Here is a 570,708-nt window from a genome sequence, read left to right as displayed (position 1 = left end):
TTGCAATGTCAGGCATGATTGTAAATGTTGTTGTATTCATTACATATTAATGTATTTACAAAATGTACACAAAAGACTATGAATTTGCAACACCACAGAACTAAAGTGGGTGTGGTCAGGGGAGTACCAGTAGCCACATCTAACAATGATGTCACAGTGTACTGGCATCACTGCTAGATGATAAGTTAAAGGTCCCACATTTTACATTTTTCTGGTGTTTTATTTGAAGTGTTGATCCATAAGAAGATATATTTGTGGGTTTAAGAACAAAAAATCATCTCAATGTAGTTTAACATCTCCTCTCTCAGGCTTCTCTCTGGAGCTCTAGTAACAATAGGTCGATGAGCCAATCAGAAGAGAGGCTCTGAGTCTGACTGACCGGATAAAAACATTGCAGATTTCAGGTAAACCAAATCCTGCAATGTTGGACAGTTGGTCCAGGTGGGCTGGGCCTGGGGCATGGCTGAGAGCAGTGACTGCTCTGCTGTGACATCACAAAGTTACAGAGGTCTTGAAGACTCATTTTAAGGCTCAGTTTCTGTATACAGGCTGTGTCCATGTCTCTGTGGAGTGCTTAGATACTTTCACAGTATTAATATACAGAACCTAGCCCTGCTTTATAATCAAAAAAGACATAGAAAACTCACTTTATACAATATGTGACCTTTAAACCACTGGATGTAAGCAACTATTGTTAAGTTGCTCTTTTAATTTTTATTTTCCTATAACAAGTTAAGAAATCTACAAGTGCACTAAGGTTATTTTAAGCTGTTTCCAATAAATCCAATATCATCTTTTACAACAATTATTTTACAAAATCAAAAGATTTTCTCGATTCTAATGCAGCAAACATACTAAATTCCTTCTCTGCATTTTTGTGGGGATTTTTTGCAGGATTTTATGACTCAATCAAGACAAACTTCTAAGACTATTTTACTGTTTAGCCTTTAATGTTATTATTGAAACCTATGGAGGACATATGAAAGCCTAATATTAATTATGACATGATATTGCTGATTACAGCACTAATTTTGACAATGTTAATTTGTTGTTTACATAATGTTGAAAATGGAGGGAAAAGCAAAATATAATCCAGGAAGCAAAGATGAAAACAGGAACAAGCTGTACAAATCAAGGAAAGGATACAATAAGACATCCACATCAGTGAGGATACTCACTGTACGAGTTGGCTATTGATCTTCATTTAGACATCCATGAACGTAGCCTGGTTTGCGCCATTTCAGTATTTCTACATACACATTTTCTATTTTTCATTTTCTATCTCATTTGCACAAGGAAAATGTGTGTTGCATGTACTCCCATGGCAGCCTTTGTCTGCATGTATGAGATTCATTATAGATATACTATATACATGATATCCTTTCATGCATTCCACTTATTGAGCATGTGTCTGTGCCAGATACAAATGCTGTTTCTTCACTTTTGTATATGCTTGAAGGAAAAAGCTGATTTCAGCTGAAAATCCTTCACAGGAATACTATTCCTCCACTCATCAAATATTCATTGATCAGTTTCACAATCTGTTGGATGTGTTGTTATGTCCATTTTCCCTTGTTGTATTCCCTTCACAGCCAAGGTGGCCTTTACTATTCAGATCAATGCATGGAGACCTATGCTGCTTTTAATATTTCCAACCACATCATTCAAACTGCCAAACGCTAATGAAATACACATACTGTAATATTCAACACCTGTGCTTCGACTCCCTTGGTGGGTCTCCTTTCATATTCCAGTTTCGGGGAAATGGTGATATTCACCTCTGAAGATTACCGGAGGTCATTTTAAGCAGAGGCAAAATAAAACGGAATAGAAATAAGGAGAGGTGCCTCTTAAAAATTCATACTGTGTTTATCCCTGACGTGATTTTTCCCATCACAATGGAAGACAAGACAATGCACAGGCGATAAGATCTATTGGGTTTATTTTCATTGTCTCTGAACTCCCAGTCTCCTCTGAGGCAATGCCCTCTCTCAGCCATGACCTTCTCCTCACTTAAATCACAAGTTTTCACTCCAGCAGATTTCTTTCCATTTCTTTTATTTTAATTATATAGGTGCATAATTCAAAAATGCCCTTGTTGCCTGTCCATATGGGGAGAATACTGGTTGGACTAAAGGTACGAATTAAGAGAGCCTGTACCAGTGTAAGAGAAATAAGCATTGAAGTGCAGCATCTGCTTAAATACTAAAATTGTTGATGCAGGTCATGTAAATTGGGCTTTATTTAAGTTTTTGTTGTCCAGTTGCAAAACAGTAAAAGCAGGGAATGAGGAAAGCTCCAATTGTGTGCTCCTTTGAAATACACATTATGGTTAAGATGTGAGCTGGTTTGAAACTTGTCAGGGGACTCTGAAATCCCTTTAGTTTCAGAAAACCGCCATCCATAACATTCTTATTAATTTTTCTATGCAAAAGCCTTCACTTAGAAGCAAACCGACATGATAAACCAAGCATTTCACTACTGATATTCTAGCAAATAATTGCTGTCAAGCCAAGTAAAACCTCACTCCACCATTAGAGCTAGGGAATAATTAACTCTCAAAAGTGTCACAGCAGCTTCTTCTGCCTTGTGTCGGTTGAATTTGCAAGCAAACAGCTTTGATTTGGTGTTTGACCCAGCATACATACAGCAACAGTGCTCTCTCTCTCTCCCGAGTGTTAAAATCTGCTTGACCTCTCTCCCTGTGGGGCAGCAGCATGGCTGCCTGACAATCTGGCTCTGGTTATATGACTAAGTGGTGAAATAAGAGCATTGCCAAAATGAGAGATGTAGAGATGAGACTTGACTTAGACCTGACTTGAGGATTGACTCCCTAATGTGCTTGACTTGAATAAATACTCAAACCAAGAGAATTCAAGTCTAAGGTTTTGACAAATCAATTTGGCAAAAAAAAAACAAACAAAAAAAAAAAAAAACGATGAGACTGCGCATCTTGAATATTTCATTATTAGGCCGAGACAATGAAACGAATGAGTCTCTGCAATGTACCATAAGTCTACAGACGTGCTAGTGGCTCACTGGTGCTTAGAGCAAAATATAGCTTACAATGATAACATACGTATACTTAGCAGTCATGTTTACCATGTTCACTATCTTACAGTGTGTCTACAAAGAAAGCATTTCAGTTGTATTTTTGAGTCTCACGTGCATCTGACCAGCATACACTCAGTTTGCAGTTTATTAGGAACATCTAGCTAAAACCAGTGCAGTCTGTCTAATGCAATACAACATCAAACATGGTTTCTTGCGGGGAGTGGGTGGTGAGCTTCGGGCATCGTTGCAGTTACAAGACAAGAGGTTATAATATGTCCTCTGAGCAGTACTTCAAGGCAGATTGGATAGCAAGTTGCTATCTGAAAGTGACGAAACAGGCTAGCTTGTTAGTGTGCTAACTTCCGTAGAAGAAAAGATGCGATAGTGACAAGAATTAACATTGCTGTTGCTTTCCAAGAGACAGCTCTTGGCGAGTAAAGGAATAATGTTTGATGCTGAACTGTTAATGCTAACACTGATTATTTAGCAATAGAAAAACGTACAAATTGCTCATTGAACACAGATTTGATATATATTATGTGAGCATATGTCAACTGTATTCATTGCTTGTGTGCGTATGTATCTGAGTAATGAACATGCAGTATGTAAAACAGATTGTTTCCCTCCAAATAAAGGCAAGCTAGCTTGAAAAGAAAACTGTTAAAATGCTGCATAATTTTCAGCATTCAGTGACCTGAAAGATATACAGTTCACTTGCAATTGTCTTATGGAAGCTTGGGGCATAATGTAAGGACTTACTCTCAAAGACTGAGAAACAAGTCTGGCCATAAAAAAGACTAAAAAAGACTCACTGAATTACAGGCAGTAATTACCTGATTTGCCCTGCACTTCTGAAGATCCTAAGAAAAACAGTCTCTTTCCCTGTGTCCTCCTACCATCGTCCCCGAATCTACAACCTTTCAGTCTTCTCCTTTATACAAAATAATGGTCATTATCACAATATGAGTTAGGTTTTTTTGTATTATGTTGTGTAGTAAGAGTACACTGTGGAAAACAGACTTTTAATTAACTGTTGTTCTAAGGTTCCATGTTTCAGTTCCCACTTTCCACTAAGGGCAGAAGTACTGACCATTCACTGGAGCGAAGATATTTTTTAGGACAGTGAGAAAGTAGTTCACAGTCAGGGGAAGGCTTGTGATTAAGAGAGATCCACATCCATTTTAAGCATATACTTGAGACCAATCTGTACCCTCCCAAATAAGATATTAAGTGGCTTTTTTCTTATCACCAAAAAATGGTCATCTTCTTTGAGGGAATTTTCCCTAATAATTCCTCTCCTATTGTTATCTTCACATAATTAATCCTCATTAGTAGAGAGAAAAGACCATGGGAAGACCAAAACCAGATGAATTTAAGATCTTTTGTCTTTAAGGCAGAAAGTGGGAGGTCAGCGGGTGAACCTGGTATTCAGTCTCTTCTAATCTCTCAGTCAAACCATTTCGATGATAGCTAAAAGTAACAGACAGTTCAAATCAGGGCCACAAGAAGATGCTTTAAATTGGGGTTGCTGTAGTGGGAGGAGCATTTTACCCCAATCCATACAAATCCAACCCATAAAAATACAACACAGGCCTACAACAATACTACAACACAGACCAAAAAAGCAGCAGCAGTAACAACAACAACAGCCAGGTCTATAAAAACAGACTCAGTAATGCAAATGCTATTGCACAATAATGCCATAACATTGAAATACACGTCCAAAAGCCCATTGCGCACACAAGAACATATCCAACTATGCACATTATTTCAACAAAAGGTATATCAGTATGATGTAAATGACAATTGAATATTAAACTGCTCGGCGGCAGCTTACAACACTACACCATTAAAAAGTATGCCTCTGTTGTAACCAACAGGTCCAAAAGCTGATTGCGCACAGCACACAAGAACATATCCAAATACGCACATTTTTTCAAAGGTATATTAGTGTGATATTAAAAGTCATTGACAACTGAATGTTAAACTGCTCGGCGGCAGCTTATGATAAACCAAGTAACTTACCTTGAGCTGCAGGTCACGTGCTCCAGTAGTTGTAATAACCAAATGTGGCCTTCCACTATGGTGTTGTGGATATGAAGTCTCTCATACAGGCATGGATGTCCAATGAGTTCAAAATGTCAGTGTGGACATGCATCAAGGAGAGGTGAGTTTGTCTCTTCTGGGTCATGGTATTGTGCAGCCATGTTTTCTCGAGATGCAAGGTGGAGGTCTGCTTGGATGAGGCCACAGAGATGAGCAGGCACAGACATGACTATGAGTTTTTCAGCTGATGTAAACAGAGGTCTTGTTTGTGGATGGAGCTTAGGTGGACATGTTGCTTCATCTTGAACTGTGACACGAGACTCTCTGGTGACATCGCCGAGCATTTTGAGCTGGATCAGGATCAGGATGGCCTGGGCCCAGGTCCTCGGGAAGGTGAAGGGGCACCAAATCAACCGGTTTCCCTCTGCTGCCTCTTCGCAAAGCACACAACCTAACCACACTCGCCACGTGATGAAGCTACTTCCATTTAGCAAACCAAGTTGGTGTAAATACACGGCTGAAAGTTTCTTTCTCAAAACTTATGGCCGGAAAGTTCAAGTTGGGTGGCTGGAGAGGCTCCTAAAATGACGCCAGTCACTCCTTGCCTGACACCTGCCAGCAGCAAGCTAGCTCCTCAGTGGTGGTGGTGCTAGCGCTCCGAGGAAAAATTACAACCAAACGGAAACGATGTAGTACTGGTGGAGCTGCTCTCCTGTGAAGGCTGGACTTCATCTGTGCTCTCTTTAGCTAGCGGTTTGCAAAAATAATGTGCAATTCGTTCTTCTTCCACTGGGATTTTATCCTAGCCATCAATGCTACAGCAGCCGGGTCTAAACTTGGGAACCCTACCATAGAGTTGACATGACCCGCCCTACACTGCCTCTGATTGGCTAATGATCGCTGCATGATCGCGCCTACTTCCCGCAGTCATGGTTCAAATAGATAGCTAAAAGTAATAAATAAATGGTTCAAAGGAAAAGCTAGGCTAAAGGTGATGGATAAACTGTTAAAAGTTTAAAAAAAAAAAAAAAAAAAAAAGGTAACTAAAAGTAATGGATACAGGTGAAATAGTAACTTAAAAAATAATTAGTGAATTGTGAAATAGCTAGTATTGGGTAAACAGTTTATATAGCGTAAAGATAAAATAATGTATAAAAATGTTTGAATAGTGAGCCAAAAGAAATCATGAATGGTTGAAATAGAAGGTGCTGTTGATGAAGTGGGTCTTGTTGACGTGACAGGGCTGTGGGAACCACTGCTTTAGACCAGTGGTTCCCTACCTGTGGGCTGTGGCCACCTGGTGGGCCACGCAGGTATTGCAAGTAGGCCTACAAATCACTTGCAAAACAGTACTTTTGTGAAAAAATATAATTATATTAAAAACATAAGCCACTGTGGAGACTGTGGAGCTTCCTACATGTTTCCACTGCTTTCAGTTCAATCCTGAATGTTTGAACGATCATTAAGATATAAGATGCTCTGAGAACGCCTCCATATTGTTGTGGGGTCAGATTTGGGCCGCCAGCATTTTTGAGATTTTCAAGTGGGCCATGAGTTTGAAAGGGTTGGGAAAGGTTGCTTTAGACAATAAATATGATTTTTTGTTTTTTACTTTGGACTCAAGCAAATGCATAAAGCAGCAAAATTTTATGAATAAATAAATAAATTTAAAAAATCCTACATGGTGCAATTTCCACCCCCGTTTACTTCAGACATTGTTTTCCATGCCTTCAGTCTGACATTTCGGTTGACGTGCATGTGCAATGATTCACCTCAGCTGTAGACAAGCGTGATGCCAGGTGTTTACTCCAGCCTGCAATCAGCTGTCTAGTTTGACACTGAGTCTTCATGATCGTGTCAACAGGCGCACATATTGTACGCTACATCAAACACACACACACACATGCACAAACTCAGACATATGCACACACGCACAAAAAAAAAATCACACAGAGATAGAGCCTACATGGGTTGTTAAGCTTGCAGCTTGCATCAGTGGGATAGATCTGTTCGGCATTGAGCCTTGTCATTGCTGTCATCTTAATTTTGGGCTTGGCACATCCCCAAATCGACTCCCCTCACCCTCCACTGCCACCACACACCACCACCACCACCACCAATAGCTTCCTCTGTACCATCTTCATCAGAGTGGAAAATGGATGGGACACCAACCACAGACTGTTCCACTTTGAGTTGGGTGTGCCTCTCTCTCCCAATCAACACAGAGCAAACTTCTTATGACTCCCTGGTAAAATGTCCTGGGGAAAAAAAAAAAAGGATAGTTTTATCTCACTTTTGCAAATGTGCGCCCCTCATTTCATCAAGCTCTCCCCTGTGAAATATATCCCTCCTACTCAAGCCAAAGCCCGCGGGGGCCAAAAGCCGGTGAAGTCTCTTATTGAAATTGCCATCTTATCAGACGAAATATCGCCAAGACATCGCTTCACAAATAGAGTGGTAATAAGTCTCGGTCAAGTGAGGTGCCTTATATCAGCCTCCTTAGCGTAAAATGAAGCAGTTTTGCTATGACTCAGATGTTTGGAAGATAAAATGGCATCACAGCGGTGGCCGGCTCTCAGGGCTGCTGCAGGGAACAGCTGTCAGAAACAGTGTGCTGGATTGGAGAGAGAGAGAGAGAGAGAGAGAGAGATCACACACACACAACACACACACACACACACTGCTACACTCTATCATAAATTATGTTATTATACAGTATATTGGATTGTTTTTTATTCTTTTCAATCAAATAGGGTGGAGCACATACAATAACAGAGCAGGAAATTAGTCTGGATGGAAAATTAGTGTGCACAAAGAGTGGAAAACATGTCATACTCCTGTCAAGAAATTCATCCAATTTCACAGAAAGCAGAAGGAGCGAGGCGTGATGTTGAACTTTTTAGCATCATCTTTATTGAATTCCAGTCGGTTCTTGAAAACATCTCTGCTTCAACCGCTTGACAATGATGCAGATCAATACCTTAACAGGTCCATCCACATTTTGGCCTGTGTACTTTGAAACAGCTGTATTAAGATTTTTTTTCACCTTTCTCGTATCTGTCATTCTGTCTCTTACCAACATTCTCACAGTTCAACCCCTTTCAATGCGCCCTGATTCGGGATATGCTCTAATCTCAAACCACTATCTTCAAAAGGCCATATGCCATGCCTCTCTTTTGGGGCTGCCTAAGATTGCCTCCCGGTAAGCACTTTCTGGGGAGCTCTATGGGGATTGCTGTGTTTGATCTATGCTACCTGGACTACAATAGAGCTGCAGAGGAGGATCCCCTTTCTCTGATCTCTTCCACACACCGGCAGCACACTCCGTCTCCCAGTGGGCCGGGCTAATGCCTTCTGAAAAATACAACCTATTTCATAGCTGCTCTATTCCAGCTATTTCAATTCCAATATTCAATGCCTCTAATCCAATTGGAGCTTTGAGATATCTGTGGCCACAGCTAAAGCCAAGCAGTGGTTCTCCAGGGTCAGTTCGCTGTTGATAAGAAAACCACCCTCATGATGAAATACTGGTCTCATGCTTACTTTTTTCTTTCAGCAAATTTAGAAGCTTTATTTTAATGAGATCAGTGGTGGAAAGCACATAGGACTTGTTGCACTTGTGGTCATTTTGTGGCCAGGTTTGCTTGCTATAACTAATCACAGCTGAAAATTAAATGATATTAGAGGCTTGATACTGCAAGAGGAAGAAGAGAGCTATGTAGAGAGCTTTACCTTTCCTTTAAAAAAAAACATCAGTGGAGCTTTGACAGCTGTCACAGAAAGGGCAGTCTGGAGTGGAGTCTGTAATAAAGGTAAATTCCAACAGGAAACTGAAGCATATATATATATATATATATATATATATATATATATAGAGCAACTTAAATTTGCTTGGAAGGAAATGACAAGTTTGATTTCTCTGTTCTCTGTTCTTTCTCTCTCCCTGCTGCTGAAAGAACTGTTGCACAACTGAGGAAATTGTTCACTGATATTAGAATAAAACTGAATCTTGAACTTTTTTTTAAGGTTTTAGGTTCTGCCTTGTATTTCAACTGTGTTCTCCAAACCAAAGCGTTGCAGATAGAAGCCATTAAAAAGTCAATAACCAGGAAAAACACTGAGTGAGTGCAATCGCGGGACAGACAGCAAGCCTAATGCTGATTTTCTATCACGTTTAGGCTTTTTTAAAAACATCAGTATCATTAGATAAAAGGAAGGGCCCAACGTGCAGTAGGAAGTCAACAGAATAAAACAGAGAAGGGACTCCCTCTCCATAGCCATGGTGTATCCCTCGGGACAGGACGGGCGCCCCACAGGATGCACCTCAAGCTGCAGGTGTGTGTCTCTCTCTCGCTCTTTCTGCTCTGTATTGTCGAACCAGCCCACTGCTTGAATCAGAACACAGGAGGAGCAGGTGGAGGATGGGCTATGGGATGCAGCACAATCATTTCTGGAGCTCTTTTTTTGAAAATAAATAAATAAATAAATAGATAAATAAATACTGGAAACGTTAGAGGACTGTGCAGCTATGCAACCTGAATGGTAATAGGAAATAGGAAAAGGGGTAATAAAACATGATATTAGAGGCTTCAGCCTGCACATAGCCTATTGTCCACATAATCTGCAGTACACATTCATACAAATTCATGATAAGGCAGTAAAGCGTACATGTCAAAAACTTTGAATCAGAATATCATCTGTATATCAAATCTGTATATTTTGATTGCTTGCACCGCCATAACAACAATTAAAGAGGGGTTACAACCAAGCAAGATAGCTCCTTCATGCTCATAAGGCCCCGAGCAATGTTGACTGACAGTGTGACACACAAATCTGTTCATGGGCAAATCCACCTTAAACGGTGTGGGAGAAGCCAACAATGTGCTAGGATTGATAGGGTTAATACGTTAGGTTCAGGTTAGCGGGACAAAAGTGACGCCACTTGTTCTGGCGAATTCACATTTTTGAAAAGTACAGAAGCATTACGAAAAGCTCATAAAACCATGCAAATGTATTAGAAAAGTACAAGAAATTAACCTAATAGAGCAACAAGGGAGGATCAGATTGAAAACTGATGCAGGCTGATGTAGTGTGTGTATGAAAAACATACAGATATTGAGTTAAACAGGGCATGGAGCAAAACAAACTGCTTGAAAATACAAAAATAATCAGATTGGATAAGCAGTGCCAGATGCACTGAAGAGACTGCACAGCTCAGATACACTGATAAATTAGGTTGATAAAGTAATTGACTATAGAAAAAAAATGCAAAGCCATATGCTCCAACAGCTAAGCCTCTTATCAACCTCAAGTCAATTTATACCTTGAAGCTGACCAATAAGTAAGTACCAACTTCTCTAAATGAAGCCGTTAGGATCAATGAGTGAACAAACTCCCTAACTCTATAATTCCTTCCTTCTTCATTATACTTATTCCTACATTTGAACACAATACCAATCATTTTCTGCACTGCATAGCCCAAACGTCTAAAATCTAATCACAACAAACTAATGGCATGTGTGTATCAGCTCTCGGTGCCACAGACCCCTATAATTCCTATTACCAAGCAATACATATGTTCAGCAGGTCTCCTTCAGCAGGGGTCTGTTGCCACAAAATAATCTTGGTGTTTGATCTACTTTGTGGATTTTTTTCCCCCTTACAGGACAAAATAGTAAAAGAGCTCTGTCATTTCAAGGGCAAGGATGCTGAGTCAGGCCTGTGTTATTATTAAAGGTTGTATTAGTGTGCATGCAAGGGCACGTGTGTTGTATTTTCTGTGACTACGCTGGGATGTGATGTCTTCGTCTGTGCAATAACTATAGTTTCAGACAGGTTATGAGGACATACAGGTGGTTAACTAGTGTAACAATTAGACTGTGCCCAATGCTGTTGTGTCTCTTTTTTTTTCTACACATACCCACTCAATTGTAAATGCCCTTTCTGCATAACAATTAAAATTCAATTACCTGCAGATATGGAGAAATGACTTCCCTTCTGGAACATACGTTTTGCACATCTATTTCCCCTTTGTCGTTCCTAATGCAATTACAGAAAAGCGTTAATGGGAGTGAAGATTGGAAATGGAGGTGTAGCAGGGGGAGTGGAAGGATGGGAAGACATGGGTCAGAAGACTGATAATTGATATTGATGTCTGCAGTTATATGATAAAGCCACATGCTCCTCTTGGTGCCTGAGGAGGAGACTGGTCGGTGATGTGACACTGTCATGGAATTTAAACTATCAGAGGTTTTGGAAATGGGCAACATCTCTTTCCTCCAGTTTGTTTTGGTGAAAACACGTATATTAGTTTTGACAATTTTACAAGTTAAGTGCTTGTTTTAGAATTTTATACCAAGTTTCCAAGGGGCCCTTCAATAAATCACTGACAACACAGAGGAGCAATCACTGAGATTGAAATAATGGAAACGAGAAAAGGGGTGTTCTCTTGAATATATCATTCTGCAATAAATCTGTAATCTCAAGTAAACAAAGGGAAGACAAATTGCACTGTTATCAGATACATTCTTCTGTTTTGTGTTCTTTCATACCACTACACACATATGTTGCACACAGGAAGTGAATCCCTCAGCTTGAGAAACCAAATAATGTAGTTTAAAAAAAAATTTTTACTTGTCTTTCTGCATGCGATGACGATACAGAACAATGACTCGTCACAATGCAAAGCTTATCAAGGGGCTTTTTATGTTTTGCTATTGCTATATACGTAGCCGATGTTAGCATTAACAGCTGTTTACTTGTTTTAACAAGAGCTTCAGCCATTGTTGCATTTACAAGAAAAGAGGTTATAATATGTCATATCTGAGCAGCGCTACATCTGCAGGTAAGACTGGATGCTACAGTGACTCAGATCGGAAAATGACAATATGGGCCTGGCCGAAGCTAGCTGGTTACCAAGCTAGCTTATTGGTTGCAAATTGTAATAAACTGTATTTTTTCTTGAGGTCAAACAAACCTATTTTACTTTACATGTAAACACGTAGCAAACAGTCACATATTTTCACATTCAGTAGACACAGAGAAAAATTCAGCATTTATGTTGCTGTCCCCCCGATGAGGTCCAGTATTCATTCTTGTTTAGCTCTGTTTTGGCCTCTGACAACTCTAGACGGAAATACCTGACCCTTTAGCTGCTAAATACTTTTATATGTTCACCAGCTAGTCGCTATCTTTGTCCGTCTGCTGTTTGGTGCTGGGCATCTATTGTGCAGTCAGAGTATCAGAATTATTTAAATGAAAACAGCTGTGTGCTGAACTACATGTGTAAAGCTCTCGCTGCAGGCCATAAAACCAAAACAATGAGCTGAAATATGCTAAAACGCTGGGTAGAGCCAAAAGGAACTGCGGAGTCAGTTTTAATTCCATGCACCTTTCTTCTTGCACCTTTCTATTTTTTATGTCTTATATTGGCTAATGCTAAGTGGATTGACTTTTCCAATTTGTTAGATTGTTCGAAGTAATTAACCACAATCCTTCACTAGCAGCACTTCTGATGCATCTTGAGAAAACACAAGTACCATTGAAGGCAAATTTGAGTAGTATGAATGGGGAGGGGTGCATGGACATCCTCTGAAAGAGATTGGCTTTTAGAGCAACATCTGATATACAGCACAAGAGCAAATACATGTCTTGTACATGATGTTTAAATGTGTATATATTGACTTATTGGAGTGGTCCTGGATCCCAGGGCAGTGAAGCATGAAGCTTTATGTTAGGAGATTACACCAAGAACTGGGCCTCCATATCTCTGCTCGAGCCTAGAGGGGCTCAGTGGTTATCTGGCCTTTTCTCATTAACTGGGAGATGAAAGTGGGAGCTTGTCTTCGGTCATGCGTCCCTTAGAGAAAACCTGGACTGGGACATTAATAAAGGCCTAAAGTCTGAAGGGAATCACTCTGGTCCTATCTCTCATGGCTAAAAACGAGTCATTTCTCACTGTGATATTTACATAAGCTCCACAGCTTCCACTTCTGTCTTTTCTATTTCCACAAAACCACATCTCACACCGACCCCTGACTCAGACAAGAGCACTGTCCCCTCGAACCAGAGAGGGGTTAAATCTCCCAAAACCCTTGAGATTGGTATTATGTGATACAGTTTTACAATGAGGCCATTATGGTTGGCTGACTATAGTGTTTAACATTACAATGTGTAGTCTTATCCTAATGCACTAAAGAGACTTCTAATGATGAGAAAACTCTGACCAGGCTGAAAAGAAACAATATGTGACCGGATGTGTCATTATAACCAAAATGAATAACTACAAACCAAGGTTATGGGCAAATGGGAAAAACATTTTTTGATTTATTCTTTTTTCAAATTTTCCTTAGAAGACAATGATGTAAATAACCCCTCACTTGTTTTCGACTACCTCTTTCACAGGCACACAATAACTTGACAACCTAACACACTTCGAAACCTGTAGTTAGCTACAATAGCTAATCCAGCAGCAGGCTAATTACTGACTCTGACTCAGGAAAAAGCATTTGAAATTATTAATGTCAAACTGGAGCTTATTAAGCTTCAGGACACTTGCACTGATTGCTAGATAAACATCGTTTTGCCAGAGTCTGCATATATTGAATCTCTACAACATGAGGTAGAGAGTACAGTGTAAGCATGACCTACAGTAATGAACATAATTACAAGAGTAGGACCCAGATGTTCACAACAAGCATGTTCATCTTTACATTCCTGGTAAATTGAGCATTGAAAGAGTTTATTTAAAGCACACTGACCCACAGGTGGCTCAGTCATTACAAACTCAAGCTGTCCAAGCTTTGTTCAACACCCACAGAACTCTCTTTTAAATTCTAGCGGAGAGCCCAAAGATTTCCCAAAGGTACCAAATATGTCATGCTGACTTTTGGGGAAATATTGCCTAAAATAGATATCCTGAATATTTCTATTTGATCAAATGGTGCAGACATAAAAACGAGCAGGCTTTGGGTTGAATATTTCACTGCGCTTCAATCACAAACTGCAACAAGATACACCAAACATGACTTCTTTATTCAAACCCTCAAGGCCACAGGGAAAAAAAGAAACTGGATGAAATAGGGGTTAAATATTAAGAATGCTCAACATTTATCCTTCTTATTTCTTCTTTTGTGGTGGATGTGGGTGTTTTTTGGATGAGACACCGTCTCACAACCTACAGGTCCAATTAAAACTCTACCTGTCTGACAAACATATGAGGAAGACTTAGCAGTCTTGAGATAAAAACCCAACACATATTCCACCTCTGTGCCCAGGTTCATATGTCATCCATGCCTGAAGTGCATACCTGGCTATGATACAGGGAGAAGTCTAACTTAAAAAGATGGCACCTGACTTAAGGCTCGGCAGAGTGAAACTTCAAGCCCCGGAAAGCTACTGAGATGGATGTCTGGAAATGCTTAAAAAGAGAGAATTTTAACAGCTCTCCCTCTGCAGTTCACCTGGGTTTAGGACAAAATAGAGAAACACAATGTTCTGCCTTGGAGGTTTGACAGAGATATCAAAATAGACTTTGCCAATTTGCTCTTTAAATTCAGCCAATTAGGCCAGGACAGCCAGATGAAACATCCTGTCAGCATTACTGATTTGAAATGTTACTTTAGATTAGGCCTATAGTTTAGACTTCTTGGCTGTCAATGTGTACACTTTAATTTGTCTCAACAATTAGCCACATCCTGGATGATAATCATATTTATATTCCCATCCATCACAAGTGAAGTAACAAATCTACATTTGAAGTAAAGCAGGATCAGACAAAAGGAACAGGGTTTGACAATGAAGACAGAAATGGGAAAATTGAGATTTTCCGATCCAAGGCACAGGGGAAACACCAAAGGGAAATGTTGATCCAGGTAGAGATGGAAAACACAGGTACAATATTGCATTTCTTCTGCGCCAACTTCCTGTCTCCTCTGTATGATTTGGTGTGCAGATCTGCTGGTGAACTCGTATCATCAAATACCGAGAAGCAATCTTCAAAAATAATGGAGCTTGGAATGAAAGATGGAAGCCAATAAGCCATGAATAGAAATAGATTTACATCATGATTATAATTTGAAATAGAAGCGGAGTTTGTGGTCAATGTAGAGTACAAATATACATTAGAAAAGCATACTCTGTGTACAACTCAATAAGCACCCCTGAATGACACCAAAATAATGGCTTCCCAGAGTTCAGTAATAGTTTTTTTGTTTTTTTTAACTTCTTTTTCTTCAAAAAGATAATACATAAAGTTTGAGAACAGCTATCTACTCTCTTGGAAATATCCCAACTTCCTTATTTGCTTTGTTATATCTGTTTAATGTTATCATCTTGCAGACAGCACATGACTTAATTAAATGTAGTCATTTTTATGCAGTCTGAATTCAGATTCCCTGGCAAATAACTTTAGGCCTTTCTCAGGATTCTCCTTTTTGATGAGAATATGCCAGCAGAAATGAAAGCCCATCTTTCCAAATGACAGCGATTTAGCTCATAGACAGGAGATTGTGGGGGAGCTTTCTCACTCGGGCAATTTGATATAATATCTTCATCTAATAACAGTCATTTCTTCAGTCGGAGGCCTTCCTGATTTCTAACTGGGTTTTGAATGACTACCTTGTGAATTACCTGCGAGAGTCGTTCCACTAATGGCTTTTGAATCACCTTGAAAATCACTATATCCACCGCAAAAACCCGCTCTCTTTTACTTGTAGAGAAACTTCTCCCTACGCTTTAATGATCCTTCCGAGCACAGAGTGTTATTGTTTTCCTGTTGGTGCGTGTTTTCTGTTTGGGGTGAGGATGGCTCCGTCTTAATGGCGTCTTCCTTCGCCAGTCTTCAATTTATTCAGCGGCTCTCTTACATCATCTCTGACAAAGCAATGAGAAGCTACTGGGGAAAAAAAAGAAAAAGGAATAGACAGAAACAGAGGGAGACACTATGTGATCCCTTTGCTGAATGTAAGGGGAGGTAATCTAAATTGAGTCAAATCCATAAAAAGATGGTATTAGACTTTCATGGGGTGTAGCATCACTGCAGAGAGTAACTAATAAGGGAATTAATCCTACTGCTACGGCTCAGAGGCTTCTCCTGCCTCGTCCTGCTTTCCTAATCTATCATTTCCTCCTCTTACAAACAAATACTATGCTCATTCACTCATGTCATTGTGGATATAATGGAGTACGCATGAAAATGCCACCAGTTTAGGTGTCAGCTCTGGTTAGTGTAAAACTTGTATATCTGAAAACGCAGCTTGCAGAGACTTTGGGTCGTGTGTGAGGGGGCAACTGAAAGTGAGTCACATTTTGCTCTGAGTATTTGCCAACCATTAAAGTGATAGTGTAATGATTCGACAAAAGGCCAGAAGTGCTGTATGAGCAAGCTGAAAACATTTAACCGGTTCAATGGTATCCTTTATTACATTTTCAGAAAATAAAAGGGACTGCTTAGGCGCCAGTTAAATGCAGTAGCAAGGGATTGTGAAGTCCTCACACGAATACAGTTGCGGTGCAATAGAGCTGGAACTGATGACTGTCAATCCAATTTAAAGAAGCTCCGAGGGACTAATGCGATCATTATGAAAATACATCAAATAGTGGAGACAATGAGACAAAATTAAGTCAGATGAGACTTCCTTCAGCTATTAAAATCGAACATAATTTCCTAATTTCAACCTTCAAAAGACTATGTGTTGATGTGCTTTTTGAGCATGCACATCACTTGGACCTTAACTTTGGAACAGGAAGGACAAATCTTTGTCAGTATGTTTGTAAGGAGTGAGGGATGTCACACATAGTGGGGCCACAGGGCCTAACGGCTTTTTGGCCCAGTGTTTCCCCCTTGGGATGATCCATAATTCATGCGGGAGTCGTGCACTTGTCACTGTGGCTCTGTGTATAGTGGGTTCCACAAAGAGGAGTTTTGTGGGTAATTGGCAAAAACACAATTATAATGCATCTTCCAGCATCATCCTCCAGCAGGAACCATGCACAGTTCAGTTCCTTCACTGCATAGCAATGTAGGACTGACGGTGTGAGCGATGGCCACCGTATTGTGGGCGTCCATATTTAACATATGTCGATGATCAGTCAATACACACATGTTTACTGTACATACATGCACAGACTGAAACATGTGCAGAGAGTTTTTTGGTTGTGCAAAAACAAGTGGACACAATGTCATAAAATTACCACAAGGTTCACTCAACACCTTTCTGGCGCGCGCTCAACAGAAAATGTGCATTGTGAGGCTCACAAAGGTAGTCTTTACTTCAGACCTTCTTCATGACTTCAGTCTGTGCAGATGCTGTATATTCTCATGCTACGTTAAGATACTTGTGAAGGAAAAAGAGGTGCCAGCACTAAAGATGTGCATCATGACTGGATGTAAGCGCATTGGCATTGTGGAGATTTTTTGTTCATCCTTTGGAGCATTGTGCATAGCCAACCTGTGCTGCCAGCTCACCACACACCACTGAATAAACAGAGAAGAAGTATGTTGGAGTTTTATCGCGCTCTACAAAATGAAAAAAAATTCAAAGACTAGTGGATTGAAGCTGCTTAAGCTCCCAGTATACTCTGTCAGAGTATGTCGAATGGTTGAATAGATCTGGAACCACTCCTCCAACGTTGGGTCGGGGTGGTGGTGGCGGTGGTGGTGGATGTGGTGCCCGACCATTGTAACTTTCCAAAACGACGATCCGACATTTCGCTCTACCTCTCTTTTTTCATTCTTGGTTCAACTATTTCTGTCTCTTTTTATATGAACAACCTTGTGCAACACTATGAATATCTTCCAGGAGAGACTCTCCAATAATGTGCTCAGTTACCTTAACATTTAAGTGATATTGTGTCTTCCTTCCTTTCTATGATGGCCGGTTTTTTTCACGAGGCTTTCCAGGGTAGGCTGCTCAGAACACATTTGTTTTGCGATTAGGTTTGACAACACGCCGTTCGAGCTAGTTCTGATTCCTTATTCCTCGAATGACTCGCTCGTATGGTCTAATATTCCAGTCGTGTCCTCCAAATTCAGGCAAAGGAAGACTGCTGCATGAAAAGACATTTAGCAGAAACATAACTGGGTTAATCATCCTGACGTGATTAATCATCTAGATTAACCGTGTCATTATTCCATTATGTCTGAATTCACTGAATGGAGTATCGAGTTAAAGGCAACACACTCGTGGAGTATAGTGCATGACATAAACATGCAAGCCCACACACTGGCGGTGTTTTGACACGCGTTACCGTGGGCTGACACCAGTCACCTCATAATGATACACCACTGTCACGTTAACCAACCTCAACTATCCAGGAAAACAGCTATTTTTATCGGATTCGCTACTGCACCGTGACTGCCATCTAGATGACTGGCACCATCTACTTCATTCATGCTCATTCACCAACTGTTTGGCCATCAGCTGACTAGTAACGTCCAATCATATTAATGCACTGCGTAACCGTAGCTCCCACACTCGTGCTAATGCTATTTGCTGTACACGACCTTAATATCCTCCTCTATATGTGCTAAGCTTTTGGTGTCTAACTCTGGCAATGGTTGGTTCCTTGACTAAAATCTGGAGCAACAGATAACGCTCTTTCAGCTTAGAGTGACTCTTTACATCCACTAAAACTATTTACATAATTGTACTGTAATTTGATTGTTTGGCAATATTTAATGGTATTTAATTTTATTGCTTATTTTTAAATAGTGAGCATTTATTGAACCGCCTTTCTCCCTCCTGAATCGCATTAAATATGTTGGTAGAATGACCTAATTTCCCCACAGAGACCCATAATATTTCTTTTTAATATTATTCTCTCTGATCTCTCCTGCTGGAGTTGCTATTCTCGTAACAATGCCACTCCTCCCCATGATAAATTTTAGCTATTGCTGTTGTGTGTCCCACTGTATTTTAAAATATATACAGCATATTGTAAAAGGCTTCATACTACATACCCATGATCCGTGACTGTACAATTCATATTTGGGAGTTCTTTTACAAAACTAAAAGCAAGAGAACTAAGACAGCTGTGATGCCCTGCTATTGAGCAAAAAATAAATAAATAAAATAAAAAGGGATAAACCACGAATGGGATTATGATCGTGGCCTTAAGGAATAAGAAACCAAAGAATATACTACTAGACTAGATTTCAAAGGATATTTTATTGGTTACACTGACAATAAACTACAATTCAACAAATATGTTTTCATTTTCATTGAAAGAAATTATTGGCCTTTTTGGGCCACCATTCAGGTTTTTGCTTTAAAAACACTTTTACAGTCTTAACCTTGTATTACGGAAAGATTGGAACTGCATGTGCATTTTTAATATACAGTATATGTGTGTTCTTTTTTTTACAAGTTAAATGCTCTCTATCATACCCACTTGGCACTATTAACACATGTGGGTGTACAGGAGTGTCTGCAGGTCGATCCTCATCTGTGTTGCCATGGAGAAAATAGTTCAGTGGATGGAGGTCAAGACTGGGTCAGTAATGGAAAAAAGACGAGGTAGTTATAGAGACATCGCCTTGGCCTGTCAAGGTGAGACACTGTCTCTAAATGCTTACTTAATATCTGGTACTAAGGCATCTGTGATCAGAAAAGCTGAAAATCTGAAAAGAAGGAGCGGACAATGAGTTGTATGTCATTTGCAGTTAAGAAAAACATTTCCGAATTTTTTTTTTTTTTTTTTTTATATTTTGTATATGTCAGATTTTTTTATGAATTGTATCTCTCAGGATACATTGCCCTGGAAGAACACTTTTGTTTTCCCTGGTCATTTTACATCACGCATACTAGTTTTTAAATTGATTGTATCATTTCTATCGAAGTGTAGGCCTACCATAACCTTCAGTTATACCAGTCGAGTTCTACCAAATGAAAAGCAACCACAAAAAAAAGCAATATAAAAACAGAAGTACATTGCAATTCTGTTTCTTATTCTTTTTTGGAGGCAGTTGGGATAAGTTCATCTGCGACCTCCGTGCCTGAATGTCTTTTAGCATCTCGGCGACACAGCACAGCTGTCCATTATTGATGACTGTGTCAGCCGTTCGCCAAAAGAGGCACATGGAGATTTTTCCAGACGTGCAGTACACGGCTACCATCATGTCAGTGAGGTCAACTCCTCCCACGTGGACTGTGACATGTTTGGACAAGGAACACCAACTTCTCCTCTCTCCTCTCTGGAGAAACGCCTGAATTCTTTGAGAGGGCTTTCAACGGCACGGAGCGGCAAGCTTTGTTATCGACCCATTTCACAACAGCCAGTGTTGCGTCAGGACCCAACCTGTTGTCATAGCTGGCCCATGATTTTCAGGTAGTACACGCACAAAGTTATGAAATGAGTTAACTTTTTACTTTGTCAATATTTGTAAGTACCCCAGAGACTAATCTGTCTCTTTTGTTAAACTACACACATGGATTATATTTGTTCTTATTTTATATATATTATATATTTATATTATATATCCTAAATCCAAAATACAACATGTGTATAATTGGAATATGTTGTGTGTATATGACAGAAGAAGCAATCCACAGTTTTAGGTTGCTGTCATACTCCACACCAATAGGGGGCAGCATATTGGTTTACCATACAAAGACATGCATGTTTTTTTTTTAGTTTTTTAAAGTGACTCACTTTGCTTCTTGTGGTACTAAGGGGTATTACAAACAAGCATGGACTGAAATTAGCTGGTTCAGTAAATAGCATGACCATACAGTAGGTTTGTGTTTTTCACATTACATCAGTATGTTATATTGATAGTTGATGTTTGGATGTTTTACACTAAAATTATGGTTGGTTGCACTTTTAAGAGGTTTCTTCAAGATTGCACATCCCTTGATAAAAGCACAATCCAAGTCCCTTGGATTTTTTTGGACTTATGATACTTGTTCTCCTCCTCTTCCTCCTCCTTGGTAGAACTATACTCACTCACTGACGGACTCTATCTGTCCGTGCTGCCTGAAAATGATTTCCTCATCATTATCACTGGCGTCTGAGTCTGAGGAGCTCGGTCCTCTATCACACTCATCCTCCCTCTCATTCCTGTACTCCATTCTTCTGCAATAACATGAGCTAACTGCGACGACCTGCAAAAAAAAAACAAGGTTATACTGTCATAATGTTCGTACCTGTCCATGATAATATCTGTTTTTGCAGTGAATATTAATACATCTTCCAGTTTGGAACAAAATTTGAATACGTTGACCAATTTTCTGGTGCTAATCTGGCAATGACGCGTTGATTTCAAAATCTCTGTCTCTGAATAACACCACCAGTTTTTATTCATCAGCATATTACGACACTAGTTTTATAATTTTTTTATTATCGTGTATTGAACATATTTTTTTATTAATATATACTTAACTATTACCTGGTCCACATGTCCTGCACCACTGACGACCATGTTGATTTCTGATCAGGCTGACTACACGATGACAGATAACCTGAACCAAGTCATGTGACCCCGACACTAATACCAGACAAAACTTTTGATGAATGATAACTTCATTAGGTGAAGACTTTCAATCAAGCCCCTGACAGACTGTTAAAGAGTTTGTGTCTCCCGGTGCTTGTTGCCTGTTTTCATTAACTATAAAATTTCAAAGGGTGTCAGAGTGACTGAAGAGGGGCGTTTCTCATTTTTAATCTGTTCGAGTAGTTTCTCTGTGACTTTCACCAAGAAAGAAAAGTGTTTACATGCCTCCATTGGCAGCCACTGAATGCATGAGTTACAGAATAGAAAAATAGGTCCATTTTGTTTTGGAGATCGTAAATATCTCATCTAACTATAACGGTATGGTGGCGGAGAGATTGGATAAATATTCAATGACGCGAGGGGGAGTAGGGTGGAAAGTGAGGGATTTCAATATACCTCCATAAAGCAATAGACTGCAGCAGGCAATATTCTCTATGCTCAAAATGGCAAGTGCTGGTGAACTGTTTTTGGCATTTGAAAATAGATCCTTAGCCCCATCTTCCCAAAGTGCCCCGTGGCCATTTTATAGCTTAATCAGGGAATGCGAAGAAGGACTTATCTCATTCTATGATACCACCCATTGCCCTTAGAATTCATCTTAATATCTTTTGGTACAGATCATCACCTAATTACCACTGACAAAGAGCAGCTGGAAGGTACATGGTATTAGAGGAAGTAATGATCCAATGGTAATGAGAGCAGTTAGTGAGATATAGACATTATGTAGATATGGAATGTACTTATTAACCTAATGGAATCAATGTTATGGCCATGACAGTTTCAAGTACTGAAAAAAAGGGCATAAAGGCAATGTAAAGGGAGGAGTGGGGTGTTTTGTTTGAATTGTGACATCAGTAGTTGGCTATATGCGGCAAAGAGTCATTTGTACTGTATGTGTAGTCATAGCAACCATCTGAGAAGGACGACGTCTATTTTTAACACAAGTGCACTTGTTTTGGACACACCTGTTATTAGAATAATCAATGCCAGCTGTTCAATGCTTGTACTTGTTTACGTTGATAGTATGAAAACAGCACAACAGGTTCTGTATCAGTGATAATAAAGAAGATTTTATTCAAGGGGCACTCCATCGATTTTACACGAACTCTTTATTCGTCACAAGGAGCACTGATCAGAGCAGCTGTATAATGTCTTCTGTTGCTCTGCTTTTGAAAGTCTAAGGAAATTATCCTCATGATGTCACCCGGGTTACCTCAGATTGGGCATGAAACGTCAAGTTTTTGACACAAACTGGAGACGTGGAGTCCCCAAAATTAATGGGAGTGCCATACTTAATCAGTTGAATATTTAATATGAGAGATGCAAGTCAGCATGGCTTGAAAGTAATCTTAATAAAAGAAAATGCTAAGTTTTAGTAAAGGGGAATATGTACATATGGAGATGCTTGATTTATTTTTAAAGATTGGATTTCACCTGCTGATAGCACCACTGCAACACTACGATAATGTACTGTGCATGACCAGATCATATTATGCTTTAATTAAATAGCCCAGAGGAATTATGTTTACATTCTTTCATTTGCTTCGTGCCCTTGTGATTGCACTGAGTATGAGATTTTCATGGAAATGTCTTTGTTAGATGTGTGTTAGTAAGAAGCACTACATTACTGTTTTGTTTTCTTTTTAACTTTCTTTACATTGTGTTCTCTATCAGCAGTCTCCATTGCCATTAGTTAGAGAAATCACAAGCAGCCAATCACAGTTGTTGCAGTTGTGGTATCCCCCACAGCTGACCTAGCACAGACACAAAGTCACATTTTTGAGAAGCTATGGAGCCTGTATACGTAACTGCAATAGTCATATAACTATGCATCAAGCTTAACTCTACACATGTGTAACCGAGCAGAATGTTTGACAAAAGCCCCGGTTCACAAACCGATGAAATTTGTCATCTTAACGACTGCATTTGTAAGCTGCCCCGATGTTAAGAGGTGAGTATCAGCACAGCATGTAGCCGACAGCTCTGTCCGTGCTGAGCAAACAGAGGCCAGGAAATATTAGCTGGCTAATGCAAGTCTGCTGTCAGCCAAGACTGACACTGTGGGTTCAGAATGGTGCATGCAAGGGCAATCTCACTGAGGGCATGTGGGACAATAGACATCCTGGCACAGCAGGCTGGCAGGTGAGTGTATGTGTGTGTGTGCCGGCTGGAAGGAAGCGAGTGGAAATTGATGGTTGTACAGATACTGAATGGCAGCTGGGCAGGTCTCAGACATGGTCCAGAGGACAGTCAGAGAGAACTACTGGGTCATGATATACTAGACTCTGCTGTACAGTCAGACCTGGGTCAGAACAAAACTGTCCGTACAAAGTATTACCATGAGCAAGAGACACACTGAAATGTTGCTATTGTGTTGCCAGGGAACTGCAGTACAAACCTTGTACAACCCTCACACTAATTTGCAAAACTACAAGAAATACCACAAGATCTCAATCAAAGGAGGGAAGATTAGCTCAGTGGTTAAAAGTTCATATCTTATAATCTTTCCCGCTACTTTTGCACCTGCTCCAGGCTGGCCAGACCCGAGGGTACAATGAGTGGTCACTCTAATGATTCTTTAAATGCAATAGTTGTTGTATATGCTGGACGGCTGTTTAATCTTTGAGTACACCTTTACTCTTAAGGGATTTCTTTCATCTACCTGTATTAATGTTCATCTACCTGTATAAATATCACTTAAATGCATTTTTAACAATCGAAAGTATTAAAAAAGATTGAAGCAATGTTAAAATTATCAATCAATCAAGTTTCAAGTTTGAAAAGATCGAAAAATGCTTGAAAATGTATTATGTGGAGGGATAAAAGTCTAGTTTCAGTTCTTGTCCTTAATTCTCTGTGTAAAACTATTCTTTCATTCTATTGTCTCTCCTCTCTCTTCTTCATAAAATAGAAAAGACTTTCTTCTCTTCAATTCTTTGCCAAGAGAGAAAAGGCCACCAGCTGTGATTCATCTTGTTTACCCCTAACTCTGAAATACTGTGTATTTTTTTTTATAACTTTTTGTGTCCAAACCATCTACACCAGAGCCAGAGCCAGTCTGGGGTTTGTTCCCATGCTGGGCCTGAGCACATTTTGCCTGTGAGTCTCAAGCCATGGAGTTTTGAGTAGTTAGTGATGGCATCAGTGTTGTGCCAGTTCACACTTAAAAAGAACTAGCTCAAAGTTCAGTTCATACAGATGAAAATGAACTAGTTCATGTTCAACCCCAAATCATTGCCACTCCCAAAATAAATGAATTATTGTATACCACTGAAAAATCACAGACATTGGTTACATTTAAAATCCGTATATAAAGATAATCAGTCTGGTTCTTCATTTGTTGGTTCATAAAACTGTTTCAAATGCTCAAACAAACTGGCTTCAGCAGCAGTAGACACGTCTGTGGTAGCTGGTGACTGCCAACTTTGCATGTACTTCTGTTCCTACATGTGTTGTCTCCATCAAACCTAAAGCTAAACGTACAAATAGCTCCTTTAAAATATCCTAAAGGAGTTTTTTTAAATTGAAAACAACTGGACTAGGTTATTTGTCTGTGAAGACGTTTCACCTCTTATCCAAGAGGCTTCATCAGTTCGTGTACGCATCTGACCAGGCTAGGACTGGTCCTGGTCAGATGCGTACACGAACTGATGAAGCCTCTTGGATGAGAGGTGAAACGTCTTCACAGACAAATAACCTAGTCCAGTTGTTTTCGATTTAAAAAAACTCCTTTAGGATACTATGACCTGGACAAATGAGAATATACACAGGGCCTCCTTTAAAATAATTCTGATCAAATGCATTTATATTTTTCCACTGACAAAAACATGTTATTAGAATACCTAAAAAACACAAAAACACAAAACAACCCCTCTACACATAGTAAAGGGTAATAAAATGCCACTAAATTGATAGCTTTTCTGTCTCTGCCCTTTTGACCTTGCATCCACTCAAAAAAATCCCTCATTTATGCACTTGTATCCACCTTTAATGTAACATTTATCCACAACCATGAAGTCTCTTAGCATAATTTATGGGCACGGTGGTCCAGTTTGTCAACCCTGAGGCCCTGCACGGTGGAGAAGAGTGGAAAAAACCTGAGGGCTAACGAGTGGGATTGATGACTGCATGGACTGGATGGAGGTGGATAGGTGACATATCTATGAATTCTTATGTAACAGGTTTCTGTCACTTTTGACCAAGATTAATTTCCAACCTGCAAAACATCCACTGCAACCCTTAAGCTCAGAATCATCCTCATGACCGGCTGTGACCCCTGTGACCTCGTCTGCATACGCTCTCAATGCTGCATTCAAATCCGCAAAATACAACTGTATAATATGTATTATACTGTATATACAACTGTAACAATACAACGCTCTTCTTCTTCCTCCTCCTCCTCTCTATTCTCCACTTGTGTTCTGTTTTTCTAACTGAACAGGCCTAAACAACCGCATGTGGTGACAAAAGCCACACTGATTTCTCACACAGCAATTTGTGATGACACATTGGTCTTCGGACATGATAAGTGAGAATTTCCCAGAACTTTATCAACAGTTGCGGCCACTCTGACATTTCTAAGCACATTCGCATTGAGATTCTGTCAGGGTAAACCCGCAGACACTCTAATAATCTTTCTTCATCTGCAGATGTACTTTAAGTTTGCCTCTGATAAGGCTGTCGCAAAAGGGATCAATACTTGACAAATCAATCTGATCAATAATCATGGAGATTAGTGAAGCAGTGCGGTAGAGGGGATTTTGAAGCACTCTCCTCTTGCATTTCTAATGACAGGCACACTTGAACATATCTTCAATGACACAGGCATTCATTTTAATTTCATATTAACTTTTAAGCCTTTGTATTTCATCCCACATTATCACTGGAGGTGGTTTCCTGCGGTGAATAACAACTTTTTGGATACAGTTAATCCTTTAAATAAAAAAATAAATACACCCTACCACCTCTGATCTATTTTACAGTGCATTCATCCCAGATGTGCATTTAAAAGCTTCTACCAACTTCATGACTAAAGTAAATCCAATAATGACGGTTCAGTAAACTATTTCAGGTAATCTTTTGTTGCCTCTCATCCATAGATCAAATTGTGATTAATAACAGAACCTGCCACCGTATTACTCATTAGCTCCCCGGTAGAACTGCTTCTGCTGGCGCCCATGCAGGCCTGCAGGCAGAAATGATGTGTATCATTACCTACAATGTCTGTGGTAGAGCTCCTGAAATTCCATCATCCACGCTTTGTGTGTCTGTTACAGTTAGAAAAGCATCTCTGAGCTACAATCTTTTTTCTTTCTTTTTTTTTTCTGTAACCCCACTTTCCCTTTTTTAATAAACCAGCACATAGTTACAAAGCATGATCATCCCTCAGCCTGAGGGTGCACATTTTTATTCCAATTACAACCTTTACACAAAAAAAGGGATTATAGTTTTGGAGAACTATTTTAATACAAGGTGTGTCCAAAAACAAAAAGGACTTTGAATGAGTTCTCAGTGCAGAATGAATTTACAAACGAATACTGCTGTGTAAATAAATTAGCAGTAGCCCTAGGTGAACTCATTGAATCCATCTTTTTATGAAGTGGAGATCATTTGTAAATACAAATGATAAAAAAGGCAGAGAGTAAGTCCATATCTCTGAAGATTCATGGGCTCTGTAGAGATATGGATGTGTATCGTGCATGGTAGAAGTTTATCTTGATGTAGAAACAAAGCGTGGATGTATTGATAAGTCGAGTCCTTGGATGTTTATAGCAAAAAAAAAAAAAAAATCTATGTTATACTGGATTTGGGTGCATAAGCCTGGTGATTCCAGGTGTACTGGTTAATTCTACTCATGTGACATCTTATAGGATCAAACATGTTTGTTTTAATATTTAAAAAAAGGAGTAAACAGAAAATAACATTCAGTCCTGCAATCACCACCTTCCCAAAGTACAGAGAAACAGTGGAGTCCATTCCTTGATACACAGCGTCTCCCATTGTCATCAATGAGGATGAGACCGTGCTCGGCTCCATATTAACAATTACTCACTGCCCTCTACTGTGCAAAATCCAGAACTGCAATTGTAAAAATATATATATATATATATATATATATATATATATATATATTTAGAATCAGACTAGGTTATTACAAGCAGCTTGGCACAGAGGATCATGTTTGTTGCTATGCAAGCAAATGGAATAAAGATCATCCCGGTACAAAAAGAGCTTTAGCTAAACCAAGCATGGTCATTTGTTATAATCTATGAGGCTGAGCTGATCCTCCCTTTGCACCCTCACTGTAATGCAGTGGACATTCAGTTAGGACAGCAAATAAAAATAGATGATGTAATAAAAGTAGGGGGAGAAAAAAAAAACATGCATTCTTACACACTCTCTCATATGAATTAATAACTCACATTAAATTTATACAGCAAAATGTACTTAAAACACACATAAGAATACATGTTCTGTTTGGGTGCTCAGCTCAAAAACACTTAGCATTGTTTTTATCAGCTTAATACTTCATGACTTATCCTTATTTTATGAGAGTTGCTTATAAATTTTGAACTGATGTCATGTGACAGAAGGCTGCTACTGTACAGAAACTGACACAATACTTTTTGGGGAGGTCTCAGAGAGCTGTAAAAGATAGTTAAATTATAGTAATTATAACAATACTTTTCACAGCACACATACCCTCCAATTAACAAAAGAGCCTATCTGGATATATGTTATTGGATTTTAACATCTTGCTCACTGTGAGATCTATGTAGGATAATATACTGTCCATTTATTCATCAGCATCAGTTATTCGTGGCATGGATTCCACAAGATGCTGGAAAGATTCCTTTGAGATTCAGGTCACATCCTTTCTGCAGATTTGTCAGTTGCACATTCATGCTGCCAATCTCCTGTTCTACCACATCCCAAAGGTGTTCAGTTGGATTCGGATCTGGTGACTGGGAAGCCCACTGAAGTGCACGGAGCTCGTTATACTCAACTTGATGAAACCAGTGTGAGACAACTTTTGCTTTGCAACATGGTGCATTATCATGCTGGAAGTAGCCATTGGAAGATGGTTAATTGGCTTAGCTTGTATAAAATATAGGAGAAGCACTTCGCTATCCATCTCTATACCAGATTCCATACTGGCCATTCAGTTCTACAACAATGAAACTCAGCAGTTGCATGCTATGACACTCTGTGAACAGTAATCAAGGACATCTTTTATGATCTTTAAAGATGGAGTGAGGTACCAGCAGCCATTTACGGAAGCTATGAATTCCCCCTTACATTTCTTCACATGCAGGGAAGGAGGTATTGTACATCAGCAAAAGCCAAGCTGTGCGCAGGAGCATTGTGACTGAGTGTCAGTTGGAAAAATAGAGCATAATCTTCTTGGCAGCAAGGAGTACAAAGCCACGCTGAGATAAACTGTTCATTAGTCCTTGTGAGGAAAATGATTTGAGACTGTAAACAAGCACACAAAACAACAAGGAATGATGGTATTAAAACATATGTACATTCTGCGGTGTGGACTTCTAGCCTGTGCTTGTGTTGCAAATGATTGCAGAGTCGATGAGGTGCTCCTGAACCATTATTGAAACGAACCTTCACTGTCTGTCTTTTACCTTGATTGACATGAGCCTGCTGAAAATTTAAACTCTTGAGAGAGAGACGTGTCCAGTAGCACAAGTGCTGATTGAGTATTGGGGGAGATGGCCTGTGGACATGGAAGTATGGGCAGACAGGCAGATTAATTAAAAAAGACTGGCCTGTTTTCCTGTCATTATGAATTAATGTCATGTCAAAGTTGATCTCCATGGAAACGCAATACCTTAAGCTAAAGAAAATTAAAAGAAACTGACACCAACTGAGCAGAAATGTTTTCCACTTTTTTGAGTATAGCTGGATTGGCTCATTAATTGTATTCTGCTGCTGTTGAAATATATGTTTTTTTTTTTGTCAGGTTGTGAGGATAACAGATGTCAATTTCTTCAGTGTGAACCACTTACTGTATATACTTAAAAGCTTATTATTCTGGTACCCTTTTTGATTTATCTGTTTTGACTGTAAAAGATAATTGAACTCATAAGTCAGCAGGTATGGCTGTAATGTGTGTAGTCTCCGAGGTGTCTCAAGCAATTCTCTTTTTTTTTTTTGTTGTTGCATTTTTTTAAAATGAGCAACCATAATTTACAGTTACTGAAGAAATACCAGACAGAATTTATACAACAAAAGCACAACACAGCAGTTTTGCAGGAAACAAACTGTAGCATGCATGCAATATGTTACATTTTCTTCAATCTCCAAAGCAACAATCATGCAAAATATAAAGCAATTTGACTTCTCCCTCAGTTCAATGCTTGGCGCTGAATTGGATGAGATGTCTGCTGTCTGCTTGCTCAAAATTTTTACCTCTGGGCTCACAGCCTCTCTGTATCCACCATCACTTCATGTTAAGAGGGAGAAAAAGAAAATAAAAGTAAAATAAAATGAGACAAATAGAAATGGATAGAGGGAGCACATTCATAACTTCATTTGAACCAACACATAAGCTATTTCAACAGATCAGAAGACGCTTAAAATTGGATTAAATACAGACTGATTCTGGCTGCTTATCTTCTTCCCGTACAGACAGGAATGTTACCTCACCCAGAGGCAGTCTTGACCTTTGGCTGGTAGATAAACCTGGAGCACTAACACAACCCGCTGTGTGAACAGAATCCATTTTGGAAAAAATTAAAACCCATTTAATTAGAAGATGGGGTTTATTTTCAACCTTGCCTTTCATCTCTACAAAATCACTTATTTGTCTGGCAAGATGAAGTTGTTGGAGGTGTTGCTTGTGAAGAAGTTTCATTGACCCTACAAGACGAGCTATAATTAACCTTTGAAACAGATCTGTAGTAAAGCTTTTTATTGCAGGTCTATTTATCATCTTCTTAAAGGTTCCGAGGATGGATATGGGCACTTGATTCTGCACTTGAATTCACTTTGGTACAGGGCAGTATGTATCATCAATCAGAGAAGTGTTCCAGGTCACCACCACAAGTGAAGCCCACTAGGAAGGCCTATCTTGCCAGCAGCTGTCACCACTAGTGCTCATGCATCATGGAGGGCACCCTATTGCCACCCACTGTATGCTTTGTTTGTCCATCAACATACAGTATGTGTTGTACCAGAAAAAAAAGCATGGTTATATGATCACTATTCGCTGAGGGAGAGAAGCAGAAACAGCATATGGCCTACTGCTATTTCACTGGAAGAGTTGCATGAGGAACAGTGTAATGAGAAGAGGATGACAAAAGAACCATTCAGATGGTGAGGAATGGCCGTCATACATAATAGTCATGCTTTACAGGCATGACTGTAGGTCAGAGCATTATGTCCTGTACGATGCATGCTGTGTTCAGGAAAATGGCTTGTGACAGTAATTTCGGTCCAGTTAAGCACCAAAACGTATAAATTCCAAAGACAACTGATTATTGGAAAGCGGCAGGCCGAGACAGCAAAATGAAACTCCAACTGTAATCCTCTGGTATTGACTGACAGCTGGAACTGGGCGTATATTGGGCAAGTAGAAAACGAGAATGTGCCCCAAGAATGGCGTCGGATTTGTTTTGCTATTTGTGCAGTACAACCATGGATAAGATTATAATTAAAAATAAATAAATTAATAAAATAAATACAAAACAATATATTCATATACACACATTACACTGTCCCTTTATAGGCTAATTTATCGCTATTGTTATTGAATATTAAGCAAAACAGGTTGATTAGTTTAACGTTGAAATATTGACATTGACACGGTGCAGTCAGGTTCCCTCTGCCTTTTTTATGTGCTGCGTTTTGTCCGTGTGAAAGCCTAACTTTAAACTACCAAATTTCACCACATACTCAATTGCACTTCGATAGTTCTGTTACAATATATCACAGCGGAAGATTCGCTTTTCATACTTAAAATTGGTCCTCCGTGTGTGCCATAGTTCAGTATAAAAGCTCTTTGAACCGGAAGTCCCGCCCCTTTTCATCCCCTCTCTGGCAGACTGAGTGAGTTTCACGTTCTCACCCAAATAAATTCACAATTTCAATCATCATCCATCCTCTTTAATGCTATTACTTATATCAAATTGTATATTTACGTATAATTACTCGCTCCAGCATCTGGATGACAAGATAACAATTTACTTTCCAACACTTTTCTACCCGATGTTATAACCGATAAACTGACACCATCTTTCTCTGCTCCCTTCCGCAGCGCTCAGTCCGCTGAAACGGCAGCATGGTAAGTTTCTTCTCATTTATATAATTAAGTTGTTAAGTCCAGGTAACCGATAATGTTTAATCTTCTTTACGGGGGTGTGCCGTAATGTGCATTTCGTAGTGATATAGCAAGCGGCAGATGGGTTGAAAAGTGACTAGCATTGGCGAATTAGCATTAGCATAGCAACTCATTGGCACGCATGAGCCGCCCGGCCTTAGTCTGTTACTGAGGACATGTCCACCAACCCATAGTAATATTCATTTTGTCAAATTATAAAGCGCTGGAGTTAACAACTCCAAAAGAAATAGTCAAGACCGCATCAGCTGTATCTGTTGTGAATTGATTCAGGTACCTGAAGTTAGCCTCTACTGGTTACATTCAGTAAAGCTGTTTTTGCCGTCAGCAAGAAGTCCAAACATCTCAGGCTGATGTGCCCGTGATGCATTCACAATCTTGCAAGAATAAGGATGGACCAAGTGCTGAGTTTCGATTTCTAACAGAAACGCCAGTTCCACCGGTCCACTAACATCACGTCAGTGTACAGTCTCAGTCTGTATTTAGTATTGATGCTATGTCTGATGGTCTGCTTTGCTGTTCTTTACTTACAGCCTCGCAAGATAGAAGAAATCAAAGATTTCCTTCTGACAGCAAGGAGGAAGGATGCCAAGTGTAAGTTAAACTCTTTATCTTACCTTCCTGTACTGCTGGATGTAAATACAATGATGCAAGTCAAATATAAGTATGTTTAAAAGGGAAAGGTATATGCAGATGACATCTATGATTTTTGCCACTGCAAAAATTCAAAAAGGTACATGTGAGCAAATTATGGGTGTTAATTTCTGCAATGGTCTTGTAAAAACCATCTATTTGGTACAGAAACTCGAGTAACAATTATATTCATTACAATCAATCTGACCGCTAATTCCTTGATTAATTGTTGACTTTAGTTTACCAGATATTGTAAACTGAGAATATGCCATTCTCAATATATCGTAGACCACAGTGATGTCTTGAGTTTGTCTGACTGGCCTTCTAAAACCCAAAGAGATTTGATTAACTGTCATATGAGAAAGAAGAGCAGCAAATTCTTGTAATATTGTTGCATGAGATATTACCAAATTTGTTAAGTTGTAATGTAGATCGAATAATGTAGGTCTTATAAAAGTAGAGAGTGTTTATTCTAGTGCAATGTAAGGTCTTTAAGTCACACACAGCTGGTCAGCTCAACATGCTAAAATATGAAATGCGTCTACAGGAAAGCTGATGATTCTAGATATATGAAGTTTCCATGAAATATTGAATATTCATACATCCATCAGTGTCACTGTTGCGTTGCTGTTGTTGTGATTTTAATGTTTAAATTTTAATTTGATGTTTGAGTTGAATCTAAACACAGCCTTGTCTGTTTCAAAGGTCTAATGACAGAGCGTGTTGTATGTGGCATAGATTGTAAAGTGTGATTTTATAAATAAAATTTGTCTTCACTTTATTTTCCTCCAGCCGTAAAGATCAAGAAGAACAAGGACAATGTTAAGTTCAAGGTCCGCTGCAGCAGGTACCTGTACACCCTGGTCATCACAGACAAAGAGAAGGCTGAGAAGCTCAAGCAGTCCCTGCCCCCAGGTCAGTATTAAATTTAAGGTTAGGTTTTGAAACTTACGTGATGACTTGACGTGATGACACAGCATTGTTTCTGCATTTAAATGAATTTGTACACTTGACCTTGAACATAAAGTCTTAAAGTGATCCAGTTTGATGAAGTTTGCATCTTTCCTGAGTCTAATTAAAGGCAACCTGAGGAGGAGTTTTGGTCCCTTAGGGGCTTAGAGTATGTTTCTATGAGATGGTCCCATTTATCTTGTACCAGAATGTGTTAAAGGATGCACTTGCATGCCACAAGCACAGGGCTGACATTTCTGGTGACTTTAGAGGATGGTTTTAGTTGTAGTAATGCTCTATGCCAATTGAACAACTTCAGGCTTCAGAGCATACATAAGTCATTGCAAATGTCTTATGTCGGAAATTGATTCAGCATGTGTATTGGGCCTCAGGAATATATACTAATGCATAAACTAGTTGTTTACAACAAAAAACTTTTTTTCAAATAGGAAGGACTAGATGATTATGTGGGTGATCCTTGTGGAAAAATGATTTTCCTTGTGCAACTTAAAGCACTGATGCACACTATCAAGCCAGTTTACAACAATATAAACCACTGAAACTGCAACAGCCAGAATACTGCAAACATGACTTAAAATGTAAGGAGATATTCAAACATATGCCATATTACAGAGGAGTTACATAATGTCCAGAATTGGAGATATTTTTTATTAAAGGTTATCTATGAACCCTGGTGTATGTGTGGGTTGGTTGCTGAATTGCTCTGTAGCAGTTGTCATTCTGTTAATTTGAATGGGCTTAATGTTTGCTTAACCAAAGATGTCTCTGGTTTTAACTATTAGCTGTTTAGTGGCTGTTTACATTACATCTAACAAAGTTAGAAAAAGGAACTGTTGAAAAGGTGCAAGCCGTAAACCTTTTTTTTGATTTTAAAAATGTATTATTATGCGGCTGATAACGAAGTAGTTCTTGTCCAGGGAGAAAAACACATTCATGTGTAAATAAAACATTGTCTTCCTTGGAAACCCTCCAAGCTGATGCAAATGTAATTAGTCTTCATTGACTGCAATGATTAGGTTGTATTATGGGCTGGATTGTGCACATTCAGTTCAGTAATTTATTTGTAATTCATTTGAAGAAAAGAAAAACACGCTGTGCACTGAGTCACTTTACAATACGCCTTAAGCGTCAAGTACAAACCTACTTATTGAAAAACGTGAATAAATGAGTAGTACTGGCACCTGTCTTTAAAGGTAACTGAATTAATGAGGCCAGTCTATTGGATTTGTCAGATGTTCAATGGTGGTAAATGTATAATAGTATTTGTAGTAATGATCTCCTTTTAACATGGGCTTGTCAATTATATTTGTCACTGTTGAAAACATTTCTTCAGTACCAGTTGTCTAACCAGTTGTCTTTCTTTCTACAGGTCTGGCGGTGAAGGAGCTGAAGTAAATCCGTGATGTACAGATAATTGTAATAAAAATTGGAAAACCAAGTTATTTGTCTGTGTTTTTGTGTCCACTGTATTGTCATGCCTTGATATAAATGTGACGGGTTACAACAGATGAATTGCATGGTGTTATCTGTTCTGTGTGTGTAGCCAGCTTGTTGGAATAGGACAGGATGTACATTGTGCTCTGACATCTTTCCACAACATGTCACATTTTCAGTCACACTGAAAAATATCCTATTGACACTTTCCTCCCTTCCAGTGACGGGTTAAAATAAAACCACAATATAACTCTTAATTCTCTGTAGGTGTTGGAAAGCCCAACATACTGACACTTCTTACCTTGTAGGTGGTGCAACTTGCTGCTACTGCTGCTTCTAATCTGCATTTACATAAATGTCAGTCCAATTATGTAGTAGTTAATTCCAGTGATGTTTGAGGGTTCAAACAGCAAATGTTAAATAAAAGGAAACAAAATTAATGTCTGAAAAAGTTCAAAAGTCAAGTAGATTTCTTGAAAGTAAATTTACATTTATTTATTTTGTCCATCAGATTAAATTGAGCTATTGCTTATTAAACTGAATGGCATGCCTCTTAAACACAGCATGTCAGAAATATTCTACACAAAGGTGTTGAAGCCAGAATGAATAATGAACAGCAGGTGAACCCCTCTTACATTGCGTGGCAGGCAAAACATGCATTGGAATGTTTTTCTGCCCAAACGCAGCTTCACAGACATACTATTAAACATTAATAGGTTTAATATGAGAATATAGAATGCTTAAAATACAAGCAATGGAGACATGGCTTAAAGAATGAGCGGATTTATCTTAAAAAAAATAATTCCATCACCTACACTGGTTTAATCATGCCAGTATGGTTACTGAGAACTACATACTAATGTAAAGATCGGTCAATAGACAAACTGACCCATCTGAACTATTCGTGGAGTTCAGAGTTTGTTAGAAACCTACTGTAGGTTTAAGGCTGATTGTAATTATCTCAGATGAACACTAGGTGGCAGCGCAGTAGTTAATTCCACAAATAGACTGATAACACGACTCTTGAACAATGAAACACGACGTCCAGATGAAAATGATATTAATCCTCAGTGAGCTCGTGTGCTTATTTAACAGTTTTGCTTCCGACATCTGGCGGAATGATACTTTCAAACTCCTCAGCGGGCCGTCTTTGCGCGCTCCAGCGCCTCCTCATGTCCTGAGCCCTTCAATCAATGCGCGTTCCCGCTGGTGACTGTGCTGTGCGCTCGGAGCAGCTGTCTGTCGGATAGTAGCAGCGAGTCCACACAGAGACATGGGCGCGCTGTGATTAATTCTTCTTTCCTGAGAAACCCTTTTGTCGGATTTCACTTTGAAAACAACGCTACTGTCTCTGCAAGACTTCAGCCACGTTTTGTCTCATGTGTGGCTGAGAGTGTGTTTCCATAAACGAGCATGCTTTTATCACTGCCTTTGTTTGATATGAGACTGGATTAGGATCTCCGGCAGCGGACTAAACTGCCCGCTTTAGTAAAGAGAGGCTAATTTAGGCTCTAGCCTAACTTTTTCTCGGGGCAGGGATGTCTTCGGCTCGGGTGGATTACATTGCGCCCTGGTGGACTTACTGGCTTCACAATTTTCCTCACATCAACCTGAGGTTTCAGCCCATTGACAACAGCTTCCAGCCTGAAGAGGAGAACTACCAGCAGGTCAGTAGAGGAAGATGGGACATGAGGCTTTATCAGGAGCCGAGTCACCAAAGAGGACATAGGCAGAGTAAACCTAAGTCACAATATGTATGGGCTTGGCCAATGTGTGTTGCTCTATATTGAATTAAACATTTTAGGAAACGGTATGATTTTTTTCCCTTTTAACTAATAATTAATTATCACTTATATGCACTCCTATGGTGCCACCAAAATCAGTTGTTTATTGTCATTATACTTTGTTTTTCCTTCAGATTCAGATTACATTTTGCATTATTGATGACAAAAGTGGCTCATAATGTCTCATTGAATGTCCTTTGAAGACCTTTCTAAAAGCATTTATTACTCCTCTTTGGAAAATGGCAACACAGCATTGAGGCATGTTTAAGGAATATTACAGCAATCTTGTTTTTGCTTTGCTTTGCTGTTTGCTAGTGGATGCAGAACAAGCTCATCTTGTAAACACTGCCTTCAACTGGGCTTGGAGACATTTTTCATTTATTTTTAAGTGGGACAAATAAGTTGTCTTTGGAGAGGCAGACTGTGGCTCAGGAAACATACTTGGTGGTTCATTTTGGCATAGATGTGTTTCACCCATGGGAGTCAAAGTGGTTCCCGAATAACTCCACAGGCGGTGGTGACAGGACTGTTTCACACAGCTTCAAAGTAGGCTGGGATCAACTGTTGGATGACTAATGACCTGCTTGTGAACACATGTCAAATACTATGAATGATTTATTATTTCACTGTTTAATTTTTCAACGTTACAGCTTAGCTTCTGTCAGTGCGTGTAGTTACATCATGGCGAGAATAGATGACATTTAAGTTCATCGCTGCAGGATCTTAGCACAGGGGTCTCCAGCGTGAGGTCAGGGGGCCCTCAGGTGTCCAAGTGAGTGAGAGAAGGGCCTCATAATGATGTGGAAGTGTTTGATTTGTGAAATAACAGAAAGTCTATGTAATGTATGTGTATGTCTCTTTTAATGTAAAAGTAATATGAACAAGCATAAGTAGAAACTTACAGATCAATAATGCCTGGAAAGGAAAGGAAGGATACTGCCATGAACCGTAGTATCATGAAAGATGTTTGCGTGATATATTATCTGATAGTACTTTGTGATCATGCTTTCAGATTTTTTCCTTCAACGACTCTACAAAAGTATGGGCAATAGGGTGGAGCTGAGGTTGGGCAATAATACAGCAACTGCTTTGATAAAATGAAAGACTTCAATCAGTGAAAGCTGAAAGCGAAACTCTGAAACTTCTGCTAAATAGAGGCCACAAGTGAATATTACAGGACAATTGTAAATGGTAAAACATGTTGGTATGGTGTATACCAAATTTAGTAATGTCAGTTACACAGCAAAATCTAGCCAGTGTTCGCTAATGTTGGCTAACATTAGCCACAATAAACTAGTGGTCATACCAGACCACTAGTTTCTCCTTAGCTGAGAGGGTTACTGAAGGTTGTTGCACAGATCCTCTTGAAAGGTTTTTTTTTAGTTCAGGTATTTGCAGCAGTGAAAGAGATTTTACAACGGTAAAATTCTACTGCATAACAAAGTAGAATACTCTTCTTAATATGTGTTCATTTTCTACATAACTCTGCCATGTTGCAGGTAAGATTGAACCAGATGTAGCCTACCTTTACTTCTTTTCCTTACTGTAGTTGCTTGTCAGTTTAACTGACTTTAATTGACAGCTTTTGTATAAGACGATGATAAGGAGAAAACCTCAAATACTTAAGTGCACAGTTTAAGGAAACCTTAAGGTTGAAACTTAAGGGTGTATTGTGCAACAGTTTTTCTTTTAAGGAAACCTTAACTTTAAGACTTTAAGGAAAATCTTAAATTAAGGTGTTTCGTGCAACTGTCCCCAGGCTCTTAAGCTACTAAATGCTCCATAAGCTAGTTGCTAACTTTGTCTGTCCGCTGTTTGGTGCAAAGCAGTTAGTGTATATTAGCTCAAGTGAGAGTAGGCTGTTTTAGGAAAGAATTCATTTTTCTACAGAGAATTTGAGGTGTTTTTCAATCACAATTTTTTTGGTGCCATAATCTATGGCACAGTAGCATCATATGAAGGCTTCAGCGTTAGCCCTGATGCTAACCTTAACTTTTAGCTGCCATCTCTCCACCGGCAGAAGTCTTGATACATCTCTGCTCTACGAGACATCAGACGGCGGCATTTGTGTTGCGCTGGTATCAGGAAGAGACAGAGAGAGGCAAAGTAAGGGAGACTTTTTTTATTCTCATGCTGCCAGTTTCCATTCTCAGCAGCACTGTGGAAGCAGGCTCAGTGCCACGGGGTGTGTGGAGGGAGGGGAGGAGGGTGGTGAGTCTCAGCAGGAGAGCAGCACTTCCTCCTGAGAAGACTTGTCATGCAGAGGCAGTCAGTCAGAGGTGGGAAACCCCCCTCATCCCCCCGTCACTGCACCCATCAACCCCTCCTTGTTCTCTCTGACTTTTGTTTCACTGCCTCTCTCTCCTGCTCTCTTTTGTCTGTCTTTCCCAGATATACATCAGGCCCCCTTCATGCTCTCACTGTGTAGAACAATTCCCTTTAAAGCACCAAGGCTAATGACACAATTTCAAGCTGATGCAAGGCTATTGAGGCCATTACACTTCCTGTCCTTTGTGGGCTGTCAAGCTTAATTCTGATCACCACCTCTTGTTTTGACTGCATTAGTCGCAGTGATAATGTGCTGTGTACGCAATCAAGGGATGAAGAACTGAGAAAAGAGGTGATATATTTCCCTTGGACGTACTTGCATAGTTGTTCAGTTGTGAATTATACTTGAATTATTGAGGACTGGTGTTAACGCTGCTAGTGACTCATATCAACATAATCAGTTTAATATGGTCAGCAGCCTATTGTAGGTGTCAGTGATGGTACTTTAAAGCATTAAAAGCATGTAAACAGTATGTGCTTAAGGAAAGTTGCTTGTAATGCATCACACTGGTATTAATGAAAAGTTTATTTCCCCTCTGGGATGATTAACTGCATTGCAATAGATATTTTCGCAGTGTTTAATAGTAGAGAATTCGGGTAAACAGTAGAGAAATATATAGCCTAATAATCGAAGTGTGTGATGTCGAGTCTTTTGTAAAGGAATTACTGAATCGATGTTTAGTTGGCCGCTGCAGCGGAGAGTATTGAGCAGCTGAGCCGTGCCTTTAACCCAGGCCACATGCCTTGTCAGTGGAACTGTAATTGGCTAGTTGTAGTGTGGGCAATCCTGGTGAATTCCTCTGTTGGCTCTGGGCCACTGAATGTGATGGAATGTAAGGGGTCAGGATCTTTCACTGTGCTTTGTCTGCGTGTGTGTGCGGTAGTAGGTTTCTCACCCTCTGTTGGACACTGTTGTTGTCAGTGAGGAAATGCCCATCCGCTGAATCACCTGACCAGAGTTCTTCTCTAATTTCTGTCTTCTGACAATAAACAAGCTATTTTATTCTTCATCTTACTGTTGCATATTTTTGAAATTCTCTTGTTGAAAAATTAAGAAGATTGTTGGACACAGACATACGCGCCCTTGTTACAGCGGTTTGAGGAGCTGACACTCGAGCATTGTAGATGTCCCCCCATGTTGATGATTGCTTAGGCGACGCACACGCTCCTGAGTTAATCTGCTGATCTCCTCAGCGATCACGCACTCCTCCAGTTGTGTGTGATTGTGAAACTGTATTTTGCTGCTTCGTATTTTCCTGTCCCGAGGCCTTGAGGATGGAAAGAGGGCAAAAACTGTAAAAGCTCTCCCAAAAGTAGGACGGGGGCCTAGTTTTTCTGATATTTGTGTGTGCTACTTTATATTTGTGTGTGTATTTGTGTCTGTGTTTGTGGGTTGAATTAAACATCATGTGTAGGTCAGCAGGTCCTGGTCCATATGACTTCCCTTCCCATTTCCTGTTTGTGCCAGACACTGTGTCTATCACCACATGGGCCGCTGGTCCTGATACCTATTCAGCCATGAGACTCTGATACTATCCAGGCTGCAGGGTTACAACAGTTTATCTGTGAATTCGTGGTAATTAAAGGAGCTATTATTAAGTCTCTGATTAACGAAAGGTTGGAACTCCAGTATAATTAAAAAAATAGTGTGTGGGAGAAAAAAAATAAGCACTTGTGCTTGTGATTGCTTTAACTGTGGTATGTTTATGTGTGTCTTTCAGTCTTTTGGTCTCAGAGCCAGCAAGGAGCGTTAGGCCTAATGCTATTGTCAGGGCCAGTGTCATCAAAAGAAAACTAGAAAACTAGGCTCTTGTTTTCTGCAGTATTGACCTGAGGGGCTACTCAACATGCTGTAGTGTTGGTGTCTAAGGAATGGGTCAACATTTTTTTTAGGAAATATACTTTATAAGCTTTCTTGATGAGAGTTAGATGAGAAGATAGACACCACTCTTATGTCTATACACCAAGTATGAAGTTAGCCGGCTGTTAGCTTAGCTTTGCATAAAGACTGGAAAGTCTTTCTTCACAGACTGCAGGAAGTGCACAATCTGCCATGTTCTGTACTCTTGAAGTAACAGGGCAAAAGCATTCACATTTTAAGTTGTAGATTTATCACGTTTTGTGTTCGCTCATGTTCCAACTTCCAACCTCAGCTAACTCCACTTTATGGAACAGCAGGAGATACTTAGTAAAAGAACATTCTAATATGAAATAAACCACTTTCATTACCTTAATTAACGGGAACATCTCAGTAGATTACACACTTCCTGTACATAATTACAGATGATAAAAGAACATTTGTCTATCCCGCAGCACAGGAGAACAAAGAGTTTTTACATAACAGCAACACCATTTGTCCTTGACAACACAACATCCTCTTCCTCCATCTCACCGCTGATCACTTTAATGTCCAGCTCAGACAAGTTTCTATTGAAAGCTTTTATCTTGCTATTACCGTGGCCTAGAATTGATAGTGGATAAATTAACAAGCCACAGCCATACTATTCAATTACAGGAGCAAACACACACACTCTTAACACACTCAATCTTTCTGCCTCGGTGGCTTTTCTTACAGAGATTCTCTGGGAACAATGTTCCACCCGAGTGCATCCGAACAATCTCCTCCTCCAGACCTTTCTGTTTTTTTTCCTGTTGTCTGTTTTCCCTGTGTTTCTGTTTTTTTCTGTTCATCAGCATTTCCTTCACCTTCCCTTCTTTGTTCATTGATGTTAGACCTCCCTATTCCAATTTAAATGGACATGTCATTGTGTCACAGCCACTCGTGTGGAAGACCCGCAAGAATTTAAGTGAAGTTGGGAGGATGAAACATGTATTTTCCCATAATGCCCTTGAAGTGATGCTTTTACTTTGATTGACTGCAATTATTGCTTTCTAAACTGCAGTAATTGTTTGCTCATTACACTCTTTCATGTCTTAATATTTCTAATGTTATGGTTTGAAGTATTTGATTGCATTTTTTGCATCAGCCCATCTTCACATAAAGCAGTTTCAAGCAAATTTCACTGATTGCTGCTGATTTTACAGCTAAACGCAGATACAGTGCTGTTGTGTTCGCTGTGTTTGGTTTGTGTGATGGAAAATGGAGAATTATGCATGCCAATGGCTGAAAATCCATTATCTGTTGAGATATCACAGCCACTCTGATTGCATTGGTAATTTACCAACTCCTATTGCCTCCTCCTCAAGGAAAATCAATCTTAAATGTGTCGTTCCTGATTTCCACCCTGTTTGTCCCTCCTCAGCCTCTCACTGTTTGTACTGAACGATTGTGTAATCCCATTTTTGTAAAACAGTGATTCACCTCAGCCTCTGTAGCAGTCTTGACATCTTTTTTTCTTTTTCATGCAGCCACCTACTTATTCTCTGTTTGTGTCACGCGTAAACACAAAGATGCACTCACAGTGTCCCCTCTGGTTCTACAGAAGGTCATTAACCCCAATCTGTCTCCATAGTGCTTGAAGCTAGTGATTAGCATCACCTGATTGGCTGGATGGTATGACTGTGGTCTGTACTAAGAAGGGAGTATGTCCGTACCTCATGTTGATCTAACAATAATTAAACAGGATACGACAGCGGCGACCAATTAGCCTTGGTGCTGGAGGGGTTGTTATTGGTGTTCTTCTGCTTTTTCTTGGTTTCATCATTGTATTTGGTGATCAACAGCGCAATAAGACTCTTCAGCAGGTCAGATCAAATGCATGTACCCACTTGCTAGCGCTGGATGAAGTGGGACAAGTGGATTCATGCAACCACATTCCCCTCCAGCGGATACAACAATGAAAGTCTGCTCCTCTGTGGAAGCTGGGAGGGAAGGGTGGGGGGTGGGTTTGCTTTGTTGTGGGGGTACAGCATCAAAATCATGACCCCTGACTCCCCTGAGGGAAGGGTTTAGGCTTTCGGGTTCAGAGAGGGTGTCAAGGAAACGGGGAGATAACACGCCTCGCCGCACTCCAAAGATGTCCTGTAAGCAATGGCCTGCACAGAGAAGCAGATGCTTGAAAGAGATTCACGAGGGCTTTACAGAACCACTGGAATAAACATTTCTCCTTGCCAAAAAGCTAAAGAGATAATCATATGTGCAGGGACTATACCTCACAAAGCCCAGAGAGCTTCTGTTTGTCATGGCAAAATGTTGAGGGCAACAAGGCAGTGCAGCACAGCAGATTTAAAGGACCCTTTAGCAATGAAATCCCTTCTTCCTGTCTTTTTTCTTTCTCCTCCTCTCATCCTTATCCCATGGGTCACTTTGCTGGGACTTAATGGCGTCCCAGCTGTGAACATGGCCAGGCCTAGCCGAGTGCACTCTGCTGAAAAGACCCCTGGTCCCTGGGGCATTCACCTGAGTGTCAGTGGAACGGGCACCAGCAGCATGGAGGAAGACAGTGAGTCGGACTGCTTCAATGATCCTTGGTGGGGGTGGGGGTTGGGGGTGGGTGGGGGGGAATTGTCTCATGGTGATGCAATTTTAGCCTGGGTTTCTCAGGGCACTTGGCATCCCATGTTCAACCCCTTAAAGGTGCATGTCTGCTTTTGATCATCTGCTGGCAATTTAGAATTCTGCTTCAAGACCACTCATTAGGTCAAATAGAACATCTCATATTACCCTTACACTTACCTCCCTTCACTGGTTCCTTGACATAGTATAGGACCCAGTTTAAAATTCTCAAAGAGTGCTGCATGGTTAAGCCCCTGCATATGAGCCTCACCTGCTTCACCCTCACTCATCAGCCCGCTCTCTTCAGTCTAATAAGCTACATTTTCCGTCTATTCCCCGACGCTGCTTAAAGACCTGTGGCGATTGAGCTTTTGAGGCTGTAGCACCTAAACTGTGGAACTGTGCTCTGTATTTTATACATTTATTGCGTGTGTTTACTTTCTTGCTTAGGTGCTGTTCATCATATGAAGAGATGTGTTTAGTTTGTTAAATGTTATTTGGGAAAATGTCAAAGGAATAATTAGTGGATTTCAAAAAGGAATTTGTGTTATACCTGTTTCTCCTCATTAAAGGTGCAGGAAGGATCAGTTAACTTCTCATGAGTAGAACAGAAAGTAGTTTCATAATGTCCTCTGTTGTTCTGGGGGAGCTTTGCGTAGATCCTGATGATGTCATCAAACTGGAGGTGAGGGATTTGAGCGTTTTATGAAAATCTACTATTGTGTTGCATTATGGGAATTGTAGGATCAAGTGTTTTTGTTTGTTTTTCTTCTTAATTTATCTTTGGGTATTTCATGCTTTTATTTGACAGGACAGTGTAAAGAGACAGGAAATTGAGGGATGGAGAGAAGGGGAATGACATGCAGCAAAGAGTCGGAAGTCGAACCTTTGACTTGCTGCTGAGAGCATCTGCACTCACGTGGTATGTGCCATAACCACTCGGCTGTCGGGTCGCCCTGATTTAACCATTATTTAAAAAAAAAAAACTTTACGGCTGTGCAATATATATTATAATATTTAAAAGATAAGTAAAAGATTAAAACCATCTACTGATTCCCAACAGTGAGAAGAGGCTCCTGCTGCTCACTAAGCTTTGACTTTTAAGGTGGAATATCCTTCTTTGTCCATGTCTTCTTCTTTTCTCTAACTGACCTGACACCCGTTTAACCCTTATCATGTTAAAGGAATGTCACTGTCCGGTCAGGCCGCACACACACACACACACACACACACACACACACACACACACACACACACACACACACACACACACACACACATACATTCTGTACATTGGTGCACACTGCGCCTGGAGACCTTCTCCACCTACACACAGCTGTCCGCCACCTGCTGTGGAGCAGCGGAAGACACTTCACATCGCTTAGCGTGCATTTAGCAGCGCTCCAGGCCTGTGGAATTCCACCGCTACATGACTTAGTCCTGCTTAGCAGATGCACTGAAACAGATGGAGGTGCTTTCCATCTCTATATATTAATTATGGTCAGTACTTGTGTATTAAAAATTGATTTTTAATGGGCGCTCAGCATAAGGCACGAAACACCACTTTACGACTGCTGTGAATTTGCATCTGTCTTGACGTACAGCACATCCTCCATCCCCTCTGTTTCCTGTGCCTTTTCATTCTGCTCCAGTAAAGCCTTTTTTAACAGTGGATTGCCCATCATATATATTGAGGTCAGTAAAACCTGTCATTCCTTTTACATAAACACTCAACATTTGGATTTTATACACGAAATCCCAGTTTGTGAGTTCTTCTGATGACATGAAGTTGAAGCTGCTGAACTGTGAAGCCTTAAATATGGATTTTTACATCCCACAATACCTGTCTTGCACTGAGAAAGAAGCACCCACAAAGTTGCTCTCGGAGTCACACAGATTCTTCTTTTTTGTATTGATTTTTGCATCCTTGTAGTCTTGAGAGCATTCAGAGGTTTATTTTTCAGTGCTTTTTAATATCATTTCGCATTATGAATCGATACAGCTTTTTTCTATTGTGGCCAGTTATCCAAAATCTAATCTTGAAACATGTCTGTGTGTTTGTTATATTTTCCAGAAGGATTTGTAACAGGCCATTAGAGCATCATTGTCCGTTTATCCAACTGCCCCATCTGTGTAGACATCCCCCCTTTGGCTTTCATCATACCACTGATGGGACTTGGGGGAGTGTAAATGACTCACCCAATCCCCACTGGGTCAGTTCTGCTCCAGGCTATTACTGCCTCATTATGCTTCTCCCTTTGTCCCTATAGGTGTATGGGGTGTGAGTGTGTCTCTTTGTGTGCAGGTCTCTTCTTCTCTTTATTTCATCCTCAATTTAAAAACACACAAGTGTTCTCCCGACTACAAGTTACACAAAAGCTATCTAATACAGCGGCCCTGCTCTACATAATCTTTTTATGCATTAAGTTGAGACACAGTGTCACAGAGGTGTTGATTCAACTTTTTAGACATTTTGAAGACTGGAATTGCAATGCACTCTTTTTTAAAAGTGGTTTCCAATATTTTGTCCAACCGTGCAAGGGCATATGCTTGGTCTTAACGTTAGCAGGGACACAACTACCCCACCACCCCTCCAAAAACAAAGAGGACTTTTCTTTTTTTTTTAACTGCTGTTAACCGAATGGTTTGTTAACATATAAGATCTGAATTTACATTTAAATAAAAACTATACACAGTTACAGATCAAAGAATAAAAGAAAGTAAACTTCAGGAAATGACTTGTTAATGGAGGCCAGACAAAAAAAAAACATTTTTATATTCAGTAGGCCTACCAGTGTTGCAGTTCCACTTAAATTCCACCTTAAATCCAGCTAATCCAGCAATGCATCAGTAAAATAATGGTAGGAACTTGTCCCTACCGTCCATATGCAAACCTGCACCCATGGATGAACATAAACTGGACCAAAGCAGAACCTAAGCAACACAGAAGAAAGATTTATTGCAGAGCTTTTGTATTGCATTAAGTGATAAAATGATTATTAGATTAATTGATGAACATAAGGTTGATTAAACTGATTGTTTAGGTTAAAATATTCAATTTCGCACAAGTTCTAGCTTCTCAAATGAAGAAATCACCTTGAATGCTAGGACTTTTGAATGGGTGCATTCATTTGTTTTCATATTTTACAGACTAAATGAAAAACCAGTTTGCAGGTAAAATGATACATTAGTCAATAATGATAATAATCATTAGTTGCAGCCATAATTGGCTTGCACTGGACGTACTTCATAAACTGGCAGATTTCCATTTAAGTTTGTCCAGGGGCCGCCTGAAAGTATCTGTGAGTAACAGATGGCTCAAAAGTTCCTTTGAAAAATATTCCTCTTGTGTTAACTTTGCGGAGTTCACTTGTGTGTCATCCCTCACATTAGTCCGTTAGTCATTCTGTGAGGCCGAGTTCATGGCTGATTTCTCTTGTCACACACTTGTGTTCATTTTTTTGTACATTAAAGAATGAGGTTCTTAGGTTTGCTCACTATTTTTGGGATGAAATCTTAGCATTATGCAACGTTCCCGCCGCGGGGAGAAGTCATCTACAGTGGGAAACTGGGCCGCGCACTGAGTAATGAGGAGTGTGTCTGAGGTAGCCATGTGGATGAGGTGGCTCTGCCTTTGTCTGGCCATTAAAGGGATGTACGAACACACGCTTTTGTCTTTCAGCCATTTGGTCCCACCGCCACCTCTCTTTTTTTTTTTTTTTTTTTATCTCTACTGTTTGTTTACTGCGTCTCACCCACACCCTGCTCTCTTGATGTTTTTATTACCTACAATATTCCCTCCATCATTCTGTCAGCCTCTCTTTCTATTCCTCTTGCCCCCCCACCCCCCAGATCTCGGGGATTGCCCCTCCGCTCAGCTAGATCTTCCTTCCTTTCTTTCCTGTGTCACTGCCTCCAGCCTCATGCTCACCCCACCCCCCTCCTGTCTGTAGGGACAATTGAGAGGAAACAAAACAGAGAAGACAGCGCAATTGGCCAGTTGAGTTAGGAATGAGTAAGTAAGGAGAAGGGTGTTAACATATTAAGTTTGCTTTTATGGGAGACTACTCAGCCCTGATTTAGGTAGCAGTTAAGTGGTCAGAGCTGCCAATTTGATTTCACCAAAGAGCGAATGTGTGCACACTCTGGTTGGTAAAAGATAAATGGTGTTTTTAAACTTAATGGAAGGTTGGAGCACTTGGGAAGTGATGGTTCCAGGATGGGCTTGTGGTATGTGGTGTGTCTTTTGTGTGAATACAGTCTCTGTGTGCGTCCTTTTACTCTGAACGGATGCTACATAATTCAGCAGCCATTATTTTTGCGCCTTACTACTGAGAAGAAAAGGACAGTGGAGAGTAAGAGTGAAAGACAGGAAGAGAGTGGAGAGTGTTGTCCTGGTTGTAACTGTTTTAAAAGCGGCTGTGGAGTAAATTTCTGCAAAAGAAAGTATGCATTTTGGAGCTCTGTATTAAGCCCCATGCATTTTTTAAATTATATAATGGGTTTTAAGGGAGTTTAGAGTCCCAAACAGTTTGAAACTTAATACTAAAAGATAACGTAAACCAAAGTTTGTTCCTCTCATGGTCCATGTGAGCCCCTGCCAGGTTCCTCAGACGTCTACCATTTTCCTCACCGGTCTCTCTCTCGCCCCCCTACCCTTCTTCTGCCACATTCCCTCCTTTCTCTGCATCGCCTGGCTGCAGAGGAATCACAAGACAGAGGCATGGCAATTCAAGCAGGCCTGTCACATGCTGCTTAATTCGAATAGGCTGTGATAATTCGCCCTTTCACTCGTCCTCCCTTCCCCGTCGCAAGGGCACCAACTAACCTGCATGTTACCATGACGATAGGAGCGGCTGGGTGGCGGGGAGGTCCCCCCCACCCCCCACCCCCTTTAGAACAATCTGAGTCTTCTCTCCCACCCCCCACTCGCACTCATATTATCCACCTGCGCCCCACATCTCCATCTCATTTACTGTGTTCACTTCAATTACACCCAGTTTGTGCCAACTCTCATCACTGAAAAACCCCACCGCCGCCTTTGGATCAGACGAGGAGATTCTCTATCTCTCTCTCTGTCTCTTGGCTTCACCTTGGCGCACGCTGCCATTCAGCTGTCTGAGAACACCCATTAACGCATTTACAGTCCAGTCTCTTAAACTGCGGCGCTAAATTTCCATTAATTTCCACACCTGTTTTATGGGGCACTGGAGAATATCAGAGAGTGGAGAGGTCAACGACCGGAGCTTCTAACTCTCAACCCTTGACACTGCTGCATTTTTTTTTTTTTTTTTTTTTTTTTAGCAGATGTGTGGCCTTCTACATGAGAGGCATGTAGCCGTGAAATGGGACAAGATGGGGCACTGCACCCCAACAGATGGAGCTTGGGTGAGGAGCGAAAGAAGATTGTTTTAGGGGGGGAATTGGAGCAAATAATAAAATAAAAAATAAAAAGATTCAATGCAAAATAATTGAACACACATAAAGATCATATCTATAAATATTTTTACAGTTTTATTTTTGTATTTTATTAGCAAATTTGACAGGATATGGACGGTGTCAAATTTTGTAAACGGCTGTTCTGGAGGATTTTTCAATTTGCAGCTTACCTGGCTCAGTTATAGCCATCGTTGACATAATCCTGCAGATTCTTCCATTTTTGGGTTTTAATCCCACCGCTTGACTTGCGGGACACATGACATCACAGCATGAGAACAGATGGCTCAGCACCAAAAAGATTTCAGACAAACTAAAAAGGAACAGCAAAGGGGGAGAAAAAAAAAAGAGGGACGGAGCTTGAATAAACCCATCTGCTCACAAATGGCTGCAGAATTCATTTCAGGCTGTTAGGACAGTCTTGTTGCTATTTTTGTCACGACACTCCATCTCTCGCAGAAGGTGGGATGGGTGGGTGGGGGGGTGGGTGGGTGGGTGGGGGAGTAAAAGGAGGAACAAGAAGGAGAGGAGCAGATGCAGAGATGTACGAGGAGGTGTCTGCTCTCCCGCTGGAGACAGGGGGACGCTGAAAAGGAGGATAACTGGCTCCCAGAATGCAGCTGGCCTTGTTTCTGGGGCTGGTGCAGACATATTCATCAGTTTTCATGTCTTATTACCACAGTAATCACGTGGACTGTTGTTGTTAGTTTGAAATTGTTTGCTTGGAGCCACAGAACATCGTCCTTGTATTATGAGGCTCTAAACAGGCAGCCATTTTATAGAGAAGAAAAGGATGTTTTATGTGATTTGTGTCTCTCATCTCACTTTGAGATTCGGTACAGAGAGACTAGCTAAATGCGAATGAATAAAAATAAAGAAAGAATTTTTTAAACTGCCATAATGGTCAAATTACCTGTTCAGTCATTACAACACAACATGTTAGCTAACTTGCCTATTTACACATAAGACACAGCAGCATTAGCATTAGCATTCATTTTGACTTCAGTTTCTATCCACCTGATTGATGTAAGTCCAACATTCACACTCCTTTTAGCTCTGTTTTGGTTGCCACCATCTCCTACAAAAGTGTCTGACTCTTTAGCTGCTAAATGTTTGACATTGTTCACCTGCTAATCGCTAACTTAGCTCGCTGTTTGTAGCTGAGCGGGTGGTAGACAGTCAGTGGATGAAAACAGCTCTAGAGCTTTAAAAAACATCTCAATACTAAAAAACTATTACTACTCACTACTGAAAGTGAAGCTAATGCATGCAAACAAAGTTTCACTTAATTTTCTTAACATTTAGATTCTTTAATTGTAGCATTTTCTTGTATTTTATTCTTCTCCACATACAATACTGTGTACAGTACCATTACTGAAATGCTGTTTAAAGTACAGTTTTGAGGTACTAGTAGTACTAATAGTAGTACTATGCTTAAGTAGTTAATTTCTATTCTCAAAGGTTCTATTTCTACTTCACTACATTTCAGAATTCACACTTCTCTTTGACCAGCTTCAACATTACAATTGTTCTCACACACTAATGAATCACTTGTAATAATCCAGTAAAGTAACTAGACACCATCTTGTGATGGGATCAGCCAAGTTGACGTTCCCACCCATGAGTCATTGCTACATTATTGCATGAGTACTCAGCACACAGGGGTTGGAGCGCGCCCATCTTCAAATACCTTGACTGTATCTTGAACAGTTGTGACTCTATCATGCTGACAAAATGGTTGTCAATGGACAGACAGACATATAAACACCTGCCAAATTACTCAAAACTGTCTCTGTGGTAGTTCCCGCCACAGTAGGTGTCTCCAGGACCACATTTTGCCATGATGACATACACACATGCACAGACTCACAAGGTGAAAATAATGCCAGCTACACGCTGTGGCGGCTGGTAACAACATAACACACTCAATCGGGCCATTCTGCATAATGAGAACTTTTACTTTTATGCATTGTGCTTAAAGGGCCTTTTGCGTGCAAGACATTTTGACATTTTCTACTGTTCTGTTCAGCTTCTGAACGCTTCTTCCACTGTTGAATGTAAAGCACTTTGAAAGCACATTACTTTAATGAAATGTGCCATATAAACAAAACCGCTTTGCTTTAACAGCTACATGAACCAACAGGCCAATCTGCCACAAATAAAAGTTATGTATTATTTTTGTTTTTGTCCTATCTTGATGTTTATTTCTGGGAAGCATTAGTCACAGGTGACCCTACGCTCCGGGTGAAAATGGTTGTTCATGGTATGATGCATGAGATCTGATTCTAGTTTTTGTTTCTGACTCAGCTGTGTCATGGCGCTCTCTCCCCCCTCTCTCTCCCCCTCCAGTCTCTCATTTTCCTGGGCTGTGTGGCGGCTGCAGGGCTCGGCCTCAACCTTCTCTGTCTGGCCATTTACCTGAGCTGTTTGTGCTGCTGCCGCAAAGATGAGGAGGAGGAGAGCAAGAAGCCGAACTCCTGCTGCGTCACCTGGTCCGCTGTTGCTGCAGGCCTCATCACATGGTGAGGGAATCAAGCTGTTATGACTAACTGCTGATTATAGTGCGCACACACACACACACACACTCTCTCTCTCTCTCTCTCTCTCTCTCTCTGTTGATGTCTGCCATTCTGTGTGTTTTCCCATTTCCCTTTCATTCAGTATTCCTGATGGAGAGCTGTAAGTGGCAGGATGCTTTCAGTGCCCAGACTCTGTCTGTCTTTGCACATTCTGTATTCCCACATGAGATCCATGACTTATTACTTCATAGTGTGTAGACTCTTTGTATATTTGTCCACACTGTATGTCTGTATGTCTGTATGTCTTTGTTTGCCCATTTGTATTCTCCAGGAGTTCAGGGTCGCTCTCTCTGGTCTACATGCCTGTCAGTCCACCCCTCTTTTAAGATACCCTAAAGCTTCTACTGCAATTCTGCAAATACATGTGATCTGGGTTCACAGTGGCACAGCCAATGTTTTCTATTTCCCTCTTTTTATGAGATCAGTTGTTGATCTGTCTCTTTTACCTCTGTAAGACACTGATGCTGTTGATGTGGATGACATCTCTCTGGTAACTCTCACCCCCTTTTTTTTTTTTTTTTTTTTTGTGTGGTTGCCTGTGGTTTCAGGCTGTATTGACACAATCAACTCAAAATTATATAGCTGTGAGTTTACACTGGAGTTAACAAAACATCCTCTTGGTGGTTTTGAGTGCCAAGCGCTGTACCATCATTGTGGGTGAAGCTTTTCCCGGTTGTCGGTGTAATGTGAATAGTCTACTGACAATATGCAAAGTGTAATTGTGCGTCTCTGCCATTACTGGAGAGAAATCTCTTCACCTTGAACCTCTTGTAGAGGATGCAAAATAAAATGCATATACATATGAAACACATGCAATAATCTTTAAGACATTGTGAGTTATTTATACATATATATATATATATATGAGTATCTTTGTATACATATATACACATTTATATGTGTGTATCATGGGGATTATATACATTTGATGAAAATAAAGCATATGAAAGCCACCATACCCTACCATTTACCTTCTGAGTCTTGATAGCAATATGACAGGAACATTATAATACAGGTCCTGACACTAAGTACAGCTTAGAAATAATAATGGGTTTTTCATGCTTGTAAATAACATTTCCCCCAGCTTAATGCTCGCCTGAACCAGCAGTCTATAAAGTTTATCAAGCGTAGCCTATTTATTTTGCTTCTATGAAAAAATAAAGAAAAAACCCTGTTTATATCGCTGAATGGATAATGCAACCTAATGCAATAATGGAAAGCAGGTTACAGGTTACTAATGGTGAGTAAAATTAATTTTTACATTAGACCCATTAGCACAGATCTTGTGTTACAAGACAGAAAAAAAAATACTAATGTATAATGAATTTCAAGCTCAATTATCATGTCTTATGCAGGAGGAAATGGAATTTGTTTTATAAACCACTTAAATTATTGAAATGAGACTATTTTAGAGGAGGAGAAGAAATTGTTCCCTTATTTTTTTAAGATGATATCTGACCCAGTGTTTCCCCTCAGATTTAACTGGAGGAGCAGTTTCGATGTGATTTATTTTGGCTGTAGGCTGCTGGATCTCATCATCTCACTCTGTGCCGAACTGAAAACTTCCCTGATGTGAAGTGACATTATGTTTAGCTGCAATAAAGATTAATGATATCAGTATTATAGCCTGTAGCTTGTACACAGACAGCCCCGATTTAAAAAAACAAAAAATATATTTTTATACTTAGATCCAACTTTTCATTTTCTGTCTCCAACTTGCAAATCAAGCTGCTACGCTGCTGCTGACAAACTGCAACATTAACCATTATAAACCTCAAATTATAGGGGCAAAGATTCACTTACAGTCAGTAATTTTCCTAAAAGACTAAAAAGTAAAAGTTCCTAAAACACACGGACGGATGCAACACAGTCAGCACTTTCATCACTATTAAATCAGTCAGTGAAATATGTGCTATCCATAGAGTAGCTAATTGAATTTGTTACCAGAAGAGTGGTTACTTCTCTCAGCCATGTGACAGTCATATTTATTAACCAGTGAGTTATATTAGATTAAGCTTCAAGCATTATCTTTTTTCCAGAGATTCATTGTTAAATGGAAACACATTGTAGTAATGTGGCAGTGTATGAAATAAAAAAATAAATAAAAGCTCAGCACTGCAGGGAAAACCATGCGTTCTGTGCCACTGTAGCTTTAATCATACCAATGATTTATTCTTCTTTGTCATATGTTTGTGTCACTGCTGTCACTCTGTGTATCTGCTGAATGCAATTGGGAAACAAAAAGAAATGCTTTTCGGAGAAAAGCCTCATCCCACAGACTTCTAAAAAGGAAACATTTAAAATGATGACGAACGTTGTGTATGTCAAATTACCTTTGAATCACTGCTTGGAAAAAAACAGCACTGAAGCACTAATCATAAAACACTTCGCTTGGTTCGTCCACATTTATTCAGCGGTTTCTCTCTGTCAGGGGTTGCAAATGGTGTCTGTTCAACCAGTCTTCATTATGTGATATTTCATTATTTATGTGCAGCTTCTTAAATTGTAGAGAAGTGTCAGCACTACTCATGTTGAAGGTGTGTGTTATGTGAAATCACAGTCAGAAGGGGAAAAAAAAAACCTCATGTTGCAAGCAGCAGCTGGTAGAGGACGAGGACAATGGGAGGTGTCAGTCCTGTTGTGTAATTGCGGTACAGTATATTCACCAAGTGTTGTTGCATTTTGTCGTGACACATTGGCTAAAGTCGCTGGCTGCTGCAGGAAGCCCTCAGGAATTGATTGTCTGGGTAGTGGATTAGACTTTAAACCTATTTGAAAAATGTCTTACAGCCTTATGGCTTTATGGTTTGTTTGTACTTGAAACCACAGATCTATAAAAACAAAAAATGAAAAAAAAAATCCACAGTCTTACACACAAAATCCATTTGCAAACGTGTCGGTCAAATAAATACATGCAACAAACATAAATGCCATATTTCTCTCATGTTTCCTACATTGTTTTCATTCGCTTGAGGTTTGACTGGCACTCTTTTAATTGCACCAGCTCATTGTATCCTGTTCCTCTGCATTGGTTTAATGGTGCCCAACTGGTTCCCCAGCTGTTACTTCCAATGCACACAATCCCTAACGTAACAGCAGTGGATGGAAACACACGTTCATTTGCATTTTCTTTTGCCAAATTGCTGGAAATTAGGTTGAAACATGCTCTAAATACGGACGCAAACGCATATTGAATTGCCTGAATGTACAGTAGCTTTCCTCCATCTCTTTCATTTTGTGAAGTATTTAAGAACATACTTTATTTTCCATTTCTTAAAGTGGAAATTGTACCTTAAAAAGTAATAGTATCACTGTGATGAGATGACGATAAAGGTCCTTGTATCCTTGTAACTCCTGTGTGTGCCTTTACCCTCCTGAGAAAGTCTAGAAGTCTTGCCTTAGCTTCTTGGTCTTCAGGCAGCCCCCACACTTTACAAACAAAATCATATCCATGTGTCTGGTCTTGAGTAGAAACCTCTATCATGTCAGATACTGTAAAAAAAAAAATATGCCATGTGCGTTCATCACAAAAACTTTTTCTTTTTTGGCATTGATAATGCTCAATAGTAATCCCATTAAAGTGACCTGTTTCCTTCTGAAGGAGATTCAAAGAGTTTACGTGGCCATACTAGATCAATTTTAAGACTTGTGACATGAATGAGATGGGATTTCCTGTGGGAAATCAACTCTCCTTCATCTGATTCCCAACTTTAATTATGTCAATCTTCTGGATATACCAGAGGGTGGATGTGATTGCCCAGTGGATCTTGCATTGGACATGGACTGAAGAGGAAAACATTTTAATCCCATCACTCCAGATCCTTTCCCCCTCTTTTCCCCCTCTCTTTACATCTATTCCCTGTTTCCCCCTTTTCATTTCACTTCCTCTCCCTGCATACCCCGGCCCCCCCACCCCTTCCTTATGTTTCTGCTTATAGTCCCGCCGTCCTCCACTCTAATTATGTTTGACAGTGGCTGGAGCTGATACGCCGTGATGTCCATCCTAATTAACAGTTATGAAGCCAGAGCAGATGTCACTCACTGTGGTTTTGCAGCGCGGCCTACGGTGTAGCACATTAACTGTGTAATTATACTGTACCGTAACAGATTAGGCTGCTCATGTGGAAGACATCTGGACAGTGACAACGCAGCAACTTGTAATATAACTATGATAATTTACAGTTTCAATTTCAGACAGTTTGACTGTTTAGAAAAATACAGCTGCTCTTTTTCTAGAAGGTCTTTAATATGCAGTAAAAAGTTAATCTAATGTCCATCTTCTAAACATTAACAGTTGTTGGTCGTTTATTCAATTAATGTCAGTTAAATTTATTCATCCCACAAGGGCAATTAGAGGCAAGTATTTCTGCAAACACAAAAACCCACAAACAATTTGATGACTGTGAAGCTTCTCAGTCGTGCAGCTCATGGTTATCCAAGAGGAGCTGAATTGAGGACAACTGGACTTAAAGTATCTATAACAAAGTCCTGTTGCCCTGGATTCAGCTCTTCTTGGACACAAACAAATCCATTCACATACTTGAGATCAATCTAAAACTAGAATTACCACCTCGCAGTTTTAGGCTTCCACCAACAAGCCAAGTTGCAGGAAATATGTTCACAATCTGCCATTCTGTCCCATAAATACAGAATAGGTGTTTTTTGCAGAACATTATGATTTCACGGTGAAGTTGACTTTTGACCGTTTGGATATAAAATGTCATCACTTCATTTTATCCTTACGGACATGTACATGGACATGTAGGTAAATTGAATTATGATTATAATTATAATATATGATTTTGTGAGTTGTGGCCAAAAATGTGTTTTGTGAGGTCACAGTGACTTTGACCTTTGACCTTTGTCCATCAAATTCTAATCAGTTATAGATGAACTGATTAGAATTTGAAAACCTAAAAACAGGATGCCTCTGGCCTCGGCCGTCGCTGGCACAGAGGCATACGTGAGAAAGCAAAACGTTGAACTCATCAAGGGTTAATGATAGTGGCCAAACTTTGACTGTCTCATGGTATCCAAAACCACAAAGGCACATTATGTAAAAAAAAATGCAGAAAGGGAAAGTTACTCTACTTTCCAAGACACTTAAAATATTTATTTGTATTTAATGTTTATTTATTGGTATCTGATGCCAGTCAGAAAGTAAAAATGAGAACGGAGTGCACAAGAAAAGGAATAGAGATAAGCTGCCCTTTTTACATTATATCAGTGTATTCACTACATCAGATTCAATACAGAAATGCTTTGGCACAGAAGCAGCAATAAAAATGAACCAGCAGTAGTCTTTTAAAGCCCTCCTTCACCGTTTTTTGGGGTCATCTATTTTTAGTAACTGACAATTTATAACCTTGTTTTTAGTGCTTCTCAGGCCTTAAATGGTTATTTTGGAAATTGTCTAGCTCTGAAAACAAGAGATGCGTACATGAAAAATTCAGAAAGGAGCTATTTGTGTTTTATATTATAGGCCCGCTGCATATTAAGAGGATTTTTTTAGGTGGCCCTCACTGGGACTTGAGGAGGACAGGGAAAAAAATATAAATTCTCTTGTCTATATTTGTCATCTCAGGCGAGTCATCGCTGCCATTTTGGGGGAAAACCTCAAATATTCAAATGTGTCTGAGTCTATTTAAAGTAGCCCAAGGCCTTTTTCTGCTGCAGGCTGAAGGTTCCTTTTTTTCTAAATTCCCTTCACTGTCTTTTATCTACTTTGTCATTTATCAACATGACAGTTTGGACTTTTGCTCAGTGCATGCCAACTCAAATCTATGACATTCTCTCTCTTTGAATTAGACCATGGATATTTCAAGGAGTAGCACAAAGGGAACTGGGTGGACTGATGGAGTGAAGGAGGGATAGAAAAAGACAGATATTCTCTCTCTTTACACATGCCTCTCTGTCCTCCCAGTTTCTTTCTTTAAAAAAAAAAAAAATTGATTTTGCTCTTAAAATATTTGCACGAGTTCAAAGAAGTCGATGTTTCTCCGGGCTACTTTTACTTAATACATTTTTCTGCTTCTGTGGCGTTAGAAGATCAGTGATGAGAGATAAAAGAGGAGCGACTCTGTGGTGTTTTCTTTCCTAGGTGATGCTTTTTGGTGGGGAACAAAAAAAACAGAACAATCCAGACAAAAAAAGTATATGCGTCATCATCAGTGGGTTACTATTTAATGTGGGCACATGAAGCAAGGCATATCCTCTTTTTGTTTTCTTTTACCTTGCCGTGTTTGTCCTGTTCCCTGCTCTCTGCTTATGTGTTGCATTAATTCTTATAAGCCATCCGTCTCCCTGTCTGTCCATATAAAATATGGCTACAGTATACAGCTTGGTTCACTGTCAGGCTGTCTCTTTTGGTCTGTCTGTAACTGTCACTTCCTGCCTCTCTCCAAACTGATGATTTTATTCATGCATTCTCTGCCTTTGCTGTATCTCCTCCTACCTTTTCTTCATGTCTCTCCCTGAGGGTTGTGTTAAAACCCGCCAAGTGGGAGGTTTACTTGCAGGGGTTCGGTTAATGAGACTCTATTCTTGTTGTACTAATCAGGAAAATAGCCCCTGCTGCTCTGCCCCACCTGCACTCAACATCCACTGCCACACTAACTCTGCCAGAATTTAGCGATTCCAGGCGAGTGTTGCCGGGAGCATCGTTGACCGTAGATTTATAGTCTCTCTTTTCTGCTTAATGCTTATCCGGAGCATCATGGAGGATTCAAGGGGGAAGCCACGAGGTTAAGGACACTGCTCTAAGTCTCAATTATCCTGACTCCTGCTTACGTTCCCTTTAGTACTGGCCTGACCTGCCCCTGGCCTTTATCTGGGGCACATTTTACCATGGCGTAGTCGTGGTTTCCTGTGATTCTCAACCAGGTCTTTTAGGCGCAGGGGGTACTTTTGCAGTTGCTCAGGGAAACACTGAAAGATTGTTGAGTAGTTGAACTAATCTGGAAAAATACAAATCACAATTTGATTGTGAAAAACATAATTTCATGTTTAGTCAGCTGTTACACCTGAACACCGTACGAGCCTGTGAAAACACAAAGAAAGCTGTGAAAGTTAGCTTAACATGATAGATAGGCAAGAGTTAGCTAAAAGTAACAGTAATGATAAATGGTGAAATAGCTAAAAAATAATTAAGGCATGGTTTAAATAGATGGCTAAAAGTAAGGGATAAGTGTTAAAGCCAATGGTAAAGTTTGGCGCTAGCTGAAAGTAACAGTAATGATAAATGATGAAAGTAATGGATAAATTGTTTAAATACTTAGCTTAAAGTAATGGATTTATCCAATAGTAACTCTAGTAGTTTCTTAAAATGATAAACGGATCATCAAGATCAACAAGTCCTCAAAATTAACCAACATTACAGATCACTTGTCCTTACTGTTGGGTACCACCCATAAGAGCATAGCAGCAGGTGTACTAGACTTTCATTTAGACACAAAATTTACTTGGTTAGGTTTAGAAATAATCATGGTTTAGGTTTAAATAAATACTTTCTTAAGATCAGAGGACCTTCATCATCAAGATTAAAAAACAAGGATGACTCATGGTCGGTTTACCACAGGAAACGAGCAGCAGTTTCCTGTGTGATAGTCTTGTGTTTTGCCGACCCCTCCGTCTACCCCAAACCTCAACCTGTCACCTAACTTCCCCCTTTGCTCCTCTCGTAATTACTACAGCCACTAGAGGTCGCCTAACAATGACAAGGTAACTATGTCTCGTAATAAGCTGCTTGAACTGATGATCTATGGACTCATTCTTTACAGAAGGACAAGCTCCAGAAAGCTGTACTGATGTTTTATGGTTTATTAGATAAATGAAGAGGCATACATACTCATGAAACCTTGTAGACTTAATGAGGTCATAAAATATTGATTCATAATAAATAATTGCGTCAAATAGCCCTATACTGTATGCGCTCAACTCTAGGGTTTGTATTGGGTTCCAGTTAAGCACTATTCCTCCCAGTTTTATATAAACAAACATTGATTATCAGATAAAGAGATAGTAGATAATGCTTGAGGAAGCTACAGCCAAAGTAATCCTATACAACAGCTCTGCATTAATGAAGCTCATATTTAGTTTTTGTGAGTCCAAGGTATTGGATCTTTGGGGTCATTTCGCAGGCGACAGATTGTGCTGCTTGTACTGTATTGTGTCATACTGAAACACTGCGGACAAAATTATAGAAACACCATTTCATACGATTCCACGGCTCCACAAACTACAGCTCCACCTTTGGACATTACATACTACTACTACAGGGCTGTTGTATTTGATCGCACTATCTCAGCTACGTGCACTAATGAACTGATGACTATGGGTATAAAAGAGTTTCCTCCAGCAGACATGTCAGTTTTGCTAATGTACCATGGGCATCATCTTCTTTGGAGAAGGTTCTTGTACCTTCAGAGTAATGTTGCTACATCAAACTTATTTGTGCTATTTATGTAGAGAAAGATTGAGTGTAGCTGCTTTCAAATCCATTCATATGGCAGCACAATATGACAGCACTTTGGGGAGAACCAAAGCTCAGAGAGACGACTTAAAGACTTTGTGTTTATGTCTGTGGTTATTTTGTTGGTGCTGATGCTCCAGCTGAACAAATGAAATCCTTGCATGACTGAATCTATGAAAAACTATTCCAAATTACACAAATCCCAAAACCCGGTATTATATAATTTCTGGTTCAAAGAGTGTTGTTTACATAAGTCAACACAGAAATTCAGTTTCTGACAGCATTACTATATTGCTCTATGGATACAGTATGTTTGTTTTCCCTGCAGTAGTAAACCATTCTGTTTTGAGGTTTTGATAAACATGTCCATCAAAAAGTAGGGCTTGCTGCATGCAGAAGACAGTGTACTTATCTTTATGCACTTCTTTGAACAATATTCTATCAGTGTTTTAAGTAAAAGAAGAAAGTTCGACTTTGAGTTAGTCATAGTGCAAACTAAATGAATCTGATATGACCTCTCTCACAACCTTCAAGTCTCCAAGATGCTCCCCCCAAGACACACACAACAACTCCGCCTTTCCAATACACAGTCAATCATGCTGTTTAACATATGTACTCACAGTTCTACCTTCTGTCAGGGATTGTCCCAGATTGTTCCTGCCTCATTACCTTCCTGTTTTCCCAAAAGTCCTGGTTGATGGGTAAATCGATGATTCTGTTTTAACCTCCTAGGACCTGGCGTCCACATATGTGGACCTCACATTTTGGGTTCTCTAGACCACAATACTAACTTTTTCTCAACAAGGGCCTGGTGACCATATATGAAGATATTATACTGCCACTCAGTAATCGAAATTTAAAACTAATGTCCTCATATGTGGACATCATTTTTCTCAGGTCCCAATCAGCCTAAATAGCAAAGAGAAATTAAAAATGCACGCCATGCAAGAGTTCGGGTCTTAGGAGGTTAAGATAATGCCAGGCTGAAAATGAATTCATGAAATATTCATTAAATGTTGTGTAGGTGTTGTTTCCTGTTGAGCCGCACTCCTTGTAGGTGGTATATAACCACAGCAGTGTTTTAGTACAGAAATAAAATCAGTGCTTCCAGGTTGTTTAATGTTTTTAATTCAGCAAAGGTTCTAATAATGGCTTTGACTTCAGTGACAGAAAAGGACATCACCTTGGACATGTAGGATTTGCAAGCTACTGTTGTACTCTGTTCCTCTCATTAATTTATCAAAGGCTCACCTGTCCCTCCATGCCTCTTCTCTCCGCAGCGTCGCAGTGGGTGTGGGTTTCTATGGCAACAGTGAGACCAATGATGGTGTGTACCAGTTGACCTACTCCCTGTACAACGCCAATCACACGCTGGGCGGTGTGGACAGTCTGGTAGGTAACACACAGCGTCACATGATGAGCATCTTATCTGCATAAACACACACATATGCCTCATAATATCTCTGTATGAATTCAGTGACATTATGTTTTTTAGTTCGTAAAAACGAACTCAAAACATTCAGTTCAATTAAAGCTTTTTCATAACACATGAAGTTCATAGATGAGAGACCCATCCAGCGAGAAAGAAACAGCTCAGAGTGATGCTTCAGAAATGTTGTATACAGACCCACAGAGATACACACACACACGCACACACACACACACACACACACACACACACACACAAGAGAGGAGGAAAGCCCAGAGGACTCAGTTTAGTATGCCTTTAAATGTTTTTATGGTCTCTTTATGGCTTTTTACCACTACACACAAATTGACAGCCTCTCCACACAAAAACTCTTTCCTCCCAGACAGACAACCCAAACACCCACACACACACACACACTCTCTCTCTCTCTGTCTCTCTGTCACTGTGGCCTCAGCAGAAACAAAGGATCGTCCTGTGCGTTTCTTGTGCTCACTTTAGCTCAGTACGTGTGCATGATCCTCTTCTATTTTTATCTGTCTCACTTCCCATCTTAGAGACACAGATGCCCAAATGGAGCTCACTGTTGCACATTTCACACTAATGACAAGACATTTTTCTTAATTCAGACAAGAGTCAAATTCACACAGGTTAAAACTGTTGGATTTTTTCTCCCCCTGGATTTTTTCCCCCACCAGCGTTTTTTGAAAAAGTTGTTGAGGTAATATGAAAGTTAATTACCTGTCAACATTATTAGTGAAAGTACTTTGCAATTCAGCTTGGCAGTCTACAGTGCTGCGTAGACATCTGAGCTGTACACTTGAGATGTGAGACTTCGACTTGAGACAAACTTACATCACAAAAATGATAATTTGAGGCTCAGCTTGGACTCAGCCCTCAATGTTTTGAGATTTGCTTTGAGACTTTGTTCAAGATTCATGATAAATTACTAAAGACTTCTCGTGACTGAATTGAGACTGTGCAGATTTGAATCTTGCCTTGAGACTTGACCTGATATCAATTCAATGAGACTTTTATAGAATGACTAGGGACCTGCATTGATCCACTTGAGGCTTGATTTGAAACTTGTGTAGCTCCAAGTCAGACTTATGTAGATTGACTTGAGACTTGTTTAGACTGACCTGAGATTCCTATAGATTGATTTGTGACTTGGTTTGAGACTTGTCTAGATTGATGTGAAACTCATATAGATTTGACATATTGACTTGAGATGTGACTTGAGACCTCATTTGAAATTTTTGTAGTCTGACTAATACTTATGTAGAATGATACAAGACTTGACTTGAGACACGTGTAGACTGACGTAAGACTTGACTAGAGACTCATGGACATTGACTTGAGACTTGACTTGAGGCTCATGGAGATTGATTTGAGACTTGACTTAAGACTTGTGTAGACTGACTTGAGACTTCACTTGGACTTTTCATTTTAACACGAGGAAGGGTATTATTTATGACCAACAACATAAGAACTCTGTATAACGATGACATATGAATGTAACGCTCGTAAACATTAGCTGTGTGTTGTTGCATCGCCAGTGTGTGACCAGTAGTGACCCAGCGGTGTGCGACCCAGCAGTAGTGTCAGTGCAGGCGGAGACCCTGGGTGACTTGCTGTCGAAGAGTAGGGATTAAGTCTCCATCTGTGTTAATGGAGATTAATGTGGTGGTATGTGAGCCACTCAGCGCGGTGACTCAGTATGGCCTCAGTAATAAACACTTTGCTGAGAGCATATAGAGCCCGTGGCACAGTCAGCACAGCACTGTTTTGTGGTATTTTCGGACTTATGGTTGGATTTAATGGAGGGTAGATCTTAGCTGTCTGGCAACTGATTGTTGTGCTTCATAAATGATTTAAACTGGAAAGATGTAAGAACCCTATGACTACTGATGTCGGAAGATCAGTAGAGCTGTCAGTTGGGATTAGTTCTCACGTGATGCGCATTAACCAGCTAAGATTTGCTTATTTTGATTTACTCCACTTCGTCGGTGTGCCCACGTTAAACTTGTTTTCACCCTTTGTCATTTCTAGAATGTACGAATTGATGTTCGCTGATTGGCTCCTATTAATCTTGTAAAGCACAACTCGCTGTGTTCATTTCCCAAAGTCACACCAGCAAGAGGAGAGAAATCATCAACATGTAGCTGATGTGGAAGCTTGTCGGTGTGTTCCTGTGCGATGTGTGAACTCATGCAAACACATAATTGGACATGGTGGCCTTTATTCTAGCATCTTATGCGTGTGTGAGTGTGCTTGCGTGTGTGTGTGTGTGTGTGTGTGTGTGTGTGTGTGCATGTGCATGAGTGAGTTCACTGCAAGCAGCTAAAGACTGTTAAGGAGTCTAGTTCTTGAGTAGGACAAAGGGCCCAGTGTGCCACACACGGTTCCCAGTCTCCCCCCACCTAATCAACCATGAGCCCAGGAGACAAAGCCCTTTGATGGGGAAGAACAAGCAGCATTGCTAGTCTGTCTGATTGGCAGAGTTGGTATTGAAATTGGTATTGAAATCATTGACAATGAAGGCTTCACTGCCCTTTGGCCCACACAAATGCCTTTTAGCCCGGTTCCAAGAGAGTTTAGAAGTGAGTTCGCTTCCAAAGCCTCGGTGTGTAAGACAGGAAAGGAAGGAATTCAGACTCATTATCAGTAGAAGCTTTTTTCTCAGCTACTGTTGAGACCTTGATTAGTTACGGTCTGGAATATATGCTTATGATGTGTTTATGAACACACTCACACACATTAGTGAGAATGTGGAATTTCGAATTAGGCAAAGCACTTGCACACTGAGAGAGGTGCGTTTACGAGACATCACTTTCAAACAGTGATGAAAAAAAAAAAGAAAAGAGAAAGGGCTGTTAAATTTGGACACCGGCCAGCCGGGATGCTGTAATGGGACCGATGTGACATTTGAGGTGTTTAGCCGCACTAATAATAACTGTATTGTTTGGAGATGGGTGTTCTTTGGCAGCCTGCAGTCATCAAGTGGACTGGGTCGACGTCTGGGTCAGTCAGTGAGCATTTAGCTAAAGCTCAAATGCGTTTTGGATGTTGTCCCACTACATAATTACAAACATGAATATTTCTACACCAGTCTCATAATAAGCTTTATGTAATAATACAAAATAATAAGCTATTCATATGTGAGGGTATTGGGAATTAAAAAACTGTAGATTTCAAAAGATAAAGAGTGGAAATACACCTTTTCATTACTCTTTGTGCACACACCAGATATTCACACTGTTTGGTCAAACTCCACGCAGACAGTCCCAGTTGCTCAGGTGAAGTTGAAATGCCCTTGATGTGAGTCGAAATTTCCAAGCGCTGCGCCATGTGCGTGTTCACAGTCTGACCCTGTTCTTTGTCCTGTAAAAAAATATTTCTGAGAAGTGGCACTCCTCAAAGGAGTTCAAGTATCTTGGGTCCTTGGGGTATTGTTCACAAGAGAGGGCAAAGTAGAGCGTTGGAACAGTGTTTACATTTTTTTTTTTCATTTACTTGATGGTGTGTGATGTGAGCAGTGGCGGGACGGTCTGCCGTGTTTTATTACTGAATATCAGACTCTGCTGCTTTTGGTAGATGTGTTATCTTCACTATCAACAAACTCTACTGGCATGCAGGAGAAATCACAAGCAGCCCCCGATGACCACCTGAGTTCATGCGCTCCCCCACGTGGTGTCTCTGAAGCTGCTCATGTTTGAGGAGTCTATGCACGTAGGCACCAAGTGTAAACCCATATGTATGAATGCAGCTTAATGCAGTGTTGAAAAGGCGAGCCGAGTCTGAAGATGAAGCTTTTACTCGATTTAGGTTCCAGTCCTCACCTGTGGTTGATGAGCTTTGGATAGTGAACAAAAGAACGAGATTGCATATAGAAATGGCTGAAATTAGTTTCCTTCACGGGGTGTTGCAACTCCTTTGGGAGATATAGTACCTTGGGAACCTCCAGAAAGACCCGGAAGATGTTCTGTGCTGCCTCGCAAAGCCTCCCTCCCTGCCGCCATGAACCAGACCAGGATAAGTGATGGAAAATTGATAGATGTTTGGATGTGAAACTTGTCCTCCTCATCATTTCCTCCACTTCCTGCATTAGCTACACAACTGCAACAGCAGCTAGATATACAAAGAGAGCAGGCCAGGGCATCACCGTTTCTACCACCACAATTTGTGGTGGTTTAGGGATGGTGAGGCGAGAAATGTGTTACATCCAAGGAGAGGAGGCACAATCTTTTCCTCGGTTGTTTTGGAAGTAGAACGGACCATTGGCCCAGATATAGGATGACCCTATGGTCTCTGTAGGAGACAGTGGTGATGCTTTCAACAGACAACTGTCTTGTCCTTGAATACAAGACAAACCACTGAAAAAGTATCATATGAACTGACATCAAAGCAAATATTCCCCCATCAGCAAACCATCACAGCCGTTGTTGTTTCTTGCTCCACAATGAACTCCTTCTCTCCTGTTTCCTTAGAGGACATCACTAAATCAAGCCTTTATAGACCCCCCCCCACCACACACACACACACACACACACACACACATTCTTCCCTCATCCTTGTTTTTATTATCCATTCAGACAGGCTTTTGGTATGACTAGCTGCTCCATTTTATTCCTTGTTTGTATTGGCTCATTTCCCCGTCTGTGTTCAGAACGTCTGTGCTTGTTATTTGTCTCTGTCCTGATTTCTTTGTTGTTGTTGTCATTTGAACTTGTCAGCCCTGTGCTGTTTTGTTGTCATTGCTATTTTTAACATTGTATTTTTCATCAATGTAAAGAACTTGTATCTGTGAAATGTTGCTAATGTTCGGACCATTGCGGTACTCGCCCAACAGCTGCTTTCCCTGGGTGCAAATGAAAAAGTCTCATTGACAACCAGATGTGCTTTTTAATAGGCGTGCTGGCTCATGCAGTCCAGTTGAGATATGACTAATGGACACTTTTGCTGACTTCCCTAATCTCGCAAGGCTGGATGGGCAGCCTTGCAAAGTTGAAGGGAAAGTACTGAGGGCATCTCTGTAGCCAAACCACTTTCTGCTCAAATCCCCCTCCTCTTGTGAGCTCTCGCTCTCTGAATAAGTAAACTGCACGGTTGAGTTGTTTTCTAGCATCACAATCTCACTTTTGGACAACAGTCTTCACAGTGTGGGCCATCTAAAAATGCTTGATTTTATATCTGTTCGATGTTTCATGAACAAACCCATAAACGTCTCCAAGTCCCGCCGCAGGAAAACCTCCTAAGAGCTCCGTGGTCATCAAGTATCTGAAAGGAAAAAAAAGGAGGTAGGAAAGAATATATTTTTAAAGAGATGTTCTGCTGAGCTTCGTTACCCAGCGGTGAAGATGGTCTCTATCTTTGAGGTGACTGAGCTGCAGAGGCACTTCAAGACCCATGTTCCATTTCACGCTCCAGCTCCCACATTCAATTTTAATTGAAGAAAGTCTCTCCACTATCATGCAGAGACAGTGAGTTAGAGCAGGAAGAAAAGGATCTTAACCTTTGTTTAACTTTAACCAATACGCTCATTGGCCCTCATTTATCAAGTGATTATGGGAAAGGTACAGAATATAGTGGAAGTGATTCTTGGATGCTTGCTCAGCAGCTAAAATGAGCAGATTATTTAATAGAATGAGAAGTCAGTGGCTGCCGTGATGTGAGAGTTGTGTGGCAATGGTACAACGGATCCAAAGTTAGGCCCTTTCGGTGACCCGAAGCTTATCAAAAGGAAAACTTAAAACGCAGCGCACGTTCCAAAGGCAAAAATTCATGAAATCTGTCTTCATCAGTTTTAGTCTGGCACCAGTCTTTAGAGTGTGATTCACAGCTTTCAAAGAAAAAAAGAAAACAACATGAAAACAAGCAATTTTCTGTTTCAATCGGAGACGGACATTCTCTGGGAGGTTTGTGTCTTAAGTGAAAAATGTTCTTTTACGCTGCTTAATGCTCCGGGACTCATCTCTGAAGCATCACGTCCTCGGAGGCCGTGTACCAGCCCCAACAGAGCTTAAAGATAAAGATCCAGTTCTGGTGAAGGAAGTGGAATTTATATTCTGTAGAGTCTGAGAGACAGCATGGTAAAGCTGGGGGTGAGAACAACACACAGGGACTTAAACAAAGAGTCTTTATCCAGTCTTGATCCTGCGATATGAACTCTCGGATGAGAAAAATGGTTTGATATGAATCATTATTAAGCAATAATAGTAATACAGTTGTTTTCCATGCGAGTATAATGGGTCATAATGGGTCTATGTGAAAGATGCAAACGGAAATGCCAAGGTTTTCAGTGTAATTAGGGATCAGATTTTATCATTTGATAGTAGAGTCGGTCAGGCAAGGAAAAGGACGTGAGACTATGTGATCGTACCGCCCCTCCCTACTCTGCGTAGGGGCTTCAAAATAAATACACGCTCATGTAAACGAGAACCTTTACATAATGTGCATTGATCTACATTTTCTTCCCTTTCCTCAAGCTAGAATCAGCATTTGGTATTTGACAGCATTGTCACTTTTTCAGCCTAAGGCCACTTGTCATTTATCAGGTTTTTCTTTTATGTTTTTTTTTTTGTTTGTTTACCCTCCAGCACGCTGAAGTGAATATCCCACGGTAAAATAGCTTCACGCCAAGCACATTCCTTTGCACATTGTTTGTTTATAAAAGATGTGAGGCAGCGAATGCTTCTCTGTGCCCTCAAAACATCAGACTGAGATAAAGAATGAGAAGACTTGGGCTGGGAATCATATCTGCTTGATCGGTGTGGATCACTTAAACGGTGAGGATCAGACCGAAGACGAAGGAGAGATTAGCAGGATTGGCTGTCTCCCCAAGCGTTTCACACATGGAGGCGAGGATCAGATACGTGCCTTCATTTCCCATCTGCAATTTCATCTACTCAGTCAAAGGAGGACGTGGTATTGATGAGTGATTGGATAACAACCTGTACAGGCCTGTGACTCTCAATGGCTGACTAAGTATGGTTCTATTTTAGTCATTTAAAGGTCCCTTATGTTACACTTTTTCCAGTGTTTTAGTGTATATCCATAAGAAGATATATTTGTGGTTTTAAGAACCAAAAACCATCTCAGTGTAGTTTTATATCTCCTAGGCTTCTCTCTGGAGCTCTAGCAACAACAGGTCAGTGAGCCAATCAGAAGAGAGGTTCTTAGCCTCTTTCCTGATTGGCTGACTGTTTTATGAATGATCAAATAAAAATAAAGCAGATTTCAGGTAAACACTCAGAGAAACCAAATCCTGCAAGGTTGGATGGTGAGTCCAAGTGGGCGGGGCTTGAGGCATGGCTGAGAGCGGTAACTGCTTTGTTGTGACATCACAAAGTTATAGAATTCCTGACAGCTCATTTTAAGTCTGTTTCTGAATACAGGCTGTGTGCATTTCTTTTTTGTTTATTTCCGAACACATATACTGTACGTTTAATTATATTATTGCTGTTTTATACGTCAGTTTTGCATTCAAGCAATAGAACTGTTTGCACAGACAAGGAAATCAAGATCAGGAGCTACTAAATATGCCTGAAATGTCAGATTTTATGTTTTTGTCTAACTCTATTTTAATAGAAGAAAAAATTTCAATTTGACTTTGGTTCCTTTTGTGTATGGGGTTTCTGTCCGTATTGTCACAGCACACAATAAGGCAGATCATTCCACTAGAACAGCAAAAATAACACTCAATTCAATAAAAATGTGATTTGTAGGCGAAAATATCTCTGATGTCTTTCACTTTGTTGAAAGAAAAAAATGTCTTTTAAAATGTGAGTGCGAAAATAAATGATTTGTGAAAACATTCCTGTAGGTATAGCAGACAATACTCGGTCAGTCATGTAGGGCTTTTTCTGTGTCTTGTTTTTTTTTTGAGCTTCTCCGTCTGTCAGTTTTTCCATAGGCTGTCTAGTGTGGGCCGCACATTGAATGCAAAACCCAGCTAATTACTTCCACCCAATCCCTCCACGTCTTAGCTCGCAGCAAACCCCCTTTCCTGACAAACAGAGCAACAATATGAGTTGTCTCTCTTGTGAATGCCAAGTACCCAGAGCTGAATGAGAGCGTTTATTACCCTTTTTAATTATCAAACAGCAGGATGTCTGTCCCTGTAAACAATTTTCTGCCTTTAAGCAAAGTACAGAGAAATTAGTCCAAAGGAAATGGGTAGCACCTGTACAGAAGATGTTCCGACAAACGTAATATAATGTGGTCCTGTTTCTGAGGTAGAAATGTGAGGTATCACAATAAACGAGATTGTCTTTGTTTGTTTGTTCTTTGCTTTAGATTATTGCATTTCCCCATGAGGAATGGATTAGCTATATGATTTCACGGCTGTAATGGGTTAACAAATTATCAGTCTCGTTAGTGAGGTATCACTTTGGAAAATAGTCTGACAAACAACAGCAGCAGGCATGGAATACAAAACTCCACTCTGCAGCAGAAAACCTACTATTTCACCTCTGGGCTCTCTAGTTTTGGCTGTTTTCCAAGCTGAACTGTTTACTTAAAATGGACCTCTTCACCAACACCCACACTCACTATTCCTGCTCGCCCACACACACACTGTCCCCTCTCTGCTCTGCTGCTGATTGGCAGCACAGACCAACCTTATGTTTAGGCTAATCTCACCTTTGGTCACTTGTTTTTGGGAAACTTTTTCAGAGTAAATGTTGACCAAAGGCATCCGAGCATGAGCAGGATTCTGTACCGTGCTCCGCACAAAGAAAAGTCTCTCAATACATTTTTGTAGAAAGATGGAAGATATAAAAACATTATCATTTCCTCAAACTGGTATGTTACACTGCTGGCAGCGTTTCCACAATTTAACTTAATTGCCAATTATATTATTTGTTATTTGTCAGTGCATACATTATTATCTGGAATGAATGAGAGTCTACAGCTATGCTATCAGCTCTGCAGGCTTCAGAAAAGTGCGTTGAGCTGAATGCTAACTTCAGCATGCTAACATGCTCACAATGACAATGCTAACATGCTGATGTTTAGCAGGTATAATGTTTGCCTTGTTCTTCATCTTAGTGTAGCGTGTTAGCATGCAAACATTTGCTACTGTAATTAGCAATAAACATCAATAGCTATTACCATTGTTAATCAGGAAATAGTTTCTTCATAACTCCTTACAATGTACAACAATATAGACATTAGGAAGTTTGACTTTGATGCTGATTTTACCAGTGATTACTCGGCTTAAGAGCACATTGTAATACATGACGGCAGCTTGGAAAAGCAGCTTGGACACACACAAGCAGGCACATTCACACACATATTCACACACGCTAACGTGGCTTTTTCCCCAGGACTCCTCCAGTGTAACCACTGAACCGCTCCACAAGAGCAGCAGTTGACTGGTTGGTTGAGTGCCTTGCTTCAAGCAACAAAAAACCCTTCTATATTTAGACATCTTTCCTCAGTGTGATGAAACAATTCACAACTGTTCAGAACTGAGCATCACAACCAGGAAACAAGTAGGCCTATAATAAAATTCATTTATAGAAACTGAGTAGAGATATTAAAACTTGATGGCGGTTAGAGTTGATGGCTAGACCACAAACATAACATCTAGTAAGATGTTTCTTGTTCAGTCATGTAACCCTCCCCAAGGACTTTGATAGCTCCGCTCTATCTTTCATCTCACTCCCCTCCTCTCCTCTTGTGCAGGTTACTGGTACTATGGGCAGCATGAAGAGTGGTTTGCACCAGCACCTTGCAAGGCTGGATGAGATCTTCGCCACACGGGGTGACTACGTGCAGACCCTGCAGTTCATGCAGCAGATGGCTGACAATGTGATCAAACAGCTGCTGGGCCTGCCTGACTGGGAGGAGGCCAAAGTGGACCTGGCATCCATCGCTGATCAAACGGCAAACATAGAGTACTACAGGTGAGGAACTGAGCAATACATGTGTCTAGCTTGTACAGTGCAGGGTGGCCAGGGGCTCACTCACTGTGATGCCCCAGATGTAGAGGTTTTGAGTTTAACAGGAAGTGAAAACCGCCCAAAATGGCACCCACCCAACTGGATTTTCTCCAAAGCTTAAAATTGTATTTACTGTTACCATGAATATTTTCAGGGGTTTAGTGCACCTATAATGCTGTGGGAGGCAAAATTGTACACATGTATTTCTGAAATGCAAATTAGTAGAGAACATTTTTAGAAATATAGTTATTAATATCTTACATAGCTATCCACGATGGTGCTACTTTTTTTTGGAGAAGACATCTAAGCATAAGGGAAGCTGGGAGTATCACATATTTATGAACTTTAGAGTTATAATTACAAAATATAGATGATTTTTCACGATGCAAGATACACTTCAGCTTATAATATCATGTCTCTTTTTATAGCTACCATTACTGAGCAATTTGTTAGTTGAACACGCAGCTGATGGGATGAAATAATGTGGTTGCATGTGTGTATCACCCACTTGTGTGAATAAAACGTCCTTTGCGCACATGGCTGTGTGGGACAAAGCATCCTATTAAATCATTAGCAGTCATTGCATCAACGCTTACCATGCATAGAGGCTAATGATACGGTGCAGTGGTCTTAACAACTACAGGATGTCATGAACTACTATCCAAGGCCTTGTCACATAACCGTTAAATTCATAGTCTTATCAACTTAGAGCAGAGACAGACCTGTGGCCCTTTTTTTTTTTTCTCCTTTCCGTGGTTGTTTCTGTGGAGTCTGCAGGAACAGACAAGCCAGTGTGTTTGTATTGATCTGCAATGTGACTCCTCTGCTTTCCCAATAATTCAATACCCCTCATTGCGTCACACTAATAGAGTAGACAGACCGAAAGTAGACAGCCAGATATTGTAAGCTGTTAATGGACTAATTAGCACCGCCTCACCCGAGCAAATTGTTTGTGTGTGTGAGTTTTGGGAGTGTGTGTTCACATGTGTTTGATTGGACTTATCAAAGTCTAAGTGTTGTTTTCTCAGTGCTGGCTGTCTTCAGTGTATTCATCCAGAAATATTTTGTTTACTTTCCAAGCTTGCACACAGTGTTTGTCATGTTACTATACTGAGTCATAAAATACAAATTGCAGAGCACTGATACAGCCATCATCCATTCCAGGAATTGCTCCACATTCCTTTTAATAGTGTCCCAAAGCAAACAGACTCTTTATATTTTTATTATTTTTTTAGTCTGAATTTTCACTCAGTCTTTGATGTTGTTTTACATTTTGGCATGAACAGTTCCTAAGTCTAGATTTGCTACTAAGGGTACCCAACAAGAGAATGTAATTTGGTCAAACAGATCCTTTGTCTCAATTAAAGGTCACATAATTTATAAAGTAAGCTTTCCCTATCTTTTCTGATTATAAAGATATAGATATAAAGGTATAGGTTTCATATTAATACGGTGAAAGTATCAAAGTGCTCAGTCCACAGAGAAATGCACACAGTCTGTATTCAGAAACTGAGCCTTAAAACAAGCCGTCAGGACTGCTGTCACTTTGTGATGTCACAACAAAACAGTCACTGCGCTCAGCCATGTCCCAAGCCCCGCCCACCTGGACGCACCATGAGTGTTTACATGAAGTCTGGTATATTTTTATTCGATCACTCAGAAAACAGTCAGAGCCTCTTTTCTGATTGGCTCACCGACCTGTTGTCGCTAGAGCTCCAGAGAGAAGCCATAGAAAGAAGATGTAATACAACATTGAGAAATATATCCTCTGACGGATATCAGAACTTCAAATAAAAAAAAGTGTAAAAAATGGGACCTTAAATGGTTGCTGTGATCGTGTTATACCCCTACTTTGTGATTTGGGTGCAAACACAGGGGAATTTGAATGTAAAAAAAGTGTCATATCTTGCTGCTAAAGCTGCACTTTGAGTGGAGTGAAACCCAAGGTTCAATATCAAGTCTATGATAACTAAAAACCTGAAGTATATGGGAAAATTTAACTAGCCCTTACAGATATAGAGCTAATGTGTAGATGACAGTGACCTCTGAGCTCTCTGTGAGGGGAGGTTTTCGTCAGGTTGTTATTATCAATCTTTTAAATTGAAGCTGAAGGGCTCTCAGCTATCCAACACAATTTCTTGAAGAAAAGTGCTTTTCTATTATACATTCATGTAACCTCCCATCCCCACGTGTCTCTGTGCTCTACTCACTCTAATTAGATTAAGATAACACAGACAAACACAGTGGCAGTGTTACCCAAGAGCCTCCATGTGCATGTTGACATCCCAGCTTCTTGTACTGTACGAATTAGATGAAGATGAAATGAGGAAGAAATAGCGAGGAGGTGGTGGCGTGGGAGAGAAGGGCAAGGGAGAGAGAAAGGGCTGACAAGGAAAGACAGAGAGCATAGAAAGATTAAAGAGAGTAGATGAGAGGAGGAAGAATAAAGGGAAAGATAGAGGAGAGCATGAGAGATGGGGGGTCATGTGGGAAGGATTCTGTATATTGATGGAGACGGATTGATGGGAAGTAAAAAATAATAATTAAAAAGATAACAAGACTGCACAGTGATGTAGGAGGGATGAGTGCAAGAGGAATGATGGGAAAAGAGAGGAAGATGAACACTGATGGAATAGAAGAAGATAATTAGAGGAGAGGAAAGAAAAAAAATGAGGTGACTTTAATTAGATACATATATCACTAGTTCAGGGTGAAAAGGTGATATAACCTCCCCTCAAGTTAGTTTTTTCACAGCATAAAACATTCAGCCGTATGGATTTGAGCTCATTCGTTATCAACCATCTGGAGAGGCCCTCTGTGTCCAGTCACAAACTGACCACTGCTCACATAACAGATGGATACACTGAGGAGGGCAATGCCACACAGGAGTATAGCCTCAAGCATGAACACACACTATGCCTGTTGAGGTGAAAATAAGTGGGACACTCTTGCCTTTTGGTTTCTGGCTCCTGCATGTTTTCTCAAAAAGTCACAAGAGCTTTACAATTCTGTTTTTTTTTAAAACAGCACATTCTGACATCATTTTTAAAGCACATTCTGTCAGGGTGTAAAGTTAGTCTGTCGCAAGGCAGGTATACGTGGCGACATAACCAGGTTCTAAAAAGCTTAGCTGCAGGAATTGAAGAGTTACGAAGGCAGGCAAATTTAGGAGGACCTAAAACAAAGAAAGGTGCAATCAAGTTTGTTCAAGAGGGAGAGAAAGTTGGTAAGACAACAAGAAGGCAAGGCAGCTTAGAAGGTGCTTGTGATTGGGAAATGCAGGTAGATTTAGGAGGAAAGCTTCTTGTTCCCCAGGAAATAGCCATTACAAAGCTAAGGCCTGATATAGTCTTGTGGTCTAGGAGTAGAATGAAAGTCTATTTCATAGAGCTGACTGTTCCGTGGGAAGCCTTAGTTGAAGAAGCATATGAAAGGAAAAAGCTCAGGTATGCAGAGTTAGGGGCAGAAGCAGAGCAGCGAGGATGGAAAGTTAGGATTTGTCCAGTGGAAGTAGGATGTAGAGGATTTGTAGCAAGGTCTGTTGTCTCTTTGGTAAGGGAGTTAGGAGCAAGTGGACAGAGTGTGAGGAAAATTGTAAAGGACATGTCAGATGAGGCAGCAAGATCCAGTCAGTGGATTTGGATGAGAAGGAGTAATGGTAGCTGGGGGCCCAGCAGGGGGAGCACTTAGGATAGACAGACTCTTAGGAGAAGCAAGGAAGAAAACCAGGAAGAGGAAGTGTTTTTAAGTGGGGGTGTGGCCTGTGTGAGCCTCTTTGAGACCATGCGGTTAGTCCAGGTGAGGTGGCCTGTATTGTTTGCTTGTATTGAATTGGTTTGTAGTGTGTCTTTGGCTGTTTAGGTGAGTTTGATTGTTTGTTTGTTTGTTTGTTTGTTTGTTTGTTTGCTGTCTTGGAGAGTGGGGGAGTAGGGGGGGGGTAGAGCACAGCCTAACCCGGCGGGGGAGAGTTTAGCTCAAAAAGGCATCTCTCCTTGACTCTACCTCCCTCATTCAAAATGGCCGCCACTTTCTCCAACTGTTTAGGGGAGTTTGTTTGCTGAATCTGCTTAATCTGTTAGTGTGTTTTGTCAGAGTTGATGATGGTGTTGTTTGTGGTAGCATAGGCAAGATAAAGAAAATAGTCTTGGTGTGAGGAGCAGTGATGGCTGGCATTAGGGGAGTGACTCTGGGACGCCAGTGATCACTGTCTAGCCTCCTGGAGGTGTCGTGGGACCAACTAGACGAAACACTGGTGAAAGGAGGTTCCCACCTGATCACCCCAAAGACATGTTAGTTATCACTGCTCATTAGTTTGTATAGCTAAATTAATAGTTATCATAGGACATGTTAAGCTTAGGGAGCTATTCACTGAGTCTGGTCCATTTTCTGTAGCACAAGCTTCTTGTGTTTATCTTAAATTTTTACAAGATGAATCTTGAATCTAGTTTTGTTAGCCATTGTTTTGTGTCAGTTACCTCTCCTCTCCTCTGATTAAGTGTTGCTAAAGCTATAGCTGGTTTGGATGTTGTGGCTGAGCAGTGTAGTGTAGTTTACAATGGTCGAAAATCATTAAAAAAATTTTCAACAGTGGTTATGTGTTTTTACAACAAAACAAACAAGAATGGGCATTTTTAGATGACGACCACTGATTTTTTCAGCTGAAATGGCAACAGTTGCAGGCAGATTCTGTTAGCTGTAGCTAGCTAAGCTAATTAACACTAACTCCGTCAGTTTGCATAAAACTCTGTCTGCAGCTGACATTTTTATGCTGACATATTTTAAATTGAGATCCATGTGAAACGGTCACAAAAACTCACTTGATGGCTGTAACATTAATGCTGAAAGACTTGAGGCTAAAGCTACATGTGCCCAACCAGATAAAGGGCAGGTCAGAGCCATAAACTTTAGCCTAAACTCTGCTAAAGTATTCTGGTTCTCACACAGTGCATGTGACAGTCCTGAACGGGGCTTTTGGCCACACAACCTGGCTCTGAAAGTAATGTTACTATTCTTACGTTATCTAGACCCGGCTGAATAGTAAGATGATAAGCAAGACATGCTATGTGTAATGGGTTAGGGTATAGAGTATAATGTTTTTTAACTAAAAAGAATTATGGCAAAACCTACAAAAATAAGACTGTCCATGCTTTGCCAAAACAAACATTCATCAGTTGCAGTTTAATTTTCTGTCCCTGTCTGTATCTGCAGGTGGCTCACCTACCTGCTGCTCCTGATCCTGGACCTGATCATCTGCCTGCTGGCCTGTCTGGGCCTGGCCAAGCAGTCTCGCTGGCTGCTAACCACGTGAGTGCAATATGCCCTGTAACTGTTTTTTTTTTTTTTTTGTTGTTGTTGTTGTAATTTTCTTACAAAGACACAAGCTGCTTTTTTCCTTAGAATGAAAAAAACAATCTGTTCCATTTTTTATGTTTTTCTTCTCCACATCCTACACGCCAGGAAGGAAAGACAAAGATTGAAGAGGCAGGGGCAGGACTGAGACAGAAGGGGTGGGCAGTCAGATTAGCACTCTAAGTGAATCACAGCTAACTGGGAGCCATCATCATTCTTTTTGTTTCTGTGACATTAGTGCTGCGGCAGCTGTGACAGATTCCATTGTTTTTCCAGATGTTATAGCATCTAACTGAATATGCACATTGTAACACAATACTCACTTCTCCAAATTGGCCACTAGATTATTCATTGTACATTCTCTTGGCTAAACACAGACAAAATGTATTATCTGTTTTCTTCTAGTTACTCCAATGCATTTACTTAATGTATAAAACATTGAAAGGTTTTAAAAACTGCGCTTTCCACCACCGCTGTAAACTTGTTATCCTGAGGAGGATAATTTTTATTGTAGAGAATAAGATGAATTAGTGTACACAGAGGGAGCATGAAGAAAGAGTTACTTCTCCTCCCATCAGAGAGAACAAGGCAGCTAAGTATTGGACCATGTCCTTCTACAAACACTGCCCAACTAGCCCTATTACATTTCACCATTTGCCTTTCAGCATTGCCAGCGGTAGGTTGAACTTGCTCGAGTGTTACCGTCTCATTAGCTTTGCTCAGCAAATACGAGAGATGGGAGCGAGGCCATTTGATTATATCAATACAACTTCCTGAAAACTGTTATTCCATCTTAACAGTTGACCTGCTTTAAATTGCTTCAGACATGAATTACACTCTATATCAGCCAATGTACTGTATCTCCGGAGCCTAGTATGGTATATGATTAATTATTTAGGTTTGTATTTCTAGGGGCCTTTTTTTCAAATTATTATTTTATTGATTTTTTTAGTGACAAGGAAGCAAGATAAATAAGTAATAAATAACCACATGCAGTGTAAGTTAAAGCAACCAAACATGATATAAGAAAAATTGTTATTATAGTACAAAGAGTTTTTTGGCCATTTAAAAGTGCTGAAAGAAATTTCAATGATAACAGGATGTTGGTATGACAGAATTATGACATTAAAAAACCCATATTATAAGTGATGATACATTACACACAAATACTGAACTGTATGTGCACTACATATTCACAAGCAATACCTCCACTTTCATTTAATCTTCTTAAAGTATCTATAGCTCAAGTGCATCCATCTCTAATGGGATGTGATTTTTTTTTTTTCCTCCTCTCGCTGTAAAGGAGCTTCCATGGGGCTTGAAATCCACCCGAGCCTCCATTCATCCAGCCAAGCGTCACTCTGTCTTTCTCAATCAGTCAGTTCAGGGCGTGAGCCGTGCTGAACTTGCCCTACGAGCCACAAACCCAACCCCCCACTTCACCCTCCAACCCCGTTACGCGCACAAGATGAGTCAGTGTCAAGAGTGTCTGCCCTCCCAAGAGATGCTCTCTTCCAGTAGAATGGATGTAGTTGGAGGCATTCGGGAGCAGATTACACTCTGTGGTCCTATACCGACTCTTTCTGGTGCTTGTAGCTGGCTGACCCCCCCTGTTAGCACCACACTCAGTAACAGCTTAGACAAGGAGATATGTGAGAGAGAAAGAGATATCCACAGACCTTGCTGACAGTAGTTTTTATTTGGATTTCTTTACAGGCTATTTCTGTTTCTGGAGGGAAATATTGTTGTTTCTCCCTTGGCATTTTTCTTTATGCTTTGAACACATTTATCTCCATTGTAGCCGGGTTGTGGTAAAAATGACATCTCAAAGCCTGAGTACATAACAAAGCAACTCTTAGGTGAACTGAACCTTAAAATGTTGTGATGTAAACACAGCATAAGCCCATTTTAAGCTTCATTTTATGTATTGAAATACTTGTGTGCCCCTCATGGAGACAGAGAAAGGAAAATAATTCCCCTGGATGACAGAAATCATCAGAGCGCTCATGAGCAGGGACCTACAGCAAGAGGAATTGCTATAAAAATAAACAATGCAAATAAGTGAGATCCGCTTCAATTACAATGAAACTAAATCACAGCATTAACGAGGAAAGAAAGAAAAATATATATTTTACTACCTGGAGGAAGTGAGTTGTAATAGAAGCTGCGTGTGGAAAGTAATAAAAGTTTTACAGGGGAAAGCCAGAGCTCTTCAGGTAACCTTAAATGTCCATCTCTCTAGCATAAAAAGCCTGAGGAAATGGCAGCTGAGTTCAGCAACTAGTTTTCCACTTGTGCATTTGAGCATGCTGATCAAATATCTGCTGTCTGAATAAAAGTATTGTAATATATGCAAGAGAGTACTTTCAGTTTGAAACCAGATGAATGTCAAGACGACTGCTAGTCTAGACAGAATCCACCCGAGGCAGCAGTGACTCTTATGTATGACTGACTTGCAACATTCAGTATGTTTTGAGAGAAATGTGATGACAGCTGAATTATGTTTTTATCAATATAATGAGGAAATGCTTTTAATTGACATATCTGCCAAATGTTCACTGATGTTCTTAGTCAAAAATTCAACAGTGACTGGAAGCGTTTACTTTATTAAGTTTAAACCAGTCTTTCCCCAACCTTAAAGGTCCCACTTTGTATAAAGTGTCTTTTTTTATTACAAAGCAGGTCTAGGTTCTAACTTAATACTGTGAAAGAATCAAAGCACTCAGTCCACAAAGAAATGTGTTCAGAAACTGAGCCTTAAAATGAGCTAGTAGGACTTCTAGAACTTTGTGATGTCACAACAGAGCAGTCACCGCTCTCATCCATAACCCAAGCCCAGCTCAGCCAGACCCACCATCCAACCTTGCAGGACTTGGTGTCTCTGACTGTTCACCTGAAATCTGCTATATTTTTATTCGACCACTCAGAAAACAGTCAGCAATCAGAAAACAGTAGCCGGTTAGAAGAGAGGCTCTGAGCGTCTCTTCTGATTGGCTCACCTACCTGTTTTTGCTATAGAGCTCCAGAGATAAGCCTGAGAGAGGAGATGTAAAACTACATTGAGATGGTTTTTGGTTCTTAAAACCACAAATGTATCTTCTTATGGATATCAACACTTCAAATAAAACACAGAAAAGTGTAAAATATGGGACCTTTAACCAAAGCTATTGTTGCCAAAATCCTGTCACACAGGGGATGCAAAACCTTGTCTTTGGTGCCCTGTGCCTTGTATGCCCACCGTCCACCCCAAATAAACTCCCTATAGCTTATGTGCGGGACAAAAATTTACCATTTCTTAAATACAAAAAAGTTGCCAGTGAACATAATCCAGTTAACAGCTACACTGCCATAAACTGTATTTTGCCAATAAAAGAATATACAAATACTGAGTCAGCATTTCCTCTAATTGGCCAGTCCAACCTTGTCCCACATCGGTACCACAGGGAAGTGTACTTGGGCCTTTGTAGTTTTTCTTATACTGACTTTAGTATATTCCAACACCCTGAACGAAGTACATAATCTATATGTATGGAGATTACTTAGTTTTTTCATATTAATTGAGTTAGCAGGAATGGTACAACCAAAGTTCAGCTGCTTCACATCCAGGTCACTTCAGGTTGTTGATCTGAAAAAACTCAAGATGAGAGGCAGGTGGTTTGATGATTTATTAAAACTGCAGCTTCCCTTACCAAGAAATTCAAACTTTGATGTGAAAGCTCCAGAGTGATAGCAAAGGTGTAATAATACATTTACTTCTAGGACACATATAGTCAATATGGTCACTTCACAAGCCATTAAGTGTGATGTTGAGAAAAGGCAGCTTGTGAAAGGAAAACTCATTAAATCAGTAAAGGCTAAGTGTCTTATATTGATAGCTGAGAAATTCTTCACAGCAAAGTCACAATGTGTGAGAAAGTTTGTTATAATTTGCTTAAGACTCATAAACACAACATAATGAGGTGCCTTCTAAGTTACTCACAAATAGTATCTGAGATGATCACAAGGTCGAAGCCAAAATTAGAACCTGAGAGAAAAATGTGATTATAACAGCAATTTACAGCTAAAGATTCAAGTTTTTTTTCTTCTTCAGTAGAGAAGAAAAAACAACTTCCCACACTGATTTAATTCAGAGTGACTTGACCCCATCTTCAGTGAGTGCATTTGTTAGCATTCATCTGCCCTGCTCATTGGCCTCTGTGACTTTTTCACTTGATGTGCTTTGCGTCAGGCTTACACCCGATTTGCTGCTGTTCTGTGTAGCTCAGTGACTCCCCTTTGCCCACCAGAGCACAAAACTGAACACAGTCTTGCTCAGTTTGAATGTGACCTGCTGACCATTTGCCCAGGCACACTGTGTTCACGGTTGTTTAAAGAAGCTCACGCAGTCCCGTATTGCATGCCCTGCAACAACAAACTGTGAAATAGGAATGGCCTGGCAGAAACACAGGCCACTAGTTCTCAAACCTTTTTTTGTTGTGACCAGTTCAACCAAAGAAGATTTTTTTTTTTTTTCAGATGGTTTTATTTGAAGGATTTTTAAAAGCGTGTTGAGATGAAAGTATTCAATATTTCACAAGAAGAAGCATAAATTAGAGAGATCAAATATTATTATGTTAAACAGTCTTCCTGTCCCTTTGATCATCTTGTGATCCTTCGCGTTTATATTGGGACAGCTTTGGTAACCCTCAATCATAGATAATGTTGGAAACCACTGCCACAGATTCATGTATGTATGAAACATGTAAACAAACAAACAGCAGGCACATAAAATGGGTTAAAGCAAGGCACAGAAATAGCACTGGTCTATACTGTTCTCTTGAAGAATCGTGTTGAGAGTGCACTTAAAACAGAATAAATAGTCAGAAAACTAATTAATGAGAAAACAAACAAACAGCAGAACACAGTTAAAAACTGTTCAGAGTGCAGTAGATTGTGATCATGGTTTTAAATTGGCTGATAGGTACAATTGTGTTTAGTTTTGCACATCAGACTTCGCGTCAATTACTTGAATGGGTCAAATAAAGACTATGGGACCAGTTTAATAAGGAAGTAATGTATGATGGCATGTTGCCATTTAGGGCTAAAAGATAATAAATAGAAACCAATGTATATCATATCTTACTGTTAGAGATGCTAGGGGTCTAATCCAACCAGATTCTGAGATGTTTCTATTCTAAGACTCTCTCAATACTAAACCCTTTTAGAGTGGTAATCTGCAAACCATTGTACCCACTATGTCTGGCTCTAGAAAAGGTTTGTTGTATGATTTCAATGGCAGAGTGTATAGTATTAACAGAGCAATACAGAACTGTGTCATGCATAAAGATTGACATTACAGTTTGTTATAGAGGATGTAATATGGTTAATATAAATTGTGAACAACACAGGACCGAGTATTGAACCTTGTGGAACCCCATTTGACATTTCCCAAGATTTCGCATTGCTGTCTATGAGACAGATAGTTCTGAAACCATTTACAGGACTTAGAATCAAAACCAGTATCACATAGCCTTTGTAGGACCATAACATAGTCAGCACTGTCAAATGCTTTTGTTAAATCAACAAAGAGGGCAGCACAATATCAGCCTTTGTCAACAGCATATAGAATAGCATTTGTAACAACATTAGTAACAGTGACAGTACTATGTTTGGCTCTGAAATTAGATTGTTGTGGACTAAAAAATAATTTTTCAGAGGCATGATTTGAGCTGGATTCTGGGACTCTAGCAAGACAGGACAGTTTGGAAATTGGGCTGGTAGTTGTTGACGTAGATAAAGACATTCCTGTGGTGAATCACACTAAAACAATAAGACAGTAGAACAACTCTTCCATCTCTTCTGTTTTTCGATTTAAAATCGTGATAAGCACTCTGTGCAGCCTTTCTTCTCCTTCCTATTTTGTTACCCATTAAGTTTCAGGACTCAGTGAGGGCTCTGTATCAGATGGAAGGAGGGAGACAGACTACACGAGTGAAAAAACTGATAAAGAGGGAGGCAGAAGGCAAAGAAAAAGATATGGGGGCAAAGGCAAAGGGAATCGAGAAAGTGAGAAATGGAAAAATAAAAGATAGAGGAAGAAGGATGGAAGTGTTGGTGGTGAGTGTTAGGAGCTCGCCCCGTACCTTCTCAGCACATTGTGAATTGGGTTAACCATGGAGTCGAACAATGTTGTAAAGATGAATAGGCTGGTACAAAGCCTGGGCATACATACATAAATACTGAAACACTGGTGGCACACTGTAGGGGGAAAATCGAAAGTGCCACCGTGGTCAAATCAACAGGAGCTTAGTGGATTTTCTGGAGATTATTTTCCCTAATGAGTGCTGATCTATGATAGGACCAGTCTTCATCTTTTAATGGGTATTGATCTTCTATCATACTTAATACACTCAGGCAGGCACATCACTGCTCCCCTGCATGCAGAAACATACACCCAATTCTTCCAATCTCTGCCCCCACTTATTGTCACATGTCTCTGATGTCATTTTCTGATAGTATTAGATCATCTGGGAGGGAGCCCTCTGCAAAATAAAACCACATTTTTATAACCTGATGGGTGCGGGAGCAGTCGTCCACCCAGGGGGGCTATAATCGAATGTAGGAGCCAGCGGAGCGGACATGCTCGGCTGCTTGTTCCCGGGGTTCATAAAGCCACGCCGCTGCAGCTGCACTGTATGTTGATGCTGTAGAATCAACTCCCACAGAAATAAACATGACCTCTGACTTTTCTGCTGATGACAAGCCAGTGAGATCACCACTCCTACCCCTTGTGGGCTCACGCCGTTTCCTTTCAATAGCAGAGGCCGTTATGAAAATACTTCCATGTGCGTCACTGTATTCCCTCTGCAGGGTGCTGATAACTATATTAACTGCAAAATTCCTACTTTTTTTGCTTTCGTTTTGAGTGTCGTTTTGTGTTGCTGCTTCCTCATGTCTTATGAAAAGACCAACTTGAAGCACCTATAACTGCAATTTCTACAGAACTTTATTGTGTCTTTTAACACATTATTAAGATTTCCCTGTCCCCATGATTTCTGCTTTTTGTTCCCTCTCATCAGAGTCTTTTTTAAATAGCAGTAGGCAGCTTGTTTCAGCTCTCAACAGGCTCTTTAATAAAAACACTCTTTGCTACCTGTCCACCACCAAACACCAAGCAGACAAAGTTAGTGCCTAGCTGGTGAAAATAGTGGAGCATTTAGTGGCTAAAAGGGCCAGATATTTTTCTGTTGGAATAGAGCTAAAAAAGAGAGCACTTACATTCATTACATGGACACAAACACAGCCTCAATTGAATGCTAATGTCGCTCTGCATTTGTAAATTAGCAGCTGTTTACCAGCAAGTCTGACATATCAATTTAAAAGGTGATGATGTGTCTGTGTCGTGTTTACAGCTTGTTTCAGCTATGGCAGGCTTAAATGTCGAAAACCCTAGCTACTCTTCCGGTTTGCTAATGGTGTGATTTGAGGAATGAATAGTATCCCCTCGTAATCAATACAAATTATTGGAAATTACTTGCTGCAAAGTGGTACATGGGAGGTAAATCATTAATCATTGTGTTTCAGTTGGATAAATACCAAGCTTTACCAAGCCATCAAAGTCCTGGTTGCTGAGTCTTCAGTTGACCACATCCACTGACTATTGTACTGAGCTGCACTGTGACCTTTGCTGTTGCTTTGTGTCCCTACAGGATGATGGTGTTTGGAGTGCTGACTCTCGTCCTGAGCTGGACGTCTCTGGGAGCTGACCTGGCCACTGCTGTGGTGAGCTGCTTCACTTCCTCTCCCCCACTGACTAACAGCCTGACCCGATATAAACTAGCATAACCCGGTCTGCAATCAATTCTTATCATGCCTAACAGTGATGATGAATTGCTTTAACTACACGCACGCTGCACTTGAAAAATGTCTTTCCGTGTGTGGGGGAGGGGGATGATTATACACTGCGTGCATGCAGTGCCATATGTGCTTATGTGTATATACATGCTTGCATTAAAAAAAAAAAACATCTGCAGGGTGTCAGCACACAACCATCTGAGCATCACATTAGTTAAAGGTTTTCCCACATACTGTGCAATCTCACGTACAAATGTGCACCTTTTATTAATGAACACATTTACATAAGATGCATTTGAGTGTGGCTCTTTGCAGCAAACTACATTTCATTGGAGCCTTTTCATTCAAAATCATTGCATCGCTGCTCATTAAGTGTCTTTCTAGCCTCTCTAGCCTTAATAAAATTTTTCTAGAAAAGTCTAGTTGTAAAATGTGAGTGAGCTAGAAAGAGCCCTCACAGCCATGCAGTGTCATCTAAAAAGGAATTAGCACCTCCTCACTGCCCCGTCTTGAGTCTTTCTGATCTGAGTTTGTCTTTCTGACACCTCTTGCGCTTTAGATCTCTGCTGTCAAACAGTGTACCTCTAAAAAAAAAAAAAAAAAATAGGCCGACAAAAGAACAAAATTCCCAAGCCCACACCTTGTCAGCATCATGATTCAAGCCCGAAAAGGTTGATTCAAAGTGAAGGATTGCGACAACAAGAGTCCAATTGGAGCTTTTAAAGCTTATCATACTGAATAGGTGAATAATTTCAGCGGTCTGCTCTATTATGGCCTTTATGCAAAAAAAAAAGCCACACTAACATTTGAATGACCTAAAGAGGAAGAATCAATGTGATAAGTGAAAATAGAGAGAAGCATTTCAAAGAATACTAAATGGAAGAGCACTTGGTGTTTGACTCACCTGCCTCAGGCCTGCGTGCTATTTTTCCCAGGTTTGTTGTTGGATGTTGTGTTTTGACTCGGGGCTGCAGAGGATTGTTAACATGTGCGAATTTAAGTAGGAGATAATGAGCATCGGGTAAAAAGCGGCAGGAGGTGTGATGAGTTACAGCATATTAGTCTCTAGTGTCATCCTCCCCTCACATCTGCCACTTCAGTGGCTCCTTTATAAGTCTCTGGTCTCTGTGATCTACGATGGTTGAAAATCCTGGTGGAGTCCTTTGATGCCAAAGCCATGACACGCAGGAAAACCAGGACATGCAGTCCAAACTCCTACGAGCAAACGACATACAGATGATTCACAGTGCAGTCAGCCTGCTACCTTATGACATATAGTGTGTGCAGGTGGAAAAGTGACATCACCAAAAATCAAAAGGGCTTCCTTCTCTGGGGAACGTGAGTATCCTAAACAAATGTCATGGCAATCCAGCCATTACTTACCTACCATAAAATGTTGAGAGTTTGGCTGAAGGGCAGCCCTTTCAGGAATTTCTTCAAGTTGTATGTGTGGGAATTGCTGCCTGTAGGAAGCACTAGGGGAAAAGTCACCAAAAATACAACGATCCATCCTTTAGGGCACCATGAGTATCTAGAGACATCAATGCTAGGCCACGGCCCAAATGTGGAAATTCAAGGCATCATCAAAATCTGTTGAAATGATCATCTGGAGAAAAAAACCATCCGTACCAAATTTAACTCTCCCTTCGCTCTTCAGCTCTACGTGGTGAATGATATTGCTTAATAGAAACTACTTGACACAAATCCTTAAAAACCACACAGGTCGTTTTTTTTATTTATTTTTTTATTCAACCCTCTCATACGACCCATAGGAGTGTCTCCTGAAATAGCGGCCCCTGTGGCGGCAGGCGAACCGGACCTTGATTGTCATGGTTACAATAAATAAACACTCAGATTTGCTGCGCTTGACTGCACTGTATGGTTGACATCCACTGGGCCTTTTCTACTACAGCTCGTCATTTTTTGGGTGGCTTTCAGAGGCTACAGACCGTAGCAAACACCAGACAGGTCATCTGGTCATTGCAGGGCTAAAATAAATTGTCATTCACACCTGTGGGCAACTCTCCACACCAGCTGGCTCTAATAGTTTTGGACTGTTGAAGGGGAACTGGAGCAGCTGTAGGAGGCTTTACCACTTAGCCATCACCCAGCTCCAAACATACTGCTGCCACCTGAAAATGTCCAAAAAAAATAAAAAATCCCTGAAATGTTTTCCTCACTCTCGCCGACCTCCTCCACCCTGACTAAGGGTTGAGCTCATGAAAATGTATTTGCCACTGCAGCCAGACTGCTGCGTCCCACTTTAAATGAGAACGAGTGTGTTTGCTGTGCTCTAATGATGTCAGACAACCTCCACATCCAGGGGAACAACAAACCTGCACCACACTGTGGTGTATGTGTTTGCAGACAGTGTATTTGTTTGTCTTGCTGAGGATCTTGGTGTGTGGCTTTGGTCTGTGTTTACAGGTGTGTATGTCGGATGTTTTTTTGTTTTTTTTTGCTTAACTGACTGCAGATATTCGTGTGTGGTTCCTACATGGGAATCTTCAAATTGTGTGTGCGTGTGTATGTAGGCTACAGTTAAATTAGTGCCTTAGTACACAGTAAATTAATGCATAATGAATGCAGCCCTTCACAGAACTCTTTAATTACAGACAGCGGGAAGACAGAACTCTGCATTCTCAAAGAATCACTGTTTTGCCTTTAAGAATTCTAACAAACTTGCTACTGAATTGCAGAGCTCCTTGGCATCCCTTGTTTCTAACAAACTGGCTCGGGTTTGCTGAGGAACTCGGCTTACTTTATCTCATCTGTGTGTGGGGCTCATTAGCGTACCCCCCTGAGAAGGTTAAGCTACACGCAGTGTGTTTGTCCTGAGCCTTAGGGACGTTTAGCATTCAGACGGCACAGTTCGGAGGAGACGGCCTCTCCTCGCTTTTATTTTTTTATTTTTGTATTTTTTTTTTTTTTGCTACGGCAGGTTACTTGTTAGCGATGTGCAGTGGAGTGAAAGTGGTTGTGAGTGACAGAACTGAAAAGTATTCCCGTCTAGACATGTTTAAGTGGATTATAAGTGCAGCCCTCTTTATTTTTCTTTTTGCATCAAAAGTGATGAAGATGATAGTCATCATTATTATTCGGCTTCGTCAAAGGGACTTTTGAAGTGTTAATGAAATATTAATGTCAGGTAGAGTACTTGGTAGTTGACACTCTAATTCATTTCTTCTCTGAAGTTCTGTTTTCATCCTCCTTATTTCATGAACCTTTCACTCTGCTCAGCTGTGTCTTCGTTGTGTGTTCGCTGCTCTCACACGTCTCCTGTTTTATTTCAGGGTACAAGTGATTTCTGTGTGTCCCCTGACAAGTACCTCATGAGCCAGACGAAGACTATCATCGGTGCTGGTGAGCTTCAGTGTGAATAATATGACAAATGTTGCATTAATGATGTTGTAAAAGCTGCGGCCATGACACTAATTGTGTTTTAGTTGAGAGAAAAATGAATGAATGAAGATGAATTTCATCAGCAGCGTGTGTGTGTGTGTGTGTGCATGTGTGTGTGTCTGTGTGTGTGTGTGTACGTGTGTTCTCCACAGATATTGTTCATTACTACCTTTACTGCAACCAGACTCTCTCCAACCCCTTCCAGCAGGTAAGAAACGTATGTCAAACTTGAGGTTAAGCTTCTGAATGTTGACTGATACGACCTTGTAAACAATCATTCATTCATTGTGACTTACAGGTCATAAGACCTTAATGTGTCAAGGCTAAAACACGGCTAAGTGTGACTGAAATATTAGTATTTTGTAGACATTAGGCAAGAGGCGAATCTGTAACTGAGGACACTGATGTCATGCCATCTGCATTTTTTCCGGCAATTTGACTACACATTAGTAAGTCTACAGGCTCCCAGTATGTTTTTACTAAATACACCTGAATTTGACTTTTATCTTACTTTGGAACCAAGTTTTGATCTCTTTGATGTTTTTGTTTAAAAAAAAAAAAAGATTAAAATGCGTGTTTCATAAAGACTTTTGCCTGAATAAGACTGAATAAGGAAGGTTTCCTGATTTAAATTAGGAAATATCTGATTTATCTATCTACATAATCAAGCGTAGGAATCCGGCCGATCATTCAATCATTCATGAAATTTGATGCTCGACCACATGTTGGTCATTATTCAGGATGTATTAAGGTTTGATACCCAGTGGCTACAGTCTGTTTGTATATAGGTTACATAAAGCCATTGTTTCAACCTCATTTAAAGCCAATCTAGAGTTAAAGCAGGACCTAACTACATATTGAAATATTGTCATTTAAAGGCAGTTGAGATGGGGCTCACCTGCTAGAGCATGTACCATGAAAAAGGCTTAGTCATAACTGCAGGCGGCCTGGGTTCAAATCTGACCCCCTTCGCTGCATATCATGCCCTCCCTCTCTCTGTCTGACTTACCTGTCTCTCTCTCTCTCTCACTGTGACTATCAGAATAAAGGTGAAAGATGTCTTTAAAAACTGTTGAGAAAACAGTTGATGTTGCCAAAATGTCTAAAAACTTTCATCCATCAAATGTATTTTGTTCAGTTTGAAGCTGAATGTCCAGATGTCTTTTGACCTGCAACTCACAGCATCAGTGCTGGGTAGGGAGTTCATTTCCCTGCCCCTCGAGCCTCATCTTTGTCAAGCTCTTTCTCTCTGTCTGGTCCTGTCGGTCTGACTTGCATCCTACTCTCACCTCACACCTCGCTAGTAGAAGTTACAGAATTGCCATTTCTTCCTCTGTGCTTGTATTTCTTCATTCTTTGGCATGTATCAAGCAAACAAGCTAAAACATGCCGAGGTGACACAAAGCCGCCAAGGCGAAGTCTATAAAATTGCAGATTAGATGAAGCAATTTAACCTTCCTCTTCCCGCTCTTCTGAGGTTTCCGTTCAGAGAAACAGAGCAGGGGTTTTGGATCACATCACTGACTTCCCTGCTGACTGATGTCAGTGGTAAAGTCAATTTCTGCGAGCCCTGGCCCAGCAGAGCTCAGATCTTATTATCTGAATTTTGTGGACATGCCCTGAGGATAACAAGAGCACAGCAGCAGAGGGCAGACAACTATCACCCTGTCTGGTAAACAAAGTCAGCACTCCTTTTTTTTTCTGCCACACAGATACCCAACAGGTGCAAGGTTCACAAGCAAGCTCGCAGCTACAGGAGTTCACACTGACTTGCAAACATACAAGCTCTCTCTCCCTCTTTCAGTTTTTCTATTGTGTCACTCTCTCGCCCTCATGAATTCTTAGCCTGAACAGCAGTGGCGCCCTGCAGTTCTGCCCTCTGTGCTCTTGTATCTCACATCATTCCTGCTTCAACTGTTCTTCGTTCCACAGCTCTTTTTTCTATTCTTATTAACGTCATCTCTTCGCCTTTTCTTACTGTCCTCCTCCATCCACTTTCTCTGTCCTACTTTTACTTTATTTGACTCAGAACAAGCTTGCCAAAACTAAAGTAAAAGATAAAAGAAGAAGCTAAATCTGCTCATGCCATTAGATTGTGAGGCAGAGAACAGTTTGACTATGGACAGTCATCCTGATCCAAAAAAAAAAAAAACTCAGATCAGAGGAAAGCAATTACATTTATGGATAGTTGAGGTAATTGACCATATCCTGTTTCAATTTAACACTGTGCCACAGGCCAGGCTCCTTGTTAGGTCGTGTGACTGTGAAGACACAATTTTACTTGGAGTTGTGAACGATTAATATATTTACGGTTGTGCTTGGTTGTTAATTAAAGAAAAAAAGACACAGTGCAGAAGGTGCTGGCTGTCAGGTAGGATGTGATTATCTAGTTATATTGTGTTGAATGTGGAGGCTTATTTTGCCCCCTGTTGGTGGGCACACCAACCAGCATGACTACAATGGCCGACTCATGCTACAGAGTGTAGTGATAGGATATCTTATCAGCTCACTCCACTAAAAATCCCAAAATGCAGTAATATTTAGCCAAAACTGAGTTAACAAAATAACCTGTGTTTACAGTATAAAAAATATTATATATGTCGTGCAATTTTAAGTAAATAACATGTAAAGCAGTAACATTAATTAACTCCGGCTAGTGAATTAGCTTCAGCTTAGGCTAGCTGTGACTGCGCTCTAGCCAGCCTTAGCTGATGCTAATTAACCTTACCCTTTTACCTAACGTTTCCAACCTTTTTCCTGAAATTGAAAAATAAATTCTGACTCTTCAACATCCTTTCAATTGAGTTTGTTTTACTACATAATAAGGCAGCAGCTAAATCCAGCAGCTGTACAAAGTTACGGTTTTACTGCTTACAAAGCTGTTGTACACATTTGCTACACAGCCTTTAAACTGCAGAGCCCTTTTTTCTCAATGTCACACTTTTTGTAGTTACAGTGATGCATTAGCCTTTGCATTTTGTCTTGAACACATGTTCTTTCATACATCAAACTTCTTCTTATTAGCATTCAAGGCTAACTGCCAACTGTTATTTTTGCCATCAATTTATCTGGATCGTCTGTATAAAATAAAGTAACAAATGAATTTACAGTGTTAAGTAGGATACTATGCTTTCATCCATATGTTATCAGTTTGTGAAAGGACACAAAGTCTACATACTCTTTTAGAAAACATGAACATCATATCATTTGGCAGTAGCTCCAGACTTGTTAACCTTTATTTTCCATGCTATATGCTCACTCTTCCATTACGACTCTCCCTTTAGGACTCCATTAAGATCAATGCTGCTCCTTCATTTGCATGCTCTTCACTTTCTTTTTTGCAGCCTCTGACCATCTTCCAGAGATCCCTGACCACCATGCAGATTCAGATCCAGAGTCTGCTCCAGTTTGCTGTACCTCTGTTCCCTACAGCTGAGGTATCTCCCACATAAACACTACGCTATAACTCTTGTTCTGTAGTATTTGGCAGTCTGAATTATTTTAGGAGTAGGATTAGAAGGTGCTTAAGTATTTTTCAGTGATACGGTGACCTCTCCACAGAGAGACCTACTGGGTATCCAGCATTTGCTCAACTCGTCAGAGGCCAGTCTGCACCAGCTGACCGCCCTGCTGGACTGCAGGGGGCTCAATAAGGTTCGTACACTGCATCCTAATTGGCATCACAGCAGCACAACTAGGTCAACAGGAGAGTAAGTGGCCACGTAGGATTTCAGCATAAGACTGAAAGTGGAGCTGGGAACAGAGCAGAGAGAGGCACAACAGAAAGAATTGGAAATTTAACTAGATCAACTTCTTCTTCTCTGTTTTCGTGTGAGTTTCCTGCACCGTCTGACTCGTACAGTATTGCTTGTTACTGCAGTGCGGTTTACATGAATAATGTGCATGATATGAATGAAGTAAATGTCTTCCTGGAGACCACACACACCAGTGCTCTAAGTGCTTGTTCATTCATCTCCGCCTCATTTTGCCTGCCGTGAATTCAAACATGGCAGTTAAGAGTCGGCTGATAGGAGCGGACCGTGCGTTTGCTGTTTCGTTTGTGTTTATGTTCCGTTTGACCTCTTTAGGATTACCTGGACGCGATGGTGGGGGTGTGCTATGACGGGGTGGAGGGTGTGCTCTACCTCTGCCTCTTCTCCATCCTTGCAGCCTGTGCCTTCACTGTCATGCTGTGTGCCATTCCCAGGGCATGGAGACAAATTGCCTGCAGGTCAGTTCGTTCTCTGCTTGTCTGCCTGCCTGAGCGCCCTCATTTCCTCATCTTGCACCCATCTCTATGCAGCATCACATTCTGTGCTGTATGAGCCAAGCCGTACATGTGTGTGAATATTTTTTCACAATTGTACAAGAGCCCAGTTGTTTTGCCACAAATGCAAATTCTGTTGTGTGAGTGCAAGGTCTTGGACTGCAAAATACCTTCTCAGAGTAGCTGATAATTCACTGGCATTAATCTGTATTTACTGTGTGCTCCCTCCATGTAAACATACTTTCTTTTGAAACATTACTGTTCATCCATTTAAAGCACCATTCAGCTTATTTTGCATCTTGTAATCCATCCAGACTTACTATTACAAAAAGCACAGCATAATATTAGATCAATTTCCCCTTTTTCACATGGCATTAACTTTATTTCATTGTCATTTATATTATCATCATGTAGTCATGCAGGTGTGAGCAGAGGCTGTTTTGAAAGCACTCGGGATATAAATTACCTAAAGGCAATGGGTTTTTTTTAACATAAGAAACAACCAAATTATTAATAATAATAATTATCTTTTTAATCATGTCCATGTCTGTTTATTTGGTTTGATTTCCTGACAGCAGAGCGTGTGAATGCAAATCTCAGAGGTTCCTGGAGTGGTGCTCCACTCCACCACTTGAAAGAGTCCCTGCTCACAGCTGCATTATCGTACACTGATAACACAGATCTGTCAAAAAAAAGTGTTAGTGAAATGTTGACTGTGATCAAACGCATGTGCCAAGAAAGTGTTAATCCTCTTTAAGCTGATATTCATACTGTACTAAAGGAACCCGTGGCTTCTTGCAGTTTAAGTTCAGACAAAGCCCACAAAAAACAACATTGATAGTCCAACAAAAAATGGATAATGGATTTTGTCTCTCCTAATATTATTCTTTCTTTTACTTTTGGGGATCATCAGGCTCTAAATTTTGCAACTACAGTTCCCATAATGCTTTAGGCATTATAATTTTGGCATTCATTGACAACTTTAGCCCTGTTTTTTTTTTCATTTGAAGCCTTTATTTGTTTATACTTTGGCAAATTGGCACCATTAAATGTATGCCAAATTATTTAGTAGCAGTTCCTGTTTGCAGTTTACCTGTTGATGCACAGACAAGTATGACTGGATTAATTTGATAGTGAAGAAACTTAAAAAATGTGATGATTCTTAGGCAAATTGTGAAGTTACACAGTAAAGAGCATCTGTTTTTCTATGATTCGTGAGCAGGTTTATTGATATTTATTCATTATGGGCATCAGCGATAATGATATGTGTAGGCCACGCTGAATCTGTGTATTTTGTCTGTGGGTTGAGATTTTCTGAGTTGTGAAGAAGAGAGGAGATGTGACTTAGAGAGGAAGTAGCTTAATTGTCTCCATGTGTTGCATTGATAGTAGGCAAATCAGCCGGCTGAACTACAATAACTGACATGCATTTGTCCTTTTCACCTCACACACAGTATCTCCCCTTTAACCCTCCCGCCTCACAGTTTTTAAAGCCTCTGGACTAAGCCAATCGTTGGACTTCTCTGCTGATGTTTCTCTCCACTTGTAGGGAGCAAGATTACGACGACATCGAGGAGGAGGACCCGTTCAACCCACGGGCGAGGAGGATAGGCTCTCAGAACCCCAATCACACCAACATGCACAGCTTCTGCAGCTACAGCAGCAGCATGGGCAGCCAGAACAGCTTGCACCCGCCCGCCCCTGCTGTCTCCAACGCCCCCATGTCTGAGTACATGTGAGTGAACGGAAAAAAATGTGTGAAAATGCGATTTCTAGAATGCCTACAGCTTCTGAGTCACCTCTTTCGTTCTTTCTCAGGAACCAGACCGCTCTGTTTGGGGGGAACCCACGGTACGAGAACGTGCCTCTGATAGGACGAGGATCTCCACCCCCTTCGGTGCGTTGGGTCCCGGAGGCCAAGTCCTCCCTATGATGTCACTTCCCACTGAGCTAACAGAAAGATTTAAGCTTCAAAGCACAGGAAGTTGTCCTTACTTATAGGTCCTGGTTATATTTATTATTATATTTGAACTCAGTGACTCAGGCAACTTCCCTCCTTTAAAGTTCATCTTAACATCACTCAAATGTGAAGCCATATTTAACAGCCTTCCCTTGACTTTTTTTTTTTTTTTTTTTTTAACGATTTGTCAAAGGTTTTTAATGAGATACTCTTTCACTGCACACTGTGCCTTTTTCTGCCCTCCATAACGTACACTGGGCTGACTTACAGCACCAAAGCAAGGAGAGGAGAAGTAATGTAGTTAATATTTAATCATGAAGTGAACATCGTTTAGCCTCTCTCAGGTCAAATCCCCAAGAGAGAGCGACACGGGTCTTAACCCATACACTCGCTCACTGTTGACACTAAAGCTTTTTCTTCCTTATTGAATACGTTTGCCCCCCCACTGGGCAACTTGTCTCCTGTCATACATGAGTTACATGAGGGAGATAAAAATGGAATCATTTTGGATTAAATTTTCATCGGGCACAGCCTCACATACGTGTATAGCTTGCTGTATATGTGTGTAACGGAAAACAGCATTCTGCAGGTATTTAATCATAATATACTATTTTTTTATAAAAGGATATATTAGGTCTACCTGTTTGATTTCGCTGAAAGGAAATAAATACGAATCCATAGATAAAATCAATCTCACCACAGTATATCTTTTTGTAGACAAAAAAGAAAAAGAGTAAGATTGCTTTCGTGTCAGTCATCATCTTCATTAACCTTCAGCCTCTATTTCTAACTGGACCAGAAAAATGTGATGTACTTTGCCTTATGACTTCTTTCTTAATTAATACCAGCAAGTAATGTATAATTAAAGTCTCCCTCATGACTACAACTGTACAGCACCATGCAGTAGTCTTCCGCTAACAGCTTCTTTTATATATTTTTTGTTTGTCCGTTTGTCATGTGTATGTTTGTTTGTTTTTTATCTTTCATTTCTATATTTCCTCTTTCTTTTAATCAACTTTTGGAGATATACTCTCAGCAGTATAGAAACAGAGTAAGTCTTTTCAACTCTTCCTCAGGATTAACTCCACACACCCCCCACCCCCACCCCCACCCCCACCCCACAAACACACACTTTTCCTCTGTTGCATCTCCGTCTTTTTACCTCTCCTTCACCCTCACATCACTTTGTTTGGTTCCTGTGAAGTTTTCCTGTTCGGCATGGCTTTAAACTCCCAACCTGTTGTCCTCATCCCAGACAGTCTTTACTGAATTAGCGAGGGATGTCTGCCCCTGGTGTTCACAGGGTGGTACTGTAGTTATACTCACAGTTAGCCCCCGTGCATGCAGTCCTGCTCCAGTCATTCAGTCCTGTAGCTTGTAGTGCCATGAGGTGTTTAGCACCAGGCATTTTGTAGCACTTTAGAATCTATTTCATTAGAGTTTTGAGAGAACTAGAATGGTGCCAGTATTACTGTTAATGTCAAAGTGTGGGAAATAAGCAAATTGTGCATTTAGTAAGGGATTGATTTCTTTTAGCAAACTCCAAATCTATGCACTGAGCTAGTTTAGTTTAACTAGCTCACGGAAACTCCACTAAAAAATCTATAATTTTAGCTTCAAATACTCAACTGCTGTAGGCCCCTAAGAGTCTGTAGCTTACTGCTTTATGGAAGGCAGCAACTATAAAGCCCGGATTAACAGCAGTTACAATTAGAGCTGGGTATTGTTTGACATTTTAAGATACTAGCATTGAGTTTCACTACCGATAGCAACAGTTACCTGGGAAATATTCTATAAGTTTTTCTACTTTCTTTTATTTAACGAAAGAATGAAAAGTTCTCAAATGTTAAATATTGAATATAAGAATCTGATGCCAGATTTTGGTACTTGACAGTATTCTGTGCTGCTGCATAGTCCGCTCATTCTGTATGTTATATAGCAGAGAAGTGTTTTATGCTGCGGGAGTGGTTTGAGAAATCTCTGTGTATTTTATTAAATTTACATTCCTGGATCTCCATTATAATCCACTGTAACTGCTGTAAATCCAAACTGATGACATCAACTTTTCAGAATAACCTTTCAGGCCTTCAGAGAGTGAGAATTAAATGCTACAAAGACCGGTTTTCAGTGCACTATTCCTTTAAACCCATCATGACATTTTCTTCCTTTTTTTAGCTGATGATTAGTTCATATGTGTGAAATCTCACTATCAACCCACAGAATCCACCTGTAATCTTCTCCCTGTGCGTGTCTTTGTGTTTGTCTTTTGATCCACAGTACTCCCCCAGTATGAGGGCCACCTATCTGTCCATGACCGAGGAACAGAGTAGACACTTTGGGAACGACTTCCAAGCATAGACTTCTCTGTCTGCCCGAGGAGGGAAACAGCATCTCACACACAAACGCACACACCTTCAACAAGAGAGGAATGTGCGGCTATTCCAAGCATCACAAAGAACAGTGTGACATCTAGTTTGTCCAGGACTCCAGCCTGTGCGGTTTCAGGACAAATGAACCGTATCTGTACTGTTCTCCATGTGTGGTACGCTCATAAATGATTAATCTCACTTTTCTGCCCCAAATCCTTTTGTTGAAGAACTTAATCTTAATCCGCTGTGTTCCTCGGCTACCTGACACAAGTTTTGAAACATGAACTGTATAAACCAGCCTCACGCATCGAGGGGGAAAAGGTGTGACGACCGTTTGTGGGTACCTGAGTACTTCAGGTTAAACACCGGTGATAGAAGCAATTTTGAGGGTTAATTTCTCACTGCAGTAAAACTAAGCAACATGTTCCCAATAAGATAAGAAAAAAAAAAAGACAATTAAAATGAATTGTCTCTTGTTTTGCATCTACAGCCCTGCAAAGCTTTGAAAAGGAGATGTGCATCACTTCTGACAACTTACATTCAGGTCTCCAAAGAGAAAAAAAAAAATGTGAACATGACAGCTGATGTAAACATGCCATAATATTTTCTATGTGTTATGCTTCATGCTTGATATTTGTGAAGCACAACCCCTGCACTGGCAGCACACAGCAGGAGGTACTGCTGAGATATATAATTTATTTACATTCATACACAGACACACCTGTGAGTGAAGCTTTATGTTTCTGAATCTCTGGAGACGTGACCTTGAGACCACGACTTCTGTAAATAAGTTGTACAATAACAGACTGTTGTCTTATTCTGATTTGATTTTTGTTTAAACAATGTGCCATTTTTTTATATATTTTTTCTAGTTTTTTGTGGCAATGTCACATAGGATCACTCTTCTTTTGTATTTTCTAAAGGGCCATTAATTCATATTTTCTGCATATCTAATTCAACTAATACAATAAAGTTGTAATTTCTGCCGTAATTTGGGAAGCTGTGCTGCTCTAACTAGAATTAATGAGAATTTTCAGGTAACTATTTTCATCAAAACAACCTATCCAAACAGTTTGGACTAACTAACAGTGGTTTTCCGTAGGGATTTAATACATGCAGTGTCATTTATTAATACTGATTTTGTTAAGTGTCGTTTCTTTCAGCATGTTACACCACAGGCACTGAGAGTGGTGCTTAATTTTGTGTGTGACCTCAGACTGTGGGGTCTACTTGTGAGTTGAATAAACCAGTTTTGGGTACATCTTGTTGTGTCTTCATTTTGTTGTTGGATGTTAATGGGTGGGTGCACATGGGAGAGTGTAATCCACACCCATTGCTTCACACAGTATCTTTTCTCACAAGATAAAAAATGCAGTCTTTAAAGGGGATTTATCTGAGCTCATAAGTGGAAAAATTCACTTCCTACACACTTACTAGTTACAGCTTTCCTGACCTGACATTTGTGCGATCAAAAATCTAATATTAATTATTCAAAAATATATTCAGAGTTTTCTTAATTGTATGAATCAAGAATAAAAAATAAATGGTCAATGAATGAACCAATGACAATGATGGAATTTGAACCATCCAGTGCACACTCACTCAGAGTGGGCTGTCCAGTGAGAGAGGAAAACAGTTAAACTTATGAAATGACAATGATGAGAGAGAAAAGGTGTGGATGTGATTTTAAGAATTTTTTAACTACGTGATTGAATATTTTTGTAGAAAAACCATATCAGACAAGTACTTATACAAAGAAGAGTATTTTTTATGTTTTAAAACACGTCCGCGGTGGTCTGCAGTAGTATTTCATTCAGTTTATGAACACTGCATTTCATAGATCACTTCAATCAGTCATTGCTTTTTGAGCATCAAAATAAGATAACCAATGTATCTTCAACACTGACTTTTTTTTTTGCCATTGATAGATCATTACAGTATGCCAAGAAACTGAGTTTGGTGACTTTATTATCATCATATTCATGAAAGGAGACAAGTGAAAAACCGTCAGGAAAAAAAACCGCCAGGAACTGATCCCCCAAAATGACTTGTGCGTGTATCTGATCATTTCCAGGTGTTTTTAATTAAATATCTTTGATCTTCACCTGGTGGCCACAACAAACTGTAACTGTAGTCTCAGTAAGGTCATTTTTTATTTCTACCAGCAGATGTCAGCATAGTGTTACAGACAGTGCTGCTCAGTACAAGCTGTATTACTGTTAATGTGCTTGTTGTTCTGCATGAGAAGCTGTTGTGGTTGACTGCAGTACAGAATAATTTGGGTTGGAAAACTTCTAAAGGTAGAAGATTAAACATGAACAGCCAACAGTTACAACTAATTTTTGATTTGTTAATTTTTTATTTTTCATAAAAAAATAAATCCAGGTCATATAATTTGCTTTGTGTAGCATATATATTTTTTTAATGTATTTATTTAAGCAATGAAAAAGACAAGCCCACACGTTTTTATTTTAGAAACGGAAGTGCTATTGTTTACAGCCAGCTTAACACCAGTGCTCCGCGGATCTCCAGGGACAACACACACACACACACACACACACACACACACACACACACACACACACACACACACACACACACACACACACACACACACACACACACACACACAGCAGCAGGGCAGCGGAGAGGAGCGACAGACAGGGATAGGGAAGTGAACGCAGCAGGTGGGCTGTTGCTGCTGCCGGTGTTACCTGCCTCTCTCCGGCTCTCCTTCCTGTCTGCCTCCGCCAGGTAAATTCTCCGCTCGTGTTCGTGTTCTTAACCTGTTGAGCGGAAACACACGATGAGAAACGGCGGAGCGTCGACGCACTTTGAAGCACGAAGGGGGAATTGAGCTGGGACTCGACTGATAGTGAGACAACAGGTCGTGAAGTAAGAGAGACACGACGGGAAAGCTGTGAGCTCGTTGGTAGCTCCTGTTTTTACTCCGCAGAGACAGTCAGAGACCGTTACAGCAGCTACACAAAGCCCGCGAGGAGTTGAGTGTGTGTACGGAGAGCTGCAGGTGGTTTATTTCAGAGGGGGTGGCGGCAGGTAGCGAGCAGGATGGTCCAGTATCCCGTCTGCTGTTGACGCTCATTATCCTTCTCTCTGACCGAAAGTGACCATGAAGGACACGGGGGACTCAAAGGACCACCAACTTACTGTGAGTTTACACTAACGTTACTATCTGTCCTTTGTAATGTTGCTTTTTATTCCAAATATCCTCAGACACTCAGTGGCCACTTTATTAGGTACACCAACTTCACTTCTATTGTGCTATTGGTCAGTTTTTGTTGACTGTATGAAATGTGTACATTGAAGTATGTGTTTATTTATCCATAGTTAAAGATGGTGGTATATTATACTGAGAGATGTTTCTAATTTATTGTCCTTCCTATTTACATACATGTATGTGGCAGAATTTGATGTGAAACACTTCTGAATAAAATGCAGACCAGTACAACACCGCCACCCACTATGACCTCACAAACATATCATTTATTTAACACCTCTGAACATTATAGGTTTCATAAAAGTAGATTTATAGCAGAACATTTCTATTGTACTGTACAGGTGTACCTAATAAAGTGTCCAGTGAGTGTATTTTCTTTTCTTTTCTTTTCTTTTCTTTTTTTTTAAATAACTAAATGTTTCTTTCAGTAATTCCTAACAGACTGCCTTGTTGGTGCTAAGAACTGAAACAATTGGTCAATTAATTGTTTGGTTGATGGAAAGAAAATAAATCAGCAACTATTTTGATAATCAATTGATCATTTCAGTCATATTTCAAGCAAAAATGCCAAACATTTGATTGGTTCCAGCTTATTTTCTCACTCTTACATTATAAAAAAAGGAATATCTTTAGGTATTCAACCTGGTGCGGTTGGACATTATGATTGGAGTTTCTAACTGTTTTCTGATGTTTTACAGACAAATAACTAATGGACTAATGGAGAGATTAACTGATAACAGAAATAACCATTAGCTGCAGCCCTATTGATGTTATATGTTCGTTTTCCCAGCCCCTCACCACCTGCACTGTGTTCTGCAGCCTATATCTGAATTATTGAAGTGGCTGTTTCAATTGCCTGGCCTCTCTCTTGTCCAGCATGTAATGCACTTTCTACAGGGTGCTGACAGAGGGAAGACCTTATTATTCTACCACTGTTGCTCTTGTGGTACTAAGGTGGATTAGTATTATTATTATTACAAACACCCCAGAAAAACCCAGCCATGCTGCGGTGTGTACATCTGAGTTGTTCCTAATGGTTACATATGCGAGCCAGCCTCCACTGCTGTGATTGCTATTGTCTGGTTTCATCCCATTTTTCTCCCATTAAAAGCCTTTTTTACTACTCCATGGAAATAAATCCTGCAGGGAGAGAAAATCTAACATCAGGGTGACTCTGAATGAGTGTATTAATGTAATAATTCAATCGTTCAATTGTGTATCTGCCAAGTGCTATCCAGGAAAGGCTCATTTAGCCTTTAAAACCACAGGTGTCTGTTTCGCATTTGAGATGAGTGTTGTGATAATATGTTATCATTATAATTTGTGTCATACTTTTTGCAGGCGAATTGACAATAATTAGACTGTTAAGTGATTAAAATGGACAATGGAATAATATTAGTCCCTCCATTCATCCATCTGTTTTCCATCACCTTCACGGTACTGGTGGCATGTGACTTATCCCAGCATGCACAGGGCAGAGGGCAGGGTACACCCTAGACCAGGCACAAGTCTGCCACAGCGCTAACACACATTGGCAGTCAAACACATTTAAACTCATATTTATATATAAGGGCAAATTGAGTTTCCGGTCGACCTAACCTGCATGTGTTTGGACTGTGTAGCTGGAAAGTAGATAGAAAAAAAAAACATGTCAAAATGAGGATAATAAGCAAAATTCTTAAAGAAAAAACCACCAAACAGGGTTTGGTTTAAACCCAAGGGCCTCTAAATATGACTGTTCTTTATTTTTATAGTTGCATGGAAAAAAAATCTTGTGCTTGACATTTAAAAGATTACTCATGCAGTTGTTGTATTGCAGCTGCCCAAATTTATTGAGAAATTTCTTTTGAAAAAATGGTCAAAATCGATGATGCAGAGGCAAAGATATCCAGACTTTTAGTCCCTGTTAACGCTTCCATTCCTAAACCTCCCATAATGCAATTCTGTATTTTGTTTATACTGTCCCTACTTAATTATATGACCACATTTTCAAAAATCTACATCCCCTTTTCAAATCTCAAGGTAAAATGATCCTGTTGAGACCTTCAAGGGTTATTTTCCTGAGACTTGACAAAGCTCCTCAGAAAAAAATATTCACTTGGTTTCGCAACTTGTAAACTTATTTTGATGTTTAGAAAAGGTCGAGTTTCCCTTATTCCCACCTACACTGCAACTGACAAATAAACCAGACTTCTTTCCTGAACCACGCTTTCTTGCATCTGCAATTACAACTACATCAATACAGACTCCTTTGTAAAGAAGAGCTCATTTATTGTATAAGCCAGAGCGCTCTTATGTGCTGTCAGTGTCATTTCTCCCCATCATTTTCCAACCTGTAATTTCAGTAAATTGAATATCTCTGACGATTAAATTGAAGGACGACTGAACTCACTCTGTGTGCCCGCAGGTTGCCTTGAGGATTCGACCCCTCAGCGATGCTGAACAGGAGGAGGCGGCTACGATCGTGGCCCACAGAGTGGACGACCAGGTGAGATGGCCATCCTTTATTCTACTGCTCTGTGTGTGTGTGTGTGTGTGTCAATATCCTGTTCACCTCTGTGCATGTGAGTGAGCGATGGGGGTCAGTGTGTGTGTGTGTGTGTGCGTGTGGGAGAGGGCTGTTGTCTCTGTTTCAGAGCCCTCTTCCTGCCTGTCACAAGGCTGCACAGATAAGGTATCTGCAGGGACCTCGGTAAAGCCAGCAGCTCCTTTTTTTAAAAAAAAAAAAAAACAGCTCATTTGTGAAGCTCAAATGTCACGTTTAATTTGTAAACGAACGCTGGATGACTCAGATCCGACGCAAAGACGGTGACCTTTCTGACGACTCATAGAGAGCTACAAATTCTTTCATAAGCAAACGGCTGACGCTTCGCCCGGGGTTTAATTGGACATCAACAACTGCAGAGTTGTGTAACCGTTCTAACATAAAACATTTGTGCTGAAGGCAATTCAGTATCTCAGTGTGTCTGTCTGACTTGAATGATAACACACACTAACACAGAATTAGAGCAGCCAGTAATAATTATTTCTGTTATGGATTTATCTAAGAGTTATGTTGTCATTTTCAGCTAATTAGTTAGAAACCACTCCACATATTCAGCACTCCTATGAAATTGTCAGACTCACGATGGAGAGTTATTAAATCTCTTAATCTTTTATATTCCACACATTCTTCTCCCTCGTCAATATTTGCCACCCATTACCCACAATGCAACTTGACTGGTGACAGTTCAGCTAATGTAGCCTCAAGCCACTAGCCTCGGGCAGGGATGAGAGGTCTGGTAAGTTTACTTTCTTTAAAACTCCACGCCCCCGGATTTTTATTCATCTTCACACTTGTAGTCTTCAGGTTACATCAGGTCACAGACGGTTTAATCAGATTTCTTTGCTTCCTCTGGAGCCACAAAAGGCTTTAAACAACTTCTTTCACATATGCAGTATGGAGGAAATTGCCTGTAAAACACCCCAGCTCTTCTAAAATAACACACAAAAGACTGATGGACTGAAGAATATAGGAGACAGTATCTTACAGGAGTCAGAACTCAGGAAGATGTGCCTCTGAGAAGGGTAAAAGATTTGAGTATTTATGATGTTCCAGCAAAAAGAGAATTCACACACGACTAGCTCTTAGTTGATAACATGAGATCGTCATCCAAAAAAAACTGCAAGACCTTAGAGAGAGTCAAGGTCGATGTCGGCGTTACCTTATACGTTAGCTCCAAGTGACCACAAGCAACAAATCACTGAGAAAACACACTGCGGCTCCTTCAGGGACACACTGAGGATAACTTATTTTATTTCTTCTATCTAGAAGGATTTTTTGATATTTCTTAGATCCAAATCTTCAATCAGATCAGTCTTGAAAAGTAATTAATGCCACTCTTTGTGCCAATTAAAGACACATGTACCGAACATAAAACAAACAAATACCCGACTGCAATTTGATAATAGTTACTGCTGCTGACATCTGTTGCCGCTGTTGTTAATTTGCCAGCCAGCTAAAACACGTCAACCATCACACCAGCCTTCACTCATATGTTGTTTGATTTTAAAATATCGCTGCTGCTGCTGCTACCGGCTTGCTGTTGCTTACGTCTGTCGCTGCCACTAACTGCTGTGTACTACGGCCATCACTGCATTGCTTGCTGAAATTCCCATATGACACACCTTCAAGGACTATTAGTTCACCTTATGTGTCTGTTAGAGCTGAAACGACTAATCAATTAACAAATTGTATAAGAAAATGTTTAAGAAATGTTTTAAAACTCACAGGATGCAGCTTTTCAATTGGGAATATTTTCTGTAACCAGCGTTTGCCATTTGCCGACAAATGCTGACCAAACAATTAACCAATTCATTATGAAAGTAATGAGTAGATTCATCTGTAACAGAGATAATCATATCTATATTTCAGTCATCTAATATGTTGACATTTGAAAACAGATAATACCAACAGCATTATGCCAGACTGTGTTCACTCTATTTCTTCTTGTGTCTTTTTTCCTGACCGGTTTTGAATGGCTTTCTGATTTATTTGGCAACTAAGCTGCTTTGAATGGAGCCATTATGCTAATTTTATTTTCCATTAGAGTAAACCATGACAGGAATGTTTCTGAATGAACAGAATGTAGATTGTCTAAAAGCAAAGAACCATTGTTCTGTGTATATATATATATATATATATATATATATCATATATAAAAATTTTATAAAAATTAGACCACAGACATGGATTATTAATTGAAGCTGTATAAAAATATTTAAACTGACAGGGCCTAGATTGTTGTCATACAGCAGAGGTGTTTATTCCTGAGAAGATCTTGTCCTTAGAGCGCGACCCCTGCCCATATGTAATCAGGTTGCTACCATGTGATCTCCCATATGAGAGGGACATACAGTACGCACAAGCCCCATGAGGACCATATTTACTGCCAGTCCTTGCTTTTGAACTGGTCCCTCCTGGAGACCATTTAGCAGTACCACTGGTGAGTGTGTGATGATGATGAACACAGCGCGAATGATAATGAGCATCGTTTCTTGGAAACCTGCTGAGGTGCCTTCCTCACTCTGCGTAGGCTGATTGAGGTAATAGTGGGCAGCTTCTCTTAACAAACTAAGACGTAGCCAGAAAATGTAACAGCCACAGCAACAGCTGACACGGTGAGTCAGATTTGCCTCAGTGCGACAGTGACAAATGCTAGAGGGAAACATTATATTCACGCAAAGGATGTGATCAGTGGTGTCTCATGCTGCCGAAGGATTTTACTACAGAACGTTTCTCGAAACAGATAATCCGCGGCGCTGAGGTCTGACTTGTTTGTCTGTCCTCTCAGAAGTAATTTAATTACACCAAGTCTTAAGGACAACATCAGCACTTCTGTCTGCCATGACATCATTAAAACAGGCTTGGACTCATGGGATTAGAGCGTAGCAGCAAGCAGGCAGGCAGATATGCCACAACACCATGTAGCCACCACAATAAGGCTTTGTTATTGTCTCTGTTCACCTGCAGTTTGTTGATTTAAGGCCTGAATAGTACAGTTCAGACTGTATTATGTCTGTGGAGAGAATCAGAAACGGACAAATATGCTGTATTGTCTCTGTGGGGTTACATTAAGTTCACTCAGGCACATGCGTACTGAAGGATTAGTGGAGCTTACAATACACACTTGTTATTGAGACAGTGGGATTGTGGGAATCTACTGTTTACCTGGGGTTTACCTGGTCTGCCCTTACATGAATGGAGGGGATGTAGTGAGGTAGGTCACAGCAACACTGGGATGGGATTATAGTGCAAGGGATAGTTCAATCTGTTTACCTGTAGCTGTCACTCTCACCCCAAACCATCCCCTGTCACACAAATATGTACGGATAAATTCATACAGATAACACCTTCAAACTAGGACTGAACGATATGCAAAAGATGTGATTATTTTGGAAGATATTGCGATTGTGATACAAGTCAGGATTTCATTTGAAATGGTCATTTTTGCATTTTATTTTCACAGAAAAAATTATAAATGATGATGTGATTTTTGTCAGGTCTTGTACCAAGCATGTTTCTTTATATAATATTCTGGAGAATATTATTTGTAGGCCGGGGCGTCTCTGTAGCACCACAATGTTTCATTTATGACACATTTTACCTTTTATCAAAACAATTGTAGCCAATGATTTGAATATTGCACTTTGCCAAATTGAGATTTCGATATTTCGATTTATTGTGCAGCCCTACTTCAAACACACACACACACACACACACACACACACACACACACACACACACACACACACACACACACACACAACATTTCCACATGCTGTCCTTTTGCAAACACACACAACTATGTTGTGATTAGTTCTTTTGCGAGACAAGCAAGGCAAGCAGGCATTGGCCATATGGCCTACAGGTAGTGCTCAGACAGATTAGCAGGGTGCTGGTTGCTCACTTGGCTGACTGGGTGGGAGTACCCAGATCTGGCAGAAAGCAGACAACTCGAAGCTGCCTAAGCCTGCGGAGATGAGCTCATTGGATGGGTTTTAGCTCAGGTTAAGCCTTTTGCCACCTGCTCTCTTTCTCTCTCTGGCTTACTCGCCCCCCCACTGACGGCCTCGGGGGATCCAGCCGCTGGCTTTCATGGACCACCTGTTGCCTGTTGTGCTCTATGGGCTTTCCTTGTCCTTGAGTGAGTAGGTCAGAGGTATACTGTGGTGGATTTATGAATGAGATATTGATGGAACATCAATCATTGGAACTGATCCATCTTTCTGAGAAAGACGATCCCAATCTGCGTACTGTACAAGATAGAGGAAGGCTTTTTGAACAATTTGTCATGTAACAGTGTCATGTAATTACATCTTCATGGAGGCAAGAGGCGGAGTGTTCTGGCTTTTTAATGACACAGTTATGCGAAATTACTAAACTAGCCCAGCCAGTTTTGTCTGGGACACACTGAACAGTGAAAACTGCAGCCATCTCTATTTGTTATGGGACAAAAGAACAACCAGGAAGACCAGAGTATGTTTCATTCATGTTTCACTCATTTTAAGGTGTAAAGAATGATGAGAAACAAGTTCCAACAAGTTCTAAAGATCAGAAACAGGCAAACGTCATCGTTAAAAAATGGTTGTGATCATTTCTCGTATTGAAAAAGGTTGTTGGGTGTTGAATGCACCAATGCGTTGGTCCCTACTTGTTGCTCTATTATCACTCACATCATGATACTGTAGCTGTACTTGCTTTTTTTAATAATTGCCACTATGATATTAACCTGTTTCAAGCAAGTGTGAGGTTTAAAAATAATTTTACTCCAAAATCAAAACATCACAAAGCTCTGAAAATTAGTAAAGTATCACATCTTGTCCCTCAGTAAAAATAAAAATGAAAAACAAACATTGTTTTTATTTGCCTTTACGTTCTCAACTGATCACTACTGAGAATAGCCTTGTTTGGACATTATTCCACGCTGGAGTAAAAGACCCAGAGAGGTGATATCAACCCTCCTTAAGAGGCTAACAGGAAAGCTATGTTTAGCCCCTAAGGGATAAAGATGGTTTTCTCAGGTCTGAATGCAACACCTGAGAGGACTACTTTATCTCACTACTGCTTTCACTCCACTTACAAAAGCCTGTTGTGGCGTTGAAGGCAAAGAATACGTATGGTAGGAGTTTAGAACATGCGGTAGACAGGATAATTGAAACTGGCTGAAAGTAGGTTCACACCATTAAATCAGTACAGTAATCAACCATCTTCCTAAATGGATTCGTACGCATGCAGACGTAAATATCCTGTTGATGGAGCTCAGTGTTTACGCCCTGCAGGTTGTGTCTCAGTCCTTGAACTTGTTAAGCATGTCTTCAGCAGGGCTGGCCTGTCAGCAGCACACAGTGGGGAATGCTTTATAGTGAGGCTTGTCTCCATGGAAACACCTAGACAAGGTCAGGGCCATTGTTTGTTCTTGTTGTTTTTTTTTTTTGTCAGTGGTACAGTCCTCCATATAGGAGAATAAAGAACAACAACGAGTGAAGGGCCAAAAAACTATGGGATTTGTTGTTGTTGTTGTTGTTGTTGTTGTTTTGATGAATACGATAATTATGAATTAGCTAATGAATCCATTCTTTGATGCAACATTTGCTCAGCTCAGTTGTTTGCAGGCTTGTGAATGCAATCTGTAAGTGCAGTAGCAATAAATATCACACACAGTATTGATTTTTTCAGCGTGTATTTTGTTTTCTGCTGAGAATAGAAGACTCAAAAGCCCTTCTTCATAACATCAAGAGGAGTGGAGACTTTCCCACCATTATTCATTCACACGTTTACCTGAAAAAAGAAAAAAACCTTAGGGGCAGGTGGTTCATGCTGATCCCTGAGCGAGAGAATGTCATCCAGCAGGCAAACAAAAATGTACCATTTTGCCTCCCGGTTCTTTTGTGAAGATCAAGTCCTTTAAAAACAATAAGCAGCATTCAGCCTGTTCCAAGCACAAGTCTACTTGATTACAGTACATCCATGAATTGGCAAATTTTCCGCCTTTGTAGAGTACAAAGCGCCTCACCTCAAGTGCTCAGTGTAGAGTTTCCGCCAACCTCTACCCAGGCCTGTCAGTGAAAGGAGATTCAGATTGCCTTCGCCGTGGAGGCGGCGCTGTCGTTAGCCTGATTCAGCAAAAGCAGCCCCCCCTGGAAAACAAACTACTGCGAATGAGAGAGTCATTGTGAGTTAAGCAACATCCAATCTGGGATGTTTGCAAAGGTTGTCAAATGCAGAATTGCAAGCAAACATGAGTATGTTACAGAGGAAACTCAGTGGGAATACATTTTTTATCAGTCCCAGCCAGCATTGTCCTGGGTGGTAGTGGAAATGATGTGCTCCTGAATCCTCCTTGAACAGTTTGTTTTAATCAATATGCACCAATTTCCTTGTGCAAGCACAGCTAATTTAATTTAATTTGGAGAAAGCTTGCTACTGGCCTGAAAGCGAAGGAGAGCGAGTAACATGCATCAGAAATGCTCAAAATTTGCATAAAAATGGCCCAGCTCCCTTACTGTCCTAATGCTCCCTTACCCTCTGCTGATGGAAATGTTCTCTCCAAAACAGTCAATCGCCATAATAGCCTAGTTAAAACTCTGTGGAAAATGTGAAAAAGGGCACACTTTGTCCATGCACAGTCTCTTTTTTTACGAGACAGTGTTTGAATAGCTTCATGTTTGTGTAGGAGAGGGAAAGGAACTACAAATAGCCGTGTCCTTTTTAGCTGCGAAAGATTTAACCTCCTCACACAGAGACGGAGCCAGGAATGAGACCTGAACCTGAAACGGCAACAGTGGCGCAGCGGGCAGGCGCAGTAACGAACGAGAAGCACAAGAAGAGTTTATTTTGGGTCGCTCGCAGAAGGTAGACCTACTTTATTGCAAAGCTAGGTTAATATGTCAGCACAAATAGACAGTCTGACCCTGGAAAGCGGATAATCTTTGCTTTACTCATTTTCTCTCTCACTCCACTTCTCCTTCTCGGCCTCGCTCTGACTCGCCCTGATCCCTGCCCCTTCCTTGAGTCTCTGTTACAACAAGGGCCAAGGGTGGGTCTGTGCATGTTTGTCTGTGTGTGTGTGTGTGTGTGTGTGTGTGTGTGTGTGTGTGTAGGTGTAGTATGTGTAGTATGTGATCCCTCTCAGTTCCCTCCCTGCTCTTCCACTCCTGATCGTGATGAGAGGGCAGGGCGTGGCGGCTCACCATAAGCAGCGGCTGAAGGAGACTAGACTCTCCTGAGTAGCTCTTAGAACTCAAGTAAACACACTTATTGCCCCTGACCTACTCCCTAGGAATCAAAATGAGCTCATTATAAAATAGTATTATACAATCCAGCCGTTACATAATAAAGAGCATGATGTAGCAGGTGCGAATTGTTCACACCTTGCTTCGTCTTCTGAGTCACTCTTCAGTCCACGAGGGGTTGATGAACATGAAAGAAATTACCCAAAGGGCTTTTACTGTGGCCGCGTCAACTAATTATGTTATAGATTACACGAGCATAACATCTTTTCTATATTAGGGGAGAAGCACATCCTTCGGTGCCTCAGTTCTGTGTAACAGAATCAAGAGCACAATGTTCCCCTGCTTCCTCCGTTGCCACCTAATACCACTTACACAAGCAGGAAGTACAGGTCAGCCGCAGGTCCATTGATGTGCTGTCTTTATTGGGCTCCTGGCAAGAAAGAGAGGCAGGGATTTGTCCATTGTAACATAGGTAATGGGTCACAAGTTGTTTCTCCCAACAAAGTTCCCATCAACAGCCAACAATCCTCTCTCAAAATCTCTAGAAGACACGAACAAAGGGAACTGAATGAGGGAGGGGGAATGGAAAGACAATTCACTGAGAATTTGAAGTGTGAAAGTTGTTGAAGGGTCGGGGATGCGATGCACGGGAACAGCAACAGATGAGCAAAAAGAGGCAGAGGGAAATTCAGGACAGAGGAAAGAGGTGGCACTGAAGACAGACAGATTTGCAGCAAGTGATTGTTTACATCTCCCGTATGTCTCGGGAATTAAGGTACCAGAGGGAGTAAGTCTCTAAGGGGGTTTTCTGTGTAATACCCCAGTCAAAACACCATGTTGTTTGTCTGGTGAACCATGATACTGCCTTTCCAGAGAAATGACAGCACCGGTTAACGCTGGGAGCGGTGAGATTTTTTTTACATATGTTAGGAAGTACTGTGACCCAGCACCACCTTATTCAAAACGGTTGCAGATCAGAAGAAGCAGAAATGTTATGTATGAAAACCAAAAACATAATATTTTATGAAAGCGTTTCCTTGCAATGTGCAAATAAACATGCCAGTGAAGAAACTCTTACACCAGTTTCAAACCAAACAAGTGTAAGAAAACTGTGCTGACTGGGTCCATATACATATTAATAGTACATAATATGCAAAATAAATTTCTATACTGTCTTGCAGTTTCAAGAAATCCATGTACTTAACCGTTTCCTACAGTATTAAATGTCACATGGCATTAGCAGATGTCAATAGAACTGTGACCTTGGAACATGACTGACAATTGAACATCACAAAGAGAAATCAAAATACTTTTCTACTGGTTTGATAGTGTTTGTTTTGCCTCCTGTGCTCTTCCCTTCTCACCATCTTTGAAATGCATGCTGGTCTTTACAGGATATAATTGTTGCACTTTTCCAGTGTGAGCAAACTCAAAACCCTTTCAGTGAGTCTATTTTTCATCCATCCGACAATTTTGCTTTCTGCGTAATGAGCTCTTGAGGCCGCTAGCACTCGGGCCATTCTTCTGTCTATTTCTCTTTATTATTGTACAAGAGATCTATCTTTTATCCTCAAAAAAAAAAAAAACAGGCTCCAGTGTATTTTTGAAACCCTGTGGAAAGTTCATGGTGCGCTGGGGCCGCAGAAGAATTGAAGCTACTTGGAAAACGAAAATGGCTGCTTTTGTGCCTCACACAAATGACATCTCCCACTCTGTCATGTCGATGTGAGCGAAATGGACTCAAATGCCCTGAAAATAGCATGCGGTCGCTATTACTGACGTCATTACATGTGAACATGGGTGTGAAGTTAAGTTGACACTGTACTAATTGGATCCTTACACAGCTTGCTGCTGCTGCTGCCTTATGAAAAGATCATCCAAAGGGCATTACGTAGGTTCAACACGTTTTTCCTGCCTCCACCTCTATTAAACCTGACAGAGGAGAGACATAATAACATAATGTATAATCAATACAACGAAAGAGTGGGAAAAGAACATCAAAACAGGAGATACCTTATTGATACATTCTCTAAAGTAATGGTACTGGTTTGGTAAGTGAAAATTCACTGTCAATTTTTTGCTTTCAGTCGCCTAGCAACAGCATTCTCACGACTTAAACCACCCAGACTTCAAGCATAATGACTTCCCATGTCAAAATTACAACCTCGCATGTTGCCTTTGGAGGCGGCAGTTCTCTTGGTTCAGATGTTTCTGCTGCTCCGTCCTGCTCTGCTCAGCCTTCATTCACTTGTACGCAAACTCAAATTCCAGCACTGCCGGATGTTTATCACCCATTATTGTTTTCACGTCATTATCAATTGTTATGAACACAGTCGCATGATTATAGTGACTAAGGAGGTGAATCAAAATAGTGTGGGGCCTGAATTCACTATGTCTTACCTGATATTTTAAATCAGGACAAGAAGAAGACGCATATCCTGAGTAAAGTCAGGCTTCTCTTAAAGTTTCCTCTTGTCTTCTTGTTCCTCTGATTCTAAAATGGTCACTGTAGCGTGTGTGTATCTGTGCGTGTCAGTGTCTTGTCTGGATAAATGGTGATTGTCCCAGTTTTGTGTGCTATGGCCGACCTCCGGCCTCGAGGCTACCTCTGACCTTCAGCAGCCGGCATCCTGTGCCAGTCTCTGGCACAAAGCAACAGAGCTGTCCTGCCAGTTGGTTGGCTCTTGGATGTTGTTTGTTTGTTATGGCACCAAGTGGAGAAGTAATAGCTTTGCTGGTAATCAGCCTAATTACCTCCACCAAGGAGGATGTGTTCTTCGTCTGTTTTTTTTTTAGTTTGCAGGCTAAGACTAATAAAAATATGTTATAAATACCAATGAGATTTGTAGCACAAGAAACAAGACGAGGGTGATTAGATTATGCTTTGAAACCAAGATCTTTTTTGATTTGAAATACGAACATCTGGCACATTTGACGCTTAATATCTTTTATTATTTTATATTGTGGGTGCCCTCAGGGCACCCTGCACCCGCCACATCTTCACACTTAATTGAGATCCGGGCGGAGGGGGTTGTTGCCATCTGCGCCTGTGCCATCCAATAATACATCTGCGCTACATGGCCTCATAACAGAAATGACGTGGTTAAGGAGGACAGGAGGCAGAGAGACAGAAAGACAGAAAAGCACTTTCTTTTATCCAATTCATGATCTTTCATGATGTCTTGTTGTGTAAGGAGCTGGGAATCCTGTTGCAAGAGTGTGTGTGTACGTTTGTCAGAGTTAGAATGACAGCGACCCTCGTCTGACTGTACAGATCTGGCATTCGTTTGTTACAGACACAACCAGACATCTTATGTAACCTCAAATGAAGAGCAGCCCCTGCTATCAAGCTCCCTGTATCAGGTACACCGTGAGCCAACGCACACCTCCGATCATCGAGAGCCCCTGAAACGGGATATACGCTAGCATTGTTGGGGTGCAGGGAGGGCAGCTCTGAGATTTTCTATCAGATAACCAGCCGCAATTGTGCCCGCCGGACTTTCCAAAGCTTTGGTTGCATTTCTGAAAGAGCAGCTTGAAAGGTGGCCCTGTAAAGGTCACTGCTTAGACCTGATTGCTTTCTTTTTGTGATCTTGACCCTTTGTTCTTTGCGGTGCTCTTGACGCAGCACACAGATGTCACCGTTGAACGATTCCGCCGTTATGTCATTGTGCAACCTAAAGATAAGGGAAGGGGATATGGTGAAATGCATGCAGGGAGAGCCCAGCTGTACACACACACACACACACACACACACACACACACACACACACACACACACACACACACACAGTTGCTCAAGGACCAAATAATAATGCTTTTATGTGAATATAACTATTTTCTAAAGGACTTTGTGACACTGAGAGACAGGACATTTTTGATAATTTCAGGCCTATACATCCCACTCATCAACTCTACTCCATAGTAACCACGAAATGAGGATGGTGTCTCTGGGGAAAAACTAGATGCGGAGATGGACATGCACTTAAGATATGACACACTGATAAATGACACACAGACAAAAGCACTTCTTTTAGTCTCTCCAATACATGCATGGTCAACCCCTGTGAACGGGAATGAAAGAGGATCTAATCTCATGACCTTTGAAACCAGAGCAATAAAGACTGCACACAAATGTAAGCAATAAAACGTGACATCAGTGTGGACAGGTGATTTGACCCTATCACTCTGATTCAGACCCTGTCTGCATGTCTTTGTTTAAAATGTCCTTCTCCATCTGCTGCCTGCTGGTCTATTCTTTGAATTTCTCCTCTCTCCTAATGTTGGGTTTCTTTTATAAAAATGTTATCTTTCCTTTTTCATAGACACTAAATTGTTCATTACACTTTCACCTGCTGGCAATGAGAAGCCAGTTTGTGATCATCATTGAGAATATGAGGCAGGAATCAGGACACTGAATTTTCTGACTAAATAAACTGTGTGTTATCAAGTTTGAGCAGCAGCCAGCGCAATGTCGGCCAGTTACTGTATACGACTGCGTTTTCCAATTGCTCTTTTCATTCTCATTTTATTAGTGACCCGAGCCATCATTTAGGTGTAATGAAACCAGTGCCTATAAAAGGGCTTGATGTCTACACGAATGCTGACTTTTGTTGCCCGTCTTGGCAGCATTTGCCACTTGGCACACAGGCGGGCTGGCTCGTGAAACCGCACCACATCCAGGCTTTGAATTATGGATCCGCGGTGGGAGTTAGCGGTGCTATAATCAGCAAGATGGCCAACCAAGTCAACCCTGCTGCTTTAACGACCAGAACAGCAGGGCCTCGTGATTAGAAAACCCATCAGCCAGGAAAGGCGCTGGGCAAGGGTGCTCCATTGCACCCCACTGCTTTTTATGGCATTTAGATAACTCCATCACGCTAATTGGTTTCATGTCGCTGCATAAGCAAGCTGTTGTTTTGACTCTGGCTGATCCTTGTAAGCAAATGAATATTTTAGGAACCCCTTTTTTTCATAGCCACCGTGTGTAAATTCACGCTCTGGCCATTTGTTTTGTCAGCGACCGGGGTCAAGTTATATTGAGTCAAGCCCTGGATTCAAATGAAAAGTGGATCCAGCATGTGATGTCCATTGTGACGAGCGACAGCATGATTAAAACTGCTAAAAATGACACCACGTTTACAGAGGCTGTCGACCAGGAAATTGCTTTCCTTTTCACTTCATGTGGTTCATGGTGCCCTCAGGCTTCTGGCCCGCTTGTGTCAAAATTGACATCTTATTCAGTAGTGCCCATGAATTAGTCAGGAGTCAACAAAAAAGGAGGGGGGAGTGGTTCCCAGTAGAAAGAACAGCAGGAGCCAATTTGGATCCCAGTGAATAATCTGACCTAGACATTGCTCACCTCATAATATGTTATTGAACTTTTGAACAGTTGAGAGGTTTCTGTTTCTTCTTTCCTGATAGAAGTGCAGTGCCGTCGACTCTACCCCCTCTGTCTCTATTTTCTGTCTGATGTAGTTTCAGCTGTTAAATGGTTACAGGTCAAAATCATTGTCTGTCGAGCTTTAGATGTTGCATTTAAAGCAGTCTTGGAGAGTAGCGTATGTCTCCTTAAAATCCCACCACTACCCGGGCTGAAGGTGGACCGGGATGTGGTTTGTCCTGTTCATCGGGATGGCATCATCTGTTGTTAATAAAAGCAGCAAGCCTGCCACCTCTTTTCTTTCCAATCTCAGATTTATTCCTGTCAACCCAAACCTCCTGAAAGCCAACAATGGTGGTGATGGGATCCAGAGTATCTTCCTGTAGCCATGTGTCCACACTAGACTCATGGAAGTCCCTTCGATTCCTCACTAGGGCCGAATAGAGAGGAGATATGGCTTATATCTACCTCTTCTTCATCAGTCTCTGTTGTTTGGACCCAGCTCTCTTCCCTTATCGCTCCATTCCTCCAGTGCATCCTCTGTGTGTCCTCAGTAAGTTACGAGTAAAAACAAGTATGATGAAAGAAAGAACCTGAAAGTAAAAATAAGAAGTTCTTTCACGTTAGAGTCATAGTCAATGTCCCAGTAATTAATTATCATTCATACAGTAGTCACAGCTTGTGTGTTTGCTGTATTGTGTCAGTTGTGTTCAAACAGTTACCGTGCAGCTGTGTACTGACTGGTTACTGGTACAGCCTGGTTTTAAGCGCGTTGGCTTCATGATTCACGTCTACCAAACACCAGGATGAACTGACGAGCTCTTCTGGGACTGATTCCGTCTGCCCAATGACTGAGGGGGCTTGACCAGTTGATCTGTGTGTTTAACAGATCCTGCGTACGGCTGTGTGATCTGGTTGTTCTGTCGATGTGGAAATAAACCACCAGCCTAATCCTGTGATTGTGATCACCTTTTGTTGCTTGTAGCCTATGAAATAAGACTTTGCAATAGCATGATCTTGTACTAAACACCCAGAATGACACCTGCATCTGATTATTTTCTCAATACATCATTTCACCTTAAAAAAAAAAAAACAGCTGGAAAGAAAACCAGATAACATTCACATTTGAGGAACTGGAACCAGTGTATATTTGTTATTTTTGTTTGAAACATGGCTCAAATGGTTAATCGATTATCAACAGTTGCTGATTCATTTTATGAAGATTGATTAATCAACTAGTCGCTGCTAACTCCTAATGTGTTATAACCACTTACTGGATTTTTAAAATACAATTCCATTCAGCAGTTTAAAAATGTTCAACTTTAATTTGAGCTTTTGCTATCTTTATTGATTACACATAGATGAAGTGAGAAGCCATTGCTCAATATTTGTGGTGTAACAAGACTCCAGCGAACACCACCTCCTCTCATCTTATACACACAGACGCAGTGCGTGGGAGTGCGCTGGCGTCCGCTCTTGTGGTCAGTCATGCCACCCTGCTTGCACAGACTTGCAAGTTGCAGTGGACATGAAGTGCTTCTGTCTTAGTTGCTATGTGTGTCATATGAGTACATGTTTCCATGCAACTGTGTGAGAGCGAGAAAGAGAGAGAGAGAGAGATAGAGAGAGAGAGAGGGATGATGTGGGAGATTTACTGGTATCCATGAGACTGCCATGTTTCCAAATACTCCTCAACCTGTTCTGTGCACTGGACGTCAATGCGAGGACTAACCTGTACCTCACCCTAGACTCTTTGTCCCTCAGAAGCCGCTTAATTGAACACACAGGGCAGTTACTGGCATCAGAACCCTGAGGCGCATGCCCAGACATCTGGTCTTATGTTGCTACACACACCACTACTGTCATCAGAGCCAGCAACTTACAGTCTTATCAGAAGACTTAAGAAAATTAGTGGTATAGAGTCTGCCTGAGCAGCAGCTGTTGTTTGTGGATATTCATGGGTGGAGCTATGGCAGATACTGTAACACAAGAAACACAGATGACAGATGGGACTAGAGGTGTTATCAACACCCTCAGCCCTTAATGATTTTCCCAAGTGCATGCGCAGGAACAAAATTGTGCATGGGTGCACACACTATTTGATACCTACTATGTGTGCAATTATGTAAGAGCATTGTTGCATGCTCATTAGCTTTGTCATAAAACACCGCACCATGCGTACAGTAACAGCTCCACACTAAGGTTACTAAATTTGAAAAGGCTCTGTTATAGACTTTCGATCACATAAAACTGGTACTTTCTGCACCCCCGCAAAACAGTGCTCTCCACTGTCAAATGATGATATATTGTACATACTGTATACTGTGTGTAAGTAATACTCCAATGACAGGGTAGCCTTCCATCTGTATTCATCTTAGTGCTATCAGGCAACTTTATGAGCATAAAATAGGAGATAGACAAAAAAAGTAGTCCCCAGCTACTTTTTATAATAAATTAAATTTATTCACTCATTTCTCAATGAAAAATGACATTCACAAGTTCACACTCAGTTTGAAGATGTCTTTTTGTACATTAAACAATTGGTAGATTAGTTGAGATTATAATCAGTAGATTATTCAACAATGAAACTAATCTTTAGTTGAAGCCCTACAAAGTAGTGATTCGTCATCTGTCTCTGCACCTGACCAGGAGTGACTGCATCCCCTGGTCTTCCTCATGTCTGTTAGGAAGCCCTCATGAGCTGCGATCAGTACACTTTGTGTATCTGTGCATTTGTGTGACAACAAAAATGGAGAAATAAGATGGGAATGACTTGTTTATGTCTTCTGTTATATTGAAAGGCAATATAAGAGACTATCATGTGGAGTCAGGGGGGCGATGAAACAGATTTAGCGTAAACTGCTGCAGCCAGATGATGGCTGGGATTCTCATTTTTGTTGATGGCCAACCAAGCTCGTATCTATATATAGTCATATTGACTGTCAACATAATCAGCAGAGATGTGCCCTGTATGAGATATAAACAGACAATGATGATAAGACGATCTGACAAAGCAGACAACCGCTCAAGACACTGCCAGCCCTTATCCAAATGTGGGCTCTGACCTTGGATACTAGGAGAAGTACTCCTTTGTTCACAATATCTTTCCTGTGAAATGCGATCAGAACCCGTACGTCACTGTAGCAGGACAGAGTGCAAAGGAAAGTTAGAGGAGAAGCGGGAAGTTAAGAGGATGAGGAGGAAGAGGAGGGGGAGGAAGGATTGAAAAGAGTAGCATCAACTGCTGCACACGCTACTCTCTTACCCTCACATGCTCTTCTTCATCTTCTCCCACCATGAAAAGATCTTGAGCCGAGTGAAGGAGTAAACTCAAAGGACAAACAAGTACCGGTGTTGCTTCATGTTTCACACCTCTCCATCTTTCCTCTTCAGTACTTCATCCCCCCTCTCCTGTCCCCCTTTTCGCTGATTGCAGCTTGTGCAAGCTTGCCGTGCTCCCCGCCTTCACCCGTTGTTGTCAGTTTATTAAAAGTGAAATCTCTCCTCTTGAATTTCAATTGAGAGGCTTCAAAGTGAGCGGCTCAGTGGTTGAGGTGGTCATCAAACAAGCGGGGTGCTTCAGCGTTAGAGGCCTCAGAGGACTCTCCAGACCCACCGCTGAACGGAGCACATCAGCTGAAAAAAACATGGTAAACTCCCAGCTGATCCCTTGTTTTGTGTTTTGATGGATTATCCACTTTAGGCCTTCGCCGTTTAACTGGAATGAAGTCCATGTGAGACAACAGAGTGGCATCCTGTTTTACTTTATCCGATGTGGAATAAAGTGCTCGGTTTATCTTGTTTAAGTCCTCGGTAGACAGTCCAAACACCTGGCAAACTTTTTCTGAGTTGTGTTTACAAGCAATGAAGGGAACTTTTCCCTGAACGCTATAGCGCACTTCTTTCCTGGATCTTAACGTCAATAAGTTTCAGTTTTCCTTTTTTTTTTCCTTTTTTTTTTAACAACCTGAAGGAGATAACATCACAGCATCACAGACTCGTCATCTATCTTTAGTTAGGCCAAAATTCAGACAGCACATCTCCGCCTGTCACCGCCTTGTTGCACTGAACGAATGTTGTGTTCAAGAACAGTTCTGACATTTGACGTTTTCTGCTGTAAAACGTGAACTTGCAAAGCCTTGACAATGCGGGGCTGGGGAGGGTCAACATCAATGTTGGGCTATCAGCCAGCGACATGGCATGGTCCATCAGTACAACCCTAGTTAGCGGCATAATTTTCCTTAAGATGTGTACAACCTGTCAAACCAATTGTACACACTCTGATTCAGTGATTTGACAACAGCATTGTAATGTTTTTTTCTGTCGTGCTGTGCTGTTTCTGCTCAGCGTTTGTCCCTGAAATGTTCTTTTGGAGAGCTGCGATTTACTGATGATCATGGCTTAGGCTTAGGCTTTGTCACACAGCACAATTGGCACAATGACACATCTCAGTCTCCATGTATTCACATACAGTGTGATTCTGCTGCTCAGACTGTCACATGCACAAAAACATCATTTGACACAACCTGCCTCCGTGTTTCTTACAATTATTGGTAATGAAGTGTCATTTCTATTTTGATAATTCGAGTTTATTCATTTCTATTTGTGAAAATTGCAAATTGTCCTTCATTTGAAATGTGACTTTGCTTTTCTCCACTCTTGCTGCCAGTCATATTTCTTTCCATGTCTCCTCCAGTCTAATCTGAATACACAAAATGACATGTGACTTATTTGAAATTGCATTGAGTACATGGAAAGATTGTTGAGTAGCTAAACTTATCTGTAAAAAATGGAAAGTATGGTTTATTAAAATGATGATTTGACCCACGTAATTGAATTTTGGGGGAAAATAAACACACAAATAGGATTACAAATTGGTGTGACACTGATGCTGAGTGTCTTTATTGTCACAATAAACCAAGAAACGACCAGTTACAATAAGGTGGGTCAATTAAGGTGTTTCCTTGACAACACCTGCTGTGATTGTGTGAAAACTAGTTGAAAGAAGTTGAAATGGATCCCTTAAAGTAAACAGTCAATAAATGCTTGAAATGTCCAGCTTCAGCCTCTTCTGCTGGTAATTTGAATGCAAGCTTGACCAAACCTATGGAAAAAGAAAAAAAGGAGACCCAGCCAAAACATAAACAATTCCACGGTCACTCTGTCATGAATGAAAATAACAATATACCATACTTGTATGACTAATACTGTTAATAACAGACACATTGTAACATTATGGGTGATGTAATGCTCATATCTGACTGTGATGCCTTTCAGTTATCCATACCTACACCTGCAGACATGCAAAGTGTCTCAACAGAAACAGACATCTGCACCCATCTGCAACAGACAAGGGAGCCATCTGCATTTTATGCTAGCCAGCCCTAACAGCTGATGCTACAGCTGCACAGTGTAGAACCTTTTTTAATTCCTTTTGTAGCTATGCATTAACACACATTACAAATCTAAACAGGCAGTAAATTATAACAGACAAATTATAATTTTCTAATCCGTGATCCGTCCAATCACAGGAGAATTTAGTTGTGACAATATTATCTGACGTGCCAGCTGTCCTACTTTTGGCACATTTTCATATTGACATCCAGAGCATATTTGTTCATTAGCCAAACTTTCCAAAGTGACTGACAAGAGACATGTCATCAAGTTAATGAGCTGCTCACACAGATGTATTGGCTTGGAGGCTAACCACCGTTTTCCTGTCCCTCTCTCTCTGCCCCCCCCCCCCCCCCCCCCCCGCCTTCCTCCTCTTCATCATCAGATGGTGGTTCTGATGGACCCCATGGAGGACCCAGACGACATCCTGCGTGCCAACCGCTCCAGGGAGAAGACTTACATGTTCGACGTGGCGTTCGACTACTCAGCCAGTCAGGTCAGTCGAAAGCTAATGTTGAAATAAATCAAAAAATTAAATGAAATTTATACAAATATGGCGCTGCATTTGTTTTCACAGAATATGCATGTGCACTTGAATCTTTTATTTTCTTTTTCCCATGTAGGCAGAGGTGTACCGAGCTACAACCAAAGGCCTGATTGAGGGCCTCATATCAGGCTACAACGCCACTGTGTTTGCCTACGGACCCACAGGTGTGTGTGTGTGTGTGTGTGTCACACATGATTCAGGTTGATACCTTATGACTCTTTTTGATGGAGATGTATCATCCACCAATCACATGTGTCACCTTTCTGGCCCTTAATGTCTGGTCAGCTTCAGTCATCACACACAGGAAAAGGGTGACACGTCTCTCTCACATCTGTTTTGGTTTTTGATTTTAGTCCAGGTATGAGAAGAAAATGAGTCACGCTCTTCCTCCCACGTTTCCAGTGGGTAGGTTCCGACTCTCAGAGAATAGTTCAGTACTATTTCTCCATTCAAGTTTCCCATCTGTCTGTCTGACTTCTCCCTTCTGTCTGTCCATCTGTCAGAGATCCAAAGCTCTTTGTCTCCCTTTGTGGGGAAGAAAAAAACACAGAGGTTTTAGTGTTTGCGTGCAACAGGCCAGCCGAGGTTGAATAAATAAAGCACATCTTTAAAGTTCAGACATATGCACGAAGTAAACACCAAGCTTGTAGATTTAGCTCTAGCATTTATCTTTCATAAAACGAGATTTGGTCATAGTGGACACAAGATTGACACAGTTTTCATGTTATAAAGTTGCAGTTTCCACATTTTTGTGATAATACTGCTCTGAGACAAAGAGCAGCATCATCCCACGTTTGGAGTGGTGACTCTGGCTGCCAGTATTCACTCTTCTAACTGCAGTCTGGTCTACAAAAACTCCTGAGGAAAGTATCTGGTTCACTGGCTGCTAAATGCTCCGCTATATTCCCCAGCAAGTCACTAGCTTTGTTTGTCTGGTTTAGTGCTGGTCAGGTAACATGCAGTAAGGTTAGGCACATAAAACCTAAACAATGGGCTGAAAAACGCTAAAGCACTGAGGGTGATACGAGTGACCTCTCTCACATGATACGCAATCATTTCATTCATTGGTTCTGTAAAATATTCACTAGAGCAGCTTTAAAATCATTACATATGACACAAACCACCGACTTCTTTCCAAAGTCATTTCCGATCCCTAAAACAAATCAACTAACTCTAAACACTTCATGTGTAAAAAACACTATCATCCTAAAACTAAACTGTGAATTCTTGTATTCTTGCTTTTCAAGACAAACAATAATGTTTTTCTGTTTGTGTCTATTATGTTTCTGTTTTCAGGTTGTGGGAAGACATACACCATGTTGGGGACAGACAAGGAGCCAGGCATCTACGTTCGAACGTTAAATGACCTGTTCCGTGCCATTGAGGAGACCAGTGACGACATGCTGTACAGCGTCTCCATGTCCTATCTGGAGGTCAGAACTTAATTTGCCTACGACTAATTTGCCTACGACAGAATCAGCGATGACACATCTTGTAATTGGCCTGCAGCGGGGTTCGAAATGTTATAGCCATTAGCTTGATTGCTCACTCAGGTTTTAGAGATTTCTGCTGATTTTCTTCACAGCTCACATCTATGATTGTGAGCTTGTGCCAATTGCAGGCAGATACTGCTGGTGTCACTTTACTTTTCTGAGCTGAGCTGGCGTCCTGATCCACAGCCATATAGAGATGCCCACACACAACTGAGCAGACTTTGGAGACTACTTAAATCCCACAGTTATATATGTGTTTTTAATTGCCTTGTTCTTCTTTCATAGCTTGTCTTGATGCCGTTTTTATATCCCATGTAAAGCACTTTGAACTGTGTTGCACAAACACACTTACCTTGCCTCTCCTTCCTTACTGAATCTGTAAAGGCTTACTGCCGCTGCCTCAAAGAGAGAGTTGCTATCTGTCAAACCTTTTCATAACAGAAGCGAAATACGAGGTGATAGTCAGCCGCGGGGCACCAGTGGACCATTGTTGAACTTCTATAACTCGTCATCGCCTGTAGTTTTTGTGGCTCGTCTCTAACTGACCCTTTCGATGGCCGCTTTGTTGAGTGTATAGTTAGAGGAGGCGGTTACTGACAAGAGTGGTGTCTGAAAGGGCTGTGCATCAAAGTGAAGCAGCAATTTCTCCAATTCAGTGTGGTTTCTCCCATTTTTCACTATATCCTTCCTCATAGCAAAGCAAAGCCAAACTGCCAATTGAAGCTTTTTCAACTGAAATCCTCTTCCAAAAAGATATTGCAGCCTTTTTTTTGTTTAGTTTGTTTCTCCCTGACATTCACTGGAGTACAAATACACACTATTGATTAATTGTTTTCCCTCCTGCTGACACAGAATGTAATGCACGTCGTTAATTAGCTGGCTGTCGGCTGTGGTGTTTACAAAGTGCAACTTTTAACGGAAAACGTGAGGCAAAATGAGGAGAGAGGAGGAGAAGTGAGGCAACGTAAGGCGATACAAAACACTGGAGTGTCAGGCCCTAAGTCCGGTATCTAAAGGTTCAGTGTCTCGCCTATTTTTCACACGTGACATGCACATCTCCCAGCAAGGACCTGTTGATGTCATAATGACATTATACCAGCAATATTACATAAATTCAACACCTTTCGCTATAGTTTCTATGTTGAGGCTGAATCTGAATATGATGCAGACCATTTTGATGTGATCATTTTTGTTACATTTTGTGTCAAAAATAAATCAGAAATGAATTTATAATGAAAAGAAATTCAACATTCCAGTAGCCTGCAACTCTATGTCGCAGCAGGTCAACGACGGCAGCTGCCACGCACACACACTAAGGCAGTGTGTTTCCGGCGTTAGAGTTTTGTTTTTGAGCTTAGTGGCGTGAATAGAGACTTGCTGAGGACATCACGGGGAGGTGGTGTTATGTTGTTACCAGAACATCCCTCAGAAGATGGTTGTCACTCTTTTGTCTTGTTATCTGTTTCTTCAGCAGCACTATAGGTCGGACAATATTTACAAAGACCATAGTAAATAACAGATTACATACTGTAGGTATAGGTACTTTGCATACTGCACTGTATATGTGCTTTTGCCGCAGTTCATTTAGATGTGGAGTAATCTGTGGTCCTGCTAGCTGAGTTTTATCTCCGCCCTTTGTCAGAGGATGATGGATCACAGATAAGACAGCAGGCTGATGATGGCAGTTTCTCAGTGTGCCTGCCAGCTGTGGTTCCACACCTCATTACTGAGAAGCTCAGACTGTGTGTTTAATGACAAAGCCATTAATAGCACTGGCTACAATGGAGTCGGTTCATTTGACTCTGACAGCAGTAACTGAGCTTCACTTCTGTGACCTTCGTATTCACATGTAATGAGGTAATTTGTGTCTTTTCTTGACTGAAGCTGAAATGAGTGTAGTGGTACAATGAGTTCATAGTGTGCATGGGTTTCATCTACATAAATCTGTCTTTTCAAATAACCTTTAAATAAATGTATTTGTACTTTTCACCTTTCATGTAGCAGTGACTTGGTTTTTAAAACACAAATGAACTGCCTCATTCAGGACTTTTCTTCTGATTTGTAGCAAACAGTTTGTCGATCATTGTTTCGTTCCTGTAAGTCGTATTGGAAAAGATGCCAGCACGAATATAAAGAGGAATGACTCACATTTATTTTAGAAATGTTCAAGCTGTCAGTAAAAGAAATGAGAGCGAGAGAAGACGAGAAAGAGGAAATGGTTGGAGAGAAACTAAAGGAAGGGATGATGACAGAAAAAAATGAGACAGAGATGATTAGTACCTTTTATAAAAAGAGCAAATATGAAAAGAGCATTCAGCCTTCAACAGAAAATGGAAATGGTACAATATAAGTACTTGTTGGGTACAAATTTTGTCTGGTGGGAGGAGGGTTTGCATCAGACATCGAAATTACATTTTGTGTTTTCAGTGGCAAATACTGTGATTATGCGCAGTGATTGACAGTGTTATTGAAGCTTAGCTCTTTAGTAGCACTGTGGGGGGAGTAGGGGGCTGAAAGTGAAAATTTTCCCATTAAAATGCCAGTCATGGAGTGTGGCTGTTGTCTGACCTGCACTGAGCTCTTCAGGATGAATCGTGTGTGTGTGTGTGTGTGTGTGTGTGTGTGTGTGTGTGTGTGTGTGTGTGTGTGTGTGTGTGTGTGTGTGTGTGTGTGTGTGTGTGTGTGTGTGTGTGTGTGTGTGTGTGTGTGTGTGTGTGTGTGTGTGTGTGAGTGTGAGAGAGAGTGAGTGAGACGGGTGTGTGTGTGTGAGAGACGTGTGTGTTTGCTGTTTCCACGGAGCAATCTGTTGCCACTGTCACCACAAAGAGGTTAAATGCCATTTTACAGCCGCAGTGCACACATCTATTCCTTTTCTTGTTCATATCACGCTCTCTTTCACACGTGCAATCTCTAAAACACACACACAGACACACACACAGCGTATACTAATAAATATACATTGTAAAGATAAAAAACGCATCAGTTAGTCTTTACCACCTAAGTGTTTATTATGGTATTGTTGGCCGTCTTCTCACATGTAGCTTTGCCAGCAGCGTCACTCTAAGGATGACAGTCGGTCTGTTGGTCAGTCTATGCACCACTTAGGTCCAGGCTCGAAATATTCAACATAAGTTGAAGTGTATGCTTTATTTTGAATATGGCGTGTAGGTGCGCTTGTGTGTAGGAATACAGTAGTTTTATGGTTTAGAAAATGTAGTTCCAAAGGAAAGGGCTGTTTGACTACGCGATAAAGTAGTTAAAATATTCAAAATAAAGTGTACACTTAAACTTATTTTGGTGGGCAGTTTTTAAAGTGGCTAAAACTGTTGTTTTTGTGGATGACCCCGTGTGACCCAGCACATCACTCAGCTCCTGTGCTGGTGCTCCCGGCTGTTTCTCTAAAGTGGGAGCGCGCTGATCCAAATCTGTATCAGTGCCTCACACAACCCCTTACTACCACTTTAATGTTCCTCTTAGGATAAATTGTAACAAATCTGTTGATCCACTGACTTTTAATCTAGCACCAAAATCAGATCAAAATCTATATTTTGTTCCTTATTTTGGTTTATAGCTGCAAAGCTTACTGTGAGTGCAGCCTCACAGAGCAGCTACCATGGCTGTAGACTCTTAGTCATGTTCCAACCTCACCAGCAATGAAAGAGTGCAGATGGAAAAAATAACAGAACAAACACCCAACTGTCAGTGTCAGTAAAAGCATCCCTCTTTTTCACAGTTTGTGGCTGGAGTCTGCTTGACAAATAAAAACTGCTCAGTGGTTTTGTCATCAGCGGCCACTTTCCAGGATGTCACTTCCTACACCGGCTTTTATGTGGGTCGAGGGGCTTTCGCTGCACCTTCAATAACAGTGTGAAAGAAGAGCGCTGACACTGGCTTGATGACAGCATGCCACCCAGCAAGTGGTGGTTTCTAAATGACAAGCTGCTGAAAATATAGTACTTGCTGTTTTTGTACCTGGCATGCGTTTGTGTAGGAGGCTTGAAAGCCTGAATGGAGCCTTTTCTGTGGACATAAACGTCTTTCCAGTTGATTCACGTCTGTGACTTAACAAACACTACCTATGGAGGCTGAGCAAATACATAAACCTTTGGAATTTTTAAAAATCTTTATTGCAGACGCATTCAGCTGACGATTTCATATGTCTACCTGTGTTTCTTTAGATCTACAATGAGATGATCCGTGATCTGCTGAACCCGTCTTCGGGCTTCTTGGACCTGAGAGAAGACTCAAAGGGAGTGATTCAGGTTGCGGGCATCACGGAGGTGTCTACCATTAATGCCCAAGAGGTAAGATAAGCTACATAACCCTGCGCCACATGACTCATTTATTATGCAATCGAAACATTTGGATTTCATCCATGGCAACTGCGCGCACCACAAAGAACTCCTCATGTGTGTTGTCAGATCATGGAACTGCTGATGAAGGGGAACAAACAGCGCACCCAGGAGCCCACAGCCGCCAATCAGACGTCGTCTCGCTCCCACGCCGTGCTGCAGGTGGCCGTCAAGCAGCAGAGCCGCTCTCGAGACATTCTGCAGGAGGTCCGCTTCGCGCGACTCTTCATGATCGACCTTGCCGGCTCTGAACGAGCAGCTCAGGTGTGTGTACATATACACTCAGTCAGGAGGTGTTTAAAAGGCTGACAGTGTGTTTAATTGGGAGTCGTACAGGTGGAGAGTCACTTGGCGTGTGAGAGTACCCGTGCGGGTGCATTTGCTTTTGTCAACGACTTTTCTGCCAAATTCAAGTTCAAGTTCACAGACTTGGCTAAAGTGTCCATTACTAACACTGCTCCTTTTAAACCTGTATGGATACGTTACACGTGTGTAGCCTCAAAACTACAACGGTCCGCTTTGTGAGAGTGTCTGCACTCATGTAGCCTCTAACTGTAGTCTGCTGACTGGGACATGCTTGGCAGCGAGTCTTTACAACAGTCAGAGGAGTGAGGTTCCCATAAACCTCAGGAGACTGAGGAATAAAAGCCTCTTTATTTCTGCCATTATAGTCCAGTTTGCTGTTTATTAAAGTAACCTTTTGGCTAAAGGGATAACGTTATATTGCAACATGATGCTTTACACCTTCGTAAAAGCAAAGTTAAAGCTTTGATTGGCAGTTGGGAAAGCACTTGTGCTTTACTTGAGTATTTCCATTTCATGCCACTGAATACTTCTACTGAACTACATGTATGACAGATATAGTTACTTTACAAATAAAGATTTTAGCATGTGGAATATAATGCATTGTTATAGATTTACTGTAACTACCTAACAGTCTTTTGCTTCTGATACTTTAAACGTAAATTTTGCTGTAGTACTTTACAGACTTTTAATTACGTTTTTTATTTTTAAACATTTTCAATTCAGTACTTTTACTCGTATATTAAATAATTTTTACAGTGTAGTATTGCAAAATGTACTTAAGTAAAGGATGTGAATATATTCTTCCTATGACAAGGCATCAAAGAGTTTACGAAAACAATAACAGAACAATGTGGTAATCCCAGACAGAGCTTCCTCCAACCAAAGTGTTTATGAAAACAAAATGGTTATATACTCCTTTAACTAAGGTAATTGTGGTCATCATGTTGTCACTTTGCCTCCCTCTCTCTCTGTACGATCATTTGAATAAAGATTCTATCCCAAAAACATGGTCATAACTGGAATCGTTTAATATTTGGGATCAATATTTTATTGATTTTACCTTTTACAAGAGACAAAAATATAAAAATAAATAAAAACACACATGCAGAGTAAAATAATAAAAACATAACCTCTACAAAAAAGTCTCTGGTATCAAAACAATACAGTCAATACTTATGTGGAAAGGAGCAGGCCTGTATTATCAGACAGAGAGTAAAGATTATCTGTGAGCCGATTCAAGTTCTGGGGTTTATTATCGCTTTGACCTCTTTTCAGGAAGTCAAGTGAGAATGTCAAAAAGTGTTTGTTCACTTTGTCGTTAGCAGTTTTTCAAGTTGAGTCTTCTTTTGTCATTCAGAACAGCTTGTCATTGTCACCCGAACACACACACACACACACACACACACACACATCTTTGCACACCAGAATAGAATAACATGCAAAAAGGTCAGCGGGTGAGAGTGCTTGTTTGCCATGGAGACTATTGAAGAGTCGCACATATGGCCTCCATTAGGAAGTGAGCAGGACGGGAGGGTTGTTTGTCACTTGAGGGCACGGGGAACATTTCCTCTGCCTCTGCAGAAGAGGAGCTCATGCGGTTAGTGAGAGGTGAAGACGATTTAGTTGAGCTGAGTATTGACGGATGAAAGGTAGGAGGTAATGCCATCTCCTGGGCAAGAGCAGAAACATGACAGCTACTCTGAACGACACAGATAAGAGCCTACAGGTTCATGCTCTTGGCAGTCTACTCCTTAACAAAGGCAGGAAATTGCCAAAAAATAAATACTTCTAAAAGCTCACTCACGTCTATCTCTCTGTTTATCTATTAGACTCAGAACAGGGGTCAGCGGTTGAAAGAGGGGGCCCACATCAACCGCTCCCTCCTGGCTTTGGGCAACTGCATCAATGCCCTGAGCGACAAAAATGGCAACAAGTACGTCAACTATCGAGACAGCAAGTTGACGCGCCTGCTAAAGGTAGGACCATTTAAGAATTTATATATCGTACCTGTGTCTTATGATTCAGATAAAAGTTTTAGCTCTTGTATTCATGTTCTTTTTTTTCTGGCGTCTTTGATTGACAGGACTCGTTGGGCGGGAACAGCCGAACTGTCATGATAGCCCACATTAGCCCCGCCTCTGTGGCTTTTGAGGAGTCTCGTAACACACTGACCTATGCTGACCGTGCCAAAAGTATTCGAACACGGGTGAGCTCAGAACATATTTATTCATAATGATGCTTCTAGTCTGCTTTCACTGATTTAGTTTAATCTTAATTTTACAATAAAATATCTTAATATATTTCTTGAAAATGTACTTCCCCTTAGAATATCTTCCCTAGGCATATATAAGGAGTTAAGAGCAGATTTTACAGCTTATTACTGCTGATTGTAAGACATTTACTGCCAATAAAGCAGATCCAGGCACAGTCATCGTGTTCCAAAAGCCAAATTCAGACGCTTGCAGTAAGAAAATCCAATTTTCAGTGTGAAATTTGACACCCATGTAAATTTTTCTTTGTCTTTCTCATCACTGTGCGCTTCAGGTAAAGAAGAACCTGATAAATGTGTCATACCACATTGCTCAATACACCAACATCATCTCAGACCTGCGCTGCGAGATCCAGCGGCTCAAGAAAAAGATTGCAGATCAGGCGAGCCGCCAGGTCAACTCAGATCGGGCTGACATCCGCCATGTCCAGGGTAAAGTCTTGTCACATGAAGACATGAAGAACATCTGCTCAATGAAGCTGTTTTCTAATATTTTTATGCAGCAGTGCCTGTTTATGACTGTTTTCTTTTCGTCCCCTTCTGCCCTCCTCTTCTCCTCTCCCCCACTCGCAGCTGAAGTCCAGGCCCACTCCAGCCAGCAGAGTCGGGCGGAGATGGATCAGTTGAGGGAGCAGCTCTTGGATGCCTTCCGCCAGCAGATGGAGATCAGGAAGAGCCTGATGGAGCTAGAAAACAGCAACATGGAGATCCAGATCGACACCTCCAGACACCTGCTAACCATTGCAGAGTCAGTGATTAGCATTTATGTTATATCCCACCCATCTGATAGTACATATGTAGCATCCAGTTAGTTGACAAAAAGCTTGAAAAGTTGAAGATGATGACTTGGGCAGCTGCAGAAAACTGATCACTATGGCTTAGCTGTAAATTATAAACTTAAAAAAATTATCACCAGCAGTTAAAATGTAGATTTTTTTTTTCTCCTAGCTGGGAGCAGGAGCGGAGCAGGCGCAGGAGGAAATGGCGTGCAGAAAGGAGAAAGGAAAGTGTCAATAAGGATGAAAGCGAGAAGGACTCTGACTCCCCAGAGTCTCCCCCTGACAGCAGTGAGACACAGGAGGTGGCGATGGCCCGAGAAAATCTGGTCACACTCATGGCTGAACAGAAAAGGATTCACAAACAGAAGGTAGAAGTGTCAGTCTAGTTCTTGAAAAATGAATGAAAATCATAGTTACATGCGATCTAATCTCAGCTCCTGTTGTTTTTCCCCTAAGGCGTTGCTCGAGCGTAGGTTTCTGGAGCTCCGAGATCGCGCCCGTCGCTTGGAGGAGCTGCTGCCTCGGCGGGTGAGCTCAGAGGAGCAGCGCGAGGTGCTGGGCCTCCTCTGCAAGGTCCACGAACTGGAGATCGAAAACGCAGAGATGCAGTCTCACGCGCTGCTCAAGGACAACGTCATCCGGCAGAAAAACTTTGTGGTGCAGCGCTTCGAGCAGCACAGACAACTGTGTGACGAGATCATTCAGCAGCAGAGACGGTTCATTGATGGTGAGTCTATCAGCATTTAGTCCTTTAGAGCTGCAGCAATCTGATATATTGATTAGTCGATCAAATGAAAATGAATCTGCCACTGTTCTAACAAGCGTTTAAATCATTTTCAAGAAAAATGTTAAATATTTGATGGTTCTAGTTTCTCACGTGAGGATTTTCTGTATTTGTTGGTCCTAAATTATAGTAAATTGAATATTTCAGAGTTTTGCACTGCCATCAGACAGAACATCATTACGTTACATAACATCATTATGATGGTTTGTAAACCAAATGATTAACCAGTTCATTTAATAAATAATCTGCAGATTAATCAATACTTAAAATCTAGGTGCAATGCATTTATAGTTTACTGAATTATATATATATATATATATATATATATATATTATAAATTATATTACATGCTCCTGTGTTCCAGACCACAGTCTGCTAGTACCCTCCCACCTCCAGGAGCTGTATGATATCTACATGAGGGAACTGGATGAGAGGAAGCTGGACAGAGCCATGGCCCTGGATAAGGTGACCACCAGACACACCATCAAGGTAACCCCCAGAATAACAATAAATTAAGAAACTTAATAATAGTTAGAAAATAAGGTGAAGATGTTTGTATCATGTGATGTAAAAGAATTCATTAAATGCTGTGCTCTAATTTCCAGGAGGGATCTTTACCCAAGATCAGCCTGCCCAGTCAGGGTCGCGACAACCTGCAGGACATGGACTCGGACCAGGAGAGTGTCCGCAACATGTGCCCTGATAACAGACGAGGCCAAGCCAAAATTCGCAGACACACCTTGCCACCCATTCTGCCAGAGCCTGAGCTGTAAGAGGAGTCTTGTTTCCCGTTTAGAGTTCATATAACAAACCGCATTTACAGTAATATTAAGAAGTTCATTTGTTCACTGTTATGTTCTCATGTTTCTTTGTGCCAGGGACAATAACAGAGTGTTTAAGAGCAGCCCTCACGCCAGGCAAATGAAAAACTCGGTTGTAATGACGCCGCCTCCCATCCACATTAATGGGAAAGGCAACAGAGAGGTGAGGATGGTTCCAATAGGGAGTATTTACCCTTGTCCATTCCAGCTCAATAACTATCCCCGAGAGATGTTCCATGCTGTGAATTAATGCGGCCTAGTCAGCTGTTGTTTTTCACTTCTGGCAATATGGTTTCCTGTTTGAATTAAACTCACACAGATACTTCACTCAGCTAGAACCTTTTCATTTCCAGCCCACACACCTCCATAAAAGAATCTGCATCATAAGCTGACATAAGTATTCTCTCTTAGCTCTTACATTTCAAGGTTTTTGCTCAGCGTACCAGGTTGAAATTTCCAAACCAGCAGAATTGCACCTTTGTTCGAGGCTTGAAATAGTATTACCTCCGTCTGATTTTCTCTCTATACAAATGTTTCAGGAGAGTGACTCATAGATAAGATGAGGTAATGATGCTAGAATCCAAATTCCCCATTCAAAGTAAAAATATAATTTTGAAGAGACAGAGAATTGATTAAGATGGCACTCAACCTGACCTCGACTGAAAGCAAAGCACTGCAATGAATGTCTGATCATAATGTGGCACTCTGCATCTAATGTCTGCAGCTGCAGCCTCTGGCTCCTGAGAGCTCTCTGAGCTACAGTCACCTCAGCCACAGTGTCAGCAGCCACCTGGACTCGTCACCCGAGAGCAGCGAGGCCGGGGCCGACGTTCCCCTTTCACGAAATGGTAAGATGTTCAGACTAGTGTTTTAGCGAGTGGAAGGACATTAAACAATTTTAAACAATTTTTCTGAAATGTTTCAGGATACATAAAGTACACACTTATTCACAGCTGGAGACACGTCGTAGGCCATGGATGCTGCATCGCGACCTGCTTTTAATTCACTTTTTAACCTTAGCGTTCAGGATATTTTAACTTGAAACTTGTATTTGTGATACTTATTTGTTTCTTACTCAATTTCTTAGCACCATCGTCCCATGAGAAACGCCTTTACCTTTGCTATGTTTATGTTATATATGGCTATAATGACAAATAAATAAATTATTAGCGTCTGTACTTTAATGATTGGGCTGCATATATTGATAGTTTTCAATATCAATTAATCAGATTTTCTTTTCTTTCAGTTGTTTAATCTATCAAATGTCAGTTTTTTGTTTTTTTTTAATAAAAAATGCACATTTTTTCCCGTAGCCCATGATGATGTTTTCAGATTGCCTGTTTAACCCAGTTAATTTAATAATGGTATAAAACAGAAAAATTTAGCAAGTTTAGCAAGTATTTGGTATTTTTCCCTTATAAATGACTAAAACAATGCAACTAATAGTAATTTCAGCATTAATTAATGGTTAGCTGTGGCCAAAACATGATAAGTGATTCTCTTTCTTTCTGAAGTTTCCCTTTTGACATTCCCAACTCTCAACCTAGATACACGTCCCTCACTGAGAAGATAGAATAAAGAAAAGGTCGTAAATGAACTAATATAACAAACCTCTCCTTGTTTCCTCACAGAGCGGCAGCAGATCCTAAAGGGCGTCCAGAACATTGTAGTGAAAGCAGCCCGTCGACGCTCCAAAGCCCTGGAGCTGGACGCTTTGCGGTTACACCCTCCCCCCTCTCCCCTGGACCACAAGAAGCAGAAAAGCAGCCTGTCTTTGAGCGAGGCGCCCCCTAGAGGTTTACCGTTGCGGCGCGGCAGGCAGCCCAGCCCTGAGCTCAGACACGCCACCTCGGACGACAACCTGTCCAGCAGCACCGGGGAGGGACCCGGCCTGCAGGTGACCTGGACGCGCCCACGCAACCGTCAGGTCGCCGCCAAGAACCAAACGCCCAGAGAAGTGGACTTCGAAGCTCGCCGCAAGAAGAGGCGCTCACGCTCCTTCGAGGTCACTGGTCAAGCAGTGAGTATCAACTATCTGTTGTACGTTCAATATTACTATTGTAACATTTCAGAACACCTCTGCAGGAGATGCTGATGCATTTGTGTGTTTAAGGTAAGCAATCAGTCAATGAATGATTTTGTTTTTCCTCTCTCTTGCAGCTCCCTCAAACCAAGACAACCACAGCTCAGAGGTTCCGCCCTCTGGACAGCACATCAGACCCCCACCTCCACATTAACGGTCAGCCCCAGGCTCCTATGCTTCGTCCTCAGTACAGAGGGGTCCCTCCTCTTGCCAAAGTCAGGGGACCCCACAACAGCCAGCAAACAGGTAAACCGCCATCACTGTCAGTGGAGAGATAGAGACATACCTCTTTAATTACTTTTTTTGTTGACCTTTGTCTTTTTTGTTTCCTGCCTCTCCACAGGCTCGAATGCAGAGTCCTCCACGGCCCACATGAATAACCTGAAGCGAGGGCCCCAGCTGCGGCAGCCCCAGCCCCTCCTCTACATCACCACCACAGGCACTGGGGGCCAGCGCACTCGGAGACACTGAGCCATCGCCCACGTCCACCCTCCACACCAGCACTAACACCCAAACCAGCTGAGCCTGAAAGGGAGAGCACCCACACCCACCCTCAGCACAGATTAAAATGAACACTTAACCCCTCAGTGAGTGACATTAGGCATGATTTGCGAGGCAATATGATGGAGACTTAACCAGACAGGAGCTGGATACCTCCACACAGGTCTCCTCTGTGCTTTACTGAGCGATGGCGCTGACAGGCTCCAAGCCTACAGATGCCAAAGACTGCTAGACGTACAGTGCGTGTTCTGTTCAGTCACGTGTTTCCCCTTTAAAGCTTGCTGTCGTGCTGAATTACTTGTTATCGTCAAGTCGGGATGGTGTCAAGCTCATTATGAATGCAACACTGTACTAATGTTTGTACATTATGAGTATATATAGTCTGGTAACCTTCAGTGCTTGTAATGAAGGCCAGAAACGGAGACATTAAGCTAATGAGGGATGTTTATGGGGCTACACCTCACAGTAATGATGTAAATGAGTGTTGAGGGATAAAGGATGAAAAAACATTGAAAGGATATTACACTAATGGCAGTGTGAGAACTGTATAATGAGCAAAGGCCTACCATCAAAATGTTTCGGTGTCAGTATGTTTCTTGTAGTAAGGTTGTTTCAATTTAATGACACACATATATTTGAGTAAAAAAAAATATACTTGATCATCTTGATTGTTGTGCACTTCTGGATTTAAACCTTGTATTCTCACATGCCCCAGGTCTATGCCTTTTCTTACCCAAACTTGACTGTTAAATGTCATATGCTCTGTTTGTGTAGATAATACCACAGGTTAGTTGGCTGTATTTTTAATGAATTATTTAACTGTTGCCTTTTCTTTTATGTTGTTGTTGTCATATACATTGTTTTCATATTACTACTTTCTATGCTTTGTTTTGTACATTTTTTTTAATTTGTACCCAAATAAATTCAAATGAAATATGTTAAATGTTGCTTATTTTCCAGTAAAATGTGTGTTTGCTATTGTGAGAGAAAAGGAAAACTGATCAGGGCAGTTCAGATGGTCATTTTATGCAGAAATGTATTGATTAGAAGCAAGATCCAAATCAACATATGAAAGCGTGCATCAAATACTTACTCTGACATTATTTTTAACAGTTTTGGTCCCGTGCTTAAGACTAAAATATCCTATAATGTCATGGAAAGGAGAATTTTGTATGAGACACTACACAGGACTCTTTGCATTGGTCTCATGTGTAATGATCTAAAATGTCCACTAGATGTTGCACAGTGGCCACAGTTGGGATGAAGAGTATTGACACACCCAGCCTCCAGGCTTCAGGTCACCATCAATGGACCATCTCTCTACTGACATTGACAACACAAGTTTCACCAACTACAGACACTTGTAGTTAAATTAGCTTGATTTAACATTTATAAGATCAATTTTGTGATTTTACTCATTTTGTAAAAACTTTTATGGATTGTATTTAAGAGGTTGCATTTATGATTTTTCATATTAAATTATATGCAGCACATTGCTATTTTGTATTCTTTAGTTTGACTATGAATGCTTGGAAAGGATTATTATCCTGTGTGTGGGTCCATGTGCTGTCAAACACAAAAAGCAGTGTGTTTAATCTGTCTTTACAGCTGGTTGCTTGTACTAAAAATAATACTAAAACTATTTCAGTGATCTAAAAGGTCTCTGTAACATTGAAAGCCCCAATTCATGATTAAGTAGGCATTATAATAGTACTAAAATAAATGTAGTAGTTCTTGGAGACCTCCAGAAGAAAGTCTATAAGTCATAAAACGTTCACTTTTTCAACTTGAGTACTTTGCAGCCGACGACGCCTCTGAAAATGACACAAAAACACATGCGAACAAATGAATAAATACAAGATTTCATCCCATTGTATTGAGAGAAGAGGAGTCGGAAGTACCGCCTCCTCTTCGCTACTGGCACCGTCCTTGTCCAATCACAAATGACTCATTGCGTAATTGATGTGTTGCTCGACCAATGAGCGGCGGGATCACGGTTCTCCAGCGGTAGTGCACGTACAGCTGATTTGCAACCCGCCGAAGCTAAAGCAGAGAAGGAAGAAAAATGTCGCTGTCTCCGACGCGGACCGTTCTAGGATCAGTGTCCTTTTAGGAGAAATCACACGGCATTTCGGTGAGTGGGACAGCCGTCACTAGTTGCATCAAAGGTTAGCGCTTGAATTCGGTCTGTCCCGTCCAGAACCGCAGCCGGTTGTTGTAGTTTTGCCCTTTTTCTGGGACGTTTCAGGCCTGCTGTTGAAAAAAAAAACAGCCACGGCCGCTCATGGCAGCCATGATGAATGTTAGTTATGATGAAATGTTTTGTTGGTAAATTTTGTGTCGTTATTTGGTGGCTGAAAATTCAATGTTTTCTTGTTTACTCAAAGCTTCAAGTCAAATTTTTAGCATTGTGATAATTAAATGCTATAAAAGAACATGTTGAGACGATAATGCTCTGGTGTATTTGCTGTTATTTTTTATTTTATAATCCATTCGTTTGCACAGCTAGACGCTAAACACTTACTCACGCATACCGCACTTATTCCCTGGCAAAAGTTATTATTGGAGTTTAATTATTTTGTGGACAGTATTGGACAGACACTTTCTCTTCCTACGTCTTGTCCAATCACAGAGAAACAGACAGGCAGCAGAACACTGACTCGTTAACTGGCTGCATCACTTATTTGTCTTATCTTGTATATTAAAGCTGTCTGGATGTTTTTCAAATGTGTAGCACATGCTCTTCAGGCTTTATTTTGTTTTGCTTTGTTATGAAGCTGTAATAATTTGAAGCACTAAGCAAATCACATTCCTGTGTTGACATTCTTTGCATCACAGTGAGCGAATAAATGTAAAACTAAGACACAATGTAAAGTTGAGCAAGTCAAGGTTTGAGGTTCTGGACCTGGGACAGGTGTGGACTGAGCACCAGTGTTTCATGATAGGTCTGTAACACCCACAGTGTGTACCTCTACTGATAAACATACAGTACACAGTAGAGCCAATCATGTTTTCATTATAGGCTGTTTTGTTCAAAAATTAGTAAAGTAAAAGAAGATAAGAAATAAAAAAAAATACATCTCTTTGGAAAAACCACATCAGGGTTTCCTGAATCCAGTATGTATTTAAGTAAATGTATCATTCAGTGCTTTTTTTATTTGTTTAAACTGACATGTTTCACTTATTTGGTTTAATGTTAATGGCAGAATGCATTATCACATTCTTAGGTAATTAAACTAAAATGCTTTTAATTGTAAATATTTAAAATATAAAAATGTGGATGGATGTCAGATTTTCAGTAAAACTCTACGTTTGCTATGTAGGAATGTAGGATATTTGTGTAACAAAGGTCGTCTCTCTGGACAGACTAGCACCAGTGAAGTTTGGCCCATTTACAATCAAGTGGCTGTGTCCAGTTTTCAAAGTGAATTCCCATCATATAAACACTAATTTCGCTTTATCCAAAAACACAATGACAGGTGAATACCCCTTTATTCCCCTAAATATCCCAAACCAAAACCAGTCATTATATTTCATATCACAATTAAGCTTCTAATGACCTGAGTTTTACTTTTCCACCAACTAAATTATGGTAGAATTTAATTTGATAGACAAGTCATCAATAGATTACTACACATACTGTAATTAGTTCATAGTATCCTTGAATGCGATTAATGTGGTGAAATAAGAGTATTCATTTTCAAATTATATCAAATGTTTTGATGCTGAGTTACAATGCTTAAAAGCTTTGGCTCTAACTGTGATTTTCTTGGTTTTTCTTTTTCTTTCAGATTGAAACCTCTTCTGTGGTGCTGCCATGAGTGATCATAACCTTTATGAAACCGTACAAAGAAAGTAAAATGTTCTAACCGCTCAAATGTGGGAGGTTTTACCTGGACTATAACTTCCCATTTTGCCAGGTCAGCTTCAACCATAACCATTTAAAAAGAGAAGGGTATACTGTAACACTACATGGGCCTCTTAGGTGACCTGATCTGATAATTACAGCCTCTAGAGCCTCGTCCTTCAGCTAAAAGATAAAATTTCAGCAAAGACATGGACCCATCTGCCAGGATGGTGAGTCTGGACGCCCAGGGGAACATGGTTTTCACTGTGGTAAAGCCGGTCATGGGCATCTTTCAGGTTTCTTCAGAGCAAGCCGGCGGTGTAGCACAAGGGGGCATGGGTCTCCAGGGTTTATCTGAAAACACACTGGTCCTCCCTCAAGTGCAAGGCCAGGCTCCGCTAGATCAGAACCAGGTGGAAATGCACACCTTACAGCCTCATGTTCAGCCCCAGATGCAGGTTTCTGGCCCGGTCGTCCAGACTGAGGACGTGTCTCAGAATCAGGAGCCGCCACCAAACTCAAGCACACATTCAGAGTCCAGTACCCACATGCCATTTGCAGAGGTGTCGTCGCTCCTGGATCCCAACATGAAAGGATCTAAAGCTCGTAAGTGGCCAGTTGTTTGAAGATCACACCTTTTGAATGTTCATCACACTGTCGCTGGGGTTGGGTTACAATCGCTGGTTCTGTTTTGGATTTAGTTCCAAGTTGGTAAAGTACAGAGCTTGAATCTTGTGGTACTTACAACAATGTAACATTCAGGTCACTGAGCTCATTTACAAATTCTTATCAGGTTCTATAATCAGACCAGTTTTATAGTTTAGTTATTCTAAACCATTGCCATTCAGAACATTTCAAATCTAAGCCCTAATAAATAAATATGACAAGGGATTCATATTTGATGAGCAAATTCAATATGGCATCCAGATTTGATTAAACACTATTCCCATATCCCAACCCTACTGTGCCGATGCGTTCACCTCTTCCTGTGTCGCTCTAATTTCAGGGAAGTATCTGATCTCGTACGATGAAATTAAACGGCGCCTTCAGGCCCCGGAGAAGATGTCGCTGCGCTCCTTGGCGGCGTACACTCGGGTCAGCCGAGGACCAGCCAGCAAGAAAACGCTGCTAGAGTCGCTCAATGTACTCGGCCTCACGCCAAGCACAACTACCTCTGTTTCCTCCTCGTTCTCCAAACTCACGGAAGGTGACAGATGTGTTCCTGTGTGCGTGTGTGTGTACATGTGCGTGCGTGTGTGTGTACATGTGCGTGCGTGTGTGTGTGTGTGTGTATGTGCGAAGTCATTTAACTCTAAGAACTTGAGTGCAAGAGAATTGTTTTAATTTGTGTGTGTTCTTAGGCGACACCAGGGCTTTGTGTGACGATATGAAAGATTTCGCCCACGACTACATTGACTACGGAAACATGGCTAAACAACTCATCCCAGAGACAAATACAGTTCAACACTGGTCCAAAATTATTGAAACTAAGTATGTGCTTTGTATTCAAGCTTGTTTTTCCAAGGAATTGTGGAAAAAAGGAGTAACAGCACTTTCTTTTTCTCTCAGGAACCACCTCGAGGATATGAGAAAATGTTTCAACGACCCGGTCAACAGTGGCGCGTTCGACAGTGTCACTCATGGACTCGGTCTGGGAATGTTGGATGTTGCACTGGACATGATCATCATGGTGATTGAGCAGCAGATTCGCATCTTGTCCGGTGCAGCGGCGTCGGACCCCGCTGACTCCGGGCCGGCGTCGAGGCGTATCCGCAGGCGCCACCGCAAAGCCCGCTCAGCTGAAATGGAGAAGGCTCACAAGTTGTCGGAAGGGGTCAAAGAGCAAGGGAAGGTCATTTCAAAAGGCAAGGGGCGGGGCAAAGCCAGGAAGAAAATAAGACAGGAAACTGGAGGTGTTGTTCCCGTGGAAACTCAAGCAGAGCAGTGCAAGTCAGATGATGTGGAGAGTAACGTCCTCACCCTGGTTTCTGTAGGATATGAGACTGTTTCCAGTGGTCTGAATGCAGCCGGAACTGTTTGACACCGGGTCACATGACGGGTCTGAAGAACCAATCATAGTCCCATTCAAAGGGACGCTCAGCAACGGGACTCGAGCTCTGCACAAGCTGAGTTGGGTGGAGCTCCCGTGAAGGCGATCAAAGGTTGTGATGAGCTCAGCATCAGAGTATAATGTCACATTTTGGAGTCACACTTATGTTGCCGGAGCTAGCAGGCGGTTAGCTTAACTAAGCATGCGGACTGGAAACAGGGAAAGAGCTAGGCCTGGCTCTGTCTACATGTGACAAAATCCACCTACCAGCAACTCTAAAGCTTATTAATTCAGTTTTATATCAGGTTAGGTGCATGACTGTTTCTTGGCTGTAAAATGCTGAATTGTCATTTTTACACTTTATCATACATTTTTTTTGTTAGAAAGCTAAATGCTGGTAGGCAGATTTTTTTTTACCATTAGACAGAGCAAGGCTAGTTGTTTCCCCCTGTTTCCAATCTTTATGCTAAGCTAAGCTAACCAGGCGCCGCGACATCACTGTACAAATATGAAGAACTGTTGGCAAGAAGGTATTTAGGCACATTTCTCAAACTGTTGAATTATTTCTTTTACATGAATCCCCTGTTTCTTTAGTAGCAGTTTTTATATGTATCTAGATGTCTAAACTGAATCTTATCTAGAATATTTTTTCATCCTAGGTTTTTAGTGAACAGACAAACATCTGTACGTAAAATGTAAACACTGAATAAACCTGTCCAGGCACATGTACAGGAACAGATGATATCAGAGGTCTGGATTATATTTTTTTTCACTGGTTGTATAATGTCTCCGGTTCCTCTGTTTGTATTTATTGTCTAGACTTCCTGTTCTGTTGTATTGTACTAGAGTTATGAAATATGAAGTAATGTCTGTTTTTACTGGAACCTCAAGAGTTGAGTAAAATATAAAGATTTAATTTTCATAACCACTTTCAATGTGTTATTGTCTTATGATAAAAGACGTAAATGGAGCAAGTGGAGTCTGAATCTGTTGGAACGTAAATATACTTGAACTTGAACAATCCTGAGATGTTTTAAGAGATGGAAGTCAGGGTAAGAATAAAATTATACGGCTGACGAGAGACCTAAATTGCAATCCAACCCCATTTGACATTTTCCATTCTCGGAAAAATGCCATCTAATAATATACTTGTGTACAGAAACAGATGCCAGATGCCTACCTGTCTGTGTTGCTGTTTTGGCTCGGATTTTCTGGAAGCCGAAAGGCATTGTGGGAGATTTTTAGGGCCGTAGGAATATACTCAGCAGAGTCAGCCAAGTGCTAATACCCTAACTGTACACACATACAGGGAGGGGGGAGAGAGAACAGCTTTAGTGAGGATTTTCTCCGTATTAACCCAGCCAGCTGGAGTACAGGGAAGACAGACGCGTTCAGAAAACAAACAGTTTTATTTTGAAACAAAACCAGAGTGTAAGATGGGTAGGGGTTGGATCAGTGTGAGTATAGTGAGACGCAGAGTAGGCTGAAGTAGGTTTTCTCAAGCGAATGACTCAAAAGAAAGAAATCTGGAAAAGTGGCTATAAGAAAGTGCTGTGTGTTCTGCATGAAGATGTCAACCTGAGAAAGTTTCACCACCAGCTGTCCAAAGACCAGAGAGCGGAGCAGGATGGGACACCCTAATGTGCCACTCACATACAGCTACACCCGTTCCCACAGGGATAAACGCAGATCCAGTCGACTGCAACCGTACACACCAAACGGTGAGTTGACGGATGTTTTACAGTGTAGAAGGTGGTCTTCAGAATATGTAGGACCATGATATTATATAGTGTGGGTGTAATATCTTCATTCACAGAACTGACACACTCTGTTTCATTCTCCACACTTACACATGGGATCTCTCTGGTGTAGCCAGATTTTTATATACTGTCGGCCATTTAACAACATCATATGTACTTCACTGATTTCTGTTGAGAATTATAAAATACATGCTGTATTAATGTTTTAGATCCTTTAATCTTCCAGTGAGCCATTGTTTCATATTCATTTCTGTACAATATGAAAATCAAATAGTAGACTTTTGAAGCATGCACTTGAACATCAGTGCTGCATTATTTTTTTGCCAATTTACATGATCATTGTGCGGTAATGCAGTTTAGGTGCGGATTGATTAGGCTGTCGCACCAAATTACCTTTTCACATTTCAAGCAAGTTTCAAGAGTCTGGTATCTGATTTTCATACCATGTGGAAATGACTAGAAATCAATGAAACCAGCAGCACAGTTTGCAAAATGATTAAATGTGATGTAAAGTAAACATGATTTGTAGTGAATGGGCTAAAACATGGAAAACCACTGATGTGGTCCTTTAAGCCTCCTAATATGTCTCCGCATGCTCGCGCCTTCTGTTGATGGTCTGGTGTTTACTGAGGCGAAGGCTGGGAATACAGTGGCCACATTACTAATCACTATCAGTGACTGTCCTCTGCATAAGTTAACTGAAGAACCACTCAAAAGAGAATCTGCTTGGCAACTGGAGGGTTTCATTTCTGCTCAGACACAGCTGAGAAAATCTGACCAGGAAAATGATTTTTTACGGTTGAAGTGTCCTTGAGCAGAGAACTTACCGTGAAGCTGGTCAGGGCTGCAGTATGAAATGGACAGTAGCTCGGAGACGTCTCCATGAGGCTCTCCACCGGTGCAACTCGCTTTTCAAAATGTCTAATTTCCACCGGAGTTTCAGCATAGTTTAATAGAATGAATATAGAAGAGTTATATTTGGATCATTAGTGAACCAAATATCTATGAATGACACTATCCACTGTGGATATGAAGAGATGGTGATATTGATCTATTAGAGTGCTGGTTGTTCAGTCCGCCTTTTTGGTGCAGGCTAATATTTCCCAAGAACTTCTGAATTAATTGTAATGAAATTTTGTACAGACATTTGTGGCACCAACAAAATGAAGCATACTGACATTGATGACCACCTGACCTTTCCTCTAGCCCCACCATGAGGTTGACATTTGTGGTTTTGAGTGTATATCTCAACAACTATTGGATGGATTGCCATGAAGTTTAGTACAGACATTCACACCCCCCTTGGCATGAACTGTAACAACACTGGTGATCCCTTAACTTGTCTGTAGACCTATAGCACCAAAAACACCAACATACAGTCAGGAAAAGGTCTAAACCAGGAAGATCAGAGGGTGACAGCTGGATGTTTTGCAAGAAGGAATGACATGTATCTTTGCACACTTAGTTAAATTATTCTCAGAGATCTTTACTCCTCTTCAAAATGCATTTCAAATGGAGAATCCCAGTTGTACTGTGCTCTTTATACTTGCAGTATTTTCTCATTGGTGTGTTTTCGTGTGCTTTTTTATGAGCAACCCTCCTTCTCTCTCGCCTAACAGTAATGACTTTCATATTTCTTATGCTCCCATACAGCATCCATAGCCTTTTACTTGCGCCCCATTTTATGACCCTTAATATGTCCCCCCACAGACAACCTGAACAATGCATTAGGCGCCATTAGAGTCCTTGGTTTGGAGCTGATTGAGGATGAACTTAAACCACATCTGAACACAGTGCTGACCAACATTAAGGAGAGGAGTGAGTTCATTTATACTATCTTTTCACTGTTTTTTTCTCATTTCTAATTAGAATTTATTACAGGCTTTGAAATCCACGCTACCTGCTAGATGCATAAAAATATATCACAACCTGTCATAGGCTTCGTGGCATACTGAGGGGATTCAGGGTTATTTTTTGTGTCATGTAGTCTGTCATTTGATGTGATTTGAATTATAAAATGTAGACAGATTTGCTACCACATGCAATTTACATATTTATGTGTTTCCATACCGATATACCTTAAGATAGCATGCCTCCCACCTCTAGTGGCAATAACAGCCCCCCTCATTCTGAATGATAAAACCTGTAGCAAAACTACTGTGAGGAAATGAGGATCTGGGGGTTGAGAGGCTGTGAAGGGATCAATTGTATGACAGTTGTAAGTCCCTGGTAGACGTTAAGCTGTATTTGTGTCTCCTAGCAGGAGAGCAACAGGGGGATAGAGAGGCAGAAGAGGTAAAGACAGGTCATAGAGATCAAGCAGAGAGTTAAGATGGAGAACCCCGTAAAGACAAAACTCAGTACTAGTCTGCTCAAGGATTAAAGGGACAAATCGTTCAAAAACGACAGCTGCTTCAACTTGACACACACGTAGTTCATATAATTTCATCCCTCGAGCCAAATTCTTCTTTGGCTTTGGCCTCATTAAATGGTTCTGATATGTTATGTTTCTTATGAATTTGTATCAGTGTTGTGTTTACATGTGTAATTCCACTTGTGTCCAGAGAAAGGTGCTGCTGAGCAGGTAGTGATCAGTGGGATCCTGCCGATCCTGGCCCTGTCTCTGAGGAGCAGAGGGCCCCTCACTCCACTGACTGCAAGACTAGTGGCTGAACTCGCCAAGGAATGTAAGTTATCGATACAGATATATGTTTGCTATAATTTCTACTTAAGTTAATGAAGCGTACGAGATCAGTCACGTGCTTGAGCTATTTCTTGTTGCCTGCCCTGTATATATTTTTTTTTCAGCTGTGGTGCGTAAAGGTTTTGGTGACTCAGGCTTGGTTACAGCTCTGCTGTCGGTGCTGACCAGTACAGACCAAGAACTGCTCCTTAACGCTGCAATGGCCATCTCACGCATGTCTTATGACAGCTGTAAGTGAAGGGAACAATTTACAAATCCCTCCTGATGAGTTCTGGAAATAAACCTTTTTTTTTTTGTTTCATGCTCATATTTTAGCTTGTGTCATTAATTGTAATGCATATGTGCCATTACAAGAGACCGTTCCCAACAGGATTTAAACTCCTTAAACTTCCAGTTTGCATTTTAAATGGTTTGACTTAAGGTAAATTATTTTCGGTGCTGTAAAGAAATTCAAAATAACGCTTTACTGCACAGACAGTGACTGAGGGAAGTGGTTACTCGTTGGCAAACAAGAGTTAAGAAGGTAAAAATCTGAAGATGGTAAATCTTTCTCAAACGTCCTGGAACAAATGACTGGCAGACAGATGAAGAAGTAACTCCCATCATGTTCAACTTCTTGGTAAAACACACAATAACAGGTAGAGCACAAAGTTACAACAGAGCTTATGTGAAATACAGTTTGATTCAGGAAAAAAAAAACACTGTTGACTGTGAGACAGAAGCTACTAAGTCATGTTAGCCTTGGTTTCATTTGTTTTCTCCCTCTTACAGGAGGTTTATGAAGAGAAATGCTACTCACTCCAATGAATTTAACTGTGTGAATGTTTTCATATGCAATTCGAATTGATCACTTTCTCTGCCTCTCTGTGTTCCTGTGTCTCCCTCAGCAAAGCACCAGGAAATGTTACTACGTCGAGGTGCCGTGCCTCGTCTTGTTGCCATCCTGATTCGTTTCCCTGATAAGGAGGCCCTGGAGGAGGTGTGCCTGCAGGCCCTGTGCAACCTCAGTGGCATGGGAGTGGCAGAGGAGGCAGGGATGGTCTGGGAGAGGGGTGCGTCTGTGAGGCCGGGGGAGTCTGTGTTTCATGGTGTTTCTCCTCACACCTGTGGTTTCGCTTCCTCTGTGACTCTCGTGCGTGTGTCTCAGTGGGCACCGGGACAGTATGCGGTCAACATCGAGGTTTTCCAGCGTTGCTCCTCCTCCTTCTGGAACCTTCACGGGAACAAGCGGACTGCTCGTTGGTTCCCGATCTCCAGCTTGTGGAATTCTTCAAATCTGTACAAGCTGATGAAGTTCTCTACGAGGAACGTTCCTCGGACAAAGAGTCTGAGGACTCGCGTGTTCCACACTTTTCTCTGACAGTTGAAATACTGCAAACATGGTGGCCTAACCTAACTGCTAACAAAGTAAGAGTGTTGATGTGCAAAAGAACATCAGGGAATGTTTACATACAACAAACCCAGACATGCACACGTGGATCTCTTTATCTCTGTTCCTGTTGACCTTTATCTTATATTTTTGTTCTTTGTGTTGGCGTTCATTGGCCGAGTTTGTAAGTTTTATTACGAAAATAGACTTTTCAACCACCCACTTCATGTAAAACAAAGTAGGTGGCAGTTCCTTCTGGCTTATTCAGCTTTTATGGGACTATGCTACACAGTTCCCACGCAGGAAAATGATACAAATAAAATTTAAAAAAAAAAGCTGTATCTAAACATGAAAACCTTAATGAATGCTATGATGACGTCCTTGCTGACAGTTTGTTCACAAGTGCTTGAAATCATTGTGAATTTCTATTCCAGGCAGCAATATTGATATATTGATGTACTTTTCTATATTGCAATTATATTTTATTATGGCTCATTTAATTTTACCCCATGTTTTTGATTGTCTCTGACATCCACTTTAAATAATAAAATATCTCGACATATAATGTGCGTATGTGTCTGTGCAGCAGGCTAACAAGGTCATTACTCTCTGGTGTCAGGGGTAAGTTTTTACATAATTTGTATACTTATTTATAGGATTTTGTTAGTTAAAGAGAGCTTTGTTATTGTTGTTAATTACATACATTTTATGAAGTAACATGGTTTTTGTTCAGCTAATTCCTTCACATAACAGTTTGAGGTTACAAATTTCTTTTCTTTTTTAGAAATACTGACCAAAAACATACACAAGCAATAGATACATAACACATATTACTATTTCTTGTGCAATTCAACAGCCTTAATTGTCAATCTGTGTACATAAGTTTTAAAAAATCCCTTTAACCTGGCAAGCTTGGGGGGGGGGGGGGGGGGACGGGACACTTTGTAAAGGTACGTACCCTTTCACTATCATACAATCAGGATTTCAAACACCGTGGTTCACCTACTCTTAACCCAAACAACTGCTTCAAAATCCCACAGGCGCTGTGCTGACATTAGCCCCAAATGACGACAAGCTGAGAGCCCACAAACTATGCCTCCGGGACACCCCTGATCCGCTGAAAGCTTGGCTTCTTGTTTGCTGCACTTGGCTCAGTCATTTGATTCAAATGGGTTTTTCAACTGCAGGGAAAATGACTATGGAGGCTGCGAGAACACAGGCAGAAGGCTACCCAGGTAAGACACAGGCTAATGGGCTTATAGTCTCACAGTGACAAAATGTGACTTGCATCACCTTTCAGGATTGCATTGTAGTTTGAGTCCCACAACGTGAAGGTGAAAAGTTTTCATGAGTAACAGCCATGATGTGTCTCCTTGTCAGCTGACAAACATGCAAATATGTCCTTAATTAATCTCCATCTATTCTTCTCTCACATACTGTTTCAGACTTGTAGGGGTCAGTGAGTACCAGAGGTGACCACTAGATGGCATGCATGTGCTTTGTAGAAACCTCTGTAGTCTTTGCACAGTGTAAACTTTAAAGAAATGAAAAACCAATTTGTGACTTTGAACACGTGCCCACACACACGGACTGAATTTAATAACGACACGCTGCCTGACTGCACGTCTCACTGGATATTCTCAGATATTTACATAGATTTAATTGGTTTACTTTCCCCTGCTGATATGAAAGCATTTTGTGGTAGTGTCTAAGTTAAATTGATCGCTTGCCTTTTGACTGTAAAGCTGTTAAATACGAAAGCCAACACAAAGATAGACACAAGTGTATCCCTCTTTCAATCTTTCTCCCATTTCTCTTCCTCTAATTACCTCTCTTATTGGTTCCATCCAGCTCCAGGCGTCCAAACGCAGGGGCACGTCCTCTAATCAATCCCAACTTTATTACTCTGGGAGTCACTTAAATATTTGATGCGATAGAGATGAAGCTTTGGAATTATTTACAGGTAGACAAGAGGTGCGCACACCTACTGTCTTGATTGGCCTTTGGTGGAAATCTGGTTCACTGTGGCCTTTTTAAGCTGAAACAAACGCATATTTACACAGGAAAACAGCATTGTAAATGAGATCTCATCTGCTGTCACTATAGCACAGTGAGTCCTGTCAACATGCTTTTACAGGTAGCAATGTGCATGATTTAATTATACCAACACATCTGAACAGACAAAGCATTACAGTAAATATTAAAAGATGTTTGGCTTATTTTTCATTGTTTCTTTATAACACAATACTATACCTAACACTGTTGCAAAATTATACAGTATATGGCGTTAGCTACAGTTTGTGCCTCTTGTGTTAGTATTACACCACAGCTCTAAGCTTCTGAAAAATATATATTTCTAAAAATATACTGTATACCCAGCGGTATTAGAAAAACCCACAGGGTCATTTACCAACTGGCTGCTTTTCTGAAGGTATTGTTGAAAAAATATTCAGTCTGTTACGAAAAAAAAATGTAACCTGTTAACCCCAATTTGCACCTCTTTCTTCAAATCAAAACAAAGATGGTATCTAGAAATGACATATTTCCTTGCTCAATTTGTAGAACATGAACCAAAGTTTGACATTTTATTGATTGAAGTTACTTTCTATTATTTTCATATTGTGGATTAGTATTTTTGCTCATTTTTTCAAAAAGACCATGAGCATATGTCATTTCCCACTAGATAAGGAAATACATTCACAATTTGAGAAATGGGCAAAAAAAAGTCTTTATTGTGCAACAAATGATGGTTACAAGAGTCTTTAAAGGAGCTATTGGTAAGTTTTGCTATCGCTACATAGCCAGCGACCAGTCTACAAGAAAGTTCAGCATTCAAGCATCAAACTTAATTCTTTTACACACCAAGAACTGTCTCCAGCGGTGGAAAGCAACTCCAATCCAATGTTTACTCATCTCTATCACGTCTTTTCTTCTACTGAGGTTAGCATGCTAACCTAGCTAGCCCCGGCCCGTCTCGTCACTTTCCGATAGCGACTCACTGTAGCCTTCAATCTGCCCTGAAGACATAGCGTTGCTCAGAAGGTGTATCAGAAAGAGCTTCTTGCTCTACCCGACAGGAGCTAGCTGCTAACCCTAACCCTGTCTAACACTGCTAACATCCCAGATAACTACGGCCAGCTAGGTTGGTAGCTCAGTGAAAGGAAAAAATTAATTAATAAACTCCTCACAATAATGAAATTGACTTTTAATGATTTCTCGACTTACTTCACAGTTTATTGGTTCTTTTTTTTGCATAATAATAGCCTATATTTCATAATGTCTTTAATTTATTTCATATTGAACACATTGGAGTTCAAATGCACATGGGATAAACCAACTCTAACTTATTGCAACACCGCAATCAAGTTAATATATTGTTGTTTTTTGTCATTGTTGTCTTAATCTTTTGCATAAACACGTGATGCACCAGACACGTGAAGTGTTTAATCAGTAGCTCCCGTTCCACGCTGTAATAGGGAGAGTGCATATATTGCTTTTAATATAAGACTTATTAATAATGCATGATGAACTTTGCATTATATGCCCTCAAACCCAGATAACATGGCTGAAGACTGTTTTATTGCTTGTCTTTGCAAATGAGTCATTTAAACTTTAATCCTCTTGTTGTTTTCTGCAGAAACAACTCCATGTAATTGCATTAGGATTTCATGCTGCTGAGATTCTAATTACTGCTTTCGTCATTTCTTTATTGTGGCCTCAGTTATTCTTAGCCCGTAGCATCCTTCAGCAATAGACAACAATCATGCACCTTGTTGACGTACAACACACACTTTCTCATTTGACATGGGCACACAAACAAACCACAAAATATAAAGGCAAATATAGCGATATTGCCTGTAAGGACACACACAGGCAGAACAACACAACATCTTCAGCCACTCACTGCACAGTGTATGGACACAAACCCACAAACCACAAGCTTTCCACACAAACAGAGCATGAAGGAGTGGTTTTATTTCTCCAGATACATCCTTCCTCAGGGTTTGGTTCTTGTCTTTAAATATAACTGCTTTGATTGTGAAGCAGATAAGATAACAGGCCCCTGATTCTCTGCCTCTCTGACAACCTGCTGCCCTTTGCAGCCGACCAAATTCTTACTTATGGACCTCTGAGACAGGTCGATGACAACTGTCATCAGTAGACATCCTGGATTAGCATTAACCAATCGATTCTTCTGTCAAGTGCAAGTGAGTTTTTAGACAGATCTACTCAACTGTCTTGTGCAACATTCTTCCTGGGGACAGCGGTGGCGTCGACCTTAGAGGAGAGAGCGCTTGTGAGAAGAGTTCAAACGTGTGACATCAGTCTCATGGGTCCATTAGTCAAGGAACTTCAAGCTAAATACACAGTCTTACTGATACAAGTACCGTATATAGTTTGAGATAAACACTGCTCATTTCATATAGTTAGACTGTCTAAACAGCAGCGACAGGGGCCTTATCTGATCAACGGCCACACATTTATATAAACCTGATGAATTGATTAAAGAAAAACATTAAATATCAAAAATAAAAAGTGAGCAAATGTTTTTCTTCTTGTTTCACTGACTTCATTGTAAAATATAACAACATAAATGCAGGAAATATGTTATTCTGACATCCTCATATGATAGATATTATATTATACATGATGGCTTTAGAACATTTCTTTCTTTAATCAGCAAGAGATTGTAAGCAAAACCGTATGATAGAAAGGAACTACTTTAAGAAAGTTTTCCTTATATTCAGGTCTTTCAAATTAAATCTTTGTTACTTTGTGAAGAATTTAATCCAACTTCCACTAAACCTTACTCCGCTTATTGAGTTCCCACTGATACTACTTTTGGACATTCAACAAAGAATCATGAATCATGAATTATATGAATTGTGGAAACTTATTGCAATCAGCTGTGGTTTCTGTGTGAGTGGAGCAAACAACAGTGACAGGAAAATCATATTCTTTCAGCTGCATTGCATTGTGCTCATTTAGATAAAGCTTTGGAGGAAGTTCTTTCTTGTTCTGCCTTAACGCCTCCATGAGACGGTTTCTGCCGTTTCCTCTGTCACTTCTGCTTTCCCACGCTGTCAGACTTCCTACATTCACAATTACATAGTCAGCATTAGTGGCCCGATGATCTTTCTGCACATGTTCCTTGAGCCGAGTCGGTCCCTGGGCGGTGTTCTTTAAATTTCATTGCAATTATATAATTCAGAGCTACAGTTACACAACCCACCGATATCATTACCTTCATGATGTCTTGGGAAACTGAAAGTCTCCATCAACCACCTGCTGGCTTCACTCCACCGCCACCAGCGTCTAGACTCCAGGGGATCCTGTCTTATCACCTATCTTCATATGGGCCTGCGCTTAATGAAATTGCTACACATCGATGGAGCATAATAGCCAGAGTCATTCTCTCTCGCTAACCTCAATAAAGATTGTTATATGCTTCAAATTTCTCTCCTTATTGAACTGTCATTGGTGAAACTGGTGTTTGTGACTATTTAATGGATTGGCACAGTGCTATTTCATGACATAAAAACTATGTTGCTGTGTTTCTTTACATTCAAACACATGACCACAGCAGCTGGTGAATTCTGTATTTCCTGAGTAACAACAACACTGTCCTCAAGTCATGAAACACTTTGAAAAGCTTAAACACATTTTTTAAGTTAATTTTTGCCTTTATTGTGACAGCAACAGTGAGAGAGAGAGAGAGAGACAGGAAAGTCAGGAAAGTCAGGAAGAGAGAAAGAGTGAAAGGATGACATGCAGCAAAGCACCACAGATCGGATTCGAACTCAGGCCACTGCAAAGTTTTTATGGGCCACGTCTCACAACGTGAGCCCCTGAAAAGCTTCAACTTTTTTAATGTTACGTTTCACTCAAGGATGGAGTCTTTGACTGTCCCACTGGCTCTAAAGCTAAATGAAGAGTCACAGTATCATCATGTTGTTGCTCTTGACTCCTGCCCTAACGAACCTGTGGTGACGTAGCTCTCAAAAGCACACAAGGATCAGAGGCGGTGTAATCTCATTCAATGAGACTTTAACTCACATGTGAGGCTTGGATCACACTGCGTACGGAAAACGATTTTCCAATTTTTTAAAATTTTTTGCATGACAAACAACAAAATGACGTTTCATATAAGAAGCACAGGAATAAAGATTGCTATTTGATTCTGAGCGGTTTAAAGTTGAAGTTTTCCATTTATGTTTTCATATTTTTTCTGCTGTACATGCACTGGAAATATCCCAAATTGTGTATTACTAATCCAGTAACACATTGGAAACAGCCTAAATTGAACTTGACCTCTTGTAATATAACAGTTAAAAAAGCAAATTGAAATTTCATCCAGTCTCAGCTGAGCGCCAACACACTTGTGGTTGCCCCGTCATGGTATCAAGCTGTACCAGGTTATGACAAGCAGATGTTAAACTCAACACCAAACACCAAAGAGCCCACCGCGTCCCAGACAGCTTATTTTTACCCAGGGATGTCAGAGAGCTGAATGGTCGGTTCAAACGCTGGCTCCTTCGCTTCTATTTCTGTACCGACATCACAAGCACATGCGGCACAGATGTAGCTCTCTCCTGCTGCTCTGAGCGACAGAATAAGGCTGGTACTGGAACAGGCAACAACAGCCACGACCAAACGCTGAGGCTTTGCTTCAGGCATGTGTGTGTGTGTGTGTGTGTGTGTGTGTGTGTGTGTGTGTGTGTGTGTGTGTGTGTGTGTGTGTGTGTGTGTGTGTGTGCATGTAAATGTGAGTGTGTGTAGTGGTTGGTTGGTGGGAGGGCCATCTGTCCTGGCCTATTACGTCCATCACAGGAGGGCCTAACCATACACATGCACACACAGCTGCCCACATGACCTCATAGATGTTATGGCTCATAGATGGTGCCAGAAAGGACAGCGCGCAGCTAATTGTGGGCTTTTGTTTTCATGCACAGCGTTTTGTTTGATGGCTGTTTTGGGGGGAATATTGCATCTTGACAGAATCAGCGGGGGAAAAAGTGCGAACATGGCGAAGGGACGGAGGGAAGGGCAGAGCGACGGCACACAGAGATGACACGGCAGATGGTTGATTGGAGATTATCACCGTGGGAGGAAACACCAGGAAGCCAATTAGGGGAGGGGAGAGTGACGTGCAGACGGTTGCGGGACCAATCAAAATCCTTCATATTTGATCACGCACTTCAGACCTTTAGAGTGCAAATCTTATGAATGACTACTGGCCAAAATAATTACACACTCTCAAGGAAGAAACTGAATCCTGGAGCAGTGAAAAAGTTAGGATTTTTGTTCATTTTCCAGGAATATAGTGTGAAAGTAGTTAAGAAATGAGATCCAATTCTGCTCTCAGGCCCGTGTGAATGAGACAGTGTGTGTGCCCGTGTGTAAAGATGCATTTGTTTGCATCTGTTAGTCCAAACCTGTGGAGGTGCGCAGCGACTTCTGAGCGCTCGGAGCTGCAGACTTAATGAACTGTTTTAAGAGCTGATTATGGTTGAGACCTCTGGGACGTTCCATTAATCAATGATAACATGACAGGAAAGATCATCTGTCTATGTGTGTGTGTGTGTGTGTGTGTGTGTGTGGTAAAGATGGTGGGGGAGGTTGGTGAGCGAGCAATAAGAAAAGAGACAGTTAAAGACTGAAAGACAAAGATAGAGGCAGAATGTAAGATGAGTCACACACAAAGCAAATAGAAAAGAAGAAAAGATAACAGCGGCAGCAGCTCGACAGAAATGAAAATAGAGAGCTGACTTTGACAAAAACATCAAAATGGTCCTCGAACTTTCTTTCAAGCCTCCCCCTGTGTGTGTTTCATTTCATTTTTCTGCTTTCTGTGCCTGTTTCTGTAAAAGTCTCAGCTCCCTGTTTCTCTCAGCCTGCAGGTGTACAGTACAGTATGAGTGGCTGTCATCCTGCTGAATAATGATGACAGTGCTAGTAAGTATGGCTATCCCTTTGTTTCGAAATGACTTCAGCTCCTCTGACAGGCGGTACCTTGGACAACTCGCTCTGTTTGGGATTCGAGTGCAGACTTTGATCAAAAGTGCCATTAAAATATACATGGTATAGACGTGTGCACACACAAACAGTTCATGGTACAGCAAACACGTGCACGTACTACATCAGACATAACAAACTGCTGATGGCAAGATGCACACACCTGAGCTGAGGTGCGTCTCTTGGAGAAATCGACGCTCTAACATTTAGAGCTCAAGCCAGAGACTCGCACAAAACAAACTCTCCAGGTTTTATTTGAACTGAAGGTTCTGTCACGTAAATAGATGCCGAATACAAATGCTACTCAAACTCATGATTGGACAGCCTTGAGCCCAAACAATAAAGATAAACGTTGTAAAAGCTTGGTTCTGAAGAGGGCCAATTAGTTTGCCCTTCACACATTCACTTGTCAGAGAATGTGTGAAAGGCAGACGAGGAGAGTGAGAGAAGCAGTCAGATGGAAAGGTTTGTACTAATATGTGTTTCAGTGCCGCTCCTTGTCCTGGATATCTTAGGCCTGGAGGAGGAAAACTCATGTGTGACCCCTGGAGAAGAACATTCAGGAATTTGCAAGTTTATTTAACTTTACCGCAGATCAAGGTTCAACTCTAGTCTGGACTAAACTGGACAACAAGCTTCAGAGGAGAGGGAAAAAGAGGCACAGAACATAAATGGAGAAAAAAAGATTATGCAGTTATACACAGTTCTGACGTTAGGCATTTGCACATAGGTACATACTACTGTTCAGCCTGCTCCACATCAGAGCAGTTTTACATTAACATATAAGAGAATCAAATGCCATTAAAACAAGCATGCTAGCAGGCTAGCTTTAAGGCTGTACATAGTCACAGCTGAGCTCTCGGCTAAATGCTAAAGTAAGCTTGCTTTACCACCATCTTAGGTTTGTGTTTAAACAGGCTAACATTTGCTAATTAGCGCTAAACACAAAGTACAACCGATGGGAATGTCATTAGTTTGGTCATGACCAAAATTATGACATGCTAGATGCTAAATTAAGTTAATACTGGAGTTACTACAATTCCTCGTGAGGGGAATTGTAACTTATTTTATGGCACTCCATTCAACAGCTGTTAAGATATTTATTCAAAAGCACAAATGTCAACCATATGCATATGGGAGGGAATTAGGGTTCATCCTCAGCTATATGTCGCTAGCATTGCTGATAATGCTACTTATGAATAATTTCCTTGAAAAAGCCATGGCAGCAAATGATACATAAGTGGCAAAAAATATAACAGTATTCTGGAAGAACTCATCTGTGTTCAAGCCTATAATCAAAAGGTATTATCAATACATCTTTTCCCTCCCAGTAAAAATGTGACTGATTGAGGCCAGGCAGAGTGCTGCTCTTCAGCAACCCTCCCAAGCTTAATTAAGATACAGACTTGTCTGATTAGGCTGTTCATTATGTCTGCCCAGGGTTAAAGCTTTCACACCGACTGGAGACGATCTTTGATATCATTGAACCACACCGGATGGATACAAGCTTAATGGAGTTTAATGGAGCACATTTTCAGTCTTTGATCCCCCTTTGAAAACACCATCAACAAGTATAGGTGCCTGATCATCCACAAGCAACACAGCCACCACTTCAGCACTTCAGAATAAATTTTTCCTGCTGTCCCAACCTCCCATATCTCCCCCAGATTGAAAGACAAAGCTGCCAGGCTTCCCTCCTCCTCGTCCTCCACCTCCTCCTCTCCTTTTATTTCTTCTCGTCTCGCCTGATCTGTCAGCGAGTGTCTCCCAGCCATCACTCTGTCTGACAGACGGACTATCTCGGAGTCGTCAGTCACTCCACTGCCTCTCTGCAGCCGTCATCTCCAGCTGGAAGGGACACCCCCTGCGACACAGCCGTCACACAGCAAATGAAGAGAGGCCCCTTGTCTCCTGAAACAGGGGAGGCATGAGAAGAATATTCCTACTGATTAAGGAGCCTCCCTTTCCTATGTGGTCATTAGCATTGCTATCAGTGGTTGTAAAGTGAATTTTAATTGTCAGGATGAGGTTTGACCTTGAAGTAAACCCCTGCTTTAATAAGGTGTAACAAGCTCTGCCCTTTTAGCTGCAATAACTAGATTCCTATCCTCAGCATGACATTTGAAGTAAACAATGTTTTAATATAAAATACACCCTATCAGCCAAATGTGAAAAGTTGATGGCAACAACAAAATATTGTTAGAGCAAATTTTCTTTGCCTGATCTAAAAGATAAAAATTAACTTCCCACACAGGACATAAATTCATAAATACAACCAACACAAAGTGAATGAAAAAAAAAAAAAAAAAAAAAAAAAACTAAAAAGTGAAGAGTCTGACTGACACAGGGGGGTATTACGCAGACACACAGGCAAGAATTGCCTGCTGCTTTGTGAAAAATGAAATTTCCCTTCAGCACTGACTTTTTCTGACAGAATTTGAAATGAAAGGTTGGTACAAAAGTGACAGGAAAGGTCGTGCTTTGTGATAATAGTTTGGAATACCCAACGGTTTGCCATTAAGTTGTACAGGTAGGAAGTGATCCTTCACTTAAAGGTGCACTGTGGAGTTTTCCTGTAAACAAACAAAAGTTACATTCTCGTGTTTTTCATTTTTACATCCTCTCCAAAACAAATTGTGTGTATCCTTCATTTCCTTCCTCAAAAACAGTTACCAAGCTGACTTTTAAATATTTTAAATCATACACTATTTCCATTTCCTTGCTTGCAGTCTTCTTCTGTGCCTGTGTTCGTGTATTGTGATCCGTTTGTAAAGACACTGCTCCATATTACTACTAGTGGTCAAAAACTCCACAGGGTTACCTCTTCGTAAAACAGTGTATAAAGACCTATAAGAATGCATCTTACTTGTATTTATGATATATATATTTGTATTTATTATATATATATATTAGATTCCTTATCTCTACATAAATATAAATATATACATTTGATCTGGACTATATTAAGATATGAATCACATGATGCAGTAGGCCCCGGTTCGAGTCCCGGACGGCCTTTGCTGCATGTCATTCCCCCTCTCTCTGCCTCCCCATTTCCTGTCTCTCTACTGTACTATCAAATAAAGGCATAAAAAAGCCCCCAAAAATATACTTAAAAAAAAAAATGAAAAAAAGAAATGTCAAATGTAAATTGAGACATTGACTCTTCTGCTGGTTGTGTGACAAAACAGCATTCACTGCAATTAAAGCAAAGAATTAGGTTGGTTAGTTCAATTACTGTAAATTTCAGGGCACTTGCCTTATAATGAGTTGACAAAGATGCCTGATAAGCCAACACTGAGTTTACTGGATTATAATCAAAACGGTGCATGAAATAAAAATGATTAAACTTATGCAAACAGCTTTGAAAATTTCTGTAATTTGATCATGGGTAAAAATGTTATTATGCCTGCTTTCATAGGTAACTAACTAACAATGAGGAAAATCTCCAAATATAGAGCAGATGAAACATCTTATTCCTATTTATGATAAAGCAAGACCAGCTGTGCTTTCCCGAAATGTAAATTTGTATTAAACTGGTTTTCCTGCGACGTTTAGTCTGTAGGTTATGAAACACACATTTGTGCCTCAGGATTATAGGCTATAGGTGGAGTTTGCCAAATAACATCTTGGGTTATGCCAGCAGTGTGTCCCTTGGAGGCGACTTCCATTTAGTCTGCAGCAGTCAGATGGAGATGTGAAGTTAAAAATGTATTTTCCCTCAAAGCATGACAGATAGCTGCACGACACTTGAAAAACACAACAGTGAGAGGGAGGTGTGCATGTGTGGGCGTATTAGCATGTGCGAATGTGTTTGTGCGTGTAAATAAACACAGACACGTTCTCAATATAGATATACCCACCAGAGCTATCATGGTTAATAATGTGTCAGTGATGATTGATGGTCAGCTAAAGGGATGGGATAGGCTTGTTCATGTGTGTGTGAGTGTGTGTGTGTGTGTGTGTGTGTGTGTTCATGCTAGTTTGTGTGTTTCTATCTACTTACCATATGGCTGTGTTTACCCTCGTTTTCCATTTTGCCCTTTTCCTCATTTCTTCCTTCCCTAGTCTCCCATCATTCTTCCAGTCCACCCCACCCCTGCTTTATATATGTGCACAGTATATACTGTATGATGTCATGCTTCTGTCTACACAATTGGCAGGTGAGATGAAATGAAATCATAAAAGGGAAGCAGTGCACACAAAATGCTAATGACAACGTAGTGCAATCTTAAAGCATTGCTTGATGTGTTTTATCCCCAATGCAGTCGTATGTATGGCTGAACAGAGTTGTATTGAGTAATGTATCAAATAGCGCTTCTATACCTCATGGTACCGACTCAACTCCATGCGGCGTTGTTACTATAGTGATAATGCACAAATTCATCGTGATGTTGAACGTGCAACGGGCTAGTGTGAGCGATGTACAGTCGCTTAGATGTTTTAAGAAGCTATTTGTACGTTTTCTCTGCCACTGAATGCGGTTTTGTTCAGGGAGCAGGTGGTGGTGATTGTGGCATGACAAGAGTTTCAGCCATTGTTGTCTTTATAATACAACACCTGTCAATGACTCAGTTGCGATGATTCTCTCTGACCAATCAGTAGTCTGCTGTGTTTTCACATCACCTTTTCGATATCCCCTCAACTGGTACCAAAAGATAGTATTCAGTAGTATCCACAACCTTTGCCTGATGGAAAACCAAAAAAGTAGAGTCAAGTCGAGCAGCTACCGTGCAGTGGAAGAGGGGAATGATTCTGAATACATTTTGCTGACTGGACTCCTTATCCTGTTTACTCTATCTCCATTCGTTCTCTCATCATTTTGACCAAAGTGCCTCTCCTCCCCTCACTTCCCTTAAATCACGTCTCTCCTCTCTGTATCTTTCATCCAACACAGTTTTCAAGTATCTTCAAGTAAACAAAGACAATACACTGTTGGTCACTGCACCCCATTTGTCTGCAACCAATAAAAGCATCTCTTCTGACAACAAGTGCCTGAGTGAATAAAAATAACTACAAACCCACCAAATACACATGACAGTTATTTGCTTTGGTGCGTTGTTTGAAGTGGCATCAAGTGCAGTTTCCAGTCCAAACATTCAACACCGCTGCTCACATAGATGCCCAGTGACCTTGCTCTGTCTGTGTATCCAAAGATGACAATGTTTGTGTGTGTGTGTGTGTGTGTGAGTGTGTGTGTGTACTTTGTTGAGAGTGTGTATTTCCAGGCTGGTGAGAAAGATGTGCTACGGTGAAGCTCAAATGAAACTGGAAAGGTACAAATTCATTATACCCGACTTAGTAGCTTATCATAGCAAATATTACTGTTTATGATTGCGAATATAAGGTAACCATCTCATTAAGCCATGCATCGCATATGAAACAAATGAAATGAAAAAAAAGAAAAAAAAACATAAAAGCTGTTCAATACCCATAAGTCCATTCCAGCCTCGTGCTTTCTTATATCACAATGAGATGAGCTCATGCACCGCAGCTCACACCTCAGTGATTTGGCTTCATCTGTCAACATATTCTGACTGGTGTCTGTCTAATGTGAAGAAAATTGAATTGCTTCACACACATGTTCTTTTGATTGCGCCTAATTAAGCCGTACTCGCACCACTACTGACAAAACCTGTTTCGAGTTTCACCTGTAGACTTGACAGATGGCTCTGAAAACTTAAGCCCCTGACTGTTGAGTCCACCTCCTCCGTCGGGCAGCTGCACTGAGCCAAGTTTCAGTGTCGTGGTGAAAAAAAAAAATCTAAATATTGAAAGAAACTTTTAAAACATCTCCTACAGCTTAATGTAAATTTGATCCATATGTTACAGACACTTACATTTTTGGCCGTATAGTTTGTCAAACTTGCTGATATTACCACTACTTGCAAACGGATGTTACTTTTCAAGGGTTTTATTTCAGCACCTGCTGAATCGTTGGCACTGGGTTCAGTGTTTGCTTGCAATAATAAATTAGATTTGGTGTGGCTGGTGTTACCCATGATGTTCACACTGTCAAAACTAATAGCAGATATTATACCAATCAATGTAAGGGGTGCTCTCACTGCATTGAACTTATTTTTCGTTATTACTGTTTTGACCAAATAAGTACATAGCGAATATACTGTATATTGTTTTGTTTTTTATTTGAATTTCTTTTCGTGTGTGTCTGTATTCGTGTGTGTATGCGCAAACCAAAGTGTGTGTGCCCAGGTGAAGGCACATGTGCCTGTTATGCTGCTGTCTTTCTGTGTATTAGCGATTGTGAACAAACATAAAAACACACAAATACACGTATACTTGGGGGTGGGGCCCATAACGACAGCCATTAGTTCTCAGCATCTGTCTCCTTGCTGTATCCCCTCACAGATCCCAGACCAGCGGCCCTGTGCTGACATTGAGGCCAGTTGTTTCAATGCGGTCTCATGTGATTAAGACCAGAGGAGGGGGTTGGGGGTGGGGGGGTCGGGGGTGGGGATGTGTCCTGGCATTTCCTGGGTCAAGAAAATATGAGAGAAGAGAAGATGACTGTCTGTCCTCACAGGGGCAAACACAATACTTTAATCACCTCACACCTATCCTCTGTTTAATCCTCCCATCCCAGATGCCCGATACAGCCAGCCAAAATCTGAAGATCTTTTTTTTTTTTTAATCTTTCCGTTTTTCACTTTCCCTCCATTTTCTCTCGTCCTCCTCTGTCCTATTTCTTCGTCTCTTTCTTTCCTCTTATGTCCTTCACTCTCTCTCCATCTTCTTGTCCTCTCCATTTATTACTTATTGACCATCTCTGTGTCACTCTGTTTCTCTCCCTATCTCTCTCTCTGTGTCTCAACATGGTATCTATGAAGACAAATGTGACCCCAAGGATACATGATATCTATTTTCTGGCCAAAGTCAATCTGCCACCATGTAACGAGGACAGATCCTCTCTCAAATGGAGAGAGAGAGAAAAGGGAAGAGGAGAGAGAGAGAGAGAGAGAGAGAGAGAGAGAGAGAGAGAGAGAGAGAGAGAGAGAGAGAAAGGCTGTCTGTGTCTCAACAAAATAAAATATGAATATTTTCTGCAGCATCATTCACTACACAACAACAAACTGGAAACAAACAGCAATCTCCTCTGTCAAAGTTCTGTGTGTTGTGTATCCATCCATCCATCCATCCACCCAACATGGACTTATTACTTTGTTCCTGTCATAATTACTGCGGCCACTGTTGGCTGCCAAACAGTAAAACTATGGGTCGGAATCAGCTGCTTGCACAGACGATATAAGGGGTCGTTTTCTACGGGAGGAGAGTCTTTTCATTCGATTATCCTGTCTCTTTCAAGGATAAATCAGCTTATATTCTTAATTTTCTGATCATTTTTTATCAGTGTTATGACAACACTGTACTAACCAGAGTAACTGGTAAGATCTGGTAACACAGTGACATTATGTCAATGAATTAGGTATGAACAGATTATCTAAAACATTTTACTGGGAGGCAAAACTGGTAATACTGTGCAGCACTCAACCACAGCAAGTGGTGTTTATATAGGTGATTAATTACTATGTTTTCACTGTAATTAGGTGAGTACAGGGTTTTTATTAATGCTGATAGAGATGATGGACGAACTACAAAGATTAGACCCAGGTTGTATCAAAGCAGACCCATCTTTTAATGAGCTTAATCTCTCTGTTGTGTCATAAAATCACTTTTTAGTATCAATCGAATGAACATACAGCACTACAGAATACATGCATTGTGTTTGCTTTAATTAACATAATAAATGTTAATGTGTATGCATAAGAGAAATGGGTAGCACACAAAGTTTGACTGTGTGTGTGTGTGTGTGTGTGTGTGTGTGTGTGTGTGTGTGTGTGTGTGTGCGTGTGTGTGTGTGTATTCTGTGCATGGCAGGGTAATTCATCCTGTTGTGACAGTAATTCTGAGGGATTGTATTGATTGGTCCTGATGGAGGCTGAGATATCAAGCAGAAGGACACTTGTCTCTGTCTGTCTTTGGTTCTTTCACTGTCATACAGACACACACTCACACACATGCACATGCACACACAGATTCAAAAACGTGTCTATAGAGGCCACGTCGTAGGATAGAAATAGAAAGTAATCACATAGTGAAGTGATTAGACGACACTTTCAGCCTATGAACCATTCTTTGCCGTGCCCTTGTGAAGTCCACCGTGTTTTAACGACTGAAAGGGGAATTTTCAGCGGCAGCTCACTTCATCACTGCCCTGCAGGAAACAGTCCCTCTTCATACTGTCTGAACGGCTCGTTTGGAAAGCTGTCTTTAAACTATTATCTCTGAAAATCCCGCTCCTGGGTTTGTCATCTTCACCTGCCATACACTTACAGAATATAATACTGAACAATTATGATGTTATGGTTCAACTATATAACAAAGCATTATCCTCTGTCATGTCAGCGTGCACTGTCAGCACAACCTTCATGGCTGAGTGAGACACCTGACCATGTGGCCGTCCAATAAAACTACATTTCTCTCTGTTTGCACAGGTTGGTTCAGACCTAACAGGTACCACTCATCTCATTATTCTGTAATGGCCCTTTAATTGGTATTTTAATGGAGCTTTTTTTTTTCTTTTTTGAGCACCTAATTGATGTTTCACAGTGTAGCCAGCAGTCCCTTCCGCCTGCCAGAGAGAGCTGGGGTCCTTAGGGCGCTCTCAGGTGTCTGAGCTGATTGCCTGCCTACCTGTTTGCTCTCAATCTGTCAGTGCTGCGGCCATGCTGGCAAGAAAAGAAGTGAAATTGCAAAAGAGCAGTGTGTGTGTGTGTGTGTGTGTGTTTGTGTGTGTGTGTGTGTGTGTGTGTGTGTGTGTACTCCTAGTGAGGGCGTCGGCATGGCACGCCATCCTTCAGGCGGCACCACGACAGGACCCATCTGCCAGCCAAAACAGAGGGACTGGTCGGAGCAACTCTGGCACAGACTGGCACAAACACAGCTCACCTCAACTCTCCACCTCAGTTTAATAAGGCTTTTCTTTTCTCAGTCATCCTCCTCTGCATCCATCCAGTTATTACTCTCCTTTGCTACCGTTATCCCACCCTCTGCCGTTCATCTTCACACCTTCTCATTTCCATCCACCTTTTCTGTAAGCAGTGAGTTATCCGGGGCTCTCTCGTGAAGCCTCGCCTTGTCTCGCTGCAAACAGATGAGCCTCTCTGGTTAAAATGAAAAAGACGCTCTCAACTGAAATCTATTTTTGACTCATAAAATGATCCAAGTTGTATGTTATTTTTGCATTAAATCCCTTCTTATATCTATCAGTTACTGTCTTTATCCCTCCTGCTCCCTCTCTGAAACAGGTAGGTGGATTAATGCAATATTCCTATTGATTTATCTCAGTGAAAAGGCAGACTGCAGTGGGTGTTTTGCAAACCCATTAGTGTTATACCTGCAGGCGAATTCTGCCTTCACTGTATCCTCCACCGCTGCAGGGTATGGTTGTTTGACCCCTGGAGTGCAAATTAAGGAGAGTCATAGGGGTCAAAGGTTGAACAGGTGGGTGACCCCAGAGTTGGGAATAATCTTTCTAAAAAGTGAGTCCATAAAATGGTTATGTGTGTGTGTGTGTGTGTGTGTGTGTGTGTGTGTGTGTGTGTGTGTGTGTGTGTGTGTATTTGTTGGCATGTCCGGCCCCAGACTGGCTAATTGGGAGGTGATTATCAGGCCGTCACTGTTGGAGTGTGACTGACAGACTTTCTCATCAGGTAGCAATGAGTCATTCACACAACGCCACATAGAAACACTTAGTAACAGCAAACACATGCAGGTACCTGTCAATTAATGCTCCCATAGCTGATTCATAGCTCAAACAGTTAAAACATGAACACCAAGGGTGTAGGCTTGCTCTCAACATTGGCAGGGATGCAACAACCCCGCAACCCCTCCATTTATTAACATATAAGATCTGAATTTACATTCAGGAATGTTCATAAGCAAATGTAATATAAACATGTGTTGAATTTCCATATATGAAATATATGTACATGAAGTAAAATCATATATGTATTTAAAGTATAGCCTATATATCTAAAAATTACAAATGAAACCTGTTAGAAATTGGAACAAAATACAAAATCTACATATATGTCTAATATAAACATGTATTTTAGTATGTCCAATTATATTATAGATATACGTTATGTAAATATATATCCATCCCAAAGCCTGTCAGTATATGTTCATATTATATATGTAAATATAAAAGATAGACATGTATGTTTAAATTCAACAAGAAATTATTAAGAAAATGAACAAACAAACAATACAATAAGCAGGTTGTTTTAGTTGCATTTTACTATGAGTATTTAATATATGTTATAGACTTAGAACTTCATATATCCAGAGGATGTATATATGTGATAATAATATATCCTCTAATATGTGACACATATGGTAACATCACTCTTGATATAAGGACAAATATGTCATATATATATAAGGCTATATAGGATAGGTGTATGTATGTATATGTATATAACTTTTTTATTCCTTCCTATACTATGATTTTTTTCTGCCTTCCTATACTATGACTTTTTTCTGCCTTACTATACTATGACTTTTTTCTGCCTTACTATACTATGACTTTTTTCTGCCTTACTATACTATGATTTTTTCCTGCCTTCCTATACTATGACTTTTTTCTGCCTTACTATACTATGATTTTTTCTGCCTTACTATACTATGACTTTTTTCTGCCTTACTATACTATGACTTTTTATGCCTTACTATATGCATGTTGTTGTTTTTATTCTGTATTATGAATTTTGAAGTGGAAAGGTGATGTAGTAGTTAGAACAGTGGATTTCCAGTCAGAAGGTTCTGGTTTTGAATCCCGGACAGTCCAAACACATGACATTCAGTTAATTTGCAATTCTAACTGACATTTTTATGCTTTACTATACCATGCCATTTTCTGCCTTACTATACTTTGATGTTTTCATGTCTTATTATACAATTAATAATTTATAAGGTGGCATGGTGGTGTAGTGGTTAGAGCAGAGGGATCCTGATAAGAAGGTTCTAGGTCCAAACCAGGTTACCACTGTCATATTATAGCCTTCAGAGGGCCCCTGCCTTTTCAGTCAATCAAATGCTAATGTCTTGGAGATGTAGCCTCTTGGAAGGAATGTAGGAATGATTTAACATGACTTACTCCAAACATAGTGTGAATGAATGAAAACATGTCCCTACCATCCATATGTAAACCTACGCCCTTGATGAACACACAAAGAGATGTGCATGAAAATACAAGAACATACACAAAGTTGCATGGGTGTATACACACACACACACAGACACACACACACACACACACACACACAGAAACACATATTATTCTATTTAGTCTGACCTGCTCTGTCCATGTTCAGCCATGCAGACAGTAAATGTTTTTCCATGAGCTTAGCGTATTGAGGGAGAGCAGATTCAACCTTTACAGAACATGCTGACAGCAGCTGCCAACATACACATGACGGACAAACCATGTTGCTTTTAGGAGGACGGTCCATCCAGGCACATCAGGGAGTTTTCACTGACTTCACTTTCTTCATTTAGCTGCAGTGACGTTGCATGAGGGTGTGCCACCGAAACGCTGTCAAGTCTGGTTTGGGGGAGTGAGGCCCCTGTCCGGTAATTAGCAAGCTGCTAAAGGGGCAAGCTGTTGGGCTAGAGGCCGCCAATGTGACACAGCAAAATTCAGGGAGAAAGTAATTTTTCAAAGTGTGGTGTTGATGATTTTTTAAATAATATAGCATTAAAAGTTGTGAGGATTTTTTCCCCATATCTGATTTTAACATTTTAAACCACATCTGTAGCGAGACATTTGTAGAGCAGCAGTGGTGGAAAGAAACTAAGAGCATTTACTCAAAAGCACGTATCTGCATTTTCTGCTGCTTCATATGTCTACTCCACCAAATTGTACTTTTTACTCTCCTACATTTATTTCATAACTAATTACCATTTACTTTATAGATTCCGATACAAAATCTAATCAAGATATACATTATAATGTGTTATTATTACATGGGACTTTATTGTTCCCCAAGGGGAAATTCACAGGTCACACAGCAGTATATTGTATAAAGCAATTAAAACACCAGCTGCAACATTAAAGTGATCCACACATTAATGCATCAGCAATCATATTCCAGTAACATACATTACTCCGAAATGGGTCATTCTTCACAATGAGTACTTTTACTTTAAGTACTTTAAGTATACTTTGATGCTAATACTTTTACTGAAATAAAATATCAGAGTAGTTCTTCCACCACCATGGAGCAGGGGCATAAAATTATATTTTTTCCAATTTTTCCACCCAGTCATACCTGAATGTAAACAATGTAGCTGCAAAATTATTGTGTAAAGAAGGAAGATTTACTTTAATGTTACGTCATTCCAGGTTATGTTAACCTCAGGTCATCATTACAATAACATGATCGATAAATTAACGATCATATGTTTGGTACCGTATGTATGAGGGTAGAGTTTCCTTCTAATGAAGTTTGACATGAAACAAACGTCTGAATGTATCAAGCACGAAGACTACGAGTCCCAAAATGAACAGAAGAATTATCCAAAATGCAAGAGTTTATGGGAAATGGATGATGGCACCTTGTAGCTAACAGTTATTCATGTTGTTGTTAATTCATCTTCTATATTCTATTGTGTTTATTTCACCACTATGAACATCAGAAAAGGTAAATTACAACTCAGAGAGATCATAGCCATCCTATTATCTTACAGATTGAATTTATACACTAACGATGATATAGGGGGATTAAAGGACGTCTTGCTATGTCTAGGATTAAGGGCATGGCTAATTTGTTCAAGATTCAGGTATTAGCAATTCTGTAATTATCATTAGTGTCATTATGTCTCTTCCTTCCCTCTCTTCCTCCCAACACCCATCCTGCTCTTCCTCCCACTCCCACTGGCAAAGTGTAATCATCTGAGTTATCAATCACTGTGCTCTGCCTAAGGCACAGAACTGTAATACCTGCAATGACGGAAATGATTCATATCCACTGCTTGCTCATTATATCAACACAGACGCATTGCACTGGCTCAAACATCACCTCACTCAAAATTAGGATTTTGATTTAGTGCACAACCACAGTTTTTTTTTTTGAAATATCTAAGTCAAAGTGTATGGTGGGGAATAAAATATTATACTGATTACTGCAACAAGTCAGAGTGGTTTGATAATGCACATTAATACTCTGAATATTATCTTCTGTCTGAGGTGCATCATGTTCTTTGTGTCAAAAAATTTGTTTAAACTCATTTTTCAAATATTAATGCTGAAGTTTTTATGGAGTATATTAAAAAATCACATCCAGAATACCAAGTCTCAAAGCTTACAGATAATTTATTGTTTCCTGGTCTAATCTCCAGTATATATTTAGTTAGTTTTATGTCTGAAAAGACATAATATCTCTGTACAAAATCACTTTATTAACAAGCGATTAAAGAAAAGAAGAACTTTTATTAGGTTTTCGCTAGGGTAAATGTGCTGGATGATATAAATAATGACAAAATGATCAAAGAGTAGAACTGAAAAAGTTGTTTTTAACGATGCTAAACAAAACCACAGAGCACATGAGGCAGGTGCAAATCTCTAAAAACAGCTCATTATTAATGGTAAAGTTAGACCATATTCCTGTGTGCAGTATTAAGCATATGTTGGATGTATAATATTCATGTACGAACAGTGTTATGCAAGAGTATCAGGCCCTTAGGTGGTGTGGTCGCCATATGCAGAATACTGGTGGGTATGTACCGTCGACACAACGGCAGCTTGTGAACATCAACTGTTCGGCTGAGATCCAGTTTACAGCATCAGTTCTGATTCCGTTGTTTGATGTCTGATGTCTTGAAGTGCTCCAAGATAAAACTGGAGGGGAGTTTGAAAATTGTCCCACTACACTGCGAGGTAAACAACACTTTAAATATACAGTATTTAACATGTAGTGATTGAAGACATATATACATCCTTTGCTTAAATCAGTATGTAAAATCTTTATCTGCAAAATAAACAGTAAATATAACTGTCAAATAAAGTAAGTGTAATATATAAAATACAATATTTTACTTTGAAATTAAGTAGTGTAAATTAGCAGAAATTGTAGCACACAAGTGAAATATAAAATGTGCTTAGGCACAGTACTTGAGTAATTTACTTAATTACTTTGCACAACAGTGGCAAAGTAAATATAATAAGCTAAAAAGTGAGACATAACATTTGCATTAGTTTAAAAATGAGCAAAGTCTTCTGTGACAAACATGTCTGCTAAATAACAAACTTTTTATTTTTATAATCCAGCAAAATTGAACCACTTGTCACCTAAAAGGAGCTATCTGTACATTTTGCTGTTGCTACATAGCCAATGTTAGCATTTATTTAGCTTCAGCCATAATTGCACTTACAATACTTCAGCATCAAACTTCATTCCTTTACTTGCCAAGAGCTGTCTCCAGAGGGGGAACAAACCCCTATTGTTGTGCCTCTATTTCTATCACTTCTTTTCTTCTACTTAATCTAGCTTGTTGACCAGCTAGCCCCAGCCCAGCTAGACCGACTTATCACTTTCCGATACCGAGTCACTGTTTGCCCTGTAGAAGTAGTGCTGCTCAGAGGCCGTATGATAAACTCTTGTATTGTAAATGCAATGATGGCTAAAGCTTTTGGTAAGACTGGTAGGTAAACAGCTGCTGATGCTAATGTTGGCTATGTAGCAATAACAAAACTTACAAACAGCTCCTTTAATGGACAAAATGTAACTGTAATTGGACTAAAAGCTGTGTAGTGAATCTCCAGCTCCAGAGGTTTGTTTGTGGTAAGTCATGGTGTAAAAAACCCCTCTGATGGCTCCTTGCTCATGACCTACTACCCTATTACCTTAGTCTACTTAGCTCTGTCACTTTGATCAACACCTCATCTTACGCTGTCAAACTCTGACCTTCAGTGTGCGTCCAATGAGGCTGTTTGTTTGATGGATGTTTGGGAGACACCGGTATGGATGGAGGGCTGTGTAATGGAGGCAGCAGAGGTGTTGTAGTTAACGGGGCAGAGATGTATTTCCTCCTCACCTTTGTTATGAATGGACAGCCTGAGCTCGTCAGTATGAGTAAATGTGTGCATACACTATAAAAATTTCAGACGTGCTCTCTCACGGACTCAATATTTTCAGTCATATTGTCAGTTTTGAACCAAACGCCTGTTTTACAAGCTGAGAATTAAGAAAACAATACAATAAAGTAAAATTTGCCATATAAACTCACTTTACAAAAGTTTTTCCTTGACCTTCTTTACCATTATCTGCTGTTGTTGTCTACGATCATTCTTCTGGATGTGACAACAAGTCCCATGATGAAAAGCAGCGGAGGTAATGCCTTTCTCCCACTCAACCTTTCTCTCATCCAACATCCCCCTTTTTAATTATTTTCATCAAGGCCCCTTCCTTACACGTTCCTATGATCTCAATATTGCTGCTGCTGACCATTTTACAAAGCATGTGGTTTATGTTTTGAAAAACCTTGTACATTAAAGTTCGTGTGGGAATCTCTAAAACCACTCACCATAATTTTAAATGAAAAAAGTTAACAAATTCGAATGATTCTTTCAATGATGTCCATGTTTTTTACTCGCAGGTTTGATTTCCCCACAGCATACAGTAGCTTCTGAATCCAGTGGTTTTTAGCTTTAAAACCCAAATAAAACTTTCATCAACCATGTTTCCAGCAGCAGCAGCAGGCAGTGATTCTCTGCGTAAACCCACAGACAAAGTTAGTTTGAATGAAGTGGTGAACAAAGTGAAGCATTTAGCAACTAAAGAGCCAGATATTTTCCTCATTACTGTAGTTGGCAGAGATTAAGATAAAGCAAAGAGAAACATGAATCTTCGGCTCCAAATTAATGCTTATGCTACTCCGTGTCGGCTGGATGTCTAAATTGGAAACTGATTCTTAACACGTTCGACATAATAACTTTATCAACCTGTGATATGATGATGGCTAGTTTTTATATTTTTCTGGCTCCTAATGGCCAAAAATCTAATAATACAGCCTTAAATATTTAATGTCAGAGCCTCCATGAATACAACAACAAGGGGGGGGGGGGTCTCTGCAACTTGATCTTCATAGGGTTAGGGTTCATTTTTAATTGTTGAGCTAAAATATGTAAAGTGGGAGTCGTTTTAAACTCCCCCACCAGCATCCACATCTTCCTCCCCCCTCTCCCCCTCTTCTCAGAGGTCTCACGCAGTCAGACATCAGCCCTGTGGTGAGCTCCAGGTTGGAGGCCATGTACCAGGACAGGCAGGGGGAAGTACTGCGGGTGCTGTTTCTGGAAGACCTCCCCCCCTTTGGGCTCCCATCTGTCTGACAGTTTGTGTGTGCAGAATGCAGATCAGGGAGCAACAATGATTAAGATCACCCATGTTGGATGGTTATGGTTATTTGCACGTGTTAATATAAATACAGAGACTGTCACTCAGCAGGAAAGTGACAGCTTTGGCATTTTATTCAAATGCTCAAAATTGCTGTACAATCAGTGGTAAAGATGAAATTAATATGATGTTTTTCAATGACAGCAAAAAGGTTGAAAGTGTGTTCAGATTACACAAAGCAAATGACTCTCACAAGTTTCCAGGAACATCAGTTCTTTCTGTTGTTTTCCTCCAGACCCCCCTTGTTTCCTTCTTATCTCTGTGTCTTACAGCCTCAGGACAAGTGCATATTTTTCACTTCCCCCCTCTTACACTTCAATGGGAACTTGCTTAACTCCAAATGCTGGCAAGGACCACAATGTCACAGCCAAAAGTACAGGTTGCGAAGTCCCCTTCACACTCTGAGCTCCTCCCCAAGAGCTTTCCAGTTTCTACTCTGGGGGTCAGTTTTAAAAATGCCTCTGAGTTTAAGAGTTGGACCAGGGACTTCACATGGATGCTGATTCCCTGCATCACAGAACCCTGCTGGACTTGAATCCACAATCTCAAACTATTACTATATACACCCGACACTTTCTGAGACGCTTTAAGAGTGTTTCTGTCTTAGAGCTTTTTAGTTATTGCTCACACTGTTGGCTTGTAAAATGTGCAACCCTGTCTCTCCCAATTACGTTTATATGCAAATAATTTTCACTCGCAATAAACATCATAGCATGATTATGTTTGCTGGCAACAGTGCACAAAAAGGTCATGACTCTAGAGAACAGGGTTTTGTGCTCTGTCTAATGCTTCAACACCCTTATAATTCCCTTATAAATAGTTTTACCACACCTTAATCATAGAGGTGGAAGATCGGAAAACGCTCATATGAAATGTTTTGGAGAATTCATATGTCCTACATTGCCTTTTAGACATTGACTTGTTAACACATGGGAGTGTGTGCAGTTGAATACAGGTGTGTGTAGCAGTCTGTCAGCACTGAAAAACCAGGTCAATGAGGAAATATTTTATGGTTTTATTGATTTTTGTCCTCTGGGATGGGCAGCCTTGTTCTGAAATATCCTGAACCATTGTCCTGCCCCAGACATGAAATAATAATCTTGTGTGTGTGTGTGTGTGTTATCATGTGTCTATGTGTATGAGTGAGTGAGTGTTTTGCCCTGCCATTGGGGAATGTTGGATATGGCGTCTGATCTTGAAGTTGACATTTATCGCTTTATGGTGTCATGTATGAAAGGACAAAGAGGAGAGACTGAGAGATTTACTTTATCCCTGTCTATGTCTGTAAGTGCAGGCATTCCTCTGGTGGGACAGGAGGGTCGGGGTATGACAGACATACTGTGTCCGTTTTGACCTCATTGCTTTTGGGTCACACTCAGTAGCTGGTGCAAACACAGTCTGTATGGGAGTAGAGGACAGACCCAGAGGGAGGTACTGATGGTAAATAAGGAGAAAGAAGAAAACAAAGAACCACATTATTTTTTATTTTTCAAAGGACGGCAATGTTGGTCCATCTGTTGATCAGTCAGTCTTTTATCCAACAACTATGGATGGATTTATATTATATAGAGAAGGTCTAGACCTGCTCTATTTGGAAAGCGCCTTGAGATAACGTATGTTGTGAATTGGCGCTATACAAATATAAATTGACTTGACTTGAATATTCATGAAATTTTGCACAGACATTCATGGTCCCCAGGGGATGAATCCTACTCACTTTGATGAACACTTGACTTTTCCTCTAGTGCCACCAGCAGCTCAAACTTTTCAGTCACTTTATGAATATATATGCAAAGCTAACAGAATTGCTTCAACTTAAACAATTGTAATTACATGTGAGAGATGCTGGGGCTTGAAAAAAAATCCCACATATTTTATTGGAAAAGCTGCAGATCATGTTTTTTTTGTTTTTTGTATTGAACATGGAATTGCAATTCTCTGTAAATTTCAAGCAAAGTATAAACCCAAGTATAACCACCCTCTAGCCAATCAGATTATAATGGAGAGCAAACTCTACTGTGAGTTTCTTGATGAAACTTCAGACCAGCATTGTTTCCCTAATTACAGGAATTGCCTGATTGTTGAAATAAATATAATGACTGATACTGCATGCAGTCTGTTCAACGTGCCATTAGTGATTATTGGACTAAAACAGGCAAAATCTCCAGTATGTTTGTTTAAAACTCCCCCATCTGCCTCAATCAGTCACCGGCCCTGTGGTAGACTCCAGGCTGGAGGTCATGTATCAGGACAGGTGGGCGGATGCTGTTTGTGGAAGACCCCCCTTAGGGATTCCCATCTGTCTGACAATAGAATCAAATTAATACATCCCATAATATGCGATCTGTTGGCCAACATCCTGCAAAAAAGCTGACCCATGATCTGCACTTTCCTGTACACTTTTGGATGAATTTCACCACAGTCTGAAAACTGAGTCAGAGTACTCTGACTTTAAACTGCTAACATATCTGTTACTGCAACTGATATGCTATACATTTCAGTAAATTGACCTCTTTAAAATCTTGTCGGCAGTTCCCAGTTTGACCTTTTTCTATGACCCATTGGATTGTAGTGGAGGGAATGCTCTCAGTGCAGTGAATTAATTTAAGATTAAGTTATGATTAACTAGCATTATAATAATGTAGCAGGTTCAGAATTAACTGAAATTATCTTAAAACAGAAGGAGTTAGATATTATGAAATATTATTTATTATTATTATTTATTGGGTTCGTCACGACAAGCAAATTGCACATAATCATTTGTTAAATACTAATATAAAAATACTTATTAATGCAGCTTTAAGACTTTTTCTGATAAACTCTGAATCAGTTGCTAAATGGTGCTTAAGTAATAATCACTCACCACTTTCTTATTTTGTATATATTAGTAAAGCATCATAAGAAGTTGCTATCATTACTTCATTATTACTTTACCATTGTTTAACATTTTTATATTCCATATAGGGCATCATGCCATCAAACTGACAGCAGCTACTGAGGTTTAACTGAGAACAGATCATGAGTTCACAAATGTCACAAACGATGATCAGAATTTTCCAAAAATAAATTGAATCAGAGAGGATTTTGTGTGCCTTGTTGTTAAATTGTTGACTTTATCATGACAGTTGTTAAGCAGGTGAGGAGAGAGTGAGTCCAGGGAAAATTTGAAATGGAGGATAGGTGGTGTTTTATTCAGAAGGCAGGGGAGACAGTCCTCCTCATCTGTCGGCTGCTGCACCTGTTCTCTGTTCACAGCAACCAAACAGGGCTGACACTCCATCGCCCCGCATGAGGCCAGTGTGGGGAAGGACTGGTGTGTGTGTGTGTGTGTGTGTGTGTGTGTGTGTATCCTCCAGTTCTGCCTCAGGACTGTGGTGTGTTGGGTCACTTTGGGCTCAGTCAGTCTGTGTTTCAGAGAGGAGGAATAACACAGGATAATGTTAGGGCAGGAATTTATGGACTGTCCCCGTAAATCCAAGGTCACCTGGGTAAGAAGAAGTACTATTTAATAATCCTGATGTATGTTATTAAATGTTTGATTTCATGTCTTTGGGTAGGTCTTTTAAGCTAAATGGAAAAATTTAATTTTGTATGTTTATTTGTTGTCTGCAAAAACCCAAATGTTTTTCTTAAGAAATACAATGAACACAAAATATAACGAGAAATCCCTTGCTTCCCAGTGGATAAACTCTGTTTAAATTTTGGACACGAGTTTTCCTCTTGCACCACTTCAGGCCAAAGTGTCAAAATGCTTGCACATAAGATATATATCATTAAGTCAAATCCTTTAAATCCTCCCACTCTCGGCTTATTTTTGAGCCCCAGTACAGGTAGGAAGGCAACTCCAAGGGGCTGATTTTTTTTAGAGCAGGGAAAGATGACGTGCTCGCTGCTCGCCAGCTCTGCCTTTCATCACAGTGGTGTAAAGCCTCACCTTGGAGCTGCCCTGTACATCGACTGTTACCAAGCAGCCAGCAGGCATCTCAGAGTTGACTGTGACTGGAGACATCCCAGATGTGTGGGCATTACAGCTGATGATAAGCCCACTTCTCTCACCTCTAGGCAACAGTGACACTGTTGCACACATGTCCATGTGTTTGTGTGTGTGTGTGTGTGTGTGTGTGTGTGTGTGTGTGTGTGTGTGTGTGTGTGTGTGAGTGTGTGTGTGTGTGTGTGTGTGTGTGTAGGAACATAGCTTCTGTTGTGTGATTGGGCTCAGGGTTCTAATATTTGGCAACACTTGAAATGGTTTGGCTGTGTGCAACCAGAAGAAAGTAGACTTGCCAAAGACAAGAGCCAGGCAGCTGGTGTTACACTGTCACATCTCAGCTTCTCTGCTAGCCTGGGGGAGATGGTGTTATTTATACCCGTGTGTATATAGGCAAACATTATTGTATATATATATAATGAAGCAGCATTATAGTTAATTTGAAGTTGTGGCCAACTGGCAAATATATAGTCCAGTATTTCCTCTCCTTTTAGCTCCGTTTTGTTCTCTACCAACTCTTGAGGGAAACATCTGGCTCTGTTCAACGCTTCATTTAGTTTGGCAGATAGTTGCTGGTCATTACAGAGTGGGTCCTTTAGGGCTTTCTCACTCACAACAGCTGCCTGCTGCAACCAAAAACAAAATGAGAGTTTACCAGAAACTCACTATAAAGCTCCATAAAGCTGGAGATTCAGGTGACAATGCACTGTACAGTAACCTCAGTAATACATTGTTATTATAAAGATATCAATTATAGGCACTTTAAGGACACATCAGTTACTTTATACAGTTAATTGATCCACACTTTCTTATACTGTTGACTCCTCCATTGAACTATAGATGTGTTTGTGTTAGCAGTGCTTTCAAGGGAAGTTTCGAGATACTTTGTTGTTTACTTTCTCTGCTTATTCGGTAAGAGAGGCTGAAAGAGTCCTGGATTCTACTTGAACACATTCAGACTAAACTTTCATATTGCACTGATGGTTCAATTTCCTAGAGCACCTGGAAAGTGTTGCTTGCTGTTAACAAGTGGCAGCTCAAAGCAGCTTACAGGGGTGCATACGTGTGAGTGGGTGCATACGTGTGAGTGGGTGCATACGTGTGAGTGGGTGCATACGTGTGAGTGGGTGCATACGTGTGAGTGTGTCAGTGTTGAGCAGAAAAGCTGCCTCAATTGGGATTAAAATTCAAAAGCTAATTTTGGATATATTTCTGTGTATGTATTATTTTTAGAACGTAGTAATTGTAAAGTATTACTCCTCATCACTCTCAATTTCCAACCCCCCGCCCCTCAGCTACCTTTTTATCTCTTCCTCTGCTCCTCATCCACTCTCACATCTCCCTGCCAGCCTGTGATCGCCTTATGATCTCGCTTAACTCCTGTTCCTGCAAACATAGCCACTGTCCCTGTAGTGCTGCTCTGTGGCAGCTCATCCACACATTACAAATGTGTTTGACCCTCTGTGGAGCTTTAAGCAACAGCCTTTTTTTTGTAATCCTGCTGCTTTCTTAACACAAAAGCTTTAGCCTCAGTTTGGTCCTGGCTGGCCTTTTAAACCCTGTCTTTTATTTTATAAAGGTAGGCAACAAGGTTCCACATTTCATTTATTTAGTCTTGGCTCTTTTTAAATCAGTTAAAACTGACTGTATTTTGTTTCTGTGGTGGCCTTTTTAAATCCCACCTTACGAGCTGAATCATCAGGTATTTTATATTCAAATATCCATCTATAATCCTCATAAAAATTACATTTTGAATTATGATTTTATTTTTTGTTTTCCTCAAGTGTAAATGATTATTTTGATAATAATAGTTCAGCAGCCTGGCAGACAAGCTGCAGCACAGTCAATGTAGGCTGTTTTTTTGGGTTGTACGCTTAATTATAAATAGATTTTGAGTATTCAAATTGTAATGTGTTTTGGGAAACAAGGTTTTTTAAGTCAGTCTTGAAAGGCCAAAAGCTCAAAACCTGGTAAAAAAAAAGAAAAAAAAGAAAAGTTGAGTCAGTTGTTGGCATTAAATTGAAGGAAGGATCTCAACAAATTATCCTACTAAAAGTAGTCCCGCAAAGACTTCTACGACTGCAATAGTGATACCATCTTAACCACAACTACAACTGCTACTACTATCACAACAACCAACTAAAACAACACTACAGTTACGCAGGACTTCGTGGCAGCATCATCTCACAGCACTGACTGTATAAAGTTGTGAGTCCCACGTTAAGTTCACGAAAATGCTCCAGACCTTTTCCTCTCCCCCGACTCTCTCGCTGTAACAAAAACTGTAATTCAATAAAACAGCCAAGGTCGATTCTCCCCTCTCACCTTTCACAGTCTCCACACCATATATAATGACCATCCAGCATCAGTCGCAAGGTTAAACTGTCCTTCTACTGATCAGCACTATGTGGGTCACATTTACTCTCTTACTCTACTCATTCTACCATCCACCAAATGTCTGTAAATCTAAATTTAATGGCAATCCAACCACAAATGTGATCTTTAGAGATCCATCCATCTAATAGTTGTTGAAAAATTTCAGTGTTAACCAAAGTTCAACAGACTTTCCATCAGTGCACCTCAATCTCAAGCTCCCTAAATTCATATTAATCAGACATGTTTGTTAAATTTAAGTCTGTCACAGACTCCTATGAAGAAATGGCTTCTGGCAGCTCTGTCTCTCACGATCATTAGCAGAATTATTGCCAACGAAACAACACAGAGATGCAACTTTCACAAAGCAAAGCGTGACTGTGTTCACAATCAGGGTGGCAAAATCAACATCCTAACAGCCAAATGCCGGTAATCCTTGGCTGCGGCTAGTACTACATCTGTTACCACAGCACCGGGCATTTCAGCAGGTGCAATTCCCAGCCCAATAACCACTCTGGATAAATGACAGTAAAGTTACTTAAACATCATTTTCACCATATTAAATTAAAACTTTGGGGTGAGTTTGCTTGGAAACAGGGTATTTGAAGTCTTTAGATGCTGATTATGGTGTAAAACTGAGTGTTTTTTTCATACTTTTTACCACTTATTGTGTTTTGAATATTTTTTTTTGCAGACTTTCTGAAGAAAGACATTTCATATAACATCAATGGCATCTTGATTTTAATCTCTGTGTTTTTAAAATAACCTAGAAGCTTAGTTGACAAAATTTTCACACCACAGGAGTCAATTTTGCAAGTGTGCATGTGACCAGTGTGTGTTCACACTGGTTGATTCAACGTTTACAACCAGCCAGTTCCTCTTTCTCCTTGTTAACCTCTTCCTTTTCGGTCTCCTTCCAGACAACGTGAGAGAACAAAGTGAGAACAGAGGAGAAAAACAGAGAGATGGACGAGTCATATTCCTATTAATGCTCTGTTCATTTGAGCCCCGGAGGAAGAAAAAAAGAGAGAGAGAGAGAGAGAGCTGTAATAGACCGCTGTTCATTTCTGGACAGATGAGAGGAGTCTGAGTACTATTAGTCTGGGTCTGCCCAGAGGAAAGGAACATTAGCGAGCAGGAGGAACATTACAATTCATGTACAGTACATGTATTCAAGCATTCGCTTTATTTTATGAATCTGTTAGCACTGGTGTGATCTAAAATCTCCTGAAGGGGAAAAATTAATTGCCTTTTTTTCCCTCTCATCTCTGATTTTACATTCAGAGACAAGACATGACTGGAGGAGGGATGAAAGGCTACTTGAAGGATGACGATTCAAGAGATACTGTCAAACCCTCTGATTGCCTGCGCACGTGGCTCTTCAGGGGCCTCGTACACCTGAGTGTTGGCTGAGTGTGGATCGCTCTTCATGCAAAAGGATATGGAAGGTATTTTATGTCAATCAGTCAGCGGAGGAGACAGCGCTTTCAAAGCAGAGGGGTGTTGGGGTCAAACAGCTTCAGATGGTTGATTATTTTTAGAGGCAATTACGCAGATATGTTTATCTCCATTTATAGTAAGTGGATCTGTTGAGTTGTTCACTGTCATGGCCTTGTCAAAGCACAAGTTAAGAAACCACTCAGACTTAAAGGCGTGTTAAAAAGAGACCTCAGGGTAATCAGCAGTAATAGTTAAAACAAGTTATTTAGCTATCATGACATAAAATTAATGTGGATACAAAGTAGGATGTAGAAAATGTTATAATTATCTTTTAATAGAAATATGTAGGTTAGAGAAAACAATCAATAGTAATATTTACTAGTTAGCTAATAGTCATAACAACTTGACCTATCTTCAGTGTTGTGCATGAACGCAGTTTAGGAATGATGAACGTGGACGTGAGCAGCGTTCACTCCAGCGAGAGCCCGAGTTCTACGACAGTTTTACAGCATGACGTCTCCATAGACACGGCCCGGCTTGGCCGGTGCTAGCAGTACAGACGATACAGACGCATCTACCATATTATTGGCTATATTACATCTACCATTATATTTATATACGGATTCTAAATGTAACTATAATGTCTGTGATTCTTCAGTGGTGTACAATAATTCGTTTAGTTTGGGAGTGGAAATGATTTGGGGCTGGTGATGGACGGCTTTTATTCCATTTGTCTTCATAGTGATTATTCCCATTACTTATGATAATGTTTTATTCTACATGTTTATAGCAGAGTTGATCTGAATCATTTATCATCAGTTATGAGAGACTCAGATTCTTTATTTCACATTACAAGTTCATTCAAGTACAGAAGCCTGATCAGCATAATGCTAAACTCTTTCATACTCCTGCATTGTTTAGTGTATTTTTCTATTGTCACTGTTGTCATAACATCTGAATGTCACTAAGATGTTGCAGCAGGTCAGGATGATGCAAATTTGAAATACTTCATTTACCGTTGGGTAGTGTCATCTATTACGTTATATTAAATTTTCACTGTGCATTACTTGGTAACTCGTCACAGTAATGTGATTACTTTTTCAGTAACAGTAATGCAAGGTGCTATAACATTCAGTAACTACATTAATATCAGTAACAGCCTATTTCTGTCATTAAGGAACTGGCTTGTTCGTTGTTTTACCCGGAGGTGGTGGGTGGGTAACAGTTTGGTCTCTGCGCCCTCAGTGACCAACAGGCAGGATTCAAACCAGATGCTGCACCACTGGCGCCTTGCAGTTAAAGTATGAACTGACACACAAAACACATGCAAGTTCTCTCCTAGCTAAAATTAAAATAAATTCAAAATAACATTCTAGACAATTATAGTGCAATATACAGCAACTGTGGACCTCCACAATATCCCCTGAAGGTCCACTGCTGTTGAGTATGTAACGACCCACTGTTGGATAGGTATGCAAGCACACACACACACACACACACAAATATATATATATATATATATATATATATATATATATAAAACCACATTTTGACTTAAATTCCTTCCCTGGAGATTTAACCTTAACCCCAATTACTAACCTTTACCTTTACCAATAAGCCAGAACCCACTTTACATTATACTGAACGTAGCTGCGGTAAAAATCTAATGGGGACACCAATTTTTTTGTCCTCAATTAGACATGTCCCCAGTCAGCTGGTCAAAATTACCCCAGAAACCACTGAAACCACAGAGAACAACAGAAATGTGCAGGTATATCAACGGAAACCTCCCATGGGCAGGTTTAGTTTGACTTTCATTTTCTAGCTATTGCATAGACCCATTTTTCGTTCGTGAGGTTGCAGGGCACAAGAGATGGGGAAGGATGTAGAGCGTGAAGTCATTTAAGTAGGTTTGGGAGTCACACTGACAGTGTACAAACCTCACAGAGATATTCATTACTTCTCCTACTCCCATCTACACTCTCAAAGAAACACACTCTGTCCCTGCTTCAGGTACAGAGGCATGCTTTAGCAAATTCGGTCACAAGACATTTCTTTTGTGAGGATGATTGGACTTTAAACATCAGCAGAAAAGCACATTTGATGATCACTTGTTGCAACAGAAATCAACTAGAGCTGGCCACAGTCGCTAGGAGGAGAGGTTTTTGGTGACCTTTACTTTTACTTTCTCTTTTATCAATGAAGAATGATCATCCAGTAGATTTTTCTGAACTCTGTTTTGGCCTTTTACCTTTTTATTCATCGTGCTTGCAGCAAAATGCTTTAAAGGACCTATTTGCAACAACCTTCTTGTTTTGCTTCTATTTCTTTTCTTCTGCTGAACTTAGCATGCTAACCAGATAGCGCCTGTCCGGCTAGAACCTTCTTGTCACTTTTTCCAATACCGAGTCACTGTAGCATCCAGGCTAGAAATAGTGCTGCATCATAACCTCTTACCTTGTAAACTCAGTGATGGCTGAAGCTCTTGGCAAGAGTAGTACTCCTTTAACACCTGGATTATCAGATGGTGGATCTAATTATTGCAGGTTTATGTAGGCTATATGTTGCTAGGCCCGTTACCTATCATCTTACCTATGTTTGTTTGTACCTTATGTTTGTTTGTTTGTTTGTTTGGCCACCTTGTGAATATAGTGAATGTGAATGAGCTTAGAGAAACAATTCTTGCACAGAATTAAAGAAAGTTAAACAGGAAGACGCCTTCTAAGACAGACACAGACATACCAGCAGTTGATAATGTAATTATGGTGAATTTAAGAGTATTAAATGCTGCGCTGCAATTACTCCCTTACTGTGTGATTGTTCGATGAATACATCAGGCTTTATTTAAACGCAGCAAGGCAAATGGTTCTCTCATCAGAAATGAAATCAGCATGAATAAATAAGTAAACAAGAGCAGCCGGGCCCTGTGTTGACGAGCAGCGCCTGCTCACTGGATATTAATCGATAGCAGCGGTTTCTATCTTTGACTCTGTGCTGTTTAACAAGAGGAGAACAGCAGCGGACAATTAGCGCTTTCAGATGAATCCTGCTATAACTTGCTTTGTACATCTGTCGGGTAGTATTGTTCACTCACAATTGCTCCCCTGCTCCTTTCATTCACTGTCTGTCTCCTTTTCTGCTTTTTTCTCTCCTCTCCTATTTTCCCTCTTTGACTTGTTTGACCCAGCTGATGGCCTCCTCCGTCTGCTCTTTTATTTTCGCTCCCCGCTTCTATCTCCCGTTGTTGTTGTTGTTTTCCTGTCCCTCTTATCACTGTGTTGTTGTATCAGGTGAGCGGTCAATGGCGTGAGGTGGACAGCAGACAGGTAAAAATGAATGGGGTCCTGGCTCGGGCTCTGCGGGGGCCAGGCCGGCGTTTCGCACACGGATCACTGGCGGTGCTAATTCAGGCATAAACAGATTCAAACGCACACAAAGAAAGTAATGAAGCATAGCTGATTGGGCAGTGCAGAGAGAGTCCCTGCACATCTACACACACACATATATATACACACACACACACACACACACACACATTAGAGATATAAAAAGGCTGGCAAGTGTGCAGCTCTCCACTGGGTCGTGTGCATGTTCACCTGTCAGTGCTTTAGAGAGAACTGACCGAGTGTCTACATCCGTCTCATCCTCTTCCTTTCTTCTCTTCTCTCCTTTCCTTTCTGTTCTTGCCTTCTTCTTTTTTTCTCCTTTCCTCTTCTGTTTTTATTTCCTTCACTTTCATCTTGTTCTCTTCTTCCTCTCCGCTCCTTTTTTTTTTTTGTACTTTACATCTAAACCAGTGAGTCTGGTTTGATCTCTGCCTGATGGTGATCTCTCTCCCTGAGCGCTGACAGGTAGCCTACAATGGGCTTCAGATCCTCTGCTCGGCGCCTGATGACTTAGGGTGAGTGATCAGAAAGTGCGATGTTCTCTCCTCCACATAAATGAACAGGGCTCAGCTGCATGGAGACTGGAAACGAAACAAGCGAGAGTGCAGGTGTACATGGGTGTAAAAGGAAAGTGAATAAGAGCGCATGCCTTCATGCATGTGTGTGTTAGGGAGAGAGAGGGATTAAAGTCTAACCAGGAGAGACAAAGAGGCAAAATTAATTTGGTTGATGTCTCTTTCAGTGACTCAGAGATAATTGAAGTTTACTGCAAGTTGAGTTAGAGTCCTTTTCTATCACCATCCATCTGATTTTGTTACATACATTTTACATACATGCAATAAAACACCTGTTATCCTTTCACACTAATTGCACTGCAGGAAAATCCACAGCTCCCCCATTTGTTTCATATCGGTCCCCTGTGTTGGTGAAGCAGTGGCGCTGACTTAGAAAGTTCAAGCTAAACAGAATCAGGGTCATTTGACAAGAGAAAAAAAAACTCAACATTTGCTGCTAAGCCAATCAAACGTGTGCAACAACACACTCCAGACAGATTACTTTCTAATGTGAACTGCCTATTTCTACTGTTTACCTTGCGATCGATGCACAGAAATATAAAATAATTGTAATTGTGTTCAGCGTCTGATTATCCTTCGATCTATCACTCAATTTCATCGTACCACCAGTAGTGTGATTTTTTTTTTAAAGCAGTGCTGTTTTCAGTCTGTACGGGTGGTAGTATAAAGTGGGCTTTATACTTCGTCCAAACAGATTGTTGGGTGGTTGTGTAACTGAAGATACCCCGCCCCCGCCCCCGACCTCACACGCGATTGCGTGTGCGGCCGACCATTTCTCTAACTTTCTGAGACCGGCGATTCTGACATTCACACCCACTTCACATCGTGATTGTCCAGCTGTGCAGATGTGAGAAAGCCTCCAAGGACTGAACTTCTTTGTGGCTCTTTTCATGTGAAGAACCGAATGCAACACTATGAATGTCTTCCAAGAGATAGTGTCTGAAAATGTGCGCCATTATCCTTATTTCTAAACAATATCAAATCTCTCTTCTCTTTGTGATGGCTTCGAGTACGGCCAGTTGAATGAGGTATAAACAGTTGATATCCAGCATGGCTGAACAAAGTAGGTCTGAGGAACAGTAAAGCATCCAAGCCGGTACACTTTTCACCTGGAAATTCAGCTTTTTGAAAATACATACTAAGATCATCAAACCCACTCCTTTCAAATGGCTCTATAGCCAACAGCACAATGCACATGTGCTGTAGTCATTAAGTTTTTTGTTCTAAGATCAGTTACTTTCACTGTCACCTGGAGCTGGTTTCACATTCACGAGCACTGCAGATCACAAATGGTGTAAGTACAGATACACTTGCATGTCCTACAGGGGTTTTCAAGGGTCACATGGTGTTTGTTTTGATCAATGAAACGTGCCAAATTGATTAAGAGGAAAAGCATATCACAGCCTGTATTTTGCAAATTTGGTGAAATAGATTTCAACCATCTTCTTATTATTTATGAGTTTCAGTGTCGACAGCAGTGGTCTGAAAATACAAGTGTGGACTCGCATTGTTTTCCCATGAAGAGAGCTTTTTCAGATTTAACAGGATTAGTCTCAATCAAACTGACCTGGTTTAGCAGGTGGATGAGTGTGTTTGTGTGAAGTTAGACAGAGAGGGAGAGAGAGACGTTGTTCAGTGAGTCTGTATCACACGCCTGAAACTCACTCTGGAGAAATTGGTCTTGTCTCTAAAAGTGAGGATACGATCTTCCCAGTCTTACACAACACACACACACACACACACACACACACACACACACAAGCAAACACACATGGGTATTATCAGTGTTGTCAGAGGTGGTTTGTGCTGACTCAGATAAGGTACTCCCATCTTATCGTCTCCCTAAAGTGCCTCATTCACCTGCTCTGCTCTGATTTCTCTCTCTCTCTCACACACACACACACACACACATTCTTGTCTCTAAGACGTGACCTTCCACTGGCTTTACTTATCACCTCTTATGTACTGATAACTCTCCCCTCTGATACTATTTTACATCATCAGCTGGTAAGGGTTGACTTGGATGATCAATATATATGAACAAAATTATTATTATCCTGTTTGAGAAAAAGGAAATCTGTGAGAAAACGTCCTAAAATGAAAACTACGTTAATACCACAGACTGTAAATAAAGATGGACGTGGCCTCTGTGACGTCACCTCCATCTTGCCAGTACCTGACTCCACCTAACTCTTGGTTAATCCAAAAATGGGCAAAGAGGAGGGCCGTGTGTGGCAGGCACATGTTCACCCACCCTTCGCTCCACTCAAAGCAGCCATGCCCTCAATTATGCATAAATTTAAACATAATTAAAATTCAAACGAATGAGTTATGTAAAAATTCACCGCCTGTACAGTTGTCATGACTGACCCTCGATTGTGTAATTTCATGGGAAACCTTGCTTCCCAAACTCACATTCATGACAGCAACAAGAGGAGTTTCTATGTTATGTGCATAGAGACGGTTCTCCACATTCTCTTCGAAACAAGAACCTGTTTTGCTTTTCATGCGCAGTCTGCAACTAAAAATTTGGGCAGACATGGGGCTGTAACTAATTATCACTCAAACCCTCACGGTCACGCAGATGAATTCTGTCTTTCTGCTGTGAATATCAGCAGGTAAGAACGACAGAATGAAATGCCAGCCATGGTGTAATCAGTAAAACTAGAGTTACATAACGTAGCTACGGTTCTGTGAATTCTCGATAATCGTCACATGTGAAATGGGTTAAATGGGAGCTCCATCTTTTCATCTTCGTAGCTAACGCTTTCAGGGCTTATGTGACAAATCAACACATTAGAGAATCTGCAAGGAGAGAGTGGAAGTGGAAGGTCATGAGTAGTTTCTACAACAACAAAAATGTCCTTCCCCGCTGAGTTGCCCTCGCACCAGCGTTCGATCCCTGTGGTGAACCACGATGCATGAGGAAAGAATTTCTAAACTCCTGGTTGTGTAACATTGAAAGACTTTGACAACTCAGAGTAAGTTATGTAATGGTTAATCACAAGTTTTACGTAGGAGTATTTACTTGTATTTTTGAGGCAGATGAGACAAATATGCGTATGGAAGAAGAATCCGACTTTTATTTACTTCATCATAACATCCCAGCTCAGGTTTGATGATTTTCTAAATTAGAATCTCTTAAAAAAAAGTCTCAGGGAGCACTTTGCATTGCCCACAACATCCATAAGGAATTGCAGACTTAATTAGCAGACAACCACATAAAGAACAGTTGCAATAGTCTCATCTGTCACAAAGTGAGTGTAAACAGCTGGCCTGTGAATTGTTTGCACAGTTACATCTCAGCCAAATGAATGCTACAGGCCTATTTAAGAAACTGAAGGCCCTGGTGTCTTTGGAGAGACAAAGTGAACAGTCCCTTCAGTCACACTCTTAAGATAAGGTTACTTGAGAAGTGTGTGAACTTGTGTGATGTGACCTCAGTCAACCAGTTCATAAAATGTCATGGTCTGCCCTGAAGGGACTCTTTTCATCTTCTGATCTCCGTCTGCGTTTGGGTCCAGAAATCCTTCAAACTTAATATAAAACCTACTTCTCTGTTAACCAGTTGCTCGGGCAGAGGAGCTTGCTGACATTTTCAGATGCCTGAGCTGACCTCTTCTTCTGCACAATGTGACCTCCAAAGTAAAAAAAAAGAAGTCTCTCACTTTTGAGGCAGGTGTAGCAGCATTATGGGCACCTTTATGTGTCGACCACCACTGTAGAAGACATGCCTGTATGCCGATACTGTGCTCTGCCATACACCTTGTCTGGAGTTATGTTTGCAGACAGTGGCTCATCATCAGGGGGGGCCGTTTTCTTTGGTGGCTATGGATCCATTTCCTCTCCTTCCTCTAGTTGCTTACCGATGTCCAGTGCTCTCCAGTCAGTGCAATAAACGTGCATAACATAAATTCTTTGCGACAGTAGTTCTCCTCAAAGGTGTAACTCTGACCACAGCACGACTCAGACACAGGCAGTCTTCAGAGACAAATCCAAAGGGTAAATCTAAGGCAAGGATGCAAGCAAGAAATCAGTAAGGACATGGGATTAACACCACAATAAAACAGGAAATAATGAAAATGTGAAACAAGGAAAACATAACCTTAAGAAGAAAAAAGGTGGTTTGTATGATGGGTTGTCTGAGGTGATCTGGATAATGACTGGAGGCTCCTGCCAATGTTGATATTTTAGTCCAGCAGTAGCATTGGTTAGGTGTCGCTTTGTTGACGGACCTGCCCTGACTTGATGAACCTCAGGCAGTTCATCACCGCAGCATGTGCACAAAACTTTGGTTTTATTCTTCCACCTGGAAGCTTTTTAAAATGAAATTTGCCGTTGAGCTCACTACCTTTTTAGTATTTCAGCCAGGTGAACATCCACACTGGAATTATGGGAGGAAGTTGGCGTCAAACTCGGTAACATGATTAATATGTGTTAAGAAAATGAATGCTTTAAAGCTCTCCAGATAAATCACCGAACATATCAGGGCTGACAGTCCTGATATCCACCTGTCCTGAAGAAGCATGTCAGAAGTGAGTAATAGAAAACCAATGTAAAACCCGGAGGCGAGAAGTTGTCTTTCCAACATGTGTGTAGACATTAGGCCCGTGAAGCAGCATCGTGAGATGAAGACGCCTCAAGAAATGCAGCTGTTTTCATTTCATGTGCAAAACAATCACATGAATTTCCCCTGCCACTTATTGGTTAATGCCTAAAAAAAATCATTTCCATCAAGAATACAGATGAGTAAGGGATTTAGAGTCTCGGTGCTGACAGACGATGTTTGCGGTTGTGGTGAAGGTTGCTGTGTCCCTGTAGCCACTGGGTCGGAATCATTGTTCCAAATTTCTAATAGTTGCTGCTTCCTCACTGATTTCCTCGGGGGTCCAAACCGAAATGGATTTTCCTCAACTCAGGATTCATCATATGTCTTATTTTCCTTTCTTCTTCTTCTTCTTTTCTCTTTCTGGTCTGACGGTGGTCTTTTAGAGCCGCTTGCACCAAAGTCATATATATGTTCTGGTCTGCTAAATTGCAAACTTTAGAAAATTAATTGGTTACATGAACATATCATGGCTAAAGGGAATCAAGGTTTGTACAAGACAGCTTATCGCAAGTCACAGGCTTTTTAAACACTACTTTCATCTTTGCAACCTTGAGAGGAAAGTAATTATTGCTGTTCGGAGAGCGTAAACATGGGCCATTGTAAGAGACTGAAATGACCTGTGCTGTCATCCACAAAGCGATTTAAAGATCACTGAAACCTAGAAAGACCAGACACCCCACATATAATGACTATTTCCACCGAGACTGTGGCTCAGGAGATCCTGTCAAAGTGTCGTTGGGAAAGATACTGAGCTCCAAATTGACCATGATGTAACACCGATGTGTGAATGTGTGTGTGAATGGGTTAATATGGCTTGTTAAATTCTATTTACCATTTTCCACCAATGTATGCAGAGTTTTTAATTCCTTATTGGTCCCTGTTCCATTAAAGAAACAGAAATCAGTTTTACAATAGTAAATTAATGATGATTAACTAATTGATGCTGAAAATGCAAAAAAAAAAATTGTTTCCATTTCAATTTTGCAAAACATTGCTTTGTTGAATTGTCTGAAAAACCACCTCATATGAGTGTATCGATTTTTTGGCGATATTCGAGATTTTTTTCTTGAAATTAAATTGTTTCCATTACTTGTTTTTTAAGTTCACAATTCCATCCTGTGCATTAAGTAGTGCATTAATACGTTCAGAGTGGTGGTGTCTCCGAACAAAGAATGAGCAAGAAGACAGGAAGAGAGATAAAGTAAAAGTGTGAGACGGGTTTTTGAGGGAGTAGAAGAGACAGTCTACAAACTCTGATGTTACAACTGTCCCATCTCCAACTGAGAAAAAGGGGTCAACAACTTTGAAAACCACAAGTCTCCATTAATAACATCCTAACGAATATCTTTCTCCCTTCTCATCTCATTTGGCAGTGCTCCTCCAGGATAGCAGAGGGCTGAACCTCATTTCAGCAGAGCGGGAAAAGACTCGGAGAGGGGTAAAGATCTGGCTGATAATAAGCCTGCTCTTGGCTACTGGGTCAGAAGGGTGGGACTGGTTAATTAGAGGGCTATGGTTTTGGCTTCTGTAGCCTGCAGCGTGTGAGTGTGAGTGTGTGTACGTTTCTGTGTTGGCAGACTGGAAGATGTCTGTTCACACTCTGTGATGATATGCCATGTGAGCGAGTATGCGTGGCCTGGTTCCTTGTTGGTGCTGTCGGCAGCTCGTCGTGGGGCTTTGTTAATTTGCTGAAGTAATCGTTGCCAAAACACCCCAGGAGCTGTCACCTTGGAAGGACAAGAGGAGAGACGGTAATGTGCGCTTTATAGTGTTGTTCACAGGACGTCAGCAGCGTGACACCAGCTAATCACAGCTGCGGCTTTCATCTGATGCCCTACAGTTTCAAAATCAAGATCTTCCAAAGAGCTGATTTATTTTCCAGACGAGGTGGAGCTGAGCACAGAGGACTTGTTGTTCCTCCGTGTTTCTGGGTGCGGCTGCATTCTCAGACTGATGATATATAGGCTGTGAACACACAACCCAGACCTGGATGTGCCACACCGAAATTGCTCCCCCAAAAACTCATTGAGAAACTTGTGCGCCTCAGGATTGGAGCCTCAGGTCTAATAGAGATCGGTGACAGTTTGGAATGGATGAAAAATCAGGTTGATCAATAAGAAGCCAAGGAAAACACCACATGAGGTGCAGGAAGTAGAACCACATCATCATTCACCAACCCTGCCCCCTAGAAATTGCATTTGTATACTGCTAATTTGTCTCTCCAAAAAGACACATGGTGAGAAACATAATCACTGCCTGGGTTAATTTAACAAGGTTTTTTTTTTTTCTAAGGAAGTGCTACATTTTTGTACCAAACAGAAGTTGTGTAGAGGACATTGGGTTGGAGGTAGGATGTGCAAAGGGCAAGACACTGGAAACTGGAGTATGCAACCTGAGTCCTGAGTGTGGTTAGGTTTAGTTAACAAAAGCACTTTGGGAAAGGGAACTGTTTGACACTTCCTGAAATATGCTTACAGATTTAGATCAGAGGATAAGTACCACTCTCATGTTTGTTAGCTTAGCTTAATATGAAGACTGGAAACGAAGGGAAACAGCCCAGGTAACAAGGTAACAAAATCCGTCTGGGCTAAACTAAGTAAGCAGGCTGCTTTCAGTCGCCTCATTTTTAGCGTACAGGCATGAGAGTGGTTTCAAACTTTTCTCGGCAAGAAAACAAAAGGTCTTTCCTAAAGATTTTTAAATATTAATGTGACCAAGATGGCTATTTTGATGTGAAAATCATTTCAAAATTTCAAAGGGGTTACTTGTAGTAATGAACCTATGTAGAATTGTCCCCTGAAGATGCAGCTCCCTTCAGCTTTGTGGCGCTTTATAATGAGTTTCATCTCATTTTGGGTTCAGTCTCGCTGCTCTAAGAGACAGATTTTCAGCAGGAGCAGGCAGCTGTTTTCAGCAAAAAGCCTCTTAAAAACCCCACTGTACAACAGTTGGTGGAGACCAAAAACAGAGTGAGAAAGCAAGTTAATTTTGGATGAACATTCACCAGGTGGCCAGAAACATGACTTAGATTAAATGCTAATGCTGGTCCGTGTTCCATTTTTCAACAGTGATTTGTAAGTGATGATTTACAGCAAAACATTCATTATCCATTATTGTCTCAGCTGATTTTTGGACGTGGAAAGGGAAATTTCATTTCCAAGAACATGGGGAAAAACTCTTCCAATAGAAGGCATGCGCTGGACTCCATCTGTATTGTTCTGCTTATTTGATTTCCTCTTTCCTCCAAACAGATCTGAATCAGAGGCTCGGTTGGGATCCGGGCTTCCTGAATGGCCGAGCTCATTCCCTTCCCAGAGATGGGAGTGATTGTGGGAAGTGAGCCTGAAGATTGCTGAAGTAATTAACGTTCCTGCTGGCTGGCAGATCCAATCGTCTCGTCTCAAATACGAGGGGAGCTGCTGCACACACACACACACACACACACACACACACAGAGAGAGAGAGAAAGAGAGAGAGAGAGAGAGAGAAATACACACACACAACAGATTCTCAAATTCAAAGTTGAACTGTGTAACTGTAGCACAATAAAATGTGTCCTCATATGCACAGACAGCTGTCACACTTCGAATGCTGTGCTGCTTTGATGATTTAGTTAATGTGATAGTGGAAGTCAAAACAACCAGAGCAACTGTCATTTACGTCACGTTCCTGCATGTATGTCAGTGAAATAATAATGATGTTGTTTCTTGGTGCTCGTGTGTCTCCCTTTAATAAGGGCTATCATTGCAACATTACACTTTTCCAGCGTGGAAATTAAAGATGTGTAGGACCTGTTTTAAACACTCATGAGGACCCCCCCCCCAAATCCTTTCCTCGTTCCTCGTCCTGCAATTCAGATTATAATCCTTTCTCTGTCAGACAGAAATAAATCGGCCCGTCCCTCTCTCCTCTCTCCTGCTCACTTCCCACCTGTTCTCATATCAGCTGTCCTAATATGGCTCCTTTATGCTGTCCTCCTCCCCCTTTTACTTCCCTACCTCTCCTCTTTCCCTCCACCTCCCTTCCCTTATTCTCTCATCTCCTCCCCTTCTCCTCTCTTGTCTCCTCATTCCTTTGCTATCTTGTTTCTTCCTCCTCCTCCGCTTCTCGAATACCCTCAACCTTTGTCCCAAATATTTCTCTGCTTTTCTTGATTTCGTCCCACATTTTTTTTTTTTTTGTTGTCTTCTTATCTCCTCCACTCCCTCTCCTTTTCCTCCCTCTCACCTATCAGGGAGGGCAGGCCATGCAGCCTTTTGTCTCAAGGTGACTCAGAGCATCTGGAGCTGTTGCCGCGATACGTGAAGCAATTTATTCGTAGGCGGGAGGTGTGAGAAGACCCAACTCGGGCCTCTGGTGACTCCAGACGTTGTGGCCAACGACCCTGTCAAGGTTGCTGCTTGTTGTTTGTATATACATATAAACAGCACCTGTGGGCTTTTAAAATCGATTGGGACACCAGTTTGAGTTTTGCAGCCCTTGACATTAATCTTATTCAGAAAGAGTTCAAAAACAAGCAGATGGATAAAAGAGTTGAATGTCCCTGGTGGAAAATTATGAAGTGACGTGTGTCTGCGTGTGTGTGCATGAGTGAATAAATGAATAATGTTCAAGCTTGCAGGGTGGTCCTTATAGACTCCTGTGTCCTCCTGACATGAATATTAAATCCCCATGCTTGTGAAGGCGCCTAATTGTTCTTCATCTCTGCATTTGCTCCCCTCCTCCTCCAAAGATGTCTGAGTGTGAGATGCCATATTTCAAGTGTGTGTTTTTGCGAGCATAGATGTTTGTGATAGAAAGATTATTTGAATGTGTACATGTTTATTTGTATATATTAGTGTTAGTTCTGCTGGTAATGTGTCAGTCTCTGTGTGTGTGTGTGAAGTCTGCAGCCCGTCCCAGGTGCTCCATTGATGTTTTTGTATGCACGACTCACATCTTTCATCATTTGGCAAGACAGGCCCTTCATCAATCCTGATGCAACCACTACACACATGTATCCAAGACACACACACACACACACACACACACACACACACACACACACACACACACACACACACACACACACACACACACACACACACACACACACACACACACACACACACACACACACACAGTGATCTGTCCGAGCATTCAGGGCATTTGGTGATTGGAGTGACTGCAGTGAATTATCATCATTGTGTTTGTTAATACAGCACTTAAGAAGAAATGTGAAATTATATACGCTATGAAATCCAAATTACCAGCTGCATGTCTGCTGGTAATGTGCTGATGAAGGTGTTCTTTGTATATATTATGAAAAGTTACTGTTGCTTTTATGCGGGGTTTTAAGTATAAAAAAGTACAGCTGAGGCTGATGGGCAAGTGATTAGTTGTATGGATTTGATCATAAAGTAAAGTAGACAAATTAACTTTATGATGCTATATGGAAAGAAAGACCGTGATTAAATACTAAGAAATGTGCATGCATTAAAAACTGGAGGAAAAAAGTGTCAGTTGTACAGATGTAAAACAGCTAAATGTGACACTTGGACATCGAGCCCCAGCTGGCCTCAAGGTGTAGAGGTTGTTTACAGTCTGATGGCTGTTGAAATGAATGACTTCCTAACCTTTCCCTGCAGCGGCATGGAGAAGCTCCTCTGGATGATTAGTGTGTAATGGAGGGGTGAAATGCACAGTCCATGAATGCCAGTTTGAATATCATCCTCTTCCACGTGCCACCTGGATTATGTCTTTATCAATGTAATAATGAAAGAACTATACTCCACATGCAAAAAGCTCAGACTCCTCTGTCAAATGGAGCTTGCAGTTATACACATGTAGTCTAAGAGTGGATGTAATCTTGACAGTGGATGCATCAGTCAGTAATGTTTCCCCTTGTCTTGCAGGATTTCTCCTTGTAGAAGCTGTGGCACGTAAAAAAACCCCCAAAAAAACTCACTTCCTAAAGTCTGGAAAGTGCAAAAACAAGCTTCGGTGCTAAATATTTAATTAGTTCATTAAAGTGCTCAAAAGAGCCAACACATTCTCCAAAATTCAACAGGTGATTAAAGATAGTATTTTAGGATTTAGGATTTTATTTTGCGATGAAAGCCTTCAGCTATAATTCTTAATAGACTGTGAGAATATTCAATGAAATTGACATTTGAGTGGAGAAGTGTAGTTACTATGGAAAATAATTTTTCCTAAAACCACAAAGTTGAGTTTAAAGGAGCTATTTGTAAGTTTTGCTGTGCTACATAGCCAACGTTAGCATTAACAGCTGTTTACTTACCAGTCTTGCCAAGAGCTTCAGCCATTGTTGCGTTTACAAGAGGTTATAATACGTCCTCTGAGCAGCTATACTTCTTCAGGGCAGGCTGGATGCTACAGTGACTCGGTATCGGAAAATGACGAGACGGGCCAACCAGGCTTGGGCTAGCTGGTTAGCATGCTAACTTAAGTACAAGAAAAGGAGTGGTAGAAATAGGTCTTGCAACGTTTTTTATTGACTGGTAATAGCTGTTAGTGCCAACATTAGCTATGTAGCGATAACAACTTTTTTAAATAGCTCCTTTAATGTCATTTTCATTTACTGTCCTCACCTTGAGTTTGTCATATTTAGCTGTGCTTCTCTATAAATAGCATTCAGTAGTTTTTTTCACTTGAGCCCTGTTCAGTCGATCTCTTTGGCTCTAAAACCTGAAAGTGTCAATAATGATGACCCATTTAACTTGATAAAAAAAATTGCTTTGTAATGTAGATGGAGACAGCTTCTTGGTCCTACTGTACACTTTCCTCCCTTCCTTCCATACAATCAGATATTCGTACAGAAATAGATCAAATCCACCTGTAACTCTGTAAATCCAGGCTTTATGTTAGGCCAACAAGCACGTCTTAATTACATAATCATCATGTTGTGCTGAGCCCTTCTCTGAGCTTCAGGGATGAAAAGAAGTCCAATTACCTTGAACTCTAAAAATATGGGATCAGTAGCAGAGCAGGGGATTAAATCAATATTATGGTCCAATTTAAGGCAATGCCCCAGTAACAAAGCAGAGTAATGGAAAAATCAAAGCACTCGATGTTTGGACTCTGCAACATTACTCATCTGGCCTCCTGAATGAAGTCTTATCTCGTCATGACAACAGCATAGAGAGAGAGAGAGAGAATAATTGCCATGGCAACAGGTCACCTTGGGGTGGAGTAGCTTATCTTCACCCAAACTTGCTTCAGGTGAGCGTTGAATGAAAATTTTTAAGTGGCGTCATGACAACCACGTCAGAAAACTTGTCGGAGGTTCAAAAGTTTGACGGCGGATTTGAAGCAAAAGAAGAACATGGTTGCCGCTTGGCGCTGTCTGTTTTCTGCAGCGTATTTGTGTCAGTCACCAGCTGACATGTGACCCAAGCACCAGAAGGATATTCCTCCAGGATGCTGCAGCAGATGACTGACCTCCATATGACAAGATCAGAGAAGGAGGCTTTGATCAACGACCAGATCGTCATCTTCCTCTTATGTTCTGCCTTCTTCATTCCTTCCTATCCCTTCTCTTTCTCTCTCTGTGTTTCCACCGTAAAGTTAATCACTTTGGGGAAATATGCTTATTTGCTTTCTTGTCAAGAGTCACATGGACAGTTTAAACAGACAACATATAACACGTTAATCAATGAGCTTTAGAGGTGCTGGTGAGTGGATATTCTTACCTTTGGACTGAGCCAGGCTAGCCTTTTCTCCTTTTCCTGTCTTTATGCTAAGCTAAGCTAACTGGCTATAACTGTATATTTACTACACATTAGCATTTCCCCAATACCTGTTCCATGGATGCACAGAAAGGCTTTCCAAAGAATACACACACATGCATGTTCATCCAAAAAGGCTCTTTAATTGGTCTAAGTGATTAATTACAGGGTGAGGGAGCCGGGTAATATAGATACTAGAATAGCTTTCAATTACCTCATTTAAATTTGATCATTAAACAGTTAGAGGGGATGGGAAATAAAAGAGGGGTGATGAGGGAAATATAAAAGACTGGAAAAGAGAGTGATGAAAATCTTAATATAGGCCAACTGATAGAGTTAATACAGTAATAACAAATATTTCAGTAAATCAGCAACAGCTTTACAAAAAAGAAAGAAAAAAAACGCAGAATGTGCCAGAAGTGTAATTAGAAAATTTTAAGAGTGACTATAAACTTCTATCATATGTAGAATACATGAATATGACACTAACCAGCCTCAAATAACACATTTTCTCTATATCGATATAGTACTTAGAATACAGAATCTATTTATTGTGAGGCCCTGTGTGATGTTGTGCTGTAGCCTCGAGCTGAGACCCAGTGAGGTCAACAAGAGTCCAAGGTTTAAGACACCTAGTGCTGGTCAATGCTGTCCCGATACTTTCATCATTTTTGCAGATTGTGTTCATATGGACTGCTTTCACAAAGTCTCTGCTTCCTCTAACTCGTTGCTAAATGAAGACGTGAAGGGTTTAGCTCCAAAACATGAAAAATACTTCATGAAGTTACCTGAAATTCATTAACAGACGTCTCAAAACAATTATTTCATTCTAGAAAACTGCTGCTCTTCTGTGTCTGGAGTCAAAATGTTTTAATATTGAATGTTTTAGTTTGGAATTAAACTCCTCACAAGTACAGTGGGGTCCAGAAGTGGTCTCAGACCTTTTGGATCCCACTGTACGTGACAGCTGTCTTCACCAATCTTGCTACAGTGGCTGCTTTGTTTTTGGTGGCTGTATATTTAAAGAGACTATCCCTTATTCTTCCACTACTTCTCCCCCTGCTGTAAACAGTTCATCTACTCCACAACACCCAAGACTGAATCCCAACCACCCACGATAAAATATACACAACACACACACAGCATGAAAACTCTGGTTATAGTTTAACCATGCGCCAACACCGTGGGACTGTCGTAAATCTTAGTGCACATTAAAGCACAGAAAAATACACAAGCGTTGTCGTAAGAAAGCAGCGAGTAAAACCTGCCAACTCAATCTCCAGCTTTCGACAGCTTTCTTGAGGATAAATTGATAACAGTGCAGTTTTCTTATCTTACTTTAGCGTACATCAAATCGGTCCTAAACTTCTGTAGACCCAAACTTCTATTAATTACCACACAAAGTCACATAGAAAATTAACACTTACTTCAAGTCATAATTTTCCCCCCGTTTCATTAATCTAACCACTACACCCTCTCCACAGTGGTCTTGTTCTCGGGAACTCCCAAGTGTCCATGTTATGAGGTCCTTTTGGCTTCACCATCAGACCTCAGACTCCAGACTGGACACCCGTCGCCAGGGACGAAGAACGCAGGGGCTCCCTGCAGGCTGGCCCCCTGCTCCATGACATATCTGAGCCTCTGATCCAGTCTGGGACCCCTGATAGACCCCGTAAGCCCCATACACACTGTCCTGGTACAGCAGTGCCCGCTGGCCCCCACAGCGCCCGCCACCACAGGCCAGCAGCTGGCAAACTGGGCTGGGGCTCGGGTGGCTGCTGGAGGTCTGGCTGTGGTGCTGCAGGTCCAGGGGGCCGTGGTAGAGGGGTAGTCCTGGATATGAGTTTAGGTAGTGGGCGTACTGTCTGCTGAGCAAGCTGGTGGCTCTCCGCACCATCCCCCGCCCAAACCCAGTCCCATGTCGCACTGCTTCTCCGTATGTGGGGAGGTGGGTGGAGTGGGAGTAGCGCAGCCTCTGGCCCTTACGCCCATTGGGCCTCCTCTGGTCCTCCCTTATGTGGAGGTAGGCCTGGTTCCGTGGGAGGCACAGGTTGTTTCGAAGGTGGGCGGGGTTGTAGGCCTTGGCAGGTGTGGTCGGTGTGAGAATGCATGGGAACAGGTCTGGCAAGGTGGAAGGTGATTGGCTAGACAGGGATGACTGGGATTCGTCGAGCTGGCGTGTCTGCTCGATACCCCAGGTCGCTTTAAGGAAAGAGGGGCGGCGGTGCCGGCGTCTCCCTCTCAGCACAAGGTCCTCTGGCGGCCAGGAGCTGTAGTTCTCTACCAGAGGACCCATGCCCTCCCCTGAGTAGATGCTGTCAACACTGGGCGTGGAGATGTGGTTTTCTTGGAGGTGGTTGGCTTTCAGCTCACTCAGACAGACGGGACTTTTGTTGCTCTTCTCCTGGTCCCTGTGTTTCCTCCTCTCCACATCCCCTTCCTCACACTGGAAACTCTTGGACCTCCTTTTCCGTCGGGAGAAGCCGGCTTGGACGTGTGGGTTCTGAGGCGAGGACACCGGGTGAGAGGTGTAGATGTCAGGCAGTTGGAGATCAGCGTAGGGGATGAAGGGCGAGTGAGGATGGTTGTCTACGTAGAGTCTCCCTGTGGTCTGGTAATGGTGTGGGTGCTGATGAGGGAGTGGCTCACCCACAGCCAGGTGGGGGCTGCTGAGGCTGGACACGGGGAGCGGACGGTCATACAAACATGAAGACGAGCGAGTCGGGAGCGTGTAGCGGAGCGGCGTGGGCCTCGCCACACCCCTCTGCTGTTTCAGAGACGTAACAGCAGTCAGAGGTGGCGTCAGCGAGCGCTGGGGGAGGGAGGAGTGATTCTCCATAACATAAGCAAATCCTCCAGGCGCGGCCTCTGTGGCGACTTGTGGAACACGAATAGGCAAGCTGCCGCCATGACGACTCAACTGCTCTATGGTTTTAGTGGCGTTGTCAAGGGAGCTCTCAACATTGGCAGTGGAGACCAGGTCCTTGGCAGTGCGAAGCATCTTCAGCATGTTTGCTTGGGCGTAGTTGGAGGTGAGGTCAGGTTTGGCCAAACCAGATGAACGCCCAGGATCCTCCATTCCATTGAAACAACTGTAAATACCCTGAGAGATGGAGGAGATGCACAAAGAATGAAAATGAATGAATGAATCAGCTAATTATTTGTAATTAAATCAATAGTTAGTCACAAACTTTTAACCTTGAATCAACCTGGTCGTCCTAAGGGAATGAGATTTTCAACCAATTTGTGCATCTCAAAGTGACGATCCACCTCCTAACTAATAAAAAACGCCACTGGCAGTAAAATAAAAAATAAAAAAAAATCTGATTTCATTAATATCTCATTTTGTCACTGAGGCAAGACTTAGTCACAAATTCATTATGCATTCTCCCAGGACTCAAAGAAAAACAGTTTAAGCTGAGAGGATTGCCCCAATAAATGCACACGGACACACATGCCTAAAGTCCCCTGCAGAACAAACCGTCTCTAACTGCATGGACAAACACAGCCAAATCCCATGACTGCTTTCTGCTTACAGTTGGCTGAGAGATCCTGAAAAAGCCAAATTTAATTTGGCCCTTGGGGCCGCCCCATACGGATTAATGATCAGATTGCCGTTTAGCCGTTAATCTGATAAAGCCCAGATCCAGGCACAATGGTGTAATTACACAGTAGAGGAGCATAGAGGCTGGTGTCCACAGACATTCCCCTGGCTGTAACTTCCGCCAGGGCTTTTTGCCTCAATAGCCACATTCCCCAACAACACAGCATCGACAAACTGGGTACTGATTTAAGCTAACTGCTAATGAATGCTAAGCAATCAAAGTTAAATGCTGAGTAAACCAAAATTAGTGCTGCTTTTCTTTCTTCTTATCTCTCCTCTGCTAAGAACACAGTGTCATTTTAGCTAATTTTATAATAAGGATACCATGTAATTATATGCAAATACACATCCATTTAAACAAATTTTTCATCACATAAAAGCCTCCTCATGTAAAACAGCATATTACAGCCACTTCAACTCAAAACAATCAGCCAATCTTTCAGTCACTCAACCAAGTTGTCACTCAGCTAATCCAATTACAGCCAGCCAATAAGTCACCACACAAATAATCAATGTAAAAAAAATCAGTGAATCTAATTTTCAACACCACTTCCATGAACTTAGCAATCAGCAAACCAACAAAGGATTCATAAATAACAAGCAACCCCCCTCTCCGAACAAATAAAGACTCATCAATCAATGGACTAATTTGAAAATCTCACCCTACTAATGGCCAACAGGAAGTCAAGTTTGTGAGACTTGTGCAGGGAGTGTCGTAGCTTCCAGTAGAGTAGGTGTTCCCAGGCGAAAACCAGCAGGCTGAGGCCCATGGCCACCAGCAGCATATAGAAGACGCCTGCCATGTTGTCGATGTCCAGCTTGCTGCTCATCACTTCGTTCTTCTCGTTCTGACAGATGCCCGACAACCACACGGTCTCCAAGCGCTGGGTGTCTCCTGTAGATGGGGGAGTATGAGATTACTTGACAGGGCAAAAGAAGAAATGGAGGTGTGACAGTTTACAATATCCTGAAGACAGCCGCTCCTGCAAAACGATCTCTATTGTTTTGGATGTGTTGTAGAGTGCAATCACGAGCAGCAGTCTGTTGTTTCTTTTTCTGCACTCCACCACAATAGACTCGAAATCAAACTCTGACTGAAAGGTTAAAGTGCTGACTATGAAATTAAGTAAAATCCTGATATTTGATGCCAAAGTGTTTGCAGCAGCTGATGTCTATGATCCACAGGCATCAGCAGACACTTGGTATTTTCAGGGGTAATCCTCTGCCAGGCCTGGACTGCAGCCACCTTCACTTATTGCTTCTTTCAGGGACTTTCTCCATTTATACTGTGTTAATGTCATGCGGGAGTTGATTTCCGGTTTACAACTAGCACTGAATAATATGGGAGTGGCTGGAAAATCAAAATAAAGTGGATACTTCCATGATGTTTGGCGACTAAAAGCTAATGTACTGGATATAGTGCTATGTTGACTGTGCACAGAAGCTTCACTGGATATTTAGATCACATGCTTCATACATGATTTATTTATGTTTGTCACGTTTGAGTTATTTTCATTTTCAATTTGCATATAAAACATCCTCTTCATTTGGAAGTCAGAACTCACTGATTGATTCAAGTGATCCAAAAGTTTGCAAAGATACCCAATATATCATATTGACATTTAGTCTAAAAAATGATGCCAACATTTCCATGTGGTCGGATGCTGCAGCATCAAACAACATAGGGTCTTGGGTTGTCTTTATTATTCTATTTCAGCAGCAGGCAGCAGACATGCATACATCAATTCTGCCTTCTTTGTTCTTTGGTGGAGTAAATGCATTTCACCATGCTGACAAAGCACCTTTTAAATGAGAGGAATTTACAGTGCTTAAACACATCTCCATTAGCTATCATTACCACATAAGCCACTCCTCCAGGCCTCCGGAACAGGTGGCCACCTCTTGTGCTGCACTCTCCCCAGCGGCCTCAGAGGAGCACGGCCCATTTTATCACTCAGTTACCGTATGTCGACCATAAACTCGCTATTTATTATATCATCATGGAAAGCTCAGAGTGGGAGCGAGCGTGTGTGTGTGGGGTGGTCTTAAGCTCTCAGAGGAGGGAGGATATTAACTCCACACCGGTGGCCGTCATGGCGAGTGTGTTTGTGGGTATGTGTAGGTAGGATGTGTGTCTGTGTGTGCGTGTGTGTGTGTGTGTGTGTGTGATGGAGATAATCATATCCCTAACACTCCCTGCTGTTCTGCAGGATATTAACTCTTCCCTGTAAGCCCACTTCCCTGCTGATACAGCACACACTGAACTGGATTGATGCCAGTTCCGTGGTGCACAAACAGTGTGCCAGTGAGAAAGAAAGTAATACAAACAGATAAAACAGAGAAAAAGTGTCAGAGCGCATGCGCAGGTATCGGTTGTGTATTATAACATGTAAGGTTTGGATTGGTGCCCACCGTCTCCGAGGAACTGCAGCAGCGCCAGGTCAATAAGCCTTTTCCAGCGGGAGTCCTTCTGCAGAGCGATGCCGTATCCTGTGGTAGCGAACACTTTCCCGCTGCCAATGGTCACCAGCTTGCAGCCCTCATCTTTCCCAGCCATGTAGTTCAAAACAGCAGCGTCGTAGATGAAGGCATCCAGCTTCCTGCAAGCAAATAAGTCACCTATGTCTGAGAGAAGGTTTGGCTCCTCCAGAGTTTAATATGTTCCCACATACATACACTGTGTTTACATTTTAATGACTCCTATAGCATCAATGGGTTTGTAGCCCATTAGAACCAAATAGTAAAGACTTCACATTTCTGCTCATCCCTTTCAAAAGCATAATATACGGGCTTTTAGATTTTTCCTAACTTGCAGACTGCCGTTGCTTCAATCAATTTCAAAGACAATCTGTTTACAGAGACTTGACATTTACTTGAGATTGGTAATCCATCATCAGAAGATTTTGAAAAAGTTTGGTAATGTTTACCACGTTCACCTCCTTAGTTTAAAATTTTAACATGCTAACATTTGCTATTTAGTCCTAAACACAAAGTGCAGCTGAGGCTGTTGGGAATGTCATTAGTATTTGGATCTAATTTTGATCTGCTTGTCGCACTTTGTCCGTACCAAAGTTAGCCCCAGTTCATCTTGCAGATTTAGAAATATTTCATTGGCTAAGTGAAAAGTGAAAACTTTGACTTGTTGGTGTCGTTGGATGAAAATTTAGGGATAGCAAAGTCACTGTGATTCATCCTTTGATATCTGAACCAAATTTCATGGTAATCTGTCCAAGAAGTATTGAGACATTTCCCTGAAAAACAAAAATTTTCAACCCCATGGTGGCACTAGAGGGAACGTCAGGGCATCACCAAGGTCAGTAGTGTCATTTTCTGGTGACCATGAATGTCTTAAACAACTTTTATTTCTATCAATCCACCGACATTGCCATCCCAAGAGCCATGCGGCTAGCATGGCTAAAAATAAAGGAAGTTAACTGTCAATCCACACTGGAGGTAGGAAATCAGTCTAACAAATACAGGTTACAAACAGTTTGTAGGTATTGGGTTCAAATCGTGCAGAATCACTGGTGTAGTTCCTCAAGCGTTTTGAACTTGTACTCTGTGAAAATGGGATGTTTGACAGTACTTTTCTATACAAATTAAGCTGCACTACAAATGATTTCTTCATCTAAAAATACACCCATCACATCGGCCTAATTCTCAAACAACACAAAGCGCGTCAAATCTCTGCTGTATCACCCAAATTATAATCATTATTACTGTGGCGTCTTAGGGAGGATCAGTTACATATAACCTCCTGTTTAAGCATGTTATATAGTTCAAATATTTTAAAAAACTGTACCCGGTTTTGAGGCTTTCTAGGGCTTCCTCCACCCCCTTCTGGTTGTATTTCGTCATGTGTGTGTGCATGTCAGGATAGTTGCTGCGGATGTTCCTCTCTGTGCTCCCGTTCGGGACCGTCCCGAAGCGAAAAGGAGGGTAATGCTCGTGTGGTTTCTGGAACTGTGGGGAGATAAAGGAGGGTGAGAGGAAAGGGAAGGGGGGAGAAGATATGAGTGATGAGGGAGACAAGAGTGTAGAGGGAAGTAAGAGAACAGAAGATTTAGTAAGGAGAAGGGGAGAGAGAGAGAAAAGGGAGTAAGGAGAAAAAGGAAGAAGAGGAGAGAGACTGAAGGGAGTGAGAGCAGAATAGGGGAGAGGGGAGAGCAGGGGATGAAACAAAGAAAAAGGTGAGACAGAAGAAGTAGAAGAAATGGTGATGAGGTGATGAGGAGAGAGGGGGGAAAAGATGACAGATGAGAGGGATGAGGGAGAAGAAGAGAAAGAAAGGCAAAAGAAATAGGGAAGAGATGGTAGAGATTGAGATTGTAAAAAGTAGAGAAAAGAGCAAAGGAAAGAAAAAATATAAGTGGGTTGAAAAGGAGGAAGAGGAGAGTGTAGGGAGAATTGTGGAAAACAAAAATGGAGGAGGAATGAGAGGCAAGTAGAGAAAAGGAGGGCAGCAAGAAAGAGGAGACAAGAGAGGGAAGGAGGTAAGTGTAGAACAAAAGAAAGAGGACAGAAGACGAGAAAGGAAAGGAAATGGAAAGGAAACAAAAGAGGAGAGAAAAAATACAAAAGAGGAGAGAAAAGCAAAGGAAATGAAATAGGGAATAGGGGAAAGGAGAAAAGAGGAGATGAAAAAGAGGAAAGGAAACAGAAAGAATAAGGAGAGAGGAAATGAAAAGAGGAAAAGAAAAGAGGGGGAATGGAAAGAAAAGGAAAATAGATTGGAGAGGAAAGTAACAGGAACGTAAAATGACAAAGAGACAAAAAAAAACAGACCAGAAGTTGTGAAAAGAGGAGAAAATGGGGAAGAAGGGAGTAAAGCGGACGAGGTACTCCTCAGTTAAATGAAATCCATTTTAGACTCATTCCATTTTCTTTTTTTTCCAGAACTGATCTAATGAGCAGCCAAACTCAATACTGCATGAATGGACTGGATGCCACTCACTCACCTCAATCTGATTCAATCTGATATCAGTCAACACACATCTGTTTGAATGATTTCACTGCCCACAGATGATCCTAATCCGCTTCAATCTGCACTCGATCGAAGTTCACATTTCACAGGACGAAGCAGAAATACGTCCGTTAGAGCTCAATTAGACTGTAAACAGGAAAGACCTATTCATCTTGGTTACGGCATTGACCTTTTGAGCTGAGCGCAAATGAATGGGCCAATCAAAATGTGAGCGTGTGAGTGGGTGTGTGTGTGTATGCGTTAATATAATCACTCTTCAGCTGCAGCAGTGATGCTTTCACTTTTTTTGTTCGAACAAAAGCCCACGTCACAGAGACAGAGAGAAGGAGAGAGGGAGACAGAGAGAGAGAGGGAGAGAGATTATAAATTAAAGGATAAATTCACATTTTTCAAGTCTAGTTCTCACATGCACTGAAAGAATTATTAGTGGCTGTAAATGTTCCTCTTATACATTCTGTCCACATATAAATTCCCTCTGTAACTGATTTCAATCTAAGTCAAATGAATTGCGTGTCTTCCAAAGTTACAGTCTTTTATTGACCAATTCTGCTTTGTGTTACCGTCTCACTGCCACAGCTCAACAAGACAATACAGAATCATTTCATTTATCTTACCGAGACTGCTGAAGCCTCAAATTAGCTTCAAGTTGATACAGCTGTGGCTCCACTACTAGTTGTTTCCCCTGTGTTTTTTCCTCTTTCCCTGTGTTTCCTGTGTGCCTGTGTCTGTGCACCGGTGTGGGCACGGCTCCCCTCTCCTGGCTCCCTTCCCCTGCACACCTGAAGCCCCTCCACTAATCTGCTCATCAACTGCAGTATATCTACTCCGGCTGTCCAACCGTTTCTCGCCAGATCGTTACCGTGACTGCAGTGGTAGTGAACGTCTCAGGCCAACACTTGTTGTCCAATCTGCTTTTCTTTGTGTTCAGCATCACTACTCACCTGCCAGTTCCTCAGCCTGCTTCTTCGCCTGATTGCCTGCTGTTTCCAGTCCTCCAGTCGGTCACTACCAGCCAGGCTTCCCCCTTTTCCTTCCCTGCTCCCTCACTTCCTTTCTCCAGCTCCCACTGGATTCCCAGCCATTCCAAATCCCATAAAAAAAAAATTCCTAATCAATCCTCATCTTGTATGACTTCTGCATCAGGGTCCTGTTTGTGTACATATTACAACTGAACTTTAAAATCGACTGTTGTCCCCCATTACTTACTGTACACTTTAGAAAAGGGATCTCTTTGTGGCCAGTAATTGTCAGGAGGAACAATACAGCAAGCAATAACTCTTTCAATGCATATATGGGCGTGTCAGTGTTGTTTAAAGATAGACTTGAAAGAACTGCTGTCAGCAATTCCCATGAAAAGGCCAAAACCAACAATGTATTTCTCCTACTATTGTAAAGTCATACCTGTGTAACTTACTCCTCTGTGTCAATCTGAGTTGGTCCAAATGACATTCAGTCTAATCAGGTTTATCATGCTCCTGTTGTATTGCCATGGGTCTTCAGTCTGTGTGTCAGTCTATCTAATCATCAACTAGCAGCTCCGATTACGTGATGCATGATAATTAACGCGAGATGGAGAGTGTGAGCTGTGAGGTGATAACACTTTTACTTTACAGGTCTGTAAGTTCAGACTCATTTCATAGTAATTTCCAACAATTTTCCTGTGAATAATTTTCATTTTGTACTAATTATAGGAGAAATAGAGTTGTCAATTTGTACTTGTACCAATTAATTAATGCCTTTTAATTGCTGGAGTTTATTTATGTGGGGAATACACAATAATTACTGACATTTACAGAATCAATGTAAATGTGCCAACGTAAGTTGTACCTCCAAACTAAAAGCGAGAGTGAACTAGAGATTCAGTGTGGAGCAATTTAAAGGGACCATCTCTGTCAAGGATTTCATAAATTCCCTATAATAGTACCACATGACAACTTTTCTCTCAACGTTCCTTCCAGACTTCCTTGGGAATTAGTTGGAATTTACAGCGCGGTGTGACGGCCTCTAGGGTTGCCTTGTCCTTCGTTGCTGCTTCTGTGTTGTTTCCCTTAAGGTCCTGGTAGGGGGAGTTGGCATTCATGCAACTGAGTGCACCTGGCCAGTTCCTCCAGAATGCATTTAAGTTCCCATCCCCATTGTCTCTCTCTCACTCCTTCACTGGATCTCCCCCTTGCACCACATTGTTTATACCAACACTACTGACCTACTGACTCTGATCCTCGTCAATTGAATTGTGCAGGTGCAGTGACTGTGACAATCTTCAGAGTGTGTTTTAGATAATTTCATGTGTTTGCAAAAACTAGTTCAGAGTAAAGAGGACTTGAAGCAGAGGATCATTAGCAGAGCGAGTCAGGCAGGGTCCTGTGTTCTAGTCCAGCATAGATGTTAAATAGGGTGGTGAATGTCCAATAAGGGCTTTAGGGATGAAAAGGTACAGGCCTTTATTACGACTCTGCACCAGAGAGGACCAACCAAGTTTTTGCAGTGGCGAATGGGATATGGATCTCCGGTAATGAATCTGAGGGCAGACTGATAAACTAGTAGGGGTTTGAGAGTGAAAGCTTCAGCATGTATGTAGATAATGTCACCATGCTGCTGTCAGTGATGGTGTTCTCAGTGTATTTGGGTTGAACATATTTTGAATCAGGTCAAATTATCCTCAGGTCACTTACAATATTAATGCTCCACAGGTTCAGGTAGGTTTTCCCCTGATATTTTTATGATGAAGATTTCTGTTTTAGGACTGAATGCCACTGGGAGCAGTAGAAGAAGTATTGAGAGAAACACATGTTTGGTTATGGTCTTCTTCATGGCATTTATTGACGATAAGAAAAAGACAGAATACCACCAGCCTTATCCTTTAAACCTGCGAGATGTGAACCTGGTCAGCCTACGACCCTAAACCCTTCCTAATCCTCAGTCGTGTAGGATTGCAGAATTAAGGGGCAGCTGAGGTTGTGCTGTGTGGTAATTTATATCAGTCTTTTATGCTGTGGGACATAATGCATCTGCATAAAGTTAATATAGTCAGTTAATACAACCATAGATCACTGAGGTGGCTCTGCTGATCCCTGCCTGGGAGTTGTTTTCGCTATCTGTGAAGAATGAAATGCTTTCTTGTAAAGCTCCTCTGAGGCCCTGTTTCCAGGTTGAGTGTGTTGTGTGTGTGTGTGTGTGTTTGTGTGTTTGTGTGTGTGTGTGTGTGTGTATGTGTGTGTGTCTGTCTCTTTGTGTGCACACACATTTAAGTGTTAGAGGAATTTGTGGGCGTTGTTTTCCTCTGTGACTTGACTGTTTTTTTTTGTTTTTTTAAATCTTTTGACATTTTGCGGTCTTGTTTTAGCAGCGTGAGCGAGACAAGAGCTGGAGACGGCACAGGGGGAATATTGATGGACAGACCGAAACACTGACAGCACAAGTCAAGACTCAGACACCATCTGTATTGACAGAAGGCAGTAATTGATTAGTCATTCATGCCACTGAGCTCCCCACTGATAGGAAAAGGACAAAGACGTTCATAACAAAGTCCTTTTACTTGACTTCATCTTGAAGGCTTTTTGCAAGTCTTTTGTCTCTCTTCTGTTCATGGTTTGTGAGTCAATGCAGTTGAATTGAGAAAGGAGGAGATGATGTAGCATGAGCTGGATTCAAACACAAAGACGTGGTTTCCTCCATATCTCATGGCTCCACAAAAACAGCCTGCTCTCTGTGCGTCTGAGTGGACTTTAAATAGCCGTCCTGCCTCATAATCACTCTGAGGTTATTATTCCCAGTAAAACTCTTGTCTGTTCAGTCTCTTACCTTCTTGTCGGAGAGGCCCGACACTGTGTCGATATACTGCTCCTGGATCATGAAGGCAGCCAGGTTGGCAGTGTAGGAAGCCAGGAAGATGACAGCGAAGAAGGCCCAGACCAGAACCATGATCTTACTGGTTGTTCCTTTGGGGTTTTCAATGGGGACAGAGTTGTTGAAGACGATGCCCCACAAGAGCCACACTGACTTCCCAATGGTGAACGTTGGACCACCAGGAGCTGAGGAAACAGAGGGAGGAGAGAGTAAGACAGAGTGGCAATAAGTCAATATAGCAAGGTCCTGCAATCAACACGGAAACATCCCAAGCCTAGAGAGAGAAAAGAAAGAGCTCTGTTTAGCACTTTCTATAAAAGACGGGTTTGTGTCACGTCCAAAAAGATAGTAGTGTGGCGGGGTATGTCTTAAGATGCACTCAAGAAACAAAGGAACTGAGGTTTTAAAGTTTTCTCTGTGGTGGTATGTAGTCATACAGATAGTTTTGGTTGTATATGGGATCTCCCTCCAAGATTTCTACCTCTACCCCAAATAATGGAGGTGAGTGGGATTTAATATGTGGTGCTCACAGCTTTCAACAAAAGAAAATTAGAGCTTTGAGATAACTTATGTTGTGAATTGGCGCTATACAAATAAAAACTGACTTGACTTGACGTTTCAAATAATATATAATTTCAAGTTAGTGAGAAATCCAGTACAGCCATAACACACTTAAAGTGGCGCTACCAAGGTGAAAGCGCCTCCACAGGTATGACAGTGTACAGTACAGTAGACATAACTTTGGTTGAGGTTGTGGTACGGTCACTGTTATAGTTAAAACTTACATTGACTTTAAGTAGGAAATGGAAAGCAAACACCCAGTCCTCTTCCTTCTGCAGAATGCTTTGCAGCTCTATTACATCGTTACACTGTTTCCTCCTTTTCTCATAATTCCTGCAGCTGCTGTAGGGGCTTTGTCATTTGAACAAAAACACATGTCATTATTGGGCATTTGCTCAAGTGGGACTATTTTAGGGACTATTTTTTTTCAGTGGAAAGTATTATATTGTAGAAAGAAGCAGCAATCTCAGAGACAGACATTTTGACAAGAAAATATGAATTAAAACCAAAATTATCCGCATGGCCCCTTACCATCAGAGAGAGGTAAGTAAGAAACTACAGCAACACTTGTAATATAAAGAACAACTTTACTGTAAGAACAACACATTTCCGCTTGTGGTTTTGATCAGGCTCTGACAATTAAGTTGTCCTTTATACTTCAAGTGTTGCTTCTTCAGACTTTTTCCCTTCTCCATGCACCTCACAAGAAGGTGAAACTGTGTGAAACTGATTACATTGTTTTAAAGTCACATTTTTGTTTACACATTCTCTCATCAAACGAAATATGTCTACTGTTCACCGTATAAGTATTCATGAGCTATCTCATGCCCTTCTGCAAACTTCCAAACAACAGGAACAATTTCACAGCCTCGGCCCGTTTTCCATCGCTCTCTGCCACCGTTGCTCATGTGCAGCAACGAAGGGTGCCACCGCCATCAATCACACTTCGATTAGCGCAGCGACGAATGCTAATTAAAACAGGAAAATGACCTTTCGGACCCGCAGACAAGGCACGCTCTGTCAGCGCTGCATTCTGGGATTGATTAGCCCTCTCCCCAAAATCCTGTTGAGGAACTCTTAACGTCGCAGGATGTGCAGATGGGGCTGGATTTAGCGGCTTGCACACAGGCTTACTGTGAAAATGCTTTGTAAGATGCAAATTAAAAACATTTTATGGATCTTTTTTTTTTCTTATTTTACAGCTCTGGATATTTTTAGATGAAGTAAATACAAATAACTAAATATATTTTGGCATATTACGCTCAGAAAACAGCAGACATTGCAAAATATGTGAGATTAACAAAATATGATTTACATGGAAATCTGTGGGATAAATATGGACTTTACTGGACTTTTCTCCTATTTACTATTGTGATGATGCTGTAGGGATCATTCACTCCTATATCATCCACTGTACTTTCCACTACTAAAAGGTAAACAAAGAGGCGTGAAACTCACCTTTGGCGCTCACCAAACTGCGATTGTAGCCGACTGGACTGAAGTATTCGAACACAAAAACTGTCACCGCCACGACTGTCAGGCACATCACAAACATCATGACCCACACTGCTGGGCTGTAGGGCTCTGAAGGAGGAGGAGGAGGAGAAGTGAAGGCACAAACATAAAGGATTAAAAGAAGTCTCTTTTGTGCTTCTTGCCTCTGAACCTCAGCCTGTGATGGAGGTCACCATGTGTGGTGGGAGGATAGCAAGAGGGAGAACGAAGAACCGACTGATGTGAAAATGAGAAGGAGAGAAGTGCTCCGTTCATTTTGTGTTGAATTTTGTTGTTTGGGGTTTGGAAAAAGGGATTTAGGTGTGTGCGTGGCACGTAAGGGGATTTAGTTGTAGGCTCCAGTTATCATCAGGATAAAAGCTTAATGGGAAGTTTCCTGAAGCGTCTGCAGAGACAGAACTCGTTTAAGTAGGCCATCCTGGGAGAAGCTGGTGACAAAGAAGGTGGCAGCAACATGGCTCACATGTACTGTAAATGACACTCCGGGATAACGCATGTATTGAACTAACACGACCAAAACAAAGTGGATGTTGCATTTGTTTTTTTTCTTACCAAGGAAGGCAGATGGGGAAACTGTCCCGTTGCTGCGGGCTACCATGACGCTGATGCCTGTCTCAACAAACGGCACTGAGAAGTCAATGATCTCTGAACGCTCCTCGTTGATAGTGAGGGAGCCAATGGCCATGTCAGCTCGTCTATAAACAACCTAAGAGAAGAAAGACAGACATAAAATGGGTGAGGCATTGACAGTGGGCAGCAGTGTAAAAATGTCCTTTCCTGTATTTATTCTGCATTTGTACCAGAGTATTTTATTTGTTGGTAAAAGAGTTCTGAATGTGTATATTTTAACCCAACAAAATGTCCCAACAGACTACTCTTCTTCGTTGAAAAGAGAGCAAATTCTAAATTTCATGAAATACCTTTTGAACATTGAAGCCACAATGCAGTAAACACATTGTGCTGTACAGTAAAGTGTGACTTCAATAAGGGCTGCCTGCAGAGATTAATAGAAAAAATATTTCTCACATCATCTGAGCATCCAAGAGAAGAAGGCTGCAGCTCAGATGTGCTCGTATTCAAGGTATCTTTCCTGAGAAGCTGGAATTTTGCAGAAAAATCTTTTTCTTCATAAATGTAGCACACATGCACATGCACACACACACACACACACACACACACACACACACACACACACACACACACACACACACACACACACACACACACACACGAGTACGGACCCCGAGCAGAGCGCTTCAGGCAGAGAAACACAGGCAAGAATTCTCTCCAGAGGAACACCTGTTCAGGACGTTTCACTTTCAGATGCACCTGTGTTTGATGTGGCGTTGTGTGCGGGAGGAAAAGTCTGTGTTAGCTCCACGGCGTCACACCACTCACCTACATAAAACCCATCCAAGAATCAAAGAAACACACTGAGCCAAGCTTTTGTCACTTAAGACACCATGTATCATGACTATCATCCACCAACTGTACTATAGTGCGGAGGTCACTATATATATTTACTACAAGTCCTTCAGTACTTCTTTGAGGTACTTACATCACTAGATCTGTGTGGCAGCTGTACCAATTACTTAACATTTCATAATTAAAAGTAGTAAATAAAAACCTTTTCAAAATAAATGCTTTTCAGTCAGTCTTTTTTTAGCTTTGTGACACAATTGATTTAAGCCCTTATCTACAGAGTAGTATGTATTGTTCTCAGCTGGTGGAGGAGCATGTAATCTGCTCCTCTGGTCTGAATGCACAAAAATTCCCAAACTGATTTTCACACTTCCTCCTGCTCCGACTTGATGGGACATGTGCTTCAAAGCTAATTTAAGATTTGAAGGCAGGTGTAGTGAAATTAAACAGACAATAAAGGATTTGCTGGCAGCTGTTTTTGTTGTTGTTCAGTGAAGAGTTCAAGTTTTTTCATTCTTTATTTAAAGTCATTTTGATGTTAAAGCTGCAACAATTAATATTTTTTAAATTAACAATGGGTAAAATGACAATGTGTAGTTCAGCCAAAAAGCTCTGATAAACCAACCACATTCTTCCTGCCCAGCACTAAACAGCATACAAACAAAGTAAAGGACGAGCTTGTGAGACTCCTCACAAGATGATAATATATCAACTTGGAGTTTACAACTTGCTGGAATGGATAACGGATAGTTGAAGAATAGTTACTATTACTGTATGCAACGTTCCTGAAACTGTGGGTCAATATTCACTTCTGTTTTCAGTGGCATCTAACATCAGTGATGATCCTAGACTCTCAGGGGCCAAAGGCAAAGAAGCCCATCGAAGAACCACCCCCACATGGAGACTATCTGCAGACGCTAGATGTTCCATAAATGCCTCACCTGCAGGCAATTTGTAGACTCTAGGTACAGCACATATCATCAGGGGTCCCTGATGATGACAGATTGGTGGATGAACATTTTAACACCTTGCTCTAATAATTGTGTGTAGAAGGCCACTAAGCAACTCAAACACAGCTGCACTGGCTGCTCCATTCAGGGATTTTCTCCTCCTTTAAATAACTGCTCTCATTCTCACCTCCCCAATCATGCCGTTCCAAATCCCACGGACCAGCTTGCCGTGTTTTCCGTTGGTGACCAGGTAGAGGTCATAGGAGAACTTGATGGTGCGGGACAGCTTCTTCAGGATATCTATGCAGAAGCCCTTACAGCACAGTTTGGTGTAGGACTCTGCATGGCCAATGATGCTGTGTGAGAAGGAACGAGAAAAAGCACAGTCATACAGTTTTGTCTCAACATCTTGTGATCAAAAAGCCTCTCTGGCAGCTGGGACTGTTGCTATCTTTAGCTCCTGTGATTCTTCTTCTGTGTTTCACTTTGTTTCGGGGAGTGAGTGCTAAATAGTCGTGGGCTGTGACGCTGACACTGACCATCGTCTACGACAGCAAACTGAAGGGCAGGCGATGGCTGGTTCATTAGCTAAAATCAATGTCTGTTAACAAGGTGTCTTTCAGAGAGACTGAGGAGACGACTAAAAATTGACACACACACACACAGACACACAGACACACAGACACACAGACACACACACACACAGGCAGCATGACAGAGCCCACAGTGAATGGTTGAGCGACTGTGGCCTCTAATCAAAGGCCATTAAGGTGTGCAGCATTTTGAGGGACACACTCACTTCCTCTCTGTGGCCTCGTTATTTAATGGGGTGTAGAAGAATAGAACAGAAGGACAGGAAATGGTGAAAACTAATAGAATGAAAAAACAATGGAGAGCAGCTTCAAGCAACAGTGGACAATGAAAGTTATGAGCAGACAGACCAAAAATGAAGTCGACACACTTCCTGAGGAAAAAACCCTCTCCTTTTTTTTTTGTTTTCTGCTTCTTCATCTATCCAGCTGCCAAAGTGGAGGTTTAAAATCTATGAGGGCTGAGTCACAGTGTGTTTGTGTGTGTGTGTGTGTGTGTGATTGAGATAACCTCATGTCAATGAGTCAGCAAAAGAGCTGAAGACAATAAAGAGAGCATGAGAGTGAACAAATCAGGTTGAATGGAAAAAAAAAATCAAGCACATAATTAACATTGAGGTTGATTATTTTCATAAGTGTAAGTGTTCATTTTAGACAAATTCTAAGTGTTTTTGAAAGGCTCCCTTCTTTCACAGGAGTCAATAGCTCTGATAAACGCAGCGTTAATTAATTGCTGCAGGAGCTGGCCACCTGTCGTCATTATACACACTCCACTAACAATGCACACACACACACGAACGCAGTTAAACTGGGCCGAGTCTCTCCGTCTCGCACACAAACACATGCACACACGTACAGTGCAGGATCCTCTGAGGATTAGCAGCAGTTGTGTTGTGCTGTGTGTTCTCCACAAAATGCCCAGAAACTAGTGCAGCGTGGAGGGAAGCACCATGAGGGAGTTGGACCAGAGAGAGCGAGAGAGGATGATTCTCAGGTGAACGGCAGACAGGAAGCACAAGGCGAGCAACCAGATGAGGCCCTGACAGAGAGGCGACTTCAGTTTGGAGGGAAAAGAGGGCAAGAGCAAAGGAGGACAGACTGAGGAGGAGGAGAAAGAAGAGGAAGAGGAGGATATTTGAAATTACCACCACTGTGATCAAGCAGGAAAGATGAAGAAAGCACTGGGCTACCGTTACTGTCAACAAACTATTATTTCCAATAATCTGTGGATTGTCTTCTTGATTAATCTATAAAAGGGGAAGACACACTACCGTACATGACCAAAAGTATACAGACACCTGGACATTACACCAGTATGTGATTGTTAAACATCTTATTCAAAACCATGGTCCTTAATCTGTCGCTGTAAGAGCCTTCGCTCCTCTGGGAAGGTTTTCCACCAGATCTTGGAACATGGCCACAGGGATCTGCACCACTTCAGCCATAAGAACAACAAGTCCTCCAAATGAATTAATAAAATATCTCGTTTGTAACTGCCCTTTAGAACAACACATAGAAATATTCACTGATGTGACGCCACTATCGCCAAGTCAACATACACAAAAATAAATCCATTATGACGTCACAACTCTCTGGTTAACGTTTGCTTCGCATCTAGCACCAAATTGACTTGATTAAGTAAAAGGAAATATTGTCGTTCGGCTTAAAATTACTACTTTATTAAAGTTAGGGGACCTTTTCAGTGTGGCTGCAGTAATAACCCAGCGGTTTAAGGTCTCGGAACGATCGTTGTCACGCTTAAAAAAAGTGGGTCGACTGTTGATTTGACACAGGAAATGGACAGCACTGTTTGTGGTCAAATCAGTCAGATTCCTCCATAGAATTCCTTCCAAACTGGTGCCACAAAGTTCAGAACTCACTACTGTCTAATATATCATTGTATGATGTAGCATTAAGATTTCCTTTAATTAAAAATTAAGAAACTATGATTAAGTCACCCAGACCATCAGAGCACAAAACCTATGCGCACAAGCAGCCCAGTATCCCTCAGAATTCCTTTCATATTGGATGACTCTAGACATTTTAAATGCTATGTTAATGTTCAGTGCCAATGCAGGAAGTAGTAGCTATGCCCTTTCTGTAGCGAAGGGTGGCAGCCGTCCAAATGCAACCGTCAATTTTAGCTTTTTTAATTCCCTTGTATTTTTGCTGATGAAATTATTTAAACAATTAACAATTATCAAAATTTTTGCTGATTAATTTTCTACCAAATCACTTATTAACATTTCATTAATCCAGTTGTTCTGCACAAGTTTACATTACCATCTGCTCACTGCATGTTACTATATCATATAACCAAGATTTCCATAGTTGGATTTTAGTGTGGAATTCCTGCTCTTAATCAGCTCAGCTCTCTGGCAAAAGAAGCCCTTATCTGGCTATAGAAAGGGTTTTTAATGAGCAAGACAAAAAGTTTTAATCATGCTAAACATCTGCTCAGCAAGGAAGCTGCTCAGACACAACAGCAAGATTAACTGATTTATATAGCAGCAGTCTTGTCTCCCTCTCTCTTTCCTTCTCCCTTTTTGTTGGTCGCCGTCCAAATGGGACATGCCAGCCGGAGAGAAATGGTGAAAGAGAAACAGAAAGAGGGTAGGATGGGATAACATTGTCCCATGCTATGACAGATGTCCCCATGTTGGACAGATAAATCTTCTTTACTGGCAATCAATGTGCCATCGCACCCAACAACCACCGTTACATATTTCTCTCTATAATTAATGTGCCAGCCATGGTCAGCTCTGCAATCTGCATAAGCGATACATACCCTCACACACATACACACCTTTGTCTTACCATATTTGTGGGGACCTGTCATTCAAATAATGCATTCCCTGGCCCCTTAGCCTAACCATAACCATCACAACTGAATGGATAACCACTATCTCTTAACCCTCAAACAGTTATTTAAACATCTGGGGTCCACAATTTTGGTCCCCACAGACCCAACGGATATAGAAAAACAAGCCCACATGCACACACACGTGCGCACACAGGACTTTGTGTATTGTGTGGACATTTCTCCCCAAACCTGTTGTTTTACTGTTTTAGGGGAACACTCCTTTCCTTGCTGTACAAAGATACAACACAAATGTCACTTCAAATATTGAAGACAAAGAAGATGCAGTGCAGGGAGCATGTAGCCATTGTAGTATTGATGCCACAGTCTGTGTTCACCACAGACAGTTCCACTGGAGGCTGTGGAGGTCTCCTGTTTGATAGACAGACATCAGTATGTTCAGCACTGACAATTTCTGAAAGAAAATTACAAAAGCAGTTTTGCATTTAAATTAAAATGAAATAAAAATGAAATAATAATTTTGTATTTCGCTTTTGTTTTTTCAAGATGACTAGAAATAGTGGCCCAGTTGTTATTACTGCACACGCTGGTGCAGGGATGTCTGAGTGTTTTATAAACGCGCACACTGCCTCCAGAATGACAATGGGGTCACTGAATTTCACAAAGGAGGTCACATGTGAAACCTGATACCTTTTGAACTCATTTATATAAGCTTCCCCAAATCTTACTTATAGCTGTGTATGGTCCCTGCTAAATAAACTCTATGCAAGAAAAAGAATAAGGCATAATTCGCAAAATGATTAAATATTCCTTTGGGCTCAAGGACACTTTACTACCATAAAAGCACTCTGTTGAGCTGTTGATCATTCACCTTTTTTCATAAAAGTCCGTGTTAAATGAATGAACTTGAGTAACATGTCTGAAGGTTGCATGTGCTGCAGGATTTACTTGTTGTGTATTTTGTTTAATAATGTGAGGCAGCAGCTAAATGTTGTTTGACTTTTTCCTTTTATACATAATAATAAAAAGGGAGGCATTTTATCTGCTTTTGAATGTCAGAATGAAGAAAGATTGAAGCAGTGATTGCTTCAGATCTTCGAATATATCATTCAAAAAATATTTGCCTTGGTGTGTTAACTGCAACACAAACTTATCTGTAAAAGTTGGGTTGGCTGTACGTTCAGTATGGTGCTACCCCGCTGCAAATAAACAACACAGCAGCATGAATACATAGCAACATGATCAATAACAGGCAGAGAGAAAATCTTCCAGTGGGAATTAAGTTAGAAGTAACAAACCTCCAGAGTGAAATGAAAGTGTTACAGTGGGTGAAGGTTGGGGTGAGGAAGTCTCTTGCCAACAGCAATAGCAACAGCAAGAAAACATCAGCATACAGAAAAAAATGTGTTTGTGAAGACCTTTAAATAAATTACCAAACCACTGCAGTGACATGTGGCAGGTTAGACAGAACAACATTAAAGTTGTATCTGTTCTCATGGTGATTCCTGCATTTGTTGGTATTCAGAACATGATGTGTGTCCTCTGGTCAGAATTAAAGATGATTAATAGATTCTTGGTGTGCTGCACATTACACTACACATACACATGCACAACTCCAAACACTCCAGCAATGACTTGGGTGCACAGTCGTGCAGATGGTCCTCTTGTTTAATGTGGGGCAAAGAACGAATGCGTTTCAGTTATAAGCCATCATCAGTGTAAACAATAGTAGTGGATGTGACAGTTCATATAGATAGGTGAAGTTTAACTTCCAATCGACAAACAAAGAGAATACATGATTGCTTAATGAGAAACATCCTTGAAAGAATCGTCCAGAGGAGACACCCCTAGGTGTGGCCATGACAACAGCATCACGCGATGACAAACAGCTAAACTGAAAATTCAAGATCAATTATCCAAGCCAAGAATTGCTACTAAAGAGATACCTAATAGAAAGTAATATATCGTAATATGTCTGTGATCGGAAAGCTGTATGCATTTCTCAACATTATTGATTCATATTAGGTTTTATGCATCACAGACAGGCTTTGGTAAAAGTGTTTAGTCCTGATTTTAACCTCCTATTTTTCATCTCGTAAGCTAGTGAGGTGTAGCTGACATGTAAATTATAATGTGTGCTAAAAGTACTGATCAGCTAAGGAAAGAGACTGTCAAGTATTTTAAATAAGGATCATGTTTCCCAGCTGTGGTTGTAACATATATTATGTGGTTTCTCGGAGTGGAACCATAAAGCTAAGCTGACAGAGCGGTTGATACTTTGTCAGATCTGCCATTAGATTTACGACAGACTAGTGTTTCTATTGTCTGTGTTTGTTTGAACATAATGAAGACATTGTGTATTCCTGGTGAGCACCAGTTGTAGGCAGTCAGAGGTAATAGCTGTTTAATGACTGTTTTCTGCCATGCTGTGATCTGAGTTTGACACCAGAGGTGTGTTTTTAAAGTGCTTAGACACTCAGCACACACAATTACTCTGTGTTTAATGAAGTGAAGAGGTTTGCAGTGTCTACTCAGAACTAAACTAGGGCAGAGAAACTGAGAGGGAGGGTGCAGATGTCTGTGTGTAGCACTGGGTATTATTTAAATGTTTCCACACTGGTGCCGACACAATACCTGACTTTCTCTACTGATACCAAAATGACGCTTCACTTTGAAATATATAATGTTATTCTAAACATTTTTTTATTTAACAAAAGTCAACATGGATGAGAAGGTCTGGAAATGCTCAGAATAATGGAAAGTTTGCACAAAGAGTTGCAGTTTAAAGGGGCTATTTGTCAGTTTTCTCTGCTGCTGAACTAGGTTTCTTGCTGGATGCAGGTGGCGTGAAATATGAAATAGGATTTCTGGGCAGCACTATGTCTTCATGGCAGACTGGAGGCTACGGTGAGTCGCTATCAGAAGGGGACAGAAACAAAACGGGCCATGGCTAGCTGGTTAGCGTGCTAACTTCAGTAGAAAAAAAGACGTGATAGAGACAAGAGTTAACATGTTAACGTGTTTCTTTCCTCCACTGGAGACAGCTGTTGGTGAGTAAAAGAATGAAGTTTGATGCTGAACTTGCAGCATTTTGTCTACACTGGTAAGTAAATAACTGTTAATGCTAACACTGACTATGTAGAAAGAGCAAAACTTACAAAATAGCTCCTTTAAAGGCAGCAGAGCAAACTGAACCTGCAGAAGAGGACAGTGTGACAGATTGTGGGCTATCCAAGCAGAAAAACAAAAGACAATCGTGAGAGAGACATAGAAATAAGGTGTTGGTGCTCGAGACAGTAAAATGAGACTCGTCCACCGAATGCCAATTCCGGCTGCATCAAAATTAAGACAAAATAACGGTTGCTACAACCCACCTTTACAAACCAGACACTCAGAACTCAACATGACACACAATACACTGGCAAGTCAACATAATGCTACTGCTACAAACACTTTTACCTCAAATCAAACCTCCATGCTGCCCTCTTTTCCCTGGCCAAGACCAGCTTCACATTATCCCCCCTCCTCCTCCTCTTCCTCCTCCTCCTCCTCTTTAAGGTTTTTCAAAGTGTCAGCGCTGTGAAAAACAGGCCAGCTGTTTCCCAGTTTCAGGTCTTTATGCTAAGCTAAGCTAACCAACTGCTGAGCTTATATTTAATGGACAGACATGGGAGTAGCATGCCATTTCCAGCTTTTGGTACATGACAGTTTTCAATACCCAGTGCTACTGACACATTTCAGCTGGCACAAAAATGTTTTGGGTTCAATACATAGCCCTGCCTGTATCTGTGTCTCAACTGCATAATGTTTAAATCAGCATGTATGAGCAGATGTAAAAAGGTGTACATGTGTTTGTGTTGCTATCTGTACCTCTCCGTTTGATTGGACTGACGCCTGCAGGGCACCGTGTTGCGGACACATGTGCCGGTGCCAGGGTCCACGTGCTCCACCATGACGAAGGGATGTTCCTCCAGCGTTGCCACAGTCAGGTGACGATCATCAGACACGTGCTCCAGGAAGCTGCCATACCGAGGCCAAACAGGGTAGCGGACCTGGAGGATCCCCCGAGCGTACGTACCCACCTGGAGAGGTAAGGTGGGAGACGAGGAGCTCATCGGTATCACACACATGTATGAATCTCAGCCGTGACCTTCACTTCATGTCAAACCCTTCTCTTTCACCTGTTTTGTCTTTCCCTACTTCACAGGACGAATGATTTTTTTTAAGAAAAATTAGCATGTGCTGACCTGGAGGAAGGAGATTAGAAGATGAAAGGAGAGTTCATTAATGCATACTGAGGAGACTTTAGAGAGTTTGAGTTGAGACAAAAAAAAGAAAGAAAGAAAGAAACCAGAAACTAATACAAAGAGCAAACCGACTGCATCACATTAATAATATATCCCAGCATGTGTTGCCTTCAATCTGTGTTCATTTTGTTGACTGATTATTCAATTATTAATTTCCTTTTTTTCAACTGAAGAAACAAATTGAAATGTCATTGTTCATAAATGGGAACTGTTCAAGTGATAAGTGATATTTATGATGTGTTTTTTCTGTCTTTGTGTGTTGAAACTGCTTTAATAATAAAAAAATGTTTTTGTGCTAAAAAAAGGTTTTTAAGCTGAAATAACTTCACAAACAGGTAAAAGTATACACTTACAATAAGTATTGAAAAAGAAAAAGCAAAAGATAAGTTTTTTAATGTCAAAGGGAGCCACTTGGGACCAGAATTGTTGTATAATGTCACATCACACAATGAATAATCCCATCGAAGTCTGCACTAAGCTCAGTGAAGCCCTCTCTGTGAGAACCAGGACTGTTTGTCATATCAACCCAACCTAATGAGCCATACTGAGCTCAGCCTGCGCTGACTTACTGCATGCAAAACTCGCTCCCTCACAGGTTTAATGAGACCTCCTATTCATACCTCTTCTTCATACCAACTCTCGATTTGTTCTTCAGCTCACTCATGCTAACGCTCTGCCTTCGTCATACATGGATGAATTACAAATCCAAATCTGAAGGTAAACAGTATGAAGTGTAAGTTGCTGATTTGTTTCCCCGCGCCATCTGTGAATCACAGAGATGCCAGTTGTGAAGATCAATCATTTCAATCAGTCTTTTATGGGATTCTCATGTGTCTTATCATCTAGTTGAGCATCTTAAGCAGGAGCTGTTGTTCTCATGATGCACCGCACTGTTAGGAAGGTACCAGGGCTTTTTTAAATAAAGGATATTGGGTTAAAATACAGGAATTATTATTATTATTATTATTTAATGATTTTTTCATTTCAAATGTGGAATGTTAGTTTCAATAAAGCAGCCTATTCAAACTAGTGTCAGACTCTATCTGTAAGTATACAGCCTCTTTCTATTTGATGGCCATCATACAAATACTGGAAATCAGGGCTTGTCCAAGCTTTTTTTGTAGCTCTACAAGCTGAACTTGAAAATTCACTTAAAAAAAATTGTAATTACTCCTTATTCTTTGTGATATTGTTGTCTCATGAACCCTATACCGTCCCTCCCTACCCCACCCCCACATCCCTTGTTTTAGGGATGCACTGGGCCAATAAGCCAGATTGGCATTGATGCCAATATTCCGCTTATTAAGCAGATTTGCTTTTGACCATTAAACCCAGTTTCAGTGTGTCCACTATCAGTTCATTCATTCAGTCATGATGGGATCAGTGTGTCTCTATAGTTTCAGTTTTATTTGAGTTTTTAAAATATCTGTTGCTGAGGCTTTTGTCACCGGCCAAAAAATGGATGACATGATCACCCTAATTATAATTTATGGATTAAAAAAGGTTATTACTCACAGATTAAATTCTTTCCCCTCAACATCTTATGAAAAGTTTTTTTTAAATCCAAAAACCCAATATGCCAAAGTAATCCAGAGTTTTTCACAAAATCTAAATCACCTCAAATTCATTTTTCTTTAAACCACTGATTCTAGGTTTCATCAAGTTTTTCATATGGGAGTGTATCCAGTTATTTTTACTTAAAGGGGTACCCCAGTATTGTATTCAGTATTGCTCACTATACAGTTGAGGGACAGATTAATAAAAGCATGGCCAAAATGAAAGCAGCCGAGTTTGAGATATCCTGAGTTTTAGTCCTTAGAATGAGTTGAGCTCCGATAACAACAGATCCTATAATTTCATTAATGTGACTCAGTAGCATCTTTTCATTAAACCATCCCTGCCACTTTAATGCCCACTTCTTTCAAACCCCACACCTCCAGGTTGCATGTAAACATATTAGCAAACAGTTGCATATTTACAAAGCAACATTAGCATTCATTTGGTCATGTTTTTGTCCAGCAATCATGAATATTTACTCTCCTTCTAACTCCATTTTGGTCTACACCTCTGAGGGAAATATGAATGATGGAAATGTTGAAGCTGAATTCCCTCGCACATTCATCAGCTAGCTTTGTCGGCTGGAGCTTTTTTGCTGGAGTGGTGAGAGTAAACCAAAACAGTAAAGTTGTGGGCTGAGCTGAAAGATGCTAAAACACTCTGCAAAAATAAGGGGAACTGCAGAGTCGAGTGATAAGTGGGAAAAACCAGGAGAGGGGCCCAGCAGAGGAAGGGGGCTTTCCTGTCCTAAATGTCACACAGCAGCACTCCTCAGGAAGAAAATCATGTTAAATTGTCAAGGTGTCACAGTGGAGGAGAAACACTTGAAAAGAGCAAGTACACCACAACCTGTCATCATTATGGATGAGCTACATGACAAGAGGAGGATGGGAAGAAAAAGCAGTGACAGATCAGGTTGTAATGAGACAGAGAAGGAGAGAGGATTCAGAATTTAGACGCATGTACGGTATCTTGTTTTAAGCGGTGTCCTGTTGTCGATAGTGTGTGTGAACAAGGCTGTTGGCTGCACAAGTGCGACTTTAACGTCTCCACACTCATACAATCCGAACCCCACTTCAGCACAATTACATGTCCATGTTCATACACACACACATACATACACACCAGCCAGAAGGTGACATTGATAAAGTAGGTTGGTCTTTCCAGGGCAGAAATAAATGAGTTCAACTGTAGCTGTGAGATTACGTTCAGGTCTCTTTGTGTTGTCGCACTTTTTCAATACACCCTCGGGCTTTGATAAGTGTGTGTGTGTGTGTGTGTGTGTGTGTGTGTGTGTGTGTGTGTGTGTGTGTGTGTGTGTGTGTGTGTGTGTGTGTGTGTGTGTGTGTGTGTGTGTGTGTAAAAGGGAGTGAAAATACTCAACAAAATTGCAAGGCATGGTGATGATGAAGCAGGAGTAAGAGAAGGACACAGCTTCAGCAGGAAACACACAGACAAACAACATTATTGATTTGAAATTACGACTTCAGTTATACCTTCAAATATCACCAGGATTTATTTTGTGATCTCTTGTTCAAGTTTCGATTTTTAATATATCCACTTTCCCTTGACCAGCCTTGGTTCCTGCTTTTCCCAAAATCCATCTTGACATCACAATGCAAGTGGTATAAACTTGTTGCATCCAGCCAGATTATAGAGTCAGTGTAGGCTAACGGTTTTCAAACACAGAGGCAGGAGTTGGGGGGGGGGGCACAGAGGGAGATAGATGAGGCAAAGATACTGAATGAGGTTAAAGGGAAAGGTACATGCTGGTGTTCTAAAAACAACAGGCAGTTAGTTATAGTAGTTGGGATGCTACTTTAAAACCTTAAGCCAGGTTTAGCTCAGTCAAATCAAAACACACAGGTTCAATGTGACTTATAAAGGTGCTCAAGAAATTGCCTGAGAATCCTCACATTGCAAACAGTAAAAGCAAATTGTTTTAATGGTGCTAACTTGTTCATTCACATGGATGTGTTGGGGGGGCACAGGCAGATACACAGCGGGGGACTAGATCATGTCTTTAATTTGTTAAAGTGAATGTATTTTCAAACAGCGAAGTCTACCCAGCGTTTGTATGTCTGTACATACTGTATGTGTTTGGTCTCGAATCCTTTAATGATTAAATAAGCAATATTCAGAGTTGAGGTTTGGGGAAAAAACATCCTAGATTATTCATTAAGAGTTTAACATTTTCATTTCAATATTGCGAGTGTTGACTTTGAGGTCTCCCGTGCTATTAATGATAGTGTGTTTTTACGTATCAGTTTCTGCTGCCCAGTACCTTGTCCCAAAGTCTCTCCCGGTCCAAAGCAATGATGACCATGGATGGGTTGGAGAGGAAGCCTTGGTTGTTGAACGACAGATCTCTCCTTTCCCACGTAACGTTCAGCATGTGCCTGCAACTCGTAGAAACACAAACTCTTCAACACATACAGCGAAAGTATATAGTACGCAATCAAGGGACTCTGATTCTACATCACACTAGAATTTGCATATTCATGTCCACAGATAAACACACATAATGATCATGTCCTAATTAAACCTAAAGTTCCCCTGGGAGGCCTTAATGTAATGTGGGTGACTGGAAGTAGCTCATTACGGGATGATAGAGGCAGCTGATTGGTCGAGGGCAGGGTGTTTCTGCTGAGTGATTTCACTGATACGTCCATGACAGACTGGGATGTGAATAATGAATCCAGGTAAATTTGCATTTCAGACCACAGGCAAAAGTGGCTCAAAATACTTTTACTTAATGTTGTGTACTGGTGAGCTCATGTGAGAAGTTTGAAAGCTAAAGTTGTGCTCTCCTGTCTATGCATCAGAATTGTCTACAACAATTCATTCAACTTGTATTCAGGCTAACAAAAGTATGACTCACCTGAAAAGAGTATTGTTGTCTGACTGTTTAGCCGGCTTGTTGCAGTCGCCATGACCCTCAGGAATAAAACCGTACTGTTTCTTGAAGCTTTCGGCCCCTTTGGCTACGATGGCGACTCCCTCCCTCACCCTCTGCCGCAAGCTTTTCCTCCACTGGTCTGTAATTACACCAATCACGCCAACAGGGAAGCTGACAGGTGGAGGGCTGTCGGGGTTGCCCACGGCCAGGCTGGGGAGGATCCAGATGTAGCCTGGCCCCAGCAGGCCCACCTCAGCTGCCTGATGGAACAAGTACTGCGCCTCCTCGTAGGAGCAATATACCAGCAGGACCTGAGAGTCCACCTGCAGACAGAAAAACAGTCTCTCAGTGGTGATTCACAGAACAGAGAGAAAACACAGCCTGAACATGCAGCACTACTGTAGGTCACCAGAAGCCAGTGACTCCAGCTGTTCCTAAGTTTCAAACTTAGCATAGTTATTACAAAGCGAGGGTAGTGTTTACTAAGTGGAGCTTTAAAATTCGCCAAATTAAAAGATTGCTTCACACAAACAAGTTCTTACATAGAACTCAGTTTCTACTAAATATTTACACCCAATAACTGCTTTTGTAGGCTAAATGTTGCGTTGCTAAATGACGCCAATTAATGAAGCCACCGTTGGCTTGTAATCATGGACTGGTTTCAAAAACGTTTTGTTTTTTTAAATATGTAAAGTGGGAAAATTTTTAATTACATTTCACAAAATAATAAACTAATGATGTTGAACTAAATTACCAAAAAGTGTTGGTTTGGTTAGCATAATTGGATATTTCCCAGAGTCCCTGAACTGTATGAATACTATTAACCCTGAATCACACATTTATACAGACAAAACAAAGTCATACCAACATTTAACAAGTATTGATATTTAAGTTTAGTATTGTATTTGTCAATTAAACTATTATTTTTGGTAGTTATGTAACATCTAGTAATGCTACATTTTTGATGTTGTAGCTTGTTGCTTTTGATTGGACATTACTAAAGTTGCACCATTAAAACACAACTTTCTTCTTGTTTTATTGGTGTAACCAAATTTAGCCAGTAGTTAACTTAATTTAAGGACTTCACACACAAATTTAGTGTTGGATTTACAGATAGCTGGTGGAACCCAATCCGGGAGCCGTATATCTCATTGTACCTGCTGCAGCATGCGCTTGGTCCTTGCATCATTGGCCCCAACAGACATTTCCAGAGTCAAAATATCCTGTAGATTCCACAGGAAATAGGAGGTATCTGTGTAGGACTGAACTATGTCCACAAAGGTGTCATATCCCGGCAGCAAGCTGGTGATCACTGCAAACTCGCCCCAGTCATACTCCTCCATGAGCTAAAACAGGGAGATATTGTTAATAATCACTGCTCAAATAACAGTGTGAAGGACTGATGATGACAGCTTCAATACCACCCTCACCCTCAACAGTTCAGCAAGCAACCTCCCATATAATGGTAAATAGTTTTTGTATGGATTAAACAAACAAGATATAATCAACTTAAATGAAGGACCTTGGGTCTGAGGTTTGGGTTGACACGACAGTAATCATAGGAACTTTTAAAATCCTAACTGATTTAATAATCACAAATGTGCCTAATACAACTGACATTTCTGAGTTGTGGAAATGCTCCCACTACATGATGAGGTAAAGTTGGGGTATCACAGATTTAACAGAGATTATCCCGTTGACTCCCGGAACAATCCCTATAATCTCATGAGAGTTTTTACAATCCATCCTAAATACAGATCGTATTTGTTTGTGGAAACTGGTCCAGAACATCAGATCACGGCTTCCACCCACTGACTGTTAGGGTTTCCCTCCATAGTGTTAATCAGCCATTAGACTTGACCCTCTCGCCATTTGTTATGACAACACAGATTTCTGTCCAAATATTGATTGACAGTTAGCAATGAAATCCGTTTCTGGACCTTGAACATGCAGAGGATCTGCTGCTCCAGAGACGCTCCCATCTGCAGGAAGGAGGATCCCTCTGCCTGTAAAGACCAAGAGAGTCTCATTTAAGGATTCAGGTGGGGAAAATGTTTTTCATTAAATGACAAATGGGTGAAGGAATGGCATCATGCTTTTTTTTTTTTTTTTTTTAAAGACATTTCAACAGGGTGGATGTTTGCTGTAAAAGCAGTTTGAAATGGTGTCTTGTCAGTTTTTCTGTGTCTCAAAAATCTTATTTAATTTCAAGACGAGTCAAACATACACTTCTCAAAATACATCATGAACTCTGAACGGGCCTTCGGGTCAGGAAATACTCCTCACCTGTGAAGAGAAGAACTCTGCTGAGTGAAAATATCTTGAGTAAATCAGCAAACGAAGATCCAAGACCAGCGCTGACCTTTCTGTCACAACAGAAGCGAACTGTCGAAAGGTTTTCAAATTAGCTTGGCTGCTGCTCCTCATTTTGGCTGCACCTTTAACACTGTCGCTACTGCAGAATATTTAAATTTGAATGAAGTTTTACAACCACTAGGACTGTGCATTTTAATGGTTTGTCCTCTTGATCAATAAGCATCCTATCACTTGTAGAACCATCCCTGTTAAAAGTCACATAGGCAACTCAGTGGAACGGCCTTCCTAAAGCAATTAAGTTGATAAGAAGTGACAAACGGGGAAAAAGAAAGGACTAAATTGAACTATGCTTGGACAATGGCAGTTAATTTAAGTTTATCACGTTTTAAAATCTTCAGAAATATCGACGATTTCCTGAAAAGCACAGTTGTAAAGTTTATAATAAAAATATAATATCTACATATGACAGCAAGCATACAAATGTGTTGTATATGGAACGGTTTCCTTGAACATATGTATTACAGTTTGCACCTTCACAGACGCTTACATTTTACTATAGAGCTTTGAGTGTCCATGTTCAGCCTCAGTCTGGAACAAGCATCGCTGAACTGCAAACTGCTCTCTTTCTGTCAAGAAGGGGTGGTTCAATGTTGTATGTATCTGCATACATTTGCATACCTACTGAGTGTGTACTTGTGTGTATTGGTAGATAAGATGGAAAGTTATGAGAGCCCACTGAACCCATGTCCTTCAAATAGCATTCAGATAGAATATGCTATAGGGATAAGAAGAGGAGGGACTGGATGCAGAAGCAAAGAAGCTGGAATAGTCAACACGGGGAGAATAAAAAGACTTTTCTGAATGAACCGTACCCTTTAACCATATCTAGGAGGTCATAGGAGAAGTTGTTACACATATTTTCCTAAAGGATACAAACTTGAAACCCTTTGGTCACGGAAAAAAATAACGGCAAAACAAATCTGTACTCAAGTGCTGCATTAAGGTTAGTGTTAGAGCACGAGATGAAAGGTTAAGGGATCACCGAAGGGATTACAATTCATCCCAACAGTGACATGAATTTTACTATAATAATTAAGACATGTCAACCTCATGGTGGATCTAGAGGAAAAGTCAGGGAATCACCATAATCATTAGGATTCATCATCTGGGTCCCATGAACGTCTGTACAAAGTTTAATGCTCATCCACCCCATAGATATTGACATATCTCACTGGATTAATGTAAACTTTTACCTGCTGCTGAGGCTAGAGGAAAAGTCGGGATCACAAAATTTATTAGGCTTCATCCTCTGAGGACTATGTATGACCATGGCAATGTATCCATCAGTTGTTAGACATTTCACTCAAAACTGCAAATATCAATCTCACAGTGACCCTAGAAGAAAAGTAAGGAAATCACTTTATCCCGTGGGAACCATGTATGTCTGTACAATATTTCGTGGCAATTCATCCAAAAGTTGTTGAGATATTTCAGTTTGGACCAAAGTGGTGGACCGACTGACTGACTCTACCATCCATGGAGTGACCCAAGCACAATAAAAATGTTCAGCCAATTCAGTCCAGTTTAAAAATACACACATACTGTATATGTACACATTTGCATACACACAGAAAGCACAAACATATAGGCTGCATTCAGGTGTAATCTAACAGCAAAACTTGAAAACTGTTCCACAGTCTGGACGCCCTGTCCCTGCCTTTTTTTTTTTTTTTAGATGGGACTGTGTAATAACAGAGTATGGATGGGAGATCTAAGGGGCCTAATGGTGCTGTAAGGCATAAGTAGACCTGTGATGTAAGCAGGTGCAAGACTCTGCAGGGGTTTAACACAAGTAATAATATTGTGAATTTGATTCAATAACGGACAGGGAGCTGGTGCAAGAAGTTGAAGATCGGGGTAATATGGTCTCCTCCATAAACTGAACAGCAGCATCCTGCACTAACTGAAGGAAGGAAGTCTGGGAAAGTCTCAACATACAGCGACACACTTGTATGCAGATAGAGAGGTCATGCATGAGAGAGTGCAGCAGGAGAGAGAGAGCAGATAGTGTTAAACTGTCAAGTGCCATTTGGGACCAGGTCTCAGATCTTCTCAGTCTGTTCTCCTCTCTGAGGTGACTAACTGTCATCTCTTCTTCCTGTTGCTGTTCCCTCTCCCACAGCTCAGAGCCTCTGCAAAGCCCCAGAGAGCCGTGCAGCCTGAGGAATACCACAGGAATATCACAGTTAGACTCTCCTTCACTCAGTTTTAACCAGTTTTATCTCTGTCAGAGCTTGTTTGAGACTCACCTCCGGAGGCTAAAGCTCCACTAGACCACTGACTGGGCTGTGCACCAGAATAGCTATAAAAATAGCGGTACACAACCATGTCAGGCTGTCAGTGAATAAATAAAAAATGCCTCTGGATTGGAAGTCCTGGTTACCGATAGTGTCCCACTTCAGCTGATGTGAAGGAGGAGTGGTGAGGTGCAACATTGGAAGAAGTGTCATTAAAATCCAATTAGTTGTGTCTGAGCTATTAAACAAACAAATAATGTGGTGACCCCCACACCCCCAACCTTCCCCATCCCTCCCCCTGCCAATCACTGTTTCATCACTTTCCAATTAACATCATCTTAAATTGTGAAAAATCAAACAAAGTCAGAAGCGAATGTGTTGAAAGGCATCGACTTTCTCCTTCACAGTGAAATCAAGCAAGAATTTACAACAAAATTACCTTCTTTTCAACATCTAACTCTCAAACACTCACACACTCAACCCCCCCTTCCTCATCCTCCACTTCCTAGCCGTCTTGTTCTCGCCACCCTGGCACTGCGGCTGTCACACGCAGACGTAATTAACAGTCCTGCTGCAGGAGCGTATGGTAATGTGACAGGAAGACGGTGGACATGGTGGCTGCTCACACACTCCTCTCCTCCCACGGGGAAGAACTCTGTGCTGCACCTCCCCACGGTGAAGAGACTGGTGTCGGTCAAACAGGAAGCAGGTCACAGACACAGTTGCCCGCTCAGATATGGACTCAGGCATGTTATTCGTCAATCTCTTGAAAGCTTTGTATATATGCGAGCTCCCATCTCCAGTGGTGGAAAGTACATTCACTAACTCTCCTTTAGTACCATTTGGAGGTGCATATACTTCACTATTACCATTCCTGATATTAATACCTCTACTCAACTAAGGATCATTGGTAAATATTTTAATTTTATTCCACTGCATTTATCTGATGGATATTATTACTTTGCAAATTAAGGTTTTGCAAGCAAACAACTACCCAGCAGTACATAAAGTACTTAAACTAAGCTCTACCTTTACCAGCTACATTAAAATACTGCTTACACGTTATTGTAGCAGTAATAATAATCGGGATAATGACTTGATTACTTTTACTTTACTTAAGCACCATTAATAAAGTGAAAGTTTGAATGTTATCATGTGTTTTTGCACTATTGTATTGCTATCTTAATTTTTTTTGCTAGTGGCTCTGTAAGGCTAGATATCAAACCAGATGCAACACCAGCATGGTAACCTGTCTCAATGGCAAGAAGCTGATGTAAGCAGGTGTAATGCTCACCATCTTAGTTTAGTGTGTTGGCATGCTGTGTAGAAATTTGCTGATTTGCACTAAACACAAAGGCAGCTGAGGCTGACGAGATGATCACACTAGAGGAAAAGTCAGGGGATTACCTAATTTTTGAAATTCATGTGCACCAAATCCCATGTTAATCCATCCAATAGCAGATGAGAACTTTACTGAAGACCACAAAAGTGAGCCTCATGGTGGTACTAAAAGAAAAGTCAGTCACTGGGGTGCATCCTCTAGGAACCGCGAATGTCTTGGCATTCAATGCAATAGTTATACAGAGATATTTCAGCCTGGACCAATGTGCTGGATCTGACAGACAAACATTGCCACGCACAGAGCAACACTGCTACCAACAGAGATATCCTGACTCTGAGCGTAAAGTACGGATAATCTCAAGCCTCAGAAACACTGGATCCCACACATCCAATAACACAACGCGACAGTCCCTCCAAACTCCTTCCAAACTCCACAACAGGTGTAACACAGGCTCTGTGTTACCCCCAAGCACAGAAGGCACTATACAACTTTCTTTAAACAGGATGAATAATACTCCCTGTGATCGGTAAATCGCCTTCAACATGTCATATCAATGGAGCAAAGATCTTAATATATCTCAAGTTCCACCAGTGTCCATCTCACACCCATGATTATTCGCCCTGCATAGTTAATACAGAAAGATAGATAAACACCATTGCAGTGATGCACACATGCAGAGGCCAAAAAGCATGGTGAACCAGATGTTTGAGTTTTTAACGAGTTTTCAACACAAGTCCATATCAAGGGTCAATCTGTATTATGTTTTTGCAGACAGTGCTGTGGTTACAGTGAGCCTATGAGTGCGATATCTATATATCTATATATATGTCCATATATACAGTATAGACATATATAGAGATATATAGGCATTACATCTGAGAAACTCAACCGCAGCTTCTCTCTCCTGAAATAACCCCACAGGCCGAAGAGTATGAGCCCCCAAAGCTTTATCCTGACTGCAATGTACTGTTTGTAATCCTCTTGGAGAATGAAAAATCTCATTAATTGACTTAGTTTTTTGACATAAAATAATCTAATTTTAACATATTTCATGTCAAATTCAGTCCTAAAAACCCAGCGTATAACACTGTATGTTTGTCTGTAATTCGACAAATTCCCAGACATATTACTGAGGACATACCCTTGGTGTCTATCTCCATGGTTAGCTTCCTCAAATGAGAAGTGGAGAGATATGTTTGTGTGATCTTACCCCTTGAATAGAGACAATTGGGTGGAAAAACGCATTTGCCACATGTTAACACAGTTTGTTTCATTAGATAATTAAGCTCCATCATGGCAATCATGTCCTCATTATGTTAGCAGGGGCTCTAAACTGATGGATAAACCTTCCCATCTTACAAGCACCCCCTGGCTATATAATCAACCACTCCCACAAAAAAAAAAATGTTGTGTGTTAGTAGTTTGACTGACTGCCTTATTGAAATTACTGGGCCATGATGTGATGCTTAGAGGCTGCCTGGCCATTAACGTAGTTTCATTCCCAGCGATAAAAACTAGTTTCCAGTGGGAATTACTGCACGGCGGCTCTGGGCTTCTCGTGACCTGCTTATGGAGATTCTGGTTTTCTGGACCATGATGAGGCCAAGAGAGAGCCAGATGTAAGAGGAGGGTGGGAGGGTGGAGAGAAGAGACAGAAGTACAGAAGGACAAACAGAGAAAGCGGGTCAGTCTGAGCACAGAAACAAAACCCAAAAAAAGAAACTTGCACGGTGATCCAATGAGAGACGTGCGGCTCGTTGCATCACTCCAGTCCAACATGACAACCAGAGTGTGACCTTAGACTGAGGCTGTAACTCCTGAAATATAATCTTCTATTGACAGATTCAAATTGTAATAAATGATGTTATACACTCGAATACTCAGGATCAACAGTTTCTTCGCCTCAAGACGCCACCATGTTCACACTTTAAAGGCATTTTGGTTCCTTTTTACTAGCAAACACATTAAGCCATCAGCTTTGTTTATTCTGGACTTAACTATCGTCTGCAACCACAATCCCTCATTGCTTGATGTTTGCAACTGTAATGAACAAAATGTGGTTTGTGAGTGATTAAACATTCACTGTGTATTTCCTAAAAAAATTTAAAAATAAAAGACGACTGGGAGATTTAATAGTGCTTCACGATAATAGATAAGAGTTGTCATCTGTAGTTAATTCATCTGTTCTCTCCCAAAGTAGCCATAATAAAAATGTTTTACAGCGCCCTCATTATTTAACAAGTAAACAGTCAACACTAGTTTTTCAAAAGCAATTATACTCTTTTATATGTGAAATTTATTAATCTTCAAAATTTCTCAGAAATATTTGAAGCTGGGTGATGGTGAATCTTTAAGATAATCCAGTGTGTTCTGAAAGGCTTTTATTTAGTGTAGGAAGAAGGTGAATTTTCTTAGCACCATAAAGTCACTGGTGGCAGTTTGAATGAGCTTCACCGCTTGTGTCTCCACAGAAAGCTCAGGTTATTTTATAGGACTCTCTGCGGCCTTTACACTGTGAGTTCAATTTGCTTCCATCTGGGTGGAAGTTTTACCTCCATAAACTGGTTTATGAGCTCTTTAATCCCATCAGCCACTCTGCTTCTTAAACAAGACAGACCGTCCTTCCAGGTAATAAAGTCAAGACTGCTGCTCATTTCTTTCTTTTTTAACCATGACTACAATCATTCCCAAATCTTAACCAGGCATTCATTATTGCCACAATGACACCAAAGGTCCCCTAACCTTAACAAAGTAGTCATTTCAACACAAACCACAACTTTCACCATAACTGTAACATAACACCTACTTTAACCTTTAACTATGATCTTTCCCTGTCCATGAAATGTCTGTGTCTACTACATAACCAAACCTTAACCACAGCGTTGTCATGGTTTAAAACAGATATTTTTCAATAGTCATTTGTAACTGTTTTGGAAGGAACTGGTTAAGGATATTTTTCTCATTGCCAACAAATCCCATGAAAAGTCCAAAACCAACAATGTGTTGCACTTCCAGAGCTCGTTAGTTCCCATTCAAGACGTAAGTCTTTAAAAACAGGTCACAAATATATAATGTCACTGTTAAAGACAACTAAATAATTTCCTAAATCAACCGGGCACTGCATGTTTTAGCAAACATTACTAAAATGGAAGGAAATAATGCATTTGTTAAGGAGTATTTCAGCTGCAGATTAGCAGGTTGGTGCATATGGATCTCAGACTAGACTACAGTGCCCATGTTCATGGGAGTGATATGTCCTCCAGTGCAACGGTGTGATACAGTGATGTGTTTTTAATAGTTTTGCACAACAATAGAGAATTGTACATACATCATGCTTTGGATACACGGATAATACTAGTTAGAACTTTACTCTTTACACCATATTTGTACTGTAAGTTTGTAGATACACCTGTTCACATATTTTAGTGCACTTTGACACAGATTTTTGTGAATGTGCTTCCACCTTTATAACGACAGTTTGGAGAAGTTGTTTTTCCAGTGTCAACAAGTGAGGTCCATAACAAAAAGGTTTTTCCAGTTTGGTGTGCACAGAGCCCTGACCTCAACCCCACCCAATACCTTCAGGTTGAACTGGAACATCGACTTATCACCCAACTTCTTGTGGCTGAATGGGAGAAAAGTCCCTCCAGCTTGGTTATAAAATCTATGGAGGTCGATATAGCAACAATCTGATGACTATGGTTGTTTTACAATAACATATGCAAGTAATGTTTGGATATCCACATGTTAGTGTTAGGGTGTCTATATATTTTTTGCCATGTTGTGTTTCTGAACGCATAAAACTTACCACATTTGGAGATAAGTGGTTTTCACAGGACAGACACTGCTGCCAATTATTATCATAATCATTTCTATCACACTCATTTATCACACATCGGAAATATTGTGCCAAATAAATTAAACTTTTGTTACTGTCGTTAAAGTTTGTAGTTGCTCCCCTCCGCCCCCTCACCCCATCCCCAACCTCATTGATAGCATCCTCCCTCCTCCCCTTCTCCTCCTTGTGTTGTCTCCGGCTCTACTACTCCCATGACTCGACATCTGGATGCAGCACCCTCTAATGATCACCCAGCACACTGCAATGACTCTCTCTCTCACGCACGCACGCACGCACGCACGCACGCACGCACGCACACACACACACACACACACACGCACACACACACACACACACACACGCACACACACATACACACACACACACACACACACACAACCTCTGATTTCCAACTCCGCAGAGAGATACATTGCAATATTTTTTCTCTTTCCCTCACAGGCCCTATTGAACAGTCTTTATACCTTCTCTCAACCGTTCCTCACGCTGTCTCATTTCCTCCTCTTCGCCTTTGCTTGATGTATGTGTCGTCTAACAAAAAGACACACTTCCTCTCCTCCCTTCAATCTTTTCATCTTTGTCTCATTCCCTCCTTCCTTGTTGTTTGCCATAGAGAGATCACTGAAACAGGAACCATAAATAGGCGGCCTGGGCGGCTGCTGCTTCTTTTTAAACCCACCATCAAAGATATTCATCATCATCAGGCTATTGATAATCAAGCACTATTGAGCTCTTTTATCCCTTAAGAGAATCATGCTCTCTCACATATGTCTTTCTCCGTCCAATCCACCTGTCCCATTGTGTGGGACACCACTGACAAGCTTTTTTTTTTCCCCTCCTTGCTGACAACAAAGGAGTGTATAAGAGAGGAAAAGTGGAGTGGAGGGGGTGTGAGGAGGAGGGCTGAATGAGGCCTTCAACAGGCACACCTCAGAAGAGAGAGCTTTACTCTTTGTGCCATATAGAGAACTGTCACTCAACACTTTGGGCTTGTCAGAGAAAGGTTGCTCGGTACAATACATAACGTCCCATCGGTGCGTTTGTCTTTTGCTGCTGTGAAGCAGAGAGGTTAAATAATCCAGACTGAGCCAGCCGTGACCGGCTTTGCAAATTACAAAGTATAGAGATCGTTGATAACTGACAAACTTTGCCCCAAATATGTTGCAGGCTCATAGATACTTTGCACTGCCTGAGACGAGTACCAAAAGTTCATCTGGGGTAAACATGAACTCCTTCTTGCCAAGTTAAGGTGAAGCAGCAGCGATAGGGGGAAGAGGGAGGTTACACAAGGAAGGCAGCAAAACAGAAAAATGAAAGGGAAAGAAGAGTGAATGGTTTGGATTTGGAGGGTGAATGATAAGGGCTGTGGGGGGCTTCAGCCTCCTGAAGGGTCTAATTAACAGTTTAATATGGTCCTGGAGCTCCAAGAGAGCAGAGAGGAGCACAGCCCTGTTGCTTAATGGATTCAGCCAGTGCACAACAGAGCCAAAAAAAATGGATTTAAATGTGTCAAGGAGTAAAGGTGATGGAGGGAAAAAATAAAAACTGGAGGGTTTGAAGAGCTAAAAGGAAATATGGAAAAGGAAGGAGAAATGAGAGAAAGTGAGAAGCAAAGGAAAAGAAAGAAGCAGCGAAACAAGAATGACTATTTCACTTGTGAAAGACGGAAGGGAGACTTGTCTGTGAGACAGTAAAACACTGCCTTCAGGCAGCTGTCAGCCAAGCTTCATCGAAGCATCTTTCTCCTCTCTCTCTGCCTCTTATTCACTCACTCCCGCTCTGCCATCAAAATACAGCAAATCAATCACCCTCCTGCAGCTACAACTCCTTCTGTTTAATATCTATGACGTGACATCTGCAGATACCTTTTGATTAACAGGAAACTGATAAACACAACATGCTATGATTTACAAAATGTCCCCTGGGGGGGTTGAAATCCACCACTCACAGCCACATTGATACACTTTTGTCAGCTCAGTTTAAATGCTGGATAGGTCTAGGAATCCACCCATTTAGCTTTGTGAGGGTGAGGGTGTTCATTTGCATGTGTGTTTCTATGTGTGAGAGTTGCTTCTATAAATACAAGGTGTTGATGATAGCAGTTAAGCAGTTAAAGGAAGGAAGGGAAGACAAGCGGAGAAACATGGAGAGTGAGAGGAAGAGGGGATGGAGCCATTTTGCTTCTCAAAAGTAGAGAAAAAAAAGTAGATTAAGGATCCGTCTGGTGTCATTAATCTCTTCTTTACAATCTAACTACACAGCTCACTGCTCCCCGTCTGCATTCAACAATGAGATACATGCTAAATCATAGCAGGAGAAACCTGCTGCTCTTCAAATGCACAGGGATGATTGATTGAGGCACGGATCGCCCGTAGCATTTGTCTCCCCTCACAAACTTTCCCTTCCTACAACTCAGACTTTTCCCAGCCAGGGATTAGAGGATGGTCGATGGCTGCAGTCGTTGCTGATAATTCACCCATCTGTATTGCTCATATCCAAATATTTGCATGCAGGGAGTTGCTTGCCAAAGTAGGTTTCACCGCTCTGACCTACTTAAGTTGTTTTAAGCTGAATGACGCCAGTGTGAAAGAGTTCTGACTAAGACAGGAGGCTGTGAGGAGCGAGTGCTGCCGCTGACAGGGTTTACATTACAGCCTGTTGTTCATTTTATTCCTCAATTTTTTTTTTTCCTGGCGTCTTTGTGTCATCACTGTGGGGTAGCAAGAAGACAGCCCACTCTACACCCATTTCAGACTGTAAGTAGATGACGGGCCAGTGCTTAAATGGCTGGTTCTTTATTTTGACATTACCTTGTATGGGATGACGACTGCAGAGCCACCACTGATGCCCACGATTGGCAGCGCTGTCTGAGTGGAGAGGAAGTCCAGGATCTGTGCCACTTCTGCCACCTGAAGACCAAACAGACACATTTAGTTTTTGCATAAAGAATGATAAACGGTGATAAACCACCATAATTTCTAATATATGCAGACGTATGTATGTATGTATGTATGTATGTATGTGTATATATATATATATATATATATATATATATATACACATATGTATGCATACATACATACATACGTATATATACATACAGTATATATCATATAATGCAATGTCAACAATGCAATGTTGTTTTCCACCACTGGACACAGCTCTCAGTAAGTAAAGGAATTTAGTTTGATGCTGATTTCTTCTAAACTGGTAAGTAAACAGCTGTTAATGCTTACATTAGCTATGTAGCAATAGCAAAACTTACTTAGAGCTCCTTTAAATAAAAGAGTAACAGTGTTTCAACACTCCTTCCCCTCGTATGAAGGGGCTATTTACATTTTGTTTTTATGATCTAATATCGCTTCTTCTTCATTTATGATCAGGAACCATATCAACCAACACCATAATTTAATTTGAGCAAAGGTAGTACATGCTTGGCATCTCAATTAGTTCTTCTTTTTTGCGGCTCTGCTTTGTGATTTAAGCTGACAGGACAGGTGCTTTTTTACATAAAAATGTTTCCTTGTGCAGCTTTAGGAACCGCGGATGTGGGTGACTGAGCACCGTGACTCTGAAGAGGATGTTTTTTATCAAAAAAGCCCAAAAATGCACAAATAATTTTTTTACCTGAACACCGGCACCCGAGCCTACATCATCCTCAAACACCACGCCATGCAGCCTCTCCGTTGCCATGGTGTCGCAGAGACGTGTCAGCAGGTCACGGGGGTTGGTGTCGTTGACCAGCACGGTCACTGGGCTGACCACCACGGGCAGGTCCACAAAGTTTTCCCCACTGAGACGACCTCTGACCTCATTCTGGTAGCTGGAGCCGCTGAACACCACCGCCACGTTGATGGACGGGTTGAGAAGGAGTGGCCGGGCTTGCAGGGGCAGCGGGGAGGAGAGGAGGAGGAGCAGGAAGAGGAGGAGGAGGAAGAGTGGAGGCCAAGGTGAGGGAGGAGGTTGTCCCCTGGGAATGGCCATCTTGCCAGCCTACTGCCTGGAAAGGGGAGGTAGGAAGGGGGTGAGAGAGGGAAGGGGAATGAAAAGAAAGAGAGCAACAGTCATTCATACAAGCTGCTTTACTTTTATGATGTTTTTGACATAATGCCTCATAATCCATCAGAACATATCCATCCCTTATTTCTCTCTCCTGGTCCGTCTCTCTCTCTGACCCTTTTGTACAACAGTATTAGCCCTGCATTTAGACTCTTGTGTCATGAGGAAAACTGTGTGTGTGTGTGTGTGTGTGTGTGTGTGTGTGTGTGTGTGTGTGTGTGCAAGAATGCGTGCATGTAATCCTCCATAATCCAACCCCCAGTGTCATGACTGTAATCACCTCTCCATCTCTACACATCTCTGATTCAGCACACACACACACACACACACACAACACACACACACACACACACACACACACACACACACACACACACACACACACACACACACACACACACACACACACACACACTGCAAGCAGGATGCGAAAACTGTCAAACAGACCCCTCGACCCTCACCACTTGTATTACATCACATTACATTACTTCACCCGGCCTCTCTCCACGTGGTGTGACGTCATGTGCTCATGAGAAGTAACAGCTACAACACTAACTGCTGCTGAAATCTGTGCATGTACGTAACATCCTCATAAGCCAACATATGGCGGGTGCAAATGTCAAACTCCAGTTTTGGTGACTTTGTATGTAATGTGATTAAATGCTCACATCTCATCAAAGCCCAAGTGACAACTATTCTTAATTGCTGAAAACTAAAATTCAGTATTTACTTGATAGAATTTCAGCATTCATCATCGCTAGTCAATACCTTCCAAAATGGTTACAGATCACTTTCTAAATGGTTCAAAATAAAATAAATCAATTTAATGATCTCTTCGGTTACGGTTTGGATTAAAATTACTACTTCGTTAAGGTTAGGACCTTCGTCACCATGGTTGCAATAATAACCACTTGTTTAAGGTCAGGGAATGATTGCAGTTATTGACTGTTAACATTATTTTTATGTACATAACAAGAGAGATTGTGAAATTCAAACCTTGACTATGTCCCATAAATGTTTAAATGTCTAAGTAACACAAATTGAAGAAGGCAGTTCGAAAAAAAAAAGGAAAAGACACATGTATTGAAATTGAAAACTGCTGGAGCTTAGTGTTGTCATTCCCTCCACTATAAGGCATCTCTCAATAATCAACGCCTAATTCCTGGTGTGCATTCACCATATAACTCACAGCAATCATACCTTCAACATTTGCATCTGCTGTAGCCACATCAATCAAACGTTTGAAGATGTTTTCTTATTGAATCAATACTTTTGAACCTTTGATAAAGGCAGGTGAGCTTTCTTATAGCAAACACAGCTCTCCACACACATATTTAATTGCAGGTTTTATATAGAGTCGGTCTCATCAGTGGCCATCAGAGACGCGCTGATAATTAACAGCACCTCCCATCTTTGATTCAAAGCTCCTTTCAAAGCAACACTGGGTTTAATGTCTCCCACCCCCCCTCACTCCACCCCCCCTCACTGTTCATGCTCCTGGGATATCAATCATTCATCTCAATAAGGTTTTAAGCACCAGGGCTTTAGGGGCCCATAGCAATAAATATACAGTTTGAACCTTTGAAAGACAATCCAACCCTGTTATTATATACAGCCCTCAGTCAATATAGGGTCAAAGCTGGAATGATGGTAGGAGCCGCCTTTTTTAAGGATTATTTCAAAGATCTGTGTGTTTTGTTTATGATATATGGATGATTTTTGGCGCCACAATTCAAAAAAAATTTAAAGACATTTTCTTTAAGATATTTGGTTCTGCAAAGGGTCAATGATGTTGCACATTTAGGAAAACCGAATGATCTATTATAAATGTACTGAGCATTGTCGTCTACATAAAGAGACATTTTGAACGTTTTGGCTTTTTTAGCTCTATGATCAAGTCCATATAGAAAGGAGTTCATTGAAGGGGAAAACATAAAACTACAGTTCAAAGTCTGAAGTAGGATTTATACAGATCCCCCTGAGAGCTTATGCAGATTTTACAAACGGCAGCAGGGTGTTACACTTTCTTTTTTTCTCTTGTAAATCCAGGGTTTGCTTGTTTTGACTCACTGAGATCACTTTATTTGTCTCCAGTGAATCATTATATCTTGATGTGAGCACAAAGCAGCTGTTAACCAACCATCCACTTGTGCTAAAAACAAACTCTACGCAGCGAAACTCTAAAAAGAAATGAAATAAATGACAGAGACCTAAAACTAAAGCAGAAAAAAATGATTATATTTCTAACCCTAAACCCACTTTTTTATTTATCAACCATAGCCTTGCATATAGCTAAATTTACAACCTGGTATTCACAGTTGGATTAATATTGTAGACGGAGGGACGACTTGATATCATGAAGGTTGAGAGATGTTCTTGCTTGACATAATTAAAGTCTGTGGACTATGTTCATATTCTGAGGTATATTTACACCCAAGCTGTACATACATAGAGAAATTACACTGAATGTCTGAGTATTTAAAAGGTAATATTATGTGGAGATTCCTGGATACTGATGTTGCATCTGGGTTTCTTACAATTTTCTAGTATGTGTAAGTATGTGTAAAATTACACTCTTCACAGATTTTTACCCTGAATCCTTCATGAACTATAAGTCACAACATGCTTGCCACTCATGAAAAAAGAACAAGGAAACTTTAATGCCACATGTTATTGATGTAAAATATGATGTTTAAATTGATAAGAGAACATTTTTTTAATGCAGGGGTGTGACTTTAGAGTTTTTTGCTTTATAGAGGATACTTCAGACATACCGTCAAAACAAAGTTGATGTTAAAAGGACATGTTCAAGCAATGATCTCAAATTACACACATGTAACACCTTACTCCTAAAATTTAAACATACAGTAACATCAACTGACTGTTGTAAGATGTATCGAGCAATAGGAGTATTTTTATTTCTGTGATGTTTTAATTGTTTAAACTGTAACAGGAAGAGTGTCAAACTCTCTGCCATTCATTCATCTAACAGATGCTACTTTCAATTTTGCAGCTAGCCTGGTTGCCAGATGATCAGGTCATCTGGTCAGGTCTTTCACTCTCCATCAAAGTAGTATACTTTTTACAGAAAACACACAGATCTGGCAACTCTCCATAGACCTGACTTGGAACCATGAGGAGTTAAAAGATCGTTAGAGATCATTTAAGTACTGGTAATAACTCAAAAGCAGTGGCATCTGTACCCACATCAATAGAAAAGTAGAATATATACAGAGAGAGAGAGAGAGAGAGAGAGAGAGAGAGAACAGATAAATGCTGACTTGGTGAATCACATGACTGGAGAGCAGGTCAAGTGTTCATTTAACAGTGTAATCTCTGGAAAAAGGCACGATAATGAGACCTCAGATTAGCAGTTTGTGTGTGTGTGTGTGTGTGTGTGTGTGTGTGGTGGGGGGGGGGGTGGTAGTTAAGAAGTTGAAGGAGTGAGCGTGTCTGCTCCAGAATAGCAGCAATGTAAAATGGTGTGATTAAGCCATGGAAAAGGTTGTGAACACGAGGGACGAACCACAATGTGTTGTATCTGAACTTCAATCACACACAAACACAGCACACAACAACAATCAAATGACTATCCTCTTATCTCTTTTTTTTACTGAATCTAAAAAAACTAAACAAATTTAAAAATGCAAATGTCTCAGACAGCCAGCCAGAGATAAATAGGAAAACATCAGACGGCAGATTATGAAAAATTGCATAATCACACGATAAATCCTGTTATGTTTGTGCACTAAATTACCAAAATTGTATTCACATGTGCAGATTGAGAGAGTGAGCGTGGTGGTGCATGCACAGGTTTTCTATTATTATGGAGATTTCCAGATGGGGTGCAGCTCTGCCATGTGGGATAAACTCTCTCACTGGGACTCAGGTAGGGCTGTACCTGCGTCAGCGTTGACACGCACGCACGCACGCACGCACGCACGCACGCACGCACGCACGCACGCATCCAAACTTATCCTGTGCTATTAGCGAAAACTAAAAAAATGTATGAAAGTTTCGGAAGACAAGCGAGAACATGGGAGAAACGGGATTACTATGTGAGGCACAACAAAAAAAAAAAGGGAATACAGATTTCCTATTGACTACCCAAGGGTAGTCCTATACAAATTCATAATCTTTGTTTAGCATTTCTTAGGCAATACTGAATATTTTCATCCTCTTAGCCTCTGACAACTGATCAAATAAAACATCCTAAAAAACCTACAACAGGCTTTGATTGAGGTAAAAAATAAATCAGATCCACTGTTGAAAGTCGACATTGAAAGGCTTATAAACCCATACTCTTGTCTTTCTATTAACCAGCTTAATGTGTTACACTTTCAGTTGTCTGAAATGAGAAACCATAATAAAATATGTTTTATTTATACATACATTAGCAATTTCTTTGAAAAAAATTGTGAAAAAAATACCAACAATGATCCATAAATGACTTCTCATATTCACATTTTTCATGTCTATTATATATGCCCAGATAAACAAGATCATTAGGGATGTTGTGAGGACACCTGTTGGACCAAATGTTGGACCACATGTTCAGCTGATTCTTGTCCTGTTAAAATAGCATATACTGTACCCCCTGGGACATACAGTCATTTAACTACTTAGCAGGGATATGATAAGAGTCCCTCTACTGAGTCCCTGGGGGGTGGAGAGGAAATGAGCGGAGAGGATCTAGTTGATGGGATGAGCATCATCACGAGAGAATTATCAACACGCACAGCTTGAACCTTGATTTTTCACAGCACCTTTGAAAACTGATTTGATTGCATTAATTAGGGGGGCTTGAATTAGTGGGGTAGTATTAATGTAGTAGACGGTCTTCCTCTCGTCAACATACTGCAGGCAGAGTGCTCTGACAGCTGCGTGAAACATCAGGATTCTCTAGAGCCTCATTTATGCAGACTTGGAGCAGTCCAAGAAATCCCAGAGTGGAAATTTATTCTGCAGCAATGATTTCTTGGTAGTGGTATTCTAACTGATACTGGAAATTCTTTATCAATACTTCACTTCACTTCACTTCACCATGCTTGGCTCCGACGGCTGTAAGCTTGTGTACATTACATTACTATAGGAATAAGCATACACATTATTGTAATGTAGTTTCCGACCACCAGTAGCAGTACTGAGCATGATGTGAGGATGAAACTATCTGCCATCTTACATGGTTTGTATCACCTGCACTCTATCGTCTCTTTGTTACTTAAAGCTGGTATGATGAACATTTTTATATAAACAGTGGATCAAATGACTCATCAAATGAAAGGACAAATTAAAAGAATCACTTGTAGTGACAAACCCACTTGAAATTCACCAACTGTGCTGTTCCCCTCAGCTCTTCAGAGCAATTAATCATCTTTGACCTCATTCTTTTACTTCACTCTCAGCACTCTAATCAGCATCGTTTCCAGCCATAACACCGATAAACCCACTTGACTCTACCTGCTCAGCACCAAACGGCAAAGTTAGCTTCTCACTGGTGACGCATTTAGCAGCTAAAGAGACAGATATTTTTCTCAGGAGCTGGTGGAGACCAAAACAAAGCTAAAAAGAGAGTGAATATTGAAGGTTATAATATGTCAGTGTTGACTGCTTGTTTCAGCTGCACCCTATTGGCCCAAAAAAAAAAATCAAGGAAAGTGACTTTTTCTCTCCTGTCAGGTTGCTAAGGAGTTGATTTCCAGTCCTCTGAATTGCCAATTCAGGCTGATTATCAGGCTACACCTTCAGTGTATAACAAACTTTATGAGTAACAGATGTGTGAAATGAGCAGGTTCCCTCAGATGACACTCCAGGTATAGATCAGGGCTACTCTATTCTAGGCTTGTGGACACCACACACACATTTTATAAAATGTTAGGACTTCATGCCAGGTAAAAAAAAAAAGGTCCTGACTTTGATCATACTTTGGATTAATGAGACTCCAGTCAGTGAAGCACTTCCATCACCGTTTCCTGAAGTCATCCTTAAATCGGTTACATTAACAGTTATGTGTGTGACAGTAAACACACCACAGAGCCTGAACTACGAGCGGCCACTCTGTCAACGTCAAGCAGCTCAACTGCTCCACCCCTCCTGTCATCTTTTCATCCCTCCATCCCTCTGTCTCTCCTCCTTGTGGATGACATGTGGAAGACAAGCTGGTTTGTCAGCGTTGCACATGCAGCTCTCACAATCCCGTGCTCATGTATGCACATATGCATCAACCGAGCTAATAAACCATCCACATACAAATTAAGCTCACAATATGAATAAATGAGCGTGTCATGCTGAACCCCTGAGCTTATTATGAAACATATCACATAACATCTGCCATGTAAATTTATCATAATTAGGGTTTTAACTGGTAACGTTGAAAATCCATCTCTCTGTGGGTTCCTGCTCTCACACATAAAGATTTGACAGCTTTATAGGAAATCATTGCAGTCCGGACATATCGGCCCCGATGAGTGATGCTGACGTGGTGGGGGAATTTCCAGATTGGCTTGGCCCCCTGCCACTCAAATGTAAAGCAATCAAAATATCAGTGACACCCAATCTGCTGCTACACCTAATATTAAACAGACAGTGGCACATTTATAGAAACATACATAAAATGATGCCAGTATGCATTCATTCACACACACTTTCCTGAATGTGTTTGTCATTGGTTTGCAACTTTTTTGGCTAGTGACACTTAAATATAAATCATACCTTTATAATAGCTATAGAGCAGACACAAGTTATGAACAGCTTTTTTCAGCAGATTAATGGGGAAAAGGTTTCCAATATTTCACAAAAAAAGCAAAAATTAAGACAAAAGTCAGTTGAAAAATGGATTTTGTGTATGAGAAATATGTTTTTTCTTTTAATTTCCCAACGTCCTATCATCTCAATGCAACTGACGAAAACACACGAAAACAGACAAAACACAAGCAAATTAAGAAAACATCTTCTACTGGAATTTGACAACACATTTGTCGCAAATACACACAACACAACCAAATAGGCAAACATGCTGCCACCATACTATAAAGTGGAGCACAGGAGCCCACTATCGAATAGTTCACAAAAGGGGTCAAAATTAGACATGTTTTTTTTTTTTTTGCAAGCTACTTTTTTTTGTTGTCCCTCTAATCATCTAGTGACCCCTCAGGTTTGTCATGGGACCACTGGGAAGGCTGCGACCCTGAGGTTGGGAACCACTGGTCATGAACTGTGCATCTACAAGAAACTGTGGTACATTATGTTGCAACATGATCTATATAAACTGCAGAAGTTTAGAGTCTCAGAAAGAATTCTCAAAAGTAAATGTAGCCAGAAAATGTTTCTACTATTATGCTTTAATTATCTCAATACCCCTTAGAATTGTATTGGGACCCATTGGGGGACCATAAACCTCATATTGGGAACCACTGGTTTATGTGACTGTGAACTATGCAGCTTAAAGAAACTGTGGGGATGTTGCTACATAATATATATGTAAAATGCATCAGTTTGCAGCCGTAGAGGATTTTCAGAAGCTTGACGAAGTACAAAATATCAAGTACGTCTCAATCACTGCATACATATATGTTTTATACATTTGAAACCTGTTTTTTTACTTGCACTGTCCCATTGATTATGTTGTGTCCCATTGATTATGTTGTGACCCCTTGGCCCCGAACCCCAGGCTGGGAACCACATCGTCTATGTTCCTGTGCAGCTAAAAGAAATTGTGTACACGTGGGTTGCAACATGATATATACGTAAACTGGAGCAGAAAGCTTGTGTCACTAATGGAGAAAAATGAGAGCTGCTACATACAGCTTATGGGACAAATCAATGAGCATTACTAGATAACTGATAAGACAGTAAAACACTGCAACTCTAACATCTTTAATCAGTAAGTAAATGAGTCATATTGAGTAAGCATGCATGCAGGTATGGAGGGATCGCACACACTCACACACGCACACACACATTTGCACACACTACAAACAAGCAGCTAACCACCAAAGCTCAGAGTGAAAAATGCTAATATGTAGTCTTACATTAGTTCCTGTTATAGTAACAACTGGCTCTCGAGGACACTCTTCACTTATCAAAACTGAAAGTATGACTGCACTTACACTCTGTGTCTACACTTGTATTCCCCCTGAGCATCTTATCCCCACCATCTATCTATTCTGTCTTTATCTATTGCTCCATATCTGTCTTTCCTACTTATATAAAATCTATGAATTCCTGACAGAGGATCAGATTAAGTGACAGAATGAGAGTGTGAGGGAGTGTGTGTACGTGTGTGTGTGTGTGTGTGTGTGTGTGTGTGTGTGTGTGTAACAGACTTACCTGCACTTTCTGCTGTCATCCAACTTGAACTCCTGCTGCTCCATCATTCCCCTGGCTTCTTCCCTCCAAAGGTCTTCCCCTCTATTACTGTTTCTTTCCTTTTTCACCTGGTTTTCACCTGCCTCTCTCCCCTCTCAGCACCTGTAGGAGTACGCATTTAGACCAAGTCTTTGTGTGAGAGAAGTGTGTGTGAGAGTTATCCGCGACTCTCTGTGTGTTTGTGTGTCTGTGTTTGGCAGCTTCGGATGTCTGCACACTCCCGCTGGAGGACTTCACAACGTGACAGCAAGCCTATGTGATCTCCAAAAATCTCTCTTTCTAACTCCTCACTTTCTTCACCCTTCTCTTTTTCTCTGTTATTTTTTTTTTTTGGGGGTGTGTGTGTGTTTGTCACAGGGGAAGCATTTACAAGTGGTCATGAAGGTGAAGACAGGACATCAAAATGGGAGAAGAAAGGGAAAGTGAGGGAAAAGGAGGGTGGCAGAAGACGAGAGGTGCGGGAGCTCCTAGACGAGCAGCCAGCCTATGTTGATGTGTGTGTGTGTGTGTGTGTGTGTGTGTGCGTGTGTGTGCATATGTGCATAAACCCACTGTGTTTAGCTCTCTGTCTGTATCCTTCAGGCTCCCCGCTGGTCGGATGAGGAGAGGAGCGAAAGAGGAGGGGAGGAGAGGAAGAATGATAAAATACCTCTTCAGCAGAGGAGCACAAACGCCGGCAACACTTCAGCAGCAGCAGTGACGCTTCCCCACCGTTTCCTCCTTTCTCCCCCTCTCCGCCTCCTCTGTCTCCTTTTCCCTCTCCCTGCTCGGGGGTAAAAGACACAACAGATCCATGGGAAGTTAGAAAATCTCACACACAGATAAGGAAGGGTCCTGTGCAAGCCTCTGCATCTTTAGAGCAAAAGTTTTTCCCCCTCCTTGGGTCCAGTTATCAGCCCCTGTGGTGATGGTACTCCGCAGCAAGGGATCCCCTCCAGTGATGATGCGCCTCCTCAGGTCCCGTGATCAAAAAGGATGAGGGGAGGATAAGATTTTGGTTCTGTGGCCCCCCCTCGCCCTCTTTCCCATATGGATGCAAGGTGATCCAGATGTTGGTTGATGGTGGGAGCGTCGGGAACACGGAGAGAACAGCGGGACAGATGGCAGGTCTGCGGGGTCGGGCCGGTTGTGCACTAGCAGGTCCTCATCCTGTTGCACTGATTTGTTTTGTTTTTTTTCCCACCAGAGTTTCTCTCTCTCCCTCAACGTTGCGCTGCCGCTCATCTGCCGGTGCTGTCACACCAGTAATCCTGCTTTCCATTTCCTTTTTAACTCCATCTTTTCTTTATCTCTCTCTATCTGCTCTCACTCCATCACAGGAGGGGCTGCATGTGAGTCCTGATAATAATGGTGTGAGGATTTAGCCTGCCTCCCTTCCTCTCCTCCCTCTCGCTCACTTCAGCGCAACCCCTCCTCCTCTCCCAGCCCACTTTTGCTCCCGTTTTCTCCGTATTATTCACCTTCATCCTGTCACATATCCTGCCTTCTTTTCCCTAAATCACCTCACCATACTGCTCTGCCGTCTCATTCCCAATCGCTGCCTTTTTTTCCTCTTTCCCTTTACTATCAACAGGTCCAAAATGAATCCCATTTATAGTATTGTTTTTCCACTCAGGTCCCCTCAGCCTCTGACTGTTGGTTATCAATGTGAATACATTTTTACAAAGCAAATAAGCCACTGACAGAAATCACACAAGCCAGTAACCCATAAACGCTTCTTAGTACTAAAACAATGAGTCTAGTAAAGGGACCATACACCAATTTTAAATGACGTTCAGCTTTCTCATCATGGGTATTACTACACTGTGAAAACAGTATTATGTCCTCTTTGGCTCTGGAGGACGTTTTAAAAGTCTGAGAAAATAATCTTTTTGGCTTGAGGACCCCTTTTGTGTGGGTGTGGGTGTGTGTGTGTGTGTGTGTGTGTGTGTGTGCGTGTGTGTGTGTGTGTGTGTGTGTGTTGGGGGGGGGGTGTTTACCAGGTAAGAGGAAGTGTTCATACAGAATGAAAGGTAAATCTTCGTTGCAGACTGTTTGTGTAATCTGTTTCTTCAGCCCAAGTAGTTAGCTGCTAGCTAGCAACGTACGAACTGACCTTGCGTGTGAGATTGTTTGGCAGCTCAGCCTCTTTGCTATTCTTCCCTCCAGTTTCTCCTCTTCTTCCTCGTGTCTCTGTATGTTTCTTAACCAGATTTATAAACCCAGACATACTGAATGTGGTCATGTCTTCGGCAGTTAGCGCCGCCTAGCGAAGCACCCAGCACCAACGGCCACTTCTTGACGACATGCAGTCCAGTTGCATTATGGGAAATGCAGGATCTGTCACAAGTCCCCCAACTTTGAGAAAGTGCAGAACTAAATAGATTTAGCAACATTTAACACAACTAGTCAAAAGAATATTTAAGAATTTCAATATCCAAAAATACTGAAAGTTCCAGCAACTGAAATGTCTCTCAAATTTGAGAATTTTTTGCTTTTCTTTGTTTAATGTTTGTTGTTAATTTTCAACTAACTGATGAATTCCACCACATGTAAATTGTGGCCAACAATGTGTGTTTTAACAGTCTGATTGCATGATTCTGATTTTATTGCAAATTATAGCTGGACATCTGTCATCAGCCTTATTAATTACCAGGATGTTCATCAGTTTTTAGTGTTTCCTGAGAACTGTGTGCATTTGCCCATTTTTTCATTTGTTTTTTTTTAAGTACATTTTGTTTTAGTAACTTGCTTTGAGCCGAGCCCTATGCATTTCATTATTTTCTGACATTTCATCGATAATAAACAATAAAGAAAATAATCTGTGGTTGTAGCCGTAAAATCAACAAGCCTACAATCACCACATTTACCGTCAGGTATCGATAGTGTAAACACACTAGCCGGTAAAACCAAAAGAGACAAAACAAATATGACAATGGACTTGGAAGTGCTGCATCCATACAAATGTGTCTGTTAGTGTTGTATGTTGCCGGTCTCATTCATGGATGTTCATTCATAAGGCAATCATCTGTCTGTGAGGAACCTGAAAAGCAGGGGAGAAAAGGAGGAAAAAAAATCAATCCATCATAATCATCAGTCCTTTTCATTTTGCAGAAAGAAAACACATCGTTTTTAGGTAACGTTTACTGGAATCATGTTGACGTGCATAAGTGTGTGTCGGTGTGCTGAGAGGAGAAAAGTAGTGAGAAATGCTGAGTGTGAGAGAGAAAGAGAGAGAGAGAGAGGTGTCTGATTGCCTCTCACTTTTTTCCTCTTTTCATGGGTTACTTGTGACAGTAATTTCACAGAGGAGAGACAAACAGCTTCTGTTTGCTCTCCTCCCCTCTTTCACTCATTTTGTTGGACAGGCGTTTCATAGTTTTAAAGACTGCTGTCGTTTGCAGGTTACCATCAGTCCTAATAAAAGCAGTTTTCTTCTTTTTTTTTCCTCTCCAGGCAGCTTGGTCAGGTGACAGGCCTTTTAACACAGCACTATAAATACAGATGAGTGTTAAAATAGAGTGTTTGAGATGTGAGACATGTGACTGGGGTGTCTATATCTGTATGGGTTGTGTGTAGTAGGTACAGTGATACCTGTGATGAATGGAAACAGATAATAGCAGACAGATGTTTCAAAAGGATAGACTCTCTCTCTCGCTCTCTCTCTCTCTCTCTCTCTCTCTCTCTCTCTCTCTCTCTCTCGCTCAGCAGCTGGACAGGGTGTAAAGCAGCCAGTGAAGAACATATGTTCCCCGGTCAGCAGCCCGATCAGATCCACAGATTAACTCAGATTGATTCAGCAAGTAACAAAATTATGTTTACTGGGGAAAGCTTGCTGGCTGACAGGCAAATAATTAATTCTACAATTTTGTGTGTTGTCGAGAAGGATTTATGTTAGGCTATATGTGTCTTGTGAGATGTGGATTTGTTGAGAACCAATGCTGCGTGCTGATAGAGTATTTGTTCTCTGAAGCCGTCAACAAATCCAGCCCCTCCCAGGAACATCTGCGGCACTACACATATCATAGACATCGTATAGTATCTGCCGTGTGTAGTAATAAAACAATTGAACTATTGATTAATCGACTAAGGTGATTCAGCTACAGTTTTTTAGTAATCAAGCAAAAATGGAAAAACATTTTAAGGCCAAATATGAGGATTTGCTGTATTTCTTTGTTTTGTATCATTATAAATAGAATATATTTGGGTTTTGGACTGTTGGTTTGACAAAAGAGACAGTTTGAAGATGTCACCTTAGGATCATGGACATTGTGATTGGCATTTTTCACTAGCTTATGACTGTCCTCCCAAGACAAATAAGAGCATTATTTGGTCACATGGGACTTTGACTTTGACCTAACCAAACTTTAACCATAGCTGATATCTGATCTGTTTGGACGGCACTGACATATCAGGTCCTTCTGCTGATAGGGACGTCAGATCAGAAAACACTTAAATGTGTTGTCTGTAGGGCAACTACAATATACAATGTTGTAGGTTAAACAACAGGTTAATCAGAGGAATCAACAACAGATTATTACATAATTAAAATAATCTTTAGTTGCAGATCTGTTCATGTGTAAAAGACCTGGCAAAGGATTCAGCACCATGGACAGCGCTTCACAATGTAGACACCCAAAACACCTCAGGCAAGACGATGTTCCTCGAGGTCTTGACATGTCTGGTGAATCGTCCTCCTATCTGACAATTCTGTTATTGTGCCGGAGGTCAGGCTATTTTTAGGGTTAGTTGTGCAACTTGTTTTTGAATGGTGCTGTATAAAATAGCAGAATGGACATTTAGTTAATAGAGCCAAGCCTGTAAGCCAGTTCAGGCAGTCAACTCAAGCTGTGTGACTACATTCACAGGACATACTCCACTCTCTGCAACACGTATTCATTGCGCTCTTTCCCACTTGGGGGGATCAACAACAAGTCCTTCAAACAAAGCAACAAAATATTCTGTTTGTTGTTCCCTTCCAAAAGAATATGTGTCCCAATTCAGGGGCCTTCGGAGGCTGCATTTGAAGACCAATTGCATTACAGCAGCGTGACTAAGCTGTCTCATTTTCAAGGTTCCTTCAAATGCGGTCTTTTCCTGGCTTATGAAAACTCCAACAGGTGGATACTTCATGGCCCAACCAATCCCAACATTCATTGCACGCCAGTAATGAAAATAATATGGCAGCAAACAACGTGGACAGTGAGCCTAAAGTATTGGGTTCCAGCTCAGCTGAACAACTAACTAAATTTCTGGCTCCATCTTGAGGTTTAACTTTTCGGTCAATCGGTACAACCTCAACCCAAGCTGTCAAGGTTGCTGCGCAACAGGAGCTGTGCTTTGTGAAACAATGGTTAAAGGCGGGCACAACAGAAATCCTCCAATCACCAGACCGTATCATTTCGGGTCGGCCTTTGTGGTCTATGATGACTGCGTCCTCTAAAGGACGCAGCCCCTGAATTGTGACACAACTTATGAGCAACTTAAATTCTGTTCTGGTGCTTTTTTGATTCTGACCACACCTATCAGTGATGCTGGGTGTGGTCAGAGTTAAAACAGGCTTGAAACCTTGAACCAGAGGCAACCACCCACCGAGACCAAGTGTCACAGTTCTCACAGCCACTAGACATCTTTTTCAGATAACCGTAAACATACTGTAGGTGATTTTAAGAACTTGAGCAAAAAGCTCCCTCTCTCTGTGTAGGCTTGTAGTCTTCAGGGCTTCTCATATCAATTATCTTTTCTGGCTGAACAGTGAGTAAACAGACAGAAATAACCTTACTGATTTTTTCATAATAAAATCTATAACCCCAGTAGTGGAAAGTGTTTTACAATGACAAGTGAGTAATGACACAACATCACTCATATAAAGGACTGAAACAAAATACTAAAATAAAAACAGACAGTATGAAGTGTAGGAAGTTATGATTTAAGACAAAAACATAGGTAAACCTTTTCATTTTAGAGCTGTACTGAGGCTAAAAGAAGATTGAACAACCATCTAGACTTGACTTATAAAAGACAGCTCTGAACCCAGAGTCTTAACCATTGAGACTGCTTTGGATATTGTTACTGATTATGGTGTTAAAAGTGAGAAAACTAAAGCTCTGAGACAACCAACACATAATATCTGAGAAGCAATGGGGTGAAATAGGCTGCCACCATCACTGTGTTTCATTCAGATACAAAGGGGCATCATCTGCATAGCAATTAGAGCCAATTTCATGCTTATACATGATCATGCTTACAAATTATATGCCCTGAAGGAAGAATGCAAATGTAAAACAATGCATTCAAAAATCTAACCCTGGGGAACAGAGACGAATGAGGAGAGAGAGAGAGAGCCAGCGATGAGCCAGCGTTTCCAAAACTCAGACCCTCTATTACAGGAGCACTAGAAGTCACAGTCTGTGTGACCAGCCCATTTTTCCCAGACAGTTGATTAGGATTGTAAGGTCAGCTGTGTCAAAGGCAGAGCTACGGTCTAGTAGCATAAAAAAAATCCAATATTCAGCAGTATCAGCAGCAAGCAGGAGATCATTTGAAACCTTAATGAGAGCTGTTTTCAGTCGTGTGGAGAGCTGCCTGAGTCAGCTTTGATAAGTAGGTTATTTTTATTCATGAAAAGAAATGACATTCTCTAAAATTTTAGATATGGATAGCACTTTTGAAATTGGAATAAAATTGTTGCGAGTGATGCTTGTGTTTCTTGAACTACTACACATTAAAAGCAGAAGGGGAAGCAAGTTTTAAAGCTACATTCAGTCATTTTAAACCACCAGAGCAGCAAGTTTGTTGTAATATATCAGCTTGTTCTCATGGCTAATGTGTTATCAAACAATGGCCTACTTGCACATCCAGCAGAAACATCTAAATACCTGTCCAACTGCAGATTAAATTTGATTGAAATTCAATGCTTACCCTTTGCTTTGGCTCTGATTTGGTCTAGATACAGACTGTAGATGTTCGACTTTCTTCTCTAGGTACTAGTTTATCTAAGCTCTCTGCCTTTTCAGAGGCAGAGAGCTTAGATAAACTGAAGAGCTCCAGATTCTGATTTTGATTATCAGTGGGACCAGCCCTACTAACAATTCACATTACAGGAGGTTTAACCTCAAAATCAAATGGAATGGTAAATGGACTGTTTTTACACGGTGCTTGTATTCAAAGTGCGTTGCAATTTGCCTTTTATTTACCCATTCACAAACACACTCATACAGCCACTCACCCGTGGCTCTGTTGCATAGGAGAATGAATCTAGTGAAGTATATATTTTATTTTCAATAACGAGTCATCACAATCATGTTCACAATGGTTCTTTTTACAGTTTGGTGGTATGCAGGTAGGGTACAGTAGATTTATTTGAGTTTTTTTTTGTTCTGCAAACAACTTACTCTGATGAAAGCGGAAAGAGCAGACCAAAACAAGCTGAAAATGTTTAGCTACAAGATACTAAAAATCTCCATTGAGCAGAAGGGAACTGCAGAGCTAAGTAATAATTCTTTGTTGGTTTGTGACTATAAGCAACACCTTTTATATTACACACAGTCATTTGACCTGTTGTTGAAAATATAGACTGGTGCAGCTTTAAATCCTTTGTTTATTGTAGTCATGTGTCAAAACAAGATCATTGTAAGTAATTATTGTAATTGTATTGATAATGAATATTGTGTTGCAAATAAAACATTCCAACTTCCATTCGATTTGATTCAGTTTAAATTAAGATATGTGTAACACAAATAATTCAAACCTACAAATGAAATGAATGGAAGAATCCCAGTATTCCAGTACACTATTATGTGGTTAATTGTAGATTTGTGTAATCACTGCATTATCAGACTTTTCTGATTCATCCAGACCTTAAATCCAGGTAGACACTGACGTTACTGGCTGTCAGGAATACAATCAGACATGGAATTGCGTGTGTACGTGTTTGTGTGTTGTGTGTGTAGCTGTGTACACTGGTGAGGACAGATGTTTAAACAGGTAATCATCACTCAATGAGTAAACAGCTCCGGAGATTGGACTAATGTGTGAGTGAGTGTGGAGGTGAATACTAAGAGGGAAGGACAGAGAGTGAGAATGAAAAGACAATGGGAGTAGACAAGAGGAGGGGAGAGTAAATAAACTCTATCAACTCATATTAGAAAGCAGGCATCAGGGCTGAATGCAGATTTGTGATTAGCCCACATTTGTGATATTTATATCACCCAATGCAAACACTTTGATCCCAGCCACATGTCAGAGACCGAAGAATCATCCTAAGGGACATTTTTGCTGAAGTGTGGGTTAAAATACCAAATCCTCAGGGCTTCACTGGCTGATCTCTTGGGTCACTGGCCCACACACCTTTTACCGGCACTCAGTCAGTCTGTCCACATCTTCATCTCCATCCCTCCTCCTCCTCCTCCTCCTCTGTCTTCTAAAGACACACTTTGAAAGCAAAAAATAGCTCAAGAACAGAAAGACATGAGAAATGTTGGATCCATAAATAAATTGGTTCTTTGTGCACCTTGTTTGAGACTGGCTGACATTTTAAAGCCTGCCAGGTATTAATACCATTTCTCATGAGACAAAGATTGTATGCGTGGGCGTGAATAAATGTATGTGTGTGTGTGCGCGGGTGTGTGTGCACACGTGTGCATATGTGTAAAATGCATGTGCATGTCGGTGCATATTTTGGTGTGTGTGGTTGTGTGATGCAGAGAGAGACAGGGGCTGGCTGGTTTGTTATTCCTGTGAAACTTTACCCTAAGGCATAGCTGACAGAGATTTTATAGTTTTATTCTGCCTGAAATTCACCTGACATCCCGGCATGGTCATGACCAAATTGCTTTGTCTCAGTTTCTCTCTCGCTCTATGTGTCCATGTGAGACTGAAGAAAAAAACAGACACAACTGTTGTTTCGGCAAATGCCCAAAAACGACATGTTAATGTTGAAGTGGCGCAGCCCTCTAGAGGCCGTAGTAGTTATGTCTCTTGTCTGTTTGGAGCAAAGGAGGAAGTAGTGTGATGCTGAAATGTGAGGAGGCCAGGGTAGATGCAAGAAGAGATTTATGTTTGCTTGCTGTTTTCCACCAATAGACAATGTTGGTTTCTTTTGAACATGATCACATTTGTTACTTAATCTTTACCTAGCGGCAAAAAACCTTGATTTTATCCCAAATCAATGTTTCCCTCACCTGAGCCGAGTCATTATTGTGCTGAAACCTGACCAAACTTTAATCATCGCAATGACACATCATAAAACCGTTTTATTTTTGAAACAGCCATGTTAATGTTGACATCTTAAAAAGCGGCATATTTTGCTGTTTAAACAGTTAATTACCCTTAATTTATTTCATTCTGATGGATACTACTAATCCTTAATATCTTTTCAAAGTGTAATCTTTGAAATCATATACTGTAACTATATAACATAATAGTGCAATTAAAAGTTAGCCATTGCCAGTGTGAATGCACACTTACCTTACCAGACTCCTGACGTGTTCAGTGACGCTGTAAAACCCCTCAGGGCTTCTGACTCAGTGTCCACATGGAACAGTGAGGTGCACTTCAGTAAAACCTCTTTTGGCCATTTACCTGTCTCAATATGGTATGGAATGATCAAGGTACAGAGGAAGGGACAAGGGATTAAAGGAGGTGTGTGCAGGTTAAAGGCGATGAGACACAGGAAGGAAAAGGAGAAAGTGTGGAGAAAAGGGCACATTTGCTCATCCTATCAACATATGCACAATGCCTACATAACCATGCTCCTCAGGTGCTCAGTGACATGGTGAAACCTCTCAGGGTTTCTAGCTCAGTAACTCAGGTTGCATCTATGAGGAATTGTTCAGTGCCCTTTAGAAAACCTCCAGTTGATAGACGCCTTTGTGTGTTCAGGGTATCATTATTTGGAACTCCGTACCCACAGAAGTCAAAGTGGAACAGGAATGGGAACATTTTTAAAGTTCAAATATCTTTGCAGAGGCATCAGTCATGGATGATCACATTCCTTTTTTCAGGTTTTTAATGTCATTTTTTTGGATTACTTTTAGTTTTTTTTTTTTTGTTTTGTGTGTTCCAAACAACCCATATGAGCATTTTCTGATCCTCTAAGTCTTTAGTTACTACTTCAAGTTTTCTAATTATCCACCATGACTACAGGGATTCACAGGTCTACCCTGTTCCGAGGAACCAAGGCCCAGCTTCTTCAGAACCAAAGAACCGTCTTCAAGGACATCAAGAGCCTCAATCAAGTCCAGCTGCCTATAGCACTCAGAAATACCATGACCTGGATGACGAACTTATTAAACCTAATAATAAATAACATAAGGAATCAACTCAAGTTCTCACAGACGTTTTACCATTTAGTGAGCAATACTACTGTGTGTGTGTGTGTGTGCGTGTGTGTGCGTGTGTGTGTGTGCGTGCGTGCGTGCGTGCGTGCGTCACAAGCATGTGTAAACAGTCTTCACAGGGTCGGCCATGCTGACAGGATTATGGCTGCATTGAATGAGCATCTCTGTGAGTATCTCTCAGATAATAATCAAAGACCCCCAGGTATAGAGGAGGAATTGAAGGAGGTCATTAGGGCGTGTGGGGGTTTAAACACTAACAGCAAAGAGAAGGCCATAAAAGTTGACCTAAATATAGTTGAAGTTTCAAGGTCATTTATCCATTCCCTCTTCCTCACTACTCGCTTTCACTCCTTGGTTGATATTACAGGGGGTTAGCGGTAATTATCTTCTCTTGTCAAACCTAGGAGACTCAGCGAGACACCAGGTCACCTGTGTTTCTGATTGAGGTCCTGGGAGCTCACACATGCACACACAATCCCACCCCATGCACACACACACACACACATGAATACAGAGGGAAGCAGCAGCAGGCGAATGTGCAGCGTTTCATTACGCTTCTGATTTGGTCATTCATCATGTCACAGCGAGGTCACACACAGCGGCCGACACATGTTTATGTCTGCAGAGACTACCTGTGTGCTTGTACTTGTTTGTGCAAGTTGTCAGTGTGTGTTTGTGTGTGTGTTTGTGTGTTCATATGCATGTGTTTGTGATGCATTGTTTTGTTTTCCTGCTTATGCTTGTCTGGTTTACCATTCAAGTCAGACAAAGAGGAAGTGGCCCCGCACTTAATGCACTCAAATGAAACGGTGAAGCATTTAAAGATTAGTTAGACATTCAAGAAACACAGTGTCCTACCCTTATCTGCTTTGTAGCCAGGTTAGCAAATAAGTTGTCTTCAACTTAAAGGGCCAGACGTTGCTCTGTCTGCTGCGTGTGTAAAAAGAGGAACGCAAAGCAAATTTTCACCTTGCGTTATTTGTGTTGACTGTTGAATTTCAAACCTTTTTTACATTTATCTTTTTAATGTCTAAGCATAAGTTTAAGAGATAGAATCTGATACTTTTAAGTTTAAGCTTCAATTTCCTGCTTAAAATTATGATTTATTTTCTATTGTGTACAAGCAGCCTTGTAATTTGAGTCATAGGTACTTGGGAAATCAAAGAGCCGAAGGCAGATAATGGAAAAAAATGTACAAATGTCCTAAAACTAAAAAACAGAACGTATATGGCTTCTGAGAAACTCATTCAGGTGTAACACCAAACACCAAGCTTCATTAAAAGATACTTCCACACAAATATATTTTAATATATGCACAACTCGGATGAATGTTGAGTGCATTGCATAAATTCGGTCCGCCTTGGTAAGCTAATGTATGAATGGACTGTGTGTGGACGTCCCTGTGTGGGTATTGTGAGATAGCAATCGGCTGGTTCTGTTCAGAGACACCAAAAGCGCACAGACAGATCAAAGCTCTGCTCCAGCCTCAGTTCAGTAACCTCAGTGATAGTGTGTTTCTCCAGATCAGTCAGTGAGATGTGTGATGGCAGACATGGTGTTGACAACAAGCTCAAACACTCGCTTTTATGTACATAAAGTCTCAAGTAATATCTGTATCATATTAGATTGTATTGAGGTCCTGTTCGAAATTAGATATCAGGGGAGCTGAGCCAGTTCACCAAAGCTGTTTCAAATAGCCTCTGTTTCATAATTTCCCCCATGGTGAAGGTAATAATGAGGAACAATGTATAAAAAGGTTCTTACAAATGGTAAACGTAGGCAATTTCTTTAAATATTTAATGTTTAGGTGAACTAATGTACCTGGATCTATCAATCCCATCCACCAGCTTTTGTTACAATCAGTTTACACGAGCACCTTGATCCAGTTGCCTTTGCTATATCCCCACCTAGTGGCTGACCCCTGTCATCACCACTGGCTGAGGCTGAAGAATAATGCTGTCACACATCAAGGAAACTTTTTCAGTTACATAAGAAGTAATTTAAAGGGTCAGTCCACCCAAACTGCACAAGTTCGTCATTCATTAAGCAACGTCTGTTAGCAGTATAACAAAAAGTGTTAGAAGTGTTAAATGACAAATATAAAACAATTTTCTATAAGACAAAATAAATTGTGTATGGTGGTCAACCAGCCTTAGTAAAACCCCAGAAAACAAAAATAGGTATCAAATCTGAGAAAACCAACAAACATATTGTTTTTGTTGTATACATATTGTTTCTTGGCAGTTGCATGTCAAAGTTGCAGACCATGAAACTGACTTTTAATCTCACTGTTTAAACTGACTTAAAATATTCAACAGAAACTTTTCTTTCAAAGATATATTAAGTGCGCTTGTTGCGCTACATGATCAGTAGATCTTCCACCAAAGAAATAGTCTTTATTACCAAACCCTTGATAATGTGTTCTGTGGATTATCCACTATTACAGGGATATTCTTTCTGGAGACGGACATGGTTTTTAAATGATTGAATAGAATTTGTTTTAATGCTTTAAGCTATGCTTTATAATTTGGAGGAACAGGCCCTTTAAGTTATCATGTAGGATGTAGGATGTAGGATCATCATGTATCATCAAGGTGAACCTTTTTGTTAAGACAGTCATTTATTGAGGCACTTGACACAAGCCATGGAATGTACAAATCAAATACAACAAATTCAAGGTATTTTTCACATTCTTGCATCTGTAAACATGGTAAAGATAATACATTCTGACAATTGATTCACATTGTACTGCCCCTCCCACCCCCCCCCACCAATGGAGAGACACGTGAGAAAAATATTAACACCTCGCTCAGGGTAGTGTACAGTATACAACAGCTACACAGAGTGTACAAAACAGCAGTGGAGCCAAATACAAAACTATTACTCGACCCACCTTTTACAGTAGTTCTTCATTCATGAAGAGTGCACATCTGACAGGAGTGGTCCAGCAGATATAGCAACATGTGGACAAACTGCTCATGTGCTCCCATTGTACCTGAAATGCATCTATTCGGTCATTTCACATTGTGTGTGTAAGAGGTAAGTAAATTAGGGATGAGGCATCTAAGTCTATTTAGCAGCACAAGAACACTTCTCTACTTCAGAAAACTGATCATTATTCAGTAAATATACAAATACATTATCTATATTTTTTAGCAGGCATGTGCACAGGCAGTCTATATATGTCAGTTTGCTTTGGCTCTCTAGGATGTAAACATTGATCTATTATTAAATATATAATAACTTAGTGATTATCAGTTTTATTCTTTGCAATCACAAAATAATTTTATTCAGATTTTAGTTCATTAATAGTTTTTGTTATCATGTGGCGCTGGTTCTCAAACATGTCTGTGTGTATGCCTGCTTTGTAGAAACTTCCAAGGCCAAGAAATAAAAGAAAACACAGGTGTGTGAAGGTGGATAAGGCTGCTGTTGGGCTACTGTTCATTACAAGATATGAGGTTTGAATGTGAAAGCTACAGCTCAGGTTTTGAAGCTCTTGGATGTTCATACACCCTGTTGTCGTCTTGGGCCTGACAAAACTAAACAGCTGGCTCAGCTGGTGCCCACATCAGTGAAGGTTGGTGACAATAAGGCTCTAGTTTAAGGAATACTCCACCAAAAACATATGTTTTGAGTATCAAACACCCAACTGCCTGTTGGCTTGTAAAGCGTAGGTTTGTTCCAGTAGTCATACTTTTGCTAAAATGTGCCAAAATATAGCTCAATTCAACCTCTGTTTGAGCTTGTTGATCTCAGTACAGCCAGTTACCACTGAGGTCATGCTCTCGGTATTTTCCAGGGAGAAGACGATTATGCAGACAAGTCCTTTAAAGGTGCTTTTTGTGAGTTTTCTTGGCTGCAGAATGTGGTTTCTTGCCAGGAGTGGTTGGCAGTGATTGTCGTTTAACAAGAGCTTCGGCCATTGTTGTGTTTACAAGGCTAGAGATTATAATACGCTCTCTGAGCAGCACTACTTCTTCAGGGCAGATGGGACACTACAGTGACTCCCTATCGGAAAGTGAAGTGACAGACTTGCCTGGCTGGGGCTAGCTAGTTAGCATGCTAACTTAAGTACAAGAAAAGAAGTGATAGAAATAGAAGGAAATACTGTTGGTGAGTAAAGTAATGAAGTATGATGCTGAACTTGCAACATTTCTTCTAGACTGGTATAAGTAAAAAGCTGTTAATGCTGAGGTTGGCTATGTAGCGCTAGCAAAAACCTACATAAAGCCCCTTTAAAACCTATAGGCAGTGAGTGTTTGATACTCAAAACATAGGTTTCCTTTAAGGAGTCTGGACATAGTAAGTTGATGCTCAGTCTATTGTAGACCAACAGCCATCTCTACATCATCTCAGATTTTTGTCAGTCCTCTTGTTGTTTGGTATTTATGTTGTAGTTAGTGGCCTAGTGGTGAGAATATGACCACATTTACACAGGGACAATAAACACAGAGACTTTTCCCCGTCGTGCGCTGTATGAGATCTTTTATCTCTGTCAGAACAAGGGGAAAATCTGCTGCCAGCCTGTTTAAACAGACACGCTGCATCTGTACCACACAGATTTAAAAACCCGCATTTTTTATACCTGTGTTAATCCATCCTATTAGCCCGTCCCATTCTGTGGAGTGAGGCTCTCCCAGGGGCAGATGATCTCTTTGGCTCCCACCATTCCCCGAGAGGCAGCCCTGTTCTCTTCCTCCTCATCCTCAGACTCTATGGGGTAGATACGGCACTCTGGAGGAATATCCACTTTAATCTGGAAGAAACTGTTCAAGGTTGCAGAAAGGGCTTGATGTAAGACACATGTCTGATACCCATGTTAAAATACTGTTGCCTACAATTAGAAAGTATTAGGACAGCAATACATTTCTGTTATGCCGGTTCTACTCCAGAACATTGGGTTTGAAATGTAAAAATTAGTATTAGGTTAGTAAGTGTCATCTTTAGATAATTAGATTAAAGTTGAAACAATGACAACATATCACAGTAAAAACATATTACTTTCTGACTATATGATAAGTGTGGATATGGTGTTGTAGTTTACATGCAGAACTGTTTTTGTAAGTGTTTGTGCCACACACTCACTTGCCAATCCGTCTGGGTGGAGCGTGACTGGGTTGATCCGGGCTGATTGGCTGAATGCGGCTACTTGTCCCGGCAGCTGAGTGGCATTTAGGCGACAAGCTGGCGAACATGGTGGAGGGGGTGCAGCCCCGCTTCAGCAGACGGCGCAGCGAGAGAGCCATGCGAGACTTGGATACATTTCCACCTGCGGGGGCTCGGGCCTCCGGGTTCCCCTCTCCTTCTCCTTCGCTGGCCTCCACTCGCCGCTCAGAGGCCGAGGTGCTGTCTAAGGCCACGCTGATGGGGGATGGACAGGCCGGGGTGTGGGCCAGGAAAGGGAGAGAGGGCGAGGCGTTGGCAGAGGGGGACTCAGTGAACCCAGAGTAGACAGCAAGGTGGGGGACAGGAGTGGTGAAGCGGCACAGCTGTGAGGTCAAAGGGCAAGAGACACAAGTTAGAGGGCATCATGAGAGGGATTCGTTCCAAAAATGAGTGCATTGTGGAAAATGTTCAGCTGGTGGTTCCCTCTGTACATTACCCGTACATAAGTATTTCATGAGCTTCATGATGTTTAACTTACATAAACACCATGATGTTCAGGTCACTTCCATAACAAAAGGACAGAGTAATTATAAAAAATACCTGTCACCTAACAGTTCAAAATATCCCAAAATATTCACTAGCATTTTTGCTAGAAAACTGACTCAATTCATCAAAAAATGTTTGCGATTAATTTTCTCGATTTCGTCGATTATTAACAATCAACCAATTGTTCTGGCTGTAATAGAAAGAAAGAAAGAAAGAAAGAAAGAAAGAGTATACAGGAAAATGATACAGGAAGTACCACAGGAAGAAAGAAAGAGATAAGCTATCTCTACTCTCTAGTCTCATTGCAAGTAATCAGGACCATCATCATCATCATCATCAGAGTCGGAGTCAGATGAGGTTGACAGCTTGTGGGAACGTGACGCTCAGACTTCATGCAAACAGTGAGTGAATGACAACTCAAGACAAACACATGAACATGAGGTGGTTTGTGTATGTTTTATTAGCTTATGACTGATGACGGAGAAAACACACAGTAACAGTACAGAACACTGTATGAGTGGAGATGGACAGTACAACACATGTATTATGAGAAACAGCATGACACACACCAGTTACAGCTTGTTCGGACAGAAATGCAGCAGATGGTAACAGATGTCTCCACATTGTCATTTCAGCTCTCTGTGCACTGAACATGACTTGTGTGTGTAATTTAGTGTGTCTAAAGGCTCAGTTCACCCAAATCACAACACTTTACTTCTCATGGTGGTTTTGTTAGTCCAGGTTTTGCTGTATTTGGCACTGAGACGTTTGCCAGGTAAATACATTTAATTTGTGGAGCAGAAACACCCTCAGAAGTCTCAGGGGTAAATATTAAAAACCTGGGAAAATACATGTGAAACCAAAACTATGTGCAGCACTTCAAACCAAAAGAGAGAAGTGGGAAGGATTGCAACATTTTTCTGTGAGGTGTAACTGGCCCTCATTTTAGTTTACTATGTATATACCTCTACAACCTAATGTGCCTGTTTAACAGTGGTTTTAATACCGTGCAACTATATTGAGATTGAGTTTTCAGTATTGCATGTTCCCATTCCCACATCACTTTCCATTTAGCTTTTAAAAAAAAAAAAAAAAAAAAGCAAAGACTTCTGCAGTACTAAAAAAAACAAAAAAAAACACGTGGTGCGTGGTACATGGGGTCGTGACGTTTTTCAACTGAATGTCACACTGGAACTAGATCTTTGTGATTCTTGGACATGAGTATGGATGTGTACTATAAGCCTGTGCATGTTTGAATACCACTAAACCTGCAACAGCTTAGTTTTTGTCCACTTGTGGGCAGTAGAAACCAACTGTTTCAGGTTGATATGCTGAACTTATTTGCAAACTGTTGTCTGTTGGTGTTACGTTGTTCACCAGCAACTCATTAACTTTGGTTTTAGGAGCATTTTCGCTGAAACAATGAGCTGAAAAGACACTAAAAAGCTCCATAGAACTGGAGGGTGCTACATTTGAGTGATAACTCTCTGTGAGTTTGCAATTACAGTACGAGCAGCTCTTCTCACTTTACACTTAGCCGTTTGATCCATTGTTATAATAAAAATATTTATTCTAGCAGCTTTAAACTGAAGCTAAATGGCATCAAAATGTAGATATTATCATTATAAACAAATTAACTACAGCTTCTTTTTAGATAAATACATTTTAAAAATTCAATAAAATTTCAACGGATCCCAACCCTGACTGTTGGTATCTAAAGCTCCTACAACACTGATCACGTTTGTGCTCATTTCTTAGGAGGAGGACGAGGGGGAACCTCCTTGCCCTGCTTGCTGAGTTTGCTCATGACCTGTGTGATGTCAACGGGGGCACTGGCCGCCATCTTTGCCCTCTGCTCCTGCTCCTGCTGCCGGAGGATGATGGGGCTGAGACTGGGCCGTCTGTTCTTCGCATTCTGCTCCAACTGGGAATCACTGGGAGACCGCAAAGGATTGATCCAAGGAGAAAGATGAGAAAGAGAAGAGAAAGAGAGTAAGAGAAGAGGAGGGAGGGGGAGATAAGGTGAAAATTAAGTTTTGGAGAGTGATGGAAGGAAGCTACAGGGACACTAATATCAGCCAGAGAGATGAGAAACATAAACTGTGGTTTTTCAGACCTTCGTCACTCTTATGTCTTTGTGGTGAATAGTTAACGCTTCCTTTTCCGCATTTGTTGCCATTTCTGACTGTGCACCTGTTTCTTTATCAGGCTGGTTAAGATAACAGAGTTCAGGCTGACTTTTTCAACTTTTATTTCCAATTTAAGCAGCAGATAAATGTTCTAGATGCTTATTGAATGTAAAAAAATAAAAAAGGGAATGAATGAGTGAATTGAAAGTAGCCTCTTACGAGAACTTGTGCTCCTCAGGACAGATGGCCTTCTTCATTGTATCCTTAAAGACTGGAGACTTCATGTACCGCCCGTATGAGTCCTGCAAAATATACACAATCGCATCATGAATCAGTGGGTGTTTAGTGATGGTGAGTGCAAGCCTGTGGGAACTTAAACAACGTTATCTTGTGGTTAAACCCACCTACTGGTGCGTTTACTGACCTTCTTCATGAGCATGTAGATGTGAGTTTGGGCTGCGTCCAGGACGTATCTGTGTGGGTGTTTCAGGCCACTGACTGTGACTTCCATTGTCTTTCCGTCGATGTTGATCCACCGTGGTGCACCGCGGGCCAGGAAGGCCCTTGGATCAAGAGATTTGGAGAAACACATGGGAAACAGTTTAATACTCGCCTACACAACGTGATTCTGAGCCGTTGTTGCAGCAGGTTTTCGATTAATGGCAAAAACATCCCAACAGCTAAAAATGTTTTTTTTTATTATCAATTACTCATCAATCAATTTTCCAAGTTGGGATACAACTAGCAATCATTTTTATTATCAATTAATTTTCATTAGTTGATTAATCGCTCAGTTAATGAAATGCGAAGAAATGCTCAGGAGCAATCCTCACATCAGAGAAACTGCAGCCAGACAATGTTTGGTCTATTTTCCACGTTTTTTGCTTGAAAATGAACTGAAACAATTATCAAGCGATTATCAAAATAGCCGCTTATTAGTTTTCTGTCACTGACTAATAGACTAATCAGTTAATTGATTAACCATCATAGACTAGAAATTAAGACATTACTTATAGATCTGCTCTGCTTTCTCTCTCATCGTCGCAGCTGTGCCCCACTTCAGATCCTCACAACCTTCCCAGAATGCCAAGTTCTCACCTTAAACGGTTCAAGATAGAAGAGAAAATTGTTTTAAAAAACACAGTTAGTATGCTACTCTTAGCTTCATCTCATGGTTAAAAATAACACTGTAGGACCAAAAATGAATCTAGAGTGTAGAAAGTTTGCAACAATAATATTTCTGTAATCGACCATCATACCGCTGAATTCTTTCTTCAGGAACAGTCTGAAATCATCTCGTCCCCGAGGGTCTGAGAGCAGCTCTCCGAAGCTGAACGTCCATCTCTCCACACGCATTTTAGTTGGTATTTCCACACTGCCGCACACACAAATAACCACAGAGGAAGAAAATCATTAAATTGAAGAAATGCGCATTATTTAAAATTTAGCTGAATCTCAATGAATACAAAACAAATTATGCGTCATCCTCAGCTGACGCACTTGGGCATGTTCAAAGTCCAGTATGTGACGTCATCGGTGAGCCAGGGGTTGCTGGGAAGACACTTGGAGAGGAAAGGGTCGTGGCTGTTGTAGGTGGCGCAGTATTTCACCAGTCTGCAGGAACAGGGGAAAAGTTTACTGCTTATAATGTTTGAACTTTTTCATTATAGGCAACAATTCGGCCAAAGATGAAAAAACTGAACTAAATGTCATGTCATATTACATAACTGCACTTAGGAGTAAAAGGGAGTTATATCATATACATATCAATCACATCACTAAATATTACCCAAAGTGCTTCTTTATGCACAAGAGTCAACACACTGGCATCATGGGGTGTCCAGTCGAGCGAACAGGAGTAAATCAGTGACCAACTGTTGAAATGTTCCCCTCTTTTTTGTTTGTTATAGTTAACAGATTGTATTGAAATTTCGTGGAAAGTTCGGCCAACATAATAAGTGGCCTAAATTTGCATAATTTGATAATAAGTCACCGAAGAGCCAGTTCTGCCACTGAAAGGGAGTTTTTCCTTGCCAGTGTTGCCAAGTGCTTGTTCACTGGGGGATGCTATAAATAATATTGTAAAGAGTACAGTCTTGACCTGCCCTGCATAACTTCTGCTGTTATTTGGCGCTATGTAAACAAAACTGACATGAACCTACAGTAACTGTATCACATTTGCTCATCAAATCTCATCCGTGCATGACTTTCACCTGTCCTCCATTCCAGTTAAAGATATTGTGTTTTTTCTATTTTGAGACATACACTTCATGATACAAGCAGCATGAGCCACCTGTTTTGTCGCAGATATTGGAACTGGAAATAACAATCTTACGCGCCAATGGACACAGATGACTTCACTCTGGGCCTCATGATAGACTGCTGCGTAAAGATCATCTACAGGGAGCAGAGGAGAGATGACAGCTATAAAAATGTGAGGAAAACAGGTCTGTCTCTGTGGATCATTGCTAACAGTTAATGCAGCTGTTGGTTGAGATGAAACACAGAGAGAGAAAAATGTTGGAAAAGTCAAACGATGGGTGGAGAGTAAATTCTCACTTACAATTCTCTCAAAGAAGTCAGGGGTTTTTGCCTGGAGAAAAATACACAGATTATGTGTCATATCACAGATAAAAAATAAACATGTATAGACAAAGTGTATTTGTACACATGATCTTGTACTTCTGTCTTTGTGAGGACATTTTGATCCTCACTTGTTCAAGTAGCTGTCTGAGGGGTAAAAATTGCTGCACTGATTTAGCATTGTACTTCAATAACATTGTCTGACTCACGTTGGGCAGTTTTTTTTTAATGATCATCATCAATGCACAAGAACCAGAGATATAACTTTTTTTTTATTCTGCACATTCTTCATTTTCAAACTTGTAGTCTTGAGCCACAACCGGTGCTGACTCAAATGACTTAAGTGGCATTTATCAGGATTTGCACAGCTCCTCCTGGAGCCACAGAAGGTTAATTTATAATTATACATATCTATATGTATTTCATATACTCCCCAAGACCTGAAAAGAGACATTAATGAGTAATTTAATGAGTAAAAATGGTTGAGGGGTTAAGCATGTAGTGGCAATGTTAGGATGTAAGGAATGCATTATGTCAAGAATAAATATGGGGTGGTGTGTGTAAGTGTTTGTAACCAGTTTAAAATTCTGGATAAAATAGAACCACAGGAAATGCCTGCAGAAGAATAGAAGAGAAGAGAAGAGAAGAGAAGAGAAGAGAAGAGAAGAGAAGAGAAGGGAAGAGAAGGGAAGAGAAGAGAAGAGAAGAGAAGGGAAGAGAAGGGAAGAGAAGAGAAGAGAAGAAGAGAAGAGAATTAAGATTAATTTCAGTGAAAGATAGTGTCATGTTTGAAACAGCAGACAGGGAAAGGACAGGGAGGATAAGTAGCCTTGACTGCACATGGATCCATGCATTAAAGCCTCTTATACAATATAAGCTGATTGACAGGAATTATCTTCATACAGGTCATGCAGACACTCACCTGTTACCTCGTCAGCATTAGGATCTATTCGTCGATCCAGTCCATAGTCCATGGCACTCACCGTCCCTGGCTGCACACACACACACACACACACACACACACACACACACACACACACACACACACACACACACACAAACATCGACAAAAACGATTACACAATGTGTGTTTATTAAAGGACTAATTAATTAAAGCAGATGGCCGATTTATAATGCTAATCATATGCTGCTAATGTGTCACACTTTTCCTTCAAATCTGAGGCAACAAAAGGACAGTCACCAGTTATATGTAAAATGTGATTTTGTGAATTTACTCTCAGACATTACAAATATATCTTTAAGTTGTTAGTTTGTTTCCAGCAACAGCCTTTAAAAATGCAGTGAGATGAAACCACATTTACAGTGTGCAGGGTGGCTCTGTCCCTAGATAATGATATTAGCTTAGACAGAAAGCTCACTTTGACTTTTATGAATAAAAAGATGAATCTGTGTACAGCATGCAACTGTCATGTGGGGAAATAAATGCAGCTTACATCAACATTTTATGTAATTTGAATGCAAACACAATCTTTTCTTTTTGTTTTGTTGCCAAGAGCTTCAGGAAACCTCTCTATAAAATGTTGTAATAAAAGATAGTTATAGAAAATGTTGTTTTCTAATATTGCATCTCAAGAAAAAGTGTGAAAATTTCCTGGGGAAGAAAAAGTTAAAACGCTAATTCATTTATTAATTACTGTTATTTATTCTCACAAGAAGATTAAAATAATAGTTCAAAATTATTGAAAAAACAATCTTTAGATGAGAGGATCAATACCATTCTCATGTCTGTGTGTTTAGTACAGAGATGAATCCAAAAGACAATTAGTTAAGCTTAGCATAAAGACTGGAAACAGGGGGAAAGAGCTAGCCTGGCCATCTACAGAGTCAAAAAAATACACACAAGCATCTCTAAACTCCAAATTCAACACATTCTATCTTGCTTGTTTGATCCAAAGACGAACTATTCCTTTAAATGTTCACTCTATATTTAAAGTGGTGGTTGTGCTTCATTTGATAGTCCAAATCCAGTAATGAAAATCCCACCAGGAGAGAGGGAGGATGACATGTGACCATGACCTGTTTAACCTACTGGGTCCCTACTGAGCTCTGTGCAACATGTATGTACCCTTTGACCTTTAAAGTGAGACTGAGTAACAGAAGAAATGACACAATCTTCCTCTAATGAATTAAATTAAAACTATAAGCAATAAAAAGCATCCTCATTCAGTTCCCTCTGGGGTTTGGTCTGGTATGACCAAATGGCTGAAACACGAAGCCAAAGCAAGTGCCCAAAACTGCAGTTCCTCAAATGGCCACTTGAGGCTGGCTCCAAAAACAAGTATATCCCCGCTGACTCCCATGTTAAAATGCCCAACTTTACAGCAGAAATAAACATGTTTACAGCCTGGTGCAAAAAATGGATTTAGTCTCTATAGCTAATTTCGCCCTTCATGACAACTGTACAAGCGGTGATTTTTTATATAACTCACCCGTTTACATTTTATTAAGGTTTAAAGGAGGCTGCGTGCATCTTTATATACAGTCTTATACCATATGACCATTAGCTTGTGGTGGCTAATGTTACAAAACTTAAGTTGATATTTATGAGTCACTGACTTATCACTCTTCTACTTGTGCTCTTGTTACACTATGTCTTAGTGTTCACCATGATCCTGCAATTGTCACTTACTGTCTTGATCTTTTGCTGGTCACAGCTCAGCAAACGTTGTATAGACTCACTTTAAGTGCCCATTAAAAGTGCCCATTAAGTACAGTGCAAACTACTGCTCATGGCAGCTTCATTATAACCAGAGACCAACAATTACTCCTGGTAAGCTAGCGCACTGCCTATCTGTAAAATCTTAGAAATATGTGCCATATCAACACAATATGACCTTCAATAAAATCAAAATTATGCTACAAAGCAGGACCTGCATTCCAAACACATTTGCACTTAATCAAATTACCACAACCCACTTGACACAGTGAACCTGGGTCACTTGCGAGCCCTTGGATGTCTGGAAACCAGTTGCCCACTTCGGGCTGGTCAGTAATCCAGCCTCAGGACACAGGGTGAGACCAAGACTCACCATGCTGGAAGCACAAGGTGCGAAGGCGCCACATTCTCCTACGCAGTGTGAAATATTAATCACTCATGCCCTTTTCCTCTGACTGGACATGTAACAGTAATGAGGCATCATGGGTAGAGATAATGAGATACCCTGGGAAGTATAGAGATGGAGTGTAATTTATTTTCAAACCTCTCTGTCTGCTAGCAATCCGCGGTTATCTACATGAAGCTGCGTCCTGTGTGTGCAGTGCAAGTCTGATCACTATCTGTGTGTGTGTGTGTGTGTGTGTGTGTGTGTGTGTGTGTGTGTGCGTGTGTGTGTGCGTGTGTGTTCTTACCGGAGGCCTGTGAACCACCCAGTAGGCTCTCTCCTGGCAGTCAAAAACCACACGGTCTGGTTTCTTCCTCTCCTTTGCAGCTCTAAAAACACACACACACAAACGCACATGATCGTATCACCTTTGCGATCTTCAATTCGAGTGGTGTCTCTGAGTTTCTCTCACACCTACCTGTACTGTTCTTTAGCTTGCATCACTATGAAATCCCATTTATGATTCATCCACTTGTGAAGACGGTTATACTGCTCCTGAGGACATAAAATGACGCATCAGTAAATGCCAGCAACAAACAAATTGAATTTCCCTCGGGTCTCTCAGCCTCGTTCTCACCTGCTCGTGCAGCTCCAGTATTCCTTTCTTCCGTATGTTTCTTTTCGCCAGGTAGATTGCTTCAATAATAAAACAAAAAGGAGAGTTAACTGAGCATTGATAATGGGACCTGAGAATGAAATATAGTCACACTCACCATAATCTGTATCCTCAACAGGCCACTGCTGTGTGGGCCAGAAGTACGGTGTCTGGAAAGGACAAAAGGCAGATTTTACATCATTTCAGAAGTGTTACTGTCAGTTAAATTTGTTCAAGTATCAGCTTGTTCAATCAAAATGTAATGCAAGTTCTGATATTCGATTTATCTATATATGATATACTATAAAGTGAAACATTTTCCTTGTTTTATTTCATTTTAAATTGAATGTCTTTGATTTTTAGACTCTAAGTCAAACAAAACAAGCTATATGAAGACATGGACTTTGGGAAACTGTGATGGGCATTTTTTAAATTATGTTTACCATTTCAAAACAGTCAAGTCCAGTAAAGTGGTGGGCAGTTTGATTATAATCTTTTGTCAATATATGTTACAATATAGAATGTTTGCTGTAAATTTGACCGAGAAACCATTCAGTGTTATAATGATCAGATGGTGACGGTCTGTTTCGACTAATCCACTCAACTAAATACATGAAAAATCAAAGTGTATCATCACATTTATGCAAAGATCTTTTATATCGCCACACAGCAATCCTGCTCAGTGATTTGCAACACTACCACAATGGCCTAATACAACCAGAGATATTAGATTTTTTTCATCTCATTTTGCATATATTGTCATATCATTCCTAACTTAATAAAAATATTATCATGACAAAAATGTGAAATGTGGTGCGTTTACCTGGAAGCGATAGAGGGATGCATCTGGTTTGATCACTAAGCGTTTGTGGTCTTGTAGAGGGTAGATGTAACCTAACGCCACCAGCATAGAGCCAAAATTCCTCGCCTCTGAATACAAGAGACAGAGAGACGAGCAGGAATTCAGCAGCTGCTGTGGCAATGATATCATAAAAAAAGGATTTCTAACAAAAAACAAAAAAGACTACATATATTTAATGGCATCGGCTGCCTCATCTCTCACCTTGTGTGTCTGTTTGAAATCTGTCTGCTAACCATGCAATTATGTCTTCACCTGAGGATAAAAGAAAAGATGCAAATGATAAGTCAGATGTAAGAATAAAAATAAGTATGCCCAACCAGTTATAAAAGCAAGTCTGACAGCGAACAAGAAGAAATAAGTGCTGCGTGTGTGTTGATAGGTAGGTGGGTGTGTGCCTGTAAATGCCAGACCCCTCTCTGATGCAGCACTACTGACTGTGTCGATAACCTGTGAGCCTCTACTGCTAATGTGGGGAGACAGGTGGAAGGAGGGGAGGGGGAGGAGGAGGAGGTAGACAGGAGGAAGCACATGGAGAAACAAAGGACCGAGGAGAGGTAAGGAGACAAGATGAAAGGACAGGAAAGGAAAGGAAAGGAAAGGAAAGGAAAGGAAAGGAAAGGAAAGGAAAGTTTCCTTAGTATCCATTCAGCTGCCTGGATTCAAAGCTCACAGATGACGTAGAAGTCTAGGATCCCTCTCTTCTTCTTCTTCTCCTTCATCACCACCACCTCCTCACTGTCTCTCTGTGTTTTTCTCTTGTTTCTGTCTCTGTTTCTTGCTTTTTTCCCTCTTGCCCACTCTATCATCCTCCTCCTCCTCCACCTCCTACTTTTTCCCTCTCTCTGACTCCGAGACCGCGGGGGTTGTCATGGAGATGAAATCTGTAGCTCTCGAGTTTGAGCCCGGAGCTCTGGTATCCTCCAGTGAGACTATGCAGGGAAAATCACTCAACCAGCCGCTGAATAACATCAAGTGTGTACTACTGTATGTGTGTGTGTGTGTGTGTGTGTGTGTGTGTGTGTGTGTGTGTGTGGTGTACCCTCTTTACCAGTAATAGCATGTGGTATTGTTGTGATAACCAGTCTCTGAGGCTGTGACTTGACTCCTGTTTTGGGGTCCTGCATCTCCAGCAGCACCTTCTCTGCCTGCGAAGGGATATTGTAAGAAGTGAGAAGAGGTAACGTAGACAAGATAGTGGTGGGCGGGGGATGGGGCAGAGGTCACCATGCCAACAGGTTGCTTTGACAACAATTTGGAAAATCAGGCCAAAGGCACATACTGTAATTTGAGGATAAAAAAGCAGGTTAGATGGATTTTTGTGGATGAGAGCTCACTGTAGAGAATCTCGTACATGATGGTGATCATGATCATTATCATCATCTTCAGCGTGTGCAACAACACTGTTGACCTCGTTTCTATTTAATGAAATCGCCTCTCGTGTACTCTGGAGCAAGTTGTGCCTCTGAGATATTAAGGCTCACTGTCAGAGCTTGTAGTCAATACTTTCTATCAGACCAATGTTGGATGATTTTACGACTATGACTGTTTATCTTTTTCATCCAAAAACAACATTATAATTCAGTGCTTCAGCACTGCATTTAAAGATGGCGAGAGGTGAGATGAGAGGTGTGTGACAGGCCGTGATCTCATGGCTTTTGTTTGGCTTGTGTGGGAGGTTTGCGGTGAGTCACTGCCCTGTAAGCACTGTTGTTTTTTTTTTGTTATCATATCATTGGATCCCAACAGAGACACAAGAGCTCAGGTGTGCACCGGAAAGCAAGAAATTGTGCAGTACATTACAATTCAGTGTGTGTGTGAACGGGTGTGTGTGTGAGAGAGACAGAGTGTATGCGGCTGACTCCTGGGCCTGTTTGAAGTGGCTTTGTGCTTTGAAGTCATCCTGGAGAGGCTATAAGCCCCAAGCTGAGTCAGACCAAAGTGGGCTTTCATGGACCAGAACATGAAGTTCTCCTGGAAATTAGTTCTGAGTGAGCATTCCCCTGGAGAGCGGGACATTGTGAAAGACTGCTGCATCTGTGATCAATAGATTCTGAAAATAATTTGCTAATGAAGCTTCAAAAGCTTTTGTCTCAATTATTTCCGGCACAATTTTTCTAAAGCCAAAAGTTAAATATCCAGCTCCTCATGTGAATGAATTTGAAATGTGAGATGATGTATCAAGCCCTGTTCTGGCTACAGGACCGGGCTGTTGTTTTCCAATACACAGTGCCTGGATTAACTTCTTTCCAGTGGCTGCTTGGTGTAAATGGAAGCACCGATACTGATCCAGGCTTAATGCTTATTAAAATGAATGACCTTATCACTGTGAAAAGGTTGCAATAAAACACAGTCAAACATTTAGTGTGACAGGCAAATATAAAGAGTGCAACGGAACCAAAATGACTTGTATGTATGTATTTTGCTGTCATTTTGCATGTAGGGTTCTTATGAAATGTTATTTTAACACTGATTCTAATTAATCGTGTAGTAAAAATTCGGATTTGAACCCATGATTGAAACATGGCATACTTGTTATCTGATTTATTGCATTTCTTCAAAGCATTCTATAGTTCAAATGGCACCTGTGGGCTTTTGTGCTTTGCAAAAATGTCTAAACTAAATAAACGTATACAATAAAAGCACCATGAAAAAGCGGTTCCGATTCCTGAGGACCTGTGGAGAATGCAGATTGTTATTAGAGGCTAACGCAGTTTACAAGAGCAAATGCCAGTACGCAACTACAGCCCAAGGATTGTGTTTGAGAATTCATATAAGTGACCTATCTATAGGTGCGTGTGCAGGTATAGCCTATGAGCATGGCTGAGCAGGGCTGTGATCATCACACTCACCACTGATGTAAAAGGATAACTTACCTTCTTGAGACAAGCCATCCGTGGTCGATACCTCTGTCCATGATCCCGGAGTGTATTTCTAATGGTCATGGTAATGCTTTTCTCTCTCACAAACAGAAACGTATATGATCCTACTGTCGCCTGTGAGCCCCTGTGTCGTGTAGGGATGCTGGAGGGGAAGTGGATTGAGGGATACTGATGCTGCCTTCAACTGATCTTCACAAGCTCCTACTTGGAGGCTCTGAAATTGTATACATACTGTTATATGCACCTTTCGCATATAAGCTTAATTAGCTTAATAAAACATTGGGTATGTTATACAAACCAACAATGCAAATGCATAATATAAATCAATAGTATGGAATTATATATATTTTAAAAAGTCTGAAATAATAAAAAAAAAAATACAACACTTTATTCAGCAATTAACAGCTGCCCTCTGATCTTTACATAAATGCCTCCGACGACTGATAAAATGGTTTAGTCATGGAAAATAGAGGCTTTTGTGTCCGCATTTCCAGTTTTATTGACCTTTTGGAGAACGTTAAATTACAAATTCACACGGTCCCAACAGGCCATGAAGGCAACACATCTAAAGCAAGAGGAGAATCAACCAATCAGAGCGGGGCTTTTTCTAACGGTCAAACTGTGTGACGCAGTTACCAAAGGGAACCGGCAGAGAGCGACGTGGTATCACCAGTCCAGTCCAGTGTAGTGTTCCGATTTAACTGCATTTTAGATCGTTTTAGATACGACCATTTAAAAAAAAAAAACACCGGCAGTATTTATATTGAGTCACACATGACTAAGAACCGGAACGTTTTAGTTGTAAATTAGCCAACTGTATCGCTAAGACAGTTAAAAGTTGAAAATGTTCTAAATTCAGGCTTTCAACTGACATATTTTCACTTGAACCTCATATATGCTAGCGTTAGTTATACCGAATTTGTGTGTGTCAAGACATACGTAGCTTAAGATAAAAGGCTACGTTTGTGTGAGTTAACAGTGAAGTGGTTTAAGATTGGTGGTAAAGTGTTAGCAGCACTACTTCCTGAGTTTAGGGAAGGGGCTTGGTCCCGTGCCTGCGCTCCGAGAACGCGCATCAAATTAGCATCGATGAAGTTTGTGCGAACATGGCGGATTTCCTGCCGACCAGGTCCGTGTTAAAAGTTTGTCTACCTGTCTGCCTGCTCAACAGCGGCGAGGTCGAACAGCTGCGAAAGTCAAAGGAGATCGACAGATGTCTCTCCCGGGAGAAACCGTATGTGAAACGGTTGGTGAAGATCCTGCTGCTAGGCGCTGGCGAGAGCGGCAAGTCGACTTTCCTCAAACAAATGCGGATCATCCACGGCCAGGACTTCGACCAGCAAGCCCGAGAGGAGTTCAGAGGCACGATTTACAGCAACGTTATTAAAGGTAACCGCTCTGTAAACGACAGGTACATTAGTAAGGGAAATAAAGCCGTCCTGCTGCGACTGAAAGGCCCCAGAAAGGCGCTGCAAATGGATGGGAAAGTTTCCACATCTGTTTAGCAGCGCTGGGCTGGGTGAGAGGACATATATAAACAGTCTACATCTGCTGTCGGCACACCCATATGAACCGTGTTTCTTCTTAAACCTCTTTTTTAAGAGTTCAAAGACGTATAACATAACATATTTTAAATGCTTATCATAGCTACACACAAGCCAGCAGTTCAAAGAGCCATAGGCAAGTTTTGTTGCTCAACAACTAACCTAGGGATGAAGCTAATGGAGGGTAAACCCACCACTGCATTATGTAGTAATGTGTTCCTGTTTGTCCACTCTTTGTATGTACAGGGAGTACACTAAATAACAGGGACATCTTACAATACTTTGTAATCCAAGGCAAACAAAACTATCCTAAAACAGCCACAGAGTTGAATCAGTGCCGGTCAACAGTCCTATAATATATAAAATGTAATATAAATCATTGCAAGTTTCACAAATGTATTGATTTGCACCATTTGCAAGGTGAAGTGTTGCTGTCACTGTCCACTCCCTGTACATTTTGTTGTTTGTGAATTCAGTTATTAGTACAGACACCATAGGAGAACATGGGTATTTTAATAATTACTCTTGTAAATAGGGTTGCAACAAGTAATCAATTGATTGATCGAGCTAAAATTAATTGTGATATTCAATTCAATTTTAAGCAAAAATATCATTTTAAGATTGACATTGTTTCTAGCTTCTCAGATATGAGGAATTTATGCTTTTTTTGTCACAAATGATCTGGATCTGGAATAAACTGGATGGACTGTGGGTCAGACAAAACAAGACATTTAAAATAACGGGTATCTTTCACTGTATGGAAAATAATGGGCAGATTAATCAATACTGCAAATAATCATTAGTTGCAGGAGTGAATATTGTATTGGATAAATAGATAAAATGAATAAAATATCGGTGGTTAATGTTTATCTTGTGGCTGTGATACCTTAAAATCACAATTTTTACATCCATGCTAGTACTTGTCAGACAGAACAGGTTTATAGGATACTGGTGTGGTGTTATCGATTGGCATGCTCCTCTAGTCTCTATTCCACTTTATCTTTTGTTCATATCTGTCCTGCTAGATTTTAAGATGCTAGCTGTGGGCCTCACTGACAGTGATCTCTTCACTTCCTCTCCAGGTGTACGTGTATTGGTGGACGCACGGGAGAAGCTTCACATCCCGTGGGGCGACCCGGGCAACCAGCAGTATGGAGACAGCCTGATGGCGTTCGATACCCGGTCGGCTAGGATGGCCAGTGGGCAGCTGGAGACATCAATCTTCTTGCAGTACCTGCCCGCGATCAAAGCTCTGTGGGCGGACTCGGGTATACAGAACGCCTTTGATCGTCGCAGGGAGTTTCAGCTGGTAGGTGGATGTACATACACATTTATATAACATTATTGAAGCATAATGGTGGCCCAGTTTTTGTACCAGCTAACACTGATAAGAATTTTTTTATGTGGTTTTATTACACAACTCAATCCAGTTAAGAGGTTTCTGGTGAAAGGCAGAGAAAACAGCTTTGAAAATAGAAAGTGAAACTGAATTTCTTCTTAATTCATCCTCCCTTTCCTCTTTCCCCGTATCTCTCACTCTGATTTTTGTGTCCTGTCGCTCCCTCTCTCTATGTTAAGCTGTGAGACATGTGATTGAGTCAGCTTCCTGTTTACACCTCTCCCCGCTCCTTGGTTGTCAGCATGCACGTTTTAACATACTGACATTTGCCCCTGAATAACACCACAGCTGTGGTCGAGAATTACTGGGACCTTTCTGTGCTTTTATTTTGCCTGGTATTACTTTCACAACCTGCTGTGGTTTGAAAAATTCCTGATTATGCTGCCTTGTATTTGCTTATTTTATGTGAGCTGTCAGGTCATGTCATAAACTTTATACATTGTCCAGCTGTTGAGGAGCCCCCTCACTGAGGAGAGAAAAGGGGACACACTTCTCCAAGTTGCTCTCAAAAGCAGAAAATTAAAATTCTTCTGTCAGTTGAATAAGGCTGAACTGTTCTCAATGGCGTTTTGCTAGACACACACACACACACACACACACACACACACACACACACACACACACTGGTTGTGCAGACAGAGAGGGGAATAAGAGTGATCAGAGCAGGAATGTTGATCTGTAGTTAAACAGCTTTATGCTTACAAACAGAGCCCTGGCTCTCACACTTAGTGTTATTTGCACACAAACAGTAAGACTGTCACACACCTCAAGTTACACAAGTACTAGGATACACACATGCACATTCTGCAGTGCATGTGGGGGTTAACTATTGTAAAATTGTAATAAAAGAAGAAAAAAAAGAAAAAAGCCCTTTAAAATATATTCACTTTTATTATCATGGAAATCAAAAATTAGCAAAATTTAGAAGCTGAAACCAATGAATTTTTGGCATTTTTGCTTAAAAAATGTGACTTACATGTACTACACCTCTGAATCTGTCATCAGGGATATTAATTTAGCACGGAAACAATGAGTTTGTTTTAATACTGTTGTAAAATAACTTGCACATAACACACCAGTGAAAAATATACACCAGAAAACAAACACACACACATATTCAATCAAACATTAAACATGGGCATACAAAATGAAACAATATAAAATATCTATCTATAACCACAAACAAAGAGTTATACATAAAAAGAAAATTCAAAAGTTAAAATAGTTGGTTATTTGTGGAACAGAAAATTAATAAACCGTGTCGTCGGTTAAGCAAAAATGCCAAAAATATTTGCTGGTTCCAGTCAATCGAATGTGAATTTGTGCTTTTCTCTGTTTTAGATCATTACAAATTAAAAATCTTTGAGTTTGGTACTGAAGATGTTAACTTGAGTTCTGGGAAATTTTGTGATACTTTATAGATATTTAGATATTTTACAGACTAAACAATTCACCAGAAAAATGTTGCAGCTTTTACTCTTATATTTACAAGTCTGCATGTTATGCTTTTTAATCTCATACCTTATTTTCAGTCAGTGAATGCAATACAGACTGGAGAATAGTGCATGACTGAAATGATTAGGCAACAGACAAAAAATTAATCCGCTACTATTTTGGTAATTATGTCATTTATAAAGGAAAAATGCCAAACATGCTGCTTTTCTTTGTCCTAAATTATAGTAAAGTTAATATTTTTCGCAGTTTGGACTGTTGATCAGACAAAACACGTAATTTATATATTTCACTTTGGGCTGTGTGAAATTGACTTAATTGACTTTTTACATCCCAAACAATTGAACAATTATTGAAAAAAACACACACAACAGATTAATAAATAATGAAAATAATCATTATCTGCATCCTTCATATATTAAATCTAATCGTGAATTAAATCTTAAACCTCAGGGCAAGAGCGATCCAAAACAACACAACCTGTCACACATAAAAACCTGAAGCAGCCACTGAAGAGTTGTTCTGTTGGGGGCTGTTTAAATTTTCCCTGCTCTTGTTGGCGAGGACTAATTTGTTTCTCCGCCTGCAGATACACCCCATTGTGTTTTGACCATGCTCTTTAAGTATTTGCATCACAAATCACACACGCCTCCAGGCTCGCTTGTATTTGTCATTAAGAAAACATGTACATACTGAAACCACACATGGATTCTCTCGCGTTGTGTAGAACACTGTTCATATAAACATTTTCTCTCACTTCTCACCTGATTGTTTTTTTTTTTGTTTTTTTTTTTGTTTTTTGTCAGTTTAGTAACACGTACTAACATTAAGTCACAAAAACACTATAGATCCAAAAACATTTTAAGTGGTTACGATACAAATGACGTATTGACGTTATATAACGTTATGTTTCAGTTTTGCTTTTACAGCACATTCATATCAACTGCAGGCACTGTCATGCTTAATAACAAACAGATCTCAGAGTGATTGCTGTCCTTTTGTCTCTTATCCTTTTTTTAATTCTTTTTTTTTATTCATCTCAGTGATTTTTGACTATTTCAAAACCACCAGTCCATGCGAATTTGAGCTTCTTTACTCATATGAAGCCAGAACTATGACCTGAATTAAAATTAGCTTCACAGAAAGGTAACTCTTGTCTCTGTAGTCCTCACCGCAGCACCATGCCATTCAGCTCCTCCCTTGTGTAATCTAAGCCTTGCATACATATCCCACGTGCACACACACACTCACATGCACACAGGTTTTTCAGGTCAGGTTAGTTTTTTAAGGGATCAAAAGGTGAGTACAGCAGCTTACAGTGCAGGAAATGGCTGGTACGTGGCATTAGCACACAGAAATACAACCCAAACAATCACTACTACAGATAAGATTTGAATTTTATTGCATATGTCATGGGTTACTGTCTCATTGACGCAAAATACATGCAAAACGATCCACTGAAATCGCTTGCTGACACTGTGGGTCACAGGAAAGATGACAAGGAAAATGCCTTTTGCTTTTTTGCAGTCAGTTTTTAGTTTATGTTGAGAACAGGACACACACACTCACAGATAAAGGAATGCATCTCAGTCTTGGCAGCCTCATGTCTAGGCTTGCACTAATAGCGCATGAACAGCGTCAGAACGGCCTAGAAAAAACACCCCCTTCACACACACTCTCAAAGATCTAGCCACATTTCTGTGGAGATCAAAGACACGCTTTCAAACACGTGTCTACTGCAATACCAAATAATTTGCATCCTGCTTCAATTCTTCAGAGCAGACTCAGGTCTCGGGCAGACACGCATTTTTGAAAGAGAAAACAAACAGATTACCTGCGTGTTCGTGTGGCAGCTAACCAGAGATTTTGTCCCGCAATAGCTCCATGCCTCTACAATAGCAACAAGTATGTTCTAATGAATGCAGTAATAGCAGTTAGTAAATGTGCATTGTGGTGTTTAAGATGAAAATTACTGAATCTAATTAATTGTGTAGAATTAACAGAAATTCCTCCTCTGTCCTTTCGCAGGGTGAGTCAGTGAAGTATTTCTTGGATAATCTGGATAAGCTCGGCGAGCTGGTAAGTTGTTTCTGCCTGCACTGATTGTTATAATCAGACGTGGACATGTTATAGTCAATATTGCAACGTCTAGACAATTTAAGGTTAGCTGACAAACGGCTAAGATGGTTGTTCATCAGGGAAAATGCTGACATTGTGGTGAAGAAGCTCATATTAACTGACCATTTAGCCATGAAACAACTGGTCATTGTATTACATCAGTGTTGTTGGTTTGGGAAGTTTTGACAAAGTACTAATAGATATAATATCAGGGTAATTCCAGGTCTTTAAAAGTCTTATAAGTGTAGAGTCCAGTTTCCTAAAAAATGCTTTTAGCATGTAATGAAAAGTCTTAAATTTAATTATAAAAGTCTTAAATAAAGGTTGTAGTGTTAGTTATATCTGTCAGGAAACATTATACCACTATAAACTAAAAGTGGGATTGTTCCAATAGTAGATTCAGTCCTGTTTTTGAGTTTTAGTTCTCACTATCAGACCTGTAGTAAAGACTGTCACTACTGCTAGTTACAGTACCCAGGAAGCACATTGTCTTGTAATAGATTTCTAAAGTTATAAAGTATAAATTTTAGCTAAAACTTAAATGAACCAAAATGAATTCATCATTTTCAATTTGTTAATCCATCTATCTATGTTATGGTGCTTATCAAGTTCCAGGTCACAGGTTTTAAGTGTTTATTATTGTACAGTACTGTGAACTGTACAAATTCTGCTATTAAGACATATTTTATATTATTACAACTGTTTTACTTTATTGTCATTCATCATCTGTTTATACAGCAGCTTACACTTATGGCCGTCCACAGGTGGAGTTACAGTTGTTGATAAATTTGTACTTTAAGAAAACACTTAACTTACTTACTTATAGTGTGTTTATAAAGCCTTCATTAAATGTTTATATACTGATTATTTATGCTAATTAGCTGGCATAAATGTGTTTGTTTTATATAGGAAATACTAATAACCTTCTCAAGCAATAAATGAAAGTACCACAAGACTCTTAACATTTAAAAAACATCAGAAATATTGTCATTATATTTATTTAGCTTAACAGATGCTTGTTCAGTTGTACTGAAGCATTGTTTGTGTCTGAGCCTCAACACAAGCTTCCCTGGAATCATCAGTAGAAATTTCCAGGCTCTAAGTTTAGACTGAGGTTTCAGTAGAAACAGATAGAAGCCAGTTATAAACTAACAATGTTAAACCTCTACCAGTGCAAAGATGAAAGTACGAGGCTTTCCGGTATAAAGAAAAAATAAAGCTCCACATTTGGGGAAAAAAAATGTTTTAAGTATTTCCTTGTGATTTTGCTGTGATTTCCTTAAAGCTCATGAATGTGTCATCTCTAGGAAGATGATTAGGTTGTTCAAGCCCTTTCCTTTACGATGATTGAAAACCTGCATCAAATGTGTCTGTTTCAAACGAAATGTTTCTTCATAATAGACTAAAACAAGATAACACATTACCGATATCCATGTCTTTACCTTACCTGAATGATATTTTGTTGGAGAGCTAGGCCCAAGATCTAGGTGCAAACTTTCTGCTGGAATATGTTTTTGTTTGCCATTTCTTTTCTTCTTCGTCTACATGCTCAGTTGCTTCCTCTTGTAAGGGGAAATTTATACAGTAGCGCGTGGTTTTGGTGGTATTCTTTGACCAAATGTGGAAGAGTAAGAAATCAAAGCTATCAAATGGTTACAAATAGTTTTTATTTTTTTCTCATATTCATCTTCTATATATGAAGATATTTATTCATTGTTTCTTTCCATCTCTCCTCCAGAATTATCTGCCCAGTCAACAAGACATCCTGCTGGCCCGTAAACCCACCAAAGGCATCCACGAGTATGATTTTGAAATCAAGAATGTTCCCTTCAAGATGGTGGACGTCGGCGGGCAGCGCTCAGAACGAAGACGCTGGTTTGAGTGTTTCGACTCTGTCACCTCAATCCTCTTCCTCGTCTCCTCCTCTGAATATGATCAGGTGAAAATACGTCGCTGGTTTGCCATAGCATCTAATTTTAGGTTGGTGGTTTGTCGCGTGACTTCCTTGTCTTTCTTCGCTAAACTGCAAATACAGGCTAAGAACATACTCCCCCACCCAACCAGCCCCAAAATTGAGAGGTTCTATGAATTTAAATAGCAACAGCTCAATGGCCAATGAGATGATCTTTCATGTTTACTCAAAGGAAAACAGAATTATGGTTTGATAGGAATCTCAGTTTTGGGGTCAGGGTTTGGTATGTTTTCAGTAGAGCAGTGAAAACAGTAGAAATGGCCACAAGATAACGTCTCTGTTTTATATTTGTTAATGTACATATTAAAATTGTGTTTGTAGAAGTTGCACAACAGATGAACTGAAATGACCACATGAAGCAAGTAGATCCCAACTCATAATTAAAAGGTCGATATCGATATTGATATTTGTGGCTTATAAAAATCTATATATATCTATATCTGTGATAAAGTCCACCCAGCTGATGTATCACTTGAGCCCTATATGGAACAGTATATGCCTTTTGAGCTGTTCCATATTCTCCACAGCAGAGTATAGTTACACATCTGCAGCAAAACACATTTCTTTGTCACTGGTTTCTGTTGCTTTAAGTCTGTCTGAATCCACAGTCAGAAACTGCATGAATACTGAGGGGAGAGGGGCTTGCCTCCAGTCAGTTTTTTGCTTGTCCCTGTAATAGACATACTTAGATGATGCTGTCTCAAATGAATTTGCATTTTTGAAGTGTTTACACAGATATACCCATCTTCAGTTCAACAGTGCTGGCACATTCAAACTGCAGTGCTTGCAGCCAGTGAATGTAAATGACAAGTGAGGCTCTTCCAGCTCTTGTTCCTCATTTGTGTGCACCATACCAACACTATGGGCTGTATATATCAACAGGCTGGACTCAACCAGCAACGTCTAACTAAGAGGCAAAAACTGGCCCATTGCCAAATATGGAACTGACACTTAAGGATTTTTGTCCTGCATGTGATAAGACTTAGAGCAAAATAGACTTGGTTCACTGCAATGAAATTGAGCACAGATTGGTATAAATACGAATACTGTAGCAATCTCAACTCACACAAAGGCCATTAAGATCTGACAGGATGTACCATGCAGAATTTAAAAAGCATTTGATCTTTAGGTGGCACTGTTTGCTAGGATGCCATTCATTTCTGTCTGCAAGTGCAATAACTACAGCACTAGTACTAGCAGTAGTAATTGTATTTAATCCCTTTTGTTGTCATACACAGGTGCTGATGGAGGACAGGCAAACTAATCGACTGCGTGAATCGCTCAACATCTTCGAGACCATTGTCAACAACCGCGTCTTCATCAACGTTTCCATCATCCTCTTCCTCAACAAGACAGACCTACTGGAGGAGAAGGTGAAGAGCGTTCCGCTCAAGGACTACTTTCCTGACTACACCGGGCCGGAGCACAGCCTGCCGGAAATCCAGGCGTTCATGGTGGAGTGCTTCCGGGCCAAGAGACGAGACGCCACCCAGAAGCCACTGTACCACCACTTCACCACAGCCATCAACACGGAGAACATCAGGCTGGTGTTCCGGGACGTCAAGGACACCATCCTCCATGACAATCTGAAACAACTCATGCTCCAATGACCCCTGTCAACCTGTGAAAGTAGAGGACCTGAATGGAGACAAACCTCCCCCTCGCTCCTGAAGAGGACGTGGGAGAGACCAGCCTCAGAAGAATCCGGTAGACGTCAGCATTCTTCTTCAGCCGTTTTTATATTAGTTTTTACGCTCCTCTTTTGAAGAGTTGGCCTTCTTGTTAGTTCAGGGTTTGGTAGGGGAATGAGTTAGTAGGGCAGATCGTCTGTGGTAAAAAAAATAAAGACAAGCAGGCGGTTTGGATGTTGGATGACATCTGATCCTCTGCTGCTTTTCCTCTGGCCTGAGCTCTGCCTTACAGCACAAGACTTGCTAGGGCTTTTCAACTCACAAGGTGCCGGTGCTGGCACCAATGCCAGTGTCTGGCTGTGGAAAAACTGGACATATACATAACTTACCAAGCAACAAACAGGAAATAACCATGGTGAATTAAGTACTTTGTTGAAACAACAAGTAAGCAAATAAGTTAGACGGTCAAAATGTACAAAGATTATCTTTGCCAGAGTTGATTTGGCAGTTTGTGTCCAAGCACTGAATTCATCTAGTCCAAAATCACTCCATTATTTCAGTTGCACTCTCCTGTGCTGCTTTATGAACATTGTTTCAAAGCCCCTGTAGTCTATGGAGGGTTGCTGATGATCTGGAGACTGCACAATTGTCCTTTTTTTTCTCATATGGCAGCACCATTCCTCCCTCTTCCCTTCCCAATTATCTGTTTTTTTGGGTCAGCATCAGCAGGTCTTAAGTGCCGGCATGGAGCCAGTTTTGCCGGGACAAGGACCACTTCATGGATGGAGAACGCGCTCAGAACGGTTAAAGATTTGATGTGGAAAATGGCTCCAGCACTGGCACCTTGTCTGTGGAAAACTGCTATAAAAGTGTAAGACTGAACCTACAATGCCTTTCCATATAATGTCTTATAGACAAATCACTGTTTGAATCCTGCATTTGTGCCTGTGTCTCTACAGAAATAAAGCCAGTCTTAACTTCCTTTAACAGATAATTAAGATGCAAGTTTCCATGCAAGTTGTCCTTTAGATTGTCGTTTAGAGGGTAGAATACCTTCATTTGGCACATTAGGCAGTTGTGCCAGCAAGTGAACATGCAGTCCACTGTTTTCTCAGGGTTGAATCAAAACCAGCGTTAATGCTGATGTCATTGTCGGTGAACTAACTGAATAATCTAATCTTTATCTGGGTGGCAGAGCAGTGAGACTCAGCCAGGCCTCAGTACAGTTAGCTGGGTGGTGTTTGGTACTGTATCCTCCTGGCTTTGACCCCTGATCGTTGGCCCAGAACCCTCCCCCCGCCCCTGTCTCTCTTTGTTTTCATCTCTGATTAGATGCCTTGTAAAGGGACAGACCTCCCCTGTTGCCTGAATGATGAATGTCTGTTAATAGATGTACAGAGATTTGCTCTAGATCGTCTGAATATACTGTAACCAACATTGCTATGGTAAGATGTAACCAGTCATGTGAGAATTTCTGTGTTGGCACTGACTCCAGGCGTCTCTAAAAAATAAAAACTTTTTTACATGTAATCTTGTGCTGTTTAGGACTTCCCTTTTTAAAACACGTTTTGAAATTGTAGAGAAAAAAAAGCCACTGGAGTTGAATACTTTTGTCAGCGACTGTATTCTGTAGGGGGCCAATCTTTGTTAGAGGACAACTTCCAGGGACTGTTAAAATCTCTGTTTCTCTGCCAAATCACCCCATGCTTTCTTGACTCTGTTCACATCGACAGACTGTAGTTTTCCTACAAAAATAAAGCTCCTGTGAGCTTCTGTTTGCTTCCAGTCCTGGCTGTGTACATACTGTAATCTGTTGCCATGTAAATAATATTCAGGTTTATCTCCTTATATGTAAATGGTTGTAGAAATGGCATATTTTTTTCCCATGCTGAATGTGTTTCAAATCACTGCTTTTCCAATGAAGATGACATTTTTCATGTAGATGTATTTTTGTGTAACTTTTTCATCGCCTTTATGAAATTCATTCCTGTGTCAAGTCTCATGCCACTCTAACCCTCTCAATAAATACACTTTTCTAATGAAATTAGGCTCCTCTTTGTTTATTACACGTTATTAAGTATATGCCCCAAAATATGCAAACAAATTTGTATTTGTGCATGAAATGTAGACTTGACCTTAACAGTCTTTGGATAAATTTGCACAGTTAAATGGGGAGGTACAAGGTCAAAAATATCTTTTAAATAAATGTTATTTAATATGTGTGTATCTGTATCTTTCAATAAGACAAATCCATTTCTTATTATTTCATTTTAAATATAATGATAATTCTTTCTAACTTTTTGAAGAAAATTCCTATGAGATGGAAAGTGAAACTTGATTCCTGGCCTCCGTAATACAAATACTGAAAGAGCATGACAGCAGAGGAGCTTCACCGACAGTAAGTGGATCTTGAGCTCAGAATCTTGTTAAAATAAAATCTAATGTAAATACATAATGGGCCAGCAGCACTACCAAGGACATGTTTCTCCTGCTCAACGAAACCGTGTTTTTCTTGTTTATTCAGGTAATGTGGTGAAAACTGCTGTGAACAAATCAAATACCCCTCCACCGGAAATTCGAAAGATTTTAGTGGGAAATTTGACGAACATCGCCAACAAATTACTGGTATTTTCGGGGGTTTACGCGAAGACGGAAGTAGATGAGGGTGAATCATCTCAACCAAGTGCGCGCACCACACCCACTGACTGAACAGATCACCACATGTTCCTACAACACTTTCACTAGCTGATACAATGTGTCTGACAGGTCCCGTTATAACGCGTCTCTCTGGTCCCCCCTTATGAAACATACAGCAATTTTTGAGACCCAATTTTGCGATTGTGTTGTGTGTTTGTGTTACACTCAGGCTCCTGACGAGCTACCCAAAGGGTCTTTGCCTCCATACTGCAACAGTTCATCCGCGACAGGGAAAAGTTGTCTCACAAAAAGTGACACCACTGCGCATTAATGTGATCATTGGTGAAACTTTACATTAATATTACCGCTAATACAACTTTTCTGTTCAAAGCTGTGGAACATGCTTCACCCTGATTGGCTGTTTGACACACGCATTCAAGATGAGCTCCGGTAAGTTACATAAACGTTTGTCATTCACAAAAAAAAAAAACATACGTAAATATCACGTGATCTAATCACGATCAATATTCCATGTGTTTGAGTTGTTTATGTTGGGATTCATACTCCTGAGTGATTGAATAGACTAGAATCTGCAGTAGAATAAGTTCCAGCTGCACTTTTCCTTCAGCTCCAAGGTCAGCCCACACGTGCGTCAAGCAATAAATAACACATACTGTACATTTATTCACAATCAGATTTTAGTATTCCACAGTATTATGAATTTGTACATATTTAGAACTGAAAGCAGAAGTGGAGTAATAGTGTAGTGGCAACTATTTTGGTTGCTGATCTGTCATTTCAGTCTTTTTTCAAACAGAAATACGAAAACCCTCTGTGGTTCCAGCTTCTCAACCGTGCGGTTTTGAGTCTGACTAGGTAGCAACAACTATTTTCAGTGTCAGTTGATCATGAGTCATAATGCAATCAAAGTCAATCAAAAAAATGCTCCACACAGCCAGACAGGATGTCTCCACATGTCTCGCTTTGTTCGCCCAAAAGTCCAAACACCCAAAAATATTAAGTTTGCAATTATACAGGACACAGAAAAACAGAGAGAGAATACTTGTTTTTTCTTCACTAATCTTGCTTGAAAAACAACTTCAATTAAATTTTTTTGTGTCAGCTCTAGTGTGATGATTTTTTTTTGTCATATGTGAGATAGTAAACTGAATATCTTTGTATTTTAGTCTGGTCAGACAAAACAGACAGTGTGAACAGGGACTTAACTAATGATTATTTTCATTAACAATGAGAAGGCTGACTTGATTAATTATTTTGTTCATAAAATGACAGTAAATCGTGACAAATGCTTGTTATAATTTCCCACAGACCAAGGTGATGCCTCCAGATCTCTTATCTAAAATCCAAATACATTCAGTTTACTATCATGTACGACAAAGAAAAGCATCAAATCCTCACATTTGAGACACAAGAAACAGGAAATATTTGACATTTTTGGAAAGTAACCATTGATTAATAAAGAAAGTGGTGCTGCTCTGTCACTGTTTTGTCCACACAGAGGTCTGTCCATTCTGCGGGAAAACGTATAAGAGGTTGAAGAGTCACCTGCCACATTGCAAGGCAGCAGCGAACTCCAAAACACCTCCGACCGAACGTCATGTCAGAAGGGATCAGACGACATCACCTTCTCAGCTGGTTGCAGGTTCCTCTGAACCAACGGCAGAGGGGACACTGTCAACGGCGGCAAGTCCGCAGTCAAAGAAGAGGACAAAGGTGTCTGCTGTGTCATCACCTGCAGCGCCTTTTAAGAGCGAGAACACATCGTCTTTGTCACAGTCGCTGTCCCCGAGTCCTAGACCACTTCCACCGTCAACTAAGAAGAAGAAACAGAAGCTGTCCGAACAAATCAAGATGGCCACCACCGCCTCCTCCCTCATCTCCTCCCCAGCCATATCTCTGTCTCCCTCTCCCACCATCTCCAAACCAAAAAAGAAAAGTCTCCCTGCTCTGATAGAAGCTGCAAAGTCCGACCAAGTTACTAAGGGATCACTGGAAAGAAGCAGATCTGCCGCAGGAGGCCTGCCGTCAGGTTCAGATGCTCTAAAGTCAAGAACCACAGCACAGACGGAGACCAGCATTATTCCCGACAACGCCAGTTTTGCCCCTCCATCCACAGACACTAAACCCAAAGATGTCTCTAAAAAGAAGGTGTCAAAGACAAAGAGGGCTGCACAATCTCTTTCCACAACCAAAGACACTGACTCTCACTCTCTGGATTCTGAAATAAATGAAAGTAGCACAAGATCCCAAGGAAGAGACAACGTCTGGGTGGACAACAAAGAGGAAATGGAGGATTTATCTGTGAGTAAGATGTTCTTAAAATCCGGAAGTGGTCACCAGGCCAAGATTATCATCCAGGATGTTAAAGCCACGTTAGGCCGAGCTAAAAGCACCACACAGTCCAGCAAGGGGAGGATCCCGAGCCAGGTTGAAACTACTGACAACCTAAGCAGCAAAACCAGACTTGATACTAGTCTCAGTCCAGTAATGGCTCCAGCAGAGAAGCAAAAAGACGTTGTAAACTGCTTGGTAACAACGAAAACTCTGTCAGACCAGTTCCCCAGCGTCACTTCAGCACATCTGGAGCTGCAGTCAGTTCAGAAAAAAAGTCAGAAGTCTAAAGAAACGTCTTTAATCCCTCTGCAACATGACGGTTCCTCTCAGCCCAGACCAACCTTCCCCGCACCTCCCGTCCTCTCCGGCCATCTGTCGCCTCAAGCTACACCCCATCCACGTGCGGTCGGCATGAATGAGGGGCTGAAGGTGGGTCGTCCCATGACAGAACTCCTCTCAATATCACCATCACCCCTTCAGATTCCAAGTCATCTCACACGAGCTCCGCCGGCGAGGGTGGAGACGGCGAGAGCTGCTGATGGGTTGAAGCTTGAGGACAGGAAACAAAACACTGCTCACAGTCGAACCGAAGGTCAGTACAGGAAAAGCTGACATCCAATGTATTATCTGATTCGTTATGTTGTTCAAAGCTGCAATGACTGACAAATAATTAAACTAATTTAATAAACAGTTGACCTTTTATTTTGCAAGCCAAAATGCCAAAAGGTTTGATGGTTCCAGCTTCTCAGGTGTGACGATTCTCCTCATCTTAATTAAATATCTTGGGGTTTTGGGCTGGTTTTTAAACTGTTTTCTGATGTTTTATAGAACTAGAAAATAATTTGCAGATGAATCGAAAATGAAAATAACCATTAGTGTCAGTCCTGATCTTGTTTACTTATTGATAAGATAGTTTAGTCATTTTACACATTTTTATTCAGGTAAATTCAACAACATTGATCAGTTTAGAGAACTTCGGGTTCTTTAGTTACATTTTGAAAAAGCAGAAAAAAACATGTTTGTGTCCCTCAAAGTGAGAAGAGAGGAGAGCATTGTTTTTGTTTCAGTATCAAAAGGCAATCAGCGCTAGCATTGTAAAAAATTTCACTCGATACTCAGCCCTAGTGAAATGAAAGAGGATGTGTTTTGAGTGCGTGCTCATACGTCAGTGTGCTGATTCCTGGCAGGTGCCGTGTCACCGCGGAGTCTCGGACAGGTGAGACTGAGGGAGTTACCTGAGTGGCTGGCCTGCAAAACCCCCAGCCATCCAAGAGACGTAGTGGAAATGGTGCAAAGAGGTGAATATCAAGCGAATCTCACGCAAATATAAATATATGTATTATACTGTATTTACCTGTAGGCCTCTTGTTTGGGAATTTCTGTTCTGCCTCTATGCTTTTAACCCTCTGAGGTCGACATGGTTTCAATGTTAGAATCTGCAGACCCTCCACTTTCTGTTTCATATTGTTGTGGGATTGTACATGACTCATAGCCATAGTAAACCTAGAAGGCCTCAAAGCAGGCCTCTAAAATTTGGTTAAATTAGATTGATAGACAACACTTTTTATTTTAGGCATTTATTATACATTTATCTACTGTTATACTCACATGTTGCACTATTTTTTTGAAACTAAGACTTTGGTAAACACATTTCAAGCACCAAAACATTTCATCCACATCAGTAAATTTGTTTTCACAGGAGATCTGAAGAATTTTGAGAAACTGGGCTTCAATTTTTCGGCATTTGGGACAAATGAACTCTTTGCACAGTGTAAAGAGAATCACAAAGGGGCCTCATTATAGTGATTATCTTATTTGCAAGTACCTTAAGAAATAAAGTGGCATCGGGAAAATAGCCTCAGACCTCAGAGGGTCAAGGGAACTACCATCAGCTCTAATCTTCACAAATTCACACGTTAAATAGTGTTTAATCCAGACCAACTTTGGAGTTTTACTGAGGGTCACTTCTTTGTAGGGAGACTTGATGAAATTCAAGCAAGTCAGAGCTCCCAGCCAAGCAGCTCTCGATAAAACCATAAAAACAATCAACAACAAAGGAGATATGACATATCGTTAACATATCGTGCTGGGAGGTGAATTTTATTACCTTTGTGACTGTTTCTAGTCTTAATGCTAAGCTAACCGGCTGCTGGCACATATTTACCACAGTGATGTGACGATTCTTGATGTGTTGAGTGAAGAACCCTATTTCCAAGATGTCTAACTGTTCCCCTTATGTCCTCAGTGACGTTCCGTGTGAAGTTTTACATGTATGTGTTCCCTCTCCTGCTCTTCTGTGCTCCCCGCAGGCTGGCACTGGTATTACAGGAGGTACATTGACGTGCGGAAAGGTGGTGTGGGTGGGCTGGGCATGCTGGTGGCAGGATACTGTGTGCTCAGCTACATCTGGAGTTACCCTCATATAAGTAAGTGAGTGGATCGCGTTCAGTATTGCTCAATGTAATTGATCTGGATTTAAGAGATGACTGAGCACGCTGCTGTTTTTTTTGTTTTTTTTGTTTGTTTTGTTTTGTTTTGTTCCCAGAGCGTGATCGCTGGAGGAAGTACCACTAAGGTCAAGGGAAGATGTGTGGACAAGTGAGACTGAATGTGGAAACAACAGCTGTGGCAGGAGGTCAGCTTTCAAGCTTCATGAGCTTTAGAGGTGCTGGTAGGCAGATTGTTAGCTGCTTCCCCTGTTTCCAGTCTTTATGCTAAGCTAAACTGACAGGCTGCAGATTTATATTTAACTGACAAACATGGGAGTGGTATCAGTCTTCTCATCTAACTGTCTGCCAGAAAACGAATTTCCCAAACTGTCAAACCATCCCTTCAACCACCAGAGGAATTGTCATCGTGATACTGGTAGTTTCATTCTCATTTGACTTGCACCCGAAAAGGGCATCTGAAAGCCTGCGGGCACGACACGACACGACACGACACTGCAGGTTATGCAAATTAAGACATGTTTGAGTTTCATTTCACATTTATTTATTTATTTATTTTATTTAGCTTGCTATGTGTTTTAGTTTAGTTTACGAAGGGAAATGTGAACAAGAAAGCTACTAAAATTACTTTTTAATTAATTTATCAAAATAGTTTCAATTCCTGATGAGAGATCTGTGTCCATGTGTTTAAGTGTGAGTCCCAGGAGCTCCACTAGGTGTCATTGTTGGGTCGTGTTAACAAAAACCAAAAGGGCTGGGCAGTACAATGTTTGCTATGCAGAGTTTTCTTAGCTCCTTTGTGCAGAGGCATCGGTGCTGGCTTCCATGAGAGGATTAAAGGGAACCAACAGTTTTTAACCAGATAAAATCTTTCTCTGGGAGCACAGATGTAGAAAAACATGAAAAACATGCGAAACATCCCGACATCAGTATCCATGAAAAGATCCTATCTGTGGAGCAGAGGGAACGCAAATCTGTTTTTCCTTGGAAATGTTTTCCCCCTGTCACATGATGTTATTATGCATGCTCAGGCTGTGTGTCTGTGTGTGAACACTCACAGAATGGTAATGGAGGGACACTGAAGGAGGTTCTCAGCCGGACTGGACCAGTTTGTTATTGTATTCTTTGTATTGTATGAATTTATTGTTGACTCTCCTTGCTGCTGTAGTGAACACACATTAGCTACAAATGAAGAAATGACAGTATTTTTGTAACGATTTTTCCTGACGCCGCTTCTTGGCCAACACAATAAAAAATAATTTCCATTTTCTCGTGTGTTTTTTTTTTTTTTAACATTCTTTTTTTTTTCTCCATACAAAATTATAAATATTTTGTGTTTCACTTTTCAATTTTGTACAAAACAGCAAACTATACAAATCAAGTGAGACAAAAAAAAACAACAACAGTGAGGCAGAAATGGAGGCAGAAACAACAAATCTGCACTGAAAGTAGGGGAGAAAAAGCACAGTATGTTCCTACCAGGCCCTCAGACGCTGATATGCATCCAGATAACAATGTTTTACCAACACTGGACATGTCCCTACTTTGTGCAAGTCTAAAACGAAACTTCCTTGTGGATGCAAGTGCTAAAGAGGCACAAAATCTTGCAGCAACTGCTGCGATGGCCACTGGCACTCAAACACAAAAACAAGAAGAAGAAGACGGATGTGTTCTCTATCACCCCATATAAAAGGCCTTCAGTTTGCTTCTGTAGCCTACAGACAAGCATATTTCACAGACACGTTTATAAGAGAAAGGTGGCATTATCCAGAATCAACCCCGGGAGGATTTAACACATTTAACCTAAGCTTTGGTCCTGTGTTGGGTTTGGCTGAAATTGCCTGTTCTTTCTTACACTACAGGAAAGATTTCTGTAGACTTTTACGCAAAAAAAAAAGTTAATCAAATAACAAACACATGGCCAATATTTAAGATGAATTATTTATCATAATGAAATATCAGAGTGAGTTAAGTTTAGGCTCTAAACACTAAAAGAAAACTGAAACATTCTCGAGACAAATCCAGCACCAAAGTCATGTTGGGAGCACGGCTTCAGAACAAACACTCCATCTTTTTTTTTTTTTTCTTAAACAGCCACAGAGCTGTTGTCACCAGCACAAAGAAATAAAGACCTGAGGGTGATTCTGGACATCACTTCACTCTCCTATTAATTTTGGTTGCGCTGCTGAGAGGGAAAACAGGGGATGTGTGAGAAATGCTTAAAAAAAAAAAAAAAAAGGACTAGAAAGTGGGGAAAACATCTGGGGGTTATGAGCGAACACTTGAGAATCAAGTCAAGAGTATGGCAATCAAACCACAGAACTACATAGAAAACATAGTCGTAGACCAGTGTGTGTGTGTGCAGATTAACACACACACACCCTGATAGAAATGTCAAGGTAGTAAAGCATAGATAGACAGATATGATCAATATATAATTATATGCAGAAGGCAGACAAACGTACGTACAATCAATGACCCACCAAGGTCATTTCAACTAATGACGGCATCGTCATGTTCACACAAGGCCGGGGGAACAACACGTCACAATGAACAAAACAGTCGTTTTTTTTTCATGTCATTTCTAAAAATAAAAAATAAAAAAAAATATGAGGAAATAAAAATCTAAATAAAAAAAGATAAAACTATTGTAACATAATTATCTTCCTCAATCTGAGGATTTAGCTCCCCAGACACAAACACGCTGAAATGATAGAAAAGTGGTTGAAGATCGAGATTTGTCTTTGTGTCTGTGTCGGGGCTTGCATACCTTTAAGGTACAAAAGAAAAAAATGCCAAAGAAATTGTGACTTAAGCACAAGAAAAACAAGCACTGCTGAGTACAGTAACATTACTATATACGTCTATGTGTCTAGTCTGAATGGGTCCTAGTGTGAATTAAAAGGTTATCCTTGTTGCAGGCAGCTGAAAACAGGCAAATCAATTTTGGTTCTGTTCCGAATGTTCACATTCTGCTAGCCTAGCGCACACTGTGTAATCGACGAGAGCCTCATAGTCATATAGTTCCTGAAAAAAAAGCAACAGTATGTTTAGTGCAATTTGTCTATGTGAATGTGTCTCTACTGAGCTGACCATAAAGGAAATCTCCTCCTCTGAACCATGAATCTACAGAACACATTGTACTAAAGCAGGTATGTGTGTGTTTACTGTGTGTGTTTGTAATGCAGGAAGGAAAATGAGTGAATAGAGCTTCTTCATGTAAACACTTCAAAATAAAAACCTTGAATTAGGCACAGTCATCGTTTTGTCCCTCCCCCTCATCCTGGGTTTTTTCAGCATAGGTATTCAGGGGGTTATCAGCTGGCACAAAATATTAATTGTGTGTGTGTGTGTGTGTGTGTGTGTGTGTGTGTGTGTGTGTGTGTGTGTGAAGAGAGGAACACTCTTATATTCAAGCTAATGAAGTCCCTACCCCTGTGAAATAATGTTAAAATAAACAAAATAATTTTCCATCTGTTAGTACATTGCATTGCACACATTCCCGGATCTTTATAGGTTATTATAAGTGCCTGTGTTCACCTTGACTCCTACGACATGCCTCAAAAATAAAAGAAAAACAAATTATAAAAACAAATTAAATATACATGCTACATAGCCAGAGATGGTATCACAAAGATCATAGACCTGAAAGAAGAGTTAACCTCTCTTCACACAGGGTTTTGAGTGGGGTGTGGGGTGTAAAACAAATATTACAACAGGAGAGTTTGCCATTAAAAAAAAACAAAAAAACATTCTCACACGCACACACACACGCACGCACGCACACACACGCACACACAAAAGTCAAAACCATACACTAGGGATGATATGAAGCATCAGTCTTAACATTCCAGGATGCTGTTGACTGCCGCCTCTAGAGCAGAGTCCGTGTCAGGGTGGGGGGGTGAGGTGAGCCGAGGGGGGTACTGGGGCTGGATCGGGTGGGAGGACACATGGTGAGACCCCTGGTAGTGCGTCTGTCCTCCGGACGCTGCTGTAAAAGATGGGGGGTTACCTGTTGGGGGATAACTGTTGGCAGCAGTGAGGCTGTTGTTGCTGGCGCTGCTGGGCCCGTAGCGTTGCTGGGACCTCTTCAGTTCCAGGACGCTCTTGTTTTCTTGTAAGTGTGGAGGGTGGAGTCTGTCTGCTGCACCTGCTCCTACAGCCCCGCCCCCTCCCGGATCACCATACCCGGGCTGGGAGTCTGTCCTGTACGGTGGCTCTGTGGAGCCTCTGTCCGACTGATTCCAACTACAGCTGGACTGAGACGGGGAAGGGTCTTGGAAAAGTTTGGATTTCATCCCACAACAGAAGTCCTCCAAGAAGCTGTCTATAAAACAGAGAAGAAGAGTTTAAATAAATGTCTGTCTGTGAGAGGATTATTTGCTCAAAACTGCTTTACTCCTCCTTTTTTTCTTTTCTTTACCTGGATCTACTAGTATCATGCGTTTGTCTTGTGTCAGGTTGCTGCGTTCCTCTTGGTTGAAGGTCCTGTCAATCATCACCATTTCTGACGACGGACTTGAACGCTGCAGGGGAGGAAGTGGAAACTTGTTAGCCTTGTTCATGTCATAACAGGGAACACATGTATGTATGCAACCATTAGCTCATGTATGTGCTTACCTCAGCTTCCACCATTAGTAGTCGTCTGTATTTGTTCACCATGGCCTGGCTTCTCTTCAGCACCTGAGTCGCAACTGCCTCGAATTCTTCATCCACTGTAAACAAAACCACACAAATCTTCTAAGTTAGCTTTCTGCCTTCCTTGCAGATTTGGCATCAAGCTAATAGATTGGAGACTGTACCCTGTGAAAACTCATCCTGGCTGGGGGGAGCCCCCTGGAACACGTGGTAAGGGAGGAGTCTTTGCAGCGCATCGTTGATTGAAGCGAATTGACGTCGATCCGGGGTCTGAACTCCAGCATGATCCCTCGCCAACTGCTGTAAAATCCTATCGAGATGACAGGAAAAAAACAGGCAAGCCGCTTCAGTGGCTGAATGACAAACCATACACACAAGTCAAGACTTGATATATGAAGAAATATGTAAATGATGTATGAACAGTATGTCAAAAATAAACTCACATTCCCTCTCTCGTGATTGGCGGAAGGGCAGGCCTCTTCTGTGCACTGACCTAGACAAAGCGCACATACCAAGGCTGTCATAACACCACTCATATTGTCCCTAAACACTTATTCCAATGTAAAATGTTCACAGAGATGAGTGTTAAACAAGTCATTCATGTACCTGAGAGTTTAGCGTTGAATCTTGTGTCATTGTTTTCATGGCTGAGAGAGATCAAACAAACAACAAAGCAACCTCGTTAAGTCCAATTGCAGCAGACTACACTTAAACACATAACACACTGAAAAAAATCTGTCTTTGTTACCATGGATGTTGCTGAGCTGTGTCTGTTTGAGAGCGGGTGAAGAATTCTGAAAAATAAAAATGAAAGTCGGTCAGACAGCAGTTTTCAGGTAAGAGATACATGGAATGAATGAAATACCAAGTAGCTTGTGATAATACCTGTCTGTATTCTTGTTCCTGTGTTACTGTACCAGGTAAAGGGGACAGGGACGTGCAGTTCTGAGTTTGAGTCACTAGAAGGCGCTGCACAGGGCTAGCTGACACTTGGGCTTGACCGCCGATCCCCGCCGTCGCTGGGCCGACCAGGGTCAGCCGCCCAGGGGCGCAAGATGTCTGCACAGGGGCGGAGCTCGCACAAGAAACTCCTGTCCATGTTTGAGTTACACCCCCGCCGACCTGACTCCCACTGACTACTCCCTGATTCAAAATTAGCTGACCCCGCTGGGGTGTGGGGAAGTTCTGCCCGGCAACAATCTGCACCGCGTTCTGACTGGTGATTAGGGCGTTTGAGTTGGGGTCAGCGGGGCCGTTGTGGATGGTGCTGCCTGGAGTGAGCGCTAAAGAGGTGGGGAGCAAGAACTGTCCCGGTGGTATGTTTGTCTGGGCCTGCGCTTGTTGCTGCTCCAGGGGCGGCTGCACTACAATGGAGCCATTGGCTGTATATTGCCCCCCAGGAGTAGCAGTGTTAGCGTTTACTACATTAGCCATGGTGGTGGGAGTGGGCTGAAGACCAACACTATAGACAGTCTGAGCCCCAGCTTGAAGGGGTTTAGGTTGGATAGGTCTGACAAGAGTCTGGGTCCCTCCCGGGCCTCTCTGGATAATGATATTTTGAAGGGGGATGTTTTTGAAAGGTAAGCCAACTTGGCCTACCTGCCCTTGAGTAGGAGCAAACACCTGCCCCCCGGTTGTGGGCCCTGGCGCAGCTACAGGGGCCCCTGGCCTCAACACAATCTGAGGAGTTCTCTCCAAGCTGCTCAGAGTCATCACGCCCCCACCTGCCCCAAAGGAGCCCAACACCTGGATGTGCTGGGCGGAGCCATTGGGTAGCTGGGACACTCCTTGCAGGAACTGGCCTGTGGGGAACGCAGCTGTCGCTGTGGTGACCACACCCACTCCCCCTCCATAACCCCCAGAGACCAGCTGGGAAGGGAAGGGAACGGGAGCCTGTACTAGTGTGGGAGCGGGCTGGGAGTCCAATAAGGCCTCCTGGGCCAGCGTCTGCTCCGTGATGTCGGCCTCCAGGAGAGACTTCTGTAGGATGTCAAAGGGCTGGTCCTCCCCGCCGAGGTCCACCCCTCCAGGGGAGTTCCCAGTCCCCAATTCATCCTCGATAAATGAAAGGCTGCTGGAGAGCTGGAGGCCTGCCCCGGCTGAATCATCGCCGAATTCACCCATTGAAGAAGAGCCATCCTTGAGGCCAGAGTTGGAGCCAGCCTAAAATCAGGCATTTAGAAAAAATCAGAGGAAAGTGGAAAACTGTTTGCATGTGAAAGACTGCTTTCTCTATATGCCAGTGTGACAACAAATTTATCAGCAACTATTTGATAAATGATTACTCCTTAAAATTGTTTTTTAAGCAAAAATTCAAAAAATTTACTAATTCCAGCTTCTAAACTATGGATACTCGCTGCTTTTCTCAGTCTTCTTTGATAGCAAATTGAATATCTTTGGATTTTGCAACACAGACTGGACAAAACCAGACGTTTGAAAACTTCACTTTGGACTTCGAGAAGTTGTGATGGACATTTTCTGATTAATCAAAGAAATTGACAGATTAAACAACTTTCTTTGGCTTTTCAAACTATCAAATAGATCACCTCCACACTAAGTAATTCATAACAATGACATTAGTACTCAAATCTAACTAAAAGCCTGAGAAAATGCTCTGCACTAAGACTCTAATCCATCATCTGTAACTAAATCTGTATTCATACACTAAAATCTGCTTATGTTTTGGTTGGATCAAGGTAATCACAGGTGTACTTACCGTGTCACTGGCAAAGAAGGATCCATCCGACCCGTAAGCTGCGTTTGTCACATCATCCTCCTCAATCTGCAAAAACACAATGAATCGAGTTAAACGGAGATTGGGTGGACTCTTTCTATGCATTAAAATGAAGCATCTATTCAGAAAAACTTTGAATGCAGTAAGAGTGACTTACAGACTTGCTGTTGCTGCCATGGAGATAGTCATTCAACGCATCCACATCTCTGAAAAGGGCGGGGAAGAGACTTTTAATGGTCGAGGAACAAACCTAAAGCACGTCTAATATAACATAAATTTATCTTCAGTTATGTGTGGTATAAAAAATTGCTTTACTCAGATTACAGTGACAAATAATGTTTAACAATACATCTCTTGTAGTATTTGTTTATTAACTTCCCTAAGTCAACAAAAGGGTGGGGTAAACTTGTTGGTAGTTGTGACTTTGATTTCAAAGAGGAACCTTGGTATATTGGTTGATGATTCAAATGAAATGTAAACTCAAATATAAAAATGTGTGACCACACTGCCATCCCTACCTGATGATGACAAATATCTATGCATCCATTCATACTTTCTTCAAATAATATATGCCAATAATTTAAATGCCAGTTTTATTAAGGGATTTTTACCCTAAAATATCCAGAAGACGGCGATCGTCCTCATCATCCATGACACCTGAAAGATTATGGAGGGACACAGGTACAGAATAAGGCAAGTGAGGAGATGGTAGAAGTCTCATATGAACTACAGATGAAATAAATCATGTTTAAATCTACAAGGACCAAGGGCTAATAGCTTCATTGATCAATGGAGTAAAACTCAGTTGATTGCTTGTTTTTGTTTTTATTCTGAGGTAGGAGGCTTAGCATGTGTATTATGTTGGCAGTAAGGATATCTCACTCACAGATTTCCAGCAGGAAGCATGGATTCAGTCATTTAACACCCTTTGTTTCCTGTAACAGGCTGGGCTGCAGGGCGAGAAACTGCATTTAGTAAGATTATAAAATTATAGGTGCAATATACAAGGTGTGGGAGTATTGTAGAGTGAGGCAGGTGAGACAGAAAGACAGATGGGTGTGTGAAACGGGAGTGCAGAGTAAGAGGTGGACAAATATGTTATTCAGTGCTACGGGATATCAGTGTATAAGTAAGGGCAGGATGGCCTTCATCCCCTCCTACAGATACTTGTCTCTGACACACAAACTCCCACCCATTACACTCCTCTGCTGTCCCACATTGGTTGTCTTTCGTGCCTGCACCGAGTGAAAATGGCCATTTGAGTGTAAAACTCCACCCTGCTCCATTTATACCTTGAATGGTTGTTTTGAGTTCCTACATTGAAAGAGGTGTTGGCTTTATTATCTGTCAGCCAGCAAAAGTATGCAGCTATCTTGGTGCTACTATTAACAGGGAAACAATTTGAGACAGTGAGCATGAATATGATCCAGCAGAATAATGGCCTGTGAGTGTTTGGACATCTAACAAGTTCATTTGTCTGTTTTAATTTTGATAAACTGTATTTAAGCAATGTATGAGAGAATATGTGTGTGCCAGAAAAATCTAAACTCCTTTTGTGACTAACCCAGTATTTGAATGAAATGGTCTTTAAATTACATGGTTGTGTTGTACTTCGTCAAAGGGGAAATGTAGGCTTTGTGTTCATGAGTCTGTGGAAAACGTTACAACTGCAATGCTACAAAATGGCTGTTACCATGCCATAGGCTGTCTTTACAGCTGAGCCACGTTCAGCCTCCATCTTTGACTCGGTGAGAACAAAGAACGACAGGGCTGCAGAACTAAATAAGCAGTTTGAACCGACTGCGTTGTGACTTATATGTACAAAGAAACCTGCTAAAAGCTAATTATATTACAGAGAAACGTTATTTAAAAGTATCCATACCAAATAGACTACAACTAAATCTTCTCGTCAGACTGGAAACGCTTCTTCGTCCTTCAAAAAACGGACACAATGCTAAAAACAAATGTGAAAGGAAGCCATGTCCAAACTAAAACAATGGGGGAACCAAACGTTTACCATAGAAACATTTTATTTCACAAAACGCTCCAAGTGTAGGTTGTTTAGATGTAAAAAATTAAAAAATAAAAACATAATAACACCACTTTTTCTCTATAATCCAAGAGTCATTAAACCGCGAAAAACTCAACCGTTAATTCCTAAATGTAAACGTTAAAGTCGATAATTGAACGTTTCATGTTCTGAATTCTAACGTTAGCAGCGATAAGGAAAAAACGACCAGGACAGCGCTTAAGTGCACATACTGACAAAAACGAGCCTTTTGTGGCAATTCAAAACACTGGATTTGCAGCCCTCATCTCAAACTTTAATCAGGTTGTCAAAATAAAGCCATGTTTTCCAACAGTATGAACATTTTGTAAAAATTTAGAGCTCAAAATCCGTTGTCTTCGAAATCCGCCCTAGCATGCATGCTTCGACGCCAACCAAGCTAGCCCGTGTAGTCCTGACACTGTGGTATCGCCGTCGGTTCAGAAAGCCAGCTAATGTACAGCTTGCAAGTTTTATTTCCAAAAATAGACTGAATCGACAGAATGATAATCGCATTCAAGCAGCACAAAACGCCCGTCGTCCAGCCTGTGGCTGGTCGTCGCTGACGTGCTCTTTCTTTCTCTGCTGGGGAGGCTTTCATTTGTCCTCTATGTGGCTCATCTGCCAGCATGAAAAACGTCACATTTGTCTCGATATGCCGAACCGACGCGTTTTAATCGGAGGATTTTGTAGCAGCCCGTAGTCAGGTCGGGTAGCTCTCCACGCAGGGCGCTCCGTAACATTTTAACGATAAACATCGGCCTGTTCTGGTTAGCTAGCCGCGATGTCGACGACGCCTATTTTGAAAACGTCGGCTGGAATCCGTCGAAAATGCTAAAGGACTAAACAGTGTCGAGCCTTAAAAATTTATCCCGATTAGCATAACATAAAGACGACTGAAAGAGGCAAACCCTTTACTCCTGTCTCACTCCGCTTGAAACCCAATATCTCCATTTGGCAACTTTTAATTTGCTCCCCCCTCCTTCTCCTCCTCCTCCTTCTCCCTCTCCCACTCATATATTTTTCTCACTGTCCCTGTTCTGTCTCGGATAGATTTTTCTCTCCGCTCAAACTCTCTACCCTCCCTGAAGGAAGGGAGGAAGGAGGTTGTGTGTGTTTTTTCCTTGAAATTTTTATCACAAAATTATAATACACTCAAAGGGAAACTCACCGTCATGAAAAAGCAGTGCCTTGTCAACGGGGTTTCCTCGCCATCACCGCACGGGTTGTTGGGGTAGTGCACAGAGCAAGGCAACCCACATCACCAGTCCACACCGGTATCATACCACTGTAAATTTGAATAAGAATTATACAAACAACGACAAGTAATTAATAAACATAAATTTTTTTTATATTAATATCAATTTGATAATAGTTCCATTGCCACCGTAAATAGCAGATAAATGTTTTTAGACTTAATCATTACCAACAGTAGAGGGCGGACCTCTGATGTGTGTGCCACACCTTGACGTTGCTCAGGTATGACCATAGTTACTGTAAATGAAAGTGATACCTAGTTACTACTGATCCACTCGTCCTCAAAAGTTTAAGATGATAGAGTATTCAGTTTGCTGTTGTTTGGAAGGTGTGTGTGTGTGTGTGTGTGTGTGTGTGTGTGTGTGTGTGTGTGTGTGTGTTCATTTCTTTACTGTTTTTAAAAATTCAACACATTGTAAAAAAATAAATAAAAATAAAGCAATAAAGAAATACAATATCTATTTTGTACTATCTACAAATGGGCATGTTGATGGTTTGAGAGAGACTGTGGTAGTTGAAATGACATTCATAATCAATTTATTAAAGCCATGCAGTGGGGGAAGTATCCAGAAGTACTAATAGCTCAATGTAAAAATACTCCATTAAGTAAAGGTATGAGGGAAAGTATTTAAGCATAATCAGGTAAAAAATTTAGTAAGAACTCATTGCAGAAAAACCTGTGACTGATACATATAGTTTATTATTACTCATGCTTTCTAATGCAGCTAAGTTTCAGCTTAGTGTAACACAAGACAAGGAAAAGCAGCAAATCCTCACTTTTGATGAGCTGGGATGATTAAATATTTGGCATTTTTGTATGGAAAATGACAAAATGATTAATCACTCATCAAAGTAGTCAAATATAAATAGTCCAAATAAAACAGATGTTTGCAGTTACGATTTTATATATTGTAAGGTAGTTGAATCTTTCACAATGTATCATATTTTAATAGCTCCTCGTATGTTTTGTATGTAAAAGTCTTCAGTTATAAAGTAACTATTGCTATCAGATAAAGATGGGGTAGAAGTGCAAAGTAGCTTGAAATGGAAATATTCTTCACACATTCTTTCTACTTAACATTTTTAGAGTTAATGAATGAATTTATTTATTTATTTATTTATAATTTTTCTGTCATTAATTTACGGTCATTGTCCAAATGATTTATTGCCATACAACCTCCGGTACAGTAGGTGGCGCTGCGCAACAACATTGGTTTTCAATAATTAAAGAAGAAAAAGAGCCGTCATCGCTTCCGCAACAACCGTTAGTGCAACAACATGGATGTTACAGCTGAAATTAGTCAGGAGGATGGGTTTGCTGGTGAAAGCGGTGCCGCCAAGATAAAAGAGCGACTTGAGAAACGGAATCAGGCCAGAATAGAGGATGCCGAGCGGCGTAAAGAAGAGAAAGAGAGCCAGTCTGTCGCCGAGGAGAAGGACGAGTTTTTCTCCAAGACTTTCAGCAGGGAGCGGGTGTGTATCGAGGAGCTGCTGTCCAGCTGCTCCGGAGCTGACCGAGCCGTGGTGACTCAGAGGCTGGAGGAGGCGACGGTCAAAACCGTGCAGCTCCAAAAGTTTCTGAATGACAGCGTGTTGTTTCTGACGCAGTACGAGCTGAGACAATCCCAGGCAGCTCTCCAGAAACTCCAGACATCCCTTGCGGAGACCAGAGAGACGGCTCTGCCCAAGAAGAAGTTTGCCTTTCGAGCTCGCACTAAAGCTGCAGATAAAGTCTCTGCACCAGTGTCAGACACAGCTCAAGCTGATGTTGCCACATCTGCACCTGCATCTGGTGAAGTGGATGGAGCTGCAGCGTCAGAGCAGTGTGGCTTCTCCAACATGGACAATGAGTTTCTGACCAAAACATCTGAGGAGATCCAGAAAAGAGACGTGCTCTTGACTCACCTGTCCAACTGCAAGGTCCGTCTGGTCGGTTCCCCCAGCACATTGCACCTGAAGCACATCGACAGCTGTGAGATCCTCTGCGGGCCGGTGTCTAGTTCTGTATTTGTTGATCATTGCAGAAACAGTACGCTGAGCTTCCCCTGTCAGCAGCTGCGGACCCACAACACCAAAGACACACAGGTGTATCTGCATGTCACCAGCCGAGCCATCATAGAGGACTGTCATGGAGTGAGTTTCGCCCCGTTTTCCTGGTCTTATCCCACTCTGCAAGAGGACTTTAGTGTGTCTGGCCTAGACCAGGACCGGAACAACTGGACTCAGGTGGATGATTTCAACTGGCTCGCTGCAGGAACACCTTCCCCCAACTGGACTGTCATCCCAGAACCAGACAGGAAAACCAACTGGGATCCTTAACTTTTAAAGCCTTTATTTGTCAAATTAACACCTGTCAAACCAAATGACATGTTGACAGCCTGAATACACATACGTAGTCTTGTCCATAATCTTGAATTTAAGGTGGTTTAATGAAATTTCTTTGAAGTGGCTGCTCTTTTTTTTTTATTTGATAAAACTAATAACAGAGACAAAATGTAACATACATAGCCCACACACACAAATACACACACTCAAAAAGGCAGAGAACAAAGCGTAAATAAATGCATCATATTTTCTATCTCAGCGCTACAAAAATGACATTTTTGATCCTTAACTGTGTCTGAAGCATGTGTCTAAACACAAGTTTAATTGAGAATACTCTGCACTGGTTGTCATATGCTGCTACTTGTCCATATGGCTACAAAAAAAGGGCACTTTGTATGATAAGGTTTAAGCTACATTAATAAATTTAAATAAAAATCCACCTGTCTTATCAGCCTGAATAACTGTGGGGCTTTAGTACTTAGGAGCATCACATCTCCCCTGAGGCAGAGCATCCACACTCTTGTTGAAATTAAACTCCAAGCTTTTATTCTTCTGCTCATGATTACACTAGTTCACACAGAGAAAGCCGCTCTCCAACATTAGATTTCATTCACATTATTCTGTGACATTCAAAAAATTCAAATCAGCCATATTGGAATAGTTAACTAGTGTGAAATTACAGGCTTTCTGGTAGAGCCAAGTTGATATTACTTTATTCCAGAGATATATGTATAATGTAGTGTGTTAGAAACCATTTATTAAAACTGTACTAAAATATTTGAGTGTTTTTCAAGCCTTTTCATTAAAAAATGCCACTTTTTAGACAACACAGTAATACTGCTACCATGTGGTTATAGATGGAGACTGTAAGTTGGATTTGTTTAACATGTCTATGTGGTGTTAAGGAAAAGAAAGGAAGAAAAGAATGTGGATAGTTTGTTGGACAGGAACTTTTTGGTCCACACTGAAGAATATTTGGCTGCACCACACAACTGAAACCAACCCAAAAGAAGCAATTGAAGACAGGCATCAACAAAGAAAACCTAATAATTTTAAAGAGTTACAAAGAATCATTAGAAATACAGAACAGTGAGGGGTTGGCTGTAAGATACAGTGAAAGAGGCATAAGGAGGCTCAGCAGTCAGTATTTTAATTGCATTTGGAAGGAAACACAATGGTACAACTGTTGCAGTAAGCGACTCTGCACCTCTCATGTCCAGTCACAGTGGCGTTTGAAGGAGTCAGAATGGAAGCCGTTCAGGCACAGGCCTAGCTTTGGTCAGCACAAGTATCTGGCTCATGTTTGTGCAGACACTGTTGATTATAACTGCCAGGATAGAAAGTGATAATAAGTTAATTAAAGAGAGAGAGAGCGTAATTCACTTAAATTAATTAGCTTGCAAGATGACGTTTTCTACAACTATCCTTTGTCCATATTTATTAATGTGTGACCACATGTTTTATTCATCCAGTTTTAAGCTTTTTTGTGTGGTTATAATTTTATTATTCACATAAAGAGTCATACTAGAGGGGATGAAAGATTTCTGTGAATGGGTTACTGGGGCTTTCTCAACTGAGTCAATTTGCTCCACTGTGAAGACATCCGGTTTGTGCTGAACTTGAGGACCTCTACCTGTGAGTGAGTACGCGCCATTATTAGCTCCTCTTCCATGTCCATGGTCTTTGCAGCCCTCACCTGATGCCATTACAGCTCCTGGTGTGTTCGATCAAGGCGACTGTGACCACGTGAAACTTCAAACCAATTATGGCCCCTGGCAGCGGCTTACGATCGGGCTCATCTTGTGTAGAGGGATTTCTGTAAATTGGATCAGGCTGCTTACAGGGGCTTAGCATGACGTACTGCAACTTTGAGTTTAATCATGAGGATCCTCGGCAATCCTCCACCTCTCAGAGAGAACGGAACATCACGATTAGCCTCACCTGTGTGTTAAGGAAGGAAAACTGGTAAAAGTTGTGGAAAATAAAGTTTTATGTAATTTGAAGTTTCTGTCACAATGGGAGAGGAGATAGCTTTGAAGAAATAACACTCCTGTGTTCCTCCGGGGTCCTCCTGGGTTCTTCATCTCTACTTCTTTGCTGTGGGATGGATTACCGCCTGAGCTGATTCTTCTGCCCTGTTGGACCAGCCAGAGGAGACCCTGATAACACAGAGACAGGGAAACTAGGACTGCAGGCCGGCACCTTAGAGAGCATTTTTTCTAAACTAAGGGGCAAACTCTGGAAATCTTGGAGGTCCTGCTGATCCAGATCATCATTTGACTCTCTTCATTCTTTACAGACAAGGACACATCTCGGATTGAACAATGGCTTTGATGCTGGTCAAGTTTGATCTGAAAAAGCGAGTGAAGCTCGCTCAGACGGTCTGGTTCATGTACTGGTTCGCTGTAATGGCCGGCGTGCTGGTGTTCAGCATGGGTCTGTTCTTTAAGATCGAGCTGCGAAAGCGCTCAGAACTTATGGACAACAACGAGAGCCACCTCTTGCCCAACCTGCTTATATTCATGGGTCTAATAGCTTGTGGCATCAACGCCTTTGGAGGCAAAGTCTGCTACGACTCATTGGACCCTACCAAGTTTGCAAAGTGGAAGCCCATGTTGAAGATCTTCTTGGGGTTCTGCGTGGGGTTCAACGTCCTGCTGCTCCTCACCGCCCTGATGTGTTTTGTGATGAGGATCCCTCTGCAGTTCACCCTGGCTGAGGGACTGAGGAACGGCATGAGGTACTACAAGGACACGGACACACCGGGACGCTGCTACATGAAGAGGACCCTGGACCTGATGCAGATGGAGTTTCGTTGCTGCGGGAACGACAACTACAGAGACTGGTTTGAGATTCAGTGGGTTAGCAACCGTTACCTTGACTTCAGCGCAAAGGAAGTCAAAGAGTAAGTGACAAAGATAAAAATCTAAATCCTTCATGATAATCTGTAAAAGTTAGAGAAGAAGCGACAGAGAAATTACTCTTTTTGGTTTTAAGAAATTGTCATTGACCCTGGGTATCAAGGTGGAGGCTGTTGAGGTGGGGTGCCTCTATACAAAGTTAGATTTCAGTAAAAGTGGATTTGAGGTGAAGGCTGGTCAGAGCAGGTGTATTATTCACTTTCGTCTTCTAAGGATTATCACCACAGAAATGGTGACAGCATCAGGTAGCAATGGGGACGGGGCATCGGGGGCTGGGAGGGTGGAAGAGGTTACTAGGCAGTTTTATGGATAAAGTCAAGAGGAGGGGCTTGGGGTGATTAGTTACAGAAAAAGATATATAGGTCAAAAAGGCAAGAGTTGGATTAAAAGTACATTGTTTCATTTCAGTGATCTGTCGCCTCTTTGTGACAACCTTTTTATGTCTATATTGATTTTTGGGCCACAAGTACCTCTTTGCTTTGTTAGGGTAATTGTGAAGAGGATGGTTTTGAGAGTTGGCACATAATTAGTGTTTAATCTCCAGGATTACAGCTCCATGCCCTTCAGGAATCAGTGTCCTGTCCAATCAGCAGAGGACCTGGCAACACTCCAGAGATAGCACCGTCCAAGAAAACAATCTGTATCTAGGATTTTAAAATCGGCATAAACAGTGGTTGGGGAGGTGATTGGTGAAAACTCTTGCGATGCCATTACAGGCCTCTGGTAATGGCTCATTTTGAAGTTTCAAAGAGTAACAAGCCCTTGGGGCTTTCTTTTTAACCCAACCTTTTCAAATCCTAATTGAAATATCCTTACTGAAATATCACTACTGCTGTCCTTCCAATGGATAATACACTGATTAGTATTCAGATCTTTCCTGTAGAAAGTAGTATTTTCTGTATGTTCTGTATTGACTAGCCAAAGTGTTATCTGGGACATTTTTTGGAGGTTAATTAGGTGTTGATGTTTCTAGAAATCACTGATCCATATCTGCCCCTCTCACGTCTTTGTGATTCAATCACACTTGTCTTTCCACTGACCTACAACTATCAATCACGGCTGAGATCTGCTCTTCAGATTGAGCACAGACTCAAATATGCTAATTTGGGTACCATTATCAGCCTGAAACGCGTATTTACATTGAAATGTTTGGAAAAAAGATCAAACCCTTTAAGTAAAATGGGATTTTACATTTGTCATGCTGTGTGATACGTATAGGCCTTCATAATAGAGACTTTACCCATAAGCAAAATGACTGATGCTTTGCTGAAATATTCTGCAAACTGTTGATGCTTGATTGTACTTAAGTGACAGTGTTGTTCAGGCTCCATGCGTGGCAAACACAATATCAACCACTTCATCAGTTCTACAGTAATACTGTCATTGTGACTCTGTACTGTTCGATTTTTGCTAAACTTGACCAGGTGTCGATCCAAGGTTGTTTATTGTTGTAGTAGGAATATGTAGTGTTTTATTGGATTGTATTATATAGTTAAGTACAACACCACTTACTATGGCTTCAAAGGGTTTTATCCAATAACTGAGAAGATAAGATGTGCAGAATTCTGCAAAATCACACATTTTATTTGGTTATTTCTGGTAGAAAATAAGTCTAACCTGGACTTGCTATTTATACTTCATGCTCCTCTAAGACCTCTAATCTCACCGCACTGTCACCTCCAACCCATCATAACATGACATGAACTTGACACTTTGCCTGATTCTTCTTAGCCGCATTGGGAGCAACGTGGATGGCCAGTACCTGATGGATGGAGTCCCGTTCAGCTGCTGTAACCCCAGCTCCCCAAGACCCTGCATCCAGTTCCAGATGACCAACAACTCTGCCCATTACAGCTACGACCACTACACCGAGGAGCTCAACGTGTGGAAGCGCGGCTGCAGTGACGCCCTGCTGTCCTACTATGGAGGCATGATGAACACCATCGGAGCCCTGGTGGTGCTGATCACCATGCTGGAGGTCAGAGCCACAGATGCACGGACACAGATCGAGAAATATTGCAAACAGATAGTTAAAGAATAGTTTTACTCCACCACGTTAAGTTTCAGTAGAACACCTACATCATCACTTTGCTTTGTTTGGGATTGTATCATCCACAGGAAATAGTCCCATATAATGCCAGAGAAAAGACCAGGGAAGCTCTTTATCCGAGGTGGGGCAGTACACCAGAGGTACATTTGCCAAACCAACCAGTTAGTCTTCAACCTCAAAGTCTTTTCTCTTGCCAGACTGAAAAATACCGCTTGAAAACACTTCCAGCAAAGCATAAATCTCACCTTTGTTCTGCTTCTCCTAGTAAGTTTTCTTGTTGCATCTCTTTTGTTTCATTGTAGTGCACCAAGCCACAATGAGCCACTAGCAGATGGTGAAAAACACTGACTGGTGCTTGATCGTTGGGGAGAATTTCAGTTTTTGTGAGCGTTTCTTTTATTTTTTTTTATCCCAATTGTCACAACGGGCAACAATGAGCCAGTTCTACACTTGAAATGAACACAAAGTTAAAATTGTGCTTCAATGGAAGTGTTTTCAAACAATATTCTTCGGTTTTTACAAGCGAAAATACAGAAAAGATGAGGACTAACTGGTTGTTTTGGAAAATATACATCTTGTTAACTTCTCCAGCTCCGTTAAAGTGCGCTGCACATCCGTTTCCCTCAGCTTTTCTATGGGACCATCTGTTACTGTTTCCAATATAGGGAATGAGACAGTACCACCACTTTACTATAAAATGTTACATTAAAAGTTTATGTTTTAAGAAATATAAGACACATAAAATGCTTTAAATAACCATTTTTATAATAGGGTTTATGCATGAACAGAATGACCCATGAATAGAAGCAGGTTGAGCAAGAAGTGTGTTTTCGTTGTTGTCCAAAAGTTAAAAGCACTTTCACAGATCGATCGCAAATAACCTTGAAATATGTCATTTCTTTGATATAAAAAGTTTATCTGCTAGACACAAGATGTCTCCTACTTCACTGAAAAGTCAGTTCTCTGTGTACGTGCACTGGAGATTTCAAGTTTTCACATCACTCATGTCTGTTACATAATGGCTTTCAAACTAATTATGATGTCACAAAATCATACGTACGACCCTTAAATTCAGATTTAAGATGAGATGGAAACTTTCCTCCCTTCAGCAGATGAAAGTGGAAACAGCCTTCTGGTGTCTGCACACACGTCAGCGAAGTGAAGTAACAAAAAGCAAAGCACATTTTTGAGTGGAAGGGGACTGTAATGATTCAGTGAACTGTTTAGTGGTTTCGGGCTCAGTAAAGTTGTTGTTGAGGACTTTAATGGCCGAGTGGCGAGAAGTGAGGTGAAGAGCCTGTGTATAAACACGCAAAGCCTTGACCCAGTTGGCATGTCCGTCGTCTATCACCTCCTCCTTCTTCTTCTTCTTCCCTCCTTTCCACACTCCACCCCCCAGTGTTATCTATATCCACTTACGGCATCTCTTTCCCAAACAACTCTATCCTCTTTACCTAAATATCGCCCCTCCTGCCCTACTGTCAGGTTAACCTGCGCCACCTTTGGAATGTATGGGTGTGCAGCTTATCAACAGTATCTTACCTGCTACTTTCTACGCAAAGTCCTAATCCTGTAGCAGCCAAATGGCCTCTCTCCTCTCCAGCTCTCTCCTCAGCCTCCACTACCAACATCTGCCCACCTTGTCACAGCACAAACATGCGCGGTTAAATCCTCCAACTCTGTGATAGCAGTGACGACCTCAGTGGTTCGAGTTCCTGCATCACCTCAAGCAAGCAGACAGTAAATAGCATCGTTTGGATAATGCCTCTATCCCAGAAATCCTGCCGACCAACCCTTGTTCTAAAAACTTGGATTTACATGGAAGCTGATCAGACACACAGTTTAAGAGGAGTTATGCAAGCGTCCTGATGCTGACACAGATAGTGGGCTCAGGGACGCAACAAGGACAGACCCACTTCCGAGAGCTTGATCTCCTGATCTGCAGTCACCTTTCATAGTAACTGACTTCTTAACTTTCCTAGTGGGAGGGTGGGCCTTTAGACTTTAGGTTACTTCAAGAATTACAAGATATATGTATTTTTTTCATATATATATATATATATATATATATATATATATATATGTGTATACACACACATATATATATATAGTGTATATTGTCTTCTTTTTGTTCCTGATCACTCTTATATCACACACTTTCACACATGCATATAAACAAACACAATATATTAACTGATAACCTATTTTGTTTGTTCTCTTGCTGTTGTCTGCTCGTGTTGTTGCTCATATATCATGTGTAATTTATGTCATCTCTTTGTGTTATGTCATATAACTACAGAGATATTTTAAGGATATTCAAAATAGGGCTGCAACTAACAATTATTTTCATTATCTGCCAATTATTTCCATAATTTACTGATTAATCATTTTATCTATAAGCCATAGAAAATTGTGAAAAATCACCATTAAAATTTCATCAGTCCAAAATCAAAAGATATTCAATTTACTATGATGTAAGACGAGGTAACCACCTTCTTCGATTCTTACACTGGACAAATTGGAAGTGTAACATTTTGGGTGTTTTTGCATGAAAAGTGAATTGATTCATCTTTTTTTTCCCCCAGTTAATCATGGTACTTTTAACTCAGAATATTTATTAGTTATAATGATGATGATAAATCAGATTTTCATCTACTTATACTTTGCAAAAGCAAATCTTGAAGACAGTTTGTTCTTTTCATGAAACAACATTTGAGTCAGTTAAATGGAGTTGAGTGAGTTTGTTTATGTGAAGTTATATCTGTTATACGTGTTCCAGTTTGGGGCCCAGTCAATGTGTTTTGCCCTCTGATGACATAGTGGGGTTTTGGCCTGAGGGCCCAGGTTTGGGGTTTTTCTGATACGTGCTCCTGTCCTTTGCAGATCGCGGTGACCATCGGCCTGCAGTACGTCGACAGCTCCCTGTCCACCCTGGCTAACCCGGAGGACCCGGAGAGTGAGAGCGAGGGCTGGATCCTGGAGAAGACAGTGAAGGAGACGTTCACCGACATCATGGACAAAATGAAGGCTATGGGCAAAGGCAGCAAGGTGGAGGAGGGGGGCGAGGTAGCAGTTGCGACAGTGAGCTGAGCTAACCCCTCCTGCAAAAACTGACACCACTCCCACCTGAAGGAGGAAAGGAAGGGGACTTGTGAGATTACTACTTTTTTCTACCAACATTTATTATGTAGACGCTACCCGCAAACACATATTTGGCTATGGACTCCTTTTAAACAGACTCCTTACAAATGGACTCCTTGCATAAATAACACTGTATATTCAGACATAGAGAGAGATTATGAGTAGAATGAATTGTTTTGGTTTTTAATTTTGGTTTTCCCCAAACAAACCAGTTCCGACTTTTGAGATCCCCTGCTTCTGTTCCTGATATTCTCTGGATTTGGATACTTTTTTCCAAAAAAAAAAAAAAAAAAGTGCAAAATAATAGGTCAAATAAATATGATATCTATTGATAAATGTCAGATGCTTTGCAATCACAAGTAAGTATGAATTTTTTCCTTTGTATTGTTCTCCAGTAGTTTGGTGGGGATGGTGGTTGCCATGCAACCCCCCCTCTCATGAAGCCAGAGGTGCAGATGGATATTTACAGTCTATAGTGTTTTGGCTTGTAGCTGATATTGTATATAGGCAAAGCAAACAAATTAACCTCCCCCCACTCATCACTTTATATACTCCACGCCACCTTTGTCCACAATGAAGACTGGAGCAGCTCCTGAGATGGAGTAAAATTATGAATTGAATGAATCGGTATGAATTATGCATGAATGTTGAGGCGCACCGTCGAAGAGTGAGGCCTGGGCATCAGGAGGTGAGCTCCAGAGAGAAGCAGGGGCAACTCCAAACCTGTGGAGAGCGTCTGAAATTGGCAGCTAAATCTTGGCTCCTGACCCCTGTACTGTAATCTCAGATCCTCTTTGACGTTTCCCTCGTGCATTCAGTATCTGTATATTGACACCTATGTATGTATATTCTATTCTGGGTTGCTGTCTTTGTACATAGTGTAGAAATGATGAAAAAAAATTTAACTTTTTTAAAAAAAATAATGTAATTAAGCTAAAACTTTTATTCAAATCCATGTAAAGTTTTTTTCCATATGATTTTTTTGTGTCTGTGTAGGAACGAGATTGTGTACATGAATAAATGATTTTAGAGATGTGATTCAACAGTGAAATAATGACGTTGTGTCGTCTTGACCTTGAGTTGAACGGACCTGAGATCAGGAGGCGAGGCATGCAGTGAGTGCCGCAGGGCTCCTGATTAAGTCAATAGGATAAGGGCAATTATGGCATTACTGCTTTCACATGGGCATGGGATGACTCTTCACATGTCCAGTGTAAGGACATGTGTATGTGTGTGTGGTTATACACCTGATGAATTCACAAACATAATAGTACATGTATTTGCGAGAGACTCTCCTAGGTAAGTTTCTCTATTTTTCGTGCCTTAAAGCTTTGACTTTCAAGTAACACATCCTCTGATTCCATATTGACAAATAGCAACGGGTAAGGTAAACTTCATCTATTCTCCTGAAGCACAATCCGCTATAAATCACATCCATCTTAACAGAGATCCACATTGTCTGCAAACCCCAGACACGAGGAATGAGGAGGAATGATATCAAAGCCAGTGTGGCTTAGTTAGAGCAGATGGGGGGAGCTGTGGAGAGTCAGCAGGATCGGTAAAGAGGCCAACGCTGTACGGTATTTTTGTTGGCCCAAAGCACATAACCAGCGCTGAGTAGATAAGAAGTCTAATCGGCTTTAGATTAGCATGAGCCCCTCAGCCAGGTGAGCAGGTGATGTCCTACTGCAGGAATCACGTCACGGAGACAGACACACAGAGAGACAAACAAGAGAAAGTAAAGATCAGAGCAAGATGAAACTGTGATGTTAGGGAACAAGAACAGGCTGACATCATTTTAGAGGTTTTCCACAAAGAGTAATGCGTAATGTGCAAAGACGCTTTACTCAAGTAAAAGTGATAATACCACAATGTAAAAATACTCCATTACAAGTAAAATACTACAGAGCCGTATCAAAAGTAGAAGTACTCATTATGCAGCAGAATGTCTCCTGTCAGTGTTTCATTACTACGTATATTATTATGTGTTTGTTATTATTTACACTTTAACTTGTTGCATTTGTTTTAAAAAAAAAGATATAAGTGTAACTATTTTATATATCAGCATTTATATATGTATGTATTTACTACTGTTTATAAGTTTGATCTGTAGTTTGATCTGTAAATGTTATAAACTGCTCAAAGTTCTATTTGTTTAAAATTTTAATATTTGAATTTGTTAAGTAAATCATAACTGTAGTTGTCAGATAAATACATTTCCCTCTGAAATGTAGTGAAGTAGTATGAGTATAAAGTAAGAAAAAAAAAAAGGAAATACCCAAGTACAAGTAGCTCAAAATAGTACTCAAGAACAATATATCTATAATTATACTTTCCACCACTGGCTACAAGCAGTTTCAGTTGGAGAAAGAAGTTCATGGAACAAGTATTCAAGTCCTTAAGTACCACAATGTAAAAATACCCCATTTGTAAAAGGAAACAAAATGTAGCCCACTTAAAGTATGAAAAAAGTATAAAGTATAAAAGGTGAAAATACTCATTATGCAGAATGGCTCTCATTACTACTATAGCGTTATATCATTTGTGATTGATGCATTGATATATAAGCTGCACTTTGATGTTGTAGTTGGTCGAGGTGCAGCTTTTTACTGGCTTATACACTGTTGTCTAATCTATAACAATGCATCATAATATACGTAATAGCTGACCGTGGCTTTTGTATATATGTTTTATATCTATAAAGTAACTACAGTTGTCAGATCATGCAGCAAAAACTGCTGTAATATTTCCCTGAAATGTATTGGAGAAGTATAACGTGGCATACTTAAGTACAGTACTTCACTGTAAGTTACTACATTAGTTACTAGTTACTAGGTTTCAATACCAGTTTGGATTCTGGTAGTCATAGTCCCACACTTACACAAGTTTCTATTCATACTGGAGCCTCTGCAGCGCAACTGAGATATACATTTATACAGCTGTAAAAGTAACTAACTTTAAAATACATGATTAATCAAATAACATTTGGTATTCTTCCCCAACAGTCCCAACTCACAAAAAGACGACATATAGCTGCTGCCATAGAGAGAAAGACAAATAAGCAGCATCCTGTGAGTCCTGCGTTTTCTGCTGCTCTCTGCTGGTGGCTGCAGGAAACAAACTGAGACTAAATCAAACTGCATATGTGTGAATCGAATTCATTACAGATCTCCAACAGTTATCTTATATTTACTTAGGTTCCCTGCTGATTCACTTCATTTTTGAAGTTGGGTTTCACCACCACTCCCTGTGTTCTGCTCATTGCTTACAGACAGATTTGCTACTGTGCCTCTTCAGATTTCATTTATTTTGGCATCTTCTGTGTCTTTGGCAAATTTGGTGTCATGCGTCAACAGTCTGGACCACCGACATGCTCTGAATCTGAACAGCCTCAGTTACATTAAGAGTCCACTAGAGGGTGTCTTTCCATCAGTGATAATGTAACAGGGGTGTCCTCCCCACTGCTGGGAAAGCTTAAGGCTGAATGGTCATAAAAAAGAAACACATTGCAATAAATCCCTTCATATGTCATGATGTAAACAAACCAATAAGATCCATTTCACTGACTCTGATGATGGGAGGAGGCCTTAGACAGAACCTCACTTTCAATGGTAGAATCCTCCCTTCACACATTCTGGATTAAGACTAGAGGAAATAATAATAACGTTCATAAATCATTCATTTATAAATTGTTCAGTTTATAACACATCAGAAAAGAATGAAAAATAACCATCATATCTTTCCGGAGCCCCTTCAGTCTGATTGTTTAGCCCAAAAAAAACATCCACATTCAATTTTTAATGATACAAAACATGCATGATGCACTGAAGATAACGATTACTATTATTGTTTGTTAACTCCTATTGCATGAGTTTTCATCTAGGTGAATGAACAGTCTCACAAAACATTGTCACAACATAAAAGATCTTAACTACCAAAAAAACCATCAAATTAACATTCGGACTGCAGCTAACAATTATCTTTTTTAAAATGTTTTCATTATGTTTTGATCATCGTTTAGTCTATGAAAATGGTTGCTCATTCATTTTCTATGGATCAACTAATAGATTAATCGACCACTTGCTCTAAAAATGACCATCACAAGTTTCCAGAGCCCAATGTTCTGTCTTCGCATTACTTGTTTTCTACAACCAACAGTTCAAACCCCCCAAATACTATGTGTGTTTAAAATGATCTAAGATGATCTAAGATGCAAATCCTCGCATTTGAAAAGAGGAAAAAACTGAATCTTTAGCTTTTAGGCTTAAAAAATGACTTTGACAATTACTTGATTGTCAAATTTGTTGTCAGGAGTTTCCAGAGCCCATTAAAAAACAGATATACCCCTTAATATGTCATTTAAAATGATTTAAAACAGAGAAAAGCAACATTTGAGAAACAAGACCCAGAGAATGGTTGGTATTTTACTTGCTAATTGTTCCAGACAACCAATTGATTATAAAAATTGTTGTTGATTAATCATCCGTTGATCGACAAATTGATTAATCACATAATTGTTTATGCATATAAGTAGATTTCTGAATCTGTATGGGTAAATAGACACATGAATGGAGTACATTGATTAAAAAACAGCAATGCATCCAGAATGTGACAAATGTCTATTAATTATGCATGAAGTAACTGCACTAATGAATATATGCAACATTTGAGGAGTTAATAAATTATGAAGAGTGATAATGAACATGCAAGGTGTGATGCCTTTGCAGTGAATGGATAAATGACAAGTGTACTAATATTAACTGAGGTTACTGGTTGACCTGGAGGTTCCAGCCAAAGGTCAGGGACACCACTGCGTATCACATCTCACTTTACACTTCACTATGGGCTGAATAAATATGGCAGACAGAAAGAAAAGCAGAGACAGAGGCAGAGAGAGAGAGAGAGAGGCCCGTGACTGGTAGATGTGTGGCCTGCTCAGAGGGGCATTGTTGGAGCTATGAGAGGACAATGCACTGCCCCCGCCCTGAATACTCGCCATACCAGCTGACCAGCCATTACCAACACTGGTGCCCCGTTACAATTCCTGCTGCTCAGACACACACACACACACACACACACACACACACACACACACACACATGCGCACACACACACTGCATCCCACCCAGCCTCAATCATAACTTTAGTCTTACAAGGCGAAAACACTCTTGTGTATAACAGTGGACAGAGGAGAGAAACCAGGTGGGAGGTCACCGGTGCCTGACAAAAGGCTTAAGTCAAGGCATGCATGGGCACACATATTGTCTCGCCTCTGTGTGTGTGTGTGTGTGTGTGTGTGTGTGTGCACAAGTGTGTGTGATTTACAGCAAGTTAACTTTAGATCCTAGCACCTATCTGTTCCTTCAGCAATAACATTTCTCCTCCCCGAGCAGCAGCCACCCAGAGAGGACAAGTGCACACCTCACACCGTCTTATTATTTCAGGATCCCTGACAAAAGTCTTCAAAGTGGAGGGTGTGAACAGAGGAAGGGGGTTGTGTGAAAGGCTGCAAGAGGCAGTGATGGGAGAAGTATTCAGAACATTTACTAAAGTAAAAGTAGCAATACCAGACTATTAGACACTCCATCACAAGTACAGGAACATCATATCATGTGTACGCAGCATGTCAGTGTTGTAGCTGGTCATGGTGGAACCAATTTTAACTTCATTATCTTTTGGGTGATTTAATTTACTGAAATGATAGTATGATTAAGAAGCACAAAACTAAGCATCAATAATTTTCATAATAAATAATTTATGTGATTCATCAAGATTGATCTGATTCAAGCATCACCAGTGCGACTATTTCCAGCTTTTCTCTGTTTTATACCATCTCTCCTACACCACACACACACACACACACACACACACACACACACACCTATTTGCAATCGTTTTGGTCCCTTTATGATTGTTTTGTGTTACATTTTGAATCTTTTGCTCGTCTCTGTGGTCATTTTGAATCATTTCTCATCACTGTCGTAGCTTTGCCTCTCTTTGAGATTGTTTTGCACCAGTTTGTGGCCATGTTGTTTCTTTAAACTGAGCTCTCCGACTTCCAAACAAGAATTATTAACAGTCACTTCATACAGAGGCCAGGGGCCCCCTGACCTCTCAGACCCCTGGTCCTGAGCTTCTGTATGAAGTGACTGTTAATAATTCTTGTTTTAAAGTCATAAACCTCGGTGCCCGGCAGGTCCGTTCAATAATACATAAATGTAGTGGTGTAAAAAAATACAATATTTCCTCAGTACTTAAAAATTGCAAGCTACTTAAGCACAGCACTTGGTGGCACATGTACACACACACACACACACACACACACACACACACACTTCACAGGATAAGTGATGGACAGTGACTTTTGCAGAACAGGTGTACATACCTATGCAGAGCTGTTATATTGTTTTACCGTGGGTGTGGGGTGTGTGCGTGCTCGTGTGTGAGCACCCAAGAGATAGAGAGAGAGAGACTAGGCGGGGGCAATGAGGGGCTGCTGAGGGGACGAGCACGAGCCTCCTCCCCTCTGACAGCGGCTACGCGCAGCGCGCTCCCAGCAGCCCACTCGTGCTGCTGCTATACTGTAATCATATGATTGGGAGTCGATCCCCGCTGCAGAATACCGACACACTGGGCGGACACAAGCGGAGGAGCCGGGGCGGATGAGACTATCAGATGGTACAATTGTAGCTGCTGAAGAAGTGCGTGGAGTCCGTGAAAGTGTCGCCTGAAGTGTCAAACAGAGTCAAACTCCCCCCGAAAAGGAACTTTTTTCAAAGTCTGGAGAGAGTCGGACTGAGGGGGGCGTTTGGAAGAAGAGAGGACTCTCAAACGAAACGTTAACCGAAGGACAGTCGATTTAACCGAAGCTGAGATTTGAGTTTTATCCGCCTGCTACAGAGGCGGTCAGCGGGTCGGTGGAAACCCCTGGGGTCCTCGCGTTGCTTTTCTCGGGGCGTGTGTGTGTTTTTTAAAAAGAAATCTCCCATAAGTTTTTCGACTTAGCTAGGTCACTTTACTATTGAATCAAAAGCCATGGTCGGGGAGACAGAGGTGAAGGAGAGACCCAAGTCCAACCCGGACTATCTAATGCAGCTGATGAACGACAGGAAGGTGATGAGCTCCCTGCCCAACTTCAGCGGCATCTTCACGCATCTGGAGCGGCTGCTGGATGAAGGTAACGCTCCCCCCCCTTCACCACCACACCTTTACAACTTGTCACACTACAGAGGAAACGAGTCCACCTCTTCCTTGGCTGGACACACCGAGTTTCACCGTGTTAATCAAAATGATTGTTATTGACTCACTTTATTGAATAGGCATTAACTGCAGGTAGTCCTCACTGGCTCCAGGGAAACGTGACAGCAATGTTACCCCAGCCAACTCTGAAAGATGCTAATGATAAATTGTTCCACACTTACACTATTTTAGGGTGCTTTACACTTCATAGACATGTGGCTTATAGATTTCACAATAAAGATACAGAAAATGCTATAAAACTGTATGTGGATAGGATTTGTAAATTGCCTGGAGTCACAGTTTTAATTTGTTGAGAGCAGCAGATGAGCACAGTCTCTGTCACACACACACACACACACACACCAAAAGTCCTCTCTCTCTCTCTCTGTCTCTCTCTCTTTCTCGCACACACACACACACACACACACACACACACACACACACACACACACAGTCAGTTGCTGATGGGAACAAACAGACAGTTGTTAGTCTTTCCCAGTGACCTAATGCGCAGGCTTATGTGAATGCTGCAGCCCATCCCTGAGCAGGAACGAGAGCATGTCACAGTGTAAAATATTTGATTTGAGGCTACTAACAGCCTCCAAAGACACGCTGTCTGCACAGCAGATCAATGCACTTCACTTGTTGATATCTCACACTTTTTTTCAAGCAGCTTTGAAATAACACTAAAAAGGCGTGAACAGGAATCCCAGAACTGCGTAGTGGCATCATTTATTCATTTTTTAAAATGTCACTTGTGCTACAAGCTATCAAGGGCCTCTTGTTGCTACTGTTGTTGCACATCAGGATCACTGAGGTCCAGACTTTGTGCTCTGTGACAAGTCTCATGACGCAGCAAGGTTGTTCTCATACTAGACGACCTCTGCGGCCTGACAAATAGGTCAGCTTAACATCTCTAGTTGTGTTCACATTGAAGACTGAAGGCCGAGCATATTCATCCCTCACACATGATAATGTGACACCCACGGTCAGAGTGAAAGGCTTTGTACCATGCCCATTTTCAGCCAGGCTGTATCTTCCGCCTGAGTTATGTGGACGGGGCACTCAGGCATAAGGGCTCTGTACCAAAAAACTTTGTGCAGGGTAATAAGAAAGCCTGCCAGTCACACATTCTGTCACGGTGCATGTTTCTTTGGCCTATATATAAACCTAGGACAGGTTGAAGTGTTAAGATAAGGCCTGTCACAGCTGCCCCCTTTATCTTACTCTCCTTCAAGTCTCTTGTTCTTCTTTCACTTCTCATTTTCCTCCAGCAAGTTGCTCCCTGTTTTAACTCAGAGGCGTGACAGACACACTGCTTGTCTGTGCAGATCTCTGTTGTGTTTGTGTGTGTGTGTGTGTGTGTGTGTGTGTGTTTTGGTCTGTAACAGGTCAGAATAGGTTATTAGAGGATCGTCGTTGTCACTGTAGCTGTGTCTGTAATTATAGTTTCCTACTGTAGTTATTATGGTCAGACTTATCACTCTCAGAGCAGGGAGACATGGCTGTCAGCCTGCTTAGGTCAGATGATATTTGTGCCTCAAGGCAGTTATTCTGTCGTGTGTGTGTGTGTGTGTGTGTGTGTGTGTGTGTGTGCAAGTTCAAACTGGGGGTCTGTGTGCATGTGTTGCGTATGTGTTTGTGTGATGCAGCAGTCAGTTATTATTGTGCTAGCGTGTCATTACAAAGGCATCAGAGGCTAGCATCGGTCATTGAGACAACCCTAAACAAACAGACAGGCAGACATAGTCTCATCTATGATGTTACCTCTGCACCAAACCTAAGCCCTAAATTTGACCTTTTAAGAAATGGATTTCAACACTAAAATTAGTTGATTGTTTGTTTGTTTTAAAATCAAAATAGAAAGCAAATTACAATCATTACTGCTGATAATTACAGATTAATGATGCCTAGTGTATTTCTGTGCTTTCTACAGTTGCAACAATCAATTCGAATAGTCGATCACAACCATTTTGATTATCGATTAATTTCATCAAGAATTCAAGCAGTTCTCTGGTTGCTGATTCTTCAGTGTGTGAATATGCTGATTTTCTCTGTTTTAAATTATTGTAAACAGATCATCTTTGGGGTTTGCACTGTTGTAGTTGCACGAAACAAGATGCTTGAAGACGTCAACAAGAACTCTGGGAAAATGATGGGAATTATTTGGCATTTTATAGGCCAACTGATAAATGGAGAAAAATGGTCTACAGATTTATCGATAATGAAAATCACTGTTATTTGTGGCTGTAATGTTTTGTCAGTGCTGTTTCTGTATGGTTGTGGAATAACTGCCCTGCAGCAGAAGTTCATAAACACCGGAGGGTAGAGCAGGTCATTGTGACACCCACTAACATGTATGTTCGTCTCTCGCATTATTTACAGAGTGAAAGGGGAACAGTGTGTGTATGTGTGTGTATCTGTGTCAAACACTGTTGGAGAAGGAAATAGAAAGAGAGAAATTTTCAGTAATAGAAGAGGTCTGATTGCAAAGCATTCAGTGGTTAGATTCTACATTGTGGTGCAGAATGCTTGTGCCTGTCTGTCTGACTGCCTGTCTGTCTACTGTCACATTCAGAGCCTCCTGTAACTTTGGTGACAGTGAGTCATCCTCCTAAAAAAACGGGCGGTCTAAAGAAATGTGAAACTTGTTGTCCCCCTTGGACATGTTCACGGACGTCCTTAGCTTAACTTTTTTTTTTTTTCTTCTCTCTGTCTCGTCTTCCCAAGAAATCGGCAGGGTACGCAAGGACATGTACAACGACACACTGAACGGCGGGATGTTCAACGGGCGGGACATGGAGGAGCTTCCCGAGGCTATCGGCCCCGTGGCTCAGCTGCAGGAGAAGCTCTACGTGCCTGTCAAAGAGTACCCTGACGTGAGTGGACAAATCCATGACCTTTGACCTTTCAGAAGAGTCTCTGTTTACTTTTGGCTGTTGTCACTTTGTCTCCTCCTAGCTACAGAAAAGGCTGCCAGAAAAGTCAGTGTTCCTGTTAATCACAGCTTTACATTTTATCTGAGGGCTGATTTCACTCTGAGAACATCTGTGCTCACACCCAGTGATGTAATCTAGACTTAAAATTGATCAATAATGATTCTTGACCCGTGTTTACAATATGATAAAAATGGATCATTTACACTAATATTTAAGATTCATGTTAAGATAAGTTTTGTTTAGTTAAAAAGGTAATGATTTCGTTTAAACTCCCTCGCTGCGACACAACTTTCAGCCTCAAGTTTACACTATAAATATTAACAACAGCTTAAAAAGCTGGATTAAGTTTTTTTTCCTCGAATATAAAGTCAAGTGCGCTGCAATGAGGAGACTTCACCATCCAGCACATCACCACTCACGCCAAGTACGGTTAAGCACTTCAATATGAGTTCCGTTGATCCAAATTGAATGGCTCACATGATTTTCCCCATGCATCAGCTCGCCAATCACCGAGCACAATGACAGGCTGTCCTCACTCACATGACAGGAGACTAACAGGACACACACACACACACACACACACACACACACACACACACACAGACACTCAGACACAGGAGTGCACTGGAAAACAGTTGAGATCAGGGTTAAATTTAGAGAGCAGTTCCTCTATCTGGATTTGCGTGTGTTGGTAAAGAGACAAGGGTCATCGTGGAATATGTTGTAACTTTGGTTAAACTCAGTGAGACTTTAGCGGAGGAATAAAAGAAGCTGGACAAATGTTATGAGAGGAGTATATGACAAAACAGAGGGGCAGTGGTGAAAGAACACACACACATACACACACCCACACACACACACACACACACACACAGGGGCAGCTGTCTAGTTAATCACTCAGTCTTAGTGACAGATAAGGTTAAGAGAACGGCGCTGTCCTGTCATGCCACCAGCACCAGCCAGCACCCATATAATGAGCTATTTTTGTCTCTCTTAGTAACACAGACACATCACAGATGCACAAACCTCAAAGCCACACACACACACACACACACACACACACACACACACACACACACACACACACACACAGCGCATGTACAGTAAATACACACATTGTAAAAAGACAGTTTGTGTGTGTGTGAGTATGAGTGTGATGTAAAAATGTGTCCCATCTTCCTTCAGGCCTGTTTATTTTTAATCTGTGTGTTTTGCTCTTTTGCGTAGTTCAACTTCGTCGGGAGGATCCTGGGCCCACGTGGACTGACGGCCAAACAACTGGAGGCAGAAACCGGCTGCAAGATTATGGTGCGAGGAAAGGGCTCCATGAGAGACAAGAAGAAGGTACACACACCAAGAGATGCACTCGTAAAACACACAAGTTACATGCTTTTATCTTCTTATTGTTATAATTGTTTTTGCATGTTCACATAACATGTATTTATTTAAAGGAATACTTTGACATTTTGAGAAATCACCTTATTCGATATTTTCACAAATGAAAGTGCTACATCATGTTTGTTTAATTCAGAAACAGTCTGGCACATAAACCCGCGTACAACCACCCATAAAACCACAATTTGTCATTTTACACTTTTACAGTGCACATTTTCTTTGTACAAATTAGACAAACAAGATATAAAGGTCATTTAGTGAGTTTTAGGTGCTAGAGAGTGGATTTTGTCAGTTTCAGACAGAGGCAGGCTAGCTCTTTCCCCCTGTTTCCAGTCTTTATTCTAAGCTAAGCTAACCAGCTATAGCTTCCTATTTACTGTACAGACACGAGATGATCTATCTTTTCACTATGAGCAAGAAAGCAAATAAATGTGTGTTTCACAACATTTCAAACTACTCCTTCGAGTGTTTTTTAATATCCAGGCTTTCATTTATTTTCATTGAACTTGGCCCATCAGAAAGAACATTATGTGCAATTTTTGTCAAAGTTACATTCATGATGTGCTTTAAATTGAGCTTATTTTAAGATGCATTAGCACTCAACAATAACAACACTGGGAAAAAAAATAAATGGAGGACATGATGTTTAGTTGTGTTTGAGAAGACTTTCAGTGGCTTTCAAATGAGAGCACAATCCAAAAGCAGTCTGCAGGATGGGAAAGATCAGCTCAGAAATGTTAAAATAACTTAAATAACTGATTTGCTCTGGGAAATGTTCAGCTGTAATGTGATTTGTAGAAACCTGCAAAAACATGTTGTAGCCTCAAGTGTTTTTTACTGAGGGCTTCACATGTTTAAAATAAAAATGTAACAGATGCAAGAAACAAAATAAGTTAAAAATCAAAGCAAGGAACAGAGAGGGGTGAGGTCTATCTATCTATCTATCTATCTATCTATCTATCTATCTCTCTATCTGCCCTTCCCCAACACTGGGTTTTGGTGCTCAGTTTTTCTCTCCTGTCCTGGTGCTCAGTCCATCTGTCCTCCCTTCCTCTCCCCTGGTGTCTGCTGTTGGACGGAGTCGGCTCAAGCTTTCCAAACGGCAGGTGGAGCAAGTCCAGCATTCCTCCACCAACCCCCTCTCTCTCTCTCTCTATCTCTTTCTCTCTCTCCAGAACATTCCCTACCCCGCACGCCCCTCAGAGAGCAAGAGACACACACACACACAGACACATATAGACACACACAGAGACAGAGAGGAAGGAAAACAGAGACACAGTGGGAGGCAACAGGGGGAGAAGAGAAAAAGATGTTGACTTTTAGTGTTCTTCAAAACGATACATCTCACTTGACAAAACATCCACAGAGGATACAATCTCCCCGCACACCATGCTGAGATAGAAAGATTCATAATTTTAGTTTTAACTCAGCTGCAACTAACAGTTATTTTCATTAACATCTGGTAGTTGAGGCGTGTCAGTGACTCTGTGAGGCTATACTTGAAGGAATAGTTTTGGAAAATGCACTTATTCTTTTTCTTCGTCAGTCAGGCGATGGTTTTAGGTTAGCTTAGCATAAAGACTGGAAGCAAGGGGGGGTGGGGGGGCAGCTTGCCTGGCCAAGTCACTGCAACCGGCCAAGAAATAGTTCCAGCACATAAAGGTCAGGTCATGCTCGGACAGAACTAGTTTGTAGTCCACGTTGGTGTTTGTGGTTTGTCTGAACGGTCGCACTCGAAGGTGGAGTGAAAATCCGATGGTCAAGGTGGAGATGTGACGGTCGCTGATGGAAGACATTAGTAGCATTGCACTTGGTCTGTCACGTGAAAAGTGGTAAATTGTTGTGTGACACATGAAAAAAAAACCCAACTTACTTTGTCACCTCCACTCCCACTCGACCCTCCCACTCCGGAGGGCGTTTTGAAGATATTCAAGCATCCCTTATCATAAAAGCACAATGTGTCATTATCATCCTTTGTTTTTTGTACAGATAAAACAAAAAAATTTTAATCTGTGAGCTTTAAACATGCTATTAGGTGGATTTTGTAACAGCTGGGCAGCTATTTACAGTCTTTTTGCTAAGCTAACTAAGTTAAGCTAACTGTCTCCTGACTGTAGCCTCATATTTAATGGATAGATATGAGAGTGATCCATCCAAATGCTGTTGAGAAATAATACTCAGAAACAAATAAGACAGAGGATTCTGTTAATTTCTGTACAAAACTTCATGACAACCCATTCAAAATTGGTCATGATATTTCAGGGAGTGATGGACTGACATTGCCATTCCCGTGAGTTAATGGGGCTAAAAATAAAAACAAATCCCTGTCACAAGTTCCCAGAGCCCATAGACTGGTTTCTGATTGCTTGTCTGATGAACTTTGAAAAAAACAACAACACAATATTACAATGACCTGAAACAGAGAGCAGCAGCTAATCCAGCTTCTGTTTGGTGTTTCTCGTAACCATTTTGAACATAAGGTTATCCAAAACACACAACTGTACCTGTTTTGTTATATGAACAACAAGGAAAGAGACCAACAAGTACAAATAGCAACAGTGACTGTGTGTGGTATTTTTACTTGATAATGACTGTGTAAACGATTATTCAGTGATTAATGGTGCCATTGTCATTGAATCAGCAACTGAATATAAATTAACTGACAAATCTTTCCAGCTGTAGTTTTGATAAACAGAGGGAGAAAGAAAGGGAAAAGAACAGATAAAGAGCAGCTGCAAAAAATGATGTGATTTGGGGAACTGTTAGAGAAAGAATCTGCAGAACCTTCAATAACATGAAACACCAAACTTGTTTAAGCACTTAAGGGGCAACATGGATATTTGATGAGTTTGGTGATGCTTCCAGAGCTGCATTACACGACCTTGAGCCCCGTGTGTGTTTGTGTGCAGTTGGAGGCCGATCCATGAGCCGTGCCAAAAACAGAAGAGTGAAATCCTGTTTCGTCTCTCCCGTAATGGACTGAGCTTGGGTGGTGCATTCAGACTGAGTCTTTTAAAATTTTTTGCATGTTCCAGGAGGAGATGAACCGAGGGAAGCCCAACTGGGAGCACCTGAGCGAGGACCTCCACGTCCTGATCACGGTGGAGGACACACACAACCGGGCCAAGATCAAACTCCAGCGGGCCATCAACGAGGTCAAGAAACTTCTCGTGCCTGCTGTGAGTATCGGTCCGAAAACCCCCCCATCATCATCACCCCCCCCCCTGAGTGTCAGATATTACAGCCTGGACTGATGGAAAAACTGCGTGTGACTGGATGAGGGTTCACTGTGTTGGTATGCATGGAAGGGGGAAGGGGATTGTCAGTCCAAAAAGTGTGTGTTTGTGTCTTTTTTGTATTTTTCTGTGTGTGTGTGTGTGAGTGTGTGTGTGTGTGTGTGTGTGTGTGTGTGTGTGTGTGTGTGTGTGTGTGTGTGTCTCCGTGTGTATGAGAGAGTATGTGTAAGGAGTTAGGGTAATTAGGGTACACACATAAAGGGGTTTCCATGGTAACCCCGGGTTGTTTGAAAGGCTGAGGGAATGAATGGAGAGTCTGTTCACTCGTTCTCCCCACTCCATCACTCCTTTCACTTGTTCACAACTCACTTCATTCCCAACTACTGGCTACAGTATTCCTCTTTCTCACTGGGTTTTTTTTTTTTGTCTTGTTGTCCACACAAGGGGACATTTTGATTGCACTCCTCAACATTTCTCACATTCTCCGGCCCACCTACCTCCCCCCTACAGACTCACTCATACGTACATGAAAAGATAATGACGAATAACAAATGATGAGGAACATTGCACAGACATGAGCAGACACACACAGGGGCACTCTCTAAATTATCCCTGTTTGACAGAAGCACAGAAGCACATATTTTGAAATCACAAGGCTCTTTCCTTTTTATCTCCTCCACATTATTAACAACAATAGAAACAGAGTGAAAAGACCAGCAGGGGGATTTCTATTGCAGCGATCAGCCATCACTTCCTGCTCCAACCCCAGAACGGTATTGGATGCAAGGAGTGTCTATAGGCAATCAGGAGCTCAAACACCTGTTAATCTGCGTTTGAGTGAGTGAGTGAGCGAGTGAGTGAGTGAGTGCGTGTTTGTGTGTGGTAGCTAAAGTTAATGATATGTGTTAGTTTAACCCGGCGACCTTGCTGTCCAACTGTAAATCAGTCAAGCTTCTCACCAAGCTGTAACTGGAGCTAAGAAGCTAGCGTGTTTGACACTGAATATGCCCTGCGAGGTGGAGCGGCTGTGTTCAAGGTCTCGTCATCTCCACTGTAGACTATGTAAAAAAAAAAAACAGCAAACAGGAGAAGAAGAAAAAGAACATACTTCTTTCCCTTTTGAAAACATTTAAATTGATTCAGAATTGTTCAAAAGTGTCCGCATTCTGTAACATTTGCCGACTTTTTGACCAGACTCTCACAAAAGTTGATTCATTGGCTTGTGAAATGGCTGAATGACAGCGCTGTGCTGCTGTGCTTGCATGTGTTGGTTGCAGGCTGAGGGGGAGGACAACCTGAAGAAAATGCAGTTGATGGAGCTGGCCATTCTCAATGGGACCTACAGAGACGCCAATGTCAAGACGCGTAAGGATGACATCACAGTTAACATGTGGAGGAGGGTTGGTGGGTGACAAAGGAGGGGTCTTGTTACAGGAGTCCACTGTATATATGAACAATGCCTCTGTTTCTCCTGTTAAATAGTCTGTTTGTCCTCTCCTCTTCTTCCCTGTCCATTGTACGTGTTCACTTCGGGTGCGCTCGCGTGTGGGTGTGCGCATACTTGCAATATCGTGCATTTTGTGTGCCGCACAGCCACCGCCGCCTTCCCGCTAGCGACCCCTCAGGCGCCCCGGATCATCACAGGCCCGACGCCCGTCCTGCCTCCCACTCTGCGCAACCCCGCCCCCGTCACCACGCCGACCATCATGCCTCTGATTCGTCAGATCCAGAGCTCCACCCTCGTGCCGGGAGGCAATCCGCACCCGGCGCTGGTGCAGCAAGGGCCCGAATCTGGAATCATCTACACACCCTACGATTATCCCTACACACTCACACCCTCCATATTGGAATACCCAATTGACTCAACTGGAGTATTAGGTAAGTAGATTTGGAAGTTCATCACTTTCATACATAGGCAATGGATGTATTGGGAGAACTGGATACTGGGCTCCAATGAGAGTTGCTCATCAAGCAAAAAACTTTTCCTGGCCACGCCCGCTCGCCCCATAGACTTTACACTGAGGGGACATCGCTAACAAAAAACAGCTTTGAGGAAGTTTTACAAATATAGAATCTTTGTGGTTTAATATTTTGTCCTGTCAGCAACTTTACAGACATGTTTTATTAGGGCAGTCTATGAAGCTTTTTGGTCCACAGTTAAATTCCACGTGCCTAAAAACTGAGACCCAAACCTGGCTTGTATCCACGTCTGAAAGACCAAACCTGGCTTGCCAAATTTCATACCCAAATCCCAACCCTGGACCTGGAGATATATTTTTGCTTTATTTTATCATTTGCCCTGAGGCAATGCAATGACCTCACTCTGTCTCCCCACTCTTCTTCCCTCTGGGCATTACATATCTACTTGTAACACGACATGCTGTTGACTCAGTCAGAGAGAGGAAGAGGGAAATTTCTTGATAAAATACATCTGTTTGACAAAAAAAAAAGAAAAAGAAATCCAAACTCAAGCTTTTTCAGCAGATGGAGTTGCCATCACATGACCTGAGTATGGTTTTGAGTTCTGTGATGATAGGTGTCAATCATATGTGGGATGTGGGTCATCTGGTGTGTTCTTGTCAAACTAATGTTTCCAGTATCATGAATGAAATTTAAATCACATAAAAAGATGAAAAAAAACCTTTACCCAACAAAACCACTTGAACCCGACTCAAAACCAGATAATCTAGACCAGGGTCGATAGCAGAACACAAGGTCATTATTATTGCAGTACCGTAGTTTGCCACTGGGACAAATTGGTTGCCGTATCCAGCTCTTGTAATACATCCACGACATGTACAGATCGATGCTGAAGCTCATTTCTGGGCTAACAGTCTCTTCTCCCTGTGTTTTTGCAGGTATGGCTTTCCCAACCAAAGGCTAAGCGATAGCAACCCTTCCTAGCACACACATGGACTGGCTTGCAGAGACCCCCCCCCCCCCCCCCCCCTTTCCCTCCCTCCTTCCCCCACACACACATACTTGTCCCACAGAGCAAACACTCAGAGTTTGCTCATACTTTAGGATGACAGATTCCTCGACAGTCATTCTGTAGTCAAGTGTCCATTCCTGTTAATTTCCTCTTTGTATTAGCAGACTAGTGTTGTGGTGTGACAGCTACTTAACTTTTTTTTAATAGTTCAGCTTCCGCTTGTAATTTTAACACATTTTTAGTGAACCCATAGTTATTTTAGTGCTGCTGTTTGTGATTTAATATGTTAAAGCTTATTTTGATCACAGAGCTATAGAGTGACTTTACTTACAGCTGATGTTGAATCTACTAGTGAAGCGTAGTCAGAGATTAGTGGTTTGGATTATTATTTTCCTTAGAAAACAGAAGACCACAAAACAACAAAAAAAATTCTGTCTCTTAGAAGTGAGATGTTTTTGCTTATTTTTCACCTTCAGCCTTGAACACTTTGTAAATTCCTGGTTTCACTGATGTTGGTGCCATGGGTGGACTGTTTGATGTCTTTCTGATGAGTAACCTTCTGTGTTCTGTTTTGGCGATGTCAATGGCTGTTAGCAGGTGCCATGACCACTAAGGTACGACGCCACGACAAGAGAATCCATCCTTACCAAAGGGTAGTGACCACAGACAGAGGTTAGTTAGCTCACCAGCCACTTTAATGTGTATGTGTATGTGGGTGTGTGTGTTAGTGTGCGTGCATGCAGACCAATGGACCAATTTCAGTTTACATGTGTCTGTAATACGGCATGCCTAAAAAAATAAATAACTGTATCGGGCAAAAAGGTCACACGCTGAAGCGGCTTCAGTGTAAAATGTGAAACAGTATTTGTTGCAGTGAGCAGATTGGGAGGAACCATGTTAGGGGTGCCAGCTGCAGCGCTTATCTTTGCTCGCCTGTTAGATAAACTGGACGGCTTGCAGGCCGGGACCCTCTCAATTAGAATGGACCGCTCCATTCATGTGACTCGGTCCTTGTGACTCTGGATTTGGAGTCCTATCTCTCAGAAACTTTTTTTTTTGTTGTTGTTTATCTCCTCATTACTACTTTTGACCCTACAAATACTGTGGGAACATTTATTTATACCCAATTTCATTCCAGTAGATTTCCACAAATGTTTTTTTATTATTATTAATTAAATCCTGTGTTGTGCCCAATGACTATATGACACTTAAAGTAACAGTGGTTGTCTTTTTCTGAAGGTCATTCAATTCAATATGATCTTTGGTTTTTACTACTAAAACACAGCGTGTGATAACTACTGAAGTCTGTGTTACAAGCTCTTTTGTATGAAATACTGTTGTTTGTGGTCTTATCAGTCGCCCACTGGACTTTATCATTGGGGCTGTTTACATCTTTCATATATTTCCTAGCCAGAGTGGTGCTGTTACCATGTATTTAGCTGCAAAATAAATTTGTATATAGGGATTTTAAGGATTTAAGTGCTTATATGAAGCTTATGGAACAAGATCGCTTGGAAATACTTGTAGTATTTTTTTTTTTAGTTTTTTTTAGTTTGTAAATTTTTATTTTTGTTTTTATGGTATGCTTTTTATAGATGAAGTGTCTCCATGTAAACTTCAAATTTTATTCAAAGTGTGTAGCTACTACTGTTTTAGTCACCGCGAAGGTGGCAATGAAGGCAGTGTTATACTCTGTGTATTTAAGATGAGGTGACCTTCTCGATTCACAGGCCTCGTGACTGTTTTATGCAATAGAAATGGACTAGCTAGCTACAATATATGTGTGTGTGTGAGCAGTGGTGCTCTTGTTGTACACGATGGACAAAAAACACTAAAAGGCAATAAAGATGACTATTGAAAAAAATCTCTAAAGAAAACCAAAGCCTCTAAATTCTTGTAGTTAGTCTGTCTATTGTTAAATTGTTCCTAAAGTCCCTCTAAAATCACCATCTCTTAACCTCTCATTGCTGTCTCTTATGGTGCCTCTTTGCTTACTGTAGTCATTAGGTGCTATTCTAATACTTCATAGCAAATAGATCAAACCATAATCAATAATCAGTTAATCACAACTGTTAATCACCAAGATCTTGTGCCTGCTGCTAAACAACACCTCTACTTGTCAGTAAGCGAAAGTATTTCTGAGGCCCAGACACTTTTCTCTGGACATAAAGGTCACTCTCTCACCCACATGAAACCATGCTGTCTCCCTCTCTGTCCATGGTTTCACTGTCTGTCTGTGCTACAAGTAGCCCAGCTAGCATGAGTAGTATCACTATAGCAGCGGTCACGCGACAGGAGGGGTATCTGCTCAAACTTAACCCTGCAAACACCTTCATGAGCACAGGTGAGCATCGCCAACCAGCCATTCCTTACGTCAACACCTGGTTGTTGATGTAAGTCCTTGTGAATGGTTATGGAGGGCTCATGAAGGTGCTGTGCGCCTCTTATGTAATACCCCTCATGCTGTGTGACTGCAGTAGATCTGCCTTGTTGTCATCCTGACGCCACTAGCTGACACTAATCTCTCTTCTATCTTTTTTTCTTTTTATGTCCCCTTTTATGTGCCCTTTTTGTTTCCTTTCCATGTCTGTCCGTCTCTGTCCGTCTAACTCTAGCTGCCACGGCAACTAACCCATGACCCCTTGACCTTCTGACATTTCCGCCCACTGATGACCCACCCATCTCTGCCCGCTGGCGTGCTCATTGGCCCACGGCCCCGCCACTCCCCCAGCTCAGCCAACCAGAGACCAGCACATTGGGAACAACCCGGCCGCTTCTGTCTAACCAACCAACCAGACGACAGCGATCATGGGAATAAACCTCAGGACCCCGCCCATCACCAAGTCCTAACCTAAACTTTACCAAACGTGCCTTCCTTACAAAACTCCAAAGCCAGTCTGTGAATTTTTTACAACCATCCGACGGTCAAAATCCCAATCTGTATCAGTTATTGCCATCCGTAACCAGTAGGCTTTACTGAGGATGGGCCCCAAACTGGTGAAGGGCTCCTAAACTAATCCCTAGCTGTGCCAAACTGTCTCTCTGAGCTGCCCTACCCTCAGTCATTGCGACGCAATAATAATGACTCTATTAATAACATGGTAACTATACTGATAATGATGGTAATTTTACTTATCCGCCACAGAAACCCTCCATAAACACTAAACTGAAAGAGATATGTTGATATTTTGTAGTATTTTTCCTCAACAGGCACCTCTCACTTAACATGGGAAAATTTCCAGACACTCTTGAAAGGGATTGCTTCTTTTATGGCCCAACATACTTTAATTTCATTATAACAATTTATAATGGTGTTAAAATGTTCATATATTAACACGCTTTCCTTCAAAATGTAACACCAACGTGCGATTTCCAATGATGTTTAAAATGTCACATGCTTCTTCTTTTTTTTTAAGTGCACTATTTTCTGCTGCTTGTAGCATATTTGAGGAATACTTAAAAAAAAAAAGAAAAGCCATCGTTCAGTCGAGCAAAATGCCAGCGCCGAACCTTTTTCTCCATAAAGCGACAGGTGCTCAATGAGGAAAAATAACAAACCGGAATCCAAAATGCCAAAGTATCTCTGAGTGTTTCTTAAAAGGTAAAGCACCCGGATACTGAGTTGACGTATACAGAATAAATACTAAGCTTGTACAGTTACAGATAGACACACATGCAGAGGGAAGGTTGCACTTCTTTTGTCTAAATCTCGAGGACTTCTCCACAGCGATGCCTTTGCCTTTTTTCACACTACAGTATTGTATGAGCTTGAACAACAGTGCCTTTATTTATTGAGCGCGATGGAACAATGTTACACCTAAATCTTTTATCACTACACCATGGCATTGTGCCCAGCATGAAATTATGTTATTTGGGTTTATGCAGATTAATTACGACTGCAGGAAATGTGTCGCATGTGTCGTCATTTTACGGCTTTACATCCATAACTCTTCCCAATTCAGATTTTATTGCCAAAAAGAAAACCAGTGGCTCATTTGAATTGGAAGTGCAATGCAGTATTGAAGCTCTAGCTACAGTGTCTGAAATGTTTATGTGAGGTTTTTGGATGCCTCCAGAGAACAGTGTTATTCTTTTTGTTTTTTGTTTGTTTGTTTTCGGTTGATTGTTTTGTTGGAGATGAAGTCGTCCATACATACAATATATTTTTGCATGTGTATCTGCTTTTTCAGAGGGTGTGGTACACTTTTACATACACAAACCAGCTGATGCCTTGACGTTTAAAAAAAAAAAAAAATCATGGAGTCATAACATCTGTAACAAGTTTATAATGTATTTTTATATTTTATTTTGTACATGAAAATAACATTAAATGACCTTTTCAGATAAGAACATTATGCCTTATTACGGAGAATAATTTGACGAATATAACTATCCTTCATGTGTCACTAGTAGTCACTCTGTCCTGAGAAACTGGAGTCTGATGTTCTCTGTATTAACTTGAGCCTTTGAGATCAGCATTGCTTGCCTTCTGTGCCTTTTGTATACTATACGTGTGACAATTAACAGTGTAGTACAACATTAATCTACTCTTCAGTGCCAAGTGTAGGTTACTAACTGTTACCACTTCTGTGATTATTAACCACTTTAATTGTATCTGTCTCTGCTTTGGATTCCTTTTAAAACATACATGTGTGTCTAAAAAAAAATGAGAAAAAAAAAGAAAAGATATGTGTTGAACAATGAACTTTTAACTTTTAAAGTATTCTGAGCAGGAATAACTCTTTGTACACTATTAAACTCATAGTTGTAAAACTAACAAACTTTGTTGCTTTTTCACTGTAGCACTTAATTATGCAAATCAGCTTCCTTTCTGCATACTAATCACCAAACACTCCTTGGACACAGAGGGACAAAAAGAAAACAGCAGATACTTCAGACAAAATGCAGGGAAAAGGCCACAACATGTTGCTCCCCACTTCTTTTTCTCTGCGTTCTTTCTCCTGTTCTCTGTCTTCCTCAGCTTTTTAAGTGGACATTGCAGACATTGATGTGTGTAATAAGAGAGAACAAAACACACCCAGCTCACCATGGTTCCTCAGAGGCATGCGCATGTATAACAGAAAAAAAAAAAGGAGGGGGGGTCAGGTTTGGAGGACTAGATGGCTGGGGAATTGAAGGGAAATTGATTGTGCAAGCTCGCCCTCAAACATCTGCAGAGTAAATATTACACAGGATCAGTCTGTCCCTGAAGTCTGAAAACCTACAGCTAATAACCAACATGTGTCATGGTCGATACATTTGTTTTAATTTGACTTTTTTTTCTTTTTAAGGCTGCGCTCATTAAAGAATAAAAACATAAAAAGGGATTATGTTAAAAAATACTCGTAGGTAATTTGAGCCTTTGACACTTGTAGTTAAAAGCAAAAGTTTAAACAACTCATTTAAAGTTTCACACACTCAAAAAAAAAAAAAAAACCGAATCACATGGGGTTTTCCGTGGTGAATGCAGCAGTGGGTGGCTCATTCGTCCTCTCCCTGCCCTTCCTGCTTTCATTGTGAAGTTGAGGGGTGATATTGAACTTCAGGCTTGGAGTTGAGCCTGCTCTGCGGCCGCAACCCCAGCCCCCTGATCACAGAGAGAGAAAGGACATAATGTGACCGCTGCTGACAATCCTCTGGACAGGAAGAAGCAGAGTGGAAGCACTGAGTGGAGATAGCAAGAGAGAGAGAGAGAAAATAAAAGAGAGAGAGAATGTGGGGATAGAGATGGGTGGTGGTGCATGTGTGTTTGGATGGGTGTGTACTCTTGTCTCTGTTTTTCCTGTTTTCAGTCAAGTTTCGTGCTGTTTTTCTTTTTGTTTTGTTTTTTTCTTGTTCTCCTAGTCTGGAATGAAACACTCTTCAAGCATCTGGCAATGTATTCTGCAGTCAGCTCTCACCATTGCCAACACTGGGGCCCAGCGCTCCCAGCGCTTAAAATCAAAGTGTGTTTGTGTGCGTGCGTACGCGTGTGTGCGTGTGTGTGTGTGTGTGGGAGAAAAAGAGAGAAAGTGAGAGGAAAAGACAGGTTGATTTACATTGCTATGTATGCACGGCGTTCTCCACATAATGAACAGCTCCAGATTTCCTCTGCTTGGTAAATATTTGATGACCGAGCGGCAGCGGAATGATTTTAGCCGAATAACAGTGGAGTCCTATAAGCTGCAGGGAAACGGCTCAAAAAGTTGTATTTCAAACCCCTCTCTCCCTTGTCCTCTTCCCATGTAAATAAGGCCAACTCCCCCTAACTCCACACACCCCTCTGAGGCAGTTTAAAGACCCAACACTGTCTCCTTGTCTCCTTGACAACCAGCATACACTGGGGTCCTGTCGTGGCCTCTCTGTCTTTTGTGTTTGGGAGCTCAGAGAGACAGAGAGAAAGAGAGGGAGGGAGAGAGAGGAGAGGAAGGAGAGGACGAAAACAAGAGTTGCTGAAAAAGATGACAAAGATGACATCACAGCGATTTTATCCCACAACTGAAAATTTGGTTTGTAGCCCAACAATGATGATGATGATGATGATGACTAACCAGAGGCACAAAATGGGTGGCAGGTCCGGCTGAGAGAGAGAGAGAGAGAGTGGGGAGGGGGTGGGGAGGGAGAGAGAGAGAGAGAGAGAGAGAGAGAGAGAGAGAGAGAGAGAGAGAGAGAGAGAGAGGGAGAGAGAGGCCCAGGGCTGAATGGGGCATTGTGGGAAAGACAGTGGGCACACTGGGCAGTAACACAGAGAACACTAACTCACAGATCATGCCAGAGAGTCTGAAAACACCCACACTGGGCGACAATGGCAAACTTCATCGCTCCACTTGGCCCCTTCTGAATACACACATACAATGGCAGAATCCAAATAAGATGCTCTGTTATTCGTGAAATTCAACACACTAAATTCCTTCAGTGCCTCTGTCCCTTTGACCGGCAGCAGATGGCCGGGGCTGAGTTGCATAAATGTGCGCGTACGTGTGCATGTGTGTGGCCCCGTCGTCTCACTGCGTAGGTACCCAGCAGGCATGAGAGGTGGGGAGTCGAGCATTTCATGGCCTGATAGGTATCATATGGACGTTATTTAACCTAGTATTACCTCCTTACTTTAATTAATGCAAACTCCATCATGCAAATGCAGCCTGTATCTCTCCTGACTGCATGGGAAACAAATTTAACTAAATCAGTCAATTAAATCAGGCCTAATTAGAATGAGGACTGAGGAGCACCAGATCTAACAGGTCTGACCCTCCAACAGTTGGGCTTGTCTTTACTGTCAGCTCTCTGCTGCCTCCCTGTGTAGCATTTGGGGATGTCCACCCTTTTCTCTGAAAAGATTTACAATAAACTGCAACAGGTGACCAGTAGCTCTGTTTTAAAGTATTCTGGGGCGGATTTTTGTGCCAACAAGAGGGACAGAGATGCACCAGAGGTCTCTACACAAACTCAAACTGGTGATATTGTAGGACTGTGAAAACTGAAAAGTTTGTAGTAGGGTCAAATGAAAAGAATGGGGACATAATGATTCCAACATGCATGCAACATGAAAAAATGTTAGTAACCTTAGCTGCTAAACTGGACATTAACTATAATATAGAGGTACAATATGATATTTTCAATACCATCAACTGCAGACTTTGGCCACCACAAATCTAATGTTTAGATAAAATGAAACATGTCATTACCATTAGCTGGTAATTTGGCCACTGAGGTTCTAAAGAGAAGATTAAATGAAAAACTCGGTGTGACATTAGCTGCAAGGTTTGGCAATTTAACATACATTCCTTATTAAAATGAAACCTTTAAAATTATATTAGGTGCTAAGTTTGGCCTGCAACAATCTAAGGGAAAAAGAAAAAATAGCATTAATATTAGCTGCTAATTCTGGCCATCACAAATTCAATATTGATGTGAAATGAAACAGTGACAGTTACTTTACCTGCCAGTCTTGCCCAAATGTTAATAGTAAGGTTTTTTTTTTTAATGACGTCATAATGATTCTAACGTGAATATCACAAGATAAAATGTCAGTAACATTGGCTGCTAAATTGGCCATCAATTATAATATCTGTCAGTAACATTAGCTACTAATTTATGGAATACAATGCTTGCATGAAGATAAGTAATACAGTGCCTGTTGCAGTGTCCTCCTGCTTCATACTGTTGGCCCTTGAGTTACATAAACAGCTTCTAGATCGGTTTAGTGATGCTCTGTCTCCTTCACACTGTTTGCCCTTGAGCTATACGAACAGATCCCAGATCTGTTCACGTGTCGTAAAAACGTGGGGCTTACTAACGTTATCTAAACGCTTTTGTGACTATATTTCCCACTTTTAAATAAGTAACCCTCTCCAAATAATGAGATTGTATCGACTTTTATGATAGTATTGTTGTTTTTTTTCCACATTTCATAATCCGTTTTTTTTTTTTTTTTTTTTTTTTTTTGATGTAACGACGCAAAGTAGCGTCGGTCGTCACTTGACGGCAGAGCATGCTGCTGGAGGTCAGATGCATGATGAAAAGGCGAGTACAGTAACTTGTTAAGAAAACAAACGGTGTTTTCACCCGGGAATTTATCTTAGGATACAACACACACGCCGTGGGGACAGCCTCTGTTGGTGGCGGTGGATCCAGCAGCTCGTCGTTGATCGTTTCCGCTTGGATTTTGAGTGTTACGACATAGCTAACGTTAGCTAGCCAGGCCGGCTCGGCAAGTAGCGCCTTCCTGGCTCCAGTTTTCTCCAGGTGAAACCTCTGGATCTTTTTTTAAAACCATGGACAACAACTCGCAAGGATCGGGGGGAATCAAAGCAGGTCTCGGGGGTCTCTTTGGAGGTGGTGCACCTGAGTACTCCAACACAGAGCTCGCCGGTGTACCGTGTAAGTGTAAACCTGCTATACCTTCAGTTACCTTTAAAGCTAACAGCTGTACACACTTCAAGGTCTTTTAAAATAACGTAAAATACAATATTTTTCATATATAACTGATGTTTTTTGTGTTATATTGTCCTTTCAGTGACTGGAATGAGTCCTCTGTCACCTTACCTCAATGTCGATCCTCGTTACCTGGTTCAGGTAAGATAAAGCTGAGTTTGAGTCATTTTCGTAGTAAATAAATGTTTTTTGTGCATTTTGAATCAGTAGTAACTATTTGTTGATGTTGTCTTTTAGGACACAGATGAGTTCATTCTACCCACAGGCGCCAATAAAACAAGAGGAAGGTTTGAACTGGCTTTCTTCACTATTGGAGGCTCTTGCATGACAGGTAAGAAACAGAGAACACCTGTGACTTTCATAATGGCACACAGCTTCCTTAAATTGTAAATACAATATAGTGTAATTTAAGAGCTGCAACAATTAGTCAATTAACTGATTAAATGACCAACAGAAAATGAATCATCATATTTTCATAACTGAGTATGAGAATAGTTTTTGTATGCAGCTTATCAAAATGAATATTTGATGCTTTTTTTGTATAACGTGACAGTAGAATGAATATGTTTTCATTTTGGACTGTTGATCAGTCAAAAGAAAAACCTTTTGAACATGTACCCCTGAATGTGTAGTGGTTTCCAACTTACTTAGTGGTCCCCCCCAAAAAAATGTCAGAAGATAAATCTGAGGGGTCATGAGATGATCAAATAATAGTAGGAAAGTAGAAGAAATAAACAAAAAGTCTAGGTACAAACTTTTATGTTAATTCTTTGGTGTTATTTGTGACATTTAACACACACCTACACCTCAGTTATTTAAATTACACCAGCAGAGAGGTTTAGAGGGGGAATGGCTCTTATAGACACCTGGAAGTTGTCAAAGGGCCACACACAGACTGGAAACCACAGTTTTAATCTTTAACAGTGTGTTATTTCATAAGATCATCAATGTTGTTATGTAAAATCTTTTCATCTGACTCCAGCTGTCTTATAACGTGGAGGAAAAAGTTGCATCATGGAAAAAACATTTGCATCTGAAATGTGGTGGAGTAGAAGTATAAAGTAGCATAAAATAGAAATAATCAAGTAAAGTACAAGTACCTTAAAATTCAACCTAGGCACAGTCCTAAGTAGATGTGCTTGTTACTTTTAACCTCTGAAAATGAGAGTACTGTACTGTGTGTTAGAAGAACAGAATGGCCAGAAGTATGTGTTGACCCCATTCACGTTATTTTTGTGTACTTTTTGGTTTGGGGTTATTTTTTATGTTTTGAGCAATGACCTTTTGTTTTCTGTAAATTGTAATGCTGCGACACACAATGGTATTTAGACAATGATATGCTTCCAACAGTTTGGGGAAGTCCTTTTCCTGTTGGTTTTGGTTTGGTTTTGTCATAAAACACATAAGGTTTTCCCACATATTAAACAAAACAAACAATAGTGCACATGTCCAAAACAAACATAAAACATGGTCTCGGAGACACAAAGTAAACAAAATTAAATGCACTATAAATGGCATATAAAACAAACAAAAACACAGCAACGCCCCTGTGCACAAAGCTATGTCCACAAAGAAATGCTTTTCCCAGTTTGCTGTGGAAGAACTTGACCAATCTGCACAGACTCCAGACCTCAACCTCACCACACCCTGGGGATGAACTGACTGACTGACTGATGCTCTGGTGGCTGAATGGGAGCAAATCTCTGCAGCCAGGTTCAAACATCTTGTGGAAAGCATTCCCAGCGGAGTGGAGACTGTTACAGTGGCAAATGAAGTCACAGTTTTGGAATGACATGTTTATCAATTATTCCGGGGTGTCCAATTACTTTATGCCTTGTAGTGTACCTGGAGTAACCTGAAGTGAAATAGCTTAAAGTTTTCTGTTTCTCTTTTTGTTTCCCACTGAATTTGAGTCAGTCCCTCACTGAGCCTCTCTGCCTCTTTGTTTCGGCTTCAGGAGCAGCACTTGGAGCAGTAAACGGTCTCAGGATGGGCCTGAAGGAGACCAGCGACATGGCGTGGTCCAAACCTCGTAATGTACAGTGAGTATGCAGACAAAGTTCACAAGTAGTATTATCCCTAGGATTACACCTGGATGTCCTGACCTGTCCTCTAAATGTTTGCTTTCTCTTTGCAGGATTCTCAACATGGTGACCAGGCAGGGTGCATCATGGGCCAACTCTCTGGGTTCAGTTGGTAAGTCAGAGGAAGATGATGTAAACTCATAACAACAGTAAGCATATTAACTGATCCCATGGTGGGAAGTAATTTTGCAATATGTATCCTTTTTTGAATCACTGACTTGACTTGTGAAAGAGCTGTTTTTTTCTGCCCTTAATTAAACTTTGTGAATTTTTCCTTGCCATTGCAGCGTTGTTGTATAGTGCTTTTGGTGTGGCGATAGAGAAGGCCAGAGGAGCAGAAGATGACATCAACACAGTGGCTGCTGGGACGTTAACTGGGATGCTCTTTAAATCAGGAAGTAGGTTTTTTTACTTTCTGCTTATATATCTGCCATTAATGTATGCTGTGCCTGTTTTTGACGTTTTAATCGAACAAGCAGACATCTGGATTTCAGTATTCATCATCTCTTTATTATGGTTCACGACTCGTGAAATCATCAAATTTAAGCCTTATGGGCTGCAGCTAACGAATATTTTCATTATTGATTCATCTGTATATTTAATATTCTTTGATTTTTTTTTTTTTTTTTTTTAGTTTAGAAGAATATTGAAAAATGTTCATTGCAACTTTCTGGAGGTTGTCTTATAAGTTTTGTCTAATCAGCAGTTTAAAACCCAAGCACAGTAACCTAACAGTCATATAAAATAGAGAATAGCAGCAAATTCTCACTTGTACTTTAATGTTTTCCAGACATGTTTTGACATGAAGGGAAAAACAATAAGGGAAACTGTTTTGAGATAAACATTGTAAAGCACCTAAAAGTCAGGTAAAGCTACTGCGTTGAGCCCCACCCAGCTGGTTCTTACTGTAGGTTGGATTAAAAACTAAAAGTGATTTGCTTAAGTTATAGTTTGTTGGTTGCGTTTATGCTGCCAGTGTCAACCACTGGTGTATGTTTCTGTTTATTGCATGTTCATCCGCAGCTTCATCACTCATTCTGATACTGTTGCGTGTTCACAGGTGGATTAAAGGGTGTAGCCCGCGGAGGTCTGGCCGGTTTAGCCCTGTCTGGTGCATACGCTCTCTACAACAACTGGGACCACCTCACCGGCTCCTCCTCCTCATCCTCCAGGCTCTACTAACCTTTCCCCACACACATTCTGCTTCGACGCTAGGGCCAAATATCTCCCTCCAGGACACAGCCTTTAACCACAGCGCTAAGAGGAACACTCTGGTCAAAAGCAGTGTGCTTTCCAGGGAAGTGTGAGGCGGCCCCAGTTCGCTGGTTCCCCCTCGCCCACTTTCCTTTCCTGGAGCATTCTGGGAATCAAAAGATGCGCCTTTCGAAAAGTTGTGAAAATGCAGACTAAATTCCACCGGAGACCATCCTATAACACCTCTCCCTTCATTTGTCTTTATCCTCTGAGGTATTCCTGTCACTGATCTGATCAGTAATGAGAACACCCTGTCAGGATGTTACGTAGAGGTGTGTCATTTGTTATATCATTGTTTATGGGAGGCTAATTAGTCTTCTTTGATGCTTAGTTTTGAAATCAGCGAACCCATGACATTTGGGTTGAATGAGCCGATATTGATTTGTAAGATGACTCGTGACATCAGGTGTGAGGTGCACCAGGTGAATGGCTGTGGAGTCGGGTTCTGATTTTGGACTGAAAGACTCTTCTGTTGCAGAAGAGCAAAGAGATTTTCAACCAAGTCGTGCAAACACAGAACAAAGCCTTACAGTCGGTTCTAATGTTGTATTTATTGAAGCGTATCTGCGGCAGGTTTTGTTTGACTGCAAGAAGAAGTCACTGTAAATCTGTACTTGAAGTGCGTACTGTTGATGTGTCCATAAAAAACCCACTGTATTAAAAACTAACAAAAAATTGAAAAAGTTCACATAGATTTTTTTGGTTTTCACCAGTTTTATTGCGCAAAGTAGATTGGATGTAAAAGGTCATGAGTAGTATAAACGATGCAGTGCTGTGTCACAACTCTCCACTGTTGAGAACCACAGCAGTGCATAGTGTATACTGTAAATTATGGTGTGTTATAAAATAATTATTGCACATTCAGAACATGTATTTACAACTTGGAAGTGGTTGTTGCGTAAGTTCCAGAAATGGCGAAACAAAACTGAACTCCGGCTGTGAGACTTGTAGAAAAAAAAAACAGTTTGGAGTCGTCTGTAGACGTGGGACATAAAACAGAGCAGAGCTTATGTTTGCTGTCAGCGCTGAGTCAGGTGGACCGCTTAGTGCAGGAAGAAGTCCCTGATGCGTGTCGCTTCGATCCAGGGGATGTAGGCGGCGGTGCGGGTGAACACGCTGGGTTTGTTCTCCACGGTGCAGCCGATGGGGCCGAAGCTCACCACGCCGTGCACCTCCCAGCGGTCCCTCCCCAGCTGGCACAGCAGAGGACCGCCAGAGTCACCCTGGAAGAGGAGGGAGGACACAACACCTCTTTTTTTATCAACCTTCACGACCACCTTCAACATTTGTGCCTGTAGTAACTGATCCATTCATTGAGGGGACCACTTGTCACGCCATCGGCTGACTCATGTAAATGACGGTCCTACCTGGCATGCAGCGGGTGGATCCTCTGTGTCTCTGAATCCTGCACAGATCATGGAGTCTCGGACACGGTCTCCCCAAAATTTCTTCTGTCGGCAGGTCTTAAAGTCAATGATGGGGAGGCGAGCTTGATTTAAGGCTTCTGCCAGAGACACATTCTCCTTCCCACCTGAAAAGTGTTTTTAAAGGAGCATATTTACCCACTTTGATTTCTACTTTCCATCACTTTGGTCCAGACTGAAATGTCTCAACAAATATTGGACAAATTGCCATGAAATTCTAGTCAAACTTTCACAATTCCTCCAAAAATTAACCTTTGTGACTCTTGTCTCCCCTTACTTTTCATCTAGCGCCATCATCAGGTCAAAATTTGTACTTGTCCAATGCTTTAGTTTATTACTCAGTATATGTGTGAACTAATGTCACTCCCATCACCCTCAGCTGCACTTTGTGCTTAGTAATTATCAAATGTTAGCATGTTAACACGCTATATTATACTATACACAACATCATTATATCAGAATTGTCATTCTGAGCGTGTTAGCTGATGTTATATGGAAGCAAAGAAAGGCCAAAACAGTTTGAATCTTAATAGAAACTGAAAATTTAACCACAAGTTTGAGTTTGCATCTTGAATTTTGATCTTTGAATTTCACCAATCTAATTCTAACCATCTTGACCTGATTTGATTCCTTTGATTCAAAACAGACCAACTGAATTTGAATGTTTGAATAAAGTTTTTTTTCAATATTTAAGTCTTATATTCTCTAAATTTTGAGCCCTGGAAAGACACTTAAAATCAAACTCATTAAGTTGCACAGTTAAAAAGGACTTCCCTAATTCATACTGGTGGTTTTCAGACTAAAATACTATATTCAGTAATTTTTAATTTCAAAATAAGGTTTTAAGTTTCATAATAAAATATTTATTCTTGGTTAAATTCAAGTTGCTCACAGCTATTACAGCCTGTCTTTGATTCCATATTATTATCCATATAGTATATATTATTGCTATGAGGCAGTCTTTGATCAGATGCCCTAACGACTTCCTCCAGGACCGTTTCCTCTTCTTCTATATCCATCTCTACTCACCCCGAGTGTCTCCCCAGCCCGTGACCCAGCAGTAGTGTCCCGGTTTGAGGCTGGTCTGCTTGCGCGGCAGGCAGGCGTAGCGGATGAAGTTTGAAGGGAGGATATCTGTGGCAGCTTTCACCAAGGCAATGTCATAGTCCAGCTCGCTGTGAGCGGGATAACGGAAGTTCTCATGTCGGTAGATTCTCTTCACCGGGAAAATCCTCTCTACTGTCTCTGAACGCTTCAGCTGGTGCTTCCCCAGAACGATCCTCCAGCTCCCAGCATCCTCTGCTTTACCCCTGAGAGGCCCAAAGAGTTGTTGAATTACAGTCATGGCTTGTATTGTGCCATCAAACCACGACTTGAGTGCAAGCCTTACTGTTTTTTTTTTTTTAAATCTCTTTTTAATGGAATATGTTTCTTACTTCTGGAAGCAGTGAGCAGCAGTAAGGACCCAGTTTTTGTGGATGAGAGTTCCTCCACAGACATGAATGTAGTGTTTACTTCCCCTGGGGCGAACCTGTGAGAGACAACCACACAGCCTCCTCAATGATCACAGATGGTCATTTTCATTTTCATTACCCCTTAAATATTGCATACATACATTGCATTTACTCCACCGCAAAACACCTTCAGCATTTAACCAGCATTTCATTCTTCACCTCTCGGACAGATTTCTGAATCCAATGAGTTTAAACTATAGAGTCGATTTAATCAAATGTTCTTTCTTATGTCCATTAGTTTGTAGATTTTGGTATCAGTCTCAAAAATTTTGATATCAGTCAGACTACACTCAATAATTATTCATTACTTATCAATTAATTCAGTCCCTGTGAGAAGTGTCTCCATCCTGTGTAGTGGTGCAAAACCTGAATGTAATTTTTCAGAATATCAGTGTTTTGATCATTTATAGACATACAGCTGTTAATGGTTGTAAGTATAAAGTGTAGTGTTATGTCAGTCAGTTATACGCTGGTTTAAAACGTGAGAAATTGCTGATTTTCTTTCCTTTATATCAGATTAAATTATCTTTGGTAGCTTGAGACAAAACAAACAATCTGAAGACATCACTTTGGGCTCTTGTAATCAACCTTTTCTTTCGCTATAGTCTAATACTTCTATACTCAACAGATGAACAGATGGAGCCCCAGAAAGAATTTGGCCGAGCTCCAGGTCATATATGTGTCTGGCATTTTCATTCTAAGTCAATAACTCGTGTCCTTGATTCAAGGCCTCCAGATCCTTTAAAAACTGAACCACATCAATGCACAATGACAATTTACCTGCAGAGAGACCTGCCAGGGCCAGGAGTGAGGTCTGGCCTCGTTCCCAGACACAATCCTTTCAGCCATGTTGGGCTTGAAGTGAGCCATTCCACAATCCTTAGGCCAGTCTAGGAGGAGAGAAGCACCACACATAAATATAGAGAGAAGCCAAGAAAATGAAAAAGGAGCCTCTATATTCATTGCCGGAGCGTCTGTGTGTGTTTTTGCCCTCACCCAGGTGGAGGACTTTGTGCTGTGGCTGTCGCCCGGGGGTGAGTGTGTATGCAGCTGCAGGCAGGGACGCCTTGCTCAACAGCAGCGGCAGCAGCAGGGATAGAAGGAGGAGCAGAGGAGGTCCTGGTACAGCCATCGTTTTCCACAGAATCACCGGCCGGCACACATCCCACGCTATTTATACCAGGCAGCAAGCACACGCAGATGTCCATACACAGGTACACATACAGTACGCACACATTCACACACACACACACACACAACAACAGCACACTTCCAGGGACAATGGGCAGTGTCACAACAAAGGCCGAGCGCTGGATTGTTCTCCTGCAGCGATGAGTTTCCACTGCGGCTGAGAAAAAAAGGGGATTTCGGGGAGTCCCATCAGCACTTTCACATACATATAGTATGCACACAGTACACTAACATGCACACAGGACAAAGGCAGCGCAGCAGTGTACACAAACAAACATCACATCATGTCACATGTCTTATATCAGTGACATAGTGACCTGAACGTGACCTTTATCTTCAATATCCCAGATCTCCACTATAGTTCATCCAGTGTAAACATGACTCAGTAGAAAAGATGTGTGTACTCCTGCCTAAACATAGCTCATATGGACATTCATTCATGTCAGTCAAAGGCATGAGTAAGTGGAGATGAATGAGAGTGGAAAGGCCAGAATATTAAGCGTTGGATCTTGAATAAGGAAGATAAAAAAAAAAAGCCTATTTCATTACTTTATAATCAACATCATAACACATTCATGTTGTGCTGTGAACAGTTGTGAGTGGATCTGCTCACTACAGAAGAAATAGTCCCAACTGAAACTGTAAACAGACAATTTTGTGACTTAATAAGAGTGACAGGTATAAAGACTTTGTAAATGAAATTCACTTCACTTTCACTGTGTCGCAGTCAGAAGTCTTAGAGACAGAGACTTTAAACACGGGCAGATAAAACTAAAGATATATGTGTGTGTATTATGTAATAAATAGATGAAAAGCAACAGAGACTCTCCCGGCCGCTCTACGCACACATACACACATCTGTGAAAATATGACAACAGTAACTGCAGTGGAAGCCACTAGTTAGCAGAGCTTTTTAACTGTGGTGAATGAGAGAGAATGTGCCCGCTCATGTGAATGGCAGCGCCTGAATGGTCACAGCTCACCACCGTGGTTCACCAAGTTTACATACAACTCCAACTTTGTGTGTGTGTGTGTGTTTGTTTTTTTTTAGTTTTTTTTTTAGTGGTGACTGAGTTGAGTTAGTGTGGGAAGAGAGGGAGAGAGGAAGGGAGAGAGAGGGAAGAGTGGCTATGTGGTGTGTTTTTGAGTTTTTGAATTTTACTTGCAAACAACATATTTGAGCTGAGTCACCTCCTGGATTTTGTTTATTGCCGGTGTAAATATTTGAATGTTAATTAAGATGTGTTGCTCTTTCATTACACTTCACCTCATTTATCATCTGTGACGGGTCAAAGATCTTCCTTTTTTTCCAATTCAGAAAAGTATGTGGTCTCAGATGTGTAGCAAGTGTGCAAAAACAAAAATGGAATATGTTAACATCACCAGTCTGCGATTCTTTGCATACTGTTATTTTCCTTTTTTTTACATCTTTTACATAAGTAAAAATACAATTACCACAATAAAGCCGCTACAAATAAAATCATTTTTAAAGTGTTTAAAGCCCAAATATTGATTATGCAGAAGTGCCGTTTCACACTGCATTGTTCTGTTATTTTAAATATTTTGTTATTGTTTCATTATTACTGATACAATAACAAGTAGGCAGCATTTAAATGTTGCAGCAGATCAGAGTTAATTCTAACTCACATACTGCTTGGTGGTTTAATCTATAACAGTGCATCATATCTTATAATATAATCGTTTGTTTTCTATTTAAAGTCTTAAGTAAAAGTTAAGCAAAGTAGCTGGTAACTTTAGCTGTGAGGTGCTGTGTATTAAAATGTGCAATATTTCCCTCAGAAAGTATGTGCGATGTCATCGACCGACATTACTGTTGTTTATCTCAGATATATCAGTATCTGTGTATGGCCGTTATATATATCTGTAGATGTCATTTGGAAACAGTGTCACCATTATTAGATAATTATATTTAAATGGTCCATGTCAAAAATCTTGGTTTATGTTATGCATTTAAGATTTTAAAAAGCAGAATATGACTAATATGTTGTTAAACTAAATTTAAACTCGGTCAGGCTATAATATAAATTAAAATGGAAATACTATGCAAGCACATCAAAACTGTAGTCATATACTTCCTTGGTATCACTGCTTAACAAAGTCAACTTGTTCGCCATCAGATTTTCAGTCCTTTCCTTTTTTGCTCTTTGGCTCTTTGCCCATTTTTAACAACCATCCATAAACAACATAAAAACATTCAGAACGACAGAAATACAAAGCAAAATTTTGTTTTTTATTGAACATCTACATGAACAAATGTATTGGTAGATGTCTTGCTAATTCACTGGTAACTCTGGACTTTCATGAAAACCTCACTAGAAATGCATCTACCCATCCCTAAACAGTGGATCCTAGTGAGCGGAGGGACACGTTTTCTAACATTGCTTCTCCAGCTTTTAACTAAATGGTGGAAATAAAGTCCCAATAACAGCAGGATGAAACCACATGAAAGAGTTTGTCGGTCGTGCATTGTCTGAAACTGAGGACTGATCAGCCATGGATACTCAAAGGAATTCAGTAAGATTAGTCTCCAGGATCAGTCAACTGCCTTTCTGGAGCCTCCACACCACCCAGTCCGCCTCAGTGACCTGATCACACTCTTCTTTCGGCTGTGACCACTCCCATGCGAAGGTGACTTAGGATGGCTGGGGCCTTCCTCTCCGTACACCTCCTCCTCTTCTTTTTCTACTTTTGCGTCTTCTCCCTCTGCTCTGCTTATCCGACGAGCAGCTTCTACTGTTTCCTCCTTTTTGCCTCCTACTTCTTCCTCCACCTCCCTCCCTTCCTCCGACGTCTCCTCACTCTCACCCTCCGCCACACAAGTCGGCGTAATAACCGGCACAGGTGGATTCAGTTCAGGGGTCATGGCCTTTACTACATTTGATATGAGAGGAGGCTTTGGAGCTTTCTTCTTCTTCGAGGAACGTCTCGGTGGTCGGGGGCTGTTCTGGAGCTCCAGGTGTTTCTTTATGGCAGTGCTCAGCACCTCTGGGTCCAATGACGCTCCATGAACCTCCCACGTCATCCCTTCCTCGTCCCACTGCACCTGCTTCATGCTGCTCCTCCTCCCCAGCTCGTCCCTATCCTCCCCCTGGATCTTCAGACAGGACCTCCTCCTCTCCAGGTCGTGTGAAGAGGCAGAGTTAATGTCCCACATTGGGTCGTCTCCCTGTTTCTCCTCCTCCTCCCCGCTGCTGATTGGGAACATGCTGGAAGACGGGGACACCAGATTGGAGTTTGACCCCACTGAGGATTTCAAGTTGAGCCTTGATCCAGGAGGCGAGCCCAAGATGGAGTGTGAGCCCGTGGTGGACATGTTCCTCCTGAGGTCCCACCAGGAGCTGATAGGAGAGACTGTCTGCACTTCTGCGTCTACCATTTCCAGCTGTGAAGTCATTGTACCCTCCTCCCTGCACACCTCAACGTTTGGAGCCTTTGTGATGCCTTCTCTGGAGTTCAAGTTGCACCTGCAGCAGTCGCCCAACCGCGAGTCGCTTAAAGAAGAGACCAGGGGTGACCTCCAAGTTCTTCCTGCTGGAAAGCTTTGCCCTGGCTGCCATGGCAGCTCAAGGTGGCAGACTAAGGCTCCTTCTCTTCCTGATTCTTGCCTCTCTCCTGGAGAAGGAGGCGTCAGGGCGCTAAACGTTTGCTCCGGGCTTCTCACTCCTCCACCCTCTGGTAACTGCAAGTCTTCAGCATCATGCAGCTCCTCTATCATGTCGTCAACAAGGCTTCCAACATCTGACGACGCATTTGCTTCAGCTAAACTAACAGAGGACGCGATCGGTGAGGGGAATTGAAAAGAAAGCAAATTATTCTCCAGGAAGCCCTCGTCCTCTGTGCTGGTGAGCTGGAGGGGATCGGGGGAGTTAGATGGCAAGGGTGAGGAGGTGGGAGCCGGCAAGGGTGAAGGTAGTGGTGAGGGTGCAGGCGAGGACACAAGTAAGTCTTCTTGCTGATTTGTGATCAGTGTTAGTGGCGAAGCAGGGGTTAAAAGATCTACAGGTGGTAAAGTAGGTGTTTGGAGTGGGGAGATGGACGGGGAGGGTGTGGTTGGAGAGGCTAGTTTGGACATAGGAGAGTCCGGTTCAACGGGGCAATGGACTTCCTGGCTTAGACTCGAGGGGCGTGAGTTCCTTCCTTTCCATACAATCGTGTCTGGGGTGCTGCTGCGGCTGTGTGTGCTGCCGCTACACCCGCTCCAGCGCTGCATGTTGGCAATCCGACTGTGCACGTCCACGTTTTGAGTTGTGAGCGACAACTGGTGGCTGTTGGGGGTGCTGACGTGCTGCCACATGTGAGGGTGCAGCTTTTGGAGCGTCATCGAGCTCTGCTCAGAGTGTGTGTTGGTGCTGGAGCTGCGTCTCAGGTCCATTCTGGTCCAGGCCGGGTCCCGCTTGTGCGGCGGACCCGTCGCCATAACTACATCCATGGAGCTCTTAGAAAGGGAGAAAATAGGCGCCTTATCATCCTCATCCTCCCGTCCCACAATCCCAGCCTCACTGGAGTAGGACACCGACTGACTGACTGAACAGCACACCTGCTGGTAGCTCTCAGACGCGGGGCGCCCAGGCCTCGCCATGGCAACAGCACCAACCTGCTAAGACAGACATAAATATTAGTGTTGCATTGATATTTATCCCTAAACTTGCAATAACTGATTTATTTTGGCCACTAGGGGGCAGCGGAAAGATCAACCAATTAAGTTGATATGCTGACATTTTGGTTTTGCTTAACAGTTGCTAATGTAGGCTACATATCCAGCAGCTACAGAGCAACATGACCATTCAATCGGTCTCTGTAAATTAATCCACGAGTGACGCCTCTCACATCTAGCATTAGTTTGACATTTGGGATTTTACACTTATTCTTGGCGAGAGTTCGATGAGAGGATTGACACCAGCCTGTTTGATGGAAATCTGCTGCCCGCAGCCGCTTAGTTTAGCTTAGCATAAAGACTGGAATCAGGGGGAAACGGCTAGCCTGGCCTCTTGTCGTCACTGTGACGTTGCCTGGCAACCAGCGGAGACTTCGGAACGGCCAAGAAATAGTTTCGCATATGACCCCCTTTAAAACTGCAAATTTTAGCTTTTGTGTTTTGGTTTTTGTACATATTAAAACCCTCAAAATATAACATTGTCAGTCAGTGTGACACTGGTATAGTTAGCGTCATACTTACTGTAGGGAACAACCATTAGAGTCAATCTTCTCATCTAACTCAAAATGTTAAACCTCCTTTATTCTTTTCCTTTCTTTGCCCAGTCAGTGCACAGAGACGCACGCACCCACACATTCACAAGCACTTCCAGATTAGCCTAATGAGATTACATAATCCAGATTATTTGATTATTGAGATAAAATGTAAATTGATTGAGACAGATTTACAAGACCCTTTGACCTGCAGTTGATGGAAGACAAAAAAGCACGAGACAAAGAAAGAAAGAAAGAATGGATGGTGGATGTTATAAAAAAAAAATACAGTTCACAGTTCTTCACATGCACATTGTGCCTTATTGTGTTCTTCTGTGTATTTATAGTTTTAAAACTCAGATTATGCCAGGTATTCAGCCCCTAGCTCCTTATTGATAATCACTGTTGCTCAAAACTATAACTGGCCAACCGATGAATCCACCTCTGTCCCAAACTGAGCGTTTCAACCACAACTGACCTGCTGCTACCCAGAGTACCTTCTAATTTGGAAGAATAAACATCCAGATAACCAACAAACGTGACGTTCATATATGCAAATGTACAGTGTGGTGTCAGATAGAAGAGAAAATGAACCTCTTACCTTTAAATCACGCCTCGTGGTCTATTTTGTCCAGCTGCTCTCACAGTCTCAAACACACTCAGTTTGCTTTTCCTGCAACTTTTCCCTCAGCTCGATCTCCTGCTCCGCTTCTTCTCTCACAACTGGACGTCATGTTGGAGTTGGCGTCAGTGTGTATAAGGGGATTTCTCTTTGTCTGTGTGCATGTGCAAGTGTGTGTGTGTGTGTATGTTTGTGTATGTGAGAGAGAGAGAGAGGCCATTACTCTGCCTTTAGCTCTGAGGATTAACTGTGATCTCATTAGCTGCCGTCCAATCTCTGGACAGTCTGAGTGTGTGTACATGTGTGTGTGAGTGAAACAACAGCGGGTGGATTAGTGGCTAATGAGCATTTTGATCTGAGTTAAGGTCAGAACAGCTGTCAGAGCAGACATATGACACATATGTACAGTACGGGGGAAACCATGTTAATACACAAAGCAGTAGATACTGAGGCTGATGAGAACGTCATTAGTTTTGTGTTTGGTGTTTGATCATAAACCAAAGTATTAGGGTTGTCACGATACCAAATTTCTGTTTCGATACCGATACCAATATGTATTTCGATACTTTTCGATACTTTTCGATACTTTTTGTAAAAAATATTTCATTATATTATGTATTGCCTTAATGGGTTATTTAAATATTTAAAGAATGTAATTTAATTTTTAAAAATATATTTTTTAATTTATTTATTAACCATGGACATGTTTTAGCTCTCTGTATGCAGGCTACTGTAGGTTTACTACTGGGCTGGGAGGGGCTTTGTACTTCTTTCATTGACATTACAGTGCAGTGAACAGGTGAACAACATTATCACCTGTCGTTCTTGACTGAAGTCTCGGAACAAGTCCGCATGGTTGTCCTTTAAATGTTTCGACAGATTTGAAGTGTTGGCTCCTTCTGCGAGACACACTTTGTAGCACCGCTTGCACTGCGGTGCCTCTGGGTTCAGTGGCTCGCCTTTATCGTTCGGTTTGAACCTGAAATATTTCCACACCGTACTTCGGGCCCCCATTTTGACCACAAGTACGGGCTTTTCTGCAGCTGCCATCTCTATCTACGGTATATTCTTCAACCCGCTCCGTCTGTCTAAGACGCGACTTGTCGTTTCTCTCTCCTCCTCAGTCTAAACATGCGAGTGCGCGTGGGACGCGGCTTACATCCTCTCGGGCAACTACGTCACACTCGCTGGCCTCGCTGTGCTTAAAGAGACAGGCTCCAATTTACCAATTCATTTGCATTCAATAAAATGAAATAAAAGTACCGTTTGTTTTTAAATGCCGGTATAGTACCGTTTTCAAAACTCTAGTATCGCGGTACTATACTGGTACCGGTATACCGTGCAACCCTACAAAGTATTGGACAAATTGACATTTTTATGTGATGGTTGCACTAGAAGTGAAGATTCTTCGTTTGGGAACCATGAATGTCTGAATTAAATTTTGCGCTGATCCATGTGGTAGATGTAGATGTAATAACTATTTCACAGGATGAGGTGCCATGGGAAAAGTCAGGGGTTCAAAGCCAATAGGATTTGTCCTGCAGGTACTATGGAGAAAAATCATGGCAGTTCTTCATACAGTTGTTGAAATATTTCAGACTGGACTTAATGTTCACTGTGATGGATTACATCTGTGATTCCCAACCTTGGGGTCGAGACCCTCCCAAAGACTCAGCTCTGTTCTGTAATTTTACCTCTGCAGACACAAACTGTTGAGTAAAGCACCTCAGTAACTGCAGCTTTAGGATTTCTGGAGGTTTATATTACAGAGTGTGTTACTAGATCTAGGTTTATAGATGTTGAAGTAACATGCAATAAAAAGCACTTTCTGACTTACAACCAAAATAATATTTACACTCAGGTCAGTCTCACACAAACATTCAAATAAAAACCTACACTCAAATCATAGATTAACCCAGGTAAGTATGTTACGATAAAATCATGATATTTACTATTAAAACACAAACTGGGGCCACAAGCTGAACATGTAATCTCACTAAAAAACCTCCAATTAAAGGACAAGGCTGGTAATAAATAATTAAAGTCTGAATACAGAGGTCACAGAGCTGAGGCTGAGTCTCTGATTTAAAATAACCAACTGTCTAAAAGCCAGTAGTTTAGAAACATTAGAAATCACATTTAAAACACGCCAAATGCCCTTTTCAGCTGGACTAACCCCTCTGTGTCTGCTGCCGGCCTCTCACGCTCTGTGACTCCTGAACAATGGAGCTCCCGGCTCTTTTGTCAGGAGCGCCGACCTCAGAGATGATGGACAGGAGTAAGGTGCAGCTGCTCAGGTGAGAAAGACAATACATCTGCTCAGCATTAACGTAAACATTACTCGCTGCACCTATTACAAACTGTCCGTATCAGTGGTTCCCAACCTGCGAGCCATGGCCTACTGGTGGGCTGCGAAGGTATTGCAAGTGGGCCGACAAATCATTTGCAAAACGGTAGTCTTGGTGAAGAAATGTAATTATAAAAAAAATAAAACACACTGAACTTCTGCAAATTAGTATACCATAATGTTTAAGGCCCTCACTAGAGGCAGAATAAAAAGTAGTGGAGTGACCCTTTAAGGAAATGAATGGAAAAATACATCCAGGAATTTAAAACACAACAGAATGGTTTGCAAATGATTTAGCTTGTAACATGAAGTACTGGGCTACAACAGCCTAAATCGGTGGTATGATCCTTTAAATGTTTATGAGTATAGACTCCAACCAAAATGTCAGATAACAGCATGAGATGGTGGGAATCAGCCAGCTGTGTCGTACTCTCTCTGCTCTACAGGGTCACATTCAGTAAAGTTGTCCACTAGCAGAGACAGCCACTTTAATAGCCAGTGGTGGGAGGTATCTTCATCTTCACAGTGAAAGCTGACAAGAAGACAAAAGGCAAAGATATTTGGTGATATAACTGAAAAAAACACTCCTCCATGGCAGGTGAGCAAGACATTACATCAGACCCAACGTCTGGCACACACCTCGGGCTTATTTGTCCTTGTTTTATGTTTTTGTTCAGACCAGGTTTCACTGTTGGCTGTTGGTCTGTCTGTGGGTGTCCTGCTGCTGCTGCTGCTGCTGGGCCTGATGGTTTACTACCTGTGGAGGAAGAAGAAGAGCCAGAGTCAATACCAGGAGCTGCTCTCCACCGTGCCTTCAGTCCCAGCATGCTCTGCTCCGGTGATCCTGGTCTCTCAGTGCTCCTGGGCCACGTTAGTAGCACGGAACACATTCCACGTAAAAATACACCATAAATTATAGTTGATTCATTTTATATTATTTATCAGAATTTACAAAGGAACTTGTAGCTAAGGTGATCAAATAATATATGGAAATATTGAAGTAACGTACAATATCTCAAAACCCATATCCAAATGTAATGTATGCACATATATATATATTACATTACCTTATATGAAATATATGGAAATATGAAGTAAAATCATACGTGTACATATATATCTAAGATTTATATATCAAACCTATTAAAAATTGGATTAACTTCATATATTGACATATATGTCTAGCACATAAAAATGTGTATGTATGTATGTCATATATTACATTTGCTTAAGTAAACTTGCTCAGTCGACATGCAGACAAGTGGAGATTACTAATGAACTGTCAAGCTCAGCAAACAACACATCTTCCAGTTTAGTTTTATTTCTTTATTGCACAAAAGCAGTAAAATAATGTAGCTGCCGTTTTCAGACAAACAGGACAAAAGCAAAGATGAAACAGCGGAAAAATCCTTCACTACATGTTGATACTTCCACCTGAGAGGCAACATTCATCACTTGGGGTTTGTGGGGCGTGTAGTTTCAATTTTAAGACCTGATACTGACACCGACATGGTGAATCCAGTGTATTGTTATCTAAAATGATGCAGAGGAGACATTTAATAACATTTTTCTCTGTGTGAAAGGCCCAGTGAGATCCCCTTCACCCTGCCTCCTCGCTTCACCACACAAAAGCATGGTGATCTGGAGTCGGAGGAGACGGAGGAGAAAGAGGAGGTGGAGATGAAGATGGAGACTGGGCGGGACATATTAGCCCACCGTGGGTCACTTTCAGTAAGGAGTAGGTCATTATTGCCTTTAATTTGATCGTATATGAAGAAAGTTTTAGTCATGTTGAAATTTAAAAACAGAATTCAGTACGTAATAGTGACATTTTATATTCAAAATCATTAATCGATAATGAAAACGATAGTTGCAGCATTACTTACATACAGTCTTCCAATAGGCTAAATCTACCTGTTCCCATCAGGCTGGTATCCAGTGGGCACGGTGCTTGCTGGTCTCTACTCTGTCCCTCCTCTGAACGAGGTGGTGGCCCCTCCGCCCGGCATGGCCACCCGTCTCTGCTTCTCTGTGGAGTACCGGCACAGCAGCGAGCAGCTCATGGTCTCCTTGCTCCGCCTGGGCAACCTCCCTCCCCGTTTCCACGGTAACGTCACGCTGGTGGAGCTTCGGCTTCTCCCTGACGACCGGCGGCCCCGCCAGGCCAAGGCCCGTGGTACCGGGCCCGACCCGGAGTTCAACGACTGCCTCATTTTCCAGGCAAGGAAAACAAAACTTTACAGAAGTGTCAAATCTGCTGGGACACACAGGAGGAGGAGGAGGAATTGTTCGACTTTAGAGACAAAAATAACTAATCATTTCTGTTGTGTGAGTTGTGTGTGCGATAAATCCATAAATCACTCAGTTCACACAGCAAAAAAAAAACTGTTTAAAAAAAGTAAAACTTAAAAACACTGAGGCATGATCCTAAAATACCCAAGAGAACCAAACTGTAATTTAAAGCCCTGATTCTTGGCAATAATAAACTGTACAATATTAATAAGGACCATATGTACTCTGTGTAGTTAATTAATGCCAAATAAACAACTAGAAATATTGTAATGTGAAATAATATTAGATAGCTGCTATTTGAACCTTAAAAATCACTGACAGCTGTGGATGGATTATCAGACAATGGAGCCCCCCCCCCCCCCCCCCACCCCACCCCCCCGACACAGCAGCGAGACCCTCGTTGTTTTGACCGGTTGGTTTGTGTTTCTATGTTGTTGTTTCATGTCATTGTTTGTGACACTTTGAGGCTTTTATTGGTAAATGTGTCATCAGTCCATATATTTATTTTGAGGAAACAGCGTGTGTGTTTCCTCCACAGGTGTCAGGAGTGTGTGTGCCTCAGAGCACCCTGAGTGTGTGTGTGCTGAGCGTGGAGCAAGACGGCAAACGCCACGCGGTGGGCAGGGTGCTGTTTCCCCTGGAGGGGGAGCTCGGCCAGGCAGGTAGGGTGCTCTGGAGAGACCTGGAGACCGAGGACGACACACAGGTAATGTACTAACACACTCACACAATGTACGCATGTGAACAAAGTTGGTTGTGCAAGCTCATAATCAAGTTGTGTCGTCTCTCGTCTCTCTCAGTGTTCAGAGCTGGGAGATGTGCAGATATCTCTCAGCTACAGTCCAAATCTGCAGCGCCTCTCTGTGGCGGTTTTGAGGGCTCGAGGTCTACAGCTGCTCACCGACACAGGTAGAGAGGGATGTCCAGGTCATGGAAGAGCTCGTGGATGTGTCTATATTACTATAATGCAGCATCTGTGTGTTGCCCAGGTGTGTGTGTCCAGGTGAGCTTACAGATACACACTCAGGTGGTGAAGATCAAGCGCAGCTGCGTGGTGAAAGGAGAAACCGACCCACACTTCGACCACAGGATGACCTTTAAACTCCGCTCGCAGCACCTGGACGAGGCCTGTCTGAGGTTTGAGCTGCAGCAGCCGAATGACATCCGCTCAGGTGAAGGGCCGACTTGATGTTCAACGGGTTCAATGAGTTTATCTTTCAGGAAAGATGTTTACTTTTTATTTGTGATGTGTCAAATGTTCAGAAATAGCTGCACTTAAAGGGAGGTTAAGGATTAAGATTCTTTAAACCTTTCATTGATCATTCACACATTCAAAAACTCATGGTAGTTAATATAAAGAAACAGATATTAGTCTGATCAATTGACGACGGAATGATTTCACATTTCACAATATACACTTCAGTATTTGCCTTTAAACTGCGCAGGTGAGAGCAGAAGAGGTGGAGCTGTGTAGTCACCTCGCCTCTGTCTTCATGTTTGTCCCAGAGCCTCCGCCCCTGCTGGGAGTCCTGGTGTTGGGTCCCTTCATGTACGCCAGGGGCCCACAGCTGCAGCACTGGATGGACATGGTCAACACGCCCCAGGAGCCGGTCAAACTGTGGCACGGACTGTGCAGAGCCACCTAGCATCCGATTTACACACATATGATGAAATAATTGAAAAATAAAATAATTATTAATAATAAAAAAAAGTCTTCCCAAATACATTCATCAATTGCAAAACTCCATCCAAGTCTAGTTAAAGAACTGAATCAGGAATCTAGAGATTTTACAAACAGGAAAGAAGCAGAAGCAGCTTTAAACCATAGTGTTGTAAAAATTCAAACAATTTTAATGTTATTTGTACAGTCATTACCTCTTATCTAGAATCACATACTTTACTAATCTCATCTGGATCTAGTAACTACAGCTGAGAAGATATAGATAAATAATACTCAAATATTGGAAGAAAACTACCATCCTTCCCAATAAATTAAAACAACAACAGATTACGATTTGTTTGTTTAGGCATATTTTATCATTTATTTGGCAATGCAGGCACAAATAGCCCCGCAACTGGACTGTTGCTAAGCAACACATAAACATTTTCCTGACCTGCACAGTGCACACAACTGTTAATGTAACACTAATTAACGAGATCACCTGTGAAGCGCAGTGATACATGTAGTTAAAAGTCCCAGTGCTGTTGTACTCTGTCGCAGCACTCAGCCTGTCGTCCAATCAAATTACTTGGTCGGAACTAACTGTTGTATAAATGAAAATAAGTTTAAAACAGCTACGCAAGTGTAGGAAGCGTTAAATAAGAAACTTAAAGAAACTGGAATACATGGGGGTAAAAAATACATTTGGTAATAATTTGATTGTAATAAATGCAGACTGTAAACTCCTATTTTCATTTGATAGTCTACAGGTTTACAGCTTTAGCAGCGCAGTAATGACGTGCTTTTATTTTACTTTATTTATTTTAAAACATATTCTAATTTGTTATGTGCGTGAGTTTATATGTACAGCCACATTATATCCAGCAGGTGGCGACATCCGCCTTTATGTCAGTGAGTGCAGCTGCAGTTTGAACCAGCGAGTGTGAAGGAGGAAGTCCTGAGTGAGAGCTGGCAACATGGACATCAACGTGAATCAGTGAAGTTATTTTCAGTCATATTGGTGGTTTATATCTTTTATATCTGATTTGGCGCCATGAAGGTAAATGAGAACACTTTACTCGAGGGACACAGAGTTGTGTTGGTTCCTTACAATGCAGAGCACGTGCCCAGGTAACGAACAGCTGATCAGTCCGTCTGTGTTTTCTTTATTCAGTTATTCATTTGTCTCTACTATCATTTGTTCCTCTGCTGGTGTCCTCTTGTTATTAGCGTGTTTTAATTATCCTGAAAAGGTTTTACAGGCTGCTTTTATTATTTTAGATTCAATGCCTGAATTTAACCATGCCTGTCTGTAGCCTGTATTCTTAGACTAGTGTAATACAAGTTGAGCAGTTATAGTAATAATAATAATAATCAGAATCTAAATTCAGTCCTTTGGCATCCAGATGAAGTATTAAGTTTAACTTGTGGAAACCTGCAGCCCCCTCTTCTCTTATCCACCTGTCTTCACTCGTCAGGTATCATGAGTGGATGAAGTCTCCTGAGCTGCAGCAGCTGACGGCCTCAGAGCCGCTGACCCTGGAACAGGAGTACGACATGCAGCAGAGCTGGAGGGAGGATGATGACAGTGAGGGGTCATTTGCCTACAATGTGCACACACAAAATGACAGATATAAATACCCTAAAGCAGTGGCTACCAACCAGGGGCCACCACACAATTAACAGATAATTATTTATTTATTTAATATGAATTACTGGACTCTCTTTTTATACATTCATACCGTCATCCTTCAGATTTGATAGAAAGCAAAGCTGTTGTATTTGATTTATTTTGTTTTATTTTATTTTGCTAGAGTGCACATTCATCATCCTGGACAAGCAGCGGTGGGCAGACCCCGGTGTAGAGGAGGAGCAGTGCATGGTGGGAGATGTCAACATCTTCCTGACTGACCCCACAGACCCCTCCTTGGCTGAGCTGGAGATCATGATAGCAGGTGAAGCCCAATGAGTTTATCTTGAAAATTATCCAAAGGCAAATAAAAAGCTTCTGAAACATCTAAAATCAGCTGGTGTTTTGTTTTTAACACATCAACCGTTTCCCACATGCATCTCTCTATTTTGACGCCAAACTTCCCTGATGCTGATAAAGTTTCTTGTGTTTTACTAGAGACGAGTTACAGAGGGAGGGGCATCGGGAAGGAGGTGATACGCATGATGATGTGTTACGGTGAGTAGCTTATACAGGCTGTCAGGAGATTCTTTAACGCTTGTTAACAGCCTAAATGAACCTGAAATGTGTTACTTACAGCAGGTTAAAGCTTCACTTGGGTGCCACCTTTTCCTGGTACCAGACCTTTTGAATTGCTGCCCAATTTTCTATTTTTGAGCAGTTGAAGTTGGTCTAGTGTTATGTTCGTTGTTGCCAACCTGTGCTAGAGCCAGAAAAATAAGAAAGAACAATTGCCACATCAGTGGATCAGACAGAGCAGTGGATTAGACTGATTGATTTACAGAAATAACAACTCTTAATTTGTTGTTTTTGTTTTTAACTGCTCCTAATAATCACAACTGCAGCTCCTGTGTCAACCGAAAATGATGGGATCACCTGCTACTGATTGGTACGGTGGCCCTGAGAGCTCAACGCACTGCAACTTAAGAAAACATGCAAACTGCAACTCTCTCTCTCTCTCTCTCTCTCTCTCTCTCTCTCGCTCTCTCAAGGAATTAAGGCAAAAAATAAATCAAAAAGATAAAAGTCATGAACATGGCCGGGACACCCCTAGAAACACTTCTGTTGTGTTTTGTGAATTTGCAGAGCGTTTTTTTATATTTGCATGTGTTTTCTTCAGTGCATTGAGCTCTCAGGGCCACCGTAGATGGCTATGGCAAAGCAAACTGATGAGCAATGATCAAAACACCAGAAATCAGACAACAACAAACATGACACTGGAAGAGAGCGACACATAATCTGCACTAACTTTCACCAAAAAAAAAAAAAAAAAGGTCTCTGAAAGATGCCACCATCACAGAACAATTCTACTTATAGTGGCTTTGACATAGTTTTAATTTGAAAAAGAAATAAGGCGTTTGTGCATTTCTGAATGTGAATGGTGGTGATCAGTGTCTTGTCTCGTCCTCCACCAGGAGCCACCAAACTCGGGGTCAAAAAGTTTCAAGCGAAAATTGGGCTGGACAACGAGGTCAGCATCGGCATGTTCAAGAAACTCCACTTCCAGGAGGTAATAAGATCACGTGTTCTCACTGTGTGACGAGCCTGAAAATGTAGAAGCTCTGTAAGTGGATCTGACCGTCACACCTCGTGTCCGCGGCAGGTGTCGGTGTGTAAGGTGTTCAAAGAGGTGACCCTTGAGATGACGGTGGATGAGTGTGTTCGGACGAAGCTGCTGGACGACACGACCTTCATGAAGGAGAGGGACTACACACAGACCTGTGGCAACAGGCAGGAACTGGTTTCACAGTAAAGTGTCGTAGCGACGCATCCTCACATCCTAAAGACTTCCAGCTGTGAAGCAGATCATTCTGCACAGCTGAAGAAACCCGGGGACGCCATGCTGAAAACCGTTGTGTGGTTTGGACTTTTGGATACACACACACATACACACACACACACACGCACACACACACACACACGTGCATGTAACATAGTCTCTAGATGAGAGGAGTGATACCATTCTCATGTCTGTACAGTTAATATGAAGCAACAGCCAGCAGCTGGTTAGCTTAGCTTAGCACAAAGACTGGAAGCAGAGGGAAACAGCTAGCCTGACTGTGCCCAGAGGTGCTTTCTCTAAAATGTCAGTGTTCCTTTTAAAATTGAAAACCACAGGAAGAAGAAAAGCTTTTCCGTCCACACTAAAAGCCCACAAAGTTCCATTAAATTGGCTTTTTCCCCAATGGCGCTTTTAATGGGGAAAATATAACGAAGCTTTATAATCATTTAAAAGGCCAGTCATTGTTTTGGTTTTTTTTTTCTATGTCCAGACTAACTCCTTTTCTATGAAGCATTTGTGGTAGTCTCTGATGATGAGCACTAGAGAGAGAGAGAGAGAGAGAGAGAGAGAAATATGAAAGATGAAGGATAGAAACGTCTGGTGGTTTCTAGTGGAAGTGGTTCATTTTATTTGGGTTGGCATCCAGTTGAGTCTTTGTGCAACTTTTATAGACCATACATGATTTTAAAGCACAAATCATCATGATTCTGTCTGGGTTAGGCATTTTAAGATCCCAGTATCAGTGCAACTACAAGTGCTTGTGTTGTAACAGCAGTGCATAGAAATTAAAAAAACTAATTCTGTGTGTAGCTGTTTTGGCTTGTATACAAAAACAGGGGTATTACTAAGGGTTTAAAGATGTTCTCTTTAAAATGTAAATGCAGAAAATGACCCTGAATACATAAAAAAAAAATCATGTCAGATAGAGAAGCATTTCCACTTGAGTGAAACGCATCTCCTGTGCATTATAGCAAACATGTTTGTCTCACATTCCTCCTAATTGCAGCATTAGTCGGCTGCATTTCTCATAATTTTCTTCGTTCAGGACAGGAAGGCTGGTGGTTGAGATTAAATGTCAAGTGCATGAGCTTTATTGATCTAACGCCTTTGGTATCAAACTGCATGACCCCACATGTGAAATGGAGGCCTATCATTCTACATGTTGAAGCCACCCAGTGTGTTATTTCCAACTCGACTGGAATAGATCACGACAGATCAACCCAAGTTAAGTTAGACTAAAATTTATTTGCATGTAGTTTTTGTTTTCTTTTTAAGGTAATTTAAAAAAAAATGTTCAGATAATCTCACCTCTGTATTTTATTTACATTTAATAATTTCCAGTTTGAATTGAACATTAGCCAAAGATAAGACCGGAAAGAGTTATTTGGCGTAAAGATAGAAATAAACGCAATGTGATCGTAATTTTAAGTTGGGTTTCCTGATGACTTTGGTGAGCGTCTAATTGTTTTTTCCTCTCGTGCCACTATGAGGTTGGCATTTCTGTTTTTTAGCGGAATATCTTGATTGTTATCACTTTGCTGATCCACCATCAGTCATCATCGTTCTTTGTCCAATACTTTTGTCTATAACCAAACACCTGCAAAACTAATGACATTCCCATCAGCCTCAGTCGTACTTTGTGCCAGTTAGCAAATGCTAGCATGCTAACAGGCTAAACTAACATGCTAAACATTGTAGCTGCTAAACATTAGCATGCTGATGTTAGCATTTAGCTCGAGGTACCATTGTGTCTTAGAACAGCCTCACTGAGCTGCTAACATGGCTGTGGGCTCTTAATCTAGTTGGACTTCCATTACTGTGAAAAGCACAATAACTAATTTCATTATAACTTATTATTTCCTAGATTGATATAAATTTGCCAGATTGATTAGTTTCATCAGGCTAATGGTGACTGTGGTCACTGGCTCTCACAGGCTTCTCTGTGTCATATGACGTGGTTTATGGTCTCATGTGTCAGACGTCATATGAGCTCATTCACATTAACGTTTGCAGAATTGACTATGGAGGTCTAATGTGTGGATCAGGAAATGGATATTTCCCATAATGCAAATACATTTGTTTACAATTTCTTGAGCTCCGTGCTGTTGTGGTGGAGATGTTATTGAAATGTCCTTTCTGTCTTTAAATCAACCCTGTATGTTAGTTTGTCTTTGTATAGAAACTGAAAAAAATACAATATAAAGTTCATTTTTGATCTTGCAAAAAATAGTTGAGAATCTCACCACGAGGTCCAGGGAATTATATGTATCCTGTGATATAAAGTTGTTTTTATGTCACGTACTGCAGCATCCTCAGCTCCACGTGGAAAGCTTTAGGGGACTAAAAGTTTTAAATTGTTATGGAAGAATAAATCAATTATAATAATGCAATTTGGACTTAACTCTAAGATCGACTAAAATGTGTTGAGTACCACAAGCTGACATTGAATGGTTATTCTTCTGCTACAAAAACACGACGCTCAAATGTTTCTTGCAGTGCGTAGCCATTTAATGACACTGACGATGTTTGAGCATGGACAAAGCTGTACAAGAACCAGTGCAGCAAAGGCAGCAAATGTTTCATTTCAAAAATCACCGGTTAAAACTGAAAGAGAACAAGAAAGTCATATCTGTCAGATACAAAGAAGAAAGGCATTTGAAAGTTTGTCCTTTATTCACCAGATGCTGTGCAGTCAAATGCTGTGACCACTGCACAAAAAGGACCATACTATATTTATGTGATATCCCCTTAGCAACAAAACGTGAATACTTGCTATAACCTTTTTTTTATATTTATAACCTTTTTTGCAAATGTGCTGCTGTTGCATTTCTGTATTCTTCAAACTTCTGTGCAGCCACTGGTTTCTATTTTGTTTGTACAGTCTGAAACATTAATCAGTCAGTTCATTCTTGTTTATTGGAGGTGCAGATTTGAATGTGCACGGCTTTGACAAATTATTGGAAGCTTCACGTTCAGTGTGATGAATTAAACAACTCCAGCAAGTTTCAAAAGTCTGCTAACTACTTTTCAGACTGTGTGGATATGAATGGAAACCAGTGACAGCAGGGAAGCAGGAACAAATCATTCAAAAGTCTGAAGCATGATTTGCAAAACAGTTATCTGTGATGTAGCATGTAACAGAAGGGTTAACACATGCAAAATCTCTGATACATCATTTTTGTGCTTTGGCAAGAGCCTGACTGATACCAGATTTTAAAGGCCAGTAAAGATATCACTGTTAGAGTTGAGTTTAAGAAAAATATGATGACAATATATCGGCTGATATTCTTTTTATTCTTTCAAACAAACTAGGGTTGAAACGATTAGTCCATCCACAGGAAAATAATCAGCAACTATATTTGATGAGTGATTAATCATTACAGTAGTTTTTCAAAAATAGTGAAAAAATGTCAAACTTTTTTTTTTTTTTTTTTTGCTGCAGTCCTAAAATAAATACAAAAACATTTGCTATAAGTACCCTTTAAATTTGTTTATTACAGAGTTGTGACCAAGATGCATAACTTACTTAGCAGGACATTTGGTGGACAAACTATGTAATGACAACACTGTCTTTGGCATTGTTGCTGCAGCTTCTTGTTAGTCATCAGCCGACATATACGCCAGATATATCCGTGATTAGTTGAAATCTGCTCGTGTATCAGTTGGGTTTTAGTTTGCGTGGCAGACGGTTTTGTGAGATTTAGCTGCTTTAACTGATTTAAGACTCTAAAAGGCGGCGGAGAGCAAAGACGATCGAGCTCTACATTCACAAAGCCTTCGCTGCACATGCTCAGACTGCCACATCTGACTCTGATTGGCTGATGCACAACTCTGACCGGCGGTTAACATGCGACTCGACACTGCAGTGCAGCACAGACAGGGCCACCTGACATTTCACTGATCATCTCTCAAATGCCACCCGCACTCCATGCCATGCACTGAAACACAAACCGAACCCCTGGTGTTGGTCCAAGTGCAAAACATGGTGGGTGGTGAAACATTTAAGATGATGGCTCTTTTTTTTTTTTTTTTTTTTAAAAACAGGCTGTAGTACAAAGAGGATACAAGAGCGACAACAATTCCATAGGAATTTAAGATGATTTTGACACATTTGTCCATCCCCCTTTGTCAATCTGTACAGACTCCACCTCCCAGCACCACAAACAGGGTGAGGGGATGCAGGGTTGCCCATCTTAATGAGAATTATGATTTCAGCATATTTAAAATAATAAAAAAAAAATCCTAGGATTCACAGGTGAGAGTGAAAACCTGCAGCTCTGAGTTTTGATGGAAGCAGGTGAGTGTTTAGTTCTTAGACGTTTGCGTGGATTCAAGAAACTCCTTCGCAGCAGATGACAGATTCTGCACCAGTTGTCTGACCACACCCTCCTGCTCTCTGGCCCAGAATAGGCTGTCGTCCACGGCGACGTTGATCGGCACGCACACGTCTTCCTTCTGCAGGTCGGTCAGGCGGCAGGCGGTGACGACGCCGGCCAATCCCAATAGCAGCAGGAGGAGGAGCTTGAACAACAGGCCAATGAGAGAACGTCGAGGTTTAGGAGCCGATTCCACGACGACCTTTTTACCTGCTGAGATTAAACGAGAGAGGATGACATTAGAACGACTTCTATAATACGACAAACATCTATCCATTGTTCCAGACCTTTATTCCCACCTGCTGCCTGTCCGTTCTTTTTCTTCTTCTCTTCGCTCTTCTTCTTCTGTTGTTCTTGTGCAGCTATGGCCGCCTTTTGAGCGTTGTACTCCTTCCTCCTCTTCTCCTTCTCCTCTGCCTTCTCCCGTTTACGAGCCTCCTTCTCTCTGGCCTCCCGCTCCCTCTGCTTCGCCTCCTTCTTCCTCTCCAGCTCTGGGTTGAGGGATGAAGAGAAATGTCACATATGCCAATGACAGCACATTATTTTAATTGTGTCTCAGGAGGCTTGTTCCCGGTTTCCTGTCATAAATAAAATGCACTTCATCCTCAGTTCGACATCTCAGCAGCAAAACTGTTATGAGGCTAAAAAAGTTGGAGGAAAGTCCAACAAAACAACCACAACTTTGCTTTTTGTTTGTGGCCAACTATAATTAATCATCTTACAACCCCCCAGAATTGTATTGTGACCCCCAGGTTGGAAACCACTTGTAAAAATACTATCAAACTGTATCTGATGTAGTTAAAACTAGCTCCTTCCCAACCAGCTACAACAGTAAAATGCTGCAGGTGCATATGACATGGTATCTGAGTTTCACTTACTTTCAAATACACTTACTTTTTAAATGAAACTGTCAAAATTTTTAACCTTTTTTTTGTACTTGAACAAGCAAGTAAACAAGACTCCGAATCCGAGTAGACGCTCTCTGCTACTGAAACATACCGGTCTGCACCAAAAAAGTGTTGAGGTTTGGTGTCTAAATCTATAGAGCAAAATGCAATCGGTCATCTCCCACAACTTGTTCTGAAATTGTTTCCAAGCTCAAATAGAAATTTTCCCTGATACCAACCTTTTTCCCTCAACAGGCGCTTCTCTCGTGCACGATCCACCTCATCCTGAATGGATCTCATGTGCTGCAGAACCTGAAATAAAACCGCAGACTTTTAAGTTTTGGACACTTACAATTTAAATACTATGTGTAAACTGGTTGATTGATCACTCTGTATTTCTCTGTCACCTTGGAGGCGCACTGTTTGCACTGCTTCTCATCCAGACAGTCTCCTGCTGCCTTGGCCAGGACGGGCTCCAGCGGGTTATCCTTCAGATCCAACCACTTCAGACTCTGTGCACAAACACACACAAGCCAAAGTTAAATAGGATGTGAGGTTTGACTACACTCAGCAGAGGTTAGCACACGCTCAAGTCTATCACCAAGTATTTACCATTAAAGAAATAGTCTGACATACACTTAAGCTTCATATTTACTATATACATATGAGAGTGGTATTAATCTTCTCTTCAACTACTCAGGAAGAAAGCCAGTAAGCACACTGACATGTCAATCTATTCACTTAAGAAAACAACATCAGGTTAAAGTATGAAGTGTAAAAACTGAATAGGAGCTGGGTGGTCACACTCTTGATTTTACACACACACATACTGACGTTGCAGCTTTATGTTACTTGGATCAGGACATACACGTGTTACAGGAACAAACACTGCTCCTGTCTGGCACCCACCCTGAGCTGAGAGAAGCTGACAGGCAGGACAGTCAGCTTGTTGTTGTACAGATCCAGATGTTGAAGGTTGGCCAGGTTCCCCAGGTCATCCGGTAGACAGGTAAGCTGGTTTTTACTCAGATCCACTTTGACAAGGTGGGTCAGGTTGCAGAACTCTGGCTGCAGGAAAAACAAACCCCGCCAAAGAAAAAAAAACATCAGTCTTAATGTTCTCTGTTTGTTCACCACTGAGGTGAGGAAAACCTGCAGAGGAGTTTAATGACAGGATGAATGGAGCAGCTCTAAATAAAATTATGACACAAGTAGAAACAAGGTATTAGAGATGCATCAGCTACCAGAGTCTGCTGAAGTGACCTAGAAGGTGTGAGAGACTTAAAAAACTGACTTAAAATAAACTTAAACTCACATTAATCTTTATTTAACTAAGGCCAAACCACCTCCAAGTAGTTCAGAGTGTTATTATTGGAAAAGTAAAACACATTTGTTTCACATCACCTAAAATAATATTTTCTTACTGTTTAATTTCAAACAGTTTCAAAACCTTACTTCTTTTGCTTGGAGATTTTAATTAAATCTTTTTGAAATTGAAATACTTTAAACACTTAAAGCAGTGGTTTTCCACCAAGTGTCCAGGGGAAATATGAGGGTTTATAAAACAATTAAAAGGGATGAAGTGTAATAAAAGAAAATAAGATTCAGTTTTACATTTTCTTGAATTTTCTCTGGATACTTTTACCTCTTAAGAGTAGGTTAGTCCACGGTTCAACTGCTCCTAACTCAATATAGGGCTCACAAGACAAAAAAGGTTGGGAACCACATATACAAGGGGTAAAATGGTGTGTTTAACTACAGTATGATTGTGTTCATACTCACAGGAAGGGAGGTAATGTTGTTGCAAGACAAATCCACAACGGTTGCTTTGGGGAATAAAGCCTGTTGGGATCAATAATAGCATGAGTCAGTTTAATATAGGCTGTAATTGCAGTGGTGGAAGAAGTACTCAGGTCCTTGACTAACATAAAAATAAAAGTACCACAATTTAAAAATACTCTGTTACAAATAAAAGTCCTATAATCAAAATTCTACTTGAGTAAAAGTACAGAAGTTTTAACAGCAAAATGTACAAAAAGTATTCAAAGTAAAAGTAATGATTTTGCAGAAGAGTCCCTAAAGGTCCTGAAAGCTATTTTCTTTCAATCTTACTTGGACAAGATAATATACTGTCCACACAGGTTATTATCTTGCAAAATAAGATCACACAGGGACCTCATGAGCTCATCCTGATAGTTTTGTTACAGCGGAAATTACTCGCACAACTCCAACTTGAGTCTAATCAGCCTCAGTAACTGAAAACATCTATGTAGGTATCTATAATCCACGGGCGTAGGTTTGCATATGGACGGTATGGACATGTCCCTACTAATGTTTGGGTGAACTCATTCGCACTATGTTTGGAGTGAAGCCATATTAGATCATTCCTATGTGCCCTCCAAGAGATTGCGTCTCCAAGACAACTGATTTGGGCATGTTAGCATTTGATTAACTCAAAGGGCGGAGCTATCTGAAGGCTCACGTCATGTGAGGATATGACAGTGGTACCTAACGTCACCAGAAAAATGTCAACTGATGTTATTTAACCATGTTAGCTAGTGTTATCTAGCAAGCTAACCCTGGCTTCTGTCTTCTGTAGGCTAGCAGTCAGGTTGCTAGCAGGAGTAAACATAAAATGGTGGATATATCAAATTATGAGTTGCTGTCGAAAAATCCCATGAAAATGTCACCATGAATACTATGACATTTTTATGCCTTACTATATTAAGGCGTTATCATACTATGACTTTTTTGCTTCACAATACTATGAGTTTAGGCATAAAAATGTGAAGATTTAAGTTTATAACATATATATATATAATACTCATAATAAAATGCAACTTTATTAAAACGACACGCTTATTAAAATTCTATTTGTATAGGATTTTCATAATAATTTCTTATTAAATTTAAACATACAAGTCTATATTTTATATTTACATACATAATATGAACTAACCTAAACTAATCAACCGGTTTTGCTTAATTACGACATAAAAATGTCATAGTATAATAAGGCATGAAAATGAAAAATTGACTGAACAACTTTCACTTGTATTGGAGTAATATTTGACCAGTATTTATACTTTGACTCAAGTAATATTTTATAAGGTGATAATGTGTTTTGTATGTAAATTCTGTAGAGTAGAAGAATAAAGTAGAATAAATTGGAAATATTCAACTAAAGCACAAGTAATGAGAATTATCTTTAAGCATAATATTTCAGCAAATGTTCTTAGTTACTTTCCACCACTGTGAAATTGTATATTATATTTAATCAGCATTTTAACCAAGAAACATCGTGACACCTTATCAGCTGAAACCACAGCAGGATGAGTCTTCAATCTGAAGCCACAGTCCACTGTTTTAATGTTATTTGTGTAATTTAACAACATTTTAACAACACAAACACCACGAGCAACTTACCAGCTCTCTGACTGGCACCTCAGTGAGGTTACACAGGCTCAGGTCCACTTCATTACCGCTGATTTTATCCTTCAGGTTCAACACTTTGCTGTTTTTACTCATTCTGGAGTCTGTGAGAAAAACACACAGCAGAGTCTGAGAAATAAAACACTGACATGAGGGAATTTTGAGCCAAGTTTAACAACAGGAAACACCTGAAACGTTAACGGTCCACACGGTCTGCTCACCTGAAATGAAAGCTGTGACAAAACTGTGGTCGGCGTGAGAAACGGCGGAGAGAAAATCAGCGGCCCAGCTGCTAAAAATGAGGAAAGTTCGTGGAAAAAGCTCTGAAATGTTGGTGAGTCTGTGTTTTTTGGGCAGCGGTGACTGCCTCAATGAAAATCCACGTCACTGATTGAACGACAGCGCGGAGACGTTGAATTGAACAGCGCCCCTTGCAGCACCGGAGGTGAGCACATATCAAAAAATAAATAAATAGTGACAGTAAAAAAATTAAAACAGAAGAAGGATCTATATGAAAGAAGAGAAACCATCCCTCAACAGAGGAGGAGGTATATATATATATATATATATACATATGTGTGTGTGTGTGTGTGTGTGTGTGTGTGTGTGTGTGAGACTAGAATAGACTTGTGTAAATGAATTAAAATATAATGTTAACAAATGTTTACACATAATTTTTACATGGAAAACATATGTTTTCTATGTAAAGATTTATCACATACATATTTTTAATACATATACATATACAAATTTTACTATGGGTATTTCATATATGTTATAAACGTATATCTTCATATATCCAGAGGATGTATATATGTGATAATAATATATCCCCTTATAGGTGACATATATGGCAACACTTACTATACTGTCCTGTCATCCCTTCCCAGTAGATTTAAACACCGTTCACATTTGGCCTCAGGTGACTCCAACAACTGAGTGTATATATATCTATAAATAACTTCATCCACATTGGTTCAAAACAAGCTGCTGGTAAAACAAAGTACAAAGAAATAAGCAGAGGGACGTTTTGTTTTTATTGTTTATTTTTCGACATAGACTGATACATGTTTTCAGATCACAGGACTGTTACTCCATTAAAATTAATCCATAAAGAAGCTGCAGATGCAGATTTGGATGAACATCGTGACTGACAAGTTCATACTGGAACTTGGGGCAGCATGTATGTTTAGTATGTTTACCCCAGCATGCTTAATTTTTTCTATATATTACAAATTCGGTGGATTCATTGAACATTGTGCATATTACATATTAAACGCATTACTGACCTGTGAATCTTTATATAAGAAAGACTTTACACACAAACCTAGTGCAGGATTTACAAATACCTGATGCAACCAGTCACAGGTGTGAACACAGATTACAAGGTTAGTGCCCAGTCACACATACACACATATAAGGAAAGCTTTCCTGGGATTCAGTTTCATATGATAAGTCTTGTTAATAATCATAATATATGTCAATCATGTGTCATGTAGCACTGTAATTACTGTGCAGTCTACCAGTTGGAGAACATACAGACTAAAAACAGAGTGCAGGCTGTGGCATAGAAAATGAAGAAAATTTTGTTGATTGTTTTGGTTTTTCTGGCCCAGTAGCCTGCGGGCTTTCCTTCCTTCTTCCTGTTGTGGAGGATCAGATTCAGGGTTCTCACCACCTCCCTCACGTCATCTGAAAGCTTGTCAAAGCCCTGTGACACGTCCGACAGTTGGCTGCTGCTAACCTGAAACAGCGGTTTTGAAGACTGTGGTTAATTCTTGCAATTATGAACCAAATAACATAAACAACATCACCAGCTGTGGCTTTTGACATTCTGACGTTTGTGTACAGTATAGTAAGAAAGATGAGGGATTAAAAAACTACCTCCATGTTGTAACTCATGTTTGCTTTTTTCTATAATATGCCATGTTAGTTTTGTTTTTTTTATCACACGTGTTGCACGTATAACGTGTAACGTAATCCCAACCTTCAGCAGTTCAGTTGGCGTTTCATCAGCAGACACATCATGGACACATAAACACTGACTCCACTTCTTCTCTTCTGGAAGGACATATAAGGCACAAAAGATTGTAGCATATTCAAAGTTGTATAAGGAGCCAGTCTGTATTGTAAGTTATAAACGTGCCTGTTTCACATTATTCAGAAGGGAACTAAAGGTGGACATCACAGTAACAGTACAATTACAACAGAGTAGCTTCTTTGCCTCTGCACAGATTGACCAGTTGACTGTTGCACCAGCTATGTTTAAGTTTATATAAAGTGTAAAGTACATCCCAGTTCCTTTATTGCATCCACGTTCCTTTGGCCCAGACGGGTCAACATACTGCAAAAGCGACTGAAAAAAGTGAGAAAAGTTTTGGGTTTAGTGGTAACCTGCACTCAAACTTGCAATAAAACTTACGTTCAGCTGGGGCAACAGGCTGCAGGTGTGTGCCTTTGTCTTTGGGTATATCCATATAAACATAAATATAAACTACATCTTTTTTACAGTGATTCTGACCTCCTTCACAGTCGTGGGAGTTGCCTTTGCCTCGTTTGTCCCCATGGTCCTCACTCAGCCTTTGGTCTTCATCTGTCTCACTCTCTTGGGATGCAGAGTCTCTATCTAACAGATACATGATGAAAACCGTCTCCAGGAGGCTGAGCAGCATCAGACCAAAAATCCCAAGGCAGTAGACAGCTGAAGGGAGAAAGCAGCTTCATTCAAGTCTACACATTGAGCCAGTATATGTGCTGTTACTACTCATATGAAGTATAGTCCAATAAAGGCAAGACTGAGTCGCAGGCGGTGCGACTCATGGCAGCGTCTGTGAGTCATCCACCACTTTGGTCTGGGCCTAAATATCAGGACAACTACAGCTGAATGAGATAAAAGTTTGTACTAACATTCATGTTCCCCAGAGGACGGTGTGTATTTACCTTGGTGATCGCTTTTCAATCTAAAGCCATATTCAGTTCAAAAATGAGATTTGTTAATTTAGGTTATGACCATACCTGCAGAACTAACAACATTCCCATCAGTTTTACCTATAAGTGGAATCCTGTTTGACGAGGAAGGCAGGATTTCATTCAGAATAAGCTGCATCACAGTGACAGCAAGAAGCACGGTGACCTTGAAGCTCAGCTTCTCGCCCCCGTGGTCTGAGATCAGGAAGGAGGCCAAGTCCAGACACAAGAAGAACAGGATGGGTACTATGAAGTTGATGATGTAGAGGGCAGACCTCCTCTTCATTTTGATCTGTGAAATGATTTAAATGTTAATTACTTGAGAAAGGCTGCAGAAGAAGAAGAAGAAGATATGGATAATAAAAGGAAGGGAGGAAAAATAAATGAAGAGAATTAAGAAGAATTAAAAGGAAGGAAGAAGGAAGAGAGCCAGAAAAGAAAAAAATGAAAAGATATTTCATGAGTTACGAGACCTCATGTTTGAATCTGAAAAGCTGTCTGTTAATTTTTGTGGGACAGTACAAACACAACATGCAGCCAGGGCTACGTACAGTGTAAATGATTACATCCTTTGTCCACGAAAATCTCTCAAAAGTTTTGTTGGTAACTGTCATGTCGATGAACAGCCACTCGTACTGGGTCTGCATCATCTCGTGAGACCACTCCGTGGCGTCTGAAGAGCTCATGGAATGAGAAAGCTGTAGTTCCGTGTCTGAGGAGGGAGATAAAAATAAAACTGTGAGGTTTCTTAGCAGGTTAGACAAAGAAGGATCGTATTGTATGTGGTGTTATCTGGTGGCGTATCTGTATCTGGTGACTCTGACTCACCCGAGTAAACGACAGAGCTGAAGGAGAGGGTGCAGGTCTGAATGTCGAAGGGGAATTTGTAAACTTGCATCCTGCAGCTGCTGACAAACGCCTGGTCGTTCAGAAGAAAGACCTCACCGTCATTCATGACAGTGAGACGGGGACTTGGAGAGGCGTTTTCTGTCCTGTATGATGACACACAGAGATACTGTTTATAAACACACACGCATGCCCGTATTATAGTTCTACTAGAGAACATCAACTGAGGAAACATCAACACTGACACAATGAGGATATGAATAGTGACAGCTAACGTCTTGTAAACAAATGTAAAGTTGCAGAAAATAATTCCTTGACTGGACTATCAATAGACAGAGGATCATTTTCTTACCAACTTCACATCTGTGAAAAGTACAAAAGCTTCTTCTAACTGGACAGCATGCAGACAGCAGAGGGGTGTGGACTTGGGTGAAAGGCCTTTAGCTTTGAGGAAACACCATGGCTGTATTAAAGGAGCTGGACACGCTGCCACCACTCAGGCCAATCTGTCTCGGTGACAAACATACACTTACGTCTCTTTAATTTTGAGATCCGGCTTCCACAGGAATTCAGCAGGAATAGAAACACTGGAAATGCCACAAAACTCACTGGCATTCCATAAAATGTGTTGATTGTTCCAGTGCTACAGAGGAAAACAAAGGGGAAATTGAGGAAAAAACATCAGAAGATAAAACAGAATAGTAATGAAAGTGAGGATGAGGGAAATGTGAGTCTGCGGGGGAAGTAAGAGAGAAGTAAGGATTAATTCAAATGCTGTAGAGTATAAGAAAACTCACCATGGTAATCCAAATGTACGGAATAAATATCTGGTCAATCTCTTTCTATAAACAAGCAAATAACACTGCATGTAAAACAGAAAGCACTTGGAGAACACATAACGTTATCAACATAAAACCTGCTCAGTCGTAATCATATAGACAGTATTTTAAAGCAACATCACTTGAAAGTCGCTTTGGATAAAAGCGTCTGCCAAGTGAGTAAATGTTAATGTAATACAATACCTGGCTGCCGTCAACAAACAGCCAAAACCAATGCTTTAGAAATGGCTACGTTGCAGTACGATCCATTGTAAGTAGTTCACTTAGCCCATGGAATAACTTACTCCCAGATTAATCGAAAATCTTTTGGGAAGTTGTTGATATCCATGTAAATAACAGAAACTTGACTTAAACAAAAATGATCAGAAACATTAAAGCTTTAACCACTTACCACATCTAGGATGGCATTAAGCAAAACGTCCAGGTATACCACAGTGGGTTGTGTGTGGTCTTTAACAGGCCGGGTCGCGAAGTAGAACACATTGTCTTTGGTTAAGTTCAGGTAGTTTAAAACATCCTGATAACCACACACTCTCTCAGAGGACTCCCCGTCCACAGCTAAAAACATCCAGACACATTCAGTGTGAGAGAGATGATTAACAATTCGATTATAAGAGAAATATTGAAATATACTGATATACTCCTTATTTGAATTTTGAACTTCAGTAGCACTTTCTGTATGTTTGTCTGGTTATCCACGGCTTCAGACTATATCATTGTTTTTTCATTTTCATGTTTATATGTACGGTGACAAGTATAGAGCATGAACAAATACCACATACCAGAGCATTAATAGCCTAACATCATTTGCAATGATGGGCCTTTAAAATACATACATCAAGAATAAAATACACACGAAACAGCATCAAACACAGTTTACAAAGATACAATAAAAATACCATAAAACCATTTTTAAAAACTGTTTCAATTTGAGTTCAAATGATCCGTTTTTAATTCTGTTGCCGAGGAGTTCCCCATGTTGATCCCCAAACAGAAAAAGCCATCTGTCCAAATGAGGATTATGAATTTTTAATCAGTCAAAAAATCAATCCATAGTACACACCAGCTCACAAATGACTGTAATAACAATACCCAGTGCTTGTGGTCAAGGACAGATGTTGGCAGACATGTGGATTATCAGATACTTGACCACTAAGTGATTTTCACAATCCTCTTTGTCTAATTAGGCTCCCCATTAAGATCCATCTGTGATAGAACATCAAATGCATATTAATAAAATCAACCAAGCAACACCTGATTCAGAAAATCAATCCCACACTTTTGCCATCGCATGTCATTCTTTAATTACATAATAAACTGTAATAAGCTTATAAGCTTCATGGTCCACTTAGCACTTGCTACGCAGATAGCTCGCGGTTTATTTCTCCTGATTCTGAAATGTTTGTCTCTGAGATTTCTGCCTCTGTCCAAGAACATTGGAGGTGGGTGGAAGTTATTTTGTGGAGCTCACAACATGAAGCATTAAAAAAAAAAAATTCAACAGCGGCATCTGTTTTCTGTCCACATTACTCTTGATTAGTCTTAAACTTCTCTCAGAAACCTTACCTGTGAGGAGGAGCAGGAAGAAGCCAAGAGGCACCATAAGTTCAGGACCAGTGAATCCAAAGGCACTGAGAGGTGTGTCGAGCAAATGTGCATCTGTGTCCTCCCTGTAATGTTGACTATGACATTGCAATAAAAAATATCACTTCCTCACACTGGAAGAGGGCTGGACAAATAAATGACAAACCCTTTTCTTTTTTTTTATCTCAGTAATCTAACAGTTGAAACACTAACAGAAAACAATGGGAACCACTGAAATCTCCCACTCTGTGGGAAGATTAATTGTGCTGTCAAACCAAATGCACTGAACAACTTCCTTCATTTGTCATGCAGAACCCAGATTGGTGACTGGATTTATTTGGTACCACTTTCTGATTAGGCCCCATTTATAAAGGGTTGATAAGTAAAGGCCAGCAGTGCAGCTGGGGACTTGCTGCTCAGGGGATTTGTGCCCATGTTTTCTAATGCGCTAACAACTCTGCTGCTCTGGTGATCCCACCATGAGAGCCATGTCATTCAGAGTCTTGGAGGTGCTCTGGCTCAAACTCCTCATATCACCGTGATGCTGCTGCTTCGCATCCTGGCGGCCACTATGGCTCTGTCCCAATTTCAACATGTTTCAGAAGTGGGGCATCCGTTACTCAGTAGAGAATATGTCTCTTGTTTTAGAAGAATACTGAATGCACATTTGCGGCCCATGTAGCCCCATTCTTGATTGTCTCATCCACTACATGGGAGACAGTATTGGAAGGTCCCATAGAAAAGCTCGAGGAGGCAGCTGTGCATTGCTCTGTAACGGTGGAGGTGGGGCAGTTAACCAGGCATACATTTGCCAAACCATCCAGATAGTGTTCAGTCGTTGAAGTCTTTTATTGTGTGGGATAATTCTTCAATATGGACGAGAAGTGTAAATGTCAGCAGAGTAGCTCTACTTATTATATTTATGGGTGGTGAGAGGAAAACTGGCCTAATGTCATGGCTTATTGACAAAAATCAAAAATCAAAAACAGAAGACAATGACTTGGCCATTGTTATTTATGGATCCTGGATCCTCACACTTTTCAGTGCTGGAGGCAACATCATTGCAAGACCTAAAGAAAGTAATCAAGATAGGTAATCAATCAGGGTTCATGTCTTTCTATTATCATGATATCATTATTTTAATAGCCCTAAACCATGCATCACTAACTACTTAGAGACACAATCGCCCTTTGAAAATCCATGACATAAACACAACTGTATATTTGTACCGTTGTTTATTTGTACAGATCCTGATACATGTTTTCAAACCAGTCCACAGAACTGATCACAGATCTGCTATTCAGAAGAACTAAGTACATAAGACGTGATGTAGGCTCAAGCGAGAGCAGGCATATATTAAAAAATCTTCAACATTTTCATGCAAGAATGGAGATATGTATGATAGGATGTATGATACATTGTCCATATTACATGGCAAAGACATGTAGTAGAATTTTACAATACAAGACTAGTCATAAGTTATACAGTGCATTACATGCAATCAACAGCCCCTAAGGAGATGTAATATACAGAAGAACTAAACATAGATGGACAACATCAAACACATTACCTCACCAGCTTTGCTAAAACCAAGATGTGGGAAATCAAGGCTTTTATGAGCACATCATTTTATGTATGCCTCTTCCCGCAGAGCAAGATATGAAAAAGAAAACCGCCGTTAAGTGCTCAGAGCGCAAACAGCTGATGTGAAAGTTGATGTTACTGTGATTTGTGGGGCGGAGGCTGGGTAATCAGCATTTGCAGGAACATTTTTACACTGTTCAGTGTGCTGGAGCCGAGCCGCTAACTGTTATCTGGTCTCCAAACTGACACTAACAGCGCTTTTCCCCAGGGGTGGTGGATGGACAATCTAAGGTGCGTGACAAAGCTTGTTTGTAAGTTAGATAAGGAAGAGAAATTGTTGTGGCTCTTGTGTTGTGTTGCAGGCTGCTGTCTGACAGTCCTTGGTGTGACCATCTGTCTCTGATGGAACTGTGAGGTTACCGCTTCAGCGGAAACGATTGAAAATGACAGGATTTGAATGGCTGTGTGGAAACAAGTGCATTCTGTTCATTCAACCCACAAATTGGCACCATTAACCAACAGACAGCTTGTTGGTGCTGACCTTTAAGTGGACGGAGCATCAGGAATAGAGGAAGTAATCACAGCTCATTAGTGGTTTCTCCATTCACTTGTATTTTGTATTTAACTCTCGTCTGTCAGAGTAGAAACTGCTCCATAAAAGAGGAATGGTTCGCAGGCACTTATTTGACATGAATCAATCGTACAAATACGTATGTATAACTGTGACTAGGCCAATGCAAACAAAACAGGTACACAGGTGTGCCAAATAAACCTGGATTGAAACAGTTACTCAATTGTGTTTTCATTATGTAGCAATGACCATCTCTATGCATTGTTCCATTTTAAAAAGATGTAAGCTAAAAACACACTGACCACTGTGACATAGAAAATAAAGAAAGCTCTGTTGACTCTTTTAGCCACTCTGGTCCAGTAGCCGGGCTTGAACTCGTCCTTCCTGCTGTTGAGGAGCAGAGTCAGTGTTTTCTCCATCTCCTTCAGCTCGTCTGAAACCTTCTCCAAGGCGTGGGACTCCTCCACCAGCTTGCTGCTGTTCTGATACAAGAGAGGTTTATTAGACTTGTTAATACAATTGTGGCTTGTAACAGCTGTTACATTTGAAATGTATTTTGTGTGTGTCCTTTGTGATGAGGATGAAGTGCGATCCAGTTCTAACCTCTTTGGCCACGGACAGCAGTTCAGACGAAGGTCCACCATCACCATCATAGATACACACACACTGAGTCCGTTTGTGCAGCTCTGAAAGGACAGTTTTTTTCTTTTCTTACCAGATTCAAAGTAATACAATTAACAAGTATGTATTATTAGAAAAATACCTACAATACATCATAACAGTTAAAGAAGTTTAAGAATAGCTTTTAAGTTGCCAATCCATTACTAAGTTTATCTAAAGCAAAAATATATACGATGCTAATGGAAAATTAAAATCACTATTATGAAAATTCCCTGTGACAGCGGTCCTGTCGTGCTGATTTCATACAGCAGGGGGCGCAGCTTTACTGTGTAGGAGCGGTGGTCTCACTGAGAGTTCAGAGGGAATAATAATCCTGTGCTGTGTGAGAATCACTCAGCTCAATACAGTGACATGTTGATATACTTCAATCCGTATTTTGTGTGATTAATGTGCAGATTGTTTTATATTTGCCTAATATCTTTTAAAATGGACATATTGTAAAAGATAAAATCTGACTTCATACTCCACACAGGGCAGCGTGGCGACTGTTTTTCTCTGTTTTTTTCCATTAGTTGCCACTGCTGTATTTCGTATCATGTTTTTCTTTTGTCATATTATCAACTGTGTTTTCTGCTCATGAAATAATTGTCCATGACTTATGTCTAAAGTTATTAGCATGACGTTTTGTAATTTTAGGTATTTAAATTCTTCCCAGTTCACATCATTATTAAACAGCTCTTCAGTGAGGTTAAGTCAGGTCAGGTCGTGACCACAGTCCATATTATCTACCTCACTTCCTTATAGAAACAGGCTGGTTTTGTCAGGTGGTTTAGTCAGCTCTGCAACAGTTAGCGCCAGTTATTGGGTTTATTTTGTAACAACTAATCTCTACCTAAGGACACTTTGTGCACCTGGATCCTGGTCTCACCTCCGTGACATTTGAGGAAGTTGGCATTGCCCTGTTTGTTACAGTCCTCACTCGAGCTTTGGTCTTTATCTGTCTCACTCTCTCGGGATGCAGAGTCTTTCTCTAACAGATACATGATGAAAATCGTCTCCACAAGGCTGAGCATCATCAGGGCAAACATCCCAATGCAGTAGACAGCTGGAGGCAGAAGGCAGCTTCATTAATGTGGACCAATAACTAAACATTGAGTCAGAATATGTGCTTCTACTACTCATATGAAATACAGTCCAATAAAGGCAAGACTCTGAGCTTCTTTACCTATAAGAGGAATCCTGTTTGACGAGGAAGGCAGGATTTCATTCAGAATAAGTTGTAACACAGTGACAGCAAGCAGCACAGTGACCTTGAAGCTCAGCTTCTCGCCCCCGTTGTCTGAGATCAGGAAGGAGGCCAAGTCCAGACACAAGAAGAACAGGACGGGTACTATGAAGTTGACGATGTAGAGCGTTGACCTCCTCCTCATGCTGATCTGTTAAATGATGTTTAAGGTTCAGGTGACTGATATAACTGCTCCTGCACACCAGAAACACAACTGAAAAAACTTTGCAGCAACAACAAGGTAATCTGCTCACCACTGCGGGAGAGATTGAGTCTTTAAAGTGATAGTTTGGGTTATTTGACCTGGGGTTGTGTCAGGTACTTGTGTATGATCAGTGTATTACCTGCAGTAGGTTCAGATCAGCGCCCTAACACTTTGGAAAAGCAGCAGCTTTGTTGTGATTATTTTCACTGCTTCATCTTTCCATCAAACAGCCCTTAAATGATGAAAACAACGACAAGATGAAGTTATGAAAATATTCAAAATAAAAAGCAAATTTAAACAGATACTGGATTAATCTTTTTTGGTAGGCAGCGTGTTTTCTGCTGACCCTGTCCACAGCAGTAATTCACCCATTTTCCAAACTGGGAGCGTAACGATCCGAAGCTACTGCAGGTAGTACTCTGACTGTGTATAAGTACTGCACACAACCCAACGTCAAATAACACGAGCTGCAGTCAAAACCACTCAAGAAAAACTGAGGGTTTGATTGTTATATTTCAGATGAGAGTAAAATAAGGAACAAAATAAGAAAAAAATGAAGGAAGAACAGGAAGGGAGGAGGAAAGAAAGGAAAGAAATGGGACGAAGGAAAAACGGTACAGAAAAAAGGACAGAGGGATAGAGAGAAGGAAAGGGAAAAGGAAGAACAAAGAACAGACAGGATAGAAAAGAATATATGCGGATATTAGGAATATTTTTAAGTTTATCTCATGTTCAATCTGAGAAATACAGCTGTCAGATAAATATAATGTAGTAATAAGTACAATATATCTACGACATTTGGTAAATTAAAGTTGCAAAATGGAAATACTCAAGTGCAACTAGGCCTACCTCAATCTGAGCTCAAACAGCGTGACTGATGTTAGTTTCTATCAGAGTACATCTGTATCTATTCATACCCACAGTGTAAATGATGATGTCTTGGCCGAGTAAATCGCTGGCGTTGTTGGAATTGACTGTCATGTTGATGAACAGCCATTCGTACTGGGTCCGCATCACCTCCCGAGACCACTCTGTGGCCTCTGAAGAGTTGTCACTTGGCTGCAGCCGGATGTCCTTGGCTGGGGGGGAGATGAAATTTGTAGACCAGATATAGTGATGTGACAATAAACTCTTATAAACACAACTTGTCGTGCTCTCACCAGTGTGTATGACAGACTTGAAGGAGAGGCTGCAGCGCTGTATGTCGAAGGGGAAATTATAAATGTGCATCCTGCAGGTGCTGACCAGCACCTGGTCATTCTGGACTTCAACATCACCTTTATCGTTGATAGTGAGATAAGGACTCGGAGGTGCTTTGTCTCGCTCTGTCCTGTATGAAAACACATGGAGGCAAAGCATTTCCACTCAGGCTGTGTATAAACAAATGCACATAAAAACAGATGAATGGAAACGTGCTTAATGACAATTTAATCGTGCATCCAGGAATGTGTTAAAAATGATGTTGCACTTTCAAATGGGGAGCACTTGTTATAAATGTCAAGTAGTGTTTTAGCATCCAAATGCTTCAGCTACTAATCAAAAACACAATGTCCTGTCCAACATTACTGTAATGAGTGTCTGTGAAAATATCGTAGTAATGTTCATTTCATTAATTTATCTTTTACTCTTCTTTTACATAAGAGTCATTATGGGTAGTATACAGATACATTTACACTTACATTTCTTCAATAGTAAGATCTGGCTTCCACAGAAACTCAGATGGAAGAGAAACATTATCAATTCCACAAAATTGATTTGGATCCCAGGAAATGTATTCATTGTGCCACCTCTACAGGGGAGAACAGACAAGAAACAAAAACAGAACAATGAAAGGAACAGTGAGAAAGAGGGACACAAATGAAAAGGGCTTTGATAAGAAAACATTTTTTAAATGTGGCAGAACTCACCATGACTGTCCAAACGTAAGGGATGAATTTTTGATCTTTCTCAACCTGTAAAGAAATAAATATGTGTGAAAAGCACAACCAACACAGCACACTGTTTGAAAAGATCAATCACACAGTAAAATCAGCGGTAGCATTTCCAACACATATGTTCATAAGCATCATGCTGGGAACACTGGCTGCTGCCGCTGAGCTGCTGGAGAAGCGCACACGTGTGTTCACACCTGCTGCATGTCTGCTGCGTCGCTGCTACTGCACCTGTATCTCTCTACATACAGTTTGATGGATTTCTCTTCATAATAAAAAATATCCGATTTATTTTTTTGACAGATACATCACTAAAATACCACTCTGTCCATATACAGCTGATAACATGGTAATATTTTTTCATGTCTGTGTCATATTCAGATTCAGCCAAGACATAGACAACTATGGTGGAAGGTGTCAGTTATGTGTAATGTTGCTGGTATGGTATTGCTGGAAACTCAAAATATAATAATAATAATAATAATAATAATAATAATAATAAAAAAATTGGTAGGTACAATAGCCTACACTGACTGTCTCTTTTGACACAAAGGACCAATACTGTATGAGCTCCTGCTCAATGGAAATAGTAAAGACCATTTCAAAAAAGGTTTAACCACTCACCACGTCAAGAATGGCATAGAGCAGAACTTCCAGGTAAACCCGTGTGGGGCGTTTGTAGTTTCTCACAGGCCGGGTCATGACGTACTGCTCATTGTTTTTGGTAAGGTGCAGGTAATTTAAAACATCCTGATAGCTGCAGTTATCTTCAGAATACACCCCATCTGACGCAAAAACATGAAGACCCATTCACAACGAGACAAATTACTCTTAAAATGAAAGAAATCAGGAACATGCTCATTCCCATGCTCTTAACTTTTCGTTCAAATATTGACGTCAAAGCCCTGGTGTTTGTCCTGGGAATATCTTCAATTACACCATGTATTGTGAAACATATTTGGGTGAAGTTTACAATCTCCAAGATCAGCAGATAAAAAAATAAAATTCTCCAGGTCTTCAGTGAAGGACATGAAGCATCTACATGCTATAAAATGCTTTTGGAATATGGAGGGATATGTTACAGGGATTTGGGTGTATCATTTGATGAACATGGATGGGATGAGATTTGCAGAAACTTTACACCACTTCTACTGGACCCCAAGTAGATTATACTGTGTAGACCTAGAAGATTTAAGAGATGTAGTGGGGAGGAGAGTCCACTAGTACATGTAATATGGCTACTGTAAGGAGACTGTAAGGTGTAATCTGCTTTTCCACAATCACTGAAGAAGTGGACCCAGACTGCTATTATGATTGGGTGGCAAAACATTCTCAGGAACTCAGGTGACTGACTTTTAGGAAAAAGTAGTTCCACAGAAGAGAAAAAAAACCCTAGCGGGACATGTATATTTCTTCCATAGAGTCGTCAGTGTAAAGACGAGGTGGAAGCACAGTGTTTTCCTTATTACTATGTGAGAGCTTGTCTTGTGATTTAATTACTTCTTTATTTCATTTTATTTATTATCATTATTTCTAAACTATCTATTTATGTACTTTTAATTTATTTTTATTCAGAATTGCATTGTGTCCTTGGCCACAGCTTTATACACAAGCCACTATATGTGCAGGTCTGATGGGAGTATGGAGTCTGAGTCAGTTTGAAATACAATGCATCATAGGTCATCTGTTGGATGACAGATGTTTATATCATAAAATAAAAATTGACTAACATTCATCTCTGTGGTATCTACACTCACTGTGATACCACTGTAAAGGCCATTATGTGATGGGTGTGAGGATTTTTAAAGATTTATGGTCCAAACATTTAAGTCCATCAAGGCTCTCTGTCTGAGATCCATCCCATATACAATGTCCAAACACATATCCTCTTAATTTTGTTAGCAAAGTTCACTCAGACTACAATTGTGTCAGTCTTTTGTCCATCTTCTATTACTGCTATGATAGGCTGTGTTTTTTTTTGGTATGAGTCACACAGATTATTTCCTTCACTGTAAACACAGAGTAGACGCATGCAAATGACAAACACATAGGAGAACAACACACTTACAAAAGGCAATGCAGTGAATTAAGAAGACACAGCAATTTTGTGAGCAGCTGAGCACTGCCCAAGCTTACCTGTGAGGAAGAGCAGGAAGAGGAAACCAGAAAGCATCCTGACTGCAACATCTGTGCGAGACATCCGAACAGTAAATATGTTTCCCTGTCCTCTCAGTTTTGTCTGTAAATGTCATCAAGTCTGTTATAAAACAACTGCCTCATTCTGGAAGAGGGCCAGACAAATTGAATGACCAAACGTTTATGTTTTGGGTTTTTTTTTTTTTTTTTCAAATCTCATTACTCTAATAGCCATCCGGAGACAGTAGTCACTCCCACAGCAGTAATCACAGCATCTCTCAGTGGTCTTTCAGGGGAAGAACAAGAGGCGGTAATGCTCTTGGTGGAGACAAAAATGGGCTGTAATGACTGTTTAATGGTAAAAGTAAGTTCAGGAATTGCAGCTATTAAACATTTTGGACAGAAATCCCACACATCCAGGCGAAAAAGCACAATCAGGAACAGTGTCAGTAACACTTAGGACTCTCCTGTCAATGCTGTGAGTGAAATTACAGTGATAATATAGTGTGACAAATTAAGCATGCATGAGCTGTGCACAATCCCCACCTATTTGAGAGTTCAGTGGCGCAAAAAACCATACGCACTGTTCAGATGGAGTGACATGGTCAGATGAGTCATCCTTCGCCATATTCTGGACAAGTGGGCGATTGCATGTGTGGCGAACACCAAGAACAGTACACACCTGAGTGATTGTTCCCCACAGTGACGGGATCTGGTGGGTCCGGTCACTGAATGATGTAATGAGTATGAGAATTACGTGAGTCGTGACCTTTGCGGTCACTCGATCTCAACCAAACTGAACACCATATGGGAGATTTAAGACTGACTACCACGGTTGTCAAAAGACCAAATAAGGCAAAATATTTTAGAAGAATCAATGTCAAGGAGCATTGAAGCTGTTCTGGTGGTATGTATGTGGTGGACCCAAGCGGCAGCCTCCAGGGCTGCAAAATGGAGCCAACATTTAAGTGTCAAAAACTGCAGTTCCTCGAATGGCCACTTGAGGTTGGCTCAGAAAATGACTCTCCGTCGACTCCCAAGTTTAAATGCCCAGGCAGCAATAAACATGTTTACAGCCTGGTACAAATTACGGTTTTGGTTTCTATAACTAATTTACCCCATTTTTATATAGCTCACCCGTAGTATGTGTAAATTGTGTATAATTTAGTGCGTGCTGCTTCGATTGACAGGTGGGGGAGCGTATGCTTGCTATAAACCAACAAGCACCGAAGTCTCTGCTCCACACAACCCCCCCACCTCTTTGCCCATTTTTGGATTACCCACAAGTCAGGTGAAGCCAGGCACGGGGCTCTGTCGGTCTGGACGTCAGATGTCTGACCTACTGTGCGTGTTCTTTAATTTCATCTAAATATTACTTTCAATTTAGATTAATTACAAACATTAATCTCTGTGGGTGGGAATCCACTGCTTCTGGATTTATAATCAAACCATGAAAAGCACCAGCTCACAAATACCTGCAGTAATATACAGTGACTGTGGTCACAGAAAGGCCGTTATAAGATGGGCGTTGACAGGGCTGCAGGATTTTATCTCGTCAGGCCAGTAATGAGTTTTAAACGTCAGTATTTTTGCAGACATTTAAGTTTGAATTGGGCTCTCCATTTGAGATCTCTTTCCTATGGTACCCAAATGTATATTTGTCAAATCATGGCCAGGAGCACAGGGACAGACTGGGATAATAAATCAGGACAGGAATCTAACATCAGCCCAGGCCAATCTCCACACATTCACAGCAGAACACATACGTGCACTGTAACGGGTCAGTTCACTTGATGTCAAGACTCAGGCAATTGCACTTCCATTATTAAGGCAACAGGATTTCTGTGCACTTTCTGTGCATTAGTGGAGTGTTTGCTTTGTACCTGACATTTCTCCAGAGCTGTGACTAGACGTCTGTCAATAAATGTAAACGCATCACCTGCTTTCCTACATGTTGCATCTGATGCCATTTATCAGTCTTTTAAACATCAGATTACTTCAGGAAGGGTGACTGAGATATTAGGAGTGGGTTCCTGTTTCCTGTTTGTTTTAAACAATAAAGCTGTTCCTTGCATGTGAGTGTCATTTCCTCCATGGTTTTTTTTCTCCTAATAGTGCATTCCCTCTAAGCTCCATCATTTCTCTTTTTTTTTCAAACTGTCTCTAACCCGTGCTGTCCATTTTTTCTGTCCGCTTTTGTAGAGTTAGGCCCCGAATGCAGACCAGACACAAAAAACTGGGCTGGAAGTTAGGTATTTTATTAAACAAGAAAAATAAAATAAAAATAAAAAAAAACACAGGGAGACACCAAGGACACTCAATGAAAGTAAAAACAGAAAATATAACCAGCAGGAAACAGAACAGGAGCATGAGACACAAGGGAACTACAAAAAGGCAACCAGGAGTACGACAGAGAAAAGCAGACAAACTGAAACAGACAACAGGAAGCACAGAGACCAAACACACAAGGGAAGCAAAGGTGTTTGAACACAGTTGAAAAATATTAAGGCGCGGCCGCCAATCAGAGTGGAGGGAAACAGGACAAAGACAAAGTCAAATTAACATGAGACGCACAAGGGAAGTGATAACAACAACTGTCTTAACATAAATAGTCGAAGTCGAAAAGTGATCAAACATAAAGTGTCCATCACGGCAGACCATGACATTTGCTCCACACTGCTCAGCCACATGTTCTCCATGCCCTGACTGAACGTTGTGTTGATGTGAACGTGTTTGCAACCGGTTTGCAACATGATCATAACGGCATGTTAGATATAGTCACACCTGAATTTGCTTCCTATTAATTTGTATGTAAAATGGAGCGAGACCCATTTGCTTTTTTTCAAAGATATTCTGAATTTTTCAAAGGTCAGTTTTCATGCTGCGAGAATCACAAACAAAACTTAATTTGCCTTCATTGTATTGGCAACGGAGCAACACATTTTTTGCACAAACTATCTTCGTGGCTGAATGTGGGTAAGGTTTATTTGTCTTTTTTCTGGTTATGTAAACTGACCCATTAATATCATTGGGTTTTTGTTTGTTTGTTTGTTTGTTTGTTTGTTTGTTTGTTTGTTTTTCTTTGCAATTCTTTTTGGATCTGAATCTTCATCCCTTGGAGACGCAGCCTCTCCTCTTGTCTCTCTCCTGTGTGCTCGGAGAAATCTGTGTGCTGCAGCCAGTGAGTCTCTTCCTCCCTGAGTGTCCAAGAATATATGACACTACTGTAAATATCTGAGGCCGGTAGATACTGTTTATGTAAGGTGCATATTCAAATAAGTAATTTATATATTTGTGTATTTGTGTTGCTGTTTATTTGTACATTACAAAAAGTCTATTACATGTTTTCATGTTTACACTTAATTGCACCTACTCAGAAAAATACACAACCTGACATATATATTAAAAAATCTTCAACATTTTCATGCAAGAATGGAGATATGTATGATAGGATGTATGATACATTGTCCATATTACATGGCAAAGACATGTAGTAGAATTTTACAATACAAGACTAGTCATAAGTTATACAGTGCATTACATGCAATCAACAGCCCCTAAGGAGATGTAATATACAGAAGAACTAAACATAGATGGACAACATCAAACACATTACCTCACCAGCTTTGCTAAAAACCAGGATGTGGGAAATCAAGGCTTTTATGAGCACATCATTTTATGTATGCCTCTTCCCGCAGAGCAAGATATGAAAAAGAAAACCGCCGTTAAGTGCTCAGAGCGCAAACAGCTGATGTCCATTGTGAGCAAGTTACTGTCCGTGATTTGCTGTTCAATTGTTATCTGGTTTGCAAACTCACATTAACATGTTTTCCCCATGTGGAAGTCTGTATGGTGGCTCATTCAACAATCTAATGTGCAGCTCATTAGCTGTTACTCCACCCACTTCTATTCAACCCTCTATCGGAGTATAAACTGATCCCTAAAAGAGAAACGGTTTGCAGAAACTTACGTACAAGTCCGTCTTTTGAATCAACTGTGGACATTTATTGTCCTGTCCCTCAGCTAAGCCAACGAGTTAACTAGGTAAGAGTTTGCTGACTGACACACACACTTTGTTACCGTACTTGAGTGATTTTATAGTGCAGTTTAAGTTTGTAATAGTTTTATAGGGATTGCTGGTAGTCAGCGTACTAATACACAAAAGCTGAGTAGGTAGTGAAGTAGGTGTCAGAGGAGAGAGCGCAAGGCTGTGCTAGCTGTTTCCTGCAAGCACATGCAAACCAGGTACATATTAACTTGAAAACACGACAGGAGAAATAAAAGTAATTAAATTATTATCATAAATGATTATCTCTGAGTCTAGTTACTCATTTATCTTTTATGAATTTCTTCTATGCATTGTTCCATTTTAAAAAGATGTAAGCTAAAAACACACTGACCACTGTGACATAGAAAATAAAGAAAGCTCTGTTGACTCTTTTAGCCACTCTGGTCCAGTAGCCGGGCTTGAACTCGTCCTTCCTGCTGTTGAGGAGCAGAGTCAGTGTTTTCTCCATCTCCTTCAGCTCGTCTGAAACCTTCTCCAAGGCGTGGGACTCCTCCACCAGCTTGCTGCTGTTCTGATACAAGAGAGGTTTATTAGACTTGTTAATACAATTGTGGCTTGTAACAGCTGTTACATTTGAAATGTATTTTGTGTGTGTCCTTTGTGATGAGGATGAAGTGCGATCCAGTTCTAACCTCTTTGGCCACGGACAGCAGTTCAGACGAAGGTCCACCATCACCATCATAGATACACACACACTGAGTCCGTTTGTGCAGCTCTGAAAGGACAGTTTTTTTCTTTTCTTACCAGATTCAAAGTAATACAATTAACAAGTATGTATTATTAGAAAAATACCTACAATACATCATAACAGTTAAAGAAGTTTAAGAATAGCTTTTAGGTTGCCAATCCATTACTAAGTTTATCTAAAGCAAAAATATATACGATGCTAATGGAAAATTAAAAGGAGCGGTGGTCTCACTGAGAGTTCAGAGGGAATAATAATCCTGTGCTGTGTGAGAATCACTCAGCTCAGTACAGTGACATGTTGGTTCAGTGTTGTCTGATATACTTCTGTTTTTTTCCATTAGTTGCCACTGCTGTATTTCATATCATGTTTTTCTTTTGTCATATTATCAACTGTGTTTTCTGCTCATGAAATTAAAAAAAAGAAATAATTGTCCATGACTTATGTCTGAAGTTATTGGCATGACGTTTTGTAATTTTAGGTATTTAAATTCTTCCCAGTTCACATCATTATTAAACAGCTCTTCAGTGAGGTTAAGTCAGGTCAGGTCGTGACCACAGTCCATATTATCTACCTCACTTCCTTATAGAAACAGGCTGGTTTTGTCAGGTGGTTTAGTCAGCTCTGCAACAGTTAGCGCCAGTTATTGGGTTTATTTTGTAACAACTAATCTCTACCTAAGGACACTTTGTGCACCTGGATCCTGGTCTCACCTCCGTGACATTTGAGGAAGTTGGCATTGCCCTGTTTGTTACAGTCCTCACTCGGGCTTTGGTCTTTATCTGTCTCACTCTCTCGGGATGCAGAGTCTTTCTCTAACAGATACATGATGAAAATCGTCTCCAGGAGGCTGAGCATCATCAGACCAAATATCCCAATGCAGTAGACAGCTGGAGGCAGAAGGCAGCTTCATTAATGTGGACCAATAACTAAACATTGAGTCAGAATATGTGCTTCTACTACTCATATGAAATACAGTCCAATAAAGGCAAGACTCTGAGCTTCTTTACCTATAAGAGGAATCCTGTTTGACGAGGAAGGCAGGATTTCATTCAGAATAAGCTGCATCACAGTGACAGCAAGCAGCACAGTGACCTTGAAGCTCAGCTTCTCGCCCCCGTTGTCTGAGATCAGGAAGGAGGCCAAGTCCAGACACAAGAAGAACAGGACGGGTACTATGAAGTTGACGATGTAGAGTGTTGACCTCCTCCTCATGCTGATCTGTTAAATGATGTTTAAGGTTCAGGTGAAATACTCAAGTGCAACTACCGCAATCTGTACAGAAATAAGTAGTTTCTATCAGAGTACATCTGTATCTATTCATACCCACAGTGTAAATGATGATGTCTTGGTCGAGTAAATCGCTGGCGTTGTTGGAAGTGACTGTCATGTTGATGAACAGCCATTCGTACTGGGTCAGCAACATCTCCCGAGTCCACTCTGTGGCCTCTGAAGAGTTGTCGATTGGCTGCAGCCGGATGTCCTTGGCTGGGGGGGAGATGAAATTTGTAGACCAGATATAGTGATGTGACAATTAACTCTTATAAACACAACTTGTCGTGCTCTCACCAGTGTGTATGACAGACTTGAAGGAGAGGCTGCAGCGCTGTATGTCGAAGGGGAAATTATAAATGTGCATCCTGCAGGTGCTGTCCAGCACCTGATCATTCTGGACTTCAACGTAACCTTTGTTGTTGATAGTGAGATAAGGACTCAGAGGTGCTTTGTCCCGCTCTATCCTGTATGAAAACACATGGAGACAAGTGAACACACAATGCATTGACGGCAAAAGCTTAAAAACTAGAGATTCACCGATATTGATATAATACCAGTGCTCTGTTTTTCCCAAATTTACAATCTGTATGCTCATGGCATGGAAATTATTGTATGAATCAATTTTTATAAAAGGTAACTTGATGGTGTGCATACAAACAACTGGATGGAAATTCACTTTTTGACAATACAATCATAAAGAAATGTGTTAAAATGCTGTTGCACCTTGAAATGGGGAGCACTTTAAATGTCAAGTGGTGTTTTAGCATCCAAACACTTTACCAAACCTACACTTACTTACTTACATTTCTTCAATAGTAAGATCTGGCTTCCACAGTATCTCAGTGGGAAGAGAAACATTATCAATTCCACAAAATTGATTTGGATCCCAGGAAATATATTCATTGTGCCACCACTACAGGGGAAAATGTGACAAAATCAGGAAAAAAAGGGACAGTGAGAAAGAGGGACAAAAATTAAAAGTGCTCTGAAGAAACTAACTTTATAACTCACCATGTCTGTCCAAATGTAAGGAATGAATTTTTGGTCTTTCTCAATCTGTAAGCAAAGAAATATGTGTGAAAATCTTTTGAGACAGAAAACATGACAGCATAACACAATTATCTATCACACAGAAAAACTGTGATATAAGAAAACAGCAGCATTTCCAACTCTGTGTACATTAACGTCAGAGGTTCATATGCACTTGTTCTGAACAGACATGAATCACATGAGGCAGTGTATATTATTTCGAACCTACAAGAGAGCACTTACAGAGCACAGACCTCATTACAGAAAGATTTAATGTTGTGCATTACAACACACAGTAATATACAGAGACTACTAAAAATTTTAAGAACACCTCAAAAAAAAAAAAACCCACATAAATCACCACATAAAACTTGTGGTTTTGGCTTGGCTAAAAACCAGACAACCAACTACACAATATCAAAAGCTAGCTGATGAGATAGCTACAGAAAACCATAGCTAAAACTAGATTTAAAACTTTCTTTCTCTGTCTATGTCTAACAAAATATATGTTTTTGATAAACCAATGTTAGTTATTAAGTTTGTTATAATCACAAATAATCCAAATTATAAGAATAAGGCTTGCTAAGATAGTCCAGATAGCTAGCCAAGCTTAATAGTAACTGCTATCTTAGCCTCTGACTATAGTTGAATTAACATGATAAATGTATTCAACTGTTGATAATTTTGAACATATTGAGAAAAGTTTAATCCTATAAATTATGAACTCTAAATAATCATAATAAAGTTTGTTTTCAGAAAAAGCCTTGCTAACGACCAGTTGGCAATAAGCTAACTAGCTTAGTTAGCAAGCTAACAGTTCATCTCCTGTAGCTAACAGGACAATGAAACCACAGAGTTGTAACGGCTTCAACCTCCGGCCCCGCCTTCTCTGTGTTAATCAATTTGTGAATATGCTAATCAGGCTGCGTGGACCCCACAATGGGATTGGTCAGAGCAGAGGGGCGGAGTCTCCAGGTCCGTGGCCGGCTTTCCCTATTGGTGCACAATGATCATGCCTGTCCACACCACCTCTGATTCCTAATGGGCGATTATTTAGACATTTAGACATTAATGTTACATCCACTAACCTATATATATATCAGACAGCCTACACCTATGGTTTCTTTTGATACATAGGACCAATACTGTAATACTGTAATAAGCTCATCTCAATGTAAATAGTAATTATCATTTGTAAAAAACTTTAACCACTCACCACGTCAAGAATGGCATAGAGCAGAACTTCTAGGTTAACCCGTGTGGGGTGTTTGTAGTTTCTTACAGGCCGGGTCATGAAGTACTGCTCATTGTTTTTGGTCAAGTTCAGGTAGTTTAAAACATCCTGATAGCTGCAGTTATCTTCAGAATACACCCCGTCTGAAGCAAAGACACGAAGACCCATTCACTATGAGACAAATTACTCTTAAAAGGAAAGAAATCACAAACATGATCGTTCCCATGCTCTTAACTTTTCATTTAAATTAGAAGTTCAGAGCCACGGTGTTTGTCTGGACATCAGAGTGAGTTTGTAATTACTTCATGTTTTCACATGTGACTATACTAAATAATTACAGCAAAACTGGTGAAGGGATGGGGCATGGTCCAGGGAAGAATGAGGATCTCATTAAAAAGGCAGATCCAGGATTTTTTTTTTTAATCAATTAATATTATGAGATATGGTATTTTTCAAAATTTTCATCAATTTCTAATGAAATAACACGTGGATCTTGATGTGAAAAATCAGTCATATTTACGCTGTTAATATCTATGAGTCTGTACAATTACAAATGTTTTCAATCAATGTCTTTTTATTACCAGAGGTAATGACAAAAACATTCATCTCTGTCGCTGGGAATCCACTGCTTCTGAATTTATAATTAAACCTGGCAAAACATGAGCGTACAAATATCTGCCGTAATATCCAGTGGCCATTATAAGACGGGCGTAAGTCCAACTGGGGCTCTCTATCTGAGATCCATTAGCTATGAAATGTCCAAATGCATCTGCTCTCAATTTAGTTCACAGAGCTCCCTCAGAGTGCTATTACCTGTATGTCTTATTAAGTCCAATGTCCCTCTACTATTATTTCCAAGGTAAACTGCATCTTTTTAAAATGTCATTAAAATATGATTGAGTCAAATTCAACCCTGAGAGCATCACGCAGGTTATTTTTGTCATTATAAACACGAAGCGGACACATGCAAATCACAAACACATAGGAGAGCAACTCAGCATATCCGCCTGCTTTCTTAAAAAAGTCAGTGTAGTTTGGTTTAAATTAAGCAAAGTTCAAGAAATAAGTTCTGCCTTCTCAGGATTCACCTGCATGTACCAAGCTGAACACAATCCAAGCTTACCTGTGTGGAAGAGCAGGAAGAGGAAACCAGCAAGCATCATGACTGCAACAGTTGTGCAAGACATCTGTACAGTAAACGTCTATCCCTCTCCTCTTCGTAATGTCTGGAAACGTCAAGTCTGTTGCAATAATAATACAGCTGCCTCATGCTGGAAGAGGGCCGGACAAACTGAAGGACCAAAGCTTTCTGTTTTGTTTCTGTTTTTTTCTAATACCATTGCTCTAATAGCCATCCGGAGACAGCAGTCATCTCAACATCTCTCAGGGGACTTTTACGGAAGAGCAAGAGGCTGTAAGACTCATGGTAAAGTTAAAAACAGCCTGGAATGAATGTTTAATCGTAAACGTTCAGTAACTGCAGCTAAATAAACATTTTACATCGAAATCCCCACAACAGGATCAGTAACACCCGAGACTCTCCACTCAGTATGCTGTCATTAACACTGAAATTACAGTTATAATATGAATACTGTATAATTGATTTAATGTTGATGTGAGTTTTTCACCTACTGAGATGGACAATTGATAATCAGTGGTGGAAAGTAACTAAGTACATTTATTCAAGAAATTAAGTATTTTGAAGTCGTACTTGTACTTGGTATTTTCCGTGTTCTGCTACTTTCTACTTCATCACATTTATTTGATAACTTTCTAACTTGAAATTCACAAACTAGTAGTAGCTATATAAAGTACTTAAATGAGCCTCACTATCCTTTACCAGCTGCAATATGATGCAAACATTCATGCATTAGCAATAGTGAAATACATATTACTCTGACATACTTTAAATTTGTGAACGCAGGATGTTTTTTGTTATTGCTGCTTTTACTTAAAAGATCTGAGTACCTCTCTTACTATACTATCTACAATACTTGTACTTTTGATGTTGATGATTTTTAGTTTGACTGTCAATGATTCATTTTTTGCGGTAAGAAAACTAATGTTGCATTATACAACAATGACACAATACTGAAGTTTGATACATGAATTACCATTCAAGCAATCCAAAAACAGCTATTATAACAGTTTTTTTTATCACTCTCTTTATTGACACAAGCATAATATTTAGTTTAGTTTAGTTGCATTTGGAGACTAAAGTCATGTTTGTTTTATATTTGACAAAACCTGTCTCTTTATATTGGTTTTTAATCATCAACTTGGAATTACCTCATATCGGCAAAGACCAGCACTATCAAACAGGACATGGAAATTTGAAGCTGAATATGGCTATCTGCAAAAAGTAGAGTACACCACCTTGTGGTGGTGTAAGGAAAATGTCAGAGGTGCAAGAGGAAAGGTTAAGGAATTTCACAATTCATCCTGATGAATGTATGTATGTATGTGTGTACTAAATTTCACGGCTACTAATCCAATAGTTGTTGAGACATTTCATCCAAACCCACAAAGGTGAACCTCACAGACGCTGGAGGAAACCTCAGGGGACGCCAGAGGAAAAGTCAGAGCATCACCAAAGTCATTAGGATTCATCCTCTGGGGAACATGAATGTCTATCATCCAATAGTTGTTAAGCTCTTTCAGTCTGGACCAAAGCGGTGGACCTACCAACATGACCTTCCTTACAGCTATGCATGACTAAAAATATCATCCACCGTGATTCAAAGAGATGAGACAGCAAGAAAGGAGCTGGTCAGTCCTTCTTATAGACGCTGTCGCTGTGTGCACACATCTTTGCCTCCTCTTGTTACTGAGTGTGTCCCCTACAATAACACTAGATCCGCACTGTTATGGACAAAATGAACGGCCGGCTTCCTTTCATCCTGTTATCAGGATATCAGGCTGGTGAGGATGGACATGATTGGTTTAAAGCCTGAGTGACCGATGAGCTGTGCGATGAAAGAGGACTGAAACAGGACAGGAAAGAAACATTTATTTGTCCAAATGAAGAGATAGTGTGAACATTTACAGTGTAAAACATATGACAACAGTGAGGTCAGCGAGCCTGTGTGCTTGTGTGTGTGTGTGTGTGTGTGTGTGTGTGTGTGTGTGTGTGTGTGTGTGTGTGTGTGTCTGTTTAACAATGTTGTCAAAGTGAAGGATTTGAACTGGAAGCAATACATTTTTCTCTTTCTCTCTGTTGCAGCTGATTGTTCTGATTGGATTACATTAGATTCGGCTTGTCCCCATTCTTGTCACGTTGCACAGATTTTAGGAGGCAGTCAAGATCACATTATGATGCATCTTGGGGTAACTATTAATCTCCTGCAACATAAACCACTGGACACAGCTGCACCTTCGTTTATACAACTCCATCAACTGTTTTTATGCCTCTGCGCCGGCGACAGTCAGGGCCAGAGGCATTATGTTTTTGGGTTGTCCGCATGTACGTCGCATTCTCGTGAACACGATATCTCACTAACTCTTTGAGGGAGTTTCTTCAAATTTGCCACAAACATTCACTTGGACTCAAGGATGAACAGATTAGATTTTGGTGGTCAAAGGTCAAAGTCACTGTGACCTCACAAAACACGTTTTTGGTCATAACACACAAATTCATATGCTAATTATGATTTAATTCAAATTTCTAATAGGATAAAAGGATGAGGTAATGACATTTTATATCCAAACGGTCAAATGTTAACTTCACTGTGACATCATAATGTTCTGCAAAAACACTTTGATTGTGACCATATTTCCTACAACTTGGCAGGTAGGCGGAGGCGTACAACCAAATCTATCGTCAATAGATGGATCTGTGGCTTCGTCTATGATGAAGACTTTTTAAATCCTGTTTTTTACAAATCATCAGTGGAAGGTAAGCATGTAAACAAAAACATTTTTGAAGTCTTATTACTCATTTATTTTAGCCTACAAGTTGATCATAAATTCACATTTGCTGTCAAAGATTTCAAGACTAATGCACTTTACAAGAACGACGTGACGGATTCTACAGAGAAATCTTTACAGCATGCGTCAAAGTGGAAAAGAAACGGACACAGAGAACTGGTTGACTCCATCAAATACATCAACAAATCATATTTTCACACAGAGGGCTTGCAATATAGAAACGGAGGTACGACAAGGTATTAAAGTACTAGGTAGGTAGGTGTTAAATCTCTAACTGTTCCATTCATTGAAGATGAGGGATAGAAACAGTGACACGGTGGTGACGTAGAAAACGAAGAAGCCTCTGTTGATTCTTGTGGCCCAGTGGTTGGACTTCCCTCCCTCTTCTTTGGAGCTCAGATGCAGATTCAGAGTTTCCTGCAGCTCCTTCATCTCCTCCAGAATCAGCAGCAACACATGAAACTCTCCTGAATGAACGCATTTGTTAACCTGCACACACACACACACACACACACACACACACACACACACACACACACACACACACACACACACACACACACACATGCAGCCACAGTCAACTCAGAGTGGCTTTGTTCTCCCACTGTGATTCAGATGGACGAAGTTGTGTTGTTTCTTACATGTGTTGTCGGGGAGAATTTTTACTTTTTTACATGACAAGTCATTGCATCTAAACAAGCTGAAAACTGGAGTTTTTAGATGTGAAAGGTTCGTAAATATATTGAATTTTGCTGCATTATCACAACAGTGTGGACTGATGCCTCCAGTACCTTTGACTTCGGCAACTCTGAGAAGTTATCACCCTGGCAACTATTTTCTCCTTCATCATGCTGCTTGCAAGGTAATATCAACCAATAGGATTGTAAAGCAATCTACAAGGAATGTGCACTGGCCAATGCAGAGCCTGGAAGAATAACGTTGCGTTGTGACTCTTTTTTCATGTTTAAGAAGTGGTCTGTTTTGAACACTCGTTTAATAACTCAAGACCCCAGATTTGAACTAGTTATAATGTGAACTGCAGGACTGTATCAATAATCTTGTACCTCTTCAGCCAGTGGCAGCATTTCATGCCGTTTCTCAGCGTCAGACACTTTGCTGATGCATGAACAGCAGGTCTGTCTTTTCTCCCCTGAAAACACAAGGTTTGACACAAGAGAGGAAAAACCGCACACGCAGAATGATTCACAATGACTGTCTACTGCAAGTAAAACGGCACCGGAAAGCTTTCTTTCAAATCAAAGTTTTTTTCTATTTTATTAAATGTTTGTGACTAAATATGAAAAAATATTAGATAATAGACTAAAACCAGAATAAATTCTCCAAAATATGTTAGCACCTGATAAAGCTGTGACCACTGCTCTTGTCTGTGATGCGGGTCTCACCTGCGTTACACTTATCGCTTTTGATGTTTTCCTGTTTGGCCTCCGTGTCGTCCTTCAGCCTGAGCTTCTCCTGGGAAGCTGAATCTACTTCCATCAGATACGTAACCAAGATGGTCTCCAGCAGACTGAGTAGCATCAGAGCAAAAATCACAATGCAGTAGGTCGCTGAGAAGAGGAAACAGGCAATAACTACTTTTTGTTTTGGTATCCAGTTAAAGGGTTGGTTCACCCGAATCACAAGGAACACATTTCTTCCTTAACTTAGTAATATCTAGCCATGCAGATTGTTTTGGTTTGATTTGCCCAGTAATCTGTGTCGGTATCTGGGAACTATTTTCTAACAAATAAATGGTCCCTGATTCGAATGCGTTGGTCCTTTCAGTCTAGTCCAGGGTGTTGTACCTATGAGTGGAGTCTTGTTGGACATGGAGGGCAGGATGTCGTTCAGGATGAGCAGCAGGACGGAGATGGCCAGCAGCACCGTGACCTTGAAGCCCAACTTCTCTCCTCGGTGGTCTGAGATGAAAAAGGAGGCGAGATCCAGACTCAAGAAGAACAGGATGGGCAACAGGAAGTTGATGACATGTAGGAGGGGCCTCCGCCTCATGGTGAACTAGGAAAGTGTGGAAAGTGTATATACTTGGTCAATTTAGAATATAATATGCACATAAGCTACAAGGGCAGTGTAAAAAAAAAGAATATGAAATAAGTAATCATTTATTAATCGCAATTGAGGTAAAAGTTTCAAATAATTGTCACATTGATTTGAAGTCAGATGGCCCAGGCCTAACACTTGTATTCTCCGCTCATTTATTCAGGCCTTTCCTGTAATTTGTCACCCGTCTGTGTCTCTCCCTGTGTTGCTTACAGTGTATATAAGCTGTTCCCACTCTCTGTTGTCGTAGGTGAAATTGTGGTTGTTGACAGACAGTTGGAGGAACTCCCACTCTCCCTGAGTCTTCATCACCTCTCTGGAAAACTGAGTGGCCCGAGACGAGTTGGAGGAAGGAAGGAGCCGAATCTCATCAGCTGTTTTGAGAGAAGAGGGGGAGATTTTGAGTGAAAGTGGGTATGAAAACATGGATGGATTACTGAACAAGTCTATCGGGCACATATCAAGGGGTGAGAGTGGCCAGGGCCTCTGTCTGGAGTGACTCCTAACATTTCTCGTTGCAATGTAAATCAAATGACTGCAAAGAAAGAGAAAACGACCACAAAGGGACTCAAAACAACTGGAAAGCGCCTCAAAAGAACGACAAAGAGATGTAAAACAACTGCAGAGACACACAAAGTGACTACAGTGAGACAACAACTACAGAGAGACTCAAAGAAACTATAGACTCTAAACAACTACAAAGACACAGACACATTCCCCTGGGGGTCCTATGCAGAAGGGGTTATGGGTCATGTCCGTCAAACATGTCAGGGGCCTATTTTCTCATCAGTCAGAGACACACACACACACACACACACACACACTCCCTCCCTCACCACAGTGTATCGCAGAACCAATGGAGATGTTGCATCTCTGTGTGTCGAAGGGGAACTTGTGGACGTCCATTTTACAGGTGCTGACCACCTTCACGTCCTCTTCAGAAGTGACCATCCCATTGTAGGACACGTGCATGTAGGGATTCTGAGGGGACTCGTCTTTCTGTATCCTGAGACAACACACAAAGGTGCGTTTTTCAACGTGTATTAGTAGAGCGTGAAACCACACGGTGTTTCACATCAATCCTGAACTGAATCAATAGACGACAGACTTCCTTCTGCCACCACTGCCGGATAATGTGTTTGCTTACTACTGCTCTTGACAATAGTATAAAATGTCTGTGTGTACATTGATAAAAGTGAACACACAGTGAATTCATTTACCTCCTTATCGAACACAGGATCAGCAAATACCAAGCTGTTAAATTAATTAACGTTCAACAGCTGCATGGTGAATAAAAAGCTGTTTTGAACTCCTTTCTCATCCATTCAGCTCCCAGTATCTCCCACTAATCCCATTGATTCAAATAATTTAAAAGGAGCTATACTTTGTTTGTATCTGGTGTCATTAATTAATGAACGTTTAAAACAAAGCAGAGGAAGGTCATTTCATTTATTTAACAAGGAGTGGTGGAGATTTTCCTGTTACTAAAAACAATCATTTGTGTTTTTTACAAAGCATTATGTGGTGAACAGGAAGTGAAAGGTAACTCTCTAGATTTTACAACCAAAGCTTTAAAATGACGATTAGATTTATTGAACCGAAGTTACTGCAGAAACATGGTAGAAATGCAAGTTACTTTTTGCAGCCTAATTTTTTATTTATTTTTTTTGTAGTGGGACCTTTTGTGTGAAAAACACAAGTCTGAGGCAGTTCTGTGTCACCGACTGTAATATGAGGATCCTAAAACGTAACCAATTCCCAAAATCTCAAACTATTCTGCTTATATGTTTTAAATAACTACACTTGATGTGTGTGCGTGTGCCGCAGACTCACATCTCATAGATGAAGAGGTCCGGCCTCCAGAGCATGTCTCTAGGAACTGAAACCTGAGTGATTCCACAAAACTGAGCGGGGTCCCATGAGATGTGTTCATTGTTCCACATCTGCAACAAATTGAAGGTGAATAAAATACAAAATAACTGGTGACCAACCAGAGTGTTAAAGAATCTCACATGAAAAGAGGATGGAAAAGGACATTTTTCATTGAAATAATCGAAAGGAAAAGCACTAAAGATTCACTCAGTCAACTCACCATCGTTGCCCAGACAAAAGGAATGAAAGTCTGTGTTTTTTCAATCTGTGAATATACACAACCACACACACACACACACACACACACACACACACACACACACACACACACACACACACACACCGGCACTGATCAATTAGCAGCATTCAGCAGATGATGAATCACACACCAGCACAGTAACGCAGCACCTACCACAGCCAGAATGGCGTAGAGGATGATGTCCAGCTCTACTACGGTGGGGTGTGTGTAGTCCAGTACGGGCCGGGTCAGTTTAAACAGGCTGTTCTCTGTGGTCAGGTTCAGGTAGTCCAGTACGTCCTGGTAACTGCACACTTTCTCAGAGGACGCCTCACCTATACAGTAAAAGTCATCGGACACAAGCATTGTCTCAAAAAACTCTAATATATTGATGGCCCGTAGCTCAGGCTTTAGTATGTACGAATTCAAATTTCTAACATTAAACACAGTGTTAGTTTGTAGCATTTGGTTTGTTGCATTATATTTTATTTAGTTCATGCCATTTTATTTTTCTGTCTTTCATTGCTAACACTCTACTTCAAATTCCATAGTTGTGATTGTAGTATTGTAAACAAATACATTAATCAACACTTAATATAATGTGTTACAAGCCATTTAAAAAAATCTTTCAGACTTACCTGTGAGGAAGATCAGGACGAAGAAAGCAACAGGCATCATATCTACAGCTGTGTGTTTTTGTGTATATGTGCATGTGTGTGTGTGTTAGTGTTGTAGCTCCCAGCCGAGTGTGTGTCCCTGCTCTGAGACCCACTCTGTGCCGCTGTCCTTTCATTTGATCCAAAGAGGGCTGGGCACAATGAATGAAATCTCTCACTGCCTGCAATGAGAAACCCCTCCCTCAGTGGACAGTGGGAGGACTCTGTAATTGGCTCCCACAGGAGGAGAGGGGCAGACAGTGAATATCAGGCTTTGGTTTGAGTTTAAAGGCAGGTGAGACTGAATGTGATTGCTTTAAGGGACGAGGAACAAATAATAAAACTAAGGGAAAAGGCAGGCGGAGAAGATTTATCCATCTGAGAGCACGAAACTTATTTGACAGTGGTGATGAGACCGTGGTGGGCGCACAGCAAGTTCGGTTTCACAACAGACTATTACTGTAACACATGCAGAGCAGCGCACAACAAATTCAATTAAAGAGGAACTTGATCACCGAACTGACGTGGTAATGGTATTATGAACAGTCATCATTTAAGCCCACTCACTCTCATCACAGCAGCTCTCAGTATCAGCCCCTGTCTGCCTCGCAGCAGCCCGCCGGGCGTTACAGCTGATTTACTATCCATCTAAAAAGTTTTGTGCGTTAAGTGACTTCACTGATGGAGTTCTAATTCAAGTGTTGCTGTATTTTAATGGACTTGCTGTAATAACACTGGAGTTTACAAACAAAAATAGGCTGAGTAGGGCTGCAACTACTGATTATTTTCATTACTGATTACTTCATTACTGAGTTTTGATTATTTTTCCGATCAATCAGTTGCTTGTTTGGTCTTTAAAATGTCAGAAATAGTGAAAAATTTCCATGTTATGTGTGAACAACAGTCCAAACCCAAATATAGCCCCTGTTTAGGGTAAAGCTTTAATATTTGTCCTTGATTAGTGACTGAAACAATTGATTGGTTATCAGAAAGTTGTTGCTTAATCTATCAGTTGACCTATGAAGTCATTATTTGAGCACAACAATCAACCCATAAATAGTGGATTGTCTGTACTATGACTATTACACTCAATATATTATATACTACTCTATAACTACTTCTCACTTCTTAAAGGGACATAAACTATAAAAAAAACCCACTGATTGCCTGATTAACATCAGTTTATCACTTGGATTAAAAACGGCACACTGTAAGATATAAAAAATAAACATTACATTATCTTAAATATGGTTACTGGGAACTTTCTTGTGTGATGGCCAGTCACGTTTAAAGCTGCATTCATTCATTTTTTGCCACATGGAGGCAGCACAACACAATCTAAACACAATACTAAAATGTTGTCATTATAAAGTTAATATGGCTAATGTGTTAGCATTGTGTATTTACACAACTGGCAGACAAAAGTAGCATTCATTAGGAGTCATGTTTCTGTCACCTGACAAATGTATGGCAATATTTTCCTCTTTTAGCTTGGTTTTTAACAACTCCTGGAAATATCTGGCCCTTAAGAAGCAGCTAAATGCTCCACTGTGTTCACCAGCTAAATGCTAACTTTCTCTGTCTGCTGTTTGGTTTTGAGCAGAAAGTGTACGGTGGATTTTTCAAAGCTTTTACAGCTAGAAACAACACGTGTCTCTCTTAGAGCAGAGAGGGTCGAAGAAGACAGTGAAACCAAAACAATGAGCTTAACTAGGCTAAAATGCTCCATGTAGCTGAAGGGAGCTACTGAATTCAGTCAACTGATGTATTGTCAACATAAATATACGGATTAGTGCGGCTGTAAATAAAAACATAAAAGTATACCTTTTAATAAGAAAATGCTCTTTTGTTTTTTGTGTTGTTTTTATGGATTCATTTCTTCACTTTAATGTTATTAATTTTAGTTTTTCTTTTTCAATGTGATTTTTCTAACTACACATAACCCCGCGCTGATTGATGAATCTTTCCCATTTACATCAATAGCAAATCACTCAGTGACCATTTAGTTGCAAAAACTTTATTGTCCGTTTGATATTTTCTTTGACATTTTCACTCATAGTTCTATAAAAGTGGGGTCTTGCGGATTCGGGACCCATTCCTTTGATAACATACTGCAACTGGTGCCAGAGAACGGCTTCATCTACACATTCGGACTGTAATCACATGACTGTTTGCAGCTTGGATATAGTAGTGCAGTAGTCTTGACCTCAACAGTTCGGCCAAGGGAATAAGGAGCCAGCAACTGATTATACAACACTACAGAAGGATATGGTACGGATTAATGTGTGTGCAGTGATCCATCATCAAGTATTCTACAGGAGGGTGCAGGCCGACCTAGACTAACATGCTTACTCTACTATCGCCTCATGCACCGCAACGTTTGTCGTCTAGGAAACAGCTAATAGTGCATTAAATGTTGATATCGTCCCTTTTCAGTTATTCGTTACGTGAGCACACGTGTGTGTAAACGTTTACAAATTTTTCACATATTTTCATCCACATTCGAATAAACAACACAGTGTTTTGCAACAAATTAAAAACACAGAAACAGAGAACATCAACAACAGGTGAGCGATACATTAAAGTTATACAAAACCGAAACAACTAAAAGCTTCACAAATGTGGAGAAAAAGGGCTCGTCGGGGTGATAATTACGGGGAGTATGAGGATGAACAAAATGCCAGCAAACGACAGTGTGGCCTTAATCTCACATTTAGGTTTTCAAATTCACCGTACGCTGTTTTTCTCACAGTACATCCCTTTACAGTGGCAAAATTCAAATAAAAAACATTGAAACACACACTGAAATGTCTGAATTTGAATACAACAGGTCAGTGCAAAGACAGTTTCGTCATTGTTTGGACCGTGAATGAGCGCCCTCCTGCAGGAGAGAAGGAGGAGATGCACCTGCGGCATCTTTATTGCTTGGTGGTACTTGTTGATTTCCAGTTGCAACAATGAAAATACTGACATGCTAACATGGAGCTGCAGAAGGAGAGGGTGGCATGGGTGGGACTGTGTTTAAAGAACCAGTTTAGGGTTCAAAGTTTGTGTTTAATTCCAGTTTAGGTGACGATGTAGATGTCACGTACATTCTCCTTCTTTCACATCTTACATTCTGTGTGACGTGTCTTTTTTTTTTCTTTTTTCCCATTTCTGTTCATTTAGGCTGACATTTCTTGGCTCATACGCCACCTCACAAGTCCGAGCGTTTCTAGATTCACATTCAGCAGAGGTTGCCACGTTTGAAAATCATGGCGGGAATGAGAAGAAAAAAAAAAATCAGCAGGAGTTTGAAAGCTGCATGCGAAGTCGAGACGGGAGCTCCCTGATCCGAGGAGAGGAGTCAGCACAATTTAGTTCGCTAAGGTAAGGTAAGGTAGTCCGGTGTGAGCTGACTCTTATAGTGTCCGACCACTCATTCTACGTACAGTTTATAACAGAGAAGAAGAAGTACATTAGTAATAAATCCGATTGCCGATCACAGTAACCCCTGACTGTTTGGCTGGTAATAGAGGAGAGGGCAGGAGAGGAGAGGAGGGGGAAGGAAAGGAAAAGAGAGGATAGGAAAGGAAGGGAGCAGCATGTATATTTCTAAAGATAGTGTCACAATACACAGCTCTCATTGGTTAGACCTACAGGTAATAAATAATAATGTAGCAGTAGGCTAATCACTCCCACAACACGTTAGGTCACAGACAAAAAAAAAAAAAAAAAAATGACGGAAACTTCTGTGAGATAAAAGTATACAGGCGATGGAGAGGTGATTGTTCCTCTTCCCTCCTCTTTCCACTCAAGAAGAGTTTCAGCGCCAGCGAGAACAATCGATCCAGGAGATGTTCAGAAAGGTGTGGATGGGTTTTCCCTGTTCAGCGAGGACAGTATCCAGTGATGCAGCACTATGGCAGGGTAAGAAGAGCTGACTCTGGACGGGTAAGGTTAAGTCAGTGTGTATGTGTTTGTGTGAGCGTGTTACACAATGAGTGGTCCGCAGCGGGGATGTTTGGGACTCTGGCTGTCCCTGTTGTCTGCCCCCAGCTCCTCCAGGTTGATATTGCTGGTGGAGGTGTGGTGGGGGAGGGGCTCCAAAACAGGCCTGTAGCCCCCGAGGTACATCAGACCTGAATGAGAGAAGACGACAGAGGGAGAGAGAGAGAGAGTTGACGGTTATGTTGCAAAAGTTATAGCAGAAAGGAAACTGCTTCTTGTCCAAACACTGAAGAACAGCTACAAGATAACAGAGTTCTGCCTCAATCATTTTCTATTGTTTTCTGTCACATGTGGTTAGTCATGGTGTAGGACAACGGATTCTCACAATAAAAACACAAACATGTTTGAATTTCTTCGCGGCCTCTTGCCTAGTTTGACAGTAAACGGGTTTCCATCGACCTGTTTTCATGCTCATTTTCATTTTATGCTAAAAAGTTGAAATATTGCAAAGTTTTATGTTTGGTTGAGGAGGAAAAGTTGGTGTATCGTAGCGAATAAATCAGTTTGACTGGTGCTCTTTCAATCACATCAGCTTCTTCAAATTGTTTAATGGCACCAGACTGGAGAATCGAGTTTTTCTTGATGGGTGGGCCAAACTTCCAATATTCGCTTCCTGAAAGACCGCAGGCTCCGACCGGTGAGGGGGTTTTAATGTCTTTAATGGCCGAGCCACAGCACAAATCTAACACACTGTGATCACTTAATCTGACGTAATGCTGGTTTCCATGCAAACGTGTCACAGATTTTAAAACGGTCTTGAGGAAATCAGCAAAAGAAAATGCAAACAAATGCACGTTTCCATCCACTATGAAAAAATTAGGAGTTGCTTTGTCGAGATAAACAGCTGGTCGTGCTAATTTACCACTTGAGTGCCATCAAACCATTGCAGAAGAAGAAGACACAGCAAGATGAAAATATCAACACAGCGACGCACAAACCTCAAATAGTGAAAAACAATGTTGAAAACATGATGGAAATATGAAAATATGTTGTGTATTAATTTGAAAAACGTTTCAGTCTTCCCATCGCTCCACACAGATCTGATGTTTTTCATCTCTTCAGTCGACGTTTAAGTTGCGTGACTCATGTACGTAATTATTTTTTCTCTCAGCCTGTTTCCATTCCACATTGTCACAGTTCACTTTTGTTGATACACCAACTTTTCCACCCCAGACAAGCTTAAAATGTTTTTCTGCGATGAGTTTTTGTTGAGTTTTCTGTGTTTCCACTGGATGGAAACCTACTGTGACCCTCTCCAAACATGCGGTGTGACCCTGGAATTGCTCTAACCTAGACCTGGCTGTGCCCCAATGGGACATTTCATTTTTGCGTTTTGATTTTCGTCCACTGGTTCCAGCCTGGATACACATGAAAGACACACTGAAATAAAGCGTATCTCTTGCGTTAAGCGTTCAGCTGTCTCTTGGTATTTGTCAAGTATGTGTCACAAAAGGCTTTTTTATATCAAAAACCCTCTCTATTCCCATCCTGTAAAATATTAAAATAGTTTCGACACCTCATATAACAGTCTGGTTTGCACTGGCAGACTGAAGATCAGCAACACTATCTGTTCAATATCTGATCAATATATACATCTTATTATCTTATCTTACATCTTGCATGAAGTTGCAGAGAACATGAATACTTTACTTTTCTTAAACTGCGTGATGCCTCCATGAAATGTATATTTATAATCTTGTTTATTTAATAATTACATCATATTTCATATTGTTGCAATTTTGACCAAGATAATTTACACTGTACAAAACTACACACACATTTGGGCAGTTTGATTGATTTTGTGCACAGACACTGAAGCTCCTGGTCAGTAAATAGAAGTCTTCTTTAATTAGAAAAACCTTCAAAGTCTCAAATGTAAACCTCAGCAGTGGCCAGACAGCGTGGTTCTGACTCCCAATGAATGATGGTAAATATCAGCCAGAAAAAAAATGAGTTAAATTGGATTAAAATGAATTATTCATAGTTTCAGGTCTCAAACAGGGAGAATGTGAATAATGGATAGCATCCACAGTGAAAGCTCCCTCGTCTCCTTAACTGTTGTGTAACTTCAAAGTATGACAGATTGTAATGTAGGGTAGATTGGGAAGAGATAAACACTGCAGACTTCACTTTTCTATTTTTCTACAACTTTAAAAATGCTGCATCACATTTTTTAAAAGAAATTTGATTAGTGAATTATACAGAACTGTACTTTTAGAAAATAAAAGTTATGATTGGCAGCTAAATAAGTAATTAACAAAAGATGGGTGATTGTAACGATGGATGAACATAAAGGACAAAGTAAACTACAATTTGTCACCCTGCGGTCTCATCTACCATCTGACCATAACTCCATACCTAGTCCTCAATGTGCACTGGGCACGACTCCTCATCTGTCCATCCGAAAGAAGGCGAAAGAAGGAAAAGAGGCAGAGGAGAGAAAGAAACAAGGAAGAAGAAGAAGGATAATGTCCAGGAAAAGACAGCAGAAGATGTGAAGAATGACAGGGGGAAAAAAAGAGGAGAGAAACAGAGAGATAACAGAACGCTTTTACGACACACAAAGAGAAAACATGTCACAACATTCACCATCAAACACCGAGGGGGTGATTAACAGGTTCAAGGGGATGATGGGAAATCAGGGTTTTAGAGTGGAGGAGACTGGAAGCTTCGTGAATGACGCAGAGCTAAAGGATGTGAAGGAAGTTTCAACTCAACTTTGTTGCTTATACTGTTTGAATTAACCCTCTGGTGTCCGTCTGTGGAAACTGTTTTATTTACAGTGACACCACTTTATATCATGTAGAGACTGAGGAAATCAGTACAAAGTGCGGCTGTGGGACTTTCAGACACGATCGCACAGAGTCTGCAGACCACACAATATTTTTGAACAAAAGAATTATTCATATTTTCCATGATTTATATGATTTATAATTTTAGTGAAAAGGGGATAAAATCCCTCCATGTGTGACTGTATTTAAGTTTTATTTCTTACATTTTTCTGCTTAATCGGTGCGTATACATAGTAAAACAATAGTTTTTACAACCTTGAGCTGTTCTATAATAATAATTCAAGTGACTAACTAAAGATATTGTATATTTTCACATTTTGTGTTATATTTCATATATCTTGTGTTCTTAGCAGCTTGTAATTTGTCAGACTCATAGCAAAGTTTGTGCTGAAAAAGGGATACAGTGCATGTGGGCCAGGAGCGGTTTAAAAGGTGTTTTATTATGACAGAAATGAATGCATAAAAAATGTCAAAGATGGACTCCAGAGGGTTAAATAACCTGAATTTAGAAATACTGTAAATCAAGAAGAAAATTGAGACCTTTAGCTCTCATCACAGTATCGCACCAAGTGTTGAGAAGCAGGAGGAGGATTAGAGGAGGACAGGAGGGAAGATGGCGGGGTGTAAGAATGAGTAGCAGATGTTTGGCAAAGCAGCTCGGAGCTGGCAGACGCTGAACATGAACTTCGACTCTGGAATGGGCCAGACTCTTTCTCTTTCTGTCTCTCACACTAACACACTCACCCACGAAAACAGAAAACACAGCATGCGGAGAGCACTCGTCAGACACACAATAAGATGCACTCACTCACTCACGCACACACAAACGCACACCAGGGCTTCAGCTAACGGGGAGAGGAGGGAGACAGTGCATAGCTAACCGGTACTGACAAAGCAATGAAGCACCACAACACCAAAGGGTAGGAATGAAGAGAAGAAGGAAGGTTCCAGATCTTCATGCTGGGCAAAGATATTACTAAATGTCCTCTCTGGTCACCAGCTGCTACTAAATCTGTCCCAATATAAAAACTCATCTGTTTCTCTTGTTTCTCTCTAGCTTTAATCTAAATTTGCATGTTAGCATAGAAAGTTAACGTGTCAGAAATCCTTAATTCTTCTGACTCGTGAATCATGCACTCCTCTGTTTTCCTTTACTCCTGTATCTCTCCTCACCCCCTCCCCCTCACCCCCAGTTCTCAGCTCGCATCGGTCCATGTTCGAGAGGTTGCCACTCACCGGCGAATCGGCTGTCGGGAGCCTGCTCATTATCCAACCCCAAAGAGGGCGTGTCACAGAGGGCGACGCCCTGATTGTTATTGGCCAACTCTGGACACCTGCTCCGCCCACCTGCAAGCGAGGGCAAAGGTCAAACAAGAGCAGCCAGGCACAGCGGGAGGAGGGGGAGGAGAGGGGACAGGCGGAGTGAGGGAGGGAGGGATTAGGGAAGGTGTCAGAGGTGGAGGGGTGAGGTTGGCCATGCTGGAACGGCAAGAGTAAAATAGTAAATGGTAAAATATTTCTGCAGTTGATCACTGTGAGTCTAAATTAAGTTTTTTTTTTTGGCCTTCATAAATTCTAACAAAAAATATATAATGTTATGATCCAGTGATTCTCAAACTGGAGAGCGCACAAGACCGGGGGGTTAATGTGGAGAGCAGGTAAAGCTGCAAGAAACTGACTCATGAAGGAACAATAAGCGAACAAGGGTGCTGTGATGCTTGCGAGGCTCATTTTGCAGGATATAATTAGACAGAATGAGACGTACGAAATGGACAGCTTGTTCACAGGGAGGAAAATATACACGGGGCACAGCAGGCAAGATTTTTCTGTCCAAAAACTGGCAGTTTAACTAATTAAATTATAATGCTAACTTTTTATTGGTTGATAAAAATGTATTTCATTTTTACTGTTTGTTTCCAAAAGGAAATTGTATGTTAAACTGCAGTATAAAAAAAGTAACCACAGTTGTTCCTGTAAATAAATTTGTTATGAAAAATGACTACGCCAGGGTTTCTGCAGGTATCACACAGACTTTTTAAGACATTTTAAATGCAATTTGATACGTGTTTCATCATCACTCTAGTCACAGTACGAAGGTACGGTAGAAAACCAGAAGAGAGTGAGGCCTGCAATTATTCGCCAAGTGCATTAATTCATTCATGTCACATTTTTGTCAGTATTTTGCAGCTGTATATCACAATAATCTACTTCATCTATTAAACAAAAGATTATAGAATACATTTTGTAATTTGAAAATATAAAGCTTTATTATTAACATAAACGGTCGGGCAATATAACGACATGAGACCATGGGAATTTAATATAATAATATAATTCAATATAAATGTGTTTTATATGGTGGTAGCTGTCACTTCAGTAACCTGTGCGAAGTTATTGTGGGCAATGTTGCAAATCAATGAGCAGAACTGCTTTATGGCAATATTTGATTTTATCTGATCAATATATAGAAATAATATTAAGATAAAATTATATATCAGTGTGACTTATAATTACCTCGGTTTGTCAGGTATTTCATTCCTAGGATTAGCAAAAGACAGACGTTATTTCATCCACAAAGAACTGTTTCTCAATTGATTTCCCAGAAAAGCTGTGTCATACAGTATCTTGATATCTTGATATAAAATTACATTAACTGTGATAGAGGATTTTATCCATATTGTTCACTGTAAATCTTTTCAAACCCACACTACACCACATATTAATTAACTGCAGTTATTTTTCCATTTGCCCACCATGTTCACTTTCTGTAGATTTAAACTACTCACATTTAGTGCCTAAATGGATACAACACTGATTTTTTTTTTATGAATTTAAGTAAATTACACAAAACCGCCTGACTTGGATCGTTTTAAATTAGCTGCCATTTTTGTTTTAAAGCTGCCACTCTGTTGTCCTATTCTCAATTTCTCAGCCATCACTCAACACAGTGTTTGCTGATACATTAATAAGACACACTGGGGTGAATGATGATCAGATTTTGGAGTCTAGTTGAATAAGAAAGAAATATAATAACATAACTCAATAACTCAATAGATTGGCATTTGTCTGCCTTCTCCAGCATGGCCACTTAATAAATACTGACATGTTTAATATGTGCACGTGCCTCATGCCTGCAGCAAGCCTGTGTGTGTGTGTGTGCATGTGTGTGTGTTTGTGTGTGAGAGTGTGAGAGTGTGGAACTAATGAGGAGGAACTGGCAGAGATGACTGAATGATTGGCAGCTCAGCACAGAGACACAGACAGGGCACATACAGAAGCTGTCTGGCAACGCCGGTGCAGATGCACACACATGTGCGTGCAAACATACATCCTGTAGTGCGTGTGCATATTCACAGTCTGTCAGGCAGCACAGGTCCGCTCGTCTCCTAAAGAACTGAAAGGTCCTTCAGTAACTCACAGGTTCTCATAGATTGTTTCAGTCTGGCCCGAGGTGTCAGAACTCTCTCACACACACACGCACACGCACACACACACACACACACACACGCACACACACTCATGCACACACACTCATGCGCACACACACACACACACACACACAGAGTTGTGTCTGCTTCAAGCCTACTGATCATAGACTCACACTCTCCATACACTACATCACTTTCTTTTACCCTCCATCTCGCTCTCGCTCTCTCTCTCTCGCTCTCTCTCTCTCTCACACATACACACAAACAAACAAACACACACACACACACACAGGCACATAAACATTCAGCAGCAGTGCAGATGGAGCACGACGAAGCATCATGATGCAGCAGGTAAAGCAACAGAGGCGGACTGCAGTGCTTTGTGTGCAAAAAAAAACAAAAAAAAATGCATAAATGACACACTTCATAAAAAATACATTAAATACACAAACACACATACAGTCCACACGACCATTCATATACACAGGCGCAGATCATGCAAATGCAGGTCAGTAGCCTGGTGTGCTGCAGAACCTCATCTGAACAACACAGGAAGCCGGTACGTGCTTGTTTCCTGGAAGGATGCTCTGATCGATCGGAATTTCTAATGAAGGACTTGTTTACTGCATGAGCAAATAAATAAATGTCACTCAAACAAGAGTTTTCACTGCCTGATCCATTAGCTGTGTAACCCTTCAGGAGCCGGATCCTCCTCAGGATGCAGGACTGATATCAGTTCAGAGTTGGGGATCAGAGGGGGGCATGCTGCCTCACTCACTGCAAAGCTGCCTTATTTATGTGCTGTGACTTATTAGCTGGCTTGCTAATGTTAGCTACTGATAAGCCTAGAATCAGGAGTCACTGGGGTTTACACTGAGCTAGCTGTTACGGTCAGTAAAGGTCTTGGTCTGGAAATACAGACCTTTGGAGGATCCGGTCCAGGTAATTAACGTGAGTTAGGACTATTGACTGTTGGGGCAGTATCTTTGGGCTGCTGGTGTCTTACAGGCTCTGTGAGCTTGTGAGAGATTATTTTTGGATGCAACGGATTATAAATGATCATAGTGTTAGAGTCAGATGTGAAGTTGCCAGGTCTTGCCACATCCAGTCCAGCTTAATGACCACAAAACCCAGACTATAGTGGAACAACCAGTGATCAGCAGTGGACTGAACACATATTGATGATATGATCATTATAATGGGAACTGTATGACTTCAAACAGCCTGATCAGAGCATCCCTAGTGAATACATTTTGGTCTGAAATGACTTTTGGTCATTTTAATATTTTTTGAAGAGCTCAGTGTTCACTGCAAAGTAGAAAAAGGTTCTAGTGCACACATACTGTATGAGAAGCCATTCACCTCAGTTCAGACACTGCATGTTGTGGTGGTTTACGTGCATTTTGAAAGGGACTGCCCCATCTAGAGGACGATATCTGACATGGGAGCCCTTTACTTTGAAAGGGTTGCCATTACTCGGCCATGATTCAAAAAGATTTAGTGACGGCAGCGATATATTAGATCGACCACTCAGTCCATCATATATAGTTTGTATGAAAAGGTGTATGTCTTTTTCACATGGCCCAGAGAGTGCATCAAATACAAAGGGAGGTGAGAGGTCGGGGGTGAAAGGTGAGGGATGGTCACCATAGTTACCTTTCCCATTAGACGGGGAGGAGCAGTCCTCTTCTGTCACATCGTTTCCCTGGAAGATAAAAAGTGTTTCATAAAAATAAATCAAACACATAAAATGAGCATTAATCACACTGTGTTCAGCAAACATCCGTGTACAACAGTCACCTCCGAGTCCTGCTCCTCTACAGCCACTGAGTAGTTTTGTTCCTTTGGCTCCCTGGAAAATTCCTGAAAGAAAAAAAAAAAAGAGCGGAAACACTCAGATGATGAGACGACACATTTCTGTTAAATTGCTAGATGACGCTGCAAATTCCTCCTCCCTCCATCCTCACCCCGTCCTGCTGCGACGGTCCTCGGCTCTCCATGGGGGCGTCCTGGTTCTCCTCGCCCTCCACGTCGTCTCCCCCTTCCTCCCCCCCGGGCTCGCCTTCGGCCCCGGCCAGGTAGGACCCTGACATGGAGGACATGGTGTCAGTGCTGATGTGGGAGTGCTGCGAGTGGGACGAGGCCATGGACATCACTGACTGGGCCAGGCTGCTGCTCACTGGGTCTGGCAGACAGACGGAGACACACATCACGGTCGGGCTCAGGGGGTCGGAGGATTTATTTTCTTTGGTTGACAGGTGAGAAAAGGTGATGCCTACCCTCACAGAACTACCAACTGCGGACACGTATCATTGTCATGTTAAAGAAATAGTTCAACACTGGTGGAAATACGCTCATTCCCTTTCTTTCTGAGATTAGATGAAAAAGATTGACACCACTTTGAATGAATATGTACTTTTTAAAAAAAACAAGATTAATGTGCGAGTTTAGAGGCGCTGTTAGGTTTGTTTTTTGAGCTTTAAACAGGGTCAGGCTAGTCATTTCCCCCTGCTTTCAGTCTTTATGCTAAGCTAAGCTAACCGGCTGCTGACTTCAGCTCCATCGGTCTTCTGATCTAACCATTGAAAATAAAGCGAATAAGAAAAATACTGAAAATTATCTTCAATTAGGTTTTTATTTTCAAACTCACGGGTGATTTCTAAAGCTCCCATTGTGCCAAACTGTTAGACTAGATTTATCCCAGACCTCTGTCAGCAGCACAAGGTGGAAGCCTGGCTACACAAGGACTGCCTTTGTAGAAGATGATAAACATGTTTGAAGTTATTTTCATTTAGCCTTTCATTCAAGCTGAAATAACAGTCCTCTCTTCCTGTTTTGTGCCGAGGAGCCATCCGACAGTTTTCCCATAAAGTCTGATCCAGTGGCACCAACATAAAATGCTGAGGTGGGACGAGCGTATGATTTATTTATGTTAAAATGCTCCAAGCAGCGTCTGCAGTTCTTTCCATTTTGCTGTCTTGCTAAATTTAAGAGGTACTGAACATTACTGTTTAATCTGACATTAATTTAATGAAGAAAGTTAAACAAGGAGAAACAAACGGCATGTGAGCTGCAGTCTCGATTTAAAGTAAAATAAGACAAAGCTTTTAACCCCATGCAGGGAAAATGTATTACACACAGCGAAAGGAAGGACAAGAATAGCTGCATACTAAGATAAGTAAGTAAATTCAGACATGGAGTAAGTACCTTTGGTGGCTTTATCTGTCTGTTACAGTTTTGCCTTTTTGACATTCAGAAAATGGAGATGGGAGCTGTGCATCATATTTGTACAAGGGAATGGAAAACAGCAGCGAGTTGACAAGTTTAATGATACGAGGGGATGAAGGAAGAAGAGTGTTGTTTATTCTCTCACAGACTCCATTACTGATGTGTGAAATACATTCTGCAATTGAAGCCATAATTAATGAGCATCATGAGCACAAGGGACACTTGCCTCTGCTTTTCCAGTAAATCTCTTAATAGGAGGAAACAGTGCACAAGCGTTTAAAGACACAGCGTTAAGTTGGGACTCTCGTTTGATTCCTAGTTGCTCACATGCTATATGTAAACCTTTATACTGGATATGAATTCACACAACCATACAGCTGGCAAGAATTAAAATCCTGGTCATATCATGAAATTGAAAAATAGTTTTTAAAGACTGATCTGAGAGGAATCCCATCTTGAATTTTTGTTCCGTGGTTTATAAAACAGATTTTTCACTTTCTTTGTGTATAAGAAATGATAATTAATTGAAAAGTTTATTACAGCGATGTTAGGAGGCAGAACAAGATGCGATTAACCTCTCTGCATGTTTAACCTTGGCCCGCTTCAGTCATTGTTGCCAGATTGGGTGGGGAAAATTTGCTTTAGGTGTGCTGTAATAATTTAGGATTTTATTTGTACCATTTAGCTAATTTTAACCTATAAAAAGTATAATCCAATAATAATCACTTTGTCATTATGGGTTATTGAGTGTAGATTGATGGGCAAAAATGGAAACATAAAACTACATCTTAAATCTACAACACAATAAAGAGTATAAAAAGCAAAGGGGTCTGAATAGTTCTGATGGTTGAGGTTAGTGGCGAGGGAATGCATTATGTCAGTGGGGGTCCTTCCAAGTATAGAAAGACGAACTAGAGTGTGTGTGTGTGTGTGTGTGTGTGTGTGTGTGTGTGTGTGTGTGTGTGTGTGTGTGTGTGTATACCTTCAGGGGAGGTGATGGTGGAGGAGAGCGGGGTTCCTGTGCAGGATGACTGGTCGATGGCTCCAGACGAAGAGAGAGTCAGGTTCTCACTGTCTGGAGTCACTCCACACTGTAAAACAACAACAGCAGCAATGAGAGAGGAGCTCACAACACCACAGCATCCTCACAAACACACACACAAACGCACACACACACACACACACACACCTCCTGTTGGTCCACTACGAGTTTGTGGCGACAGGCCTCCGATTCACTGCAAGACTTCTCATCCTCCTCCTCGGGAAGCACAGACGAATTCTGGGAAAGTGACCTGAAATAAACAAGACAATGGACTAGCTTCAGATGAAAATAACTGGAGTGGGTTTGATGTACTGGTCTGTAGTAAACACTGAAATAACAGAGGAGCATAAAAACTCAAAGAAAAAAAAAAACCATATGATCTCAGGAGAAAGAGGCTGTAATCAGCAGTACCGTAAGATGACTCTGCACAACTCTGTATTATCACAACAATACCAAGTGACTCACATGTCATTTGGCTTATAAATATATCAATCTGAGTGCACTCTGTGAACCATTTGTTGCACTGACACATCTGACTGTGATTGCAGTAGAAATAATTCCCAGAAAAGGAGAGATGACAAGAATACACTCCTATGATTTTACGATAATGTCCCCGAGACATCTGCTACGCTAAGCAGAAAAACACAAACGTCAGCTGTCACTGAAACTCATTATCTGGCCGAGGCCTGACTCACTTTGAACCACTCTTCTTGAGTTTGAGTCCCTGACTGGAGTTGGAGTGGTCTAGAGGGGAGAGGGAGCGCGCCGGTGCCGGGTGGGGCTCGCTGCTATATGGAGGAAGCGCTCCGGAGACGTGGCTGGGACCGGAGTGGAGAGGAGCGGGGGCCACAGAGGAGGTGTTGAGGGGTCCGTTCAACGCCTCCAAGAGAGACACCACTTCGTAGCCCGGGGGGATGTGCTCCGACGCCTGCACACGACATGAGGACAGAGGATGTGATTTTCCCGGGACTGTGGATGCCCATTATTTTTTATATATACAGTATATTTTATATATTATTTTATTATTTTATATTTTTGGTGTCTCACCGAGTGTTCCTCTGAGTCTGAGGTCTGTGACGTGATGACGGGGTTAAAGCTGGTCGGTGACAGAGGACTGAGTTTCTTCCTCATGGCTCGGATCTGCAGCAGAGCTCTGAACGCTGTAAAAACAAGACGATAATAAAAGAGACACACATATATGTAATAATAATTGAACTGTCAGTAACATTCACACTGATATAGACATGCACAATTAGTATAAAAATAGGCCAAGAGGAAACAGGAAGAGATCATTTCCAAAACACTATCAATTTTAGGGAAACAAACGACAGCCAGAGATGATGATTTGACATCTTTAAATACAGTGGATATGTGTTAGACCGTCATCAGTTATTTTGGACTTTAATCAGTTTTAAACACCATGGGAAACATTTACTAAGCTTGTCACAAATTACAACTGGGGTGACAAATTTTGCATCGCTGCTATTTGTCAATGCAGCAACTACAGAAGTAAATGAAAGCTGCGTGTGAGGAAATATTAGTTAATAACTGTCTGCTGTTGTCAGCTCAATTGCTGCAAACAGATAAAAAAAAATAGTATAATAACCGTCTTAGTACAGTATTAGTGGCTGCTGCAGTGGCTGTTGCATTGGACAGAACCTGCTGTGAAACATTCAATGTCATGAAAAATAAGCCGAAAAAGAAAAAAAGAACAGTAAAGTAATGATGTATTTTTTATTGGTCTATCTCTCTCGCTCTCTGTTCCTGTCTGCTACAGTCTCTCTCCCACTGTCTGCATCCGTTAAAACATTGCAGATTTTACACCTGCTTTTCCTAGACGTTACACTACAACGTTTCCTCTGCTGCAGTGGTCAGTCAGCGATGAAAAATCAGTTAGCTATTGTTGTCTGCCTCGGTGCAGGAACGCCTTAAATACATATTGCATGAGATCAAACACGCAACTTTCTATTTTACTGGTGTTTTTTTTTCAGGTTTTCAAAAGCATTTCTCAAACAGCTGGCGTCTCATTTTGGGAAGAGGTTAAAGCGAGCTCACGCAGTCTGCAGATGGGGCAGCAGTTGGCCTGGTAGCGCAGCGTGTCTGCACAGGCGTTACAGAGACACAGGTGTCTGCACGGCAGGATGAGTGTGTCTCGCACATCCGACAAACACACCACACACTCGGCGCTGTTGTCACTGATCTCATCGTCAGCAACCTGGAGACAAAAAAAAAAAATTAAACTTTAGGAAGAAAGAGAACCGTCACTTCTGATGCACTCAAAGAGGAGCAGATGGAAAGATCTTTCCTGTCATCTGATACTTACCTTTGATTCTTGGCTGTTGTATTTGTTCTCTATCCCATAGATCTCCTGCAGCAGATAACTCACTCCATCCACCTGGGAATAGGAACATGTTAAAGAATAAAGGCAGCAGGTCTCGTGGGTGAGGCGTGATGTTCAAAATAAAGCCTTGGTGTATCTTTGTCTTTCAAAATCATAAAAAAAAGTTACACAAAAGGAGGAAGGAAGGAAAGAGAGAAGGAAAAGCGTATTGTGTATTTACCACTTGTTTCTGCTTCAGAGGCTTCACACAGTAGCTCCCGTCCATGTGCTGCAAAAGAAAGAAACAACTGTACATTATATTATTTAATTTATTATTAATTTACGTATCTTTAATTCATATACTGTACACAAACCCCTACATGTTCATGTCTGAGGTCAGATATGAGGTTTTCCTCTGCTGCAGTTTCCTTTAAGAAATGAGGGTTTGGAGTCTTTGCTAATGAGCAAGAAAAATAAAGACGTTACGCCACACACAACCCGCAGGTTTAACTGCAGTAGAGTTGTTAGTTTAACATTTATTGATTATTAATCATCCTGTCTAGAGTCAGGTTAGCCTACAAACATAAGCTTGGCAATTTGGTTAATGTAATATCATGGTACCAATTATCATAAAATCTGTATTTATCTTAAATGTTTTGTTTTCGTGGTTCAAGGGGCTAAAATGTAAAATTAATTTCAGAGGTACTTCTAATGAAACTGCTGCCGCAGCCTCGGCACTCTCACCTGTTTCTCAGTTTTTTTCTTTAATTAATATATAAATATAAGTTAAATATCTCTTGAGAGCAGCAGTAGTCAACTTCACAACCACCACCATATCATCAATAATGATGTATTTAATCAATACATATCATCACTGACACTGTGAATTGTTTCATCATTGCCAGGCTGTAAAAGCCTTTACACTGTTATCAGTTATTCATAACCCAAAGACATTACATTTACAGTGATATAAAACTGAGAGAAGCTGAAAACACCCAGATTTTAGAAGCTGGAACCAGAAAATATCTAAACTCAAACCATAAATCAATTATTTCTCTATGTGAGAGCCTTGGCAGTGTTTGCACCACAGCAAATTCCTGCCACAATTCCACCGGCTCTGATAAAGAGCTTCTTTCTTACCTTTTCAAATGTAGCCAGCAGTATGTGAGAGTGTCCCAAATGTTCTGCAGAGATTGAAGCCAGCGGACAATAAATTAATGCTTTAAATTGTGCGACTGCACTTTCACTTCCGACACTCAAACACACAGAAACTCACCTTCTCCCTCGTCTACAACCGCCTGCACCACCATGGGGAAAATCTCCTTGTCCATATCAAACAGCAGCTGCGGGGGAAAACAGGGAGGGAGGAGATTAGCACAGCAGATATGTATCCGTCAATGTGTAGAAACTGCTTTCACACCGCAGCGCAGCCTCATACAGGCGTGTGCTTCAGCATGCAGCCTACAGACAGACAGCCTACCTCCTCGTCGGCCCATTCGCTGAGGTTGACGGTGTGTGAGGGCAGACAGAACTGCTGGCAAACTCCCCTCTTGAAGTGCACCGTCTCAGACTGCAGAGAGCTGTCCTGGGGAAGGTAACTGCAGGAAACACACACACACACACACACACACACACACACACACACACACACACACACACACACACACACACACACACACACACACACACACACACACACACACACACACACACACACACACACACATTAAATACAAGATTTGGGTGAACGATAGATCAGTCAGCGTATCTGTATCATTGAGAGCTCAGCTCTTTATTCAAGATACATGATGCACTAATATAGAAGATATGGGAGACCGTGCTGGCATTACTTATGAGCGTTTGCATGAATATTCTGTGTTGACGGTGGAGAAACTATATTTAATGGGAATCGATTATGTCTGGCTGATATTAAAGCGGATTTAAAGGGTACTCCGCCCATTAAGTACCGCATAATAAACACTTTTAAAACAGCATTGATTTCTTTTTTCTTTTCTTTTTTTTTTTTTAATTGCTCCCATCCTTCTTTGGCAAAACCCAGTGCTTACATTTCCCACGATGCAACTTGACTAACAACAGTTCCATTATATATTTGAGTATTTCATGCTAGTAGAGACAAATGCTGCCTGGAGCCTCAAACAGAGATGAAGTTGCTAGACTTCACTTCTTTACCAGATTTCTTTTTAATTTCCAAACTCTTAGTCTTCAGACGCGACCGGCAGATGTTGCACAGCTCCCTCTGGAACCACAAAAGACTTTATAAATATGCAGTAGTAAACCACAAGACCTAAACAGACTTTAATGTGTAAAATTGGTGGAGTTCCCCTTTAAGATAGTCTGCATCAGCGCCATGAATTTCCCCCAGGGGATCAATAAAGTATGTATCTATCTATGTATCTATATCTATCTGGTGGATCAGAATCCTACACAGAGGCTTTGGAGGATGCACCTGCTGTAGACAAATCGCAGTGGGAAAAATGTTTAAAAATGTCGTGCCAAAATAAATTTGACACATTTTCGACATTTGAGTCAAAGTAATTTGTGCTCATCTCGAGTGACTGCGGACTCTTGATTGCAGTGTTCAGCGGTAAATCAGCACATGCATCAATAAAGCTGTGATTTTAAGACGTCTCAGTCTACACAACATAGACAGAGTCAAAACAGGCAAAATCTACTGATTAAAACTAGAGATATGGATGTTTGTTTTTTTTTATTTTATTTTAGCAAATATTTTAATATTGCATCCAATGTTATTAGTCCATCAGAAAACACACTTACACCGGCACTCCATTGTGAAACTCCTCTATGGCCTGGTAGTAGATGGTGATGGCCACCTGTGTGTCAGCGTCGAAAGTGAACTCTACGTTGTAGCAGGCCCTGTTCTTTCCCGCCGCCTCATCACCCGGCAGCTTCAGGTCCTCACTGCACCTAGGGGGAGGGAAAGGAGACGGGAGAGAAAGGGGGGAGGGGGGAAGGTTTTTTAAGCAGAGGACAGAAATCGAAGAATGATCCAAACTCCATTCACCGATGAAGAAAGTGCATTTATAAAAGAGGAATTAGATCTCTGAGCTTCAGGCTTCAATGATCTGAAAATGGTGGATTCATTTATTGTTAGAAGTTATGTAGTGACCATATTCAAGTCATATATATATATATATATATATTCAGTCAATCATTATTTTCTTGACATCTTTTGATATTTCTTATGTGAGACTTTGTCCTGTTTCCAGGAATAAAATATCTTGTGCTTTTGTTTTTAGCTTGAATTTTGAAACTGGTTGTCATATGTAACACTCAATTATGCCTGAAGAAAATAAAAGCTCGAATTACAAGAAAAAATATGTATAATTCTGCACTATCCCTTCAATTTGTTGTTGTGGTTTGCTCCCTAAATATAGCTCAGTTGGCATAAATTTAGACAACAGTGGTGTAATGAGGGGTTACTCATGGGTGTAGGTGGATGGAGGTGCGTACCGTACGAGCCGCAGTGTGTCCTTACGAATGTTTATAAGGCTTCGTAACGTCTTTACTGGTTCCTGAGGTGGAGGGGCTGCGTACGGGAACTGAAAACAAAAAAAAAAGAAAAAAAAAAGGAAACAACAATTTGTATATGTAAAATACAAGTTAGGAGACTGAAGGGTAGCGGTGTTCAGCTTTCCTCAACTGCCCCGACATTCCTCTCTTTACCGCAGGGAATTCAGGGTTACACGATGGCCGCGGCTGCTCCAGGTTTAACCTTAACACAAGAGTCTTGTCAGCACCAGCGAGATCCGTGCTGACAAGTGCTGAGCCGGAGCAAAAAATTCTGCTCAGACTGTGTCTTTCCAGGGACAAGGCTGACACTTCAGACACTGTTTGGCACTTTTCTGCACACACAGGACCACAGGAGTCCAGGGTCAGACGGAGTGTGTCTTCATTTTCAAGCCGGTAAGGAAGGAGGACCAGATGGGCGAAGTTTGCCGCATCTGGAGATTTTTGATAACATCAAGTCACAGATAAGGATGTAAAATACCTTCCATGAATGGATAAACTTTCTGCTTTTTCAATCTTTGAACTTGACCCAAATTGTGGTTCACGTCTTGGCACTCTGTTGTTGTGTGTTTGAAGCCAGAAGTCGCTGACTGAGCGTAAAGGGAGAGAGGAGGTGGTTTGAGGAAACATTCAGGATGTGGTCAGATACCTCCACACTACAACCCCTCATCTGTGCGTGGGGATAAGGGTGTTTGTGCGGCTCTGAATGGCACCATATTCAGTACTATTACACATCTGGGCTCAGCAGGAGTCACGCCCGTAAACCACACAAACAAACACACACACACACACGCACACACACGGGGTAACAGATGCTGAAAAGAGCCATTCACTGGAAACTCACAGGCAACACTGTAGGTCTTATATTAGAAATCGGTCTGTATTTTCTCACACATGCTCAAAGTAAATTAAAGAGATCAGACAATTTTCCTTTTCATATACAGGTGAGTATTTTTCTAAGAATTCAAGTCTCTTGTGACTTAATAATCATAAATTGGACAGACAAGCTAACGAAAGTAGACATTTTCTGAAAAGATCATTTCAACCACCATGCTAGAGGCTCTGTGAGGCTGTACTAGATACAGTGGCACTCTGAGCTAAATGCTCAAGACATGCTAACCTTCCCACAATGACAATGCTAACATGTTGATGTAAGGCACGTATAATATTTACCACGCTCTCTATCTTACTTTAGTGTGTTAGCACGCTAACATTTGCTAATTAATGATAAAAATTTTTAAAAATGCTTCATCCCAAATCCATGCCACATACTATACAATATACTGTATGCTACACACTATAGTCAGTGGTAAGTGTTATGAAAAATGAACATACTTAACCGCTTAACAGCAGGATTCATCCTCTTGGGACCATGAATATACAAAATTTCACTCTAATAATTGTGAGTTGAGGCAAAAGTTGATTTATTTCAATCTGGACCAACTGACAAACCAACATATCCATCTTTAGAGGCTAAATCCATTCTGGATATTCCTGGGCTTCGGACAGGAGTTTCTGAAAATCCCTAAACATAGCCCCACTCATTATCATATTTGTATAGTGGTGCAGGAGACCGAGAACACAACAACTGCGGTTGGGTTTATGATTCCACAGCACCATCTGCTTAGAAACCACCACACATTATATAATGCTGGTAAAGCTTCAGTCAAACATACAAGGAAAAAAAAAACACCATCACCAGCTGAATTCTGTGCCCACAGGAGGATTATAAACACCCACATAATCGGGAGAAAAACTGCACTCCTAATTTAGCCCCAGTCTAGACAGAAACAGCAGTGCGACTGAGATTAGTACACAGAGAGATGGAGCCGAGTCTCTCCATATCAGCTTCACTTAGTCAAACACTTTAACTCCCTCCAAGCCGTTCGGTCTGTGTCAAATTCCCTCTTTCCTCCCCGGACATGAGCTCTTTTTGATCTGCAGCTCTCATTAGTTTGACCTTCAGGTTCATGATGAGGTTGAACGAACCCTCCGGAGGAACTGTCCCTTATCAACGTTACTGCACAGGGAGCAGGCAGACTGTTATTTCCATTTTAATTAGCTTGACAGGATGAGACGTTGAAATAAATTTCAATCAGTGACAGTGTGAAAGCCTGATAATTGCCACTGCAAGAGTCTCGGCTGCAAAGACAGCCACACTTACTGAGGCTGAAATGAGCAGTTGATTAATCAATTAGGTGATCGACCAGGGGCCAAAAAAAATGCTGTTTTTGCTTCTCAAATGTGATGATTTGCTGCTTTTGTCTGTTTTAGATTGTTTTAAATTAAATGTCTTTGTCAACTGTTGGTTGAACAAAACAAGATATTTAAAGACATCATCTTGGCATTTTTCACTTTTTTCTGATGTTTTATAATCTAAAAAAATCTAACTAAACTAAAAAAAAAAAAATCAACAAATTAATCAATAATGAAAATAATTACCAGTGCCATGCTGAGATTCTTTCTTAATTTTTCCCTTCTTTTTATATGTACTTTTAATTTATAATTTTGCGACTTCATTTTAGGCCAACATGGGCAAGTTTCCCTTGAAAGGCTAAAAGAAAATGAGAATTTTAATTCAAACATCTACAATTTTCTTGCCAACTGTGCAAACGCCATCCGCTGAGGAAGATCATGTGATGTGATTGAAAGCTCCAGAACAATTACTAGGCTAACGTTGTGGTGAGATCGTCTGCGTTTTTCACATTTGATCTAGCTGTTAGTGTGTAAGAATACCTACCGCTACAGGTCTGGTCCCCAGGAAGTTAAGGTCTGTGTTCTCCCCGAACAGGTAACCCTCCGGATGGGTGGAGTCAAACTTCTCTCCTCCCATGATGAAATGGCTGGCGAAGTAACTCCCTGCACACAGACAGATTCACTTTTAAACACGAGAAACTCAATACACATCACCTGAGATTAGAACAATCATTTGAAGGAAAGAGAGCTAAATAAAAAACACAGTGTGGCAGCTGTGAATAATTTGGTGCATTTAAACCTGCTTTGAATTCCTTTATAGGGGTTGTTATTCTTTTATTCCGTCTTAAAATCTCATTTATAGAGTGTTGAATCAAGAAAAACTATACTTAAAAACTGGAAACAGCATATTTTGTACATTGTCAGAAACATTGGTCTCATTACCTTTCAAGGCTTTTCCTTAAACACAAAAATTCAGCTGTTAGAAACTGTCCTGACGGTCTCTCGAAACAAGACAGCACGGGCAGATTGCTGCGCTACATTATTATGTTTTATGTAGTAAAGAAAATATTGGAAACAATTTTGTCTGGTTCCAGATCTTTGCCCTCATCTCCAGCGTATTTCAGCTACTTGAACAATAGAGCAAAGACAGGGCAATTCAGTTTAAGAAATATAAATTGACAAACGGGTTAGAACTGACATTTTTTTGCAGTCATTCTATTTCCAGTTGCAAAGCCAGAGCATCTGGCACTTCACTGGCATGAAACATTAACATTTCCGTTTAATATTTGAACCATTCAGCTGGCACCGTTAGCCACAGATACCTCCTGTCACCACCGATACGGCCAAATAATCTCACACTGCTTGATCTCCAACACCAAAACCAACAAAGAGTGAGCTGTACAGGAATCTATCCTGGAATAAACAGGTACAGGTGGCAGGTGAGACTAAAAATTATGGGAAAAGCTAGAGCTGCTTTATTTCAAGAAGACAAACGAAGCCCTGAAAAAGACTGGTGAAGGTTTACTGACTGAATTTGGGTCATCGGCATGCAGCTTGTTCACCTGTTTACCAAGAGTATGGTTTCATGACAACAAGACTAAATAGATGTTCTGCCCTTTAATCACAGGGTGGGCTAATATCATAAGACTGTAATGGTGGTTTCGAGGCTTTAAATACATGCTGGACGGTCAAAGTCGTATTCCTGCTGGGAGGGCATCGCTGAGCTGAATCAGACTCTGTTTTCCTTCACACTTATTAATACTGGAGAGAATGAAGGGGTTTGGATGCTCTGACCTTAAAGCTCCATAACATGACAAATCATGAACTAAAAAAAGCTCCAATGACGATGCTATCTCTGTCTTTCTCTCTCTCTCTCTCTCTCTCTCTCTCTCTCTCTCTCTCTCTCTCTCTCTCTCTCATTACCTTATCATTATTTACAGTAGGTGGGAGAGGCAAGCTGGGTCGAGGCTTTGTCACCAGATCCCACAGACAGGAACTGGGTCTGATAGATCAGTTTCACCGGCAGCCATTGCCACCACCTTCCTCCCAACACCACCACCACCACCACCACTCCTTCAGGCTGCAGCCAGGACCGTTATAGCACAAATTCATAAATCCTGTGACTAATTCCCCTGAACTGTGGTGAGAGGAGGGCTAATGGCAGCTACAAGTCAACAATTTTTTTTTTCCCTTCCATTCTGTCTCCAGTATATAATATCACTATAAATCTAAGATATCATTGTGATATGGGTATATAGCCCAACACATCACGTCTACGTACAATAAAACACTACTTATATTCCCTGATTCTATTTCACATCTCATTTTTTGAGAGATTTTAATTTACTTTATGTCTTTGCTTATGATAGAAAAGCAATAACATTATATCTTCACAATACGATTTTGACGGTAATATTGGATTAGTTCTAAAAACCCAATTGGGAGCTGAATGCAGCACCGCAATCACAAAATGTCACATAGAGGAACAATACAAAGACAAATTCAAAACACACATAGGTCAATTCAAAGTCTAAAGAACAGTCTGTGACCTGACCATATAGCCAGCCCTACTCTTTATGGATAGTTGGGTTAGCAATTGTCTGAATTGTTCTGATACAGGTTCCATTGCATCGCCTGATTTTAAGTAATAATATGAAAACAAAAACCTTTATTTAATCTTAAGCCTATCAAATCCACCAGTGTGTATGTTATCTTAAAGCAAACAGCAGTACAAGCTACAAGCTTTGCCTTAATACTACACAATATATATTTAGCAAAGCTATTATTTTAGTTAGTAAATAACTGATCAAAGACTAAGTGAACGGGACTCATAATCTGATCAAGTTGTTGATTAATCGATTAGAACATTAAGCAGCAACTATATTAATAATCGTCGAAGTTGCGACTTATTGGCATTTTTGCTTTAAAAATGTAAAGTCACAGGTTCAAGCATCTGCTCTGGTTACAAATGTGAATGTCTTTGGGTTTAGGACTGCTGGTTGGACAAAATAAACAATCTGAAGCTGTCACATTAGGGAAATTGTGGTGGACACATTTCACTGTTGTTACATTTTATATTGAAAAACTAATCTTGAAATTAAAGGATAATGATATCAATCATTGGCTGCTAATATCGTAATTTAAGAAGCTCATTTACACTGAACAAACATATTGCTTTCATGAATATAGCATCTCTACTGCTGATGGAGATCGGTCTTTTTATTTGTATGCTCTTGGGATCCATCATCACTTATTTATTTTACAGGCAGACTGTGGCATCATCATGAAGCTATAAAGCCAAGTCCAGCTCCCTACTAACAGATGCTCATAAATGCACCAAGATAAGAGCTGATCCCAGTTCAGCAAACAGATTAGCATATTATATTTATAACATAAATGATTACTTGTATACATTTGTTGATATTTAGTGGGATTCAGAATACACATAGTCCCTATGGGGAGCCTTCCATGGAGATTACATCAAAGCTGCAGTGTCAGAAATAAATTAGAATACAGGATAAAATGTAATAAATTAAAATGAAGTGAAAGCAAAGTTCAATGTGAATACGTTAAGGGGATAATCGGTTGATTGGAGACTTAGAAAAAATCAGGTATGGACCCTCCCTCTCTCCACAGGTAGCTACTCCAGGTTAAAGGCCGAAATGCCCTGTAGGCCTGTCAGCAACCAAGGTATGGTGATGATGCCTAGGCTTACTTTTCGTTTGCCCCTATGCGTTTATAGCACAAAATAAATCATCTGCAGTACGCTGTGGATCATGTAACAGATACCCACCCCCCGGTCTGACCTGTTGTTCGGTGACTTACCAGATTTCGGTGGATAGCGGTACACCGAATTGGACGGAATGTCCACTTCTTCCACGCCTATGTTTTGTCTGCTTGTTAAAGCTCCCATTTCCAGTCAAATGAAGACCACACGGGTTAACGGGCATAACACTTCAGGCTCGCTTTGTTCGCGGCGTCTCTTTATTCCCTATCATTTAATCCAGTTCGTGCTGCCCTGTCCATTTCTGTTGGGTCCAAGCCCCGCCGTGAATGTGACCGTCCCGGGGATTAGTTGTTGTTCTCTGGCTGCTTATCTCTCCCCTGGTCAACAGTGCAGCTCGTTTTGAGGCAGAAAACAGCCGTTAACAGCGGCGAGGCGCTCTCATGGTGCGCCGCAGTCGCACAATCGGCCGAAGCGAAATCTCCGTGCCTGCCTGTCTTTACTTTTTATTTTTTTTAGTTTACAGGCGAGTGTGTGGCACAAAACAGCGATGTGGTCGTCGACATCTCCCGGCCCACTGGATGTTGGTCATGTATCCCCGGTGCTTGTCTTTGCTGGATCCTGTCAAAGAGGTCTGTGGCTCCCCATGACGTCAGTTAGGCACAAATCCGGACCGTGGTTTTTGCGCAGTCCCCCTCTCTCTCTCTCCAGCAGCCGCAGCTAGTGCCGACCAACCCGCTGACTGCAGTGCAGAGGACGCCTCCGTGGAATTCACACCGTGCCGAAAATGTTTGAATCCTCCAAACATGAGTGAAAATGTCTGTAAAAACCGAACAGTTTAACCTAACAACAGGGAAGACAAAAAAAATAAAGATTAAAAAAGAAGAATCTAAAGCTTTTTTCGCAACAAGTAGTGTCACAGAAATCAAACTGTGGGAATTATACGACGAGCCAGGAATCAGAACTATGTCAGTGATTGTTTAACGAGAAAAAACAATCGTTAAGTCATGACCAATAACTAGTAGGATGCTGTAATGTTGATGTAATGAAACTAAATGCAATAAAGGCAGAGTAACGGTGCTGTTGAAATGCCTCCCCGTCGACAGAGGGCAGAGTCGCAGTTTGTGTGAAGGAAGGTGAGCAGCCGAACCGCCAATCAGACGAGGCCAACAGGAGCGCAAAGAAAGGGGAGAAGGAAGCTTTATTGCCGCCATTTCACGTGAAAGCAGCGCGGAACGAGCAACGTCAAGGGCCGAACGTTTAGAATAAATCAGGCAGAATTTGAATTACATTCGCCAACTGGAGACTTAGGAACCAAAGCAGCCGTTATAACAAACGGTAGGGCCTAGCAGTTTGTCTTTCAAGTGGCCTTTGCTGTTGCTTGGAGAAGAAGAAAATGAGCTACGGAAGGCCGCCACCAGACGTGGAGGGAATGACCTCCCTCAAAGTGGACAACCTGACTTACCGAACTTCGCCGGAGACCTTGCGTCGAGTTTTTGAGAAGTATGGCCGTGTGGGGGATGTATATATCCCCCGGGATAGGTACACCAAGGAGAGCCGCGGCTTCGCCTTCGTACGGTTCCTCGACAAGCGCGACGCCGAGGACGCCATGGACGCTATGGACGGCGCGCTGCTCGACGGGCGGGAGCTTCGGGTGCAGATGGCCCGCTACGGACGACCACCGGACTCAATGTACAGCCGGAGAGGTGCTCCGCCACGCAGATATGGAGGGTACGGTCGCAGAAGCAGGAGGTAATAGTGGGCTGTTTAGCTTTGGCTAGGGAATAGTTTTATGAAGGATAGGAGCACATGGCCCACTAAACGAAAGTAGTTTAGAAGCATTTCCTCCTTGTTTACTATGTAGCAATAAGTAAGCCTTAACATTTCTAACGATACTTGCAGGCCAACAGCACACAATGCTAACCATAATCTGGTTATTATTGTATTCACTGCTTTAATTTACATACGTTTATACAGTTTACAAGGACTTAAACTGTTTACGTTTTGAGTTAATCTACAGATCATATACTTAAGTGTTTAGTTTATAGAGGATCAGCAATACTGAAAAATGACAAGTTGCTAAAGCCCTAGGTGAAGTTGTTTGGCCCAAATAACAGTTTAAAACCCAAAGAGATATATACATATATATTAATTATTTCTTTATTTTTATATTTATTTCCTGCCATTTAGTTCTCAGTTTCTATTTTATTTTTGCCTTGCTCTGGCCATATTATTGAAATGTTTCTCTCTCTAACCACAGCCGGTCAGCCAGCCCCCGCCGCCGCAGACGAAGCCGCAGCCGCTCTAGAAGCAGAAGCCGTTCCCGATCCAGGAGCCGCCACCACTACAGCCGCTCTAGGTCTCGCTCTTACTCCAGATCCAGGTCAAGGTCCAGGTCCAAGTCTAAGTCTAAGTCCAAATCCAAGTCCAGAACCCCCAGACGGAGCAAGTCAAAGTCTCCCTCCAGGTCTCGCTCCCGCTCCAGATCCAAGTCAAGAAGTCGAACCCCGCCTTCCAACAGAGGGTCAAAATCCAGGTCCAGGTCCAAATCCAAGAGTAGACCTAAATCACCAGAGGACAACGGAGCCGAGTCTTAACCCAAACTTGGACGCAATATGACGGTATTCAGGGGAAAGGGTGGATTAATGATTATATTACTTGTTATACTCAGACAGTAGTCATCATTGTGGTATTCTGCAGTCTTGATGCTACATTGCAATCATTTGCAGACAAGCAACCAGGTCTGCAGAATCTTGAATGTTTTTAGAAATTAAAATTAGATTGGGACTGATGTAGACAGGCCTAGTGCTGTGTGTGCTTTACTTTGCTTGTACCTTCAGTAAAGCTAAAACACACACAGGCACTCACAGGGAGATTTGACTTAATGTGATCTGCCATAGCACATAATTCAAATTGGGGTGATGTGAGTGTGTATGGGAGGGAGGGGTGGATGGGACGTGGGGTGCTTCACTCAAAACGTTCACCTAAATGTGGAATTCTTTCCTCCAAGCTGCGGAGTCCTGTTTGCAAAGAGAGGAGGAGGAGATGGGGGTGTGGCAGTGTGAGAGCAGTTAGTGTGTGACCCGCCCATGTGACCTGCCTGTTGCTGAGAGCGATGGCAGTTGCTAAGGAGCAGGTCACCAAGGCAACGGTGGTTGCTATGGAGCAGGTCGTCATGGCGGTGGTTCGGGCTGTCAGTTGGTGTATGAGGTGGTGTGGTGAGGTACGTTCACGGGGATCACAGGCAGATGCACTGAGCACTGTTCCCACCCGTGCCTGTGGCGTCCTCCGCCTCTCAAAGGGAACGGACCCCGAGGTTTGTTTTTCAAATATGCCCGAGTGTAAGAGTCTTGTTAGAACTAGTTTTTGGGAGTGTGGGGCCAAGAAAGGTGTGTGTAAACAAATGTGATAATAACTAGAAATATTAGGTATATTAAAAGAAGAGTTGCACAAAAAAGCCAGTTTTATGAATGTTAGTGTCAAGAGGGAGAAGATCAGACCAGTACTGTTTAAATATCAGGTCAGCTGCAGAAGGGAACATTGCCATTTTGTTTTGCTCTTCTCAACTGTATTTTGTCTTTCCTTCCAGATCTCAGATGATTGAGCCTTTGCTGAGGACATCAGGAAGAGTCTCACATGGAGCAAGTGGACTCCACTATTACCACTGAATGCAGACTGAAAGGTTATTGGAGCTTGGTCTAAAATGTTTTAAATGTTTCATTTGACTTAATTTGCCTAAACAAATTCTGTAACTTTGATGTCATCATTGTTTGTAAAGTTGAGCACATTGAAAGGGATTTGTAAGGTGTTTTTTTTTTTTTTTTTTTTGGTTTGGTTTTTTTTTTTTTTTTTTTTTTTTCCCCCAATCAAAATTGGGTATTTTTAATTTTGATTGAATTTGTATATGTTAATAAATTCTTTTTTGACCATAAGTATATTTCTTTTAATGAAACCCCTTGTTTAACACTCTTTCCAGATGGATATGGGAGAGTTTTATTGCAGAGTTGATGTAGAAAAGGGTCACGTTGGATATTTCAGCTATGTTATACCACTCTTATTGGGAAAAATGGCTTACTGTACAGTGACATAAAAGCAAAACATGAAAAATTCGCATTGCCACTTAATTTGTGACTTGTTAATCCGGCAACATAGTATTTTCTTTTCTGTCACATCTCTTTTTTCTGTCTGGTTAAAGTTGCTTTCCTATGACTCTAACCCTCTTTCTTGTGTATCTTTTGTGCACTAGGCGCAGTTGTGTAGCAGTTGAGTAATGCTGGTTAGCTGTTAAGATGCGGTGCAGTGCGGTGGTGACATGGTGTGGCGTGTTGCGGTGCTGAGTGCCCGGTGCTGTTCCGGGGCTCGACCCTCCGCTGCTGTTTGCCGGTTTGTAAGCTCACAGGTGTGGCAGATCATCCATCCTCTCCTGTCTTGTGATCTCTTCTTCCCTCCATGTGCTGTACAGATTCTCTTCTCCCTTTTCTCTTTATTCTCCCTACTTTCCTTTTCCCCTCTCTGTGGTTCATCCACTGTTGAAAACTGGCCTTGCTCGCTTCTTGAAATTGGGTCCATTGGGACTCCTAGTAAAGGGTTTAAACGGCAGTTCTGACTGCTTAATGAATCATTTTTGTGTATTGCATTCCTCTGTGAACCTCTCAAATGTCTTGTTATTGCTTCAGGTGAATGCTAATAAACATTTTTGTCTTAAATAAGTTGCCGATGTGAGTTCTGTTATGTCCATCTTCATACAAATCATAATGTATTTGCTATATAATCAAGTTTACCTCAACTCTCAGGCAGTTTAGTGAGAACAAATTTGTCACCAGTATAAATCATATGGTCACCTGTTGTGTAACCTGAATTAAAACACTGTCAGGATTGATAGGTGTATGCAAAAGTTTGTATAGAGACAAGTGACAATCGGTTTATTTTTGTCAAGTAAAAAGTAAATGCACCTGCTACAACAGACATTTAACAAAAAGTCAAGTAAAAAAAATGTGGTTTTTAATGCAATGTACTCCTTTATTTTACGGTCTTAAAAAAATTAAATAGTAAAGTTTGGGCACCCTACCAAGTCAAAATTAAGTAACCCTAAACTTTGCATACAACTTGTTTTGGTCAAGCCAAGTGATGAAACAGTAATGTTTAGTGGTGGGCCTTGATGTATAAATTTCGATACTGATATACGTTTCCAGGAAGATCAATTGAGGAGACATTTATATTTGCTATAACCAGTTAGGAATGACAGTATTTGGTTAATCCAGTTAATCAATTTGATGCTAAAATTGTGATATATTACCATACATCACTCAATGTAGCATAGTATACATTTATTCAATCTAATTATAGTTATTAAAAGGGTAGAAAAATCTTTGATGGTTAGTATTTTTTCAGCATCTCGCAGTATAAATTGTATCATCACTTTTAGTAACACCAACACCACTAACTGGTTATATTGTATATTTCTAATCACCTTCATGTAAACAAATAAAAACATTTATTAAGTTACATGGGCTTACTTTAAACAAGAAAAAAATACATATTGTATATTCATCGATGCCAGATTTTTCATTGAAGAACTAGATGTAATTTGAAACATTTGTAATAAGGAAATGGCTTTGTGCAAAAACTAATCAGACAAATAAAAGGAAAGTATTTTTATGTCATAAAGCATGTCTGCAGTGGATCTTCAAATCATAAATATATTTAAACTACTGTAGTTTGTTATTTTTTTTCAGTTCATATAGAATGGGAAATAAATGATTATGCTAATTTAACTGACATTATGTAGCTACTACTTCTATTCATATAAGTTTAGGTTTGTTATTTTTTTAAATATAATTAAAAATATTTAAGACTGACGTCCTTATTATCGAATTTGATGTTGGCCATAGTCTACATTATGTCAGAGACAGTAGAGAAACCTGAATAGAGGATCTTTGATTATGTTAACTGCACTCCTACTAGCAAGCTAATGTTAGCTTTGTCAGTTGGTTCAGTTAGCTACACAACAGTTACACCTGGCGCATCACTTAGTTGGTGTAGTTGGATATTTAGTAAGATTTTCTATGTAAAAACTAGTTTGTGTGGGTATAGTTTTATTTTATGATGTGTATAACACTAAATGTTTGAAAAGGTTTAGTTTCAGAAGTTAGGTTTAACCTTAAAAAAAAAAAAAAAATGGTGGAATTGATGGCAGCTGCTGCAGCTCCAGGGGCGGTTGCCTTGTTGGTCAAGCAGGTAAATATCACAACTATAAGGAAAAATTACTAATATTGGGTCATTAATCTAAACCATTGGACTCCAAATTTAGTGCTCTTGTTGTTTATTGTCCTGATTTAATCCCAGGTGCAGACTGTTTGCAAGGTGAGTCCTCAGGCGAGAACACCCGACGCTTTCTCCTGCTCGGACTGTAAACCCTGCTTGACTTTATCAGCCTGCAGCCACGGTACACGGGTCCTGTCACAAACCATTTACATCTCCCGCTTTGTGCCGTACACCCGCCGCTGATGGGATTAACGGGCAAAAGTCGAGAGCCGAGCACGTTGCAACGTGCCATGCCAGCGTACCTGAGCTGTGCTGTCCGGCAGTCTGGAGTTATAACGGCGGGGGTAGTCGGCGCACGCTGGGCGGGGGGCGGACCCGGAGGATATGACGTCCAGCTCGGAGAGGAGATTGTACCATATCCCGTAAACGCTGCCTGTTAACGTTGATTTGTGGTGGGGATTATTACAAGGATGGCTGAGTGAGTGAATGCAGTTGACTCAAGTGAACAGAAGGAGAAACAGGAAAGACAATCGAGTCACATTGCAGGTCGAAACTCTCCACAACCATGAGTCTAACTTTTGTATTATCTGCTATTATTTTCACGCTTCTCGCTATTGTGGTCGCAACTTCGTTATTTAACGGCTCTTCTACAGCCGACTTTGCAAACGCACGGAGTTATTTCGGTGCAGCCGGAGGATTAGATCAATCGGGGCCGAAGCAGAATGGCTATTTACCCGAGAAGAAGAAGAAGAAGAAGGCAGCGGATGACTGGTGTGAGATCAGCGGGAGCTCACACGATCACTGGGATGTAGTGAAATCTGTGCTTTCAGTAAGTAGTCTTCGATCTGTCTGTCATACAGTTTACACACCCACAGTCCTGGTTTGTTTTGTTAGAGCTGCAAAACGCTCTTTCATTACGTACGTCTCTCTTGATCTGACTATCCCTCCCACTCAGATACTGTTTACATGGTCCACTCAGTGACGGAAGGAGCACTCAAATCTTTCACTTAAACATAAGTAATGGTATAATGGATTAAAAAAAAAATCCTTAACAAGTAAAGATCCTGCATTAAAATTTGACTTTAGTCTTTAGTGGGAACAAAGTATGAAACGATACAATAAACGAACAGTGGCTCTTCCATCAGTGACACCTGTGTGAAGTGTAGGCCACATCAGCATCCAGGAGGGATGATGAGTACAGGTAACACAAGGAGTTAAATTGATTTGTTTTGAATTAAATATGTGCCCAGCAGTTTCTAATCCAGCCTGCCTGCCAATGGCAGCCACACACAGATATTTGAGAGGTAAAAGTGCATCTATTAGGGGGATGACCTGTGCAAAGTGATGCTGTGATGCTCCTCATCTGACCCCTTAATTCTCTGACAGGAGGAGGCACACCCCCAACCTCTCACTGAAGAACTGGCAACACCAGTTGAACACTCCTCCTCCACATCCAGCCTGTCCATCCCCAGGCCTGGATCTAGGCATATGAGCTTAGAGGTAGATTCATCATCCGAGGTCTCATCAGGGAGGGGCCGTAGGTCATTCATTGGGCTCTCTGATAAGGAGCTCATAAAGTGTGCTTTCTCTTACCCCCAGACTGAAGGAGCCACAGAGAGCCCGGGGATCAACGGTGAGCACTTTTACCCACTTTGAAAGAGTTGTGAGTTAAATATTTAAATATATACCATATATATTTTATAAATAAAGGTTTTGTGTCAGGTTTTAATCAATGTTTATTCCATTTTATCAGATAAGGTGGAATCAAATGCAAACAATTCCTTGAAGTACGTCCCTGGAAAGGCGCGATCCCACCACTTGCAAATGATGATGTCCAAAGACGAGCTGGAGGAGGAGCAGAGGTCAGTAAAATATGAATACAACTTCCTGATAAGACACTCTTTATAAAGGGTTTATAAGCCATCAATAAGAACAACTAATTATCTCTTTATTTCTTCAGCAAGACTCAGTGGAGAGTTCTCCTTAGTGAATTGAAGAACTACTAAGAAAGTCATGCAAAGTGTCGTGCTGGAGGAGGATTTTCCACAACCTGGAAAACCCAATAGTTGTTGTTATTAATGGATTATATCTGATTCATAAAGATTAATTGCAGCTACTAAACTCATTATAAAAAGTGCCTTATTAAAAAGTAGTACCCAAATATGTCACAATATATTAAATTCCCAGGGGTTGAACACCTAAACCTGTGCTTGCCCCCCCCTAATCCTCCAAAACAGAACAGAAGATGCTTGGGCAAAGATTTACTGAAAATCAAATCTTTTCATGAATTCCTATGAAGTTCCCTTGTTTCCACATGTATGTTCTGCGTTCTGTCCAATGTCGACTCCTCGTCTTCCTCCCTCTAGCCTCCCCTACGCTGTCTTCACGTGTATCTGTGTTGTTGGCATTTCAGTCCGAGCCTTCCACGATTAGCTGCTGTATCACCCCTCGGCTTTAGGCGAGACTGAGTAAGGCGAGATTGAGTCTCTGCCAGGCATTAGCTGAAGGATGAATGACACGAGACTCAAAAGAGTTTGGTGGCTGATGCTTTAAAACAAATAAGGAACAGCGGAGTGATTCAGCCCTATCCTCTCTGTAATGTATTTGCATACCCTGCTCTTATCATTGCAGAATACACTCGAACACAGACTTTAACTGTCTGTAAGCCTGAAAAAGGAGCAAATACATGGTAAAGTATGAGTTATTCTCACCCGTTTGTCCCAGGGGAGTCACTTTCTGGCCATTGTATGAAAACCACTTCAGTGCTGTTTTTTTCAGGCCAATTTGCTTTTACAGTTTTGGCCTCATCTGCTCTTTATCCTCAAGTGGCCATGAAGCGACCAATGTAACCGTGCAGTGCTGCTTACCTGATCCCACTTACCCACCACCCGCTGTCGCATTATTCCACATTAGATGTGTGATTCTCAGGTGTCACAGCAGGTGTTGATTGTGTCTCCAGTCGTCACCTCTGACAGATAAGTGTTAGTTAATCCTCTGAGGACTCACTGCTGCTCAGCCACAAGGAGGAGTCATTGTAACGCAACACTGGGACCTGCTGCTGACAAAGCAGTAGCTTTAGCTATTCAGTAACATATGAATAGAGGAAGTGAAGGGACAGTAAAAGGTTTATGCTTTGAGAAGAAACATATATAGCTATTCAATATTAAACATTTAATTCTGGTCATGCAGCTCATCTTTATGAGCATTTTTATTCGGCATTGCTTGTCTTTGTTTCTCTGCACAGATGTGAATTATTGACTTTTACATGTTGTCTCTGAGTTGATCAAAGGTCTCCCTTCGTTATGTCTGTCCTCTTGTATCTCCCTTGTGTTTTAACATCATTATTTACACACACATATAGCATATATAGCATATAGCTGTCAGTACGAATTATACTTCATAAATGTTGTGAAATTTGTACAAGTGATAAAGAGAGTTTAGGATTTTTACCTATCAATATTACTTTGGTTCTTGTTTTTCCAGGGTGCAACGGGAGCAGCTGGCTGCCATCTTCCAGCTGCTACACGATAACAAGGAGACGTTTGGGGAGGTGTCGGAGGGAGACATGGAGGAGCAGCTCAGACTCTACTCCATCTGAGACTCCTCTCTGACTCAGCTCTTTGCCTTGCCATCCACCCTCTGACTGCGCTCTTTTACCTGTGAGCGCGACTGACGGACCTCTTCAACAGAGCTACACAATACACTCAACAGCTACTCTCAATTGTGTTCCTTTTTTTTGTTTGTTTCTTGTGGGTTTTTTTGTTTTTTGTTGTTTTTGCTTCCATCCCCTGTCATTCAAACTGCAGTCCACATGAAGACCAAAGGAAACACCAGCCCAGAGCAGGACTTTATAACTACCAAATTGCAAATAAGGACCAAAAGAGATAAAAGACTATCATTATGTCTATTAGTTTTGTATTATAATAAAAATGTTAATTTATTACAAAACTTTTTTTTAAAAACTCAACTTTATCTTCACTTAACTTCTGTAACAGGTGTAAACCCCTGCAAGTTATTGCTGCATAACTTCCACTCTGTTGTGCAATAAACCACTTTATGTACTATTGTGAATGTGCGTGACTGGTTCCTGGTCTATGATAGATCTCTGTAACAGGAAACTGAGTGGTAGCCCTGCCCATTCAACCTCAGTGACAAGGTGTGAAATATTCTTGGGTGGCTTTCCCACCTGGGTACAAATATAAGAGGGAAAACAAACACTCATCTGTGTCTAATTGAACAGCAAAGACTCCAAATTAGAGGGATGGCAGTCCGAACCCACAGGATTTATTTTGGGCTGCTTGTGATGTCGGTCAGCATCTTACTATTGATCTTATCATGGGACTATTTATCTCTGAAACGCATCAGGTAAGTTGTATTTGTATTTTATCCATAGAGAAACATGAAAGATAAAGAAGGGAGTGTTTTAATCTGTTATCATTTGTTGTAAATTAGTTGCAGAAATGTGTAGCAGCACATCTCCAGGTCCAGTACTTTTTTATTAATTATTAATTACTTTTAATAAAGTGTCTTGCTAACTCTTATATGTTGCATCTATTGCTCTTTTGTCAAATTTCCACTTCAGCTGGACTAATTTCTTAAGAAAACAGACCGGTCAAGAGAGATTGTTTGATAGTGACGTTACATTATGGGTTGAGAGGGGAATCTCGACTCTACCGCCCGCTGTGTCTAACGCAAAACAAGCAAAAGTCGCAGTTTCCACAACAACTAAACCAGTGACAAAGCTAAAAACTGATCAAATGAAAACCTCTGCACGTGGAGCTGTGGCTGAGACCCCCATGCCGGTCCTCTCCAAAAAATCCTTCAAAAAACTTCCTCAGTGGGACTTTGAGGATGTCTATAACCAGGATGCCCCACCCCGACAGACAGTAAGCATGCCATGATAAGATGACAGCATGAATATAATAACTTTTCAGGACTGAGTAAACATGGCTGATGTTTGTTCAAATGTGTGTTTTTGGTGTGACCAACATGAATATCTATTTGTTTTTCCTTTTACCGCTTGCGCAGTATCACTGCCTTTAACATTTTATCCTATATTTTCAGACCTGTGCCCAGTCTGTGCGAAACTCTGAGGATGAGAGCTTCAAGAAGGCTTTCCTCCCCAACATGCGTTTGTTCATGCACAAAGACAATATCAACATGAGCGAGTGGAACCGACTTTCACATTTTAACAATCCCTTTGGTTTTATGGAGTTCAAGTATGACGGTAAGTGTTTGCATGTGTCTGACAATTCACAATAAAGTACACAAAAATGTGAGTAGCTGCTGAGTAATAGGTGAGCAAAGAATTAATCATTAGTGACGAGCTCCTGAATAACTCCCAGCTGAGGACTATATACAGTAGATAACATTGAGTTACTGCTGCTGTGGCTGGTAAAGCCAAAAAGAAATTGGTGCTGTCTGCTGGTAATGACGTCACAAACACAAGAGTTTAAAATTTCATGCGTCCTGTTTGAAATAAACTTCTGTAACCCTTGAATCCACTGTGTAATTGTAGCCACTTTTAAATATCAACACTTTGGTACTATCTTGGGATTGTCACTACAGCAACATGACACATAGTTAAATAATCAGTTAATCCATCAACACAATTTTTCATTATTATCATTTGATAATTTATTGTTTAAAGCTGCATTAATAGATATGTTGACTTGGAGGGAGCAAAATAAACTGAAATTAACTATGGCGAACATGTTAGCATACAGTTAAGCAAATACTGTCATTCATTTGGAGTCATGTTTCTTTCAAATTCATGTATTCAAGTTCAATATTCACTGTTTGTTTGTTTGTTTTTGTTTAGTTTAGTTTTTTTTTGCTTTGTTTTTGGTCTCTACCATCTCCTGAGAAAAATATAGCTCTTTAGCTGCTTATTGCTCCACTAGTAAATGAACCAGCCAATCTAACTGTGTCTGTCTGCTGTATTGGTGATGAGCAGACTGTAAACAGCTGCCTGTGGCCAAAAACTCACAATAAAGCTCTGTAAAGACGAGGGAAGCTGCAGATACTGGTGATTATTCTCTGTAGGTTCATCACCACGAGTAACCCCTGATGTATTGTTCATTATAGCCACTTAAAATATAACACATGAGCTAACACTTGCATGCAAACACCTAACAAGCTTGGCAGTTCGTCAGTTTAAAACACAGTATGTATTTCTTGGTTTGCAGACGTGATGGCTTCAGTGCGGTTGATCCCAAAGCCAAAAGAGCCTCTCCTCTCTCCAAAGGCTGGCAGTGGTGGCTGTATTCGCTGTGCTGTGGTGGGCACCGCGGGGATCCTTAATGGCTCTAAAATGGGGAAAGAGATAGATTCACACGATTACGTTTTTCGGTAAGAAAGAGGGAGTGAACAAACCTGGCGATTTTGTTTGTTATAGTCCCCACCACCCAGGACTTCATCTACTGTGAGCTTAAATTGGGTTTTTTTAAACACAGGACCATAAAGGAGTGGTTCAATTTTTTTGTCAGTCTAGCAGACTTTAATCAGCCATTGTGTAGACCCATGCAGTAGCATTTGTAAATTCGTGTGATTTCTGTGACACATAACGGCTGATTAAAACCAACTCAACCCACTAAGAGCATCAGTCATGGTTGTCAGAGCTACATAGAGTTTGTTCAGTCAACATGGGAGCAGCTCCAGGATGCTTGAATGATTTATTTTGTTGAGAAAAAATATTTTTGCTTTATGAGGTTATCTTGCTAGAAAATACAGCATTTGGATGTGTTTGTGCGGCAGGATGAATGGCGCAATCATCAAGGGTTACGAGGAGGATGTAGGGAACAAAACATCAGTGTACGTCCACACAGCTCACTCCATCACTACATCGATGTATTTGCTCAAGAAGTATGGATACAGCTCTGTCCCTAACGATGAGGTACTGAAACTCAAACGACAATGGTGTAATGTTGTGATGGTTTAATTTCTCCACACATACTCACTGATCAGTTTTGGCAGGGTATAAAGTATGTGCTGATTCCTGAGGGGATGAGGGATTTCAATTGGCTCCAGGGTCTTCTGAAAGGAGAGAGGATTGCTGCTGGCCCCTACCATAACAAGCGGTGAGTATCAACTCTGTATATATTCTCTGTAGGCCTGGATACTATACAAACACACACAAACACAAAAGCATGCATACTGTACACCCACTGCTACAATATAGCAGGCCTGAAAAACGTGTCTCCATGTTGGTTCAAAGTCAAATATCCAATAGAAGTGAAATTTTATTTTTACTTATGATTTACTATATTGACTGACACAGTTAGTACAATTTATGGAGGTTACAAGTCATATTAAACATTCACAAGATATACTAAGTGCATCTTTGTGTTACATGCAGAATGTCACAAAACTCCCTTCCAAAATCAGGCATTTTAGAAGCAAGAACCACACAATATACAAAGATAAACCTCATATTTGGACCTTGTATTTGCATTTTGCGTTTGGTTCAATTCAAGATGGTAGTTAAGAAGAGCTGTTATACGTTGTTGGAAATCAAATGATTTGTGAGATAAAATACGGTAGGCAAACACAATGAAACATTACACACAGGCTGCATGATTTAATGTTTGTGATCATACTATAGTTATTTATCACTCCACACCCTCATGTCCATAGTTACACCAGTGGCACATTTCAGACTCAATAGTGTGATGTAGGGAACAAAACACTGGTGTACATTTACACAGGCCACTCCATCACACCATCACTGTATTTGCTCAAGAAGTACAGATACAACTCTGTCTTTAACCAGGTTCTGAATCTCAAGCAACTAGTGACATTTACAGTTAGACATCTGTTCAACATTAACAGCAGCTGATTTATTTCTCAATCACCCAGAACAACTTTATTTGAGATGTGTTGCCTAAAGCTCCAGCATATGGTATAGTAACAAAGCCCATTTTCATCATGTCATTCTTTAATAATCACTGTAGACTTTTGTATTTTTACCCTCCAGGCCGAGGACGTACTATGCTGGGCAGTACAATGAGAGCCGTTTCTATGTTCTGCACCAGGACTTTCTCAGATATGTGCGAAACAGGTCAAACTCATTTCACAATCCTACCCAAACTTTTTACTTGTTATGGTTGACTCTAATAATGGCCTAATTGGCCTAATTGTTTAATTGTTTAGCAGATAAACTTTGAGAACAGGTAAAGCAAGCATTCAAACAACTGGTGAAACAGACATATACAGTTGTGTATCATCAGCGTAAAGCAATATCTTACATTATGATGACTAACAATATTATCCAGAGCAATGAAGATTATTGAATAGGATGAAACGTGCTTCAGTGAGCAATAGACTAAATCAGCAATAGAAAAACCCTTCCAAGTATAGTAAATGCTTCGGCCTATTTCTCAAGTGTTTTGATTGAAATGCTATGATAAACTATCAAAATCAGTGCTTAAACAGAATGAGGACAGCCACATTATTAGGAAGAAGAGAAATTATCAGGTCATTTACAACCTTCTACAAAGAAGCCTCAACTTTATGGTCATTTTGGAGGTTGCATTTTGTCTTTTCTTATAGATACAAAACATATTTTTAATGTACTATGTTCATTTGGTACTTAATTATTGCCTACAGGTTTTTAAAGTCTCCTAATCTGAATGCTTCGTTCTGGGCGATAGTCAGACCAACCAATGGGGCATTCACTGTCTTCCTGGCTCTACACACCTGTGACACAGTAAGTTAATATTATTTAAACATCTTGAAACTTGACATGAATAGTTTGACATTTTGGGAACTTCACTTATTAGCTTTCTTGCTCAGGGTTAGATGTGTAAATGGATACCATTCTCATATCCGTCCGTTAAATATGCATCAACATGTTACATATTGTTTGTTTAATCCATGCAAAAATTTAAGTATGGAAAACAATTTGTGGCTTTACAGGTATGTGGGGACTATATTTCTGAAATAGTTGTGTTTACACGTCGGTTTTTGAGCTGTAATGTGTTTATTAGTGAGCTTAGCTACCAGGTTGCTGGCTGTAGATTCCAATGTATGGACCAACAGGAGATTATAGCTTCATTTAAATACCTGAGTATCCCGACCAGTCAGTCAGAAGAAGCCTCTAGGTTGAGATGCGAAACATCGTCAAGAACTGTATCTACAACCAAATCCAGTTTCCCTCGATATAACTCTTCTTGGATAACTCTTCTTTGGTGTGATTATTCTCTAACTCTTCCTGTTCTCAGGTAAGTTTGTATGGATTCATGACTGAGGACTACAAGAAATATTCCAACTACTATGTGGAAAAACATGTTAAAACCCATGTTGTCTTCTACGCAAACCACGACTACATCCTGGAGATGAAGACATGGAAAAAACTACATGACAATAAGATAATAAGACTATATCAAAGAGCAGACTCAGACACAGGGACAGAAAAGCAGAAGTAACACTGATACACTGACGATGGCAGCAATGGCATCAAGAATAGAGTTCATTTTAATTAATGATTTTTTTTTTTTTTAGTTGTACTGTTTACCCTCCTTGGAAAAAGGTTGTTTTACTATGAGTGTAAATCACACCCGTTGACACAATGTGTCTTTTTACATAGTACTGTCTGGATTAAGTGTGTGATAAAAAGGGGAATTTTTTAAATCCTGGTCTGACAGAGAGAGGTAAAAAAAAACAACCCAATGTTTTGCAACAGGCCAAATTACAGGAAAACTGATATCAATTTATATGTATTCTACACTCAATGATATAAATGGGGGGGACAAAATACTAATAGGATCTATACTCTGTTTAACCTAACAGAACCACAGACAGCACCTCAGGGATGTTTGTTAGGATAGGAGAAGGGAAGTTGTATTAGACTGCTAGTTTGCATTTATGAGTCATTCAGTGGAATCGAAATAACAAGATAAAAGCATCAAGTAATAGCTAATCTTTTATGATCATAATGCAGAGGGGAAAACCTGATAAACAAGTCCTGCTGAGTGCTATCTTTTAAATCTATTATTCACAATGTTTTTTATTTGTTAACATTGATTTTTTTTTATTTCCTTTGGATTGTCCATGGAACATAACATAGTCTCTTATTTTTTAACTTTTTAACTTTTTTATTTTTTTCATGTAAGGTCACTGCCTGTATGTTACTCACAGATGGGCTAGGAGCCAATTAGTAAATACAATTTTACAAGCACTAGTACTAGTTCTGCTCAGAGTCCTGTAAACGATGTCTAAAGCTCTTGGCAAGCGAGCGTCACCACCACCCACTTCCGTCCAGAGAAAACTTTCATATAGCTCCTTTAAGTAAGATTTGTAACAGAATATATCTATATCTATAAAGGGTTGGAGTGTTTCCACCACTAGGAGATACAGAGCCAAAACACTGGGTGTGAATGAACACACATAGTTAAATGTGCCAAAAAGAAACCAGTTTTTATATGCTGACGTGTCAGTGATGCACCAAGTACAGCAAAATGACGATCTTCTCTGTTATTCTTATTACTGTACTGTTTTCAGTGTTTGTTATTGTATGGTTGACTGGTTTTAACATGTGATATGGGACCAGGTTAGGCTGGTTTGCTTCTTTGTTGAAGAGGTGATGGAAAATACATTTTATGTGAAGATGGGAAGTCTGAGGAAGAGCAGGGTGCTCAAAACCTCAGTCAGCTGAAGTAATATCTGATTTATTTAATGCATTGGGGATGGTTTATGGATTTTTTGTATTGCATTGTGTATTTTTTTGTTCAATTCATGGATGTCTCTAAATAAATTATACTGTGTATTGCTGCATGCAGCTAAAAATTATTTTCACTATCAATCAATCTGCTATCAATCAATCTTGATTAATCAATAAATCACTTTACCAATAAGATGTTTTTCTTTCTTAAATTTGCCTGTTTTGTCAAACCAACTGTCCAAATAATAACAAGCAGCTCACATTTAAAACCAGAGAACATTTAGCGTCTCTATTTGCAAAATGACACAATACAGGCTAATAATCTGCTGATATGTTAATATTTCTTCCAACGCTTGTTGCATTTCTGGTTTCAGAGTAACTAACTTCTTTGCTTTTTAAAGATCCCACTCTTTTTTTTTTACATAAGTTGTAAAAACACTAAAACTAATATTTTCGACAACCACTTCATTTTTGTGGTATTGTAACAGTTGGTGTCAAGGCATGATAAAACAAATTATGAGAAAGCTATGCAACACTTGTCCTTTAATTAACAGTGTGTACATGCCATGTTTTTGATAAACAGAATGGTATGTAATGCAGCAGCTGTACTAAAAAGGTGCTGTAATAATGTAAGAAAACAGAGGTAGAAACCAAACTGCAGTGACTGCAGTCCAGCTGGTTAAGGTTAGCTGGCAAGATAACTGAAGATTTCCTGTTTCCTGGAATTGAAAGTATACAATGTTTTAGTATTTTGTTTTTTTATGCCATATATATAAGATAATAGCTAATCTTTTATGATCATAATGCAGAGGGGAAAACCTGATAAACAAGTCCTGCTGAGTGCTATCTTTTAAATCTATTATTCACAATGTTTTTTATTTGTTAACATTGATTTTTTTTTTTATTTCCTTTGGATTGTCCATGGAACATAACATAGTCTCTTATTTTTTTAACTTTTTAACTTTTTTATTTTTTTTATGTAAGGTCACTGCCTGTATGTTACTCACAGATGGGCTAGGAGCCAATTAGTAAATACAATTTTACAAGCACTAGTACTAGTTCTGCTCAGAGTCCTGTAAACGATGTCTAAAGCTCTTGGCAAGCGAGCGTCACCACCACCCACTTCCGTCCAGAGAAAACTTTCATATAGCTCCTTTAAGTAAGATTTGTAACAGAATATATCTATATCTATAAAGGGTTGGAGTTTTTCCACCACTAGGAGATACAGAGCCAAAACACTGGGTGTGAATGAACACACATAGTTAAATGTGCCAAAAAGAAACCAGTTTTTATATGCTGACGTGTCAGTGATGCACCAAGTACAGCAAAATGACGATCTTCTCTGTACTGTACTGTACTGTACTGTACTGTACTGTACTGTTTTCAGTATTTGTTATTGTATGGTTGACTGGTTTGGTGGAACATGTAATATGGGACCAGGTTAGGCTGGTTTGCTTCTTTGTTTAAGAGGTCATGGAAAATACATTTTATGTGAAGATGGGAACAAAGGAGATGATGACCATGTCATTCCAGTCTGTAGTATTCCCCTTTTACCCTGTTTCAAACTATAAATATCATCACTCAATCCACTTCATAACATCTTAATTCATGCAGGGATTTATCATATCCATTTTCCAATCAAAATTAAAATGTGTTTTTGCAATTAGGTCAATTATTATAAAATAATTCTGATTAAAATGCAATTTCCCACATGGGAACATCTCAGCACTATCAAAATGACATTTCTCTAATTCTAATGATTTTTGAACATTTAATTCCTGTCTTATTGGCTTTGGTCTGTTTTTGCAGTGAATCTGACATGTTTAACCTATGGAAAATACATTTTATGTGAAGATGGGAAGTCTGAGGAAGAGCAGGGTGCTCAAAACCTCAGTCAGCTGAAGTAATATCTATGATATTTATTTAATGCATTGGGGGTGGTTTATGGATTTTTGTATATCATTGTGTATATTGTATTGTGTGTATTGTTTATACTGTCTATTGCTGAATGCAGCTAAAACCTTTTTTTATTATCAATCAATCAGCTAATTGCGATTACTGAGGAAAGAATTAAAGATGTGGTCAGGGATTGTGTTTTAGCATTAAAGCTGAAGATGTTTACTGTAAGAGATATAAGAATATTGACATTGCGCTTTCTTCTTGCAAAATATTGTACCATTTTAAGTTTTAAGTTAAGCCTTCATATTATGGGTCACAAGGTTGGGTTGAACTCACTTTTTCAGAGATTTCCCTTAAATTTATTATAACAAACAGCACCACCTGCTGACCTATTAGAGGTACGACTACAAAAACATTTGCCTCCTTTTTAATTAGTGGATGAATTTATATATATGAGGGGATAAAACCAAATGCGATGTACAATGTACAAATCCCTAAATTGTCAACACATGGAAACTATGTAAATGTGGAGCTTCTTACTCTATTCAGTCTGTGCCTTTATTTAAATCCCTCAGCAACATATTCTTTTGTGCAAAGCCTTTTCTTATGTGGCCTGGTTGCACACCTCTGAAAATAAAAAGAATGAATGAAGTGAAGTGAAGTTCTTTTACTATAAACATTTTATTTTTGCTCTGTATTAACAAAACATTGTATTATAATGTACAATGTACAGATTACAAAACAATGGGCCCCTGGGCACAGATATATAAAAGGCGCCACCCCTCCTTCATAACAAGATACACGATTAAGAACTCTAAAGTCTAAAGATGCCTCCTACAAAGAAAGAGATAAAACCAAAGCACCGGCTCCATCAGTGTCATTTGTGGGCTGCCCCTCAAGGCTGAATTTCTTTTGCAGTGCAACCATAGATCTGGCTTTACCACGATGGACAGTACGACAAGCTGCTTAAGGGTTGCAGTTTGACTTGGAACTGGCCTTTGTTCTTCACTAGGGGGTGTTATTATTAATGACCAGCTATAGTGAAGCATGATAATGTCCGCTAACATAGTGTTTCCTACATTAGCATCACGCGGGCTAACGGTTGTGGCTGGATTGTTTTTTGTTGGTTCACTTCAGGCAGGATAACTTCATCCAGTCGTGCTTCTTGTTGTGTGTTGAGTGGTTACTTTCACTGGGAAACTGTTTTGCTGACTGAGAACATGAAGGGGGCGGCGGTGTGCAAACAAGCCGGAGATGTGACCTTTGAATTAGCTGTTGATGCTGGTGGTCTAGTGCCAAATCTAGTGGCAATGTTATAATCTAATGGCATAAAATCATGTATTGTAAGTACATTTCCTGATTATACTTGTACTCGCGCGCCACAATACACTTTCACTTGTAGTATTTTTGCAGTGTGATATTGATTTTGCTTAAGAGAAGGATCAGAATACTCCGTCCACCAATATTTTTATATGACCATCGTAGAATATCATTTTTGCTCTAAGCAGTTGTAGCTTAATTAATGATGGAGCCCCAACACCACATTAATTAGTTTTACTGTTATTTCCTATTTTACTTAAAGCACTCCAGCAGTAGTGGTGAGTTGTTAGTTGTGTGAGCTGTTTATAGCGGCCCTTACCACAGGGGGTCGTTGTCCTGCATGTCAATTTGCAGCACTGTTTCCTGAAGTGTGTGTTGCGTGTGTGTCAGCCGTTACACTAAGAGACATAATTTATTTCAATACAAGTTTTCCTCGCTGACTTGGGTTTTGCAGCTGCTATGCGAATTCAGATTACAATTTAAGAGAAGATTCAGATTCAGTTTACACATAAAAGGGTTCAGAAAAAGCTCAGAGCCTTAAAACTAAAGCCCTCCTCTCCCATCATGCCTTGCGTCACAACGTGAAACAGAGCAAATGTTACGATGTATATGTACAACATGTATAAATATCAGTTTTAAGTTTCACATTTAACCAGTGCAAAATCAATATTCACTAACACAACTGCATTCATGAAAACTTTTTGTTCGTTTCATTATTTATCACGCAGCGACATTAACAACACACCAGCAGTGAAGTGAGCGTCCTCTCTAATGGACTCAGCCTGTTCTTGCTGCTGAAGTTTAGATCACTCTTGTTTCTCTTCAGATCGTATAAATCTTTCGCCTTTTACTAAAGATTTCCGTGGAGAGGATCAATAAGAGTTCAATTCAATTTTTTGATGCCCTGCTGAAAAGCGGGGCTTTCTAATGATGTGCAAAATAATAAGCTAAATAAAAGATTTCCAGGCTGAGACAACTACACGAACTACGTCATCCTGTTGTATGTGTTACTCAGTCTTCTCTGTGTCGGTATATAGGAGAGGTTTCATCGCCTCTCTCTTGCAGTAAACTATTCCACTTATAAACACAGAATAAAGGATGTATAGGATTGCTGCACAGCATTTAAATTCTTCAATGAAATGAATTAAATCATCATTTCCTACAGACTGCTGGTGTTTTGTGTTTGTATGTCCCTTGAAAATGAGATGATGCCTCTTAGGGGCTATTCGAGATAAATAAATAGTCCGCTTATTATTTGTATTTGTAACAGTGTGAACTATAGTTTTTCTCATATAGTTCCGGTTTAGTAGACGTTCATCTAAATGTCAGTACTTCACTCGTCTTCAGCAGCCTGAGTTTTAGGTGTGTGTGTGTGTGTGTGTGTGTGAGAGAGAGAGAGAGAGAGAGAGAGAGAGAGAGAGAGAACGGGCGGATATTTCCTAAGTTTAGTAGTTTAATACATTTGATTTATTTAATAGCGGGGACATTAACTCTGTGGGAAATAATACATTTGACATGCAGTACTGCACCTCAATATAGGGATTATTAGAATTCACGTTATAACGGAGACAATTTACAAAAAATGTATTTCTGGCGAAGACTCAATCCCATCATGCTTTGCGCGATAGCCTGAAAGGTTAACCAATGCTAAATAAACGTAAGGTTTTTACATTAGACCGCCACATTACTAGTTTCTATGTGTGTTTCTTTATTTACACATTACGTGGCATATATTTTTATGTAACTGTTTCTGCATGAACCAGGACTTAAAACGGTGTGGTCGCCAACCAGGTCATTCTGTGGTTCCTCTCACAGGCAGTACTCTTGTTTCTCTTCAGATCGTATAAATCTTTCGCCTTTTACTAAAGATTTCCGTGGAGAGGAACAATAAGAGTTTAATCTAATTTTTTGATGCCCTGCTGAAAAGTGGGGCTTTCTGAACATGTACAAATGACAAACAAGCGGAAGGGAAACCTCGAAATAAATAACATGAGAGAGACAGAACTTGCCCTGATTAATTAGACGCAGTTGGTGTAGAGAAGTGTAATTTCCATTATCTTGCAGTAAACTATTTCAGTGTCAAACACAGGATAAAGGATGTATAGGATTGCCGCGCAGCATTTAAATTCTTAAATGAAATGAATTAAATCATCATTTCCTACAGACTGCTGGTGTTTTGTGTTTGTATGTCCCTTGAAAATGAGCTGATGCCTCTTAGGGGCTATTCGAGATAAATAAATAGTCCGCTTATTATTTGTATTTGTAACAGTGTGAACTATAGTTTTTCTCACTTAGTTCCGGTTTAGTAGACGTTCATCTAAATGTCAGTACTTCACTCGTCTTCAGCAGCCTGAGTTGTAAGTGTGTGTGTGTGTGTGTGTGTGTGTGTGTGTGTGTGTGTGTGTGTGTGTGTGTGTGTGTGTGTGTGTGTGTGTGTGTGTGTGTGTGTGTGTGTGTAAGGGAGAGAGAAGGGGGCGGATATTTCCTAAGTTTAATACACGATTTATTTTAAAGCGGGGACATTAACTCTGTGGGAAATAATACATTTGACATGCAGTACTGCACCTCAATATAGGGATTAATAGAATTCACGTTATAACGGAGACAATTTACCAAAAAAATGTAAAAACCCAATCCCATCATGCTTTGCGCCATAGCCTGAAAGGTTAACCAATGCTAAATAAACGTAAGGTTTTTACATTAGACCGCCACATTACTAGTTTCTATGTGTGTTTCTTTATTTACACATTACGTGGCATATATTTTTATGTAACTGTTTCTGCATGAACCAGGACTTAAAACGGTGTGGTCGCCCAACCGGTCGGTCCGTGGCGCTCCTGAAGTTTAGATCACTCTTGTTTCTCTTCAGATCGTATAAATCTTTCGCCTTTTACTAAAGATTTCCGTGGAGAGGAACAATAAGAGTTTCACTCAATTTTTTGATGCTCTGCTTCACGCGGAGCTTCCTCATCATGTAGAAAAGCAATGAAACTACAAACACCGTTTATTCTATTTTGCCATGTGTGTCGGTTCGTGTGGTTGTCTGACGTCATGCAAACGTAAGCAGCGAGAACTTCACGAGATTAACGCAGCCACGAGATCTCATGACCGGTAGTGTAAGTGCCAGGGCCCCAGCTATGGAGGAGGGCTCTTACCATGATGAGCAATTAGTACTGTTGGCTGAATTAATGGTTTCACAGTTGATTTTTTTATCCAGACAGATAGATGGAGTTTTCTGCCTGGAAGCAGAGTCTCATTGCTTTAATATTTTATGTAACATATTTTATGTAACATGGCTAGCTCGCTAATATAAAAGGTAGCTTGCTGATAAATGTGTGTGAATAATGTGTAAACAAATGTGAATAATCTACTTCGTTTTTAGCTCCAGTGCTTTTATTTCTGACACTTAAAGAACATTTTTTTGATAATACTTCTGTACTTTTACTTAGGCAATTCTGAAAGCAGGATTTACCTGTAACAGTATTTTCGTGATGTGGTATCACTACTCTTAAAGGGTTAGGGTTAGAAAGCATCTGAATACGCCCTCCACCACTGCGGGTATGTGATGTCATTTTGCTATTCAAGATTTCATAACGCACCTAATTTCTTTTCCAGCTTGTTTCCCTGTATCACGTTATTAACTGTTGTGACCATTAAGTGACCCCCATCCCTGCTAGTTTTAATGAACATTAGACCCATGTCTACGGACTGCTCCTTTAAAGTCAGAGGGAACATTACAGGATTATTACAGTTATATTTCTTGCAACACCAACATGGACTACACACACGCGCTCGCACGCACGCGCGCGCGCGCGCGCACACGCACACGCACGCACACACACACACACACACACACACACACACACACACACACACACACACACACACAGTGTTGTCCCAGAGGAACATGATGAGCGCCCAGGCCATTAACAGATGCAGTAAGCCCTTTAAGTATGAATCCCTGCCCTTCCTCCCCGGTTCATCCCTCAGCTCCTCCCGGTTAAAACGTGACACACATCAGTTGTGTGACAGGTCACGTGATGGCCGTAGCGTTGATCCGGAAGGAGGGAGGGAGTGAGGAAGAGGAGGAGGAGGAGGAGGAGAAGGAGGAGGAGGAGGAGGAGGTGGTGGAGGAGGGGGCGGCTGATGTTGCCGAGAAACTGCGTCAGGTCAGCCGGAGACAGCCTGAATCATGCAGGAAGCTCTCCGCATAAGCTTCAAAATAAAGCTCAGAACAAAAGAAAAACGGTGCTCAGCTTTGTCCTTAGTTTGCTTCTCAATAATTTGACTCATTGTCTTTTATATTTAACATGTTAGTTTTCATGAAGGATTATATTTGAGTCACAGATATAAACCACTGTTTTCCTACAAAATGAAAATAAGAAATTTGAAAAACCCAGCAGGAAGTCTTATTACTTTAGACCTCTCCAAAATCCTTAAACCTGCATTAATTAACAGGTTTGTATGAAATAACTTGTAAAGGAAGATTATATGACTGCACTGACAGTGAGTCATTAACCAACTCCATATTATTTTTGTTCTTCCTTGTTTAGCTCTTTGTTTCAGTCTTAAAAGTCTCAGCACTGTTCCTTGAAAAGCCTCAGTGGGCCGCCTTCTGCTTTTAATATATCCATTGTCTGCACAAATAACTGAATCAAAACACATGCATCTGTTGTCGTTATTCATGTCAGCAGTACTGCAGTGTTCAAAAAGCATTTCACTCTGCATATTTCAGCCTCTTTTCTCAAAATACTCTAATTACAAAGTGAATCTTTCACTGTGAAGTTATACAACATTATTTCCTTCCATAAAGCTTAAAAAAACTTGAGGTCACAATCCATATGTATAAAAAAAGGAGCATTTAAAAACAAGATTAAAACCTGCTATCACCCTCAAATTGATCGACTTGTCAAATATTAGGAGTAATATTACATAATGACTCTGAGTCTGAGTTATTAAACTTTTCTGACTTCCTGAGGATTTATTTGCATCAGTAATGTTTGTGAACACAATAGTAAAACTTTGTGAGTAAACTCATCATTTTTTAAAGAGTATTTAATGAGAAACATTGTACAATACAACCATCTAAAAATTCTATAACACTTATGTCCATAAAACATCCTTAGTGCTGCAAATATCTACCGATCCACTTTATGAGTCCAGTCTGTCTGACATCCACAGTAATATATATGAGAGCCTCTAATATTGTTTATAGTTACATACTATACCGTGTATGTAAAACCATTTAGTCACCCAGCAGTAATAGTTTACTTATAATACCTATAATAAAGTAATTTTCAATATTGCAGATAAACACACATGTTTAATTCCAGGCTTTTTGATGGCCCTCAACGTGTTGGCATGGAAGAATTACCGAACAGGCCTACAAGGCGCAGGCCCAGGCTGGACCTGAACCTCTGTATGATGTGATCATTAGCAATTCATGTTTGACAGTCACAGGGCTAAAAGACAGTAAAATGATAACAAAGAGACAAAAAACAACCACAAACAGACGCAAACCACCATAAAGATATAGAAAAACATCCACAAAACAACCACAAACAGACGCAAACCACCATAAAGATATAGAAAAACATCCACAAAACAACCACACAGAGCACGGGGCCCAACACTCGCCCTTATAACTGAGTATTTTTACAATGTGATATAGATACTTTTACTTTACTAAAAGATCCGAGTGCTTCTTTCAACACTATCTATCTGTCTGTCTATGACCACTGTATGTGCTTTCAAGCACGGTATTTTATTTTGAAAACCGTAACCGGATGTCCGGTATTGTACTGTGTTTCTTGACTCTGGTTTGGAGACCAGTCCAGCTCGCCTGCATTCCTCCTCTCTCCAAAGCCTGACCGATAGAGACAGAGAAAGAAAGGAGGAGGGGGAGAAAACACAAATTATTATTCACAACCGTGTTGGATTTTTATGAACCACGGAGTCGACTCGCACCGGACGCACCGACCAGATCAGGCCACGAAAAAATAACCACGTCAAGACTGCTGCTTTGGACCTATAACACCGATTAAAAAGGCGTGTTTTTCTTTCATAATGACGGGACTTTGCATTGATGTTCCTGTGTAGGTCAGCTATCGAAAAGCAGCTTTGGTGAAACAGCCTACAGCCTTTCCACGGCGGATATCTCCTCTTTTTTTTAATGAGGATTTACAAGATGGCTGATGACAGCTAGCCCTAACAAGGACAGAAAAGCGACGTCCCCTTTAAGATTAGCAGGGTGTATTTTTGTATTTTTTATCAGTTAAATTTACAAATATGGCTGCTTTTAAAAATAATGACTGTAGCCTTCATTAGCAACGACCGTCCTTGTGGGGAAACGGAGCCGATCTAGTGTTTATCTGTACCTGTGCTGTGGTAGAAAATGGTGAGGTGACGTCTGAGGTAATTTACACGATTTAATCGAGATAAGGAAGTAGATAAATATGTTGTTGGCTAAAGGCTGAGGCGACAATAGGTGAATACGGTGGAGACCGAAGTAAAAAAAAAAGAGAGGCCAGAGCTGAGTACAAATACTAAAGATATTTGATAGATGTGTCGGAGGGGGGAAACCAAAAGGCTCTGCAACAGCAGCCAACATTCCTGCGGATCCTAAAACCCTTTGTTTTGTGCGCAGGAGCTGGACTCGACTATTAAAACGATTAACTATGCAGTAAACAGCCTGGAAATGATGGCCCGGGTATGATTTTCTGTTTAATGAGATTATAAAGCCTTTGTTGTCGACAGAAAACTGGTAGAAAAGAAAAGCCGAGGCCTTGTGTACAGATATGCGAGCTGTGCCACATAGCAGGCGTTATTCATCAAACAGAAATGTCGCTGTTATGTCAGATTGAAGGGCTGGAGGTGCCCGTGTTGTTGATCTGACCTGTGAGACAGTCTTTCTTGTCTTGTATGTATTATTAAATTGCTGGTGGAGGCTCCTCGGATACTTATTTATGATTCAGCGGACAAAAGCATTGCGCTGCGTTGTGATTATTCAGAGAATCAGGCGTCCTTGAGGTCCTGATAAAAACAGATTCAGGTTTTTTTCTTTAAAACAAACAAAAAAAAAAGCTCCGTGTGTGTGTTTGTGTGTGGATAGTAATCAGGGTGTGGACTCGAGCAGTCCTTTCTCATGCTTTTCATGCTTCGTTTGTTGGTCTGAATTGGTCCACAGTCAGTCATAATCCGACGTTGAAGTGAAGCAAGCTCTCAAGGTAAGGGCCTGAGCAGGCAGCAGAAAATGATCAAGTGTCTTTTCATGCAGAGATTTATTCAGCTCATGATCATGTTTAGTAATTGTGTAGATATTTAGTTCTCTGTGCCTTGTTTGCATTTGATGGTTTACCTGTAGCTGACAGGCTTCCTGTAGGCCTATAAACACACAGAAGCTGTAAAGGCAGGCCCTGTGTGTGTGTGTGTGTGTGTGTGTGTGTGTACGATTTAGAGGAAATTAAAGCACCGTTTACTGTAATCTGTATAACGTCAGCCCCTGCTGTGTGTGTGTTGAAAACACCCAAGGTGTTGTCATCCTTGCCTGAAGCCTTCTCTGGTCAATTTTCTGGAATTTGCCTTCATGCTGCAGCAATAAGCAATACTCGTCATCTGTCAGGGAGACTCGTCTAATTTGGTCACAAGGGTTGAAATATACAGTCTGATCTTTCAGGACGGCATCAAGTCTGTTTTTATCTTTTTCTCAAGACTCACTTTGAGAGTGTCAGGTTTCCTGTGAGGCCTAGAGGTCTGGAAGAAGTGGAGAACAGTTAGTGTATGCCTGCCTGCACCATGATGGCCTCTGACATGGCTGAGACGTGGAGGAACTGTTTTGAGGAGGAGCTCATCTGCCCCATCTGCCTGCACGTGTTCTCAGATCCCATCCAGCTGCCCTGCAAGCACAACTTCTGCCGGGGCTGCATCAGCGAGGCCTGGGCCAAAGACTCCTCGCTGGCCCGCTGCCCTGAGTGCAATCATGCTTACACGCAGAAGCCCAGCCTGGAGAAGAACCACAAACTCTCCAACATAGTCGAGAAGTACAACGCCCTGAGTGTGGAGAAGGCCACCACGCCGGCGCTGCAGTGCATCCTCTGCCGCCGAGGCCCACCACTCCCCGCAGTGAAAGTCTGCCTTCGCTGCAACGCCCCATGCTGCCAGTCCCACGTTCAGACACACCTGCAGCAGCCGTGCTCAGCCCTGGGGCACCTGTTGGTAGAGGCGGAGGCGGTGAAGGCCTGGACCTGCCCGCAGCATGACGAGTACAGGCTGTATCACTGTGAGGCCGAGCAGACAGCGGTGTGTCAGTACTGCTGCTTCGCCCGCTGCCACCCCAGCCACGGCCACGCGGTCACTGATGTGGAGCTGAGACGCAACGACATTCGAGTAAGAACAATTAAATCTTGTGCACATAAATTAAACACAAACATACTTGTTCATGCACCTCTTGTTTCTGCTCAAGGCATAGTGGCCATACTCTCACAAAGGGGGAGAGACAGCCAGTGGATGTCGGAGATCTTCCAATAGAGCTGAAACCATAGTCGATTACTAAATTATCGTTTTTTTTTAAAGCAAAAATATTAAAACTTGTCTGGTTCCAGCTTCTCAGATGTGAATATTTCCTCTCTTTCTTCATCCTCTATGATATTAAACTGAATACGTTATCAAACAAAACAGGACATTTTTACGGACTTCACCTTGGGCCCCAGGAAACTGTGACAGATTTTTCTTCTGTTTACTGACATTTTATAGACTAAACCATTAATTGATCAGTCGGAACGTAATCAGTAATTTAATCAATAATGGAAATAATCATTACTCCCATCCCTATTTGCAAGAATTTGTGATCAATAAGGTACCAAAATGTAGCTCTGTGCATTCACAACAGCGTCACACAAGCCAGTGAGGTAATTTTTCAGCCACTTTGTAGTCGTCAAGCAAACGTCACCAGAACAAAGGACATATTTTAATGTCATTCTTTGACACATTAAAGACACAAAGTGGAGATTTTTTGAGTACAGAGCTTTCAGGACCTTTTCTCAGTCGTTTATGTATTTGCTTAATCACTTTACTCAGTCAACAGCAGAATCCCCCATTTTAAGAAACAATTGCATTTTGAGTGTTTTTAGAGGCTGTGTTCGAGTCTATCTTGTGCATTTTTCAGTTGTGATCCACTCCAGCCTCCGTTCTCATCTGTTGGAATGACAAACAATGCAGTCGAGGGTGGAACAATGAGGGGCCCTCAGAGGGCCTTATCTCCCCAGCACAGGTGCATCCTAGCTCAGGGATCGCCAGTTGTGAAGGGGGGGGTTGGGAGCGGAGTCGAGGGGAAGGGGGATTAAAGTGATTCGTCACTTGATTCTGCGGTCTACTTGGGTTTTTTTTTTTTTCATTAACCTCTTCTCTTACTGGGGGTTTGGTGCTCGCAGTCATCATTTCGAGTTTAGTCAGAGAGAGGAAAGTGAAGGCTTTACTGCTGACTGACTCATGCAGTCCACCCAACACCCTGTTTAGGTGTCAACCGTGTCGTGGAAGGGTGCGTTTCCTGTTGGTAATGCTATGACTCAGCTTTATGTATAGTTAATCGGTCACCTGGGGCATAGGAAGGGTTGGGTGGGACCTGGTCTGAATTTAAAAGCTGCATTATCAAAATCCTTCACATCTACAGCTTTTACATCATTATCCATAATCGGGCTGGGCAATAAGTCGAGCCTGATTAATTCTGGATTTTTGACCCTGATGCAGCTATCAGTAATAATCTCAACAACAAAAAAAAATCTGATGTGAAATCAGAAAATATTGCTTTTTTGGCATAAACACAAAAGAAAAAGATCTTTTAAATTTTGATATAACAGAATGTGCGACCAACATGTTGACTGGGACATTTTACAGTTGAAAAATAAACAAACTATGTTATGGCAACTAGGGCAGGGTCGATATATCAGCTGATATTAGCTCACCACAGATAAATCTCAGCCAGTAAGTGACAAGAAAATACAGCACAGACCCACAGAGAAGTCCAAGAAAAATGATGTATTCATTCTTTTATCATCAATTAATCTGATTATTATTTCCTTGACTAATTGACTCAATGTCAGAAAATAGGGAAAAATGCTTAGTGTAACTTCCCACAGCCCAAGGTGACGGCCAACAGTCCAACAGTCCAAAGAAAAGCCTAAAATCCTGACGTGTGAAGCTGGTATCAGCAAATGTTGACATTTTTTACTTAAAAAATGACTAAAATGATTATCAAAATAGTTGAAAATTCATTTTTTGGATTGAGCTATTGATCAATCAACTAATTGTTTGTTGAGTTTTGTTTTTAAAGCAACCTTTGGTAATAATAATTATATGCAGATACTGATATATAAGGCAGAAATGTCGGCAGTGCTGATCTGTCGGTCGGGCTCAAGTGATTACCATCTCTTATGGACTTTCAATGGAAATTGTTTCTTCATGACAAAATTCAGCCGTCCAAATCAATGCTTCTGAGGAATTTCTTTTGTTTTTGTTTTGTTGGAAGTAAGTTTTCTCTGATATAACAGGAAGGGGTGCAACTCACAATTAACTTCATTATTGAAACAGCCAAGTGTGAAACACCGTTCCTTGCATTTCACTTTGATAATTTAAAATCTTTCCTTCCATTTGCCACAATGTGATATGGTGCTTGTTTTACAGCCACCTCGTCCACATCCATTATTTGTGTATATGTCACAGATAAGTAAGAGCAAATTGCAGGTTTGAGGTAATTTAGAAATTTTATCACCATATCACAATTACATAGTTTATCCATCAGAGAAAACTGAGTTTATTTTCAATGATAAAATTTGTCTTGGTCATAATGTTAAAAAGAAATCCAAGGATTGTTTGTGAATGTTATGTGTTAATGTTAAAATATTATATTATTATATAGCCTATATATCGATATCCAATTTTTTTAAATTCCCAAAGGTCCACATCGTTATCAGCCTCAGATATCCACCATCAGTCGGGCTGTAACATTCACGACCACCATAAGAATAAGTACAGTTTAATGAATTAAAAAAGATCAGTAAACCATATGAGTTGATTGATGAGCGGCTGTTGTGAGGTGATCATTTACTAACTAAACTGACAACACTTTCCCTGGGGAGCTGTGTGTTTTGATATCAGACAAATAATCTTATTGCACAGTGACATTGATTTAAGTCACATCAACCCAATCCATTAACTTGTTCTAGGTATTAGTCCTCATGGTAGTGATAACTGCTAATGCATCCTCCATGTTGGATGTGATAAAGGAATGTAGAGTTGACCCCCACCTCCACACACACCATCCTCCAGCCACTGCTCTGCTCTTCACTTCCGTCAGCCCCCACCAAATTCACCTCACTCCTCACTCCTCACACCATCCACCAGCCACCCCAGGCAAGGACCGACCTTCCCTCTGGCCCTGCTTTCCTGCTCTGGTGGTTCTGATGGAAAAGACACTGTAGTGAAATGACAGCTAAAGAGCACCCTCCCCTCTTTATACCCCCATCTCCCTCCCTCCCCAAAGGTATCCCATACATTCAGTTGCTCCCCCCTCTGGGAAGCTTCAGTTCCTTCGACCCTGTTTTTCCCCTGGCTTCTGCTCGGAGCCTAACTCAATCAATCAGCACAACCAGGTCACAGTCCTGTGTGTGTGTGTGTGTGTGTGTGTGTGTGTGTGTGTGTGTGTGTGTGTGTGTGTGTGTGTGTGAGTGTGTGTGAGAGAGATATCTAGGGCAGTGGTTCCCAACCATGTGCCTCTGCTGGGGCCCAGGAGTATGCAGGTTTTCATTCCTATCAAGCTCTACAGCAGCTGATCACACTGGGAACTAATGATAAAATCAGCTGCTGTTTGGTTGGAATGATTGGATTGTGATGATGATGACGGTGATGATGGTATGCGAACAGGCTTCCAGCCTGTGAAAAACAACTGATTATTGACTTGTGGGATTAATGGCAGATTCAGTTTTTTAAGCCACGCCAGCAGCTGTTGGTTTGCTCACTCCACCGTGTTGGTCCAAAGTGAAATATCTCAACAACTCTTTGATGGATTGTCACACAATGTTGTGTGGACATTCATGCTCCCCAGAGGATGAATCCCACTGACTCTGGTCTTCCCTTGACCTTTCATCCAGCACATCCCTCGAGGTTTATATTTTTGTTTTTGAATGTTTTAAAATGTCTCAGTCTGTTGGATTAATCGCCATGAAATCACTTAATTTTTCATCTAGAGCCATCATCAAATCAGAAGTATACTTTGTCCAATACTTTGCTTCAGAAAGGCAGTAATCATTACTGATCAATTAACTAATCAGTTAATGTATCTAAATTAAATTAATCTGCAAATATTTCAATAATCGTTTCAGGCATTTTACGCGACACATTTTTTACATCCTTTAAACTAAACTAATAATTAAAGAGCCCTATTTAGATTTACGACCAACTACCTGCACACGCACTGACATCGCCGTCAGCCTGAGCTTTACTTTGGAGCTAATTTTTTTGTGCTAATTAGCAAATGTTAGCATGCAAACACGCTACACTGCAAAATGGTGAACATGGAAAAGTTTCCACCTGCTTGGCCTCAGCATAGTCACTGTGAGTATGTTAGCATGCTAATGTTAGCATTTAGCTCAAGGCGTTGCTGTGACTAAGTGCAGGCTCATAAAGCTTCTACCGTGGCTGTAGACTCTTGGGGTTGTTTATTAAAATCTGTATCGCATTATTTTGCTCTGTACCATCTAATCAGTATGTTTCTCTGTCATTAAATGTCAAGCTAGCATTGCTCATATCTCACATTAAATATTAATCACATGAAGGATTAGCAAATCTGTGTCAATGACATTCCTGCTATCAGACTTACACAACGCAGGGAGCGACATAAAGGATTGTTTTGTTTTTTATTTATCTTGGCCACCAGCTGCAGCCGGATGGGCATCTCCGTTTGGCCCGAATAGCATTTGCTAATGTTCACATGCCATCATCATCCCAAAAATAACAAGTGTTGTTGCCACAACATTGCCACAGCTCACAGAGCAGCCTCGACTCTGTGAATACATGTGCATCTTTTAGAAATGAAGTGTAGGACAGAGGAGAGGAGGTGCACTGAGGGGGGAGCAGAGAGAGCAGAGCTGCTGGAGCTTTTTCTGCCTCTGCATGCCCATTTATCTATCTCTGCTCACTGCCCCCAGCTCCCCCCACATTAGTCCTCACTCACTAAAAACACAAAATAGCTGTTGGTTGCTATGACAGCATCCCCCTCCCTCCTCCCCCGCAGGGGATTGTGTGTTGGATGGAGACTAAATTAGCCAGCTCCCGGATCCTAAGACCTCAGGCATGGGGAGGGGATGCTTGTGGCTAACAGAGGTCACAACTTCACAAAGCTTAAGAGTTTCTGTCTTTCTGTTTCTCACCTCACAGCAAAGCCTGTTGAGACAGCAGGAGCGCGTGGAGGAACGAGTGCAGGAGATCGAAGAACAGCTCTGCAAACTTGACTCTGACAAGTGTGTGGTGGAGGTATGTTTTTTTTTTTTTTTGCGGTGCGCTCTGTGGGCGTAAACGCATCTACACACATTTTCAGAGATTCTACACGGTGTTACATAAGGCAAGATCAATTTTGAGTGGATTGGTGTGTGTGTGTCCGTGTTTTGTTTCCCTACAGGACAGGGTGTGTGAGCTGAAAGAGGAGGTGCGCCTGCAGTACCAGCGGATGCACCAGCTCCTGGAGGAGGATCTCGGTCGGACACTGGAGGCTCTGGACCGGGCTCAGGCTCGGTTCTGCCAGGATAACGCTGCCCAGGTTTTGGCTCTGGGAGAGCAGCGCCACGAGGCTCAGAAGCTGCTGAGCTCCATCCACACGGCCTTCAGTAAGGCAGAGGAACTGAGCTTCATGAAAAACACCAAACCTGTTAAAATCCTCACAGACAGGTGAGAGACAAGTTGTTGTTGCTGGATTCTTAAAATGGACGTTGTACTTTTTTGTCTGAGGTTCTGTGATATGCAGGTGACGCTTCAAGGCAGACATCTTATCTTGTATTTTGCATGTCTCTTGGCACTTCCTACAGGTCTCAGGCATGTGTGGGCAGCAGTCTCCCTCCTTACAAAGTCGGGAATCTAAACTCTAAACTATTCCTTTCTGAAATCTCAAAAAGAGAGAAGAGCTTGAAGAGAACGCTGGAAGGTAAGGATCTCAAACACACTTAATAGGTTTGAAAGCAGGGCATGACAGTCATGAATGTGTTTTTATTTTAATCACCACTTACCGCCTCTTATTTCACACCTTGTCTTTCTCAGCTCCCCTCACCCCTCCCTCGACCTTCCTGCAGTCTGTTCCTGCGTATCCCAGCGGTCAGAGCTCTGGCTCTGGAGCAGAGAAACGGAAACATTCCACTGCCTTTCCAGAGGGAAACGGGAGCGTCGGAAAAACCGCCGCTCCAGGTTTCAAGGACTCCTCCTCCTCTTCGTCATCTTCTTCCTCATCTTTAGCTAAGCAGCCCTACCTGGGCTCTGGCTCGGCCTCCGGAGAAGGCCAGTCCACCAATCAGCAGCCGCTAGGCCCCTGCGGCCCGCCTCACATCAGCGAGAGCGGCGGGACAGGAAGCGGAAGCGGCTCGCTGACTAACCATCATTCAGGCTCCGTGTTCAGCTCCTCGCACTTTGCTCCCGGAGGCAGCAGCTCCTCGCACTCCTCCCAGCAGGCCGTGCTGCCTCAATACGGCGGCCGGAAGATCCTGGTGTGTACAATGGATAACTGCTACTGCTCCGGAGTGCCCTCGGTGTCGGGCCACCGCAGCCATCCCCCGTACCCACGCTCGGGCTCCTTCCCCTGGGTCAGCGCCCAAGACTACCCCCCTCCGCCCGGCCTGGCCTCTGGAGGTCCGTCCATGCAGGGCTTGGCAGTGAGGGACTGGATAGACGCCTCACAGACACACAGACATGCAGATTTCTACGGGCTGTATGGGCAGCCCTCTACAAAGCACTACGTCACCAGCTAACAGAGTAGAGACACACACACATACACGCGCACACACACACACACACACACACACTTGGATATAGAGACAGGCACCAAAATAGCACACCTTTACTGACTTATCAACTGGAAAAAACACAATGCAGTTATACTATACACACATTAAAATAAATGTTTATATCCAAACACAGACCTAGAGCATGTACACACATTCGGGGGCAGGGTTGATCTCTTTGTGTTTTTATTTTCTTCCTCTCTTTATTTTCAGTCAGTGTTTCATGTAGTGTATTATACGTAAAATGCATAAACAGCCAACCGCTCACTCTGGCACAACTCAGCTCAGCATTTTACACTCAAACAAGAAATCAGAGAGGCGCAAGAGGAGAGAATGAGATGCATCTTTTTATTTATAGAGCAGAAGATGGATTGAGAGAAAATGAACTTTTAATAGAAAATCTTCTCATGCCTTCGTGGCTTCTCACTGAGGCTGAACGGAAAACAGATAATACCGTGCAGTGTTGAGCTTTCCAGTTTAGCACCTCATGTTTCTCTGATATAATCACCCCTCCAGTTGTACTGAGGTCAGTTGCCTTATGTTGTTAGCATCATATTTTTTCTCTGCCCAGCTGACTTAGTTTGATAGATCCTTTAAAGAGGGGCCACGGTCCCTTCATGTCTCTTGATTTTTATCATCATGGCATTTCTTCCTTTCTTTGCTGAGTTCAGGGATGGATCGTACGGCTTGAACACAAAACGCTCTTCCATGGAACACCCACAATGCACTTGTGGACGCCTTGTTATGCCTGGACTACAGATGCTTACCCACAGAGGGACACTAGAGCTGCATCTGAAGGGCTGGTTGACCCAGGCCCTCCGAGTTTTCTGGGAATTCGCCCCTTATTCCTAGCACTCCCTTACTGCTGCCAGGCTTCCCACAGGACAGAAAATCTTCTGACAAAGACTGTTTCCATTTATTAATTACTATGACTTTGTGTTATTTGGTACAACCGTAGGTTTCATGATTGTCTAGAGAGACTCTGATTATAGAGAAAAAGACAAGACTGGACAGACCAAACCAATCAAGCATCTGGAGGATCTGATGATGCTGTAATTGTACTTCCTGCAGGGCAAAGATGTCACTTCCTCTCAATAAGCACACAAGCTCTTGGCTTCCTGTTTGCAGCTGAAAGCATGCAAGGAAGAGGTTTTTTTTGTTTGTTTTTTTTAAGCACTCAAAAAGAAGAACAATGGTGGAAAAAAAAACTGTATGCAGTTTTAAAATGAGTGTATGAAAGAAAAGAAGGGTGGGAGGAATTTTTTTCATGAACTTTTTCTAAAAGAACGAGACTGGACTGCGAGATGTAAGCAATGGTTCGTCATCCTAAAAAGGAGCTGTTACAACAGTCAACATAAAGAGAAAAAAAACAACATAAAAGTATCTTTTTTGTAAATATTTTGTGAAATGGAAAAATTACAGACGTGATTTGGAGAAGGGTTCCAAATAAACAAACAAATTTAAACCGGTCTCTGCTGTCAACTCTGTATGTGCAAATCCCATTTTCTCATGTTCTTTAAAAGGATAGAGGTGGCAATTGTCAGTCTTTTTGTTATTGTCCCATGAAAAGACCAAAACTCACAATGCTTTAATACTTCCATTGGCGGCCACTGTGGCTCTCAGCTCCAAACCCAATGGTTTCTTCTGAAGATATAAAGTATCAAAAACTGGTCACAAATATTTTTTTAAAAGTCTCAGTAATTGTCTCAAATAGCTGGGAACTGTAGTTTTTAGCGAACATTACTCAAACAGGAGTATTATAGTGCATTTGTTGGGGACCATTTTCAGTTGCTGATTAATACATATTTGGCAGTGGAGAAGTTATTGTAGTGCTTTCTCCTTATTTTTAGTTCATTATCACAGTATCAGACTAGAAAGTGCAACATGGCTCTCTCCCACTGTGTACAGCTTGTGGACCCTATGATCAATATTGATTTATGGCCTGCATCACAAATGTGGTATCGCGTCCTTTTTCACCGGATGGAAATGTTATGTGACCGTACATTGATGCATTCACGTCATATCAGGGTTATTCTGATTACAAGTTTTCCACTTGTAAATAGCAATCATGTCCAAATCAAACTCACCATTTCAAGTGGGAAACTGACTTTTCAAAAGCTCAGGGAAACCAAGCAAACACGGATGCCCCATACCAAACGAAGTCCATTGTTTGACATTCAGGAAATAAGCTTAATCAAATTGGTCTAGTGTCATATTGTCATTATAGTCTTGCTGAATTACAGTGGAGACAGTACTTGTTAGTTGGATCAATTCACTGTTGGTTTTGGTCTTTTCATGGAATTTATTTACAATAACAAAAATCACCAAACTTATTTTTTGATATTTTCCACATTTCCACAAACACAGCGTTTGTGCTCTGTTTGTTTTTCCGTTCTGCACAGTCATCTGCTTACTCTCCATATGACTTTCAAAAGAGAAAAAAAAACGACATCCTCCTACAATCTCTGCCGTTCCTTCTTAAACATTAAAAACAATCTGTCAGGCTGCCTTTCTCTCAGTTTGACACTTCCTCTAATGGTGTATTTATTCATCTTAAAAGACACATTAATAGGCGGAAAAACCCATTTAAACAAACTTTTAAATATCTGTGTCCACCCAGTGCAAACAAGGCTCATGAGTATATGTGGGTGGAGGCCTGCAGAGAGAAAACAGGATGGAGAGAACAAATCTTGAGATGAGTAGTCAGTGTGTGTGTGTGTGTGTGTGTTCCCGTGTTCCCCTCAGCCTGATTAAGCTGTTGCATTACTGCTTCCCCCTACCCAGCACTTTGAGCCTCAACCCCATTCAGACTGCAGGGACGATCCAGTTGAGTGAGTGAATGGGGAATGGGAAATAAAACCAGTTCAGGTTTGTAGATGGAGGTTTAAAATATGTTGATGAAATGAAGCTTTTTCTTTCAGGAAGAACATGTGACATGCTCGAAAGTTCCAGAGCAGCTACTCAAAGGAAAGGTTTGACATTTTTAAGCTGTTGAAAGCTCCAACACAGCTACTACATGAACTTCAACTCCTGTTTCCAAAGTCAAGAATTACTTTCAATCTCAAGGTTTTTAGATGGTTTTGTGTGACACAGTCATTTACATGTGTGAGTTTGAGTTTCTGAACGCCAATTCTTTTCCTCTAACAACAACCAGTGGTTAATGTACACGTAAAAACAAACATTTTAATCATATTGCCTTCTCTCGCTCCACCCTCGTCTTCCTCCCACCTCCTTCCCCTCTCGAGCTGGTGGAGGCAGAGGTCTGATGTGCTGCCTTTTTTCTCACGTCAGCAAACCTCAGCAGAGACACAGGCAGCCAAGAACTGTGGGGTCGGAGGTGCAGCATAAATTACTGCGCTGCTTTTCTATCTTTCCCACTCTGACACACACACACACACACACACACACACATATTAACAAACACTCCCCCCTCTCTCCCTCTCCTGACACACACATTTTCTCACACTTGCACACACAGCTGCTGAACAGCTGTCTGATCCATGAGAAGAGAGAAAGTAATCTGGTCGCCTACGTCTCCGATATGTATCTGACACACAAACACACACTGTCTGGCTCCTTTAAATTACGCCCCCACGCGCACACGCACACACACACACAGTGGGGAAAAGCTTTTACTAACTGATAAAACGACCACAGAACTTTTTGTTCTCTCATTTTGAGGTTTCAACAAACACATGTAGATAAAACATGGACCAGAAAACAAAATGGACTCTTTGACCTTGCAGACTATATGCTTCTCAAAGCTCTAATCCATTATAGGAATGGTGTGGCATTATGGGAAATACGCTTATTTGCACTCTCACAGAGATAGATGAGAGAATCGATGCCTCTCTCATATCCGCTGTGATGTAGCCCAAAAAATCTGGGCCCCTTCCCCTTTTAATACATCATGATAAAAAATATAAATTAACACCTGTACAAATACTTTAATGAACAAGTGACACATGCATCTGCAGTGGTTGTTAGGATAATCTATTATGTTGGAGCGCCTAAAAGACTAATATTGTCATGGACACAAGAAATGCTCTGACAAACTAGCCGACAGTTTTGTATTACTAATAATTAAAAAATATAATAAAAATACAAGTAGAAAAAAATATAATTAAAAACAGACTTTTAATTCCAGGCTGTTTGAGGACCCTGCATGTCTGTAAATTAGGCTACCACCGGCAGCTGATTAGCCTAGCTTAGCAGGGGGAACGGTTAGCTTAGCTCTGCCTGAAGCCTGCTAGCACCCCTAAAGCTCTGTAATTAACACATCATAGCTTTTTGCACAAAAACAAAATAAATGAGAAATAACATGTCCATTAGTGAGCTTTACATTGGTGTCGGTAAGCAGCTATTGTTAGTGTGGGACTGCGCCAGGCTAGTTGACCTGTGTTGTTCAGACTGAAAGTTAATTCTTGACATTGGAAACAGCAAACAAAACAATCTGCCCGCTATGCTCATTAAATGACTAGTTCAACATTTTGAGAAATACACTTATTCACTTTCTTGCTGAGAGTTAGATGAGAATATTGATAGCACATACATCTGCACACTAAACGTTGAAGTTACAGCTAGCAGCCTGTTAGCTTAATTTAGCGAAAAGATTGCAAACAGAGGGAAACAGCTAGCCTGGCTCTAAAAAAATCTGCATTACATTGAATATTTAACATGTTATTTTTTTTTAATTCCCTACAAAAACCAGCGTAAAAAGACATGGCTGTGTGGGTGTTTGGGTTTAAAAGTGCTGGTAGGTGGAATTTGTTTCCTTTCAACAGAGCTAGGCTAGCTGTTTCCCCCCGTTTTCAGTCCTTATGCTAAGCTAAGCTAACCAGCTGCTAGCTGCAGTTTCATATTGAGAGTGCAAACAAGAGAGTGTTATCGATCCTCTCATCTAACTCTCCACCAGAAAGTAAACAAGCGTATTTCCCAAAATGTCAAACTGCTCCTTCAAATGCCTTTATGTCTTTAAATGTGACTCACAGGGTGCATCACACTTTCCATAGCGCTTTGTCAGAATTAACAGGGAGTTAAGAGCCACAAATGAGGAACAATACGAGTACATTCTGCCTCTGAGGAGAGGAAGACTGGACAATAAGAAGCTTTGTGAGAAAAAAAAGAAGAGGCCGTTTGCAAGTCTCTGAGGCCTTCTAAATCAGTCACATACAATGTTACGCAAAATAAAACACAGCACATCACTGTTCCTAGAGCAGGAACACACTGTTTGACATGTGACACCTCCAAATGTCTTCTTACTGGCAAATATTTATGACTTGAAAGTAATCTTGAGTTCACAAAAAGCCTGTAGACGCAACTTTATGATGCTTCAAGAAGCTTTAAAATTATTTTTCAGCTGTAACACAAACAAATACTGACACATCCAGATAATAATCTGGGCCTGACAGACATGTGGAGGATTGTTTGGTCTTTGTGGAGGTATGTGTTCTACTGAGTGCCATTTTAGCTGGTTTGTTAGTCAGTAGGATTACACAAAAAAGTACTGAACCGATGGTGGAGGGACTCAACCTGAGTTTGTAAGATGATGATACATTTTCTATGTAAAATTAAAGCAACTACTACAGGTGATAAAATGTAATGGAGTAAAAAGTGCAATATCTCCCTCTGACGTGTAGTGGAATAAGAAGTGTGAAGTAACATGAAGTGGAAATACTCAAGTGGAGTACAACTATAGTAAAGTACTTGAGTAAAGGTACATTCAACATATTTGATATGATCTGAGCTGCACAGCTTCTGCTGCTCAGCTGCAGACCATGAGGCTCTCACCCAGGCAGGAGGATACAACGCCACCTGTCTGAAACTCCAGAACAAACCAAATTTGTTTTCAAATTAAGTGTAGTGCAGCTTTTATTCTGTTATGCCTGCCTCAGGAAGAAGCTGGTACAATTTGTGATACAAAAATGAAAAATAACCTTTAATGCACTGATGTGGAAAGTGCTGCTATCACGTCCATATTGGCTGATGTCTTAATCTTTTCTGATGCTGTTAACTGTTCACTTGCATCCATAATGTTTGGTAAGAAATAACACAGACCTGTATTTAAGTTATGATCAGCTGACAAAGACACAAAACACTAATATGTCATTTAGAAGTTAAACTTTGTTTGCATAGGTCAGTGGTTCCTGACCTTTTCTGCCTGTGAGACCCTTTTATACACACTGATCTCTACATCTAAGAGTTGTGAGAAGTTCAAAGACTGATTTTCCTTCTCAGAGTCTCAGATTGTCTAATTTGGATCATCAGCAGGCGTTTTAGGATGGAAAACTGCAGTGTGTTGAGTTTGTAGAGTTCATTATGGAGAAGAAATAGTAAAACTCTTAGCACAAAGTCCACTAAGATTATATCATTAAAAAAACAAGTTATAGGTTTTGCTAATCTTATTTCTGCCTTGGAAATCATCTTCATCACGACTGGTAAAAGTGAAAATACCTGTAATTTATTAACAAGTGTTCTTAGTTATTGTATAGAATGTGGCCTTTAATTGCATTGTTTTTGTGATTTATGTGAAGTGGCTGCTGCATTATTATCCATCTATCTATTGTATCTATCTACCCATCTAAGCTCTGCTCTCTCCCCCAGCTGCTGTCTCCAACAGAGGCCTCTCCACACAGGCTCAGTTGCTGTCATGAACAGCTGACTCCACCTGCTACGGGTGTGTGAGCACTAGTGCCTGGTTAGATTAACAAACAAAAAAAAAGTTGCCCTAGATGGTCTGAATCAACTGCAGTCTGCAACTTTATTCAATAATAATAATAATTTAATAATTTTTTTTTTATCTTTTTATTCACATATAGTACCTTCAATTCTGGACAGATTACATTCAAGAATATCAAAAGGACACGCCTAAAGAGTGAATTCCCTCACTAATCCAAAGAGCACAAAGAAATGCATTGGGACACACAGTACATACGGTATACCTCTGTTAAAAATCCGCCAGCATATATTACATATGCAAACATTATAGACTACACAGTACAGCAGGGTAACATATACTCTATAACATATGCATAACATAACATATGAACACAGGGCTAAGCTATTTACAGTTGATCCAAAAAATGTAGTTCCTCTTAACCTTTTAATTTCATCTTTTTTTTTTATACATATTAACATGTACAGTATTATGCTTTAGTGGGGAGAGTCGGACCTTTTCTCCAACATCCTTGAAATCACACACACCACACCAGTCGTTGTTTGAAAAGCACTCTACACTCTACTTCACCATAAATAAAACAATTACAAAAATATACCTCACTTCAAACAGAGCCATAGCAGGAAAAGCGCTTACAGCCATCATGGAATGATAAAAAATAAAAACAACAATACATGTCAACCTGTAGGAAGGAGATGGGAGGGGCGGTTGGAGGTTGGGTGGAGGAGGCTGGTCTCCTGGACAGCGAGCGATAGAGTTTAAAGAACAAACTGGAATTCCAATGAAAGACAGCAGTTTAATGGGAATGTTTGAGGTGGTGACAGGCTGTGGATGGTGGCTGGGATTGGCTGGGACACTGATGCTGACGTGGGTGGAGTGTGGAGGAGCGGAGGGGGGTTGATTTCCTGGCATGGGTTCCCTTTGAAGGCAACCCCCCCCATCCCTCCCTCTTCTTTGTAGAGGCCAACGTAGGAAGATATGTTGAGATTAGTAAACATCAGCGATACAGGAATGCAGGGGGTTAAAAACTCCAAGTCCATGTTGGATTAGTAGTGTGTTTACATTCACAGGTATATCCCATCGTACTAAGGCTCAGGAGGGTACAATGTGTGATAGTGTGTGTGTGTGTGTGTGTGTGTGTGTGTGTGTGTGTGTGTGTGTGTGTGTGTTTGCTGCTGCTGTTCCTCCTGAGTAGCAGAAGACTAGAAGCAAAGCTATTTTTTCTTGGCGTTGACGCTCTTGCAGACCCAATTCATGCCCTCCTGAAAGTGGATTTAAGAGGGACAGCAGCACAGTGAGAACAAGGGAATAAAGGCACAGAGAAAAAACCCTCATGTAAAAAAAAAAAAAAGAAGGAAAAGCTCGACTCACCTGAATCCCCTCACCAGTGAGGGCGGAGCAGGACTGGATCTGCCACATGCGATCCCGGATGGTGTGCAGATTGAGACCCTCTGCGATCTCAGAGGCCGGGGCGGCTGTCAGCAGGTCCTGTTTGTTTGCAAAGATCAGAACCGGAACGCCGCTTAACTTCTCTTCATCCAACAACTCAGCCAGCTCCTGCAACACACACACACACACACACACACACACACACACACACACACACACACACACACACACACACACACACAACTGTCAGTTATTCATAAAGAGACACACACAAATACTATCACAGAGAAGAAATGACTTCAGCAATGCATGTTAATAAAGAACAGAGCTGCAGACTTTAGATGTGAAACTCAGATTCTAGTCATGGGCAAGTCACAACAATGAAGACTTGACTCCTGTGAGACTTCATGAAACCTTGATTGGGCGTTAAAGCAAAAAAGATTCAAATGTCATCTTTTGATCTCGTAAAAAAACAATGAAAGAATAACAGCAACAGGTTTGGCCACACAAATGACTTGATTTCTCGGTTGCATAAAAATCACCATTAACAAGTCTTGCATTTGACTTGTAATTTGCTTCTAAAGACCAGAACCTTGACTTGGATTTGCCCCAAATGACTGATCATTTGAGCTCTGATACCCACGAGGAAAACAAATATATGTGATGTTAAAGCTGTAACTATAATTTGATGAACACAAAATTAAGCAGCAAGAATTCAGATAAATCAACTAATTGTCTTTTTCTTTTTTTTTTTGCAAAAATGCCAAATCTTCTCTTGTTCCAGCATCTCAAATGTGAAGACTTTCTTAATATGTACTTCACAATCTTATTGACAGTATAAAAGTTATCAATGAAAACCAATAGAGATGATATAACCTTGAGTTATTTACACAGTGTATACATTTATTGACAACTACATCACATTTTTGTCACTACTTCCCAGCTGTATATAACAATAATTCAGAATAATATCATTAATCAATTATTAAACACAATCTGGATAAGCAGCAGAAACTGGATAGACAAATGGGTGGATGGATTAACCAATTATAAAATTACCTATTTATTTAATATATGAATTTTACATGAGGTGTGGAACAATAATACTGGAGAATTTTCAGACAGTTTTTGGTAAAATCACATACAAAGAGCTGCCTACAGCAGAGTACAAAAAATATATATTTGTAACCTTTTTTAAAGACTTTATTATACCTATTTAAAGCCTTATACTGCCTTTTCTACAGAGAACAGAATTCATTGCTTTTTAAGACTTTTGAGGACTTGCAGATATTCTGAAACATTTGAAGACACCACCTTGTGCTCTGGTATGGAAAAAATCATTCATTCAGACACCACACCAGTACATACCTGACCTGTTTCCTCAAACCTCTTTCGGTCAGCGCTGTCAATGACATAAATCTGAAACAAATGGGACATTTTCTCTGTTAGTATGTTCAGCAGGTCCTCAGAGAAAAAGTATAAAACAGTGACTTCACAGCTTCTTTGCTGTGTCTGGTGAGTTAAAATCCACTCACCAGCACATCTGTGTTTTCAAAGTAGTTTCTCCAGTACGGCCTGATCTTCCTTTGGCCCCCAATGTCCCAGACATTCAGTTTAAAACCCTGAGACTGGACGCTCTTAATGTTGAATCCCTGGACAGAACACAAAAGTGGATTAAGCAACTCCTGGTTCCAAAAAAATCATACATCTGCCAAGGAGTGACGCTCCCCAACCTTGTTGTGTTATTTTTGCTCCAATAAAAGGCAGTATACAGTACTGTCCAAAAGTTTTAGGCAGTTTAGAAGTTTATTTTGTTATCCATCATGCAATCCCATCAGGGAGGTGTCTGATCGGTCTTAAATTTATTGTGCAGCATGACAACAGCCCCAAACATACAGCCAGAGTCATAAAGAATTATCTTCAGCAACAAGAAGAACAAGGAGTCCTGGAACAGATGGTCCGGCCCCCACAGAGCACTGATCTCAACATCATGGAGTCTGGCTGGGATTACGTGGAGAGACAGAAGACACAGAGACAGCCTAAATCCACAGAAGACCTGTGGCAAGTTCTAAGAAGAACAACCTACCTGCCAAGTATCTTTAAAAACTGTGCATACGTGTATTGGAGCTGGTGCTTTTTTTAAAAGATGGTCAAATCTAATATTGATCTAATTTTTTTGTGTTTACTGCACCTTGTAAGAAGCTAACTGATGATTTAGAAATATGCATTCATTGAAAGCATCCTCACTTTACTTTTAGTGCTTAAAACTTTTGTTCAGTACTCTATGTGTGCGCCTTTCCTCCCCACCTGTGTAGGGGTGATGTGGCTGATGTCCTCGGATGCCAGCTGTTTGAGCAGGGTGGTCTTCCCGCCGTTGTCCAGACCCAGCAGCAGTATCCTAACCTCCTGGTCTGGTGTGCTCTTTAGCTTACGCAGGATGGACAGCAATCCCTGCCACAAGAGGTGAAAGAGGAGACAATGTTGTAATGTTACTTTGCTGCATTGCAGAAATGTTCCTCCCATGTACCGGGACTCCTCACTTACAGGCCGTGCAAGTGCATTTCTAGTCCTCACTATGGCTTTAGATGATGAGCAAGCACTCTCCTACCGGTGCCAACACATGAGAGCAACAACAGGTCCTGTGGGCATCCCGTCACATCATCTATATTGTTTTCTGTGCCTCACGGGGTAGTTGTTTCGAAACATGGCTCGCATATGGGAGCTAAACACAGCTAACGTGCTAAGCTAATCTCCCCTGATAACTGAACGAAGCAACAAGGCAGCTTTTGCAGTTGAATGCTTTTCTCGGTAAGCTGCGTACAAAGAGAGTTATTAAACTGGAGATAAATGCAAGTGAACGACGTTTAATGCGAATATTTGCACACTTGGAGCTCGGTATTTACAGTTAAGGGCTAATTATTGGGATAAATTAAACTCACCATCTTGTTGCCTTCTCTCCTGGAGACGCCGCCGAGGGTTACTAAGGGGGGTGACGTCAGACGCACAGTTACGTACAAAACTCGAGCTCATGCTGCATTCACGTACTATTGGCCAGTGGGAAGAAGATGAAAATAGCAGCTCGTCTGTCGTCCTGTCTGTAGTTTCTTTCACCAGATACTGTCGGTATCAGGATTTCCCGAGACATGACGAGACACTGTTGGCAGAAACTGCTGTCAGTTACAGCAAAATAAAATCCAATATTAAGACTATGTCGGCAATTTTTATACGAGCTATTAAATGTTTGTTTTAATCTGGTTTCATTTGGCAAGGAACTGATACAAATACATAGCACAACAAAAGAAACAGATTTAGAATAATTATAAGTTGTGTCCACTTTAATGAATATAATGTGTGAACACACCCAAGTGGTTAATAATGGACGTTTTTCATGCTCTTCCCAATTTGGCGACATTGCATAACTTGACGTGAACGTTTTTCCCCACTAAGATATTCATATTTACGACTTAAGAGCTAAGACATGAAAGCGGCATACACCCCAAGTATGGTGGACAAGTTTAACTAGCTGCATGCGAAATGTTTCAAATGTAGGCTAAGAAATAGCTCAATATTTCATGTTCTGGACTGTTCATGCCCAGGAGACATGAGTTATTGTTCATAAATTCAATACCATGCGACTCCATAAATTTGTTTAATTTCCACCTGCGACGTCGAACAAAGCCGCTTTACTGGCAAATAGTCCGTTTGCTAGCTAGTTAGTACAATAGTTACTAGCAGCAAACGTTGAGTCAACATGTGAACCGTGTCTCTTCTATGTTTTTATTTTAGTCCCCGAAGGAAACCTGGAGTATTCGTCAGCAGGGAGCTGCCCCGGCTCGTGATTGGAGGACGGCATGCCACGTGCACATTTCTTTACTATGCCACATTGAGAGCATTTGGTTTACCTGACAAGCTACGTTGCACTGTGTTAAAGCGTCCTACAAAAGGTAAGTGTTCAGGCTTTATCTGTACAGTCTGCAGCCCGTGTGTCGATGTTCTGGTTCGTGTTGGTTTCTTTCTGCTGTTTGCAGAAGCCGGCTGCCAACCCGAGTAATGTTGCATCACTCTGCCTGCTCCGACTGACATGTCTTAACTATCTTTCTCTTTTTTTATTCAACACAACACCTCACTCTGTCCACATATCTATCTGCTACATCAAATGCATACGTAGATTTATACCTTTTCTGCACACACAAGCTTAAATCCCCTTTTAACTGATCAGCTGACAGTTATCCAGATGTATTCAGATGATAGCTTAGCTCTGGCCTGCAGATCCAGTTTGTCAACCTCAAGCAGCTTATGTTACAAGAGTACTGTGCTTAAGTGCAAATCTGAGGCACATGTACTTGAGTATTTGCCACTTTATGATTTGAGTCCACTTCATTTCACAGGAAAATTATCTACTTTTTATTGCACTACAGTTGTCTGACAGCTGGTGTACATGCAAAACATTTGATGAAACTATTACCCATTGTTAGAGCTTATACTACCAGCAGTGTATGCAATTAGAGCTGAAACTTTTAGTTGATTGACAGAAAATGAATGGTAATTATTATGGTAATTGGTAATTTCTCATGTAAAAATGCTAAAAGTTTGATCAGCCACTCAGTTGTGACAATTTGCTGCTTTTGCTTTATTATTATTATTTTAATAATTGTAGTTCCTCTTAGATCATTTTGAGGTTTGAGCTGTCAGTTGGACAAAACAAGTACGAAGGTGCCAAGTAGGGCTGAAACTAACAATTGTTTTCATTATCAATTGATCTTCCAGTTTATTTTCACGATTAGTCAATTCATTATTTTGTCAATAAAATGTCACAAATAATTGAAAATGCCCATTATAATTTCCCAGAGCCAAAAAGTATGTCTTCAAATGTGTCGTTTAGCCTGACCAACTGTTTAAAAAAATATCATGGATAAAATTACATAATCTAACAATAAGCAGCAGATCCTCATATTTGAGAAGTTGGAACCAATGAATTTTTAAGATTATGTAAAACGATTAATCAACTATCAATGTAATTGCAGATTCATTTTCTGTCAATCACCTTAATGTAGGAGTTTTGATGCCAAGTATTATGAAGGTGTAATTATGATCATGATGCCTTTTCTCATTATTTTCTGAACCAAACAATCAATAATTTAATCTAGCTGTCGATTAATTTTCTTTTGATTGATTGATTAATCGTTTCAACCCTGCTTTCCAGATTATTGCATCAGTTTACTAATAATGCACCAGTTGACTGATATATTTTCAGTTGCAGGTCTGTGAACAACAAAGCAAACAACCTGCAAAAACCTGTCAAATGTATCAGTCAAGGTTTGTTCATTGTGCTGAAACAGTTCGTCAACAGACAGAAAATTGATTTTGAAACTTTCAACTAATTTATTAAAGGGGATATTTGTGAGTTTTGCATATTGCTACACAGCCAACCTTCATGTCAACAGCTGTTTACTTACCAATTTTGGCAAGAGCTTCAGCCAACGTTGCATTTACAAGACGAGTTAATAATATGGGCCATCTGGACGCTGCAGTGACTCGGTGTGAGAGAGTGATGAGACGGGCTGACAGGGCTAGCTGGATAGCATGCTAACTTCGGTAGAAGAAAAGAAATGATAGAAATAGAAGCACACCAAAATGCCTGCTTTCATGCTAAACATTTGCTGGTTTCAGCTTTTCAAATGTGAGGATTTGCAGCATGTTTTTGTTTTTTAATATCATTGTAAACTGATTATCTTTGGGTTTTGGACTGTAGTTTGGACAAAACAAGCAATTTTTACACATTTTACAGACAAACTGATGAATCTGTTGAACAAAATCAGTATTCAACATGTTAACTGACAATGAAAGTAATCATATGTTGCAGCCCTACTACTTCGGGGCTGCCTGTTCATACACTGTTTCCTCCTGATGACCCAGTTTCTCAACAGGGAGCTTCATCCTATGCATCCTGTCCATCCTAGTCTTTGTCGACATATTGTTATGGATATGTCATGGTATTTAGGGCCAGTTTGACCCTTGGCCCATGTTCAGTGTTCTCCACAAGGTTCTGCAGGCCTTTACCCTACTTTCTAAACAAACAGCTCCAAGAACAATCCAGTTCCAGCCGGACTGAGCCTTCAGAGTGCACTGATATACTCCTCTCCTCTCCATGTGCCCTTTATTGACAGAAGATTAAACACCACAGGACAGGTTTCTGTTGTTGTGAGATTTGTTTTCACATAATTCCTACAGTAAATAATTAGTAATGTAGTGATAAATACGTACAGTGGGATGTTAAAGCTGCAGTCAGCAGTTTCTGGTTCCTCCGGTTGGATAATTGGAAGCTAAATGCTGCAGCAGCAAAACCCCAAAATGACAAACTGTGGAACCATTTACCAGGAGGTGGTCAATGATTTCTAGTGGAAGTGATCATTTTTAGGGAGGAACAGGAGTTTATGTTTGTCTAGGGATATGTTGGATTTGAACCCAAGGGCGCCTGTTAGCAAACAGCAATTTACAACAACTTGGGAGGCAGCTACAGCCAGAAAACTACAACTTGGTGCGGTGAATAATATATATAACACAACATTATCTCTCACAGGGTTCATAATTCAATTATTTGTTGCAGCTCAACACACACACACACACACACACACACACACACACACCACACACACACACACACACACACACACACACACACACACACCTTTGGGTAAGCCTGTGGGTATTTGAGTTCAAAGGTAAAGTAACCTGTCTCTCTCTGACAAACATCTGTTTTTTTTCACTCCAGGTTTTGACTGCAGCTGCCGAGTAACCTTCTGCAGAGTGAACAGAGGCCAACCACAGGCTTTTAAATTTTTAATGCATTAAATTGGGACTCTTCTGAACTTTTTTTTTTTTTTTTAATAACCACAATGGCTTTGAGTTCATTTGACATCGATGCACCACAATGGGACCAGTCTACGTTTATGGGCCGACTGAAACACTTCTTCAACATCACCGACTGTCGCACAGCGCTCTTGCCTGACTCGCGCTTAGATGAAGCCAAAGCTTTAGTAGAAAGCTGCAGGTAAGAAGATGTCAAACAGATAAAATCAAACTGAGAATACTGTCACACAAACTGTAACTGTCTGATTGTTTATGTCGATCCTCATGCACATGTTGTAGCTTTTTGAAGTCAATATAAAACTGAGTGTTTTTTGTATTTCCAACAAATCCAGCAGAGTGAGAGGTCTTCTTTCTAGTGGATCGATGGCTTTCTCCAAACTGAACTTTCATTCATGTCATACCAATAATTTAAGCTCATAAACTTTGTATTTTGGAACCATGATGTTCAGTATTTGGATCAAGAAGCTCATAAAAACAGGTGTGTGAGATCAACTATTCTACACTGTTTAATTATAGCGTGTGTGTGGGGCGGTGTGCGCCCTGCTGTCAGTGTGGGGGTCAGGGTCAACATTGTGATGACTGTCAGCCATCAGCAATGGACGATGGCATCGGCGATCGGCCGAACCCTAGACAGACATACAACAGAAGAGCAACTGGTGCATCTGTTTACAGCGCAGCCAAACAAACTCATGTTGTTTTGATAAAGAAGTCAGTCAATCATAATAGAGTTTCTCAGTAGGAGGAACTATTCATGGCGCACCTGGTTCTGGGAGTCCTGTTCATTTTTCCCATAGAAAATATTACCTGACTCACAATTGGAGTTCAATCCTCATTCCGAATGATTAACAACTAATTACAAAATATCTGATTTCTTGGACAAAAAGTCAAGGCTACACACTTGTGTACATAAAATTTTCAGTGAAGGAGTTAACTAAAACTCCCATGGTGTGTTTGGAGCGATATACCACAGCGATGGCTCCTGAGGTTCATGGGTATTGTAGTATTTAAACCATGCCGCCATATCAAAATGACAGACAAAACATGATTTCTCAGAAACAAAGTTAAAATAATTCAAATGGATGGCACATAAACACATAGGCTCGTTACATTATCTGGGTCTGGGAGCGTCCCAGGATACTGTGTTAAGTAACATTAAGGATATCAATATATGGTAATACAGAACAGGGTAAAAACACTTCTGGGACTAGCAGCCTCTCCCCCTCTGTTGCATCTGTGATCTGATTACATGCTGCACACTTCGCCTGCAGCTCTTCATCTAACAGCTCACTGTGGCTGTTCCTTCTTGTTTTATTACTCCCTGCAATATTTTAAACTGATTTGCACTCAAGGAATGCAAAAAAAAAAAGAAAAAAGAAAGACGTCTGGTTTCTGTAGAAACATTTTTGATGATGATGAATGATTGCAGTTGGTTCTAACTTTCATAATATATGTCATTTTTCCTGTGATTGATTTAGAATAAAAGCCAACCTGGTTTGCGCCTGGTTCAACGCTTTTAGTGAAGCAGTAGCAGTAGGATGCTGGATTTGCAATAACAGTAACAGCTCTTATACGGTGCAGAGAGAGTGAACAGTAAACAGTGAGGCTGACGTCAAGAAGCTAAAATTAAAAAACAAAATGCTTGATTTCATGCTGCATTGTTTGTTTGTGAAACTTTTGTGCCCGTCTAGGCAATTTTAATCCTGTGTGGGAGTGACAGACTCCATTACAAACAATAGAGAATAATATAAGGAATTACAGAATGTAAAAACATTTAAAGATGAAATGATTTGCTATAGACGAAACAATCTGATCAAATGAATCCCCTGATTAATTGATAATGAAAATAATCAGTAGTTGCATCTCTCGACAGAGGCATAAAAAAGGTGCACAGTAGGTAAAGTCTGTTGCAGGGTGGATTTTCCCTGGAGTCGCCTGCAAGATTCAACATGAAAAATGAACGAAAACTCAAAAAACAGGCTATGCAAGAACGTTTCTGCAGGTAGTTGATGTTATGAAAATGTGAGGGGGTTCACTTAGGTGTGTTTTCGATGCTCTCCAGGGCAGGATCCATCCCTCCCGGCACCACAGAGGAGCAGCTCCACTACGCTAAGAAGCTGTACGACTCGGCCTTCCACCCTGACACAGGAGACCGCATGAACCTCATCGGCCGTATGTCCTTCCAGGTCCCCGGAGGCATGGCCATCACCGGCTTCATGCTGCAGTTCTACAGGTGGTGAAGAGCAAACAGGATGAGCTGCATTTTACCTCATGCTGCAGTTTCACAGAGGAAGCTTTTGAGGTTTCATAACTGTGTGTGTTTTTAGGACAGTTCCTGCTGTGGTGTTCTGGCAGTGGGTGAATCAGTCCTTCAACGCTCTGGTCAACTACACAAACCGTAACGCTGCCTCCCCGATCACTCCCAAGTAAGACCCAGTAAGACCCCATCAACACTTGTAACATTAAGTGTCTCGTATCCAGATAAAATCCACATGATCCATATCTTTCCTTTTTCATTTACACATACATGCCTCTCCGTTGTTTATCACAAATTGCAGTCAGCCTTGGTTTTACTGGGTTACACACAAATCAGGGTCGGCTGCTTGAGCCGAGGGGCTGTTGGTAATCTACCAGAAATTTTTTAGTAAAAACAAAAACATCAGAAAAACAGGAAGTTCAACAGTATTTCTTCTTGTTCTTACACAAATAACAAAGAGTGAGGTGCTTCAGGTTAGCAGTGATGAGTTCCTACCAACAGTCCGAGGAGATTAGACATTAGACAGGGGTGGTCGTAATGTTTTGACTCGTCAGTGTGTCCTATCCCTGAGTGAGTGTCTGCAAAGATGACCCACTTGTGGTGCATCCATGGGAGTCACCTGTGTGTTACAACACTGAGGCTAAACTGCTTGTGTTGTTACTGAACTGCTGAAGTGAAGTGCAGTGAAGTTATCATTCTTCTTATGTTTTTCAGCCAGTTTGTACCAAACAGCTTCAGGCGCATTACCACCACCCTCTGGGCTGGAGGAGAACTGACTCTGATTTGCATGTGAAAACCAGCTCATGCAGAAACATATATGTGGCTAAATATAAAACAAATGTGCATTAAATCTAATCTGGATATGACAAGTGTGAATGGGTCTTTACTGACTCTATGATCTCTAAGCTCAGTGTTTACATTCAGTGAATGTGGACGCTTTAGGAAAAAAAAAAAAAAACATAATCTGAAAACAGCTGTTGTCCTGTGTCACTGTCGTGTCTCTCAGGCAGATTGGAGTCGCCTACATTACAGCAACCAGCACAGCGTTAGCAACAGCAGTCGGACTCAACCTCTACACAAAGGTACAAACACCCGCTTACTGTTTCCTGCACACGGTCTCCCGAGAGCTTAGTGTTTTGAAGGAGTCATTCTTCAAATTTAATTTATCACCGAACTCATCGGGATAATTAGAAACAGTTAATCACGCAGGTTTGTTTCCTGTCTCGCGTTAGCAGCAGGAAAAGTGCTCTGAAAAAACCAGGGTAGCACAAAGACCAAATCAACTGATGTTGAGCTGGAAAATTCATTCTTCACCTTTAAAAACAGTCTGACCTCAGGATCCACTTACTTCCTCTTTTCTGGAGCTTTTGCCTGCATCTTATGGTCTTCCTCAGCAGATATAGATAAGAGGGGCTACAACATACTTGTAAATTTAGAGAATATACATAATATAATCTGATGAATCGGATCATAACCCATCTAAACTCTTATTATTTACACCTGTGCTTCCCCCTACGATAAAATCCAAATGTCTGGTGCAAAAAAAATATTTCTTTGGGATGTTTTCAATGCTGGTCTGTCGTTTCGTCCATATTTGGATCAGGGATTGTGTTGTTTACACCTGCCTTATGTTTCTGTTTTCCGTCTCCACTTTCTCCTGCAGAAAGCTCCTCCCCTTGTGGCTCGCTGGGTCCCGTTTGCAGCGGTGGCAGCAGCCAACTGCGTTAACATTCCTATGATGAGGCAACAGTGAGTCTTTCCTCTTTGAACTCCTAAAAAATATGTATATGTGCAGGCAGGGATCACTGTACGTTGGATGGTGCAGATTTCCTTAGTGAAATCAAAGTGAGTCTCTCAGAGCAGCCGTCCTGAGCATTTCCTGTGTTAGATGATGAAACGAGGTGTTCATGAGGATGACTGGGCTTGAAATAGTGGTGAGACACGAGTCTCCACTGAGTAGGTGGTTTTTTTTTTGGTTTTTTTTTAGGGCTGTAATTGGGTGTGTGTGGAGGCCAAATCTGTATATAACGTCTCCAAAAATAAAATAAAGTTAAATGTAAATATAGGCTTTTTCTTTTTTTAGCCACTCAAGCGGCTTGGCAACGTTAGTCACTCGATCATGTACATATAAGTATACATGCATGTACCTTTTTTTATATACAGTGTATCCTCCTGTGTGTGAGACTAAAGGGGCACTCGTCAAAGTCAATGTATTAGTCATAGGGAATACTGAGACTGTAATGACACCGCAAAGTTTTGTTTTCAGTTTTCCTTCGATTTTCTGTTCAGTATCATTTTCTCTCTGTTTCTCAGGGAAATTCTGAACGGCATCGCTGTCACAGATGAAAACGGGAACAAACTGGGTCACTCTACGGTCAGCACTCTTTGTTTTTTATGTATTTAAAATAAATGCACAAGCGTTTTTTTCTTCACAAAGTCCTTGTTTATCTCCTCCTACAGAAAGCAGCAGTAAAAGGCATCACACAGGTGGTCATCTCTCGGATCACCATGGCCGCACCAGGAATGAGTACGCAGAGAATTTTCATTTGATGAATATTTTATTGAATTCTTCAAGTTATCCTTTTCCTCTCTTAACGTTTCTCCTCTCCTCTGTCAGTTGTCCTCCCCATCATCATGCAGAGGCTGGAGAAGTACAAGTTCATGCAGGTCAGACCTTTGTCTTCACTGCTCAGATCCTCAACATGAATATGTGCATCTGTTATTAAGTCTTTTTCTGTCTCTTCACAGAGAATCACTTTTCTCCACGGACCAATTCAAGTGATGATGGTTGGCGTGTTGTAAGTAAAAAGGGTCACAGCGTTCACAGGAATTTTAATGTCTTCACAGCATTTAAAGGTAGAAAAAAAACCTAACTTTGTTCTATGGTTTTGTTTTGTTTTTTGTTTCTTTTTGAAGTCTGATCTTCATGGTGCCGGCTGCCTGCTCCCTGTTTCCTCAGAGATGGTAATGAACCTGTTTCTGTACTTTAACCTGCTCACACATGTAGCTTATAAACTTAATGGTGCATTTAAGTCACACTGGTTTTCAATAGCCTGGCTACTTTTTCACATATAAGTTTGAGTCGCACAAGTTATCTGTGATTTTTTTTAAATTCTACTATTTAATCTGTTTTATTCTATTTTAGGTTATTTTTATCTTATATTTTACTTTGTTTTAATCATTTGTGTCTGTCTTTATTGTCTTGTGTTTCTTTTTTTTTTATATCATCTTAATGCCTTTATGGCTTTATATAAAGCACTTTCAATTGCCTTGTTGTTGAAAAGTGCTTTACAAACAACTTTGTGTCGTCTGACTGAACCGAGGTTTAAAGGCGAAAAGATTTAGCTCATTTCTGATATTTGCATTTTGGAATTTAACTTTGTGTCATCTGAGATGTTTGGGAAGAAGAAGATTAGATTATTGTCCGGTCGAATAAGAGTCAATTTGTAAATTAGTTTAAAATACAATGGCGTCCAAAAGTCTGGGACCACTTTCCCATTCAAGTGATTATATAGTATCTTGTAGTAATGTATAGTATCTTATATTTAAAATTTGGATTTTGGAACACGAGCTGATGGGGTGCAGTAATTTGGTTTGTAAACCTAAAAATGTTTTTGAGGGGGTTGAGGAGATTGTACCGTGTTTCCTAATTCTACTAATGGATGTAGTCTGAGAAACTCATGTCCTCTCCAACTCATTAGTAATGATAAGGACAGTTTGTTTAGTCTGAAACATTCTGCGTAAGCAAACAAACCAGCATTAGTTTGTTTAATCTAACTAATTCTGACCGTGCCCCCACTCCCCCTCTCCCCCACTCCCGCTCTCCCCCTCTCCATTTTCCCCTTCCTCACAATCTTTCTCTAACAGCTCTATGGCCGTGTCGAAGCTGGAGCCGGAGCTGAGAAACTCCATCGTGTCTCAATATGGAGACAGCGTACAACAAGTTTACTTCAACAAAGGCCTCTGAGCATGAGAGCGATGATTACTGTGACCTAGTCGACACACACAAGAGCACATACATGTGTGTTTGTGTCCTTTGTCGTGTTTTTGAATTGAATTGTTAGTCATGATGAAATACTTATTAGCTTCGTTATCGTCAAAATGGTGCTTATCGATCAGTGGGATTTTTGATCTTTTTTATCTGATTCTACTTCTCTTTCTTTCGGGTCAAATGTTTTCTTACGTTAGACGTGACGGATAAAAGGGGCATTGTGTACTCCTGTTGAGAAACCAAATGATCTCCTCTCAGGAACAGCATGTTTCTTTGCCAGATTAGATCTCTGTGTTAGTTTGTCTTTCATGGTGTGACTCCTCTGTAGTTGTTTTCTTTGCCTGTTTAGTGTCTCAATGTTGGAAAATGCTTCTGTCTGCCAAGCCTCTTTACAATCTGTGCCTTCTACATAGTGGCAGGAGCAACAACGCTGCTGGATTTTCTGTGTTTTTGTTGGTTCATTGGTTCACTGTGAAACCAGATAAATACTTCTATGCACAGATTAAGTCTGAAATTGTCATGCAGTGTGGTGTGAGAGAAACAGTCAGATGTTGTAGTTGTGTGGTTAAAGGTGGAGGATACTGCCCTCTTCTGCCAGAACAAAGGTAGATGTTTGACTTGTTTGCATGATTTATCTCAGAGGTTTGCCATTTGGATCATTTCATCATGTAAACTCTGACTAAGCTGGAATAAAACCACACAAATATTTGGAATATAGAAGTCTGTAGTGTTGTTTTCTTTAATTCTGTTTGTGATAAAATGAAGCACATTAAGTTTTGGCAACATTTAACAAGGGTGAAGAGGTTGTCAGGTTTAATTTTAGGTTGTTTTTGATTAAACCTTTGGAGAGACTGAGTCATAATTTCAGCAGCTCCCAGACAGAATAAGGGAAAACGGCAAACTCAGCATCTGCAGTGACTTGACTTATGTGAGTCACATGGACGTTGGGACCATACTGGATGTTGATGCAGCTTTAACACTGTAACAATAACCCGAAGAGCTCTACATATCCAGTCAAATAAACACTGTAGCTACTGATCCACAGAGAAGACACAAGTACAGCATGTCCAGATGTGCATTGGACATTTACACTTAGGTAAAGGACACACAGGTGTGTTATCAATTTATCCTGAGAAGGTCATGTTCATGGATGGAGAGTATGCAGGTGGAAGTAACTTATGTGCAGAAATGTAACAATTGAATTCACACTACATCTACTTCACCTTTTAAAAATGATTTGACATTATGTAAAAATTCATACTTCATATTACAACAGTCCACACAAGAAAAACCACATTTGAAGAAAATGACAAGAAAATCTGATCTCAAGTAAAAGTAACAATCCTCCAATACAAATAAAAGTCATGCTTTCAGTTTTAGTAAAATTACAGAAGCATCAGCAAAGATGAATGATAACTTTAATGGCATTATTTGGACCATTTCTTGAGATGTGTAGCCTGTAACCCTGCAGTGATAACTTGGAGGTGTTTCTTATAAACAACCCAGGTAACAGGAACCTTTAGGGAACGTCTTTAAATATTACAGTTTGGTTACCTTTATAAAAATAAAAAAATAATAATTTAATCATGTATTTTAGTCGATTTAATTGATTTTATTTTTTGCGAACTTGTTCTAAAACAGACGTCAGTATCAGGGACCTCTTGGCCCTCAGACTGAAACGGCCCAGCTCCGGTTGTTACAGACGTAGGACGCAGCGCCCTCTTCCGGTCAAGCCGTCACCGCCTGGGGGAGGAGTCGCGCGGGCAGCTTTATAAAACCGCCTCGACCCCAGAAAGGAAAACACTTCTGAAAAGACAGACACCAGCTGACACTGACCAGAACATCTCCGGGGCCCACTGAGCTCACCGTGTAACCTCACCTTTACCGGAGCTGACCGAGCAGACAGTCCGGTGCTGTTGACGTCGCCAGGTCTCTGTCGGTTAAAAAAAAAAAACTAGGGGAGGGGGACGCTGTTCCCTGCCACTGGATCTAGACTGCAACGTATCTGCGCAGCACACAGCAACGACGAGGCTGAAAAAAACATCGCATCAGTGTTTAAACAAAATGCCGTTTTCCGTTAACGGCATCCTTTGCACGCTCGCGCTGCTGGTCCTGTGGAGGGCGGAGGAGCTCGCGGAGGCTTGCAGCTGCGCTCCAGTACATCCGCAACAGGCGTTCTGCAACGCCGATGTAGGTGAGTACAGCACCGGAGACTGTTGTTGTTGTTGTTGTTGTTGTTTACCTAGCCCATGTTGCACCAGGCTCCGGCACGGATGACCGGAGCTACAGCGGTGGTTTGCAGCAGCTCGACCCGCCTCCGGTGCTCGCTGAATGGGCTCACACTGGCTGCTGGAAACCGCTGGAAAGCCTGAAGGTGGAGGGTGTTGCTCCTCAAGGCCATGGCCCAGACAGTTTGCATTGCATTCAGACTGCACACTTGCAGACACGCATTTTTTGTCATGTCATGTTGACAAGAATAGACCTCTAAAATACCCAAGTAGCCATTTGGGAAACATAAACATATTTTTTTGCATGCTTTGAAGGGACACACATTCACAAACACATGCTCATTTCAATGTAAAGTCGACATAACATTAATTTTAACATAAAATAAGGAGTTCAAATTCCATCTATAGTGCTCACTGATAAGTTAATAATGACCTAAATGAACTTTACGGTAATTGTCTCCTCTGATTTCACTGTAATATCTCAGTTTAAACCTCTACAATCCACTATAAGGGAGCTACATTGTTGTATCTCAGGGTGTAAGTGCACTATGTTTGTGTAAGCCAGTGTAACAACCAGGAAGGAGTCTGGTACCATCACTGTACATAATGTCTCAGCTCTCAAGCAGAGTGTGTGTTTACCAGGCTTCACCCTCGGCAGCTCCGGGACGAAGCAGCAGCGTCTCCTGGCTTTCGCAGGGCAACGTGGCACAAGAGAGGAAAAGAGACAAGGAGGGAAAGAGCAGAGAGGAGGACAAGGGATGGAGAGAGTGAGGAGAAATTTCAGGAGGGGGGGATTGAATCTCAACCACAGAATATGTCACACCGCGAGCTTTCCTCCTCCTTTTTTTTTATTTTTTTTTTATTTCCATTCCTGCCTTGTTTCTTCCTGCGAGGGGTGGTGCTGGGAGGAATTACAGGAATGCTGCTGGGATTTTCCCAACTTTGGGACACGCTCACACACACACTCACACACACACACACACACACTTTCACAGTCCTCATAGACAACTGCGGGCCTGCTGCCATGCATGGTGCACTCTCTCACACACACACAGTGACATCTGGCTGTCAGTTCAGGGCGTGTTTCAGAGGAAAAAGTAATAAAAGTCACGGTCGAAGTCAAAATATGCATGGTATCCTTGAGAATGAGAGAGTTCAAGACCACACTACTCTGGCTGCATCTTCCCTTCCTTCTTTTACACATGCACAAGTGTGTGCATGTGTGTATGTGTGTTTGCGGATAAGATGTATATCTGTGTAATTTTATATTGCAAAATGAGACCTCTACTTTCAGGTGTGACTCAATCTCTCGCTGAGGTGGCAGGTCATCAGAGACAGGATGTCTCACAGCAGAGGTGTATTTGTGTTTCATGTGTGCTCATGTTGTTTTTAAAGGGTGTGTGAGTCAATAAGGCTTTCGTCAGCTCTCACAAAGATGGGCGGAGGATGATGCGCATTAAAGGCCGCGTAGACCACTAAAACGGCAACAATGGCAAATGTCATTGTCCGGCGATGATTTCAGGGCTGATCTGAGGATGACACCGTGGGTTTGGCGGGACTGTGGAGAGAGGAAGGAGAAGCAGGGCTGAGATGGGTTTAGCAGGTTTGCGAAGAGCAGAGAGTCAGAATAGAGTTGGTTGGTTGTCTCATTGCCCAGAATGTGCATGTAGGCAACAACAAAGCGACACTGTCAACAGTTATGTGGCCTGACAACTGAGATTTGTTTGGGTGAAATGGGATCCCATTCATTGCTTGTTCACACACTATGTGTACTTGCAACCAGCAACTTGTGTGTGTGTGTGTGTGTGTGTGTCTTAAGTGTGTGTCACCTTCTGTTTTTCATGCTAGCCGATGCTCTGGGTCAGACCACAGGCCGTAAAAATCGAGCAGTGTCATACACTTACCACACAATTACACACGCACACATGTACAGAGACAAACATCCTCTTTTCATATAAAGCCCACAAAGGGGAACTTCCCCACAGCCCTGCCCAGTCCGACTGTCCTGAGGCTGGGCACTGTGGAAGACCAGCGTCACCCTGCTCTCTGCAGGAAAACAGCAGTGGACATGCAACAACACATACACACTGACCGTGCATGTCTATATTTCCATAAATGGAGACATGTTTTCTTCATGAAAAGTACTTAGCATGCATCATAAGAAAAACAGTGTCTCGAAAAACCAAAACCTCAAGTTGCTCTGAAAATAAATCAGACTGTTTTGGAGGGTGTTTGAAGGAGCCTGTTGGATGCAACTGGATTACTTTATATCAGCTGCTACATGTATTTGAAGTGTGTTCGCATAGACGTGTGTGCAAGGTTCCCTCCAACACGGTTCATAAAAACTTGTCAAAATGATGAACACCAAATATACTGTATTTTACAGTTCATCAATAAACTTGCTTATCCGAGAAAACAGTGAAAGGATAACAGTAAAACTTGAACAGTAAAACTTCACTGGAAATTAAAGCTGCACTCTGATATTTTTATATCAACAATGGGTCAGATGTGCAGGAGATCAGTCATAGTGACAAACCCACAGATAGTTGTTATGCTGTTGCATTTCTTCTCAGGTCTATGGAGCGCTTTTGGCGTCTTTCGGCTAATTGTTTTTGTTTTCCAACCTGCAAATGTACTAGTTTGATTCGTTGTCACCACTCTCATCGCTTACATTTTCAGTAACAGCAGCAGCTGTTCTCAGAGAAAAACCCACTGTACACTGACTGCTCAGCAACAAAAAGCAGACACACACAGCCGGTGAGTAGCTGGTGAACATAGTGGAGCATTTAGCAGCTAAAGAGCCAGATATTTCCCTCAGGAGTTAGCAGAGACCAAAACAGAGCTAAAAAAGGAGAGTGGATATCATACTTAAACTCGTCAGGTTGCCTGTAACACAACTTAATGCTTACGTTGCTCTGTAACTGGCCTGTGTACGTAGGCAACTTTTTGCAGATCAACTTAAAAGGTGCTGATATATCAGTGTTGTGTTTACATCTTGTTCCACTGCCCCCAAGTGGCCAAAAAATCAGTTAATGCTGCTTTAAGTATCACCGCAGGCTGAACAGTTAGAGTAGTTGATGTACAATGAATTCACAACAGTTTTAAGTAGGCGAGAATATCAGACATTCAGTAGTTCCTGCTTCTCAGATGTGAGGATTTGCTTCCTTTCTCTGTTTTGTATCATTGCAAAATGAATACACAAACACATTTTATAGAGCAAACAAGTTGTACATTAATCAAAAATGCAAATAATTGCTAGCTGCAGATCTATAATATTATCACTAATATAAATAGAAACACAAATAACAGTATATTACACTTAACTTATGAAAACTAAGGAACACATATGCACAAAAACACTTTTATGCCTATTTGCCAAAATCAATATATCTGAAAAGTTAATATTGGTCGATAATATTATCCTGTTGATGTGCTGGTCTGACTCTTAACCGCCCATCATCTTGGTTGTCAGTCCGTCTCCCCTGTACTAACAGCAGTGCAGCTCCAGTACCTGTATCACGAAAGACCTCACAGAGAAAACCAGAGCTGTCTTTCTTCTCTGCTGCACAGGTCTTCATACAGATGTTGCCAGAGGTTCACAAGCGCCAGCCGAATTGTGTTTGAAGGCGCTTCGTCTCTGTTCAAATGACAGGTTAAACAGAGGGCCCACATACGTCTGGAGCTCAACAAACCACACCAGGAAAGTCGGAGATGATTTGGTGGTCGCTGGAGTATGAAAAAAGAAATGGATAGTCATGCGGTGGATTGAACTGGGGGGGGCACTTAGGATGTGGTGTGTGTGTGTGTGTGTGTGTGTGTGTGTGTGTGTGTGTGTGTGTTCATATGGGGTTTGCATGGAAAACATTGCGTAGTGCAACTGATACGCATGTATAAGTCATTAAGCGTCGCCCTGGTCGGGAGGGTAGGGGAACAGGCGAAATTTGGGTCAGCTGGTGGTTTATGGAGGGGGCTCCTGGTTGCTGATTGACTGCTGGTGATCAGACGACTTCAGGATCAATCTGCGGTGAAACTCGGCCGCCTGCAGCCCCCCACAGTAGTCGTGCTATTTTAGCATCACGCTGGGTAGTCTGCTGCCTCCGCAACACGCTGTTTAGACTGCACAGGATCATCTGCTCTGGCTTTATTGCAGGGGGAAACTGAGAAGTAAACATGTCTGCAACACCGAGGCAGACAGATAAGCTCTCATAATAGCAATCCATTGTGAATAGCAGGGTAATTTCCCCTCAGTATTGTGTCCTGCTGCTGATTCTTTGCTCATTAGTTTGTGGCTCAGAATGAGGTCAGGAAATGAGAGCGGAAAAACTGAGAGGAATGCAGGAGAGAGCGCCAGCCAGGTATACTGCTGCGTGTGTGTGTTTATGTGTGTACTCTGGCTGCTGCTGCATATTTGCATAAGCATCAGAGTGGAACCTAAATGCAGAGGTTTGCTTGTGAGAAACTGGGGTTGATTTCTCTGAAGCACTGAATTACTCCATAAATCCATTTATCAGTGCTGATAATGGTTCCATTTCTGTATCCTCCCCCGAGTTAATAAAAAACCTGGGTGTGTTAATCTCTGTATCAACTAATAACTTTTATCTCCTCCTTTTTACTAGAAGTAAATCAAACCTTCGGTTAGTCATTTGTCTGTTCTCATCTATCTGTTTATAACTTTTGTTACTAAACCTGGATTTAAAAAAAAAAAATGTTTTGCCACTTGGGGGCAGCACAACAAGCTGTAAACACAATATTGACCAATTATCACCAGTTATCGTCAGTAAGTTGAAAGAAAGAAGACCAGCAGCAGCCTGGAAGCAATATTAGCATTCGTTTTGACTTGTGTTTGTTGGCACCTGATGAATATAAGGGACAGATAGAATATAAAAAACTAATGTTTATAGTTGTTCCAAACAGCCTCTAAGGCAGAGTGATGGAGAGGACGGGGACGCAGCATTGTTTAAATATGGAGATAACACTTTTTCTAGCAGGAAGACATTCATAGTGTTTCATTAGTTTTTCACATGTAAAGTTATAGAGACAGTTGTGTAACAAATGTTTCAGAAAATTATAGAAATCATGTCGGGCACGTTCCCTCCAATCTGAAGTTGAAAGCGGGATGGTGAAAGCACTTCTGCTGGAGTACACTGGCATCTTCATTCTTTTTTTAGCTCTGTTTTTGGTCTCCACCACCAGCTTCTGAGGGAAATATCTCTCTCTTTAGATGCTAAATGCTCCACGGTGTTCACCAGCTCGTCGCTGACTGTGCTTGTTTGGTGCTGAGCAGGTGGTGTACAGCAGGTTTTTAGAGCCTTTTCTCTGAAAACAGATGTTTGCTGCATCCAAAGAGTGAGAACAGACTAAACCAGAACAGTTTCAGGCCATAAAACCAAAACAAGCAGCTGAAAGACACTAAAACACTGAGAGCTAAGAGAAACTGCAGTTGTTGTAATTGTAATTGTTGTAATTCTCTGTAGGTTAATCATTATTAGTGACCCACTTCACATTACATGCAGTCATTTCATTCATCGTTACTTTGAAAATATTGATTTAGAGCAGCTTTAAAGCTGCAGAAAGCTACACCTCAATGGATTCAATTAAGAATTCAGTTTCAGATTTGATCAACTCAGTTTCCTGCACTGCCTCAATAAAGACCATCTCCAATAATGAAGTTGTTATTAGATATTTATACATTGTGTGACCAAAAACGTTATTTGAATGTGTATTGGAAAATAGTGATGAGCACTTTTCACCTATTTCTGGATTGCTGTTTTATGTCATTGTAAAATGAATTCTTTCTGGGGTTTTGGTTTATTTGGCAAATTTTTTTCTGGTATTTTATTGACTAAATGATGCATTGATAATGAAAATAATCATTAGTTCCAACCCCAAGTGCTGCCGTAGTTACTTGTGCAGAAAAGCATGCATCTTGGACCAAGGGGAAGAATGACAAAGGGAAAAGGAAGTAAAGAGGGAAGGAGCAGAAAAACGAGAGACGTTATAAACTCTGGGAGCCATGAACCCCCATATTTGTGTCTGCTCCAAACCATAAACTGAACCCAAGGGTGTAAGAGCAACAGCAGTTGTGTGTGTGTGTGTGTGTCTGTGTGTGTGTGTGTGTGTGTGTGTGTGTGTGTGTGTGTGTGTGTGTGTGTGTGTGTGTGTGTGTGTGTGTTTATCTACGTGTCCTCTGTTCCTGCTTATTTTATGTTTTTTTTTTTTTTTTTTTTTTCTCTATTGCTCATATTTTCCATTCTGAATAAATGTCCTAAGCATAGCTGAAGCTTGATGTAGTCTGTCAGGCCATTTAAACACACTACACAGACACACACACACACGGTGAGAAACTTGCCTCTGGCCAAGTCTTTCTCTGTATATCAGCTTCCAAGTTGTATTCTTATTCCTTAATTCTGCTCCTTTGACGGTTTCCTGGTCATGTTTGGAAGCAGGATTGTTTGTGTTGCAGGCCAAGCACCAATGGAAACCTTTAGTTTGGGTTTTCATTGACTGGACTTCTGTAGATGCTGAAGCTCATGTTGTTGTCAGTGCCATGCCTCAATGTGGTATGTGCACATGAGACTTCAGGCAGCTCTGGTTGTTGTTGTGGCTGCTGTCCATCTGCCCTTTTTTTAGCCTGGGAGGTGGTGGATAAGAATCTGGGGCCTTGGTGATGATTCACCATCCTCAGCTCTCAGTGGAAGCATGTCATGAGGTTATGATCATATCTTCAGAGCGCTAATGATGAGTTGAGTGGGGGCGCAACTGACGAATTGTCTTTGGTTCTGAACTGTTGGTCGGATAAAACAAAACATTTTGTGGAATTGTGACGTGATTTTCACTATTATTTGATTCTCAACCAAACAACTGATCAAACAGGAAAATAATCTGTTCATGAATCAATAAGGAAAGTAATTTCTAGTTCCAGCCCTGCGTATCTTATTATATTTAAGGCTGCAACAATTAGTTGAACGACAGAAACATAATGATTATTTTTTATAAACAAACAACTGAAAATTGCTGTTTCAGCCTCTTAAATATGAGAATTTCTTGCTTTTCTCTGTTTGATATTTTTGTGAACTGAATATTTTGGGGTTTCTGACTGATGGTCAGACAAAACAAGACATTTGAAAATGTGACCTCGGACATTTTGAAACCTGAATGAATAATTTTTCATTACTTTCTGACATTTTGCAAACACATTGAGAAAATAACCAGCAGATTGACGATGAAGGTGTTTGTTAGCAGCAGAGATCTGACACCATGTTCCTCTCTGTTTCCTCAACAGTGATTCGAGCAAAGGTGGTGGGAGAGAGAGAGGTGGATTCAGGGAATGATATCTACGGGAACCCCATCAAGAGGATCCAGTATGAGATCAAGCAGATCAAGGTAAGAACAGTAGTAATTTAGTCAAGAGGGTTTTATGTTCAGACTTTGACTCCTCCCTCCTGACCTCTGACCCCCCTCTCTGTGGTTTTGTTCCAGATGTTCAAGGGGCCTAACCAGGACATTGAGGATGTGTTCACTGCCCCTGTGTCTGCTGTCTGTGGTGTCACCCTGGATGCCACTGGCAAGAAGGAGTACCTGATCTCAGGTCTGTATATAATAAATATTTGTTATTATTTGCATCAGCTTCTCAAATGAGAGGAATTGCTGTTGGTTTGTTTTTTTTGACTGTTAGTCAAAATAACAAATATTAATGTGTTACTTTGGGCTTTCGTAACATCTGATTGGTAATTATTAATTTCTGACATTTTGCATCTTAAGCAAAGAACTGACGTGTCTGAAAATACTGTGCGTTTTAATTTCTGATCAAGTAAATGGAAAAAAAGTAAAAGTAAGATTCAACATATAAACAAAAAGTGAGAGAACAGACAGACAGATTGAAAAGCATCAGAATTTCACAGACAGATAATCAGATAAGGACCTGCAGGTATAAACAGCTGGGCAGACAAACACGAGGTTGTATAAAGACTAGCGTGCCATTTTGTGTGTTGGAGGAGTAACTGTTTATGTTATTATGGGTAATGATACGCTGCCGACTACTCTGTGGAAACTGGGAGTGACCTTGTCTGTCGTCTCGGGCTCTCAGGAGATGTAAATGTACGAATGGTTTAGCTCGTTCTCCCTGCTCGAGGTGAGGTGACCATGAAGTGAAAGTATAATATTTCACTCTGCAAGATAATACCCTGAAAGGAGCATTTTCTAATTGTCTGTATGTGATGTGCCTTAGTGACTGTCTATGACTTTGTATTCACATTTACTTTCACAGATGTATTCTTGAGGCTGCATTTTTATATCTGCATAGCCTTTCTCACACTCTACTGTGATTAGTCGTATGAACCATTTTTGTTAAGTAACCTTAAAGCAGCTGTAAGCAATAGTTTTATATAAACAATAGATAGCTTTGGCCCCCTTTGGCTTTACGGAGCTTTAAAGAAAACTTTGCCTCACTCCCACCGCTCTCATAGCATCATTTTCAGTCACAGTAGGCAGTTGTTTGCGAGGAAAAAGCTCCATTAACCCACTGTACACTACCTGCGGCAAAGTCAGCGGCTAGCTGCTAAACAGAGTGGAGTATTTAGCACCTGAAGAGTAAAATATTTCCCTCAGGAGTTGGTAGAGACCAAAAACAGAGCGAAAAGCGAGTGAATATAGGTGATTGATTCATGAAGTGGGGGAAAACACAGCTCTAAATTAATGCTGACGTTGCTCCATAGTGACTGGATGTGTAAAAAAGCAGCTGTTTGCTAGTTTTGTTTTGTTTGGTAGCACCGTTCGTCAACTGAAGAGGTGATGATCTGCCGATGTTCCGGCTCTCCACCAGAGGGTGAATAATCAGATTTCCAAACATGTCGAACTAATCCTTTAGCACTTGCACGCTAAATCTGGCTGGTATTGTGATTGGAGAGCAGCACAGGCCGTCAGCATCAGAATGAGACATAGTACAGCCAGTAGAGGAGACACAGAGGACCATGATGTCATGCATGCTCTGGTTTCCCCATCGCAGACAGAGATGCACCCGCAAACACTCGCCCCTAATTACATAGAGTTGTAAGGAGAGGAACTGCTGAAGCCAGCATTTCCTGTCTCTTCCCAGACTCTTTTTTTTTTCTCAAGATGTAGGACAAGGGCAGTGAGAAAGAAAGTTAACTTTCTGCCGAGCAGGGCATCTTTTGAAATGACTCATCCTGTCTTTAGTTTGAAGGGTTAACAGTTGGAAGGCTTGCAGTGAAACATGAGTCAGTCCCGTCTGGGAGGACATCCTGTGAAGACTTCAACATGTTGAGAGTTGCTCTGCAGAGAGATAGTGGTGAAGTGAAGTACACGTTAGATCTGTAAACCCAACTCGAAATATCTTCTTGTTTTGACTGCTTCGACCCGTGCGTGAAACATAAACTCCAGTTTTTCACGAGGACAGGTGGTCTGTGTTGATGCCTGTAGGCACCAGTCTGAGAAGTAACAGATATTATCAGTTTTACTTGTGAATCTAATCTTTTATATTTTGTGACCTTTTGTCCAATGAGAACATGTCTATTGATGCATCAGGAGCTGGGTGTTGGTGTTCTATTGTATGTATGATCTTGTTATGTCTGAATTTTCTGTCACATGTCTGTCATTGTGCCGCTTTTATCGTTGTTTTGTTCCTCTACAGGCAAGGCAGAGGCCGGTGGGCGCATGCATGTGACCCTCTGTGATTACATCATGCCCTGGGACTCCTTGAGCGCCACCCAGAAGAAGAGCCTCAGCCAGCGCTACCAGATGGGCTGTGACTGCAAGGTAAGGCGGTGGACGGCCCTGTGTGTGTATGGTTTATCTCCCAGACTTCAAAAAAGAAAAACAGGCTCCAGTTATTTCCCGTCTGGGGCGCAAAACCAGACATAACAGTCGAAACGAGATGAGACAAGAGGCAGAACAACAACAAACAGCCATCTTTTATTCAGTCAACATATACTTCTAGGGACTATTTCTTGACCCAGCGCAGCAAGTGGAGACCTAATAAACATCCAAGAAACCACAACTTGTTTTTGCACTTGTGTTTTTGAGTAGATTACACAAACAAGATACAACATTTTAATTAACTGTAGGCTCTGGGGAAAAAAAATTGAATGAGCAAATTTCTCAAAATGTTGAACTACTCCTTTAAATCATAATTTTGACAGATATAGATGGTATTTTATGTTCTTGTACATCAGACAACAATTAACATTTGAGAACTTCTTCCAATAAGTGACACAAATTTTTTTTGTTTGTTTGTTTTTTAGAAAAACATGTAATTTCTTAAAACTATAATCCATAAATCCTTTCTCTCTCTGGTTGATTTGGTGGCTCGTGGTTACTGGTGGTAACAGCGTGCAGGTTAATACAACAGCAAACACCTTGAGCAGCATTTTTGTGAGAAATACAACTGTAGAACAACGGGTGTATCAGTTTACAGTGCAGCCAAACAAATGAATGTTGCAGTTGCAGCCAGCATTAACAAATACATTGCATTTCCTGTGGTTGCGTCACAATAAAAGCCCCCCATGGTTTTGCCAGTTAAGCGCGAAGCAGCGACAGTAGAATAAACCATTTGAATTAGCAGTAACACGTGAGTGAGCAGTAAACAGAAAGGCTGTTCTATGTATGAGATCTATGAGAGAATTATGCTGGGTCCTGGGAATCCTTGGCCTGTCCTTCGGTAGGCAATCTGAATCCATCTCCACCTTTACCAATGAAATTATATATAGATAGATAATTAATCAATGTAAATACATTGAATGGCTATTATGGCAACAAAGCAGACCATAAATAGTAACAAAAATGGCATCTGATTCCATGAAAGTTTTGAGGATTATAACTTCAAGGTCGTCCTGTGGCCTGATGCTTAAGACACATACCACAGCTTGATTCCTGGCGGGTTGACCTTTGTTGCCTGTTTTCCTGTCGTAAATCAGCCATGATTTTATTCGATCACTCAGAAAACAGTCAGCCAATCAGAAGAGAGGCTCTCTTCTGACCTAAAACTACACTGAGATGGTTTTTTGGTTCTTAAAACTACAAACATATCTTCGTACAGATCAACACTTGAAATAAAACACAAGGAAATGCGTAAAATAACCTTTAAATTCTTAAATATTTCAAACAATACCCGGCCTAAACAATAAAAATGAAATACACTAATGTCAGTGCTCGACTTAAATTCCCTGAGCAGGTTATACAGTTTAGGGACATTGTTTTGTGTGTTTCTGCAGATTGTGCGCTGTCCCTCTTTGCCCTGCGAGATCTCGGCTCCCGAGGAGTGTCTGTGGACGGACCTGATGATCGAGAAGCAGGTGCACGGGCGCCAGGCCAACCACTACGCCTGCGTGAAGAGGGCAGACGGCTCCTGCTCCTGGTACCGCGGCGTCGCACCGCCCAAGAAGGAGTTCCTGGACGCAGAGGACCCTTAGTCGCTTGACGCATGCCTGACTGCCCACTGCACAGCCTGACGAAAATAAATGTAAACGATTCCATTGAAATGAAATATAACAACATCAGGCAAAGTGATTTTTGATAAAAAAAAAAGTAAAGCTATTGTAACTGAAATTACCCGCTGGTCTGAAAACAATCTCTTTGTATTTGTTGTCTGTAAGCATTTCAGTCAGTTTAAGCAACATGAAGCCACTTTCAACCTCACAATTGCTCAACATTAACTGACTGAAGAGGCTCAGAGGTTGTTCTCAGACACAGCGTCTCTGTAAAAAACAAATAAAATAGCATCATGAGAAATAGACTGGTCGAGTGATGATGTAACTTCCTCCTGAGGCTGGCGTCAGGAGGATATAAATTCTCGTTGAGACAGAGCACTTCCTGCCCGGCAAAGCTCTTTAACAGCTCTGCTCTCCGACTCCGCAATCAATCCCCGATCTACGATGACGATCATTCGTTACCCATTGTGTTTCTACTTTTATTACCTCATTCTCCATTTTATTCCAAAGCCAAATTCCAAGTTGCCTTTTTTTAAATGATTGTCTCCCTCTCTGCGAACACTATTAGTTACTGCTTCTCTCATCTTCTCTGCTGGGAACTGTTTGGCGGCCGGTGACATCGGACGCCCACGGCATGTTTTTTACTGTTTCTTTAAAAAGAACATGATTCATCTCGCATGGCTGATATGTTCTGGTTTCATTCGGTGAAAATCTTTTTCTTGTAGTGATTTCTTTCTTTTTTTAACAGCAGCCTGTGACCGTCACAGGCCTCACTGGACCAGTCTATGCTGTGTGAAGATGAGCGCTCTAAATTTAAACCTGCTCGTGAGGTAAAAACAACACCTCGCCACTTGCCCCACAGTCCAATCAGAAACATCCCAAATTTCTCACTCTTCCTCCTCCTTTCTTCTTCTTCATATCCTCACCTCTGTCCCTTGTTATCCCCACTATGTAGCTGTACAGTACCTATGCATATACTTTTGTTGTTACTTGATAATTATTATTTACTGCATTAGAACTAGATTTGCACTTTTTGAGGATGAGTTCCAGTAAAGACAAGAGCCTGAACACTCTGATGTGACAGTTATTATCTTTCGCCCAGACCGACAGATCCACCTCAGGTGCAGATATTTCGCCTATTTTGAGTGCTTTTGGTGATCCATATCCACAAACGCAAGCTTATTCTTGCTATCTTTGTCATAACAGATCAAATAGTATTTGCAGTGAAAGAAAAACAAAAACAAAAAAAAAGTGGCGTGTGCGAGGTTCGGATATAAGGGATCTTTTTGCAGATTTTATGTGTGAAAGAGAAACAAAAAGAGCTCGTGGGATGTTATTTCAGTGTCTTTGTATTATCTGTTGATTGTAAATGCAAACAGCAGTTTTCATGATTTGCCAATATACTCTCGCAGACATTTCATCTCATGAGTAATAAGGTCTTTACACGCTTAATGTTAGCTTTGACTTGTCTTTCCTGCTCCTCCCAGTTATTAATGAAAGCTTTATCGCTGTCCTAGAAAGCAAGTTACTCAATCGAAGTTTACAGTGCTGTTTTATACACCTCAAGCTACATTAACAAAAAAATATATATATGATGGAGTATTAGAGGCATAATTTAAAAGTAAACTCTTTCCATTTTCCATTACTTTGTATTTTTTCAGTGTTATTATTATACCTGTCATGATTTTTGTGTGTTCTCGCTGTCTATGTCTACGATGTCTTTAGCTGTAGTGTTGAGTTGAGAAGGTCCTCTTGCGCTGGAATAACGTGAGAGTGAGAGAGATTAATCCTTTTTGGAGAGAAATGAGAAATGGGTACCTTGTGTGAATAGAGGACTGTGCATGTGTTTGATGCTTTGTGTAAGTCCGGGCGAAGGACAAAAATATTCAGTATTATCAAATAAAAACCACACGTTTGAAAGAATCAGCGCTGGCTGTGTGAGTCATTTGAATGTTGGTGCGTTTTGGGTTTTGAGGTGAAGTGATGCAGGCTTTGGTTTTTTTTTGGGGATCGCATTCACTCCAAAAGACCCAAAATAACTACAATAGCACATCATGAAAGTAATACTATCAATGCAGACATTTGTTTTTATTATGAGATGTTACTTCACACTGCTTCCTTTTTACAATAAGAGATTATTGCTCGTCATGTTTGCAGCTGTGGGGATGGCAGTGTCAGTCTGTCCGTCACATCCAGACTGAAATACCGTTCGACTGTTTGCCTTGATTTTTTTTTTTTTTTTTTACAAGCATTTATGGTCCCCAGGCAAAGATCATAATGATTTGGTGATCCCCTGACTATTCCTCTAGCGCCACCATGAGGTTGACATTTGTGGTTTCAAACCAAAACATTTATTAGGATGAATTGTATCACCTCAGGTGATCCTCTGCTTTTGTAAAGTCAATATTTCAACATGTCCAATACTTTAAAACCTAAGCCTTAAAAACAAATGACATTCTCATCAGCTGTACTTAAATGCTAATTACCAAATGTTAGCATGTTGATAAACTAAGACACAGTGAACATTATACTTGCTAAACAGTAGTATTTAACTTGAAGTGATGTTGCAATCTCTTATTGCATGCAAGAGGCAGCACGTGATTGGCTGCAGCTTCGCTTTGAAAGCATTTAGTGAACAATCATGATTGACAATCAAATCATGATGAACATAGTGCATTATACATTATTATATATACAATATAGTGGCGTGACAGGCCACAGAGCCATGCCTCTAGCTGGCATATACAATGAACTCTTATTGTGAAAAGAAGCAGTAAGAAATAACATTTGATAGTGATGAGACGAGTTTAAAAAATACATTGGATTATTCCACTATTGTATGGTGTATAAATAATAACAATAAAAGTAATATAAATGCTGTACTTATATAATTATTCATTCCTTAATGTCTTGTTTATTTTAAATCTGCACAATAACAACCACTACAATCCTTAATGACTTGCAGTAATAAAAAGTTCCTGCCCATAAAACAAATCCTCTGGAGGACAGTTTCTTAATTTTTCACATTTCGTGGCATGTCAGATTTGACCTCCAAACTTGTATCATATTGGTATGTTAAGCATTTGAACTTGACCTTCATTTGGATGCTGTTAATTTCTCACTTTGGATGTGAGAGCGGAGTGGAGAGGCTGTGTTGGGAGCAGGGCAGACAAATACGCTTAAATAGATGTGGTAATCGACTCAACTAGGAAAATATTTGAGAAATGTGCAGGCTGAGCCCAGACCGGGCGGTTTTGTCATCTCTGTTCATACTCTCCTCAGTAATGTCAAACAGGATCATAATAATCATCCGGTGTCAGAGGGGAATTCACTTCTTCCTACATGGAGCTTTAATTTGGACACTCTGAGGTCAGGTCGTTGTTGTCATGAGGGAGAGTGTAAATTAAATCAGAAGTATATTTAGGTGAAGTGGACTGATGCAGGGTGTCGACGGCTGCCCTTTGTCACTTCTCTTAATATGTTTTTGACTTCTCCCTTTGTGTATGAAACCAGTTGGGAAACTCTTGATTACGTGAGGTCCTTGAAGCGTTGCTGCAACCTCTGATTTGCAATCTTGGTTGCCCAAGACAGAGACGGCAGACAGGAAGTTTTCATCCAAACAAGCGCAACAATTGTGAACAAATGAATCGTGAACCTAAAAAAAAAAAAAAGTAAACCATTAACTACATAATGTTTGACCAAAGGCAGCAGAAAGTCTTTATGACAATTACTCCCCTGTATTTATAAATATATGGCTTTTTACCCGCTGATATATCTGGTGACATGCTTCTGATGAGCTGAATGAGGAGATGAAGTGAGTATGATGTTGTATTACTGGGTGGTGACACCTTTTAAATAGTGAAGTGGAGCCACATGACGCAGAAAAGGAGGAATTTGACCATTTAACACCTTAACATCAAAATAACTTTAAAGACTTTAAAGAGTTATATTTAATGGTTTAAAGATATTTTATTTTTCTATATATACCGTGGCAATAGCAAGACAATGATGCAGTTAATGAGGCTATTGGTAAAAACAATAGACTTTTGAATGATAGAGATGTACAATGATTTGAGATGACATGGTCAAAGTTTTTGCTAAAATACTTACAAGTAATAATGGACACGGGTACATTTTATGGCATAAAGAGTTTGAGGACAGTGACAGTGAGAATTATCAATTTAAATTAAACTAATACATGATCAGAAGGCTGAGTCTTCCAAAATATTCCCCACAAAAAGCATAATTCATACAGCAGAGATTTAAAGCTCATTTCAAACTCACAGGATTCATATTCCCGTACTAAACATCGGTTGTCTTTCTAACCTGCTGACATAAAAGCATATCAATCAAATTTGGTCCAGTATAGCTGCACTGTTATGTTCCTGGTGTAAGTAATTCATACATTTGCACAAACACCGTCCCTTGTAGTTTTGATGCCGCCCAGTGGCCACCAGAGGACACAGCAGCTTCTTCAAAACCAGGTTTCTTCTGCTTATCTGACCCCACGCTTTCAAACAGGAAGGTACGGCAGTTATATTAATGTAGCGCATTTAATTACAAGAAAAGATACAGCATAGCACAGTATAATACAAGGTAATGCAACAATAACAAGAAGAAAAACTCAAGAAATCCAGAAAAAAATCATAACCCTTGAAAAAAGTTAGACACAGCTGAGACAGATCTCAGGTTGTTGCCGTTTGCTCCATAATTACAGGAGCAAAAAAGATGAAAAGTCTTTACAACTCATCCTCTGGGGACCATGACTAACCGGTTTTCATCCAAACGTAGTGCTAATTTTAACCGAATTTTGAGAAAAATCCGCGAAAGAAAATGTGAATTAATACATCGGGTGCCATTGAACCATGGTAGAAGAAGAGGATACAACAAGTTGACATAACTAAAAGAGTGCCAGTAAAACCACAAACAGTGGTTCATCGTCTACCTCCATTTGTAGTCCTTAGCTCAGTCACATGCCTCATATATGTCATGATTTTACTTGCTGAGCCTGTTGAACTTGGTCACATTTTGCTTCTATGGACACGATAACTTTTCCACCTCAGCCAAGGATAAAATAAGGATTACATTTTTCTTTGGTGATATTTCGAGCAGTTTCCACTCAGGGTTTTTTCTTATGTACAAATTGAAAAAATGTGTAAAAACAGGTGGATAGAAACCTACTTAATGTCTTGACCAACCTTTCACAGCAGTCCACTCAGTAATTAAACATGGTGGCGCAAGAACTCAGAGGAAGTCATTAAGATTCATCCTCTGGGGACCATGAATGCCTGTACAAAAATTCATGGCTGTCCATCCCTCAGATGTTGAGATATTTCAGTCTGGATCGCAGTGGTGGACAGTCCGACCAACATTTCCATCCCCAGAGCGTTGTTGGTTAAAAACACTTAACTGATAATAAAGTTGTGATGTATACAACACGTGGCTGATCCCACCCACAATCTCTACGCCACATTTGCTGCAGTTCTCAGGGGTTTAAACAAGGAGCACAGTCATTCTTAAGAGATGTTACTAATGTGAATCATGACTGAAGCAGCTGTCACAGAAAGAAACTCCCCACATTACATTGACGTCTCCAGATAACTGAGCTGAATTTTCCTTAACTTGTGAGTCTGACTGTCGTGTGGAGTCATAGCTCAAGGATGCATCACCACACTCACAACACCTAAGGAATTCACACAATAAAAGGTCAATAATTTAAATGTGACACACAAATTGGATGATTTTGTGTTGTTAGTGATCCAACTGCAACAGTCTAGTTCCTCTCATCACCAGATCTGGACTTTTAATGCACGTCAATCTAATGGATTACCATGGAACTAAATTATTGTCTTTTTCTATGTAATGTTTTTGGGTTCCATTTTTCTCTTACAAGGTCCTTTGCCTCTAATCCTCTTTTCTTTATATTGTCTTGAAAAAAAAACACATGACTCAACGTAATAGAAAACACTTAAGATGTTTCAAAGGCCTATTCAGTGATGCTTTGCCTCACTTGTTAAATTGTTTGAGATATTTTTCCTAGCCAAAAGTTTATTCTGTTAGATACCTTCAGGTCAGGACACTCTGTGCTGCATCAAATACTACAATCAAATCTCCTCTTTTGAAAGCATCAGTCCTCTCATTGCTTTGAAAAGTGAAATGTTCTCCCTTGAACACTAAAGCAATATTATCTAAAATGTGTAATAAGTTATCATAATTTTAGCTCTCAGTTATTGAAACTTAGAAGGATGGTTTTCAAACCTTTTTCTCAAATATCTGTTGGTGAAAATACACTTGATCTCCTGTGTATCAGTTTAATTCACTTTATTTGACTCATATGAAAATATGAGATGTGGGCAGCAGTTCATGAGCCTGGAAATCAGTCTAATGGGTTATCTTAAACCTGAAAAAATGCGCATCATGTTTAGCATTCTTTGAGAGTTTACATTCTTGTTTCGACCTTGTCTTTTAACTGAATTCCTCTCACCAGACTCCATGGCAGACAACTTCTCCCCTGTTATCTGATTCATTTTAGCCAAGCTAGTGGCAAAAACTTCACACTTACATTTGTGTTTTTCAGTGAAATGTTAGCTAACTCTGGTACTGTACATTAAATGGTATGTTTAATATAGTACATGATTAGCTGAACTGCATATTCCCATTTTATTATTACTAACTGAATAAATTAGTTTTAAAGAAAACAGGGTATGTCAACATCACCTTTTAAATAGAGGCAGACGATACCACAAATTTTATGCATAATACTGTGGCCATAAATCCCCATATTACTTTTCATTGTTAAAAATAGCTATTTACTAACAAGCAAGGGAGATAAATATGTTATATATGATTTATGAGGGGAATGTTACTTCTGAATATATTTTAACTACCACCAAATAACTTACCAAACATGAGGGATTTCTTAGAGATCTTACATGAGGAATATGTTTGTTTGTTTGTTTGTTTGTTTGTTTGTTTGTTTGTTTGTTTGTTTGTTTGTTTGTTTGTTTGTTTGTTTCTGGTTGGTTGGTTGGTTGGTTGGTTGGTCGGTTGGTTGGTTCCCAAACAAGATTTTGTGTGAGTAGTATTGATATTTTAGGGCTCGACCTGCCCACCTCTACTTTTCAGTTAATACGGCGTGTTAGCAAACAGTTACTTATTTACACGTCCAGCAGCTACGAAGCAACATTATCATTCATTTGGAGTCATGTTTGCACCTGATGAATGTAACATTCATTCTCTTTTAACTCTGTTTTTTGTCTCAACCAACCCTTGGCAGCTGTGACTGTCTGATACTTTATAATGATGGTTGGTGTTTAGAGCTTTTTCACATGAAAACAGTGTAAAATTGACACTATGAGAACTGTGATAGTGGACCAAAATAGTGTGGCTGTGGGCCAGAAAGATATTTTTTTAAACAGGGGATTATACATGTATATTTTTATACATTTTGATATCACTTCCCACTCAGTGAAACAGAAGCTGCCTCCTGCATCAGCTTAAATAATGAGCAGCAGAAGACGGTGCAACACAAGGAACTTTAACCCAACTGCATATATCATCTAAATATATCGGAAAGGTCCTTTTGTGTGCAGTTTGTCAGCATCACTGATGAAGCCTGATGCTGTGGAAACACACTTCCTCTCTCTCTTTTTTTAAATTTCATATGCAAATCACATGAAAGTTCACTGGAGCTACTTACATCGTTCCACCTACTCTTCCTCTGTTTGTCAGCACCACCTGCCACCTGTGACACTAGATATATGTATTTTTATAAATATACAGTGGGGTCTAAAACTCCTCCCATTTAAGTTGATGGGAAAGTAGCCTGGTCAAATACTTTTGGACCTCACTGAAGCTCTGTATCATATTTTTGAGTTTGAAACTTATAAAGCTACAAAATGCATCTTGTTTGTGAGATTAGGGAAACATTATGGTCATGATCTCAAATGCAAGATGTAAGTTCATCTTCTAAAACTGCACATAAATATAATTTTTTACATCTATTTAATTTTGTTACATTTGTCATAATAAAATAATACTATGTGTAGTTTTGTATAATTGTTGTTTTCACCTAGAGACAGAAAGAACAGACGCTCTGGGAAAGGGAAAGATGAAAACACTGTGGACTGAAAAGTGGCTGAAAAAGTTCGAGAGTGGAAAGGGTCAAGTGCAACGGAAAGAGGTCGGCTCTACAGAGAGGGAAGGGGGCGGTGGGGGGGGGGTGGGGGGGGGGCGAGGATCAAAGACACAAATAGATTTAATGAGTTAAAGAGAAAGCGAGAAATCAGTGATGCTCATGGGAAATGTAACGCATGTGAAGGTGTGGGGGGGCAGCGGAGAAATTCAAAGAACTAAAAGGGAAGTTGTATCAGAAGGGGGGAAATGTTTCCACACTCACTCACACACAGTGTTTGCCTGAATAGTGGCACTGGTCCTTTATGGCAGATGCAGAATATATTTAGCTCTAGAAGCTGTACGCAGGCCTATAGATGAGCCTCTCTAACAACTGCTGGCATTCTTCACACCTTTTAAATAGTGAGTTGTTATACATGACATGAAGATCATGATGGGAAACCCTCCATCATAGTTACTGCTTCTTCTACTGCCACTGCTGTTAACTAAATGGCTACTGTTGACATTACTGCTCCCTCTTCAGAATACTATTTAGGAAATATCATTGACCTTAAATAAAGCACTGTGTACTGGGGAAGAGCTGTGCAATATGTTTTAAATTTGATGGACTTGTATTGAAGCTCACTCCAGTCGGCTCCTTGTTGTCTGCGCATTCTCAAAGTAAAAAACTTGCTGTTAAAAAAGATGATAAAAATGCTACTGCCATGGCTGAATTAACATTCCTCCCACTCTCTCCTCATTGTTTATGGTGTTTCTATAATTGAATACTGCCTGGACCCTGGTGTGGTGTGTGGTATTTTCAATATAACACTGAAAGACAAAGGGACCCTCTTCAAGAGGAGGCCTTATGACTAGAAAATAAAACAAAGGACCCACATCAAGGCCCTCTCTTGTCATGTCAGTTGATACGGTAGTGCTGCATGCTTCCGATAAAAAATAAAAATAATTTAAAAAAATCAGTCAAGTGACCACAAACCAGCTGACACACAGTGAGCCTTGGGGCTTTTGGGTTTATGGGGCTGCGGGACAGTTGCCTAACGTGCCCAGTCGGCCGCTGCTACTTTTATATTGAAGGCTACCACGGGTATCATTACTGCTCCTGCTGCTATTATTAAGATCTTTAACTGCAGTAGGTTGAATTTTTTTTTTTGTTTTTGTTACATGTCACTTGAATCAGAATCAGCTACACTGGTCAAGAAAGTATTAAGATTATACAGCATATATAGTATATACAGCAGTATGTTTTTCTACTAGTGATACTAACTGATAATTGATTGTTTCTTTCTCTATAGGGTCCATCTATACTGTTTAATGTTTGTACTGAACTTCTTGATGACAAATTCACATAAAATTGAACTTAAATTAAATACAAATACGTTCACATACATTTTCATTGAAGGACTTTTGCTTGTCAATGAGTTTCTTTAAACTGCACTGTTACTACTTTTTCTCACTTAAGCGTATGAATATATGTGATATGAAGCAAGTGTCTGCGTTTGAATGAGTGTGTGTTTGCTCAGCTCTGACTAAATTAAACTGGGCTCGGGTGTGTGTGTGTGTGTGTGTGTGTGTGTGTGTATGTGTGTGTGTGTGTGTGTGTGTGTGTGTGTGCGTGCGTGTCTGTGTGTATGGGGGTGTGAAGCAGGAGGATACGAGGTTGCGTGCATGTGTGTGTGCATTTGTCATCACTTCCAAGAATACATCAACAACTGTTCAAAATAACACAGCAGTGGGTGTGTGTCTATATGCAGTATGTCTGTTCTTTTATGTGTGTATTTATGAGTATTTTTATGTGGAGAATGTTTTTTTTTTTTGTCACTTCACAGACATCCATCAACAAGTGTGTCAAAGTGACAGGTTTTTTGTGTGAACAGTAGTGGTAGTGTGGAGTGTGTGAGGCTGAATTCAGGAGTGAGGTCAAGTGTGCGAACATGAGGCAGGAGGGAGGAGAGAGAGTGAGAGTGGAGAGTGTTTTTTTTCTGAGAGTCTGTCAGAGTCTGGTGGCAGTCGGAGGAGAAAACGCTGAAGCTCGGCTTATTCAATCAAGCTTCTCCCTGTGACCAGAGCTGGAGCCTGCGGCTGCTTCGGTCTTCTTTTAGTCAAGTATGACGCCGTCTTAAGGGGGAGTAAAAGAACAGAGATGCTGAGAGGGTACTGTTAGCCTGAAACGCTTGTTTTGTCACAAACTCCTGAATTCACAGTGTTGTGATGGGGACTGTCAGTGAGCTGTGTGCCTCTAGTTTCCAGGCATTTCTCTGTCCTACTGTACGACCAGGGGCACCTGCTGCAGCCACAGGTAAGCACTCTTAAGAAAATACACTTGAGCTTATGAATAATTCTGGTACCTTGATGAGCAGAGTCATTTTTGAGCTGTTTGAACAGGCTTTCTCTTACATTTGTATTTAACTCTTTAATTCTTCTCTAATCATATTGTATTTGTAGTAACATAACTTTATTTATAAAGCAGTAGAAAGTGTTGATGTGACACAGTGACACAGTTTATGTCTATAGACCATCACATTTTTTAAAAAGAATTTCTTAAAACCTTGAATTATTAATATTTTCAGTCATTTACAGGCGTACAGACTTTCAATGAAAAATGACTTGAAATAAAATCACTTTATATGTAAATAGACCATATTATAGTTATATTTTATACATATTTCTGCTGCATTTGTGTGTGTTTTTTTACAACATTGAGCTGTTCTGTAATAGTATTTTGAGTTATTGTGAAGAAAGCTTTGTGGATTTTTATAGACGCCTGTGTTAAAATTCATGTGTTTTGGGTCTCTAGCAGCTTTATACTTTGTTAAATTGACTAAAGGAGAGGTCAGACTTATAGCTGAGTTTGTGCTGAAAACAAGGATACCACGCATTTGGGGTACAGGAACGGTTTAAAAGGCAGAAATGAATGCATGGAAAGCCATCAAAAATGAACCAAGAAGGTTGGACTTCTAATCACTTATCATCATTTTTAATTTTACAAGTCTTTGTTGGTTTTATGTTGCTTTTGTGTGACTCTTGACAGCGTATAAATGACAGACAAACACAGCGAGACATGGAGAGCAAGACTGGCACAAAGTGCTATCAGTGTTCAGTTGCCGTGGTGATTTGTAGTTAGGTTATCGAGACACAGAGCGCTGTGTAGTTTGTGTGAGTTTGTGTGTGTGAGTGTGTGTGTGTGTCATGCTGTGTTTTTGACATTTCTCTGGTCATGTACACACATGAGTCAAGCAAACTGTGTGTGTATGTGTGTGTGTGCGTGTGTGTGTGTTTGTGTGAGATGGTGGGCTTGATTTGAGAACATGACGCACACCCATCATCCTCTGGTCCAGGATCCTCCTCTCCAGTGGGTGCTTTAGTGACATAATCTCCATCGCTGCCCACTGTTCTCCCTCTGCGCAGGTGCTTTCGTACTGTATTTCATACTGCTCATTCAAAAGCCATCGTTACACAATGAAAGCAGCCAGGTTATTACCATTTGCAATAGCACTTCATGACTTTTCTTTCGGGAGCTGGGTTTCCCCTTCTCTTTCCATGCAATTTCTTTTGCTTTCTTCTTTATTGTTTTTAAGCCTCAAGGCCTAAACAGCAACAGTGATGTTTTTCATAGATGAGCCCTTTAGCTGTGAGGTATAGATTTACTCAATCGGCTATAGTGGCTTCCTCTGAGAATGGTTAACAGCTCTACATTCACCATTTATCTGGAAACGTATCGAAGAGCTGGTTCAAGTTCTCATTCATCTTTATTCGTGCAGATAGTTTTGCTTTAATTTGCCCAGGTTTTGCGATGCCTCCACCCCTATACAGTGGAGGTGGAGCCACGTCTCTTTCCATAAGCAATGTCCCTGTTATTCTGGATAATCCACAGACCTCACTGTCAACAGTTTTCATTTGAACTGCTTCCTACCAGGGAAAGGTCGCCATGAAAACTGTTTACGGGTTGATATTTACTAAAAGGGGAAAAGAAACATGTCTTTTATGTGGGTGAGACGACCCTTTAAACTGTTAAATTGCAACCGCTCTTCCTCATCCCTCCCATCCTGTTTTCGGTGTGTCCAAACTCTGAATAAAGCAGTGATTCAAACGCGCAGCTGCAATCCTTTGCCCTCCTTTCCTCCATCCTTCCCTACATCCTCTCTTCTCCCTTCCTCTTTCCCCTCACACACAAGCCATCCATCTCTGTTCTCAAACCTGCTTCCTCAAGTCTTCACACCCATTTGGATAAATATGTCTATCTTCAGCAGGTGGGGGGATATTATTTTAGAGATAATTAAATTTCATTTCACATTGTGTCACGTATCCTCTTCCTGTTTGAAGGGAGAAACTTATGTTGCTGCCAAGTCTTTCATCATTTCAACAGGGTGGAGTGCTCCAACCTGAAACATTAACACATATTTGCAGGCCAAAACACATTAAAACTAAATTTATGAGATGATACACATATGCAGAGAAATACACACACACATCTATAAAAACAGAGATGTACTGATTTAAGCATGCAAACTCATAAACACATTTTTTTTCACTTTCTATTTCTCCTTTTCTCTCTACACACATATGCTTTCGCCATGGTATTAAAAATAACCAGAATGAAATACTAAATCAAAAATGATTAGATTTTCAAATTAGATATTAATTGAGATATTGAGATTTTAAATCAAAATTATGACTTGGTACTTCAGAACTGGGAGATAATAAGACGTCATTTTGAGTTAAAAAGCATAAAATTGACTTAAGAAGTAGAAATTTTGACTTTATAGTTCAAAGTTTTGTCTTTCAAAATTGTGCAAACACATAAACACATTTTGTGCAAGATGTTGACAGTTGAAAGTCAAAATACTGCAAACTTTTCTTTACACATGCTTATTGAAACTGTGTCTGTCTTAGAATAAAAATAGCTGAGAAGTTGACAGTCAAAATGATGAAATACTACGTCAAAATTACAAGACATGCTGGCTGAAAACAACATCGCAGCCAGATACCACTCCTATGAGATATTCAGTCAGAGTTATCATAGTGAATTCTAATATATTCATTGGCCTAGTATATTTGCATTCTATGCTGCCTCCTCCTTTTGATTTTCAGAGGCAAATACACTGTTTATTCCATTACATTTATTTGGCAGCTATGGCAGCTGGTTAATTTATATTACAAAACATCACTGCAGATTAAACTAACATTATATAAAGAGATGAAAATGAGCTCCACCTCAACCAGCCACAACAGTCATTTAGTAAGCTAAGTATCCAACTACTGTAGGGGTCTTTTCCTTCTTCATTTGGGAGTTGTCATCCACTCTTCTGTCAGGTCTTCAAGTTCTAGAGGTAGTTTTAGGCTGTCTAGCACACACAGCATGTTTATGATCTACCCACAGATTTACAGTGATTGTTCGAGTCAGGGGACGGTGAGGTGGATTTTGAGGTCTGCTTTGGACCTCTTTTCAATGTCAGTTTCTTGACTGACTGCATGACATTTGCATCCAAAATTTAATGAAATCCATTCTTGCATTTCCTGTGCCACTGACTGCCACACAACCACAAAGCAGAATATTTCCATTTCCTTGTTTAACAGCTGGCAAAGGGGGGTTACTAATCTGTTTGCTGCAGAGGTTGTGTTGACTTCCTTTCACTTCAAAACTCAACAAAATATGTAATGTTTCCAGGATAGATAGATAGATAGATAGATAGATAGATAGATAGATAGATAGATAGATAGATAGATAGATAGATAGAGTTTGTTGGCCGCTCTCTGATTGGCTGCTACTGTGGAAGCCACGCCCACGCCATCCTGCTCCAGCACCGGCTGTCTCTGCACAGACAGTTGTCATTAACTGCCAGTCTAACGGTAACTGACTGACAAAGCACCGAGACATTTCGACCTTTAAAGTTACTTTAAAGTGGAAAACAATAACGTTATCCTATTTCCAGCGTCGCCCAGCAGCAGAGACATGGTCTTAAAGTCGGAAGACGGAGTTGGTGAGTTGCCTGACCCGCTTTAGTTACGTTACAGCAAGTAGGGCTAACTTACAGGCTAACTAGCTAACGTAACTTTAACTAATGCTACGTAACTGAAGTAAGCACGTAGATGAATAACAGGTAGTTTCGTGTGTTTTGGCATTTAATTACCTATATAAATAGCGTAAGCAACAAGTCCTCATCTGACTGATTTGTTAATGCTCTTTGTCAGTCTTCATTAACTGGCACAAGGGATCCATTCTTATTAATCTGGATTGAGGCCAGACCTCATGGGGGTTTGTGCTTATTGTGCAGCACTTAACAATTCATGTGTCTATAAATACAGTCAATGCACCCATTTATTGGTCAGAAATGAAGGAATTGCCCTCTTAAATGCTTAGGCGGTTTAGTTGACTTGGCTGCAGGGACTTCTGTGCTCAGTTTTCTAATTTATGTGACCCAAGAGTTGGATACTGTCAACGGTACAAGACTCCAAAAGGTCACCACAGAGAGGGAGAATTTGCCACAAAAAAAAAAAAAACCATAACTAACTTTAGTTCAGCTTCCTCACAGCTGCACTGGTGTTTCCTCTAACATTTTGAACCACTCTTACAGGATGTGCTTTTTCACTGAGGTATCTGATTCTGTCAGCTGGGAAATATCTGTCAAAATAGATTACAAAATCTTTTTAAAATAAGTGTCAGGTATGAAAAAGTTTGAAATTAACATATATTGGTTTTAAGGTAAATTGGCAGCTAGGAGCACAGATAGCTTTTTCCCCACTTCCCAGTGAGTTTTGCCTTATTTTTAAGCATAGTTCAGTCCCAACACTGGTAGTCCATTTTGTTCGCCTTTTCCCTGACAGATACTTTCTTCACTTTCTGTCTGTCACATAAGGATATTTTCTGTCTCGGGGCACATTTTGTTCTCCCCGTTTCATCCCTTGTTGGATTTGTTTCAGTTTTCTTGCTTATTGGACTTTTGAGCCTTAAGGCTGTATGAATGCGATCAGTCACCAGGGAGTTTACCATAACCACAGGATTATATCACTTGGTTGAGCTTGTTATCCTCAGGCAAGGGAACATTGGAAGGGACAATTATCGCTTTGTAAACACTGAAGTGGACAATTATTGCCTTGTTAATGGTGCCAGAAGCTGAAATTCTCCATCTGTAGAAGGACAAATAATTTTCTAGTCATAACCACACTGCTTTGCCTTGGGTCCTGGGTCAGCTGCCATCCTGTTGTTGGTGTGTGTTCATTCCTACAAGAAAACACGTGTGATGAGCAGAGAAACAACTACTGATTTAATTCTTTACCATATTTCATTTTGAAGACGCCCTCACCATATTTAATTTTGCACCTCCCCACCCTCTTTCTCCCTTGGACACTGGTGGCCACGTGGGGGAGCCTGTGTTTGATGCTCTGCTCATTGATGGAGGCAGGAGGGAGGAGTCAAGATGGACAGTGGGCGGGGGGGGGTGAGGGTTCAAGGGTTTCCCCCTCACACACACACACACACAACTCACACACTCAGGAACACACTTGTCCTCATCCTCATTTAGCTGCAGGCCTGCTCCCCTCCTCTTCCCTCTGCTGGAATGAGTGCTTGAGGATTAAAGAGGCAGGGAGGCTGGACTAGAGGACCACAGGATTGGGATTGGGATTGGGAAGATCAGGCTGGACTGGATTAATACTGTGCTGTTGGAAACACGAGGCTGGACTGCAAGAAAGAGGCTGTTTTGTACTGGAACTGGTGACTGGGTTAGACAACTTTCTGGACTCTGGAGCTGGAGTGAGACTCAAACAATGACTACTAAAAACTAAATTAATTGAGTGTTTTCGGCTGCACTGGGACCAGTGAGACTGCTGGTGAAGCTTCTCAGCGCACACACGCTTTCTCTGGTATGAACCCCAGGATTATGACACAAATGTGTAGGTGTTCAGTGCGTCATCATTACTTCTGCATTAGAGCTATTTTGCAGAAAGTACCCTGAATGAGTGCCCGTGTGTGTGTCGTCATGTCTTCCTCAGAAACCTCATGAGAGCCGGAAACCCAGTCAGATTGTACGCTTTGGTAGCTGCTGATAGATCAATATGGTTAGGTTTTTTCCGTATGTCACTGCATCTTTCAGAGGATGTGATGTGTTGCATAACTTACAAAGCGGAGAGTGGAAGTAAGATAGAGAGTGAACTGTAGGTCTGGATATGTTGTTTGCCCTGAGCAACTGCTCATCAGCAGCATTGCTATGACAAGGTGTCCCATTACTTGAGAACACAAACACACACTCTGTGACCTCTAGACTATGCAGAGCAGCTGATTGAGGAGCCTGAAGACACATTTTGTCATTTATGTCAGAAAGGGAGTTTTTTTGTGTTTGTTTGCTTGAGAGAAATGATGATATGACAGTGTTTCATGAATCCACTTGCTGTTATTTCCTCTCCTGATAAAAAGCCAGGGGGAGGAAGTGAGGGCAAATGCCAGTTTCACTGCCTCCCTGCTAACAATGGTGTGTTATATTCTTGTCCTCGGGTTTATAATAAGAGCTACTCCGGCCTACTTAAAGCTTCTCTCTCTGGGCAAGGGGCATGTGTGTAATGAGCGAGTGCGTCACTGTCTGTGTTCGCAGTATGTAAATAATACCAGTATTCAAGGCTTCAGCACCTGTCACGCCACACTGGACTTTACTGTATTTGCCTTTAGTCAGAGGTGGAGTACTGCAGTAGGAATAATGAGTTTTCTTATAGATGTCCTTTTTTCTGGTTGGAAATTCACCCTTTTGCACAGACCTTTACCCAAAAAGCTGCAGTTTTTAATTAACAAATTAGTTTCAGGGTGAAATATATCATTCTTAATGCTCAAGTTAACCTAAAACCCTTCTTAAAGATAAACCTTGATACATTTGATTTGATTTTATTTCGTTTCATTTTTTTTCACATGTATGAAGAGTTTGGTTTGATTTGATCAATAACAGGAAATCAATGGGAGTGCACCACTTTGTTTTAGGGCTGCAACTAAAGATTATTCTCATTATAGACTAATCTGTTGATTATTTTCTTGGTATATCCATTTAACAGTTGGTCTACAAACTGCCAGAAAATAGGGGAAAACCCCTGAATAATTTCCCCAGAGCCCAAGTTTATGTTTTGAAGTTTCTTGTTTTGTCTGAAAAAGTTTCCAAAATCCAAAAAATATTCACTTTCCACTAATAGAAGACAAAGAAAAGCATTGGAGGAGCTAGAACCAGTGAAGTGGGGACGTTTTTGAAAAATGACTTGAAATTATTAAATGATAAGGTCAATTTTTGATCAACTAATTGACTAATTTGGCTTCTACTCAGTTTGATAATTTTATTGTATATGGGATTTTGCATATATTAAATCTGCAACATTGTGATGCCTCAATACTTTACCTTACTTGCACCTCTTCTTCTTTAATCCCTTTGTTTCCCTGAATTGGTCCAGAGGTTGACACTGAGTCACTTGGTCATGATGGCAAAGTGGAATGAACAGTTAACTTGAATCCCTCAGCGTGACTCCTCTAATGAGGCTGACAAACAGCAGCAGCAGCACAGCTTGACTCGCCCTCTGTGGCTCCTTGTTACTTTTTAAATTTTGCCTTTTCTTCATGTTTATCTCCAGTTATATAGCATTGAATATGCTTCAGAAAATAGCCATAGCAGAAGCTTTATTATGAAGCACCCAGTGGAGAGGAGCTGATATTTATTGTCTATAGTGAAGAGGTATGATATTTGCAAATAATCATATGTAAAACATGAAATATGCAGATCAGCAAACTAACTCTTTGGACTGCGTTCCCTGTCTTATCGTTCTTTCCTTTTTTTTTCCTCTCTCATGTTTTCATAAGAAAAACCACAAGCCAGTCACTGACAGATCTGCATTTCCCTCTTCACCTTATCATTCCTCTGCAGATATTGTGTGTGTGTCAGGGCACATGAACTTCTGTTCTATCAGAGTTCACACTTGGTCATGTACAGTTATGGGTGTGTTTTATATGGAGGGTGGAGGGCGGCATGGATATTTGAGCTTAACAGATACAGTTAAATATCAAGCCTAATGTACCATTTTATATTATTCATTTGATGTTGCTTTTGGTTATTGAAACCAATGAAATCTAGCTGTTAATTCAAGCTGTAATGATTAATTGATTAGTTGTTAGGCAACAAATTAATAAGCAACTAAATCAATGAATCATTTATCATTTTTGTAGTAAAAATACCAAATCCTCAAATTTGAGAGTTTGTTACTTTTACTCATCATAAATTACAGTAAAGTGACTAACTTTTGTTTTTGGAGTGTTAGACAAGCAAGAGCTATGTGACATTAATTTGGGCTTTGAGAAACTATGATGGGTATTTTTCACATTGTGTTTTATAGGAAGAGAGATTAATCAGTAAAATAACCGACAGAGTAATTGATTACGGAAATAATAGTTGGTTTCAGCCCTGCAGGTAATACTGAGGCTGATCCTTTTCAGCAAATGTAAAAATGAATTATATACTTTTAAAAAGTTACATCATTTCACTAGATATGCAATTTAATTTAATATCTGTAACTATGGTTTAGTCTTTTCTTCTTCTTTTCTCTTTGTCTTCATTCATTTTAAAGTCAGATACAAAAATCTTTTACTGCACTTTGTCATTTTCTGTAATGTAGTTTGGCGTAATCTGCTTCATTGTTTTGCAGCTTTGCACCAAGCATATCTAAATTGTTAAGTCAGTACTGAAGCAAGTAACTGTATTGATTTAGTCCTAGTTAACACTATAGTTAGCAGCACCTTTTACTCTGATAAAAACACTCAGCCAGTTTTATTTAATCCTTTCAGAAGTTTTCGCCCATTCTTTCAGAGAGTTCAGTCTCTCAGTGTCTCACACCTACATGTTCTCTGTCATTAATCTTAAGTGTTTCAATGGCCTCGAAAGCTGCCTCTGTTCTCATAATTGCTACTCAGTTGTGGAAAATATGAACGTTGCTTCTTAGCAGTAAGAAACTAAAGTGGAGAAGATATTCATTGTTATTGTTTCCTCCTTCACTGTGAGCAGTGATATTGTGGCCAAAAGCTGTTATGTTTCAGCTTGTTTGTGTGTGTCTGTACATCTGTATAAAGCAAAGGGGGTTGATTTCATCCTCTAGTTTGGGGTTTGGATGGTGCGGGGGGGGGGTTATGGTTGATGGATCAAAGATTGCGTTGCCATAGTGACCCAGAGCAGTGGGACTCTCAGGTCTCTCATCTTCCTTTGTACATGTGTGTGTGTTTATGCAGTGTGTCTGTTCTATGTGTGTAAGAGAGAATATTTGATCTTTGTGTTTGAGTGCTACACGTACTTCTCTCTCTTCTCCTCAGTGCCTGATGACCTCAGTCCAGAGGAGAAACAGGAGCTGGAGAGCATCCGCCGTAGAAAACAAGAGCTCCTGCAGGACATACAAGTAAGAGCAACACTCATGCTGACTCCCTTACACTAGAAATGTCCCGAGCTGATGACAGGGCTGTATTAGGGCTTGGGATGGGGTTCGATAGCATTTTGTTGAATCTGAATCAAGTTCAAAATCTTAAGAATCCCTTATAGAGCCTTTTCAAGTAGTTCGTTTGGTGCTGATGAAGAGATCTTTTTGTAAAAGAAAAACAAAACAAAACAAAAAAAAATAGTTAATTGTGATTTAGGGAAAAAATGACCAGACGAGTATGGCACTGACACTAATTGAAACTATGATACTTAACAATCAAACCTGAACCAAGGACATGATACTGTATTTCACCACATATTTTGTCACTGCTGTGTGACGTTCAATAAGCCTGTCCTGACTAATTTTTCCTTTTGCTGCATTTGCTCCTCGCAGACGTACTTTACCAAATTTAGAAGGTTATGCCTTTAATTTTGTCAGATACATATTTACTCTACATTTAGCTAAATCTAAGTATTAGATCGGACTCTGTATTGGCAAATACCCAATATTAAAGGAGTTGGATTGGGAAAACTTGATGTGGACATCCCTACCTCACACTGTTTATTTCTTAAAGCAGTTTGTTAAACATGAAGCAGAACTTGAGCTGAATTTATCTGGAGTTCAGCTTCTTGACCTTCATACTATTTCTGTTTTCTGTCTTCTGTGATTACTGCTCGAACAAAATACTTTCTCAACAGGGCAGCAATGAAAGGGAGTTTGTTTTTGTCCCTGCTGTGAACCCTGCGGCTTTCTGGACTGTTGCAAGTCGTTTTTCTTTAACATTACATTTTTTTAAAGGACAGTTTCACAAATTTTACAATGCGGGACAAAATCCACTGTCCCCGTTCTGTGTAAAATATAATAAAAGTTTATCTGAAGTGAATATGAAGCTCAAGCTTTCTGAGTTAGACAGATCAAAAGGGAACCTTCCAAAGTTAGTATAAAATTTCCACTTTGTGTTTCCCTGGACACTTTGTCTCTGTTGCATTGCAGAAGAGTCACAAAAAGAGGGAATTTGGTACAAAAACTCTGGTTTTGGAAGATAGCCACTTGATTTGTCAAACATATTAACTTCAGATAAACATTTTTATACAGAAAGCAGATTGTGGATTTTATCACACGTGACCTGTAATTGACATTAAGAATGGATATTTTAATGGTCAGTATGTACAGGAGGAAAAACAGTTAGGCACCTGACTACTGTTTCGAGACAGACTTGAAAAAACGTGAACTTATCCTTTAAACCATTTTAATTATTTCAGACTGGGGAATTGCATTTAAAACAAAATCACACAGTGTATTGTTTGCTTTTCCATTTTTTTCCTCACATCAGTTGTTCGGGTAGTTCTTTCTTCTCTCTTTGTCCTTGACTAGATTTGTTCCTCCATGTCTAGACCAGTGAGCCTAGGGAGGTGTGCTTGTGTACATATACGTGTGTGTGTGTGTGTGTGTGTGTGTGTGTGTGTGTGTGTGTGTGTGTGTGTGTGTGTGTGTGTGTGTGTGTGTGTGTGTGTGTGTGTGTGTGTGTGTGTGTGTGTGTGTGTGTGTGTGTGTGTGTGTGTGTGTGTTTGGAGGGGAGGGGGGTTATAGGGATATGACCACCAGAGCGTTACTATAAGCATTCAAGACAGATGATCCTCTTTGTGTTAGGATGCATGTGTATGAGGGGGGTGCACCTCTCTCTCTCTCTCACACACACACACACACACACACACACACACACATAATGCCTCCTGAAAGTATTTACACACTTTCAGTTTTTTTCACATTTTGTTATGTTGCAGTCTTGACAAAGTGAAAACAGAATTTTGGAGATGTTTACCGTGGTAACAGAGGTGACCGAGAACTCCAGGGATCCTGTGTGGAGATGGGAGAAGCTTCAGGAAGGACAACCAGTCTTAGACGTCATGTCTGGTATCCTCCCGACATGACGTTTAGAATTGAGGACAAAAACAGTTCAGTCTTGGTTTCATCAGACCAGAGAATCTTGTTTCTCACAGTCTGAGAGTCCATTAGGTGCCTTTTTACAAACTCCAAGCAGCTTTCATGTGTCTTTCACTGAGGAGAGGTTTCGTCTGGCCACTCTGCCATAAAACCCAGGTCCTTGGAGTGCTGTGCTGCAGTGACGGTTATTTATAGTTATAGTACGTTCATTTAAACAACACATGTAGAACATAAGAATACTGGGCTTTTATTTAACGTTTTTAACATTTATTTGTCAGGGTTTTTTGTTTATGATGATAAGAACAGCTTTAGCCCCCATCCTGCAAAATAAATTTACTCAAACAAAGAGCTGATGCAAACAATCCTGCTAATTTATTTAAGGTTGTGGGGTGAACTGATGCAGGGGGTTAACCTGCCCCTCCAGGCAGAGAGAGCTAGAGGACACGCACAAAACCCAGACGCTCACCATGCCCCACTCAGTAACAAAATTTAAGGGATCCCTATCAGAGGTGAATGAATGTCTGCTGATATATTGTTATCAGATTTTCTAAACCCTCAAATATCAAAATTGGCACTAGCCTTAAAATCCTGTATCACTCAGGCTCTAAAGAAGATGACACTAAGACTCAATAAGGGATTCTAAAGAATTCAGATTCAGTAACTGGATTCAGAACAGGATTCGGATTCAATAAATGCTTCCAAACACCATCCCTAGTCCTCAGTCAAAACACACACTCAGAAAAACACAAAGACACACAAAAAGAAAAGGCACACCCTCAGGCTCTTGGTAGATTGATGGAGTTTATTACTGAGGTAAACTCTCGCTCTGCGTTTCTGTCCTCTTTGCCCCACCCCAGTCTTGCCCTGGGGGCAGATGGGTAATGAGCCATGAAATATCCCCGTAATGGAGACAGAGGATGCTGTTCGTTTATACAGGGTTGTAGCCATGGAAACGCACATGGAGGAATCCAGATAACTGAAGTTATTTACCTTAGGTTTGGGTGATGTAGCCTGGTTCGTATTCACTGAGGAATTGTAGATGGTTCTAACTTTAATCTAAGACTCTGGCCTTCTCTGCTTCTGCTTCCCTTCTATTATTATCTTAGTTCATTATCTTTTCTGCTGGGCTCAGTGTTTCTCCATCTGTTTCTCTCCTCTTTTCTTTCCTCCTCTAAACCTCTGCCCCTGAGCAGCTTTGCTAAGCCAGTCAAAGTCTTTGATCCTGCATACTCCCGTCTCTCCACCCGTGTGACACTCACACAGACCAGGGAGGGTGTCAGGGGGGAGTGGGCTGATAAATCTAGGTCAGCACAGGGGAGAAGAGAGGAGGAGCAGGGAGAGGGAAGCGAGGAAAGGTTGGTCGGCTCTGACCCCAGAACAGGTGCTACAACTCCCAGAGAGGATTTTGTGCAGAGAGCGGCTGTTCCACATAACTCCAGCCGAGAGGAAGAATGAGTTGCACAGAGAGAGAGAGAGAGGGAATCACATCTACTTCTTTTAGGGGTTTCTTACTGGGTCATGTCTCCACTTAGAAGTGCTTGTCTGGGAGTGTTGGTCAGTGAGATATAGCTGGAACAGACAACCATGTGTAATGCATTCTGCTGATGCTGAGATCAAAGCACCCCTAGGGGTTCATCAAGAGTCAGACATCACACAAATATCACATGTATGTATGTCTCTGCTTGTTTCGTTTCAGTTCCCTGCTCACAGGCGAAACAGAACAATCATCCTTTTTTTTTTCTTTCCTCTTTCTGTTTCTTCCCTCTCCTTCTTTCCCTTCTCTCTTTGTCTGCTCTCAGAGACTGAAGGATGAGATAGCAGAGGTGACCAATGAGATTGAAAATCTGGGCCTTACTGAAGAGAGGTAAAGTATCTTTCAACCAACATTTTCTGTGCATGTGTGTAGGCAGCTATAGTCCACTCAGCCTTTGTTTTAGTCCAAATGCATTCATGGAGAAAGCTGCAAAAATGACCAGAAAATCAGCCTGACACTCAGAACACAATTTACTGATTTAGGACCACAACTTAACATTGTTAAGAAAATTTTATCTAATAATCATTTAGTGTGAAATCCGGAACAACACCCTCACATTTTCCCAGAACCCAAGGTTCAGAGGTCTTATTTTGTCAACAGTTGAAAACCCAAGGATATTCAGGAAATACGCAAGGTCCATTTACTTAGCTGTTAGCTGAGCTTTCAAATGTATTGAAAGCTTCACCGTTTTCCCTTGAAGGAAGCTTGGTGAAATGTGTCTTCTAGGTTAACCTTGAGTGCCCACACTATTCAGTTTACAATTATATATTATATATGACTGATATATAACAGAAAAATAGTAAATTGTCACATCTGAGAGGCTAGAAACAGTGATGGTTTGGTATTTTTGCTCAATTAATAACGTCAACTTATCAAAATGGGTATCCATTCATTTTCTGTCTATCAATTAATCGATGAATCAACTAATCCTTTCATCACCAGTGGGTATTTTGATAATATAAGTGCATTTGCAAAGCAGTTCATCTGGGTTCTTTTTTATTATTAATTATTTTATTATTAATATATAAATTATTATAAATTTGTTTTTAGGAAAAGCATGCAGAGGAATAAACAGATGGCCATGGGCCGAAAGAAGTTCAACATGGACCCCAAGAAGGTGAGAATTAATCAACATCACATCCTCATAGGGCTACAACTCATTAATTTCAGACCTGAGAAAATGATGAACAATTTTTCCAGTCCAAGGCAATGTCTCTGAATGACCTGCTTTATCTGAACAGTCCAACACATTCAGTTTACAATAATAATAAAACAGATAAAAGAAGAAAATACTCACAAACAAGGAGCTGTAACCAGAGAATTGTGTATTTTTTGCTTAAAACTGACTCAACTAATTGAGTGCCTTTACATGCACACTAGTATTCAGGTAATAACCAGTATCCTGGTTATGTTTGGCACATGTAAACATCTAATCCTGGTTTCAGAAACTTGGATATGCTTCTCTGAGTACTCCGATAGAAACTGTGATGTTGTGGCATGTAAACATCTCATTCAGGTTTTTCAACATTCTTTGTTGGTGCAGAGCAGAGTGATGGAATATTTTGGGAGGACAGAATTGTCCCTATCAATATTTGGTGAACTCTTTTGCACTATCTTTGATGTGAACTCATATTAGATCATTCCAATGTGCCCTCTATGTGTCACGTCTCCAAGGCAACCGATTTAGGCATGCGAGCATTTGATTAACTCAAAGGGCGGAGCTATCTGAAGGCTCACGTCATGTGAGGATATGACAGTGGTACCTAACGTCACCAGAAAAATGTCAACTGATGTTATTTAACCATGTTAGCTAGTGTTATCTAGCAAGCTAACCCTGGCTTCTGTCTTCTGTAGGCTAGCAGTCAGGTTGCTAGCAGGAGTAAACATAAAATGGTGGATATATCAAATTATGAGTTTAATTGCTGTCGAATAATCCCATGAAAATGTCACCATGAATACTATGACATTTTTATACCTTACTACACTACGACGTTTTAAGCCTTGTGCTCAACAGTTGCGACCATGTAATTTGATTGGAGGAGAGGCATCCCATGAGTGCTGATACAGAGTATAGCAGTACTGGGACTTTTAACTACGTGTATCACTCTGCTTCACAGGTGTAATAATCGTTAATTAGCGTTATAGTAACGGTCGTTATCTATCTTACAAACTTTGCAAAGATAAATATATTTCCAGAAATACCCTTTGAATTAAATGATGTATGGTCGTCAAAAGAGGATGAAGGGAAGACGCTTGGGTACCTCAGCGCACACCTGAGGTAACGTGTAAACAAAGTAGCAAGCTAGTGTGCACTGTGCAGGTCAGGAAAATGTTTGCGTTGCTAGCAACGGTCTAGTACCAGTTTAGTTGTGGAAGTATTTGTGTTGGTGTAGCCAAATAAATTATGAAATAGACAAACAAATCATAATTTGTTGTTTTTTTTTAACTAATGTGGCGCTCATAGAACTGTTGTATGAAGGCAATATCACGCACGGCTGTGATTTGGTCACTAAGCTATGACTTTTTCTGCCCTGCTAGACCATGTCTTTTTTTAAGCCTTACGTTTTTATGCTTTACCATACTATGATGTTCTTATGCCTTACTAAACCAGGATTTATTTATGGGGCGGCTTTGTAGTGCTTTGGTTAGAACTGTCACCTCACAGTGAGAAGGGGGCGCCTCTCTGAGTGGTGTTTGCGTTTTCTTCCTGTGCCTGTCTGGGCTCTCTCCGAGTACTCCGGCTTCCTCCCACAGTATAAAGACATGGTAATTAGGTTAATTGGTGCCTTACTATACATGAGTATTTATGCCTTATCATACTATGATTCTTTATGCCTTACTGTACTGACATTTTTATACTTTAGTATACTATGACTCATGACATATATATATATGACATATATGTCACCTTCACCCTTGATGTGATCACTTGAGTTTGAAGTTGAGCTCGGATCTTCATATTCAGTGTATTTGTATTGTCCTGTGTATGACGCTCTGTCTGATTTGCTTGTTCTGATTCCCTCCCTCAGGGAATACGTTTTTTGGTGGACAGCTCGCTGCTAAAAAACACCAGCGACGACATCGCCCAGTTTCTTTACAAGGGGGAGGGGCTTAATAAGACAGCCATTGGAGACTACCTGGGGGAGCGGTAAGTGCTGCTAATTATATTCCTTCAAACTAATAGGCCTTTTTCACTGCAGGCATTTTGCCTTGTCATAGCTGGAAAAGCACTCAGTAATATTCAAGTCATGACAGTGAGGCAGCATCAACAATACTAGGATCCTAAAACCGAAGCAGCTAAAGGTTGTTCAATCATTATTAGTTTTATTATTTACAATTGTGCTTTAATTACTGTACATGTCAAAATGTCTTTGTGAAAAATGTCTATTTCTCATCAAAAGTAATGATAAAAACCCAATCTTAAAAAAGGATCATCCTGGTATTTTCTGTATGGACTTTTTCCAGAATACTAAATATCAGGCTTTATCAGTCCACTATAGTATACTGTATATATGAGCTTATGGTGCATTAGCAGTTCCAGATCATCCCTTAATCAGTTTTTATCTGATTCGTCACAGTTCATCCATCTCTCTCAGCTGCCAACTCAGTGAACTAAACAGAGCTGCAGTTCTTGATCCTGTTTTTGTTCTGTTTACTCCCCCCTCGTGTGCGTGTGCATGTGGGTGTGTGTTTTTTGTGTGGGGGGTTTTATTCTTGTGTTGTGCAGGGATGACTTCAACATCGAGGTTCTGCACGCCTTCCTGGAGTTACATGAGTTCACGGACCTGAACCTGGTTCAGGCTCTCAGGCAATTCCTGTGGAGCTTCAGGTTGCCTGGCGAGGCTCAGAAGATCGACCGCATGATGGAGGCGTTCGCACAGCGATACTGTCACTGTAACCCCGGAGTGTTTCAGAGCACAGGTACAGGAGTGTGTGTTTCTTAGAGAGAGAATAGCCAAAACACGTCTACAGTCACAGTTTTAAAGTAGGACTCAGCGATAATTCTTCCTCCCAAAATATCCTTTTCACAGCGTGCATTCTAGCCACATACGTATGTCCTGCTCTGAAATGTACAGACTCACAAAACACATCAGACAATTTTAACTCCTGTTGAAATCATCACTTTAATTCATATTAATTGCACATTTCTGTCTTGGCATCCACCACTTGGTGTCACTGAAGTCAGAGGAAATAAAAAAATAATACTACTAAACTTTATTAATGCAGCATTTTACAAAACAAAGTTACAAAGTGCTTTACATGGTTGAACCAAGATTTAAACATTTCAGGACTGAAACGAGGCAGATAAAATCAAAAAATTTTAAATAATACAAAAGTAAATTGGAATAAAACTCAACAATAATTTAAAAACAAAGAAACAGATAAGACATGTTGGAAATAAAAGTGTGCTAAGATAAATAAAAACATTGACTCTCTAAGCCTCAGACATCAACTAAGAAACCCTAAGCTTTTCATTTCAAAAATAAATATACAAAGGTCAAGAAATAATGAATAAAAGATTCATGTTCCAGTTGAAATTTTGAACTGTTTATTTTAATAGTCAGGTCTCAAATATTTATTTATTTTTTTAAACTTCTTTACAGATACCTGTTACGTGTTGTCATTCGCTGTGATCATGTTGAACACCAGTCTACACAACCCTAACGTGAAGGACAAACCCTCCGTTCAGAGATTCACAGCGATGAACAGAGGAATCAATGACGGAGGAGACCTCCCAGAGGATCTGCTCAGGGTGAGAGAAGTCAATTTTCCTAAAACAACTCTTTCTGACATTGGAAGTTTTAATTTCATTTTATTTTGCAGTGATGAATTTGTTTTAAGGTACAGGCAAGTCTCATTATGTCATCAGTTGGTTTTAGGCAGAATCAGGCGAATTAAACGTGTAACTTGGGTACAAGTTACTTTTCACAAATAAACACATTCACACTCACAATTTAGAGTTTCTGGAGGACATTTAAACTCCCACACAGAAAGAGCCCAGCACACCGGGTCAAGGTTAAAGGACAGACTCTTTTTTTTTTTCAAATCCACTCACATACTTGCATATACTTTGAAAATTAAAGAGATCCTTTCTTAATGTGATTCCAGTGCAAGGGATGGGGGACAAAATCGAGTCTTAGTTTGGTGTAAAAATATGTTCATCTGAAGTTAATGTGAGGCCGCAGTAATCCGAGTTAGAGAAAACAGATTACAGATTGTAATCTGTGGAAGTTGGTGTTTTTCTCTTACGTGTTACCAATCTGAAGCATCATGCCATTCATATCTGTGAACTAGTGATATATTGCAAAAATAATTTTTGTATCTTAGGTAAAACCCAGTAAGCCATGTAACATTTCCACATCATCTTTATCTCTCCTCCTCTGTAGAACCTGTATGACAGCATCAAGAACGAACCCTTCAAGATCCCAGAGGATGATGGGAACGACCTCACACACACTTTCTTCAACCCCGACAGAGAGGGGTGGCTTCTGAAACTCGGTACGTGCGTCTGTTTGTATGAAATAGTGGATTTCATTTTGATTTCATTCATTCAGTTGGACAGCCCTCTAGTGGACTGGATGTGTAACAGCTTCTTTAACACGAGGAAGATGAGTCACATTGACATTCAGAACAAAGTTGACTGTAATTTTAGACACTTCAGTTTTTGTAATGCTCATATGTTGACGTTGTTTTTGTTTGTTTGTGTTTCATGGGTTTTGACTCCAGGAGGTATGTACCCTTAAACTCCCCAGCTTTAATGCACCGCTTTGCCTCTGAGCTGCCCCCTCCCCACCTTTTTACCCCCAGTGTCTGCGCACATTCACCTCCACATCACAAGTTTAGTCAGAATAAACATAGATCATTCATTTTTCTATCTGATTTCACACTGTGCTTGATGTGAAATAGCCAATAAAGTTGTTTCACATCTGCTTCTAACTGCTGGACTCCTTGAACTGGCCACTGACCCAAGTTTTAACCTCAGCTGCTGCGATCAGCAGGGTTTATTTAACCTGCTGATTTGTGTCATCAGTGTGCTTCAGAGTGTCGCTGTTGTTGTATGAAGTCCGGTTTTCTGCTCCGGCTCTAACAGCTAAAGTTGTCTGTGTTTACCGAAGCAATTAGCTCACCTGTAATTTCTCCTCAGGTGGACGAGTTAAGACCTGGAAGAGACGCTGGTTCATTCTCACAGATAACTGCCTCTACTACTTTGAATACACCACTGTAAGTAACTCCTATTTTGACTGTATGGCAAGAGTAAGAACAGAAATATCTTCTCAACCGAAGGCTGAAGAAAGTTATACTTAGATCTCTCACATTGTAATTTATTTTCTCTCTGCTGTGTTTACAAGGATAAAGAACCCAGAGGAATTATTCCACTGGAAAATCTGAGCATCAGAGAAGTTGATGACTCCAAGAAACCGGTAAAACCTTTTATTCGCTCTTCTCTTTCTGCCACATTTTTGTCTCGGAGTTGACCATTTCTGCTGTTTTTCTCTCCACTAGAGGACACTAGCTTAGTGTCATGTGTGGAAAGAGACATCGCAATGACACGTTTCAATATATTAATCCCGAAGAGAGAAGTTGTCAAACTATGTAATTATGTTTTAAAAATATATTAATACTGAGTTAGGTATACCTAGCTAAATCAAATGCAGTCTAAGCCAATAGTCCTGCAGTAAAGCCTCCTTTTTTAAGGTTATAATCAGTTTTTGTTCAAACTGAGACGTGTTGATTCATTTATAATTTTGGAGGCTGCAGTTTGTGGTGCTGTTGAAATGTATTGCATTACAGTGACACAATAGTATTTCTATTAGTTTGTCCATCAAAAAAAAAAAAAACACCTGTAAAATGTAGCACAGGTCCACAGCAGCACAAACTACATACCCAAAAATTATAATAAAGTTGTTTTTTTTTAAGTTATTTTTTTGGGCATGCTTTGCCTTTATTTGGATGGCCACAGTGAGCAGAGTCAGGGGGGGGGGGGAGAGAGAGAGAGGGGATGACATGCAGCAAAGGGCCACAGGTTGGACTCAAACCCCGGCCACTGCGGTTAGGACTCGGCCTCCATGATACGCGCTCTTATCAGGTGAGCAAGCGAGGCGCCCCCAAAAATTATAATAGTTAGTTAGATCAACACGTCTCAAAGTTTCAAAACTGAAGATGCTTTAGTTAGTTTTAGCGATGTGTACCTAATAAACTTGCGGCTGAGTTTTTATCACCTTCATCCCCCATTAAAAGGAGCTATTTGTAAGTTTTGCTATCTCTACATAGCCAACGTTAGCATCAACAGCTGTTTACTCACCAGTCTAGAAGAAGTGTTGTGAGCTCAGCATCAAACTTTAGCCCCAGCCTGTCTTGTCATTTTCCAATAGCGACTCATTGTGGTGTTAGGTGACAAAGAAAACTTACAAATAGCCCCTTTAGGCATTGATGTATCCTATGTATCTTGTACCCATTGTGGTTGGATATCCATTAGCTGCCTCATTAAAAGGCCACCAAGTGTATTTCTTTAAAACATGTCTAGTCTTTGCAGATACGCATAAAAAAATGCTTTTTTTCAGCACCACAAATCAATTCTTTGTTCCCTTTTCATATCCTCTGTCGTCAGGAAGTCTGTTTACTCCCTCCAGCTCGAAACGCACCTAATTTGTGTTTTTGTACTTTTCAAACGTTTCCTGTTGAGATAAGCCTCCTGACTCATCTTGTTTGTGCTGCTCTTTCACCAGAACTGCTTCGAGCTCTTCATCCCCAACCACAAAGATCAGGTGATCAAGGCCTGTAAGACAGAGGCAGACGGTCGCGTCGTAGAGGGAAACCACACTTTTTACAGAATCTCTGCCCCGACCACAGAGGAGAAGGACGAATGGATCAACAGCATCAAGTGAGTCACGTCTAAACTCCCTCTCTCTCTCCTGACTGGAAGCCTTGTATCTAACCCTCCATCTTCCACCTGCAGAGCTGCCATCAGCAAAGACCCGTTCTACGAGATGCTGGCTGCTCGGAAGAAGAAGGTGTCGTCTCTGAAGGGGCTGTAGAGCTGCTGAGGATTCAACATTGAAACGACAAGTACAGTTTTGACTCACCAAAGCAGCAGGCTGGACGTGGACCTGATATTCCTGCTGCTGCAGACACTTGGACCTGCTACAGAGGATTCAGCTTTTAAAGAGGCTCTTATTTTGACAACCCTCTCTTTACAGGTTTGACCTTCTGTTGAAAGTTTCATTTTCCATCTACAGATGAAATAATTCAATCATAGACCTTTTTTTTTTTTAAATCACTTCATACAGACTATTTGATACACTGAGCCTCAGCTTCTCACACATTTCACTGGAGTGAAAACATGAAGAAGAGAGCGAGAAATGTTTTCATTCAGATTGGAAATGTAATCAGTGTGTAACACTGAAACCTAAATAAGGGTGAGGAAAAAACTATTGTGATGGAAATGCTGGACAGTTACAGTAAGAATCATATACTGGACATTATTGTGATTCAGATACTTTTCTAAAATTGTATATTTTAGTTAGTTTACAACCAATCTCTGTTTTGATCAGCTGAGCTGTTTCCCAGATATGGATTAAACCTGGTCCTGGACTGAACTGTAATGAAGATATCTACTGGAAAAACTTCTTAGTTTGGTCTGGTCTTAGTCCTTGTCTGGGTCACTGGCCTCTGGACTTCAGTGTTTAGTTTGTTGCCATATAAAAGCTTTTTTTTTCTAAGCCTGTTTTCTTACTGCTGTTGCTCTTTTGTCGAAGCACTGTTAATGGACATGAAGGCAATGCATAAATAGCTAAATATTTATTTATCCAGATTTCTTGTAATTTATTGTTTTCAGTTTTTGTCTCATTAAAACTTTGCAAACCAATATTCAACTGTGATTTGTTTTTCTTTCTTACAGCTTTCAAACCAGGGCTGGAAAATACTGTACGTCTGTTGATCGATCTTTACTGTGAATACTTTGCATTTAATTTAGAGAAAAACAAATAAATATTAGATTTAACAAAACAGAGTATCAACTGAAAACGTTAGTTTTGTGAGAAATTTGTTTCCATATCAGTCAATCCTGATCAGACTCTTTTTAAGGATGGATTCAGGTTTGAAGCAGTTTGACCAAAGAGCTACTAGAATAGGTCTGGTTTACGTTTTGTTATTGGTGATGACTTTATGCTACTTGGACCAAATCTTAACCACAAAATCTAGAAGACAAAGACAACTGCGAATGAAATACTGACATTAAAATATTTTTAAAACACTTATTGGTTTTGATCGATGAATCCTTTCGTCAATAAAATGTCAGTTTCTCAGGTTCTGAGGTCCAACACAAAATTTCAAATAATATTAAACAGAGAAAAGTGGAAAATCTTCCCATTTGTGAAGCCGGAATCAGCAAATTTTGTCCTGATTGTGAAATCATGTAAACAATCAGATCTCAAATTATTTGCAATTTTTCTTTTTTTTTTTTGTCAGTCAAGCTGATTAAGTGACTTGTTGTAGCTCTGGAAATGCTTATCTAATCTTTATCAGATGTAACCGTGCTGCTACAACACAATATTTTAACACAGTGTTGATGAATTTCTATCAGTGCACTCAATCAGAAAAATCAAACTACTGTATCTTATGTACACCAGATGTTTGTTGTCACACACGTCGACATTTTTCCCTCCCAGTTACTTCCTGCTGTTCTTATCTACATCTGATCATTTCCCCACTGTTGTCAGGTTTTAAACTCTTGATAAGGAGATGAAAGCGTCAGTGTCGAGGCCGAGCAGATAACAGTATGTGCTACAACTCAAGTTTAATCAAATCACACCCACAGTCCTGATGAAGCAGATTAGCTGAGTTCTTGACTCACTAAATAATACCTGAATAATACCTGCTTTTCCAAATCATAAATATATAAGTATTATAAATGTCTTCAGGAACTTTAAAGCAGCTATAATCAATATGTTTTTATAACAATGTAACAAATGACAATGTGAAAGTCTTGCTTGTAGTAATGAATCTGCAGCATCAGATACAGAGCTCTATAGCGAGTTTCAGCTCAGTTTTTAAGTCTCACGTTCACAACTTCACCATCTTGATTAACTCTCTCTTTTCTCTAAAAGAAAAGCCAGTGACTCCACCTGTCCAGCACCAGACAACAAGCGTGATCACCAGCTTGTGGAGCATTTAGCAGCTAAAGAGCAAGATATTTCCCCTCGGGAGTTTGAGGCTAAAACCAGAGTGAGTGAATGTTGGACTTAAATTCATCAGGTAGAAACAAACGACTGCAAATGAACGATAACATTGCTCTGTAACTTCTGGATGTGTAAATAAACAACTGTTTGCTAACGAGTTTGCCTTATCAACTGTATATCTTTCTGTATAGATGACTTTTTGAGGATGTAAAATGAAATTAAGTTTACCTGACACTGGAATGTACTGCTTATTCAAAAAGTATTTCCTGTTGCTTTAAACCTGCAATAACTGACTTTTTGGCCACTTGGGGGCAGCAAAGAAACTGTAAACAAAGACATATGTTTTAAGTTGTTATGGTGAACTTGTTATGAAAAGAGTTGCCTATTTATCTATTTATACAGCAACATTTAGAGTGATTGATTTGGTTTTAGAGCCTTTTCAATAAATAGAGACCTGTGGGAACCAAAACAGTAAAGTTTCATGGCTGGAAAACCAAAACAATGAGCTGAAAGATGCTAAAAAGCAGAGAGGAACTACAGACTACTATGAGCGACCCCTTTCACACTCACATTTTATAGCAAAAATATTGATTATATCCAGCTTTAAAACAGGATTCTTTGGCGTCTGTATTCCAATATGATCTACACTTTTAAAATAATATGTTGCTACGACGACGAGGGTAAAAATCGCCCATTGCACTAAATTAAAACTCACACATTTGAAGTCGTTTTTAAAAACTCACCACATCATCCTTTAATTTACAAAGATAATAACACATAGACGCTGTACAGTTGAACTTTGATTACCACTGCGGGCAGAGCTGTAAACACTCGACGAGCTCTTAAAAACTATTATTAAGGCTCTTTGAGGAATCGTAATGCTTCACCACACCCATCTGTTAACCATCAGGGACACTCACTGATGAAGTCTCTATTGCTTTTTATACATGCAACATGTACCTGTAGAGATGTATGTACAATAGTAGAAGTAGATATTTTTAAACTGCTTGTAGTCAGTAATACAAAACCAGAAATCCACAGTGTAACGACGCCAAGTCTTAATATATAAACAATCTAACGGAGTAAAAGATTTTGTATGCAGGATCTGGAGCTTGAATTAAAATCAAGACATTTTACCTGCTGAATTCACCACATATATCTGCTTCTGTTAGTGTGCGTGTGTGTGTGTGTGTGTGTGTGTGTGTGTGTCACTGATGAGGGTTGTAGCTCGGGTGAAGCTGAAGAAGCAGACTCCCAGCATGCCAAGCGTGTCCAACTGTGCCGTCTGCAGGAGCGGCCCGACCTCCACCAAGACATCACCAACCTCAGGGCCGAGGGAATCTGCACCACCCGCCTCCTGCACAACGTGAAAACACAAGCGCAGAGAGACGTGTTCAGTATTCAGTCGAGTCTTTATCGATGGCACCACAGTGTCTGGTATGAGTGAATGTGTTGTGGTTATCATGAAGGACGTCATGTGACGGCTACAGACTGGCAAAAAGGACATGACACGGCGCCGTTATGTTTAGTCTTAGTCAAGTTATGTCTCACATTAGAGACACGAGCATCTGTTTCTCTTTCAAAACCCAGGGTGTCGTCAAGCGCTGCGACTTATGATTATCGTCTTGATTCAAAAGCAAAAAATGTTGGAAAAAGGTTCAAAACACAAAAATATGCATTTTAATATCATATATGATCCTGCCGTTTGAAAAGCTACAACCTGTACATGTCTCGACTAATTGATCAATCCACTACTTGTTTCAGCCCCAGTGTCTCATCATCACATCACATGCTACAGTTTTAAAGAATTCTCCAACACCAACCTGCAAATCCTGTTTGTATGATTGAAATGATATTGGATTTCGAAAGATCTTGGTTTAGTTTAATAAATACCTCAAACTTGAATCACTGTATTAGAGGCACACACAGGGGCTGGGTTCAGGGCATAAAATCACAGTGGGAAATCTCAGGTTGGCCACTAGAGAGCAGTCAGGTCAAAGCACAACCACGTGAGCCTGTTGAGCCGGGATTCATGCTGTTGTTGGGACATCAGCTGTGTTTTAACCCTGCAGAGCGGACCGTTTAACATGACTGTGAAAACAGTTTGGAGAGGCTCCAACCTGTTGTCATTAGTTTCTAACAATAGACGGCCTGCGCTGCCGATAAGGACTTTTTTTATCCTTTTAACCGGCAAAGCTATTGTTGGAGGGTTGCGTTTTGTTTTTTCCTCTGTCAGGAAAAAAAGAGATAAGCAGCAATGTACACAGCTCACAATGCTGGACGGATACAAAACATGAGGGAGTGTGAACAAACTGCTCTACGGACACTCCCAGTGGACAACATTCAGAGCGGGGCAGAGGTTATTTAATCCACTGCCTGTTTTCCATGAATGTTTCTGTGCTGGCGAAAAAGTAGGAAGAAATGATCCTAAAATATGGAATTTAACAAATCACAGACCTGTTTAAATACGTGGGATAATACAAAGACAGGGAGTAAAATAATAGTAAATATATAGTTATTTCTTTCATATATTTTGTGTTAAATTTGTGATAATTTATTTTTTTCATTTAATGGTTTAATAGGGACTGGTCACGTAAACATTTCTACAAATGCATTTGATTTTTTGATTTTTTTTTTTTATATCTGTAGCTCTGGTCGTCCTAAAAAACATTTACAGTTACATTTACAAGCATGCAGAGCAATAATACAAAGTAAATGTATTTGTTTTAACCCAAATAAAAACTAATCAGTTGTGAACCTCAGGAGCATATGTTGTTCATTTGTAAATCAAATGTCAGGTTGACAGTTTCAGTTAGGGCAAAGAAAGAGATCCTTACAGATATTATACATATAAAATGATACAATATGTTCAAGATTATAATTCAACAGAAAAAACTCTGTGTTTAGTGGTTAGTGTTTAATAAAGATCAAAAACTTCTGGCCTTTCTCTCCTGCTGCGTGAATTTAAAACAGATTTTCCTTCATAAATCATGTTAATGACAAAAATATGGACTAAAACTGCTGGAACTGATCATTTATGTCAAAGGCGTTTCTCTTACTGTCAATGAATCCTATTAAAAAGAGCACAACAAGCAAAGCTTTAGTCCATCTATTAATACTTTTTAGACTTCCCTGCCTGTCTGTGGCACTCAGCCCCAAACCTCTTAGTTACAGGATAAACCTTTGGAAACAGGTCACAGTAATTTCCTCCAACAGCTGGATGCTTTAGTCAGATGGCTCTCAAACAAGAGTAAACAGCGCATTTGTTAGGGACTATTTCCAATCGTGAATTAATACACATTTGGTGCTCTTTCATCAGTGGAACAATCCATCACAGTTTATCAGAACATCCCTGAACTTTCAGAAAGCAACTCTTAACCAGTCGCAGACAGATTGAAAGCCACTCTGAGTTTAGAAAGTTCATTATAACAAGAATAGAGCTGGGAAAAAGTTTGGTTCTATATTGTGTTTGTAAACTGGGTAATTATATCACAGAAAGTGCTGTACCTTGTTTTATTTTATGTGTATTTATTAATGTATGTGCATGTGCATAAACGTGAAATTCATGGTTATTTTTTAGCCCTGCTAATAGCTAATGGAGAAACAAATAAAGTAAATGGGACTGAGTCAGAGTAAACTACAATGCCATGTTCGGCGTAATGAAGGAACATGTCAGCCAGTGCAACGGTGGCACAGAGGGAAAAAGGTACATCAGGCTTTTCATACATAGACAATAATTTTGATGTGAATCAAATCATCGGTGGTTTTGGTCTTTTCATGGGATTTGTTGACAAAAAGAAAAATATATACAATCACCAGCCTTATCCTTTTAACAGAGTTTCTCCTCCAGACTGTGTCTTTAACAATGATCCTGCCAGAAAAACACAAGTAACTTTAAATCAGCTCCATCAGAACTAGATGGTTAGACGTGCTGTCCAAAAACAAAAGTGTTTAAAGTTTTTCCAAAGAGCCACACTTGAAGGCGGATTGAAAACCCACCATCACAGAGAGCGAGGAGACACAACATCATTTTTTCAGACAGTCTCTCCTGGAAGACTGTCAGAGTGTGGGACTTGACTGTTAACGTTAAAATTGGCAGGAATAGTTCAAATTGTGTGAAGAATTAAAAATGAAAAACCTCGACTCCTTCCTCGCCTCCACTGCTGACCAGCATAGCGTGGGTGTGAATGTCGGATTGTCAGTTTCGGAAAGTTACAGAAATTATCGGAAAGAGACAAAAACATCGGAAAGGGTTAGGGGGTGGGGGTTTCCTGAATGATGGAATATACCGGCAGCTTAAATCAGCGTCAGTTAGCAGGTGAAGGAAACAATTCTCACAGCGTCTTTCAGCCAAAACTCTGGCACCTGTGCTTTTTAAAATAGTAGATATATAAGAACTCAACACTTCTCTACTCTGGTGCCATGTGAATATAAAAAAAAATAAGTACACAACATTCAAGAATCGGCTTTAAAAGAAAGAATTTTTAATTTTTAAAGTTTTCTGTTTGTTCAGACTGATTTGATTTTAACAGTTAGTGAAGGTTGTGATTAAATATCAGCGGTTTGTGTATCAGTGTCAGTGACACTGAAGACGGCTTTTCTGTTGTTAACTAAACATTTCAGAGGTCAACACGACCTTCAGCCCGAGGCCTCTGTGGAGTCTCGCACGGCCCCTGTGCGTCACCCTGCCAGTAACAAGAGGACTTCCACACGTCTTTCCAACAATGGGTCTAAACGTGTTCCTGTGCTGGTCATGGGTTGAGAGGTATTCTCACTTCGTCCGTGTGCACATTGGTGAATAATGCTCAAGTCCTGAAAGGTGATCTATTTACAACCGTTTCCTTCTGGCAACAGATCACACGAGTGTTTTGGGTTTTTTTTTGTCCAGGTAACGATAAGACACCGCCCATTTACCATCATTATCCAGCCCATAACGTTTTCTGTTCTCAGAAACTTAAACAACAAAAAAAAAAAAAAAAAATGCTAAGTGGCTTTCCTACAATCTGACGCCGAGATCTTGACAGATTTCTCTTTGCCCAGAACTTGAGTTTATAAACTGAAAATATCTTCCTCTCAGAGTGAGTACTTTATGTGTCTCTATCTCTCCCTCAAACTAAAACTTCACCCCCCCACCCCCCCCCCCCCCACCCCAACATGAGCACAAGTAGCCTCCTGAGTCTGCTTCAGGTTGAACCCTCTGACACTACCTCGCCAAGTCCTGACAGGACCCACGGTAACACAGACCACACTGACAGATCATCATCATAACACCGCGCTGACTCACTCCATGACAGGAGTGAATCAGCCGACACGCTGTCCCTGCTCTCACTTTGGTGATTTGGGCTGCTGGGAAGACGAGGACGGGACCTGTGATTTGGGACTCACCACAATGACTGCAGACATTTCTACGAAGCCACAGCCTGTTTTACTGTGTGTGTGTGTGTGTGTGTGTGTTTCTGTACAGTATGTTCAAGGCTGTATTTTGTCTACTAAGCAAAAAAATCACAGACAAAATCTGAATAAAAACAACGGAAACAAAGCAGGGATGCACGTCCTTTAAAAAGGAAAACCCTCCTTATTACAAGCAGCACGGTTTTATGCTTTGGCCTCTCTTTGTATCGGTTATGATAACTCTGATTAAACATATTCACTCATTCATTCAGGAGACAATTCAGTCCATCAGCTACTTTGATAATTAACTGAAGTCATTTTTCAAACATTTCCAGCTTCTCTAATATGAGGATTTGCTGCTTTTCTTTGTGTCACAGAAAAATCTTCTTCTCACATGAACCAAGTTATTTAAATACGTCACCGTGGGCTCTGGGATTATATTATTTATTGACTTTAAAGACATGCATAAAAGTAATTGTTAGTTGCAGAGTGATTTACAAATTAGGATTATATTATTAAATTATCATAGACGAGGAGATAAAAGGGAATCAAACCTGAGTCATACCTGTAGTTGAAATCTAGTACATCAGTCTCAACATTTTATTTCCCACAGTAATGAAGACACAGCGAACGCTCAACAACAGAAGTTTGCATTCATCCCTAATGCCACAGGAATTGTTTGTGTACAGATACGTTACGTGCTGTAGGTCAGAAGTTAAAGCTGCTCTTTAAATAGACGTTCTGAGAGAATAACCTGTTTTAAAGGAGTATTCATTGTTTGTTTTGCCACAAAGAGGCATCACAAAGAAACTGAAAGCACAACACTGACATATTATCATCTTATACATGATTTTGCTTTACAATCTGACCTTGTTAGCGAATCGTAACGAGTGTGTGTGTTTTTGCATTTTTGTTTACTTTATTTCTTGTTTGGCAAAATCAGGTGGATCCACCCAAAAGTCAAATTGTTCCTTGTATATTAAAAAAAGAAAACAGTGAGTAATAAAAAATCGAAAAGGCTGGAATCAAGGCGAAATCAATGCTCCACTATGTTCACCAGCTAATTGCTGACTGTGTCACGCTGCTTCTGGAAAGTGGAGCTGCAGAGTTCGGTAATTACTCTTGTCAGGTTTGTCACTACGAGCAACTCTTTTCACATAACAAATATAGTTAAGTGTAGCTTTAAAACCTCACTGCTCACGTTTCTGGCAATATTTGATTTGTTTCCGCTTTAATAAACCAGAATTGTCCTTTAACAAAATAAATAAATTGTGGGGTTTTTTTTTTTATGTTTCATGAGTGTGTACATGTCCGTGTGTTTGCACCTGATGGCGTCTCAGAAGAAATTCTTGATGAAGGGGGTCACTAGTTTCACCCACAGCTTGACGTGGCGGTCTGGCCGCTCGAACGTGGAGCTGGACACCTCAGTGGAGCGCTGGTACAACATCTCCTGCTCCTGAGAGACGGAGTTTGAAACACAGGTGTGTGTTCAGTAAAGATTTACTCAGTCATTCATCATCACTTCTCACTGTGGTTAGATAGGAAAAAAAAAAAGAAAAAGAAAAAAGCAGCCGACCTCCTGCAGCTGGCTCTGCAGCTCCTCATTCTCCGTTACTATGGCGATTTGGGCCTCCAGGTCACGGTGAACCGAGCGGTAACCGAAATTAGGGGAACCAATTAGAGTGAGGCAAGGCCGATCCTGCCCCTGGAGGTAATACCACAGACCTGTAGCGGGTAGGAGAAGCGGAGTGAGCCGGTGAGGAGGTAATGCTTCAGAGAGCCGCTTCCAGCAGGGATTTCTGTCGGCCCAAACCACAACTAAAAGGAAGCACATGCAGAAATCCCCAACGTAGATCCAAAACCCCAAAGTATGAGAGAGAGTGAGTGTACATCCTTGTCCTGAGGCCACGAGAGAATGACTGTACAAGCCGTCGTCTCTCACGCTACATACCGCCGTGACCACAAGAACAGCAGAGCAGGGAGAAGAACAGTGAGAGTGATGTGTTTTTATTATTTTCACTGAGCCAAACACAACTAATCTGGATGGTGAGCCCTGGTTTAGACTGTAATATTTAGTAAGACATGTTGAATTGTGGGAGTTTGTGCTGGAATAAGTGATCCACAGAAAATGAATGTATTTGTGCCCTTTTGTTTCCTCCCACCTTTGGCGTGGAAGGTCCACTGTGCTCTGTGGTACTCGTGCAGGTGTACCCTCTCCTGTTGGCCCAGCTGGCACACCCGGTTGTAAAACTGTCTGGCGATGTGGATGTAGGCCGCGGGGATCGCTCCGGCGACGCCCTTGGCCCCGAAGAACCCGTTGACCTCGGGGGAGGCGGTGAGGATGCGGTAGCTGGCTCCGGCCCCGAGCACCAGCCGCATGTAAGCCCGGGTCAGGTTGAAGTAACCTGATGTTAGAAACACAGTGGAGTCTGGCCCGGCGTCTGTCAGCAAACGCTGGAGGTTCGGTGCGAGACAGAGGGTGAAGAAAAACGAGTCACAGGCTTGTTTCTAATTCCTGACATTGTGAAAAATAGAGTTTGTTGCTGTGGTTTCACCGTGGCAAAGAGTTTTATTACAGCTTTACACATGAGGGTCGTTATAGAGCCGAGCAGTGTGGTCTGATTTCTATATCATATTGTCAGTTTAATCATTACCATGTTGTTCAATACACCAGGACATTTCATTTCTTTCTTCATGTTTGATTTTTTTGTCTGAATTAATTAACAGTATGACAAGTTTAAACTTATGGATTTCTTGACTGGAGTTTGGGCTGAGTGAACTGAAGTTTTGTCAGTTTAATTATATGATATTCAGATTATTTATTTCTGAAATTGAGTAAATGTAGGTCTGTAAAGGATCATGATGTTGGATATTTGATAAATTGTCATTATTTTTACTTTTTGTAATTTAAAAATCTGGAATTTATTGGTATTTTTTCTCATAATTAAAAACAAGTGAAAATCGAATCGTCCATGTTACAAAACAATTGTGATTTTCAAAAACGTTACAGCTTCCAATGCAACCACTATGAAGTTGAAAATAGTTTTATGTATTTCTTCACTCACACAAGGAAACTTTGTTCTCTGTAAACTACAGTGGTCAGCCTCAACAACATCTGAGTGCATGGGAAAACAAAATCTGGTTAGAATTTTAAACAGATTTACTCCTTTTAAAAACAAGCTAAATATCCCAAAACCGAAAAGTGATGAGTCTTATATGAAACGCTGCTTTAACCCCTAAACAATTTACAGGAAGCAAAGCAGCACAACGGCTGTGTTTAAGAACAGCTGCATCATCATCAGTTAGATCAAAGCAACCAATAAAATCAGCTACAAAATAATGTAAATAAATATAACACTCAAAGTCTCCTCTCGAAATGTTTGCTGAGACAAATAGTGCCGATTCCAGTTTGTGCTCTTGTATTGAATTACATTATACTGCACTGGTGATCATGTTATTGCGTTCATTCCCAGAATATGTGACTAATAAACCCTGAATTAATGTTCAAATATTTATCCATGGTTTATTAGTCACACTGCTTTGAGTAAGTCACATGTTTAACAAGTGATATTTATTACTTGTTGCTGAGGAAAAACAAGCATAAGGGCAAATTCAGCAGCATTACGCTGCCAAACTTGTGTTTTTGTTGATTTTAGCTCCAAATATGACTCAGCAATTCAGAGGTCGTCATGGTGTGGGGACTCACCTGTGTGACCTGCTCGTCCACCTGGATGCCCAGAGGTTTCATCTGGACCAGAGGGAACACCCAGGTGTCGTCCTCCCCCTCGCTCATCCCCTCGTCCTCAGAGTCCTCAGACCGGTTCAGCAGCCGCTGCCTCATGTGAGCCGTGTTCATGACCTCCATGATCCGCTTCCGCGCCACTGCTGAGAAGTCCTGCCTGTTGCCTGGTTGCCGTGGAAGTTCAAAACATGAGTATACACATAGACAGAGATAAGTCGGGACACTGGGAGGTGGTCAAACTGATGGGGTCACAGTGTTGTGGGCTCTGAGTAAGTGTGTGTGAGGACGGTACCACTATCTCTGTGAGGACCAACTTTGGTTTTAAACCACGGTAGCGAGGACATTTTGGCCTGTTCTCGTTATTCAAAGGACAATTTGAAGGTAAAGTTCTGGTTTTAAGGTTGAGGTGAGATTGAGGTTCAGGTTAGGGGTAGGGGTTGGAGTGCTTTAGGTTAGGGGCTCAGGACTGCATTATACCAACGAGGGTCCAGCATAGTGTGTGGAGACGCATGAAGCAGACGTACGACCTCAGCTAAAGAGCAGCACGACAGCTCAGGTTATCAGTTTAACCATCAGTTTACTGTCGTTTCAGCCGACCGGTCATGGAGACAGTAGAGCCAGACGGAAAACATGTGGCTCCACTCGGCCACCAAGACGCCCCGAGAAACGACAACTCTTTAATCAACATATTTTTGTTTGGAAAAAACTAAGTTAACTGCTTCTAGCAACCGCAACATCCATGTAAACTAAAAATGACTTCAGCAGGATGAATTTATCTCTTGTCCCTGATTGGTTAGTGTAATGTGTTTTCCTCCATTTCATGTAACGTTTTCTTTTAATCGGACTGGATGTTCTCTTTTAATGTATGAACAAACCGTATGAACTGATCTCTGCAAATAATGTACACTTAATGATTAAGCGAGATAAACGTACTTTGTACCCTGGATGAAAGTTGAACTGTCTGCTTAAACGTGTATTTGATAGTCACTGTATAAAAGAGCTAAGTTTGAGATTGGAGGGTGTCCAGACTGTGGCAAAATTGCCTCTACAGTTAGGACCAAATCAAACATAATGATAATCCCACAACAAAAATCGCTGAATAAATAATGTGAAGGAAAATGTCTGGAGAGTCTCCTGATCAGACCTGATGCCACTAGAGATGAGTGAGAAAATGTGTGTGTACTGACTCTTTAAACTACAGGTAACTGCACAGCATCAGTACTTTGTGAATGAATGAATTCATGGTTTCTGGGTCTGTGTGATGCAAGTTTTATCAGCAGCCCGACTGTAGTATGAAAAGAAGCGTGTGGCTCAACGAAGAGGCTGCAGAAACCATTAAGTGGCCATAACATTGCCTCATGTGTTATTATTGTACATCAGGACACCTCATTGGTTATTATCAGTTACAAATCTTCTCTGTCATCCCCACAAATTAGATTTCATTGGAATTTCACCAGTGTGTGTGTTTCTGAACTAACCATGCGTGTGTGTGCAGTTCCCACTACATATCGTCTTCCAGCAACACCGTGACATCACAACTCTATTCCTGGTGTTCGTTACCACGGCGGACCGGTCCTGCAGACATGATGTCATTCATCCCTCAAACTAACATCCTGGCAGTCTGCGCTCGAGTTACGGACACACTGTCCGAGTGTGTGTGTGTGTGTACCGAAAAAAATCCTGACAATTTCACATCCGGCTGCATGACTGGCCAACCGCAAGAGCTCTCTACATCTTTCTTACTACACACACTCACACACAGTCCGACCATCATTTATTCGCCTGTCTAAGCTTTCAAGCTCCATTAGTGAAATCCATCGGCTCCTCTTGCTGAAACCCGGGCAGGTGCCACCGTAACTGACCGTGAGGTGTCAAAACATGTTGGAGGGTAAACATGCGCCTGTGTACACACACGCGCGCTTGTGTTACCTTTGTACGGGTGCACCATGCCCTCCAGCATGGTGACCGAGTCGTCGGGCTGAAGCTGCAGGGAGACGTCTCCCACGGCGTCCACCAGCTCGGAGAAGAAGTCGGCGACCTCCCTGCAGTTCTCCAGCAGCACGTAGCGGTCCTGTCTGTTGGTGAAGTAGGAGTCGCTCAGGTTGGCCCTGCAACAAGGGAGCAGAGGAAGCATTTTGGGAAAAGGAGGAAAGAGGAAGAAGACGGATGAAGGCGTGTTTCATAGCACATTCCGTGTTTCTAAAAATTTCTAAATATTTCTTGTGAAGCCAGGTCCATCTGAATAAGGTGATCTGATCGGTTCAAACTCTGAACTGCAGTTGGGAAAAAATCATGCATGCATGTTATTGGTAAACGCCTCATGGAAACATGAGAAGAAAACAACATTCAAGACATTTTTCTTACACTTTTTTGTGCTCATGCTCTTCAATCTTGCAAACATGGATCTATGTGTGTTAGAGCAGGTATGACCTTGAATCCCTGTTTGCCCAACAGCAGCAGGAAGTGTAGATGTTGTGCTAGCACTTCTTGTTGTATTTACATTGTACGGTTGCTGAACTAAAGGGTGAAGTTAAACATGGTAAAACAATGTCTGTTGGGGTGTTGTGGCTAATTTGAATCTTTTGACTTTGCTTGCGAGTGTTGCCAGAGACAGTACGACCTTTTCCATTTGAATTTAGCCCTGAGAAAACCATGTAAACAACATGAGGACCAAACATAAGACTAGACAATTACATTTTACTCACAACATCAGACTGTTGCTTGAGCTTTTTGAAACTATTTGCAAAACTATGAATGTCGTCAGAGAGGGAGACTGCCTGGAAATGTGTGCTGTTATCCCCCTGTTTAAAAACTGTCCATCACAGCTGGCTTTTCCCGCCACCTTCGAGTGTGGCTCCTCGGATCAACTATAAACACTTATCCGAGGTGGTCGGACAGGACGTCTCTTCTTTTCTAGTATAACTCGGTCCAAACTGACCTTACAACGCAGCTGTATCTCTCACAAGCGGGAATCCATCTTCGGGGATCCAAGCTATTGGCTTGTGGCCAAAGCACAGAGCTTCTGACCAATCAACGTCCCATGAGGGAGGAAACACTGGCAGCTACAGGCGTGTTTTCTAACAACAATGGCGGCTCCTAAAGACGTTTGCATAGATGCTGCTGTAGCATCAGTTATATCAGAACTCGGGGGTATTTCTTCATCGACAGAAGAGGACAGAGTTTGATGTGGCTTCACAGGAAGGATGCAGAATCTGATTGGTTGAAGTTAGCACGTGACGGACAGTCATAGACAAACAGATCACCTGACAAGTACCAAGTACTGAAGGTCCCTGCCCTTTTCCAGTTTCCAACAAAGTCCTCTCAGATGACTGTGTGTAACAAACCATGTGGCGTGTCAGGTTACGTCCAAACATTTACCTCTTCAAGTCGATTTAGTGTCTTTTAGAGTTAGTCAACCATAAGTCTTTTGTTAGCCCAGTTTAAAACAGCACGGACTGATGGCTGTCGCGGATGATTAGCACCAAAACACAGTCTGAAAAACTAGCAAGTTACAGTTTACAACCATGTGCGTCCAGAGTCCATACTAACATACGTAGTGAAGACTGAAGGAATCAAATCAAAGGCATTAAGTGTATTTTTTTGATTGTGATATAAAATTTATTTGAATTGACTTTAAGTTTTGTTTGTTCGTTCGTTCTTGTTCTGCTGCATGTGTAATGTATTAGTGAGGAAGTCAAACTCCTTGTATGTGCTCACATGATTGGCCCATAAAACTGATTCTGATAGATCACAAAACTGGAGCCATGACACGCGACAAAGCTTCACATATGGACGTTGGTGTGACGAAGCTACAAATTCTAAGACATGGAGACTTTACACACATCTGATCTGTATAATCACCACAGTGTCAAGTGTTGCTGCAGAACATTGTGATGTCACCGTGACCTTTGACTTTTAACCATCAAAATCTAAATCGGTTTGTCCTCAAGTTCAAGTGAATGTTTTTGCCAAATTTGAAGAAATTCCCTCAAGGCGTTCCTGAGATATCACCGTCACCACAATGGGGCCGACAAAGGTCGGCTGCTATAAAAATAACTTGTGTGGAATTTATTGTGCTTTAACTGTTTTATATCATGTTTCCTTTTACAATAGAAAACTCACAGATGACGATTCTCTTCTGCTTTGACCAACAGTATCTCAGACAAACAGGACTAGTGTGACAGTGCGTCGCATCAATTGGACAAGGGAGGGGTCGTCTCTATTTCTGGACGATACAGAACGTGTTTACTCGTCTCCGTTGTCTGACACATGGTACATTGTTTACTTTCCCCACGAGCTCACGGCTCGGGTCAGTTAAAGCGGCGTGTGCCATTTTGTGTGCTGAACTGAAATGGAGTGGAAACCACAGTCAGAGAGCACAAACCGGCGCTGTGCCCACTGGGTTTTGGAGCACACCCACTGCTCTCCATTTTCTCCGCATACGTCGAGATGTGCGCCGAGAACATTTCCGAGCAATGACATTAACCACCTGCACTTTGAGAATGCAAATGTACCGTGGACCAGAACGAGATTAAACAAGGGTGAAAGCAGACAGTGGCGAGGGGGAAACGGTCACGCTGACACCAAGGTGCAGCCAGACTAGACTTTCTGTCTAGGAACAAACATACCCGCTGATGATTATGCTGTCATCAAACAGGTAGACTTTGATGTGCTGGACTCCGATGGTCTCGTTGAAGCGCTGAGGGACCAGCAGCCGCAGCAGCCCCCTCAGGTCTGGAGTGTGGTACAGAGAGACCCGCATCTGAGAGGAGAAGCGCTGCAACAACGGCAGCAGCATGGTCCTGGAGTTAATCTGCCCTGCACGTTAAACATAAGGATGATGAGCGCGGTGCTCTGCGCTGAACAGCTGCAAAGAGATCTCATGGAAAGCGGCAACAACCTCGTGACCCGCGGGTGTAGTCCAGCAATATGGAGACCTTCAGGTCAGGAGAGTGACTGTTGTCCTGCGAGCGTTGTAGAGCTTCCTCCATACAGTCCACCTGAATGAAAACAAAACATGATTACATGAGTGCTGCACTGACTCAGCATTGTGCTCCTATAACACGGCTGCCAGTCTCAGGATGTACAGTTAAAAAAAAAAAAAAAAGTATCAGAATTTCACAGCATTTCTTGAGCCATAAAAGGCTTTATACTTCTTTCACATATTCATTAGAAGTGCAGACCTGTAAACAGACTTTGATGTCAAACATTCGTGGAGTTCCCCAGATTACACAAAACAAATTGCTGCATTGTGGGAAAGTTTCTCAAAGAGACGATCTGATTATAGCTTCCATCTGACAGATAAGCTTCAAGTTAAGTGTTCAACCATCCACTGCACAAAGTGGTCTTGTGCAGAACTACTTTTACAGAACTGAAACAACTAGTTCATTATTCAATTGACAGAAATTAAATCAGCAACTATTTCGGTTTATCGTTTCAGTCATGTTTCAAAGCAAAAATGTCCGGCTTGTGCTGTTGTAACTTCTCAGATGTGAGGATTGTTTATCTCTGGGTTTTGTGCAGTTGGCTGTACAAAACAAGACATTCAAACATCTCACCACAGGCTCTAGGAAATTATAATTTTAGGCTTTTTCATAATTTTCTGATAATTTGTAGCCAAAAAGATGAACTGATTAATTGAGAAAAACACTAGAGACTATTTTAATACTTAATTAATCATCTATCCAACGCATTTATTGTTTTTAGCCTCTCAAATGAATTGAACATCTTCAGGTTCTGGACTGCTGTTTCAGGCAAAACAAGATGTCACCTTGAACTTTTGAGGTGCATGATTTGACCATTTTCTGTCATTTTATACACAAAAGATTTAATAAATAATACAGAGAACATTTAAACATACAGCACATGATAGTCATTTGTTGAAGGCCGGCCGACTAATTTTCTCAGAATTTTGGGTAAATGTAATTTTTAAGACTCCAATCAAACTAAAAGATCTTCAAGCTGCTCAGCTCTTTTCACTCAAATGGAAAACTTCTGTCAACACGATTTTACTTGGAACAACCAGTTGACAAAAAGACTTCCTGTGGTCTGTGATCATGTTCTCACATCTTATTCTACAACAGTGTTCACAAACCACAAACTGAGGTTTGTACATAGATGACATTGACTGTCGGCTTTCAGCGAGCGTCATCACTTGTTATTGCAAAGGAAACAGCTGACAGACTCGGGGCCGGGTAGCTACGGTTACTTATCTTAATTTCTGTGGAACTCTCCAACTTACAGTAACCTATAGTTTAAGTGCAAAATGAACACATCCAGTAGCTGTGGTTTCAGGTAAAGCCTTGTGTTTTCTCTCTGTGTCTCACTACATGTGTATCTGTGAACAAGACTGAGCCACAAAACAAAGATGATTATTGATTACTTGGCAGTGGCCATCGCTTATCAAACACTAGCCGTCTTTTATTATCTGTTTACTGAGCGTGGGAAAAGCATGACTAACTCCTCACAACAAGGAAACTGGTAGCGACAGTAGAGTCTGTATTTGTGGCGACTTGGTGTTTGTTCCCCACCTGATGTCAAACCAATGATTCTTTTCTTTTTACACCGGATAAATTGTGCATCTGGTGCCCAAATGCATTCATTACACGTCACCCCAGAGTGCCTGTTTATGTGCCAGTAAAACATTTCTTCTTTCCAGTAGAGAGCTCTTTGGGGATGTCTGCACCACCGGCACTTCCAGCTCTGGAAGTTTCCTCTGGAGCAAATCTGACAATGAGTGGGAGCTCTGAGGAAAAACTGTTTATCTCTTAATGCAGAGAAGCAGCATTCAGTCTTAATGCTGTGCAAGATTTGTCTGAAGTGTTGGCGGTAAATCTAGATGGAAAATGTTTGTGTTCTCTTATTACTTCTAAGTGAATCTTAAGCAGCAGGAGTCTCAAACTCGTGGCCTGGGGGTCACATGTGACCCACAACATGATTTATCGAGTAATTTAGAGTAATCATTTGAGTTTCTAACAAGGCTGTAAAATCAGAGCATAAAAACTGGTTATTTTATTTTATTTTATATATAACATTAAGCATGAAATTTGTCAGCATAAACACTCCAATTTACTGCGGCACACCATGCACCAAAACGTCTCTTTATAAACATAAAAGAAATTTTGACCTGGAGGACAGTTTCAACAGATTTTTTTGTGGAGTTGAACTTCGTGTCTCATTTGTAAAAGCTGCAGTAATCTCCAACTAGAAGAAAAAATGTGGCCATATTGATATATCGGCTGATATTGGCTTATTGCAGATAAATCTGTGTCCGTCTACAGAACGGTAAAGCTTCAGGCAATTTAGATGATTGGATTCTTTAGGTGTCTCATCAGTCCAAAATTAATTCTGCAGTACGACAACGAGCCCAAACATACAGCCAGAGTGGTAAAAAAACCAAGGGGAACAAGGAGTCCTGCAACAGTTGTTCTGGCCCCGACAGAAACCTGATCTCAGTCTGGGATCACATGAACAGACAGAAGAACTGTGTCCAGGATGCTCGGAGCAACAGACCCACCAAGTACCTTGAGACACTGTGCAGGTGTACTGAGGAGGGCCGCTGCTGTTTTAAAAAGGCAACGGCTGGTCACAGCAAATATTATTGGATTTCGGTTTTTACTATTTAATGCGATTTGTATTAAGATAACTGGTAAATAAAAACTATTCATGACATTATTTCTGAAAGCAGTCACACTCTCAGTGCCTAAACGTTTTGGCACAGTTCTGTATATGTCGACCAATAATTGACAAGAAGCTACAATACAGAAATGTCCAGCTAGGTCTGAGGTGACTGATAAGTTGATTTCTAAACCTTACATTTGCATAGTCAGCATGTATATCTTCGCCAAAAACAAAACAAAACAAACAATACCATAGGGCCGATATATCGTAACCACATTTTCTTTCCTTTTCTAAATATTGATATTAGTAAAGGCCTGAAAAATCTAGCACCATTCAATCCAGCACGCTGCTACAATCTGCAGACGTCTTCCTCTTTCCTGCCTTTTGTTGCTACATCACTACACTTCTTGGCACATTACCGCGACCTGTAGACCAGATGGTGTGAAACTGTTGACAGGATTGTTCATCATAATCTCAGGTGTGCACACGTGCGTCCGTGAACTTCACTGTTACTAGTAATAAAAAATAAAAAAACTCTGCGGGTACCATTATTAATGTCTTTATTGTCTTTTATGAAGTAGTATGAGTTGCCTTTGGATATAGTTTTATCAAAATAAACGTACATTTCCAGATTATTTTCAGTGCCTGCACCTGCACTTAAGTAAATACACTGCACAGGTGTGGCTGTCAGTATCAGTCCAGCATTGTGTTCGAGCCTGGGATCCCGGCTTCGAGCTGAAATCACACCTGCAGTTTTCATTCTTTAGTCTAAACCGCAAACCGTGCTCACATTTTTCTACTGAATGCAGTCGAGTTCATTGTGTCCAATTACAAGCGAACCTGGTTTTTAAAATAAAGGTCACATGGACCCGCTGTACCTTAATGACTCACATTTCTTGTAATCCATCATCCTGTGAGGTTGTAGAGTTTGAGAGCAATCAAAGTCGATTCGAATGCTTTTAAATGTAATTAAGCATGTTTGACTCGTCTCTGCCCTTTTCTGTAATTCTGCCTCTCTGCTGCTGCTCGTACCAGTTAGAAAAAAAAAACAGCAGAATACGAGCATCAGTCCAGACTGTGGTTTACTCTGGGTTAATGTTGTTATGCTAGGCTTTCCAAGCATGAAGAACAGCAGGCCATCACATGCCAACACTGGTCTCCTTATACCCATAAACCCTTGCATTTTGAGGTCATTCCTTGTAGCTGGCCTGGAGTGCATTTTCATTCTGAACAAACCACACTGCGGTTCTCTTGGAAGAGGACTCTGACTCACATTTTCTGGCATCTCTGACCAGTTATTTGGCACGCGTCTGTGTTTAGATGGCATTGTTCTCACCTGACCAAAACTACACAAGTAAAATCTCCAGAATTGTAAAACAGTGCACTTAAATGTGAATCTGTCAAGCATACAAACACACACACACACAAACACTGTTTTTCTCACCAGCTCCTGCTCCAGCTGACCTGTTCCCAGATACAACGAGGCCATCACCACTCGCCTCTTTGCGGTCTTGATTCGTGCCTGAAGTGACAAGAAAGAAAAACAAAAAAAAAAAGCAAACAATCATGACAGAGAATGAGTGTGCTGTAGGTTTGTATGCGGGTGTTCGAAATGTGGTCACAAAGGTCTGATATTTACGAAATGAAAAACTTTTAACAGAAAGTACATTTACTGCCAGTAAAAGCACGAGACATGAGCAAAGTGAGCAGACTCAGGCCACCAGGGGCCCCTAAACAGCAACTGAAAAACATCTACTTTTCAAACACTAAAAAATGGTCATTGTCTTTTTGTCATATGTTTGGTACTTCAAAGGTTTGAAAATATATTTTCTCACTTTCTCACACAGGGATTTCTGCCAACAGTGGAGGTGAAAGACATTTAGATTGTGGTTCTCACAGGATTATAAAGTTTCTTCTTATTATTATTATTATCATTATTATTAAAACTTCAACAGAACGTAAATACAATTCTCTGGATAATCCACAGAACATTCAACAGTTTTCACCATTTCTTTTGGCAGAAAGAAAGGCGTGTTTTTGAATTAAATCTCATCTTTCAACAGCTTGAGCATCAACTGCAACTAACATTATTGATAAACTGCCGATTACATTCTTGACTTAATCGTTTGGCTATAAAACATTAAAAAAAATGTATATTTCCTAAAGCCCAATTTGATGTGTCTGGGTTTAATCCAACCAACGAAATTCATTCAAAAAGAAATGAATTGTCTTTTCATGTAAGACGGGAAAAAGCTGAAACTTCTCACATTTGAACCATCAAATGTTTGGCCGTTTAGCTTGAAAACTTACTTGAGCAATCCATGATCGTGTGTGGACGTGTGTGTACGTGTGTGTGCCAAAAGTCATAAATACACACAAAAAGCCATTCAATTGCAACCTTCCCAATTTTCATAGGTATGGGGAAGTGTTGATAAAACAAATCACATGTTTTTTTCGAAACACACCCAGTCACACACGCTTGTAACTCACACACATGATTCAAATAACCATGAAAAAGAGGTTATACTATATGTAGTGTTTCTAAAACTCATCATACGCAGCGACACAAATACATCAGGGACATACATCAACACTTGGAGGGAGATTCCTCTGAAATTAACTATAAATCAACTTAACTCTAAGTCTTTCTGTCTGAGCTTAAACAATGGTTCTGTATGAGGGAAGCTCCTGCCTCTTTCCCGGCACATCAGCTGAAACAAATTCCTGTTTCGTTGTTCCTGGAGCAGCTGAATAGGCTAAAGTTAGAGGAGGCATGAGAGGATTCCAATGTGGTGACACACAGCAGGTGTGGGACCACATGAAAAAAAAGAAAGTACGTTTATACTGTAAATTCACTCACCTTTTTACTGAGTCACAAAGAAAAATAAGATTTTCTTGTAAGATTGTTGTAACTGGTACAAATCATTTCTGGGTGTTAATTTCTCCAGCAAGAATTAGATGTAACGTAGAAATATAGAGAAGTCATTTTAGAGCTGAATAATTACTGTATTTCTTGTCAGCTGTTGTGTTTCAACTCATGTGTTTGACGGTTAATCAAAATCTGATGGGAAAATAATACTTCCTCAATTACAGCAAACACTTTTGCCAACAATCAGCATTGGCAGATATCAGCCTTTCGATTCCTCTAACTCCAGCTCCCTTTGTACTTTGTATTTAATCGTTCCACAACCAAACATTTTATTTTGACAGTGACACCGACCTTCATGGCCTGGTAGAACTGGTCGGGTGATGTGAGGATGTGGATGTGGGTGCCCGGCACCCGAAAGGCAGGTACATGCTCTGCCATCCATCGAAAGTGGGAGCAGAGGCCGTCTGTGCCCTGAGCTCCGGCCGACCCGGTGGGCCTGGCGACACGACATGGGGCCGGGTCAGCTTCGGCCAGCAGGGGAGCCAGCAGCAGCACGGAGGAGCTGGAGGGAAACAAGGGGAATCGCAAGAAATTGTTTTTATGTTGGTTCAGCTGAAAATTAGTTGCTAATTAGCAAAGTGCTAACAGACTGATGGGGGACAGAGTAAAAAATATTGGAGCTCTATCACTTAGTTGATTAATAGATCAACAGCGAAAATAATCAAGAAACCGGTTTGATAATTGTTTTAATTATTCTTACGAAAATGTCTAAATCATCTGGTTTCAGCTTCTCAAATGTGAATATTTTCTGCTTTCTGTGGATTTCTGTCACAGTTAGCTTTAAAATGACATTTAAAAACATTTGGCAGGGACATTTTCCACAGTGTTCTGACATGTTATTGACCAAATGAATAATCGAGAAAATAATCGACAGATTAATTGATAGAAAAAAGTAATCATTAGCTACAGCCCTCAACGTAACACCTGCTTAGCATCAGCGTGTAAACAGTCTTGTTAGTAGAAGAAGAAGTGGACAATATTTTGATATTATCATATTTCAGTTTTCAGTGGGATCGAGATGATTCAGAGCCAACTGGAGCTAAAAACTAACAAAATGAGTTATTGCAGTAATTGTGAGTTATTACAGTGGCACACGGTTCACAGCACTGAACATCATTTTAATTGGTTAACACAACAGTCTCATCACAAGGTCCATTTAGTAGCTGCTCTGAAGCTTTCGATCATGTCATATAACTGCAGATTGACACTGTTGCTGTTTCCAAGTTCAAGAGTGAACTGATTATTTTACATATAATTATCCATACATGTAACTGTAAACTTATTCTTATTGATAGTGATGTTATTGTAATCCATTAATGCAGCCCTAGCTTGTATCTGTTACTTTCTCTGGTTTTTGTCACCAATTACCAGCATTTTATTTTTCACCCTCACATCTGTCCAGACACATAAGAAAAGATTTTTTCTCCAACCCAAACAGATGTTTTTATCATTTCTCCCATTTAAAAGTCTTAACAGAAACCCAGCTGGATGTGTGGGTTGACTGTAAGCTCTCCAGAATAATGAATTCATGAGAAATACCATAGCTCTACAGTGTATAAACACCACATCATTATGGACGAGTCTTGTTTCCTACTTGCCTGCGGAGGCTCTGCCGGACTAAACGGGCACGCCGGCTATGTATCGCAGGAAAACAATAGTTTCACAAGTGTTGTGTTTTTGTGCTGTCTTGCAGGTGCAACAGGCTCAGATATCAGATGTCAGAGCTTCCCACCAACATATGAACACACACTGGGACAGTACAAATCCAGTTCAAAAGTCTTGTTTTGTTTGTCAGTCCAAAACCTGAAGGATTTCTGTTTACGATCATGGAAACGGCAAATGTGTGGTGTTTTTGCTTAACAAAAAAGTCGACTGAAAGATTAATGGTTGTATTTAATCTTTAAGGACACAGATCCATGAGAAGATTTGACAATGTGTCTGGTTTTTCTTTGTCAGCGTCCTTAAATTCACCCCAACACCACAGTCATCGCTCTACTCTTTGTCTCTGACATAAAATCATACAATCTGGTCTGACAGTGCAGCCACATTAAATAAAGACAGGGCAGAGTGTTAACCTCAGACGTGACTTACAAGCTGATTGTCAGAAGTCATTCTTCTGTGTATTCATTCATTGCACGCGCACGCGCACACACACACACACACACACACACACACACACCACACACACACACACACACACACACACACACACACACACACTATATACAGTGGGTACGGAAAGTATTCAGACCCCTTTAAATTTTTCACTGTTTCATTGCAGCCATTTGCTAAAATCAAAAAAGTTATTTTTATTTCTCATTAATGTACACTCAGCACCCCATCTTGACAGAAAAAAAACAGGAATGTAGAAATTTTTGCAAATTTATTAAAAAAGAAAAACTGAAATATCACATGGTCATAAGTATTCAGACCCTTTGCTGTGACACTCATATTTAACTCACATGCTGTCCATTTCTTCTGATCCTCCTTGAGATGGTTCTACTCCTTCATTGGAGTCCAGCTATGTTTAATTAAACCGATTGGACTTGATTAGGAAAGGCACACACCTGTCTATATAAGACCTTACAGCTCATAGTGCATGTCAGAGCAAATGAGAATCATGATGTCGAAGGAACTGCCCAAGGAGCTCAGAGACAGAATTGTGGCAAGGCACCGATCTGGCCAAGGTCACAAAAGAATTTCTGCAGCACTCAAGGTTCCTAAGAGCACAGTGGCCTCCATAATCCTGAAATGGAAGAAGTTTGGGACGACCAGAACTCTTCCTAGACCTGGCCGTCCAGCCAAACTGAGCAATCGTGGGAGAAGAGCCTTGGTGAGAGAGGTGAAGAAGAACCCAAAGATCACTGTGGCTGAGCTCCAGAGATGCAGTAGGGAGATGGGAGAAAGTTCCACAAAGTCAACTATCACTGCAGCCCTCCACCAGTCGGGGCTTTATGGCAGAGTGGCCCGACGGAAGCCTCTCCTCAGTGCAAGACATATGAAAGCCCGCATAGAGTTTGCCAAAAAACACATGAAGGACTCCCAGACTATGAGAAATAAGATTCTCTGGTCTGATGAGACCAAGATTGAACTTTTTGGCGTTAATTCTAACCGGTATGTGTAGAGAAAACCAGGCACTGCTCATCACCTGCCCAATACAATCCCAACAGTGAAACATGGTGGTGACAGCATCATGCTATGGGGGTGTTTTTCAGCTGCAGGGACGGACGACTGGTTGCAATTGAAGGTAAGATGAATGCGGCCAAGTACAGAGATATCCTGGAAGAAAACCTCTTCCAGAGTGCTCAGGACCTCAGACTGGGCCGAAGGTTCACCTTCCAACAAGACAATGACCCTAAGCACACAGCTAAAATAACAAAGGAGTGGCTTCGGAACAACTCTGTGACCATTCTTGACTGGCCCAGCCAGAGCCCTGACCTAAACCCTATTGAGCATCTCTGGAGAGACCTGAAAATGGCTGTCCACCAACGTTCACCATCCAACCTGACAGAACTTGAGAGGATCTGCAAGGAAGACTGGCAGAGGATCCGCAAATCCAGGTGTGAAAAACTTGTTGCATCACTCCCAAGAAGACTCATGGCTGTACTAGCTCAAAAGGGTGCTCCTACTCAATACTGAGCAAAGCGTCTGAATACTTATGACCATGTGATATTTCAGTTTTTCTTTTTTAATAAATTTGCAAAAATTTCTACATTTCTGTTTTTTTCTGTCAAGATGGGTTGCTGAGTGTACATTAATGAGAAATAAAAAGAACATTTTTGATTTTAGCAAATGGCTGCAATGAAACAAAGAGTGAAAAATTTAAAAGGGGTCTGAATACTTTCCATACCCACTGTACATTCCCGTTTATGTCTGGGTTTGGCTTTGACCCACAAAGGGCCAGTTACAGTAAGTTGCAGGAAACAAAAGTTGCATTAAAACAAAAAAACACAGCTCAGGGCTTCTTTCCAAAGCCACTGTGCTGAGTTAGATCTTCTGCAGCAAACACAGACGGGGGATTTCCCTGGTATTTGTGAGTCCGATCATAGACACAGCATTTTTTTCATTGAGCCATAAAACTGTAGCATCAAAGATAATTTCCTCGCTTACGCTGAAACATCTCCGCCTTTTATGGCGGTGCAAATTACAAAGGTTGTCTGAGCAAGTACATCGAGCTTGGTACAATGAGCGTGTGTAATGTGATGGTCCTCGGCTGACCCTGAAGCCTTTACAATTTTCTGTAAGCAGTAAAAGATAAGAGAGTGTGACAGGAGATAAGGAACACACTTTGAAACTAGAATGGCACTCAGTTGAGCGCATACCTCTGTCAAGGCCAATTGATTTTCTTCCACCAGATCCGGATTATCATCTGGCTCTGCAACAAACTGTAGAGACTCAGATCTCAACGCCATAAATATGTCTGGGTTTTTTTTTTTTTTTTTACATTATTATTTTACATTATGATTCAAAGACTATTTCCTGATAAACTGACAAAACAGTGAGAAAAAATGCCCCATCTTGCATTGTTAAGGAAATTGATAAAAGAAATTCCTGGATTCGCCTCTTTAACCGGATCTGCACCAAAATGTAACCGGTTCTTCCCTGGTCCACGCCCCATCCCTCCACCAAGTTTGGTGCAAATCGGTTCAGTATTTTTGGTGTAATCCTGCTGGCAAATAAACAAACCAACACACAAACAGATAAACCCATAATTAGCTCCTTGGCGGAGGTAATTATGTGCCCACTGTTCCTGCTTTTCATTTCAGGGCTGAGACGATCAATATAAAATCAACTATTACCTCAGGTTACACTGAGATACAATAAAAGCTTCCATAAAAACAAAGATAAAGTAGATTTGTTAATCCTGAAACAGGGTGGAGTTTTTTTTTTGTTTTTTTTCCCGCTCACCAAGTATCAACATACAGTAATAAGTAATAATTTCAGTGTTGCAAAATACAAGCGCGGAATATGACTGTAACTGAGATGGAGTTAACTTCCTTACAGTTTGATGAGGTTAAGTTAATAAACTAAAGCTTTAACTGGTAATTGTAATGAATGGAGGAGCTGTTTACTCTGGTATGTGACTGTACCACATCCCCCGTGATTTGAAGCATGTGACAGGAGAAACTGCTCTATCCGTCCTTCCTCATAATTCCTCAGAATTTCCCGGCTGGGAAACTGCGTGATTGTGTTGCATCCTTCAGAGATTAAGGTCCTGATTCTTCCCAATGGATGTAGAGTGATTTGTCAAACTAGAAAACTGATTTTTATCTGCTTTTATAGTTTATGATCTAAGAAACAATTCAATATTAATACCATCTTATTGTTGATTACTACAAACATATTCTAATATATTGATTTAATAAAATGTATTTTAATGACAAGCATTTACATTATATGACCAAAAGTATGGACACCTGAAAATTACACGTATGTGTGATTGTTGAACATCTCATTCCAACACAGTGGCCATTAATATGCCACTATAACATCCTCCACTCCTCTCTGGGATTTTTTCCCCCATTCCCCCACAACAGCATCAGTGACATCCAGCACTGATGTCAGGTGTAAGGCCTGGCTCAAGGCCTGGCTCACGGTTGGCATTTCAGTTCATCCCAAAGATGCTGGATAGGGTCACGGTCAGGGAAGTTCTTTATGGACCTGGCTATGTGCACAACAGCACTGCCATGTTCAAACACACTTTAAAAGGGTCTTTCTCCAACTGTTGCCACAAAGGTCCAAGCCTATTATTGCCTTAAATACAAAAAAGGTATGTGTAGCATTAAGAGTTCACTTAATTGCAGCAAAGGAGCCCAACACAACCATGAAAAACAACCGCAGGGCAAACATACATAAAAGACAGGGGTGTCCACATACTTTTGGCCATACAATCTACCATCTCGCAATATTAGCGATCTACCTGTTGACACGATTCACAGGCAGAACTCATTTTGTAACTTTGCTTTGTGCAATTTTGGACTTGTGTAGATTGCAGAGTTAAATGTGGGAGGAAATTATGCAAAACAATTACAGTATCATGAGAAAGATGAGATAAGATGATATGATGATGACAGATTCTCGCTTCAGGCTCCAACAAGTCTCGATGCCCAAACTTTTGTTTCCTTTTCGGAAACAGGGGCTTGACCCAGGAACTGCACTTCACACTAATTTCCCGCAGTGGCAGACCCTTCCCAGTTATCTTAAACACTGGTGAAGACAACGCCCTTGGGTTTAAGAATGATAAGTTTAATATTAAGTCTCTGAACCGTGATGAGTTGAAACAAAAAGGCATCTGGTTTGTTCTTCACGTGGTGGGCAATTTTAGAACTGCAGCCAACACTACTATCAGAAAGTACTTGTGACAAGATATCAAAGGAATCTAAAGCAGCTATCTTGAGTTGTTTATCACCCGAAGCCAAAGAAGTATATTTTTAGATTCTAAAGTAGACATAGCCTTGCAAATGAATTGTTAATAGGTGTTTCAGTTTAGATTTATATATGTTTTACCTTTGGGTTTTGGACTGTTAGAAGACAAGAGTCTGTGGGAATTTATAGCAGGCATTTTTCTGGCATTTTCTGGCATTGTGTAGATAAGACAATGAAAAAATTATCCATACAGAAATTTTAATGTTCCTTATTTTTTCTAGCATATTCTGGTGAACTTTTGTTGAATTCTGCGTCTTTTGAAGTGCAGGTGAAATGTGGAGTGCGAATGTGGATGTTTGTCTACATTGTGATGACCTCGGTTCTCTTTCCCCATCTCTCTGGGTCTTAGCTGGGTGTGCATGTGCTTCTCTTCTGCTCTGCTGCACTGGACTTCAAGTTGAGCTCTGTCTGTTCTGATTGTATATATTAACTTGGGATCTCAATGGGAAAGTGAGGGTAAAAAACAGGACAGAGATCATTAATGTTGTTAGTTAACACCTGTGCCTCAGCAACTGTCTGCTGTGAAAAATGTCAACAATCAGCTCTTGCTCCATGTAGCACACAGGTGTTGCACACAGAGTTATTGTAACCTGTGATATCACCTGTCCATTCATGCTCTTCTTGATAACCCTCTGAACTCTGAGTGTCCTAAGATGCGTGTCGGGTTTCAGCTTTGGTAAAATGACAGCCACTGTTACACAACATGAAGAACATCTTGTACAACCTCTGAGTGAGTTTCCCTGAAGGTGAGTTGCTGTCTGTTACACTTGCAGCCTCAGGAGGTGCATTTCTTTGCTAACTCTGACGATAACTAGTTAAACGTAGCTGTAAACATCCTAACTACACACAAATAAGCTCCAACCCGGTGACTAAAAGTGCTAAAATTTCAAGGATAGGCGTGTCGTTCATTTTGAGTCAAAACACCACGGTGAAAATGACGTGTGTCCGATAATGGACGTATTAGCATATTTAGCTCTGTAGGGTGCAGACATTGCAGCAAAACACGGGTTTGACCCTCGTGTGTGTGTTTCCGTGGGTGAACCGTGTCTCTTACCCTCCTCTTCTGTCCCGGACACGGAAGAGCCGGTCAGATATTCGGGTAAAAACCCCGGTGATGGCCGGTGAGTACACGGAGTACACCAGCCTCCTCCAGGACATGGGAGCCGCCATTGGTGCAGCACTGTGACTTTGAATCAACTTTATTGACACACCAGAGTTCACGGACAGTAGTGGTCGTGGTACTTCAGAACACACAAGTCCAAATGTTAGGTACTTGTACTTCACTTTTCATGCCAATTTATACTTCTACTTCACTACATTTCAGAAGGAAATTTTGCACATTTCACTCCACTACATTTATATAACAGCTTTAGCGACTACTGCTGCTCCGAAGTACTACTGTACATAAATACAAGTACAAATTAAAGTACTTGTACTTTACTTTAGTATTTCCATTTTATATTCATTTGGGAGGTTTAGTTACTATTAACTTTACAAATTAAGATTTTTACATACAAAACATAAAATGAGCTTATGAAGTATGATGCTTTGTTGTAAATTAAACTACCCGGAGAATATACACGTAGAGCTGAAACTATCAGTCAATTAATCAGTTAGTCAGGAAATTAACTGATAACTGTTTTCAAAAATCATTTTAGTACATTTTCCTGGAAAAATGCCAAACATTTCATACTTCTATCTTTTCAAATGTTAACATTTGCTGCTTTTCCTTTGAATTATTTAAATAATTTTTAATATATTTTTTAATTTTTCAAGGTTATACCCTTTATTGGACAAAACAATCATAGTGAAACTGCCACTTTGTGTAACCAATCAATCAATGGATTTAGAAAAGTATCAGGAGATGAATCCATAATGAAAAATAAATAATGAAAAATAAAATTAGCTGCATCTCAACCGAGTACAACAGTAAAATCCTGCTTTAACATTAATGCATCTAATTAGTATAACAGTAACATGGGAGTATGTTTCTGCATGAAGTACTTTTACTTTTTCAAGTATATTTTCCTGTTTATACTTCATATTCATTCACTTTAATAAAGTATTATCACACCGTGGTATCAGAACTTTTATTTATTTAATTAATTAATTATTTTTACCCACAGCAACAAATAAATAACTCAGAAAAATAATATAATAGTGGTTTTCTTTACCATTTTAGTTTTAGGGGATGACCTCTAGTGGTCAACCTGCAAACTACCTTATAACCAGTTATGTGCTCAGGGAATCTCAGTTAAATATACCCTAAAATAACAATATGTGTGCACATCTCTTCAGATGCACACACAGCACAGAGTGATTGTCAGCCCTGCCTTTTTTCTGTTTCATTACACTTGCTTGATCTTTGCTCTCCATGTTACCTGTCTGAGGTGTGACCTCAGCTGTCACTGCAGGTATTCAGTCATGTGGGACATATCATGTAGTGTATGTTTTAATGAGTTTTCTCCAGCTAACAGGTGACATTATGTAGCTCTCCTCCGCACTTGAGGATCGTAAAACTGCTCGAACCAGTTGATTGTCATTATTATACTCTAATGATACATCTGCTTGGCTGGTTTAGTAGCAAGGGAATAGGATTAATTACCGCTATAAATGTTGTTATTGTAGTTTTTATAGTAGTTATTGTTATTTTATTTCTTTCTAAATAACAGAATATAACGGCAAGAGCCCCGTTATCTTTGTTTACTAGTGTGGTGCACTCCTCTTTGATAGTGCAGGAAGGTTTTTTGCTTTTGCATATATCAACAGTGGTGTAAAATTACTCATAAAAAGTAAAACTCTGACATACTTGTATTTTATTCTGCCAGTGTATACTTCTACTCCACTACATTCAGAGGGGAATATATACTTTTTACTCCACTACATTTCATTATTTGACAGCTACAGTTACTTGAAAGATTTTAAAAGCCTGTAATGGGCATATAAAATGCAAAGTGTTGCATACAGTAGACTAAACTACCTGACAGTAAGTACTTAATGAATGATTTTATTTGCCTCACTGCGGTCTTGAAATGTTTTAATCCTGGTTCAGCTATGTAAAGCTCTTTGCAGCTTTGATTTGCTGTATAAATAAAGTTTATTAGTCATTAATATAAATAATAATAACATCACCCCAGTAAATATCTGAATACCTAATAATAGTTCAACCAGTTAAAACATTAAAATGCTGCTTACACATAAATGTACCAGTAATAATAATAATAATAATAATAATAATAATAATAATAATAATAATAATAATAATACCACCATACAAAATATGATGCTATAACAGTGGCAGAGGCCATTCTGCAATAATGACTACTTTTGATACCCTCAGTGCATTTTGCAGATAATACACCGCACTTTTTCTTGTAACAGAGCATTTCAGGTCGGGCTTATTGGTAGAGCAGCCCAGCAGGTTGTTGCTCAAGAGCACTTACAGTAAGTCAGATGTTTCCTGACACGCCATGAGGACCTGAGGGACCTTATATTTAAACATTAGTCGGGTTGCAGCAGGTCAGATGTTCATCATCTGTCATGTTGACGAGAAAAGGCATGAAAAAAAAATGAAATGGCTCGTGTCAATGGTTCATGTTAATCCTCATTTGGCAAAACATATGTTCTGTGTTGCACTATACGTGACTGGAGATGTAATTGCTCACTCATTCATGGTTGAATTAAATTATTGTTATGGTCAGATAGGCCAAATCATATTATTTACCTGTGTTATTTAGCATTTAAGTTATTATTCTTAGACCTCATTTCAGCACCAAGCACTGTTAAAAAAGATGAAATGTGTGTATTAGATGTGACACAAGCTCATACTTAGTGGGATTTGCATGAGCTTTGTGCTGACAGTAGATTTCAGCTTTCATTGGGAGACCAAGTAGCCTATTCTTGGAGGGGCAGATTTGGCCCATGGCTTCTATTTGCTAACCACTGCTCTTTGTGTTATATGGAGGTCTTTATGCTGCACACACACACACACACACACACACACACACACACACAACACACACACACACACACACACACACACATCATAATTTCACTGAATATGATTTTATATTGCGCCATATGCCGAGCTTTTAACTTTTTCACCTTGTCGAGAAGGGAACCCACCAGTACCAGGAAACAGCCCGGCAAAAGATCACGCTGATTATTTATTGGCAATCTGCCAAGAAAAAGCGCGAGCACGTGTTCTTGTTCTTTGCGTGCGCGCGCGAGCATGCGCGAGCGTGCGTGTGTTTACTGGAAGAACCTCTGAACGGAGGAGGAGGAGCCTTACGGCTTACTCACTGGAAACAACCTCCAGTAACCTTCCTCCACACACGGACAGGACTCCTCCGGCAACATATCGCCGCTACCACATTCCTCCGCTCAGGAACGAAACCCACACACTTTTTGGATACTTTTTTTTGGATTTTAATGCCTGAGTTAATAATTAATCTAGCACTACTCTCGGGTAGTTTGCATATATTTTCCTTTGGCGACGAGCGGCTGCGGTGCGGGGCTGAACATATCCGCAAGGTAAGTTAAAAGACAGTGAAAAGACATTTAAAGCGGGATGTTATACATCACTGGAGTGGGGGAAATGACAGAGCAAAAGGGGGCTACAGTGCAGACTGAAGCACAGCAGTTGTTATTTATCTCCTTGGGCTCCTGATGCAGTGCAGCCGACGGGACTGGAAGTGTAATTTGGGGGTTTTGCAACATTAGGAATAGTAGACCGACTTCCATCCCAGCGGCTCTGTGGCGGTTCTGAATCATTATGATCATTATGGCGCCTCTTGCTTCATCCGCTACCCCTCTGTCCCGCTCTGTCCGGTGAAGCCGACTTTAATTCCCCAAGCCTACAAGGGGATCAGAGCAAACCAGACCAGACGGGACACCTTTTTAGTCACAGTGAAACCAGAGAATGGGGCCTCTGTGGCGCGGCCAGCCGGGAATAAGGCGTAATTTAGTGAAAGAGGGGGAGTAGAAAGCGCGCCGGACTCTTTCACAGTGACCCCGTTTCTGAAATCCCTTGTTGCGGTGCGCCCGATCGAAGACAATTGAAAGCAATCAGGATCCAGTTGCTGTCTGGCTGCTCGGTGCAGCAGCAGCTGCTGCAGCGCTAGTTAGCGAGGATTCATTTAAACTAAATATAACCTGCCTGCTGCTGCCCACTCCTGCTTTATGCATTTGTCATAGTCGCCATAACTGCATTTTATGCTGGTAAACCGAGAGCTTCAGTGTGGATGAATAAGTGTGAGTTTCAAAGGAGCCTGTGTCACTTAAGTGTTGCCAGCTTTTGCATGCGTGCATCAGCCTGTATACTGAGGGAAATGCCTCATCTGTACTCTCTCTCCAGCTGTGTTTAGGTGCTCTCTCCCAGCCCCTCTCTGGATGCATCAGACTCCTCTGCCCCGGGGCCCTGGACCCGGTGTGTGACCCCGCCACCTTCACCCCATTCACCCTCTTTTTCCTCTCTCTCTGCTCCAAACTCCCTTCCACCTGCCTGCCTCAACGCTCCTGTTCTGGGCCCCCTGCCTCTCGACCAGCAGGCAGAGGCAGGGGGCCATGGCGCCATGGTAACCTACGGCGGACGCAACGCCTTCGCCATGAGCAGCGTGCCCCCTCCGGAGGGCAGGGTTCAGGGGTCCAACTTTACCCCACATCACTACAAGCCCTTCAGTTCGCACGCACACTACCAACAGGTCAGTCTCACCTGAGTTTTCAGAGAAACAGCTGTGTCAATTGTTCAGGTCTAAAGCTTCAACCTTGCTGATGACACATAATGATGGAGGTTTCTCTCTGCCTATTTCAGGTGATGCGTGCATTGCGTAAGCTCCAGGAGAGTGGGTTTTACTGGGGGGCTGTGGGAGGTCGGGAGGCCAGCTCCCTGCTGCGCTCTGAACCGCCTGGCACCTTCCTGATCCGAGACTCCTCGGACCACCACCACTTCTTCACCCTGTCTGTCCAGACGGCTCGAGGAACCAAGAACCTGCGAATTCACAGTGAGGGAGGCGGCTTCTTCTTACAGCCAGACCCCCAAAGCTCCCAAGAGCCCCCACAGTTTGATTGCGTGCTGAAACTCATAGCGCACTACATGGGGAAAGGGCCAGAGGCTGGAAGGAGCAGAGAAGGGGCGTGCGGGGGCAACTCAAGAGGGGCAGAAATGAAAGGGCGCAACGTTTATCTGATCCACACCGGTGGAGAGAGGATCCCCCTGGAGTTGCGGCGACCCCTCTCAACCTCTCTCTCATCCTTGCAGCACATGTGCAGGAGGACCTTGAACAACCAAGGCCTGGGGGGGTCGGAGAGAGCAGAGCAGCTCCCGCACACACTTAGAGACTTCCTGGAGGAGTATGACGCTCCCATATGACTGACAGGGACTGCACAGGTCCCACTACATGGACCAGCTGCCTGGAGGACAGCACAGACCAGGTCTCAGTGCATACGTGAATATGTGCGCCATCAGAGACTGACCTGAGTTAGCCTTAGATGCCAATGTGAGGTCTGTTTTTTTCATAGTGGCCAGAATCAGCTGATCCCAGATCTGTTGCAACACTGACTGACACCACCGATGAGGAGTGCGATTTAGGTAACCAATGTTTACCTCATCTGTCCTGCCTTTCAAAAAAAAAAACAAAAAAAAAAAAACTGACCACTAATGTGAGTGGCAGATGAAGCCAGAGGTCAAAGGTCAGTGTTTATTATGACTGACTCAGACGCAGAGCAAAGCCTCGTAGAAGATTAACCTGATTGGTCGATATTAACGATGACAGTGACGGCATGATCAATACACCACCGGTGATCCCTGTAAGGTTTAATTTCCTTAGGAAGAAACCTCTCCTCTGTCAGTCTGACATTTACAACACTTTGGATCACTGGACAGAGAGAAAGGCGACAAAGAACAGAGAGGCTTAGAGGGGGTGAGGGAAGGACAAGTTACAGAGAAAAGGCAAAGTCCAAACAAGGGGCCCAAAGCAGAGAACTTAGTATTTGTTTGTCTGAGTGTGTGTGTGTGTGTGTGTGTGTGTGTGTTGTGGTGGCGCACACATTTCCATTGCTGCTTCCCGCAAGTGTTGCCTCATTGAGGGGAGTGGGGCGGTCATGCACGCTAGCTCCACACACATACACACATACATACACACATGCACACACACATATGTACACACACACATACACACACACACATACACATACACACACATGCACACACACACATACATACACACACACATGCACACACACACATACATACACACACACATGCACACACACATACACACACATGCACACATACACACACATGCACACACACACATATATGCACACATACACACATGCACACACAAACACATACACACACACATGCACACACACACATACATACACACACTCACACACACACACACATGCACACACACACTCACACACACACAGGTACAGGCCCACATGTAGGTTTTGTTAGCGTGGGAACAAAAGGAGAAGAAGCATCACAAAGCATCTTCTCCCTCTCCTCCTGTTTGTTTCTCGTTTCTCCTCCATTACCCATTCCCTGCACCCCTTCGTTTTTTTTTTTAGTTACGGGAGTTGCATGCGTGCTTTGACAGTGACAGAAAACAGACTGCTGTTGCCGAGACAAAAGCCTGTTACTGAGACAAAAGCCTTGGCACGGGACCAAACAAAACATCAGAACTTATTTTTATCCAGACTGGCTGGAAAAATGTCAGCGACACTGTAAAGCTCCTTGGGGAATGACAATGATGATGGTGATCCTAGAGATTGCGGGGGGTGGGGTGGGCTGGAGAGGGTGAGAAGAGGGATTGAACGAAGGAGAAAGAAGAGCGGGAAATGGGATTAGGAAAGGGAAATTGAAGAGGACAGAGAAATGGGGAGGGGGGCAAGGGTGGGGGAGAAGGGGGAGGAGACATACTGGTATACAGCTAAACAAAAACATTGACTGGATTGATGTCCCAGACTTAGAGGAAATGATACAGCTCAACAGGACGCTGCTCCTGCAAATATAAACCCCAGGTTTGCCAGGACGCCCCATTGTAAAAAAGAAAGTTTTGGCTGAGTCTTAATTCTGTTATTTTTAGATGCTCACAGTAATTTCTTCTTTACATTATCATCTCGATCTTATTTCTTTTTGTGAAAACGTGTTGGTGTGTTTTGAGTGTGTGTCTGCTCTCTCTCTCTCTCTCTCTCTCTCTCTCTCTCTCTCTCTCCCTTCTTGGATTTCAAGAAGGAGATAAAGTGAGGCAATGGAATGTTTCGTGGACGGTTTAACCCCTTTAACTTCAGAAAAGTTTCTCACCCCGTCTACCTTCCATCGTTACCTCTGAAGCAGGAGCAGGCAGTTGGGTTTTGTCTGTCTGAATGTCAAGGGAACACAGGACTCCCCTGAAGTGATTCTTAACATAAGCCTTTTGTATAACACAGTATAAGACTCAGATTTGATCAAAATGTTTGTGTTTTTTTCTGTGTTTGACCAGTGCTCATACTTACCTGTGATCCATATTGGAGTGATAGCCTTTTCACATCATAAAAAAAAGTTTTGTGTGATCTCATGTGGCCACTTGAGACAACAGCGCTGAAGTATACTGAAGTGTAGCGATACACTTTTTTTTCTTTTCTTTTTTTTTGGTCAAATCTCGGTCTTATCTTCTCCCATCAACACCAAGTTTGTACATGTGTTGCACCAGTGGACCACACGTGTATGTGAATCATTTGTCTTTTATAAAGACTCTGTCGCAAAAGGCTGGCCACTAGTCTGGCAGAATACAAGCTGTACTATCTGAAATGACAAAGCATTACAAAAAAAAAATAAATGAAAAGGAACGTTGCACATATTTATATTTCTAAAATATTTCAATAATTTATATTAAAGAGCACTATTTTTACAAAAGTCAATGCATTTGCCCTGTGTGTTACTTCACTGCTTCTTCCCCCGCTGCTCTGCTCTCCTTCTCTTTTTTCTCTCTTACTTCAGAGTCAATATTGACTGGAAAAACTCGAACTTACCGTAATGTATTGTATGGCAGTCTGTATTCCAGCAATGCCTGGCCTCAACAGCATTATTTATTGACAAATGGGATTTCCTAGTTAAACAAAGCAGTGTTTATTCAGTCAGCAGGCCTTTAAAGAGCCGCACCACTAGGCTACGAGCAGCAAGAGGAGGACACGCATTCATCACAGGGTTAAAATGACTGCAATCATCATTTCATGTTTTCTCTGCTAGAGCATTCTGGGTAAATTCCATAGGCATCAGAATACATATATGAGTGGGCGTGGGCGAGATTTTGTCAGACTTGCCTAGCAGATGTACACAACACGGTGACAAAGGGATTCCCAGAAGCACACAGTTGAGATAACACCATCTCTCACACACCCACACACACACACACACACACACACACACACACACACTTTGACACAGCAGTTACTGTGCAGAAAGCTCACTTTGGGCTGGACCTAACTGGAAAGGAATGCAGCGGGGTTTTATACATCCTGCCTGAGGGTCTGAGTGAGGATGGTGTCCTCTAGAGAGTGTGTGGCTATACGTGTGTGTGTGTGTGTGTGTGTGTGTGTGTGTGTGTGTGTGTGTGTGAGAGAGTGTGTCTGTGTGTGTGTGTGAGAGTGTGTCTGTGTGTGTGTGTGGGAGGTCAAAAAGGTGAAAGGGTCCACGTGGAGAAGATTTATGACGCTCTGCGGTTTCAGTGTGCAGCCAGTGCAAAGTGTGTGTTTGTGTGTAAGAGGTTGGTCTAGCTAGATTGCTGTTGGTAAAATTAAGTAAGAGGTGAGTTTCTTCATTTATATATTTCCCTCTCTCTCTCTTTGACACACACACACACACACACACACACTCACACACACACACTCTCTCTCACACACACACACACGGTTCCCATTCCCTGCATACCTAGTGTTCTGTCTGAGGCTGGCTTCCAGGAAAGAGGCACTTTAATTGAGTTGAGTTTTTACGGCTTGCCTGGTGTTAGTGTGTGTATGAGAAAGAGCAAATGAGGTGTGTGTGTGTGTGAATGTGTGTTAGAGAGAGATGAGAGACTCCACCTGGAAAGAAGAGAATTTAAAAAAAAAAGTAAAATATTGTAGAAAAAGCATCGAGTTCAAAAACAACCAGAAATGTGACGTGAAACTGAATAATTCACACTTTTCACATCAAGCAGTGATTACTGAGGTCACTGATATAATAATACATACATAGTCCATTACACCATTTACCACACACACACCAACCCTAACCTTAAACTAATTCCAACATTAACCCTCAAGCAGCCATTTGAAGGTGTGTCAGAAAGTGAGGATGAAGGAAGATATCCTCACTCCCCAGGTATAAAACTCAACCTGGTCCTCACAAAGATAGCATACAATGACACACACACACACACACGTGCGCGCACGCACACACACACACACACCTATCTGGAGGTGACAGTGCGACTGAAGAGGACAATGTTTAATAACTGTAATAACAACTTACCTTGGTTCAGGTAATTACAATGATTCAAACACTCAGCCCCGTGGTTACTTATTTTGCTATGACATTTACAGGAAAAAATGTGTGTGTGCATCTTAAGTTGCTGTTTGTATGCCTGTGTGTGTGTGTGTGTGTGTGTGTGTGTGTGTGTGTGTGTCCGTGTGTGTGTGCGTGTGTGTGTGTGTGTGTGTGTGTGTGTGTGTGTGTGTGTGTGTGTGTGTGTGTGTGTGAGAATAACATTATTTGTTTATGAGAGGAAGACTGAGTGGGCACTTGTAGACAAAAGTGACGTAGTTCAAGAGACAAACAGACATGAGTGAGTCTTCTTCCCAAAATCCAACCAGAATAATCCAGTTTTACACACACACACACACACACGCACATACACACACACACACAGACACACACATTGTCTAAATAAGCCAGCTCAGCTCAGTGTGACTCATTTTATGTTCCCCATAGTTGCCTGGTTAGTGGGGCTGGAATATTTTGCCTGTATCCTTCGCTCCTCTCGTGAATCTCACACACTCATAGAAAGTCTTTCCACCATGATTCATTTTTCGGGTAATGACTTGCTGTGTCCAGCTCAACAGTTGTCAACAGCGTCCCGGGCCAAGCACAACACCCGGCTCTCAAACAACTGAGCTCGGTTTGGAGTCGTTTTTTTTTTGTGTGTGTTTTTTTTTTTAACAATCAAAACATTCACACCAAAGTTTGGGCGCCGCCCCTCATAACTTCAAGCAGAGTGCAGCGAATGTTTTAAAAGGCAGCTGGTTTGACTGATAACATTCTTGCAGCGTAGTTAAAATTGAAGTTTGAAGTGTTATTAACAGTTTTTTAATTTCATATATGAGCTGGTGCCAATGTCAATAGTGTCAAGCGCAGAAGGTGGAAAGAATAGGAAAGGGGGTTAGAATATGCCCTGCACCGAGCAATCCACAGTGGTCTTCCAGGAAGGGCCTCGGGTTTGCTGATTATTTCTTCCAGGAAGGCTTTTTGTTGGCTGATCGGCAGTTATAGGAAAGACGTTTGGTTGGCCCATCAGCGCGAGTATTGTCACAGCCGCTTCTGATAAAGCCAGACCAGCTTCCAGGAAACCAGAGATTTACCCTCCAGCATTCCATCATTCCTTCACCATCAGCGCACACAGAGAGAGACAGGGAGGGAGCAGAAGGGGTATAACAGGGACATGGATCAATAAAAACCATATGGGAAGCATACAGATAGTCAAATGCATTCAAAAACATGTGTGCACAAGACCGACTCAGTCATGACCTGCACTCAGTGACCAGCTCACCGTGACACACGCAGACGCACATGCACTCACTCAAACCACAATATTTTTCTAAGCTGACTACTCACCGTCTCCCCCTCCCTCTTTACACACACACACACACACTCCCTCTCTCTCTCTCTACAGCATTTGAAAGTCATTGTGACTAACTTTATTTTCACTTAAATCACCACTGAAATTGTTTTCCCGTAACACCTGGACAGCCTCACGGATGGGTGTGCCTGCGCTGTGTTACTGGCTGGATGAACAAAGCAAACTACAAAACAGGTTGTGAGGCATGTTGTAGTAGAAGCAGTCGCACTGTTTTATCGAAGAGGTGGATTTTGTTTTGTTTTTTTTTTGCTCTCCATTCACAGCTGTGCGAGTGTAGCGGCAGAGAGGCTCAAATGCCAAATGGCTTACTGTAACAGCGTGGACTCAGACCAAACCCTCCAACACTCTCAGGTGTCACTGTGTCGCCTCAGCCAGCAAACAGAGTCTGCGTAACATTTGAAACTGTAGCAGACGCAGGCATGAGCACAAGCACTTGCACA

At 40.8% G+C, this 570,708-nt stretch overlaps 34 protein-coding genes and 3 non-coding genes across 69 annotated transcripts; 24 read left to right on the top strand and 13 right to left on the bottom strand.

Moving 5' to 3' along the window:
* The first annotated feature begins 31,590 nt into the window (after positions 1-31,590).
* Positions 31,591-34,986, top strand: rpl38 (ribosomal protein L38). The gene is made up of 5 exons (XM_056365183.1): positions 31,591-31,654; positions 31,863-31,889; positions 32,477-32,537; positions 33,369-33,491; positions 34,918-34,986. The coding sequence occupies exons 2-5, from the start codon at positions 31,887-31,889 to the stop codon at positions 34,941-34,943; spliced, it is 213 nt and encodes a 70-aa protein (XP_056221158.1). The 5' UTR covers positions 31,591-31,654; positions 31,863-31,886; the 3' UTR covers positions 34,944-34,986.
* Positions 34,987-36,045: 1,059 nt separating this feature from the next.
* ttyh2 (tweety family member 2) lies at positions 36,046-97,847 on the top strand. 2 transcript variants are annotated; one of them, XM_056366369.1, is made up of 15 exons: positions 36,046-36,649; positions 51,336-51,508; positions 61,316-61,427; positions 71,152-71,372; positions 76,617-76,712; positions 84,446-84,518; positions 87,884-87,953; positions 88,145-88,200; positions 91,337-91,429; positions 91,554-91,646; positions 92,081-92,223; positions 93,809-93,994; positions 94,078-94,156; positions 95,244-95,270; positions 96,497-97,847. In XM_056366369.1, exons 1-15 carry the CDS (start codon positions 36,521-36,523, stop codon positions 96,575-96,577), a joined length of 1,632 nt encoding a protein of 543 aa, XP_056222344.1. In that variant the 5' UTR covers positions 36,046-36,520; the 3' UTR covers positions 96,578-97,847. The 2 variants fall into 2 exon arrangements, with proteins under 2 accessions (XP_056222344.1, XP_056222345.1); XM_056366370.1 differs by lacking the exon at positions 95,244-95,270 and having other exon boundaries at positions 36,050-36,649.
* A 1,347-nt stretch (positions 97,848-99,194) lies between these two features.
* Positions 99,195-135,808, top strand: kif19 (kinesin family member 19). Its single transcript, XM_056366858.1, has 20 exons — positions 99,195-99,757; positions 102,234-102,314; positions 120,763-120,873; positions 121,001-121,088; positions 122,221-122,357; positions 126,596-126,721; positions 126,839-127,033; positions 128,905-129,051; positions 129,159-129,281; positions 129,620-129,776; positions 129,918-130,092; positions 130,293-130,491; positions 130,580-130,850; positions 131,272-131,396; positions 131,513-131,676; positions 131,786-131,891; positions 132,453-132,576; positions 133,360-133,748; positions 133,889-134,057; positions 134,155-135,808. The coding sequence occupies exons 1-20, from the start codon at positions 99,719-99,721 to the stop codon at positions 134,280-134,282; spliced, it is 3,054 nt and encodes a 1,017-aa protein (XP_056222833.1). The 5' UTR covers positions 99,195-99,718; the 3' UTR covers positions 134,283-135,808.
* Positions 135,809-136,334: 526 nt separating this feature from the next.
* si:ch73-127m5.2 (uncharacterized protein LOC561202 homolog) lies at positions 136,335-141,179 on the top strand. The gene is made up of 5 exons (XM_056365223.1): positions 136,335-136,446; positions 138,104-138,765; positions 139,166-139,366; positions 139,521-139,650; positions 139,729-141,179. Exons 2-5 carry the CDS (start codon positions 138,369-138,371, stop codon positions 140,198-140,200), a joined length of 1,200 nt encoding a protein of 399 aa, XP_056221198.1. The 5' UTR covers positions 136,335-136,446; positions 138,104-138,368; the 3' UTR covers positions 140,201-141,179.
* A 315-nt stretch (positions 141,180-141,494) lies between these two features.
* si:dkey-21e13.3 (uncharacterized protein LOC100150043 homolog) lies at positions 141,495-146,595 on the top strand. Its single transcript, XM_056366341.1, has 5 exons — positions 141,495-141,930; positions 143,680-143,787; positions 144,534-144,656; positions 144,778-144,903; positions 145,561-146,595. The coding sequence occupies exons 1-5, from the start codon at positions 141,837-141,839 to the stop codon at positions 146,031-146,033; spliced, it is 924 nt and encodes a 307-aa protein (XP_056222316.1). The 5' UTR covers positions 141,495-141,836; the 3' UTR covers positions 146,034-146,595.
* Positions 146,596-194,750: 48,155 nt separating this feature from the next.
* LOC130161864 (glutamate receptor ionotropic, NMDA 2C-like) lies at positions 194,751-247,610 on the bottom strand. Of its 2 annotated transcripts, none has more exons than XM_056365190.1 (17): positions 246,477-247,610; positions 245,886-246,026; positions 237,126-237,498; positions 236,309-236,407; positions 225,628-225,693; positions 224,845-225,033; positions 223,670-224,010; positions 223,073-223,187; positions 218,795-219,006; positions 211,701-211,869; positions 209,694-209,847; positions 209,085-209,210; positions 207,021-207,250; positions 202,038-202,198; positions 200,648-200,835; positions 198,898-199,130; positions 194,751-197,734 (listed from the first exon to the last, which is right to left on the bottom strand). In XM_056365190.1, exons 3-17 carry the CDS (start codon positions 237,480-237,482, stop codon positions 196,175-196,177), a joined length of 4,200 nt encoding a protein of 1,399 aa, XP_056221165.1. In that variant the 5' UTR covers positions 237,483-237,498; positions 245,886-246,026; positions 246,477-247,610; the 3' UTR covers positions 194,751-196,174. The 2 variants fall into 2 exon arrangements, with proteins under 2 accessions (XP_056221165.1, XP_056221166.1); XM_056365191.1 differs by having other exon boundaries at positions 246,574-247,610.
* Positions 247,611-258,864: 11,254 nt separating this feature from the next.
* On the bottom strand, positions 258,865-274,285 carry LOC130162277 (regulator of G-protein signaling 9-like). Of its 3 annotated transcripts, XM_056365961.1 has the most exons (19): positions 274,063-274,283; positions 272,238-272,334; positions 271,391-271,441; positions 271,151-271,257; positions 270,446-270,497; positions 270,310-270,368; positions 270,151-270,227; positions 269,980-270,061; positions 267,540-267,602; positions 266,591-266,620; positions 266,363-266,424; positions 265,528-265,641; positions 265,287-265,402; positions 265,038-265,125; positions 264,452-264,590; positions 264,247-264,329; positions 263,709-263,832; positions 261,332-261,735; positions 258,865-261,012 (listed from the first exon to the last, which is right to left on the bottom strand). In XM_056365961.1, the coding sequence occupies exons 1-19, from the start codon at positions 274,129-274,131 to the stop codon at positions 260,850-260,852; spliced, it is 1,980 nt and encodes a 659-aa protein (XP_056221936.1). In that variant the 5' UTR covers positions 274,132-274,283; the 3' UTR covers positions 258,865-260,849. The 3 variants fall into 3 exon arrangements, with proteins under 3 accessions (XP_056221936.1, XP_056221938.1, XP_056221937.1); XM_056365962.1 differs by lacking the exons at positions 258,865-261,012; positions 261,332-261,735 and having other exon boundaries at positions 262,341-263,832; positions 274,063-274,285; XM_056365963.1 differs by lacking the exons at positions 270,151-270,227; positions 270,310-270,368; positions 270,446-270,497; ... (2 more) ...; positions 272,238-272,334; positions 274,063-274,283 and having other exon boundaries at positions 267,533-267,602; positions 269,980-270,017.
* A 447-nt stretch (positions 274,286-274,732) lies between these two features.
* Positions 274,733-286,228, top strand: LOC130162278 (guanine nucleotide-binding protein subunit alpha-13-like). Its single transcript, XM_056365964.1, has 5 exons — positions 274,733-275,457; positions 276,695-276,921; positions 280,492-280,542; positions 282,320-282,520; positions 283,792-286,228. Exons 1-5 carry the CDS (start codon positions 275,175-275,177, stop codon positions 284,161-284,163), a joined length of 1,134 nt encoding a protein of 377 aa, XP_056221939.1. The 5' UTR covers positions 274,733-275,174; the 3' UTR covers positions 284,164-286,228.
* Positions 286,229-286,971: 743 nt separating this feature from the next.
* Positions 286,972-292,888, top strand: si:dkey-21c1.4 (uncharacterized protein C17orf80 homolog). 2 transcript variants are annotated; one of them, XM_056365725.1, is made up of 5 exons: positions 286,972-287,271; positions 288,341-289,768; positions 290,364-290,474; positions 291,486-291,606; positions 291,722-292,888. In XM_056365725.1, the coding sequence occupies exons 1-5, from the start codon at positions 287,262-287,264 to the stop codon at positions 291,726-291,728; spliced, it is 1,677 nt and encodes a 558-aa protein (XP_056221700.1). In that variant the 5' UTR covers positions 286,972-287,261; the 3' UTR covers positions 291,729-292,888. The 2 variants fall into 2 exon arrangements, with proteins under 2 accessions (XP_056221700.1, XP_056221699.1); XM_056365724.1 differs by having other exon boundaries at positions 286,974-287,271; positions 291,486-291,602.
* Positions 292,889-293,545: 657 nt separating this feature from the next.
* bicral (BICRA like chromatin remodeling complex associated protein) lies at positions 293,546-302,673 on the bottom strand. Of its 3 annotated transcripts, none has more exons than XM_056365722.1 (13): positions 300,692-302,673; positions 299,885-299,948; positions 299,610-299,655; positions 299,156-299,204; positions 298,981-299,046; positions 297,150-298,427; positions 297,013-297,058; positions 296,871-296,911; positions 296,708-296,757; positions 296,429-296,574; positions 296,247-296,341; positions 296,050-296,152; positions 293,546-295,953 (listed from the first exon to the last, which is right to left on the bottom strand). In XM_056365722.1, the coding sequence occupies exons 3-13, from the start codon at positions 299,648-299,650 to the stop codon at positions 295,466-295,468; spliced, it is 2,403 nt and encodes an 800-aa protein (XP_056221697.1). In that variant the 5' UTR covers positions 299,651-299,655; positions 299,885-299,948; positions 300,692-302,673; the 3' UTR covers positions 293,546-295,465. The 3 variants fall into 3 exon arrangements, with proteins under 3 accessions (XP_056221697.1, XP_056221698.1, XP_056221696.1); XM_056365723.1 differs by having other exon boundaries at positions 300,881-302,673; XM_056365721.1 differs by having other exon boundaries at positions 302,217-302,673.
* tbcc (tubulin folding cofactor C) lies at positions 300,356-305,404 on the top strand. The gene is made up of 2 exons (XM_056365726.1): positions 300,356-300,442; positions 303,491-305,404. Exon 2 carries the CDS (start codon positions 303,581-303,583, stop codon positions 304,619-304,621), a length of 1,041 nt encoding a protein of 346 aa, XP_056221701.1. The 5' UTR covers positions 300,356-300,442; positions 303,491-303,580; the 3' UTR covers positions 304,622-305,404.
* A 127-nt stretch (positions 305,405-305,531) lies between these two features.
* prph2a (peripherin 2a (retinal degeneration, slow)) lies at positions 305,532-313,770 on the top strand. The gene is made up of 3 exons (XM_056365727.1): positions 305,532-307,532; positions 309,280-309,526; positions 312,482-313,770. The coding sequence occupies exons 1-3, from the start codon at positions 306,952-306,954 to the stop codon at positions 312,686-312,688; spliced, it is 1,035 nt and encodes a 344-aa protein (XP_056221702.1). The 5' UTR covers positions 305,532-306,951; the 3' UTR covers positions 312,689-313,770.
* A 5,542-nt stretch (positions 313,771-319,312) lies between these two features.
* On the top strand, positions 319,313-334,832 carry qki2 (QKI, KH domain containing, RNA binding 2). Of its 5 annotated transcripts, none has more exons than XM_056365930.1 (9): positions 319,313-319,916; positions 322,709-322,857; positions 324,145-324,261; positions 327,348-327,491; positions 328,826-328,913; positions 329,142-329,426; positions 330,383-330,406; positions 331,078-331,152; positions 333,096-334,832. In XM_056365930.1, the coding sequence occupies exons 1-9, from the start codon at positions 319,775-319,777 to the stop codon at positions 333,116-333,118; spliced, it is 1,047 nt and encodes a 348-aa protein (XP_056221905.1). In that variant the 5' UTR covers positions 319,313-319,774; the 3' UTR covers positions 333,119-334,832. The 5 variants fall into 5 exon arrangements, with proteins under 5 accessions (XP_056221905.1, XP_056221904.1, XP_056221907.1 ...); XM_056365929.1 differs by having other exon boundaries at positions 331,075-331,152; XM_056365932.1 differs by lacking the exon at positions 330,383-330,406.
* A 4,093-nt stretch (positions 334,833-338,925) lies between these two features.
* Positions 338,926-343,414, top strand: timm23a (translocase of inner mitochondrial membrane 23 homolog a (yeast)). The gene is made up of 7 exons (XM_056366834.1): positions 338,926-339,339; positions 339,476-339,534; positions 339,631-339,724; positions 341,351-341,435; positions 341,531-341,589; positions 341,765-341,875; positions 342,538-343,414. The coding sequence occupies exons 1-7, from the start codon at positions 339,234-339,236 to the stop codon at positions 342,657-342,659; spliced, it is 636 nt and encodes a 211-aa protein (XP_056222809.1). The 5' UTR covers positions 338,926-339,233; the 3' UTR covers positions 342,660-343,414.
* Positions 343,415-343,547: 133 nt separating this feature from the next.
* On the bottom strand, positions 343,548-346,801 carry zgc:112285 (uncharacterized protein LOC561476 homolog). Its single transcript, XM_056366833.1, has 6 exons — positions 346,666-346,801; positions 346,450-346,559; positions 345,592-345,686; positions 345,185-345,465; positions 344,099-344,262; positions 343,548-343,954 (listed from the first exon to the last, which is right to left on the bottom strand). Exons 1-6 carry the CDS (start codon positions 346,799-346,801, stop codon positions 343,775-343,777), a joined length of 966 nt encoding a protein of 321 aa, XP_056222808.1. The 3' UTR covers positions 343,548-343,774.
* A 2,289-nt stretch (positions 346,802-349,090) lies between these two features.
* Positions 349,091-352,754, bottom strand: LOC130162040 (uncharacterized). 2 transcript variants are annotated; one of them, XM_056365478.1, is made up of 2 exons: positions 352,670-352,754; positions 349,091-351,475 (listed from the first exon to the last, which is right to left on the bottom strand). In XM_056365478.1, exon 2 carries the CDS (start codon positions 351,458-351,460, stop codon positions 349,415-349,417), a length of 2,046 nt encoding a protein of 681 aa, XP_056221453.1. In that variant the 5' UTR covers positions 351,461-351,475; positions 352,670-352,754; the 3' UTR covers positions 349,091-349,414. The 2 variants fall into 2 exon arrangements, with proteins under 2 accessions (XP_056221453.1, XP_056221452.1); XM_056365477.1 differs by lacking the exon at positions 352,670-352,754 and adding an exon at positions 351,741-351,873.
* A 2,329-nt stretch (positions 352,755-355,083) lies between these two features.
* On the top strand, positions 355,084-359,033 carry syt15 (synaptotagmin XV). The gene is made up of 8 exons (XM_056366664.1): positions 355,084-355,107; positions 355,636-355,907; positions 356,621-356,775; positions 356,965-357,257; positions 357,868-358,035; positions 358,130-358,238; positions 358,319-358,501; positions 358,836-359,033. The coding sequence occupies exons 1-8, from the start codon at positions 355,084-355,086 to the stop codon at positions 358,973-358,975; spliced, it is 1,344 nt and encodes a 447-aa protein (XP_056222639.1). The 3' UTR covers positions 358,976-359,033.
* Positions 359,034-359,898: 865 nt separating this feature from the next.
* On the top strand, positions 359,899-363,267 carry nat9 (N-acetyltransferase 9 (GCN5-related, putative)). The gene is made up of 6 exons (XM_056366164.1): positions 359,899-360,120; positions 360,468-360,577; positions 360,804-360,944; positions 361,118-361,177; positions 362,095-362,189; positions 362,283-363,267. Exons 1-6 carry the CDS (start codon positions 360,044-360,046, stop codon positions 362,430-362,432), a joined length of 633 nt encoding a protein of 210 aa, XP_056222139.1. The 5' UTR covers positions 359,899-360,043; the 3' UTR covers positions 362,433-363,267.
* A 1,681-nt stretch (positions 363,268-364,948) lies between these two features.
* Positions 364,949-371,559, bottom strand: lrrc59 (leucine rich repeat containing 59). Of its 2 annotated transcripts, none has more exons than XM_056366163.1 (8): positions 371,379-371,559; positions 371,152-371,261; positions 369,508-369,567; positions 368,635-368,793; positions 368,133-368,237; positions 367,965-368,037; positions 367,138-367,329; positions 364,949-367,048 (listed from the first exon to the last, which is right to left on the bottom strand). In XM_056366163.1, the coding sequence occupies exons 2-8, from the start codon at positions 371,251-371,253 to the stop codon at positions 366,768-366,770; spliced, it is 972 nt and encodes a 323-aa protein (XP_056222138.1). In that variant the 5' UTR covers positions 371,254-371,261; positions 371,379-371,559; the 3' UTR covers positions 364,949-366,767. The 2 variants fall into 2 exon arrangements, with proteins under 2 accessions (XP_056222138.1, XP_056222137.1); XM_056366162.1 differs by having other exon boundaries at positions 364,949-367,051; positions 371,379-371,557.
* Positions 371,560-372,676: 1,117 nt separating this feature from the next.
* On the bottom strand, positions 372,677-377,988 carry LOC130162824 (5-hydroxytryptamine receptor 3C-like). The gene is made up of 10 exons (XM_056366663.1): positions 377,847-377,988; positions 376,201-376,367; positions 375,768-375,812; positions 375,504-375,613; positions 374,953-375,116; positions 374,676-374,836; positions 374,206-374,416; positions 373,679-373,858; positions 373,145-373,218; positions 372,677-372,901 (listed from the first exon to the last, which is right to left on the bottom strand). The coding sequence occupies exons 1-10, from the start codon at positions 377,986-377,988 to the stop codon at positions 372,677-372,679; spliced, it is 1,479 nt and encodes a 492-aa protein (XP_056222638.1).
* A 687-nt stretch (positions 377,989-378,675) lies between these two features.
* LOC130162575 (5-hydroxytryptamine receptor 3A-like) lies at positions 378,676-385,857 on the bottom strand. The gene is made up of 10 exons (XM_056366331.1): positions 385,727-385,857; positions 384,215-384,375; positions 383,567-383,611; positions 383,339-383,448; positions 382,820-382,989; positions 382,581-382,738; positions 381,395-381,605; positions 381,098-381,274; positions 380,152-380,234; positions 378,676-380,030 (listed from the first exon to the last, which is right to left on the bottom strand). Exons 1-10 carry the CDS (start codon positions 385,788-385,790, stop codon positions 379,803-379,805), a joined length of 1,407 nt encoding a protein of 468 aa, XP_056222306.1. The 5' UTR covers positions 385,791-385,857; the 3' UTR covers positions 378,676-379,802.
* Positions 385,858-389,378: 3,521 nt separating this feature from the next.
* LOC130162675 (5-hydroxytryptamine receptor 3A-like) lies at positions 389,379-395,178 on the bottom strand. Its single transcript, XM_056366453.1, has 10 exons — positions 395,142-395,178; positions 394,001-394,161; positions 392,767-392,811; positions 392,559-392,668; positions 392,050-392,219; positions 391,811-391,968; positions 391,491-391,701; positions 391,194-391,370; positions 390,428-390,510; positions 389,379-390,306 (listed from the first exon to the last, which is right to left on the bottom strand). Exons 1-10 carry the CDS (start codon positions 395,176-395,178, stop codon positions 390,079-390,081), a joined length of 1,380 nt encoding a protein of 459 aa, XP_056222428.1. The 3' UTR covers positions 389,379-390,078.
* Positions 395,179-397,115: 1,937 nt separating this feature from the next.
* On the bottom strand, positions 397,116-402,920 carry LOC130162593 (5-hydroxytryptamine receptor 3A-like). The gene is made up of 10 exons (XM_056366354.1): positions 402,752-402,920; positions 402,288-402,448; positions 402,096-402,140; positions 401,837-401,946; positions 400,840-401,009; positions 400,217-400,377; positions 399,751-399,961; positions 399,349-399,513; positions 399,010-399,095; positions 397,116-398,434 (listed from the first exon to the last, which is right to left on the bottom strand). Exons 1-10 carry the CDS (start codon positions 402,789-402,791, stop codon positions 398,216-398,218), a joined length of 1,368 nt encoding a protein of 455 aa, XP_056222329.1. The 5' UTR covers positions 402,792-402,920; the 3' UTR covers positions 397,116-398,215.
* Positions 402,921-404,770: 1,850 nt separating this feature from the next.
* Positions 404,771-429,976, bottom strand: rnf157 (ring finger protein 157). Of its 6 annotated transcripts, XM_056365496.1 has the most exons (20): positions 429,140-429,972; positions 425,859-425,977; positions 423,062-423,150; positions 422,366-422,515; positions 421,050-421,167; positions 420,846-420,912; positions 420,710-420,753; positions 419,811-419,858; positions 419,573-419,644; positions 419,305-419,464; positions 418,297-418,409; positions 417,945-418,177; positions 417,397-417,499; positions 417,190-417,298; positions 414,947-415,164; positions 414,780-414,842; positions 414,636-414,684; positions 410,788-410,898; positions 409,118-409,152; positions 406,752-406,890 (listed from the first exon to the last, which is right to left on the bottom strand). In XM_056365496.1, exons 1-19 carry the CDS (start codon positions 429,225-429,227, stop codon positions 409,118-409,120), a joined length of 1,989 nt encoding a protein of 662 aa, XP_056221471.1. In that variant the 5' UTR covers positions 429,228-429,972; the 3' UTR covers positions 406,752-406,890. The 6 variants fall into 6 exon arrangements, with proteins under 6 accessions (XP_056221468.1, XP_056221467.1, XP_056221470.1 ...); XM_056365493.1 differs by lacking the exon at positions 409,118-409,152 and having other exon boundaries at positions 404,771-406,890; positions 414,947-415,065; positions 429,140-429,976; XM_056365492.1 differs by lacking the exon at positions 409,118-409,152 and having other exon boundaries at positions 404,771-406,890; positions 429,140-429,966.
* A 266-nt stretch (positions 429,977-430,242) lies between these two features.
* Positions 430,243-433,747, top strand: srsf2a (serine and arginine rich splicing factor 2a). 5 transcript variants are annotated; one of them, XR_008826223.1, is made up of 4 exons: positions 430,243-430,790; positions 431,299-432,354; positions 432,628-432,720; positions 433,285-433,747. XR_008826223.1 is itself a non-coding variant. In XM_056365499.1 (3 exons), the coding sequence occupies exons 1-2, from the start codon at positions 430,435-430,437 to the stop codon at positions 431,633-431,635; spliced, it is 693 nt and encodes a 230-aa protein (XP_056221474.1). In that variant the 5' UTR covers positions 430,243-430,434; the 3' UTR covers positions 431,636-431,659; positions 432,049-433,747. The 5 variants fall into 5 exon arrangements, 2 of the variants coding, with proteins under 2 accessions (XP_056221474.1, XP_056221475.1); XR_008826222.1 differs by having other exon boundaries at positions 430,244-430,790; positions 431,299-431,659; XR_008826221.1 differs by having other exon boundaries at positions 432,628-433,747.
* Positions 433,748-435,584: 1,837 nt separating this feature from the next.
* Positions 435,585-439,373, top strand: LOC130163004 (matrix-remodeling-associated protein 7-like). 3 transcript variants are annotated; one of them, XM_056366969.1, is made up of 5 exons: positions 435,599-436,131; positions 436,689-436,802; positions 436,902-436,935; positions 437,056-437,164; positions 438,786-439,373. In XM_056366969.1, the coding sequence occupies exons 1-5, from the start codon at positions 435,868-435,870 to the stop codon at positions 438,898-438,900; spliced, it is 636 nt and encodes a 211-aa protein (XP_056222944.1). In that variant the 5' UTR covers positions 435,599-435,867; the 3' UTR covers positions 438,901-439,373. The 3 variants fall into 3 exon arrangements, with proteins under 3 accessions (XP_056222943.1, XP_056222944.1, XP_056222945.1); XM_056366968.1 differs by having other exon boundaries at positions 435,585-436,131; positions 436,689-436,935; XM_056366970.1 differs by lacking the exon at positions 436,689-436,802 and having other exon boundaries at positions 435,613-436,131.
* A 123-nt stretch (positions 439,374-439,496) lies between these two features.
* On the top strand, positions 439,497-445,609 carry LOC130163002 (alpha-N-acetylgalactosaminide alpha-2,6-sialyltransferase 1-like). 2 transcript variants are annotated; one of them, XM_056366966.1, is made up of 9 exons: positions 439,497-439,667; positions 439,885-440,188; positions 440,367-440,529; positions 441,491-441,653; positions 442,059-442,197; positions 442,278-442,381; positions 443,278-443,361; positions 443,910-444,009; positions 444,524-445,609. In XM_056366966.1, exons 1-9 carry the CDS (start codon positions 439,564-439,566, stop codon positions 444,725-444,727), a joined length of 1,365 nt encoding a protein of 454 aa, XP_056222941.1. In that variant the 5' UTR covers positions 439,497-439,563; the 3' UTR covers positions 444,728-445,609. The 2 variants fall into 2 exon arrangements, with proteins under 2 accessions (XP_056222941.1, XP_056222942.1); XM_056366967.1 differs by lacking the exon at positions 443,278-443,361.
* Positions 445,610-449,987: 4,378 nt separating this feature from the next.
* LOC130163030 (U5 spliceosomal RNA) lies at positions 449,988-450,103 on the top strand. The gene has a single exon (XR_008826349.1). It is a non-coding gene; the product is annotated as a U5 spliceosomal RNA (small nuclear RNA).
* An 897-nt stretch (positions 450,104-451,000) lies between these two features.
* Positions 451,001-451,115, top strand: LOC130163028 (U5 spliceosomal RNA). Its single transcript, XR_008826347.1, has one exon. It is a non-coding gene; the product is annotated as a U5 spliceosomal RNA (small nuclear RNA).
* A 915-nt stretch (positions 451,116-452,030) lies between these two features.
* Positions 452,031-452,145, top strand: LOC130163025 (U5 spliceosomal RNA). Its single transcript, XR_008826344.1, has one exon. It is a non-coding gene; the product is annotated as a U5 spliceosomal RNA (small nuclear RNA).
* Positions 452,146-454,981: 2,836 nt separating this feature from the next.
* trim8b (tripartite motif containing 8b) lies at positions 454,982-465,685 on the top strand. Of its 2 annotated transcripts, none has more exons than XM_056366036.1 (6): positions 454,982-455,595; positions 456,892-457,566; positions 462,610-462,705; positions 462,851-463,116; positions 463,254-463,369; positions 463,483-465,685. In XM_056366036.1, the coding sequence occupies exons 2-6, from the start codon at positions 456,961-456,963 to the stop codon at positions 464,181-464,183; spliced, it is 1,785 nt and encodes a 594-aa protein (XP_056222011.1). In that variant the 5' UTR covers positions 454,982-455,595; positions 456,892-456,960; the 3' UTR covers positions 464,184-465,685. The 2 variants fall into 2 exon arrangements, with proteins under 2 accessions (XP_056222011.1, XP_056222010.1); XM_056366035.1 differs by having other exon boundaries at positions 454,982-456,407.
* Positions 465,686-470,951: 5,266 nt separating this feature from the next.
* Positions 470,952-475,339, bottom strand: arl3b (ADP ribosylation factor like GTPase 3b). Its single transcript, XM_056365452.1, has 6 exons — positions 475,221-475,339; positions 474,589-474,732; positions 473,817-473,933; positions 473,650-473,700; positions 472,264-472,449; positions 470,952-472,154 (listed from the first exon to the last, which is right to left on the bottom strand). Exons 1-6 carry the CDS (start codon positions 475,221-475,223, stop codon positions 472,107-472,109), a joined length of 549 nt encoding a protein of 182 aa, XP_056221427.1. The 5' UTR covers positions 475,224-475,339; the 3' UTR covers positions 470,952-472,106.
* A 442-nt stretch (positions 475,340-475,781) lies between these two features.
* On the top strand, positions 475,782-486,116 carry sfxn2 (sideroflexin 2). Of its 2 annotated transcripts, none has more exons than XM_056365449.1 (12): positions 475,782-476,225; positions 479,054-479,332; positions 481,211-481,381; positions 481,476-481,574; positions 482,412-482,487; positions 483,069-483,154; positions 483,719-483,779; positions 483,866-483,932; positions 484,023-484,072; positions 484,154-484,203; positions 484,322-484,369; positions 485,273-486,116. In XM_056365449.1, exons 2-12 carry the CDS (start codon positions 479,178-479,180, stop codon positions 485,370-485,372), a joined length of 963 nt encoding a protein of 320 aa, XP_056221424.1. In that variant the 5' UTR covers positions 475,782-476,225; positions 479,054-479,177; the 3' UTR covers positions 485,373-486,116. The 2 variants fall into 2 exon arrangements, with proteins under 2 accessions (XP_056221424.1, XP_056221425.1); XM_056365450.1 differs by lacking the exon at positions 475,782-476,225 and adding an exon at positions 478,711-478,819.
* Positions 486,117-487,166: 1,050 nt separating this feature from the next.
* Positions 487,167-500,991, top strand: timp2a (TIMP metallopeptidase inhibitor 2a). The gene is made up of 5 exons (XM_056365451.1): positions 487,167-487,590; positions 494,907-495,007; positions 495,104-495,212; positions 497,274-497,398; positions 498,853-500,991. The coding sequence occupies exons 1-5, from the start codon at positions 487,461-487,463 to the stop codon at positions 499,048-499,050; spliced, it is 663 nt and encodes a 220-aa protein (XP_056221426.1). The 5' UTR covers positions 487,167-487,460; the 3' UTR covers positions 499,051-500,991.
* Positions 500,992-509,181: 8,190 nt separating this feature from the next.
* LOC130162357 (cytohesin-1-like) lies at positions 509,182-530,968 on the top strand. 6 transcript variants are annotated; one of them, XM_056366055.1, is made up of 12 exons: positions 509,182-509,497; positions 518,522-518,604; positions 522,263-522,430; positions 523,151-523,217; positions 525,130-525,248; positions 525,828-526,021; positions 526,705-526,853; positions 527,488-527,600; positions 528,244-528,322; positions 528,451-528,522; positions 529,828-529,982; positions 530,058-530,968. In XM_056366055.1, exons 2-12 carry the CDS (start codon positions 518,528-518,530, stop codon positions 530,134-530,136), a joined length of 1,272 nt encoding a protein of 423 aa, XP_056222030.1. In that variant the 5' UTR covers positions 509,182-509,497; positions 518,522-518,527; the 3' UTR covers positions 530,137-530,968. The 6 variants fall into 6 exon arrangements, with proteins under 6 accessions (XP_056222030.1, XP_056222033.1, XP_056222034.1 ...); XM_056366058.1 differs by having other exon boundaries at positions 509,183-509,497; positions 522,366-522,430; positions 527,488-527,599; positions 528,246-528,322; XM_056366059.1 differs by lacking the exon at positions 509,182-509,497 and adding an exon at positions 513,017-513,179 and having other exon boundaries at positions 522,366-522,430; positions 527,488-527,599; positions 528,246-528,322.
* A 2,035-nt stretch (positions 530,969-533,003) lies between these two features.
* LOC130162355 (CDP-diacylglycerol--glycerol-3-phosphate 3-phosphatidyltransferase, mitochondrial) lies at positions 533,004-559,558 on the bottom strand. The gene is made up of 11 exons (XM_056366054.1): positions 559,441-559,558; positions 552,252-552,462; positions 550,476-550,553; positions 546,312-546,411; positions 546,040-546,229; positions 543,341-543,519; positions 541,376-541,575; positions 539,832-540,123; positions 539,246-539,394; positions 538,995-539,125; positions 533,004-533,635 (listed from the first exon to the last, which is right to left on the bottom strand). The coding sequence occupies exons 1-10, from the start codon at positions 559,554-559,556 to the stop codon at positions 539,006-539,008; spliced, it is 1,635 nt and encodes a 544-aa protein (XP_056222029.1). The 5' UTR covers positions 559,557-559,558; the 3' UTR covers positions 533,004-533,635; positions 538,995-539,005.
* A 3,149-nt stretch (positions 559,559-562,707) lies between these two features.
* Positions 562,708-567,293, top strand: socs3b (suppressor of cytokine signaling 3b). Its single transcript, XM_056366691.1, has 3 exons — positions 562,708-562,919; positions 563,743-564,088; positions 564,199-567,293. Exons 2-3 carry the CDS (start codon positions 563,960-563,962, stop codon positions 564,754-564,756), a joined length of 687 nt encoding a protein of 228 aa, XP_056222666.1. The 5' UTR covers positions 562,708-562,919; positions 563,743-563,959; the 3' UTR covers positions 564,757-567,293.
* The last annotated feature ends 3,415 nt before the right edge of the window (positions 567,294-570,708 follow it).

The sequence above is a fragment of the Seriola aureovittata genome, chromosome 21 (genome assembly GCF_021018895.1).
Source record: "Seriola aureovittata isolate HTS-2021-v1 ecotype China chromosome 21, ASM2101889v1, whole genome shotgun sequence".
Taxonomy (NCBI): Eukaryota; Metazoa; Chordata; class Actinopteri; order Carangiformes; family Carangidae; genus Seriola; species Seriola aureovittata.
Note: the sequence above shows the minus strand (reverse complement) of the source record. Positions and strands in the feature narration are given on the sequence as shown.

What these genes read in the sequence shown, in the direction of transcription:
- LOC130162575 (XM_056366331.1), bottom strand. Translation starts at nt 385,790, where the DNA reads ATGTCTCGCACAGATGTTGCAGTCAGGATGCTTTCTGGTTTCCTCTTC. An exon ending in CTTCCTGCTCTTCCTCACAG is followed by an intron (nt 384,376 to 385,726) that starts GTAAGCTTGGGC and finishes TTTTTGCGTCAG; the next exon opens with ATGGGGTGTATTCTGAAGAT. An exon ending in CTTCCTCAAATGTCACGGAG is followed by an intron (nt 380,235 to 381,097) that starts GTGAGACCAGGA and finishes CTGTCCTTTCAG; the next exon opens with AGCTGCACAAACGGACTCAG.
- LOC130162040 (XM_056365478.1), bottom strand. Translation starts at nt 351,460, where the DNA reads ATGGCGAGGCCTGGGCGCCCCGCGTCTGAGAGCTACCAGCAGGTGTGC.
- sfxn2 (XM_056365449.1), top strand. Translation starts at nt 479,178, where the DNA reads ATGGCTTTGAGTTCATTTGACATCGATGCACCACAATGGGACCAGTCT. An exon ending in TTCATGCTGCAGTTCTACAG is followed by an intron (nt 481,382 to 481,475) that starts GTGGTGAAGAGC and finishes GTGTGTTTTTAG; the next exon opens with GACAGTTCCTGCTGTGGTGT. An exon ending in ATTCCTATGATGAGGCAACA is followed by an intron (nt 483,155 to 483,718) that starts GTGAGTCTTTCC and finishes TCTGTTTCTCAG; the next exon opens with GGAAATTCTGAACGGCATCG.
- LOC130161864 (XM_056365190.1), bottom strand. Translation starts at nt 237,482, where the DNA reads ATGGCCATTCCCAGGGGACAACCTCCTCCCTCACCTTGGCCTCCACTC. An exon ending in CCAAGCGCATGCTGCAGCAG is followed by an intron (nt 224,011 to 224,844) that starts GTACAATGAGAT and finishes TTCTGTCTGCAG; the next exon opens with GTGGACTCTCAGGTCCTGCT. An exon ending in CAGTTTGGTGAGCGCCAAAG is followed by an intron (nt 207,251 to 209,084) that starts GTGAGTTTCACG and finishes CTGTTTCCTCAG; the next exon opens with CTCCTGGTGGTCCAACGTTC.
- trim8b (XM_056366036.1), top strand. Translation starts at nt 456,961, where the DNA reads ATGCCTGCCTGCACCATGATGGCCTCTGACATGGCTGAGACGTGGAGG. An exon ending in TGAGACGCAACGACATTCGA is followed by an intron (nt 457,567 to 462,609) that starts GTAAGAACAATT and finishes CTCACCTCACAG; the next exon opens with CAAAGCCTGTTGAGACAGCA. An exon ending in GTTAAAATCCTCACAGACAG is followed by an intron (nt 463,117 to 463,253) that starts GTGAGAGACAAG and finishes CACTTCCTACAG; the next exon opens with GTCTCAGGCATGTGTGGGCA.
- LOC130163002 (XM_056366966.1), top strand. Translation starts at nt 439,564, where the DNA reads ATGGCAGTCCGAACCCACAGGATTTATTTTGGGCTGCTTGTGATGTCG. An exon ending in TTATCTCTGAAACGCATCAG is followed by an intron (nt 439,668 to 439,884) that starts GTAAGTTGTATT and finishes TTTCCACTTCAG; the next exon opens with CTGGACTAATTTCTTAAGAA. An exon ending in TATGGAGTTCAAGTATGACG is followed by an intron (nt 440,530 to 441,490) that starts GTAAGTGTTTGC and finishes CTTGGTTTGCAG; the next exon opens with ACGTGATGGCTTCAGTGCGG.
- zgc:112285 (XM_056366833.1), bottom strand. Translation starts at nt 346,801, where the DNA reads ATGGCTGTACCAGGACCTCCTCTGCTCCTCCTTCTATCCCTGCTGCTG. An exon ending in GCACAAAGTCCTCCACCTGG is followed by an intron (nt 346,560 to 346,665) that starts GTGAGGGCAAAA and finishes CTCTCCTCCTAG; the next exon opens with ACTGGCCTAAGGATTGTGGA. An exon ending in GGGCTGGGGAGACACTCGGG is followed by an intron (nt 344,263 to 345,184) that starts GTGAGTAGAGAT and finishes AACACTTTTCAG; the next exon opens with GTGGGAAGGAGAATGTGTCT.
- si:dkey-21c1.4 (XM_056365724.1), top strand. An exon ending in TGCTCACAGTCGAACCGAAG is followed by an intron (nt 289,769 to 290,363) that starts GTCAGTACAGGA and finishes GATTCCTGGCAG; the next exon opens with GTGCCGTGTCACCGCGGAGT. An exon ending in CTGGAGTTACCCTCATATAA is followed by an intron (nt 291,603 to 291,721) that starts GTAAGTGAGTGG and finishes TTTTGTTCCCAG; the next exon opens with AGCGTGATCGCTGGAGGAAG.
- prph2a (XM_056365727.1), top strand. Translation starts at nt 306,952, where the DNA reads ATGGCTTTGATGCTGGTCAAGTTTGATCTGAAAAAGCGAGTGAAGCTC. An exon ending in AGCGCAAAGGAAGTCAAAGA is followed by an intron (nt 307,533 to 309,279) that starts GTAAGTGACAAA and finishes GATTCTTCTTAG; the next exon opens with CCGCATTGGGAGCAACGTGG. An exon ending in TGCTGATCACCATGCTGGAG is followed by an intron (nt 309,527 to 312,481) that starts GTCAGAGCCACA and finishes TGTCCTTTGCAG; the next exon opens with ATCGCGGTGACCATCGGCCT.
- arl3b (XM_056365452.1), bottom strand. An exon ending in GCCACATCACCCCTACACAG is followed by an intron (nt 473,934 to 474,588) that starts GTGGGGAGGAAA and finishes TGTTCTGTCCAG; the next exon opens with GGATTCAACATTAAGAGCGT. An exon ending in TCACTGGTGAGGGGATTCAG is followed by an intron (nt 472,155 to 472,263) that starts GTGAGTCGAGCT and finishes ATCCACTTTCAG; the next exon opens with GAGGGCATGAATTGGGTCTG.
- LOC130163004 (XM_056366968.1), top strand. Translation starts at nt 435,868, where the DNA reads ATGAGTCTAACTTTTGTATTATCTGCTATTATTTTCACGCTTCTCGCT. An exon ending in TAGTGAAATCTGTGCTTTCA is followed by an intron (nt 436,132 to 436,688) that starts GTAAGTAGTCTT and finishes ATTCTCTGACAG; the next exon opens with GAGGAGGCACACCCCCAACC. An exon ending in AGAGAGCCCGGGGATCAACG is followed by an intron (nt 436,936 to 437,055) that starts GTGAGCACTTTT and finishes CCATTTTATCAG; the next exon opens with ATAAGGTGGAATCAAATGCA.
- tbcc (XM_056365726.1), top strand. Translation starts at nt 303,581, where the DNA reads ATGGATGTTACAGCTGAAATTAGTCAGGAGGATGGGTTTGCTGGTGAA.
- timm23a (XM_056366834.1), top strand. Translation starts at nt 339,234, where the DNA reads ATGGACAACAACTCGCAAGGATCGGGGGGAATCAAAGCAGGTCTCGGG. An exon ending in TCCAAACCTCGTAATGTACA is followed by an intron (nt 341,436 to 341,530) that starts GTGAGTATGCAG and finishes TTCTCTTTGCAG; the next exon opens with GATTCTCAACATGGTGACCA. An exon ending in GATGCTCTTTAAATCAGGAA is followed by an intron (nt 341,876 to 342,537) that starts GTAGGTTTTTTT and finishes GCGTGTTCACAG; the next exon opens with GTGGATTAAAGGGTGTAGCC.
- si:dkey-21e13.3 (XM_056366341.1), top strand. Translation starts at nt 141,837, where the DNA reads ATGGGACACCCTAATGTGCCACTCACATACAGCTACACCCGTTCCCAC. An exon ending in GACCAACATTAAGGAGAGGA is followed by an intron (nt 143,788 to 144,533) that starts GTGAGTTCATTT and finishes ACTTGTGTCCAG; the next exon opens with AGAAAGGTGCTGCTGAGCAG. An exon ending in GGCTGAACTCGCCAAGGAAT is followed by an intron (nt 144,657 to 144,777) that starts GTAAGTTATCGA and finishes TTTTTTTTTCAG; the next exon opens with CTGTGGTGCGTAAAGGTTTT.
- LOC130162355 (XM_056366054.1), bottom strand. Translation starts at nt 559,556, where the DNA reads ATGGCGGCTCCCATGTCCTGGAGGAGGCTGGTGTACTCCGTGTACTCA. An exon ending in CTACACCCGCGGGTCACGAG is followed by an intron (nt 546,230 to 546,311) that starts GTTGTTGCCGCT and finishes TTTAACGTGCAG; the next exon opens with GGCAGATTAACTCCAGGACC. An exon ending in GTGGACCTTCCACGCCAAAG is followed by an intron (nt 539,395 to 539,831) that starts GTGGGAGGAAAC and finishes TACCCGCTACAG; the next exon opens with GTCTGTGGTATTACCTCCAG.
- LOC130162675 (XM_056366453.1), bottom strand. Translation starts at nt 395,178, where the DNA reads ATGCTTGCTGGTTTCCTCTTCCTGCTCTTCCACACAG. An exon ending in CAAGTCTGTCATACACACTG is followed by an intron (nt 391,969 to 392,049) that starts GTGAGAGCACGA and finishes TCTCCCCCCCAG; the next exon opens with CCAAGGACATCCGGCTGCAG. An exon ending in TGCTGTCCGTGGCCAAAGAG is followed by an intron (nt 390,307 to 390,427) that starts GTTAGAACTGGA and finishes CTCTTGTATCAG; the next exon opens with AACAGCAGCAAGCTGGTGGA.
- LOC130162824 (XM_056366663.1), bottom strand. Translation starts at nt 377,988, where the DNA reads ATGTTGAAATTGGGACAGAGCCATAGTGGCCGCCAGGATGCGAAGCAG. An exon ending in TTAATGCCATCCTAGATGTG is followed by an intron (nt 375,813 to 376,200) that starts GTAAGTGGTTAA and finishes GCTTGTTTATAG; the next exon opens with AAAGAGATTGACCAGATATT. An exon ending in CAGCTCTGTCGTTTACTCGG is followed by an intron (nt 374,837 to 374,952) that starts GTGAGTCAGAGT and finishes CTCCCTCCTCAG; the next exon opens with ACACGGAACTACAGCTTTCT.
- rnf157 (XM_056365492.1), bottom strand. Translation starts at nt 429,227, where the DNA reads ATGGGAGCTTTAACAAGCAGACAAAACATAGGCGTGGAAGAAGTGGAC. An exon ending in TGGGGACCAGACCTGTAGCG is followed by an intron (nt 423,151 to 425,858) that starts GTAGGTATTCTT and finishes TTTTGTTTTCAG; the next exon opens with TTCCCGTACGCAGCCCCTCC. An exon ending in GACCGTCGCAGCAGGACGGG is followed by an intron (nt 414,843 to 414,946) that starts GTGAGGATGGAG and finishes TTTTTCTTTCAG; the next exon opens with GAATTTTCCAGGGAGCCAAA.
- lrrc59 (XM_056366162.1), bottom strand. Translation starts at nt 371,253, where the DNA reads ATGAGTAAAAACAGCAAAGTGTTGAACCTGAAGGATAAAATCAGCGGT. An exon ending in GCAAACAGTGCGCCTCCAAG is followed by an intron (nt 368,038 to 368,132) that starts GTGACAGAGAAA and finishes GTTTTATTTCAG; the next exon opens with GTTCTGCAGCACATGAGATC. An exon ending in AAAGAACGGACAGGCAGCAG is followed by an intron (nt 367,052 to 367,137) that starts GTGGGAATAAAG and finishes GTTTAATCTCAG; the next exon opens with CAGGTAAAAAGGTCGTCGTG.
- bicral (XM_056365722.1), bottom strand. Translation starts at nt 299,650, where the DNA reads ATGGATGATGAGGACGATCGCCGTCTTCTGGATATTTTAGG. An exon ending in CCAATCACGAGAGAGGGAAT is followed by an intron (nt 296,575 to 296,707) that starts GTGAGTTTATTT and finishes TCATCTCGATAG; the next exon opens with GATTTTACAGCAGTTGGCGA. An exon ending in CATGATACTAGTAGATCCAG is followed by an intron (nt 295,954 to 296,049) that starts GTAAAGAAAAGA and finishes TCTGTTTTATAG; the next exon opens with ACAGCTTCTTGGAGGACTTC.
- LOC130162278 (XM_056365964.1), top strand. Translation starts at nt 275,175, where the DNA reads ATGGCGGATTTCCTGCCGACCAGGTCCGTGTTAAAAGTTTGTCTACCT. An exon ending in GTCGCAGGGAGTTTCAGCTG is followed by an intron (nt 276,922 to 280,491) that starts GTAGGTGGATGT and finishes GTCCTTTCGCAG; the next exon opens with GGTGAGTCAGTGAAGTATTT. An exon ending in CCTCCTCTGAATATGATCAG is followed by an intron (nt 282,521 to 283,791) that starts GTGAAAATACGT and finishes TGTCATACACAG; the next exon opens with GTGCTGATGGAGGACAGGCA.
- syt15 (XM_056366664.1), top strand. Translation starts at nt 355,084, where the DNA reads ATGGCCTACTGGTGGGCTGCGAAG. An exon ending in TGGGTCACTTTCAGTAAGGA is followed by an intron (nt 356,776 to 356,964) that starts GTAGGTCATTAT and finishes TGTTCCCATCAG; the next exon opens with GCTGGTATCCAGTGGGCACG. An exon ending in AGACCGAGGACGACACACAG is followed by an intron (nt 358,036 to 358,129) that starts GTAATGTACTAA and finishes CGTCTCTCTCAG; the next exon opens with TGTTCAGAGCTGGGAGATGT.
- socs3b (XM_056366691.1), top strand. Translation starts at nt 563,960, where the DNA reads ATGGTAACCTACGGCGGACGCAACGCCTTCGCCATGAGCAGCGTGCCC. An exon ending in CGCACGCACACTACCAACAG is followed by an intron (nt 564,089 to 564,198) that starts GTCAGTCTCACC and finishes TGCCTATTTCAG; the next exon opens with GTGATGCGTGCATTGCGTAA.
- nat9 (XM_056366164.1), top strand. Translation starts at nt 360,044, where the DNA reads ATGAAGGTAAATGAGAACACTTTACTCGAGGGACACAGAGTTGTGTTG. An exon ending in AATGCAGAGCACGTGCCCAG is followed by an intron (nt 360,121 to 360,467) that starts GTAACGAACAGC and finishes TTCACTCGTCAG; the next exon opens with GTATCATGAGTGGATGAAGT. An exon ending in GCTGGAGATCATGATAGCAG is followed by an intron (nt 360,945 to 361,117) that starts GTGAAGCCCAAT and finishes GTGTTTTACTAG; the next exon opens with AGACGAGTTACAGAGGGAGG.
- LOC130162277 (XM_056365961.1), bottom strand. Translation starts at nt 274,131, where the DNA reads ATGACCATTAGAAATACACTCCGGGATCATGGACAGAGGTATCGACCA. An exon ending in GGATGGCTTGTCTCAAGAAG is followed by an intron (nt 272,335 to 274,062) that starts GTAAGTTATCCT and finishes ATCCCTTCGCAG; the next exon opens with GCAGAGAAGGTGCTGCTGGA. An exon ending in CTGACTTCTTTGAGAGAATT is followed by an intron (nt 266,425 to 266,590) that starts GTAAGTGAGAAT and finishes TGCTCCCTGTAG; the next exon opens with ATGATCTTTACGCAGCAGTC.
- si:ch73-127m5.2 (XM_056365223.1), top strand. Translation starts at nt 138,369, where the DNA reads ATGGACCCATCTGCCAGGATGGTGAGTCTGGACGCCCAGGGGAACATG. An exon ending in GTTCTCCAAACTCACGGAAG is followed by an intron (nt 139,367 to 139,520) that starts GTGACAGATGTG and finishes GTGTGTTCTTAG; the next exon opens with GCGACACCAGGGCTTTGTGT. An exon ending in TCCAAAATTATTGAAACTAA is followed by an intron (nt 139,651 to 139,728) that starts GTATGTGCTTTG and finishes TTTTTCTCTCAG; the next exon opens with GAACCACCTCGAGGATATGA.
- ttyh2 (XM_056366369.1), top strand. Translation starts at nt 36,521, where the DNA reads ATGTCTTCGGCTCGGGTGGATTACATTGCGCCCTGGTGGACTTACTGG. An exon ending in GAAGACTATCATCGGTGCTG is followed by an intron (nt 87,954 to 88,144) that starts GTGAGCTTCAGT and finishes TGTTCTCCACAG; the next exon opens with ATATTGTTCATTACTACCTT. An exon ending in GAGGATCTCCACCCCCTTCG is followed by an intron (nt 94,157 to 95,243) that starts GTGCGTTGGGTC and finishes CAACTTTTGGAG; the next exon opens with ATATACTCTCAGCAGTATAG.
- kif19 (XM_056366858.1), top strand. Translation starts at nt 99,719, where the DNA reads ATGAAGGACACGGGGGACTCAAAGGACCACCAACTTACT. An exon ending in CCAAAAGTATTCGAACACGG is followed by an intron (nt 129,282 to 129,619) that starts GTGAGCTCAGAA and finishes TGTGCGCTTCAG; the next exon opens with GTAAAGAAGAACCTGATAAA. An exon ending in ATGGGAAAGGCAACAGAGAG is followed by an intron (nt 131,892 to 132,452) that starts GTGAGGATGGTT and finishes TAATGTCTGCAG; the next exon opens with CTGCAGCCTCTGGCTCCTGA.
- LOC130162593 (XM_056366354.1), bottom strand. Translation starts at nt 402,791, where the DNA reads ATGATGCCTGTTGCTTTCTTCGTCCTGATCTTCCTCACAG. An exon ending in CTTTTGTCTGGGCAACGATG is followed by an intron (nt 401,947 to 402,095) that starts GTGAGTTGACTG and finishes AATTTGTTGCAG; the next exon opens with ATGTGGAACAATGAACACAT. An exon ending in TGCTGCCACTGGCTGAAGAG is followed by an intron (nt 398,435 to 399,009) that starts GTACAAGATTAT and finishes GTGTGTGTGCAG; the next exon opens with GTTAACAAATGCGTTCATTC.
- timp2a (XM_056365451.1), top strand. Translation starts at nt 487,461, where the DNA reads ATGCCGTTTTCCGTTAACGGCATCCTTTGCACGCTCGCGCTGCTGGTC. An exon ending in GTTCTGCAACGCCGATGTAG is followed by an intron (nt 487,591 to 494,906) that starts GTGAGTACAGCA and finishes TTTCCTCAACAG; the next exon opens with TGATTCGAGCAAAGGTGGTG. An exon ending in ATGAGATCAAGCAGATCAAG is followed by an intron (nt 495,008 to 495,103) that starts GTAAGAACAGTA and finishes GTTTTGTTCCAG; the next exon opens with ATGTTCAAGGGGCCTAACCA.
- LOC130162357 (XM_056366055.1), top strand. Translation starts at nt 518,528, where the DNA reads ATGACCTCAGTCCAGAGGAGAAACAGGAGCTGGAGAGCATCCGCCGTA. An exon ending in TCAACATGGACCCCAAGAAG is followed by an intron (nt 523,218 to 525,129) that starts GTGAGAATTAAT and finishes TCCCTCCCTCAG; the next exon opens with GGAATACGTTTTTTGGTGGA. An exon ending in TCCCAGAGGATCTGCTCAGG is followed by an intron (nt 526,854 to 527,487) that starts GTGAGAGAAGTC and finishes CCTCCTCTGTAG; the next exon opens with AACCTGTATGACAGCATCAA.
- rpl38 (XM_056365183.1), top strand. An exon ending in AAGGAGGAAGGATGCCAAGT is followed by an intron (nt 32,538 to 33,368) that starts GTAAGTTAAACT and finishes ATTTTCCTCCAG; the next exon opens with CCGTAAAGATCAAGAAGAAC. An exon ending in CAAGCAGTCCCTGCCCCCAG is followed by an intron (nt 33,492 to 34,917) that starts GTCAGTATTAAA and finishes TTCTTTCTACAG; the next exon opens with GTCTGGCGGTGAAGGAGCTG.
- srsf2a (XM_056365499.1), top strand. Translation starts at nt 430,435, where the DNA reads ATGAGCTACGGAAGGCCGCCACCAGACGTGGAGGGAATGACCTCCCTC. An exon ending in TACGGTCGCAGAAGCAGGAG is followed by an intron (nt 430,791 to 431,298) that starts GTAATAGTGGGC and finishes CTCTAACCACAG; the next exon opens with CCGGTCAGCCAGCCCCCGCC.
- qki2 (XM_056365929.1), top strand. Translation starts at nt 319,775, where the DNA reads ATGGTCGGGGAGACAGAGGTGAAGGAGAGACCCAAGTCCAACCCGGAC. An exon ending in CCATGAGAGACAAGAAGAAG is followed by an intron (nt 324,262 to 327,347) that starts GTACACACACCA and finishes TGCATGTTCCAG; the next exon opens with GAGGAGATGAACCGAGGGAA. An exon ending in GGTAGTGACCACAGACAGAG is followed by an intron (nt 331,153 to 333,095) that starts GTTAGTTAGCTC and finishes GTCTAACTCTAG; the next exon opens with CTGCCACGGCAACTAACCCA.